At 42.5% G+C, this 576716-nt stretch overlaps 4 protein-coding genes across 7 annotated transcripts; 1 reads left to right on the top strand and 3 right to left on the bottom strand.

Moving 5' to 3' along the window:
* Positions 1-16258: 16258 nt before the first annotated feature.
* Positions 16259-49182, bottom strand: LOC140487259 (uncharacterized). The gene is made up of 5 exons (XM_072586885.1): positions 49057-49182; positions 44256-44440; positions 40186-40737; positions 21200-21391; positions 16259-18193 (listed from the first exon to the last, which is right to left on the bottom strand). The coding sequence occupies exons 2-5, from the start codon at positions 44419-44421 to the stop codon at positions 17640-17642; spliced, it is 1464 nt and encodes a 487-aa protein (XP_072442986.1). The 5' UTR covers positions 44422-44440; positions 49057-49182; the 3' UTR covers positions 16259-17639.
* Positions 49183-168289: 119107 nt separating this feature from the next.
* On the bottom strand, positions 168290-182138 carry LOC140487178 (complement C1q subcomponent subunit A-like). The gene is made up of 3 exons (XM_072586827.1): positions 182028-182138; positions 179346-179510; positions 168290-170211 (listed from the first exon to the last, which is right to left on the bottom strand). Exons 2-3 carry the CDS (start codon positions 179503-179505, stop codon positions 169622-169624), a joined length of 750 nt encoding a protein of 249 aa, XP_072442928.1. The 5' UTR covers positions 179506-179510; positions 182028-182138; the 3' UTR covers positions 168290-169621.
* Positions 182139-216741: 34603 nt separating this feature from the next.
* LOC140487258 (uncharacterized) lies at positions 216742-407047 on the bottom strand. Its single transcript, XM_072586884.1, has 44 exons — positions 406689-407047; positions 398206-398428; positions 375890-375919; positions 374046-374079; positions 373926-373946; positions 347363-347537; positions 347171-347268; positions 333452-333626; positions 333249-333346; positions 315144-315318; positions 314948-315045; positions 314169-314343; positions 313965-314062; positions 308081-308255; positions 307877-307974; positions 302222-302396; positions 302016-302113; positions 290849-291023; positions 290652-290749; positions 289773-289947; positions 289075-289172; positions 288312-288486; positions 288126-288223; positions 281095-281269; positions 277874-277971; positions 274140-274320; positions 272468-272565; positions 267191-267365; positions 266986-267083; positions 265297-265471; positions 265092-265189; positions 260991-261165; positions 260785-260882; positions 257351-257525; positions 257145-257242; positions 251384-251558; positions 251182-251283; positions 241026-241196; positions 232771-232868; positions 231819-231993; positions 225836-225933; positions 220301-220475; positions 220112-220209; positions 216742-217118 (listed from the first exon to the last, which is right to left on the bottom strand). Exons 1-43 carry the CDS (start codon positions 407045-407047, stop codon positions 220119-220121), a joined length of 5853 nt encoding a protein of 1950 aa, XP_072442985.1. The 3' UTR covers positions 216742-217118; positions 220112-220118.
* Positions 407016-518722, top strand: zbtb40 (zinc finger and BTB domain containing 40). 4 transcript variants are annotated; one of them, XM_072586823.1, is made up of 18 exons: positions 407016-407178; positions 410200-410997; positions 416758-416891; positions 419607-419805; positions 428261-428400; positions 430530-430722; positions 438860-438996; positions 442033-442231; positions 443626-443762; positions 448090-448261; positions 461946-462368; positions 464782-464988; positions 467731-467895; positions 472869-473083; positions 491707-491869; positions 493936-494022; positions 497523-497740; positions 514419-518722. In XM_072586823.1, exons 2-18 carry the CDS (start codon positions 410247-410249, stop codon positions 514620-514622), a joined length of 3744 nt encoding a protein of 1247 aa, XP_072442924.1. In that variant the 5' UTR covers positions 407016-407178; positions 410200-410246; the 3' UTR covers positions 514623-518722. The 4 variants fall into 4 exon arrangements, with proteins under 4 accessions (XP_072442924.1, XP_072442923.1, XP_072442926.1 ...); XM_072586822.1 differs by having other exon boundaries at positions 407017-407178; positions 410196-410997; XM_072586825.1 differs by lacking the exon at positions 407016-407178 and adding an exon at positions 407239-407387.
* The last annotated feature ends 57994 nt before the right edge of the window (positions 518723-576716 follow it).

Below are 576716 nucleotides of genomic sequence, written 5' to 3'. Positions count from 1 at the left end.
GAAAGTAATGAAGTCTAAACCAGGGTAATTGGGGATGGACGTGAATTCATGCAGTATGGCAAATAGATTGGTGAATTACAGGTGCAGATTATTTAGTTTCATTTAGAACATTACAGCGCAGGACAGGCCCTTCAGCCCTCTATGTTGCACCAACCTGTGGAACCAATCTAAAGCCCACCTAATTTACACTATTCCACTCTCATCCATATGCCTATCCAATGACCACTTAAATGCCTTAAAGTTGGCAAGTCTACCACTGTTGCAGGCAGAGCGTACCATGCCATTTATACACTCTAAGTAAAGAAACTACTTCTGACATCTGTCCTATACCTATCACCCCTCAATTTAAAGTTATGTCCCCTCATACTAGCCATCACCATCTGAGGAAAAAGGTTCTCACTGTCCACCCTATCTAACCCCCTAATTATCTTATATGTCTCCGTTAAGTCACCTCTCAACCCTCTTCTTTCTAATGTAAACAGCCTCGAGTCCCTCAGCCTTTCCTCATAAGACCTTCCCTCCATACAAGACAACATCCTAGTAAATCTCCTCTGAACCCTTTCCAAAGCTTCCACATTCTTCCTATAATGCGGTGACCAGAACTGTACGCACTACTCAAAGTGCAGCCGCACCAGAGTTTTGTACAGCTGCAGCATGACCTTTGAGCTCCAAAACACAATCCCTCTACCAATAAAAGCTAACACAACATATACCTTCTTAGCAGCTCTATCAATCTGGGTGGCAACTTTCAGGGATTTATGTACATGGAGACATGGATTTCTCTGCTCATCTACACCACCAAGAATCTTACTCTGCATTCCTGTTGTTCTTCCCAAAGTAAATCAGCTGGGCCTCTTGCTAAAACATTTGTATCATCGATAGTCACAGCTGAAGTGCCGGAAGCCTGGAGATTGGTTAATGGGGTGTCACTGTTTAAGAAGGGTGGTAAGGACAAGCCAGGGAACTATAGACCAGTGAGTTTGACGTTGGTGGTAGGCAAGTTGTTGGAGGGAATCCTAAGGGACAAGATGTACATGTACTTGGAAAGGCAAGGACTGATTAGGAATAGTCAACATATCTTTGTGTGTGGGAAATCATGTCTCACAAACTTGATTGAGTTTTTTGAAGAAGTAACAAAGAGGATTGATGAGGGCAGAGCCATAGATGTGATCTATATTCGTTCGACAGGGTTCCCTGTGGGAGACTGGTTAGCAAGGTTAGACCTCACAGAAGAGGTATAGTTAGTAAGTTTGCAGATGACACCAAAATTGGAGGTGTAGTGGACAGCGAAGAAGGTTACCTCAGATTACAATGGGATCTTGATCAGATGGGCCAATGGGCTGAGGAGTGGCAGATGGAGTTTAATTCAGATAAATACAAGGTGTTGCATTTTGGGAAAGTAAATCTTTGCAGAACTTATACACATAATGGTAAGGTCCTAGGAAGTGTTGCTGAACAAAGAGACCTTAGAGTGCAGGTTTATAGCTCCTTGGAGTCATAGGTAGATAGGATAGTGAAGAAGGCATTTGGTATGCTTTCCTTTATTGGTCAGAGTATTGAGTACAGGAGTTGGAAGGTCATGTTGTGGATGTACAGGACATTGGTTAGGCCACTGTTGAAATATTGCATGCAATTCTGGACTCCTTCCTATTGGAAAGATATTGTGAAACTTGAAAGGGTTCAGAAAAGATTTGCAAGGATCTTGCCAGGGTTGGAGGATTTGAGCTACAGGGAGAGGCTGAACAGGCTGGGGCTGTTTTCCCTGGAGTGTCAGAGGCTGAGGGGTAACCTTATAGAGGTCTACAAAATTATGAGGGGCATGGATTGGATAAATAGAGAACATCTTTTTCCTAGGGTAGGGGAGTCCAGAACTAGAGGGCATAGGTCTATGGTGAGAGGGGAAAGAGACCTAAGGGGCAACATTTTTAGCGCAGAGGATGGTACGTGTGTGGAATGAACTGCCAGATGAAGTAGTGGAGGCTAGTACAATTGCAACATTTAAAAGGCATTTGGATGGGCACGTGAATAGGAAGGGTTTGGAGGGATATGAGCCGGGTGCTGGGAGGTGGGACTAGATTGGGTTGGGATATCTGATAGGCATGGACGGGTTGGACCAAAGGGTCTGTTTCCATGCTGTAAATCTCTATGACTCTATGACCTCACACCTTTCCGCATTAAACTCCATTTGCCACCTCTCTGCCCAGCTCAGCGGCTTATCTATGTCACTCTGTAACTTGCAACATCCTTCAGCATTATCCACAACTCCACTGACCTTAGTGTCATCTGTGAATTTACTAACCCATCATTCCAAGCTTTCATCTAGCTCATTTATGAAAATGACAAACAGCAGTGGCCCCAAAACTGATCCTTGTGATACACCACTAGTAACTAAACTCCAGAATGAACATTTCCCATCAACCATCGCCCTCAATCCCATGACTCTGTAGTTTCTACAATAGCCTACCTTGGAGATCCTTGTTAAACACCTTACTGAAATCCATATACAGCACATCAACAGCTTTTCCCTCATCCACTTGTTTGGACACCATCTCAAAAAACTCGATAAGGTTTGTGAGGCACAAAACCATGTTGACTATCCCTAATAAACTTATTCCTCTGTAGATGATTATAAATCTTATCTCTTATAAGCTTTTCCAACACTTTACCTACAACTGAAGTAACACTCACTGGTCTATAATTACCAGAATTGTCTCTACTCCCCTTTTTAAACAAGGAGACAACATTTACTATCCTCCAATCTTCTGACACTATTCTTATAGACAATGATGACATAAAAATCAAAGCCAAAGGTTCTGCAATCTCCTCCTTGGCCTCTCAGAGAATCCTAGGATAAATCCCATCTGGCTCAGGGTACTTATGTACTTTCAAACTTTCCAGAATTGCTAACACCTCTTTGTAAACTTTGATCCCATCTCATCTAGTAGCCTGTATCTGAGTATTCTCCTCGACAAATTGTCGTTTGGAATTGTGATTTGCACTATAATGGAAAGAGCTGAACTAAAGGAAAGCAAGACTGGGTGATTTTTCTTCTGAACACAAGATGACCAGGCAGTGAAGGAAAGGATGGAAAAGGGTGGTGCTAAATGTTAGGAAGACTTTGCAGTGCTTGACAGAGAGGGTGTTCCAGACTGAATCAATTTAGCTCAAGCTAAGGAGCAAAAAGGTGCAATTACATTACTTGGTGTATTCTGGAAGGATGTAGAGGAATAACCAGACAAGAAAATTGTGGAGAAGTACAAGAAAAGCAAATAGTCATAATGGGAACTTCAGTTACCCAGATATAAGATGGGATAGTGATAATGTCAAGGACAGAGAGGGATAAGAATACCCAGAGTGTGCCCAAGAAAACTTTACACAACAATATGTTTAAGGACACACTGCTAGACCAGGTTCTTGCAGTGTGAGGTGGGCCAAATGGATCAAGCAACTGTGGTCTAAGATTTGGGGGGCAGAGAATACTGTATTGGTTACAGAAAAGAACACCAACCCAGAGTAAGTATAATTAACTTCAAGCCAACTTCAATGGGTTAAGAATGGATCTGGAATAAAAGGTTGGCCCTAAAACTGTACCTGAGAAATCAGGTGCCTTTAAACAAGAGGGAGTTCATCCACAGTCACTGTATATTTTATACATATATGAGGTAATGAGTGATGCCACAGAGGGGACTATCAGAATTTTCACTCACTGATGGCAGCAGCTCACCACAAAGGGTTAATTCCATAAATATATAAACAACGAACAGAACAGAAATAGACCACTTGACCCTCGGGCCTGTTCATTCAATAATCACGGCTGATTTGATTTTAACCTCAATTCCACATTTCCACATGCCCTGCTAATCTTTCATCTGCTTGGTCATCAAGAATTTATCAAGCACTGCCTTAAGAATATTTAAAGATTCTGCATCCAGAAGGTAGAAGACTCACAATGCTCTGAGAACCTTTTTTCCTCATCTTTGATTTAATTGAGATGTGGTAAGGTATGCACCACTTTATTTTTAAACTGTGATCCCTATTTCTAGGCTCAATAACAAGAAGTCCCAGGTGAATGTAAGTTAGGTTAACTTTAAGGCTCCAAATATTCAAGTTGCAGAATCCGTCCCAACCTGGACAAAGTCAAAGATGTAAGGCAAATGCCTAACTCCCAGTACAAAGAAGTCCTAGAGATTTGTTTTGGCTTCTTCAATTTCTTGGTCCCATACACCTAAGCTTTCCTGAAAGATATCAGCACTGAGACAGTTCCTACAGAAAGACACATTGTATAAATGGCTGGAGGACTATCAACATATGTTCCAGTTCCTCAATTAAGCATTGTCAGCAGAAATTTTTATCCTGGGTTACTAGGACCCAATGAAGAAGACAATCCTAGAAGTCAATATTTTGCAAAAAGGGCTAATCGCACAAACCGAGAAAGATGGCAACCCAATTGCATTTGGATCCAAAAGCCCACCACAAATGTAATTGGATTATGTCTACATAGAACCTGAAATAGTTACTGTACTATTCAGTATTGCAAGATTCACACACTACCGGATGTTTCAGTTCAGAAAGTAAGTCACTGTAAAACTGATCATAAGCAATTGGAAATGATATGCCACCCAGCACTTATGGATGAAGCATTTACACTGCAACAACAGTACGGCGACATAACTTTGGCATCTGCTACAAACCTGGTGACAAAATGTTCATCACTGATACCCTAAATATGACCAATTGAAAATTCATAAATATGACCAATTGGAAACAGCAAACAATTCACAACCGATGGCACAACAGAAAGTTGTTATTGAAGAGTGGCATGACATAAGAAAGGAGGTGACAGACACTTGTAGATGCTTTCAACCTTATCATGGTGAGGTTGGTATCTTAATGATGTTGTCTTAAAGGAAAATAAGTATTTATTCCCAAGCTTTCAGCCAGGCCATATTGTCATAAATACATCAAGGACATATGAGCATAAAATGGACAAGATGACTGGCACATGATACAGTCTATGGACAAGGATTAAATTAGTGAGGATGTGTAAGGCATACCAGAGCCAGCTTCAGAAACATGTAGAATCTCTACACCCACACAAGATTCAGATAGTCTTTTGGAGCAGAATTTAGATCCTAATCTCATTTCTCCAAATTTCCAACGGTCAGACAGATAAAGAACATTTTAAGTATGTTCATGGCATAGTGAGTGTTCAGACTGTTTATTGGAGCTGAAGGAGTCATTTAAGATAATGGGCTGTAGAGTGTGGGCAGACCTTTCAAGAACATGTGTCAATGGGTCATCAAGAATGTGGCACTTTTATCACATTAGCCCAGCACACTGAGTGAATGCTTAGTACCATTAAATCACTCATCCTGAAAAATAAGACAACAAAACATGATTTTCACAGTGCCTTGTTAAAGCTCAGAGCTACATCTCTGGATACATGGTTACCATCACAAGCAGAGCTACGTTTGGAAGGAAAGTGAGAATGACATTTCCATTCTGTCACCTACCTAAATCCTCTGAGATGCAGCAAACAGTTTATGAGAAACAGGAGGGTAAAGATAGCACACGATAACTATGCACATGTGAAACTCCCTGAGCTAAATGCTCAGAGTCATACACACTGCAATAGGAACATGGTATCCAAAGTGCACTGTGAGTCCCAGTCCTTTGAAATCACAAAACCTAATGGTGCAAGGCTGATAAGAAGAAGCCAGCTTAGGGAAGTGGTAGTTTTGCACAGTGAACATGAAAGAACACATCAAATCACAACTTAATGATAAAACACCAGGGCAACAATCAACACATAGATGACCCATCTACAGATCTAGAAAAACCAAGGGGAAGAATTACACTTCCAGAAACTTACACTATAACTTGGACTAGAAGAATTGTCAAACTGCCAGTAGGATGTATGGACTCTTAGACATTTGTCTTTATAAATTTTATAATCCATATTTATGTGTCACTAACTTTCTGTGTAACTATTATGAGCATTTATGTGTTCCTACTTATAGTGTACAAGTACTATCTTTGGTTAAAATAAAGAATATTGCATTATCACCTTTGCATTGATGTCCATTTAAGAGCTCAGTATGCAACTAACCGATGTACTCAGATGCTAACACATGATCACAAACAATATGCTGTCTGCTCTGTAGCACTTGAGGCATAGGTTGTGTCTGAAGCTTACATCGTATTTTATAAATTAATTTCCCTGTTAGAAAACCTTGAAGAGGTCATCAAGTGAACAAAATCTAAGTACCTCATTTTAGTCACATTTAAATGACCAGAATAGTTTTGCAGCTTTATCTTCCAATAACTGATTAGCTTTGTCAAACATGATTTCCCTTTAATTAAACAATAGTAATTCTGTCCAATAGTATTAGGATATTCTAAACTTTTGGCTACTACATCCTCAACAACGAATTTTAGCATTTTTTTCAATGACTGATGTTAGTTGAATTGGCTTATCATTTCCTACTCTATTTCCCTTTTTTTTGCCTCATAGAACAAAGAACATTGAACAGTACAAGAACAGGCCCTTCAGCCCATGATGTTGTGTTGAACATGACACCAAATTAAACAAATCCTTTCTGGTTGCCCAGGGTCCATTTCACTCCATTCATTGCATATACATGTGTTTATGTAAAAGCCCCTTAGATACTCCTATCATATCTGCCTCCACCACCACCCTGGCAATGCATTCTAAACTCCTACTACTCTCAGTATTAAAAACTTGACCCTCACACCTCCTTTGAATGTTCCCCCTCTCAGTGTAAATGCATGCTCTCTAGTATTAGACATTCCAACTCTGGGAAAAAGATTCTGACGATCAATCCCATCTATCAAGTCTACCCTTAGCCTCCACTGCTTCAGAGAAATCAGCCTGGGTTTTTCTAGCCTGTCCTTATAGCTCACACCCTCTAATCCAGGCATCATCCTGGTAAACCTCTTCTGCACCCTCTCCAAAGTCTTCACATCCTTCCTGTAATGTGGTGACCAGAACTGAACACAATGCTCTGAGTGTGACCGAACAAAAGTCTTATAAAGCTGCAACATGACATCCTGACTCTTGTAATTCCCTGACCATTAATGTCAAGCATGCCATATGCCTTCTTTATCAACCTATGTACTTGCATGGTCACTTTCAGGCGCTATAGATTTGAATCCCAAGATCTCAACATCAACATTGTTCAGAAACCTGTCATTGACTGTACACTTTTGCATAATATTTGATCTCTCAAAGTACAGCATCTTGCACGTACCCAGATTAAAATGCATCTGCCATTTCTCCATCCATATCTGCAACTGATTTATATTCTGCTCTATCATTTGATAGCCTTCTACACTATCCACATCTGCAAACTTATGTCAGAAACTGGGTGGAGGCCAGGGATTGTACCTGGGTCCCTGGTGCTGTGAGGCAGCAGTGCTAACCACTGTGCCACCATGCTGCCCATGTTAGAGTTGGCCAAGGGCAGGCCAGGGAGGACATTTTGAGGTGGAGTTCAGTATGGAGGGTTTCCACATGGGTGAGGGAAATGGGTTGTCAGAATAAAGTGAGGTGTTAGGGAAATGGAGGCTCTGGGAAAATACTGGTACCCAGGTGGGACCACTGAATGCAGTCCCTGGTGTCATTTACTGTTCTCTAGATTTGAAATCCAACTGGAAAATGTCTGTAACAATGTCCAGTAAGGGCAGAGTCAGTGTCAGTTTGATGGGCGAAAGCACATGATCCTCATTTGCTGGATATTATGACATTAGAGGAACAAATACAAGAAGCAGCCATTTACAAAACACAGCTACACTGAATTTACAATCACCTTGCTGTGCAGAGTGAAGGTGGAGTGGGGTCAGGATTTGGAGGTTTTGGTGTTGGACTGGGGTGTACAAAGTTAGAAATCACACAACACCAGCTTATAGTCCAACAAGTTTATTTGGAAGCATTAGCTTTCTGAGCACTGCTCCTTCATCAGGTGGTTGTGGAGTATAGGATCATAAGACACAGAATTTATAGCAAAAGTTTACAGTGTGATGCAACTAAAATTATATATTGAAAAAGACCTGGATTGTTTGTTAAGTCTCTCATCTTTTAGAATGATAATGTTGGTTTCCGTTCTTTCATATGTAAATTCCAGACTTTTTTTAAAATGTTACATTCTCAAGTGAACTTTAATAATAGGTGCCATGCTGGCCCAGATACAGTAATGGGTTGAAGGTGTGAGGTGCCCTGTGTGAGGCTGTCTGTGTCCCAATGGTCAGACTGATTCCATTTCTAAAAAAGGGATTTACAGAATCTTACATGGATTCATGCCGTTTTTGAGCAAAATAAAATGTAATTCTGCAGGTACAAATTCACTCCACAAACATATATGCGCATGTGTGCACATGTGTGTGTGGGCGGTCGGAGGGGGGATGTGAGTGTCTATGGGAGAGTATGTGTCTGTGTGTGAGTGCGAATGTAAAAGGATGTAAGTCTGTGAGAGGGTGCGTGTGTGAGTGTACGTATGAGCATATGAGAGAGAGCTTGCACATGAGAGAGGGTCTGCATGAGTGTGTGTGTGTGTGTTTGTGTGTAGCGGGGTCACCTGTAGTGTGATATGAACCCAAGATCCCAGTTGAGGCCATCCCCATGAGTACCGCACTTGGGTTGGTGACAATTCGCCACGGCACATTCGCCGCCGCCGATTAGCCACTGCCGGTTCACCACCAGCGTTTCTCCACTGGAGTCGTTTGACCTCTGGAGACTATTCGCCACCGGAAAGATATATATGTACTGATTGTTTTCCCTCCTGCCTGTTCTTTCATACTTCTCAGTCCCCTTTATTTATAGAACAACATAGTACATATTGATAAAAAAAGAGGTGAAATAAATATCATTTTATTGGTTTATACATAAAAATGAGTTACAAACACTTGCGGTGGCGAATTGTCCTCAGCGGCCAATGGGCGGTGGCGAAGCGTCCTCGGCGGTGAAAGGGTAGTGGCTAATCGGCAGTGGGAAATCGGCTGCGGCGAATGGTCCCATCCCGACCACACTTGGCTACGAGCCTCTGCTCGGCCACTTTGAATTGTTGCTTGTTCCAAAGTCCGCCTTGGAGGATGGTCACCCGAAGGTCCGAGGTCGAATGTACTGGACCACTGAAATGTTCTCCGACTGGGAGGGAATACTCCTGTCTGTTGATTGTTGTGAGGTCTCCATTCACTGCAGGCAAGGATGCCCTGAAGTTTTTTGGTGGTACATTGGTGAGACTGGGCAGAGGCTATGACAATGGATGAATGGCCATTTCACGTTTTCTTAATTGCCTGCATTAGTTCTTTTCTGCTTTCTTTATATTCCTCATGGGTCCTGTCTGATTTTAGCTTTCTAAACCTTACTTATACTCCTTTTTAGCTTTTGACTAAATTCACAACCACCCTCATTATCCAAGGGTCCCTTACCTTGCCATGGTTGTCCTTCCTCCTTATTGGGATATGTCGGTCCTGAACTCTGATCAGCATGTCTTTAAACAACTCCCACATGTCAAATAAAAACCAAAAGAACTGCAAATGCTGTAAATCAGATACAAAAGTAGAAATTGCTGGAAAGATTCAGTAAATCTGGCAGCATCGGCAGAAAGAAATCAGAGTTAGTGTTTCAGGTCAAGAGAGAACCTTCTGCGGAAGGGTCACTCGACTCAAAACATGAACTCTGATTTCTCTCCACAGATGGTGCCTAACCGGCTGAGCTTTTCCAGGAATTTCCGTTTCTGTCCCACATGTCAAATGTGGACTTGTCCGATAATAGCTCCTCCAAATTAACGCTTCCTAGCTCATGCCTAATACTGAGGTAATTTGCCCTCCCCAAATTCTGCAAGATCCTGACTTCTCCTTATCCATAGCTGTCTTTAAACTTCGGGAATTGCGATCATTGTTTTCAAAATGCTCTCTCACTGAAAGTCAGTCACCCAGCCAGTGTCATTCGCCAAGACAAAGTCCAGTATGGCCCTTCCTCCAGTTGGACTGTGCGCATACTGTTTCAAGAAACCTTCTTGGATGCACTTATCAAATTCAGCCCTGTCTAAGTCTATTGGTGTAGAACATAGGACAGTGCACACAGGAACGGGCCCCTCAGCCCACAATGTTGTGCCGAACCTGATGCCAAATTAAATGAATCGTTTCTGCCTGCCCTTGCTCCATATCCCTCCATTTCATGCATATTCATATGCTTATCTAAAGGTCCCTAAAATGCTCTTATTATATCTGCCTCAACCATCACCATTGTCAGTGTGTTCCAGAGTCCCACCACCTTCTGTGTGAAAAACGTGCCCAAAATATCTCCTTTGAACTTTTCCGCTCTCAACTTAAATGCATACCCCCTAGTATTAGAAATTTCAACTTGAGGAAAAAGATTCTGACTGTCAACCTATCTGATAATTATCTACACTTCTATCAAGTCTCCCCTCAGCTTCCAGCACTTCAGAGAAAACCATCTGAGTTTTTCTAGCCTCACCTTATAGCTCATACCCCCTAAGCCAGGCAGTATCCTCGTAATGGTATGGTGGCTCAGTGGTTAGCACTGCTGCCTCACAGCACCTGGGTCCCAGGTTCGATTCCAGCCTTGGAGTTTGGAGTCTGTGTGGAGTTTGCACATTCTTTCTGTGTCTGCATGGGTTTCTTCCGAGTGCTCTGGTTTCCTCCCAGTCCAAAGATCTGCAGGTTAGGTGAATTGGCCATGCTAAATTGCCCATATTGTGAGGTGCATTAGTCAGAGGGAAATGGATCTGGCTGGGTTACTCTTTGGCGGGGCAGTGTGGTCTGGTTGGGCCGAAGGGCCTGTTTCTACACTGTAGGGAATCTAATCTAACAAACCTCTTCTGCATCCTCTCCAAAGCTTCCACATCCTTCCTGCAATGTGGTGATCAGAATTGAATGCAATACTCTAACTGTGGCCTAATCAAAGCCTTATAAATCTGCAACTTGACATCCTGACTCTTGTACTCACTTTCCCTACCAATAAAAGCTAGTATCCTATATGCCTTCTTTGCCATCTTATCTACTTGCATTGCCACTCTCAGGAAGCTATAGACTTGAATGCCCAGATCCCTCTGCACCTCAGTGTTGTCCAGGGTCCAGCCATTAACTGTGTACTTTCCTTAACATTTGATCTCCCAAACTGCAGCATCTCACATTTACCTGGATTAAATTCCATCTGCCATTTCTCCGCCCATATCGGCAACTGATCTATATCCTTTGACAACCTTCTATTCACAACTTTACCGACCTTTGTATTATCTGCAAAATTATTAATACATCCATCTACATTTTCATCAAAGTCACTTATGTATATCACAAACAGCAGTGGCCTCAGTATGGATCTGTGCAGAACACCACTCGTCACAACTTGCAGCTTGAAAAACACCCTTCCACCATTACCATGTCTTTTATAGGCAGGTTGATTATGAATGCCCTTGAAGTCACAGCGATGTCACCATGGATCCCTTGGCTTCGTAATCTTCTGGATGAACCTACCATAAGGGACCTTGTTGGAGGCCTTATTGAAATCCATGTAAACAATATACGCTGCTCTACCCTCATTGATCTCATTTGTCAACTCCTTTAAAAATTCAATCAAGTTAGTAAGACATGGCCTGACCTGCACAAAGCCATACTGACTACCCCGAATCAGGGTATGCTTATCCAAATGTACATAAATCCGATCCCTTAGAATTGTTTCCAATAGCTTCCCTACCACTGATGTGAGATTCACCAGTCTATAATTCCCTTGATTATCCCCATTTCTCTTCTTGATCAGAGGAACAACACTAGCTCCTCGCCAGTCCTCTGGGACGTTTCCAGTGGCTAATGTAGATACAATGATACCATAAGACCCTGGGGTCTTACCCACCTTAATACTCTTCAAGAGATCCAACACCAGTTCTTTCTTGATCTCAAATGCCTGAGCGTGGCACAGTGGTTAGCACTGCTGCCTCACAGCGCCAGGGACCTGGGTTCAATTCCCACCTCAGGCGACTGACTGTGTGGAGTTTGCACCTTCTCCCCGTGTCTGCGTGGGTTTCCTCCGGGTGCTCCGGTTTCCTCCCACAGTCCAAAGATGTGCAGGTCAGGTGAATTGGCCATGCTAAATTGCCCATAGTGTTAGGTGAAGGGGTAAATGTAGGGGCATGGGTGGGTTGCGCTTCGGCGGGTCGGTGTGGACTTGGGCCGAAGGGCCTGTTTCCACGCTGTAATGTAATGTAATCTAATCTAATCATATTAGAATGCTCCACATAAATCTCACTACCTTCCATATTCTTTTCCTGGATGAATAGTGATGCAACATATTCATTTAGGGTCTCACCCACATCTTCTGTCCCTAAGCACAAGTTCCCTCTTTAATCCTTGAGTGGTCCTAATTTTTCCCTGGTTATCCTTGTGTTTTTAATCTATCTATAGAATGCTATGGAATTCTCTTTATCTCTACTGCCAAAGTAATTTCACAGCCCTTTCTTCTTCTCTTAATTCCCTGCTTGAGTACTTTCCTACTTTCCTTATGTTCCTCACAAACCTGATTTTAGTTTCCTAATCCTTCCATATGCTTCTTTTTTCCTTTCAACTAAATTCATAACCTCTGTCACTACCCAAAAGACTCTTACCTTGCCACCCTTGTCCTTCTTCCTTACTGGAATATGCCTGTCTTGAACTTTCCCTAGCAAGTCTTCAAACAATTCCCAAATGTCAAATGCAGACTTGCCTGATAACAGCTCGTCCCACTGCCTTGTTCCTGTCTAGTAATTATGTAATTTGCCCTCCCTCAATTTATATTCAAAATATTTATTCAAACCCTTTGCCATTTCCTTTTAGATTTAATTTTTTCAACACTCAGTTTAGCTATTCTTTTCTGCGTATTTTATAGAAGCTTTTATTGCCTATTTTGAGTTTTCTTGTTAATTTACACTGATATTCTAATTTCTTACTCTGTATTTTGTCAACCTTTGCTGATATATAAACTTTTCCCAATGTTTTAGCTAACTACTAACGTTTGCAGCATTTTAAGCATTTCACTTCAATTTGGCACCATTGTTAACTTCTTCAGTTAGCCATGGATGGTGCATCATTCCCATACAGTCTTTCTTTTTCAATGAAATATATTTGTTGAGTATAATGATCTCATTTATGCATCTTATTCCTCTTTTCTACTTCTATATCCAGTTGCCCAAGCCCCCTCATTAATTTTAAACCTTTCACTAAAACCTTCGTGAACTTATCTATGAAGCCATAGATCCCTGCCCTGTTGAGATTTGGCCAAGTCTTCTTGAACCAATGCCTCCTGTCCCAGAACTAGTTCCAATATCCAAGGATCTAAAATCCCCAGACCTGTACCTTTCATGAATTCACCCTGTCTTCCGATTTCTCTTCTCAGTAGTACGTGGCACGGAGAGTAATCCAAATGTTGCTCCCTTTCGCATCTTAGTTTTTAGCTTCTTCCTTAGCCCTAAAATGTTATAGGAGCTCAATGATCGACCCCTCTGTGCTGCTTGTACTGATGTATTTCACAGTGTCTTTCTCATTGCCTTCACCTGCAGAACATTCTGCACTCTCTCTGTTAAATGCTTCACTGTATCATATGCCTCACTCTGGCATCAAGGAGACAAGCACAGCAATGGGATTCAGAGATATCCCTGCATGTCTCTCTCTGACAATGCTGTCTCCTACAAAAAGTACATGTGCTGTTTCTTCCTATGCAGATCTGTGAACCACATTTTTGGCATGGCCTGGACTGCATACCCAGTAATCGCCAATGCCAAGTCCCTACTTGAGAGTGGCATACACTCTTAAGACCTTTGTACATACTGCCTCTTCCTACTTTAGATTAGATTAGATTAGATTAGATTAGATTACTTACAGTGTGGAAACAGGCCCTTCGGCCCAACAAGTCCACACCGCCCCGCCGAAGCGTAACCCACCCATACCCCTACCCCTACATCTATATCTACCCCTTACCTAACACTACGGGCAATTTAGCATGGCCAATTCACCTGACCTGCACATCTTTGGACTGTGGGAGGAAACCGGAGCACCCGGAGGAAACCCACGCAGACACGGGGAGAAGGTGCAAACTCCACACAGTCAGTCGCCTGACGCGGGAATTGAACCCGGGTCTCTGGCGCTGTGAGGCAGCAGTGCTAACCACTGTGTCACCGTGCCACCCACTCTTCTACATTTGTACACATCTGCTTCCCAGATCTCTCACTGCCTGTGGGATGAACACATCCTGGATCATATGATTGTGACCTCAACTGCCCCCTCAAGCACAGAAATCCTGGGCTTGAGCTCCAGTAGCTGGAATTACTCAGTACACAATTCTGAAGAAGAATCATGCCAGATGTGAAACATTAACTCTGTTTCTTTCTCCACAGATGCTGTCAGACCTGCAGATTTCTCCTGTGTTTTTGTGTTTGCTTCAGATTTCCATCATCCACAGGATTTTGCTTTCAGTACTTTCTACACTGGTAGTTTGCTGAAAGAAATGTACTGAAGCCCCAGGTTGGTGCTGGAATACCAAGCAAGAAGTTTCAGACATCCTTAGTTTAAAGTAAAAGTTAATAAACATTTTGCTCCCCGTCTTTTAATTTCTGGTTAGCACCTTGATATAGTGAAATCATTGCATCATAAAATCATACAGCATTGAAGAGACCCTTTGGCCATTGAGTCTCACTGAGCCTATAACCTTGAATGTTATCACTTTTCAAAAAGGTTGTAAAGTTTCCCTCCTCAACTACCCTCCCACACAGTCATCTCAGATTCCCATTATACCCTGAGTGAAATGGCCATTCCTCAAATCCACTCTAAACCTCCTGCCCTTCACCTTCAAGTTATGTCCCCTTAATCAACCTGCTCAGAGATGCTATTATGCACCTCTGGAACAGGTGGAACTTGAACCCAGGCTTGCAGGTCGAGGGGTAGGGACACCACCACTGTGTGGACCCAAAAATACGGAATTCTTTACGAATTTGCATGCCGGCACCATGCTAATCTTCATTGTATCATTCCAAATCCCATTCATGCCTCTCATAATCTTATACATTTCTATCAGGTCTCCTTTTAGCCTTCTCTGTTCTAAAGAAAACAACCAGGGCTTATCAAGCCTCTCTTCATAGCTGAAATGCTCCATCCCAGGTCATATCCTGGTGAATGTCCGCAGCAATCACATGCTGTCTATAGTGTGAAGATCAGAACTGCACACAACACTGCAGCTGTGGCCTTACAAAAGTTCTGAACAGCTTCAGCATGATTTCCCTCCACTTATATTCAGCCACTTGACTGATAAAAGCAAGCTTTCTGTCTGCCTTCTTAACTTCACAATTAATCTGCCCTCACGCTTTCTGGCATCTGTGGACAAACAGCCCAAGATCTTTCTGTTCCTCTGAGCATCCTAGTGCTTTGCCATTCATTGAGTACTCCCTTGTCTTGTTCCTTCTTCCAAAATGCATCACCTCATTCTTATCAAGGTTAAATTTCAATTACTTTTCCAACTGATCCAATTACATCTTCCTCTAACACCTTCTTCTTCACTGTCAACCACCTGGCCAAATGTTCCATCATTCACAATTTACTCATTTCCTCTCCCACATTCGCATCAATATTGTTTATACATGTCTTGAACAATAAGGGACCCAGCCCTGATCTCTGTGGTATGCCACTGCATACTAACCTCCAGTGACACCACTCCGTGTCTCTTACCACTGAGCCAGCCAACTTTGAATCCATCTTGCCAGGTTACCCTGAATCCTATGTGATTATACCTTCTTTGACTCCCATGTTAAACTATTAACTTTAATTAATGCCGCTGTCAGCTGTTGTCTCAGACTACTTTTGTTTTGAGGCACCAGTAAAACATTTCCTCCCACTGTTCATAAAACCACCTCTCACAAAATGTCCAAGTTTGATTCTTTATTGAAGTATTTCTCCATAGAACTGAACTCTCTACTACTTACCCAAAATAAAACAGTGTGATAAATTATCATGCTGATATTTTAACTCATTATTGAACACTTACCACTGAGCAAATGAAATGAGGCATGTTGATCTTTGACTCTAGGCATTCCTGGATAACTCACTTATCATTAGCTTATTGTTAGCTTCTCAAGGTTGTGTTCTAAGAACCCAGTTTGTTCCATGTGGAGATGATTCAGCACTTATAGACAGTTCATGACTTAACTTTAATGTGGCATCACTGAAGTGATGGTGTTATCAGGCAATGATGAAGATCTACAACGTAAAACACATTTATTGAATACGTTCTTGAATAAATTGCTTGTGAGTCCAGATACAGTTTTAATGCAGAAAAAGGCCATGATTATTAGCACAGGAAATACAACAATCAACAAGTTACATTTATCTCCTGGCTGTTTCTCATGATATGGGTGGGTTTCCTCCAGGTGCTCCGGTTTCCTCCCACAGTCCAAAGATGTGCAGGTTAGGTGAATTGGCCATGCTAAATTGCCCGTAGTGTTAGGTAAGGGGTAGATGTAGATGTAGGGGTATGGGTGGGTTACGCTTCGGCGGGGCGGTGTGGACTTGTTGGGCCGGAGGGCCTGTTTCCACACTGTAAGTAATCTAATCTAAAGTAATCTAATCTAATATATAGCAGAGTGAGAATCACTATACATAGAGGGATAACTCCCAATTGGGCAGTACCTTTTCAGGCAAGTTTACAGATTTATTGAAGTTGCTGCTGAAGTATGTAAGTCATCATTGGTAAACAAATCTTAAATTTATACATTTTACAAAGTGTACCTTTGCTTCTCTGTTGAATGTCTGAATGGTGCGATGTTTTGTGAATGGTCTGTCAAGGTTAGTATTGAAAGATAGCAGAAACAGTGGGGCTTTTGAGTGTCGAACAAAGAACTTATGAATTAAATATTACTATCTCTCATGAGCTATCAATGTTTTTTATGTGGGACTTAAGTAGCTTCCAGGTAAAATTACCAGATTAAGAACAAGACCAACACAAGGCCATCTCAGTGGGGCCCAGGTCAGGGAGCAGGAAGAGGAGAACAGAGATCCCGTAACATATTACAGGTGAGATTGAAATAGCTGAGGAAAAAAAGAGTAAGATCTGACTGTGCGGCACTGAGTGCATTGTCTAAATCATTGATTTGGTAGTATTCCCTCACTGGGATAGACCCATTACTTTTAGCAATGAAATTAGTTAAATCTCATTGTGGTCAATAATGGATGGAGTCAGCATAAACAACTATGCTGCAACATAACACAGTCTTCCACATTAGAAATTCTACTCATGAGTATAATCATCTAATCTGCCTTTTTGTAATAATACTTTGTACCTGCAATAGTCTGTACCCTTCTAATAAATTTTGACCAAGATGTAACTTGTTTCATAGCTGGTGAGGGATGCAGCTCCTCAATGAGAAAAGGATAAAAGCCTCCTCAACACTGACATCATAACTTGTGGTGAGTACTCAAACAGGGACAGTTCATAAATTGGCAACAGTGAATACGTATCACAACTGTGAGAAGGAAGCTGATATGATTTATCTCAATTTTAATCGGCAAATGTTAGCCACATGATAAAGACAAACTTTTAAAATTTCCAACAGAGCATTCAGCCAAATGTTTTCTAGGAATTCTTAATCTGGAAAGAGAAGAAATCCACTGAAGACACTGTCATGATCTTCTTTCCCCATCATGGCATTGTAATCTGTTGCTTCAAGCCAAACCTCATCATTGACCTGCAAGTGGAGTACAATTCCTCCAGAACTGGCCTGATAGAACTGGCCGTGATTGCAGAAGCCAGCTTTCTTTATTCCATTCATGTTCAAGTTAATGCATAAATTATTATCTGACGTTGCGTAGTACACAAAGTAATAAAAACCGGTTATGTTACAGGTGAACACACCTGTGTCACTGTTATAGTGATTTTGATCATTAGATATGATTTTACTGAATCTGATGTGGGTCTCCCGTGGTGGATATGAGTGTCCCCCTCTCTTTGCAGAAAAGGCAGATTTTAATGTGGTCTTGTGGTCACCTGATCGCCCTTTTTCCCCTTTCTCTCCCACATTGCCTGGATCCCCCCTTTCCCCTGGAGACCCCCTTCGCCCTCTCTTTCCAGTTGGGCCAGTGTCTCCTGTATCGCCTTTCTCGCCATCTCCACCCTGAGAGAGAGCAAAGCCAGGGACACCTGTCAAAAAAGCAGATATTCATTTTGTTAAATATTACATAAAATCATCATGTAACAAACCTTGAAATGTATCTTCGATGTGATGGGCTAGCAGCTAAATCAAAATGGTCCATGCCAGCCAGAATATGCCAATGCCCAGCCTGGATAAATAGGAATAGTGGTAGGCTCCAAAACCACGCATCAAGTCCAAAAAAAAGGGCATTCACAAACCAGATGGGCTTTTCTGACAATCAATGATAATTTGGTGATCAATATCAGTGAGACTAGCTTTTAATTTCAAATTCTGTTAATTGAAATTACAACCCACCAGTTCCTCAGGTGGGATTTGAACCTACAGTGCCAGAAACTAAGTCTGGCCCTATATGAGTGCTGGCCCAATGCCCTTACCACAACCACAGCACCAACTGGTTAATTTGCTCCTTAAATAAATGTTTGTGAACAAACATGCAAAAAAAAAAGCCAATGAGCTGGCAGTTAGAAATCTAGTGAACTCACCAATCCAGAACTATCTCATCTTTCCAAAAGTTAAACTTCCAACAGCCCAGAAAAACTTAATTCTTAATGCAAAAGTCAATGCAACTTGTAGACATTTACAGTTGTATATCCTGGTTTGTGGGTTAGGTAATTATGCAAATGTGGTGGATAATACAAAACTAAATAAATGTTTTAATGTTTGTCTGTACACTTGCTTAAAAGTTATACTTTGAGAAGAAGAATTATCTGATGAGTGTTTAATAATATTTATATTTAGGCGATCTCCACAAGGAATACTGGGATTAGATTGCTGAGGGAACGTGGCGTTCAGACAGTGAGTAAGGAGAGTAGTCACATTCAGCAGAGAACTGTTACAGTCATGAATGAGCTCTTGCATAATGTAAGTAAAGCAAAAGCTGAGGGAACAATATTTCTCAATGTTATTTTCCACCACCATAACCACAGTAAATTCTGTATTGTGAAATAATCTCTGCTCCTGTCCCCACTGAGAATATTTTCTAATTGTGGGAATCTGGACCTGTTTGGCATTTATTTTCCATCGCTGTGAACTGAGTGCCTTGCTTGCTAGTTAAATACAAGTTTGGGACTGGACTCCACTTGTTGGCCAATCCGAGTGATGGTGGCAGATTTCTTCCCTGAGGGAACATTAATGAATTTGTTTGGTAAGCACAGATAACCTGAAAGGCTAATAGCCAGAGCAGGCAGTGCAATCCTGGTAATGTTAGTGGGCTAGGAATGAAGAGGTCTACCTTAATGCTCTGGGACGGTGGGTTCAAAGCCCTCCACAGCAGCTGGGGATTTATATTCAGTTCATTAATAAATCAGTTTCATTCTTAATGATCTGAAAACTGTTCATTGGCCTGAAACCCATCTGCTTACTGATTCTGTTTAGGGAAGGAAACTTGATGTCTTTACCTGGTTGGCTTTCCTACTTACTTTAAACCCATGGTAGAAGTGGTCAACTTATAACTGTCCTCTTAAATGGTTAAGCGAGTCACTCAGTTGTAGATATCTCAAGCCACCAACTGAAGGGCATTAAATACTGTCCTTGCTAATCTTGCAATTTTTAAAAATTCTTCTGGGGTCAGAGCAAGGCAATTTCATTCCATCATCTTGGCGAATACATGGGTGAACATGGGCACACCTCAGTGCACACAAAGGGGGTAGGAAATGATAGTGGGGCTGGGGCTGAGTGAAGGGCTAATATGGAAAACCAATTGGAAAGGCCACACGACAAGCTGAGAAAAATATACACCTGGGCAGTTGTGCTAGCTTATCCCCTTGCTCAATACCACATCGAGGTTGGGCTTGGTTATCTCAGTACACTACCCACAGCTCTCCAGTAACTGGGGAGCAGCATCTTGCTTGGATTTACATCAGGCTTTACTCTGGAATATTACCCAGGCTCTATTTACATTCAGAACATTTAAAAACTTTTAAAGGAAAATCACAATAAATATTTGAAATTGGGAAGCTAATTACCTTGGAGCTAGAGTGTGTTGGAGGGTGGGAGAGTGGTAATAATTTTCGAGCTGTCCTAGGAAAGAGATGCTTTTGATATAATGGGCCAAACAGTCTTGTTCAATACTATAAATCTGAATGGACTACATGGGTGGCATTGGCAATGTCCAGGGTGAAGCCAGCATAGACTCCCTGTATCCTCATGAACTTCCACCTTGAGGTGAAGCCTAGCGCAGACACCCACCCTCGAGAGTATTGAGGTGAAGCCTGCCCTGAGTAGACTGGAGGCTAGAACAGAGTTACCTGCTCAGTCTTCGCTGCTTGAAAGGAGTGTAGATTAGATTAGATTACTTACAGTGTGGAAACAGGCCCTTCGGCCCAACAAGTCCACACCGACCCGCCGAAGCGCAACCCACCCATACCCCTACATTTACCCCTTACCTAACACTATGGGCAATTTAGCATGGCCAATTCACCTGACCTGCACATCTTTGGACTGTGGGAGGAAACCGGAGCACCCGGAGGAAACCCACACAGACACAGGGCGAATGTGCAAACTCCACACAGTCAGTCGCCTGAGACAGGAATTGAACCCAGGTCTCTGGTGCTGTGAGGCAGCAGTGCTAACCACTGTGCCACCGTGCCGCCCACGATGTAATTCTGAACTTTTTATTCCTTTATTTTTCTAATTTATCCCGAGGGTTTTGTACCTCGATACTTTTTGTATCTAAAGTGGCATGAAAGTCTGTAATGCTGGACTTCTCGTTTCCTTTTTTTTCTAATTTATTCTGAAGAATCTGTACCACTGTACCTTTGTACAGTGATCCCCTATGCAGTGACTTTGGAAGCTTTTCACTGTACTTGTGTGAGTAAATGTGACAATAAACCTAATTCTAATTCTAATTTTGCTTCGAATAAGAGCCCATCTCCCTGACTCTATATACGATGGTTAGATGCATCAGTAATTTGCGCTGGAATAACTGATGTAATGTTTTGATCTACAATGTGAACACAACATCAATGTGGTTTATTGTGATTCTGCTGGTTTACCTGGATCTCCTTTTGCTCCTTTTATACCATTTCTGCCATCTTTGCCAGGTATCCCTGGTATTCCATGACAACCGGGTACCCCTGGGATTCCAGAAGTGGATTCGAAGCCTTGAATTAATGAACTCAGCATTGACACCAGGAGCATCAGCGAAATGACAACCATCATGCGCCTGTAAAATGTGAAGCCAGAACCTGGCACACAAAGATGTGGATTTGAATATCACACAATCAAACTGTGCATTTAAGAACACAAAACATTAAGGTAGAATTGCAGTGAAATTCAATTGAAAACAAATCGATTACATTTAAGATAATTAAATCTTTTGTTATCTGTGGTTCTCCAAAAAAGAACAGCAATTTTCAAATAGAACTCTCCATAAATTCTCTGTGTGCTGCCCCATCTTGTGGTTAGTATGTGCCTTTGATGCAGATTTAACTAAAGCCACCTTTAGCCAATGAATCCCAAACTGGGGCGAATGACATTTGTGGCTGATATGTTAAGTAGCCAGGCTTTTGCGCTTGGTAATAAAGGAGTGGATAAGAAATACAGAACACAGATTCCGAGGATAACCAACTAATCTTAAAGCTAGTGTTGGATGGTAGTGCTTTTAAAGAGACTTCCTGCCCGGCAGTCCAACAGCAAGGAAGATTGACAATTTGAAAGACCGACAACTAACTTGCCTGACAGACTGGCAACCTGATAGCCATTTTAATTGACAGACTGATAGTCAATCTGACTGAAAGCCCTGAAGCCTGACAGATGGGTAGACTGAATATTAAAAGCCTAGGAGAAAGTGAGGACTGCAGGTGCTGGAGATCAGAGTCAAAAAGTGTGGTGCTGGAAAAGCACAGCAGATCAGGCCACAGCTGAGAAGCAGGAGAGTTGAAATAAGGACTTATATCCAAAACATCGTCTCTCGTGCTCCTCAGATGCTGCCTGACATGCTGTGCTTTTCCAGTACCACACTTCTTGACACTAGTTAAAAGCCTGACAGCTAGTCTGACAGTCGGCCTGTTGAGTAAGACAGGGAGCAGGACAGCCCAGGAATAGAGATGGAGGAGATGAGATTGTGGTTGGGGTTTGGGGAGGTGATTAGTTCTGTAGTGTGATGTTATGTGATGCAACAGACAGAGAGATGGATTGCGGTCAGTGATGCCATTTTGTGGTTTACTCTGCATATACCAGTCTGAATAATATATCACACAGAGTCAAGTTCTTCTAGAGTCAGATATCTAAAATTTATTTACAACCTAATATATATACAAAATTATGATATCACGGGGACATAGCAATATAGGAACAGGAGTAGACCATTCAGCCCCTCAAGCCTGTTCTCCCATTCAATGAGATCTCAACTGATCCGTGCAATAACACATTTGCATAATAAAAAAATGATCATCTCATATTTAAAATTAACCACCAATCTAAAATCAATGATTGCGTGTGGAAGAGAGTTTCAAGCCACTCACATCCATTCTGTGAATAAATAGAACATACATAGAACATAGAACATTACAGCACAGTATAGGCCCTTTGGCCCTCGATGTTTCGCCGACCTGTCATACCAATCTGAAGCCCATCTAACCTACACTATTCCATGTGTGTCCATATGCTTGTCCAATGACGACTTAAATGCACTTAAAGTTGGCGAATCTACTACCGTTGCAGGCAAAGCATTCTATACCCTTACTACTCTGAGTAAAGAAACTACCTCTGACATCTGTCCTATATCTATCACCCCTCAATTTAAAGTTATGCCGCCTCGTGCTCGCCGTCACCATACTTGGAAAAAGCCTCTCCCTGTCCACCCTATCTAATCCTCTGATTATCTTACATGCCTCTACTGAGTCACCTCTCAACCTTCTTCTCTCCAATGAAAACAATCTTAAGTCCCTCAGCCTTTCCTCTTAAGACCTCCCCTCCATACCAGGCAACATCCTAGGAAACCTCCTCTGCACCCTTTCCAAAGCTTTCACATCCTTCTTATAATGTAGTGACCAGAACTGTACACAATACTCCAAGTGCGGCCGCACCAGAGTTTTGTACAGCTGTAGCATAGCCTCATTGTTCCGGAACTCCATCCCTCTATTAATAAAAGCAATGTTACAGTCTTGGCACAAATATGTAGGAAAGCACTGAATTTCAGAAGCCAAGTGAGAGTGGATGTGATATCAAGATCACATTTGACTGAACGTGGCATCAAGTAAAACTGGAATCAATGGGAATCAGGGCAAAGTTCTCAGCTAGTTGGAAACATACCTAGAACACAGGAAAATGGTTGTGGTTATTGGAGGTCAGTCATCACAGCTCCTGGACATCTCTGCAGGAGTTTCTCAGGATATTGTCCTACCCCCAATCATCTTCAGCTGCTTCATTAAGGACCTTCCCTCTATCGTAAGATCAGAAGTAGGGATGTTCACTGTTATTTGCACAATGTTCAGCACCATTCATGACACCTCAAATATTGAAGCAGTCCATATTCAAATGAACAATATCCAGGCTTAGGCTGACAAGTAGCAAGTAACATTTATCCCCCACAAATAATAGGCAATGACCATTTTCAATAAGAAATTATTCCACCATCTCCCTTTGATGTTCAAAGGGATTACTAATGCGGAATCCTACACTATCAACATCCTGGGGGCTACTACACACCAAAAACAGAACTTGACTTGCCATATAAATAATATTTGTTATTTATTTGTAGATTATTAAAGTTGATACTTTCTTTAAACAACTGAGGTTCTGAGAGAATGTCAAAGAAATGTCAATCCATGGTTCTTTTTGTTTTCTATCTTTTTGCTCTCTAAAATACGAATATGCAGTTATAGTGCAATATAGTTCGATATTATGCTTGTGTTGACGTCTCTGCTCTTTTCTATATTGTATGTTGTGGGCTGTTTAAGAATTATAGGTTTATAGTAGCAGATATCTTCCTGTACATTGAGCTTACACAATAACACTGAACGATGATGTTCCATGGGCTTTTCTTACTTTTGTCACAACTTGGAAAAAAAGTTGGTAGTAAACTTAATTGACATCAGGACATTAGTAAGGCTTTTTTCATATAAAAAAAACTTCTTCAATGTTTTAAAGCATACTGCCCCATGACTTTTGTTGTGGTTTTAACTTTAAAACTCTGAAGAAATCATTTTACATGAAAAGGCATTACTTGCATCTTGATGTTGATCAAGTCTACCATTTTATTTTTTCCAAATTGTAATCCACATTACAGACACCACAGATAGTTGCTTAATGTTTTAGCCAGCTAACTGCAATTTATATACAATACTAACTATACAATATCAGAGACTTACACATATAGTCTGGGTTCGCTGCTTACTGATGTTACTGAAAATGACATACACAATCAACTGTCTATATCGATTCCATTGCACAGAGTAAGAGAGGTGGTACCTTTATGTTAGAATGTCACAAGTTGTGTTGTCATGTTATTGTCTTACACAGACAGTGCTGTCTGGTCTGGAATCTGTGCCAGAACACAGCAGTGAACCATGGAGATTGTGGCCTTCTGAATGAGGTGGTCAGTGGAGAGATCAGCAGGAGTACACATTTGTGTGGAAGCTGGAGAGGTTGGAGTGGAAATTGGAAGAGTGGGGAAAGGTTGCCAGGGCAGGGGGGGTGGGGGGGGGGTGGTGGGTGGGTTATAAAGTTGGGTGAAATGTTTGTTGACAGTTAACAATGAGGAGTACAGTCTGACCATGTATTTACTGTTACATCAAAGCATGGAGTCTGACTGTGTATTGCTGGTTAGCAGTGACAATAGGGTCAGACAATGACAGGAAAAAAAAGGAGTGTAGTAACATGTAGGAGAATGTCTGACTGAGTGCTACTGAATATCAGTGAAAAATATAGTGTAAGCGTTAATAGTTTATACCAAGAAGTACAGTCTGATTATGTATTGACTGTTCTCAATGATGCAATACAGCCTGACCATGTATTCATAGTTATTACTGAGATGCACAATCTGACTGTATAGTGCCATTGTACATCAAGAAATATATCCTGCCAGTATATTCACAGTTTACACCTAGGAAAAAGTCTAAATGTACGCTAATAGTGAACAGTGATTTATATAGACTGTATGCCAACAGTGACTAGGAGAAAGTGAGGACTGCGGATGCTTGAGAGTCAGTGTCAAAAGGTGTGGTGCTGGAAATGTACAGCCTGTCAGGCAACATCTGAGGAGCAGGAGAGTCAACATATTGGGCATAAGTCCTTCATCAGGAATGTGGAGGGGGAATGGAGCTCAGAGATAAATAGGGGGGTGAGAAGGGGCTGGAGGAAAGGCTGGGAAGACAATAGATGGTTGCAGGTGGAAGCAATGTGATAGATTGATGGGGAGGGTGAAGTCGATAGGTGGGATGAATGATGGACAGGTAGGACAGGTCAAGAAGATGGTGCCAAGTTGGAGGGTTGGATCTGGGATGAGGTAAGGGGAGGGGAGATTTGGAAACTAGTGAAATCAGTGTTGATACGTGTGGTTGGAGGGTCCCAAGGCAGAAGATGAGGCGTTCTTCCTCCAGTTGACAGGTGGTTTGAGTTGGCAGTAGACGAGGCCTAGGATTTTCATGGCATTGTGGGAGTGGAAGGGGGAGACAAAGTGGTTGGCCACAGGGTGGTGGGGTTGTTGGGTGCATGTGTCCCAGACATCTTCCCTTAACCGCTCTGTGAGTTGGCATTCTGTCTTCCCGATGTAGAGGAGACCACATCAAGAGCAACAGATGCAATAAATGAGCTGGGTGGATGTGCAAGAAAGTTTCTGTCAGATTTGAAATGATCCTTTAGGGCCTTGGATGGAGGTGAGGTGGAAGGCGAGGACGCAGGCTTTATAGCTCATGTGGTGGCAAGGGAAGGTGCTGAGTATGGAGGGTGGGTTGATGGGGGGCTTGGACCTAATGAGGGAGTCACGGAGGGAATAGTCTCTGCCGACTACAGATAGGGGTTGGGAGGGAAGTATATCTTTGGTGTTAGGGTCTGACTGTAGGTGGCAGAAATGGCAGAGAATAATGTACTGTATCTGGAGTTTCATGGGGTGGAAGGTGAGGACCAGGTGGTTATATCTTTGTTAGGAGTTGGGGGGATGGGATTCGAGGATGGAGGTGCAGGAAGTGGAAAGGATGCAATGATGGGCTTTGTTGATCACATGGGAGAGGAAATTGCAGTCCTTGAAATAGGAGGACATCCTGGAGGGGAATTGCTCCTCCTGGGAATAGATACAGTGGAAATGGAGGAATTGGGAGCAAGGAATCGCATTTTTACAGGGGAGGGTGGTTGGGGGATTGGAAGGAGGTGTAATCAAGGTAGCTGTGGGAGTCGCTGGGTTTGAAATAGATGTCTATGTTGAGTCGGTTACTGGAGATAGAGACGGAGAGGTCCAGGAAGGGGAGAGAGGTATTGGAGATGGTCCATGTGAACTTGAGGTTAAGATGGAATGTGTTGATTAAGTTGATGAACTGTTCAACCCGCTAATGGGGGCACGAGGTGGCGCCAATACAGTCATCAATGTAGCGAAGGAAAAGGTGCTAACAGTTAAGACTAAGGGGTAGAATAAGAACGTGTGTTAACGGTGAGCAACAAGAAACACAATCTGACTATGTGCTGAGAGGTAACAGTGAGGATTTAATTCAGACTGACACTGATTTATTATGACTAAACGCTAGAGGGTGTGAAGTCAAATTCTTTCATCACATGCTATTTTACACTCAACTCTCAGACTGTCTTTGAGCAATATGAGCCTTATCCTAATCTGTGTAAATGCTGCAGTGACGGGCTCCAACAATAAGTTGCTCAGTGATATTAAGAATAAAAGATTGTCATTCCTTTGCTTTGGAAACAGCTCTATGACCATTTTTTTCAGAATATGATCAACTAAAATTATCGCTGGATGTGACAGCTTCAAAGGCTTAACTTTCTAAAGCCTACAATAACAGGTTACTGTCAAATGCTTAAATAGTTATTTCACTTTGTTTCATAAAGTATTATCTCCCTTGGTTGCTCAAATGTTACTTTCATGTTTCATGCTAAACTTACGTGGATGACTAAATTTTGAATTATATAATGGTGAAGGGGTTAAGTTTATTTCAAGTTTTTAGTCATGATACATGATAAACTATTTATCCAATAAACTATGCAATACTTCAACTTTATTCTCCTAAATTTAATATTAAGAAATTAAATTCTTACCTTATTGATATTCAAAACTTTCAAATGAGAACACCCAGATCAGACTTTAACGGAGTCTCAGTGACTTGAGCAATTCTGAATTTTTCTTCGTTAACTTGGAACACTGGGAGGGAGGAAGGGAGGGAAGTGTGATGTAACAGGGCTGCTGTTCATGCCAAGCCCTCTATTTGAACTCCAGCTATGCCAACTTTCAGTTCCCTATTTTATTCACTTTGTTATTGTTGGCCCTAAAGTTATTTTAAAAATGTATATTATTTTATTTCAGCCAAGGAAGAGAAAAACATGCCAAATTCAAGTCCAATCCATTTATTTGGCTGAGCTCATGGTTTCTAACACTGAAACATACGGATGCGAAATGGATTAACTCACAACATACTAAACATCCGAATAATCATAAGACCTTAAAACCATAAGATTTAGGAACAGAATTAGGCTATTCAGCTCAAGACATCTGTACCAACATGCAAACATGGCTGGTATGTTTCTCAACCCCTCATTCTTCTGCTTTCTACCTGTTACCCTTGATCCCTTTATCCTACCTATCTTTGTCTTCAATATACTCAATAATTTGGCCTCCACAGCCTTCTGCAGCAATGAGTTCCACAGATTCACAACCTTCTAGCTGAAGAAATTTCTCCTCATGTCAGTTCAAAAGAATCATCCCTTCACTCTGAGGCAGTTCCCTTGGATCCTAGTCTCTCTCCTACTAGTGGAAACATCTTCTCCACATCTAGTAAATCCAGGTATTTCATTACTCTCTAAGTTTCAATGAAATCTCACCTCATCCTTCTAAAATGCATCAAGTATAGTATCAGAGTCTTTATAACCTTTCCTTGTATGAAAGGCCCTTCATCCTTGGATCATTCTTGTTAACCTCCTCTGAACCCTCTCCAACACCAACACATCTTTCCTTAGATGCAGAGCCCAAAACTGCTCCAAATTCCAAATAATCAGAGCTTTATACAGCCTCAGAAGTACATCCTTGCTCTTATATTCCATGCCCTCTTGAAATGAAAGCGAACATTGCACTTGCTGTCCTAATTGCCTACTGAACTTGAATGTTAACCTTAAGAGAATCCTGAACTCGGACATTGAAGTTCCTTTGTGCTTCAGATTTCTAAGCCTTTCCCTTTTTTAAATAGCCTATGCCTCTATTCTTGCCACCCAAGCCCATAACCTCACACTTTGCCACATATTCCACCTGTCACTTCTTTTCCCACTCTCCTGCTCATTTAAATCCTTCTGCAGCCCCCCTGCTTCCTCACAACTACCTGGCCCTCCACCTATCTTTGTGTCATCTGTAAATTTAACAGCAATGCCCTCAGTTCCGTTGTCCCGATCGTTAATATGCAACATGAATAGATGTTGTTCCAACATAGACCCCTGCAGAACTCTACTACTCACTGGATGCTGCCCTGAGAATAATCCCTTTATCCACATTTTCCTCCTTGTGCCATTACCTTACCCCTAACACCATACTATCCTGTCTTATTTAACAGCCTCCTGTGCTGTACCTTGTCAAAGACCTTCTGGAAATCCAACTAGATCATGTCCATCGGCTCTCCTTTGCTTAGCTTGCTTGTTACCTCCTCAAAGAACTCTAACAGATCTGTCAGGCATGAACTCCTTTCATGAAGCTTTGCTGACTCAACCCTTCTTTACCATGCACTTCTAAATACTCTTACAATCTCATCCTTAATAATGGAACACTGAAATCAGGGTAACTGGTCTATAATTTCCCATCGACTGCTTCAATTCCCTCTTAAACAGGGGGTGACATGAACCATTTTCCAGTCCTCTCGGATCCATTCTGATTCCAATGAATCCTGAAAGGTCATCAGCATTGCCTCTATGATCTCCTCAACTATCTCCTTCAGAACTCTTAGATTCCCTCGTGACTTCTCCTTAGTGATGACTACTTTGGTTACCTCTGCCCTGACTCTCTTGAAGTTCTTGCATGCGATTGGTGTCTTCCACGGTGAAAAACAACACAAAATGCCTATTCAGTTCCTTTGCTACATCTTAGTTCCCCTTTAATACTTTTCCAATCCCATTTTCTAGCAGTCCAATGCCCACTCTTGTCTCTCTCTTATTTTTCATAAATCTGAAAAAAAACTTAGGCACTGTCCTTTTATATTACTTGCTATCTTACAGTCATATTTCATCTTCAACCACTACTTGCTTCTTTTGGTTGTCTTCTGCTAGTTTTTAAAGGCTTCCCAATCCTCTAGCGTTTTATTAATCTCCACCACATTGTATGGGTTTCCTTTTATTTTTATGCTGTCCCTGACTTCCCTTGTCAGTCGAGGTTGCCTCATCCTCCCCTTAGCATGTTTCTTCTTCCTTGGGATGAATTCCTACTGTGCCTCCTGAATTACACTCAGAATCTCCTGCCATTGCTGCTCCATTGTCTTTCCTGGTAAGCTTCCTTTCTTGTCAACTCTGGCCAATTCCTCTCTGATGTCTTTGTAGTTACTTTTACTCAATTGTAATACTATTATTCCAGCTGGTTCCAGCTTCTCCGTCTCAAGCTGCAGATTGAATTCCATTATGTTGTTGTCACTGCCCCCAAAGGGTTCCTTCACTTTAAGTTCCCCAATCAAGTCGGCCTTATTACATATCACCAAATCCAGAATTGCCTGTTCCCTAGTGGGCTCAATCACAAGATGCTCGATAAAAATATTTCATAACCATTCCATAAGTTCCTTTTCTTAGGATCCTCTACCAGGCTGATTTTTCCAGTCCACCTGCATTATTATTATAGTACTGGAGTCCCCCATTATTACTGTAGTATTGGAGTCCCCCATTGTTATTGTAGTACTGAAGTCCCCCATTATTATTGTAGTACTGGAGTCCCCCATTATTATTGTAGTACTGGAGTCCCCCATTATTATTGTAGTACTGAAGTCCCCCATTACTATTGTAGTACTGGAGTCTCCCATTATTATTGTAGTACTGAAGTCCCCCATTATTATTGTAGTACTGGAGTCCCCCATTACTATTGTAGTACTGGAGTCTCCCATTATTATTGTAGTACTGAAGTCCCCCATTACTATTGTAGTACTGGAGTCTCCCATTATTATTGTAGTACTGAAGTCCCCCATTATTATTGTAGTACTGAAGTCCCCCATTATTATTGTTGTACTGCCTTGCTCACATGCTTTCTCTATCAGCTGATTTATTTTCTGTTTCACATCCTGAATACTACTCAGAGGCTTGTACATAACTCCCATCAGGGTTGCTTTTGTTTTGCAGTTCCTCAACTTTACCCACTCAGATCCTAGGCTTTCCAACTCTATATCACTTCTTGCTATCAAGTTAATTTCATTTCTTACTAACAAGTCAACCCCAACCCTCTGCATATCTTCATGTCCTTTTGAAACCCTTGGATATTTGATTCCCTGCCCGAATACCCTTGCAGCCATGTCTCTGTGACACCCAGAATATCATACCCACCAATTCCAATCTGCACTACAAACTCATTTACCTCGTTTCATATATTGTGTGCATTTAAGCACAACACCTGCATTGACTGCCCTCCACTCTCATAGTTGTCCTCTTATCTGCTTTGCCTAAAGTTTGATTCCTGAACCTTTCCTTACTCTCTGTTCTATTGCTTGTCCTGGCAACTTTATTAATCTCTCTTGAGCCTTCCCTTTTAACTAGTTTACGGTTCTTATGAACCCTGTATTAAGTCTTTCCTGATAATCAGCTCATCAAAAGTTATTATAACATTCCTGGGATTTATTGCAGTTGTTCTGAAGAGTTCATGTCCTGCCTCACAATGGCTTTTGAACAGTTTTGCTAATAGTTTGAATTACGTTGATGTAAATGATCCATGAACTTTGTATCCACAGTTGAACAATATCAAAGGAGAATAATAAAAGAAACACAAAAGAAGGAAGACTGTTGTGTTTATCCAGAACTTTTCATCACTACTAACCATCTCAAAGGGATTTACTTTGCATTTTAGTAAAGATCTTTATGCAAGGTGTACTCAATTTTGGAATCCAAGAAATGTACCAAACAATTTGCACAGAACAAACTCCCACAAAAAGCCACGTGACTGACCAGATAATCTGCTTTTTTTGCCATTGATACTGGGACAGATATCAGCCAGATCACTGGGAGAACTTTTCTGATCTTTAAAATAGAACCTTGGTATCTTTAATGTCACCAGGTTAGAAGTGGTGCCTTAGTTAAATGTCTAATCTGAAAGACATCACCTGTGACAGTACACTATTGCCTCAGTATTGTAATGAAAAATGAATCTGATTCTTGTATTCAAACCATAAGGAGACATTTTCCCTCAGACTTGATGTTTTGATGATTGTGCAACTTGTCCATTTCAGTCAGAATTATCCAATTTTGAATCCCACCTCATTGACTTGTGCACTGTTTGACAATGACATGGATTCCAATCCTGACATCATGGCAAGTGACATTCCTGTATTAAGGGCACACTGCACCTTCAGTTATTCTCTTGAAGTAACACTGTCAGTGTAGTCAGTCACCTGTGTGTGTGTAATGAGTAAGCACAGAACCCAGGCTATGTGTGTAAGTCTCTGGTATTCTAGCCATATAAACTCTTTGTGTTGTTAATCAGCTTCAAGTTTTAACAATAACCCAGTCTTTGTGGGATTAGTCATGCAGGCTAGCATATCAAAAATCACAAAGTACTTGTGAATGCAGAAAGTATAATTAGTAAGTTTATAGATGATATAAAAATTGGTGATGTTGCAGATAGCGAGAAAGATGGCCTCAGCTGATAACTTAGGCAGAGCAATGGCAGTTGAAATTTAATCTTGATAAGTGTGAAGTGATACATTCTGTGAGGTCTAATAAGGGAAGGATATACACAATGACTGGTAGATCACTAGGGAATACTGAGGAACAAAAGGACCTTGATGCACAAGACCATAGATCCCTGAAAGTGTCAGCATCTGTAGATAGCGTGATGAAGAAGACATATGGGGTGTGCTTTTATTAGCTAGGGTGTAGAATATAGGAGCAAGTAAGTCTTATTGGAACTTTATTAAACATTGGTTAGGCAGTAGGTGAAATCCTATGTGCAATTTTGGTCACCACACTATTGAAAGGATATGATTGCACTGGAGAGGGTGTAAAGGAGATTCAACAGGATGTTGCCTGGGATGGAACGTCTCAGTTATGAGTAGACACTGGATGGGCTGGGTTTGCTTACCCTGGAACAGAGGAGGCTGAAGGATGATCCAATTGACATATACAAGATTATGAGAGGCATAGACAGAGTAGATTGTGAGAACCTTTTCTTGATGGAAGATATGAAAAATGTGGTGCTGGAGAAACACAGCAAGCCAGGCAGCATCTGAGGAGCAGGAGAATTGCCGTTTCGGGCATAAGCCCTTCTTCAGGAATGAGGCTGGTGTGCCAAGCGGGCTGAGATAAAAGGTAGGGAGGAGGGAATTTGGGGGAGGGGTGCTGGGAATACGATAGGTGGAGGAGGTGAGGGTGATAGGCCGGAGAGGAGGTGGGGGCATAGAGAAGATTGCAGGTCAAGAGGGCGGTGCTGAATTCGGGGGGTTGGGAATGAGATAAGGTGGGGGGGAGGGGAAATGAGGAAGCTGGAGAAATCTACATTCATCCCGTGTAGTTGGAGGGTTCCTAGGCAGAAGATGAGGCGCTCTTCCTCCAGGTGTCGTGTGGCCAGGGTCTGGCGATGGAGGAGGCCAAGGGCCTGTATGTTATTGGTGGAGTGGGAGGGGAGTTAAAGTGTTCAGCCATGGGGTGGTTGGGTTGATTGGTGCGGGTGTCCCAGAGGTATTCCCTGAAATGTTCCGCAAGTAGGCGGCCTATCTCCCCAATGTAGAGGAGACCACATCAGGTGCAGCAGATACAGTAAATGATGTGTGTGGAGGTGCAGGTGAATTTGCAATGGAAATGGAAGGATCCATTGGTGCCTTGGAGGGAGGTGAGGGGGGAGGTGTGGGCGCAAGTTTTGCACTTCTTGCAGTTGCAGGGGAAGGTGCCAGGAGTGGAGGTTGGGTTGGTGGGGGGTGTGGACCTGATGAGGGAGTCATGGAGGGAGTAGTCTCTCTGGAATGCTGATAGGGGTAGGGAGGTGGTGGGGTCTGTTTGGAGGTGGCGGAAATGTCGGAGGATGATGCGATGTATCCAGAGGTTGGTGGGGTGGAAGGTGAGGACCAGTGGGGTTCTGCCCTGGTGGCGATTGGAGGGGCAGGGTTCAAGGGCGGAGGTGCAGGAAGTGGAGGAGATGCGGTGGAGAGTATCGTCGACCACATCGGAGGGGAAATTGCGGTCTTTGAAGAAGGAGGCCATTTGGGTTGTTTGGTAGTGGAATTGGTCCTCCTGGGAGCAGATGCGGCTGAGGCAAAGGAATTGGGAATATGGGATGGCGTTTTTACAGGGGGCAGGGTGGGAGGTAGCTGTGGGAGTTGGTCGGTTTGTAGTAAATGTCTGTGTTGAGTCGATTGCCCGAGATAGAAATGGAGAGGTCTGGGAAGGGGAGGGAGGAGTCTGAGATGGTCCAGGTAAATTTGAGGTCGGGTGGGAGGTGTTAGTAAAGTGGATAAACTGTTCAACCTCCTCGTGGGAGCACGAGGTAGCGCTAATATAATCATCGATGTAGCAGAGGAAAAGGGGGGGGTGGGGGGGTGCCATTGTAGCTGCGGAAGATGGACTGCTCCACATATCCGACTTTCTCCTTCTTGATAGAAGATGTGACTAAAATCAATGGGGTGTAAGTTTAAGGTGAGGAGTAAATGGTTTAGAGGAGATTTGAGTGAAACATTTTTCATCCAGAGGGTAGTAGAAAAGGTGAAATGTGTTGCTGAAAGAGTAGTGGACGGGTATTCTTGCAAAATTTAAGAACAATTTGAATGAGTACTTCAAGTGCCAGGGCATAGTAGACTAAGGACCAAGTGCAGATAAATGAGATTAATATAGTTTGGTGCTTGTTAGTTGACATTAACATGGTGGTCTGAAGGGCCTGTTTCTATGTTGTCTGAATCTATGATATCAAACATGGAATCTGGGCTGATGTTTAATGCAGTGTTTAGAGAATGCCCACTATTGGAAATACTTCCTTTTGATTCAACTATTGACAGCCCATTTGCTGGCTCACATGAGTATTACAGAGCCCATGGACCATTTGAAGAAGAGCTGAGGGGTGTCCTGGGAACATTTATTTCTAAAACACCATCACTGAAATCAATTATCTGCTCATTTTCTCAATCACAACTTACCGCATACAAATTATCTGCTCCCCTTCTGAAATTACAACCCTTTTAAAAGGACTTGATTGGTTCTTATGTGCTTCGGAATACCTTAAAGCTGTGAAAGTTGCAATATAACATATCTTTCTTTCCTTCCCTCAGGTAAAACAAGTGGACCATGTTCATTGGTGTAATGTTCTCAAATTCCGCTCTGAAGTTATAGAAAGTAAAGGCAATGAATGACTATATCTATAAGTGATCTTTGTTGCTGCTGTCACATTAAACAGTTTTGTCATTTATATATTGAATGGAATTTCAGTGCAGTGTGATTCCCATAAAAGTGCAGTCAAATCCCAAGCAATGGCTCAGCATCTCCCTCATTCTTTATTTACATTAAGAGATCTTTGCAGAGGATTGTGTTGCCTTCTCTAATCTGGGATCATGACACATAATGCTACTGAACTCTGTAACATACTGCTCACTACCACTTAATTGAACAGACTTGTCCAACCTTTCCTCACAGAGATACCAGTGACTCATTTCAATTTTACTCTCACTTGTGGGCTGATGACTACATTTCAAACAGATATGGTTTGGTAGAACACTAGACATGAATATCAGAAAAAAAAACAAGTCTAAAACAATAAGTCATAAACTTAAATAAATGACTGTTTAATAAAAGTCACCATTAAATGGTGCCAAGTAGCACAGCTAACTACTAAAAGCTTTTCTGACTTTTTAGACCAAGCCTGATCAGGAGGGAAGTGAGGCCATGGCTTAACTAACATCACCCTTGTGTTCATCTCTGGTGGCACACAGTCTGGGATGGCCTCTCTCCGTCATTCACAAACTCTATCATTCTCCAGCACTCACTTACTCTCATTGACACATTCACTCAATCTCACTCACTGACTCATTCACTTACTAACTCATTCACTCACTCTTCCTTACTCACTCACAGCCTCTCACTCACTTTACACCCTTTCTCACTTATCTGGAGGAGCACCTCCTTGTAGAATCTTCCATTTAGATTTCCTGACTTCAAAAATCTGCAGTCTATTGTGTCAAGCCAATACAAAGAATAAATCTGAAGCAACAAAACTGACAGAGTCATGAGCATCACCTATAGCTTCAGACAAAAACAAAAGGTGTACCGTCTCCAGTTGGTTTGCAAAATCCTCCTCACTAAGCTTTTTGGGCAGTGGAGAAAGGGGGAAGGTGGGGATTGTGCCAAAATTAGGACAGCAACAGCCTGACACAGTCATACTCACAGAGTCTTGCCTCACATATGCCCAAAACATTGATTCTCCTGCTCCTCGGATGCTGCCTGACCTGCTGCGCTTTTCCAGTGCCTCACTTTTCGACTCTGATCTCCAGCATCTGCAGTCCTCACTTTCTCCTACTCACTGTCAATGTCCCAGACATCAGTAAATGCCAATCACATTGCTTTGGGTATAGAGTCACATACAGGTCAGACCAAATTAAGGACATAAAATATAATATTTTATTTTTGTGTGGAAAGATGTTTATCTACTTTCTGAAAAAAAAATTTCAATTTGAAGATTTAATGGAAAGACCTTGTAGCCTGTTGGGATTCCAAATCGGGGTTAGCAAGTGAAAGGTCTGCATAGTGTACATGCTAAAATCAGCATCTAATCAAATTAAAATCTTTGATCATTACAAAGAAAGTTTTCTTGTAAAGGAATATAATCCTGCATCCTTGATCATGATATTCTTCTGATAAAGCTATAGTTTCCTTTCATTAATATTGTACAGTGTAATTTTTTTCAAATTTCGATTTGTATCAAATAGCAATTCTTTATCTCTATATACAGTTTATGAGAGTATTCCAAACTTTTGTAGCTAAAATGGAGGTTTTCCCACTTTTTTTCTGATGAATATTTTCCAGTCTTTCACATTCTCAACACAAAGTATGTTGTCTTCTACAATATTTTAACTGGTTCTATGGCAACAGACTTAATAAAGCTTCCTGCTGTACTCATGTGTTAAATCATAAGTATCTTAAGAGCAAAAGAGAAAGCATATAACATGGTGAAGGGCAATGGGAAGCTAGAGGATTGGGAAGCTTACAAAGACCAACAGAGGCAACAAAAAAGTAAGTAAGGAGGGAGGAGATTAAATTTGAGGCTAAGCTAGTCAGTAATATAAAAAAGAAAGTAAAGACTGAGGATGCTGGAGAGTCAGAGTCAAAAAGTGCTGGAAAAGTACAGCAGGTCAGGCAGCATCTGAGGAGCAGGAAGGTTTTCGTTTCAGGCATCACCCCTTCATCAAGAATGTGGGGAGAGAAGGGGGCTGAGAAATAAGTAGAAGGGTGGGGGTGGGGCTGAGAGGAAAGTAACTGGAAAGGTGATAGGTGGATGCAGGTGGAGTGATTGAGATAGGTCGGTGTGGGGGGTGGAGCAGATAGGTGGGAAGGATATTGGACAGGTAGGACAGGTCGAGTTGGGGGGTTGGATCTGGGATGAAGTGGGGGGAGGGGAGATTTGGAAACTAGTGAATTTGATGCTAATGCTGTATAGTTGAAGGGTCATTAGACAGAAGATCAGGCATTCTTCCTCTGGTTGTTGGGTGGCTTGGACTTGGCGATGGAGGAGGACTGGGTTTGCATGTCCTTGGGAGAGTGAGTGGGGGAGGGGGGTGGGTGTTGAGGTAGTCGGCCTCAGGGCAGTGGGATTGTTTGGTGCGTGTGACCCAGGGATAGTCCCTAAAATGCTCTGTGATATAGAGGAGAGCGAAACAAGAGCAACAGACACAGAAGATGAGATGAGTGGATGTGCAAGAAAATCTCTGCCAGATGCCAAAAGATCCTTCTGGGACCTTGGACAGAGGTGAGGGGGGAGGGGTGGGCACAGGTTTTACACCTCGTGCGGCAGCAAGGGAAGGTGCCAGATGTGGAGGGGATTTGGTTGTGGGCATAGACCTAATGAACGGGTCAAGGTGTAATATAAAGGAAGACTGTAAGAGTTTCTTTAGTCATCCAAAGTCCACTTTTGACAACTGGAAAATGACACTGGACAGATAGTAATGGGGAATGAGGAAATGGCTGAAGAACTGAATAATAACTTCACAGTGGAAGACACAAGTAAAACCCCAAAAATTCAAGACAGTGTAGGGGCAGAGCTGAGTATGGTGACCAACACCAAGGAGAAGGTGCTGGAAAATCTGAATGGCCTGAAGGTGGACAAATCACCTGGAGCAGATGGACTACACCCCAGAGTTCTAAGGGAGATAGCTTAAAAGGTAGTGGAGATGTTAGTGGTGATATTTCAGGAATCATTAGAATCAGGGAGAATCCCAGAGGACTGGAAAATCACTAACATAACACTCTTGTTTTATAAGGGAGTAAGGCAAAAGATGGAAAATTACAGACCGATTAGCCTAACCACGTTTGTGGGTAAGATTCTGGAGTCCATTCTGAAGGATGAGATTTCTGCATACTTAGAAGTATATGGTACAATAGGGCAAAGGCAGCATGGCTTCTTCAAGGGGAGGTCATGCCTGTCAAATCTGCTAGAATTCTCTGTGGAAGTAAAAAGCATGTTAGACCAAGGAGAGCCAATGGATGTTATCTACCTAGACTTCAAAAAGGCTTTTGACAAGGTGCCACACAGGAGGCTACTGAGTAAGATAATGGCCCATAGTGTCCAAGGCAAGGTGCTAGTGTGGGTCAAAACCTGGCTGTCTGGCAGAAAGCAGAGAGTGGGGATAAAAGTATCTTTCTCAGGATGGCAGCCGGTGACAAATGGTGTTCTGCAAGGGTCAGTGTTGGGACCACAAACTTTCACTTTATACATTAACAATCTATATGAAGGAATTGAGGCCATTCTGGCTAATTTTGCAGTTGATACAAAGATTGGTAGAGAGACAGGTTGCAATGAGGAGGCGGGGAGGCTGCAGAAGGTTTGGACAGGTTAGGACCGTGGGCAAAGAAATGGCAGATGGAGTACAACATGGGAAAGATTGAGGTCATACACTTTGGTAGGAAGAATGGAGGCATGAACTATTTTCTGAATAGGGAGAAAATTCAGAAGTCTAAAGTGCAAAAAGACTTGGGAGTTCGCATACAGGATGCTCTCAAGGTAAACCTGCAGTTTGAGTCAGTGGTAAGGAAGGCAAGTGCAATGATGGCATTTATTTTGAGAGGACTTGAATATAAAAGCAAGCTCCACTGTTTCTGGTTTAGAGGACGTGTTTAGAGGACGTTCATGAGAATGGTCCCAGGAATGAAAAGCTTAACCTATTAGGAACATTTGAGGAGTCTTGGTCTATACTCGATGGAGTTGAGAAGGATGAGGGGGGAATCTAATTGAAACATACAGAATACTGAATGGCTTGGACAGAGTAGATGTTGGGAATACGTTTCCATTGTTAGGAGAGACTAGGACCTGAAGGCACAACCTTAGAGTAAAGGGAAGACCTTTTAGAACGGAGATAAGGAGAAACTTCTTCAGCCAGAGAGTGGTGAAGCTATGGAATTCGCTGCCTTGCTGTGGAGGCCAGGTCATTGAGTATATTTAAGACAGAGATAGATAGGTTCTTGAGTATCAAGGGTTATGGGAAGAAAGCGGAAGAATGGGGTTGAGAAACTTATGACTGAATGACGGAGCAGACTGGATGGGCTGAATGACCTAATTTCTACTTCTATGTCTTATGGGTGGGACTTAATGCAATTTTAACATTAATCCTTTCAGAACTATGACTTTATATAATGCTTATCAGCTTAAAAAAATCAAGGTGCTTCTTCAGGTGCTAGTTATTTGGGGCTGTTAACTTTTATAAATTCCCAGTTCCCTCCAGTCGACACGAGCAATGTTTTTATTTAAATTTGTTTTTCATTCTTTACAAACAGAGACTGAATAAAACGATTCACTTTATTTAAGATTTGAAGTTATACATAGAAGCTTTGTTTGCAGAACCAGTTTCAGAGGAGGCTGTCTCAATGCATTTCATAAAGTTAATGCAATGTTAGGTACTAATTATTAAGGAAACAATAGGCATTTACATATTGAAATTGATACATTTTATACTTACAGATGTAAAGGCACATCTATCAATCTTCATACTGTGTCGTCAAAGGCAAATAAAGCACTGCAACTGAGTATGGACAGTATTTAATGACCTGACTAGATGAACATACAGGAAATTCAGACACACAACATTCAGAAAATTCAAAACATGATTTATTGTCCATTTTCTTAAACCATAAGAAATCATAAATGGTCAATCAAGCAGTATTGTTACATTCTCATTAATTGGTGGGGTTTTAAAACAGCTCCATAGGAGATAGCAGATTCTATAAACAGTAAAATATTCAACACAAATTCGCCCTTTGCCAAAGACGCTAGCCTTTCATTTTAAATGGATTAGCATCCACCTTTAAATAAAGCAGAGAGAAATGTGTTAGCTGTATGCTGGTATCATATGGGGTTGTTTCAAAACCTCAGCACTTTAGTACAAATCTTTACAGCCAACCCTAGACAAGACTTTGAGCAAATGCATGATGTTCAGTTGCAAGACTGTGTCATTCCTCTGGTTGAGAATTTAATCTGGAAATATGAGGAATCCATTGAAGACACTGTCAGCTCCATCCATTCCTATAATTGAATTGGATTCAGGTGCTTCAAGATGGACAAAATCATTAGTCTTCAGTTTAAGGACAACTCCCCCAGAACTCACCTGGTACATATTGTACACCTGATCACAGAAACCAACCTGCTTTACCTGATTGAGCATGATGTTAACACAAAGGTTACCCTTGGAAGTTGCATGATAAACAAAATAATACAAGCCTGGTATTTGGCACTTAAATTTTGCAGATCTTGGTAAATAATTGCCTTGTTTGTTGGTTATCAGTTTATCAAACTTTATTGGAAACCTCCTTGGGTTCACCATTGTATTTCTAGCCATGGAGAAAGCTGACTTCAGGGTACTTGTGTGGTCTCCGACATCTCCTCGCTCGCCCTTCTCCCCTCTTGCACCTTTCTCTCCTTTTTCTCCACTTTCACCTTCAGGCCCAACTTTTCCTATTGTGCCCTCCAAGCCTGGTTCACCTTTCTGGCCCTTGGCACCGGCCAGTCCCGCTGCTCCAGGGGGACCTGTTGACAGAATACAATTGGGATTATATTTCAGAATCCCACTTCCATGCATTCGGACAGCTGAATGTCACATTTCTCAAAATTCAGAATAGACAGACAAGCCCCAAGTTGCATTATTTGACCACACATACGAACAAAGAACGCAGAAAATAAAACAGTATAACTCAGGAACAGGCCCTTTGGTCCACCATGTCTGTACCAACCATCATGCTATTCTAACCTAATCCTATCTGTATGAACGTGGCCTGTATTCCTCTATTCCCTGCTTGTTTTTGTGTCTATCTAAATGGTTGTTAAACATTGTTATTGTATCTACTGCTACCATCTCTCCTGACAACATGTTCCAGCTACCTACTACCTTCTGTGTAAAAACTCACCCTGCACATCTGTTTTAAATTTGTCCCCTCTCACCTTAAACCTCAGCCCCCTAGTATTTTTCATTTCCAACCTGGGAAAATGACCCTGTCCATCCATCCCATCCATACCCCTCATAATTTTATATATTTCTATCAGGTCACCCTTGATCAGGCTCCGACACTCAAGCAAAAACATTCCAAGTTTGACCAACTTCCCCTTATAGCTATTTCATTCCAATCCAAGCAACATCCTGGTAAATCCAAAATGAAACAGTGTTCTGATGATTATTTACCTAACTTGAAAACTTAACTCAGCTTTTTCCCACAGTTACTGACGGACGTACTTAGATTTAGATTACTTACAGTGTGGAAACAGGCCCTTCGGCCCAACAAGTCCACACCGACCCACCGAAGCGCAACCCACCCATACCCCTACACCTAACACCACGGGCAATTTAGCATGGCCAATTCACCTGCACATCTTTGGACTGTGGGAGGAAACCGGAGCACCCGGAGGAAACCCACGCAGACACGGGGAGAATGTGCAAACTCCACACAGGCAGTTGCCTGAGGCGGGAATTGAACCCGGGTCTTTGGCGCTGTGAGGCAGCAGTGCTAACCACTGTGCCACCGTGCTGCCCACTTAAAGGGCTTTTGCCCGAAACGTCGATTTTCCTGCTCCTCGGATGCTGTCTGACCTGCTGTGCTTTTCCAGCACCACTCTGATCCAAAAACTTATTGTGTTCTGCTGGCAATTTCTGTTTTTGATCCCGGTAAACCTCTTCTGCACTCTCTCTAAAGCCTCCATATCCTTCCTGTGTTGTGCAACTAGAACAACACAATATTCCAAAGGAGGCCTATCGAGAGTCTTGTACAGCCACAGCATGACTTTGTAACTTTTGAACTCAATGAAAACAGTAAGAACTGGAGATGCTGTAAATCAAAAACAAAAACAGAACTTTCTGGAAAAGCTAAGCGGGTCTGGAGGCATCCGTGAAAAGAAATCAGAGTTAACATTTCAGGTCTCATTCTGAGGAACCAGACCTGAAACATTAACTCTGATTTCGCTTCACAGATGCTGCCAAACCTGCTGAGCTTTTCTAGCAGCTTCAGCTTTTGTACTTAATGCCCTGACCAATGAAGGCAAGCGTGCCTTCTTTATCACATTATCCACTAGTGTCACTACTTTTAGGGCGCTATGGACTTACACCCCTCTGTATATCAATGTTGCCATTTACTATATACATTTATTATGCATTTGGCCTCTAGACTTATCTATGTCTACAACCATCATAAACTTATGGAGTTATGATCACTTTTCCCAAAATACTCTCCCGTTAAAACTTCAATCACCTGCCAAGGCTAATTCTCCAATGTAATACAGACCCTTCCCTAGTTAGACAATGTGCATATTGTTTTAAGAAGCCCCCCTAGATGCACCAAACAAATTCTGCCTGATTCAACTGTCTGCAACTAAGACAATCCCAATCTATACTGGGGGAATTAAAATCACCTCCCACAATAATCCTGTTGTTTTTACGTCATTCTATGATGTTTCTCATACCTGTTCCTCTATCTCCCGCTGGGCAGGCCTATAGTATAATACCATCATAGTGATTGTACCTTTTTCATTCCTAAGTTCAACCCGTATGACATTGCTACATGAGCGCTCCAAGATGTCCTGTCTTAGTACAGATATGACATTCTCCATAACCATTAATACAGCTCCTCCACACCTTTTACACTACTCTCTGCCATACCTGAAACATTTAAACCCTGGAGTCTGTCTTGAACATACAAATTAAGATCAACAGTTGGCCATTCGACTCCTTGAGCCCGCACCAGTAAGATCTTGGCTCAGTATGTTACCTTTGCCTTTCTTTTATTTGATTTGTGTTAGGTTTGGATTCTATGTTTACAAGAATGTACAGAACAACCTCGATTATCTGATCAAGATGGGCAGGGAGGATTTTGTTTAGATAACTGATTGTTCGAATAGCGCATAACATTTTTACAGGACCTTGAGATCTTGTTCAGATAATCTGCAATTCGGATAATTGATGTTCAGATAACCAAGGGTGTTCTGTAATCAGTTCCATGAACAAACAGATGATGAAAAACATGAGTAGCTTGTATTAATTACTTTTCCCTTTCCTTGTCATTTTGGGGTAGTGGGAAGATGAGCAAAGTGTTTGACCAGGGAAAGATTCGATCTGCTACTTTTCCAGCAGGTGTTTAGAAGGAAATCTTGAGAGGAAAAGGCAACAACTTGAGGAATGGGAAATCAATCTTCCATTTTAAAACTTGTAGGGAGATTGATTTGCAGACTGGAAATGTTCTGAATTAAAGTTCTGGATACCAGTTTGGTATTAACTTTTTGCCAGGAGATTATTGTACCTGTGTCATAATGCTTATTTTATCTCTTGTAACATAAGAAACTGGCTGTGTGCTTTTGAAGAATCCAACAGACATTGATTACAGCGAACAATTACAGACAAATATTATCTTTCTCAGGCACATAAATATCTGGCTAATAGAATACAATAGAAGAGTATGTTTTCTGAATAGTGTCATGCTTCAAGTGATTCAACCTAAGATGGAGAATTAGATTATTATAGTCTCAGGTCACATCATGTGATACTGTGATGATATTATGAGGATGTCCCTTAAAGACATTTTGATACACTGAAAATGAAACATAACAAACATGCCCTTTTTCTTCAAAAGCTAAAAATTAATCCCAAGCAGATATATGTAGCAAAGGTAAATGCCCCATAACACTAGCAGACCAAAAACTGTTCTCTCATTAGAAAGAGACAATTGATGGTTTAACTTGAGGGTCATCATACTTCAGGTGAAGGGTGAGGTTGAGAAAATGGTAACCTCAGTGATTTAATCCACAATGTAGGTGTCACTTTGCATTGTAGGCCAGCCATCTAACTAACAGGGCTAGCCACCCTTCAGCAGATCAACAGACATGTATTGTCAATTATCATGATCACTACAAGGATAGGATATCACATTTTATTTGTTCTTAGTTGAGATATGAACTTTAGACAAGCCTCCGAGAGCACTACAGATGTACCCTGCTAAGAAAGGTTTGGTTTGCCAGTGAGGATTTTAACTGGATGAAGTCTGGAAAGTTGAAGCTCTTTGAATTACCTGGATGTCCTTTCCTGCCAGGTGGCCCATCCTTGCCATCTTTGCCAGGTTCCCCAGGCATTCCAGGTTGCCCAGGGGAGCCGTGAATGCCAGAAGATGCCGGACAGGTATCTTGAGCTGATGATGCCACCACCAATAAGAGGAAGACCAATCCCACATGTGCCATGTCAGAGAGCACTGTAAAACTAAGGTGTACATTCATTATGAGAGTACAACATGCCAAACAAAGACTGTGCCACTGATTTATTTTGACCTGCAAATTCCAGTACAAAAATGTATTATTCCAAAGTCTGTGCTAACGTTGAAAAAAACCCAAAGAATTGCACATCCTGGAAGTCTGAACCAAAAGTACACATTCCTGGAAAACCTCAGCAGGTCTGGCAGCATTTGTGGAGAGAAAGCAGTACTAACATTTCAAGTCCAGTGACCCCTCTTCAGAACTGATTGTAGCTAGGAAAAGGTTGATATACATGTTAGTGATGGGGTGGGGGGATGGGTGAGTGTAAATGTTAGGTGGAGATGAAGCCCAGACAGAAAGACTTTTAGTCAAGCAAAGTCAGAAGTCATATGCCACCAGATTGTAGCCCAACCAATTTATTTGTAATCTTAAGTTTTTGGAGCACTGTTTCTTCATCAGGTGAAGTGGAGAGAACTTGACAAAGGAGCAGCGCTCCGAAAGCTTGTAATTTCAAATAAACCTGTTGGACTCTAACTTGGTGTTTTATGACTTCTGACTTTGCACACCTCAGTTCAACATCAGAGCTGAAAATGTGTTGCTGGAAAAGCACAGCAGGTCAGGCAGCATCCAAGGAACAGGAGAATCGACGTTTCGGGCATAAACCCTTCTTCAGGAACGTCTGAAACGTCGATTCTCCTGTTCCTTGGATGCTGCTTGACCTGCTGCGCTTTTCCAGCAACACATTTTCAGCTCTGATCTCCAGCATCTGCAGTCCTCACTTTCTCCTCAGTTCAACATCACCACATTTAGTCAGGCAGATAAAAGAATAGGTAAAAGTTCAGCCTGGGAGAATCAATAGCTAATGCGAACCATTAGTAGCTGACAATGGGTTGGTTGGGGTAGCAGCCCATGTGATGACAAGGCCTTGTGTGTGGGGATTGGATAAAGACATGGGAGAAGGTGCTCAGGTCCTGAAATTATTGAGCTCAATGTTAAGTCCTGAAGGCTGCAAGGTTTCCAAGCAAAACATGAGATGCCGTTCTTTCAGCTTATGCTGAGCTACACTGGAGCACTGCAGCAAGCCTGAAACAGAGATGTTGACTAGGAATACAGTGCTGGGTTAAAGTGGCAGGCAACAGAAAGCTCCAGATCAGGCTTTAGAGGCTTCTGTAATGACTATTCCATTCTTCTAGTTTCTCCATCTCCAGTCGCATCTGTCACTCTGATGCTAGCTTCTACATGTTTGCCTCCAAAATGTTCACCTTCTTCTTCAATCGAGAATTCCTCACCATTGTGGTTGGAAAGAGCCTTCAGTCATGGCTGACCCAACTCCCACACTTTGGCCATCACTCTTTCTCTTTCCTCTGACAACAGCTATAAGGTCTCCCTCCCTGGTTCTCACCTGCCATCCCACCAGCATCCATATGGCGGAGATAGCAGCTAATAATTAGCAAAAATCATTAGCTGCTATTTCCGCCACCTCCAGTGAGATGCCACAATGAGACACATATTTTCCTCACCTCCCTTGTCAGCCTTCCACAGGGACTGTTACCCTGGTCCAATTCTCTTACACTCTCTACATGTCCCCACATTCCTACATCACGTTTCTATGCAATCATGGAAGGTGTAACATCTGCCCATTTCCCTCCTCACTATCCAAGGCCCTACACTAAGCTTCCAGGTAAACTAGTGATTTACCTGCACTTCACTTAATCTAGCCTATTGTATTCACTGCTCAGAATGTCATCTCCTGTACACCAGGGAAACAAAATACGGACTGGTTGATCACTTTGACCTTCTGCCCTGTCTGCAAAAATTGCCCTCAACTTCTTCTTGCTTGCCACTTCAACACATGTGTTCCCTGGCCAATATCTTTGTCATGGAATTGCCACAGCGCTCCAGTGAAGCTCAGCACAAGCTGGAAGAACAACACTTCATTTTCTGTTGGGGATTCTGCAGCCTTCGGGACTCAATATCGAGTTGAACTATTTCAGGACCTGAGTACCTTCTTCCATGTCTTTACCCAACCCTCATACACGAGGCCTTGTCATCACATGGACTGATAACACAAAAAAAAACAATTGTTTTCAACCACTAATCATCCCCATTAGCAGCTATACATTCTCCCACTCTGACCTTTAGCCATTTCGCAGTCTGACCAATTGTTTTTATCTCTCTGTTTGAGCTCCATCTCCACCCATCATTAACTCCTCTCCCATCCCTGCATCCCATTTTCAGCAAACTTGATATCAACCTTTTCCTAGTTACAATCATTCCTGAGGAGCTGAACCTGAAACATTAACTTTGCTTTCTCTCCACAGATGTGGCTAGACCTGCTGAGTTTTTCCAGCAATTTCTTTCTTTCTGTGCTAGAGTATGAGAAAGTGTCACTCAAGGGATTTTAATTTTCAATCTTGGATTCTATTTGAATGGTTAAAATGGTACGTGATAAATCTCAGATGAATGAGATGAATGGACATAAATAGTTGGGACAAAACCATTGCTTTTGAAGTGCAGCCTCTTTGTGAATAAAATGCTCACCAAACTTTTCAGAATATAGAGGAGACCCATGAGCCATTAATGCCTCAGCAATGTCACCAGCATCAGGAGATTTAACTAACCAGATAAAGCAGCTCAGTCCTGAGAATGCACGTGCTCATTCTCAAGCAGTGATGTGATGTTGAACTGACATGCTTTGTTCTGTCTCATCTGGCACTTCTTTGCATTACAAAGGGACACTGCTCAATAATCCTCTTGTTGTAAAGTAGCCATCACCATGAATGTCACAATGCCCAACCTGTGACTGGATTCCAATTTCCTGATACAGGTCACCTCTGACTATGAAAGTGTCAGATTATCTTCCAGTGGCTAGCAGATCCCTTCCTACAGATGGTTGGCTAGATAAGGTTCAAGATGCTGATTTGAACCCTTGACATCTGTGCCCCACAAGAAAACATGAACTATAACTTCAAAGCTCAACTCTCATCCTCTTTTGACCCAGGATCTGGTTCCCGTGGATCTGACCATGATCCAGCTCCTTGAAGGAGTGGCCCAGATCTGGCTCTGGGTTTTGCTGGTGTGATTGTAGTGTGGGATGTTGATACTGCCCCTATCAGGCGTCAGAGTGAAGTTGAACATCTGGCCTTGATTTGACCTGATCTGTGTACTTAAAATGGGCCTGGCTTCCTTACTGGGAATGTCCTTCTAAGCTGCACCGGTTCATGTTGGGAACAGGATTGGATGAGTAAGTGGACAATATAATTTTCATTATTCATTTCCTGCTTAATCATGTAGAGGCCTAAAGATCAGGGCCCAGCATTTCACCAACTGGGGAAACCTATTCTATTATCAGGGAAGGGAAACACAAAACAAAAAGTGAGTCATCTTCAACATGGAATCCACTTTCAACATGAAAGGGACTGAGCAAAATGGCAGTTGATAGTTATATTGCTTTGGAATTTGAATATGAAGTGCCTCCTTCTTCGAGCTCACAGTGTCAGAGAATCCTGTCCGTGCCATTCCAAAAGGCATCCAACACAGACCTACATCCCCATTCTATTCCATACCCGCACATTTACCATGGTTAACCCACCTAACCTGCACATCCCTGGACACTATGCAGCACTTTAGCATGGCCAATCCACCCTAACCTGGATTTGTTTAGACTGTGGAGGAAGTCGGAATACATGGTGGAGACGCACACAGAGGTGAGGAGAATGTGGAAACTCAATGGAGAGAGTCGTCCAAGGCTGAAATCAAGCCTGATCCCTGTTGCTTTGAGGAAGTAATGTCACCCTGGAAGGAAATTGATTGGCAATATCGGCAACACACACCCACCTTTAGTGGAATACACTGGCAAGGCCAAGTCTTTATACACTGTGCTCTGGAAAGTAACCCAGTCCGCAGTGGACATGATCAGAGGTATGCAGACCAGCCTGTTATACAGCTTAATGACCCTGAAGATTGGCTCATTGGCTCAAAATGCCCCTAGGCTTAACAGAGGGGAATTAGGCAGGAATCCAATTCCCAATGAATATTTATTTACCAGTGCAGTCATGTGCAAATATACAGTTACAAATGTGGTCAGGACAAAATTCTGCAGCTTTTCACAGTTAAGCAGCCTTTTTGTTCTGTAAATTACTACTCAGATATGTAAAAAAGAAAATCTTGCTGATTTACCTGAGATCTATTTGGCATTATGCCCTCAAAGCATAATAAAAGTTTGTCCCCTTTCCCAGGAGAAGAACCAAGGGATTTAAATAAAAACATCAATAAAGTGGAGAGACAAGCTGTTTGAAATTATTAGACAATCCTTAATTTGGTATCAGCTACTTTAGTGTCAAGAAATTACAACAAATTTCAAGTTTTTATAAATATTTTATTTAAAGGATTTAAGCTCAAATGTAAAAAAAATCATACTTTCAGAAATAACAATTCTGCCCCCAAATTTATTCAACACTCTCTGTGTACAGAGAAATTCTCTCCTTAAAGAGTTAACCCTGGATTAACAAATGCATTACACAGACCTCGAAACACTCATGAGTATTTCAATTCAGCAGCATTTATAGATACAATTAGATTTATTAAAATATTGAAAAACTGTTTGATTTTGCTAGATCTTACCTTGAATGCGGTCTGAAAGTTTAATGAAGAAATGAAGTTGTGAGAGATATTGCACAATTCTGAAAAAAACACTGAGAGACCAAACAAGAGGGAGGTCCAAGCTGCCTGCATACAGGATTGGAATTGGCAGCTAGCAAAGCGATAAAATCCTTCAGAATAACATCAGTGAGTTCAGTGAAGATCAATCCCAAGTTTCACTTCCCCTTTACAAGAAATTTATTGTGAGTCATGCTCATTTTTGTATTTTGCTGTTGTATTCATTTAATGATTGAAACACATGTGGAATTGGAATTACCTTAAACCTATTCTAAAAATCTGACCAATCAAGTGAATTTTATATGTTCGTGGTGTTTTCAGTTTCTTCCATCCTTTGCTGAAATAGTTCTGTGATTGCCATATACCTTCCTACATCTCTCTCAAGTTAGAAAACTACCTTGGAGATTTGAACAAATAATATTTTTAAAAATTTGATTATATACCGCATTGGGGAACATCACAGCTGTGAAATTCTCACGTTGAAACAGTAAGGTTCAGGCAGTAGCTTTCAAACTCAGAACGGTGTGTGCTGTTAAACGACTTCTCCTTCAAGATTTATTATCCCTACAATGTGGAAGGACACCATTAAGCTTTTTGAGTCTACACTGACCCGCTGAAGGGCGTCCCACCAGGACCCAAACCCTCTACCCTATAACCCTGCATTCCCCGTGGCCAACCCACCTAACCCTGCACATCTTTGGAATGTGGGAAGAAACCAGAGCATCCAGAAGAAACGCACACAGGCACAGGGAGAATGTGCAAACTCCGCACAGAAATCACCATGGCTGGAATCGAACCTGGGTCCCTGGCACTGTGAGACAGCAGTGTTAGCCACCATGCTCTGCTAGTGTATGAGTAAGGTAGCCTTGAGTGGACAAAATGCACCATATACAATTCTTTGAATACATCTACTTTTTGTAAGTGAGAGACATAGTATGTTTCAATGGGTTGTTTCCAGAAGTTTATACAATCAAACCAAAACATTTTGTGAACATTCAGCAGCATTCACATTATTCTAACGTTTACATTAATTTAACAATGAACTTAGTCAAATCCCTTGAAATTTGCTTACATTATTCTAACGTTTACATTAATTTAACAATGAACTTAGTCAAATGCCTGGAAATTTGCTTACCTACTGAAAGTAGTTCACTTTGAAACATAATCACTTTGGTCTTGCAGGACATTTCAGCTCATGAGCAGGATAATGTCTGACATTAGGTACAGTCACACTTAATTCATGTTCTTCATCAAAGATGTTGGAATCAGATTTGATAATTATGAATGGGGTTTTCAATACTTTGCATAATGATAAGTGTCACGTGATGAACTGAGAACTGTACTTAGCAATGATTTTTATTCCTTTCCTGTTGATCGCAATAAACGAGTGTCATATTTCACCAGTACAATACCTTTTGCTAGCTCTAATGACATTCATTTTGCATTTAGTCTGATTCAATCTTCTCGTTTTGATTTCTTTCCCATACATAGTAATCATTAGTTACATGGAGCATTCCAGGAGGATATGTGCACACAGGATATGCATAACTGAGTGTAGCTTTTCCACACTCAAGTGAACAATCACCCTGTAATTGCAAATAAAACATTACAGTTCTTGCTTCCTGACTTTACTGTTAGCTATATTTGTACTTATCACTTTTGTTTGTAAAACTCTTGACTTAAAATAAAGGTAAAACTTTAGCTCTTGGCCAAAGGGTGTGATCTTTCAATGAGTAAACTGCAAGTAGTTTACTGAACTCATCGTTGTTGTCACTTCAGGCACTTCCCTGGTTATTCTAGATCTCCTACACATTTGTAACAGTTTCCACTTTCTGTGGATTAGATGGATTCCTTACAGCTGAGCAGATGATTAAAGAACGAGATTCTGGTTTAATTGGACAAGCAATTTTCTTTCTCCCAAAGTGATTACATTTACCAAGATGTTGTAGTCATATGTATGTTTGTCTCAAGTTCATTTCCAGTGTGACTCTAAGTAAGGATGTCATCGCTGATGTTCAAAGTCTCTTCAAGTCTTTGAAGTCCAAACTGAATCGTAGAGACATAGAGGTCGAGAGCACAGATAAAAAACCCTTTGGCCTATTGAGTCTGTGCCAGTTACTGGTAACTACCTAACTGAGGAGCAACTACTTCATGCAGAGAGTGGTGCATATATGGGATGGGCTGCCAGAGAAAGTTGACACAAGTACAATAGCAACATTTTAAAATCCTTTGGATAGGTACATGGATGGGAAGGGGTTAGAGGCATATGGACCAAATGTGAGCAGTTGGAACTAGTTAAGTGGGCACCCTGGTCAGTATGGATCAGTTTTGGACGAAGAGCCTGTTTCCATGTTGTATGACCCTATGACTCTTAATGCATCTCTTCACCAGTGATCTGTAACTGTAGACACAATGAGGTCTGCAAGTAACTTGCATGGAAAGTTTTCAGTTTGCTAAGACTAGTGAAGTAGTCAGTGTACAATTCAGGAGTGTTATTGCTGTTTGTAGAGACAGTGTATGTGACAACAATGATGTATTGATCTGTTCTCTGTGGAAACTTCGATTTTCCAAATATGACATTTAATTGAGTTTTCATTCAGATGGCCCTGTTTCTATGAAAGTATCTACATCTGAACAGACAATGGTTACTGTCACATATTACTCATTGCTGAGTCGGGAAAAGTATGGGGTGATCCATTTTACATTGATCACTTTCTCTCACCCTTTGGCTGTGGTACTCAGCTGGCAGTATCCTTAAGTGCTACTTGAGTTAGCAGATAGTGAGTGAGAAACACAAGGAAAATGGTTCAGTTTGAAATCATAGAATTCCTACAGTGTAGAAGCAGGTTATTCTGCCCAGTGAGTCCACACTGATCCTCTGAAGAGCATCTCACCCAGACCCACACCCCTACCCTATCCCTGTGACTCTGTATGTACCATTGTCAACTCAACTGGGGTGCACACCCCTGGAAACTATGGGCCAATCCACCTAACCCACACATCTTTGCACTGTGGGGAGAAACCAGAGTACCTGGAGGAAACCCACACAGACACAGGGAGAATGTACAATCTCTATTCAAACAGATGTCCAAGGGTGGAATCAAACCTGGGTCTCTGTCATTGTGAGGCAATCGTGCCACTCTGCTGACTTATGCACTATGCTGCGCTTGCCACAGGCTTTACAATGGTTAAAGTAAGAAGGAGAATATGGAGAATCTATGGGATAGGAAAACAATTGCGAGGAGAAGTTCACACTCTGCTTGTGAGTCTGCTGTTGTTCCTTTGCAAGTGATTTCCTGGCACATGAGTGATGGACAGTGTCACAGCAGATGAACTCAGAGTGTGATGTTACTGTTGGTAGCCTCAAGTCTAAAAGCAATAGTGATCATTTAACAGCCATTTTGACAGATTTCTTTCTTTCTCCAATGTTTATTGTATGTTTGATGAGAAAAATATTCTTTGATTGTTTTGATTTCCCTTTCAACATGCTCTATAATGTTACGTTTGACTGCTAGTTGCCTCAATCACATGCAGTATTGTTCAACTGTCTCATTTGCTGCTTGCTTCACACATCAGAAGTCAATTGTATTGATTCTTGCAATTATCTCATTTTGATTCAGTCATAGCAATGTTTAATTTGTGCAGGTGTCTCAAAGATATGTTTTAATTCTTCAGTTCCCTAATGGAGAAGTAATGCCTTTTGCAAAACTAGCCATTGTGCCTTCAAAACTTGGCAACCACTTTTGTTTATGTTGGAATGTGGATGAAGACTCCAGATATCCATCAAAACATTTGGCATAAACAGTACTATGTTGATCAGCAATAATGCGTGAACAGGGATCATGTTCCCTTCCAAGAAAATGTTTCTTTGTAATGATCCAAGATTTTAATTTTGATTTGATGTTATTTTGGCATGTATATCAAATGGGCCTTTCACTTCATAACCATGAGTTGGAGTGCCTTGTGTCAAAAAACAGGCTAAGGGTCTTCCTTAAATCTTCAAAATGAAATATTTTTTACAGGAAGTAGACAAACATCTTCCACACACAAGCAATGTTTCATGTTTTCATATTGTCTGGTCTGCATGTGATTCCAAACTCATGGTTGACTCTTAACTGCCCTGTGGGCAAATAAGAATAAGAAATGAATGTTGGCCCAGCCAGCGATGCTGACATTTTGTGAATGAATAATAAAAAAGCAGCAGTAATGATTTCAGACATGGAGTCAGCACAATGTCCACAAGAAAGAAATAAGCATATCAACAAGTGACATTTAAAAAAAAAGCCCTTTCAGTCAAAAAGACTCCTAATGAAAGGTTGCAAAAAGGGAAGAAAATCTGCTTTAATTTTCCCTTGATTCAAAATACTGTGCAATAGACCTTACGCAGAGAAAAGTGTTGGTTTCTGTTGGCAGCGCGTGTTTCTCACTGGGCCCAGACCCAGGCCTCAGTGTGTGTTTCTGGCTATTCCCAAGCCCAAGTGTGTGTTCTGGCTGTTTCCAGGCCTGACAGTATGTTTCTGACTGTTTCAAGGCCCCATTGTGTGTTTCTGGCTGCTCCCAAGCCCCAGTGTGTGTTTCTGACTGTTTCCAGGCCCCAGTGTGTGTTTCTGGCTGTTTCCTGCTGTTAGTCTGTATTTCTGGCTGTTTCCAAGTCTTGATGTGTGTTTCTGTTGCTCCCAGGTGCTAGTGTGTGTTTGTGTTGCGCCCAGGCCCCAGTGTGCATTTTGGGCCAGTCCCAGGTCTCAGCATGTGTTTCTGGTTGTTTCCATACCCCAGAGTGTGTTTATGTTGCTCCCAGGCCCCAGTGCATGTTTCTGGTTGCTCCCAGGCTCCAGTGTGTGTTTCTGGCTGTTTCCTGCTGCTGGTGTGTATTTCTGCCTGTTTCCAGGTCTTGATTTTTGTTTCTGGCTGTTTCCTGCTGCTGGTGTGTATTTCTGGATGTTTCCAGCTCTTGGTGTGTGTTTCTGACTGCTCCCAGACCCCAGTATGTGATTCTGGGTAGGCCCAGGCCTCAGTGTGTGTTTCTGTTTGAGAATGTCATTGTGTGTCTTTGGCTTTTCACAGACCCCTGTGTGTATTTCTGGCTGGGACCAGACTGCGGTGTGTGTTTCTGGCAGCACCATTACATTTACCTGATGGCTCTTTGCCAGGCAAATAATTACAAAGGAAATAGCGGAGAGTGGAGCACTAGCTGACAATGGATCATGAATCTGCCTCTAGATTGAGCACTCACATAACCTAAATTGGCTAAATTAACTGAGACACCTGTATAAATTAAATAATAGAAATTAACAATTAGAGAGATGTATAATGGGCATTTGATCTGTCAATATCCATTTTACATGGTTGGCCAAAGTGTAAAATAGATGTTGTGATCACTGTTAATGGCTGAAAATTGATGTTGTGCTGTCCTCTGCATCTACTTCCTTCCCTTTTTGAAGTTATACGCTGAAACCAATAAGAATCAGCTTTTCCAAATGGCTGGACTGCAGTAAAAATGCACACTAATATAAGGTTTTGAGCACCAAGGACAAGTAAATGACAAATCAAGTTTTGGACAGTTAGTTTGAAAGTCTGACCTTGCAATGGGACTGCACTGTGTGTCCTATTCACCAGGATAAGGGCGTCCCATTCAGAATCCTGATGCCAACATGGCATTAGGAGGGTGCAGTGGAAATGGAAGAAGACCTTTGTATTCCATGATTCTTGTAGCACCCTGTAGATGAGCATTTACCTGCTGTTATCATCCGAGTGGGTTATCAGCTGAACAATGCTGAACTTATTAATTTGAATTTGTAATCTTTCATTTTTTAAAGAAATTGAAAGAACAGATTTCAAACCCTCAATTAGTTGTTAAAAAAAACCTCAAGGAGGAGAAAGTGAGGACTGCAGATGCTGGAGATCAGAGTTGAAGAGTGTGGTGCTGGTAAAGCACAGCCGGTCTGGCAGTACTCGAGGAGCAGGAAAGTCAACGTTTCGAGCTTAATCTCTTTATCAGGAAACTTCCAACTGGCTGTGCTTTTCCAGAAACACAGTCTTTGATGACAAAGAAAAGAAACTCAATCTAGCAAAAGCATCTTGTTGGGTAATTAGACCATTGACATGTAGAGGACAATGGATGGAAAACAGAAAATAGGCTTGTAATGAATGGTACAACTAATCATCTATTATAATGAGCATTGCAAAGGATATTCTGTCTCTATATTAGGAGTAGCCAATCTACAGATATTAGCTGATCTATGTACTGTCATTAACAAAGTCAACTGACCCAGTTGACATCTATTCTGGATCAACCTCTCTTGTCTAAAACCATTACCTCTCCTTTTGACATTTGGCATTTGTAGTTTCTACTTTCCCTCACTCTGTAATGTTTTGTAGTCTTCCATTCTGTTCCACTTGCTCCTCCCTACCTTCCTTATGCATATGTTATCTTTTTAAGTATAAAACACATTACTTTTCACTTATCTCTTCAGTTCTGAAGAAGAGTTATATTCGACTCTGCTCCTCTCTCCATAGATGTGGTCAGATCTGCTGAGTTCCTTCAGCACTTTCCATTTTTATTTCATATCTCCAGCATCTGTACTAACTTGCTGTTGTTTCAGGATGAAACAACAGCAAGTTTTCTTCAATCCTGGAAGAATGCAACTTTGCTTAGACAGCGTAGGGATTACATAGGATTAGACAGGTATTGCATAAGATTTTCTTCATTCACTTGTGTGATGTGGACATTGCTGGCTCAGCTAACATTTATTGCCCATTTCTAATGTCTTTGAGAATATGGTGGCAAGCTGCCTTCTTGAACTGCTGCTGTCCATAATGTTGCAGAAACATCTGCAATGGTATTAGGGAGGGAATTCCAGGATTTTGACTCAGTAATACTGAAGGAATAGGAATATATTCCCAAATCAAGATGGTGAGTGGCTTGCAGGGAAACTGCAGGTGGTGTTGTTCCCATGTATCTGCTGACCTTGTTCTTCTCGATGGAAGTGTTTGTGGGTTTGGAAGGTGCTGTCTAAGGAACTTTGGTGAATTTCTGCACTGCATCTTATAGATTGTACACACTGCTGCTACTGAGTGTTGGTGGTGGAGGGAGTGGACTTTTGTGGATGTGGTGCCAGTCAAGAAGGCTGCTTTGTCCTGGATGGTGTCAAGCTTCTTGAGTGTTGTTGGGGCTGCACGCATCCAGGTAAGTGGGGAGTATTGCATCACCCTCCTGACTTGTGTCTTGTAGGTAATGGGCAGGCTTTAGGGATTCCATTGGTTAGTTACTTGCTACAGAATCTAGCCTCTGACTTGCTCTTGTAGCCATTATGTTTATATAGTGAGTCCAGTGAGATTCTGGTCAATGGTTACACCTGGATGTTGATAGTGAGGGATTCAGTGAGGTAATATCATTGAATGAAGAAGCAATGGGTAGACCCTCTCTTCTCAGCTGTTCCCAGACCTTAGTGTGTGTTTCTGGCTAGGTCCAGCCTCGAATTTGTGTTTCTGACTGTACCCAGGCCCCAGTGTGTGTTTCTGGCTGTACCCTGGCCCCAGTATGTGTGTTTCTGGCTGTACCCAGGCACCAATGTGTGTTTCTAGCTGTATCCATACACCAGTGTGTGTTTCTCGCTACTTTCAGGCCCCTGTGTGTGTTTCTGGCAGTACTCAGATCCCAGTGTGTGTTTCTGACTGTACGCAGATCCCAATGTGTGTTTCTGACTGTACCCAGATCTCAGTGTGTGTTTCTGGCTGTACCCAGATCCCAGTGTGTGTTTCTGACTGTACCCAGATCCCAGTGTGTGCTTTTGGCTGCTCCCAGGCCTCAGTGTATGCATTCTCAATGCCTGAGACCTGGTATTTGTGTAGTATGAATGTTACTTATCACTTTTAAACCCAAACCTGGACATTGTCCAGGTCTTGATGCATTTGGACAGAGACTATTTCGGTATTTGATGAGTCACAAATGGTGTTGATCATTGTGCAATCATCAGTGAACATCCCCCACTTATGATCTTACGAAGAAGGAAAGGTGAAGCAGCTGAAGTTGATTGGGTGAAGGATATTACCTTAAAAGACTCCTGTAGAGGTGTCCTGTAGCTGAGATGACTGCTATCAACAAACACAACCACCTTCCCAAGTTGCAGTTAATTTGACAATAAGTTTCAGCAGAACTATATCTCATCAGGAATGAGAATGTTGGAGATGGATCTTCAGTTTTTAAAGAATATAGCTATAGAGTCTAGAAAATGGTTATCTGAGAAGTCATCACTCGCTACCTGGTGATAGCTGACCTATTTAATGTCAAATTAAATGTTTAAAAGTATAAAATAACTTGTCTTACATGATTCTTGATCTTCTGAATTCTGCACAACCCCACATCGAAATTATCAAGAGGTCATACAGTAGTAATATTTTCAGGGGCTCAGATTCCTCTTGAGCAATGTATCAAAGTGCACGCAGAAAACGCACCCTCAGGGGCAGACAGTATAATGGCTGTGATCTTTAATATGTTTTACCTGGTTTTCACACTGGGGTTAGTGTGAACATAAGTAACATCTGTCAATATACATTTCATGATTGTGTGATTTAGGTGACTAACCTCTTATTTTACAAGCGCAAACAATGACATGCCTTATTCCAATAGCATTGGACTCAGATTGTCATAGGATGCAACCTGGGTGAAGAGGAATTTCCTCCCTCTGAGGGCAGTGAAGCTTTAGAAGACTCTACCCCAGAGGACGGTGGAGTATTAATGATTGACTACATTCAAGGCAGAGTTTGATGGATTTCTAGATAATAAAGATATCAAAAGAAATTAGGATAGTGCAGAGAAGTGGCATTGAGTTAAAAGCTTGGTCATGAGCTGGATGAATGACAGGATAGGTTAACGGTTCCAAATGGGTAAAAACAATGACTGCAGATGCTGGAAACCAGATTCTGGATTAGTGGTGCTGGAAGAGCACAGCAGTTCAGGCAGCATCCGAGGAGCAGTAAAATCGACGTTTCGGGCAAAAGCCCTTCATCAGGAATAAAGGCAGAGAGCCTGAAGCGTGGAGAGATAAGCTAGAGGAGGGTGGGGGTGGGAAGAAAGTAGCATATACTCTTGCTCCTATCTCCATTGTTGCTGTTCACCCAATTTTGGAACAGCAACAGGCAATCTCAGTGGCTTTGGTATAGAAGTGAATCTAGATATCTGGAAGTGTATTGGCCAAATGTAAGAGTAGGAGCGTTTTCCCCCAAGGGTTCAGGAGGAAGGCAGAATTCAGACAAGTGGAAGACTTTTACTGAAGCAGAGCTAATGTAGGGAGAGGGCCAAAGGATCTTCCCCAAAGCAGGACTCAACCTGAGAAATCAAATTTTCCCTTAATCTTTAGTTCAGATTGGAAGAAAGATCAATGACACACTCTGAATTTACGATACAAAGCAGTATTTTGATACACTTTCTGTTAACAATCGCATACAACATGATCACTATGTTTCTCCCTCTTACTTCATATACCCAATTCTATGAGGCACCTAATTGATGATGGGCATCCCTATAGATAGCCCCAGGTTTCCATAATCTCATGGTGTTCCCATAATCGCATGGTCTCCGCCTTGGGATCTTCCTATGCACCATCTTCATTCGCATTCCAAAGTACTCCTTTACGTCTGTCTCATGCTGGCTTATCTCTAAGGACAGCTTAAATTCTGTTATTCACTCTATTCTATTTAATCACATGCAGTTACTTCTCTTATATTTCCCACTGTCCTTATTATTTACATAAAAGTACAAAAGACAGTTTGTTTTGACTTACTTGCTATGTTGAAAACTATCCCTATGATTCTGAAGAATCTTTAACTAGAACCTATTGCTTAATATTGCGAGTAATTAATTTCAAGGAAAAACTATTTACAACAAAACAACTGTAATGGTTGTTCTGTAAGCTGTTTAGGGAGGAATTAAGCTATGTCTGTCCCCTGGTGTTCATTCATTTACTGGGGCAATTATTCTTCCGTTAATGAGACTGGGAGTATTTACTTATCTGTTTCAAACACATGCTCTTATCAAAACTGTCTGGGATGGTTATTACTCAAGGCCCACTTTACTGCTTTGGAGTAGCGCTGTTCAAAGGTACTATTGTTTCGCTTAAGGGCTAGGACAGGCTGTCCAGTCTTGTTTGTCATCCACTTTATGTAAGCAAGCAGTTTATCCAGGTTACATCCTCCATAGAAAGTCCTAGTCAGCAGAGATTAATAATTTGGAGACAAAGCTGAGAACAGATATCGTAAATTACAATCCAGATTATTTAACAAGCTTTCAGTGTAACTCTTAATGGTTATCATACTTGTGAGTATTTTGACATAATTCTTCTAATGATTGTACAGTATAATAAACCTTGATTTGACTTGTTCTTTGTTTTGAACATTATTAGGGTGTCATGTCTGACACTTTATCAGCCGTTAACTCCACTAGGCGTGGTCCTGCTTACTTTCAGACACTTCTGAAACCATTCAAAACATTGGTTCCTGCGTGGCAAGCTTTTGGAAAAAGTTCAATGGCAATTTTCAAAAATGAAACTCTGAATAAAACATAAAATAAAACAAAGAACTGTGGATGCTGGAGATGTGAAGCAGAAACAGAAATTGCTGGAGAAAAGAAGAGTCACCAGACTTGAAACATTAATTCTTCTTTCTTCTCAATGATGCCGCCAGACCTGCTGAGTTTCTCCAACAATTTCTGCTTTTTGTTCCAGAATAAAGCATCTCAGTTAACCCTACTAGTTGGCTCTATTGACTTTCCAAAAGAGCATGCTTGTATTAAATAAGGAAGAAATGTATTTGGGTTCACATAGAGATTCCAATTTGATAAATCAGGGAGATTCAAGGGTCAGGTGTACAGACTCTTCTCTCTGAAGATCAAAGATCTATGAAATAGGTTTGTAGCGTGTGTAAACCTTGATCTACCTCTGAGCTCAACTTCACCTCCATGGGAAGGCAGGTGAGAGAAAACCTGAGAGAATTCAGTGTTAATCTGATCCTGAAAATTGTTCTCATTGCAGTGGGATATCAGGAGGAATTCTCAAGACTGATTTTTTAGATTATATTAGATTACTTACAGTGTGGAAACAGGCCCTTCGGCCCAACAAGTCCACACCACCCCACCGAAGCGTAACCCACCCATACCCCTACATCTACATTTACCCCTTACCTAACACTACGGGCAATTTAGCATGGCCAATTCACCTGGCCTGCACATCTTTGGACTGTGGGAGGAAACCGGAGCACCCGGAGGAAACCCACGCAGACACAGGGAGAACGTGCAAACTCCACACAGTCAGTCGCCTGAGGCGGGAATTGAACCCGGGTCTCAGGCGCTGTGAGGCAGCAGTGCTAACCACTGTGCCACCGTGCCGCCCACAAACCCTGGACTTTTGTTTCCTTCACATTTTTTCCCTGTACAATGTTGTTGGCGAGGTGGGAAATAAAGGGGAATCACAATGCTCAAGGCATCCTGATTCTGTATTTCAGGATCGATGGAACAGCTGCTCTTCTCCTGTCAGTTTTTGTACATTTCTGCATTTGGCTGCATTTCACATGATCGAAGTTGATTGCACATTGTTCAATTTAATTTAGACTGAAGTAGGGATCAGGTGGAGAGGGGAGGATGAGGAATTAGCCCAAACAATTGTAAATGTAGTTATGCAGAGAGATGAGTCAGGCTTTTAAAATAAAGTCAAAGAAGATTTGATTTAGAATGAATCGTGTTTTATAAGATGAGAAGTTTTACTCAATATAATGAGATATGAAAAGCATGTCTTTCAAAATATCTTGTGATTGGGAAACAATTTATAGAACAGATTTTCCCTGGAGGGAATGTCACTGTAGGGGTTAAATGTCTGTTACAATAAATTAAACATTATTTTATCTGAGATCATCATGAAGATGTTATTAGAACTGACATTTTGTGGAGAACGGTAGATAGTTGTCTCAATCTTGTTTGAATTTGTGATGAATTAATTCAGATGATGCATTAAATTGTTTGATTGAGAAACAGAACAGAAACAACTGAGAAGGCTAATTGACTATTGTGTGCTTCATCAGTACAAAACTTCATAAATGTGTCATTTTCATTTAAAAAGCTGCCCCTAAAGCACATGAACAATTAAAATCTATAACAACCTGGAGAAATGGGACATTATCTACTACGGGAGGAGAAGCAAAAATACAGGATGGATTCTGGTGTGGTTTGATTGCTGTGGATTATGGCAAGGTGTGTGGAAGAATCAGACAAGAAGTCTGGTGAAGTCCCCCTCAACATCAGAAGCATTTTATTCCTTTTTACTAATATTTTGCCAAGGGTAATATTTCCCACGAGGTAGAGGCATGTTGCCAGTTAAGGACTAGTTATTATTGTTAGTTAAGCACCTTGTTAACAGCCAGACTCACACCAAACAAGCTAGACATTGAGCATTTTCAACAGGAAACCCAAAGCATGCACCTGGTTAATTCAGCTCACTGCTTGTTGCAAAGGACCTCTATGTTACTTAGAACCAAACAACTTTTCAGGGCTTCAATCACATGTACTCACTATTCAGTGACATTGGCATTCAACATATGCCAACCCCTCATGACCAAGATTGAGCCTCTGTTATTCATTGGCAGGGGGCTCGAGAAGTACAAACCTCTATTGCAGGATGCACCAGCAGACAGGTTTAAAAGATTGCTTCAAGGACACTTTGTGCACACAGACAGGGGACCCAGTTCACAAACTGGACCAGGCTGCATCTCATTTTACTTCATGCTTATTCACTTAGAACCTACCTTTATGCTCACAGCATCTATACCTTGCCTTGACAGGTCAGTTGGTGCATTGGTGGTTCTCAATGCTCTTGGTGTTGAAGTATTGATGTGCTCCTTTGTGCAGGCACACAGACAAGCTGATTGTCAGTAGAGTTTGTCTGGACAGGGAGGGGGCATCTTGCTGTATGGCACAACAAGGTGCCAATCTAACAAAAGAGCATGTGCCAACTGCCTGCACATCAAACACTACACATTTGGGTTGACAAATGTTCCGAGCTTTGGAAGTACCAGAGAAGGCAAAAAAGAGAAGATGGTGAATGGGAAAAAGGAGGTGAGGGAAGTCCTGAGTGTTGACAGTGAACAAAGAAATGATTGCTTTCCAATGAGGAGAAAGCGATAAGAGCAAAGTTAACTTGTATGTATATAAATGCATAGAGCATAGTGATTGAAACTGGAGAAATGGAAACAAAAATTGCTCTGGGGGATATGACATATCAGCATTGGCAGAAACATGGCTCAAGCTAAGACATAACATCCCAAATTATAAGGTTTTTAGTAGAAGCAGAATGGGTAAAAGAGGATGAGGTGCAGCAGTCTTGGTCAGGGATAATACCATTGTCCTTGAACAAAATACAGCTCCTGAATTAGAATCCCTTTGGTTGGAGGTGAGATACAAGAAGGCAGCAATGACCTTGTTGAGTATTTATTCTCCACCTCCAAATAGTGGGGAGAAAATAGAAAAGTGTATTTGTCAGCAGATTATGGAAATCTGCAGGATAAGTCAGGTTGTGATAGTCGGTGATCTCAAATACCCCAGGGTAGACTGGGAAGAATGTAGAGTATGGAGAGTGGAAGGGGAGAAATTCCTGCAATGTGTGCAGGAGAACATTCTGGAATAGTACATTTCCAGTAGGAACCAGGGAGGGGCTTGTGCTGAATCTGGTCCTAGGAAATGAGGCAGGCCAAGTGGAGAACGTCAGAGTAGGGGGAGCATTGGGAAATAGTAATCAAAACATAATAAAGTTCAATATAAAGTTGGAAAGGATAAAAATCAGTAAATGATTAAGATCCCAGATAGAAAATGGGCAGATTTTAGCAGTCAAACAGTTGAACTGGAACATGTTGATTGTAAACACATTTTGATAGATAAAACAGTGGCTGAAAAATTGGAGAATTTCAAAAGGAAGATGAATAGGGTGCAATCTAGGTATATAGCCATGTAAAATAAATATGGGCAATCCAAAGCTAGAGTATCCTGTAGGAGATTATTGATGAGAAAATAAGAAAGAAAAAGGAGGTATATGATGCATATCAGAATAACAATAGCATCAGAAATCAGGAAGAATACCAGAAATGCAAAAGAGAGGCTAAGGCTGAAACAAGGAAAGCTAAGAGAAAGTAAGAGGAAACAATGGTAGGTTGTGTTAAAAAAATACAAAATGTTCTTCAGATATATTAATCATAAAAAAATTAGTGAAGGATAGAGTGCCATCCATAAGGAACAAGCAGGTAAAACTGCTCACTGAAGCAAAGGATATGGCAGAGGTACTAAATGAATATTTTGCTTCTGTCTTGACCAAATCAGAAGATGGTGATGATGGCCTGGTTGACAATGTGGGTATTGAGCAACAGAACAGTATAGTGATAGAAAAAAGAAGTCCTACAAAGGTTGGCAGCACTCCAGTTAGACAAGTCGCCAGGCCCAGACGGATGCGTCCTAGATTGTTGAGAGAGTTAATGAAGAAAATTGTGGAGCCAGTGACAAGAAATCTTCCAGGCCTTTCTGGACATAGGAGTAGTCCTGGGAGACCAGAGATTGGAAATGTGACACCATTGTTTAAGAAAGGGACAAAGGATTGTCTGAGAATCTTGTCAGCTTGACATCAGTAGTGGCAAAACTGACAGAGGCCAAAATATGGGATAAGATAAATATAGACTTAGAGAAAAATAAATCAAAGCTAGACAGATTGTATCAAGGACAGATTGTATCTGACAAATTTAATTGAGTCCTTTGACAAGGTGAGACAGACAGTAGATGAGGATTATGCTGTGGATATTATATATTTGGAACTTCAGAATGCATTTGGCATGGTGCTACATGGCTACTTGGCAGTTGGTTCACAAGTTAGAAATTTAGGGATTGATGGATCCTTGCCAGCATGGATTAAAAGTTGGATAAAGGATAGTAAACAAAGAATAGGTTTAGATAGTCATTTCTCAAATGGGAGATGAGTTGAAAGTAGAGTTCCCCAGAGATTGGTGTTGGGACTCTTGGTTTTTCTGATTTATGTTAATGATTTGTAGATGGGTGATGAGGGCAAAATCTCAAAATTTGCAGATGATAGGGAGAATAGTGAATTGTGAGGATGATGCTGAGTGACTTCAGAGGGACATTAGTAAATTGGCCAAATGGGCAGATAGAATTCACTGCAGAGAAATGTGAGGTAGTGCCTTTAGGCAGAAGAAGCATGAAGAGACAATACACACTCAATGGCCCAACCTTAAGGGGAATACAGGATCAGAGGGACCTCAGATTCATAAAACATAGAACAGTACAGCATAGTACAGGCCCTTCAGCCCGCGATGTTGTGCCAACCTTTTATCCTACTCTAAGATCAGACTAACCGACATACCTTGCATTGTACTATCTTCCATGTGCCTGTCCAAGAGTCATTTAAATGTCCCTAGTGTATCTGAGTCCACCACCACTGCTGGCAGTGTATTCCATGCATCCACCACACTCTGTGTAAAGAACCCCTCTCTGACATCTCCTCTAAGCCTTTCTCCAATCACTTAAAATTATGCCTCCTTGTGGTAGACATTTCTGCCCTGGGGAAAAATTGTCTGGCTATCCACTATCTATGTCTCTCATCATCTTGTACAACTATCAAGTCACCTCTCATCCATCTTTGTTCCAATCGGAAAAGCCCTAGCTCCCTGAACTTTCCTTCATAAGACATGTCCTCTAGTCCAGGCAACATCCTAGTAAATCTCTTCTGCACCCTCTCTCAAGCTTCCACATGCTTCCTAGAATGAAGCAACCATAACTGAACACAATATTCCAAACATGGTCAAACTAGGGCTTTATACAGCTTCAACATAACTTTGCAACTCTTAAACTCAATCCCCCTTCAACTTAAAGCCAACATACATCTTCATAACCACCCGATCAACTTAGGTGGCAACTTTGAGGGATCTATAGATGTGGGTCCCAAGATCCCTCTATTCCTCCACACTGCATTAATCCTGCCTTTAACATGTAATCTGCATTCAAATTCAACCTTCCAAAATGAATCAGTTCACACTTTTCCAGGTTGAACTCCAGTTCTGCATTCTGTCAATGTCCCATTGCAAAATAGAAATGCCCTCCACATTATCCATAACTCTACCAACTTTTGAATCATCGACAAACTTACTAACCCACTCTTCCACTTCCTCACCCAAGTTATTTATAAAAAACACAAACAGCAGAGGTTCCAGAACAAATCTCTGTGGAACACCACTGGTCACTGAGCTCCAGGCTGAATCTACTACCACCCTCTGTCTTCTATGGGCCAGTCAATTCTATATTGAAACAGAAATTTCCCTGTACCCCATACCCTTCTTACTTTGTGAATGAGACTACTGTGGTGACCCTTTTCAAATGCCTTACTAAAATTCATATGCACCACATCCACTGCTCTACCTTCATCAATGTGTTTTGTCACATCCTCAAAGAATTCACTAAGGTTTGTGAGGCATGACCTGCCCCTCACAAAGCCATGCTGACTATCACTAATCAAACTATGCTTTTCCAAATAATCATAAATCCTATCTGTCAGAATCCTCTCTAATAATTTGCCCACCACCAACTTAAGACTGACTGGTCTGTAATTCTCAGAGTTATCCCTAATTCCCTTTCATGAACAAGGGAATAATATTTGCCAGCCTCCAATCATCTGGTAGTACTCCAGTGGACAGTGAGGATGCAAAGATCATCGCCAAAGACACATCAATCTCTTCCCTCACTTCCTGTAGCAACCTTGGATATATTCCATCTGGCCTAGTGGACTTATCTATCCTCATGTTTTTTAAAATGTCCAGTACATCCTCCTTCTTTACATTAATCTGTTCAAGAATATCAGCCTGGTTCATACTATCCTCACAAATGCCAAGCTCCCCCTTACTATTCATTAAGGATCTCCCTTACCTCCTCCGACTCCAGACACAAGTTCCCTCCACTATCCCTGATTGGCCTTACCCTCACACTACCCTCACTCTTGTTCCTCACATAAGTGTAGATTGCCCTGGGGTTCTCTTTAATCCTATCCACCAAGGATTTCCCATGCCCCTTCTAGCTCTCCGAAGTCCATTCTTCAGTTCCTTCCTGAATACATTTAACCTTCTAGAGCACTGTCTGATCTTTGCTTCCTCAACCTTAAGTAAGCTTCCTTCTTCCTCGTCACTAGGTGTTCCACATCTCTTGTCATTCCAGCTTCCCTCACCCTACCATCCCTTCTCTACCTCAATGGGGCAAACCTAGTCAACACACACACAGTAAATGCTTCCTAAACAACCTCCACATTTCTGTTGTACACTTCCCTGAGAACATCTGCTCCCAATTTATGCTTCACAGTTCCTGCCTAATAGCATTGTAATTTCCCAGCCCCAATTAAATATTTTCCCATACTGCCTACTCCTATCCCTCTCCATGACTATAGTAAAGGTCAGGGAGTTGTGATCACTATCATTGAAATGCTCTCCCACTGAGAGATCTGACTCCTGATGTGGTTCATTGCCAAGCACCAAATCTATTATGGCCTTCCCTCTAGTTGGCTTATCTACATATTGTGTCAGGAATCCTTCTTGGACACACCTGACAAAATCTGCTTCATCCAAACTAAGGAGATTCCAATTAATGTTGGGGAAGTTGATATCACCCATAACAACAATCATGTTACTTCTACACCTATCCATAATCTGCTTCCCAATCTGCTCCTCTGTATCTCTGTTGTCATTAGGGGATCTATAGAAAATTCTCAGTAAAGTGACTGCTCCTTTCCTGTTTCTGACTTCCACCCATACTGACTCAGTCAACAAACCCTCCTTGACGACCTCCCTTTCTGCAGCTATGATACGATCCCTGATTAGCAATACCACTCCCCTACCTCTTTTAGCCCCCTCCCTATTCCTTTGAAACATCTAAAACTGGAACATCTAACTATCATTCCTGCCCCTGTGATATCCAAGATTCCGAAACGGCCACGACATTCCTGATGAAGGGCTTTTGCCCGAAACATCGATTTTCCTGCTCCTCGGATGCTGCCTGACCTGTTGTGCTTTTCCAGCACCATTCTAATCTGGACAACATTATAGTTCCAAGCACTGATCCATGCTTTGAGTTCATCACCCTTATTCCTGACACTTCTTGTGTTAAAGGAGACACACTTCAACCCATCACATTGACTGCAACTTTGTATATGAACCCCTGAACGTGGTCAGGCAAGTTGAAACAGTTGTTAAGAAGGCTTATTGGATCCTTGGTTTTATAAATAGAAGCATAGGGTATAAAAGCAAGGAAGTGATCCTAGACCTTTATAAATCATTGTTCGGATCACATTTGAGTATTGTGTTCTGCTCTGGGCTCCTTATGTAAAGAAGGATCTTAAATCCCAGGAGAGAGTTCAAAGGTGATTTACCAAAATGAAACCATGAATGAAGGATTTTAGATACAAAGAAAAATTAGAGACATTGGGCTTATTCTTTGAGGAGCAGAGAAGATTCAGAGGTGACCTTATTGAGTTGCTTAAAGTTGTGAACAATTATAACAGGGTAAAGAAGGATATTCAATTTCCACTAGTTAGAATGGCAGTAACTAGCGTTCACAACTTCAATGTTATCAGCTATGCAGCTGGGAATAAGATGAGGAGAAGATTTATTGCGAGAGTCATTAAGATTTGGAAGCACTGCCTGGGGGAGCGGGGGTTACAGATTCGATAAGTGAGGTTAGATCACATGGGACACAGGAACAGCTTGCCAATTGGATACAAAATTTGCTTGATGGTAGGAGACAGAGGGTAGTGATGGAGGGCTTTTGTTTTGGACTGGAGGCTTGTGATCAGCAGTGTTCCATAGGGATCGGGACTGGACCCACTGTTGTTAGTCATTTATATAAACAGTTTGGAGGAGACCATAGGAGGCCTGGTTAGTGAGTTTGCAAATGACAGCTAAATTAGTGGTGTGGTGGACTGTGAATTTATCTTGGAGTACAACAGGACCTTGATCCACTGGAGTGTAATTTAGATAAATGTGAGGTGTTGCATTTTGGTAAGACAAATAAGGGTTCAAGTAGAACATCAGAACATAAGAACTAGGAGCAGGAGTAGGCCATCTGGCCCTTTGACCCCAATCCACCATTCAATAAAATCATGGCTGATATTTTCATGGCTGAAAATGTGTTGCTGGAAAAATGCAGCAGGTCAGGCAGCATTCAAGGAACAGGAGAATCGACGTTTCAGGCATGAGCCCTTCTTCAGGATTCTTGAAGATCTCTAGCATTTGCAGATCTTCACTTTCTCCTGATATTTTCATGGCCTCAGCTCCACTTAGCCACCTTCTCAACATAACCCTGAATTCCTTTACTGTTCAAAAATTATCTATCTTAGCTTTAAAAGCTCTCAACTACTTCACAGGGTCGGGAATTCCACAGATTCACAGCCCTCTAGGTGAAGAGGTTCCTTTTCAATTCAGTCCTAAATCTACTCCCCCTAATTTTAAGGTTATGCCCTATTGTCCTGGTTTCACTTGCCAATGGAAATATCCTTTCTACTTAGGCATACAGTTGCTTGAAGGTTGTGCCAGTGTTAGACAGGATAGTAGAGAAGGCATTTGGCACACTCGCCTCAATTGCTCAAACCATCAAATGTAGGAATTAGGACATCATGTTGTGGTTATACAGGATGTTAGGGAGGCCAATTTTACTATCTGCAGTTCTTGTCGCCCTGCTATAGGAAGGATATTGTTCAATTGTAGAAGGTTCAGAAAAAGTTTCCAAGGATGCTACTGGGACTGGAGTGTTTGAGTTACAAGGAAAGGCTGGATAGGCTGGGACTATTTTCTCTGATGAATTGGAGGTTGAGGGATGACCTTGTAGAGATTTGTAAAATTAGGATAAGGCATAGAAAAACGTCTTTTTCCTAGAGTAGAAGATGTTCAAAACTAGAGGTCTTAATTTTAAGGTGAGAGGAGAAAGATTTAAAAGGGAACCTGAATGGCAACTATTTCATATAGAGGGTGATTCATATATAGAATGAACTGCCAGAGGAAGTAGTAGATGAGGTACAATTACAATATTTAAAATACATTTGGACGGGTTCATGAATAGGAAAGGCTTAGAGGGATATGGGCCAAATGTAAGCACAAGGAAATAGTTGAGTTTAGGAAACCTGCCTGGCATGGATGAATTGGAGTGAAAGGTCTGTTTACATGCTGTTTGGCTATAACGCTCTATGACTATAGGTTTCAAGAGAGACCTGAATACATAGAATAGAATAGAATACCCTTTACTGTCACGTGTACTGAAATACAGAAGTATAGGAGTACAGTGAAAGATTTACAATGTCACCTATCATGACATGATCTGAGGTGCAAAGTACCTTGGTACAGATCTTAGATACAAAATGAGGAATGAAAACGAAAAGAAGTTGCATTACCTTACAGTGATCGATGATATAAGTTAGAAATAAGATAGAGTTAAAAGTATAAGCATTAGACAGATAACCAAATTACAGATAAACATTACATTACACTAGCAGAGCATAGGGACGTCCACTCGTAGGCTGACCAGCCTTGCAAGCCACACCAGACTCCACTCCAACAACTGACCTTGCTCTGCTCTGGCTCTCAGCTCCTCCACACTGCTCCAGGCCTCCCTCCTGCTCCCCTCTGGCTCTCAGCTCCTCCACACTGCTCCAGGCCTCCCTCCTGCTCCCCTCTGGCTCTCAGCTCCTCAATACTGCTCCAGGCCTCCCTCCTGCTCCCCTCTGGCTCTCAGCTCCTCCACACTGCTCCAGGCCTCCCTCCTGCTCCCCTCTGGCTCTCAGCTCCTCCACACTGCTCCAGGCCTCCCTCCTGCTCCCCTCTGGCTCTCAGCTCCTCCACACTGCTCCAGGCCTCCCTCCTGCTCCCCTCTGGCTCTCAGCTCCTCAATACTGCTCCAGGCCTCCCTCCTGCTCCCCTCTGGCTCTCAGCTCCTCCACACTGCTCCAGGCCTCCAACCTGCTCCTCTCTGGCTCTCAACTGCTCAAAGGTAAGTTTTTCTTTAATCAAGAAACAAACACTTAAAAAATTTTAGTAAAGAAAGAGAGAGGAAACTAAGGGAAGAAAAACAGATAGATTACCAAGCCCCAGGCTGAGAACATAAACACTGTTTATAGAGTCATGGAGCCCTACAGCACAGAGACAGACCCTTTGACCCAAACTGGTCCATGCTGACTAAAACTGTCCATCTATGCTAACACCATTTCCCTGCACTGGCCTATATCCTTTTAAACCTTTCTTATCCATGTATTTGCCATGGTAAACACAGAGGAGAAATATTCATTGAGGACCTCACCCATCTCTTGCATTTTGATAAATACATGTCCACTTTGGTCCTTGAGGGTCCATAGTGTCTCTCTCATTATTCTTTTTCCTTTAATATACTTAAAGAACTCCTTTGGATTCACCCTAATCTCAGCCAAGGCTATCTCATGCCCCCTTTTCGTCCTCCTGATTTCCTTCTTCAGTAAATTCCTGGATCCCCTATACACCTCCAGGGATTCCCTTGATCCAAGCTGCCTGTAGCTCAGCCACACCTCCTTTTTTCTGGTCAAAGCCTCAAGATGTCTTATCATCCAGGGTTTCCTATTCCTGCCAACCTTGCCCTGCACCCTCACAGGAACACTTTTACAGGCCTCCTACTTGCTGTAGATCCCTCTGCCTGCAAAAGAAAAACCTAATCCAAGCAACCTCTGCAAGCTCCTGTCTAATTCCATCAAACTTCACCTTGCTCCAGTTTTGAACTTGAACCCGCGGACAAATTTTGTCCTTCTCCATAACTATTTTAAAATTAATAGAACTGGAATCATAGAATCCCTACAGCGTGGAAACAGGCCCTTCAGCCCAACAAGTTTACATCGACCCTTTGAAGACTAGCCTACCCAGACCCATTCCCCTGTATTTATCCCTGACTAATGGACATAACCTACGCATGGGCAATTTAGCATTCCCAATTGACCTAACATGCACATTTTTGGATTGTGGGAGGAAACCGGAGCACCCGGAGGAAACCCACACAGGCACAGGGTAGACACAGACACAAACTCCACACAGACAGTCGCCTGAGGCTGGAATCTAACCGGGGTTCCTGGCGCTGTGAGGCAGCAGTGCTAACCACTGAACAACTGTGTCACCCCATGTACCTGAATCCAGGGTTCACCCTCACTGTCACCTGTCCAAATCCATTTCCCAAAAGTAGGTCGAATTTTGCCCCTTCCAGAGTAGAACCCTCAATACACTGTTTGAGGAAGCTTTCCTAAATGCACTTAACAAATTCCACTCCATCTGAGTCCTTAACACTATGGCAGTCCGAGTCTATGTTAGGAAAATTAAAATGCCCTACAAGTCTCTCCAATCCCCCTGGACTAGCTGGGTAGCTCCTTCAGGAGCCAGTGCAGACACAAAGCAATTAAATGGTGTATTGTAAAATTCTATTTATTCATATACATTGTAATGTTCAAAGTCCTTAGTCCAGTAATTGAAGATGCACTGTAGTCAGAGATACAGTGCTGTAGTCACAGCGACTTCAGTATAGGAGTTGGGACTGTACAGGACATTAGTTCAGCCACTTTTGGAATATTATGTGCAATTCTGGTTTCCCTCCTATCAGAAGGATGTTGTGAAACTTGATACAGTCTTTGAAAAGATTTACAAGGATGTTGCCAGGATTGGAGGTTTTGAGCTTTAGCGAAAGGCTGAATAGGTTGAGGCTGTTTTTCCTGCAACGTCAGAGGCTGAGGGGTGATCTTATAGAATCATGAAGGGCATGAATAGGGTAAATAGACAAGGTCTTATCCCTGGGGTGGGGAGTCCAAAACTAGAGGGCATAGGTTTAGGGTGAGAGGGGCAAGATATTAAAGGAACCTAAGAGACAACCTTTTCACACAGAGGGTGGTATGTGTATGGAATGAGCTGCCAGAGGAAGTGGTGGAGGCTGGTACAATCGCAACATTTAAAAGGCATCTGGGTATAGGAATAGGCAGAATTTGGAGGGATATGGGCCGGATGCTGGCCAGCGGAACTAAACTGGTTTGGGGTATTTGGTTGACATGGACGGGTTGGACCGAAGGTCTGTTTCCGTGCTGTACATCTCTATGACTTATGACCACAGGCAGTCAACTGATTGGAAACTCACTGTGTAGGGATCCATCCACAGTCTGGGGATTGGGCAGTGGCCTGTCCAGTAGGGCCAGTGCCAGTAATCAGGGGAATTGTAGATGGTCAGTCAAGGAGCTGCAAACACAGTGGTCAGGGGTCTGGTCAGTCATAGTCATAGAGATGTACAGCATGGAAACAGACCCTTCGGTCCAACCCGTCCATGCCGTCCAGACATCCCAACCCAATCTAGTCCCACCTGCCAGCACCTGGCCCATATCCAACCAAATCCTTCCTATTCATATACCCATCCAAATGCCTCTTAAATGTTGCAATTGTACCTGCCTCCACCACATCCTCTGGCAGCTCATTCCAGACACATACCACCCTCTGTGTGAAAAAACTTGCCTCTTAGGTCTCTTTTATATCTTTCCCCTCTCACCCTAAACCTATGCCCTCTAGTTCTGGACTCCCCCATCCCAGGGAAAAGACTTTGCCTATTTATCATATCCATGCCCCTCATAATTTTGTAAACCTCTATAAGGTCACCCGTCAGCCTCTGACGCTCCAGGGAAAACAGCCCCAGCCTGTTCAGCCTCTCCCTGTACCTCAGATCCTCCAACCCTGGCAACATCCTTGGAAATCTTTTCTGAACCCTTTCAAGTTTCACAACAGCTTTCTGATAGGAGGGAGAACAGAATTGCACGCAATATTCCAACAGTGGCCTAACCAATGTCCTGTACAGCCGCAACATGACCTCCCAACTCCTATACTCAATAATCTGACCAATAAAGGAAAGCATACCAAACGCCTTCTTTACTTTCATATCCAGTCATGTCCAGGGGCTGATTGTTCAAGTCAGTCAAACGTTTAGGGTTTGACTGACTTGTCCTGTGAAATATACAAAATATCTGTCCTTTGAAATCGTACATTATCATTAATTAAGGCCCTCTTTCGAAGGCCAAAATAGCATGAGGGAACCAAGGCTGGGGAGGGGGAAAACAAGCCTTTGTAGAAGTGGAAACAATTATGGTGATGGCAGGAAGTATATGGAACAACATCAAGAAGCATGTTAGTCTGTGGGATGGGTGTAGGGGTGGTTTGATGATGACCGCAACTATGGCTTCCACAAGGGGAGCGTAGAGGAGCAGGGTGGCAGCATTAAAGGTATAATGTTGGGGTTCAGAGAGCAGGGTGGACAGTTGGAGGACAAGTTCAATGTGGTGGGCCTCCACATGGGGTGATGGATGGAAATGGGCAGTCAGGGTAGAGCGAGATAATAGGAAATGGATGCTGTGCCCAGGTGGGACCTGTGAGCTGCAGTCCCTGCTGTCACGTGCTGTTCTGTAGATGCGAAATACAACTGGAAAATATCTGGAACAATGTCCAGGATGGGCGAAGTCAGGGTCAGTTTGATGGGTGAACGCACAGAGTCCCCATTTGCTAAACATTACGATATTGAAGGGACAAATACATGAAGCAGCCATTTGCAAAGCCCAGTTACATTGAATTTACAATCATGTCATTATCCATTTGCTATGCAGAGTTAAGATCAGATAAAGGTCAGATATTGGTGAAATGTGATGTGCATCATGCCATTGGTGCTTGCAAATTGAATCTGGGCATCTCAATAATTACTGGCATCAACAGCAATGACTTAAAAATGGACAAATACTGGCTAAAGATGAACTATTGATCTTGTACTTTCCAAGGAAACTATTGGAGACACACACCATTGCCTTATCATCTGTCATGGATGTGTAATGATGATCTGTACTGAATGCAATGAGACAGTTAACTGTGACAATTGCTAGTGTGGGGCCTGAGGGCTGTAGGGTCGGGAAGCCATCTCTTCTGGTGGCTATGAAGATTACTGTGACTCTGAACTCCTACGTCAGTGGTTGAGTTTACCATGAACAATTCCCCTTCTCAATTTCTCCCCTCACCTGAGGCATGGTGACTGTCAGGCTAAACCATCACCAGTTGTCTCTCACTATTGAAAAAGTAGCATGTAATCTGGTTGTACTATGGCCCATTTTTTTTTCGATTAGATTCGATTCCCTACAGTGTGGAAACAGGCCCTTTGGCCCAACAGGTCCATACCAACCCTGCAAACAGTAACCCACCCAGACCCATTTCCCTCTGACTAATGCAAATAACACCAAGGGCAATTTAACATGGCTAATTCACCTGATTTGCATATCTTTGGACTGTAAAGGAAACCCACACAGACATGGTGAGAATGTGCAAACTCCACACAGACAGTCACCTGAGGCTGGAATCAAACCCGGGTCCCTAGTGCTGTGACGCAACAGTGCTAATCACTGAGCCACCGTGCTGCAATTTATGTAGATTAAAATCATTTATCAATGTTGCCATAACTTTGTCGCAACTCCCACTATTTCTTTAAATATACCTAATCTCAAAATGTGGATACTGCTAAAAGATTAGGGCAGCATTGTGGTTCAGTGGTTAACACAGCTGCCTCACACCAGAGACCTGGGTTTGATTCCTGCCTCAGGAGGAGGTATATGTCTGTGTGTGTGGAGTTTGCACATTCTCCCCGGGTCTGCATGGGTTTCCTCAGGATGCTCCAGTTTCCTTCCGCAGTCCAAAGATGTGCAAGTTAGGTGGATTGGCCATGCTTAATTGCCCTGTAGTGTGCATGGAAGGTGGGTTAGCTGTGGTAATGTGAGGTTTCAGGTATGGGACTGGGTCTGGGTGGCATTCTCTTTGGAGGATTGGTGTAGACTCGATAGGCTGAACAGATTGCACTGTAAGGATTCCATGAAATACACTGCTCATTAGATCTATACCCTGCCACATATGACTCTTTATGTTTATTATTTCTTGTCTAACCAAAACTGAACCTAAAGTCTGATTTTGGAATTAAGATAATCTCTCACTTTTGTATAAGTGTCATATTTAACTAATAGTTATCTCACACCCTTTCCTAGCTACCTCCCCTTCTGAAATATCATGTAGCCTTGAACCTTAGTGACCTTGTAGACAGGTCTGCGTGACATGGTGAATGTGAAAAGAATGTAGTCTCTTGTGGGAAAATGCAGAACTAAGAGTCAAAATAATTGGTGATACAAAGAAGAGACTTTATGCAGGATAATCTTTTATCACCAAAACTGGAGAGTCTTTGAAACTCTTTCCCTCAAAAGCCAGCAGGAGAATATCTGATGGTTTGAATAGTTTTAAGGCAGGAAGAGAGAGTCTCTTAGTAAGCAAGGGGATGAAAAGTTATTGGGGTTACGTGGGAATGTGGTGTAATCAGATCAGCCAAGATCTTATTGAATGATGGAGCAGGCTTGAGGGGCTGAGTACCCTACTCTTGTTCCCAATTTGTATCTCTTTATTGAAATAGAAAAAAGGAGTATTCCAATTGGGGTATTGGAAAGCAATGTGCAATCATATTAGATTCTGTTTGTTACTGACAATGGATATATCAGAAGAGAAAATATCCACCAACTTATTGATACCACATCTAAGCTATTGAGTTTTACTGAGATACCTCACATTATTCATCCAAGTGTATAAACGAGTCATGCTGTGTGACACTACCAGTGTACTAATTTGAATAGATTCCTATAGTGTGGTGACCAGAACTACACACAATACTCCAAAGGTGACTAAACACAACTTTTGTACAGCTGCAAAATAACTTGCCAACTTCATACTCAATACCCTGACCAATTAAGTCAAACATGCCACATACCTTCTTTACCACCTTATCCACTTTGTGCTGCCACTTTCAGGGAGCTATGGAGTTGCATCCCAAGGTCCCTCTGTATATCAATACTCCTAAGGGGTAGCACCATTACCTGTATACCTTCATCTTGCATTTGACCTCTCAAAATGCATCACCTCACACTTGTCCAGATTAAACTCCATCTGCCATTTTCTCCACCCAACGTTTCAGTCAAGTTGCCTCTTATTCTTCTAAACTCCGGCAGACACAAGCCTAACCTGGCTAAAGCATCCTCATAAGGTAACTTGCCCACTTGAGGTATTAGTGTCGTAACCTTCTCTGAACTGAGTCCAATGTATTTCCATTCTTCCTTAAATAACGTAATCAACACTGCATAATACACCAGCTGTATTCTCACAAATGTCATGTATAACTGAAGTTTAAACTCCTTATTTTTGTATTCAATTTCCTTCACTGTATTAGCTTTATTCATTTATTTGTGAGATGTCTTCATAAGGACCAACAGCTGAAACCTATCATATGGTTTTACAGTAAAGTATGTTAATAAATTATTTGGAATTATATTGGAATACTGGAGGCTACAGGAAGGACACATGCTACAAGGCTAGACACTAACAACAGTTCATTCACTTTAACTGAGCTGTAAGTTAATAGAGGAAACAGAAAAGCTGATCTGGATAGAATCTGGAGAGCCTTTTGTAATTCCCAAATGATCTTGCATCATTATGTAAAGATAGGAATTGGAAATAAAAGGACAAAAACTAGTAGATATTAGCAGGATTGACTAAATACTTTGCCATCGAGATTATAAAGAGATTTTTAAAAGTGGCATATGAGGTGAAAAATGAAAAAAACCCTCAGAATTTGGGACTGACATCTGAAAGTGATTCATCTACAGTGAGGAGAAAGATTCAATATTTCTCAAGCCAGTGTTGGAAGCTGAGAGAGTCTGGGAGAAAAGCGAAGGTAGTGTTCAAGAAAGTCACTGTGAGAGTGCAGGGGAAGGCCCTTCAAACACATAGATAAGATTTTAACTGAGTTTTGCTGTAGTGGCAGGAGTCTTGAATGATCAAAGTTTTACAACAGGATGAAATTTCTTAAAAGACAAAATTAGACAGCTCTGGCATAATGACTGAATGGACATGTACAGTGAGATTCTGTGATTTAACCAATTTTGATTAGATTACCTTCAATGTGGAAACAGACCCTTCTGTCCAACAAGTCCACACCGACCCTCCGACGAGCAACACATCTCCCTACACCCAATACTACAGGAAATTTAGTATAGCCAATTCACCTAACCTGCACATTTTTGGACTGTGGGAGGAAACCGGAGCACCCAGAGGAAACCCACGCAGACGTGGGGAGAATGTGCAAACTCCACACAGGTGGGAATTGAACCCAGGTCTCTGGCACTGTGAGGCAGCAGTGCTAACCACTGTGCCACCATGCCGCCCTAAATGAAGATGCTGAAGACAAAGTTGGAATAAATTAAGTGACAAATGAACTATTAGAAACAGATATGAAATATGTCAAGGGAGGAGATGTACTTCATGCTGGTTGAGGAGGAACCCAGCTCAGCATTGAACAGAACTCTAAGCTTGATTCACACTGAAACCACAACCAAGGAATGGAGTGAAGTCAATTTGATCTTCCCAGGTAACTCCAGAAAGTTACAGATCACCAGGAAACACTGGCTGCAGTTGTGCAGTATCATAAAATCATAGAATTACAGTATCATACAGGGTAGAAGAGGCCCTTTGGTCCATCAAGTCTGGACTGCCAAAGCTACATAACCTATACGCCTTCCTCTTGCCTTTGACCTTCCAAAATGCATCATCTTGCACTTGTCCAGATTAAACTTCATCTGCCATTTCTCCACCCAATGTTTCAATTAAGTTGCCTCTTATTCTTCTAAACTCCAGCAGACACAAGCCTAATCTGGCTAATGCCTCCTCGTAAGGTAAGTTGCCCACTTGAGGTATTCGTGTCGTAACCTCCTCTGAACTGATTCCAATGCATTTCCATTCTTCATTAAATAGTATAATCAACACTTCACAATACACCAGCTGTAATCTCACACAGTAGTCCCACTTTCCAGCATGAGGCCTTAAACCTTGAATGTTATGACACTCAAGAACTTTTTAAAGATTGTGAGATTACCCACCTCAACTACCTTCCCAGTGCTCACCAAATCCCCACCTATCTGCTGGGTGAAAGGAAGGTTTCCTCAAGCCCGCTAAACCTCCTGCCTTTCACTTTAATATTGTGCCTCTTTCTTATTGAAAGTTTGACTAAGAGGAACTGCTGCTTTCTATTCACCCTGTCCATGTCCCTCGTACATACTCCTCTGTCATATCCTCGTCCACCTTCTCTGCTCCAAAGAAAACAACATGAACTTATCCAATCTCTCTTCATATCTAAAGAACTCCAACCCAGGCAATAACCTAGTGAATTTCCCCTGCACCTCCTGCTCTTCTAATCTATGCCTAAACTGGTAAAGGCAATGTTCCAAATGTCTTCTTATCACCCTAGTAATCTGCCCTGCTACCTTCTATACCAATTTTCTACGGTCCTGGAAATAATGCCTGACCAAATGTAGTTGTACCTGTTGCTATCATACAACCTCCTTGTTATCTAAAAAAAAGGGTGTCTCTTCTCTAGATACTTTGTGGCAATGTTCATTATTCTCTAGATATGCCCAAGCCAAAGCATAGACAAAGGTGGCAGCAAACTTCTTCAAGCAACACTTATTACCAATTCATGTTCAGGGATTTGTGGACAAGCACCCAAGATCCCTCTGAGCTTCCAAATGTCCTATCATCCATTGAGTACTCCATTGTCTTGTTCCTTCTCTCAAAGTGGATCACTTTACACTTATCAGTTTCAAACTCCATCTGCCACTGACCAATTTCCTTTATCCTTCTGTACCCGAAAACCTTCCTCTTTACTGTCAACCAGTGTTATCTGTAAACTTACTTATCATTACCCCCTCAATTCACGACAACATCATTTCTGAATATTGTAAACAATAAGAGACCCAGCACTGATCTCAGTGGCACGCCACTGGACACAGGGCTCAAATCATACAAACAGCATTCTACCACCACCCTCTGTCTCCTGTCACATAGTCAATTTTGAATCCAAGTTTCCAACTTACTCTGGATCCCATGTGCTTTTACCTTCTTTATAGCTTTCCATGTGAGACGTTGTCAAAAGCTTTGCTGGAATCCACCTAATCTACATCAATTGTGCTACGCTTATCCACACACTTGGTTGAAAAGCTCAACCAGATTTATTCGGTAAGATTGCGTCTGAGTAAGCCATACTGACTATCTCTGATCAAACTGATCTCTCTAAATGAAGGTTAATTCTCTCTTTCAGAATTTTCTTCAATAGTTTCCCTGCCAATGATGTGAGATTCACTAGTGTGCAGATCCCCAGTTATCTTTACTACCCTTCCAGAAAGTGGAACATTAGCTGTTCTTCAGTCCTGATACATCCGCATGGTCAGAGAGGAATTAAAACGTTCTGTGGTGGCCCTGTGATTTCTTCCCTAGACTCTCACAGCAGCCTGGGATGCAACTTATCTGGATCAAGAGATTTGCCCACTTTTGAATCTGCCAAAACTTCCAATACTTCTTCACTCCAATGTCAATCTGCCCCAGAACCTCACAATCCAACTTCCTGAATTCTGCACTAACATCCTCCTTTTCCCAAGCAAAGAAGATTGTGAAGTATTCATGTAAGACTCTATCAATGTCCTCTGACTCCATGCAAAGAGAGGATTTGAAGTTGACTTCTGCAGTTTCCGTTTCAAGGTGAAGTTTGCAGATGAGAAAGAATAAAACAAGAACAAATCGTGGGAACAGTGCTCAATTGAAAAGTGTGATTCTAGAAAAGCACAGCAGGTCAGGCAGCATCCAAGGAGCACGAGATTTGATGTTTTGGACATATGTCCTTCATCAGGAATGTTCAAAATGTCAATTCTCCTGCTCCTTGGATGCTGCCCGACCTGCTGTGCTTTTCCAGTGCCACACTTTTCAACTCTGATCTTCAGCATCTGCAGTCCTCACTTTCTCCTAGTGCCCTGTCAGACAATTCTCTGAGACATCTACACTTCCAATTCTGGCATTTTAGACATTCATGTTTTGCTATGATTTGAGGTCACGACTTCAGCAGCTCAGGCCCCAGGCATTCTTTCCTTAAACTTCTGTGTAGCTTTCTGCTCATCTTAAACTTATCTCATTGATCAAGCTTTTGGCTGACAATCCAAATAGTATTTACATAGAGGACCACTCCTGGTACTTTGTAGTATATGACATCACTACCAGAACATGAAACTAGGTAAGAATTGCTTGAAGTAGTTTGTTGCTGAAAAATGTGTTGCTGGAAAAGCGCAGCAGGTCAGGGCTTCTTCAGGGCTTATGCCTGAAACGTTGGTTCTCCTGCTCCTTGGATGCTGCCTGACCTGCTGCGCTTTTCCAGCAACACATTTTCAGCTCTGATCTCCAGCATTTGCAGTCCTCACTTTCTCCTAGTTGAAGTAGTTTGTTGCCACCAAACCTCCGTTGTCTTTGCTTCATCTTGGGCATATTTAATGAATGATGCTGGAGGAGAGATTACGTTAAAGAATCTAGAGAAGAGGCACCCTTTTTTAGATAATAAGAAGGCTGCGTAGTAGTAACAAGTACCACTAAATTTGATTTGATTTGATTTGGTTTATTGCTGTCAAGTCTACCAAAGTACAGTGAAAAATGTTGTCTTACATACAGTGTGAGGAGAAAGTGAGGACTGTAGATGCTGGAGATTAGAGTCAAAAAGTGTGGTGCAGGTCAGGCAGCATCTGAGGAGCAGGAGAGTCAACGTTTCGATCATAAGTCCTTCATCAGGAATGGGGGGGGCTTGCTGAAAGATAAATGGGATGGAGTGGAGCTGGGGAAAGGTTGTTGGGAAGGTGATAGGGAGATGGAGTTGGGGGGGGGGTGGTTGATGGTGATAGGTTGGAGCGGATAAGTGGAAAGGAAGCTGAACAGGTAGGATAGCTCAAGAGGGCAGTGCTGAGTTAGAGGGTTGAATCTAGAATAAGGTAGGAGGAAGGGAGATTTGGAAACTAGTGAAATTGACATTGATTCCATGTGGTTGGAGGGTCCGAAGGCGGAAGATGAGGTGTCCTTCCTCAATTCATCAGGTGACTAGGAGTTAGTCGTGGAGGAGGCCAAGAACTTGCATGTCCTTGGCGGAATGTGAGCGGGCATTGAAGTGATCGGCCATAGGGTGGTGGGGTTGTTTAGTGTGTGTGTCCTAAAGACGTTCTCTGAAACATCCCGCAAGCATCCCTGTCTCCCCAGTGTCGAGGAGACCACATCGAGAGCAATGGACACAGTAGATGAGATGTTTGGAGGTGAGGAAAATCCCTGCCAGATGTGGAAGGATCCTTTCCGGCCTTGAATGGAGGTGAGGGGGGAGGGGTGTGTACAGATTTTATGCTTCTAGCGGTGGTTAGGGAAGGTGCTGGGAATGGATGGTGGGTTGGTGGGGGCTGTGGACCTAACGAGAGTGTCATGGAGGTCTCTGCGGAGTGCTGAAAGGGTTGGGGGGGAATATATCTCTGGTGGTGGAGTTTGACTGTAGGTGGTGAAAATGGTGGAGGATAATGCATTGTAAGTAGAAATGGCAGAGGATGATCCAGCCCCCCAACCTATGGTTACCTCCAATTGCAACAAGGATAGAACCCTCCAAGTCCTTACCTTCCACCCCACCAACCTCTGGATACAACACATCAACATTCACCATTTCTGCCCCATATAGTCAGATCCCATCACCAGAGTTATATTTCCGTCCCCATCCCTTTCAACATTCCACAGAGACCATTCCCTCTGTGAGTCTCTTATTAGGTTCATGCCCTCCCAACAACCCACCCTCTAATCCTGGCATCTTCCCTTGACACCACAAGAGATGTAAAACATGTGCCCATACCTCCCTCCTCACCTCCATCCAAGGTCCCAAAGGATCCTTCAACATCTGGCAGAGATTTTCTTGCACCTCTAAACACCTCATCTACTGTGTCCATTGCTCTTGATGTGGTTTCCTCTATATTGGGGAGACAGGATGGCAGCTTGTGGAATGTTTCAGAGAACATCTCTAGGACACATACACTAAACAACCCCACTGACCTGTGGCTGACTGCTTCAAACTTCCATCTCACCTCACCGAGAATATGCAAGTCCTGGGCCTCCTCGACCGCTAAATCCTAGCCAACTGACGACTGGAGGAAGAGTGCTTCATCTTTCACCTTGGGACCCTCTAACCATGTGGGATCAATGTCAATTCCACCAGTTTCCTCATCTCCCTTCCCACACCTTATCCCAGATCCAACCCTCCAACTCAGCCCTCTTGAACTATCCTACCTGTCCATTGTCCTTCCCACCTATCCACTCCACCCTCCACTCCGACCTATCTTTCATCCATCAATTGCATTCCTAGCTACCTTCCACCCTGCTCCACCCATTCCCATTTATGTTTCAACCCTTTCCTCCCCTCTGCCACACCCCCCAGCCCCACCCACCCACCATCACACATTCCTGATGAAGGGCTTATGCTCAAATCATCGACTCACCTTCTCCTCAGATGCTGCCTGACCGGCTGTGCTTTTCCAGTGCTATAACTTTTGACTCTGTATTATTTAGTGCATCAGGGGAACAGAATGACACTGAGAAGGTGCAGAGAGAGATCAACATTAGATTTGGTCTGGCATAATTAGTAGGACCTGAGGGAGTTGGTATAGACACAAGCACTCCCTCTGAAAGCGAGAGTAGAACCCATTGTCTCCACTTACATCCCTATGTGTGAAATCAGTAGAATGGGTGGAGCCAATGTAACTAACTCCTTCAGAGAGATTGCCTTATGCAACACCTCCCTCCAAGCTTTTCTGCCCATAGCTACCCCATTATATAATCAGTTATATAACTATATTTCATTTATCACTACACTATCTCCCCAACCAAGCCACTGATTTCATAAAGGACCAATTCACCTGGACCGTCTCAGACACCTCCCTCCCCTTCCTAGACCTCTCCATTTCTATCTCAGGCGACCGAATCAACACGGACGTTTACTATAAACCGACCAACTCCCACAGCTACATAGACTACACCTCCTCCCACCCTGCCCCCTGTATAAATGCCATCCCATATTCCCAATTCCTTCGTCTCCACTGCATCTGCTCCCAGGAGGACCAGTTCCAATACTAAACAACCCAGGTGGCCTCCTTCTTCATCGATCCCAATTTCACCCCAGATGTAGTTGACGATGCTCTCCACCGCATCTCCTCCACTTCCCGCTCCTCCGCCCTTGAGCCCCGCCCCTCCAATCACCACCAGGACAGAACCCCACTCGTCCTCACCTACCACCCCACCAACCTCCATATACATCGTATTATCCTTCGTCATTTCTGCCACCTCCAAACGGACCCCACCACCAGGGATATATTTCCCTCCCCTCCCCTATCAGCATTCCAAAAAGACCACTCCCTCCGTGACTCCCTTGTCAGGTCCTTACCCCCCACCAACCCAACCTCCACTCCCGGCACCTTCCCCTGCAACCGCAAGAAATGCAAAACTTGCGCCCACACCTCCCCCCTTACTTCCCTCCAAGGCCCCAAGGGATCCTTCCATATCCGTCACAAATTCACCTGCACCTCCACACACATCATTTACAGCATCTGCTGCACCCGAAGTGGCCTCCTCTATATTGGGGAGACAGGCTGTCTACTTGTGGAACATTTCAGAGAACACCTCTGGGACACCCGGACCAACCAACCCAACCACCCCGTGGCTCAACACTTCAACTCCCCTCCCACTCCACCAAGGACATGCAGGTCCTTGGACTCCTCCATCACCAGACCATAACAACACGATGGCTGGAGGAAGAGCGCCTCATCTTCTGCCTAGGAACCCTCCATCCGCAAGGGATAAACTCAGATTTCTCCAGTTTCCTCATTTCCCCTCCCCCCACCTTGTCTCAGTCCCAACCCTCGAACTCAGCACCACCTTCCTAAATTGTAATTTTCTTCCTGACCTCTCCGCCCCCACCCCCACTCCAGCCTATCACCCTCACCTTATCACCCTCACCTTAACCTCCTTCCACCTATCACATTTCCAACACCCCTCCACCAAGTCCCTCCTCCCTACTTTTTATCTTAGCCTGCTGGACACACTTTCCTCATTCCTGAAGAAGGGCCCATGCCCGAACGTCGATTCTCCTGCTCCTTGGATGCTGCCTGACCTGCTGCGCTTTTCCAGCAACACATCTTCAGCGTTGATTTCATAAATGCAGGCGCTTTGAATGTTTCACGCATTTGATTTGATTTGATTTATTCTTACCTCACACCAAGATACAGAAACAAGTATAGTTTTGCATACTATCCACACAAATCATACCTTATGTAAGTATATTAGTGTAATAGAACAGAATGCAGAATATAGTGTTGCACCTACAGAGAATATGCAGAGAAAGATCAATTCTGATATAATGCAATGTTGTTCATAAGTCTGATAACAGCAGGGAAGAAGCTGTTCTTGAATCTGTTGGTACGTTTTGCATCTTCTGCCCAATGGAAGAGGGTGGGAAAGAGTATAATCAGGGTGGGAGGGGTCTTTGATTATGTTGGCTGCTTTCCCGAGGCAGCAGGAAGTATGGACGGAGTTAATGGATGGAAGCCTGGATTTTGTGATGGAATGGGCCGTGTTCACAATTCACTGTAACGTTTTGCAGTCTCGGGCAGACCAGTTGCCATACCAAGCTGTGCTGCATCTGATTGGATGCCTTCTATGGTGCATCTCTAAAATTGGCAAATGTCATTGGGGAGATGCCAAATTTCCTTAGCCATCTTTGAAATAGAAATATTTACTCCAAAGAAGCTCTCAACCATCTCCACCTCAGCACCATTGATGTAGACAGGGCGTGTCTGAAGACAATGATCAGCTCCTTCACTTTGCTGACATTGAGGGAGAGAGTTTTAGTTTTACACCGTACCACTATGATGATTATCTTGCTTGTATACTCTGTCTCGTCCTTGTTTGAGATCTGACTCACTACTGTGGTGTCATGAGGAACTTTTGTAAATGGAGTTAGAGCTGAATTTTAGCCACAGTCATGAGTTTACAAGAAATATAGTAAGGAGCTAAATACACAGCCTTGTAGTACACAAGTGTTAAGGATTATCATAATCTTTCTCAGAACTCACTATTTTCTGATTTGGAAGATTATTGTCTCTTTCTTGAGGATTGTTAACTTTGATTCTGATCTGTGGATCATTTCCTTGCTGGAAAATCTTTTATTTCCCAGATATCCTTCATAAAGGATGTCATTCTTTGCAGAAAACGTAGTTAGTCCCTTACCTTAAATGAAGGACTCTTAATTATCGGAATTTACTTTCTGAACAACAGTTACTCTGTTGAAAGAAGCACTTGCGTAAGTGATTCCTAGGCTCCTTGCTGACATACTTGTATCATCGATAGCCATGGGTGAGGTGTTGGAAGACTAGAGGTTAGCTGACATGTAACCATTGTTTAAGAAAGGTGGTAAGGAAAAGCTAGGAACTGTAGACCGGTGAGCCTGATTTCAGTAATGGGCAAGTTGTTGGAGGGGATTTTGAGGGATAGGATTTACATAAATTTGGAAAGGCAAGGACTGATTAGCATTAGTCAACACGGTTTTATGCATGGGCTTCGGAAATTGTATCTCACTACTTGATTGAGTTTTTGAAGAAGTGACAAAGAGTATTGATTAAAGCAGGGTGGTGGATGTTGTCTATATTGTCTTCAGTAAGTTCTGCATACTTGACTCATAAACAAGGATAGATGATATGGTGTACAGGAGAATTAGCCATTTGGATATAAGATTGGCTTGAAGGTAGGAGACAGAGGGTGCTGGTGGAGAATTGCATTTTGGACTGGGACCAGCAGCGTGCCACAAGGATCAGTGCTGGGTCCATTGATTATTGCCATTTATGTAAATGATTTGTATGTGAATATAGGAGGAATGGTTAGTAAGTTTGCTAATGACACCAAAATTGGTGATGTAGTGGACAGCAAAGACGGTTACTCAGAGTACAATGGGAGCTTGATCAGATAGATTGATGGACAGAGGAGTGGCAGATGGAGTTTAATTTCAATAAATGTGAGATGCTACATTTTGGTAAGGCAAATCAGGGCAGGACTTACACACTTAATGGTAAGGTCCTGAGGAATATTTCCAAACAAAGAGTCCTTGGCCTGGAGATTCATGGTTCCTTGAAAGTGGAGTCTCAGGTAGACAGAATAGTGAAGAAGGTATTTCGTACTCTAGCCTTTCTTGGTCAGTGCATTGAGTATAGGAGTTGGGAGGTCATGTTGTGGTTATACAGGAGAATGGTTAGGCTACTTTTAGAATACTGTGCTCAATTCTGATCTTCTTGCTACAAGAAAGATCTTGTGATACTTGAAAGGGTTCAGAAAAGATTTACAAGAACATTGCCAGGATTGGAGTGTTTGAACTAAAGGAAGAGGCTAGGAATGTTTTCCATGGAACATTGGTGGCTGAGGGGTGACCTTATAGAAGTTTATAAAATCATCAATTGGGTGAACAATCAAGACCTTCTTCCAAGGTAGCGGAGTGTAAAACTAGAAGGCATAGGTTTAAGGTGAGGGGGGAAAGATTTAAAAGGGACCTAAGGGGTAACTTTTTCACACAGAGGATGATGCTTGTATGAAATGAATGACCAGAGTAAGTGGTGGAGGCTGGTACAATTACAACATTTAAAGGCATCTGGATGGGTATACAAATAGGGAGGGTTTAAAGGGATATGGGCCACGTGCCGGCAAATGGGATGCGTTTAATTTAGGATATCTGGTTGGCATGGGCAAGTCACACTGAAGGGTCTATTTCTATGCTGTGCATCTTTATGACTCTATGACTATGTGACTCTCTGACTTCCTTCCTTAGTTTCTGAATCAGGCTATCACTTTCTAATTGGGTTCCATGATGATTCAGGGAAACGCCATGAAGTCATTTACTGGTCAACAATACTTCATTTTTGGACCAGTGTTTGGACAGCTTTTTAACCAGTTATTGATCCCCTCCAACCTTTTTGTTCAACTTGAGGTCAAAACATGTGTACAGGTTCAAAAGTAAAATTGGTCAATTGCAAACAGCATTCATGTTTTCAACGTGTTTCTATGTGTTGTAGTGTAATGTGTAGCATTCCTCTGCTTCTGACTATTATTCCAATTATGTTGTGTTCTTTCATCTCTATTGGCTGTAATTTATATTTCTTCAAAATGGAAACTGGTTTGTAGGACAGTAACACTCATTCACATTTGGAGATAGTGAGGACTGCAGATGCTGGAAAGTCAGAGTTGATGAAATATGAAGCTGGAAAAAAAGAATAGCAAGTCTGAACAGCATCAGAGGAGCAGGACAATCAATGTTTCAGGTAGGACCCTTCATCTGGACTGAAATGTCAACTCTCCTGTTCCTCTGATGCTGCTTGACCTGCTGTGCTTTTTCCCGTCCCACACGCTTTCAAACTCATTTGTATGTCAAGCACTAAATGAACAGGATGTCCATTTATGTGGACAAATTCGATGTCTTCTGCTTCATCTAGATGTCTCAAGTATTCTCTCCAATAGAGGCAGATTGTCAAATGTAGGCATCTGTCCTAATAGGAGGGTGTGTTCTACTCTATAGACTCTTTTAGGTATGTGATTATCAATTCAATTGATTTTCTGAAGCTGTGTCTTACTTCTATACTTTGGCTGGAAATGACCTAGAGTTTTACAAATAATGCATTCCTTTGTGACAGTTTCAGATTGTGCCTGTGAGATCTTGTTTTACAATCTGTGATTTGGCTTTTTCTCTGCATTGGCTTGTTACATGACTCTTTACAGAACTTGTATCTTATAAACTGAATAGAATCTGATGTCTTCATGAGGTAGTGTTGATCTCTTTTCAGGAGTTTCTGCAGCACTTTCTGCTTTCTGCTTTTAGCACAATGTGAGTGGCTTTCTTCAAAATTAACTTTTCTTCAGACTGTAAGAAATCTGACGAGATGTCATCAAGAATCACAACAGTAATTTTGGCTCTATGATTCTGATTTATTCAGTTATCATTGATCTATAACAACAAGATGAAATCTATCTTTAGATTCTCTTGAAAGCTGAATGTGTTTATTGAATTTTACTAAGTCAAGCATTGTACTTATTCTTAAGTTGAACTAATTATCATAAGCTTTCTGAATGTCCTCAAAAGTTTCCTTGCTGTTTTGACAGTTAGACTATGTACAATTGGGCCCATTGAATATATTAGTGTATTCAATTAGCCAGCTTCAATCTTCATGGAATCATAGAGTCAAAGAGTTATACAACATGGAAACAAATTCTCCAGTCCAACTAATCCATGCTGACCAGATATCCTAAACTGATCTAGTCCCATTTTCCAGCAGTTGGCCCATATCCCGTCCTATTCATGTATCCACCCAGATGCCTTTTAAATGATGTAATTTTACCTGCTGCAAGGTACAATTTATATTTTCCTGCCTTTCAGTGTATAAAAACTGTATACTTTGGTCTACACAATTTTATTTCATGTGTATCTGCACTTGGTCCATAGCCTATGATGCCCAGACATTTTAAGTGTTCATCCTGATGTTTTTTAAATGTTGTGAGAGTTCCTGTTTCCACCACTCTATCAATCAGCATGTTTCACATTTCTACCACCCTCTCAGTGAAAACAAATGTTTGTCATTTCCCCTGTAAATCATTTAGTCCTGATCATAAACCTGTGCTCTCTGACCTTAGACACGTCTGCTATGGGGAAAAGATTCTTGCCATCTAGTATATCTGTCAGATTCTCCCCTCATGTTCCAGGGAAAGCAAATTCAGTCCATCAAGTCTCTCTTCATAACATCCACATCCAAATCATTTATGTATGTAACAAACTGCAAAGGTCACAGCACTGTCCTCTGTGGATACCACTGGTCACAGGCTTCCAATCATAAAAACCAACATTCAACTTACAAGCCAATTTTGGATCTAGTTTTCCAACTTGCTGTGGTTCCCACAGGCTCTTATCTTTCCATGTAGAACCTTGTCAAAAACCTTACTGAAGTCCATGTATACCATATAAACTGCACTACCCTCATCAATATAGTTAATCACCTTTCAACAAAACACAATTAAATCAGTCACACAGGATCTCCCTTCAACAAAGTTATGCTGACTATCCTGATCAATCCCTGCCTTTCCAAGTGTTGATTAATATTCTTCTGTTAGACTTTTTTCAGTATGGTTCTTTAAATTTGCTATTTGCAGCTTAAATAAATTCTGATGCCATGCCAACTCTGTAGCCTCTGTCTTAATTTGACTTTCTAACCCTTTAATTGTTTCTTTAAGCTGCATCTTGTGGACCATAGTGTTGGTGGTGGTGATGTTCATTGCAAGAGGTAAGAAGTCCCTCTTACACTCCCTTGTCTTCCTTTTTTGGTCTTCACATAATTTTTAATAAAGATATTCCCTTAGGTACCCCTGACTTTACCTCTCGGAGCCTTCAGTCGCTTCTTGAAGAGTATCTTTCACTAAGGCCTGTGACCTTTCTACAAGTAGCTGATTTTTCCTCATTTTCTTAGCCCACAATCCTGCCCCAATACTTCTTACCATCTTCTGAATGGAAACCTCTCACACATACTATTCTGTGGCTACAAAATTTACTTGTGAAGCTCCAAGGGTACAGTTGAAAGTACAAGAGAAACCAGACACAGATGACTATTTCAACCCAACTATGAACAAAGATATCCCTCGAGAACTGCCTGTGGATGTTGTTGAACCTGAATTTGAAGATCATCTCCACAGTAATCTCATTTTTTTTAGTCGTAGCTGAGCAGAGCAGATTCAGCAAGCGATGCCAGATGATATCCAGCTGCAACAGCTCAAGAACATTGTTATCTAGAGTCCTGACAAATCCCTCAACAAATGAGTTCTTTGCAGTCATTCTGGGATGACATATGACTCCCTAGGAATGTAATTTTCAATGGTAAACAAGTGGCTATTCCACAAGCTCTATATTAAGATATGTTTGATCATAATAAATAGGTTCTGTTGGCACTGAGAAAAACCAACAGACAGACATATGATTCAATCTATTGATTGGGCATTAAGAAGGACATTGATCAATTGTTCGAGTCATATCATACATACCAATTCTTTGAAGGCCAACAATTGACAGAAACTGATTTTCCATAAAAATTCCTTCTGTGCTGTGCTGCAAAATACAGCTAGTATTTTCTATGTCCAAGGATATGACCACATGTTGGAGACTGACCATTTCATAAGATTTCTTTTTATGCGACAAATAAGGTATCTTGATTGCAACAGTTTGAGACTCATTAATCACCATATTCAGTAAATTTAGTGTTCCTCAACAAAGTGTGCCTGATGAAAGTCCACAGTACAGTGGTGTACCCTCACGCAGTAAATAAGGTAGTAGGTACATAACTTGCTTTCTTCTCTATATTCAATCTGATGATATTGCAGAAAGTTCGAGTAGTGAAGTCCACAATCAGTAAATACAAAGCTAACTATCAAGCATTTCAAATAGCTATGTTAAGTCTATGAGCTACTCATCTGAGCAATAGTTTACCCTCACTTGCAGGTCTCAAGTTTAGATCCTCACAGTTACCCCCTCAACCACAATTACCACCTAACTCCTTGTACACTATACATTATTGATAACAGGGCAGAAAATGTACAAGAGCATGATCATTGAGCATGTAAACATTTATCCCAATTTGAACCAGGTTAAAGCCTCAGAGTTAGACATTTTCAGATTAGTTCATGGCTTTGTAGATTAAAAACATTGTGTACAGCCCAGGTCATACAATATTGTTGTAGATGACAATCAAATCTTATGCTGAAACTGATGACTCATAAAGTCATACATGATCAATCATCAGTTTCTGTAGTGTAATGATTCTGATGCTGAAACTAACAGACCTAACAGTAACTGGACATCCATAATTCATCATACACATTTATCCAGAATGACAGACTTTGCAGAGCTATGTATTGATAATTGTAGAAAGACTAGATGCAGTTAAATTACACTTGCCACACTGTTATCTTAATGATAATGTCAAATACATAATGCACACATCTTTGGGTGCAGAGCTCAAAAGAACAGGCTCTAAGAAAAAACCCAGAATAGAAGCTTTGATCAAAGAGATGTGAAAGGATACATGTGCACAGAAAATCAAACACTGTTCTATCGAAGGAATATTTGGCAGAAAGTCAAAAACAAACCATAGAACGAATGATGAATAAGAAACCTTCTCTCATTCCTCTAAAATTTACCATTCTGAAGTAGAAAACATCAGCTATCCAACTACTGATGGCATCACAGCTATTGGATCTGACTTTGTTTTATACTCTTTGGTTCACAATAAACTCAAGCAAAAGGCCCCAAAGGTACAACAAAAACACCATTTTGTCTTTTGTGTAATGGCTTTATTCTTGTTATCTGTAATTTACTGTTGATTACTTTATTTTTCTATCCCTAAAGGACCTTCTGTAATAACTTGTAGTAAAGTAACCTTTGATATGTTTAAACACAGGTTTGGTTGATGGTCTACTTTGACTTAATTCATTACAAATTAAAAATTAAGCTTCACAATTGTTCCACAGTTCACTCACGATGTTGTGAACACAAGCTGGTTTTCTTGATAATTAGACCTGTGGATCTTGGGCCTTTTTAATAGAAGCCTGGAGTAGAAAACTTACAGGAAACATACAGTGATCGCCCTCATATACTTGTTGAATCTTATCTGGAGTGTTATATTCAATTAAAGGCGCCACCCATTAGGAAATGTATGAACGTGTTAGAGAAGGAAAAGAGAAGATTCATGAGATTGAGGGTGGGTGAAATAAGTGGATATGGTGACAGCTGGGTATGGTAGAAGCTGAGTGCTGTATAAGCTAATGGTTCTGAAAGTGTTAATGCTGAAGTTACATTAAGTTCTACCCATTCTAACACATAGTCTGTGGGTGGAGAAGAAGTAGTCTAGCATGATTCCTGGTGGGTACAGGCATGTCTTCTCATGGTTCCTGATAGTCATGGTAACAAATGCCTAACTAGTCAATGTAATTTGTACGTATTACATACTGCCTTTTTCAGAGAGCTCTGTGGAACAAAACAATGACCTCATTAGGAGTTCAAACTTCCTGGACAATTGCCATGGAGTTACTGCACCAGGATTTCCACAGAATTTTGATGTACATCTTGCATCATACACGTGGTCTTCGACAAACTGGAGACTGGAAGATTTGGTTCAGTGTCTGAAGCGATATAGTATGTAGGGTGGCAGTAGCTAAATTTCTCTTCCAGAGAGTTGACACAGACACACTTAGTTGAGTGGCCTCCTTCTGTACTGATCTCTCTATGATTTGTTCTATTATTTGAAAGTGCTGCCGAGTTATCTAACTAATGAGATCTGGGGCAGTTCAGCCATAGCGGTGAGCTGGATTGGCTACCTTTCAGTGTTTGAAGCTGCTGACTGTGATAGAGACGGTGAAATCATTGCATTGCTTTATGTTCTACAGATTGAGTTATTATTGAGGCAAAATGTTTTTCCTTCTCCTTTAGACAATTCATGCAATATTTTGGCCAGCTCTCATTTAGTCTATAATTTGTACAAGTGAAAACACTGAAGTCTGAGTTAGATCATATTGTACCTGCAATGATTAACTTAATTGACCAATTACTTGACCATGCAGAAAGTCTTTCAGTCCTTTTACCATGGGCTGAACAATATAAGCTGGCTTCAAACTGAGCCCAACCTTCTGCCAAAAAACATTTTGTTCAGTCAAAGCTAATTGGGTGTAACCTGCTGTGACTCAATTGTCCTCAAACTCCTCTCAAAGTGGTAAGTGTGGGAAACTAAATAGTTGATATTTGACAGTGAAATGCAAGAGATTCTCATGAAAAATGACAAGCTAATAAATAAAACTGATTCCATTGATGGCATTAAACAACAACAGATTGAAAACTGTTGACTTGTCACTAAATTACTTCTAATTCCTTGCTCCAAAAGAGACATGCTGTCAAAGGTTTTCATTTTGCACCCATCAGGACAGATGCAAGAATACCACATTTCAGAGGGAGCAACAATGCATGCTGCATGAAAGGAGGTGTTAAGTGGTTGCCTGGTTATCTCTGATTGGTCAAGACCTTACCATGGAACCTGCACCAATAACTAACATCCTCAAAAATCTTTTGTTTAATTCACAAGTGGTCAAAAACCTGGACATGTTCTTTTTTCTTGAAGAGGACAAATTTCTATATGTGAATAAGTAAAGTTTCTAGCAAATACAAAAAACACATTGGAAGCCTGACTGATTATAATCATTTGGCAATTAGAATAATCTTTAACGTAGTCAGGATAGTTCAGCAAATACTGTCCTTTCACAGAATATTACATGGACAAGCAACTTAATTTGTGAACATAATTCTTTGGACCACACTAAAATAATTCCAAACTTATGATCCATCTATCAGAGACCCATGCGTGCATTGTTGAACATACTATAGCCAAATCTGACCTGAACTGATAACTTATGAACAAAAGTGTCTCATAAATGAATAATCTAAAACCAACAGGATGATTAATGAGGAGACCCATTAGACAGAGACTCACATTCTAATATTCTGTGGGAATACTTGAAATAAATTTCAAACCATTTTGTCAAGGTGGAAAGGAGACACTGAAGGGAGGAGAGAAATTCAAGGAGAGGGAAAGGGGTTTTGGATTCATTGGGATACATAGAGTGAGAGGACAACTCAGCAGATGAGCCATGGATTGCCAGCTGCTAAAGATAAGTTGGTGTTGTGTGAGATGGTCTTCAAACCACAAGTAACCACCACTGTCACTCCTTATGCCACACGGGAACTGCAGGCTTACTTGAAGCAAATGGGACAGCTGTGATCACAGACGATGTATACCATATTGCGATAACAACAATTTATGCAGTGCCTTTGGCATAATAAAGCATTCCATGGCACTTACAATGACCATGATTACGATCACAGAAAACCATGGTTTTGTTGCCCCTGCTGTGCACTAACTGTTAATCAGATTGAAATAAGTTTATTCACATGCTGCTACTAATATTGTGAGACATCAATGCTGACCCAGTTCCCTTGGGAACAAGAAGCATTAAAAACATTAATCACTGGGCAAAGTGAGACATGTCCATTGCTGCAAATGAGGATGTGCCAGAATTTGTAGGGAAATTGAAGGGTGATTAAGAAATGGCTTTAAACTTGCATAACCAAAACTAGTCACTCTGTTCTTAAAAATCAAATAAATTCAGAGCTGATTCTAAAACAAGGTAAAAACAATGACTGCAGATGCTGGAAACCAGATTCTGGATTAGAGTGGTGCTGTAAAAGCACAACAGTTCAGACAACATCCAAGGAGCAGGAAAATCAACGTTTCGGGCAAAAGCCCTTCACCAGGAACCAACCATGTGACACCAATCTCACACAATCAAGGACTACCATACTTCAAGAGAATGGGGAATGGATGCCATATATCTCTGCTCCTGCAGTAATATCAAATTTGATCTCCCCTTGTTTGAAGGAAAAGCTTCAACTGGTTTTAATAAAAAATAGACAGTGTTGGAGAAACAGCAGGTGTGCCAGCATGTGCAGAGAGACAAACTCAGTTGTAAAGAAGGGCTATATTAGACTCAAAACATTAATTTTCAGTTTGCAGATACTGCCAACCTGCTGAGTTTCTCCAGCACTTCTTGTTTTAATTTCGGATGTCTAGCATCCACAGTACATTGTTTTTATTTAACTAGTGTTACTCTTTGGGAAATGAGATTGTGTGGAGATGGAGTTGCTGTAGTACTCTCCAGATTATCCTTGCCCAACCTAGCAGTTTGGGGCAATCTGCTTGGGTGTTAAATTGGATTAAGAGATAGATAAACACAGGACATTTGGCCCAAATAGCTCAAGCTAGCTTTTATGCACCATTCAAGCCTCCTCCCACCTTTTCTCACCTAAATGCATTATCATAATTCTTTTTACCTTCACGTTATCGGCTTATGTAGGTTCCCAGTAAACACATACACATTGTTCCCTTCTTGTGGTGGTTCCATATTTGTAGCATACTTTTGTGTGAAAATATTTCTTCTGAATTCCAAAATGGATTTCTTTGTGACTTGGGTTCCTTCCTATCAAGAGGAAATATTCTCTGTATCTGCTCCATCAAATTCTTTCAGAATTTTAAAGGACTCTATTTGGCCACCCATCAACATGCCTTTCTCAAGAGAGGATGCCTAGTCTGTCTGTTCTCTCATGCTGTGTAAGCTTATACATTTCTGGTTTCATACTCATATGTCATCTCTGCATTTTTTCAGTGCCTCTATGAATTTTATCATATGGTGATCAGAACTGCATGCAGTATGTTAAGTGTGGTTTTTAATTTCATAGGAAATATCAGTTTGGCCCTCGATCCTGCTCTGTTATTTAACAAGATCAATGGATGATTTGATTGAGGCCTTTGCTCCATTTTCCTGCTTGCCCAACCATAATTTTCAACTCAGTGTCAGCCTAAAATCTTCCTCAAATATTTTCAATGACCCTCCATTGTTTTCTGAGGTACAGATTTTCAAAAAATATCTTTTGAGAGAAGAAATCAGATACAATTTTACCATATCTTCCCTATTCCTCAATTTTATATCTCGAAATTTAAAGCCTATTGCCTGTGTTATAGCCTTGCTAATCAATGGCACAAAATTTAGTCAATGGTTATTTTAGACTCTGAGATCCCTTTGTCCCTCTTCCACATCTAATGTCTCACCGTCCAAGTCATGTGACTTCCCTTTTTCTTCTCACCAAAATGTGCAACTTCATATTTATCTGGGTTGAATTGTTTCGGTCAATTTATTGGTCTCTGCAAGAGCAGTAATATCTGTAGTGATTGTAATGAGGTCAGCCAGGTGGAGCTCATAGATTATGAGTTCCCTGACTGGGGTTGTTAATCTGGTCCAATCAGGGAGACCTGGCTGACAGGTAAGAAAAGGAGTGCCAGACATCCTGTTCACTCTGCGAGCTGGTCTAGGGGATCTGGATCAGTGTCAAGGATTCTTCACGTGTAACTAATGGGTGGCTTGGTGAAGGGATACTGTCCCCTGTAGAGTTATTTCAATGTCCCCCTGTAGTTTGTCATGGGTCTCGTTTGAATTTTGACATCGGCTGCACATTTAGAAACTGAGGTTTTGTTCCACAGTTCACATGATTAATGTGAATTTTAAACAGCAGTGGCTGCGGCGCTGATCCTTGTGGAGCACTGCTTTCTATCTTCAACCATTCACAGTAATCCTCGTTACTCCCACTCTGCTTTCTATCTTTAATTTAATTAATAATCCATTCAGTTCCTTGTCTTCTGCCTCCATATTCTATGAATGTATTCACTAGTTTGATCTGCCCCATTTAACCAAAGACCTTTTGAAAATCTCAATAAATTACATTTACTGCATATATTACCACATTAAGAAGATTGGTCAAGCAAACTTTCCCTTTTGAAATCCATGCTGACTATTCATTGTTATAGTTCTCACTTGTCGATATTTTTTCTCTATTTTAATGTTCTATTCTGTCATGATAGACATTTCATTATTTTTTGCATTATCAATGTTAAGCTCACTGATCTATCATTTACTAGACATGTTCCGGCTCTCATCTTTTACGTAACAATCACATTCACTGTCCAGAGTCATAGAAATCTACAGTGCAGAAAAAGGCCCTTCAGCCCATCACATTTGTACTAGTCAAAAGCAACCACCTAACTATTCTAATTCCATTTTTTAGCAGTTGACTCATAGCTTTGTCTGCCTTTGCACCACAAGTGCAGTTGCAATTCAGTAATGCCTCTCCTCCTTTGATTCATTTAAAAGAAATAGATAAAATTATCCTGGCCAGATGTTCCATCCTCTTTATGTTTGTAATATACAAGTGGAAAAAGTGGATGGAATATGTTTGAATTTCTAGAAGGTATTTGATAAAATACTACAATTTAGGCAACTTAATGAGACAAGAGCCCCATGAGATTGAGAGTAATATATCAGCAATTGTTTGGTTAACTAATAGGAGAGTGAAAACTGGGATAAGGATGGTAATTTCAGGATGGCAACTTGTAATTAGTGGAGTGCCACAGGGATCAGTGCTGGGGCCATAACTATTCACTGTATAAATTAATGACAATGTTATGGAAACTGAATTTACTGTAGCCAAATTTGCAGAAGACATAAAAATAAGTGAGAAGGCAAGTGGTGATGATGAAACAAAGAGTCTTCAGGGGATACCGAGAAGTTAAGTGAATGGGCAAAAAACTTGGTAAGTGGAATATAATGTGCGAAAATATAAGGTTACACAGTTTGGCAGGAAGAAAAGAAGATCTGTATATTATTTAAATGAGAAAAGATTGAAGAGAGCTGTAAAACAAATGGATTTAGGGTTCCTTGTTAAAGAATCACAAAAAGCTAGCATCCAAGATCATTGGAAATACAGGACACAAATGGAATGTTGGCCTTTATTTCATAAAGAAATGGAGTGTAATCATAGGAGATATTGTTAAACCATACAAGGCACTAATCAACCACACCTAGAATACTGTGAACAGCTTTGGGCCCCTTATCTAAGGAAAGATATATAGGTATTGAGGATAATCCAGAGAAAGTTTGCTCAGGTGATCTCAGGTTTGGAAAGACTGTCTTATGAAGAAAGGTTGAGTAGATTGGGCTTGTACTGATTGGAGTTTAGAAGAATGAAATGAGACAATATCAAAACATCTATGATCCTGAGTGAGCTCGATAGGCTAGGTACAACAGGTTATTTCTCCCTGTTGGACAGTCTAGGACCAGAAGACACAACTTCAAAATAAGCAGTCACACATTTCAAACAGAGATGAGGAAGAATTTCTTCTCTCAGACGGTAGTGAATCTGTGGAATGTTTCTTTTACCAAAGAGGGCTGTTGAGATTTGGTTCATTTATATACACACACATAAATATATATTCATCAATAGGGGATTAAAGGGTTATGAAGAAGTAGTGGAAAATAGAATTAAGGATAAGGCTTTTAATAAAGCTAAGGCTTACAATTGCATGTGCCTCTTGCTTGATGTGGGAGCTCAGGGACGTGGTTGGCATTCCTGACTCTTACACTTGTAAGAAGTGTGTCCAGCTGCAGCTCTTGTTTGACCGCATGACAGCTCTGGACCTGCGGATGGACTCACTGTGGAGCATCCGCGATGCTGAGAGGGTCGTGGATAGCACATTTAGTGAACTGGTCACACCGCAGGTTAGAATTGCTGAGGGAGACAGTGAATGGGTGACTAAAAGACAGAAAAAGAGGAGGAAGGCAGTACAGATGTCCCCTGCAGTCATCTCCCTCCAAGACAGGTATACCGTTGAGGGAGATGGCTCACTAGGAGAGGGCCAAGATTATAGCACCGTGGTGGGCACTGCTGTTCGGAAGGGTAGGAAAAAGACTCATAGGACCACAGATGAGGAGCTGGAAGATTGGAGGTTGGCAAACGTGGTGCCACTGTTTAAGAAGGGTGGTAAGGACAAGCCAGTGAACTATAGTAGAGTAAGCCTGACCTCGGTTGTGGGCAGGTTGTTGGAGGGAATCCTGAGGGACAGGATGTACATGTATTTGGAAAGGCAAGGACTGATTCAGGATAGTCAACATGGCTTTGTGCGTGGGAAATCATGTCTTACAAACTTGATTGAGTTTTTTGAAGAAGTAACAAAGAAGATTGATGAGGGCAGAGCAGTAGATGTAATCTATATGGACTTCAATAAGGCGTTCGACAAGGTTCCCCATGGGAGACTGATTAGCAAGGTTAGATCTCATGGAATACAGGGAGAACTAGCTGTTTGGATACAGGTAGAAGACAGAGGGTGGTGGTGGAGGGTTGTTTTTCAGACTGGAGGCCTGTGACCAGTGGAGCCCCACAAGGATTGGTGCTGGACCCTCTACTTTTTGTCACTTACATAAATGATTTGGATGCAAGCATAAGAGGACAGGTTGGACCAAAGGGTCTGTTTCCATGCTGTACATCTCTATGACTCTACGACCATAGTCATAAGGGATTCTATTGTAAGGGGAGTAGATATGTGGTTCTGTGGCCGAAAATGGGACTCCCAGATGGTATGTTGTCTCCCAGGTGCTGGGGTCAGGGATGTCACCGATTGGCTACAGAGCATTCTGAAAGGGGAGGGTGAACAGCTTGGTGCATATAGGTACCAACGATATAAGTAAAAAAGATGAGGTCCTGTAAGCAGAATTCAGGGAACGAGGAGGGAAGTTAAAAAGGAGAACGCGTAGAAATGAAAGAATAGGCAGGATGAACACGTGGCTTGAAGGATGGTGTAGGACGGAGGGGTTCAGTTCTGGGGAAGGTTGGACTATTACAAATTGGACAGTCAACACTTGAACCAGACTGGAACTAATGTCCTTGGGGGAGTTTTTGATACTACTGTTGGGGAGGTTTTAAACTAATGTGCCAGGGGACTGGGAACCAGAAAAGAAAACAAGTAGGCAGTGAGGTGGAAACTGGAGAATCATGAAGTTAGAATTAATAAGGGGAAAAGTAGGCAGAGAGCAGATGAACGCAAAAGAACTGGCGGCCTGAAGTACATACACTTTAATGCATGGAGTATAGTGGGTAAGGCAGATGAACTTAGGGCTTGGATTGGTGCCTGGAAGTATGATGTTATTGCAATCACAGAGATTTGGTTGAAGGAAGGGCATGATGATTGGCAACTAAATGTTCCAGGATATAGATGCTTCAGACAGGACAGGGAGGGAAGTAAAAGGGGGGCGGGGGTGGAGTTGCATTGCCGGTCACGGCTGTGCTAAAGGAGGACACTATGGAGGTCTTGGGTAGTGAGGCATTATGGGTGGAGTTGAGAAATAAGAAGGGTGCAGTTACATTGTTGGGGCTGTATTACAGGCCTCACAACAGTGAGCATGAAGTAGAAGAACAAATAGGTAACCAGATTATGGAAAGATATAGAGGCAACAGGGTGGTGGTGATGGGAGATTTTAATTTTCCTAACTTTGACTGGGATACACTTTGTGTCAGAGGTCTGGATGGGGCAGAATTTGTAAGAAGCGTCCAGGAGAGTTTTCTAGAGCAGTATGTCAATAGTCAGACGAGGGAAGGGGCCATATTGGACCTGGTACTGGGGAACGAGCCAGGACAGGTGGTAGAAGTTGTGGTGGGGGATTTCTTTGGGAACAGTGACCACAATTCTGTAAGTTTTAGAATACTCGTAGATAAAGATGAGAGTGGTCCTAAGGGAAGAGTACTAAACTGGACCAAGGCCAATTATATCAAAATTAGGCAGGAGCTGGGAAATGCGGATTGGACGCAGTTGCTTGAAGGCACATTTAATATGTGAGAGGCTTTCAAATATAGGTTAAAGACAGTGCAGGACAGGCATGTCCTGTTGAAGGCAATGGATAGGAAAGGCAAGGTTCGTGAACTGTGGATGACAGGAGAAATCGTACGACTAGCCAAGTGGAAAAGGGAAGCATACATAAGGTCTAGGCAGCTAAGATCAGAACGGGCCCTGAGGGATATCAAGAGAGTAGGACAAGTCTTAAACGAGGAATCAAGCAGGCTAAAAGGGGTCATGAAATAGCTTTAGCGAGCACAATTAGGGAGAATCCCAAAGCCTTTTATTCTTATAGAAGAAGCAAGCGAGTAACTAGAGAAGGGATTGGTCCACTAAAGGATAAGGAAGGAACCTGAGAAAATGGGTGAGATTCTGAATGATTAATTTGCATCAGTGTTTACTGAGGAGAAGGACATGATGAATGTTGAGATTAGAGATAGAAGGTTGATTAGTCTGGGTCAGTTTGGCATAAGTAGGGAAGATGTGTTGGGTAGGCTAGAGATTATTAAGGTGGACAAATCCCCAGTACTGGATGGGATTTATCCCCAGTTGCTGAGGGAGGCGAGAGAGGAATTAGCTGGGTCCCTGACAGATATCTTTGTGGCATCCTTAAATACAGGTGAGGTGCCGGAGGACTGGAGAGTTGCTCGTGTTGCCCCCCTGTGCAAGAAGGGTAGTAGGGACATTCTGGGTAGAGACATTTCGGTAACCAGTGAGCCTGAAGTCAGTGGTGGGAAAGTTGCTGGAGAAGGCACTGAGGGATAAAATCTATTTTTATTTTGAAAAGAATGGACTTATCAGTGATAGGCAACATGGTTTTGTGCAGGGGAGATTGTGCCTTACCAACTTAATAGAGTTCTTTGAGCAAGTGACCAAGTTGATCGATGAAGGAAGGGCTGAAGATATCATATACGTGGACTTCAGTAAGGCATTTGATAAGGTTCCCCATGGTAGATTAATAGAGAAAGTGAAGTCACGTGGTGTTCTAGCTAGGTGGATAAAGAACTGGTTGAGCAACAGGAGACAGAGAGTAGTAGTTGAAAGGAGTTTCTTGAAATGGAGAAAGGTGATCTGGGGCCACTGTTGTTTGTGATATATATAAATAATCTGGAAGAGGGCACTGTTGGTATGATCAGCAAATTTGCAGATGACATGAAGATCGATGGAATAGCAGAAAGCACAGAGGACTGTCAAAGAATACAGGAGAATATAGATAGACTGGAGAGTTGGGCAGAGAAGTGGCAGGTGGAGTTCTATCCAGGAAAATGTGAGGTGATGCATTTTGGGAAGTCTAATTCTAGAGTGAATTATACTGTAAACGGAAGAGCCTCGGGAAAAGTTGATAAGAGGAGAGATCTGGGAACTCAGGTACATTGTACCCTGAAGGTTGCTGCACAGGTGGATAGAGTGATCAAGAAGGCATATGGTAGGCTTGCCTTCGTTGGACAGGGTATTGATTATAAGAGCTGGCAGGACATGTAAAAATTATACATTGGTTCAGCCACATTTGGAATACTGTGTATAGTTCTGGTCACCACATTATCAAAAGGATGTGGGCGCTTTGGAGAGGTGCAGAGAAGGTATACGAGTATGTTGCCTGGTATAGAAGGTGCTATGAAGAGAGGTTGAGTAGGTTAAGATTGTTTTCATTAGAAGAAAGGAGATTTCGGGGGGGACCTGATTGAGGTCTATAAAATCATGACAGGTATAGATAGGGTAAACAGAGATAAGCTTTTTTCCAGAGTGAAGGATTTAATAATGAGAGGTCATGCTTTCAAGGTGAGAGGTGAAAGTTTAAGGGGAAAGTACTTTACACAGAGGGTGGTAGGTGGCTGGAACGCGTTGCCAGCAGAGGTAGTAGAGGCAAGCATGGTAGATTCATTTAAGGTGCGTCTGGACAGATGCATGAGTAGATGGGCAACAGAGGGATATAGATGCTTAGGAATTGGGTGACAGGTTTAGACAGTAGATTTGGATTGGCTCAGGCTTGGAGGGCTGAAGGGCCTGTTCCTGGGAGGAAAATTTTCTTTGTTCTTTGATTATCAAATTGGCCGTGATCTCATTGAATGTTGAAGGAGACTTAATAGAGTGAATGGTCTATTTTTTCTCCAATGTCTAATGGCCTTTTTAGATTAGATTCCCTACAGTGTGGAAACAGGCCCTTCGGCCCAAAGAGTCCACACCAACCCTGCGAAGAGTAACCCACCCAGACCTATTTCCTTCTGACTAGTGCACCGAACACTATGGGCAATTTAGCATGGCCAATTTACCTGACCTGCACATCTTTATCCATATGGATTCTACTTTTGTCTTTATGATAGTGGAAAGCTGCTTAACCCAGTTGGTTGAAAACAATGATTTGCAATGCAAAATAATGCCAACAGGACGGGTTCAATTCCCACACCAGCTGAGGTTACATAACATTTCAACCTCTCCCTTGTCTGAAGTATGGTGAGAGCAGCCTATGGTCTTGTAGGGTTTTAACAACTTTTCCTTTAGCTGAATAAGGGTAGTTACTCCATCTCTCTTTCATAATGAGCTCTTATACTTCTAATAGAAATTCCAAAAACACTTATCAGACCCTGCTGATCAAGACACTAGTTCTAACTCATTACCCAATCAACTGTCTGTGCCACTGAAACTAGCAAGAAACTTTATTTACTTCTAAGAGTGATAGAAACTGCAAGTTGAATTCAACTTAAATGCCATATACAATGCTCAGTTGGATTTTAGAAACAGAACCAGCAATGAAATCCTTTCACTCTCTAGATACACTGAGTATAATCAGTATTCTGTGCAGCAGCATTCTATCAAGCCTTATATTGAGCTATAAGATCAGCAATTGTAGTAAACTGAACAAATTAGTCATGCAGCAGATACAAAATGCTTATTGTCAGATTGAGAGAGCTCAAGCCAGCTGATGATGAGGATAAATAACCTGTTGGAGGGCGTTACCAGTAAAATGGACAAGGGTGAATCAGTAGAGGCTGTGTAACTGGACTTTCAAAAGGCTTTTGACAAGGATCTACACAAGAACTTAGGAAGAAAAATTAAAGCTCATGGTATTGAAGGTATTGACATGGATAGAGAACTGGTTAGCAGACAGGAAGCAGAGAGTTGGAATAAATGGGTCCGTTTCAGAGTAGTGATGCCATAGGGTTCAGTGTTAGGACCCCAGCTCTTCACAAGATACATCAAAGATTTGGACAAAGGAATTGAATGCAATAACTTCAAATTTTCAGATGGCACTGAGCTGGGTGGCAGTGTATGCTGTGTGGAGGATGCTGAGAGGCTGCAGGGTGACGTGGACAGTCTGATTGAGTGGGCGAATACTTGGCAAATGCAATATAATGTGGATGAATGTGAGGTTGTCCACTTTGGTGGCAAAAACAGTAAGGCAGCTTATTATGTGAATGGTGGCAGTTTAGGAAGAGGTGAAGCAAAACAAGATTTGGGTGTCATGGCAGAACAGTCACTGAAGGCTGGCATGCAGGTGCAGCAGGCAGTGAGGAAAACTAATGGCATGCTGATCTTCATAGCAATTTAAGTATTGGAATAAGGATGTCTTGTTGCAGTTGTACAGGGTCTTGGTGAGACCACGTCTTGAATATTTTGTATAGTTTTGGTCTCCTAATCTGAGGAAGGACATTCTTGTTATTGAGGGAGTTCAGTGAAGGTTCACCAGACTGATTCCCAGGATGGCAGCACTGACATATGAGGAAAGACAGGATTGACTGGGCTGAAACTCACTGGAATTTAGAAGAATGAGGGGGGATCTCACAGCAACACATAAAATCCTGTTGGGACTGGACAGGCTAGATGCAAGAAGAATATTCCTGATGTTGAGGAAGTCCTGAACTAAGGGTCACAGTCGAGGAATAATGGGCAAGCCATTTAGGACTGAGATGAAGAAAAATTCCTTCACTCGGAGAGTTGAGAACCTGTGGAATTGTCTCCCACAGAAAGCTGTTGCGGCCAGTTCATTAGATATATTCAAGAGGGAGCTGGATATGGGATTAGATTCCCTACAGTATGGAAACAGGCCCTTCGGCCCAACAAGTCCACACCAACCTCCAAAGAGTAACCCATCCAGACCTATTCCTCTATCCTATGTTTACCCTTGACTAATCCATCTAACACTATGGGCAATTTAGCACTGTCAATTCACCTGACCAGCACATCTTTGGATTGTGGGAGGAAACTGGAGCACCCGGAGGAAACCCACGCAGACACAGGGAGAATATGCAAACTCCACATAGACAATCACTCAAGGCGGGAGTTGCGCCCTGATCACTGGTGCTGTGAGGCAGTAGTGCTAATCACTGAGGGGGGTGCCACCCATATGGCCCTTGCGGCTAAATGGACCCCAAAATATGAAGAGAAAGCAGAAATGGGATACTCAAATTGCATGATCAGCCACTTTCAATGTTTCTATGGCAATGCAAGAAAGATGACACTTGCATACCTTTGGGGCCATTTTGACTTTCTCAAATACAAATGATATATATAGCAGCTACTCTATTTTGGAATGTTTGGATGCTTATTCTATTAGAATGGATAACCTGCCACTGGCTGCCTTCCAGTCAGCACATCACAGATAGCTGGCTGCTAAAACCTGGCTGCTCGTGATGTTTAGCGAAGGGGAAGAGATCAAGGCAGTAAATTACTAACTTTCCTTCTGAAAGCTGGAGGAACAGGAGTCTCTGTGAGCCCTCTAAAGGGGACACTACACCTGACAATGTGCCTGTAGCCGACTTCATCCTGGCGAAAACCTGCCAATGCATCCACACTTAAAATTGGTGTGAAGAAGAATCATATTACACTTGAAAAAGCCTGGATTTTCTCTTGTTTTGCCAATATTATGTGAGGTTGATCACCCTCATCAACAAGATGCAGTCCATCTCCATTAGTGAGAAAGGAATGCCAATCAAGTGCTGATGGGAACTTCGGAACAGAGGTAGGATCACCAGCCAACTACTCCTTCAAATGTACAGCAATGGGACAGAAAATCTATCAATCTCTACTTGAAGCATGCTCAAACACTGAGCTTCTTCAGCGCTCAATGATAGATAATTCCAAAGGTCACAAATATCTGCATAAAAATTTCTGCTCAACTCAGACCTCAGTGCTACTCCCCTTACTTTGGAATTGTGCCCTGATTCTAGATCTCCCAACTGGGGGTTTAACTTGGAAGAAAGTGAGGACTGCAGATGCTGGAGCTCAGAGCTGAAGAATGTGTGCTGGAAAGGCACAGCAGGTCAGGCAACATCTGTGGAGCAGGAGAATCGACATTTTGGGCATAAGCCCTTCCTCGGGAATGACGGGATGGCCCAAGGGGACTGAGAGATAAATGGGACGAGGGTGGGACTGGGGTAAGGTAGTTGAGGATGCAATGGGTAGACGAAGTTGGGGGTGAAGCCGAAAGTTCAAAGAGGAGGTGGTTCAGATAGGTGGGAAGGAAGATAGACAGGGAGGGCCGTTTAGGAGGTTGGTGCCGAGTTGGAAGGTTGGATCTGGAATAGGGTGAGGGGACGGGATTTGAGGAAACTGGTGAAATCCACATTGATCCCGTGTGGTTGGAGCATCCCAAGGCAAATGATGAGACGTTCTTCCTCCAAGCGGTAAGAGTTTGGCAGTGGATGAGGCCCAGGACCGGCATATCCTTGGCAGAGTGAGAGGGGGAGTTAAAGTGATTGGCCACAGGGCAGTGGAGTTGTTTCATGCGTATGTTTCTGGAGGTGTTCTCTGAAGTATTTCGTATGGTGGCTCAGCGGTTAGCACTGCTGCCTCACAGCGCCAGGGACCAGAGCTCGATTCCAACTTTGGGTGACTCTGTATGGTGCTTGCACATTCTCCCCGTGTCTCCGTGAGTTTCCTCCGGGTACTCCAGTTTCCTCCCACGATTCAAAGATGCACAGGTTAGGTAAATTGGCTGTGCTAAATTGCTCATAGTGTTGAAGGATGTGTAGGTTAGGCGCATTAGTCAGGGGTAAATATAGGATAATAGGGTAGAGGAATGGGCCTGGTGGGTTACTCTTTGGAGGGTCAGTGTGGACTTGTTGGGCCAAAGGGCCAGAGTCCATGCTGTAGGGGTTTTAAATTCTAATTCTAAGCAAGTAGACATCCTCTCTCCCCAATGTAGAGGAGACCACATTGGGAGCAATGGATACAGTAGATGGTGTGTGTGTGGAGGTGCAGGTAAATCTCTGATGGATGTGCAAGGCTCCTTTGGGGTCTTGGATGGAGGTGAGGGGGGAGGTGCGAGTCCAAGTTTTGCAATTCTTGTGATGGCAAGAGAAGGTGCCAGGAGAGAAAGGTGAGTTGTAGGTGGGCATGGACCTTACAAGGGAGTCGCGGAGGGAATGATCTTTACAGAAAGCAGATAGGGGTTGGGAGGGAGATATATCCCTGGTGGTGGGGTCTGTTTGTACATGGCAGAAATGGCGGAGGAGATTGTGATGTATCCGGAGGTTGGTGGGGTGGAAGGTGAGGACAGGTGGGGAGGGGCGTTCTGTCCTTGTTGCAGTTAGAGGGGTGTTCAATGTCACAATATGTGTTGAATTCATTGATCCAAGAGCTTGGGAGGATGAAGGTGAGGCCTAATTTTGATGTAATATCTTACCTCCAAACACCCTGTCTATATTTTAAGTATCTTGTAGGTTTCAGGCTCTTGAAGTGGTCATCCAACAAGCTAATTGATCACTCACTTCCTGAGGCAGCAGTGCCCACTGTATTTGAACCTGCCAGCCAATCAAAGCAGCAATACTGTTTTGGTTCTAGTGCCATAGAAGCGCAGGAGGCCAGGAGCTGCACAATGAGAAGTGACGGCTTAGAGGAGGGGTTATGGGAGGGGGCTCATGGGAAAACTTGTGGCATGGAGGTGTTGAATACAAGAGCAGGTTAGTAGCTTTTAAAGGCTGCTAATTACTCATACACTGAGGTAAATCAACAATCTCAACAACCGGCCTTATTGTCATAGTCTGGAGCATTGCCAGTTTTCTCAGCTGTCTGAAATACAGATAATCAGGTGGAATTAGCCTATTGAGTGGTTGGTAACTGATCTCTTAAGCATTTTAATTTGCAGTGGGTCTCCCCTGGGCTTTCTTACCCAGACTTCATTTCCTGAAATGGCGGGAATGAGCAAAGCATGTCCTGGCACTAACTCGCCCAGTTAGAACATAGAACATAGAACATAGAAGAATACAGCGCAGTACAGGCCCTTTGGCCCTCGATGTTGCGCCGATCCAAGCCCACCTAACCTACACTAGCCCACTATCCTCCATATGCCTATCCAATGCCCGCTTAAATGCCCATAAAGAGGGAGAGTCCACCACTGCTACTGGCAGGGCATTCCATGAATTATTTGAAAGAAGAGATGATACTGGAGAAACTCATCAGGTTTGGCAGCATCTATGGAGAGTGAAACAGAATTAACATTTTGAGTCTGATATGACTCTTCTTCAGAATTAAAGGAGATGGAAAATGGTGTTTTATGCTATTGACATGGGGCGGTGGAGGTATGAGTGGAATAGATGTTGACAGTGTCCAGAGCGAAAGACAAAAGGGTTACTACTGGTGGTACATACAAGATAGAGGTATAAAATAGGTGCAAATGTTAGGTGTGAAAAGTAGCAAAGGAGTTCACTCTGCAGATCCAAAGTTCCACAAAAAACAGTCGGGAGGATCAGGGGGTTTAATCAAGTTGGAGGGCAGAGGTCATTGTTAAACTCAGCATTGAGTCCTAGAGGCTGTAAAATGCCTCACAAAAGATAAACATTACACAACTCTAGTTTATAGTTCAACAAGTTTATTTGGAAGTGCTAGCTTTTGGAACGCCTTTCCTTCTGCTGTTATTCCTACCGAATGAAGGAGTGGCGCTCCAAAAGCCAGTACTTCCAAATAAACCTGTTGGGCTTTAACCTAGTGTTGTGTGATTTTTAACTTTATCCACCCTAATCCAACATCGGCACCTCCATATCATAAGTAAATGTTGAGGTGTCCCTCCAGCTTGGAGGAAGCTGTGGGGAAAATTGATGCACAGAGAGATCTGTGTGTTCAGGTCCATTGTTCCCTGAAGGTGATAATGCAGATCGATAGAGTGGTCAAGAAGGCATATGGCATGCTTTTCTTCATTGTGTACAAGGGCTGGCAGGTCATGTTACTGTTGTATAAGACTTTGGTTCGGCCACATTTGGAATACTGCATACAGTTCTGGTTGCCACATTACTAAGAGGATGTGGATGTTTTAGAAAGGGTGCAGAGAAGGTTCACTAGGATATCGCCTGGTATGGAGGGCACTAGTTATGAGGAGAGGTTGAGTAGATTGGGATTATTTTCATTAGAAAGATGAAGGTTGAGGGCGGAACTGATTGAAGTCGACAAAATCAAGAGTGGTGTAGGGTGGATAGCAAGGTAAAAACAATGACAGCAGATGCTGGAAACCAGAGTTTAGATTAGAGTGGTGCTGGAAGAGCACAGTAGTTCAGGCAGCATCCGAGGAGCAGTAATATCGACATTTCAGGCAAAAGCCCTTCATCAGGAATACAAACAGAGTGCCTGAAGGGTGGAGAGATAAATGGGAGGAGAGTGGGGGTGAGGAGAAAGTAGCATAGAGTACAATAGGTGATTGGGGGAGGGGATGAAGGTCAGGAGGGAAGGTGGAGTGGATAGGTGGAAAGGAGGATAGGCAGGTAAGACAAGTCATGAGGACAGTGCTGAGCTGGAAGTTTGGAGCTGGGGTGAGGTTGGGGAAAGGGAAATGAGGAAACTGTTGAAGTCTACATTGATGCCATGGGGTTGAAGTGTTCCAAGGCAGGAGATGAGGCGTTCTTCCTCTATGAATCTGGTAGTGAGGGAGCGGCGGTGAAGGAGGCCCAGGACCTCCATGTCCTCGGCAGAGTGGGAGAGGGAGTTGAAATGCTGGGCCACAAGGCGGTGTGGTTGATTGGTGCGGGTGTCCTGGAGATGTTCCCTAAAGCGCTCTGCTAGGAGGCATCCAGTCTCCCCAATGTAGAGGAGACCGCATCGGGAGCAACGGATACAATAAATGATATTGGTGGATGTGTAGGTAAAACTTTGATGGATGTGGAAGGCTCCTTTAGGGCCTTGGAAGGAGGTGAGGGAGGAGGTGTGGGCACAGGTTTTGCAGTTCCTGCGATGGCAGGGGAAGGTGCCAGGATGGGAGGGTGGGTTGTAGGGGGGCGTGGACCTGACCAGGTAGTCACAGAGGGAACGGTCTTTGCAGAAGGCGGAAAGGGGTGGGGAGGGAAATATATCCCTGGTGGTGGGGTCTGTTTGGAGGTGGCAGAAATGCCAGCGGATGATTTGGTTTATGCGAAGGTTGGTAGGGTGGAAGGTGAGCACCAGGGGCATTCTGTCCTTGTTATGGTTGGAGGGGTGGGGTCTGAGGGCAGAGGTGCGGGATGTGGATGAGATTCTTTGGAGGGCATCTTTAACCACTTGGGAAGGGAAATTGCGGTCTCTAAAGAAGGAGGCCATCTGGTGTGTTCTGTGGTGGAACTGGTTCTCCTGGGAGCAGATACGGCGGAGGCAGAGGAATTGGGAATATGGGGTGGCATTTTTCCAGGAGGTAGGGTGGGAAGAGGCATAATCCAGGTACCTGTGGGAGTCGGTGGGTTTGTAAAAAATGTTGGTGTCAAGTTGGTCATCATTAATGGAGATGGAGAGGTCCAGGAAGGGGAGGGAGGTGCCAGAGATGGTCCAGGTAAATTTAAGGTCAGGATGGAATGTATTGATGAAGTTGATGAATTGCTCGACCTCCTCGTGGGAGCACGAGGTGGCGCCAATGCAGTCATCAATGTAGCAGAGGAAGAGGTGGGGAGTGGCGCTGGTGTAATTACGGAAGATCAACTGTTCTACATAGCCAACAAAGAGACAGGCATAGCTGGGGACAATACAGGTGCCCATGGCCACCCCTTTGTTCTGGAGGAAGTGGGAGGATTCGAAGGAGAAATTGTTAAGGGTGAGGACCAGTTTGGCCAAACGAATGAGAGTGTTGGTGGAGTGTCGGTGGAAGGGTACTGTTGGGGATGCCGGGAGAGGAAGAAATGGAGGGCTTGGAGGCCCTGGTCATGGCGGATGGAGGTGTAGAGGGATTGGATATCCATGGTGAAGATGAGGCGTTGGGGGCCGGGGAAACGGAAGTCTTGGAGGAGGTGGAGGGTGTGGGTGATGTCTCGAACATATGTGGGGAATCCTGGACTAGGGGGGATAGGACAGTGTCAAGGTAGGTAGAAATGAGTTCAGTGGGGCAGGAGCATGCTGAGACAATGGGTTGACCAGGGTGGTCAGGCTTGTGAATCTTGGGAAGGGGGTAGAACCAGGCAGTGCGGGGCTCCTGGACTATGATTTTGGAAGTTGTGAGTGGGAGATCTCCTGAGGTGATGAGGTTCTGTATGGTCTGGGAAATGATGGTTTGGTGATGGGGGGGGGGGGTGGGGGGTGGGGGGGGGGGTGGGGTCATGGTCGAGGGGGCGGTAGGAAGAGGTGTCCTCGAGTTGGTGTCAGGCTTCAGCGGTGTAGAGGTCAGTGCGCCAGACCACCACTGCGCCCCCTTTATCTGCTGACTTGATGGTGAGGTTGGGATTGGAGCAGAGGGATTGGAGGGCTGCACGTTGTGAGGGTGAGAGGTTGGAGTGGGGGAGGAGGGTAGACAGTTTGAGGTGGTTAATGTCCCGGCGGCAGTTGGAAACGAAGAGGTTGAGGGCGGTTAATGGGCCAGCACAGGGTGTCCAGGTGGATGGAGTATGTTGGAGGTGGGCGAAGGGGTCCTCGGAAAGTGGGCAGGAGTCCTGATTGTAAATGTAATCTTGGAGGCGGAGGCGGTGGAAGAAGTGTTCGGCATCACGGCGTGTATTAAATTCATTGATGCGTGGGTGGGGGGGATGAAGGTGAGTCCTTTGCTGAGGACTGATCGTCCTCAGTGAGGGGGAGGCCTGGAGGGATGGTGAAAACTCGGCAGGGCTTAGAGCTGGGATCTGGTGTGGGTGTGGACTTGGGAGTGGGGGTGGAGCCTGTAACTGGAGTGGGTGTGGTGGTGGGGGGAATGGGGTGGAGTCATGAGCAGGGGTGGTGTTTCCCTCACGGTTCGCGGGGGGGTGCGGGGATGGTGACAGTGGGATCTGTGGGGGGCGTGTCAGCAGAATGCAGGTGAGTGGCATTGATGGAAGCAGAGGTGGTGTCAAACGTGGCAGTAGGTGGGGCGGAAGTCACTGAGCGTGTGACATCAGTGATGATCTGAGGGGCGGAAGTGATGTCGCGTGTGGTGCATGAGGAATTGTGAGGGGTGGAAGTGGCTGTGGAGGTGGCCATGTTGGGGGCGGAAGTGATGTCATCAATCAGCGTGGGGATGGTGGCTGCATGGCTAATGGCGTCTGAGCAGTTCCAGAGGCTGGGGCAATCTACTGTTTGAGGAGCGCTGGTTATGGAGGTGGGTAGATAAAAGATAGGATGGAGAGCAAGAAGCTCTTTCCCAAAGTGAGGACTCGATTACGAGGGGTCACGTGTTCAAGATGAGAGGGGAAAAGTTTAAGGGAGATATTCGTGGAAAGTTCTTTATGCAGAAAGTGATGGGTGCCTGGGACACATTGCCAGTGGAGGTGGTAGAGACCGGCATGAGAGCATCATTTAAGATGTACCTAGACAAATACATGAATGGACAGGGAGCAGAGGGATATAGATCCTTAGAAAATAGGTGACAGGTTTAGATAGAGGATCTGGACCAGTGCAGTCTTAGAGGGCTGAAGGGCCTGTTCCTGTGCTGCGATGTTCTTTGTTCTTTGTGTTGAGCTTCATTGGAACACTGTTCATTGAGGTGTAGGTATAAATGCCACTCTGAATTCTTCTATCCCAACCCTTTCCCACCAACTCCATCTTTTTTTCAAATCTCAATTCTTGCCACGCGTTCACTATACCTTCTGAGCATCTCCTCTCTTTTGCTGAATGATCTGTACTCATCAAAGGATTTGGTTTCATCCGTTGTCTCTTGTTTTTTCAGATTTCCAGCATCTGCAGTGTTTTGCTTTTATTTGAGTGTCCAATTGCTGTCACTTCCTCTGCCACCTACGGGCAGGGAAATTCTCAGCCATTAACTCTGTTACATCCTCCATGGATGCTGCCAGACTAGCTGAGTTTCTCCAACAATTTTGAAATATTAACTTTGAGTCAGTGTTCAATTTAAATCCACAATTGAGAGGATTTGGGTGGAGATTGGATGTAAAGTTTCCTACTTCCCAATTTTCTCAGACAGTTAAAATCCCCTTTCCTTTCTGAAAGTCTTGGAAGTAAAATTCTAAGGTCTCTTCTGCAGCATAATTAAAGTTATTCTTTCCCCACTGGCGATCACACCATCTGTTTCACTGTTGTGGAATTCTGATGAAGACTAAATAGAACATTTGGCCAATTCTAGAGTCACTAGGCTGTGTAAAAGATAAGTTATTATGCTTGGCAAATTTGATTTTTGATTTCCATAGTTGCTCAACTTTTAGTTAAGTAACAGAAAACAGGGTCAAGCTGTTTGTCACGCAAGTATTCATTGTTGGACAAGTTCAAACTGAGAGTTAAATAGAAAATGATCTACTAATACCCAAATAAACATGTTTTTGAGATTTGAGAGTTGAGGCGCAGCCAAAAACATCCTTTAAGACGTTTCAGGATACCGCCCAGACAATAGCAACTGAATGTTAATTCTTCTGCTCCTTGATGCTCTACCATTATTTTAACACTTTTTTATCGTTATTTTGTTAATCCTGGGAAAATAAATTTGTGATCGACTGGTCATTCAGAAGGTCAAGCTTCATCTGTGCTTCGCTACCTGAGGCAGATCAAGGATTATGTATTTTGTTGATCATTAAAATCACCATTTGTTACCTACATAGGAATGTAGGAATTAGCAGTAGGAGCAAACAATTCAGCCCGCGCCCCCATTTATCATGATTATGGCTAAGCTTATCCTGAACTCAACTCCAACTTTCCTGCCTGCTTCCCATAGCCCTTTATCCAAATTTTCATCAGAAATGCAATATTTATTTATAGAGTCACATCACAGAGTCAATCAACACAGAAATAGACCCTTCAGTCCAACCAGTCCATGCTGAATGTAATCCCAAACTTAACTAGTCCCACCTGCCTGCTCCTGGCCCATATCCCTCCACGCCATATGCTTATTGTATTAGTCATGTACCTATCCAAATATCTTTTAAATGTTGTAATTGTACCCACACCCACCACTTCCTAAGGAAGTTCATTTCGCATGCGAACTACCCTCAGTGTAAAAAATGCCTCTCATATGTTTATAAAATCTCTCTCCTTTCACGTTAAAAACATGCTCCCTCCTAGGAAAATCCCCTATTCAAGGGAAAAGACAACTACCATTAACTCTACCTATACCCCTCATTATTTTATAAATTAGGGGGTTAGATAGGGTTGACAGTGAGAACCTTTTTCCGCGTATGGAGTCAGCTATTACAAGGGGGCATAGCTTTAAATTAAGGGGGGGTAGATATAGGACTGATGTTAGGGGTAGGTTCTTCACTCAGCGAGTCGTAAGATCATGGAATGCCCTGCCAGTAGCAGTAGTGGACTCTCCCTCTTTATGGGTATTTAAGTGGGCATTGGATAGGTATATGGAGGATAGTGGGTTAGTGTAGGTTAGGTGGGCTTTGATCGGCGCAACATCGAGGGCCGAAGGGCCTGTACTGCGCTGTATTGTTCTATGTTCTATGTTCTAAATACTTATAAGGTCACCTCTCAACCTCCTATGCTCCAGTGGAAAAGGTCCCAGCCAATCTTGCCTTCCTTTACAACTTAAACCTTCCATACCCAGCACATCCTGGTAAATCTCTTCTGAACTCTCTCCAGTTAATGATATCCTTCCTATAACTGAGTGACCAGAACTGGACACAGAACCCCAGAAGAGGCCTCACCATTGTCAAGTACAACCTCAACATGAGTTTTCAATCGATTCTGCCTCCACTGGCACACTTTGAATCTTTTTCCCATTTAAGTAATAATTTGCCCTTTTATTTTTCTGGCCAAGATGGATAAGCTCACATTTATCCACATTAATCTTTATCTGCCACATTCTGGCCCATTCTCTGAGCCTATCAATACCCATCTGTAACCTGTTTGTCTCCTCATCACAGCCTGCATCCTACCTATTCTAGCATCATCTGCAAATTTTTGCTGCGTTACACCCTGACCTGCTGGCAGATCATTTATATAGATTGTAAATAGCTGTGATCTGAGAACTGCAGCCTTTGGCAACCCATTAATTTCAGTTATTTATCCCAACCTTTTGTTTTGTATCGGTTAACCACGCCTCTATCAAAGCCAATAACCTACCCTTAACCCCTTGGAATGTCTCCTCCTGGATCAGTCTTTTATACAATACCTTGTCAAATGCCTTCTGGAGTTTAGATATATCACATCTACCAGATCCCCATTACTTACTTTGCTGGTTACATCATAAAATAACTCCAGAAAATTTGTCAAGCACAATTTTCCCTTCATGAGACTGTGCTGAAACTGATGAATTGAGCTTTGTTTTTCCAAGTGTTAATTATCTCCTCCTTTATGATGGACTCCAGCAACTCCCTCTCTACAGAGGTCAAACCAGCTGATCTGTAATTTCCCATGTTCTCCTATCTCCTTTTTTTGAATAAGAGTATCATATTAGCATGTTTCCAATCCACAGGGACCTTTTCAGAATCCAGGAAAATTTGTAGCATTATGTCCAATACATTCACGATCTCTGCTGCCACCTACTTTAATGCCATTAGGTCCCAGGGATTTACTTGCCTTTAATCTCATCAGTTTTCCAAATACCTTCCCCTAATTTCCTGTGTAGTAACTGCAATTTTTGGAAATAAATTATCATTTTCACTGTGAACATATGACTTACCAACTTGTATACTCAATACCCTGACTTATGAATGTACGCATATTCTATGCCACCTTATCCACTTGTGTTACCTCTTTCAGAGTGCTATGGGCTTGCATGCATGAACCCTCTGTACGTCAATGCTCCTAAGGGTTCTGTTGTTACTGTTTTGTGGTGCATGATTTCACATTTAGAATCATAGAAGCCCTACAGTGTGGAGTCGGGCCATTTGGCAATCCAATCCACACTGACCCTCCAAAGGGCATTTCCCCCAGACCTACACCCTACCCTATTCTTGTAACTCTGTATTTACCATGGCTAATCTACCTAGGCTGCATATCCCTGGACACCACGGGCAATTTTGCATGGCCAATCCACCTAACCTGTACATCTTTGGATTGTGGGAGGAAACCGGTGCACCTGGAGGAAACCCACATAAACATAGGGAGAATGTACAAATTCTACGCAGATAGTTGCCCGAGGATGAAATCGAACCCAGCTCCTTGGTGCTGTGGGGCAGCAGTGCTAACCACTGAGCCACTGTGCTTCCCGAATTTGTCTGGATTAAATTCCATCTGCCATTTTTCCACCCAACTTTTCAATTGATCTATAATGTACTGTATCTTTAGAGAACCTTCCTCACTCTCCATAACTCTAACAACTTAACTTACTAATTAGACCACCTATGTTTTCATCCAAATCATTTATGTATTATTACAAACTACAAATGACCCAGCACTGACCTTTGTGGAACACCACTGGTCATAGGGCTGCAGTGACAAAAACCTTCTGACTTTTATGACCAAACCAATTTTTTATCCAAGTGGTGAACGTACCATGGATGTCATGTGACTCAATCTTCTGGACCAGGCTACCATGAGAGCCTTTGTCAAATGCTTTCATAAGTCAATCATCTTTATTACTTCCTGAGAAAAAACTCAAGCAAGTTTATGAAACAGGCCTTTCCCTGCATAAAGGTGTGCTGACTGTCCTTAATAAGCCCATTCTTCTCCAAATGCAAGTGAATGCTGTCCTTATGAATCTTCTTCAATAATTTCCATACCCCACTGATGAAAGACTCACCTGCCTATAATTTCCTGGATTATCCCTGTTGCCGTTGTTAAACAGAAGAATAACGTTGGCTATTCTCTTGTCTTCTTGACCATGGCTGAAGTGTACACAAAGGTTTCTGGCAAAGGTTCCTAGCAGTCTCCTCCCTCATATCCAATCTGGAGACTTATCTACCTTCATGTTTTTCAAGACACCTAATACATCCTCTTTCTTAATGTTGACATGCATGAGACTATCAACATTTTCCTCCCTTATCGTGCTATCATCCATGCCCCTCTTCCAATGCAAAATATTCATTCAGTACCTCGCCCACGTCTTCTGGTTCCATGTATAAATTTCCTCCTTCACCCCCCATTTTTAAATGATGGCAGGTGCGTTACCCACATAGGCTACTCTTGATCAATGACAATTTACCCCTCTTTTGAAGGGCAAGAAACCCACATTAGAAGGGTGCAACATGGAACCAACGGGTGACATGATGCCTACATCTCCCAAGCCCTACATGTGTTGGTTGCCAGCACCACGGAGAGAGCCTATGGCATCCCAATGATTAGAAATATTGAATATGTTCCAGTTAAATGTCCCTTCTCAAATCCTAGCTGCCCTCCTCATTCTGCAACGGGCAAGATGAGTAAGGTCCAGGTGCCCTTGTAGCTTGCCCTGTTGGCAGCGCCTGCTTCATCTCAGTCATGTTGCAGTCCCAGAGATAGTAATATTTCTGTTCCCATGTTTGAGTGAACAACTCACCGATTCCTCTGTTCTCACAGTGAGGATACAACAGCTCTTACTGTCAAATCCAGGATGTCATGAATATACACTCCACCGTGCTTCAGACACTGCGCAAAAGTAAAAGACCTTCAAGATTAGTTTAGCTTCAATTTGGGTGCATTGCCCCTTGAACACTGTCACTTGCTCCTCCAATCTGTTCAGAAATGTTATATTTTTGGGACTTGAACCCAGGCCATCTGGCCCAGATGAAGGGACACTACCATTGTGCCACAAGAGTCTAGCCGAATGTAGAAATCTTACAGATAACTTTAATCAATCTGTTCAGACACACTACGACACACATCCAGGACTGACGGCACTTGAACTTTGGTCTTTGGGCCCAGAGGTAAGGACACTATCACTACAGCTTCAGCTGAATGTTTGAACTTTACTAGGTGATTTACTTATACATTATATGGACCAGTATCTGGTCCTCAAATTTGGAAAATGTTGGGACTGTGTAACAGTGAAGACAGGAGCAATTCAATTTCCTTTGATGCTTGTAAGGGCCACTCTAGGTGGTGACCCTTTCAAGTGGCAGACTGCGTGGACCATTGTGTACCCTCTTGAAGGCGATCAGCATTTGTGGCAACATCTATTTGTTTGCTATTTCTTGAATTAGATAAGAAAGTCAAAATGCTAATTGATGTTGATTTTAGTTGATTTTAGGTTGATTTTAGTATCCAGGATCAATCAGATGTCTCTGAGGTCATTGCATAATGTGCGTTTAATTCAATTATTTTAGGGGCCCAGTACTCCAATGACCAGATAGTAATTGGAACAGCAGACTGGAGCTCCCTGTCCATGTGGGAGCATATGGAAATCCTGATGCAGCTGAATCTGAGGGACTTATTTGGGAAGTTGAATTTTACAGTCTGCGGTTCCCCTGCATTTGGAATCCTCCAGAAAAGTGCTTCAAAGTCAGAGAATTCTGAGGCTTCTGACTCACTTAAATTTAACAATCAGCCAGGAAAGATTAGAGGAATAAACGACAGCTCTCACTCTGGCTAACTAGTAAACTAAACCAATGGCAACCCTTACCTGCAACCATCTCCTGGAATTGACTCAACAGTCCTCCCTCTTCCTCAACCTGACTCCACTCTACCCTACCTTCCAATCTACTTCAGCTACTCCTCCAATTATGGTGCACCCTACCCTCTTCAACCACCTGACAAACCCCACTCACCATCACCGCTACCCACAACACTCCTCCACCCCACTTGACTCACCAGGCACCATACTCCCTCACCCACTCGGGAACCCTACCTCCTTCATCCACGAGACAACCACATCCCTCTCACCCATGTGGCACCCTATCTCCTCTCCCACTTGCCACCTTTCACACTAGTTGATCTATTTCTGCATGCAATGGAATATAGGGCTCGTCAACTCTTTCTGCTTTTCTTCTCATTTATTTTCTTTTCTTTTTCTCTTCTCTTTTTTTTTCTATTCTATTTTATTGTACTTACCTCTTGATAAAGACTTGGTCGTGGCAATGGCATCAGCCGCAGTGAGTTTGGCCTGGTAGCACGGAAGGCAGAAGTGGGTACTGCAGTTGCTGGAGATCGGAATCAAGATAGAGTGGTGCTGGAAAAGCACAGCAGGTCAGGCAGCATCTGAGGCGCAGGAGAATTGATGTTTTGGGCAAAAGCCCTTCATCAGGAAGTTAGCATGGACTCGAGTCAATGGTCAAAGGTGAGTTTGAATTCTTGGCAGCTTCTGCATAGCTGAGGCAGTCCTAGTGTTGACTGACTCATCGCTGCATCTACAGAGGCGAGTTTGGGTTCCTGGGCAGCCTCTACATTCAGCACAGATTCAGAGTGTGGTGGCAGAAGTGAGTTTGGGTCCAGTATGAGAGCCAGCAACATCATTAGTGGCTGTATCAGTGATTCATGGTGGCTGCCGAGTTGAGGTTGGGCCGACAGCATCAGTGGCATCTGCATTGGCGAGGTCCAGTGAAACTCAAAGTGGCACTGGTGTTGGTGACGACGAAATGGCTCCAAAGCGTGGTACTGTAGCGAAGAGGACACATGCCTGGCCACCAGGTCCAGAACCCATGATGGAGGTTTAATAAGAAGCCTCGTAAAGTTGGACAATTATTTTATTTCTTCAAATATTCTATGTTTTGGTTTATTTTGCTGAATTTTAAGATGGCACTGGAGAGTGGCAAAACTGTACAACACTTTTCCCTGTATTTTGTAACAAGATACACATGACAATAAATCAAATCAAATCAAATCGCCCACCCAGCATGCGACTCTTCACCCAGCTCATACCTTCCCACCTCATCTACCTTACTTACATACCCATTCACAATAACTTTCTAAGTATCTGGCAGAGACTTAAATCTTCAGAATAGGATACTCAGTGTCGTAAAAGAGAGTATGGTTTTGATGATGGTTTTGGAAGTGTTTCAACTGCAGCCCACAACTAGGTATCTCCAATGCAGAAGTTGTCTAAAGGTCAATGAATACATTTTAATCTGATAAGGGTTTGAAATAAGGTTTGTGATGCTGAGTGAGATTTCTGTTTTATAAAGAAGATTCTTCAGTTCAGAGTGGAGCTCTGACAAAGTGCCTATTCCTCCCGATCTGATCTTTATTACAGTGTTGGAACTTAGATGATTATGAGGTGAAAAAGTTGTGTTGGAGCTGAGTGGCGGATGGAGAGAATAAATTCTGAACCATTTGTGGGGGTTCTATCATCAAGAGATATGAATTGTCTGAACTTACCCCTGTCAGCTGAGGATGGTGATCTGTTCTCAGTGAATTTGCTGTCTTGTAGGGAAGCCAAGCCAGTGTTCTGCTATGTTTGTCACAGGTGAATTATAAACAAAATTGACAAACTGCAAGTCATTTGTTAGCCTCATACTCATAGTCTGCACTTTCCACATTGTCAATGAATGAGTTGGCATACTCTTTTTTTCTGTTTATTTATCTGGTATGATGGACTCCATCTTATTGTTAAGTAGATTTTGAAAAAGCTGGACAGTAATAGTCATGGACTGCCAAACTGAGTTGGGTGGTAGCTGACGAATTGTTTAATCTTTTAGTTTGTTCATGGGATGTGGACATAACGGGCTGATCCAGCATTTATTGCTCAACACTAAATGTCTTTGATGAGATAGTGGTGAGTTGACTCCTTGAACCACTGCAGATTTTGGGCTGGAAGGACAGATATCATGCTATTAAGGAGGGACTTCCAGGATTTTGACCTAGTGATAGTGAAAAATGTTGATATATTTCCAAGTCAGGCGACTCTTCACCCGCTCACACCTTACTACCTCATCTACCTTACTTAGAAGGGAACTTGCAGATGGCAATATCTCTGTGCAACTGCTGCCCTTGTCCTTCTCAAATCATACAGTTATGGAGCCACACAGCAAAGAAGAGGCTCATCAGTCCACTAAGTCATCACTGACCTTTGGACATTTATCCCACTTTCTGGCTCTAGGCCCATAGTCTTGAATTTTATGACACTTCAAGTGTTCATCCAAGTACTTTTTAAAGATTATGTGGTTTCCCTGCCTCAACTGTCCTCCCAGACCTCCACAAAACAAATGGGCTGTTTTGACCTGAATAGTTTCAAGCTTCTTGAGTGTGGTTGGAGCTGTACTCATCCAAGCAAGTGGGGAGTTTTTCATCACATGTCTGACTTGTGCCTTATAGATGTTGGACAGGCTTTGGCAAGTCAGGAGGTGAGTCACTCACAGCAAGATTCCTAATCTCTGACCAGCTTCTGGAGCCAGAGTATTTATGGGGCTAGGAGAAAGTGAGGACTGCAGATGCTAGAGATCAGAGCTGAAAATGTGTTGCTGGAAAAGCACAGCATCCAAGGAGCAGGAGAATTGACGTTTCGGGCATAAGCCCTTCTTCAGGAATGAGGAAAGTGTGTCCAGCAGGCTAAGATAAAAGGTAGGGAGGAGGGACTTGGGGGAGGGGCGTTGGGAATGCGATAGGTGGAGAGAGGTCAAGGTGAGGGTGATAGGCCGGAGTGGGGTGGGGTGGCTAGTCTAGATCAGTTTCTGGTCAATACTAACCTCTAGAATGTTGACACTGGAGTATTCATTGATGATAATTTCACTGAATGTCAAGAGATGATGGTTAGATTGACTTTTATTGGAGATTGTCATTGCCTAGCATTTGTGTGGCATAGCTGTTATTTGCCAGTTGTCAGCCTAATCCTGAATATTGTTCAGGCCTTGCTGCATATGGACATTGACCTCCCGGAGTCGTGAATGGTGCTGAACATTGTGTAATCATCAGCAAACATTACTAGTTCTGACCTTATGAAGCAGTTGGAGATGGTTGGACCAAAGACCATACGCTGAGGATACCTGTGGAGTTATCTGACCTCCTACAACACATCTATTTTCTTTTGTGCAAGGTATAACTAACATGTGGAGAGTTATTTTCCCGATTCCCATTGACCTTTGTGACCTTGATATGAAGGGCAGTTTGTCTCACCTTACCTCTGGAATTCAGCTGTTTTGTGCATGTTTGAACCAAGATTGTAAAGAAATCAAGAGCCCCATCAGAACTCAAACTAAGTATCAGTGAGCAGGTTATTTCTTTGCAAGCACTGCTTGATACCTTTGCTGACAACCTCATCCATCACTTTATTTATGATCAAGAGAAGATTGATAGGGCAGTAATTGTCATTTTTTAACACACAGGACATAAAAGGGCAATTTTCCACATTGTTGGGTGTTGTAACTGTACTGGAACAGCTTGGCTAAGGGTGCGGCTAGTTCTGGAGCACAGGTCTTCAGTATTATTGCCAAATTTTTGTCAAGGCCCATAGCCTTTGCAGTATCCAGTGCCTCCAACCATTGGTTGATATCACATCAAATGAATCAAATTGGCTGAAGTCTGGCATTGTGATGCTGCAGTACCTCGGGAGGCATTTGAAATGGATTATAAACCCAACTATTCTGGCTGATATTTGTTGCAAATGCTCCAGCCTTGCCTTTTGCACTAATATGTTGATCTTTCCCCATTACTGAGGACAGGGATATTTATGGACCCTCCTCCACTACTTTGTGATTTAATTGTCCAGCACAATTCATGACTAGATGTGGCAGGATTGCAGAGCTTGGATCTCAGCCATTGGTAGTGGAATCACCTAATATTTACTGCATGTTGCTTCTACTATTTTACAAAAGTGTAGGTTTTTTTTATAGCTTTACCAGATTGATATCTGATGTTTAGGTATGCCTGGTACTGTTCCTGACATGCCCTCCTGCAGTCTCCATTTAACATGATATATGATGGATCCCTCCCTTTGTCGGAGTCAGCCCATAGCAATTACACTCTAGGTCAATCAAATCGGGTTTATCACTCATAGTTGCTGCCTCCCATGTTAATGCACTGCTGTGAAGCTGAAATATCCTCTCCAGGGTGTAAGCCTGGATAAAAGTTAAGCACAAAACTGTCAGTTGTGCACTCTCAACCTATCCAGTTATGTGTAAAGAAATGCAAAGCACTGTGTTTGACACCAGCTTAGTTGCAAGAGCTGTCAGAAACTGATATATTTCGACATCAGCCTGTCTTTGAGCTGCACTCGAGGTTGTTTTTTGTCAGCGTACACTCTCTTAGCCTTCAACTCCCCCGAAATATTCACTAAGCACTGAAATAACTTGCCCACAGCTGGGTGCTTGATTCACATTTTTACACGGCTGGGACCTACACACTACAGGTCAGAGCTCAAACTTCCTACACTGAAATGTACCTCTTGGGGGGAAGCATGAGGGTCCCCACTTTCCTGTGTCACCAGTAGGAGGCACAACTAAGCTCTTGTTAATGGAGGGATTGTGTACAGCCAGTGAGAGTATTACACACTTGGTTCTCTTCCTCACATTGTTACTATTGGTGGTTTGAGCTGAAAATGAGCAAACAGGGACATAAAAGAGGAAAGCACACTAACTCTCTTCACCTGGATTCAACCATTGACCTGGTGGACACATCTTATGAATATTTATTCACCATAATCTCTTTCTCTTTCCCATTATTTATGAAGGTTAGAAATCACATTTGCCTTATTTATCAATGTCTTAACCTTTATGAAATTTTGCCCTCCTTGTTCTTCCAATTGAATGAATCACTTCGTACTTCTTTGGCATTGGAAAGGGTGAAACAAAGGTTTACCAAGATGTTCCTGGATTGGAGTGTCATAGCTGTAAGGAGAGGTTGGTCCATTTTGGATCGTTTTCATGAGAGTATTGAAGGCTGAGGGACAACCTGATAAAAGTATATAAAATTCTGAGAGTCAGAATTAGAGTGGATAGTCAGAATCTTTCTCCCAAGATGGAAATGTCAAAAATGTGGAGGCATAGGTTTATGAGATGAAATAAGTTTAAAGGAGATGGGTATGATAAATTTTGTACATGAAAAGTGGTAGGTTCCTGGACTGTGCTGTCATGGAAGGTGGTAGATATGATAACAATAGTTAAGAGGTGTTTAAGCAGACACAGGAACAGGCAAGGAATAGAGCGATACAGACCATGTGCAGGCAGATGGGATTAGTTTCTATAATGTGTTGTTCAATGATCTATATTCTATGTTCTCTGTGTGAAATTTCAACTGCTATGTGTTCACCCATTCCACCAGCCTGACTGCATACTCTTGAAGTCTTTCACAATCTTCCACACTGTTCACAATGTTTCCAAGGTTTGTGTCATTTGTGAGTTTGGAAGTTGCTCACTTTACTCCTAAGTATTAGTCATTAATATAAATCAAGGAAAGTATTGATCCTAACACTGACCTTCTGTGGTACCCCACTCTAATCTTCCTCCAGCCTGAAAACAGCCTTTCACCATTCTGTCATCTTTTTGTCACTCAGTCAACTTCATATCCATGCTGCTACCATCCCTCTTATTCCACAGGATTTAGCTTTGTTTGAACAGTCTCTTATAAGGTACTAGATCAGATGGATTCCATCTGGAAGTCTACATACAGAACATCACCAGATTACCCACATTAACCCTCCTAATCACTTCATCAAAAAAAATTCAGTCATGGACTCAGTGGGCCAAGTGGCTAAAACTATGGCAATGTTGGTTGACATAATTTGTCTTTAACAAACCCACACCAATTTTCCTTAATTTATCCAAAGCGATTTTAAGTTTTGTCCTAGGTTATCAATTATATACTCTTCACCAATGAGGTTAAACTGACTGACCTTTCTGATGACTAATTTATTACAAATTTCCTTTTGCTGTTTGTGTGCTGACAGAGGACTTTTGGATTTCAAATTTGAAGGTTTCCTATAAATTCAAGGTCTCTTGTTCTGCTAGATGGAAGCCACGCCCAGGGTAATGTGACCCGTGAGCCTGTGTGATTGGTGAAAATTCAGAACTACATCTCTCTGGCTTAAGCACAAAGAAGATGTTGCAATGCTCATTGTGAATTGAGTATAATTAAGGATTATGTGAAAGAATAGGTACTTTTTAAAATGATAACAGGAAGAGACTTCCCTGAGACTTTTCCAGATGAGACTTGATTTTCTTTGTGGTTTATTTGCCCAAGGCACCTGATGAAACAATTGGTTGGAACAGGCTGCTGTTCCTGTCCACTCAAGCAAATTGTATTAAGTAAATCTATCAACATAAACCACTCCTGAACTGAAATGTCAATGACTTTTCAACAATCCAGGATCAGAGGAATATTATTACAGACACATATTCAGGAAGAAAATATATTTATTTCGACTAACCCGATGTAAATCCCGAGGAAATGAATCTACAGTATCTCTGTCAAATTTACATGCTTGTGTGGTTACAAAACATCATTAACTTCAATGAAGTCTGCCTCGTGCTTTGAGACACAATGAGTGTTTTAATATCCTTCCACATGGCCAGGAGTTTTAGAATGCTAAATGATCTCTACAATTTTGGAATGCTGTATAATCTCCTACAGCATTTGACATGGGAATAAACTTGAAACTATTTAACAGAATATTTTTTTAAAATTGATGATCTCAACATACATTTAATCCTTTATTTTCCAAGCTTTCAAAGCTTTCTTTTCTCATATTTAGCAACACTCATTTTACATACAATGCTCAAGGTAATAATTCTCTTCTTTGAGAATATTTCTGCTTCATTTCAAAATTACATTATTCTTCAAATTGAGCTTTCAACTAAATTAATCAGTCTGCCCAGTCTATTCATCACCATTATATTGTCACAATAAAATATGTATTATTGATTCCATCATCCAATACTATTATAAACAAGAGGTTGAAGAATGCACTATCTCTCTCTCCAGCCCATCTCTCCACCAGTCATAACATAAGTTTAAACATTTTACCCAGTTACTGATAAAGCTAATCATATAGTCTATCTATATTAGTTTAAAAAACAGGTTATTTTATAAACAACTAAATAATTGATTCATTGTGAAAACAAGACTTATTTGTCAATGATGTAAGGATAATGAATAGTTTGAAATAGGAAACTATGAATATTTATTCTACTAAATAACCCTTGCATATATGTACTAATATAATAATTTAAAAATTTAAAAAACTTTCCCTCCAAAGATTAATTTTGGAAATAAACACTTTGATCAATATTGTTAGCTCTTTAAAGAAAACAATGGATTCCAGATGACTTTTAGTCAGTGCCCTAATGCACTCAAGTAAGTGTCACTGTAGACATACTGGTGGTTAGAGTCATACCTGACACCTAGGAAGATGATAGGTTGTTGGAAGTGAGTCATCTCAGCTCTAGGACATCTCTGCAGGAGTTCCTCTGGGTAGTGTCCTATGCCCAACCATCTTCAGCTGCTTCATCAATGACCTTCCTTCCATCAGAAGGTCAGATTTGGGGATGTTTGCCAGTGGTTGCACAGTATTCAGCAATGTTCTTGACTCTCCAGCTATGAGGTGTCCTTAATCCTGACATCAGTCTTTAAGTCTGACACTCTCAGCCACAGAGAATAGTATCTATCCCTCTAATTAAACTATCTTCTATCATTACCATGTTCCTAATTCCTGCACCCACCTGAATGGCTCCCTGTGCCATGGTGCTTGATCAGTTCGCTGACCCACCCTGCAGTTCCCATGCTCATCCACACAGTTTGCAAGCATCTCATAACTGGTCAACAATTGCAAACTCCATGTGCCATTCAATGTCATGACCATTGCTGAATCCCCTAACATCATCCAAGTGTCACAATGCTCAGAAGCTAATTGAATCAGCAGCAGGAGGTCGTGGAAAGGGAAGTCTGTGGTGATTAACTCATCTTCCAGCATCCATAAGGCACAAGCTAGGCATGTGCTGGAATATTCTCCATTGTAATGGATGCATTCAACTCCAACAACATTCAAGAAACCCAAAACCACTAGGACTAAGTTGAACATTCATGAAAACCACATAACTTTGGATGTTGGAAATCAGAAACAAAAACAGAAATTGCTGGTAAAGCTCAGCAGGTCTGGCAGCATCTGTGGAGAGAAATCAGAGTTAATGTTTTGGTCCAGTACCCCATCTTCAGATAATCTATGTCATTCCTCACTGGTGTAGTCAGTGGCAAAAATGGGTTTCATGAAAGATGCAACTATCCAGATTCCCTTGACAGCAATTTCCAAGCCTGTGACAGCTAGAAGAACCACAACAGCAGATTCATGGCAGCACCCCATCACCTATAAGCACCTATAAAATCATAACAGACTTGGAATTATATCACTGATCCAATCTGTTGCTGGGTCAAGCTTCTGGAATAACCTCCCTAACAGCATTGTGAGTGCACGTACACCAAATTGTTTGTAGATGTTCAAGAAGTCAGTTCACCACCACTTCCTTGAGGGCATTTAAGTGTGAACAATAATGCATGGCCTTGACTGAATGAACAGCACAACATTGAGGGCTGAAGGGCCTATACGGTGCTGTACTGTTCTATGTTTTATGTGCTATCTTTATATTTGAAATGATTCTTGAAATGTGGATGCCAATAAATGCTCTCCATGTACAGAGATCATAGAATGTAGAACATAGAACATATATCTTAATCTAAAATCAACCTAACCTACACATCCCTCAATTTACTGTCATCCATGTGCTTACCCAGTAGTCGCTTAAATGTCCCTAATGTCTCTGTTTCTACTACCACTGCTGGCAGTGAATTCCACACATCCACCTCTCTCTGCGTAAACAACCTATCTCTGACATCTCCCCAAACCTTCCTCCAATCACCCTAAAATTATGACCCCTTGCGACAGATATTTCTGCCCCGGGGAAAAGTCTTTGGCTCTCTACACTATCTCTGTCTCTCATTATGTTGTATACCTCTATCAAGTCACTTCCCTTCCTTCTTCTCTCCAGAGTGAAAAACCCTAGATCACTCAACCTCTCTTCATAAGACAAACCCTCCAATCCAGGCAGCATCCTGGTAAATATCCTCTCCACTCTGTCTAAAACATCTACATCCTTCCTATAACGAGGCGACCAGAACTGGACACAATATTCCAAGTGTGGTCTAACCAGAGTCATATAGAACTGCAGCAAAACCTCATGGCTCTTAAACTCAATCCCCCATTAATGAAAGCCAAAATACCATATGCTTTCTTAACAACCCTGTCAATTTGGGTGACAACTTTGAAGATCTATATACATGAACCCCAAGATCCTGCTGTTCCTTCACTCTGCCAAGAATCCTGTCTTTAACACAGTATTCAGCAATCAAATTCAACCTTCCAAAATTAATTGCTTCACATTTATCCAGGTTGAACTCCATCTGCCACTTCTTAGCCCAGTTCTGCATCCTGTCAATGTCTTGTTGTAGCCTGCAACAGCCCTCGACACTGTCTACAACACAACCGACCTTTATGACATCGGCAAACTTACTAACCTACCCTTCCACTTCTTCATCCAAATCATTTATAAAACCTACAAAGAACAGAAGGCCAAGAACAGATCCCTGCAGGTTACCACTGGTCCCTAACCTTCAGGTGGAATACTTTCCATCCAATACCACTTGCTTTCTTCTTTCAGCCAGCCTATTCTGTATCCAGACAGCTAAATTTCCCTGTATCCCAGACTTCCTAACTTTCTGAATGAGTCTACCATGGGGAAACCTAACAAATGCCTTACTGAAATCCATATACACCACATCCACTGCTCAACCTTCATCAACTTGTCTCGTTACATCCTCAAAGAACTCAATAAAGCTTGTGAGGCATTACCTGCCCCTCACAAAGCCATGCTGGCTATCTTTAATCAAATCATGTTTTTCCAAATGGTCATAAGTCCTATCTCTCAGAATCCTTTCCAGTACCTTGTTTACCACAGATGTAAGACTGACTGGCTTGTAATTCCCAGGGATTTCCCTATACCCTTGCTTGAACAGAGGAACAACATTCACCTCCCTCCGATTAAAATTATTTTATTTTATGCAACACAGGTTATCCTCAGTATTATTTGCAAATTTATCTTATTGCTACAACAGATGCTCTTTCAAGTCAACAAAGAAGAACAAAGAAAATTTACAGCCTAGGAACAGGCCCTTCAGCCCTCCAAGCCTGAGCCGATCCAAATCTACAGTCTAAACCTGCCGGTCAATTCCTAAGCATCTGTATCCCTCTACTCCCCATCTACTCATGTATTTATCCAGATGCATCTTAAATGAATCTACCGTGCCTGCCTCTACCACCTCTGCTGGCAATGCGTTCCAGATCCCACCACCCTCTGTGTGAAGTACTTGCCACGTGTATCCCCCTTAAACTTTCCACCCCTCACCTTGAAAAGTCATAGAGTCATAAAGCTGTACAGCATGGAAACAGACCCTTCAGTCCAACCTTTCCATGCCAGCCAGATATCCCAACTCAATCTAGTCCCACCTACCAGCACTCGGCCCATATCCCTCCAAACCCTACCTATTCATATCCCCATCCAAATACTTCTTATATGTTGCAATTGTACCAGCCTCCACCACTTCCTCTGGCTGCTCATTCCATATGCGTACCACCCTCTGTGTGAAAAAGTTGCCCCGTAGGTCCCTTTTATATCTTTCCCCCCTCACCCTAAACCTATGCCCTCTAGTTCTGGACTCCCCGACCCCCAGGGAAAAGATTTTGTCTATTTATCCTATCCATGCCCCTCATGATTTTATAAACCTCTATAGGGTCACCCCTCAGCCTCCGACATTCCAGGGAAAACAGCCCCAGCCTGTTCAGCCTCTCAAGTCCTCCAACCCCATCAACATCCTTGTAAATCTTTCAAGTTTCACAACATCTTTCCAATAGGAAGGAGACCAGAATTGCACGCAATATTCCAACCAATGGCCTAACCAATGTCTTGTACAGCCACAACATGACCTCCCAACAATGACTCAGTGTTCTGGATTTTGGAACAATCACAGATCCAGTTTGTGATAAAAAAACATCACCTTGGACTGGCTCGAATGCTCTGTACTCACTTTACCTCGTATGCTGAATGCCCTAAGAGGTTAAATCCATTCATAGGTTTGAAGACCCACTGGAACACACATTAAGGCAATTGATGAGACAGACTATATATGCCAGTATCCTACACTTTTGATCAGATTTTGGAAGAACACGGAGTACCTTCATGCTCCTTATGTTGATATATCGAGTTGACTGATCTTTCTATTTAGAATCTGGGGTGTAGGCTGGTAACAAATATGGAGGGAGTGGTTCACGCTCTGAAATTGTTAAACTCAGTAAAGAGTCCTGAGGGCTGTCAGGTGACTTGGTGGAAGATGAGGTGTTGTTCATCCAATTGCATTGAGATTTTGATGGAGCCATTTTCCAGTCACAACATGCCTCTGCCATTGGTCCTCCAGATAGCAGGCAAGACTTCTGTCACAAACATTACATTCTATCCTCCAACCTGTCATGTTTGGGCTCCTGTACTAGAGAGGATTATGTGTGAGCCATGTGTTCATGTGTTCTGTCAATGAGTCACCTCCTTTGAGAAGTCTTTATCCTCCATGTCCCACACCACGTCCTGGGGCATGCTTGACTGATCTGTAGGAGATGAAAAGCATGAGTTAGAGCTGACAAAGTGTAAGTGATCTGGATCACCCACGTACCTATTATCATCTTTCATGATCTCCTGAAAGCAGGTTGCCATGAGCAGAGTGTTGTATGCCATACAGTATATGGTATCAAACTCTGTCACCAGCTTTCTGGGGCTCCCTATCACTCACCACCAATAATTATAAACATTGAGACTGAATTTACCTCTGGCACTTCTTCCTTTGCAGCCCTGGAGGTGGTGGGAGAAAATGAGGACTGCAGATGCTGGAGCTCAGAGTCAAAAGGTGTGGCACTGCGAAAGCACATCAGGTCAGATAGAATCTGAGGAGCAGGAGAATCAACGTTTAGTCATAAGCTTCTCGGCTGATGAAGGACTTGTGTCCGGAATGTCAATTTACCTGCTCCCTGGATGTTCCCTGACCTACTGTGCTTTTCCAGTGCTGCATATTTTGAGCTGTGGAGCTGGTGATGACTGCGCAGTCCACTCTGATTACCTGCCTTTCACTGATATTCAGTGCTCTCTTCTCCTGCCATGTGAAATAAAAAGTAATCAGACCTGAGGGTGCTAGAAATGGAATTGGAGAGAAAATCTGTCTGGAGGGTGATAGTGTGGGGTGACTGTGAGATTGCTCTAAGCTGGAGGGGGGAGTGACAGTGTCAGATGGGGAGGTGAGGAGATACCTTAGCAGACAGGAACTGTTGTAACTGTAAGTTCTGTTGGTGTTAAGCATGATACAGAGAACAATTTGGAGTGAGAGGTGTTGTACTTGAATACAACATTTGTGCCTGGGTCCTGCACCAAGTACTAGCAAATGATTAGATTCCCTACAGTATGGAAAAAGGCCCTTCGGCTCAACAAGCCCACATTGGTCTGAAGAGTAACCCACCCAGACCCATTCCCCTACCCGACATTTACCCCTGACTAATGCGTCTAACACTTTGGGCAATTTAGCATGGCCAATTCACCTGACCTGCATATCTTTGGATTGTGGGAGGAAACCAGAGCACCCAGAGGAAACCTGCACAGACACAGAGGGAATGTGCAAACTCCACACAGACAGTTGCCCAAGGTGGGAATCAAACGTGGGTCCCTGGGCCTGTGAGGCAGCAGTGCTAACCACTGAGCCACTGTGCCACCCAAATGAGACTAGATTAAGTTAGGATACCTGGTCGGTATGGATGGGTTGGACCGAAGGGTCTATTTCTGGGCTGCGCATCTCTATGACTCTCTGACTGTAATGACATAACATCATAGTCACACGACACTCCTGCTGCTGATTTCTTTGACAACTTCCAACCATGTGTTCATCTATCCCATCAAAGCGACTTCCCTTCCTGTACATGCGGGTACAGCAACCTATGTCATCGCTCCCCCCAGCCTGGTAAACCCTTACAGTTTACAACAAGTCCCAAGATGTGTCAATGAATCTCGTGCTGGTTTGCAATCTTATGTCTCCATTACTGTGGTTTCTGACTCAATCTGAACTCTTCTAACACAGATCCTGACATCTGCTCTCAAAAAACTTTATCTTGAATAGACAGTGACAGGCTGTCCCTGTGAGAGCTCACTCCACTTGGTTGCAAAACCTGGGAGTCAGATGCAAACACAGCAAATGGATTAAAGAGCCACTGACAATTGCACTGCCCAAATTTCGAAGCAATACATAAGGTCCCCACAGTGTCAATGGCTCAGAGAGGTGAAATCTAGCCCCTGAATTTTCAGGATTTATGTATTCCAATATCCAAGGATTATTTTTCATTCTTTACCACACTCTCAACAACTGCACTCAATACAAAGAGTTATATGTGACACTTGCACAGAGAAGTCAAAATAACCACAAGTTCCAATGTTTGGATGTAATATCTCTGAAATTGTGGAACAATGTAAGATGTTATAAAACTAGGGAAATGTCAGTTGTGAATGATTTATAATATTCCCAGACACCCAATATGCATAAGAATTACCTTAAAGTATAAAGCAATGAACAGGAGAGTATTCTGATGCCATGACAGCTTAAAGTGGTTGCTGATGAAATGCCTTGGGAGCTAACTGAACAAAATGAGAGAAGACAGACATTAGCAAGGCATGAAGATGGGGTCATTCAGGCTCCATTCCTTAAATCTGAAACTTCTCATGGAGAGACATTCATATTGCTTCCTTAATAAAAAGTGAAAACCCCACACTCAGACACAAATCGAAGCAGAATGCTCTAGAAATAGCCATTTAGTTTTGCAGTGCCATTGAGTTGACTGTTCTCGCCTGACTGCCTGATAGATTGGAAAAATTGGAATTATCTCATATTTTCACCAGAATTTTGAAACATTAAATATAAGTAATTTGGGAATATTGAAAAGTACAGCCAAAGAAGTGTTATTTTTTCGCAGAATTCTTAAAAGCAATTACTATCAGGGGACTGCTGATTTTTTAAAAAATTGTTGTTGGGAACATAGTCACATTAGCAGTTAACACCTGCCCTTATCTGCCCTCAGGAAGAATGAATACAACATGGAACATAGCACGGTGGCACAGTGGTTAGCACTGCAGCCTCACAGCGCCAGAGACCCGGGTTCAATTCCCGCCTCAGGCGACTGACTGTGTGGAGTTTGCACATTCTCCCCGTGTCTGCGTGGGTTTCCTCCGGGTGCTCCGGTTTCCTCCCATACTCCAAAGATGTGCAGGTCAGGTGAATTGGCCATGCTAAATTGCCCGTAGTGTTAGGTAAGGGGTAGATGTAGGGGTATGGGTGGGTTGCGCTTCGGCGGGGCGGTGTGGACTTGTTGGGCAGAAGGGCCTGTTTCCACACTGTACGTGATCTAATCTAATCTAATCTAAACATTATAGTGCAGGATAGGCCCTTCAGCCCTTGATGTTGCACCGACCTGTGAAATCAATCTGAAGTCCATCTAACCTACACTATTCCAATCTTGTCCACATGCCTATCCAATGACCATTTAAATGCCCTTAAGGTTGGCAAGTCTACTACTGTTACAGACAGTGCGTTCCATACCCCTACTACTCTGAGGAAAGAAACTACCTCAATTTAAATCTATGCTCCCTCATGCTAGGAAAGCCATCTGAGAAAATGCCACTGTCCAACCTATCTAAACCTCTGATTATCTTATATGTCTCAATTAAGTCTCCTCTCAACCTTCTTCTCTCTAACTAAAACAGCATCAAGTCCCTCAGCCTTTCCTCACAAGAACGTCCTTCCATATAAGACAATATCTTAGCAAAACTCCCCTGAACCCTTTACAAAGTTTCCACATCCTTCCTATAATGCAGTGACCAGAACTGTATGCAATACACTAAGTGCGGCTGCACCAGAGTTTTGTACAGATGCAGCATGATCTCATGGTTCCAAAACTCAATCCCTCTATCAATAAAAGCTAACGCACCATATGCCTTCTTAACAACCCTATCTACCTGGGTGGCAACTTTCAAGGATCAAGTACCTGGACACTGAGACCTCTCTGCTCATCCACACTGCCAAGAGTCTTACCATTAGCCCAATATTCTGTATTCCTGTTACTCCTTCCAAAAGTGTGAATCACCTCACACGTTTCCACATTAAACTCCATTTGCCACCTCTCAGCCCAGCTCTGCAGCTTATCTATGTCTCTCTGTAACCTACAACATTCTTCGTCACTATCCACAACTCGAGCGACCTTAGTGTCATCTGCAAATTTACTAATCCATCCTTCTTAAGCCCTCATCCAGGTAATTTATAAAAATGACAAATAGCAGTGAACCCAACATAGATCATTGCGGTATTCCACTAGTAACTGAACTCCAGAATGAACTTTTCTCATCAACCACCACCCTCTGTCTTCTTTCAGCGAGCCAATTTCTAATCCAAACTGCTAAATCACCCTCAATCCCATGTCTCCTGTATTTTCTGCCTACCATGGGGAACCTTATCAAACATCTTACTGAAATCCATATACACCATATCAAACACTTTTCCCTCATTCATGTTTGGTCACCTTCTCAAAGAATAAAAATGTGTTGTTGGAAAAGCACAGCAGGTCAGGCAGCATCAAAGGAGAAGGAGAATCAGCGTTTTGGGCATAAGCCCTTCTTCAGGAATGCCATTCCTGAAGAAGGGTTTATGCCCGAAACATCAATTCTCCTTCTCCTTTGATGCTGTCTGACCTGCTGCGCTTTTCCAGCAACACATTTTTAAGCTCTGATCCCCAGCATCTGTAGTCCTCACTTTCACCTTCTCAAAGAACTCAACATGGTTTTGTGAGACATGACTTACCCTTAACAAAATTGTGTTGACTATCCCTAATCAAATTGTTTATCTCTAGATGATTATAAATTCTATCTCTTATAACATTTTTCAACACTTCACCAACAACCGAATTAAGGCTCACATGTCTATAATTTCCAAGATTATCTCTACTCACCTTCTTGAACAAAGGAACAATATTTGCTATCCTCCAGGCTTCTGGCACTATTCCTGTAGACAATGATGACATAAAGATCAAAGCCAAAGGCTCAGCAATCTCCTCTCTGGCTTCCCAGAGAATCCTAAAATAAATCCCATCCAGCCCAGGGGACTTACCTGTTTTTACATTTTCCAAAATTGCGAACACTTCTTCCTTATGCGTCTCAGTCTAGTAACCTGTATCTCAGTATTCTCTTCAAACACATTGTCTTATTCTAGTGTGAATATTGATGAAAAGTATTCATTTAGTGCTACCCCTATCTCCTCTGACTCTACACACAAATTCCCACTACTATGTTTGATTGGCCCTAATCTTACTCTAGTTATTCTTTTATTCCTGATATAGCTAGAGAAAGCCTTAGGGTTTCTTTAATCCTATCCACCAATGACTTCTCGTGTCCCCTCCTCACTCATCTTAGCTCTGTCTTTAGGTCTTTCCTGGCTAACTTGTAACTCTCAAGCACCCTAACTAAGCCATCACATCTCATCCTAACATCAGCCTTCTTCTTTCTCTTGACAAGAAATTCAACTTCTTTAGTAAACCATGCTTCCTCGCTCAACCAGTTCCACCCTGCCTGACCAGTACCTACTCATCAAGGACCCGTAGTAGCTGTTCCTTCAATAAGCTCCACATTTCTCATATGCCCATCCCCTACAGTTTCCTTCCTCATCCTATGCATCCTAAATCTTGTCTAATGAGATCATAATTGCCTTGCCGCCAGCTATAACTCTTGCCCTGCATTTTACACTTATCTCTTTCCATCACTAAAGTAAACATAACCAAATTGTGGTCACTATCACCAAAGTGCTCACCTACCTCCAAATCTAACCAGGTTCATTCCCCAGTACCAAATCTAATGTGGCCTTGCCCCTTGTTAGCCTGTCTACATACTGTGTCAGGAAACCCTCCTGCACACACTGGACAAAAACTGACCCATCTAAATTACTTGAACTATAGCATTCCCAGTCAACATTTGGAAAGTTAAAGCCCCCATAACAACTACTTTGTCACTTTCACTCCTATCTAGAATCATCTTTGCTATCCTATCCTGTATATCTCTGGAGCTATTTGGAGGTCTATAGAAAACTCCCAACAGGGTGACTTCTCCTTTCCTGTTTCTAACCTCAGCCCATACTACCTCAGGAGACAAGTCCTCAAATGTCCATTCAGCAACTGTAATACTGTCCTTGACTAACAGTACCACACCACCCCCTCTTTTACCATTTTCTCTGTTCTTACTGAAACATCTACAACCATTCCTGTCCCTGCTTTACCCATGTCTCTGAAATGGCCACAGCATCGAAATCCCAGGTACCAGCCCATGCTGCAAGTTCACCTACCTTATTCCGGATGCTCCTGGTGTTGAAGTAGACACACTTCAAACCAACATCTTGCATGCCGGTGCCTTTTTGCAATCTTGAAATCTTAGTTATCACTTCACAACTCTTATCCTCCCATATACTTGAATTTCGGTTCCCATCCCCCTGCTGAATTAGTTTAAAGCCACCTGAAGAGCATTAGCAAATTTCCTCCCCTAGGATATTGGTATCCCTCTGGTTCTGGTGAAGACTATTCTGTTTGTAGAAGTCCCACCTACCCTGCAAAGAACCCCAATTATCTGGGAATCCAAAGCCTTCCTTCATGCACCATCCCTGTAGTGACGTGTTCAACTCCCCTCTCTCCCTACTCCTTGCTTCATTGGCACGTGGCACAGGAAACAAACCAGAGATAACAACGCTGTTTCTTCTCACTCTAAACTTCCATCCTAGATCCCTGAATTTCTGCTTTAAATCCCCATCTCTCTTCCTACCTATGTTATTGGTGCCTATGTGAACCATGACTTGGGGCTGCTCCCCTTCCCTTACGAGGATCGCGAAAACACTATCAGAGACATCACGAACCCTCATACCGGGGAATCAACACACCAAACATGAGTCTCTCTGATAACAATCTTTAATAAGAAAGTGACAAGGGCTCTAGAGCACATGAGTTGATTAGGGACTACATAAGACCCTAACACTCATAAACAGTGCAATGCAAGACCAACCTTCACCAAGTTCATTAATGCTAACTACACAGCCTGGTCATATTTAACAGCATGGGTAACTCCTGGTCATCCTCTGGAAGCCAGTCGTCATTTAGAAAGGAATTTCAATAAAGACTTAATGTCGTGATTGGTAGCATAATTAATGTAAGAATCAAGAGTTCTATCGCTAAAGAGCAGGGTTTTAGATAACATTTGGCCATAGGCCCCCTTTTCTGTCTTTAGTGCATTTTGTGAATAAAATTCTGTTGAATTGCAAGTCAACTCTGACCTTTTTGTTATCTCACAAGTACAGTGCCTGAGTAAAATGATGTGGAGATGCCGGTGTTGGACTGGGGTGGACAAAATTAAAAATCACACAACACCAGGTTACAATCCAACATGTTTATTTGGAATTCTGGATTAGTGGGGCTGGAAGAGCACAGCAGTTCAGGCAGCATCCAAGTAGCTTCGAAATCGACATTTCAGGCAAAAGCCCTTCATCAGGAAGGGCTTTCCTGATGAAGGGCTTTTGCCCGAAACGTCAATTTCGAAGCTACTTGGATGCTGCCTGAACTACTGTGCTCTTCCAGCCCCACTAATCCAGAATCTGGTTTCCAGCATCTGCAGTCATTGTTTTTACCAGGTTTATTTGGAAGTACAAGCTTTCAGAGCATTGCTCCTTCATCAGATAGCTAATGGGACAGGATGATAGGACACAGAATTTAAAACAAAAGATCACAGTGTCATACAATTGATGTGAGATATTGAACAAACCTAGATCGCTAATAAGTCTTTCATCTTTTAAATTGGATTGCAGGTTTTGATTCATTTATAAGTAAATCCCAGAACTTCTTTCAAGTCACATTCCTGTGATAACTTAAGATTTTATATTAAAAAAATGACATCTCAGCTCAGGCAATGCATTAAGGGTGTGAGGTTAGAGGCTATCTGTATCCCAGTCTTGAGTCAGACTGGTTCTATTTCCAAAGTAGGAATTTATAAAGTGTCACATGGATTGACTGTCTACAGATTGTGTGCTTTTTGAACAACATAAAATATAACTGCAACTACAATTCTGCAAATGCAAATTCACCCCATTGACTTATATGTTTGTGTACACGCATGTGAGGGAGAGAGATTGAGAGAGAGAGAGAGATTTTGAGTATGTGTGTGTGCGTTTGTGAGACTTAACAGCAACCTGCGTTTGTTCAATATCTCACATAAGTTGTATGACTCTTTGATCTTTTACTATAAATTCTGTGTCCTATGATCCTGCCCTACTAGTTACATGATGAAAGAGCAGCATTTCGAAAGCTTATACTTCCAAATAAACCTGTTGGACTGTTTGATTTTTAACTGAGTAACATGAGTTTACATAGAAACTGTGGAAGTCTCTGAAGCACGGACCAGAAGCTGGAGTCCTTGTCCTCCACCTAAGAATGTAGGTGGAGCCTAATGCCCTCTCAAACGCTAACTCTTTCAGAACAATTATCTCTTACAATACTGATGACAAGTTTCTGGGGCAAGATTCATCAAACATTCTGTTGCAGTTGATTTTCTATAATATGCAAAATAGTCTTGTTCTAATGATGTCTGTGGGAGGTTCTGTCTCCAGGAATTCAATGGCATGTAAAGCCATTCTATCACAAATGGCTGTGTGAGTGATCAAGTGAGTGAATGAATAATGAGTAATGAGTCAGTTAGTGAGTGGACTGGTGACTGAGTGAATGGGTGAAAGAATGAGTGGACATGTGGGTTGGTGAGTGAGTGGGTGAATGAGTGGTTGAGTGACTGAGTCACTGACTGAATGGATCAGTGCTTCAATGGGTTAGTGGGAAAGTGGATATTTAAATGGTCAAGTGAGTGGGTTAGTAAGTGAATGGGTGAGTGAGTGAGCAAATGGCTGGGTTAGTGAGGGAGTGAGGAAACGAATGAGTAGGGGAGTAAGTGAGTCAGTTAGTGAATGGGTGAGTTGCTAGATTGGACAGTGAGTTAGTAGATGAGAAGGCAGGTGTGAATATCCAGGGCAATTGTACCTTTGGATGTTCCAGGACTTTCAGTGGTTCTTAAAGTGCAACAGACATGAGCATCTCAGAAGATCCAACCTGATATTTTCAGGCACAGTACCATGTTCCACAGTGGATGTTTCACCAGAGCCTGGCATAGCTGCAATAATATTCATGAACTTGATAGTCATGCTGTCTGTGCATCTTTATTTGTATATCAACTGAGTTATACATTTTAACAGCAGCTTTCAGCATAAATATCACTGGTTAAAACCTTGAGGTTCTGTGCTACAAACATGAGACAAGCTTCATTTAAAATTTAAAAACATCTAGTTTTGACTTATGATAATAATAGCAACAGCAGTAGGAACCAGTCTTACCCAGATTTATGTTCCAGAAAAGTGATCTAGTTATAACCATTTCTGTACAAGTGCAGGCAAACGTTCATCCAGGGAGCTGTTATAAATGAAACAAATCTTCCTGAGAACTGAGGGAGAACAACTGTCAAGTGAATTAAAGGACAGCGTCTCTCCTCAACTTGTCAGTGTAAGGATTTGTTCGTTCTCTCAGTGAAATAGCAGAAGTAGTAGAGACTGAAATAACATGGCTTGGAGACTGATGCAAGAAGGCCAATTCATTTTGCAAACAGAATGAACATGTTATGTCACTTTCAAATAAAAACAAGATTGTGGGATAGCCAGTTCCTGAGGCATTCTCAAATGCCAACATTGCTACCCTCTTCACATACAGTATAAATTATTATTTCCTTTGGTACTCTTGCAATTCTTTCTGAAGTGCACAGGACAAAAAGATTCACATCTTCATTCCATGAGAGCCTAAGCCCATTTGAACAGGTTTAGAGAGACGTGGACCAAATGCAGAAAAATGAGGCTATAGTTTTGGAAACCTGATTAGCATGGATGAGTTGGGCCAAAGGTCCTATTTCCATGCTATATGACTCTATGGTGCTATGACATCATCGGCTTGGGTGGGGTTTACTGCAGGCTCTAAAAACATCCTATTCAGAACCTAAAGAACTACAACCATAAACAAAAATAGCAGAAAAACAAGGGAAAATGTAAGCAGGGTACATCTACAGCGCCATTACATTTTGTTTAAAACTAGTCACTTACCATATACAGCCAACTGTTTCTCAATATAATCTACCACACATACCTGTACAAATACAGAATCTGTCTCCTTGCCCTACACAGTTCAATGAATTCCACATGTCATTGCACTGAAAGCTCAAGAAAAATCATGTTTAAATGTTCTTATATTTCCTCTGTTTGAGAGATTTGTATCATACTCCAGGTGTAAAAGAGTTTTGGAGCTCTCCAGTGCAGCCTTGGCCTGACGTTTTTAATATAAAGAGCAGCTAGATTAATCAAAATGTAATTAAAACACCAAACACTTTTTTTCTACTCAACTTTTTTCTACTCAAATAAAGTTCTCTGGATACAGCCTTTATGAACTATCCCGTCCTTTTAAATCTTTAGAACAAAGAATATAGAACAGTACAGCACAGTACAGGACATTTGGCCCTTAATATTGTGCCAACCTTCTAACCTACTCTAAGTTCAGACTAACCTACATGCCCTTCATTATACTAACTTCCATGTGACTATCCGAGAATCACTTAAATGTCGCTAATGTATCCAACTCTACTATCACAGCTGGCAGTGCATTCCATGCACCCACCACTCTCTGTGTAAAGAACCTATCTCTGATATCTCCCTTAAACCTTCCTCCAATGCCCTTAAAATTATGCCTCCTCATGATAGACATTTCTGCCATGGGAAAAAGTCTCTGGCTATCCACTCTATCCATGCCTCTCAACATCTTGTACACCTCCTTCAAGCCACCTCTCATCCTTCTTCATTCCAATGAGAAAAGCCCTCAACCTTTCTTCATAAGACTTGCCCTCCAGGCCAGTCGCCACTCCTCAGGTATTTATCTGGAGTCTCCCAAGCCGAGCACATTCTATCCAGACTCCACCCCTGAGGTGTTTAATTAAAGCTCCTGCTCCAGGTTTGCTCAATCATTGCATGGACATATGGACAAGAATGGAATAGTGTAGGTTAGATGTGCTTCAGATGGTTTCACAGGTCAGCGCAATAGCGAGGGCCAAAGAGCCTGCACCATGCTGTAATGTTCTATGTTCTAATCCAGGCCCCCTGCAACAAGAACATTTTGATGGAAATTTATTTTATATTAAAACATAATTGCACATCTATTATTTATTGTATGAAACCCAACTCCATAGTGGGCAGTTCTTTTCTTTGTCTTTGCTTCTTCTGCAAGAGTCCTTCACTGAATTTCTTTCTTTTTCAGCTCCAGTCCCAATTTATTTTCACTCATAGCTGCATCGTATTTCCGGTCTTTGCACTATTTTTTGCATAACTTTCTTTTAGGAATTTCTTGGAGCCTTCAGTTGCCTCTTAATAGAGCCGCCATACAAAAGCTTATGTTTTTTTTAAATGTGTGGCTGGTTTTCTCTCTTTTTCAGCCCACACTCTCACCTCAGCAGTTCTTACCAGCTTCTGAATGAAGTTTTGCTTTTGGAGAGCTGAGTGTGGCCTTTCTGTTGTCTCTGACCATCAGCAATCACACTTTAGATGCTGACTGTTTGTGTCTTCCCAATGCGGAAATAAAGTGATCTTAAAGGTGTAAACCTATTTTGTCTGTTTCTCTTTCCTTTCTTCTGGATTGTTTGGATTTCTTTTCCTTGTGTGGGGTTGGATCTGACTGCTATGGCCATGTGATATTTTCCCAGCTAACCACTCCGCGCGCCTTGTGGTATTTGCCACACTGTACTCCATTGAATCTTGGTCCCACATTAACTTATGTTTGTTTGCTTATAAATTTTGCAATTTAATGGAAGATTCAATCTCAAAATATAATTTTCATGCTAATTGCAGATTTCTTTGTGTCCTTATTGGAACTGCATCAAATTGTTACTGATGGGAATTCTAACAAGGTTAGAAAAAGATTTCTGTCACTTACATTCCAGGTGAGTATAATTATTTTACAAGTCCCCCAGCAGTTGAGGAACACTTTCACCTCAACACTTGCACAAAAACTAATCCTTTTATTCAACAGGACAACAAACTGATAATGTAAAATGCATGTTTCATTAATGGGCTGGATTTTTTCCCTGATTTGATGTGCTACTATTCCCAAAAAGGACAAAATTTCAGTTTAAACCAGCACAGAACTCATTAGAAACAGAAAGGAAATTTGGATAAGAAAAGAATTTGGACATTTTCCGCACAAATAAGCCAAATGGCTTAGACATTCATTATAATTGGGAAATATAGATGAAGGGCCAAAGATTTACGGTTAAGAAAGCTCCCCTGTGTTTATGGTTTATGGTTTCAAACTTTGTTTCTGGCATCCCAACGTCCTCATGGGGTGGAAAAAGACACCAAGCAAGAAAAAACATTGCTTCATTGACCTGAAGAGCTACTCTGAGCTGGTTAGTGACACTGGCCAGAAATAAACAGCAAACATCTGCTCCCACATCAATGATGGAACCTTCCTCAATAGAGTGAAATGACTCAACAGAGGCCAGTATCCCTATGGAGAAGACTCTGCTGCAGCTGTCCCTGTTGTTTCATGAGGGTGAGCTGATAATCACACAGAAACCAGGACAGTTTAGTATTGAGTGAAGCCATAGCCTGTTTCTTTAAGCCTGCATTTAAATGTTTGGTCCGCTCTTTCCATCAGACTATTGGACAATGGATGTTCTTATATGCTGAATGCCATTCGACTTTAGGACATACACAAATGCCCTGCTGACAAATTATGGCCCATTGTCTGTGACCAACACTTCTGGGAGCCTGTGTATTGCAAAAGATGCTTTTCAATTGTTGTTGCCATGTTTGACGAATGAACTCTATGCACATCTGATCACATCCGATTACTTTGAGTGGGCATTCCACAATGATGATGAATGTTGAGCCCATGTGTAACCAAGTCCAGGGTTTACCTGGCCATTCCCATGAGCATGGGGGAGCTGAAGGCGGTAATGTTTTGTTCTTGCTGGGCACTGCTCCACCAATGTGGCTTATGTTTGCATCCTGGACACAGGCATAATTTCTCATCAATATCTTCATTTTGAACACATCTGGATGACCCTGGTGGAGTTCAGCTAGTATCTGTCAGTGACAATCACTCTTATTCCCTATAATAAAATCTTCTACAGTGATCTGGTCTCACCAGATCCAGAAAGGTTTCAGTTCTGGTTGTGATGGCCCCTTTGTTTCCCTCATCAGCACTAGCTGTTATAGTTTTGCCAGGAAAGGTTCGTTTTGCGTCCACTGTCTGATATTGTCAGTCGTGATTGGAAGGTTGGCCAGAAAGTTTAAAACCTGAATGGATTCTTCCAGTGTCAGCACCACTGGTGGTTGGTCTACAGGAGGAGGCAGCCCAAGGCATCTGCATTTGTTACTTGGCCTTCTGGACAGTGTTCCAACTTGTAATTATATGCACTGAATGAGAGACTATCACTGAATTTGACCTGAAACAATGGGTGGCACAGGCTTGTCAACTTTGAAAGCCCTAGCAGGGGTGCGTTTGTCTGTTACTGTTACAGACCATGTCCATAACGGTATTGGTGGAACTTTCTCACACCAAAGATAACCTCCAAACTTCCCTCTGTATTTGGACATATTTGCACTCTGATCAGCCAAAATCCATGAAGCATACACTATTGGGTATTCCCCTCCATTGGGCCATCTGTGACCCAACACTACACCAAAACCATATGAGGAGACATCTCATATCAGCACCAGACCTCACTTGGGATCATGGTGTACCAACACCTCTTCATTTCCCTGAAGACTATGTCTTAGCTACGGGACCATTTCCAAGGCTGACCCTGTTTCAATAGCAGATGGAGACCAGGTTATATATAAACTTTCCTTAATAATTCACCAACCCAAGCTCTGGTACAGACTTGGGAGCCAGGGCACCTTTGATTGTCCTCACATTTTCTTCCAATGGGTGTGACCTGATCTTGTCACATCTGGAGCCAAATAGGTCACTTGGGGTGCCTGGAGTACACAATTTTCCCTTACAAGGAGTATGCCTACCTTGAGGAAACATCTAAGGACTATGTCTAAGTACTGTCAGTGCTCTTTATTGGCATTCTCTGTTATTAGCACATCATTTAGATAAATGGCGACCCTGTAAAATGGCACAGGCTGATGATAGCCCAAATGACAGTCTCATCTATTCATACAAAACCTCATGGTTACTGATTGTAACAAACTTCTGGGAATCCTCATCTACTATTGATGATAACTTCCATCATTATTCTGATGACTGACAATAATCATTACTGGGTACATGCCATTATTGTAACTGTACTAGAATTGCTTGATTGAATACACACTAAGTTCTGAAACACAAGTTTTCAGTACTATTGTTGGAATATTGTCAGAGCTCACAGCATTTCCAGTATCCAGTGCCTCCAATTGCTGCCTGATATCACATTGAGTGAAACAAATTGGCTGAAGGCTGACATCTATGATAATGGGGGCAACTCGAGGTGGATGAGATAGATCCACTTGGCACTTCTTGCTGTGAATGCTTCAGGTTTATCTTTTGCACGGATATGCTGGGCTCTACCCTCATTCAGGATAGGGATACTTGTGAAGCCTTATCCTCTGATGGGTTGTTTAACTGCCCACCACCATTCATGAATGGATGTAATAGGACTGCTGAGCTAGGATCTGATCCATTTGCTGTGGGATTGTTTAGCTCTGTTTATCATTTGCTATTGATACATTTGGAATGCAAGTAGTCTTGCTTGGTAGCTTCATCAGATTGACACCTCTCTTCTAGGTTTTCCTTGTTTCTGCTTCTGCATGCTCTCCTGCACTCTCCAAAGATAGATCTCCTGGCTTGATGGTAGTGCAGGGGGCGGGATATGCTGGGCCAGGAGGGTGCAGAATGTGCTGAAGCATAGTTCTGCTGCTGTTGATTGCCCACAGTGCCTCATGGATGCCCAGTGTTGAGTTGCTACATCTGTTTGAAGTCTGTTCCATTTTGTGCAAAGACAGTGCCACACAACTTGATGGAGGGTATACTCAGTGTGAAGATGAGATGTAAGGACTGTGCAGTGGTCACTCTTATGAATGAATTTTTATGGTGTCTGTAGCCAGCAGATTGATAAGAATGATGTCAAGTATGTCTCCCTCTTTTTGGTTCCCTCATCACCTGCCACAGACCCATTTAGCAGCAATGACCTTTAGGACCCAACCAAATTGATCAGTAGTGCTGTTGCCAAGCCACTCTTGGCAGTGGACATTGAAGTGTCCCACCCAGAGTACATTTTGCCACCTTTAGTGCTTTCTTCAAATATTGTTCAACATGGAGAAGTGCTGATTCAACAATCGAGGAAGGAGATGGTAATCAGTAGGATGTTTCTTTTTGATCCGATGAGTGAAGCTTCATGGGGTCGAGAGTTCATGTTGAGGACACCCATGACAAGTGACCACTTCTGCTTGGTCGGACCTGACACTGGGACATGATGTATATCTGGGATATTTTCTGTCAGGTATGATTCCATAAATATGACTATGTCAGTTCATTGCTTGATTTGTCTGTGAGACAGATCTCTTAATTTTGGCACTAACCCCAGAGATTAGTAAGAAGGACTTTGCAGAGTCGACAAGACTATATCTGCCATTGTTATTTCTGTAGAGTGGATTGATGCCAAGTATTCCACCCAATTTCATTATTTCTTTGAGACTTTGCAGTGATGAATGCAACTGAATAGCTTGTTCTCCCATTTCAGTGGGCAGTTAAGAGTCAATTGCATTGCTGAGCATCTAGAGTCACATTCAAACCAGATCAGGTAAGGATGGCAAATTTCCTTCCCTGAAGCATAGTAGTGAACCTCTCAGGTTTCTAACATCAATAACGTTTTCATGGTCACTTTAATCCAGTTTGCATTTTCAGAATGTTTCTATTGAATTTAGATTTCACCAACTGCCATGGTGGGGTAATAAGTTACATCCCCAAAACATTAACCCAGGTACTTGGTTTTCGATCCTAGTCACATTGTCACTACACTACATACCCTACCCCACTCCAAGGCTTAAACTATTAGTTCATTGAATCACTTGAAAGAATTAATTTTTAACGTATTATATTTCTCACTGTCTTGCATGCTTCATGTGCAGAAGGAAGTTTAAGGTATAGGAACCCCAGGGAGCAGTGATCATAATATGATAGAATACAACCTGCAGTTTGAGTAGGGGAAGCTGGAGTCAAATGGAACAGTATTACAATTGAAAGAAGTTACTAGAAAGACATGAGAGAGGAAGCTAGCCAAAATTGATTGGAAGGGGAGCCTAAGGAAGACGGTGGAGCAGTAATGGCAGGAATTTCTAGGAGTAATTTGGGAGGTAGAGCAGGAATTCATCCCAAGGAAGGAAAATCAGAAAAAGGGAGGACAAGGCCACCATGGCTGACAAAGGAAGTCAACGAGATCAGAAAAGCAAAGGAAGAAGCAAACAATGTGTTAAAGATTAGTTAAAAGCTAGAGGACTAGAAAACCTTTAAAGAACAGCAGCGGCTAATTTAAAAAAAATATAAGCAGGGACACGATGAAATACGAGGGTAGGCTAGGTATTACTATTGAATAGGATTGAAAAAATGTTTTGTTAGATATATAAAAGTTTAGAGTGAACAAGACTGGACATCGGCTCACTGGAAAAGTAGTAATGGGGAATAAAGAAATGGCAGAGGAACTGAATAGGTACTTTGTTTCGGTTTTCACAGTGAAAGACAGAAGGAGTATACCAGACCTTCTAGAGAATCAGGGGGCAGAGGACAGAGTAGTGGCTGTCACTAAGGAAGCTGGGGAAGCTGAGAGGTCTGAGGTGGCTAAATCACCCAGACTAGATGGACTACACCCCAGAGTTCTGAAGGAGTTTGTTGAGAAGATTCCAGAGGCATTGATGGTGAACTTTCAGGAATCACTGGTGTCAGATACGTCCCAGAGGACTTGCAAATGTGCTAATTAAATATGTCTGTTAAAGAAGAGAGGGAGACAAAAGACAGAAAACTATATGCTGGTTAATGTGTACTTAGCAATTGGCAAGATCTTAGAGTCTGTTATCAAGAGTCAGATCATGTAGTATTCAGAAGTGCGTGGTAAAAGCTTGGTAAAAGGCTCTGCACAGATTCATCAAGGGGAGGTCATGTCTGACAAATCTGTTAGAATTCTTTGAGGAGGTAATGAGCGAGTTGAACAAAGGAGAGCCAATGGACACGACCTGTTTGGATTTCCTGAAGGCCTTTGACAAGGTGCTGCAGAAGAAGCTGCTAAAAAGATTGATTGACTGGCAGAAGGCGGAGAGTGGAATTAGAGGGGTCTTTTTCAGGATGGCAGCTGGTGTCAAATGGAATTCCGTAGGGGTCAGTGGGACCACAACTATTCACATTATACATTAACGATCTTGATGAAGGAACTGAGGTCACTGTTGCTAAGTTTGCAGATGGCACAAATGTAGGAGGGACAGATGGTGTTGAGGAAGAAAGTAGGCTGCTGAAGGAATTGGACAGGCTAGGAGAGTAGGCAAAGAATTGGCAGATAGAATATCAGGTGGGAAATTGTGTGGTTATGCACTTTCTTAGGAGACTAAAAGTGTAGACTATTTTCTAAACGGGGAAAGGTTTCAGAAATCTCAAGCACAAAGGGAATTGGGAGTCCTAGTTCAGGATTCTCTTAAGGTTAACATGAAGTTTCAGTTGACAGTTAGAAGGGAAAATGTAATGTTAGCATTCATTTTCTTACTAAGTGGAGGTTGATCCCACCTCTGAGAAATAAAACCAAATCACTCAAAGGGGAGCGCCACATCGTATCATCTGTTAAAAGGAGTGTGAAAAGGAGTGTAATCGGTTTCTTCAGCAACTTCTAGTGGTTAAGTAAAAGAAATCCCTGACCCTCACTTTACAATTCACACGTAACAATTTATTTACCTAACACTAACAGTGAACAAATTAACTAAACTATTAGCAGACCCAAACAATTCCCCTCGAACTACTAACTGTTCCTGAATAACGTAAGATTCTACTGTTATTTAGTTCCAATAAATAAAAGTCTCACTTATATCCGAAAATAATAGAATTTAATCTTCAAAATTATAGCCAGATTCTGTGTCTTCTGAAACTTTCTGTCATTTCTCCACTGATCTTTCTGTCAGGCACGCTTTGTCTGTAGATTCTTCTGTCAGGAATTTAGATGGTTAGCTGTGGTACCATTGTAAATAGATGGTGCTTTTTCTAAGAGTTGAGAGCTGTTATCTCTTAGCAGATGGCAGTTAGCTCTGCCTACATTTAACACCTTGATGATCTATCGATATGTTTGCAATAGGTTGTCAAAACCATCAGACTTTAATAGGTTTTTGATAGCTGAGAGCCTGATGCAAAGTGATTGGCTGCATTTTTAAAAAAATGCTGGTTGGTCTTTTGCTTCAGTTCAGATGCTCTCTGTGCACCTGTAAACTCCCATGCTGCGCACAGACATCCCTTTATAAGTCTCAGAAAACAAACAAACACAATTGTTTAAAGATACCACATAAAGCTTTCCCTATTTTACATCTTTACAAACACCAACTTTATAACACCTCCCTCTTAAGAAAACAAAAGAACCATCATTATTAAAAATGACTTCTCCTCTTTCTCTAAAACCTTAACTGCATTACATTATTAGATCCATAACTCATTAACTTACACTTACACATTTTATACAAATTCTATTTATAATAACATTGAACACTACCATTTCTATCTTATTGAAACATTTTTTCTTTTAAGCCCGTGATAAAGCATCCACGATTATATTTTCATAACCTTCAATATACAATCTGTAAATTAAATGCACGTAACATGAGGCTGAACAAAATAATCTGTTGTTCTTGTCCTTAAATCTTTCCAGAACAGTCAAGGATTGTAATTGGTATACACAATCATCTCATACACGATTTGAAAAGTAAACGTTAAAATGTTGTAAGGCCAGTACCAAACTCAATAACGCTTTTTCAATGGTAGAATATTCAGTTCTGTGGATATTGACTTATTTTGAAAAAACAACCAATTGGCCTTTCAATTCTACAATCATCTTCTTGTAATAGCACAGATCCGACAATGACATGGCTCACCACTCTATCCCAACCTTGAGGACTTCCTCATTAATCAATTTATTCTGAGGCACATCAAAATGCAAATCTTCTGGATTTGATTCCTCACTCTGAGTGGCAGTAACTAATACCTGTTTCTCCAGTTCCCTTTCCTTGTCATAATACTATTTCACATGTTCACATGACATATCTGATAATATTTTTTCCCATGTGGTATTTTTACCAGATAATTCACCTGATTGAGCTTCTTCTCAATCTGATAGGGACCATTAAACTTTGATTTGAAGGGATCTCCTATCATTGATAACAGCGCCAATACTTTATCCCCATGGGCAAACATACAAATTTTAGATTTCTTATCTGCCTCTTGCTTAATTAGGTGCTGTGCCACCTTCCAATGCTGTCTAGCTAATTCACCTGCTATGCTTAATCTCTCTCTCTCACCTAAAATACGTAGTCCAACAGTGAGATCTCTGACTTCACACCAATCAACTTTTCCTTAATTAATTTTAAAGACCCTCTTACTTTGTGTCCAAATATGAATTCAAATGGCATACACTGGGTCAATTCAGATGGAGCATCTCTAATAGTAAATAATATAAATGGGATACCTTTATCCCAATCATTTGGGTAATCCTGGCAATAAGCCATCAACATGATGCCATGTTCCCAATGTTCCCTGGGATTCAAGGTGGTATGCACTTGATGCAAAGTGTTTGATGCTTAAACTATCCATGACCTCTTTAAACAATTTAGCAGTAAAATTGGACTCTTGGTTTGACTGAATCTCCCTGGGTAACCCATAATGGGTAATGAAAGCAAGGAATTCCTTCACCACCTTTTCTGCCTTGACATTCCATACTGAAATTTCCTCTGGAAACCTCATAAACACATCCATTGCAAGTAGTAAATACAGATTCCCACTTTTGAATTTAGGGAGGGGACCTGAGGAATCAATCATCCCCATGTGAATGGTTCTTCCCAGGCAAAAATTGGTATCAAAGGCATGGGTTTTGTCAATGCTTATGGCTTTCCTACCATTTGACACATATGACAGGTACGGTAAAATTCAACCACACCTTCATGTAGTCCCGACCAATAAAAATGCTTCTGTATCTTAACTTGAGTCTTCCTCACTTCTAGATGACCTCCTACAGGTAATTTGCTACCCACAATACTTCTGGCAACTACTACTGGCAACACATCTGGTAAACTTCTGCCCATTTCTCATCTGCACTAATCTACCAAGGCCTCCATTTCCACTTTAAGATTTCATCTTTAAAAAGCACTCGGATTCCTTTTCCAAATGGGCTTTGTGATAGAAATCCTTTATTGTCTCATCTTATTGTAAATCCATTCATCTTTCAGCACGAAACACCTCTGCCTGATCTTCAACTTGCTTAGGTTTTTTCTTTACCATTTCATCAAACAGAGGTCAGCTAACTGGATGTAAACTTCTTCATCTTTCTCATTGGTTTTTCCTTCTTGGTTTAACTTATGGCTGTGGGAGCTGGTCACCACGCAGTTTGGGAAGATTTCAGGGCATTCTTCTTTTAACATTTCAGTTTCCTGGTTTTCTTTTGGTGTTTCCACTACAACAGGCATCACTCTCACCTGTGATCCCATTAAATAATTTCCAAGAATAAACTCTACTTCTGGAATAGCCCATTTTTCCGTCACTCCTCCAATCACTTTTCGAATCTTGACTGGATTTTCTAGCTTTATCTTACATAGGGGAACACCACTCCTCTCTCCATTTACTCCACGGATTACAACTCTCAGACAATATTTCAGAAAGAATGAAATCTTTTCACCTTTTATTATTAGAGACTGACTAGTTAAGACCATAAGACCATAAGACATAGGTGTGGAAGTAAGGCCATTCAGCCCATCGAGTCCACAGCCAATCCTCAATCCATCCCAGTAGCTCACCTCGAACACCATGGGCCCTCACCTTGTTCAGCAGCCTCCCATGTGGTACCTTATCAAAGGCCTTCTGGAAGTCTAGATAGACCATATCCACTGGGTTTCCCTGGTCTAACCTACTTGTCACCTCTTCAAAGAATACCAAAGGTTTGTCAGGCATGACCTCCCCTTACTAAATCCATGTTGACTTGTTCTAATCAGACTCTGCTCTTCTAAGAATTTAGAAACCTCATCCTTAATGATGGATTCTAGAATTTTACCAACAACCGAGGTTAGGCTAATTGGCCTATAATTTTCCATCTTTTGTCTTGATCCTTTTTTGAACAATGGGGTTACAACCGCGATCTTCCAATCATCCAGGACTTTCCGTGACTCCAGTGACTCTTGAAAGATCTCAACCAATGCCTCCGCTATTTCCTCAGCCACCTCTCTCAGAACTCTAGGATGTATCCCATCAGGGCCAGGAGATTTATCAATTTTAAGACTTTTTAGCTTTTTTAGCACTCTCTCTTTTGAAATTGCAACCATACTCAACTCAGCCCCCTGATTCCCTTTAATTGTTGGGATATTACTCCTGTCTTCCACTGTGAAAACTGACGCAAAGTACTTGTTAAGTTCTCCTGCTATTTCCTTATCTCCCATCACTAGGCTTCCAGTGTCAGTTTGAAGTGGCCCAACGTCTACTTTTGCCTGTTGTTTGTTTCTTATGTATTGAAAGAAACTTTTACTATCGTTTCTAATATTACTGGCTAGCCTACCTTCATATTTGATCCTCTCCTTCCTTATTACTCTCTTTGTTATCCTCTGTTATCCTCTGTTTGTTTTTGTAGTTCCTAATAATCTCTCAATATTTTAACTGCTTTACCTACTCCCTCTGCCCCACCTGAGTAAATCTTCCCGACACAGGTGAAGTCTTTGAAAAGATCGGTCGCTAACTTGCTATCCAGCCCCTGATGAGGCCTGCAGCTCCTTACCGTCTCTTGGGATGTCCTTCACTACCTTAATCAATCCCATTGGTTTAGATATATTTAAGACATCCTTTTTCCCAGTGCCTTTCTTAAACCACCAGCACTGTAACTTTGCGTGTCTCACTTGATTGCAGTAAAAACATCTGAGGTCTTTCATCTCTTTTCCACCCTAATGGGTTTCTTTTTCTACTTGTGGTAAACTGTTTCCAGTGTGATCTACTTTTTTGGATTGCACTAACGGATCTTCCCCTTTCTCAATTTCTATTCCCCATGGAATGAAATTGCTGTTGGAAGCTCGATTTTGATTTCTGCACCAATGTGTGTGCATCCGTCATCTCTGCAGCTGTTTTTGCTGTTTTAACTTTCTGCCCCTCAACGTGTGTTCTTATCACTTCTGGAGGTGAGTTCTTAAACTCCTCCAGAAGAATATTATCTCTAAGAGGCTCATATAGAGTCATAGAGTCATAGAGATGTACAGGATGGAAACAGACCCTTCGGTCCAATCCAACCATGCCGACCAGATCTCCCAACTCAATCTAGTCCCACCTGCCAGCACCTGGCCCATATCCCTCCAAACCCTTCCTATTCATATACCCATCCAAATGCCTCTTAAATGTTGCAATTGCACCACTTCCTCTAGCAGCTCATTCCATACACGTACCACTCTCTGCATGAAAAAGTTGCTCCTTAGATCTCTTTTATATCTTTCCACTCTCACCCTAAACCTCTGCCCTCTTGTTCTGGACTCCCCAACCCCAGGGAAAAGACTTTGTATATTTATCCTATCCATGCCCCTCATAATTTCGTAAACCTCAGCCTCCAACACTCCAGAGAAAATAGCCCCAGCCTGTTCAGCCTCTCCCTGCAGCTCAGATCCTCCAACCCTGGCAACATCATTGTAAATATTTTCTGAACCCTTTCAAGTTTCACAATATCTTTCCAATAGGAAGACCGGAATTGCACACAATATTCCAACAGTGGCCTAACCAATGTCCTGTACAGCCGCAACATGACCTTACAACTCCTGTATTCAATACTCTGACCAATAAAGGAAAGCATACCAAACGCCACCTTCACTATCCTATCTACCTGCGACTCCACTTTCACTGACCTATGAACCTGCACTCCAAGGTCTCTTTGTTCAGCAACACTCCCTAGGACCTTACCATTAAGTGTATAAGTCCTGCTAAGATTTACTTTCCCAAAATGCAGTACCTCGCATTTATCTGAATTAAATTCCATCTGCCACTTCTCAGCCCATTGGCCAATCTGGTCCAGATCCTGTTGTAATCTGAAGTAACCCTCTTCTCTATCCACTACACCTCCAACTATGGTGTCATCTGCTAACTTACTAACTATACCTCTTATGCTCGCATGCAAATCATTTATGTAAATGACAAAAAGTAGAGGACCCAGCACCGATCCTTGAGGCACTCCACAAGGCCTCCAGTCTGAAAAACAACCCTCCACCACCACCCTCTGTCTTCTACCTTTGAGTCAGTTCTGTATCCAAATGGCTAGTTCTCCCTGTATTCCATGAGATCTAACCTTGCTTATCAGTCTCCCATGGGGAACCTTGTCGAACGCTTTACTGAAGTCCATATAGATCATATTTACTACTCTGCCCTCATCAATCTTCTTTGTTACTTCTTCAAAAAACTCAATCAAGTTTGTGAGACATGATTTCCCACGCATAAAGCCATGTTGACTATCCCGAATCAGTCCTTGGCTTTCCAAATACATGTACATCCTGTCCCTCAGGATTCCCTCCAACAACTTGCCCACCACCGAGGTCAGGCTCACCGGTCTATAGTTCCCTGGCTTGTCTTTACCGCCCTTCTTAAACAGTGGCACCATGTTTGCCAACCTCCAGTCTTCCGACACCTCACCTGTGACTATTGATGATACAAATATCTCAGCAAGAGACCCAGCAATCACTTCTCTAGCTTCCTACAGAGTTCTCGGGTACACCTGATCAGGTCCTGGGGATTTATCCACCTTTAGCTGTTTCAAGACATCCAACACTTCCTCCTCTGTAATCTGGACATTTTGCAAGATATCACCATGTATTTCCTTACAGTCTATATCTTCCATATCCTTTTCCATAGTAAATACTGATGCAAAATATTCATTTACTATCTCCCCCATTTTCTGTGGCTCCACACAAAGGCCGCCTTGCTGATCTTTGAGGGGCCCTATTCTCTCCCTAGTTACCCTTTTGTCCTTAATATATTTGTAAAAACCCTTTGAATTCTCCTTAATTCTATTTGCCAAAGCTATCTCATGTCCCCATTTTGCCCTCCTGATTTCCCTCTTAAGTATAATCCTACTTCCTTTATACTCTTCTAAGGATTCACTTGATCTATCCTGTCTATACCTGACATACGCTTCCTTCTTTTTCTTAACCGAACCTTCAATTTGTTTCGTCATCCAGCATTCCCTATACCTACCAGCCTTCCCTTTCATCCTGACAGGAATATATTTTCTCTGGATTCTTGTTATCTCATTTCTGAAGGCTTCCCATTTTCCAGCTGTCCCTTTACCTGCGAACATCTGCCTCCAATCATTTTTTGAAAGTTCTTGCCTAATACCGTCAAAATTGGCCTTTCTCCAATTTAGAACTTCAACTTTTAGATCTGGTCTCTGCTTTTCCATCACTATTTTAAAATGAATAGAATTATTGTCACTGGCTCCAAAGTGCTCCCCCACTGACACATCAGTCACCTGCCCTGCCTTATTTCCCAAGAGTAGGTCAAGTTTTGCACCTTCTCTAATAGGTACATCCACATCCATATGTCTTTCTATCTTTAATGCTCTCAGCTACCTATTGAAGTTATTCTGTTTAATTCTTCCAAATTCGAGATAAATCTGACCTGGTTCCTTCCTTGCAGTTTTGAATCGCTGTCTACATACTTTTGGTCCAAAATCGTAGGCACTCAAATTAAACTTTTTTCTTCTCCATATTCTCCTGGCACCTCCTCTCATAGCACTGTAAACACCTCAGTAGCCCTGCCTACCAACTTAGTCTGAATTAACATTACCCACACAGTCTCTGGTCAGTTCATGTAGTTAGCCAATTTCTCAAGGGAAATGAAAAAGGCATCTTCATCTTTTTCATTGAACTTTGGTTAAGTTTTGGCATATGTTTATATATTCCGACCGGGTCTTTGGCTACAATGAGTTTGCTCATCATAAGGGTGTCACGGTGGCTCAGTGGTTAGCACTGCTGCCTCACAGCGCCAGGGTCCCAGGTTCGATTCCAGCCTCAGACAACAGTCTGTGTGGAGTTTGCACATTCTCCCCGTGTCTGCATGGGTTTCCTCCCACAGTCCAAAGATGTGCAGGTGAGGTGGATTGGCCATGCTAAATTGTCCATTGTGTTAAGTGAGTCAGTCAGAGGGAAATGGGTCTGGGTGGGTTACACTTCGGAGGGTTGGTGTGGACTTGATAGGCCAAAGGGCCTGTTTCCACATCTAATATAAGACCATAAGTCAGAGGAGCAGAAATTAGGCCATTCACCCCATCAAGTCTGCTCTGCCATTCAATCACGGCTGATAAGTTTCTCAACACCATTCTTCCACTTTCTCCCCATAACCCTTGATCTCCTTGACATTCAAATCCTAGCTAATACCTGGCCTGCACAGCCTTCTCCTCACTAAGCCTACCTTCTACCTTCCCCTCCATCCTGTTACATCAACTTTCCTGTTTAATTGCCAATTTCTGAAGTTCAAGCTCTTTGTCTTTCCCTTTTTCTCTGCTTGGAATCTTCTTTCCCTTTATTTTTCTGTTTATTGCAACTCCCACCTCTGAAGTTCATTTTCTAACTCCAAATGTCTTGTTTGCTGATTTTTAAACAATTTCAATATTTTTGTAATAGGATTGATTTTAGGTTGTCAAAACCATCAGATTTAAGTTGAATAGGTTGTTAGTTGCTCAGAGCCTGATTCAAATTTATTGGCTAAATTAAAAAAAATCCTGCTGGACTTTTTGATACAAATGTTTCAGTTTGGTTCCTCTGTGCACTTGTAAATCCCCAAGCTGCTCACAGACATCCCTTTTTAAATCTCTAAGCACAGAAACAAAACACCATTTTTTAAAGGCACCATGCAATGGTTTCCTCATTTATAATTTTATAATTTTACAAACACTAATTTCACAACAATTTCAAGAGGGCTAGAATGTAAGAATATGAATGTACTGTTGAGGCTGTATTAGGCACTAATCAGGCCACATTTAGAATATTATAAGCAGTTTTAGATTCCATATTGAAAGAAAAATGTTCTGCCATTGAAGGGGGTCAAGAGGTGGTTTACAGAATAAATCATGGATGAAGGGCTTGTCATATGAGGAGCAGTTGCAGACTCTGGGACTGTATTCAATGGAGTTGGGAAGAATGGGGGATGGGGGAATCTCATTGAAACTTAGAGAACAGTGAGAGGCCTGGATAGAGTCCACAGGGAGAGGATGTTTCTGCCAGTAGGCAGCCTCAGAAAGAAGACATAACATTTTAGAACTGAGATAAGGAGGAATTTCTTCAGCAAGAGGGTGGTCAATCCCTGGAACTAATTACTGCAGAAGGCTCTGGAGGCTAATTCATTGAATGTCTCTAAGACAGGGATAGGTAGGTTCTTGACTGGTAGGTGGATCAAGAGTTATAGGGAGAAGGCAACAGAATGGGATTGAGAAACTTATCAGCCAAGATCGAACGGCAGAGCAGACTCGATGGGCCAAATGGCCTCATTCTGCTCCTATATCTTATGGTCTTATGTGCCATATCTGTTTCTGTAATAAAACTCACTTTGTGAAGATATGTTGACAGTAATATAACCCAACCAATGCCACTACCTCAATGTGATTTCATATTTGTTTTTCTAAGGAAGGTGTTTTGAACTTGGTTCAACCTGAACTTAAGTTCTGTACACCATACTGTAAGAAGGATGTGATGGATTTAGAGAGAGGGTAGCAAAGATGGACTATAATGGTTGAGGAATTTCAGAAACATGGTTAGATTGGGGAAACTAAATTGGAGAAAGAGGAGGGAAATCTTACTACAAATGTACAGGGTCCTAGTCTGACCACATTTGCAGTCCTGTGAGCAATTTTCATCCCCTTATTAAAGGAAAGATTTCATATCATTGGAGGAAATTCACAGAATGTTCACAAGGATGAATCTATGTATGGAGGGATTATCTTATGAGCAGAGGATAAAAGGATGGGACTATAGAGATTAAAGTTTAGAAGAATGAGAGGTGAGCTAATTGAAACATGTAGGATTCTTAAAGGCCTTGACATTGTAAATCCCAAAATTTCCTCTTATGGAAGTGTCTAGGACCAGAGGTCAGAGTCTCAGAATTAAAGGGTGCCAATTTAAGGCTAAGTTGAGGAAGAATTTCTTCTCTCGGAGGGTTGTGGGGCCCAAGTCGTTTTGTAGGGATAGATTCTTGATCAGTAGGGGATTCAAATGTTACAGGGAAAAGGCAGGGAAACGGATGTAAGGAATGTTAGGTCAGCCAATATTTTATTGACTGGCAGAGCAGACTATAGAGGCCAAATGGCCAACTCTGTTTCCATTTCTAGTGGTCTTATAGAAAGAGAATGTTATTGTTAGTGAGAGATGGAGATGGAGAACCAGACTTCGGATTTAAGGTGATTAGCAAAAGAAATGCTGCTTGGGAGTGAAATGGAGGTGCATTTAATTGAGGATACCAGTAGGAATGAGGTATGTATTATGATTGAAGCAGATTGGAGTATATAACTGTGTATGCTAATCTGGCTTGTATACATAAACCTTTGACATTTATTTGTCTCCCAGCTACAATGGCGAAACTCAGTGAGCCTGTCTTTGTGGAACTAGCTGAACCATAAAGACTCTGACAGTAAAAGCCCTAAAGCAGCACACAGTGAGCTCACAGACTGCTCATCTCTCTCAAGCTTACTGAACTATCAACCTAGAATGTAAGAAACAGCCGAACTTCAGTTTCACTCAACATCTTCTGGGCATCAGAATTTCATTTGATACTCTTTTCTTTTGGGTTTCAGCAACTGCTAAATATATGGTTGATTCAGAATCTTGTGGTAGCCATGGAATGAGCGCTCATTACGTGGTTAAACAGTTGATAAGCTTTTCAACCACTCCGGGGGGTAAAAATGTGGAGATATTCATGGTTGGTAATCCTCGATGTGTGTTGCTCTTCCAATCGATAACCACTTATTTGTCTTGAACAAGGAGGAATACCTATAGTTCTTCATAGTATGTGGCTAATTATAAATGGACTAATTGTTCATGAATCAGTGAAGGAGGGAGTCAGTACTCTCATTAACCTATTCATTGATGATCAGTTTGGGTTTTGTCGAAACAACTCCATTCCTGGCCTCAATGCAGACTTGTTCAAAATGGTCAAGAGGGGTAAGGTGAGAGTGACTGCTCTTGACATTCAGGCATCATTTGACTGAAAGTGGCATGCTTTCCATCTTACTTCAGGTTTCCATCTTACTTCAGTATCTTGGTTGGTTCTGGAGTTACTGTGAAGCAGTTCTGAATACCACATCTTAAAACAGGTAGATTGACATTTGATGAAACATAGCATTGATTTACCAGAATGGCACTGATCTATAGTAGGAGAAAGTGAGGACTGCAAATGCTGGAGATCAGAGTCGAGTCGAGTCTGGTGCTGGAAAAGCACAGCAGGTCAGGCAGCATCTGAGGAACAGTAGAATCAATTCCTGATGAAGGGCTTATGCCCGAAACATCAACTCTCCTCCTCTCCTGACCTGCTGTGCTTTTCCAGCAACACACTGATCTTCAGTAATTCTGTAGATGAGGTGATCAAGTGGATTCTAGCAAATCTTGTGACAAAATGAAGTAGAAAATCAAATTTGAAGATGACACAAAGAGTAATTTGATTGGATTACCTGAGTGGGCCAAAATATAAGAAAGCATGGCCTTGTCCACACTAGTCCCAAAAATAAAAAACAAATATTGTTGAAATGGAGAGAAACTGCAGATTGTTGTGGTACAGAGGGATCGAAGTGCCCTTGTGTGTGGATGACAAAGTATCAGCTGTAGCTGCAGCAACTGATGAGAGATGCAAGTAGAATACTAACTTTTATTGCATGTGGGTTGGAGGATATAACTGGGAAGTTTGAACAAACTTATACAAGGTATTGGTGACACTGTGTGGTCCACCTTTAAGAGTTGTAGTTAAGGTTCTAACATAGTGCAGTGTAAGGGTTGTGATGTAACATACCATTTGATTCCTGTACTTTACAGTCTGAACAAAGTACCTGTCTGAGCATTCACAACCGTCCTCGTGGAAAGGATCATTTTATATGTGACTCTCAATGTTTTCACGCAGGTTATGAAAACACAGCAGAGATCTTTCATGGGGTGTGGATCTGATTGGTTCCTGAAGAAGGGCTCATGCCTGAAATGTCGATTCTCCTGCTCCTTGGATGCTGCCTGACCTACTGCGCTTTTCCAACAACACATTTTCAGCTCTGATTGGTTATACCATTTACTTCCAATCCCTAACTGCCCTTAAACTGAATGGTTTACTCATCCATTTCAGAATGTAGTTATTACTCACTACATTGCTGTGGGCATGAAGACTAGCCTGTTTCAGAATTTCAAGAATGTCAGTGAGGCTAAGAGGCCAAGAACAGTGGGTAGATTGGCTGTCTCACAATGCCAAGGATCAGGGTTCAATTCCTGCCTTGGGTGACATCTTTGTGGATTTTACACGTTCTCCTCATGTCTATGTGGATTTCCATTGGGTACTCTGGTCTCCTCCCACAGTCAAAAGATGTGCAATTTAGGTGGATTTGTAATGTTCAGTTGTCCCATTGTGTGCAGGCTTGGTGGATTAGCGATGGTAAGTGCAGGGTTACAGGGGTAGGGTGACTCTTGGTGGGATGCTCTTTAGGTGGTCAGTGCAGACTGGATAGGCAAAATAGCCTCTTTTTGTACTGAAGGCATTCTATGATTCTATATCAGACATGATCTTAGTGAATGCAAAACTAAGTTCTAGGGGCTGAATAGCCTATTGTGACTCATATTTCTTGCAATCCTATGACCTGAGCTCAAAGAATTAAATCAGTTGTACGGATTATTGAAACTGGGATTGCATTGCTGAAATTTGGATATTTAAGAGTGATTTGGTTTTTCTGAGGCATTAAGAGGAACAGATGAGGTAGACAGAGAGAAATTATTTGCAGTAGGCAGAGAGCCTAGGACAAAGGGACAGAGAGTCAAAATCCAAGCCATGTCACTCAATGGTCAATTGTTAATCATTCATTCATGCAATATGGATGAATCCCCAACCTCTAACCTGTTCTTGTAAATCACAGAATTTAAATAGGGTCCAGATCAGTTTCTTGTCAGTATTAACCTCCAGCGTGCTGATAGTGGGGATCCAGCAATGGCAGTGCCACAGAAACGAAGGTTGTTGAGGAAGGTGGAAGTTAGGAACAGCAAGGGAACAGCCACTGCATTGGAGTTTTCTACAGACCACCTAATAGCAGTAGAGAGATTGAAGATCTCATAGCAGGCAGATTCTGGAAAAATGCAGAAGTAGCAGGATTGTTGTTGTGGGTGAATTCAACTTTCCCAATATCGATTGGAATTTCCCAAGGGCAGATGGTTTGGATGGAGCCGTTTTTGTCAGGTGTGTTCAGGAGGGTTTACTTACTCAGTATGTAGTCAGACCGATGAGAGGAGAGGCCATTTTGCATTTGGTGCTCGGCAACGAGCCAGGACTGGTGTCAGATCTTGCAGTGGTGTTCTTGCAGAACACTTTGGTGACAGTGATCACAACTGCCTCACATTTACCATAGCCCTGGAGTGGGAAAGGAGCAGTTACCAAGAGAAGATATTTAATTGGGGAAAAGCAAATTATGACTATCAGACAGGAGTTGGGAAGTATAGCCTGGGAGCAATTGTTCCACAGAAAGGGTACAGCAGACATGTGGAGACTATTTAAGGATAGGTTGTTGCGAGTGATGCCCAAATTTGTTCCTCTGAGACAGGTAAGAAGGGGTAAGATTAAGAAACCTTGGATGACGAGAACAGAGGAACTTCTCGTCAAAAGGAAGAAGGCAGATTATGTAAGTGGAGGAAGCAAGGATCTAGCACAGCTTTAGAGGATTACAGGCTTGCTAGAAAGGAGCTCAGAAATGGACTGAGGAGAGCCAGGAGGGTGCACGAAAAAGGCTTGGCAAGAAGGATTAGGGAGAATCCAAAGGCATTTTCCTCATACGTGAGGAATAAGAGAATGATCAGGGAGAAGGTAGGGCCGATCAGGGATAGCGGAGGGAACTTGTGCGTGGAGTCTGAGCAGATAGGGGAAGCTCTAAATGAGTTTTTTGCTTTGGTTTTCACCAAGGAAGGGGAACTTGTTGTAAATGAAAACTTAGAGGAGCTGGGATACAGTCTTGACCAGATCAAGATTGATGAAGTTGATGTGCTGGAAATTTTGTAAAACATTAAGATTGATAAGTCCCCAGGGTCAGACCAGATTTATCCGAGGCTGCTCCGGGAAGTGAGACAGGAGGTTGCTAAGCCACTGGCGAGAATATTTGCCTCCTCACTCTCCACAGGAGTCATACTGGAGAATGGGAAGGAGGTGAATGTTGTTCCTCTTTTCAAGAAGGGTAATAGGGAAATCCCTGACAATTACAGACCAGTCAGTCTTATGTCTGTGTCAGCAATGTTTTGGAAAGATTTCTGAGGGATAGGATTTATGACTATTTGGCAAAGCATAGTGTGATTAAAAGCAGCCAGCATGGCTTTGTGAGGGGCAGGCTATGCCTCACAAATCTTATTGAGTTCTTTGAGGAGGGGTCAAGACAGGTTGACAAAGATCAAGCAGTGGATGTGATGTAAATGGACTTCAGCAATGCATTTGATAAGGTTCCCCATGGTAGGCTCATTCATAAAGTCAGGAAGTATGGGATACAGGGAGATTTGGCTATCTGGATTCAGAATTGGCTGGCTGACAGAAGGCAGAGAGTGATTGTAGATGGAAAGTATTCTGCCTGGAGGACAGTGTTGAGTGGGGTCCCTCAGGGCTCTGTTCTTGGGCCTCTGCTCTTTGTAGTTTTTATAAATGACTTGGATGAGGAGGTTAAGGGGTGGGTTAGTAAATTTGCAGATGACACAAAGGTTGGAGGTGTCATTGATAGCATAGAGGGATACTGCAGGCTGCAGCATGACACAGACAGGATACAGAGCTGGGCTGAGAAATGGCAAATGGAGTTCAACCTGGATAAATGCAAAGTGATGCATTTTGGAAGGTTGAACTCAAATGCTGAATGTAGGATTAAAGACAGGATTCTTGGAAGTGTGGAAGAACAGAGGGATCTGGGTGTGCAAGTGCATAGATCCCTCAAAGTTGCCACCCAAGTGGATAGGGTTGTAAAGAAAGCAAATGGTGTTTTGGCTTTCATTAACATGGGGATTGAGTTTAAGAGCGGTGAGGTTTTGCTGCAGCTCTACAAGTCCCTGGTGAGACCACACTTGGACCAGTTCTGGTCGCCTGACTATAGGAAAGATAAAGAAGCTTTGGAGAGGGTACAAAGAAGGTTTACCAGGATGCTGGCTGGACTGGAGGGCTTGCTTTATGAAGAAAGGTTGAATAAGCTCGGACTTTTCTCTCTGGAGAGAAGGAGGAAGAGAGGAGACCTGACCGAGGTGTACAAAATAATGAGTAGAATAGATAGTGTCAATAGCAGAGACTTTTCCCCAGGGCAGGACTGACTGGTACGAGAAGTCATAGTTTAAAGATACTAGGAGGAAGGTATAAAGGAAACATCAGAAGTAGGTTCTTTACACAGAGAGTTGTGAATGCGTGGAATGCGTTGCCAGCTGTAGTGGTCGACTGCTGGACATGCACCTGGATAGCAGTGAGTTGAGGGATGTGTAGATTAAGTTATTTAATATTGAGTACAGGAGTTGGGAGGTCATGTTGTGGCTGTACAGGAGATTGGTTAGGCCACTGTTGGAATATTGTGTGCAATTCTGGTCTCCTTCCTATCAGAAAGATGTTGTGAAACTTGAAAGGGTTCAGAAAGGATTTACAAGGATGTTGCCAGGGTTGAAGGATTTGAGGTATAGGGAGAGGCTGAACAGGCTAGGGCTGTTTTCCCTGGAGCGTTGGAGGCTGAGGGTGACCTTATAGAGGTTTACAAAATTATGAGGAGCATGGATAGGGTAAATAGACAAAGTCTTTTCCGTGGGGTCGCGGAGTCCAGAACTAGAGGGCATAGGTTTAGGTGAGAGGGGAAAGATAGAAAAGAGACCTAAGGGGCAACATTTTCACACAGAGGGTGATACGTGTATGGAATGAGTTGCCAGAGGAAGTGGTCGAGGCTGGTACAATTGCAACATTTAAGAGGCATTTGGATGGGTATATGAATAGGAAGGGTTTGGAGGGATATGGGCCAGGTGCTGGCAGGTGGGACTAGATTGGGTTGGGATATCTGGTCGGCATGGTTGGATTGAAGGATCTAATTCCATGCTGTACGTCTCTATGACTGCTTGACTCTATGAACCTTGGCACAACATCGTGGGCCAAAGGGCCTGTTCTGTGCTGTACTTTTTTATGTTCTATGTTCTAAATTTCAAGGAGCAATGGCCAGATTCTCACTTGCTGGAGGTTGCTTTTGACTGGCATTTGTTTGACATGAATTTTATTTGGCCATTGACTGTCTTTGGACATGGACTGCTTCGATGTCTGAGGAGTCATGAATTGATGGTCAACGCTGTGTAGTTGTCTGGGGACATCACCAGTTCTGAACTTACGGTGGAGCGAAGGTCATTGATGAAGCAGCTGAAGATGGTTGGGCCTGGTATACTGCCCTATGGACCTCTGCAACAATATTCTTGAGCTGAAATGAGTGACCTCCAACAACCACAACAATCTACCTAAGTGTCACGTGGGGAGTTTTGACTCCAGTTTAGCAGGGGCTTTTTGATACCATACTCCATCAAATGCAGCCTTGATGTCAAGGGCTGTCACTCCCACCTCACCTCTAGAATTTAGTTTATTGTGTCCATGTTCAAATCAAGGCTGTAAGGCGGTCAGGCCTTGGCAGATCCCAAACTCACATCACTGAGCAATTTGTTGCTAAGCAACTGCTGCTTGATAACACTATTAATCACACCTTCTCTCACTTTACTGAGGGTCGCAAGTAATTGGTCAGCTTGGATTTGTCCTGCTATTTGTGTACAGGCTTACCTGGGCAATTTTCCACATTGTTGGGTAGATGCCGATGTAACTGTATGAGAACTGCTTGACTAGGGAAGCAGAAGGTTCTGGAGCACTGGTTTTCAGCATTATTTCTGGAATATTGTCAGAGACCATAGCCTTTACACTAACTAGTACTTCCAACTGTTTGCTGGTATCATGAGGAGTAAATTGAAGTGGCTGAAAATTGATATTTGTGATGCTGGGGACCATTGGAGGAGGCTAAGATGGGTCATCCACTTCTGGCAGAAAGATTGCAATGAATGCTTCAGCCTCATGTTTGCAAATATTTGCTGGGCTTCTCCAATGAGTTATCCACCACCATTCATAACTGGCAGTGGCAGAACTGTGGAACTTAAATCTAATCCATTTATTGAGGGATCACTCAGTTCTGTTTATTGCTTACTGCTTATGCTGCTTGAATCCAAGTAGTCTGAGGATCAGTTGGAGCGACAGTTAGAGGCAATGAGGAATTTACAAGAGCAAGGGGATGTGATGGATTATAGGAAGGGAGAAAAGTTGCAGATACAGTCACATAGATGGGTTAACTCCAGGAAAGGTAAGAGATCTCCATTTCTAAGAAGTATCCTGTTTTGAAAAATGTAGGAGGTGATGGATTCTCAGGGGAATATAGCATGAACAGCCACGTTTCTGGTATTGAGACTGGCTGTAATGCAATGAGGGGGAATGTTGGGTTCCAAGAGATCGATTGTGTTAGGGGCCGCTCTCGTACAAGGCACTGACAAATGTTTCTGTGGCCAGCAGCGAAAAATCAGGATGGTGTGTTGCCTCCCAGCAATCACTCCCTAGCTTCCCACAGAGTTCTAGGGTACACCTGATCATGTGTTTCAAGACATCCAGCACTTCCTCCTCTACAATATAGACATTGTTCAATTATTGGCAATCATTCCCACTTCTGAACTTATGACAGAGGGAAAGTGATTGATGAAGCATTTGAAGATGGTTGGGCCTGGGACACTACCCTGAGGAACTTCTGCAGAGCTGTCCCTGAGCTGAGATGACTGATGTTCAACAACCACAACCATCTTCCTTTGTGTTAGGTATGACTCTAACCACCAGAGAATTTGCCCCCTGATAGACTTTGATTTCAATTTTGCAAGGCCATTCAGTTGGATGTGGCCATGATGTCAAGGACTGTCATTCTCACCTCACCTCAAATTCAGTTGCTTTGTCCATGTTTGAACCAAGGCTATCATGAGGTCAGGAGCTGAGTGGCCCTGGCAGAACCCAAACTAGGTGTCACTGAGCAGGTTATTGCTGAGCAGGTGCTGCTTGATATCACTGTTTGTGATACCTTCCATCACCTTACTGATGTTGAAGAGTAGAACAATGAAACAGTAATTGGCTGAGTTGAATTTGTTCTACTTTTAATGGACACAACATACCTGGGCAATTTTCTACAGTGTCAGGTAGATGCCAATATTGTAATTGTACTGGAACAGCTTTGCTCGTGGACTGGCAAGTTCTGGAGCACAAGTCTTCCATCCTATTGCTGGAATATTGTCAGGGCCCATAGGCTTTGCAGTGTCTCCAACTTTTTCTTGATGTCACGTGGAATGAATCGAATTGGCTGAAGACTGGTATCTGTGATGCTGGGGACCACTGGAAGTGGCTGAGATGGATCATCCACTTGGCACCTCGGGCTGAAGATCACTGTGAAAGTTTCAGCCTTATCTTTTGCACTAGTGTGCTGGGCTCTTCCAGCACTGGGGGTGAAGACATGAGAGAAGTCTCTTCCTCCAGTCCGTTGTTTAATTGTCCACCACCAAACATGATTGGATATGGCAGGTCTGCAGAGCTTAGATCTGATCCTTTGGTTGTAGGATCTCCTAACTCTGCTATCAGCTGCTGCTTCTGCTGTTTCGCATGCAATCCTGTTTTGTGGCTTCACCAGGTTGACACCTCATCTTCAGATATGCTTGGAGTTACCAAAATGGGCATTTCAAAGCTTCTACTGTAAAAAGCAATTTACAGTAACAATTTAAAGCAACAACTTTTGAAAATCTGGCTTTACAGGAGGAGAGTTCATATTCTTTATCTCTAATGTGTTACTGTTGCAGATTCTGAATATGAGCATACAGTGCACAGCGGCATGGTGGCTCAGTGTGGGGGGTGTGCGGCACAGTGGCTTAGTGTCGGGTACAGTGGCTCAGTGGGGGTGGGGGACACAGTGGCTCAGTGGGGAACAGCACAGTGCCAGCATTGGGGTGGGTGGCACAGTGGCTCAGTGGGGAAGCATGGTGTCTCAGGTGGGGGGGGGTTGTCCAGTGTAGGTTAAGTACATTAGTCAGGGGTTAATGTCGAGCTTTAGGGGAATGGGTCTGGGTGGGCTACTCTTTGGAAGCTCGGAGTGGACTAGTTGGGCCAAATGGCCAGTTTCCACACTCTAGGGATTCTATGATTCTTCTATGGTAGTGTCCCCGATCTTATGATTGGAAAATACCTGCTGCAGCACAGTGCCCTGCAAGATGTGTAACTGGCTGTAAAGTTATTGGGGAAAATGTAAACTTCAAATGAGCATCCAGAATCCTCTGAAAAAGTCCCCCATTGCGAGTCAGAATCAGAAAATTTGACGGATTAAAATTTAGTTAACCTGGTAGCCCACCAGGGAAAAAAAATAGATTAATCAAAACAAGTTTCACCTATAAAACTGACCCCTTTGACTTATTACCCACCCCTAATTACTTGGCCGACACAATCACCACCACTACAAACCCCAAAATGAATCCTTCCTCACCCTTCCCGCCTATCATCTACAACTTCCTCTTCACTTAACTGACAACCTATTCCCTTATACGCCTTGCCAGGGAGACAGGGTTTATAAACATTTTAGGGCTTAACGGAGGACAACTCTTCTGTCCTCGTGCCCTCACCCACTTGCCTGTCATCATACCCCTACCAACTACCCAAAAATCTCACCCAACTACCAACTTAGCCACTCATCCATTTATTTGCCTACATACCACCTCTCACCCACTTAATTTATTCACTTATTTTCTTGCCTTGACCTTTAGGACCCTCAAACATTTGAATACTGCAGTTTCTGCTATAAAAACGGAACATGACCTGACCTCTAGGAATGTTTCTGTTTTGTAGTGGGAGGTTTCCAGTTTGGTATGTGTCACATTTCTCAAGTTAGAAGTCTAAATCAGAAACATAAAACTCAAAGGCAGGGTATAATTTATGAAACAGATGGACACTTGCACAGCATTGACACTTTTTGGAGTACTCAACCCAATATATTTCACAGCCTGTAAACTGTTATCCTATTGAAGTACTTTGTTTAATAGAATAAATTGCAAAGAATTCCATAACTGAAATACTAGCTTTAATGTTTACTTTAAAAATTGGAATATATATTGATGCTGCAATCAATAAGTATTAGCAAAAATTGCTCACCCACATTGCTACTTTCAGAGCAATTCACCATCCATTTTACTACATCAACATTCAATCTGTTTTACACTACACACTGTGTCCTGTAATGTGAGCCGGCAATAGTCTCTGGTGTGGAGTAAAACCCTCTTTACACCAACTCCAAATAACCCATCCAGAAGTTTCCAATATTGCTTCCATCATCGAGACGCAAGGCCCTTCATTATTTAACAGAAGTGACAGTTCCCCTTTGCATTTGCATTTCTGTATAATCCTGAGATCTGTGAAGACATATATCGCTTATCTTCTTGTTTTTGTATACATCAGGAGCTGTGAAATCCAAGGTTGTGTGATGATGGGGCTGTGTAACCCTGTGCCTGTGTACCTTGGATCTATATAGAATCATGGAATCCTTACATTCAGCCCAACAAGTCCACACCGACCCTCCAAGGAGTAACCCACCCAGACCCATTCTCCAACCCTATTACTTTACATTTACACCTGACTAATGCACTTAACCTATGCATCCCTGAACACTATGGGGAACTTAGCTTCGTCAATTCACCTGACCTGTACATCTTTGGACTGTGAGAGGAAACCGGAACACCCGGAGGAAACCCACACAGGCACAGGGAGAATGTGCAAACACCATACAGACAGTTGCCCAAGGCTGGAATTGAACATGGGTCCCTGGTGTTGTGAGGCAGCAGTGCTAACCACTGAGCCCATAAGATAATACTTGCTACTTATTGGACAGGGAACCAAGTCTGACCTAACTGATTCTAGCAAATGTATAATCCTAATTGCCTATAACCAAAATATATTTTGCACTGTTTAAATCAAAGATACAAAAATAGGATTTCTGTTATTCTTTTAGATGCATAAAAAGTTTCTGTATCTGCAATTTATTGGGAAATTCTCATTTATTTTATTATTAAAGGAATGAATAAACACATGTTATACAAATACAGAAAAGCATTTATTCCCAATGTAACCAACAAAAATTTCTGAGAGCAGATTTCAGGAATTAGTTCCAATACAAAGTGTTAGTCTAACTTTTCAGCATATTGGAGCGTGAATTGCAGAATGACCTGGAAATGTTAGCTAATGGTTATATAAATTATAGTAGCTGTTTTACAGGAAGTATCATTAACACAGATTGCTCGTGGCAAGTACAAATATACAATTTGTGATCCTTACTAATAAATTCCATAAAATATTGACATGGGAATTTATAACTAGAGAACTGATGTAAAATCAAAATTATTTCTCACATTGTGTGTCCTATTATCTGCAACATTTTCATGAATGTTTGGATTGTACATAAGCAGTCGTGATGTCCCAGTAACAGAGTCTGCCAGCATTGTCTGTCTTATACAGTATATCTGTATGCAGCCTTGGAAGGAACAGAAACAGTACCCATGTTGTGAATTGCAAAGTGGCTCTTAAAGTGCATAAGAAGTAAAGAAGGAGACAAAGATTGGTGACTTGAACTACAATTCCAACTGGAAATGAAATGGAGGGTGTCTGTCAGAGCAATGGATCACTGTCTCCGTGTGGACAATGGGGCAGACAATGGTATATCTGTGAATGGGGATAGAGGGGAACAGTGTCTCTGTGAAGGGGGAGAGGGGAATGGTGTCTCTGTGAAGGGGGAAGAGGGGAATGATGTCTCTGTGAAGGGGAGAGGAGAACGATGTCTCTGTGAAGGAGGAGAGGGGAACGGTGTCTTCGTGAAGATGGAGAGGGGAACAATGTCTCTGTGAAGGGGGAGATGGGAGTGGTGTCTCTGTGAAGGGGGAGAGGGGAATGGTGTCTCTGTGAATGGGGAGAGGGGAACAATGTCTCTGTGAATGGTGAGAGGGGAATGGTGTCTCTGTTTTGGGGGAGAGGGGACAGTGTCTCCAGCATTCATAGTAGTTTGCTTCAATTTTAACTGGTAGATTCATGTTGCTCCAATGATTAGATGTCACTTGTGGACATAATAGTTTATAATGAACATAGAATTGGCAGTTAGATAATGGAAGCTGAAAATGTTTGACAAGTGTGGATATTTAAGAGAGGGAATGATTGATGTTAAGCCCATTTTTTGGACAATTCTAATGGCTTTTCGAATGTAATCTTATGTTTTCTCCATTTTTATGGGTATTGATATAATGGATCCCAGCAGTGAGCAAGGGTTACAGGACAAAGTGAGTAATTAAGGTGAGCAGACATATTAATGTAGTTTTAAACATTAATTCTCTGGAAAGAGAAGGAACCCAGAAAAGACACTGTTGACTTCATCTGAGCCAAAAACATTATTGTAACCTGGTGTGGTTTGAAGCCAAACCTCATCTCCCTTTCTCAGCTTCAGTACTGTCCCACCTGAATTCATTTGATTCTGTTGCCAGTTATTTTTGCTTCCATGAGTGTCGCAGATTCCAACTGTCTTTCTGCTGTTTTTCATGATGTTAACACAAAGTTTTCCTTCAGAGACCATATTGTAGGTGAAGAAATACCAGCCACCTTTACAACAGTGAAACTTTCCCAGATCAACACGGAAACATTCTCCCTCATTGGTGATAACCTTGTCAAACATGATTGGCCTTTCAGGAAAAGGGTCATTGGTTGTGTTTTTGATGACAGAGAAGGCAGGTCTTTCTGTCCCCTGTAGACCACCCCCTTGCCCCGATTCTCCCTTCTGTCCTTTGAGACCAGGAGTGCCTGGTGAACCTCTGGGCCCTGCTGGACCTACATATCCTTTGGGGCCATTTTTTCCTGGGTGCCCTGGATTCCCCCGTTGCCCCTTGACTCCTGGCTCACCACGAATGCCAGTGTATATGCCTACAGAGAAGAAGAAGACATGAGGAAGAACGACATAGAAATCCTTCTCTACATTCTATTCCCCAACTGTTCAAAGGATCCATTAAAATTTAGACAATTTCAATATGATTCTCACTAGCTAACTGTGGTCATCTACATCTCTTTCTGCTGACAAGTATGGATTGATTTCTAGCCTGAATGGAAAGAAAGAAGGCAGGTGAGAGTTGCAATCTCAGTTGATGCATCTACAGTCAATATAGAAACTAATGAGGACAGAAGATCTTGGTGTTGTTGGAGGTCAGTCATCTTAGCTCCAGGACATCTCTGCAAGTGTTCCTCACTGTAGGTCAAAGGCCCAACACTCTTCAGCTGCTTCATCAATGACCTTCTCTCCATCATAAGGTCAGAAGTGAAGATATTCACCAATGATTGCACCATGTTCAGCACCATTTGTGTCTCCTCAGATACTGAAATCACCCATGTCCAAATGCAACAAGACCTGGACAATATTCCGGCTTAGGCTGACAAGTGGCAAATAATATTTATGTCACACACATAATATTTATGGCAGACAATTACCATCTCCAAAAAGTGACAATATAACTTCTGTCCTTTTCTATTACTATCACTGGATCTTCCTGTATTAATATCTTAATGGTTACCATTGACCAGTAACTGAACTGGATGTGCCACATAAATGCAGTGACTACAAGAAGCTCTGTGCGTTTCTCATGAAGAGTTTTGTGAAAGATATTGTGAAATGTTTGTGCTAGTGGACTTGGAAAAGCATCACAAAAATGTTGGTACAGCCTGAGGACAAGAAGTTGGGAGTAATCTGTTAATTTAAAAACGTAAGGAGTTGAGGTAAGAGTGAAATTTCACTGGAATTGACTAACAGTAAAAACACAGTGTTGAGGAGCAGATTGAAACTTGTCTGTGTTGTTTGCATTAACAGCTTTTTTCTCTCTCTTTTTGTTTAAAAAATATGTTTAGATGTTAAATAATATGTGCAGACTCTGTGATCTGTGACTAATCACTATGGGAACCAACTGCAAAACAAAATTCCAGTAGGTGGGCTGGGACATGGTCAGAGTCAGGGTGGTCAGAGTCAGGAAACTGCACACAGTGGGTGAGGGAGAGCAAGGTGGGCAGCACACTGTTAGTTTTGGTGCATGTGTGGAGATGTCCTAAGAGGGTGAGTAGGCCATGCAGAAGAGATTCAGAGTTAGTCAGGATCAGATGTTAGCGAGGATGAGATTGAGTAGGGAAGATGTTGCAGGAAATGGTGGGTACAGTAGCAGAGGAAGAGTGAGTGTGAGGTATCATTGAGAAAATGGTGGCATGTTCATTGACAGAGTGGAGAAGATCATTGATCTTCTTCCTACATCCTGTACATTCCTTCAGATGGTTGAGACTGTACTGACCAACCTGGTCCAGGTTGGCGTGGTTCGAGTAGAATGGCATCCTCTGTTGGCCTGATAGAAAAGGAGATCATACCGTTGTATCACCCCATCCCCATGAGCAGCAACGCCATGTCCCTGCCCACAAAGAGAGGCACCAGTTTTTCATTGTCTGCCACATTCATGATCAATATCAGGAACTGTGCAGGGCAGCTCTAAACTGACAGCTCTTGTGTGGGTGCACATTGTCTTTCTAAACATGTGGCTGCACCACAGATGTTGGTCAATTCTGGGATATCCAGGAAGTAGTAAGTTGTTTTGGAAATGGCACATGGTATGATGGTGCTAGAATATGTGAGAGGGGCACCAAATGGTGGGGTAGGTAATTAATCAGGCAGGCTTTGTAAAATAAGGTGATAGATGTCCCCAAGCACCATGATATGAAACCCTCCAAAAACGTTGACAAAACTGACACTTAAAGAAAAAACTTAAGATTCGGCCCTTGATCTATCAAGACAGGTTTCATTCTGGGATCTGACTTGTGAAGTGTTACCATTGGATGGGATCAGAAGATTGGTTGGAATGTAGTGCAGCCAGTGGATATAGATTCAAAAATTGTGGCTCAGGAAAAGCACAGCAAGTCAGGCAGTATCCGGGGAGCAGGAGAGTCAACGTTTCAGACGTGAGCCCTTCATCAGGAGTGTGGCGGGAGAGGGGGCGGTTAGAGAGTGGGGGTGGGGTTGGGGGGGGGGTGCAAAGGTAGCTGGGAATGCAATAGTTGATGTCGGTGGGGTGGGGGAGTGGGTAATTATAATAGGTTGTTGCATTAGTTGAAGATTATGATAAATTGAACTACACGGTACCATGGAACAGGTCAGTTACAACAGGTCAAAATTTACTTTGAACTACTATTTTTGTTTCGATGTTTACTGGTATTTTTGGTGGTTTGCCACAACCCTGTTTTTCTCATAGGCCCCATTATTTCTATTGCGTGAATATCTATGACACAGTGTTGCATGGGATGCAACTACAGTATTATAGGAGAACTACCTGTATAAGAGTAAGGATGCTTTGCTACAATTATACAGTGCCTTGATGAGGCCACACCTTGAGTAATATATGCAGTTTTGATCTCCTAGTCTGAGGAAACAGACTCTTGTACTGAGGGAGTCCAGCGAATGTTCATCAGCTGACTCCTGGGATGGCAGCACTGACAAATGAAGAAAGACTGGATCAACTGGGCTTGTACTCACTGGAATGTAGAAGAATAATGGGGATGGATTCTCATAGAACATACAGAATCTGCATACTGCAGAAAGAATGTTCCTGGTGTGGGGAGGTCTAGAACTAGGGGTCACAGTCTAAGAATAAGGGGTAAGCCATTTAGGATTGAGATGAAGAAGACTTTCTTCACTCAGAGAGTTGGGAACTTGTGGAAGTCTCTATCACAGAATGCTTTTGGGGCCAGTTCATTAAGTATATTCAAGGGGGAACTGGACATAGCTCCTGCAGCTAAAGGGATCAAGGGGTACAGAGAGAAAGCAGCAGTGGGATATTGAAATAGCTTGATCAGCCATGATCATTTTGAATAATGTGCCTGAATGGTCTACTCCTGCACCTATTTTCTATGTTTTTTATGTTTCCAACTTGACATAGAAAATACCATAAATGTTCACATTCCACAAATAAGTTTTAAAAACCCTCCCAACTCACCGTCAGACTAATGCCCACTACATCATTTTATTCACCATTGAAACCACCTTCAAAAGTGCCTTGAACATCAGTTTTAGCACCTTGAGATTCTCTAACATTGATAATAATCTTTGAGGACACTCCTTTGTAGTCACCTCAGCAGAGCAGGATCAGGGTCACTGTGCTCGGGTTGAACTGTGCCCAGAGCAATTTCCAGAAGCAGGATCCCAACTCTTTCATTTTGGCTCCTCAGAGTGAAGTGTAAAATTATATCTTTTGTTAGGGAAAAAAAACAAAGAGACAACATAAAATGAAGGGCACTGTTCTAATGAGGTTCAGGAGTAAAAGGACCTTAGTTCTGAAAAGCTATTTTGTATTTAACATTGCTTAGAGGACTTCAATTCTAAGCATTGTTAAAAAATGATTTAGTTCAAGTTTTGTGAACATATCCAGAGTGACTTTGTTAAAACAAGTGAAAGTTTGCTTTGGACAATGGAGATTTTATTCGAACTAGCTTTCTTGTAAGGTCACGTTATCCGTAATAACCACTTGTTTTGTGGTGAAACACTGCTGCAGCTGTTTTGAACAGTGACTGGCTTGGAGAGATGTTTGTTTTTTTCCTGTACAGTTGAAGGAAAGCTTGCTAAGAATAAGCTGCCCAGCTGATCTCTTGTACTTCTTGAAAACAATCTCTTCTTGGGTTCAAAGCGCAACCTTTCTGTTCTTTTGAGAGAGTGATACAAAGAACATCTCAGTGCTGTATTTACTGTACAAACTGGATTTGCAAGACATGTGTGATTAGTGACATGTGCCAGGATGTCACAGGAACAAATTCTAAAATATTCAATGCTTTATCCTCTTGCCTTCAGTAATAAACCATTGCCCAAAGTGTTTTATTTAGAAAGAAAATCTCCGCAAAGAAGTATTTTTCTTTTCTCTCACTAAAGTTGTATGTGCCATCTGGTGTCTTTTCAGGGTAAACATTGATACTTCTATATCACTGACCCAGACAGTTGTGAATTTATGGAATTCCTTGCTATTTCAGTGAACATTTTAAAGCTAAGATAGATTTTGTTTTGAACAAGGAAGGAATGAATGGTTACGGTGAGAGGGAGGGTAAGTGGAGCTAAGGCCGCAAAAAGATCAGCCATGGTCTTATTAAATGGCGGAGCAGGTTCGAAGGGCCAGATGGCTTACTCCTGCTCCTGGTTCTTATGTCCTTATGGTAAAAGGCGGAAGGTGCAAACACCCAAATTGCACTGCCAAAGGAGCTGGATACAATAGTGACAGTTAAAAGGCAACTTGTCAGATATATGAATAGGTAGGAAATAGAGGGATATGGAGCACATAGCAGCAAAGGTTTGTTAACACTGTCTTGGTGGACTGAAAGGCCTGTGCCATGTTGTACTGTTGTTTGTCCTCATTCTGAACACCAGGTATTGGAAAGGATGTGAAATTTTCACAAATGACACAGAAAATAATTATGAGAATAGTTCTGGGAATGAGATTATATAGATAGCTTGGAGAAACGGTGGCTGTTCTGCATAGGGAGAGGATGGCCAAGAGAAGATTTGATGGGTGTGTTCAGAATCAGGAGGGTCTAGGCAGAGCATTTGGGGGAAACTGTTCCCATTGGAGTTTGCAATTTTTCCCCATGTCTGCATGGGTTCCTTTCAGGTGCTCCAGTTTCCTCCCACAGCCTAAGGATGTGCAGGTTAGGTGGATTAACCATGGGAAATGCAGAATTACAGGGGAAATTAGTGAGACTGGTCTGGGTGGGACGCTCTTTGGAGGATTGGTGAGGACTGATGGGCCGAATGGCCTGCTTCCACACTATACGGATGCTATGATTCTATAATAGAAGGAATGTTTAAGGACCAGAGGACAGCGATTGGTGTTGATTGTAAAACAATTTGAGGAAAAACATTCCAACACAAATGAATGGTTGGAATTGCAGAATACACTGCCTGAAAGTGAGCATTAATCAGGGAACCTACAACTGGGAATTAGATAATCACCAGAAAAGAAGCAAAATGCTGGTTATGTGGTTAACAATGAGGGAATGAGAGTAGCTGAGTTCCTTATTAATATTATTAAATTATTTTATGATTCTCTAGCAGTCTTTCCCTGAGTGCACAGGAGTCTTTCCCTGAGTACACTGAGCAACAAAGCTCTCACATTGACCCAGAGTCAACATGAGCATTGCTTTGATCGCCTCATATACCCAATTGACATGTATCCCACACTGGAGGGACAGCTACCATATAGCTGTAACATGTCCATAGTTTTGGAACACGGCATAAAGGAATGGCTCTATGGAAATTATGGCAAATCACAGCTGCTGATCCATGGAAAACCATTGTCCATGAGAGGAGGGCTGAAAATTATTATTATTATTAAGTTATTTTGTTCTACATCCACAGCTGTAGATCCAACAGAGGAATGTGTGCCATTTGATGGCAGTATCAAATACTTGAAATCACATCTCACCCAGGGATGGCAGTTACACTGCTTAAAGAAATGCATTCCAAAGTTAGAATTTCAATGACTTTTATGCTCTTGATATAAAACAAACATTTTCAGGCACATGCAAGGTACTCATTGACATGGTGGATTGATCGTTTCAGATGGTTTTTGGGGTATGAGTTCTCTTGAAATGAGTTTGGACACTTCTGTGATGCTTCTCTCACATGAGGCTCATCATGACCTTCAGGGAGCTCAGTTATGGCAAGCTGCTGCTGTGGAGATATTGGAAACAAATAACCTGTACCAACTGGCACCAACTGTACCTTCTCTGGAGAGCTACAATCCCTTCATGAACCAGGGACTTGCAGAATTAAGTTCTCGTTAGACAAATGTATACCTGGAGCTTGTTCAGGACTGGGACATAGATTTTCGATTGACAAGGAAGTGAAGAGTGATGGAGCCAGACTGGGGAAGTGGGATCCTCAACAGCAAGGAGGCAAGTGCAGGCCAAAAGGAGATACAGTAATCAGAAAGAGTTAAATGAAGAGACAGATCAGGCTGGAATGTGACAGAGAGCAAGGAATGCCTGTTGAATTAAATTGCATCTATTTCAATGCAAAAGGTTTACCAGGTAAGGCCGATGAACTCAGGGTATGGATAGGTACGTGGGATTGGGATATTATAGTCTTGACAGATACATGGCTAAGGGAGGGACAGGACTGGCAGCTTAATGTGCCAGGGTACAGGTGCTTTAGGTGGGACAGAGGAGGTGGAAAGAGGGGAGAGGAAGTTACATTTTTGATTAAGGGGAGTTTCACAGCAGCAATCAGAGATGAAAAAAACTGAGGGATCATCCAGTGAGACGTTGTGGATAGAACTAAGAAATAAGAAGGGGATGGTGACATTATTGGGGTTGTACTAAAGGCCCACAAGTAGTCAACAGGAATTAGAGGAACAAATATGCAGGCAGACTGGGGAGACTTGCAGGAGCAATAGGCTTGACATAATAAGGGATTTTAATCTTCCGAATGTAGACTGGGACTGCCATAGTGTTAAGGGCTTAAATGGGGAGGAATTGTTAAGTGCGTTCAGGAAAGTTTTCTCAAGCAGTATATAGAGGGTCCTACTCAGGAAGGAGCAAAACTTTGACCTACCTCTGGGAAATAGGGCAGGACAGGTGATGGAGGAGCACTTTGGGACCAGTGCCCATAGTTCCATTAATTTTAGAATAGTTATGGAGAGGGAAAAAACTGGTCCATAGGTTCAAGATCTAAATTGGGCAAGGTGAATTTTGATGGAATTAGACAGGAGCTTTTAGGGATTGACTGGAGAAGTTTGTTTACAGGTAACGGACCTTCAGCAAGTGGGAGGCCTTTGAAAGTGAGATAGCTCGAGTTAAAGATCTATATGTTCTGGTGAGGGTGAAGGGCAACATTGGCAAGAAGAGGGAACACTGGATGAGAAGAGATAGTGAGGCTTTGATCAGAAAAAAAGATAGAGGCAGCTGGGATTAAGGGAATCCCCGGAGTTATATAGGGGACACAAGAGCTTACTGAAGGTGGGAAAAAAGGGGGCATGAGATAGCCTTGGCTAAGAAGATTAGGGTGAACCCAAAGGGCTTCTTTAAGTATATTAAACGAAAAAAAAATAGATAGAGAGAGAATAGGACCCCTCGAATACCAAAAGTGGACATGTATCTGTAGAACTACAGGAGATGGACGAGGTCCTCAATGCATATTTCTCCACTGTGTTTACCGTGAAGAAAGATATGAAGACTAGGGAACTTGGGGAAGTTAGTGGTGATATCTTAGGGATAGTCTATATCACAGTAGAAGAAGTGTTGGATGTATTATAACGTGTGAAGGTGGATAAATCTCCTGGTCCTGACTAGATATATCCAAGAACACTGCAAGAGACTAGAGAAGAAAGTGCAGTGGCCCTGGCTGATATTTTTGCACCATTGTTTGCCATGGGTGAGGTTCTAGAAGACTGGAGGGTAGTGAATGTTGTGCCCTTACTCAAGAAGGGCTGCAAAGAAAAATCTGGAAACTGTAGACCAGTAAACCTAACATCTGTGGTAGGTAAATTACTTGGGAAGATTCTGAGAGATAAGGTATACATGCATTTGGAAAGACAGGGCTTGATTAGGAATCGTCAGCATGGCTTTGTGCATGGGAGATCATGCCTCATAAATTTGTTAGACTTCTTTGATTAAGCGACCAGGAAGGTTGACAAAGGCAGGGCGGTAGACGTAGTCAATATGGATTTCAGGAAGGCCTTTGATAAGGTTCCACTTGGTAGGCTGCTCTGGAAGGTTAAATCGCATGGAATCCAGGGGGAGTTGGCAAATTGGAAAACCAATTGGCTTGTTGGTAGGAAGCAGAGGGTAATAGTGGAAGGATACTTGTCAGACTGGAGGTCTATGACTAGTGGAGTGCCTCAGGGGTCGGTGTGGGGCCCATTACTGTTTGTTATTTATATCAATGAGTTGGATGAGAATGTACAAGGTACGATTAGTAAACTTGCTGATGACACTTAAATAGGCGGTATCATGGACAGTAAAGAAGATGATCAGAAATTGCAGCAGGACCTTGATCAGCTGGGAAAGTGGGCCGAAAAATAGCATAGACTTTAAATAGATAAGTGTGAGGTCTTGCATTTTGGTGAATAGTAGGCCTTAAGGAGTGTAGTAGAACAGATGGACCTTGGAGTTCAGGTGCACGAAAGTGGAGTCACAGAGAGACAGGGCAGTGAAAGAAGGCTTTTGGCACACTGGTTTTTATCAGTTAGGGCTTTGAGTATAGAAGTTGGGAAGCTATATTGCAGTTGTACAGGACGTTGGTGAGGCCACACTTGGAATATTATATACAGGTTTGGTCACCTTGGAAGGATGTTATTAAACTGGAAAGAGTGCAGAAGAAATTTACAAGGATGTTGCCAGGACTCAACTGTCTGAGTTATATAGAGAGATTGGACAAACTGGACATTTTTCTTTAGAGCATAGGAGACTGAGAAGGGAACTTATAGAAGTGTTTAAGATCATGAGAGGCATGGACAGGGTGAATGCACTCTTGTTCCCAGGGTTGCTGAATCGAGCATTAGAGAGCTTCAGTTTAAAGTTAGAGGAGAAAGAATAAAAGGGAACCTGAAGGGCAATTTTTTTACACAGAGGGTGGTACGCATATGGAATGAGCTGCCAGCGGAAGTGGTTGAGGCGGGTACACAATATTTAAAAAGCATTTGGACAAACACATGGATAGGAAAGGATTAGAAAGATATGGGCCAAGTGCAGGGAAATGGACACTGTGGTCAGCATGGACCAGTTTGGGCCAAAAGGCTTGTCTCTGTGCTGTAGGACTCTCTGACTCGATATTCCTTTATTTATATTAATAGTCCTATTTATATGGTTCAAATCCAGTGGTGGAGCCAGCCCGAGAGGTCAAATGGTCAACTAGTGGTCTTATTCAATTTGTTTGCTCTGTTTATGGACATGGATTCACAATTTTCCTTAGTCTCGACCCAGTTATTAATTTATTTGTTAATTTACCAAAACAATGCACTTTTCAGCCAGTGGTAACTCAATCTGTCATGTGTTACCTGGTTCCCCTGTGTCACCATCTTGTCCAGGTCTTCCATTTCTTCCTGGTTGTCCTGGTGCACCTGGCAACCCATTCTTGCCATCGGGTGCCCGACATCCTCCTGTACCTGCAGCAGCCCGTGTTATCAGAACAAACAGCAGCAGCCCCTCACGTATCATTGCGTCTGCACAGAACAAGCAAGCGCTGATAGTTACATGGCTCCGCACTCTACTGGAGTTCATTATTCTCCACTGCACTATAGATTATTGGTGCACACATATTGACTGGCTCACATGTGGGTAACAGCAGAAGATGCCTTTTAAAAGAAACCAATAAGTTACACACAATAGCCTGAATATTCCCACATTCCTATTCTGAAGTGTTGGAAATCTGACAGAACCACAGTAGCGATGGTGTAATAGAGGCTCAGAATTCCCTGGAATTTACGAGATCAGTGCATCTTCATTCTTTCATAGGATGTGGGTATTACTGGCTGGGTCAACATATATCCCTGTGCCATTTCAGAGGGCAGTTCAGAGTTAACTACATTAACTAGGAATCTGGAGTCACATATCGATCAGACTAGGTAACAATGCCCTTTCTTTAGGAGATGGATGGTGGTGAGGTCAGTGACTGCTGTTGGATCTGCACCCATCCAAGTAAATGAGGAGTTTTCCATCATTTGGGGTGGCACAGTGGCTCAGTGGTCAGCACTGCTACCTCACAGCGCCAGGGACCTAGGTTCAATTCCAGCCTCGGGTGACTTTCTGTGTGGAGTTTGCACCATCTCCCTGTGTCTGCGTGGATTTCCTCTGGGCGCTCCGGTTTCCCCCCACAATCCAAAGATGTGCAGGTTAGGCGAATTGGCCATGCTAAATTACCTATAGTGTTCAGAGATGAATAGGTTAAGGGTAAATGTAGGGGAATGGGTCTGGGTGAGTTACTCTTCTGAGGGTTGGTGTGGACTTGTTGGGACGAAGGGCCTGTTACAATACTGTAGGGATTCTATGATTCTGTGTGTGCCTTGTAGGTGTTGAACAAGCTCTGGGCTATCAGGAAGCAAGTAATTCACAAACTTCCCAATGTCCAGACACCACAGCATTTAAGGAGTTGTTTGAGTTTCTGATCACTGGTAATCTTTGTGGAGGATTGAGCAATGGTATGTCAAGGGATGATGGTTCAATTCTCTCTTACTGGATATGGCACTTGTATGATGTGAATGTAATTGCCACTTACCAAACACAAGCCTGGACATTGCTGCGAATGGTTACAGACTGCTTTTTTGATCTTCCAACGTGGGACTTGAACATTTTCACTTCATCATGCGGTAGAGATTTACATTTACAGGTTTATTGTTTGTCCTGGGCAGTCATGGGAGATGAATGATTATGCTCAAAATTCCTCTCCACTGAATATAACTTTGGTCACATAACAGGCCCCTAATTCATTTGACTGTTTTTTTTATCTGCTGCTACCAAAGGTAAAGTTAACTCACAAAGATTGCTTTGTAAATTTTTAATAACTTTCATTAATGGTTTTAAAATGTATATTTCAAATGAAATCCATTCATTCCTGATATTAATACAGAAGCTGATCATCGTTCATTCTTTCTGCATTTGCCCTGGTCCTAACTATGAGTATAAGCTATGTCATAATGGAAAATTATGTAAAATAATGACAGGCACAGATAGGTTGACCAGAAGAAACATTTTGTTTGATGCAGAGATCAATGACCAGGGGACATAGATTTAACGTAAGGGGGAGAAGGATGTGATGTGAGGAAAAACAGCTCACCCAGAGGGTGGTGAGAATCTGGAATGCATGGTCTTTAAGAGCGGGAGAAGCAGAAACCCTCTTAACATTTAAAAAGTATTTGCATGTGTGATGCTAAGACATACAGGAAGGCTATGGCCCAAATGCTTGCAAATGGGATTGGAATAGTTAGGTGGTTGTTTTTGATCAGCACTGACATGATGGGCCAAAGGGCCTTTCTCTGTGCTGTAGATCTTGATGACTCCATACCTCTAATAGTTTAAAGCAGGAACCATTACAATGAGACATGATTTGGAGATGCCGGTGTTGGACTGGGGTGTATAAAGATAAAAATTACACAACACCAGGTTATAGTCCAACAGGTTTAATTGGAAGAACTAGCTTTCGGAGCACTGCTCAACCACCTGATGAAGGAGCAGCACTCGGAAAGCTAGTGCTTCCAATTAAACCTGTTGGACTATAACCTGGTATTGCATTACAATTAGGATAGCGAGAATAAGGGGTTAACTCACACAAAGATTGACTCGCTCACTGGCTGGTTCCAGATCTTAAGTTGTTTTGAAGCATTCACTAAAATAACTTTGTAAATTTTTAATAACTTTCATTAATGGTTTTAAAATGTATATTTCAAATGAAATCCATTCATTCCTGATAGTAAATCTTTGCTCCAAATGAATATAATTTTAGTCAGAGAAAGCCTGAGAGGATTAGAAAGCTGGATTACTCGGAGCAGAGTGAGGTGGAGCGAAATCCACTGAAACATTTGCTCTGTTAATGTAACGAAACAACCCGGCTGAGATTAAACTCATTTCAAATGCAGCCAAAAAGTCTGAGTGTGGAGAGATACGAGGAAGAACATTGCCATTCACAGCTTGCACTTTCCAAACAAACTCAAGTTAACGGATAACTTGCTGAAACTATAACTTACCTTAAAAAGTGCTCGTAAGACAGTCTGTGCATGTACTCACAACAAGCTGTTCACTTCTGGGAATGACATTTGTAAAAAAAGAGAGGAGGGACTTTACAGATCTGTTGTGCAAACTTTATCCAGATTGCCAAATCAGTGTGAAGCTACGGCTGCTGAGCCAAGATTGAATGGTTCTCTGAGGGAGACACGCTGCCAAATCTGCCTCCAGCATATTCCTGAATTACAGAAGTTTTAAACCTTTCCAGTTGGAATTATTTGTTGGAATAAACTTTTTTTTTCTTGTAATTAAAGGAAAATCCTATTTGTGTTAATGTATATACATATCAAGTCTATATTATTTAACATAATTCACAAACTGAAGCAGGGTCTCTTAGGAAAAGAGTATTCTAATTTTGTTATCGTGATCTTGCTTTCAGCATGAATGCCTTCACTGCCTGAAATGGTTCTTTCACACTGACCCATGATGATTGTGAACTGATGTCAAAATGTCAGCAGAATTTCTGAATTCAAATCCTGTCTCAGTCTCTCTGCAGCTGCTAAGTTTGATTTCCCTCATCGTTTTCACTCACACTCCAAGAAAAGGCTAATAAAAGGGGTCAGAAGGGAAAGATATAAAAGAGACCTAAGGGGCAACTTTTTCACGCAGAGGGTGGTACAGGTATGGAATGAGCTGCCAGAGGAAGTGGTGCAGGCTGGTACAGTTGCAACATTTAAAAGGCATTTGGATGGGTATATGAATAGGAATGGGTTAGAGGGATATGGGCCGGCTGCTGGCTGGTGGGACTAGATTGGGTTGGGATATCTGGTCGGCATGGACTAGTTGAACCAAAGGGTCTGTTTCCATGTTGTACATCTCTATGACTCTATGACTCTAAAAGTGAAGTATTGTGAATGCTAGAAATCTGAAACACACATAGAGAATGCTGGAGAAACTTCATAGTTCTGTCTGCATTTATGGAAGAGAAACAGAGTTAATATATCAAGTTCAGAATGAACCTTCTTCAGGATAGATGATAAACTGGCTCAGATCACATCCTCTCTTTATTAATGGAAGCACCGAGTTTAAGAGTGGGGAGGTTATGCTGGTACTGTATGAAATGTTGATTAGGCCACAGCTCGGGTATTATGGTCTGTCCTGGAATCCATATAATAGGAGAGATGTGATAGCACTGGACAGAGTGCAGAGGAGGTTTACCAAGACGTTGCCGAGCTATGAGTTGGATGAGAACATAGAAGGCATGGTTAGTTTGCAGATGACACCAAAATTAATGGCATAGTAGACAGTGAAGAAGATTTTCTAAGATTACAAAGGGACCTTGATCAAATGGGTCAATGACAGATGCAATTCAATCTGGATAAATGTGAGGTATTGCATTTTGGCACAGCAAACAAAGGTAGTGTTTTAGAATGGAGGGACCTAGAGGTACAGGTACATTTTTCTTTAAAGTTTGCATCACATATAGACATAATGATTAAAAAAGCATTTGGTATGCTTGCCTTTATTGCTCAGTCCTTTGAGTATTGGAGTTGGGACATTATGTTGAGGTTGTACAGGACATTGGTGAGGCCTCTTCTGGAATACTGTGTCCAGTTCTGGCCACCTTGTTATAGGAAGGATATTATCAAGCTGGAGATGGTTCAGAAGAGATTCACCAGGGTGTTGTTGGGAATGGAAGGTTTGAGTTATAAAGAAAGGCTGGATAGGCTGAGACTTCTTTCACTGGAGTGTAGATGGTTGAGGGGTGACTTAATAGAAGTTTATAAAATAATGAGAGGTATAGATAGAATTCATGATAGTTGTCTCTTCCCTAAGATGGGGAATTTCAAGACTAAGGGGCACATTTTTTAAGGTGAGAAGAGAGATTTTAAAGAGAAGTAAGAGGCAAATATTTTAGATAGAGGGTGGTTCGAGTTTGGAATGAACTTCCTGAGGAAGTGGTGGATGTGGGTACAATCACAACATTTAAAAGATACTTGGATGGATACATGCACAGGAAATGTTTGGAGGGATATGGTGAGGCTAGTTTAGTTTGGGATTATGGTTGGCATGGACTGGTTGGACTGAAGGGTCTCTTTCCATGCCCTATGACTCTATGGAGAGATTCAGTTATGAAGAGAGATCAGACAGACTGAGTTTGTTTACCTTAGAGCAGAGGAGATTGCAAGGGAACATAATTGAGATGTATAAAATTATGAATGGCATAGACAGGGTAACCAGTCCAACTGAACAAAATGGTCTGAAAGTTACTCCCTTTGAATCCCCACTTCAACTCTAACTCCTCCTGTAGTAGTGAATACAAGCTGATGTAAAGCCTACGTACCCTTCACAGACAAAGCAAATTCAAAGAGGGAATATCAGCAGGAGATTTGACAGCCAGAGCACCAGAGTCCAAATCATATAATCACAGAGTCATGGAGTCATTACACAGCAGTAAGACGCTATTCAGCCCATCAAACCAATTCTAGTTCTCTTTTCAGAAATCCAGTCAGCCCAACTCCCACCATTGTTAATGTTGTGTTCTTGAACCTTAAAATGTCATTTGACAAATTGATACACCATCACTTTGATGTAAAATTGGCTTTAAGAGACAAGGGCAAAATGGATTCAAAATTATCCAGGAGGTGGATATCAATGTGTAAGAGTGAATAATTGTTTCTCAGGGAATCACTGTTCTGCAGGAGTAGATGTTATAGAACATAGAACATAGAACATAGAACAATACAGCACAGAACAGGCCCTTCGGCCCACGATGTTGTGCTGAACTTCTAACCTAGATTAAGCACCCATCCATGTACCTATCCAAATGCCGCTTAAAGGTCGCCAATGATTCTGACTCTACCACTCCCACGGGCAGCGCATTCCATGCCCCCACCACTCTCTGGGTAAAGAACCCACCCCTGACATCTCCCCTATACCTTCCACCCTTCACCTTAAATTTATGTCCCCTTGTAACACTCTGTTGTACCTGGGGAAAAAGTTTCTGACTGTCTACTCTATCTATTCCTCTGATCATCTTATAAACCTCTATCAAGTCACCCCTCATCCTTCGCCGTTCCAACGAGAAAAGGCCGAGAACTCTCAGCCTATCCTCGTACGACCTACTCTCCATTCCAGGCAACATCCTGGTAAATCTTCTCTGCACCCTCTCCAAAGCTTCCACATCTTTCCTAAAGTGAGGCAACCAGAACTGCACACAGTACTCCAACTGTGGCCTAACCAAAGTCCTGTACAGCTGCAACATCACTTCACGACTCTTGAATTCAATCCCTCTGCTAATGAACGATAATACTCCATAGGCCTTCTTACAAACTCTATCCACCTGAGTGGCAACCTTCAAAGATCTATGTACATAGACCCCAAGATCCCTCTGTTCCTCCACCTGACTAAGAACCCTACCATTAACCCTGTATTCCGCATTCTTATTTGTTCTTCCAAAATGTTAGTACCAGATGTATTTGAATATGCAATAATGACATGCTTTTGGGTATACAGGACATCATTTTAAAGTTTGACAATGAGCCAAAACTTAGGAATGTTTGAAACTGTGAGATGGACAGTAAGAGATTTCAGGAGGTGCTGGACTGGTGATATTGATAGAAGAAGCCAGGTTACGTTGAAGAAATCATTATTCAAGAAGAACATTAGGAATAAACTGGGAAACTACAGTTCAGTGAATCTATCATCAGTAACAGGGAAAAGCAATCGTAGCAAAATTAGTTCTAAATAGGAAGGCGAGAGCACAGCAGGAAGCAAGGGAAGTCTGGGTTAAACTGCATTTATTTCAATGCAAGAGAGCTGACAAGTCAGGCAAATGAACTCAGGGCATGAATAGGTATATGGGACTGGAATATTATAACTATTACAGAAGCATGGTTGAGGGAGGGACAGGACAGGCAGCTCAATGTTTTGGGGTACAGTTACTACAGGAAGGATAGAAGGGGAGGAAAGAGAGGAGGCGGAGTTGTGTTTTTGATTAGGGAGAACATCACTGCAGTACCGCCACAGGACATTCTTGGGGGTTTATCCACGGATTCCATATGAGTAGAACTGAGAAATAAAAAGGGTAAGATCATTTTGGTAGCATTGTACTATAGGCCCACCCCAATAGTAAGCGGGCAGGACATTGAGGAGCAAAAATGTAAGGACATCACAGAGAGCTGAAAGAATAAAAGAGTTGCAATAATAGAGGATTTTAACTTTCCTCACATCGACTGGGTCTGCCATAGTGTAAAGGGCTTAGATGGAAATACATTTGTTGAATGTATTCAGGAAGAATTTCTCACGCAGTAGATTTCTCTAGATGGTCCTACTAGACAAGTGGCAAACCTTGACCTACTCTTGGGAAATAAGGCAGGGCAGGTGACGGAGGTATAAGTGGGGTAGAACTTTGAGACCAGTGACCACAATTCCATTGGTTTTAAAATAGCTATGGAAAAGGATAAGTCTGATCTCTAAGTTAAAGTTCTAACTTGGGTCAAGCCCAATTGTGATGGTCTGAGGTGGAAACCTTCTAAAGTTGACTGGGGGAAGCTGTTTGCAGGTAAAGGCACATCAGGCTTTCAAAAGTGAGTTAATGAGGTTTCAGGGCCAGCATGTTCCTATTCAAGGGAAGGGGAAGACTGGCAGGAGTAGGGAACCCTGGGTGACTAGAGTTATTGAGGCCCTGGTCGAGGAAAAGAGGTCATATGACATGTACAGGTAGCTGGGATTGAATTAATTCCTTGAGGGGTTTAGAGGGTGTCAGAGTACACACTGTAGCAAAACCACAAGGGTCCAAAGGGGATACAAGATGTCTTTGGCAGATAAGGTAAAGGAGGATCCAAAGATATTCTATAAGTACACAAAAAGTACTTAGGGAAAGAATAGGGCCTCTTATAGATTAACAAAGTCATGTGGAGCCACAAGAGATGAATATTTCTCACCAGTATTTACCATTGAGAAAAGTTTGGTTGCTAGGAACTTGGGAAAGTAAATTGTGATGTCTTGAAGACAGTCCACATTTCAGAAGTGGAGGTGCTGGAGTTCTTAAAATGCATTAAGGTAGATAACTTCCTGAGAGCTGATGAAGTGTATCCCAAAACTTTGTGGAAGGCTAGAGGGGAAATTGCAGGGCCCCTAGTGGATATGTTTGTATCATTGGCAGCCATGGGTGAAGTACCCAAAGACAGGAGGGTGGCTAATGTTGTGCCATTATTTAAAAAATGCTGCAGGGAAATGTCTCGAAACTACAGACCAATGATCTTGACATCTATGATGGGTTGGTTGCCAGAGGGGCAGGGTCTAAAGGCATTTGGAGAGGAAAGGACACATTAGGGAAATTCGGCATGGAGTTGTGCATGGGAAATCATGTCTCATGAATTTGATAGGGCTTTTTGAAAGGGTGATCAAGAAACTGGATAAGGACAATGCCAACATGGACTTTAGCAAGACTTCTGACAAGCTACTGTATTGTCAAGCATTGAGTAAAATTAAATCTCATGGGTTCCAGGAAGAGCTAGCCAACTGGAAACAAAATTAGCTTATTGGTAGAAGACATGGGGCGGTGGTAGAGGGTTGTTTTTCAAACTGGAGGCTTGTGACTCAGCGATGTGACAGAGGGATTGGTTCTGGGTCCACTGTTATTCATCATTTACATAAATGATTTGGATGATAATTTAGGAGCTGTGTGTAGTAGATTTGTGGATGATGCCAAGATTGGTGGTATAGTGGACAGTGAAGAAGGTTACCTGGGAATACAGTGAGATCCTAATCAACAGGGCCAGTGGGCAGAGGAATGGCAGATTGAGTTTCATTTAGATAAATGTGATGAGTTGCCTTTTGGTAGGTCAAACCAGGGCAGAATTTATACAGTCAATGGTAGGACCCTGGGGAGTGTTACCAGAACAAAAAGTGGTACAGGTTCCAAGTACCTTGGAAATGGAGTAAAAAGTAGACAGAGTAGTGATGAAGTCCTTGACATGCTTGCTTTTATCAGTCAGAGTAGTGAGTATAGGAATTAGGATGTCTTGTTATTGCTGTACAAGACATTGGTGAGGCCATATTTGGAGTATTGCGTGCAATACTAGAGAGTGCAGAAAAGACTTACTGGGATGCTACTTGGACTGGAAGGTGCGAGTTTTAAGGAGAGGCTGAGAATCTTTTCCCTGGAGCATAGGAGACTGTGGGGTGACCTTATAAAATGATGAGGGACATAGATATGATAGATAGCCAAGAATTTTTCCCAATAGTAGGGAATTAGAGGACAAAGATTTAAGGTGAGAGGAATACAAAAGGTGCAGGGGGTAATTTGTTCACACAGAGGGTGGTGTGTGTGTGGAATGGGCTGCCAGAGGCAATAGTGGAGGCAAGTACAATTTTATCATTTAAAAAACATTTGGGCAGATACACAGAAGGAATAGGTTATGGAGGGATATAGATCAAACGCAGGCAAATGGGACTTACTTAATTATGAAAACTGGGTGGCATGGACAAGTTGGCCTGATGAGCCTGTCTCCATTCTGTAAACCTCCTGCATTGTCCTAGATGGTATTAAACATCTTCAGTGTTGTTAGACTTGCACCCATTCAAACAAGTGGGGAATATTCGATCATACTCCTGACTTGTGCCTTGGAGATGGTAGACAGGTTTTGGGGAGTCAGGAGATGAGTTACTCACTGCAGTATTCCTAGCCTCTGACATTCTCTTGTAGCCACTGTGGTGAGGGATTCAGTGATGGCAACACCAAAAAATGTTAAGGGATTGTGGTTAGATTGTCTCTTATTTGTTGTGGTCATAGCCTGACATTGTGTCGTGCAAATGTTATTTGCTACTTTCACCCCAAGCCTGGATATTGTCCAGACCTTGTTGGATTTGAACATGAACATCAGTATCTGAGAAGTCGTTAATGGTGTTGAATATTGTGCAATCATTAGTGAGCATACCCACTTCTGACTTTATGGTGGAGGGAAGGTCATTGCTGAAACAGTTGAAGGAGGTTGGACTGAGGACACGAGCCGGAGGAACTCCTGTAGAGACATCCTGAAACTGAGATGACTGATCGTCAACAACCATGACCATTTTCCTTTGTGTCAGGTATGACTCCAACCACCAGAGAGTTCGCCCCATTATTCCCACTGATTCCAGTTTGCTAGGGGTCCTTAATGCCACACTCAGTCGAATGTAGTCATGATGTCAAGGGCTGTCACTCTCACTGCAATAAATACCTGGAGTTAAGACCCAAATAATGACCATGAAACTATTGTTGATTATCAGGGAAATCTCATCTGGTTCATCAGTGTCCTTGAGGGATGGAAACTGCCATCCTTACCTCGTCTGATCTACATGTGACTCCAGAATCACAGAAATGTGGTTGACACTTAACTGCCCTCTGGGCTGTAAGGGGTAGCAATAAATGCTGGCCTGTTAAGTGATGTCATTAGGGTCCTACCATTGACTGTGTGAGTCCTGCCCTGGTTTGACCCATCAACATGCAACACCTTACATTTATCTAAATTAAACTCCATCTGCCATACCCCGGCTCACTGGCCCACTGAATCAGGATCTCACTGTAGTAGGATGGCTGAATAGTTAGTACTGCTGCTTCACAGTACCAGGACCCTAGTTTGATTCTAGCATCAGGTGACTGTGTGGGGTTTGCATATTCTCCCTGTGTTTGCATGAGTTTCCTTTGGGTGTTCCAGTTTCCTCCCACAGATGTGCAGGTTAGTTTTTTTTTTGGCCATGCTAAATAGCCCATAGTGTCCAGGGATGTGCAGGCTGGGTGAATTAGCCATGGGAGTTGCAGGGTTACAGGGGGGTGGGGGTGGGGGTGGGTCAGGGTGGGATGCTCTTCAGACGGTTGGCGTAAACTCGATGGGCCAAATAATCTGCTTCCATAGTGTAGGGATTCTATGATTCTAACACTGGAGCATAGGAACAGAATGCCCTTTATCACTCTGTCTCCAGCTATCAATCTCTACCTTAAACATACTCAAAGACAAATTTTCCGAAGTCTTCTATGATTGACAATTCAAAGTTTCACAACCCTCTCAGGAAACAAAAACACCCTTATCTCAGATCCATTAGCGCTCCCCTTATTTTTAAATTACAGCCAGTTTCTAGACTCCCCAGCTGGGGGAAACATGTTAGTTGAATCGACTGTGCCTAGCTATTTTAAGTATTTTGTAAGTTTCAATGAGATCACTTCTCATTCTTCAAAACTTTATCGAATACAGGCCGAGTTTGCCCAATTTCTCTTCATAGGACAGTCCTTCCATCCCGGGAATAAGTCTGGTGAATGTTTGTTACACTCCCTCCATGGTAATAATATCTTTCCTGAGAGCACACAGTACTCCAGGACCAGTCTCTCGAAGCAAGACTTCTGCATTACTCAAATCCTCTTGCGGTGAAGACTAACATTCCATACCTAACATCTTGCTACACTACCAGCAGTGATTTATTGACAAGGACACCTAGGTTCCTTTGTACATTCATACTTTCCAACCTCTTCTCATTTAAAATTAACCTTTCAATATATTCTATATATAAGTTTATCCTACCAAAGTGGATGGCCTCACATTTTTCCACATTTCATTACATCTGTTTTATTCTTGTCCAATCATTAAGTCTGTTCAAATCTCCTGAAGCTGCTTTACATCTTCCTCACAACATGCATTCTAACAAACATTGTCTTGGTATCCTCGACAAATTTGTAAATATTACATTTGGTCCAAATCATTGTTATACATTAATAGCTGGAACCCAAGTTCTGTTCAGTACTGGTACCCTACTAATCACAGTCTGCCAATATGAGAATGATCTACTTATTCCTTCCCTCTGTGTTCGTTAATTACTAATCCATGTCTTTACATGGATATGTGGTTTTATCTTCCTACACACTCTCCTGTGGGGGTCTTTATCAAAGGCCTTCTGAAAATATCAGTATACAATGCTAATTGGCTCTCCTCTGTCAAATTTGTTCATAACATCTTCAACAAACAGCAATACTTGTGCATCCACACACTATAATGTGCTATAGTATGTTCAGGCTCCATGTTTTTAGAATCATACTTGAGGCATTTGCCATGATTATGGCCTTAATGAACCTTAACAATCAACCTTGATCAGTTTCTGTGCAACAAGACATGATGTCACCTCATGACCTACACTTGAATCCCTAATTGACACTGGCAGACTGAAAGCAGCAGTGTCACGGCTCAATCAGCAGGAGAGCGAGTTTTTTTTAAAAACCCTTTGCTCAGACACATCTTGTTGAGTGAGAAAATCTTTATCTGAGCTCCCTGTGCCACCCTGTGGTTGACTGAAGGTAGTGCAATGAATGCATTTTGTTTCACTGGTTATATCCAGATTCAGCACTGTGTGATTTACTGGCAAATTCTGCAACATTTTAGCCAAAATGAGGTGAATCTGTTACACCTTCCATGCTCCACCATATGATGCATGGTGCTGGACAGTTAAAGTTAAACATTAAGGCAGTCAGTTAGTCCTGGAGCCAATCATGGTGTCTGCTCAAACCACTGATCTGTTATGTTGCCTGCTGACAGCCACTATAAGATAAGCAGAAATCTCCTGTAGTTAAATATTATGAATGCAAAGCCATTGTCCTTTGTCCCCCTTTACAACCCCAATTCATTATTCACTCGCCCAGATAGAAGTCAGTGGTTAACTAGATCATTCACAGCCCGATTTAATTCTGTGCTGAGCTTCCGATAGTCTAATGTCTTTACTACTTGGACAACCTCAACTCCATCTCTATTACATCGCCCAATTACTCTCTTACCTCAGCACATTCGCTGCCAGAGGCTTCATGGAAGACTTCACCACCACCAGGCTCAACAGTGAAGAAGGGTCATTATCTCGGCAATTTTCCCACAGAAGCTGCCAGATCAGCTGAGTTTCTCCAGCAATCGGTTTGTTTCAGATTTTCAGCACCTGCAATTCTTTGCTTTATTCAATTATCGTAATGCTTTCCTGTATGGATGCATAGATGATTCAAAGTTAGGAGCAGAATAGGCCATTTGGCTCCTGGAGCCTGTTCTGTCATTCAATATGATCTTGGCTGAGCTCAATACCCAAATTCTACCATTTCCCCCCATAAGCCTTGATCCATCTACCACAAAAGCATCTGCATCCTTCTTGAAATGACTTGGCCTCAGCCATTCTCTACGGCAGTGAATTCCACAGGCTCACCACTCACTTGATGAAGCGATTTCTCCTCATCTCACCCCTAACCTAAAAGGTTTATCCCTTATGCTTAAATTATGACCTCTGATCTGGACTTCCCCACCATCAGGAACATCCTTCCTGCAATCAACCTGTCTAGTCCTGTTAGAATTTTATAAGCATTCATTTAGATCCCCCTTCATTCACCTAACCTCCAGTGAATACAATGCTAACTGCCTCAATGCCTTCTCATACATCAGTCCTGCCATCCCAGGTAAACCTTCACTGCACTCCCTCTATAACAAAAGCCATCCTTCCTCAGATAAACTGCACTCAATATTCCAGTGGTTTCACCAATGTCTTGTTTAATTGCATTTTTATTCCTCTGCTCAATGATCAAATCTGTCCCCAGTTCCCTTGAAAGCTGCTGCAGTTTATCTCTAAATACATTTCTGTTCGAATGCAAAGATCATACCAGTTGATTGACACAATCATCTTCCCTCCTCCTTGTTTTCATGATTCTCATTTAATCACTGCCCCATCCTGGGTCAGTGAATAGTCTGTTCTCACAAAAGGAAATGTCGTCATGTGAACATAATATTCTCACTCCAAGCTATTCTGATAAGACAAAGTCCCATGCTCCTCAGTGTTTGGAAAGGAACATGAATGAGTTTGATTCCAGCAACAGTCATCATGTTGGAATTTCCAAAAGATGAAGGAACTTGAGGAGAGTGGAACAATGGTCATGACCTCTCATGTGGATCTGATAGTCTTGTTGTCAGCTTAATTACAATGTGCAGTGAATGAAACTGTTTTATTTAATTTCAAAAATATACTTTATTCATAAAATATGTTGATGATCTGTACAATTGGTCAAGTCATACATCTATAAACATTCCATTTCTTGGACAGAGACAGAGTAATCATTCATATATACAGGTCTGTACGATTACATATTTAGCTGAGGCATCAGCAGAGCCCAAGTGACTGCGTGGGCCCCCTGTTCTTCTTTAGGCAGGCAGATGTTACACAGTGGTATTTCCCCACCGCGCCTTGGTGGCAGCTGCCCCAAGCTTCAGCACGTCCCTCAACACGTAGTCCTGGACCTTGGAATGTGCCAGTCTGCAACACTCAGTCGGGGTCAACTCCTTCTGCTGAAAGATCAACAGGTTTCGGACCACCCAAAGAGCGTCTTTCACCAAGTTGATGATCCTCCAGGCACAGTTGATGTTTGTCTCGGTGTGCGTCCCAGGGAACAGACCATAGAGGACGGAGTCCCACGTCACGGCGCTGCTCGGGACGAACCTCGACAAACACCACTGCATTCCTGGATTAGTGATTAGATTACTTACAGATTAGATTACTTACAGTGTGGAAGCAGGCCCTTCGGCCCAACAAGTCCACACCGCCCCGCCGAAGCGCAACCCACCCATTCCCCTACATTTACCCCTTACCTAACACTACGGCAATTTAGCATGGCGAATTCACCTGACCTGCACATCTTTGGACTGTGGGAGGAAACCAGAGCACCCAGAGGAAACCCACACAGACACAGGGCGAACATGAGGTGGGAATTGAACCCAGGTCTCTGGCGCTGTGAGGCAGCAGTGCTAACCACTGTGCCACCGTGCCGCCTTAGGAGCCATCCAAGGAGCTTTGAGCTGCCTGAATTGTTGTGCTCTTCCAGCACCACTAATCCAGAATCTGGTTTCCAGCATCTGCAGTCATTGTTTTTACACCACTGCATTCCTCTCCAGACTTCTTCTGCATAGGAACATTCCAGAAGGAGGTGTGTGACAGTCTCGTTCCCCCCCCCAGCCGCTTCGAGGGCTGCGTGCGATGCGGCTGAGAGTCCGGGTGTGCATAAAGGATCTCACAGGCAGAGCCCTTCTCACCACCAGCCAAGCCCTGTCTTGGTGCTTGTTGGAAAGTTCTGGCGATGAGGCATTCTGCCAAATGACTTTGACAGTCTGCTCAGGGAACCGCTCGACAGGATCCGCCCTCTCCTTTCCCCGAAGGGTCTCAAGGACACTACGTGCTGACCACTTCCTGATGGACTTGTGGTCAAAGGTGTTTTTCCTCATATATTTCTCCACGAAGGACAGGTGATACAGAACAGTCCAACTATTCGGAGCATTCCGCGGCAGCGAAGCCAGGCCCATCCTTCACAACACTGGGGACAGGTAGAACCTCAGTACGTCGTGACACTTGGTGTTTGCGTACCGGGGATCCACGCACAGCCTGATGCAGCCACACACAAAGGTGGCCATCAGGGTGAGGGTAGCATTGGGTGTATTTTTTCCTCTGTTGCCCAGATCTTTATACATCGAGTCCCTTCGGACCCGGTCCATCTTTGACCTCCATATAAATTGGAAGATGGCCTGGGTGACTGCAGCGGCACAGGTTCTGGGAATAGGCCAGACCTGTGCCACGTATAACCGCAATGATGGTGCCTCACACCTGATGACCAGGTTTTTTTCCTGCGATGGAGAGCGACCGTAGCTTCCATCTGCCCAGTTTCTGCCTCACTTTGCTGATACGCTCCTCCCAAGACTTGGCGCACGCCCCATCCCCCCATGAACCAAATACCCAGCACCTTCAGGTGGTTGGTCCTGACGGTGAAGGGGATTGAGGATTGGTCTGCCCAGCTCCCGAAGAGCATGGCTTCGCTCTTGCCTTGGTTTACCTTGGCCCCCAAGGCCTGTTCGAACTGGTCACAGATGCACATGAGTCTGAGCACGGACAGCGGATCCGAGCAGAAAACGGCGACGTCATCATTGTACAGGAAGGCCTTAACCTGCAGGCTCCCACTGCCAGGAATAGTCACCCCTCTCAGGCTCGCATCCTTCCTGATGGACTCGGCAAATGGCTCTATGCAGCACACAAACAAGGCAGGAGAGAGAGGGCAGCCCTGCCTGACTCCAGATCTGACTGGGAAGCTATCTGATTCCCACCCATTGATGGAGACTGCACTGACAATTTTGGTGTAGAGCAGTCTGATCCAATTGCAGATTCCCTCCCCAAAGCCCATTTTGGAGAGAACATCTCTCATATACCTGTGTGATATTCTGTCAAAGGCTTTCTCCTGGTCCAGGCTGATCAGGCAGGTGTCCAACCCTCTGTCCTGCACGTAGGTGATTGTATCCCTGAGGAGTGCGAGACTCTCAGAGATCTTCCTGCCTGGCACAGCACAGGTTTGGTCCGGGTGGATCACCAACCCCAGAGCAGACCTGAGCCGGTTGGCGATTACCTTTGACAAAATTTTGTAATCCGCATTCAACAGTGAGATTGGTCTCCAGTTTCTGAGTTCCTCCCTCTCTCCCTTCCACTTATAGATGAGGGTGATGATGTCTTTCCTCATGGATTCACTCATGGTACCTGCCCGAAGCATATTGACATACACCTCCAGCAGGTCCTGGCCAATCAAGTCCCACAGAGCAAAATAGAGCTCGACCGGTAAGCCGTCATTTCCGGGAGTTTTATTCTTTTTGAAGGACTCGAGGGCCTTGGTCAGTTCATCCAGAGATAGTGGCTGGTCCAGTCTCTTGCGTGTTCTGTCATCTAAGACCTCCGTGATAGAGGACAGGAACGACTGGGAGGCCGCGCTGTCAGTCAGCTTCGCGTCATACAGACTGGCGTAGAAGGATTTACTGATCCTCATGACGTCAACCTGAGATGTCGTTACCGAGCCATCTTCTTCCTTCAGGCTGCTGAGCTCTTTGTGCACCTTCTGGAAGAAGAAACATGAGCACGTCTCGTCCTGCTCCACCGAGCGGACCCTGGACCAGAAGATTATCTTGGAGGCCTCCGAGGCAAAGAGCGAGGCTTGCTGGCCCTTCACCTCCTTGAGGTCCTCCGTGACATCGACCCTCATCGTCTGCAGCAGGAGCAGGTTCTGCATACTTTCCTGGAGTTGGGACAGTTTTCCCCGCCTCTCCCTCGCCTCCTGAACACCTTTGAGGATGAATAACCTCTTGATGTTCCCTTTTACCGTTTCCCACCAGTCCGCTGGAGACTCAAAGAGGGGCTTCACGGTTCTCCAACCTGTGTAGTCCCTCTTGAGCTCCTCAATGTTTCCCGGGGTCAACAGCTTTGTGTTCAGTTTCCACGTTCCCTTGCCCGCCCGCTGCTCATCCTGTAGGTGACAGTCTGCCAGCAGGAGGCAGTGGTCAGAGAAGAACACCGGCTTGACGTCGGTGGATCTGACTGAGAGTGTTCGGGACACAAACAGGTAATCTATCCTTGAGTGGATAGACCCGTCTGCCCGTGACCAGGTGTATCTACGCTGCGCTCCATCTGCAGGGGTGCTGAAGACGTTGTGCAGCTTGGCATCTTTTACCGTATCCATCAGGGCTCTGGACGTGGCATCCAGTTTACTGACCCCCCTGCTGGATCATCCATCTGCATCAATGATACAGTTGAAGTCTCTGGCCAGAATGACCAGCCTGGACGTAGCCAGCAACAGTGGAAGCTGCTGCAGGACGGCCAACCATTCACTCTTACCCACTGGGGCGTACACATTAATCAGTCTCAGGGGACCATTCCTGTACATGACGTCGGCGATGAGGAGGTGCCCGCCCACCACCTCCTTAACCTCGGAGATGGTGAAGTTGCCTCCTCGCAACAGGATACCAAGGCTGGAGGCGCGGCCATCATTGCCCCCCGATCAAACTGACGGCCCATGGGCCCATAAGCTCGACCATCTCCTGTAGCTGCTGAGGTACGGTATCCCACACTCCTGCAGAAACAGGACGTCGGCTTTAACGTTGGCCAGGAAGGCCATCATAGAAACACATCACGGAGCCGATTTGATGCTACGCACATTGACGCTGGCAATTTTTAACCCCATTTTAACAGTTTACAAGGTTATCAGTGTCCATTTGTTGCTGGTCTTGCCCCTCTGGGGTAGCTGTGTGTATCCCCGTGGTGATGGCAAACTGCTGGACCCTCCCAGGTCTGAGGTAGCTGTCCGGATCCATGCTGGGGCCATTTCCCCGCTCTGGTGTCTTCGGGTCGGGCCCAGGGTCCACATAGTCCAGTTCTCCATCTGACAGCGAGGCTGCCACATGACCGCTGCTCCCAGTAACCTGGAGCTGTGGGCTGGTGGGTACCTCTTGGTTCTCACCGGGTGGGGGGAGGCCTTTACCCATCCCCTCAGAGGGATCGTCTTTACCTGCTAGGGTGGTGCTGCCCTCCTTTTTCCCCACGGCGCTCTGTCTCTTCCTCTGATGATGACCCTCCTTGTACCCGTCCTCACCGTCAGAAGAGCTGCCTGTATCCTCGTCGTGTAGGTGTCGCTTCCCCCTTCGCTTGGTGGCTTTGGGGACCTTTGGGTGGCTTTGAGAGGTTTCCTCTTCCTGCTTTTGACAGTAATCCAATCCTCTGCCTCCTTTGATCCCTCCTCTTCCATTTCCTCCGTCTGTCTTGAAGGAGCTTGGATCGGCTGCTGCATCTCCCCGCTGTCTGCCGTCTGCTCCGCTACAGCCTGCCCTTCCTTCTGGGTGCCTCCAGACACCGTTCCCATGCTGTTGTGTTTCCCTTGCTGGTCTTAGGCGGTCCACGGCTTGTGTTGCCACCTCCGGCCATCTGTGCGTAGGTGACAGCCCCTCGTCTTGGGCAGGCCTTGTACATGTGGCCCACCTCTCCGCACAGATTACAGTTCTTGGCCTCCTTACGTTCCTTGGTCGGGTGGCCTTCCTGCTTGTAGTTTCGGCAGACTGTCACCTTACAATGCGCCGCCATGTGGCCTGACCTCCCGCAGGTTCGGCACACTTTTGGCTGCCCTGCGTATGTCAGGTAACCTCTGCTTCCTCCGATGGCAAATCTGGAGGGTGGGTGGAGGATGTTCCCACTGGCATCGACCCTCAGGGTTACCCTGACCTGTCGTTTGCTGGTCCAGATCCCGAAAGGATCGACCACATCGTAACTCTCTCCCTCAAAGGACATCTGCTGCTGGGACGTGAGGGTTGTACGACTCCTCTGCGCAGGAAGCACACACAATGGGACTGCCAACAAGATGGAGAACAGAGGTTCCCCTTCCTTCCCCTTGAAGACCTTCAGGAGCTGCTCACAATTCTTCACACTCCTGAAGGTCACGTCAAAATAGCCTGCTGCAGGAAAATCCTGCAGGCAGTACACATCCGCTTTTTTTTTTTAATTTCAAAAATATACTTTATTCATAAATGATTTGATGGTCTGTACATTGGATCATGCCATACATATGTCCATATTTACAAACACAGATTCGACTTTATTCTTGTCCTTTACAATCCTGTGCATTTTTTCAATCTTGTATATATACATATATTTGGCTGAGGCATCAGCAGAGCCCAAAAAAACGTCTGTATGGGCCCCCTGTTCTTCTTTCGGCAGGCCGATCTTACACGGTGGTCTTTCCCCACCGCGCCTTGGCGGCAGCTGCCCCAAGCTTCAGCGCGTCCCTCAACACGTAGTCTTGGACCTTGGAATGTGCCAGTCTGCAACACTCGGTCGGGGTCAACTCCTTCAGCTGGAAGATCAACAGGTTTCGGACCGCCCAGAGAGCGTCCTTCACCGAGTTGATGATCCTCCAGGCGCAGTTAATGTTCGTCTCGGTGTGAGTCCCGGGGAACAGGCCGTAGAGCACGGAGTCCCGCGTCACGGCGCTGCTCGGGACGAACCTCGACAAGCACCACTGCATTCCTCTCCAGACTTCCTCTGCATAGGCACATTCCAGAAGGAGGTGTGTGACAGTCTCGTCCCCCCCACAGCCACTTCGAGGGCAGCGTGCGGTGCGGCAGAGAGTCCGGGCGTGCATAAAGGATCTCACAGGCAGAGCCCTTCTCACCACCAGCCAAGCCACGTCTTGGTGCTTGTTGGAAAGTTCTGGCGATGAGGCATTCTGCCAAATGGCTTTGACAGTCTGCTCAGGGAACCGCTCGACAGGATCCGCCCTCTCCTTTTCCCGAAGGGTCTCCGCTGCTTTGAACCCACAGCACTCCAGCAAAACATTCTTCACCAACACCCTCCGATCGACTGGTGTGTGCTCCTCCACCTTCTTCACAGTCACCCTGACTGTGTTGCAAATGCCCTGGGCCAGGGCTGCGAGCGGCTGCTGAGGTCACAGCTCTGAGGTTGGCTGGTACCTAAATTGGCGTTAGGCCGAAGCCAGCGTAAAGATCCACCAAGAGCAGGTCAGCACAACCAAACGATCCTCCAAAGTCCAATCACGATCCAGCGATGGTCTCCAGCAGCTCCGACGACTCGCAACACGATCCCTGTGGTTCCTCCCCCGCCAGCACATGTCTGCTGCGTTGAACCTGCAGCACTCGAGCAGAATCTCTTCCTCTGGTCCTCAGGAACTACACATATTCTGAGCCAAAAGGCCTTTGGAACAAACACATGCTATTGTTCAACTTCCTTCTTTGTCAACATGTTCACAAAGTCAACCCATTCTGTTTCTGTATTCTATTCAGTTTGTTTAAAAGTTCAAGATTCTTTTGGTTCCTTGAGGCATTTTTGGATACAAAGCTTGGTCAATTACTGATGATTGGTCACTTTATAAATCTGACTTTCTACTTAAAGTCTTTTATGTCAGTTTCCTTGAAGATAATGAGTTGATGCTACAGCCCTTGCTAAAGGAATGTACCCCCTGAGGCTGATGTATTGACACCAGGAGAGTTTTAGGAGCACAGAGGTAGGCTGGTGAGTTGGACAGTCAGATATCAGTTTAATAGGAGTGTCCAATTCAAGAAAAGATCTGTTCATAAAAGGGAAGCAGGAATGAAAAGACCTGAAGTTGTTCATAAGCAAATCATTAAAAAGCCAGAACAAATTCAAAAGTCTGATCCTAATCATACAACAGGATTTGGGAAATCTGGGTTCATAAATAGAGGCACTGAATACAAAATTATTATGTCAAACCTTTGCAAGTTATTGGTCCAGCCTCAGCCGGTGTATTGAGTTTAATTCTTGGCACTTTAGGAATGATGACAAGCCCTTTCATCCTTCACCTTCCTCAACAATCTTGCTAGAATCTATTCAAAATGCAGGTTCCAAGCTGCCTGAGGAAGATGCAAACTCTTAGCAGGAAATTTAATTTCGATAAATGTAAGGTGTTTGGTGGGTCAAACCAGTCCACTGGTCACACAGTCAATGTAGGACCCTAAGGAACAAAGAACATAGAATAAAGACATCTAGGGGTATAGGTTCATAGATACTTGAAAGTGGAGTCACAGGTAGACAGAGTTGTCTAGAAGACATTCAGCATGCTTGCTTTTAATGGTCAGAACACTGACTAGAGGAATTGGGATATCTTGTTGCAGCTGTACATGATATTGGTAAATCCACATTTTGGTGTAAGTCATTCCACAAAACCACTCCGTTATATGTGAATTTTTTTTATATCTTGCCTACTAATCTCAGCCATATCTTCAAATCTAGAGGATCTTGCACCACATATTCACTTCTGGTTCACGGACCATGATCTCCTATAGACACTGACTGGCATCTTGAGTTACAGCATTAGTTAAAGCTTTAACCTTTTATTCTTAAGATTTGAAATGGTACAAAATGATAATCTTTAATGCAATAGCATGAAACAGACTGATATGCTAGGAGGAGGATGTTAGGAACAGGATGTGCTGAAAATTTTGAAAAACAGCAACATAGATTAATCCCCTGGACCAGATGGGATATACCCAAGGTTACTACAGGAAGTGAGGAAAGAGATTGCTGAGCCTTTGGTGATGATCTTTGCATCCTCACTGTCCGCTGGAGTAGAGCCAGATGATTGGAAAGTGGCAAATGTTATTCCCTTGTTCAAGAAAGGGAATAGAGATAACCTTGGGAATTACAGAGAAGTCAGTCTTACGTCAGTAGTGAGCAAAGTATTAGAGAGGATTCTGAGAGACAGGATTTATGATTATTTGGAAAACCATAGTTTGATTAGAGATAGTAAGCATGGCTTTGTGAGGGGTATGCCATGCCTCACAAACCTTATTTAATTCTTTGAGGATGTGACAAAACACATTGATGAAGGTAGAACAGTGGATTCCATATATTTGGATTTTAGCAAGGCATTTGATAAGGTTCCCCAGGGTAGGCTCATTCAGAAAGTAAGTAGGCAAGGAATACAGGGAAACCTTTCCGTCTGGATATAGAATTGATTGGCCCATAGGAGACAGAGGGTGGTATTCAGCCTGGAGCGTGGTAACCAGTGGTATCCCACAGGGATCTGCTCTGGGACCTGTGCTGTTTGTGATTTTTATCAATGATTTGGATGAGGGAAGTGGAAGGGTGTGTTAGTAAGTTTGTGGATGACACAAAGGTTGGTGGAGTTGTGAATAGTGTGCTGGATTGTTGTAAGTTGCAATAGGACATTGACAGGATGCTGAGCTGGGCTGATAAGTGGCAGATGGAGTTCAACCCAGAAAAGTGTTAAGCTGTTCATTTGGAAGGTTGAATTTGAATGCAGAATACAGGGTTAAAGGTAGGATTCTTGGCAGTGTGGAGGAACAAAAGGATCTTGGGGTCCATGTCCATTGATCCCTCAAAGTTGCCACCCAGGTTGATAGGGTTGTTAAGAAGGCGTGTGGTGTGTTGGCTTTCATTAGCAGGGGGACTGAAGTTAAGAGCCATGAAGTTATGCTGCAGCTCTATAGAGCCTTGGTTAGACCACACTTGGAATATTGTGTTCAGTTCAGGTCACCTCATTATAGGAAAGATGTGGAAGCTTTAGAGACGATGCAGAGGAGATTTACCAGGATGCTGTCTGGACTGGAGGGCATGCCTTATGAAGAAAGGTTGAGGAAATGTAAATATATGGCTTAGTGCGAGGCATTAAAGAAGCCTTTAATGATATATTCGTTTCGCGCGCAAGAAGAGGTCACGTGGAGACTGTTTCGTGGGCAGAAGGAGATCACATGGGGTCAGACATCCGGGAACGCGAGAAGGCGAAGAATGTAGTCAGATCAACAGCCAATCAGAAGACAATCCCACCTCAGTGATTGCATGATGTTCTGTACTGTATAAAAGACTGGGTCAGGGACAGGAATTGGTCGGACTTCGTGAACTGACATATTTTGCTGTTTGTCAGGGACAGGAAGACCTAGACCCAGAGCTCTGTATACTTTATCCACTCACTGCTCAAATAAACTAAGAGTTTGAGACCGAATATCTTCTCCTATTGCTTCATTGAAAGAACACGCAGGACTCAGTGGAAAGTAAGCTGGTAGATTGAGCCAAAGTCCAACAATTTGGTGACCCCGACGTGATGAAGACGGAGAAGTGATGGAAAAGAGAGAAAAATAGAAACAACGGACAACTGACGTCTGATGACAACAACAAGCGGCGCCGCATAAAAAGGTAAGCAGACACCTGTTTATATCGAAGTTCTGCAATTGGAGATACCAAATTGATTGTTGTCATTATACTGCAAGTGTCCTAGTAATAGTAAGTGGATGAAGTATTGATATAATACGTACGGGTTTAAAGTCCCCATAAAAGCAACAAGGTACGTAAGTGTGAGGAGGTTTAAAGTCCATTGAGTAGGATCTCATAAAAGCAATGCTTACAAATTTTGGTCTATGACTGATGTGTTGTAAGTTTTAAAATTATATTTGAGAACGTGTGGAGGGTAGCACAAAAGCCAGTAGTGTTTCGAAGACAAAGACGGTGGTGTCTCAGCGAGAGAGAGTCGGCAGTGGAAACCTAACGGTGACAACGAAACTGCTGATGATTCTCGCTGAAAGGGTCAGTTGCTCAGGTGTACTCCATACAAACTGACTGGCCACCGGATTTGTCTCTGATTGGGTTGGTTGCTCGGTTATATTACATCCAAACCAACTGACTACTGGACGGGAGGATTAAAAAAAAACACATAAAATGGAAGGGGAATTCGATAAAGAGTGTGAAGAATACGGAGGATGTTCTTCCAACTTAATGTTGCTCGTAAAACATCAGTGGGGTAAAGCCAGAAGTCAGTTAGTCAGTGGGCTCGCAAAGAACAAATGGTGGAGAAATATGACAAGGTTTGGGAAAAAAATTACAAAAACAGGGCAAAGTCCCTAAAGATGAGGAAAGGAAGAAATTGTCGCCATACTTAGGAAAAGCAGAAGAGCAAGCTAAACTAGAAGTAGAAGAGCACATGAAGGGAAAGAAAGGGTCAATATTGCTTAGAAGAAAGTGGTCGAAAGAAGGCGAGGAGAAAGAAGAGAGGACGATTCATCTGCACAACATGACGTTGGCCTGTGTATCGGTAGAGATATCTCAAAAGAAAGTAGATGGTCCCTCTAAAACAGAACAGGCAAAAGAGACAGAAAAACCAAAAGCATCCACACCATTATATCCTAAACTGCCTGGGGTACAAGTACCGCCCCCATATCCTGTAGCACAAATGCCAATCATGTATGTTCAGGATGGGGTGCTAGATGTGCGAGAAGTAGGAACAAGAGAGTACGAAGCAGCAACAGAGAGAAGCTGAACAGAGAGTTAAGGAAGCGGAGGAAGCAAGCAGGGTGATGATGATGCACACCAGAAACAAAGAACAGCCAAAACAGGGGAGACATTCATTAGTGGAAGAGCCAGATGCTCACTCGACACTGTATAGTATTGAGAGTGAAAGGAGGGGAAGATTACATAGATCAGGTCAGTTACTAGATGACGGGTTCTCAGACAGAAGAAGGAGAGATTTGAGGGAAGAAAGAGACAGAGAGAAATTGGATGAGGAGGCGTCTCAAAATAGTACGGAAATTGAGGACGAAGAATCCCTGACTGATGATGACCCACACACCTACCCCGTCACTTTGACAGGCTCACTCACAATGCATACGGAACACGGCCCTCCACTAAAGCCCCTACCTGAAACAAGATATAACCTGTGTCAAAGAGACACATTACGACAACCCACAAAGTATCAGCACCACCAAATGCCATTAATTTACAGAGGCTCCTATATGGGGGATGTTTATCAGCCCTTCACATTTACTGACATAATTGCATCCTGGATAAGATGCCCCCAACCACTGAGGGAGGTGGGCCCTGGATGACTAAATTTTGCCAATTCACACTAGGCCACAAGTTAGCTATGGGTGACTGGAGAGCATTATTGGGCAAACAATTGAGTATGTGGGAAATACAGCAGATTGAAGCTTCTGCGGGGACCACCTCTCTACCTGATTCAGACCCGTTCACGCCGCACGCCAAAAGTGTGGAAAGGGCAATGAGGGATAGATTTCCGATTCCACCGGGAGCGATGCACTCACTTACCTTCGCAATGAAGGAGGGTGAGGATATGCCTGTCTTTTTGGCCAGATGTAAGGGCACGTGGACAGATACTGCGGGGAGCCATCCAGGGTCGGGTCAGCTACAGACCATGTTATTTAGAAATGCCGTTAAGGCAGGGATGCCTAAGGAAGTAAAAGAGGCAATGGAGAATAATCCCGACATCCCAGGTTGTTCTACAGAACAGTGGGAAAAACACTTGATGCACCACATGAAGCGTTACAGGACAAAACAGGATGAAGATAAACAGAGCAACAAGTCAGCTCAAGTGCAGTTGCTGAAGTTACAGCTCGATGAGGCTAGAAGGAAGGCTAATGGTACAAAGAAGGCCTCCCAAAAGATGACTAATCAGATGGTTCAGCGACCGTCGCCACAAAACAACCTCCCGAGTCTAGACCCAACACCTGATTGGATGCCACACCACACCCACCATGGGGGCAGGCCTATAGGCGTAGCAGGCAGAATGCGTGGTGGCGGAAAGGGCCTTGGAGGACTCAGAGGTCAGCCACCCAACACCTGTTTTGAATGTGGCCAACCCGGGCATTGGAGAAGAAATTGTCCCATGCTGTGGGGACCCCAGGGAGGCCAGGGATCGATCTGAGGACAGTATGTCCACTCAAGTCAGCCTCCTTCTCAATAGGCTGTCCAGCCTTACCAAGCCCCAAATACAGCTGCAGCCCCGGTGCAAGGTCAGTACCCCCAAACCATGCCGGAAGGGCAGGGGTACGAATATTGACGGGGCCCGAGGACTCAGGGACATGCGAGGTTGGCAGACCCCTACAAGCAAATGAGGGTAATGGACAAGAATCTGTCTTTTTTGGTTGACACGGGTGCAAGATTTTCTACCATCACTTGTGACATACCTTGGTCAAACATGTCATCCTCCAGCGTCCAGTTAGTAGGGTTCTCGGGTAAACCAGAAAATCTGCCTTTGACATCGCCACTGATCACATCAGTGGTTGGACAGACCTTTCGTCACCGGTATATTTCATCACCTCCATGTCCTGTCAATCTGATGGGCCGCGACTTGCTGGTGAGATGTGGGGTCTCGGTTCTGTGCGGACCAGACGGACTGGTAGTGACCTTTCCGAATTGCTACTCGTTCAACTGTTCCACGGCAATGATTCACTCTGGATCCCAAATGATGCAATCAGCGGACACATCACCAACGGCAGAAGGGCAGATATATACTGCGGACTCCTAGAACCCGAAAGCAGGCAGAACAACGGCATACAGTCCTTATACAACCAATGGCGACCCTGGGTTCAGATGCTGCATCCTTAGGCTCCTCCTGCACATCCCCTCCATGTTACCCTATATTGTGATAGAGATAATAATGAAATCTATCAGCATGCATTCTATCAGCACCTCGAAGGGACTCAATGGGATATTTCCTCCAGTTGCATTCTGCTAGGGAAAGAAGGTGTGGCAGGTGTTGTTGAACTAACTGTAGAACAGTTGGAATGGTATGAGATGTCTGAAGAAGCTACCTCATGTCACATTGGCCGTGCATGCTAAACATCAGGCCAAGGATCTGGGATCTATGTCCAAACGTTTGATTGGATTTGGACTCAGCTACCCGGTTTACAATATTCACCATCAGAGGAAGCCTACAGAATTATGTACAGGATAACTGGCAAGGTACTGCTGGAATATAGGCAGATTGAAAGGTTTCACGACAGGGAAAAAACAGACCATCCACAGGCTGCAGCGATGCTTGACACTCTACCAGATACTTTGTGGTCAGCAGGTCCAACGGACGTTGGTCACTGCAAACACGTTACACCAATCACATTCGATTTAATAGACCACACTCCGATTTGGCAGAGACAATACTCACATAAACCAGAGGCTGAAGCTGGCATTGCCGACACAATTGAAGGATTGTTAGCAGCAGGGGTGCTCGAACCCTCCCGGTCACCCTGGAACAGCCCTATCTTACCTGTAGAGAAGCAGAATACAGGTAAATATAGGATGGCGCATGATCTTAGACGGATCAATAGTGTTGTCTCCACTCCAACAGTTCCAGTTCCAAACTCCTACACTGCAATGTCTGTGCTGACCCCTGACCATAAGTGGTTCTCGTGCATTGACCTGGCCAACGCGTTCTTCTGTTTACCCCTAGCTGATCATTTGAGGGATATTTTCTCATTCACCTACAAAGGCCAATAACTACGTTACACAAGAATCCCTCAAGGGTTCATTTTGTCGCCGGGGGTGTTTAATCAGGTACTGAAACAGCAGCTGAAGGACCTGACGCTCCCAAAGCAGGTGGTATTGATTCAGTATGTGGATGACATTCTTCTGGCGGCACCCGACCATGTTTCTTGTCTGGCAGCCACAAAGTCGTTGTTGGTTCAACTGTGTAACATTGGTTTCACAGGCTAAATTGCAATGCTGCAGACAAACGGTGTCTTTTCTGGGTAGAGTTATTTCCGCTAAAGGAACAGGTGTGTCTCCGTCCCATAGATCCTCCATTCTGCATCATACCAAACCAGTCACTGCAAAAGACATGCTCTCATTTCTTGGGTTGGCAGGATACAGCAGGCAATTCGTTGCATCATATGGGGAGCTCACTTTCCCTCTCAGGGCCATGGTAAATGAGCAAGGCATGAGAAATTTGTCGGCCCATTTTCCATGGACCACGGAGGCAGATGAAAGTTTCATATCTCTCAAACAGGCCCTAATGCGGGCTGCTGATTTAGTGGTCCTGGATTACAAATATCCTCAATATTTCTGAACAATCACACACAATTAATGGTGTTCTTTTTCAGAAAAAAGCGGGAGGCAGGCAGGTGCTGATGTATGTCAGTGTTACCCTTGACCCAGTAGAGGACAGACATCCGCCATGTACAAGACATGCAGCAGGGGTAGCAAAAATTCTCCAAAAGGTAGCACATATAGTCATGGGCCATTCACTAACAGTACTGACGACACACAGTATAGTGGCCTATGGGAACTCAACAGCCTTTACAATGACGTCACTGCAGCAAACCAGGTTAGAGAAAATCCTGAATGCACCACATAGAACTTTCACACATGAAGGAATCAACATGGCTGACAACATGGGAGAAGGAGAGCCACACATGTGTGAGGAAAGGGTACAGAGAGACGTCAAAGTCAGGGCAGACTTACAGGCAAAACCACTAGTAGACCCAGAAGAAGTGCTATTCACAGACGGTTGCTGTTACAGACATCCAACTGAGGAACTAAAAGCAGCCTATGCAGTGGTGGGACAGACAAGTGAGGGATTTGAGGAAGTGTTGATAGGAAAAGTGACAGGCAAAGAATCAGCCCGGTTGGCTGAATTACAGGCAATAATAGCTGCGTTAGAATGGTCAGAGAGAAAAAGAGTGAACATCTACACCGACTCTGCATATGTGACAGGGGCTATACAGGTAGAACTCAGTCAGTGGATCAGAGCAGGATTCTTAACAGCAGCGAAAATCCCAATTAAACATGAGATATGAAAAGATTAGCGGTGGCCCTAATGAAACCTGCAGAAGTGGCGGTGGTCAAGTGCAGAGGACATGACAAAGCAGATACAGTAGTACTGAAGGGTAATCAGGAAGCAGACTCAGCAGCAAAGAAAGCAGCAGGGTATACAGCACAGTATATAATGATGCAAACAGAGAGAACAGTGTACGACCTGCTGCCTGCCTGTGAGGCGAACGTGTTAATAAAAGAGCAGCAGAAAGTCTCTCCTCATGAACTGACAGTATGGAGAGAGAGAGGGGCCACAGAGTCAGAAGGGATTTGGAGGTCACCGGACGGTAGACCAGTGTTACCCCCAGGTTTAATGGCTTTCATGTTCCAGGAAGCTCATGGGTTGACACATTGTGGAAAAACACAGATGCAGAGGTATCTGACACATTGGTGGCATCCGTTCTTGCCGGCAATGATTGAAAATTACATCAGAAAATGTAGAACGTGTATAGAATACAATGTGAGAGCAACAGTGAAACCACACGAGGGAAAATTCCTTCTCCCAAGAATGCCAGGTCAGGAAATAGTGATCCACTACACTGACATGATAGAGAGAGTAAACGGATACCGGTACCTGTTGGTAGCAGTGGATGCATACACTGGTTGGCCAGAAGCGATACTGGTGAAAAAGGAAGACGCAAAAACAGTGATCAAATTCTTGATAAACCAATACATTCCAATGCATGGGTTTCCAAAGAGAGTCAGGTCAGATAATGGCACACATTTTAAGAACAAAGACCTGCAAGAAGTTGAAGCAGCTTTAGGACTGAAACATGTGTTTGGAACAGTGTACCATCCTCAGTCACAGGGAAAAGTGGAAAGAATGAATCAGTCCATAAAAGGAAAAATAGGAAAAGTGTGTGCATAAAGTTAAGTTGGGTGGATGCCCTACCTTTAGCTTTAATGTCCATTAGAAGCTCAGTAAACTCTATCACAGGGTTCACCCCGTACGAGCTAACAACAGGGCAGCAGTTCCCGGGACCGGGAGTGGGAATACAGATGTTAGAGGAAGGAGGAGCCTCTCTCAGGTACAAACCTTACTATGACCAACTAACAGCTTTGGTGTCAGCTTTCTCCAAACAGGTTGGATCGGCAAAGGGGGACCTACAGAGCCAGGCGCCATCTACCACAGACTGGGTCCTGCTGAAGGTGATCAAACGGAAGTGATCGGAGCCAAGTTGGACAGGACCTTATAAGGTGGTGGAGAGGACATCTCATGCGGTCAGACTAGAAAGGAAACTGGTACCATTGGAGCCAGTGTGCAGCCACGGAACCGCCAACGAGAACTCTAGAACAAATAAGAACAGAAAAAGAGTAGAAGGGTCTTAAACTTTTAACTTTTGCAGGAAGAGGGTTCTGGAAAAAGGGGGAGAGGTTCTAAAGATCTCCAGGGAAAGGTTTTTCTGGAGAGCATAAGTGAGGACAGGACCGGAACACAAGAAGATTTTGTTTAAAACATATAGGAAAGTTGTGTAAAGGACATAATGTTCATCTCTGTAAGGAGCCCACTCTGTAAGGAGCCCTAGGCTGTTGTGGTTGGGAGTTTTTGCTATTATTTCATGTATAAGTGTTATGCCGATGTTAATAGGGATATCAACCACGAGGGACAAACACACAGGCGAGGGAGAAAGTCCCAGGAACAAAAGATCAACAGGACAAGAGGCGGACAAATGCTTACGGGAGGTGGGGAGCCGGGTACACATCAGACATGATAAAAAGTGTGGCACAACATACCAGTTTGACTTACGCAAAGTAATTGACTGTGGCCAAGATACAGGGAGCTGGAGGGGGTATGATGTATATCTTTGAATCTACGCCATTTACTATGACCCATGCCCCTCGTGGGATCATGTATTAACATGGGGTATAATGGACACCCAAGAAATCGTCACCCTCGGATAATAGATGGAAAGTTCGAGACCATGTGAGCCTGACTAAGGGGCAACTCGATCATTCTTCAGAGCTAAAAAATCCACTCTTGTTAACCCTGACAAGATTCGACATTAACCCTGGTCCCAAAGAGGTACAGATTTACTGTGGGATTGATGACAGAAGCTTTTATTATGTAATAGGTGTAGATCAATCAGGAGTGGATACCATGGGACTAGTGAAGGGAACCTTAGTGGACCCTCCTATGAAGCAGCCACAAACTGAAAACACAACAAGCATGGTGGTAGAACCAAGTTCAGGAGTTGTGGTAATAGACTACAACAACCTCACGAGAAGGGACGTTATTAAATTAGCCACTGGGTATGGGAATAAGAACCTATGGCTGGACTGGATGACAGCGACCGCAACCTCAATGAATATGAGTAATTGCGTCGCATGTTCCTCGGCCAGGCCAACCTTATTTACTACCCCAGCCCCATTGTTCCCTAATATAGAACCAGCAGGATTTCACTGCATGATGGCACTCACCATGCAGGCGGACCCTCCGAATTGTACCACCTTAAGTGCTATTTTCCCACCTGTAAAGAATTCCACATACCTCCAGTGTTTACCCCAAGGGCCAACAATTACACTTGTTTCGCTCGAAGTTCTAATACAATCTTGGGAGACATGCCCGCTGACTGGTGTCAGGACACGATTGATGTAACTGGCTGGCAGAATGCTAGCACAATGGTTTGGGCCAGAGCTGATCTTTTTTGGTATTGTGGAGATAGAACACTGTATGTTAGTCTACCTCCAGATTGGTCTGGAACTTGTGCAATGGTCAGGCTAGGGTTACCTTTATTCCTCTTAGGAGAATGACAACAGGGAATAAATCTGCATGCACGAAAACGCAGGGATTTGTTTGATGTCACTTCTGGCTCAACCAATTACATAGATGCAATAGGTGTTCCCCGCGGTGTACCTGATGAATATAAATTGGCAGACCAGGTAGCAGTAGGATTTGAGAATCTCCCAATTATCGGTGTTCTACTCCCAGTCACGCTGAATAAAAACGTTGACCAAATTAAATATGTACATTACAATGTACTCAGGCTAGCCAATAGAACTAGAAACACGATGGCGGGACTCTCTGAACAACTGTCAGCGACCTCATTGATGACAGCACAAAATAGAATGACCTTAGATATGTTGTTAGCAGAAAAGGGGGGAGTGTGCTCTATGTTCGGAGATCAATGTTGTACGTTCATCCCCAACAATACAGCACCTGATGGCTCGGTAACCAGAGCCCTGGAAGGACTAAGAATCTTGTCTGATGAAATGCATGAACATTCAGGTATTGACAACCCTCTAGGAGGCATTTTCGACTTATGGTTTGGGAAATGGAAAGGATTGATTGTGTCTGTGTTTATGTCCCTCATTGGTATGATGACTGTGTTAGTGTTGTGTGGATGTTGTTGTATCCCCTGTATTAGATCTCTGTTGAACAGGGTAATCATCACAGCAATTGAAGGGAAGGCTCCCCCGCCCTACCAGATGTCACAGATGGAGACCGAAACCATGGCTCTAGCAGGAAGGGAAGACTATGCATCGGAGAGCGAATGTGATGTATAAAACTGGTTCGTTGGTCTCATTTTCATGAGACCAAAATGGGGACTTGTAAATATATGGCTTACTGTGAGGCATTAAAGAAGCCTTTAATGATATATTTGTTTCGCGCGCAAGAGGAGGTCACGTGGAGACTGTTTCGCGGGCAGGAGGTCACATAGGGTCAGACATCCGGGAACGCGAGAAGGCAGAGAATGGAGTCAGATCAACAGCCAATCAGAAGACAATCCCACCTCAGTGATTGCATGACGTTCTGTACTGTATAAAAGATTGGGTCAGGGACAGGAATAGGTCGGACTTCGTGAACTGACACACTTTGCTGTTTGTCAGGGAGGAGAAGACCTAGACCCAGAGCTCTGTATACTTTATCCACTCACTGCTAAAATGAACTAAGAGTTTGAGACCGAATATCTTCTTCTCTTGCTTCATTGAAAGAGCACGAAGTACTCGGCTCACACATAGAGCTGGTAGATTGAGCCCAAGTCCAACAGGAGCTAGGGCTTTTCTCATTGGAGTGAAGAAGGATGAGAGGTTACTTGTTAGAGGTGAACAAGATGATGAGAGATATAGATAGAGTGAATAGCCAGAGACTGTTTCCCATGGCAGAAATGTCTATCATGAGGGGGTATAATTTCAAGGTAATTGGGGGGAGGTTTAGGGGAGATGTCAGAGATAGGTTCATTACTCAGAGAGTGATGGATATGTGGAATGCACTGCCAGTGGCGGTAGTCAGATACATCATGGATATTTAAACAACTCTTGGATCGGCACATGGAAGATAGTACAGTGAAAGGTAATAAGGTTAAGTCTGATCATAGAGTAGGTTAAAGACTGGCACAACATTGAGGGCCGAAGGGCCTGTACTATTCTATGTTTTGTGTAATGTCAGCTGGCCTGGCCTCAGTTCTGCAGAATTGTGTGTGTGCATTGCCCTTCAGCCCTTCCTTCCAACTCATTCTTAGGATGATTCAAAATCTTCTCCACTTAACAAAATCTATGAAGATTCAACAGTACCTCACAAAGTAATCAGCTCACCAACTGTGAATGGCTGAATTACAAAATATGTCTTTTGACTACTAGGCTGGCTATGACAGGTCCAGTTCCCCATACATCTGTGACTTCCAATATTTAGACTCTGAGCAGCTCAGAAACATTTCAACACTGAGCTTGATTAACACAAGAATATAATAATTGCCTTAATACCCAGCTGTTTTGTCTTGGTTCCCCCAAAAAACTGAGCTTTGAGATTCTGCAAAGATGTTTATTTCTTCGTTGCCTCACAGGAAACTGAGTTTTCACATCTGACTAGATTCATGCTGAAGTGTATCTTTGACCACTTAGTTCTTTTTTTTAAACAACTTTTGAGCTAATAAAACATTTTGACAAAAAAGTTACAGTTTCTCATCACTGTATTTACAAAGAGTATATCACAAGATTTAAAAATATCATGCAGTAGAAACATCATTACGGTGTAACTAAGGATATCTTTATAAGCCTCTTGTAGAACTTTAATTAGTTTCGTTAATTGGTAAGAAGACCTGATGTAGGGCTTTCCCAAAATTCTCAGACAAAGTCAAGATAACCTCCTGCTCTTACAGATTCAGGACTCCTTCATATGCTCAGCACCAGTGAAGAAGTATAAGAGAAAAACATCAAGCAGTTCAGTATTATTGCCATTCACCAAGGCTCTTCTCACCAATATTCATATTGGCTCTGTCAAAAACATTACTTTGAGACCTTCATCAGGTTTATCTAAAGACAGGTGTAAATGCTGAATAAATTCACTAATTGATTGAGATGGAGTCATGAATCTCTGACAAAACTATTATCAATGGAAGTCAAAGGGACAGAACCATTCATGAGGATCAGGAAGATGACTGTTGTTATGAGAGGCTTAGAGTTCAGAACACAGATTTACAACACATTGTGTAATTCCTAAGTGTATACTCCTTTGTTTCAATTCTGCAAGACTGAAGTCTTTCATTTCCTACCTTATCAAGCAAATGTTTGAAATACTTCTGTTTGAGAAAGGTGCTACTCTCCTTGTACTCCATGGAATACAAAGAACAATAAGATGGGGTGACAGAATTATGGACAAAATGAATATACAATGGTACAGGCATTCCCTAGGTTATGAACAGGCTCTGTTCTTGAGAACTCGCATGTTGTAGCACAATTATGGGTGGCACGGTGGTTCGCACTGCTGCCTCAGCGCCAGAGACCTGGGTTCAATTCCCGCCTCAGGCAACTGTGTGTGTGGAGCTTGCACATTCTCCCTGTGTCTGCGTGGGTTTCCTCCAGGTGCTCTGGTTTCCTCCCACAGTCCAAAAATGTTCAGGTTAGGTGAACTTGCCATGCTAAACTGCCTGTAGTTATAGGTGAAGGAGCAAATGTAGGGGAATGGGTCTGGGTAGGTTGCTCTTTGGAGGGTCAGTGTGGACTTGTTGGGCTGAAGGGCCTGTTTCCACATTGTAAGTAATCTTAAAAAAAGGACAAAACACAATAGCTGTTTGTATGAACAAGAGTCCATAAATTAAATGTTTGTATAAGGATGACCAGCTATATTGATATGTAACAATAGAAGTTGCAAGGTAGAGACTGTCATGTTATCAAATTGCTGAAAGTATAATATAAATGATATATGGATGAAACAAACTCTGTTAATGACATGAGGCTCTTGAGTTATAAAAATGTGTTTATTTCAAAGCGTTTTGTCAAGAGTGCAGTTTTGCTGGGGTGTCTATGGTATTTATAACATATCTTGTTAACTCTGGAATGTGGCGATGCTGTCATTTTAAAAAGGTTACTTTCTCCTGGGTTTTTTTGAAGAGACATTGTAAAGGTACAGGTGCTGAAGTGGCTAGGGGCCAGCCTGAATTAGATTTTTTTTTAAAACAGTTTAACAATGGAAGGGTCAGTTCTCCCAGGTCAGGTTCTCCTTTTTTTGTAGCAGTCACAAGATTTGAGTATCAGAGGGTTTGCAAGCTTCAGTAAATGATTCCTAACTGACTTTCTCTGAAATCACTCCTGGATTAGAATCCTGTCTAAAGGATCTGTGATTAAATTTACTTTTTTGCCAAGGGGTGCGTTTCTGGGATGTTAGTATATTGAAACAGGTAGTTAGTTAAGTTACTGTATCAAGGATTCTGTTAAGTTTTCCAACAGTTACATTAGTCTAAATTCTGCTTGCTTTTGTTCATGTTTTAACAGTAGTATTTAAATAAATTGTTTTACTTAAAGCTGAGTTGTTTGACCAGTTGCATCACAGGTCAGGGAGCATCCGAGGAGCAGGAGAATCGACGTTTTAGGCAGAAGCCATTCATCAGGAATGAGGCTTGTGGGCCGGGGCTGAGAGATAAATGGGAGGGGTGTGGGGTTTGGGGGTGGATGAAGGTGAGGGAGAAGGTGATAGGTCAGAGGAGGGAGTGATGGACAGGTCTGGAGAGTGGTGCTGTATTGGACTGTTGGGACTGGGATAACGCGAGGGGAGGGGAAATGAGGAATCTGTTGAAATCCACATTTATCCCATTTGGTTGCAGGGTCCCAAGACGAAATATGAGGCGTTCCTCCTCCAGGTGTTGGGTCGTAACGGTTTGGTAGTGGAGGAGGCTCAGGACCTGTATGCCCTTGATGGAGCAGGAGGGGGAGTTGAAGTGTTCAGCCATGGGGCATGGGGTTGGTGGGTATGGTGTCCCAGAGATGTTCTCTGAAATTATCTGGAAGAAGGCGTCCTGCCTCCTGATGTAGAGGAGATCATACCGGGTGCAACGGCTGCAGTAGATGACATTGGTAGAAGTACAGGTAAATTTCTAATGGATATGGAAGGATCGCTTGGGGCCTTAGACAGAGGTGAGGGAAGTGATTTAGGTGCAGGTTTCGCACTTCTGTGATGGCAGGGAAAGGTTCCAGGAGTGGGGTGTGGCCTGGTGGAGGGGTGTGGACCTGACGAGGGAGTCACAGAGAGAATGGCCTTTTCGGAATGCTGATAAGCGTGGGGAGGGAACTATGTCTCTGGTGGTGGGGTCTGTTTGGAGTTGGCAGAAGTGGCGGAGGATGATGCGTTGCATGCGAAGATTTGTGGGGTGGAAGGGGAGGACCGGGGGATTCAGTCCTTGTTGTATTGGGTGTGGTGTGATTCAAGGGCGGTGGTATGTGAAATGGAGGAGATGTGCTGGAGGGCATCGTCAACTACGTGGGAAGGAAGTTGCGATTGTGGAAGGAGGCGGCCAACTGGGACTTTCTGAGATGGAATTGGTCATCCTGGGAACAGATGCAGTCCAACCCTCCACTCCAACCCCAACCTCACCATCAAACCTGCAGCATCTCCCGCATTAACATCCCCACTGCCCCATAGCCAAACACTTCAACTCCCCCTCCCACTCTGGTAAGGACACGTAGGTCCTAGGCCTGCTCCATCGCCACTCCCTAACCACCCGACGCCTGACGGAAGAACGCCTCATCGTCTGCCTCAGGACCCTCCAACCCCTTGGCAACAATGTGGATTTTACCAGTTTCCTCAGTTCCCCTCCCCCTACCTTATCCCAGACTCAACCTTCCAACTCAGCACCACCCTCATGACCTGTCCACCTTCCTTCCCACTTATCTGCTCCACCCTCCTCTCCGACCTATCACCATTACTCCCATCTCCATCTACCTATCACACTTTCAGCTACCTTCTCCCCAGCCCCACTCCCCTCCCACTTATCTCACCACCCCCTCAGCTCAAAGCCTGACGGGCTTTTGCCTGAAACATTGTCTGCTCCTCAGATGCTGCCTGACCTGCTGTGCTTTTCTAGCACCACACTCTCAACTCTAATCTCCAGCACCTCACTTTTGCATCTTTGTAAAATGCCCTACTCCCTTTATAGAACCTTCCAAACCTTATAATCTCTACCACCAGGAGAACAAGCGCACCACAGACCTGCAAGTTCTCCTCCAAGTCACCCACCATCCTGTCTCAAAAGCATGTTCCTTCAGTATTGCTGGGTCAAAATTTTGGAAATGCATCCTTAACAGCATTGTGGGTGTCCCTACACCCCAGAGACTACAGCAATTCATGAAGCTAACTTCACCACCATCTCAGGGTGAAAGGCATGGATAATACCTTTTGGCTTTGCTGATAGTATGCATATCTCCTGAATTGGTTTAAACAGGTGACACTGTTACTCCACGTTAGGAATGAGACATGTCCTGTTCCATTTTGGGAATGTAGACTTTTTTGATCGTAAGTTATCCCTTGATTTAATTACTGAATACTGTATTTGCAAAGATTAAATGTGTGGAATATTCTAAGAATTACACTAATAATAATTAGATAACAAATTTTATTCATATTATTGAGTTTCCCACTTTTCCCTCACATGCAACCTATTTGTTAATTATTATAACTAAATGCATACAGCTCCAAGAGTTCTGCTCCCGAATAATTACCAATTTCCAACATTTCTCAAAATGATATATAAATTCAATTTCTATACAGTTATGCAGGTAGTATAGTTCAATGTGATTAGTCAGTAACTCCAAGTCTATATGATGTGACTTTCTTTCCGTAACTGCTTTTTATTTGTCCCCAAATCCATCAGACTAATGTTTATGTACAGCATCTCCATCAAATATTGAGCCTGAAAGCAGGCCTGGCTGGCTCCAGAGGCAGGTCCTGTGACTGCTTTCCTGCTCACTTGTCCCTAGAAAAAAATGACATGCGATTAGGAACTTCCCATGTTTTTAGAATCAACTTAGACCTATGGACAGAAGACAGTGGTTACACTGTCTTGTTGGGTTTATACTGGTAGCTAGGAGATAGTGAGGACTGCTGATGCTCGAGAGTCAGAGTGTGGCGCTGGAAAAGGCACAAGGCAGGTAGCATCTGAGGAGCAAGAGAAGAGATGTTTTGGTTCTGATGAAGGGTTATGCCCAAAACTTTAACTCTGGTCAGACACCTGCTGTGCCCTTTCTGGTGCCACACTTTATCAACGTATATTGGTAGCTGAAAATTGAGAAGCAAAAGTGATGACTGTGACTCGTGGAAATCTGCCCACTAGCAAGAGCTGCACAGATTAGGTTTCAAAACATTTAATATTTAAACATTTTTATGAATATCTGCTCTCTCAAAACACATTACAAAAATAAAGTTGAGTTCAGAATGTACCAAGAATTCACTTTTAAAAGCAACTCCGTTTCACAAAAGCATTGCTGCTAAATCGAAGGGGAATGTCTTTATTCCCTGGATTAAGCAGAGGCTTTTTTTAATGGAATGGAGCTTGAGGATGATATTCTTTGTGTTCAATCCATCAGGCTCAATGGTTCTTTTGTAGTGAATTATCATGCAATGCTTAAAAATGTATTTCTTCAAAGATTAATGTATTTAAAGAAGTGCAACTCAATGAAAATTTACACAGAAACTCTTATGAATCCTTTTGGGACAGATCTTCTGCTGTCAGCACTGACTGAACCATATCGAGGCCCACAGTTGAGGTGTGCATGGCCACAATCTTATACTATTATGACTTTTGTGGAAGTCATTATATGTATGAGCGTGAGAGCCAGGGCCAGAAACATGGTAGATTGCAACATGATTCTGATGGAATATTATATCTGGGTTTCCATTTAAAAGCCTCTCCAAATGTAATTTCACCTGACAGTGATATGATCCTTGAGGCAGGTATGGTTCCTGAACGCTGAGGGGACCTTGCCAGGTAAGTTGGCTCATGAATCTTGGGGAAAGCCTGTTGTGGATTGTGAAACCTTTCAAAAGGTATATTTAAACAGTTTTACTAACTTCATATGTCATTGCCTAATAGTGTACGATAATTTAAATATGATTTTAAAGCAGTAATTCAGTATAAGAGTCTGTCCTTAAAAGGTAAATGACCATTAAATTGTGCATGTATTCCCATGTATGAGAGTACTTTAACTAATGGATACAGTGCCTATCTGCTTCAACTATATAGAAATCTGATTTAAGGCAGGTTACTATGCTTTGAATTTAGCATTGATAATAAATTTAAAAATCAGATAACACTTTGAGAAAAGGACTCCTTTGACTTGAACAGCATTGGGCTTTTTAAATAAAGGAACAGGCAACTGATCAAGCAACTTTAATGATGTCTTTATATTGAGCTCTGTAAGGTTTATTTAGCTGTGAAATATCATGCCATTTCAACTGCAGTGTTGCTTTCCAAGCAACATTAATGGATTTAGCTCAGTGGAATTTGGATATACTTTGTGGGGAGGACTGTACCTTGTTTTGCCTTAGTTTTATGATCAGTTAAAATAATTAGATGTTTAGAAGAGGGTTACGAATATTAGTTTATTTATTTTGACAGAATAATCATCACTTGACGGGAAAGGACTTATTTTGTGAAAAAGTTTTTTGTTCCCAGTGATTTCATTTAGCTCCTAAATTCTGTAGATTCTGGTTGAAAGGGTATAGAGAATGCATGGGGGCATGGGGAATGAATGGGCAACATTGTGAGGGCATGGAAGATACTCAGATTACATGAAAGGGGCATGGGAGTATGGAAGCGAATAGGGGACATGGAGAATTTTGGGTGGATGAGGGGTATGAGGATAAGGGGGCCTAAGAACCATGTAGAGGAATGGGTCAATGACCCCATGGAGGTAGGCCTTTTACATTGCTGGCTTCACCTGCCTCCATGCCTCCACCTCTGATCTGCTTTTGGAGGTGGCTGCCTTGTCTTCAGCCCGCTTGGAAGACTGCAATTCCATGTGAATGGAAGACCTTCAGAACTTGGGAATGCAACATTGAGCAATGGTCTCACCACACTTCCTGACTTAAAGTAGGAAGTTTTCTTGGTATCAAATACAATTCACATGTAACTTATAATTCATTTGACAATTAACAGTAGAAATGACACAAATATGGAACTGAAAAACCAGAAAGGTGAGAGACTCCCAGACTCAATCTTTCATTGTTGTGTTGTTTCTTCTTACTAACTGAGAACAGCAGACCTTTTGAGGTGATCCTTCATTTTCCATTTTAATCTTTTCTTAAAAAGTGTTGAAAATAGTACAAAAGCCGATGCTACTGTTTAGCAAGGCTAGGATCAACCTTTGTATATACAGCTGCTTGGCACAATTTATCAGAAATATTGTGGATGATGTAGATCCATGTTTGTCTAATATTTGAGCATGCTCATCCATATTTTATGGCAAACAGACTCCATTTTTGCTGGAGTTTGGGTTTTATTGCACAGTGTGAGCACTGAAGTTTGAGAGATATAATTATTCATAAACAGCAGGGAATATCTGTAGAACAGTCAAGCTATCAATCTATTTAAATAGACTACCTTTTAAAAATTGAAAAACAGCTTACATATATCTGTGAGCTGAAAAAAACTGCACTTTCAGTTCTAATAATCGTGTATTGATACAATCTTAAATGCTATATTGTAGTATTTCTGTAGCTTAACTGTTTTATTTAATCTGTACTTAACCTCAATATGGATCCTGATATTTTCCTAAGGTATGTGAGGTGGCATATGGTTGTAATGGCAAAGAATGAAGGGACAAGACAATGTGAATGTTTTGGCTTGAGCTGACACAGTAGGTAAAGGAGGCCATAGGCTCCACCTTGCCACATCAACCCACAATACCTCCTCAGTCAATACAATCAAGGTAGTCAACAAATCACTGTTTCCAAATGTCCATTACTCACAAAAAGATTAAGGGCAGGTAAATCGTATTTTGTAATCTTCACAGAGCTTAAACTTTTGTTCTTTATTCACACAAGTAAACCCAGTCAATGTGCTGCACCTATTGAGGCAAAACCAAAGAGGATGTTGATGTAATTGGTAAAACATAAAATTGTAGTATGAAAATACTGTAGTACGAATAGTTTAATTACTCAGGAATAACATCCCCAGTGCTTGAGGCTGACTGGTTTGACACTGTCTGTACTTCACAGGCAATTGGGCTATCGCAGATCTGACCAGGATATTCCTTCCGAAGGTTCTCCAGATCCTCAAAATCACCATTTCCTACTGGGTCATCACGATCAAACCATTGAGTTTTCTTACTGCCTGGTTAAAGGAACAAATCAAATGGAAATTGTTAGCAACATGCCGAAAGATGGAAGCAGTGTTTTTATTTTTACTAGGTGCAGGGAATCTTCCTGGGAGACATCTAACTGCACAAAATCAATACACTGTCATTTACCAATGGCCAGAAACAGAACTGAATGCACAGATAAATACCATGGCTGCAACAGCAGAATGAGGCTTGGAATTCTGAAGCAAGTAATTTACTTCCTAACTCCCCAAAGCCTGCCCACCATAAGATACAAGTGAGAAGTTTGATAAGTCCCATTTGACTGGATGAATATAGTTCCAACAATGATCAAGAAACTTGATATTATCCAGGACAAAGCAGCACCATATCCACCAACCTCAGTAATTCACTTCCTTCACCTGATGCACAGGATCATGGAGTCAGATCTACAGCACAGGATAAGGCTTTTCATCTTATTGTGATGAGGCTGGTCAGAAACAACCACCAAATTATTCTAATCCCATTTTTTCAGATTTATCAAGTAGACTACACCAAAAACATTGCACCCATCTACACACCTGGTCACTTCAAATAATTCAATCAAGTTGCTCATGAATTTCACTTAATAAAACCATGCCGGCTATCCTTAATTAATCCACGCCTCTCCAAATGCAAGTTAATCCTGTCCCTCAGAATTGCACACAATAGATTAGCACAACCAAGATTGAATTGAATGGCCTGTAGTTTGTTGGTTTATCACTTGCTCCCTTCTGGAATAATGGTACCACATTGGCTGTTCTCCAGGCTTCTGGCACCTCTCCTGTGGCTAGAGAGGAATTGAACAAGTGCCTCTGCTATTTCCTCCTTTGTCTCACTCAACAACCTGCTTTACATTTCACTTGGCTCCTGATATCTATCCACTTTTAAGCATGTCAGGTCACTTGGAACCTCCTCTCAGTATGTGCTAATTTCTTTAATTGTATCATAGGTCTTTCTCCTGATTTCTACATCCATATTGTCTCTCTCACTTGTGCACACTTTCACAATGTATTCATTTAAAACCCTCCCTAAAATCTCTGGCTCAATGCACAAATAGGTTCGGCTCTCCCATTATCCTTAACATAACTGCAAAACAATTTCGGATTTTCTTTTATTTTAGCTGCTAGTACCCTTTCATGTTCCCTTTCAGCTCTCCTAATCTCCCTTTAAGTTTGCTGTTGCATTTGATACTCCATTAAGTCTTTTGATGTTTTGAGCTCTTGGTACTTGTCATAAGCCTCCCCTTTTCTCGGAATATAATGCTGTATATCCCTTGGTATCCTGGGTTCACAGAATTTATTTCTTTATTAGACCATGTTGGCCGGAAACTCTGCATATTTTCTCTTGAATGCATTCCACTATTCTGAGAAAGATTTATCTGAAAGTACTTACGCCCAGTTCACTTTGGCCAAATCATTTCTGATCTTATTAAAATCAGCCTTCTTCCAATTGATAACTTTGATATCAGGCCCATCCTTGTCCATATAATCCCCAGTGTGGAAACAGGCCTTTCAGCCCAACAACTCCACACCAACCCTCTGTAGAGTATCCAACCCAGACCCATCCCCCTAACCTATCCTTATAACCCTGCATTCTCTATGGCTAATGTACCTGATCTACACATCCCTGAACACTATGGGCAATTTAGCATGGCCAACCCATCTAACCTGCACATCTTTGGACTGTGGTAGGAAACTGGAGCACCCAGAGGAAACCCACACAGACATGGGGAGAACATGCAAACTCCACACACACAATTGCCCGAGGCTGGAATCAAACATAGGTCCCTGGCACTGTGAGGCAGCAGTGCTAACCACTGAGCCACTGTGCCACCCATAACAATCTTGAATCTAACAGAGTTATGATCACTGTCTGCAAGATGTTCCCTCACTAATAGTTCAACAACTTGCCCAACTTCTGTTCTTGTTTCAATTTTCCCATAACAGTCACACTCAGTTTGAAAGTCTCAGTGCGTACCTACCAAAGTTAATTATCTTCCTGATGAACATCTAAACAGGTTCATAAAATAATTCTATACGCATTTTATGATGATCTAATATGCTTCCTTTTTAAGGGCTCCACATGTGCGTTACCTTGAATCTGTACAACATTTTCAAACTGTTATGAATACTAATGAGACCAGATTTATGTCGTGGACTGATTAATGACCAGTAATGTTATTGTTTAAAGTGGACAACATTTGCAATCCTAGCTACTTGATAAGAGAAGAAAACAACAAGATACCATAGTTTTGTACAAACAGCAATAAGATATAACGTTAGAACTGTAAAATAATCTACAACATAGATATAATTTATACTCCAACATCTCGAATTAACATGAGGAATACATAGGTAATAGACAAACAGTAGTCAAATAGCGAATAGATAGATCCAATGGGTTCCTCAGCAATTCCAGATATGGTGATACTGCGGATCATAAACTCTCAAAACATCAGCTTCGTAACAAAAGGTTTCCATTCTTCACTTTACAAGATTTAACTTCAGAACATCCTCAGAAACTGCACCATTACAGTGAACGATTCCTTGAATCCCAAGAATTTGATTTCTTTTCCTGGATTCCCGAGATTGCACTCCAGCTCCTACTATCAGCTCCATTCCAGCTCTTTCGGAGACAGATAGTTTCACTAGGCTGACACTATCCCAGTGCTTTTTTGAGATTCAGTTGCACCAAGCAAATAAAAGGAGAGTAGGGACAAAATCAATTGACTAATAGGAAACTGAGAGTTATGGTCAATGGATACATTTTCATGCTGGAGGAAAGTTATCCAATATCCAGTACTAGGACTCTTGCTTCTTCTGATGTTTATTAATGATCTTGATTTTGCAAACTTGGAACCACTGTGAAGAAGACAATGTAGAACTTCAAAAGTATACTGATAGGTTAGTGGAGAGGGTGGATATGTGGCATTCAATGTAGAAAACAGAATTTGGTAGGAAAGATATGGATAGACAAGTAAAAGATAGGGGTTACAAGTCTAAAGGAGTGTACGAGCAGAGGAATCTGGGTGTATACATGCACGGATCATTGAAGGTGGCAGACCAAATGAGGAGAACATATTAATATCCTGGATGAATATATTTCTTTTCAAGTCTTATCTTAGCCTCTACCTTTTAAAACTTATGTAAATCTATGCCCCCTGGCTATTGGTCACCCTTACAAACTGAAAAAGTATCTTCCTATTTATGCTTCTCAATCTTACACACCTCTGTCAGGTTTCCTCTTAATCTTCACTTCTCCAAGAAAATCCCCATCTCTTTAATCTTTCCTGATAGCTTACACCTTCCAGCCCAGGCAACATCCTGGTAAATCTCCTCCACATCCTCTCATGTGCAATGCCATCAGCATAACCTGTTTACTTTTGTATTCTATGCTTTGGCTAATAAAGGCAAGTATCCCACATACTTTCTTAACTACCTTATCAACCTTCAGAGATCCATGAATATGTACACTAAGGTCCCTCTGATCTTCAATTTTATGGCCTGTTGCTTCTGTTTGAACCTGATTCGGGCCACAATAATCTGTTTCTCAAACACATGAAATGAGCACACCATGTGATCTCCTGACAGACTGAAAACTAAAGCCACGTAACAGCTGCTAGGGTTAAGGCTCCCAGGGAATCAGCATAATGAAGATCAGTTTTTAAGTCCCAAAGGCACATAATTGGCAATTGTACTCAAAGTTGATCTCACTGGACCACAGTACAACACCTCATAGTCTCCAGTGAAGAAATTACTAGCACCAGTAAAGAAATAAAACTGCGCAGTTCTCCGATTTTACTTATTCTTTCATGGGTCAGAGGCGTCACTGGCAAGGCCAACATTTGTTGACCATCCATCCAATCCCTTACTTCCAATTCCTCTGCCTCTGCCGCATCTGCTCCCAGGAGGAGCAATTCCACTCCAGAACATCCCAGATGGCCTCCTACTTCAACGACTGCAATTTCCCCTCCCATGTGGTTGATGATGCCCTCCAGCACATCGGCTCCCCTTCCTGCACCTCCTCCCTTGAACCCCACCCTCCAACTGCAACAAGGGTAGAACCACTTTCCTCACCTTCCATCCCACCAATCAGGTCCAAACATTGCATCACCCAGTGCCATTTCCGCCACCTACAGTCAGACCCCACCACATTGATAATATTTCCCACCCACCCCTATCAGCATTCCGCAGAGACCATTACGTCCGCGACTCCCTCATTAGGTCCCACCCCGGCACCTTTCCTTGACAGCGCAAGAGGTATAAAACCTGTACCCAAGCTCCCCCCTCACCTCCATCCAAGGCCCCGAAGGATCCTTCCATATCTGGCAGAGATTTTACTGCACATCAAAACACCTCATCTACTGTGTCCGTTGCTCTCGATGTGGTCTCCTCTACATCGGGGAGGCAGGCATGCCAACTTGTGGAATCTTTCAGAGAACATCTCCGGGACACATGCACTAAACAACCCCATCGCCCTGTGGCTGATCATTTCAAGTGCCCTCCCACTCTGCCAAGGACATGCAAGTCCTGGGTCTCCTCCATCACCAAATCCTCGCCATCTGACGACTGGAGGAAGAACACCCCATCTTCTGTTTTGGGACCCTCCAACCACATGGGATCCATGTTGATTACAAGTTTCCGCAACTCTCCTCCCCCACCTTAACCCAGATCCAACCCTCCAGCTCGGTAGCATCCTCTTGAACTGTCCTTCCTGTCCATCTTCCTTTCCACCTATCCACACCATCCTCTGCTCCAATGAATCAGAATCACCCCCCACCTTCATCTAACTATCACATTCCCAGCTACCTTCCCCCAGCCCCACCCTATCCCTTCCATTTATCTTTCAGCCCCTTGGCACGCGCCCCCCTTCCCCCCACATTCCTGATGATGAGTTTATGCTTGATACATTAACTCTCCTGATCCTCAGATGCTACCTGACCAGCTGTGCTTTTCCAGTACACACTTTTGACTCTGATCTCCAGCATCTGCAGTCCTCACTTTCTCCTCCCCCTTGAATTTAATAGCTTGCTTATCCATTCCAGCGGACAATTAAGACTCAACCACATTATCTTGATTCTGAAATCATTATTGGCCAGCCTGGGCAAGAATGGCAGGTTTCTTCTCCTCAAGGACACTAGTTTTTACGTGGCTACCTTGTTCAGTACAATTTTCACAATGTGAGAACAAGGGCATTGAGGCTAGTTTTCTATAGCTGCCACATACTTGCTTCTTCAAACAGAGGGAAAGAATTTCAGCCCTTTAATTTTCAGATACATAGACAACATTCAACACTGCATCATGATTAGCAAAGTGAAAGGGTAAATTCCACAAATGAAATGTTCAAAACTTACAAAAAGAGCGAGGACAGGTAAATCGTATTCTGTAATCTTGACAGCTCTGGTCTTTTTGCTCAGCATTTACACAGGCAAACCCAGTTGAAAGGCTGCACCTGTTTATCGCAGAATAGAAGCATGTGTTAATCTAATAATTAAAACAATTCACACTCTTTGAAACAATCCCAATTTCCTAGGAACAGGAGTAGGTCACTCAGCCAGTTCCGCATTTACTTAGAATTCAAAGTTTGTGAGAAGATTTGTGGCTCGAGTGCTCGTTGTTGTGGTTCTGTTCGCCGAGCTGGGAATTTGTGTTGCAGACGTTTCGTCCCCTGTCTGGGTGACATCCTCAGTGCTTGGGAGCCTCCTGTGAAGCGCTTCTGTGATCTTTCCTCCGGCATTTATAGTGATTTGTATCTGCCGCTTCCGGTTGTCAGTTCCAGCTGTCTGCTGCAGTGGCCGGTATATTGGGTCCAGGTCGATGTGCTTATTGATTGAATCTGTGGATGAGTGCCATGCCTCTAGGAATTCCCTGGCTGTTCTCTGTTTGGCTTCTCCTATAATAGTCATGTTGTCACAGAGAACAGCCAGGGAATTCCTAGAGGCATGGCACTCATCCACAGATTCAATCAATAAGCACATCGACCTGGACCCAATATACCAGCCACTGCAGCAGACAGCTGGAACTGACAACCGGAAGCGGCAGATACAAACCACTATAAATGCCAGAGGAAAGATCACAGAAGCGCTTCACAGGAGGCTCCCAAGCACTGAGGATGTCACCTAGACAGGGGACGAAACGTCTGCAACACAAATTCCCAGCTCAGCGAACAGAACCACATTTACTTAGAATATTGCTGATTTGTATCTAACTATATTTCCTGCCTTAGTTTCACAATCGGTAATATCCTTCCCCAAAAGGAATTCATCAATCTTATGTCTGAAATATTTAATTGATCTATCCTCACCAGCTTTTCAGGAAGTGAGAACTCCAGATTTATGCAACACTTTGCTCTGAAGAGGTGCTTCCTAACATTACCCCCTGAACTGCCTAGCTCTGATTTTAATTTTCAGTTGAACCCTCCAATGCAGAACGAGGCCATTCGGCCCATCAATTTCGCACCAACACTCTGAAGAGCCTCTCACCCAGAACCAAACCCCCACCCCATCCCTAACGCCCCACCCCCACCCCCCGCTAATTAACCATGGCTAATACACCTAACCTGAACATCTTTGGATGTGGGAAGATACCAGAGTACCTGGAGGAAACCCATGCAGAGACGGGGAGAATGTGCAAACTCTACACAGACCGTCAACAAGGGTGGAATTGAATCCAGATCCATGGTGCTGTGAGGCAGCAGAGCTAATCACTGAGCCACCATGCTACCCAAATTTTATACCCTCCATTCTGGACTCCAGAAGAAACAGTTTCAACTGAGCCACCTAAATATACCTCTTAGTCCTCTTACCCTGTTAAATCACTCTTAAATCCTTGTGTTGTTTTCTGCATACACGCTTACTCATTGAGTATACAACATGGAAACAGACCCTTCGGTCCTACCAGTTCATGCTAACCAAAATCCCGAACTAAACAAGTCCCACCTGCCTGCACTTAGACCATATCCCTCCAAGCATTTAGACCATAAGACACAGGAGGAGAGATTACTCTGTCATTCATTCATGGCTGCTAGGTTTTTCAAACCTCATTTTCCCACTTTTTGCCCATAACTTTGATTCCCTTTGCAATCAAGAACCTATCTCAGTTTTAAGTACACTCAGTGACCTGGCTTCCACAGCCTTCTGTGGTAATGAATTACACAAATTCTCTATTCTGGCTAAAGACGTTAATCCTTATCTCCATTCTAAACAGTCTTCCCTTTACTCTAAGGCTGTGCCCCTGTGTCCTTGTCTCTCTTACCAATGGAAACATCTTCCCAATGTCCAGGTTGTTCAGTATTCTATAACTTTCAATCAGACCCCCCCCCCCCCCCCATCGTTCTAAACTCCATTATGTATTGGTACAAAGTCCTCGAATGTTCCTCATATGCTAAGCCTTTCATTCCTGGGATTATCCTTGTGAACCTCCTCTGGACGCACTCCAGGAAAGATGTAATGGCCCTGAGGTATGGGGCCCAAAATTGCTCACAATACTCTAACTATGGTCTTACTAGAGCCTTATAAAACCTTAGAAGTACATCCCAGTTTTTATATTCTAGTCCTCTCTAGATGAATGACAACATTGTATTTGCCTTCCTAACTATCAACACAACCTCACATTTTCTCACCTTGTATTTCATCTGCCAATTCTTCACCCTCCCTCCTCAATACTACCTGCCCCTTTACCTATTTTTGTATTATCTGAAATCTTAGCCAGAATGCCCTCAGTTCCTTCAGATCCTTAATGTTTAAAGTGAGAAGTTGTGGTCCTAACACTGACCCCTGTGGAACACTGCTAGTCACCATCCATCCCTTTATCCCCACTCTCCGCTTTCTGCCAAACAGCCAATCTTCTATTCATGCTCGTACCTTGCCTCTAATACCATGGGCCCTTATCTTACTCAGCTGTCTCCTGCATGGTACCTTATCAAATGCCTTCTGGAGGTCCAGACAGAAAACATCCACTGGCTCGCCTTGGTCTAAGCTGTTTGTTACCTCCTCAAAGAATTCTAACAGACTTGTCAGGCATGACCTCCCCTTGATGAAACCATGCTGATTTTACCCTCTTTTACCATTGGTTTCCTAGTCTTCATAAATCTCATCTTTTACAATGGACTCCAAAATCTTATCAGCAACTAAGTTCAGGCTAATCAGCCTATAATTTCCCACCTTTTGCTTTGCTCCCTTCATAAACAGAGGGGCTACATTAGTGATTTGCCAGTACTCTGGGAGACTCCAGTGATACCTGAAAGGTCACTAGTAAAGCCTCTACAATCGCTTCAGTATCTCCTTCAGAACTCTAGGATGCAGCCCATCTGGTCCAGGTGATTTATCCACTTTCAGACCTTTCAGTTTTTCTAGCACCTTCTCCTTGGTAATGGCAACTGTATTCATCTCGGATTCCCCCAACTCTCTTGAATGTTTGGGATATTACTAGTGCCTTCCACTATGAAGACTAATGCAAAGTACTTATTCAGTTCCTCAGCCATTTCTTTGTTCCCCATTACTATTTCTCCAGCATCATTTTCCAGTGGTCCAGTGTCCACTTTTGCTCTTTATATACCTAAAGAAACTCTCGTAATCTTTCCTAATATTACTGGCTAGCTTACCCTCATATTTAATCTTCTCCCTCCTTATTTCTTTATTGTCCTCTGTTGGTCTTTGCAGGCTTCTCAATCCTCTGGTTTCCTCCTGCCCTTTGCCACATTGAGCACTTTCTCTTTTGCTTGTAGGCTGTCCCTGCCTTCCCTGGTCAGCCATGGTTGCCGGGTCAGCCATGGTTGCCTCATCCTCCCTTCAATATGCTTCTTTATTCTTGGATGATTTTTTGATGCGTCTCTCGAATTACTCCCAGAAACTCCTGCTATTGCTGTTCCACTGTTTTTTTCTGCTAGGCTCCTCTCCCATTCAATTCTGGTCTGCTCATCCCTCTGCAGCTGCCTTTATTCAACTTTAATACCATTACATCTGAATCCACCTTCTCCCTCTCAAATTACAGAGTAAATTCTGTCATATTATGATCACTGCCTCCTAGGGTTCCTTCACCTTGAGTGTCCTTATCAAGTCTGCCTCATTGCATAACACTACATCCAAAATTGCCTGTTCCCTAGTGGGCTCCACCACAAACTGCCCCAAACAGGCATCTCGTAGACACTCCACAATTTCTTTTACTTGCAATCAACTACCAACCTGGATTTTCCAGTCCATTTTTTTTACTAACAAGGCAACCCTACCTCCTCTGCCCACCTGCCTGTCTTTTCGATAGGATACATATCCTTGGATATTTAGCTTCTAGTCCTGATCCCTTTGCAGCCACATCTCCATCATGCATACCACGTCACAATTGCCAATTTCGAGCTGTGCCAGAAGCTCATTTACCTTATTTCGTGTACTGCACGCATTCAGATTCAACATCTTCAGTCCTGTATTGACCGTTCCTCTTCTCATTGTTATTCATTCATCCAGTGTTTTTAAAGTTAGATTCCTAACCCTTTCCAAACACCCTGTCATATTTTGTATGCTAGAGACTTTAATAATCTCTTTTGAGTTCTCCTTTCTTTTTATTTTTTTCATTTCTCAATGCAGTTGAATCCCCCCAACAGATGTTAACCTGCAGCTTTGCCTCTGATTGGTCATTATAATTATTCATGTACTTATCTAAATGTCTTTTAAACATTCTAACTGCACCACATCCAACACATCCTCTGGTAGTTCATTCCTCACATGAACCATTCTTAAAAAGAAACTGGTCCTCATTTCTTTTTTAAATCTTTCTCCTCTCACCTTAAAAATATGCCCCCTAGTCTTGAAATCCCCCATCCGAGGGAAAAGACACTGGCCATTCATCTTATCTATGGCCCACATTATTTTATAAATCTCTACAAGGTTATCCCTCAACTTCCTACACTACAGTGAAAAAAGTCCTAGCCTATTCAGCCTCTCCTGATAACTCAAGCCCTCCATTCTTGGCAATATCCTGGTAACTCTCTTCTGAACATTCTCCAGCCTAATAATATCCTTCCCATAATCGAGCGACCAGAACTGGTTCCAGTGCTTGAGGAAGACTTCATCAATGTCCAGTACAATCTCAAAATGATGTCCCAATTCCTATATTCATAGATCTGAGCAATGAAGCAAAATATACTCCTTGTAACATATATACATAAGCAATCCTCTAGATCAGTGATTCTCAACCTTTTTTATGGCCACGGCCCCCCTATGAGCGCTTCTCAGGTTCCATTGTCCACCCCCCCCACCTTTCAAACATGGAGTAGATAGACAGAAAATCATTCCAGTTTTCAGTATATAGCCCCCTTCAAATGTGCCAGGGCCCCTAAGGGGGCCATATATCTCCATTGAGAATGACTGCTTTAAATCATCAGTACCATTCTAGTGATTGTGAACCTGTGGTTCTTCCACAGATAGATAACATATCCTTACTGAGTTATGAGGCTCAGAACTGAATGCAATAGTGCAGCCTCGCCAGGGCTATATGGATTTAAAGTATACTTCCTCCCCTTTTACTTTAGTCCCTTCAAAATTATGTTAAGAATTTTTGAAGTCATTTGTGCAACTAGAATTTAATATTGTCTATACATGGACATGAAAACCTTTCTGTTTCTGTCTTCTTCTCATGACTTAAAATATATTGTGATCAACCATTTCTGTTAATGCCCAAAGTGAGGTCACTGTTTAAAAATAACATGTTGCTATTTAAGATAGAGATGAGGAGGAATTGTTTCTCACAGAGGGTTGAGCTCTTTGGAACTTTCTTTCTCAAAAGGTATTGGAAGCATTGTCTTTGAAAATTCTTACTGTAAAATTAAATAGATTCTTGATAAGAAAGGAGGTGGAATATGAAGTAATCAGATCAATCATGATCTTCTTGACTGGTGGAGCAGGTTCGAGGGGTCAAGTGGCCTACTCCTCCTAATTTGAATGTTTGTACAAGCTCACGTATTCCACTTTGAAGTTCAGCTACCATAACCTTTCCACTAGTTTAGCATGTTGTGTCGTTTTGCAAGTTTCTGCCCTTACCTACACTTTGTATTGTGCCTGCTAACCTGGTGTTGAACAAAATGCTTTCTATTGCTTTAAATAAGTCACTGATAAATAAATTGAAATACTAAGTCCCAGTGTGGGACACCAGTAGTCATATCGTAACAACTGGAATATATATCCATTACCTCTACTGACTGTCTAATACCTTCTAACCAATTCCCTACTAGCGTAAAAAGGTTGCCTCCAACCTCATGTATTTTTATTTTTGCTAACAGTCGATTGCATGGAACCTGATCAAATGTCTTCCGGTTGTCCATATAAGATGGCAGGTATCATTATTTACTCAGAAACAATGTCTCCAGTACGTGAGGCAGGAACACCTTCTGTTGTCTCTACTTCGCAGGCAGTCGGATTACTGCAGATTTTACCAGCATTTTCTTTTCGAAGATTCACAAGATCTTCATAATCCCCATTTCCGGAAGGGTCATCTCGATCAAACCACTGGGTTTTGCAGCTGCCTGGTTTAAAGGAAGACAAAGACTGTGCTGTCAGCAACACTTCAACACTTTCAGTTTTAGGATAGAAACTCAAAAACGGTAAAACCTGACTGTTTAAAAAACGTTAAATAAAATAGTAATAAATTTCGACAAGAAAGCAATCCAGTATTTTTTCACTTCCTCCTTCAAAGAGATCACAAATTGAGAATTCCACAGGAAAACAAGGTGCTGTCTTTTCAAATTTATTTCAGCAAAATATTGCAGATGCTAGAAATCTGAAACAAGTACAGAGGATGCTGGAGAAACTTAGCAGGTGGGGCAACATCTGTGGAGAAAGAAACACAGTTAATGAGTCTAGTTCTGAAGAAGTCAGTTTTGAAGATGAATCATACCACAGATTTTCTCTCCACAGATATTGCCAGGCCTGCCGAGTTTCTCCAGCATTCTTGGTATTTGGCTCGAGAAAGAATGCTGCGTTCAGCAAAAATAACACAGCAAGGGATATTGCTATAAACAAGAATTCCAATTTGATCAGCAGTTCTTAATAGGCAACCATGCTCACTTAATAGAGGCAAGGATTAGATTGAGAGCTACTGAGATTGAAGAAAAAGGGCTATGGACACAAGGCTTTGTACAGTCAGTAGTGGGTTTTTGGTTGTACAGTCATGGGGGTTGACAATGCTTCTTAGGGTTGTTAACATTTGTAGGAGCAATACAGTTGCAACATTGCATCTAGAAATACTACTAATGAATTGGAATATAGAACACAAAATACCATTTAAAATGTTAATTACTTACAAAAGGATTCAGGACAGATAAATCGTACTCTGTAATCTTCACAGCTGCCATTTCTTTGCTCTGCGTTGATACAGGTAAATCCAGTTGAAATGCTACACCTGTTGAATGTAAATGGAATGATTGGTTAGTGCAGTTCACAAAACTATTCGTATTTGAGAAATAGGCCTGAGTGTTCCAGGTCCCCAAAACTAGAACAGAATTGGAGGGAAGATCCAAAAATGGTGCAGGCACTCATATTCCAGGTAATTACAGACCAGTGAGCCTGACGTCAGTGGTGGGAAAGTTGCTCGAGAAGGTACCAAGGGATAAGATCTATTTATATTTAGAAAAGAATGGGCTTATCAGTGATAGACAACATGGTTATTTGTGGGGCAGATCGTGCCTTACCATTTAATAGAGTTATTTGAAGAAGTGACCAAGTTGATAGATGAAGGAAGGGCTGTTAATGTCCTATACATGGACTTTAGTAAAGTGTTTGATAAGGTTTCCTATGATAAACTAACGGAGAAAGTGAAGTCACATGGTGTGCAGGGTGTTCTAGCTAGGTGGATAAAGAACTGGTTGAGTAACAGGAGACAGAGAGTAGTAGTTAAAGGGAGTTTCTTGAAATGGAGGAAGGTGACCAATGGTGTTCCACAGGGGTCAGTGCTGGGGCCACTGTTGTTTGTGATATACGTAAATGACCTGGAAGAGGGCACTATCGGTACGATCAGCAAGTTTGTTGATGACAAAAAGATTGGTGGATAGCAGAAAGCACAAGGGACTGTCAAAGAATACAGGAGAATATAGATAGACTGGTGAGTTGAGCGGAGAAGTGGCAGATGGCGTTCATTCCAGGCAAATGTGAGGTGATGAATTTTGGGAATTCTAATTCTAGACCGAATTATACAGTAAACAGAAGAGCCTTGGGAAAAGTTGATGAGCAGAGAGATCTGGGAGTTCAGGTTTATTGTACCATGAAGGTTGTTGCACAAGTGGATAGAGTGGTCAAGAAGGCATATGGCATGCTTACCTTCATCGGATGGGCTATTGAGTATAAGACCTGGCAGGTCATGTTAAAATTGTCCATGACAATGGTTTGGCCGCACTTAGAATACGGTGTACAGTTCTGGTCACCACATTGCCAAAAGGATGTGGACGCTTTGGAGAGGGTGCAGAAAAGGTTTACAAGGATGTTGCCTGGTATGAAAGGTGCTAGGTATGAAGAAAGGTTGAATAGGTTAGGTTTGTTTTCATTAGGAAAAAGGAGATTGAGGGGGACCTAATTGAGGTTTATAAAATCATGAAGGGTATAGACAGGGTAGATAGAGATAAGGTTTTTCCCAGGGTGAAGGATTCAATAACAAGAGGTCACACTTTCGAGGTGAGAGGTAAAAAGTTTAAAGGGGATACATGCGGCAAGTACTTTACACAGAGGGTGGTGGGTATCTGGAATGTGTTGCCAGCAGAGATGGTAGAGGCAGGCACGGTAGATTCATTTAAGATGCGTCTGGACGGATGCATGAATTGGTGGGGAGCAGAGGGATACTGATGCTTAGGAAGTGGGCGACAGATTTAGACAGTAGACTTGGATCGGCTCGGGTTTGGAGGGCCGAAGGGCCTGTTCCTAGGCTGTAAATTTTCTATGCTCTTTGTATCAATTTCAAGATGCCATTCCTGTCACTGGCTGCTGTTAAGAATGAGATGGAGAAAAATTGGGGTATGGAATTCTCTCTCTACCAAACTGAGGCTATTTAAAAACTCATTAGCAACTTGTTATTTTTTACTGCTCACATTTGTTTTAAGGCAGGGCACACCAGTTCCTGGCAAAAAGATCATCTGAAGGCAGAAGGACCACACAAGGTTGGATAGTACAACCATGTAAGAGGGTCAGTTAGTCAGAAGGAAACTTAGCATTTGATAAGGTGTGCTATGACACCGCTTAGGCACAGGATAATTGGGTTATCAGTGCCTGGACATTGATTGGAACGATTAAAATCTTAACATCACTGATTACAAGAGAAGTAATTCATGTGTCGCTGGACATCGGAGTGCATCTGGGAAAATTAACAAACAGTAAATTTCACAACTAATCTTGGAGGAACTGGTTTGGACGAGGTTCACAACACAGAATCAGATAAGTTAATTGTTGTTTTAAGTATGTCCAAGAGAAAGGCTGTATTAGTGAGTACAGTGGGTTCTTTCTTGATTATATGTTTTTGGAGATAAGTCTCTTAATTAAACTTAAAATATAAGCCACAGCTATTAATTTAACCTGGTGCGGTATTTTACAGAGGAATAAGACGGTGTTCTTTTCTGGTTCTGTAGATTGTGAAGGAGCAAAAATGGTCTTTGCAGTGATATGTACTTCTTGTCAGATGTGGGAGTTTAAAGAGAGTTTAAGGGTTACTGTGGATTATACTTGCCATAAATGCTGTTGGATGCGAATCTTATCAGATCGAGTGAATCGGTTGGAGAGACAGATAGAAGCGATGAGGAATTTGTAACAGCAACAGTATGTGATGTATGGCAGTTATAGGAAGGGGGGAAAAGTCTCAGATACAGTCACATAGATGGGTTAACTCCAGGAAGGGTTAACTCCTTGGGCAGGAGTCTTTTGTGGATATATCCATTTCAAATAGGTATGGTGTTTTGGAAAATGTAGGGGGTGATGGATTCTCAGGGGAACGTAGCACGAACAGCCAAGTTTCTGGTACTGAGACTGGCTCTAATGCAATGAGGGGTACGTCGGTTTCCAAGAGATCAATTGTGTTAGGGGATTCTGGAATCCGAGGTATAGACAGACGTTTCTGTGTGTTGTTTGCCTGGTGCCAGGATCAAGGATGTCTCAGAGAGGGTGCAGAATGTTCTCATGGGGGAGAGGGGCCAGCAGGAGGTTATTGTCCACATTGGAACCAACAATATAGGATGGGAAAAGGTTGAGATTCTGAAGGGAGATTACAGAGAGTTGGACAAAAATTTAAACAGGAGGTCCTCAAGGGTAGTAATATCTGGATTACTCCCAGTGCTACGAACTAGTGAGGGCAGGAATAGGAGGATAGAGCAGACAAATGCATGGCTGAGGAGCTGGTGTTTGGGAGAAGGATTCACATTTTTGGATCATTGGAATCTCTTTTGGGGTAGAGGTGACCTGTACAAGAAGGACGGATCGCACCTAAATTGGAAGGGGACTAATATACTGGCAGGGAGATTTGCTAGAGCTGCTCGGGAGGATTTAAACTAGTAAGTTGGGGGGGAGGGGGGACCCAGTGAGATAGTGAGGAAAGAGATCAATCTGAGACTGGTACAGTTGAGAACAGAAGTGAGTCAAACAGTCAGGGCAGGCAGGGACAAGGTAGGACTAATAAATTAAACTGCATTTATTTCAATGCAAGGGGCCTAACAGGGAAGGCAGATGAACTCAGGGCATGGTTAGGAACATTGGAGTGGGATATCATAGCAATTACAGAAACATGGCTCAGGGATGGGCAGGAATGGCAGCGTAATGTTCCAGGATACAAATCTACAGGAAGGATAGAAAGGGAGGCAAGAGAGGAAGGGGAGTGGCATTTTTGATAAGGGATAGCATTACAGCTGTACTGAGGGAGGATATTCCCAGAAATACATCCAGGGAAGTTATTTGGGTGGAACTGAGAAATAAGAAAGGGATGATCACCTTATTGGTATTGTATTATAGACCCCCTAATAGTCAGAGGGAAATTGAGAAACAAACTTGTAAGGAGGTCTCAGTTATCTGTAAGAATAATAGAGTAGTTATGACAGGGGATTTTAACTTTCCAAACATCGATTGGGACTGCCATAGTGTTAAAGGTTCAGATGGAGAGGAATTTCTATAAGTGTATACAAGAAAAGTTTCTGATTCTGTATGTGGATGTACCTAATAGAGAAGGTGCAAAGTTTGAACCACTCTTGGGAAATAAGGCAGGGCAGGTGACTGAGGTGTCAGTGGGGAAGCACTGTGGGGCCAGCGACCATAATTCTATTCATTTTAAAAACAGTGATGGAAAAGGATAGACCAGATCTAAAAGTTGAAGTTCTAAATTGGAGAAAGGCCAATTTTGACGGTATTAGGCAAGAACTTTCGAAAGCTGATTGGAGGCAGATATTCGCAGGAAAAGGAACAGATGGCAAATGGGAAGCCTTCAGAAATGAGATAATAAGAATCCAGAGAAAGTATATTCCTGTCAGGGTGAAAGGAAAGGCTGGTAGGTATAGGGAATGCTGGATGACTAAAGAAATTGAGGGTTTGGTAAAGAAAAAGAAGGAAGCATATGTCAGGTATAGACAGGATCGATCAGGTGAATCCTTAGAAGAGTATAAAGAAAGTAGGAGTATACTTAAGAGGGAAATCAGGAGGGCAAAACGGGGACATGAGATAGCTTTGGCAAATAGAATTAAGGAGAATCCAAAGGGTTTTTACAAATATATTAAGTACAAAAGGATAACTAGGGAGAGAATAGGGCCTCTCAAAGATCAGCAAGGCGGCCTTTGTGTGGAGCCACAGAAAATGGGGGAGATACTAAATGAATATTTTGCATCATTATTTATTGTGGAAAAGGATATGGAGGATATAGACTGTAGGGAAATAGATGGTGACATCTTGCAAAATGTCCAGATTACAGAGGAGGAAGTGCTGGATGTCTTGAAATGATTAAAGGTGGATAAATCCCCAGGACCTGATCAGGTGTACCCGAGAACTCTGTGGGAAGCTAGAGAAGTGATTGCTGGGTCTCTTGCTGAGATATTTGCATCATCAATAGTCACAGGTGAGGTGTTGGAAAACTGGAGGTTGGCTAACGTGGTGCCACTGTTTAAGAAGGGCGGTAAAGACGGAACTATAGGCCGGTGAGCCTGACCTCAGTGGTGGGCAAGTTGTTGGAGGGAATCCTGAGGGACAGGATGTACATGTATTTGGAAAGCCAAGGACTGATTAGGGATAGTCAACATGGCTTTGTGCGTGGGAAATCATGTCTCACAAACTTGATTGAGTTTTTTGAAGAAGTAACAAAGATGATTGATGAGGGCAGAGCAGTAGATGTAATCTATATGGACTTGAGTAAGGTGTTCAACAAGGCTCCCCATGGGAGACTGATTAACAAGGTTAGAGCTCATGGAATACAGGGAGAACTAGTCAATTGGATACAGAACTGGCTCAAAGGTAGAAGACAGAGGGTGGTGGTGGAGGGTTGTTTTTCAGACTGGAAGCCTGTGACCAGGGGAGTGCCACAAGAATCGGTGCTGGGCCCTCTACTTTTTGTCATTTACATAAATGATTTGGAGGAGAACATAAAAGATATAGTTAGTAAGTTTGCAGATGACACCAAAATTGGAGGTGTAGTGGACAGCGAAGAGGGTTACCTCAGATTACAACAGGATCTGGACCAGATGGGCCAATGGGCTGAGAAGTGGCAGATGGAGTTTAATTCAGATAAGTGCAAGGTGCTGCGTTTTGGGAAAGCAAATCTTAGCAGGACTTATACACATAATGGTAAGGTCCTAGGGAGTGTTTCTGAACAAAGAGACCTTGGAGTGCAGGTTCATAGCTCTTTGAAAGTGGAGTCGCAGGTAGATAGGATAGTGAAGATGGTGTTTGATATGCTTTTCTTTATTGGTCAGAGTATTGAGTCTAGGAGTTGGGAGTTCATGTTACGGCTGTACAGGACACTGTTGGAATATTGCATGCAATTCTGGTCTCCTTCCTATCGGAAAGATGTTGTGAAACTTGAAAGGGTTCAGAAAAGACTTACAAGGATGTTGCCAGGGTTGGAGGATTTGTGCTATAGCGAGAAGCTGAACAGGCTGGGGCTGTTTTCCCTGGAGTTTCGGAGGCTGAGGGGTGACCTTATAGAGGTTTACAAAATTATGAGGGACATGGATAGGATAAATAGACAAAGTCTTTTCCCTGGGGTCGGGGAGTCCAGAACTAGAGGGCATAGGTTTTGGGTGAGAGGGGAAAGATATAAAAGAGACCTATGGGGCAACTTTTTCACGCAGAGAGTGGTACGTGTATGGAATGAGCTGCCAGAGGATGTGGTAGAGGCTGGTACAATTGCAATATTTAAGAGGCATTTGGATGGGTATATGAATAGGAAGGGTTTGGAGGGATATGGGCCGGGTGCTGGCAGGTGGGACTAGATTGGGGTTGGGATATCTGGTCGGCATGGCGAGTTTGGACTGAAGGGTCTGTTTCCATGCTGTACATCTCTATGACTCTAAGTGGGTAAGGTTGCCAAAGACCAGCTCAGAAGGAAGACTCGAGTCTACATTGGGCTCAGAATATCAGAATATGCACCCAGAAGCAATGATGGGAAACACCTTTTGCAGGAAAAGTAGAACTTCAGGAATTAGGCAGGCAGAAGGAAAAAGGCACAGGAACTTAAGAGCAACTACTGCTGAAGACAGAATTACCTGGATGTAGTGGAGTGTGAACAAAAACTGTGACTCTCCAAGCAGATAGTCACAGAGGTTGTTGCTCTCATCACTAAAGGTCTCGCTGTCACCCTGCCAGTGAGCTGAACTTCTTTGTTTGTGAAGCCTTATTTGAATCAGCTCAGAGGCAGCACATCAATATATGTCATGGACCACGGATACCAGAGAGGATATCACTAAGGGAAACGGCTGCACAGCTAATTAATGACTGGCACGGCCTTGGAGGGAGAAAGTGCATTGAGTTTTCCCTAATCACTATATTGCCCCAGATGCATGACATCATCCACAGCACCCATGTGTCCCTTAAATGACCCAGTGACCAACCCATGAGATCTAACAACAGGGGGTTCTTTTGCTCCATTCAATGTGTCTGTAACCATGAGTTTCTTCCATGTGTGCACTCACTTCCCAGGCAGCTCTCTCAGCTCCTTCATCTTCCAACAATCCAAGTTAACTCAGATTCTCACAGAGGAGGACAGTCTTTGGAATGGTCTGTCTCAAGAGACATGGAAGCATAATCTTTGAATAATTTGAGAAAGTGAATATGTTATTGTTAAACAATGGAGTTATTGGCGTAGGAAGGAACATAGAATTGATGGACTGGGTGGTCTGTTCCTAATTTGAATGTTCATATATTTAACACTAACTGTGTGTGTAGATGGATCCTAGTGCACAAGGGATATACCTTGAAGAGGTGGCGACTATCTGCTCTATCGTGGCACTAAACAGAGCCGCAGAGGCGTTTCAGATTTGCCCGTACTGAGGAATGGAGTTCTGAAAGGACGGAGGTAGAAACCTGGAAAATATAGGCCAGTCAGCCTAACATCTATCATAGGTAAGGTCCTAGAACCTATTATTAAGGATGTTATGGCAGTATACCTAGAAAATCACAATTTGTTCATAGTGCCAACATGGCTTTCTGAAAACAAAATCATGTTTAATGAACTTATTTGAATGCCTTAACAGTGTACATTCAAGATCATTTAGAGAGTGGGCAACAAATGCCAGCTCACAAAATCAAGAAAAATCAATCAAATCTCTGAACACGAGAACACTCACTTCTTTTGAATAGGTGTGTCCTACCGCAGCACTCCCAACTTTCCAAGACTTTGAAGCCTACCTTCCTGTACCATGACTCAAGCCTTGCACTGACCCTCCCTGTTTTCCTCTTTCTACATTTAGAACATAGAACATAGAATGTTACAGCATAGTACAGGTCCCTCGGCCCTCAATATTGCGCCGAACTGTGAATTTAATCTGATGCCGATCGAACCTGCACCGTTCCATCATTATCCATATGTACGTCCAATGCCCATTTAAATGCCCTTAGCATTGGCGCATCTACTACTGTTGCAGGCAGACCATTCCACGCCTCTACTACTCTCTGAGTAAAGAAACTAGTCCTGATATCTGTCCTAAATCTATCACCCCCAATTTAACACCCTTGTGTTAGCCTTCACCATCCAAGGAATAAGCCTCTCACTGTCCACCCTATCTAACCCTCTGATTATCTTATACTTCTTAATTAAGTCACCTCTTAACCTTCTTCTCTTCAACAAAACCAGCCTTGGTTCCCTCAGCCTTTCCTTGTAAGACCTTCCTTCTATACCAGGCAATAGCCTAGCAAATCTCCTCTGAACCCTTTCCAAAGCTTCCACATCCTTCCTATAATGCCGTGACCAGAACTGTGCGACATTGGTGAGACATGTCACCAAGGATAATCCAGAAATGCTACTTTTCAGATCCTAATTTTTAAACTTCTTCCTTTATTCCAGAAAATAGAATCATCTGTTGTTAGTTTGAAACACTACAGTGGGAATAGTTACTGTTGAATGTTGTCTTCAGAGTTTGATGCTGGGATTCCTGATATTGTCTCCACTTCACAGGCTGTTGGTGTACTGCAGATCTGATCAGGATATTCTTTCTGGAGATTCTGCAGAACTTCAAAATCTCCTCTCCCTGATGGATCATCATGATCAAACCACTGGGTCACACAACTGCCTGATTAAAAGGAACACACAAAAAAAATCATACTGTGTAAAACAATTTTACGTTTTAGAATCAAAATCACGGCTCAGTAATTCAATAGAAAACGTACAGAATTTGTTTCAATTTATGACCGGTTGAGATTAATTATTTAATTAATCAGCACAAGAAACCTTCTGTCCCATTATTTGCATGCCAGCTTTATAAATGAGCTTTCTAATTTTATTCCACTCTCCAGATCTATCCTCATAGCCCTACGAAACTTTCCATCTCAATTGCAAAACCAAAACTTCTTCCATCACCCTGCATTTACAGATCATATCTCAAGCTTTGTGGAAATTCATCTGCAGCCTGCCCTAAATCCAAATTTTTTTACTAGCTTCCTTTTCCCTGTCTGCTTTCTCAAGACCCCTTAATATTGACTTAGTTTATTAAAATTCGCTGTTTTAAAATTTGCTATATAAATTTACATTGCCGTATTTGACAAATGCAAAGGTTTCTGTCCCAGCTATTGGTAATTTGAGATTTCTCGCAAGTCTACAGGTAAAACTGACCTCCCCCTTCACTTAGAGCATAGGTTACAAAACAGTGCTGCACAGTACAAGTCCTTTAGCCCTCGATGTTGTGCTGATCTCTTATCCTACTCTAAGATCAGACTAATCGACCATGCCCTTCATTGTAACATCATCTATGTGCCTCTCCACGAGTCGCTTAAATGTCCCCAATAAATCTGAGTCCACTACCGCCGCTGGCATTGTATTCCACTCATCCATCATACTCTGTGTAAAGAACCTACCTCTGACATCTCCCTGAAAACCTCCTCCAATCACCTTAAAATTATACTCCCACAAGATCGCCATTTCCACCCTGGGAAAAAGTCTCTGGCTATTCATTCAAGCTAAGCTCCTCATCATCTTGTACAACTCTATCAGGTCAACTCTCATCCTTCTTCACTCCAGTGAGAAAAGACCTAACTCCCTCAACGTTTCTTTATAAAACAAGCCCTCCGGTCCAGACATCATCCTGGTATATCACCTCTGCACCCTCTCTAAAGCTTCCACATCCTTCCTAGAATAAGGCGACCAGAACTGAACAGAATATTCCAAGTGTGGTCTAACTCAGGCTCTACAGAGCTGCAGCATAACCTTGCAACTTTTAAACTCAATCCCCCTGATAATGAAAGGCAACACACCATATACTTTCTTGACAACCCGATCAACTTGGGTGGCAACTTTGAGGGATCTATGGTCATGGACCCCAAGATCCCTCTGTTCCACCACACTACCAAGAATCCTGTTTAACCCACTACTCTGCATTCAAATTCAACCTTCCAAAGCGAATAACCTCACACTAGTCCATGTTGAACTCCATCTGCCACTTACCTGTGCAGCTCTGCATCCTGTCAATTAGGAGAAAGTGAAAACTGCAGATGCTGAAGATCAGAGCTTAAAAATGTGTTGCTGGAAAAGCGCAGCAGGTCAGGCAGCATGAAAGGAGCAGGAGAATTGACGTTTCGGGCATGAAGACGGTGCTGAGAAGGACTGAAGAAGGGCTCATGCCCGAAACGTCGATTCTCCTGCTCCTTGGATGCTGCCTGGCCTGCTGCACTTTTCCAGCAACACATTCTCAGCTCAGGTCAAAGGTAGGGAGGAGGGACTTGGGGGAGGGGCGTTGGGAATGCGATGGAGAAACCGACTGACTCCCACAGCTACCTAGATTACACCTCCTCCCACCCTGCCCCCTGTAAAAACGCCATCCCATATTCCCAATTCTTTCACTTCTGCCACATCTGCTCCCAGGAGGACCAATTCCAATACCGAACAACCCAGATGGCCTCCTTCTTCAAAGACCGTAATTTCCCCTCAGATGTGGTTGACGATGCTTTCCACCGCATCTCCTCCACTTCCCGCTCCTCCGCCCTTGAGCCCCGCCCCTCCAATTGCTACCAGGACAGAACCCCACTGGTCCTCACCTGCCACGCCACCAACCTCCAGATACATCGTATCATCCTTCGTCATTTCCGCAACCTCCAAACAGACCCCACTACCAAGGATATATTTCCCTCCCCTCCCCTATCAGCGTTCTGGAAAGGCCACTCCCTCCGCGACTCCCTCGTCAGGTGCACACCCCCCACCAACCCAACCTCCACTCCCTGCACCTTCCCCTGCAACCGCAAGAAATGCAAAACTTGCGCCCACACCTTCTCCCTCACTTCCCTCCAAGGCCCCAAGGGATCCTTCCCTATCCATCACAAATTCACCTGCACCTCCACACACATCATTTACTGCATCCGCTGCACCCGATTGTGGCCTCCTATACATTGGGGAGACAGGCCACCTACTTGCAGAACGTTTCAGAGAACACCTCTGGGACACCCGGACCAAGCAACCAAACCCCCCCGTGGCTGAACACTTTCACTCCCCCTCCCACTCTGCCAAGGACATGCAAGTTCTTGGCCTCCTCCATCACCAGACCATGGCAACACGACGCCTAGAGGAAGAGCGCCTCATCTTCCGCCTCGGAACCCTCCAACCACAAGGGATGAATGCAGATTTCTCCAGCTTCTTCATTTCCCCTCCCCCCACCTTTCCTCAGTCCCAACCCTTGGACTCAGCACCGCCTTCTTGATCTGCAATCTTCTTCCCGACCTCTTCGCCCCTACCCCCTCTCCAGCCTATCACCCTCACCTTAACCTCCTTCCACCTATCGCATTCCCAATGCCCCTCCCCCCTATCTTTTATCTTTGCCTGCTTGGCACAGCCTCTTTATTCCTGAAGAAGGGCTTATGCCTGAAACGTCGATTCTCCTGCTGCTTTGATGCTGCCTGACCTGCTGCACTTTTCCAGCAACACATTTTTAAGCTCTGCATCCTGTCAATGTCCTATTGCAACCTCCAACAGCCCTCCACACTATCCACAACTCCACCAACGTTCGTGTCATTGGCAAATTTACTAACCCATTCTTCCACTTGTTCATCCAAGTCATTTATAAAAATTATGAAGAGCTGAGGTCCCAGAACCGATTCCTGTGGAACACTACTGGTCACGGATCTCCAGGCTGAATACTTTCCATTTACCACCACGGTCTGTCTTCTATGGGCCAGGCAATTCTGTATCCAGACAGCCAGACTTCCCTGTATCCCATACTTACTTACTTTCTGAATGAGCTTATTGTGGGGAATCTTATCAAATGCCTTACCACATCCACTGCACTACATTCATCAATGTATTTTGTCATGTCCTGAAAGAATTCAATAAGGTTTGTGAGGCATGACCTGTCCCTCACAAAGCCATACTAATTAACTGTAATCAAACTATGGTTTTCTGCATAATTTTTAGCACATCCTTCTCCTTATCATCAACCTGTCCAAGCAGGTTGAAGCAAGCTTAATGACAATTCATAGAAACATAGGACCAAAAGTAGGCTATTCGGCCTTCTGTGCCTGCTCTGCCATTCATTCTGATCATGGCTGATCATTCCAACTCAGTACTGTGTTCCCACTTTCTCCCTATACTCTTTGAGCCTTTAGCCCTACGAACTATATTTAACCCCTTCTTGAAAATATTCAATGTTTTAGCCTCAACTGCTTTCTATGGCAAAGGATTCCACAGGTTCATCACTCTTCGAGTGAAGAAATTTCTCATCTAATCTTAGTCTGAAATTGAGGTAAAAACAATGACTGCAGATGCTGGAAACCAGATTCTGGATTAGTGGCGCTGGAAGAGCACAGCAGTTCAGGCAGCATCCAAGGAGTTTCGAAATTGACGTTTCAGGCAAAAGCCCTTCATCAGGAATAAAGGCAGTGAGCCTGAAGCATGGAGAGATAAGCTAGAGGAGGGTAGGGGTGGGGAGAAAGTAGCATAGAGTATAATGGGTGAGTGGGGGAAGGGATGAAGGTGATAGGTCAGGGAGGAGAGGATGGGGTGGATAGGTGGAAAAGGAGATAGGCAGGTAGGACAAGTCCGGACAAGTCATGGGGACAGTGCTGAGCTGGAAGTTTAGAACTAGGGTGAGGTGGGGGAAAGGGGAAATGAGGAAACTGTTGAAGTCCACATTGATGCCCTGGGGTTGAAGTGTTCTCTATAGCCAGAATATCCTTCCTCAGATAATGAGACTAAAACTGCACACAATACCCCAGATGTGGTCTCACTAATTTCAGCAAGACATCCCTGCTCCTCTGGAATCCTCTCACTGTTTAGGCATACAATATATCTTCTTCATCATCTGCTGCACCTATATGCTGACTTTTAGTGACACCCAGGCCTCATTTCACTTCGCCATTTCCAGATCTATTGCCGTTCAGATCACCATTTAAAACATTCTATTGAAGCGTTCAGGAATCTCAATGGGAGTTTCCCATCTCTGTTTTCATCTTTACAAAGATTCTGTATACAGTCCAAGCAGTTTTAATACCTTTCTGTAGCAGAGCTTCCAGATTCGTACACAGTATTTAAAAAAATGGCCTAACCAAAGTACTGTATAAATTCTCTATTACTTCTTACACCTTGTACTGTATTCACAAATTTTAAAATAGTGTCTTTTCCCAACACATGGTACCATTGAAAAGACCATCAGCAGAGGATAATGCTGTATAAAATCAAGCTGAGATTTTAAGTTAATGTTCAGAAACAGGAAATCTGGAAGACTGAATGCCAAAATATTCAGCCAATGAACTCAGGGCAATCACCCAGTTATTAATCTCAATGCAAAGCTACTTGCACAACATTCTACAGAAGACAGTTATCATTTTTAAAATTTAACAAAGACTCGACTTTTACTTGCTGCTGGGACTAGATATGAATGTGGTTGAGTGAAGATGGTATTGTTGCCCAGCGTGCTGGTTTGATGTGCCTATTCTATCTTTGAGAGGAGGCAGGATGAGGATATCAGGACTACTTGACCGCAGGCAATGGGGGTCACTGAAAGAACAAAGAACAACGCAGCACAGGAAGAGGCCCTTCAGCCCTCTAAGCCAGCGCCAATATATTTTGCCCTTCCACACTAAAACTTTCTTTACTTCCAGGATCCATATCCCTCTAACCCTTTCCTATTCATGTATTTGTGCAGGTGCTTCATGAATACAGCTATTGTGTCTACTTCTACCATCTCCTCTGGCTGTACATTCCAGGCACTCACCACCTTTTGTGGGGAAAACTTGCCTCGCACATTTCTTTTAAAACATGCCCCCCACTGCACCTTGAACCTATGTCCCCTATAATTGACCCTTCCACCCAGGGAAAAGCCACATGCTTTCCACTCTATCCATGCCATTCACAATCTTACAACCCTCTAGCAGGTCATCCCTTAACCTCCTGCATTCCAGTGAAAACAGACCCAGTCTATCCAACCTTTCTTCATAGCTAAAATCCCCCACACCGACATCCTGTAAACTTTTTCTGTACCCTCTCCAAAGCATCCACATTCTTCTTGTAGTGTGGCGACCAGAACTGTACTCAATATTCCAACTAAAGTTCTATAAAGTTGCAGCATAACTTGCCAATCCTTATACTCAATGCCTCTTCTAATGAAAGCAAAAATGTGTAAGCCTTTTTTATTACCTTATCTGCCTGCGCTTCGGTAATCTGTGGATCTGCACATCCAGTTTCCTCTGCATATTAACACTGCTCAAGGTTCTGCCATTCACTGTATAATTTCAACTTACACTTGACCTTCCAAAGTGCATCACTTCACATTTGTCCGGATTAAACTCCGTCTGCCATTTTTCTGTTTGTGCTTCCAACTGATCTATATCCTGCTGTATTCTGACAATCCTCCTCACTATCTGCAACTCCACCAATCTTTGCATCATCTACAAACTTATTAATTAGATCAGCCACATTTTGCTCCAAATCATTTATGTAGTTAGCTGCATGGAGGAAGACTGCCTGCCAGAGAGAGACAGTGGGCCAGCAGAACTCCAGGTGGGTTAGAGGCCCTTGCTGTCCTCTACAAATGAAAGAAAGAACCTGGTATGTCCTGGGGTCAGGAGGATGGTGACCGGGGATGGGAAGGTGAGTTGATTGTGCTTCTTTCTGAAGAAAATTACACTGGCGAGAGAAAGGAAAATCTGGGAACTGTAGATCAGTAATCTGTGGTTACTTGAGAAGATTGTGAGGGATAAAATATGCATTCATTTACAAAGGCAGAGTTTGATTAGGAACAGTCAGCATAGCTTTGTGCATGGGAGATCATGCCTCACAAATTTGTTAGGGTTTTTTGATGAAGTGACCAGGAAGGTTGATGAGGGCAGGGCGGTAGACGCAGTCTATATGGATTTCAGTAAGGCCTTTGATAAGGTTCCACATGGTAGGGTGCTCTGGAAGGTTAGATCGTGTGGAATGCATGGGAGCTGGCAAATTGGATACACAATTAACTTGATGGTAGGAATCAGAGGGTAATAATGGAAAGATGCTTGTCAGACTGGAGGGCTAAGACTAGTGGAGTCCCTCAGGGGTCGGTGCTGGGCCCATTACTGTTTGTTATCTATATCAATGACTTGGATGAGAATGTACAAATTAGTAAATTTGCAGATGACACTAAATTAAGTGGTATTGTGGACAGTGAGTAAGGATGTTATTAAACTAGAAAGAGTGCATAAGAAATTTACAAGGATGTTGTCAGGACTCAACTGTCTGAGTTATAGGGAGAGGTTGGACAAGCTAGAACATTTTTTCTTTCGCGCATAGGAGACGGAGGGGGAATCTTGTACAAGTGTATAAGGTCATGTGAGGCATGGATACGGTGAATGCATTCAGTCGTTTTCCCAGGGTTGGGGAATCGAGGACTAGAGGGGAAAATATAAAAGGGAATTTGAGGGGCAAGTTTTTATCCAGAGGGTGGCACGCATATGGAATGAGCTGAGTCGAGAGTGTAGTGCTAGAAAAGCACACCCGGTCAGACAGCATTGGAGAATCAGGAGAATCGATACTTCGGGCATAAGCCCTTCATTGAGAACTTGGGCTTATGCCCGAAATGTCAATTTTCCTGCTGCTCGGATGCTGCCTGACCTGCTGTGCTTTTCCAGCACCACACTCTCGACTCTGATCTCCAGCATCTGCAGTCCTCACTTTCTCCAAACGAAATGAGCTGCCAGTAGAATTGGTTAAGGCAGTACATTAACAATATTTAAGAGGCATTTGGATAAATGCATGGATAGGAGAAGTTTAGATTAGATTACTTACAGTGTGGAAATAGGCCCTTCAGCCCAACAAGTCCACACCGAAGAGCAACGCACCCAGAACCATTCCCCTACATTTACCCCTTCACCTAACTCTACGGGCAATATAGCATGGTCAACTCACCTAACCTGCACATTTTTGGACTGTGGGAGGAAACCAGAGCACCCGGAGTAAACCCACGCAGACACGGGGAGAATGTGCAAACTCCACACACAGACAGTTGGCCGAGGTGGAAATTGAATCCAGGTCTCTGGTGCTGTGAGGCAGCAGTGCTACCCACTGTGCCACCGTGCTGCCCATAAGGATATTTAGAAGGATATGGGCCAAGTAGAGGGAAATGGGGTTAGCGTGGATGGACGTTTTGGTCAGCATGGAACAGTTTGGGCCAAAAGCCTGTCTTCATGTTGTAGGACTCTCTGAGTCTATGACTCTATGACTGCTCACCACAAAGTGTGGTTGTTTGACCCATGTTTCAATCTGGAGGAAATGCCTATTGGAAAATTTCTGACTCTGATACACATCTGTCCATTTTTGTTTCTGCTTAAATACATCAATGAACACTTGACCAGAATGGTCCAGAAAGTTGCAGAGTTTCTGCTAGTGTAGATCTTTTGTGACAGGTCAAGAAAATAGATTGAGCCCCAGTTATGTCTGCTGGCCTGAACAATCCTCCACATAAAAAGGACTGAATGGAATAGGGATCTGTAGACTGAGAAGTTTCTTGTCCTCACCTGGAAAATGCTATGGCAACTGGAGAAAAGAGCCTAAGAAGGGATGTGTCTACTTTGGCATCTCAATCTGGATGACAGGCATATTGAACAGTAAAAGTTCACATTATCCCTTTTGCATTGACTGCAATAGGCAGATGACCTTCGGTGCAGCACTCCCCCCCCCCCTCCCCACCGATGAGGACTACCACCTTCTGAGTCCACTGGCCTCTTGTTTCATTTGTCCTTACTGATTTTTCATCAGTCCTCATGGGTTAGGCTGCCATCAGGTTTGGGACTCAGATGTTATGCTGTGCTCCCTTTGACTATACTGTCTTCATTCTGAGGATGCTGTACCTTGGCCTCTGCTTTATCTGACACTTGGCTGTCCAAACAAACTCTTTTATTTATACACACTGTATATTACACCTCTCTAGTTCAGGTTATTCCACCTTCTTTTCAAAGTCATAATTGGTTTTTGCCTGAAACATCGATTCACCTGCTCCTCGGATGCTGCCTGACTTGCTGTGCTTTTCCAGCAGCACACTCTCGACTCTGATCTCCAGCATCTGCACTCCTCACTTCTGCCTGTATAACTGCTTATGCTCTTCTATCATCTCTACATAGCAGGTCATATGCTATTATATGATGGCCTCTGATGGCACTCAATGATGTCAGTCTGTTGGAGCAAGTTCTATAGCAGACCTGATTTTCTTTTAATTTCGGGGGGGGGGGGGGTGTATAAAATTAAAACAATCAGAAGCTGCTATTTGTCCTGCGTATACCAAACTCAGCTAGAGACAAAAAAATTCTGCTGGAATCCAAGGGAGGAGGCTGGAAGAACACAGCAAGCCAGGCAGCATCAGGAGGTGGAGAAGTCAATGCTTTGGTTGAATCCTGAAGAAGGGTTGTACTCAAAACACTAACTTCTCTACCTCCTAATGCTGCCTGGCTTGCTGTGTTCTTCCAGCCTCCTGCTTGTCTGCTTGCACCAAAGCCTGTCTTCAAAGCACAGGGGATACAAATACAGTGAAGCTAGAGGCCTGGTACCCATGAGGGAGCAGGGGGAGCCCCTCCTCCTGCAGGAGAGGAACTCCTGGAGAGAAGGCACCTCTCTACTTACCCTCAGCTCCCATTCCTCCTCTTCCCACACTTTCCCCAGCCCCAAATCATTATAGTTTACCCCTTTCTGAAAGGCAGACTACCATATCGATTTACAAAGTATTACAGGTCTGCACTGGAGTCGTCACTGGACCCAATGACCTTGAACATGTGATCTGCTGACATTTGTGAATCAGGTGTGTTGTCCAGGAGGAGGTATTTGACATTTTGGCATTGCAAGGATAGCTCCCTGTGATCTCGCACAAATGTCCACATTGTGCAGCCCATAGTTGTTTCTACAGAGTACAGTCTCCTGCAGCGTTGATTCTCAGTCATGTTCAGAAATTTTGCCTGTGTATAGATTCTGTGCCCCAAGATGTTCTCTCCTTCTCCTCAGTACAGCCTGCCCCTCACTGCTGGCCTCCTGATACTCAATGCACTATTTTATTTTCACAAGCCGCTGCTTCTCTTCTCCAATGACCTTGACTTCTGAGGCCTCAACCTTCAGCTGGTTTTCTGGTGCACAGGTAGAGTCTAAGCAGATGTGCCACCCTCACTTTGATGTCCATGTGATGTCAGGGAGGGGTGATGATCTCCTGAACTGGAAGAGTTCTGCTGCAATGTTAACTTCAAAAGAGGTCTGGGATGACTGACCCCAGAAACAGAGCTAGAAATTGACAGACCAAAAGGAGAAATCAGTAAAACTGATACTTGATATAGTCTAGATTGACTTGAGTTGTATATTTCAAAAAGGAGCTACAGTATGAGCAGCACATTCATTTCTTGTTACTTTTTAAAAACTCTTTTCACCTTCTGGCTCTTCTAACTCTCCTGTTCCATTCCCTCTCCCACGTAACTGGCTCCATTTCCAGTCTGAGCTGAGCGGCAAAAATCTAGTCTTAAATTTGTCCTAGCTTTCCAAGTTGAAGGTAGCAATTTTGACAAATGCTCAACACATGCAATCAAATTACAACACTAAATATAGTTCTATTATTTCCAAAATGGGATACTTGCAAAAAATCTCAGGGCAATTAAAACGTATTCTGTAATCTTCACAGCTCCCATCATCCTGGTCTTCGTTCACACAAGTAAATCCAGATTCAATGCTGCATCTGTTTAACACAGAATAGTAGGGCATGAGTTTGTAATGCAATTTGTATCCTCTGAAATAAACTGAAAGGACAAAACTAATATGTCAGGGATTGCTTTTACAGGGGGATATTGTCTCCAGTGCTAGAAGCTGGGATTCCTGATGTTGTCTCCACTTCACAGGCAGTCGGAACACTGCAGATTTGCTCAGGATATTCTTTCTTGAGATTTGCAAGGTCTTCAAAATCACCTTTTCCTGAAGGGTCATCACGGTCAAACCACTGAGTTTTGCAACTACCTAGTGAAAGGACCAAATAAAATTTACATTGTTACCGAGAGCTGTCAAGATGGAAATGAAATATGCAGCTTAAGAGAATGCAGCACAGAAACAGCATTGCAGAATGTCCTGGTTGAAGCAAAAGTAAGTTGAATAGTACTTGGTTTGACAGGAAAGTTGTTGATAGACTAATTAAAGTGGAAAAAAAAATTGAAGCTTCAAGAGATTTCTGAAAGAAGCCTACACCAATGCTAGTTGCAAATAGAAGCACAATGAAACATCTTCCATTCTAACTAGCATTGGTGTAGGTGTTACACTTAGTACGAACTTTTGTTACACAATCATTTGCATTTTCCACTCAACTTAAAGTTTGAGAACTATTTGCAGCCGAGTTGGAATGATGCTAAAACCACTGACATATATGTTAAAAGCAACACTGAAAGACTAAAACTGTGATAAGGCTTAGTATAAACGTGCTAACACAAATCAATCAAAGGTACTATGTTGATAAATGTTTGACAATTATTATGTCATTCACATCACCATATATTATTAAAAAATGGTTAGGCCTTCCTGTTTAGATTTCACCTTCAGTGAGGAAAGCCTGAGGGATTTGAGGCTGTTTTCATTACAGAGAAGAAGGTTGAGAGGTAACTTACTAAAGACACACAAGATGGTCAGAGGATTAGATAGGGTGGAAGTGAGAGCATTTTTCCTCGGCTAGCACGAGGGGACATAGCTTTAAATTGAGGGGTGATAGACGTAGGACAGGTGTCAGAGATAGGTTCCTTACAGGTGTCAGAGATAGGTTAGCAGCAGAGCTAACCACTGTGCCACCGTGCCACTGTATGACTCAATGCTTCTTTGATTCAATGGATTCTAGGCATAGTTGTAAGGATGTGGCGTTGTAGACTCGCCAACTTTTAAGGACATTGAAGTGATCATTGGGTAAACATATGAATGAAAACGGAATAGTGTAGGTTAGAAGGGCTTCAGATTGGCCTCATGGGTGGATATAGCATCGAGGGCCATAGGGCCTGTCCTGAGTTGTAATGTTTTATGTTCTAGTGAGGCCTCTTCTGGTGTACTGTGTGAAGTTCTGTTTGCCCTGTGATAAGAAGGATATTATTAAATTGCTGAGGGTTCAGAAGAGGTGTACCAGGATGTTGCCAGGAACAGATGGTTTGAGTTTTGAAAATAGGCTGGGACCTTTTTCACTGGAGTGTAGGTAGAGGTTTATAAAATCATGAGGGACACAGATAAGGTGAATAAGCAAAGGTAATTTCCCTAGGGTGGGGGAGTTCAAAACTAGTGGGCATATTTTTAAGGTGAGAGGAGCAAGTTTTAAAGTGGACATGAAGGGCAAGTTTTTTGTACAGTGTGTGGTTTGTGTTTGGAATAGACTGCCATAGAAATTGGTGGATGCAGGTACAGTCACACCATTCAAAAGGCATTTGGACAAGTACACGAATAGGGAAGGTTTGGAGAGATATGGGCTAAGCACAGGCAAATGGGACTAGTTTAGTTTGAGAACATGATCAGTGTGGAGTAGCTGTATTCATTAGATTAGATTACTTACAGCGTGGAAACAAGCCCTTCGGCCCAACAAGTCCACACTGACCTGCCAAAGCGCACCCACCCACACCCATTCCCCTACATTTATCCTGCACCTAACACTACGGGCAATTTAGCATAGCCAATTCACCTAACCTGCACATTTTTGGACTGTGGTAGGAAACCGGAGCACCCGGAAGAAAACCACGCAGACACGGGGAGGATGTGCAAACTCCACACAGTCAGTCGCCTGAGTCGGGAATTGAACCTGGGTCTCTGGTGCTGTGAGGCAGCAGTGCTAACCACTGTGCCACCGTGCCACTGTATGACTCAATGCTTCTTTGATTCAATGGATTCTAGGCATAGTCTAAAGATGGGATATGGCTTTTGTACCATTTTGGGAAACTTCACTGACTGTCTCCTGGCAAGGCCCCCACCCCACTCCACCAATGAGAGTGTATTCAGGTCACGTCAGCAAGATATAATTTGTTCATGTCCCAATATACAATATTGGTACTCAGTGTCGACTGCAAGTACAAGTGGAATTGTAATTCTGGAGTTGCAATCCTTATGTTTTAACTGGCATTGTGAGTCAGTGTCATTGTCTTGCTCTTTCCTGTTTCCCATGTGTCCAATGGAATGAACTGCCTGGAAATGTGACAGAGGCGGGTTCAGTTGAGGCATTCAAGGGGGCATTGGTTGGGATATAGTGTGCAGGGAAATGGGGAAAAAGTCCCATGGTATTATAGAATAGAATACCTACAGCGTGCAAACAGATTATTTGGTCCAACAAGTCCACACTAACTCTCCCAACCAGACTCACCCACCTCATGCTCTATCCCTGTAACCCTGCATTCCCATGGCTAATCCACCCTGACCTACACATCCTCGGACACTATAAGCAATTTAGCATGGTTAATCCACTGAACTTGCACATCTTTGGACTGTGGGAGGAAGCTATGCGCACAAAGGGAGAATGTGTGACAAAATTGTCACGAATGACAATGACGAAATTGGTATATCAGCAATCTGGCTGATTATTCCAGATACAACATGGATGTCAAGTTGCAAAGTACCAATGGAGTTAAAGAGTCAAAGAGACTGTGTACCTCTCCTCAGCAGAGGTTCATTTTTGGACAACTTTAGCTTTGGAGATATTGATCCATATTTTCACAGAACCAATTTGAAAATGAAAGGTGGAAACTGGCTTCTGGATTCCCACTCATTCCCAATGTCATCAATATTCACTGACACAGGATAAATGTGTAGCTATCGAACCCACAACTTGCTCACCCAACCTGTCCAGCTCCATTTTAGGGTGGGCATCTCCTACCCCAATCTATCCAACTTCTGTAAACAACAAGAAACCAAAGAATTGTGGATGCTGGAAATCAGAAACAAAAACAGAAATTAATGGAAAAACTCCACAGGTCTGGCAGCATCTGTGAAGAGAAAGCAGAGTTAACATTTCGGGTCCGGTGACCCTTCTTTAGAACTCTCCAAATTTTGTAACATCAGGCCAACTTCTGAATTCTGGTCTATGACCTCACAGGAGAATCATGAATCTTTGACTGGATTCAGGGATATTTGAAAAGGTAAGTTCAAAAGGCATTACCCAGGCCCTTTCCATGTCTCGGAATATAAAAACTCTTTCTGGGGAACTGGATATCCTAATTACATCTACACTTTTCTTTTTTTCATTGTTACGATTTGTTTAATTGATTCCATTTATAAATTCACATGGACAAGCATAAAGTTATAAGAAGGGTATGGAAAGCCAGTGGATGGGAGCATGGGGAGCATGAGTTGACATAGGAAGCACGCAAGTAGCATGAAAAATGAATGGACATGAAGGAGTTTGGAAGGATATTGGCCAAATGCAGAAAAGTGGAAGTAGTTTAGATTGGGATTATAGTCGGCATGGACTGGTTGGATCATAGGGTCTGTTGCATGTTGTATGACTCCGAGTGCAACGAAGGAGGGCTAGAGGGCCTAACAGCTTTTAACTGTTGTAAATGGAACAAAGTCGCAAAAATAAACCAAAGCTGACCTTCCAACCATGTCAACCAATGGCATTCTAACCAGTTTTGTGCCCCTTCTACTCTCATGAAAACCACAACCCCAACTCATCTCTGTGCCCTTTATACCTCCTAAGACAACTTAGTACCAGACTCTCTTCAGCGCACCGTCCTTTGCCCTTAAACCTTCTGTGCCCACCCATCCAATATCTGTCATGGGACAGATTAGAGCCATACAAGAATAAATAAAATAATTTGTATCTATTACTGACTTTATTATGTGAAAAGGTTGATAAAAGCACATTGAATGCATTTAAATCCTTCTAACTACTTAAAATTTAATTAAAACAAAAATAGTATTCTCAGCCACACATCAAAGGCAACTGGAACTGCAAGCTGGCAATAAAACAGTGAACTTGTAAATCTTCCACTGTGATGCCAACAGAGTGTGTCAATAGTTAAACAACAATAATACTTCTACTAACAGTCAGGAATATACCAACAAACATCAATTAAAATTACAAGCACTAACATCTTTTCCAATTCCAGACTGTTTTTGTTTAAAATTTAAAGAGCAGAGAATTTAAATGCCTTAAATGGCTTAATAGTTCCACAAACATCATTAATTTTTACATACATTAGTGCACTCTTACAGTTCCAAAACAGTAATTGTTGTCTCCAAAAGGAGACATCCCCAATCTCTCCAAAAAAGGTTTAAATCTCATCCTCAAATTCATATACCCCATGAGGTGCGATTTCGAACCTTCAAATACAATTTTTTTTTCTCTGTTATGTAATAAGAATGCATGTTTATTGGATGCAGTGGATTCATATGGGTAGAAAATTGATTAAATCACAGGAAGCAGTGACTGTGAATAAAGGGATTCTTTTTCAGCTTGGTGACCTGTGACTAGAGAGAGTCAACAGGGATCAGTGCTAAGACTACAACTGTTCACAATATATTTTAATGACTTTGAGGAAGGAAGTTAATGACTGTCATCATATTTGCAGACAACACAAAAATAGGTGGAAAGATAGGTTGTGAGAGGAACACTGGCTCCAGGAAGCTATTAATAAGTTAGCTAAGTGGGTAAAAAGATAGATTCTTGAACAATAGGGGAATCAAGGGTTAAGGGAAAAGGGCAGGGAAGTGAAGATGAGGAATGTCAGATCAGCCATGATCCTATTGATCAGTAGAGCAGAGTGGAGGGGCCAAATGACTCTGTCCCTATTTCTTATATTTGTATGATTGCAATCATAGAAATCAGTGTTTCGATCATCTAAGTTTTTCTGGCTCACCAACTCCTCACTTCCATTAAAATTAATTGATGCTGCCGAACCTCAAGTACCGAAATCTAACATCCTTGGAAAGAATTAGAATTAGAAATTAGAAATGAAAATGCAAATCCATATATGCTTACAGTATCAAAGGAGGCCATTTGGCCCATCCTGTCTGTACCTGTTCCAGAAAGAGCTATCCAGATTGTCCCATTCTTGAGCCCTCTAAATTCAATACTTTCAAATATATATCCAGCTCTCTTTTGAAGCCTCCTATGGAATCCACTTCCACCACTCTCTCAGCCAGCACCTTCTCCTTAGAGATGGCCACTACATTCACCTCTGCTCTCAACTCTCTTGAAGTTCTGGCACACCAATGGTGTTTTCCACTGTGAAGACACATGCAAAGTACCCATTCAGTTCCCTCGCCATTACCAAATTCTAAATTTGGTAAATGTCTAGCTAATGTTCCAAAGGCCTTCTGACTGAAATGCAAATGAGGTCAGTGGGTGTTGGTTGACATGATAAGGTGCAAGAAAGTGTTTGGTACCATTAGGATTCCCTTATTTGTGGCTGGAATTCCATTAGAAAAGTGCTATGCCATGCAAATGATCTTCAACCCTGAAAAATGCATGCAGGAACAATCTGCAAAGCAGAACTTTGATTTGTCAAAATGAATTTAGATGCTAAATTCCAAACGAATCTAGATGCCAAATTCCAAACGGGGGTTTTAAGTTTTACAAAGTCTAGTACTTACAAAATGATTCACGACAGGTAAATCGTATCTTGTAATCTTCACAGCTCCCATCTTCTTGTTCTTGATTTACACAAACAAAGCCATCAGATACGCTGCACCTGATAATACAGAATTGGAGGATGTTTCAGTGTAAAGGGTCAAACAATTTCCGCTCTTTGAGATAACGTCGCAATCTCAGAATACAATGAGAGAAATAATTATTTTACTCAGGGATATTTTCTCCAGTGCTTGAAGCTGGAACTCCTGATGTTGTTTCCACCTCACAGGCAATCGGATTTCTGCAGATCTGACCAGGAAATTGTTTTCGGAGATTCACCAGATTTTCATAATCACCTTTGCCCAGTGGGTCATCTCTATTAAACCAGCGGGTTTTGCAGTTGCCTAGTTGAACATAAACAAATTGTATTCTTCAAACTCAATGCTTCAGGCACAGAACTGAAGCTTTGATCTTAATAAGCACATGAAGGAATAATTGAAAGTGTTAGGTACATTCTGAAAGTGGTCACATTGTAGAGAAAATAAGTTAAGTAAGGAATTTCAACATTTTTGGGACAGCTTAATTGGAAAGAAAGAAATGAATCATTTATCAACAGAATTCATTGCTTATATCTGTGTCTGAATGTTTTGTGCTATCAGTGTGTCCAGGATAATCGTAGAATCCTTACAAGTGTGGAAAGAGGCCATGCAGCCCATCGAGTCTATTCTGACTCTCAGAAGATCTTCCATTTACCATGGCCAATCCATCTAACCTACATATCTCTCGACTGTGGGAGGAAACTGAAGCAACTGGTGAAAACCCATGCAGACATAGGGAGAACATGCAAACACCACTCAGACAGTCACCCAAGGCTGGAATTGAACCTGGATTCGTAACACTGCGAAGCAGCAGTGCTAACCACTGAGCCATTGTGCTGATTGTCAAAGGTTACATGCCACTAATTTGAATTATTCCCCAGTTTCAGAATGAAAACTCATTCCAGCCTTTGTCACATACTTTGTCCATGAAACTGCTCATGGGATTACATTGCAGACTTGATTGAGTTTGAGATACAATATCCCCCTTGCATAAAAATGATTAAGGAGGTTAAGGCAGTGAATGCTGTCTATATGGACTTTACTAAAGCATTTGACAAGGTTCCTCATGGTAGATTGGCAAAAAGGATAAGTCACAGTCCACCCATGGTGAGTTGGCAAGTTGTGGCCTGGTGGCCTGGTTGTAGAGGCAGAGGGTATTGCAGATGGGTGTTTTTTTCACTGGAGGCCTGTGACCAGTGGTGTTACATCAGGATCAGTCTTAGGACCTCTGTTGTTTTAAAATATATATTATTTGGATGAAATGTAGGTGGTCTGAGATTTGTAGATAACACTAAAATGGTGGAGTTGCCAATAGTGAAGAAGGTATTCAAAGGATACAGCAGGATATAGACCAGTTGGAAAGTTGGGCAGACAAATAGCAGAGTTTAATCTAGACAAGTGTGAGGTGATGCATTCTGGAAGGTCAAATGCAAGAGGCAAGTACGCTGTAAATGGCAGGATCCTGAAAAACATTGATAAACAGAGGGATCTTGTGGTGCAATTCCATAGCTCCCTACGTGGCAATACAAGTGGATCAGGTAGTAAAGTAAGCATATGGCATGCTCGTCTTCACTGGTTGGGGAATTGAGTAAAAACGTTGGCAAATCATGTTCAGCAATATAAAGCTTTGGTTAGGCCACACTTGGAGTATTGGGTGCAATTCTGATTGCCACAGTATAGGAAGGATGTGGAGGCTTTGGAGAGGGTGCAAAAGAGGTTTATCAGGATTTTGCCTGGTTTGGAGAGTAGTACCTATAAACAAAGGTTGGACAAACTTGGACTATTCTTCCTGGAGCATCAGAGGCTGAGGGGCAATCTGATAGAAGTATATAAAATTATGACAGGCATGAATATGATGGATAGTCACAGTCATTTTTCCAGGATGGAAATGTCAATTACTTGGGAGCATAGGTTTAAGGTGAAGGGGGGAAAGTTTAAAGGAGATGTGTGAGCAAGTTTATTTACACAGGGGCTGGTAGGTGTCTGGAACACACTGCCGGGGGTGTAGTAGAAGCAGATGTGACAACAATGGTTAACAGTCACTTCAACAGACACACGAACAGGCAGGGAATCGAGGGATACGGACCATCTGCCGGCAGATAAGATTGATCTGAGTCGTGTTATGGTCGGCACGGACATGGTGGGCCGAAGGCGCTGTTCCTGTACTGCCTGCGCTCTTAAAACCTTTCATCCAAAGGGTGGTGGGAATCTGGAGCTCACTGCCTGTAAGGGTGGTCGAAGCAAAAACCCTGATAACATTTAAGAAATATTTTGATGTGTACTTGTGATACCAAGGCTGTGGGCCAAGTGCTGTAAAATGGGGTTAGGTTATGACCAGCATGGATACAATGGGCTGGAGGGCCTTTTTCCAAGTTGCAGATCTCTATGACTCTATAACTTGATTGGATGAGAGATGAAACAGAGCTAACTGTTCAGGTTCATGACATCTTAGCAGCTTTGGCCAACATTCCTACTTCTGATAAAATAACGTCAACCTAATACATCAATTCTTTTTCTCTCCACATACGTTGTCTGACCTGTTGAGTTTGTCAACATTTGCCATTTTTATTAAACTGTCCAACTTTGTCAGAAGTAAAAAAATCTCACAACACCAGGTTATAGTCCAACAGGTTTATTCAAAAGTGCAAGCTTTCAGAGCGCTGCTCCTTTGTCAGGTAGCTAATGGGGCAGGATCATAGGAATAGAATTTATAGTAAAAGATCAAAGTGTCATATAACTGATGTGATGTACTGAACAAACTTAGATCGCTGATAACTATTCAATCACTTCGAATGGGGGGTGCAGGTTTTGATTGAATAATATGTAAATCTCAGAATTTCTTTCAAGTCACATCACCGAGATAATGTAAGGTTTTACCAGTATAAGAAAAAGGTGACATCTCAGTTCAGACAATGCATTAAAGGTGTGAGGTTAGAGTCAGTCTTTATCCCAACCTTGAGTCAGACTGGTTCTATTTCCAAAGTAAGAGTTTATAAAATGTCTCGTGGACTGACTGCCTACAGATTGTGTGACTGCAGAATGTATCTGCAAATCTGGAAGGTCAGTATGGACTTGTTGGGCCAAATGGCCTGTTTCCACACTTTAGGGGTTCTATTCTATTCTATTCGATTCGATTCTAATACATCACCTCAATTGTATAACACTTTGATCTTTTACTATAAATTCTGTGTCCTATGATCCTGCCCCATTAGCTACCTGATGAAGGAGCAAAGCTCCAAAAGCTTATAGTTCCAAATAAACCTGTTGGACTATAACCTGGTGTTGTGTAATTTAATGTTGTCAACCCCGGTCCAACACCAGCACCTCAAACTCATCAACTTTGTCAGTATTTTGTTATGTAAAAATTGCACAAATCAATGGCATGACTGAAGATTAAATACTGGGCTTGATATTCATAAATTTTCATTCATTTTTACATGTTTCCAAAGATCTTGACTATATATTCAAATGAGTCTCTTTTAGTCCCTTGCTTTGTGCCTCTTGCAGTAGCAACTGAATTACAACACTGAATATAGAGCAACTGTTAGCAAAGTGGGATACTTACAAAAAGATTCAGGGCAGGTAAACCGTATTCTGTAATCTTCACAGCTCCCATCCGCCTGGTCCTTGTTCAGACAAACAAATCCAGTAGAAATGCTGCAGCTGTTTAATACAGAATGATGCAAAAAGATACCATTATAGTTGCTTAAACAATTTATACTCTTTGCGAATGATGTGAAATAGTGTGAAATTATCAAAATAAGTTTTTACGGGGCAATGTTGTCTCCACTGCTTGATGCTGGAAGTCCTGATGCTGTCTCCACTTCACAGGCAACTGGATTATTGCAGATCTGCTCAGGATATTCTTTCCGGAGACTTGCAAAATCTTCATAATCCCCATTGCCTGATGGGTTATCACGATTAAGCCATTCTGTTTTGCAACTACCTAGTTAAAGGAAGGAAACAAAAGGTAAATAGCACATTTCAAGACAGAACCTAAGCCTGAGGTATACTAGTTTGAAAGTAGAAACTGAAGGTAACAACTGAACTCCCAGTGCTGACATGGCTGAAAATTAATTACTGAGAATTAATAATAATTAGATTAATCAATGATTTTAGAGATTAATAATATTCATTAATGTTTTACCAGATTTGAAAGTACCAGGAACAATTCCTAGAGTAATCTGTACTCTACATTACAGAATACAATTATGTTTTATGGGATCAAACCATTCAGATGATATCTAAACATGAAGCAAACTTGCAGCATTTTATTTAACACTATTGCTCATGTGAAAGGTAACAACAATTAACTGCTGGAAGTATCCAACAATATTCGCCCTTCAGAGGAGGTGACAGCCTAATAGTATTATCACTGGTGTATTAATCCAGAGAACCAGTGTAACTGTCATGGGGACCTAGGTTCAAATCCCACCACAGCAAATAGTGACATTTGAATTACAAGTCTGGGATTAAGAGTCTAATGGTAACCATGAATCCATTGTCAATCATTGGAAAAACCATCTGGTTCCCTTATGTCCTTTAGGGAGGGAAACTACCATCCTTAGTTGATCTGGCCTGTGATTCCAGACCCACAGTTATGTGGTTGAAAGTAGAAACTGAAGGTAACAACTGGACTCCCAGTGCTGACCTGGCTGAAAATTAATTCCTGAGAATTAATAATAATTAGATTAATCAATGATTTTAGAGATTAATAATATTCATTAATGCTTTACCAGATTTGAAAGTACCAGGAACAATTCCTAGAATAAACTGCTGGGCAATTAGGAATGGGCAATAAATGCTGGCCACAGAGAGAAACCAAGTGCCCCAGGCTGTTCTGCCTGTTTCTGTAGCACCATAAGGAATACCAGTTGGCCATTCAGCCCCTCAAGTCTGCTCCATCAATCAACAGGATCATGGCTGATCCAATATTCCTTAAGACCACTTTCCGGTCTTTTCCTCTTAACGCTTGCTATATCTCAGTCTTAAATATACACAAGGACTCTGTGCCCACAGCTCTCTATGGCAAGAATTCCAAAGGCTCCAAACCATTGAGAAAAGAAATTCCTCCTTATCTCATTCATAAAGTGACATCCATTAATTCTGAGACTGTGACTTCTGGTTCTAAACTCTCCCGTGACAGGAAACATTGTCTCAGTATTTACTCTGTCAAGCCCCTAAAGAAGTATATATATGATTCAATTAGATCACCACTCATTCTTCTAAACTCCAGAAGGTAGAGTCCCAAGCTGTTTATCCTTTGCTCATAAGGTAATCCCTCCATACTGGTGATCTTCCCACTGAACTTTCTCTGAACTCGACTGAAATAATATCAGCTCTTAAATAAGGACACCAAAACTGCTCACAGCACTGCAGATGTGGTCTCACCAGCACCTTGTACAGTTGGAGTAAAACTTCCCTAGTTTTAAACTCCAACCCCTTGAAAAAGGGCCAACAGTCGATTAGCCTCCCTGATTACCTGCTGCACCTGCGTGCTATGTTCCTATATTGTGTACTCAAATATTGCCAAGCCCCTTTGTGTTGCTTTCTGCAGCTTTTCAACATTTAAATAATATTCTGTTCTGCTCTTCTTTCCAAACCTTTCTGGTATTATACTGCATTTACCAACTTTTTGCCCATTTACTTAACCTATTGATGTCTCTCCTGCAGCCCCTTCACAACTTGCTTTGCATCTATTTTTGTGTCATCTACAAATTTGGCTACGATACATTTGCTTTCTTCCTTCAAGTCATTAAGATACATTGTGAATAATTGCAGTCCCAGCACTGATCCCTAGGGAAGCCATTGGTTATAGGTAGCCAACCTGAAAAAGAACCCTTATCCCAGCTTGCTGTTTCATGCACATTGGCCAAATCCTTATCCATGCCAATATAAAACCTTCAACACCATAGACCTTGATCTTATGAAATAAACTTTTTGTGAGGTATCTTGTCGAATGCCTTCTGGAAGTGCTTCTACTATCCACTCTGGTTCAGACTGATTTCCCTTTAATGAAGCCATGCTGACTCTGCTTGATTAGATTATGATTTTCCATGTGTTCTGCTATTACTTCTTGAGTAATTGATTCCAATACTTTCCTAACAAAAGATGTTAGGCTAATTGGCCTACAGTTATCCACTTTTTGCTTTCTTCCATTCTTGAATAGGGTTGTCACATTAGCATTTTTCCAATCCTTTAGTACTTCTCCAGAATCCAACGATTTTTGGAAAATTACAACCAATGCATTCATTACCTCTGTTACTGCCTCTTTTAGGATCCTAGGATGCAAGCCATCAGTGTTAAGGGATTTATCTACCTTTAGACTCAGATTCGTTTCTCTAATTCTACTTCTTTAATGATGATGATGGTACTTAATTGCGCTCCTGCACTGTTTAGTATTAATGGGATATTCAACGCACCTTCCACAATAAAGACTGATATAAAAATAACTTTAACTCCTCTGCCATTTCCTTGTTCCCTATTACCATCTCCCCAGCCTCTTTTTCTAAGGGGCCTACGTTCACTTTGACCTCTTTCTTCCTTTTTTACATATTTAAAGAAGCTCCTATTGTCCGTTTTTATATTCCTTGCTAGCTTGCCTTAATATATACTCTGTACATTTGAGTTGACATGAAGATATTTGGACTTGCACAGAAGCAGAATGATAAGAGTTTATCAGTATCCCCAATTATCAATGCCCCATTGTGACTAAAGCCTCAATGCACAGGGAAAGCATTCATTTCTTAGGCACCACAGTACTTGAATTTATACAAGACTCATACAAGATTTACATAAGGTAGAGTCAATAACCAAATTTTCTTTTCAAAATTACTGATAGATACAGCGACACAAAGAAGATATCATCTGAACACATCTCCTGAAGACCAGTGACATTACAGCTAATGTTTCCATTACATATACCCAAAGCTGGAAAATTTAACTCGGTGCAGTCACAACCCTTATTGATACATCTCAGATATCAATTTCACATTTAAACTTAACAATTGACAATGTTGATCACAATAGCATCCACTACAATTCTGCCTAATAGTAGACACTGACCTTATTTAGCCATAAACTAGAGATTCCACATTCCTTGAAAATGAGTTAACTTCATGATTTCACATTTTCCTGGCTCCCAGGTGGTTCTATATTCTCTCACTGACAGGATTAAAAGTGTTGTCTTTCCTTTGCAGCCTCCTTCTCTGCTCTCTTTTTCAGCTTCCCCCTTACCCCCTCTGAAACCTGTTCTTTCTCTCGCTCTTCCCCCTCCTCCCACAAGAACACCCCTTGCAGCCTCCTCCATTCTTGTCTTTGGAGGATGAGATCTTCATAAATTACCTCTTTCACACAGAAAGACAATATTGCTCTAATTGACACCTTAAAGGGACTTTGTTTTCTAAGTCTGGTACACCGTGATTAGCATCTTGAGCACCCTTCTCTCCTTCTCCTGCAAGGAATAAGTGATAAAGGCAATGGAATAGTTGTTTTTGCAGAATTCAAAAGGCACATCTACATTATTTAACAGATCTTGTGGAACTTAAAATCTGAGGTTTAGAATGCTCTCAGTGAAATTATTCATAAGTATCTTAATAGAAGACTGTGCTAAGTCAGCTGTTATCCCTGAATGTAAGTGGCTGGCTAATATTCTATACCGTTTGTAATGACAGGATAATGGTCATATTGGTCCTTTGAATGTTGGCGTCTTATTGCATTGTAGGTCTTTTATGCGTTACTCTGTTATAACCTTCAGTAATGGAGTACCATCAGTTTCTAATTTAAAAACTTAGCAAAGCAGCATTACAGAATTTGCAGAAACGTAGTCAGGAAATATCAATAACTTAACTTTTACAGGTGGTCAGTACTTACAAAAAGACTCAGGGCAGGTGAATCGTATTCTGTAATCTTCACAGCTTCTATTATCCTGCTCTGCATTCACACAGGCAAATCCACTAGAAACACTACATCTGTTTAATGTGAAAACAGACAATGTGACAAAGTAATTTTCAAAACAGTTTATGCTATTTGAAATAAAGTGACAACATCAACATCGGTGACAGGAATTGCTATTTACTCAGGGATATTGTCTCCAGTTTCGGAGGCTGGAACTCCTGATGTCGTCTCCACTTCACAGGCAGTCGGCTTACTGCAGATTTGAGCGGGATATTCTTTTTGCAGATTCACAAGATCTTCATAATCACCATTTCCTGATGGATTATCACGATCAAACCACTCAGTTTTGCAGCTGCCTAATTAATGCAACAAACAAAATGCACCCTCTGAGCAATAGTTTTAAAAATATGATTGAAGGATCTTGTCTCATGAGTGCAGAACTGAAGCATTAACATTGGGTCCTGCTGATTACCTGTCCACAAATTGCACAGAATAATTGATTTTAACTAATGTGGCCAATGAAAATTCAGAGTATATAATACCCACAAAGATCCACCTTAATTGTCCCCTTCCAGCCTTTCTCAGCTCCTTTTTAAGGTCTATTGTTAATAAACAGCCAACATGAATCAAAATAAGATCTATTTATCAATGGGCAGGTGGTAATTGCTGGAATCCAACTGAAAGTGGTCACAATGAGTTATGTAGTCGTGACTGTACCCTCAACTACCCAACTACATAGCTCATCTATATAGGCCAGCACGGTTCCAGATGGCTACTTCAAAACCATTAATGGTCAACTTGCTGTGAATGCATTTGGGGAAGAACTTCTGGCCCTCAGTAGGAAGTCCTGCCTAAGATAGCTGATTGACAATTGGCTTGGCTCTCCATTATCAGCGGCATCACGGGAAGGGCTATCTACTAGTAGTTCTGCAGCGGGGATGTAAGTAGCTGTTCTGCACTGCAGTAGGACTGGGCTTAGATCACGGATTTTGCCAGGGCCAGAATGATAATATTCTTGAAGCGGCTGACTGTCCAGATTAGAAAGTCTCAATGAGGATGGAATCTCGCAGGTGTTATAGTTTGGGGACACTTTTATTATGTAATAACTGAAAAGTAGGACCTTGAGTGTAGCAATCTCTGGGTTATTATCAGGTCCACATGCTAGTGAGGCAAGGAGTAGAAAGATGAGACAGATGAATGCATGCCTAACAGCTGGCACAGGGGTGGGAGAGTTTCAGCTCTTGGATCATTAGGACATTTTCTGGGGCAGAGGTGATCTATACAAGAGGGATGGGTTGCACCTAAACTTGAGGGGAACCGATATCCTCGCAGGGAGGCTTGCTTGTACTATTCAGGATGGTTTAAAGTACAGTGGCAGGGGACAGGAACCAAAGTGGCAGGTCAGCAAGTGGAGGGATTGGGGGGGGGGGGAGGGGGGGCGGTGGAGATGGATGTTAGGAACAGTAAATGAGAAAAGTAGGGCAGGCAGAGATAGGTAAATGAATGTGAAGGTACTAATGGGCTTAAGTATGTTTATTTCAATGCAAAGAGTATTATAGGTCGGGCAGATGATCTTAGAGCCTGGATCATGGATATATGACATTGTGGCAATTGCAGAAACTTGGTTGAAAGGGGGACAGGACTGGCTGCTCAAGGCTCCAGGGTTTCATTGTTTTATATGAGATAGAGAGGAACAGAAAAGAGGTGGAGGAGTTGCATTACTAATCAGAGAGAATGTCACATCTGCACTCAGAGATGACATACTCAGGAGGACATAATTTAAAAACTTATCAAAGCAGCATTACAGAATTTACAGAAAAGTAGTCAGGAAATATCAATAACTTAACTTTTACAGGTGGTCAGTACTTACAAAAAGATTCAGGGCAGGTGAATCGTATTTTATAATCCTCACAGCTCCTATTATCCTGCTCTGCATTCACACAGGCAAATCCAGTAGAAACACTGCACCTATTTAATGTGGAAAGAGACAACGTGACAAAGTAATTTTCAAAACAGTTTATGCTATTTGAAATAAAGTGACAACATCAAAATCTGTGACAGAAATTGATATTTACTCAGGGATATTGTCTCCAGTTTCGGAGGCTGGAACTCCTGACGTCGTCTCCACTTCACAGGCAGTCGGCTTACTGCAGATTTGAGCGGGATATTCTTTTTGCAGATTCACAAGATCTTCATAATCACCATTTCCTGATGGATTATCACGATCAAACCACTCAGTTTTGCAGCTGCCTAATTAATGCAACAAACAAAATTCTGAGCAATAGTTTTAAAAATGTGATGAAAGGATCTTGTCCAATGAGGACAGAACAGAAACAGTAACATTGCATCCTGCTGATTATCTGCTAACAAGTTGTACAGAATAATAATTGGTTTTAACTAATGAGGCCAAAGAAAATTCAGAGTATTAAATATCCATTATTTTTCACTCTGTCAACCCTGGATAATACTTCAATTTACCCCTTCCAGCCTTCCTCAGCAACTTTTTAAGGTCTATTGCTAATACAAAACCAACATGAATCAAAATAAGATCCATTTATCAATGGGCAGGTGGTAGTTGCTGGAATCTAACTGAAAGTGGTCACAATGAGTTATGTAGTCGCGACTGTACCCTCAACCATCCAACTACATAGCTCATCCATATAGGCCAACACTGCTCCAGATGGCTACTTCACAACCATTAATGATCAACTTGCTGTGAATGCACTTGAGAAAGAATCTCTGGCCTTCAGTAAGAGGTCCTGCCGAAGACAGCTGATGGATAATTGGCTTAGCTCTCCATTATCAGCGGTATCACAGCAAGGGTTGTCTACCAGCAGTACTGCAGTGGGGATGTAGGACGCTGTTCTGCACTGCAGTAGGACTGGGTGTAGATCATGGATTTCGCCATGGCCAATATTCTAATATTTGGTGAAATGGCTGACTGTCCAGAGTAGAAAGTCTCGATAAGGATGGAATCCTGGAGGGGGTTATAGTTTGGGGACACTTTTATTATGTAATAACTGAAAACAGGACCTCGAGTGTAGCAATCTCTGGGTTACTATCAGGTCTATGTGCTAGTGAAACAAGGAATAGAAAGATGGGACAGATGAATGCATGGCTAAAGAGCTGGCACGGGGTGGCAGAGTTTCAGGTTCTTGAATCATTGGGACTTCTTCTGGGTCAGAGGTGAACTCTACAAGAGGGCCAGGTTGCACCTAAACCTGAGGGGAACAAATATCCTCACAGGAAAACTTGCTAGTGCTATTCAGGAGTGTTTAAGCTAGAGTGACAGGGGGCAGGAACCAGAGTAGCAGGTCAGCAAGGGATTGAGGAGAAGATGGATGTCAGAAACAGTAAGATAGATACAGAGGGCAGGCAGAGATAAGTAAATGAACATGATGGTACTAATGGACTGAAGTATGTTAATTTCAATGCAAGGGGTATTAAATATAGGGCAGATGAGCTTACAACTTGGATCATGGGAATATGATATTGTGGCAATTACAGAAACTTGGTTGGGAGAGGAACAGGACTGGCTCAAGGTTCGAGGGTTTCATTGTTTTAGATGAGACAGAGAGGAATACAAAAGAGGTGGAGGAGTTGCTTTACTAATCCGGAGAATGTCATATCTGCACTCAGAGAGGACATACTGAAGGTCTCATCCATTAAGACATTATGGGTAGAGTTAAAAAGTATGATGGGTGCAAGCACTCTGATAGGATTATATTATAGGCCCCCTAACAGCCACCAAGGAAGAAATATGTGGGCAGATTATGGAAAGTTGCAATAAAAACAGGGTTGTCATAGTGGGTGACTTTAATTTCCCAAATGTTGACTGAGCCTCCCTTACAGGTGGAGTTTGAAACAGGTCAGAATTTGTTAAGTGCATCCAAGTGGTTTTCTTGAAACTGTAGGTGGATTGATCAACTACAGGAAAGGGTCATACCGGATCTTATATGGCTAACAGCTTCTTGCCGGCTGTTATTAGACTGCTGAATTGATCTCTCTAACTTGAAATGATGTTAATCTTGCTAATATTGATCTTGCTTTGTCCACCTCCTGTGCAGCCATAAGCTTGTAAGCCTCATCTTGTCTAAGCACCCCATGATTTGTATGCCCTTGCTTGCTATGATCTGCATATACTGCTTGCAAAACAAAATATTTCTCTGTACTTAGGTACATGTGATGGCAATAAATCAAATCAATTAAGTCAAATCAAATGTGCCTGCCCAGCTGACTGACCTTTCAGTGAGAGAGCATTTTGGAAACAGTGATCACAACTCCTTAGGTTTTATGATTGCTACAAGGAAGGATAAGTCAGGACCTTCAGGAAGGTACTAAACTGGGAAGGGTAAATTACATCAGTATTTGGCAGGGGCTAGGGAGCGTTAATTGGGAGGAGCTGTTATTGGGGAAGTCTACATTTGACACATGGGATTAATTTTAAGACCTGCTGATCAGAGTTCAGGACTGGCATAGAACAAAGACAAGGAAAATTACAACATAGGGAGAGGCCCTTCGGCTCTCCAATCCTGCGCCAATCCAGATCCTCTATTTAACCCTGTCGCCTATTTTCTGAGGATTTGTGATCCTTTACTCCCTGCCCATTCATGTATCTATCTAGATACATATTAAATGATGCCATCATACGTGCTACCTCCGCTGGCAACCCGTTCAAAGCACTCACCACCCTCTGCGTTAAGAACTTTCCACGCATATCTCCCTTAAACTTTTCCCTTCTCACCTTGAACTCATGACCCCCAGTAATTGAGTCCCTCACTCTGGGGGAAAAAAGCTTCTTGCTATCCACCCTGTGTATACCTCTCATGATTTTGTAGACCTTAATAAGGTCTCCCCTCAACCTTTGTTGGGACCTCTGTTGTTTGTGATATATACAAATGACTTCAATGAAAATGTAGATGGGTGGATTAACAAATTTGCAGATGATACAAAGAATGGTGAAGTTGTGTAAAGTGTCGAAGGTTGTCAAAGAATACAGCAGGATATAGATCAGTTCCAGATATGATCAGAAAAATGGCATTTAATCTGGGTAAATGTGAGGTGCTGTACTTTGAGGGAGGAAATGCTAAAGAAACTATACAGTTAATGGCAGGGCCTTGAACAGCACTCGTATACAGAAAGATCTTGGGTTCAACTTCATAGCTTCATGAAAGTAGCCATGCAAGTAGATAAGGTGATAAAGAAGGCATATGGCATGCTTGTCTATTTTGTTCGGGGAGTTGAGTACAAGATGTCGTATTGCACCTTTGTATGATTTTGGTTAGGCCACACTTAGATTATTGAGTTCAGGTCATTACATTCAGGAAGGATGTGGACGCTTTGGATTTATTTGATTTGATTTATTGTAGTCATGTGTATCGAAGTACTGTGAAAATCTTCATTTCCTGGCAGTACAGGCAGATCATTACATGTAAGGACATAGAGATCACAGGGTGCTTCGACATAGTGAGGCATACAGGCTACACTGCACAGGAGATGCATGAAGCAAGATCCACATTGACAAAAACAACATTACTTAATGTTAGAGAGTCCATTCATCAGTCTAATAATGGCAGGGAAGAAGCTGTTCTTGAACATGTTGGTGCATGCGTTCAAGCTTCTGCAACTTCTGCCTGACAGAAGAGATTGCATTACCAGCGTGGGAGGGGTCTTTGATGATGTTGGCAGCCTTTCCACACCAGCAAGAAGCCATGGATGGAAGGGCGGCTTCTGTGTTGGTCTGGGTTGAGCATACAATCTTCTGTTGAGCATACAAACATCCTACAGTCCTGAGCAGAGCAGTCGCTGTACCAGGCCATAATGCATCTGGATGGTATGCTTTCACAGTGCATCTGTCAAAATTGGTGAGGGTGCAGAAGAGGTTTACCAGGTGTTACCTGGATTAAAGGGTATAGGCTATAAAGGAGAAGCTTAAAAAACTCAGGTTGGTTTGGCAAAATTGAGAGGAGACTTGATAGAAGGCTATAAAATTATGAGATGCATAGATAGCGGTGATGGTCAGAATAATTGTCCCAGCGTTGAAATATCTAACGGGACATTCATTTAAGAGGAGAGGGGGAAAGTTCAAAGGAGATGTGAGGGACAAGTTTTATTTACATACAGAGTGGTGGAGTCTGAAGCATGCTGCAAGAGGTGGTGGTGGAGGCAGATATTTTAGGGCTAGGTAAGAGACCTTTAGACCCTTGCATATGAATGGGCCAAGGGCAGGCAGATGGGATTAGTTTAGTTTGGCATCATGTTCCGCATAACATTGTAGGCTGGAGGGCACATTCCTGTGCTGTACAGTTCTCCGTTCTCTGTAATGGAATAGAAGGTAAATCTTATTTCATGGAAAATGGCATTATTCGTCATGAAACCACTCTCACTGGCTAGACCAGCAGTTATTTCCTATCTCTAATTGTCAGGACAGCAGTTAAGAGTCAACATCATTGTTGTGGGTCAGGAGTCACATGTCAGACAGACCAAGTAAGGATGGCAGATTTCCTTTCCTGAAAATTATTAGTGAACCAGATAGGTTTTTATGGGAAACAACAGTTACTACATATCTTTATTCCAGATTTTTATTCAATGCAAATGTTACTGTCTGCATTTGAAGTCATGCTCTTGAACAATGGTCTAAGGTTCTGGATTGCTAATCCAGTGACATTACCATTATGCCACTGCCTCCCCTCATCAATATTAATCATTGGGCAGGAATTTCACTAAGCATAATTCAGAATTTTCACAAGTTCCTTGCATATGTCCTACTAAATGACTGATTCATCTGTTATTGTCTTATTCAGGTTAAGTGGGGGGAATTGATCAATTGTGTGCCTTGAACACATATAAAGACTGGCTTTGTTTATTGTTTTCAAAAAGATGTATAAAGAGATTTAAATGTTGATCAGAGAGGAGACAGGCATTTGCAGTGTTACATTCCATAATTAACTCTAGTATAGAGTGAAAGATTGGCTCTAGTCTCCTACTTCACCATTTGGTTTCAGAATGAATTAACTCACTGCCTGGAACTTCATCACAATACCCATTTCATAACACCTTGGGTCTCACCTTCTCAGCTACAGAGAGGAACTGGTTCTGTTACATAACATGCCACGAGGCATTTTCTCTGGGTACACAATCATGTTCAAGAATTAAACCATCCAATTGTTGTAAAAATACAAAATGAATTCACAGGCATTAATTTATGTATCATTATTTCAAAGTATACAGTAACAATTAGTAAACCAGTTATTATAAACAGCGAATTGTGCTTGACCTTTTGATAAAGTGGATGTTTCCCAAATGGGAGGTAATAATCCAACAATTAGTCTTTACCAACATTTAGTACTTACAAAAAGATTCAGGACAAAAAAATCGTATCTTGTAATCCTCACATGTCCCATCATCTTGTTCTTTATTCACACAAACAAAGCCAGAAGAAATATTGCATCTGTTTGTGACAGAATGGGAGGATGGTACATTATTTTCTATTAAAGCAATTTGCATCGTTTAAAATACAGGGCTGACATGCAATTTTTAAAAAATTGGTTGGTTAGAAGTAGGATCAGGAGGGAGATTGATTAATAACAGTGAAATTGGTCTCAACCTGATTCCAACCCATCACCTTCCCCATATTTAACTGCGGTGTTTTAGGCTCCATGTGAGCAACCCCAAAAGGGAAGATGCATTGTCAATTTTTAAAAAATGTTCACAGGATGCAGTTGTCACTGGCTGGGTCATCACTTATTATCCATTCCTGATTGCCCTTGGTAGTGGCGAGCCAACTTTTTGAATCACTTGCAGTCCTTGGCTTTAAGTTGGACTGAAGCGTCTGCTTCTGTGCTGTACAACTCTAAGACTAGACATACGGATAGGATGGGTATTTCTGCATGGTAACTGCTCAAGCAAAATGGATTTTGCAACTTGTGTTTAAAAAACAAAGTGAGAAAACAGTACTAATTAACAGCCATTTTAAAATTTGTTTACGGGATTTGGGTTTTGCTAAGTATGTCAGCATTTTCTCTCATTCCTAAGTCCCCTGGAATTGCTGCTATTGTTGCATGTAGGGCTACCCACAATATTGTTAGGGAGGGAATTCCAGAACGTTGACTATGCAACAATGAAGGAACAGTGTTACAGGATAACGTATGGCTTGATGGGGAGGCTTGAAAATGGTGGTGGCAGCCTGTATGTGCTGCTATCGTCCTTCTCAGAGTAGAAGTCACACATTTGGAAGATATTGTTGAAGAAACTTTAGTGAATTGTTGCAATGCATCTTATTGATGATGAACATTGCTGCTATTGTGCACTGGTGGTGGACAGTGTGAATTGTGAAGGTGGCGAATGAGCAGGCATTCAGGTTTGTATTCTGAACTTGAATCCCATCTGTTTGAACTATCATTGGTTGCATGCTTGCGGCAGATACTGTACCCTCAGATCACCCAGGAACATTCACTGAACTGCAAGAGGTCTCCTTTCTATCAACGGTTTGCAAAAACAGAATAATATCTCCCTGGAGCATCCTTACAGGTACCATAGTCACACTAAGAAAGTGCTCCAGCCAGCATTGCTGTCTACTGCTGCTCCCTGTACCTGTTCTGCTGCTCACCTTATGGGCATGCCTTCCTTATTTCACTGATGGCCTTCTCACTCTTATGAATATGGAAGAGCATCGCCCTGGAGTGCCCTTTTAGGCCTCAGAGTCACAGCCAAGAATCATCATACCCTTTGACCATCTGCACCACTTCTACCAGTTCTTTCTGTTGTGAATGTTCAGTAAAAATGAAACATTCAGCAAACTGCATACTGGGAACATTCCTATTAATGCCAGAAATGAAAATGACTATTACAGACCTCACTATCCCTCCTCATGAGGAACCCAGAAATGATGTGGTGATGCATAGCCGATCTTATTCCCAAGATTCCCCATTGCATTACTGTAGCTCCTGCACCCAGCACTCTGAGAACATATGGGCCAGACCATAGACACAATCGCAAAGTACAAGGAAAGGAATCACTACTTACTCAGGGATGTTATCTCCAGTGCTTGAGGCTGGAACACCTGAAGTTGTCTCCACTTCACATGAAATTGGGTTAGTGCAGATTTTACCAGGTTGTTCTTTTCGGAGATTTACTAGATCTTCGTAATCCCCATTGCCTGATGGATTATCCCGATCAAACCACTGGGTCTTGCAGTTGTTGTTGCCTGATAAATACAACAAAAAGAAAACGGTCATAATACTTTAAAAGATGCTAATGACAGTTTATTTATAAAGTGCAGAATTAACTGTGAATAAGTTTTATATTTGGACTCTGCTTTACAATCAAGTTGATAAATAATTTGGCAGAATAATATTTGGTTTTAACCTCCGACCACAAAGTGTTTAAAATAACAAGCCCTTGAAGCCAAGTGTTAGTTTGCTTTCCTCCTTCCCCTAAGGAGGAGGGAGGTCCTTCTTAGCGTTATATTCCCAGCACTCTGTGTTACATAAGAAACACTGCATCAAGAATTGGCTAATTAGCCCCATGAGTGTGTTCCACCATTTAATGAGATCACGGCTGATTAGTGGCCTAACTCCATATACCTGCCTCTGGCCCATATGCCTTATTACATTTTCCGAGCAAAAAACTATCTATCCGAGATTTGAAACTAACAAGTTAAACATTCCGTTCTTACGACAAACCAAAATAATTATTTGATTTGAACTTCACAGGAACACCATTGCACTATCCATAGAACAATGAGCCTAAGTATTAACCTCACTGCAACAGACAGGTGTCCGATGGGGAAATTCAGATCTGAACTTCATGCATATGTTGACTGTCTTCCTATTGCAATATCCAAGCATCCAATTGCAGAGTTGAAGCAATTTACCACTCTGGAAGCCTGATTCAATCAGGTGCCACATTTGTAATTCATTCCTAATTAATTGGATCATGCACACCTTTCTCAAGAGGAAGAAAACTCTGCTGTAAAAGGGAGTGGTAGATTTCTTCTCTACAGTAGAAGTGTATCTGTCAGCACAAAATGTGGATAGGAAGAGCAGAAAACTCCTGTCACCTTTCAAAGAGGTTTCTGGTATCACCTTTCCTGACTACATCTCATCCCTGTTAGGATCATGAACAAGATGACATCTTCCTGATTTCCAATTCCACCCCCGCCCCTCCTTTCACAACCTGTAAAGTTACTTTTTCTGGCCACGGGTTCAGCCTGTCTATTTTGGACAGCATGAAGCATCAGCAGAATGTACTTTATGATTCACTCACAGGATGTGGGTGTCACTGCTTGGACCAAAATTTATTGCCCATCTCTAACTGCCTCCAGAGAAGTTGGTGGTGAGTTGTCTTCTTGAACTACTGCAATTTATGTCATGAAGGGAAACCCACGGTGTTGCTAGGGAGTTCCAGGTTTTTGACCCAACAACATTGAAAGATCGTCAATATATTTCTCTCCTGAGTTGGGAGGGAGGCAGCAGACACAAAACTACAGGCTGGTTAGCCTGACCTCAGTAGGTAGTAAAATGTTAAAATCCAGTATAAAGGATGAGATTACGGAGTGATTGGAAATACATGGTAAAATATGGCTGATACAGCACAGCTTTAGCAAGGGGAGGTCTTGACAAATCTGTTAGAATTCTTTGAGAAAGTAGTGAGCAAGTTAGATAAAGGAGAGCCAGTGGATGTGATCTATTTGGATTTCCAGAAGACCGTTGACAAGGTGTAACACTGGAGGCTGCTAAATAAGAATCCATGGTGTTAATGAGCAAGATACTGGCATGAATAGAGGATTAACTGACTGGCAGAAGGCAGAGTGTGGGGATAAAGGAGTCTTTTTCAAGTGGCATTCTACATGTTAGGATTGGAAGCACGATTATAAATGTTATACATTAATGATCTCAAAAAAGGAACTGACGCCACTGTTGAGAAGTTTGTAGATGATGCACAGACTGGTAGAGGTACAGGCAATTTTGAAAATGTGAGGAGGCTGCAGAAGAACTCAAACAGACTAAGAGAGTAGACAAAGAATTGGCAGATGGAATACAATATGGAAAACTGCAAGGTAAAGAGAATAGAGGTGTAGGCTGTTTTTTAAATGGGGAAAGGCTTTGGAATTATGAAGCTGAAAGGGATTCTGATTTCAAGATTCTCTTAAAGGGTAACACCTAGGTTCGGTTGGCAGTTAGGAAGACAATGCAACATTAGCATTCCTTTTGAAAAGGCTAGAATACAAGAGCAGAAATGTCCTTCTAAAGCTCTGGTCAGACCACATTTGGAATATTGTGAGCAGTTTTGGGTCCCGTATCTAAGGAAGAATGTGCTGGCATTGGAAGGTGTCCACAGGAGTTTTACATGAATGATGCTGAGAATGAAGGACTTGTAATATGAGAGTGGTTGAGGACTCTCGTTCTGTACTCCAGGGACACAACTAATGAATGGTAGGACTCTGCGGACTGTTGGCCAACAGAGATCTGGGGTAGAACTACATAGTTCCTTGAAAGTGGCGTCACAGGTCGACAAGGTGGTGAATAAGGCATTTGGTACGTTTGCCTTTATTGGTCACAGCATTGAGTTGGGAGTCATAGGAAAGGTTTAGAAGGATATGGGCCAATTTCAGGGAAAGGAGATTGGTGTGAAGGAACATTCACATAGGAGTTGGGACGTCATGTTGTGGCTGTACAAGATATTGGTGAAGCCACTTTTGGAGTACTCTGTGCAATTCTGGTTGCCTTGCTAGAGGACTGATGCTATTAAACTGGAAAGGGTATGGAGTGGATTTATAAAGATGTTGCCAGGACTGATGGATTTGAGTTATAGAGAGAGGCTTGATAGGCTGGGACATTTTGCCCTCAAGTGCAGGAGGCTGAGGGGTGACTTTATAGAGATTTGTAAAATCATGAGGATCATAGATAAGGTGACTAGCCAAGGTCTTTTCCCGCGGGTAGGGGTGTCCAAAACTAGTGGGCATAACTTTAAGATTAGGAGGGAACGGTTTAAAAGGACCTGAGGGGCAACTTCTTCATAAAGAGGGTGGCGTATATATGGAACGAACTGCCAGAGGAAGTGTTAGAGGCGAGTACAATTACAACATTTCAAAAACATTTGGACAGATACACGAATAGGAAACGTTTAGAGAGTTATGAGTCAAATGCAGGAAAATGGGACTAGTTAGTTTAGGAAACCTGGTTGGCATGGATGAATTGGACCGAGGGGTTTATTTCCATACTGTATGACTGATTCTGTGAAGGGGGATCTGATTCAATCTTAGAGAATACTGAGAGGCCTGTATAGAGTGGAGTTGGAGAAGAAGTTTCCACTCATATGAAAGACAAGACTCAGAGTAAGGGATGACTTTTTAGAATTAAGATGAGGAGGAATTTCTTTAGCCAGAGGGTGGTGAATTTGTGGAACTCATTACCACAGAAGGATTGGGAGGCCAAGTCATTGAGTATATTTAAGACAGAGGTAGATAGGTTTTTAATAAGTAAGGGGCTTATGGGTTATAGAGAGACGGTAGGAGAATGAGGTTGAGAAACATGTCAGCTATGATCGAATGGTGAAGCAGACTCAATAGACTAAAGGTATAATTCTTGTGAAATCTAAATTAAAAATAATGAGCTTGCTCCATTGACTTCAATTTGATACCCCACATCTTTGGACTCACCAGGAATCTTTCAGTCATTTTCTGCTTCCCCCTTCAATCATGGCTATTTGTAAACTAAACGTATGCCACTTTGGAAATAATAATGCCCACTACTCACAAAATGCTTCAGGGCAGACAAATCTTATCCTGTAATTTTCACAGCTGCCATCTTCTTGCTCTGCATTCACACAAGCAAATCCAGAAGAAATGCTGCACCTGTTTAAGATAGAACAAGATGATGTGATAATGTAGTTAGCAAAATCATTCTTCTGTTTTTCCAAGTAAATACATAGTATAACAACAACACCATCAACAATTTGCAATCATAATGTTCTTGTAATGTAGTGATAAGAGTCCAATATGCTTCCTAGGCACTTTACTAAACCAGTTTTGATACTTAACCAAATAAGGTGTTATTAGGGCAGGTAGTAAAAAAAGTAGGTTTACCAGTATCTCAAAGTGAAAACTGTACAGAAAGAGAGGTTCAGAATAGACTTAGGCAACTGAAGGCAAACCACTTGATGGAGGCAGGCAATCAGGGGATATGCAGGTGACCAGAGTTAGAAGAAAGCAGAATTTGGGATTAACTAATGATCTCAAATGTGGGAATTTCAAATTCAGTTGGAGCATGAGAAACTGGAGTCCTACGTAATACGTACAAGGCCCAAAAGTAGGGCAGCAGCAGCTGTTTAAGGAAATAGTCAATTCCTCTCAACTAAAATATATTCTATAAAGTCACAGAGTCCTACATAGAATCCTGTGCCAACCGCCTAAGCGCTACATACGAATAACTCCAGTTCCTGCATGAATGCCGAAAGAATTGAACACGACAAATGCCGGAGGAAACCTCACAGAAGCGCTTCACAGGAGGCTCCCAAGCACTGAGGATGTCACCTAGACAGGGGACGAAACGTCTGCAATACAAATTCCCAGCTTGGCGAACAGAACCACAACAGTTCTACATCATGGAGGCAGGCCCATCGGTTCAAACTAGACCATACTGACCAAAATATCCATTCACACCAATCTCATTTCCCTGAAATTAGCCCATATCCTTCTAAACCTTTCCTATCCATGCATTTGTCCAAATGCCTTTTAAGTGTTGTTAATGTACCCGCCTCAACCACTTCCACTGGCAACTCATTCCATATGCGTACCACCCTCTCTATAAAATGTTGCCCCTCAGGTACTCTTTTATTTTTTCACTTCTTACGTTTGAACTGATGTCCTCTAGTCCTCAACTGCCCAACCCTGGGGAAAAGACTGAGTTGCATTCACCCTGTCCTTGCCTGTCATGATCTTATGTACTTCTATAAGAACCCCTCTCAGTCTCCTATGCTCTTAAGAAAAAAGTTCTAGCCTGTCTAGCCTCTCCCTATAACTCAGTCCATTAAGTCCTGGCAACATCCTTGTAAATTTCTTCTGCACTCTTTCCAGTTTAATGACACCCTTCCTACAGCAAGGTGACCAAAACTGAGAGGAAGAAAGATTGTAAGGGGGTGTTGCAGAGGAGGTGGGGAAAGATATCCATGGTTAAGTAACGACGTTAAAAATAGCATAAAGCCAAAAATTTAAGGTACACCATCTCGCAAAGGCCAGTGGCAGGCTGGAAGATTGGGAAACTTTTGAAGAGTTAGTAAATAAAAAATAATAAAAACACTAAACGTAAATTAAGAAAGAGAATTAGAGCAAAATATAAAAATGGATAGCAAAAGCTTCTCTAAATGTATAATTAATAGAAAGCAGAGAGTCAGGATAAGTAGGTCTTTTTTGGGTTGTCAAGATGTAATTAGTGGGGTGCCACAATTTATATTAATGACTTAAATCCAGGGATAGCAGGTACTATTGCTAGATTTGCAGATGACATTAAAATAGGTGCATTATTAAGATGCAATGAAGAAATAATACATTTATAATGGAACATGGGTAGGTCAGGTGAATGGACCTAATTTGGCAGGTGAATAAGTGTCAGGTTATCCTTTTCATTTAGAATAAAGGCAACTTAATAAGTAAATGGTAAAAAACTTCAGAGTGTTTTGGTTCAGAGGTATCTGTGTGTCCTCGTACATCAATCATAAAAAATGCATATACAGGTACAGCGGGTAAAAGGGGAGTCAAATGGAATTCTGGAATCTATTGCTAAAGGAGAAGAGTATAAAGTTACAGAAGTGTTGGTGCAACTGTGCGAGACAACAGTGAGACGACACCACAAGTACTGCATACAGTCTTGGTCCCCTTTCTTGAAAAGGGATGCAGTTGCTTTGGAGGCAGTTCAGAGGACATCACTTACTTGATTCCAGAGGTGAGGGATTTGTCTACGAAGACAGATAGAGTAATTTAGGCAGATTTTCTCCAGAGGTTAAAAGAATAAGAGGAAATCTAATTAAGGTATATAAGATGATAAAGGCAACTGATAAAGCTGGCATAAAGAGGATGCTCTTATGAGGCAGTATAGAATAAGAGGTTGTAGCTTTAGGATAATGGGTAGCAGATTTTTTTAAAAAATGAGAAATTACTTCTCTCATGAAATCTATGAAATTGACCACACCCAAGTGAGCTGGATGCAGTAGGAATGGAGTAAATTTAAGAAGGAGATAAACAGATTTTGAATTACTAACTTGTTGAAAGGTTATGGGGAGTTGGTAGGAAAATATCGATGTGATCAACTGTGATCATACTGAATGGCAGAGCAAGCTTGAGGGGCTGAATTGTCTCCTCCTGCTCCTGGTTCTTATGTCTCAGGTCTGTCATGGATGCAGACATAAAGGGAAAACCACTGAAGAAATTAAAAACAGAGATAGGAATTTAAAATTTGAAGCATTTTCAGGACAGGTGCCAAACAACTTCATTTTACAGAGGGTAGACGGTTGGAACGTGCCCAGGAGAGCACAGAAAGTCAAATCGGAGGGGGGACAGAAGCACAGTCAAGGGTTTCACCAACGGATGAATTAAATGGAAATAGACAGTCTTACTGAATGAGAGGATTTGAAGTTTGAAATATATCTTATGATCAAGTAGAACTCCATAAGACTGTAAGATACAAAAACAGACTTAGGCCATTTGGCCCATGGAGTCTACTCTGCTATTCAATCATGCCTGACACTTTTCTCAATACTTTTCTCACCTAGCAAGAGACTATTTCAGTTTTATCCTGAGTGGCTCAGGAATGTAATTTGTGATTAGCTCTGAAGCCATTGGGTTCATACTTTACAAAATTGATCGGAGAATATTTCTGATCCACAAATGTTGGGCATTGGTCTACTTGTGTGACTATCAGAGGCAGGGAAATGGTTCAGAGGGGTAGTGTGGAGGAATAAGATGGTAACAATCAATATTTACTCAGGGATGTTGTCTCTGGTTTCAGAGGCTGGAACTCCTGATACCGTCTCCACTTCACATGCAAATGGGTTGCTGCAGATCTGATCAGGATTCTCTTTTCGCAGATTCACAAGATCTTCATAGTCTCCATTTCCTGACGGATTATCACGATCAAACCACTGGGTTTTGCAGTTGCCTGATTTGTGCAACAAATAAAAAGATACTGTGAGCAATACTTTTAATGACAGAATTGAAGTTCCATCGATGCAAAACAAAAATTGCTTGCAATACTAAAAATTTATTTGTTTTAATTTTTATCAGGAGGCAGGCAGACTTTAGAAAAAGAGATCAATAGGAATACCAAAACATTTAAGATGGGAGAGGACTGAATTGATAAGCAAGTCATCCAACATGCATGCTCAGTCTGATTCTAAAGGGGTAGTCAGTGCTGGGTGTGTATGTGCATTAATCAATGAAGGAGATAGGATAGGTTGAGACAGCAATTAATGAAGTGTATACTATCCTAGGTTTTATTAATACGGACATGGATTACAAGAGTAAGCAAAGAAGTGTCATATTGGAGTCAAAATGTTAACTTGATTTCTCTCTCCATAGATGCTGCCTAACCTGTTGCATGTCTCCAGAGTTTTCCACTTTTATTTCAGTTTTCTAACATCTCCAAGAGGAGAAAGTGAGGACTGCAGATGCTGGAGATCAGAGCTGAAAATGTGTTGCTGGAAAGGCGCAGCAGGTCAGGCAACATCCAAGGAGCAGGAGAATCAATGTTTCGGGCATGAGCTCTTCTTTAGGAATGAGCAAAGTGTGCCAAGCAGGCTAAGATAAAAGGAAGGGAGGAGGGGCTTGGGGGAGAGGCGTTGGAAATGAGATAGGTGGAAGGAGGTTAAGGGGAGGGTGATAAGGTGAGGGTGATAGGCCGGAGAGGTCAGGAAGAAGATTGTGGGTTAGGAAGGTGGTGCTGAGTTCGAGGGTTGGGACTGAGACAAGGTGGGGGGAGGGGAAATGAGTAAGCTGGAGAAATCTGAGTTCATCCCATGTGCTCCCATGAGGAGATTGAACAGTTCATCCACTTTACTAACACCTTCCACCCCAACCTCAAATTTACCTGGACCGTCTCAGACTCCTCTCTCCCCTTCCTAGACCTCTCCATTTCTATCTCGGACGACCGACTCAACAAGGACATTTACTATAAACCGACCGACTCCCACAGCTACCTAGGTTACACCTCCTCCCACCCTGCCCCTGTAAAAACGCCATCCCATATTCCCAATTCCTTCACCTTCGCCGCATCTGCTCCCAGGAGGACCAATTCCAATACCGAACAACCCAGATGGCCTCCTTCTTCAAAGACCGCAATTTCCCCTCAGATGTCGTTGACGATGCTCTCCACCGCACCTCCTCCACTTCCCGCTCCTCCGCCTTTGAACCCCGCCCCTCCAATCGCCACCAGGATAGAACCCCACTGGTCCTCGCCTACCACCCCACCAACCTCCAGATACATCGTATCATCCTTAGTCATTTCTGCCACCTCCAAACAGACCCCACCACCAGGGATATATTTCCCTCCCCTCCCCTATCAGCGTTCCGGAAAGACCACTCCCTCCACGACTCCCTCGTTAGATCCACACCCCCCACCAACCCAACCTCCACTCCCGTCACCTTCCCCTGCAACCGCAAGAAATGCGAAACTTGCGCCCACACCTCCCCACTCACTTTCCTCCAAGGCCCCAAGGGATCCTTCCATATCCGTCAGAAATTCACCTGCACCTCCATGCACACCATTTACTGCATCTGCTGCACCCGATGTGGCCTCCTATACATTGGGGAGACAGGCCGCCTACTTGCGGAATGTTTCAGAGAACACCTCTGGGACACCCGCACCAACCAACCCAACCGCCCCGTGGCTGAACACTTTAACTCCCCCTCCCACTCCGCCAAGGACATGCAGGTCCTTGGCCTCCTCCATCGCCAGACCATGACAACACGACGCCTGGAGAAAGAGTGACTCATCTTCCATCTAGGAACCCTCCAACCACAAGGGATGAATGTAGATTTCTCCAGCTTTCTCATTTCCCCTCCCTCCACCTTTTCTCAGTCCCAACCCTCAAACTCAGCACCGCCTTCTTGACCTGCAATCTTCTTCCCGACCACTCCGCCCCCACCCCCTCTCCGGCCTATCACCCTCAGCATAACCTCCTTCCACCTATCACATTCCCAATGCCCCTCCCCCAAGTCCCTCCTCCCTACCTTTTATCTTAGCCTGCTTGGCACACCCTCCTCATTCCTGAAGAAGGGCTTATGCCCGAAACGTTGATTCTCCTGCTCCTTTGATGCTGCCTGACCTGTTGCGCTTTTCAAGCAATACATTTTTTAAGCTCTGATCTCCAGCATCTGCTTGCTTGACGCAAATTTGTTATATATTTGCTATTCCATCTTATTTCAACTTTTTAAGGCTCTGTTGTACATCAGAAATACTGAGCTGTTATTCAATCTCTTCATAAAGCCATGTTGCTGTAATAGTTGTAACATCTATTATAGGCGGCACAGTGGCACAGTTGTTAGCACGGCTGCCTCACAGCGCCAGAGACCCGGGTTCAATTCCCGCCTCAAGCAACTCTCTGTGTGGAGTTTGTACATTCTCCCCATGACTGCGTGGGTTTCCTCTGGGTACTCCGTTTTCCTCCCACAATCCAAAAATGTGCAGGTTAGGTGAATTGGCCATGCTAAATTGCCCATAGCTTTAGGTGAAGGGGTAAATGTAGGGGAATGGGCCTGGGTGGGTTGCGCTTTGGCGGGTCGGTGTGGACTTGTTGGGCCGAAGGGCCTGTTTCCACACTAAGTAATCTAATCTCTTCTAAGTGTCTACCCTTAGCTCATCAGTCTAGTTCACCAGACCTCTTGTGCTGACGTTCATTCCAGAAGTTACGAAAAAACTCCGTTTTCTATTCTTAGCCTTTGTTTTCTTTGCCTCCCATATTTATTTATTTATTCCCTCCAATCTATTTTTCTCTCAGATTCCTAAACTTTGCCCCTTACCCCCAGTTCCCAAGCCAGTTTAAACCCTGCAGGACCACTCCTCTGAATGCTTCCCACCATGATACTGTAATGATGAGAACTGCCCAGCTTTTACAGGTGACATTTCTCCCAGAAATTACTGCAATGCCCAGGAATTTTAAGCCCTCTTTCCTGCAACATTTCTCCAGCTAAGTTAGCAGCAATGATTCCGTAACAAAAACAAAAATTGCTGGGGAAACTCAGCAGATCTGGCAACATCCAAGGAGAGGAAACAGAGTCAATGTCTTTCATCCAGTGACCTTTCATCCATACTAATTCTGTACTCAGTAGTATTCTATAGGATCTACAACAATCCATCTCATGGAACTGCAGCTGATTGCACCTTCTGAATTTTGAATTTAACTGTGTCAGCACAGTCACAGTATAAGAGGAATGAAGTAGTGGAGAAGGAGACACTCAGCACATTGTCTGCACTGGCTCTCCAAATCGGTATTATTAGTCACTATCTTTCCTTCTTGATATTTTTGCACATTGTTTCTATCTAAATAACCTTCTAATGCCCTCTTGAATGCCTCAAATAAACATGCTTCCACCAGACAGTGCACTTCAGACCTGTTTTTTGTGTGAAAAGATTCTTTCTGATACTGCATTTGCAAATCACCTTGAATCCGTGACCTCTTGTTCTTGATCTTTTATGAGCTGGAACAGTTTCTTTCCATCTAAAAACTCAACACTTTGAAAACGTCTATCTGATCTCCTCTCAGCCTTATTCTCTGCAAGGGGAATAGTCCTACCCTCACCATTCTATCCTCATAACTGAAATTCCTCATCCCTGGAACGATTGTGTCAACCTATTCTGCACTTTCCCCATTGTGTTCACTAACTGCCGATAATGTAGTGCCAGAAATGCAAACAATACTGCAAACAAACCTTAACAAGCTTAGCACCACCTCTTGCTCTGTGCCCCTCTTAATAAAGCACAACATATTGTATGCTTTATTAGCTGTTCTCTGAACCTTCAATGATCAATGCAAATATGTACCCAGGTTCCTCTGTCCCCAGTCCCTAAAGAATTGACCTCAATGTTTATATTATCTGTCCATGTTCTTCCAACCAAAATGAAACATGTCACATTTCTCATTGAACTTTATCTTCCGCCTATCTGATGACTTTACTTTAGTCTTGGATTTCTACACAGTTCTCCTTTCAATATTTCCAAGTTTTGTATCTTCCACAAACTTTGAAATCATCCCCGGACACCAAAACCTAGATCATAAATACACATCAGGATAAGCAAGGGTCCCAAGACTAGTCCCAAGGGAACTCCACAACAAGCCTGCAAGATATCTGCTGATCCAGGAGTTTATGCCAGTTTTGGAACAGGAATAACATTGTATGCTACCCAGACATCTGCTTGTAATTGAAACTGCATTTAAATGGAATCAATTCTAAATGCTCACAAGGCTAACATTGGTTAATGATAACTTTGGCAGCAAGTCAGCTGTCATCATTGAATAAAAATGTTTGTCCTGTGTTCTCTACTATTTACAATGACATTACCTTGTGTTGCATTCCTATTACTGGGTGATAGTCAGCAAGTATTCAATAACACTTTATACCTTGTAGATTTTCAATATGCAACAGTTCAATAGCACTGTTTTGTTCTAACTTGTACTGACATTCATCTTCTTAAACACACAAAACTATAGCACTGGCTGTACAGTAGTTGTACAGTAGAACAGACGCGGTAGAACGAGCCATAAACACCAAACAACAAATACAGATAAAGAAAAATCGGGACCTGAAGAAAAAACTTGACAAACTCAAAAAAAAAAGACAAAACCGATAACACAGGGGCACGGATAAAGAACTTATCAGACCGGACCCTATCAGATACAGAAAAAGGTACTAGTAAAAGGATTACATTTCAATGACCGAGATGCTGACAAGAAGGATTTCCTAGTGGCATTAGAAACTACATTGAAGGACAACAAACTTACAGAAGAAACACAGCAAACGATCAGACAGACAGTTGTACCTACTCTGAGCCGAAAGAGGGAAGGAAACAAACTGAACACACCAAGAAAAGAAAGCCCTAGAAAACCTCAAAAAAGACAAAAACATCGTTATATTACCTGTAGACAAAGGTCAGCTCACAGTCATCCTGAACAGAAGGGACTACATAGAGAAAGCCAATACACTACTCACAGACACCAACACTTACCAACAGGTGGCGCTAGACCAGACCCCACAACTAAGAAACAAAATTACATATCTCCGAAGAAAATTACACAATTCCGGACAAGTAAACAATACAGAATTCCAGAAAATGAAACCCGACGGGACCAACACCCCACGATTCTACAGACTACCAAAAATCTATAAACCAGGAGCCCCCCTCAGACCTATAGTCTCACTACCCGGAACACCAACTGACAGACTGGCCAAAGAACTACAAGCAAGACTGAAGTACCTAGTAGAAGAATCACAGCACTCCATTCACTCCACCCAGGAATTCCTTAAAAATCATCAAAGACACCAAAATAGAGGAAGATGAAGTAATGATCTCATTCAGTGTAACAGCACTGTTCACCTCCATCAACATCGACCTGGCAAAGGAAACATTTACCACACTTTTAGAAGAGACCATCACACACACACCAACCACCAATCACATTACCAACGAAAACATCATGAAGCTAGTGGAAACATTATGAAGCCTCACCACCCACTTCACTTTCAACAACATGGTCTACAAACAAACCAACGGCACACCCATGGGATCTCCGCTATCAGGATTCATAGCAGAAGCAGTAGTGCAAAGACTAGAACAAACAGCCCTACCAACCATCAAACCAAAAATCTGGGTCCGCTACATAGATGACATCTTTGTCATCAAAAAAAGAAACAAGATAGAAGAGACATTTAACATCATCAACAACACCCTCACAGGCATAAAGTTCACCAAGGAGGAAGAAACCAAAAACAAGCTCGCATTCCTGGACGTCACAGTCAAAAGAAAGGACAACGGAGAACTACAAACCTGCGTATACAGAAAACCGACAAACACTGACCAAATACTTAACTACACCAGCAACCATCCCAACACACACAAACAAAGCTGTATCAGAACACTATTCCAACGAGCCACCACACACTGCAGCACAGACGAACTTTGGAAAACAGAGAACCACCTATACAACGTATTCAAGAAGAACGGATACTCAAAATACAGTCCACAGATTCCTCAGGAACAAACCACGACAAGCAGACCAAACACTGCCAGAAACCCTAACCACCTTACCATACATCAAAGAAGTTTCAGAAATGACAGCCAGACTACTAAGACCCCTCGGAATCCTAGTAGCACACAAACCCACCAACACTCTCAAACAAAAACTAACAAACTTAAAAGACCCAGTACAACCCATGGACAAAACCAACGTCGTCTACAAAATTCCATGCAAGGACTGCCACAAACACTACGTAGGACAAACAGGAAGAAAGTTAGCCACCAGGAAACACGAACACCAGCTAGCCACAAAAAGACACCACCTTCTCTCCCTCGTAGCCCTACACATGGATGAAAAAAAACCCCACCATTTTGACTTGGACAACACATCTATCCTGGGACAGGTTAAGCAAAGACATGCCAGAGAATTCCTAGAGGCCTGGCACTCCAACCACAATGCCATAAACAAACACATAGATCTAGATGCCATTTATCAACTCCTCAGAAAACGAACAGGAAATGACATCACCACAAACCCCAGGAACCCCATCCAGGAGAAAGATATAAATAGAAAGCAGGAGACAACAGCTTTGCTTCACTTGGAGGTCACCACTGATGATGTTACCTAGCCAGGTAATGAAACGTCTGGATATCAAACCTACAGCTCAGCGAGCAAACCTACACCCTAAACCTCAACCTGAGCTACAAATCTTCACAAACCTTGTAGTTGTTTTCAAAGTGCAAATTAACTACCCTTAAGGTATAATTTACAATGATGAATACTTACAATAAGATTCAGGACAGATAAATCGGACTTTGTAATCTTCACAGCTCCCATCTTTTTGGTCTTCATTTACACAGGTAAATCCAGTAAAAATACTGCACCTGTAAATGAGATGGTGTAATGATGTGTTTGCCAGAACAACTGTTAGTCTTTAAAATTGAAACAGAGATGAGAGGAATCACTATTTACTCAGGGATGTTGTCTCCAGTTTCTGAGGCTGGAACGCCTGATACTGTCTCTACTTCACAGGCACTTGGATTACTGCATATCTGGTCAGAATGTTGCTTTCGGAGGTTCACAAGATCTTCATAATCGCCTTTGCCTGATGGGTTATCACGGTCAAACCACGGGGTTTTGCAGTTGCCTGATTAGTGCAAGAAACAAAAAACACAATGAGCAATATTTTTAAAAGTGGCACTAAAGGGTTTGGTTCAATGGGTGCAGAAGAGAAACAGAATAAAGTTAACAATATTTTGCTTTTATATTTTAATGGCATAATCCTGATTAACCCTCTGAATGTTGGCTTCTATCGCTGGATGATGCTGTCCCAAATACACAGTGCTCTACCCTTGTAGAAGATGCTTGCTGTGCAACTCTGCTACATCCCTCCACATACCATCCTGACTTGGAAAGATATTGCTACCACTTCAGTGTTGCTATGTCAAAATCCTGGAACTTCGTTCCTAACACCACACAATGGTTTGGTTTCCATATACCACACAGACTGCAATTCCAGAAGGCACCTCGCCATCAACAGTAACTAGGGATAAGCAATAAATGCTGGTACAGCCAGCAAAGCGAACATTCCACAGAATTAAAAAAAGCAGTCCAAACAACAGTGAAAACATATCCTACTTAATATGGAGCTAAGCTGCAGCACTACATGCGAACTGATTATTTCCAAAGCGGAAAGTCACAATAAATCAACACTTATAAGTGGTCAAACACTTACAGAAAGATTGAGCACAGGTAAACCGTATTCTGTAATCTTCACAGCTGCCATCAGGTTGATCTTTATTCACACAAGTGAATCCAGCTGTAATGCTACATCTATTTAATACAAAATATGGAGGCGATAATAATGTTGTTGACCAAGACTGCAGTAAGGTCAAGAGATGAATAATGAACATAAACCAAGTGTCTTCAACACAAATCTTCAATACTATTGTCAGGCTGTTGTCAGAACCCACAGTGTCTGGAGCATCTCAACCATTTTGTGATATTATGACATAAATCAAAGTGGTTAATGAACTGCAACGGTGGTACTGGGGTCTTAGGGGAAGGCCAAGATGTGTCACATGTTTGACACTTGTAGCTGAAAATTGTTGCAAATGCTTCATCCTCGTTCTTTGTATTGATGTTTTGGGCCCACCTTCATTGAGAACGGGATTTTTGTGAAGCTTCCTCCTGTTTGCTAAATTGTCCTCTATTATCAATTACCTATGACTGGATGTGACAGGACTGAAATGCTTGATTCTGATGGTTGCTATATCAATTAGCGATTGTGGGCAGTGAAGTTGCTGTAGAAAAGATAGACGAGATAGATGGTTAAGGTGGAGTATTGGGCCCACTACTTCATGAAAAACTCCATCCGTTCACTTTGAAACACTGACCCAGTGCCAAATAAAAGTAAAAGGATGCATTACTTACTCAGGAATAATGTCTCCAGTGCTTGACGCTGGGGCCCCTGATATTGTCTCCACTTCACAAGCAATTGGGTTACTGCAGATCTGATCAGAATATTCTTTCCGCAGATTCACAAGATTTTCATAGTCCCCATTTCCAGATGGGTTATCGCGATCAAACCACTCAGTTTTGCAGTTGCCTAATTTATGGGGAAAAATGAATGTATGATTTAAAGATGGATTGAGAGGTTTAATTTAATTAAACAAATAAAGTGTAGGCTAAATCTAGTAAGGTTAATTTTCATTGCCCATCCCTATTTGTCCTTGAGAAGGTTTCTGTGGTAAAGACATCTCCACCGAGGTAGGAAATAGCAGGAAAACAAAGTGTGAGGTTTTATGTGTTGATTTTTTTAAGTCTCCAATTTTAGTTCTGTTAAGTCTAGTCCATTGCCCAAATAAATAAAGACAAGGCTGAGTAAATGCGAATCCTTCCTACAATGGAACTGCATAAAGTTCTCAAGTCCTGGAGGACTATACATGCAGGGAGACAGCTGAAGTAGCTTAAGTGCTGGATTTCAAACCATTAACCAATAATACAATGGGGAAAATGTCTTTTCATTTCTGAAAGGCAATATTCAGCCTTGGCTCACTGTGTCCTGCCTTACCACAACTCTGACTGTTGGATTACAATATTTGGCAAAGCTTTGTGAATTTGTTTTGTATTGTAGTTTATTCCCAGAAATTCCTCGATGTGTCATCATGCATGGTTCAAAGCCAAAAGGTAAAAGCCAACATTTTCTTAGTTAAACAAACAACAAAATGATAATATTAAAATTGGAGGCACTCCTTCCAAAGTGACCAACTAAAGCACCAAAAGTCAACACTGAAAATATCCAGTACTTACAAAAAGCTTCAGGGCAGGTAAATCGAATTTTGTAATCTTCACAGCTCCCATCTTCTTGCTCTTTATTGACACAAGAAAACCCATTGGAAATGCTGCAACTAATTAAGGCAGAACAGGAGTTTGTGGAAAAGCAGTTACTAAAATTAGTCACATTCTCAGCAATGAAGATCAAAAGGAGAGAGAAATTTATTAATTACTCAGCAATGTTGTCTCCAGTGCTCGTGATTAAAATTCCTGATGTTGTCTCCACCTCACAGGCAGTTGGCTTACTGCAGATCTGATCAGGATATTCTTTTTGTAGAGTCACAAAATCTTCAAAATCACCATTGCCTGATGGATCATCACGATCAAACCACTGGGTTTTGCAGTTGCCTGGTTGAAGGTAAAAAACAAGGTGCCAACAACACCATTAAGATTAGATTTGAAGGACTTGACATGGCTAAAGCAGAGTAGTGAAAATGTGAAATCATTACTTCCATTCTGAAGGAGATCAAGCCATAGAGAAATTCACTAAACCAGAATCAATTGCAATTTAGCAGTTGTAAAGGGAACCGAATGAAGAGCAAAAAGGGAAGGTCCAGTGATAGAAATTACTTGTGCATACACATGTTTGTTAGTTGTCAAGCACCTGGTTTTCAGTTGGATCAAAGGCTCAAATGCTAAGTATCCTTGGGTGGGTTACTTTCTGTTTCTCACATTTTTCGGGAGAGGCAAGAGAAAGAGAGAGAGAGAGAGAGAAGGGCGGCACGGTGGCACAGTGGTTAGCACTGCTGCCTCACAGCGCCAGAGACCCAGGTTCAATTCCCGCCTCAGGCGACTGACTGTGTGGAGTTTGCACGTTCTCCCCGTGTCTGCGTGGGTTTCCTCCGGGTGCTCCGGTTTCCTCCCACACTCCAAAAATGTGCAGGTCAGGTGAATTGGCCATGCTAAATTGCCCGTAGTGTTAGGTAAGGGGTAGATGTAGATGTAGATGTAGGGGTATGGGTTGGTTACGCTTCGGCGGGGCGGGGTGGACTTGTTGGGCCGAAGGGCCTGTTTCCACACTGTAAAGTAATCTTAAAAAAAACCAAGGGGGTTATTGGAAAAGTAAATTTCCCACTTAAAAGAGAATTACCTCAAGTGTCAGGCCTCCATTTATCGGAAGAAGCAGGGGAGAGAGAGAGAGAGAGAGAAAGAGAGAGAGAGAGAGAGGATCAGAGGGCTGTCAGGAAGGGAAGTTTCCCATTTAAAAGGGACTTCCCTCGAGCGACAGGCCTCCATTTGCAACAGTGGTGAGAGCGAGGAGCTGAGTGGGAGCGGTCGAATTGCGTGCTGGGAAGGTGAGTGAATTGATATATTTTGACAGTTATCCCGTTTTAGTTAACCAGGGGAAGGCAGCCCTAGCCAAGTTCATGGCACTGTGGCTGGCTCTGCTGTTCAGAAGAGGGGGAAAAATATGGAAGAGGTATAGTCATAGGGGATTCAATTGAAAGAAGAGTAGATAGGCAGTTCTGTGTATGAAAACGAGACTCCCGAATGGTATGCTGCCTCCCAGGTGCATGGGTCAGGGATGTCTCAGGTCAACTGTTGAACATTCTAAAGGGGAAAGTAAACAGCCAGTTGTTGTGGTTCATATTGGCACCAAAGATATAGGTTAAAAAAAAGGGATGAAGTCCTAAACGCAGAATTTAGGGAATTATGAGCCAAGTTAAAAAGTAGGACCTCAGAGGTAGTAATCTCAGGATTGCTACCAGTACCACGCAGGAGTCAGAGTAGAAATGAAGGAGTAGGCAGGACGAATGCATGGCTTGAGAGATGGTTAAGGATGGGGGGGTTCCGACTTTTGGGACATTGGGACCAGTTCTGGGGGAGGTAGGACTATTACAAATTGGACAGCCTACACCTGGGCTGGACTGGAACCAATTCACTTGTGGGTGCTTTTGCTAAAGAGGTTTAGGAGGGTTAAACTAAAGTGGGAGGGAGATGGGAACCAAGTAAGGAGGTTAGTCAACAATAGGGATGTTGTAACCATAGCCTATAATGAACTAGATAATGAAGTCAGCGTGATGAAGGGGAATAGTAGGCAGGGAGCAGATGGTGAACACAAAGGGACTGATGGTCTGAGATGCATTTGTTTTAATGTCAGAAGTGTAGAAGGTAAGGCAGATGGACTTAGGGCTTGGATTAGTACCTGGGAGTACAATGTTATTGCTATTACTGAGACTTGGTTGAGGGAAGTGCATGATTGGCAACTAAATATCCCAGGATACCAATGCTTCAGGCAGGATAGAGAGGGAGGTAAAAGGGGTGGAGAAGTTGCATTACTGTTCAAAGAGGCTATCACAGCTGGGCTGAAGGAGGGCACTATGGAAGACTCAAGCAGTGAGGTAATATAGACAGTGGTCAGAAATAGGAAGGATGCGGTAACAATATTGGGGTTGTATGACAGGCCTCCCAACAGTGAATGTGAGGTGGAGGTACAAATATGTGATCAGCTTATGGAAAGATGTAGGAGCAACAGAGTGGTGGTGATAGCGGATTTTAAATTTCCCAACATTGATTGGGATTCACTAAGTGTTAGAGGTCTTGATGGAGCAGAATTTGTAAAGGAGCATCCAGGAGGGTTTTCTCGAGCAGTCTATAAATAGTCCAATTCAGGAAGGGGTCATACTGGACCTGGTGTTGGGGAATGAGTCTGACCATGTGGTTGAAGTTTCAGTAGGGGATTACTTTGGGAATAGTGGTCACAATTCCGTTAAGTTGAGAATACTCATGGACAAAGGTGAGAGTGGTCCTAAAGGAAGAGTGCTAAATTAAGGGAAGCGGGCTCATGCCCGAAACGTCGATTCTCCTGCTCCTTGGATGCTGCCTGACCTGCTGTGCTTTTCCAGCAACACATTTTCAGCTCTGATCTCCAGCATCTGCAGTCCTCACTTTCTCCTAAATTAACGGAAGGCCAACTATATCAAAATTCTACAGGAGCTGGGGAATGTAGATTGGGAGCAGGTATCTAAAGGTAAATCCACATTTAATATGTGGGAGGCTTTTAAAGAAAAGCTGGTTAGAGTGCAGGCCAGACATGCTCCTGTGAAAATGAGGGATAGCAATGGCAAGATAAGGGAACCATAGATGACAGGTGAAATTGTGAGACTAGCTAAGAGAAAAAAGGAAGTCTAGAGTTGGAAAAATATCGTGTTGGAAAAGTACAGCAGGCCAGGCAGCATCTGAGGAGCAGGAAAATCGAAGTCTATAAAGTCTAGGCTACTGAAGACAGACAAAGCTTTGGAATAATATTGGGAATGTAGGACCAATTTGAAACGAGGAATTAAGAGGGCTAAAAGGGGTCATGAGATATCTTTAGTAAACAGGGTTAAGGAAAATCCCAAAGGAGCAAGAGGGTAACTACAGAAAGGGTTGGCTCACTCAAGGACAAAGGAGGAAAATTATATATGGAGTCAGAGAAAATGGGTAAGATCTTTAATAAATCTTTGCATTGGTATTCACCGAGGAGAGAGGTATTACGTATGTTGAGGTTAGGGATAGACGTTTGATTACTCTAGGTGGGACCAGTATTGTTTGTGATGTACATAAATGATTTGGTGCAAAGTATAGGTGGTCTGATGAGCAAGTTTGCAGATGACATTAAAATTGGTGGAGTAGTAGAAACAAAACGGGACTGTCAGAGAATACAGCAAATTATCAATAGATTGGAGCGTTGGGCAGAGAAGTTGCAGATGGAGTTCAATCGGGCAAATGTGAGGTGATGCATTTTGGAAGATTCAAGAGCGAAGATTCAACAGTAAATGGAAAAATCCTGGTGAAAATTGATATACAGAGAGATCTGGGTGTTCAGGTCCATTGTTATATGAAGGTGGCAACACAGGTCAATAGAGTGGTCAAGAAGGCATATGGCACGCTTTCCTTCATCGGACAGGGTTTTGAGTACCAGAGTTGGCAGGACATGTCACAGTTGTATAGGATTTTGGTTCGGCCACATTTGGAATACTGCATACAGTTCTGGTCACCACATTAAGAAAAGAATGTGAATACTTTGGAGACAGTGCAGACGAGGTTCACTAGAAGGTTGCCTGGTTTGGACGGTGCTATCTAGGAAGAGAGATTGAGTAGATTAGGATTATTTTCATTAGAAAGACGGAGGTTGAGGGGGGACTTGATTGAAGTCCACAAAATCATGAGGGGTGTAGACAAGGTGGATAGCAAGAAGCTTTTTCCCCCAGACCGGACATCTCAATTACTAGGGGTCACGAGTTCAAAGTGAGAGGTGAAAAGTTTAGGGGAGATATGCTTGGAAAGTTCTTTACAGACAGCGTGGTGGGCACCTGCAACATGTTACCAGGAGAGGTGGTAGAGGTGGGCACAATAGCTTCATTTAAGATGTATCTAGACAGACACATGAATAGGCAGGGAGCAAAGGGATAGAGACCCTTAGAAAACAGGTGACAGGTTTAGGTAGAGGATCTGGATCGGCACAGGGTAGGAGAACCGAAGGGCCTGTTCCTGTGCTGTAATTTTCTTTGTTCACTCCAATTTTCCTTTAAGACTCAGGATGGAGATAAACATCTCAAGGGACTATATAAAGAAAAACAGGTAGTTATCCTGGTGTTTGAACCAAGACCGGTTCCTCATCCAATATCTTGTTATACCATTTTGACAGCTCCACTTCCTACATTGGAGTAACGTCACATTGCACATTAAAGCAGCAAATGCTGGAGAAATTCACAAGATCCAGCACCTTCCGTTCCAAAGAAGAGTCATTGGACTTCAAATATTAACTCTATTTCTCTTTCCACAGATGCTGACAGACTTGTTGAGTTTCACCAGTATTTAAATTTATCTTTGACCTCCAGCACCTGTACTTTGCTTTCACGAGTTTCACATTTCACAAGCATCTCATGGACGGGAATGAGAGGACATAAGACAAGAAATAAGAAGGTGGGTGAATTCTTTTTATTGTTGGTCAGGTTAGAGAGCTAAATCAAGAGTGGGGAAGTAACAGTAACAGTGGGTGGCACGGTGGCACAGTGGTTAGCACTGCTGCCTCACAGCGCCAGAGATCCGGGTTCAATTCCCGCCTCAGGTGACTAACTGTGTGGAGTTTGCACATTCTCAAAGTGTCTGCGTGGGTTTCCTCCGGGTGCTCCGGTTTCCTATCACAGTCCAAAGATGTGCAGGTCAGGTGAATTGGCCATGTTAAATTGCCCGTAGTGTTAGGTAAGGGGTAAATGTAGGGGTATGGGTGGGTTGCGCTTCGGCGGGGCGGTGTGGACTTGTTGGGCCGAAGGGCCTGTTTCCACACTGTAAATAATCTAATCTAATCTAATCTAATCTAGAAGTGATTGATAGAGTGTCTGTTCCAGGAACACAGTTCATTCTTGGGAAGGATTTAGCAGGATCCAAGTTGGGAGTGACACCCTTTGTTGTGGAGAAGCCAAAGGAAGACCAGGGAACTGAGGAGTTAAAAGAAAAATACCCTGGAAGCTTTCTACACTGTGTAGTAACAAGATCCCACTGTACTAAGTCACAGCAAGAAACAAAAACTAAAGAGAAAGACGAAGGAGTTGAGGTTCAGTTAGCTGATAGCCTGTTCGATGCAACGGTGCAGGAAAAACCTGAACAGGCAGAGGGTCAGGCAGAAGTGTTTAGTTCTGAAAGGGCTTACAACAGAAAGACGAGACAATTAAAGTATATATTGACGTATACTCAGAAAAGGAATTAGAATAGGACGGCACGGTGGCACAGTGGTTAGCACTGCTGCCTCACAGTGCCTGAGTCCTGGGTTCAATTCCCACTTCAGGCGACTGACTGTGTGGAGTTTGCACATTCTCCCCGTGTCTGCGTGGGTTTCCTCCGGATGCTCCGGTTTCCTCCCACGGTCCAAAAATGTGCAGGTTAGGTGAATTGGCCATGCTAAATTGCCCATGGTGTTAGGTGAAGGGGTAAATGTAGGGGAATAGGTCTGGGTGGGTTGCGCTTTGGAGGGTCGGTGTGGACTTGTTGGGCCGAAGGGCCTGTTTCCACACTGTAAGTAATCTAATCTATTCCTGACGGTTATTATCTTCAAGAGACAAAAATGGAGACCGTGACAGATTAGTTCAGAGGAGAAATGATTGGAAAAAACAGATTGTTTTGCCAATAGCATACAGACAGGAAGTGTTGCAGGGAGCACATGAATTACCAGTAGGTGTCATCCAGGTGTGAAGAAGACTCAGGCTAAGGTACAAAAGGACTTCTATTGGCCTGGACTGCACAAGGATTTGGCTAAATGTTGCCATACATGTAGATAAGCCAGCACCTTTGTAACCAAATCCCACATTCAAAGAACTTTTCATGCTGGTTATGATTGACTGTGTAGGACCTCTCCCTAAAACTAAAAATGGGAACCAGTACTTCCTAACCATAATGGATGTGTCATCCAGATTTCTGGAGGTAATTCCATTCCAGAGTATTAAGGCAAAAAGGGTGGTGAAAGTGTTGGTAGCTTTCTTTACCTGGTATGGGCTACCCAGGGAGATTCAGTCAGATCAAGGGTCTAATTTTACTGCTAGGCTGTTTAAGAAAGTCATTGATGGCTTAGGCAAACAGCACTTTAAATCAAGTGCATACCATCCTTAATCCCAGGGAGCTTTGGAAAGGTGCATCAGATCCTGAAGACCATGTTAACAGCATACTGTCAGGATTACCCGAATGGTTGGGATAAAGGAATCCCATTCGTATTGTTTGCCATTAGAGATGCCCCAGATTAATCTACTCAGTTTTCTCACTTTGAGTTAATATTCAGACATGAATTAAGAGGACCTTTGAAATTAATTAAAGAAAAATTGATAAGACCAAAGTCAGTAATTTCATACTTGGATTATGTATCTGAGGTGAAGGAGAGATTAAATCAGGGAGGTGAGTTAACTAAACAGCACCTGAAGAAGGTACAGCATAGAATGAAGTAGGTGGCAGATTAAAAAGTATAAAATTTGGATAATTTCCCTTGGGGATGACTTTTTAGTATTGTTACTAAGGTTTAGTGGTCGCCATCAAATTGAGAAAAAGTTGAGTCAGCTAAACTATTTGGTAAAGATGTTGGATAGAAAAAAACTGTCTCGGATATGTCATGTGAATATGTTGAAACCTTACTATGGTAGATAGGGAACTGGAGAAACAGGTGTTAGTTATTGCCCCGCAGAGTGAGAAATCAAATCCAGATGTATGGATTTTGATGTGCCTCAAAATATGTTTAATAATGAGGAAGTCCTTGAGGAGTGGGATAGAATAGTGAGCTATCTGTCTGAGGAGCAAACAACCAAGTTGAAAGGTTTGTTGCAGTAATATGAGGACATATGCAGGAATAGAATGGGGAGGACTAATACTATTGTGCATGAGGTGGAAGGAGGCAATGCTGTTCTGATAAAACAACACCCCTACAGACTTAATCCTCTCAGCGCCCACTGGTCCAGAAGGAAGTGAATGCAATGCTCAATGAAGATATCATCAAACCAAGTCAGAGTAAGTGGAGTTTGCCAATTGTGTTGGTTTTCAAACCTGACAGGACTCAACAATGTTGTGTGGGCTATCGGAAAGTCAATGCCATAACAAAATCGGTCTCAATCCAATACAAAGATTGGAGGACCGTATAAAGAAATTTGAACAAGGTACTTACATCGTGAAGCTGGACTTACTGTACGGCTATCGACAGGGACCTTTATCAGAGAAAACGAAAGAAGTATCTGTGCTTGTAACCCCAAATGGACTATATTAATTCAAAATGATGCCCTTTTGGAATGAAGAATGCATCAGCCACATTTCAAAGACTCATGAACAAAGTTGCGGCTGGATTAACAAATTGTGCAGTTTATCTGGATGATATAGTGATCTTTTGTGAGTCATGGATAGATCACATGGCATAGTTGGCAGCAAATCTGGTAACACACTTAAAGAAAACAGAATTTGCAAAGGCAGAGGTGACATTCTTGGGACATAACATTGGTTATGGAAGGTTGACCCCAAGGAATGTGACGATGAAGGCCAGCGAGGAATTACCATGGCCATTCATGAAGAAAGAATTGCTTCGTTTTTTTGGGACTAAGTGGATTCTACTGGATGTGGATTTACTAAAGAAGAATGAAAAATTTCAGTGGACAGAACAATACCAGGAGGCTTTTGAGAATTTAAAAGTAGTATTAATCACAGCACTAGTTTTTGAAAGCCTTCAACATCGTAATCGATGCTAGTGATAATGAAGTTGTATTGAATCAGATTGTAATTAGCAGTGATCTGTGAATGCAAAAGATATCAACAACACTTGAAAAAATCAGTTTGAACTGGCAATAATCAGCTTTTATTGATAATACTGCAGCAGTTTTGGTTAAAACTTGAGAGAGGGAGAGATACAAGTTGTCCTCAATTTCTCTTCCAAGTTTTGCACCTTTACAAAGAAAAGGATATTACTTATATACTTTGAAATATGCTGAGAAGTGACAGATTATGATGAAAGGTTTACCATCCATAACACTGAACTTTGCTTTATTGGTTTTTCAAAAAAAAATCAGTCAATCACGTCATTCCATAACATTGTTTCTGTGTACACTCGTTTTATTTAGGCTAAAATCTGCAGTTCAAAATATACAAGGAGCCGTTAAGGAGATTACTGAAGTTTTACCAAGGTTGCAGCCTGTCATGAATGCGGTTTCTGACCTTTTGCCACAGTCCTTTCTAACTTACTAATCTATGATTTCAGAGTTGGCCAATTTTTCCCATTATGCAATGTTACATGTTCGCCACAGTACCACACTTGAAGCTGTAATGCTACAGGAAGATGCTGATGGAATTCAACGGCCAATTGGCTACTTTTCAAAGAAACTCAACACTGGCCTTACAACATTTAATGTTTATGTGACGAACAATACGTCAGAGACGGTTGTGTACACTGACCACAATCCTCTTATGTTCTTGGAAAGATTTAAAAATGAAAATATGAGACTATTTTGTTGGAGTATTATGTTACAGACTTTTAATTTCCAAATTACAAATTTACAAATTATTCATAAAAAATGTGATAGCAGATACATTATTGTGGATTTAAAAGAAAAATTTAGATAAGATTTGACTGATTCCAATGTTACATATGTGTGTGCAGAAACTAATATGTAAAGTACAACTTAATGACCTATGTATTTCATTGTACATAGAACATAAAAAAATACAGCGCAGTACAGGCCCTTCGGCCCTCGATGTTGCGCCGACCGAAGCCTACCTAACCTACACTAGCCCAATAACCTCCATATGCTTATCCAATGCCCGCTTGAATGAGCATAAAGAGGGAGAGTCCACCACTGATACTGGCAGGGCATTCCATGAACTCACAACCTACTGAGTAAAGAATCTACCCCTAACATCTGTCCTATACCAACCTCCCCTTAATTTAAAGCTGTGTCCCCTAGTAACAGGGGATAAGAATTAGAAATAAGAATTGGGAATAAGAATTAGAAAACAACATGAAGCCATCTTTTCATTATGATGGTTCATGTTTTTCTTAAGGGGGAGGTGTTATAAAGTTGAAGGTGTGTACTGTATCTTTAAGAGAGAGTGAATGCTGCTCTGCACTGAGAGTTTACAAGCACCTGTGTATATGAGTGAACCGGAAGTGTACCGAAAAATTGAAATTATGTAACATTTGGCTGTGAAATTGATACCTGAGTTTTGGTTGCTGTTTTGACAACAATTCAAATTCAACCAGTTTAATTTATGAGAAAGTGAAGACTGCAAATGCTCTAAATCAGAGTCAAAAGGTGTGGTGTCAGAAAAGCACAGCTGGTCAGGCAGCATCCAAGGAACAGGAGATTCGACATTTCAGGCATAAGCACTTCATCAGGAATGAAGGAGTGGCCAAGGGGCTGAGAGATAAATGCAACAGCGGTGTGGCTAGGGAGAAGGTAGCTGGGAATGCAACGGTAGATGGAGCTGGGGGGTTGATGATGATAGGTCGGAAAGGAGGGTGAAGCGGATAGGTGGGAAGGAAGATAGACAGTTAGGACAATTTAAGAGGGTAGTGCTGAGTTGGAAGGTAGGCTGTGGGATAAGGTGGGGGAGGAGAAATGAAAATAAAACTGGTGAAATCTACATTGGTCCCATGTTTAAATTATGCCCCAGAATACTAAAACCCAATCAAGTTAGAATTTATGGTTTTTGCCAACATTGAACAAATAAGGTAGTCCAACGTTAGGGGGGGTATAAAATGTGGGCATTTTGAAAATTGGTCATTGAGCAACTGCCATCAAGACAGGAATGCATGGAGAGCCAACATCTTGCTCTCTAACAAATTAGGAAACACTCTAAATCAAAGGTACCCTTTCATATGAAACATACTTGCAGCAAAAAGAAAGAAAATGACCCAGGAAGAAGAAAGACACAGAAGACAACAGTGGCTATGTGGTTTTGAAATTAAGTTGATGTAATTTTAAGAAGTGTCTTATTGGAGCAGCATATTATTATAGTGATGGAGGCAGATAATAAACAGTTAAGCTTTGAGACAGCAATAGCACCCATTGAACTTTGACCAAGTTCTCAGACCAGTCTTGCTGTACCAGACTCCTGCCCTCACAGCCCACCATATCCCAACCCATTTTCAGTTCGGAGGGGTCATGACAATTTTCAATCCTTAGAATGGGGTCACAGTGGTAAAGTTTAGGAACACAGATAGAAGGGTCACCCAGGAACCATCTAGTGGTGGAGTACATGCTAAGTGGCTTCTACTAGCCAATGTTTTGCCCTTGGTATTATAAAAGTAGAAAGAAGTAATGAGGATCATTTGGTAGGAATATTTAGTCAGGGACATTGCCACCAGAACTTGAGAGTTCCCAAGAGTGGGTCATTTGCATTTTGTGCTTCTGCTGAGTTATGAAAATTAGGAAATAAAATCCTGCTGCTGAAGATGACTGTGATCCAGGTAAGTTTTCACCAGTTCGGCAAAAACTTATCTGATCGTGCTCATTACCAGTAGCAGGATTTTATTCCCTAATTTGTTGAAAACTTATTTTTGGAAAATGATTTCAACATAATTTTTGTGTGTTAAAGATCCAATAACCCTTTCTGATCCATAGATTTCATTTGTGAAGTGAAAAATTCAGCCTGAACATGATAACACCTGCAGTATCACAACTGTGACTGGGAACTGTAGGTGTTAGACTCTCATGTCTAGTCATCCTGTGGGCCAACATCCCAGTGATTTTCATTTCAGAGGTCCTCAACCTGTATTCAGTATTGCACTAAGAGGGCCTGATATCATCCCATTTAAGCAAGCCTTCAGCATTAAATATGTAGCCACAATGTGAGAGCAGACACTCAATAAACCAACTTGCACAAATGTCTAATACTCACAAAAAGACTCCGAGCAAATAAATCGTATTCTGTAATCCTCACAGGTCCCATCTTCTTGATCTGCATTTACACAACGGAAGCCAGTAGAAATGCTGCATCTGTTTAATACAGAATGACAGTGTGTAATAATTTAATGTTTAAACAAACTCATGGCTTTTAAAATGAAGTAATATTATCAAAATTGAATGGGAAGAATAATTGTTTACTCAGGGATATTGTCTCCAGAGCCAGAGACAGGAACTCCTGCTGTTGTCTCCACTTCGCAGGCAATCAGGTTACTGCAGATCTGATTAGGAAATTCTTTTCGTAGACTCACAAGATCTTCAGCGTCGCCTGTGCCCGAAGGGTCATCCCGATCAAACCATTGGGTTTTGCAGCTGCCTGAATCATGTAATGAACTTAAAGTTAACTGTGAGGAACATTGTTGAAGATGAAGTTAGAGGTTTGTATTTAATGCAAGACAAAGAGAAAAAAATATTGACAATTATTCTCTCCATGCTTGATTTAATTGAAATGCAGCTACATGGAACAATTGCTGGTTTTTGAAAAAGCCTAATGAAAAGGGATGAAACTGAAGATCTCATGTCAGAAATTCTTCCAGATTCTTGTGAGAGAAATTTTTTTGGTTTTATGTGGAAACGCAACAAGTTTAAAAAGTTAGTCTTAATGCCTCGTGTGGGGCATTTGTCATAAAGTAGATGAATTAGTCATGTAAATAGTTTTAAACAGGAATTATTGGATTATGGAGCCCTGGCTGCAGGGTGACCTGGGATAGAAACTGAACATTCAGGATTATTCAGTTTTTTGGAAGGACAGACAAAAAGGAAAAGTAGGTGAGAAAGCATTGCCAGTTAAAGACTAAACTAACAGTAGAGAGGAATGATATTAACTCGAGAGCTCAGAAACACTAAGGGGCAGAAAACAATAAGAGGGCGTTCGTATACAGACCCCAAGCTATAGTGGTTACATTAACCAAGATATAAATAGGAAATTATAATCACAAGCAGGAAGGGTAGACCTGTAATTATAACACCATAAGAAATAGGAACAGGAGTAGACTGTTCGGGCCCTCAAGCCTTCTCCTCCATTCAATAGTGTCATGCCCAGTCCAACATTCCTCATATTCACTTTCCTGTATTTTTCCCGTAACCCTTAATTCTTCAACTGAGCAAGTATCTATCTCAGCTTTAAATGTATACAAGTACCCTGACCCAGAGCTCTCTGTGGTAAGGAGTTCCAAAGACTCTCATCCCTCAGAAAAAAATGCTTTCTTAACTCTTAATTCTGAGACGGTGCTTTCTGGTCCTAGACTCTCCCATGAGGGGGGAACGTCTTTTCAGCACTTAACTCTTTAAAGAATCCTGTATGCTTCAACAAGATCCCATTCTTCTAAACTCCAAACAGAGCAGAATTCTAATCTGTTTAGGCCTTGTTCATAAGTATATCCCTCCATACCAGGGATCACCCAAGTGAACCTTCTATGACCTGCACTCAATGGAATGATATCTTTCTTTAAATAAGGGGATTGCAATAATTGCTCATTCCTGTCTGGCACAAAAATGAAATGGGAAAGATGGGCCAACAATGAAAAACAAAGGAAATTATAGTAGTAGATCCAAGGAAGGGCAGTCAAATTGGCCAAAAAAAAAGCAGGCATGAGAATTGGGAGTACTTTAGAGTTCAATAAAGGAGGACAAAGGAATTGATTAAGACAGAGAAAATTGAGTATAAGAGTAAATCTGTCAGGAAAGTACAATATGATAACTTTTATAGGTATGTGAAGAAAAAAGGATTAGTGAAAATAAATGTAGGATCCTTACAGTAACAAATGGGGGAAGTTATAATGGGTCCAAAGTTGACAGATCAATTCCATAAATGTTTTATTTCTACTGGAGAACATTGGGTTTAGTGAGGTGTAGGAACTGAACACAATCAGTATGAGTAGGAAATAATGTTGGAGAAATTGATGGGAGTAAAGGCCAATAAATCTCCAGGGCTGATTGTCTACATCCCAGAGTACTGAAGGAAGTGGCCCAAGACATAGTGGTTGCATTACTGATCATCTTTCAAGATTCTATCGACTCTGGAACAGTTCCTACACATTGGAAAGTAGCTCATGTAACTCTATTATTTATACAAAGGAGGTAGTGAGAAAACAAGGAACTGTAGTCTTGACATTCATAATAGGGAAGACGCTAGACTCTGGAAGAAAAAGTTAACAGCGCAGCACTTCAAAGCCAGTGATGGTACCAGACAGAGTCAGGATAGATTTATGAAAGGGAAATCATGCTTGACAAATCTACTGGAATGTTTTGGGAATGTGACAAGTAGAGTCAATAAGAGGTATGTGGTTAACATGGACTTTCAAAAGGGTTTCAGTAAGATCCCATATAAAAGACCAACATAGAATTATAGAATTCTTGCAGTGTAGCTGTTTGGCTCAACTGGTCTAACTGACCCTCTGAACAGCATCTCACCCAGACCCAACCCTCTACTCTATTCCTGTAACTCCACACTTCCCATGGCTAATCCACCTAACCTACACGTCCCCGGACACTATGGACAATCTACCTACCCTAAAAAATCTGTGGGAGGAATCTGTAGCATCCAGAAGAAACCCACAAAAACATGGGGAGAAGGTGCAAACTCCATACAGATAGTTGGCTGAGGGTGGAATCGAATCTGGGTTCCTGTGAGGCAGCAGTGCTAAGCACTCGGCCACCATGCCACCCATGTAAAACTAAAACACATGGGATTGAGACCGTGTACTGACATGGATAGAGAATTGGTTGGCAGTGGGATATCGCAGGGTGACAATACTCATGAATGATTTAGATGAGGGAGTTAAATATAATATCTCAAAATTTGCAGATGTGATAGAACTAGCTGGAAGGGTGAGAAGGATGTACCTTCAATGTGATTTGAACATGTTGAGTGAATGGGCAAATGTATGATAGATGAGTATAATGTGAGGTTATCTACTTTGGTAACAAAACAGGAAGGCAGATTATTATCTGAATAGCAGTAAATTGTTAAAGGGGAATAACACTTGGTGTCCTTGTACATCAGTTGCTGAAATGAAGGATGCAGGTACAGCACTTGTCCCATATCATTACATGTTATGATATTTAAAGCGCTCATCCAAATTTTTTTTTTAAAAGGTTGCTAGGTTTCCGGCTTTCACTATCTTCCCAGGAGGTGCATTCCAGATTCACAACCCTTGCTGAGTGAAAAAGTGTTTTTTTCCAAGTCTCCTCTGAATCTCCTAAAACTATGCTCTCTCGTGATTGACCCCTCAACCAAGGGAATCAAGATTTCACTCTGTCCATACCTCTCTCAATCTTACACATTTTAATCATGTCCTCCCTTAGCCTTCTTTGCTCTAAAGAAAACAATCAAAGCCTACCTAGTCTTTCCTTATAGTCCAACTTCTCCATCCCTGGCAACATCCTGGTAAACCTCCTCTAGAAGCCCCTTCAGTAGTCAGGTGAACAGAACTGCACACAGTACTTCAGCTGTGGCATAACCAACACTCTATACAACTCCAACATTACCACCTTGCTCTTATACTTTATACCACAACTGTTGAAAACAAGTGTCCCATATGCTTTCTTAACTATCCTATTCACATGTTCTGCTGACTTCAGGAATCCATGAATATTTACCTGAAGGTCCCTCTGTCCCTTTAAGGTACTCCGTATTCCACCATTCATAAAATACTCCCTCAACTTGTTGTTTCTCCCCAAGTGCAAGTTTCAAGGTTAAATATTACCTGCAACTGGTCTGAGATGGTAGAACTGACCTGTGAAGAGAGACTGATAGGACATTATTCACTAAAAGAATGAGGAAGTATCTTGAAGAAATTTTTAAAATTCTAACAGGACTAGATAGGATATTCACCATGTGCAGAGAATCCTTAACCAGGGGTCAGTCTAAGGTTACAGGGTAGGCCATTTGGGACGGGGGCAGGGTGGACACTGTCTAATCAGCCTGGACCAGGAGAAGATCTTAGACTGGATATAGCCCACCCACATAAGGGGTGAGCACTGAGCCTTTTGACAAGTCCATCAGGAAGAATGCGAGGCTGAGAGGGGTTAATATTCCAGGCAGTGCAAGTCCGCAGGTCAAAGCTTGCCCTCATGAATGACTTTGCCATTTCTTTGCTCAGATTTACCATGAATGCGCAGACTCATGAGCATCTGTGACCAGTTCAGACTAGCCTTGGGGGACAAGGTACACTGAGGCAAGTGCAAGTCCTTGTTCTTTGGGAACTGCATAGACTGATCCTTTATCCCCTTAGTTTCATGCTTGGTAGGGCAACTGCTCTGCCCAGGACCACAGAAAGTACAGAAAGTTGTGAACACAGCCCACAGTCCAAATCATCATGCAAGCCAACCTTCTGTCTATTGACTCCATCTATACTTCTTGCTGCCACAGAAAGGCAGCCAATATCATTAAAGATCCCTCCCACCTCGGCTATTAGCTCTCTCATCCTCTTCCATCAGGCAGAAGAGACAAAACCTTAAACACATATGTCAACAGATTCAAGAACAGCTTCATCCCTGCTGTTCAGACTTCTGAATAGACCTTTCAAGTTTCAAATCTATTGTTGATCTTGCTTTTTGTGCACCTTCTTTGCAAACGTGACTTGTATTCCTCACTTTGTTCAATCACCCTATGATCTTTGTACATTATAATCATGCAAAACAGAGCTTGTCACTGGAATTAGTTAATGTGACAATAATAAATCAAATCAAAATCAAAATGTGGGGGCCAGATTACCTGAAACTGCTGGGTTTTTGGTTTGGAGGCCAAGGGGTGTGAGCTCAAACTTGGGAGAAGTGTATTGCCAGGTGAGGCAGAAACTGGGCAAATGGGAAAAACTCTGGTTAAAAAATGAGGTTACTTGTGGTGTCTTAGCATGTGGTGCAGGTCTGGCCTATTCCCTGAGCCTGTGCCACAACAGTTACCTGAGCCATCTTCTATTTTACCTGGAGATTAAAGATGGACTGTGCCTGCATGGATACCATGTATAAAACTCTAGATAAGGGAGGAAGGATATAATCCATCCTCATCCTGATACCCACCTTTGTGCATGGCTGCATCAAGATGCACACAGACTCGCAATATACAAACACTAAGGTTCTACCCATCCCCAGTATTTGGAATGATGGGTCTGCCTGCAGAACACTCTAAATAGTTGGACTGTTTCCTATCACCTGTATCTCATGGAACCATATGCAAAGAACACCTTTGACCACAAGTCCAGTGGTCTGGCAGTGATCAACACATAATGCCCTCATGACCATGTGGGAGAAGGATGTCAATGTCAGTGATTCCCTGTGCCATTTGGCCCTTTTGATTCTGCTCCACCATTTAATGAGAACACAGCTGATTTAATAATCCTTCACTTCATCTTCCTGCCTTATTCTTATAATCCTTTCAGGAAAACACTATTCAGATCACAATAACTGGGTGTGAGAGAAAGAGATTCTCTTTGTCTCACCACAGATTATTTTTGCCAATTACCTTCAATATTTATTCCCTCCAGCAGCTTGAAATCATTTTCCCTTATAACTATCAAAATGCTTTCTGATTTTGAAGATCCAATAAATCTTGACTAATCAGTGTTCTGAGTGCATGTACCACTTTTAGTATTTTACTCATCCTGGGTACCTTTTGCTCAATTTCTGTCACTTTCAAAGCATTGATATCCTTTCCAAAGTGGGTTCCAAAGGCTAAACATTTGTTTATATACCTTTCAGTGTACACCAAAAATGGAATAGTGAACTTGTAAGTAGTCTTTCAAAAATGGATATTAGTGTAAACCAATCCTTCAAAATAAAAATTCCAACACTTACAAAAAGATGGTGGGCAGGTAAATTGTATTCTATAATCTTCACAGCTTCCATCATTTTGTTCAGCATTCACACAGATAAAGCCTGTAGATGTGCTGCATCTGTTTAGTGCAGAGTGGGGGGGAAAATAATCATGCAATTTAAAAAAAACTATTCATACTTTTTGAGAGAAAATAACAGATTACAATGATACGGATCAGTGTTTACTGAGGGATGTTGTCTCCAGTGCTTGAGGCTAGAATTCCTGATGTTGTCTCCACTGTACAGGCTATTGGATTTCTGCAGATCTGCCCAGGATATAGTTTTCGGAGATTCACAAGATCTTCATAATCACCATTTCCTGATGGGTTATCGTAGTCAAACCAACGGGTTTTGCAGTTGCCTGATTAAACGAATAAACAAAATCGACACTGAAAATGTTCTGAAGATAAATCTTATAGAATTACAGAAACATCCAGTGCTGGAAAATGTCACTTAGCCTGTAGTGCTTGTACTGGTTCTTTCAAAGAGGTTGTCATTCTCAGTCCCACATCTGACCATCTTACGTAAAATCATGTACTATCATGATATTACATTGTATTATTAAATTAAATTGGAGCGGGCTCAGTAAAGATTTACTGGGATATTGCCAGGAATTGAAGGTTTGATGTATAAAACTAGGCTGGATGGGCTGAGATTGTTTTCCACCGGAACATAGGAGGTTAAGGGATGAGCTTATAGGCTTATCATAGAATCCCTCTGTGTGAAAACAGGCCTTTCGGCCCATCATGTCCACACCGATGCCCAGATGAGCATTCCATCTAGACCTAACCCTATAACCCTGCATTTTCCATGACGAAACCATTGTCTACGCAGTTGGACACTATAGGCAATTTAGCCGGGCCAATCTACCCCACCTGCACACCTTTGGAGCGGGGGAGCACCTGGAGGAATCCCATTCAGACAACAGAAGAATGTGCAAACTTTACACACACAGTTGCCCAAGGCTGAAATTAAACCTGGGTTCCTTGCACTGTGAGGCAGCAGTGCTAACTGATGAGCTATCGTGTCACCCTTATAAATTCCTGAGGGGCATAGGTAAGGTGATGAACAAAGGTCTTTTCCCTAAGATGGGGGAGTTCAAAACTATGGGACATATTCTGAAGGTGAGAGGAGAAAGATTTAAAAAGGACGAGGGCCAACATTTTTATACAGAAAGTATTTAGTATATGGAATGAACTGCCAGAGGAAGTGACAGATGCAGGTACAGTTACAACATTTAAAAGTTATTTGGATGAGTTCAACAATGACCTCAGTGGTGGGAAAATAATCATGCAATAATCATGACCTCAGTGAGGGACAGGATGTACATGTATTTGAAAAGGGAAGGACTGATTAGGGATAGTCAACATGGCTTTGTGCGCGGGAAATCATGTCTCACAAACTTGATTGAGTTTTTTGAAGAAGTAACAAAGATGATTGATAAGGGCAGAGCAGTAGATATGATCTATATGGATTTCAGTAAGGTGTTCGACAAGGTTCCCCATGGGAGACTGACTAGCAAGGTTAGATCTCATGGAATACAGGGAGAACTAGCCATTTGGATACCGAAATGGCTCAAAGGTAGAAGACAGAGGGTGGTGGTGGAGGGTTGTTTTTCAGACTAGAGGCCTGGGACCAGTGGAGTGCCACAAGGATCGGTGCTGGGTCCTCCACTTTTTGTCATTTACATAAATGATTTGGATGCGAACATAAAAAGGTTTGCAGATGACACCAAAATTGGAGGTGTAGTGGACAGTGAAGAGGGTGACCTCAGATTACAACAGGATTGGGACCAAATGGGCCAATGGGCTGAGAAGTGGCAGATGGAGTTTAATTCAGATAAATGCGAGGTGTTGCATTTTGGGAAAGCAAATCTCAGCAGGACTTATACACTTCATGATAAGGTCCTAGGAAATGGTGCTGAACAAAGAGACCTTGGAGTGCAGGTTCATAGCTCCTTGAAAGTGGAGTCGCAGGTAGATAGGATAGTGAAGGAGGTGTTTGGTATGCTTTCCATTATTGGTCAGAGTTTTGAGTACAGGGGTTGGGAGGTCATGTTGCGGCTATACAGGACATTGGTTAGGCCACTGTTGGAATATTGCGTGCAATTCTGGTCTCCTTCCTATTGGGAAGATGTTATGAAAATTGGAAGGGTTCAGAAAAGATTTACAAGGAAGCTACCAGGGTTGGAGGATTTGAGCTATAGGGAGAGGCTGAACAGGCTGGGGCTGTTTTCCCTGGAATGTCGGAGGCTGAGGGTGACCTTATACAGGTTTACAAAATTATGAGGGGCATGGATAGGATAAATAGACGACGTCTTTTCACTGGGGTCGGGAAGTCCAGAACTAGAGGGCATAAATGTAGGGTGAGAGGGGAAAGATATAAAAGAGACCTAAGGGGCAACTTTTTCACGCAGAGAGTGGTACATTTATGGAATGAGCTGCCATAGGAAGTGGTGGAGGCAGGTACAATTGCAACATTTAAAAGGCATCTGGATAGGTACATGAATAGGAAGGGTTTGGAAGGATATGGGCCGGGTGCTGGCAGGTGGGACTAGATTAGGTTGGGATATCTGGTCGACATGGACAGGTTGGATCGAAGGGTCTGTTTCCATGCTGTACATCTCTATGACTCTAATCAAAAAGGTTTGGGAGGAAAATAGGCCTAATGCAAGTAGAGAGACCAGTTTAGTTTGGGAACATGGTCAGTGTGGACTAGTAGGGCTGAAAGATCTATTTCCACGCTATATGACACTATGACTCTGTGTAAGTTCTCAACCTCAATCAAGGACCTGCTGAAGTCACTTATAAAAACACTTTTTTTCCAGACAACATTCATGTGAGGTATTCACAAGGGTATCAACATCCTGTATGCCCTTGCCACACGCTTTGCTGAGCTGAATTCTTAATTAGTTGGTCACCACATGACGATGTATGACCAGTCATTCCTGCCACTGAGTGCAAGTGCTGTAGACCTTCTGTTTCACCACAGGCAACCAGAGACTACCATCCAAGTGTATAGAAATGACAAAGTCAGGGATGATATGCAGGGCAAATGGGAAACTTGAATGGAACCAGAAACACAAAGATGTGTGTCCAGAGAAATTGTAAATGCCAAAACTGAATAACTACCAATATTCAAAAGTAAATGCTCAAAAAGCATTGTTCACAGGGGTTGGAATTGGAAATGGTTGAACTCACTCTGAAGACCAGGAAATGGCTGTTATTCTTCAAGCAATTGTTGAGCTTCACTGAATCAGTGAAGGCAAAGATCAGAGGGGTCAAACTGAGATGGAAAATTAAAATGACAGGTCAGTCACCATCCTTACTTGAAACTATACAGCCATTCCTTTGCTGTTGCTGGTTCAAATCTGGGAACTCATTCCCTAATTGTGCTGTGGACGTCCCTGCACTCCAAGCTCTGCAGCAGTTCCAGAAGGCAGCTAACAACCACTTTTTCAAGACAACGAGAGATGGGAAATAAATGTTGGCTCAGCCAGCAAAACCCACATTCCTAAAATGGAAGCTGCAATGCAATTTCCTAATCTAAATTAAAAATAAAATGCATGGTGGAAATCCGATATATAAAAAAAGAAAATGCTGGAGAAACACAGCCTGTCTAGCAGCATATCTGAAGAGAATGTAGTCCATACATTTTGTGTACTAATGTAAAGGAGTCATCACATTAAGGAGTCGATGAAACTGAAATATGCACAGCAAATCATCAATATCCCCTCTCCAGTAATTGAGCAAAACTCCCCATTGACGAAGAAGGAACTTTTATTCACTCAAATTTCACCAGGAAGACAATCTCACTTGCTGCACATAACCTTCAACCAGTCATGAATCTGAAGTCACGTATTTCGCTTTTGCTGCCTGCTTAAATTTAAACAGTACTCTTCATTTTGGTAAGGTTGCCCTCAAATCAGCATAGATGATGTGCAAATATATTAAATGGTGCTTCCCAACTCTTGCCATCTGCGCCAATTCAATTTCAACCATTGTGCCACATAATTGATAGACTGGCCCACCTTATTGCCTGCTCTTGAGAGTTGCACAAAATTCTATACAATATTTCACTTTATCCTCCTTTAATCTCCCTATACAGAGCTTGCCTTTGCTTCTTCCAGCTTCGAGTTTAAGAGCCGCGAGTTTTTCTACAGCTCTACAAGTCCCTGGTGAGACCACACTTGGAATATTGTGTTCAGTTCTGGTTGCCCTACTATAGGAAAGACGGAGAGGGTGTAAAGAAGGTTTTCCAGGATGCTGCCTGGACTGGGGGACTTGCCTTATGAAGAAAAGTTGAATAAACTCGGACTTTTTTCTCTGGAGAGAAGGAGGAAGAGAGGATACCTGATCGAAGTATACAAGATAATGAGTTAAAAATCACACAACACCATGTTATAGTCTAACAGGTTTAATTGGAAGTACACTAGCTTTCGAAGCGACGCTCCTTCATCAGGTGATAGTGGAGGGCTCGATCATAACACAGAATTTATAGCAAAAATTTTAACTTTGTACACCCCAGTCCAACACCGGCATCTCCAAATCAAGATAATGAGCGGAATAGATAGAGTCAATAGCCAGAGACTTTTCCCCAGGGCAGGACTGACTGGTACGAGGAGTCATAGTTTGAAGATATTAGGAGGAAGGTATAAAGGAGACGTCAGAGGTAGGTTCTTTACGAAGAGAGTTGTGAATGCATGGCATGCGTTGCCAGCGGTGGTGGTGGAAGCAGAGTCATTGGGGACATTTAAGCGACGCTGGACATGCATATGGATAGCAGTGAATTGAGGGTGCATAGTTTAAGTTATTATGTTTTACATTAGGATTAAACCTCGGCACAACATCGTGGGCCAAAGGGCCTGTTCTGTGCAGTACCTTTCTATGTTCTATGTACTCAGCCAGCTCAAGGATTGCAATGGTTCAAGTCAGAAGTCACATGACACCGGGTGCATTTCCCTTCACCTCATCTGACGAAGGAGCAGTGCTCCAAAAGCTTGTGATTTCAAATAAACTTGGTGTCACATAACTTCTGACTTAGTCCACTCCGGTCCAATACTGGCATCTCCACATCATGGTTTAAGATGACAGCGCACCACTACTTTCTCCAGGGTTATTACGGTTGGACAATAAATGCTGGCCCAGCTCATGGCACCCACATATTCTTGAATGAATAATAAAAGAAAAATGTCTGATCCCAGTAAATGACAATGTTCAGAGTCATGTTGCAATCCATTTTTCCTAGTGGAACATTTTGTATTGACACAAATAAAAGTTTTGACAGTAATATAACCAAAGAAAAGGTGTTTTCTGGTATAGTACGTGCTGAGAAAAGAAGAGATATTTTGTTAAAGCTTTTTGTCTTGTGCTTATCAATATCAATTTAAATGAAAAAAGATATTTACATTCAATGCAATGGCCTCTGGTTGGCAGATATTTTTGTCAAGGTGAATACAGATAAATAATATGAAGTGTGGCAGCTTGTTTGCAGATAAGTATGAGAGAATACATATTCATAGCATTGATCAGATTAAGGCATGGGGCCAGTGGATTTACATCAATATTTCTAATGTACTCAAGGGTTCCAAAGACCTGGAAATAGTGACATCCACACCTTTATTACTTCAAAAGAAATAACTCCTGTTTGGACAGCTTGTCTTTTGAAAGTTCATCAGATACTGGTGAGTGTCATTTCATTCCCAAAGGATGATACTTTCTTTGAACCCAATGCCTCTTGTAATACGATAAAGAATTGTGATTAGAAACTCTGAACACGGAGTCCTTTCTGTTCTCTCATTAGATGTTCATGAATTTTGCAGACTGCTGACAAGACCAGTTTTTGCAGCATCTTCAATTGCCCTTGCAAGTGATGTTTGCTAACGTAGATGCTCAAAGTTGCTGAGCACTTTTACTAACAAGGTTCTCAATACTGAATATTTCAACAATTTACCAAGGGCCTGAAATCATCTTCATTTTTAAAAGAAAAACATCAGTGAATGTGCAACTATTGTTACAAATTAGAATCTAACAGTCAATAAATCAACTTCTGACAATTCTTCACCACTTACAAAAAGACTCAGGGCAGGTAAATCTTATTCTGTAATCTTCACAGCTCCCATCATTCTGCTCTGCATTCACACAGGCAAATCCTGTTGAAACATTGCACCTGTTCAATATAGAATAGCAGGATGTGATAATATAATCTCCAAAACAATTCATGCTATCTGAAATGGTGACAACACCAAAATAGGATAACAGCAATTAATATTTACTCAGGAATGTTGTCTCCAGTGCTCGAGGCTGGAACCCTTGATACTGTCTCCACTTCGCAGGTTATTGGGTTACTGCAGATTTGCTTGGGAAATTCTTTTAGCAGATTGGCAAGATCTTCAGAATCACCACTGCCTGATGGATTATCACGGTCAAACCACTGGGTCTTGCACTTGCCTGATTCATGCAACAAACAAACAAACAAACAAACAATGGAATGTTTTAAAGACATGTTTAATTTAATAGACAACACATAGAAAAAGTACCAACAATTTGTCCTTTCTCTGCTGAAGACCAAGTTAAAATGAAAGTATTTTGTTATTGATTTCAACCTTTGGTTGCTCAGAGAGTCTAGTTTAAATGGGTAAAATTGTAGTATCAGAAATCTTTCCTGACTCCTGTTAAAGAGTTTTGTGTCCTTCCTTGACTGGAGGTTAATGCTGTTTTGGGCACTGAATGATTCCTTTTAGGTTTCACATCCAGGATTAGCATCAGCAACGCTAAAGACATTAGCAGATTATATTGGATAAGAATTGACACCCTATTTGTTCCCACCCAAAATGTGACATTTGCATCTTCAAAGTTAATCCTCCTGCAGTGGTTCAATATATCAGTACACTGTAACATGAAAGTCCTTGTACAATATTATACAAGCTGGTTCAATTCTGATCAGACACTGAAATTAAACGATTTCAAAATACAGTTTTGATTGTTCAAATCTATTCCAAATTGGAAGCTAAGAATGAATAAAATCAACTTCTTACAAATGTCCAAAACTTACAGAAAGGCACGGGGCAGGTAAATCGTACCCTGTAATCTTCACAGCTCCCATCCTCTTGCTCTGCATTCACACAGGCAAATCCAGTTGAAGTGCTGCACCTGTTTAATACAGAATAGGGGCATGTGTTAATATAATGTTTAAATCAATCAAAATGAACTAATGGTATCAAAATACGATGAGAGGGATCATTATTTACTCAGGGATGTTATCGCCGGTGTTTGAAGCTGGAATTCCTGTTGTTGTCTCCACTTCACAGGCAGTCGGGTTACTGCAAATCTGATTGGGATATTCTTTTCGCAGATTCTCAAGATCTTCATAGTCACCAGTTACCGACGGGTTATCACGATCAAACCACTGGGTTTTGCAGTTGCCTAAATCATGCAAACTATATGTTATTTACGCGAGTTCTAAACATGCATATAAAAGATATGACACGCTAAATGCAGCAAAATAACTTTAACATTTGCCTACTGAAGATCACCCAGCAGAACAAACTTACACAGAATTCAAGAAGTGAGAGAATCTAATAGAGGAGCAAACCGTGCAACAAGGATCGGTGCTGGGTACACTGCTTTTTGTCATTTATATAAACGATTTGAACATAGGAGGTATAGTTAGTACGTTTACAGATGACACCAAAATTGTGGTGGACAGCAAAGAAGAGGACCTGAAAGTACAACGGAATCTTGATCAGATGGGCCAATGGATTGAGAAGTGGGTAGATAGAGTTTAGATAAATGTCAGGCGCTGCATTTTAGAAAGGCAAATAAGGGCAGGACTTATACACTTAATGGTAAGGTCCTGGGGAATGTTGCTGAACAAAGAGACCTTGGAGTGCAGGTTCATATTTCCTTGAAAGTAGAATCTCAGGTAGGTAGGATAGTGAAGGCAGCGTTTGCAATGCTTTCCTTTCTTGGTCAGAGCATTGAGTAGAGAAGTTGAACGGTCATGTTATGCTGTACGGGATATTAGTTAGGGCACTTTTGGAATATTGCGTGCAATTCTGGTTTCCTTCCTATCAGAAGGATGTTGTGAAACTTGAAAGGGTTCAGAAAGGATTTACAAGGATGTTACCAGGGTTGGAGGGTTTGAACTACAGGGGGAGGTTGAATAGGCTGGGACTGCTTTCCTGGAGTGTAGGAGGCTGAGGGGTGACCTTATAGAGGTTTATAAAATCATGAACAGCATGGATAGGGTAAATAAACAAGGTGTTTTCCCTAAGGTAGGGGAGTTCAGAACTAGAGGGCATAGGTTTAAGGTGAGAGAGGAAAGATTCAAAAGGGACCTGAGGGGCAACTTATTCATGCAGAGGGTGGTGTGTGTATGGAATGAGCTGCCAGAGGAAGTGATGGAGGCTGGCACAATTACAACATTTAAAAGGCATCTGGATGAGTATATGAATAGGAAGGGTTGAGAGGGAAATGGGCCAGGTGCTGGCAAATGGGACTATATTAATTTAGGATGTCTGGTCAGCATGGACAAGTTGGACCAAAGGGCCTGTTTCCGTGCTGTATATCTCTATGACTCTAAGACTCTAAGAATGATAGGAATCATTTCTAATTTCTGTATACAATCCTTGGGAGACAAATTCAAGCATTTTTCACATTCACTTGTTTTTCTCAGGTCTGATGTATTCAGGGATCAAAGGCACACCATATTATATGTTCATTTGGCAGATATCATTACTGAAACAGGAGGGGATCCTGTGCTGCATTAGTAACATTCTTATCTTGAGTTGAGGAGACCCATGTTAAAGTCTCATCTACTCTAGAGATTTATAATAGGAGAAAAGGAATTTGTGGAATGTCTATGAGATGGTTACTTTGAGCAATTTGTGCTAGACCCTGTTAGGGAGCAGGCAATTCTGGGTTTGGTAATGTGTATTGAGGCAGACTTGCTTAGGGAGGTAAAGGAACACCTAAGGGCAGTAATCATAATGTGACAGAATTCACATTGCATTTGGGAGAGAAAAGTTGAAATCAGATGTGACAGTATTACGTTCCAGTAAAGATAACTACAAAGATATGAGGGAGCAGCTGGCCAGAGTTGACTGGAGGGGAACCTAGTCGGGAAAATGTTGTAGCAGCAAAGACAGGAGTTTCTGGGGGTAATTTGGAAGGCATAGCATAAATTCATTCCAAGGAAGAAGAAACATACTAAGGGGGATAAGGCAAACATTGCTGACAAGCGAAATCAGAGACAGCAAAAAAAGCAAAAGAATGTGGTGAAGATTAGTGACAAGTCTTTAAAAGGCAGCAAAGGGTAACTAAAAAAAGCATTGGGTTGGTGGGGGTGGGGCAAGATGAAATTTGAGGGTAAATGAGCTAGTAATATAACAGGATTTCAAGAGTCTTTTTTAAACATCTGAAGATAACAGAGAGGCATTGAATCACTGAAAAATAAGGCTGGAGAAGCAGTAATGGGAACAATGGCAGAGGAACAGAATAGGCATTTTGCACCAGTTTTTACATGGGTAGACACCAGCAACGTACAAGAACTTCAAGAGAGTCAGGAGGCAGAAGTCAGCATTGTATTCATCACTAAGAAGGTGGTGCTGGAGAAGCTGAAAAGTCTGAAGATGGATAAATCACAGGACTAGATGGACTATACCCCAGACATCTGAAAGAGACAGCTGAGGAGATCGTAAAAACACTGATAGCGATCTTTCAGGAATCACTGGAGTTGGGGCGGGATGTGGAGGACTGGAAAATGGCTAATCTAACACACCATTTTAAGAAGTGAGGGAAGCAGAAGACAGGAAACTATAGGCCAGTTATCCTGACATTGGTTGTTGGTAAGATTTTAGGGGCCAATATTAAGCACAAGATTACGGAGTATTTGGAAGGACATAGTTAAAAAAAAAAGGCCGAGTCAGCATATCTCATCAAGGAAAGGTCATGCCTGACAAATCTGTTAGAGCTTTTTGAGGAGGTAACGAGCAAGTTAGACAAAGGAAAGCCAGTACACATGATCGACTTGGATTTCCAGAAGGCCTTTGGTAAGTTCAAAGGAGGCTGCTAAATAAGAGAAAAGCCCATGGGTGTTAGGGGCAAGGTACTTGCATTGACAGAGGATTGCCTGACTGTCAGAAGGCAGAGAGTAGGGACGAAGGGGTATTTTTCAGGATGGAGGTTGGTGACCATTGGAATTCCACTGGGTCCATGTTGGGACCACAGCTATTCATGTTATACATTAACAATCTGAAAGAAGGAACTGAGGGCATTGTCACTAAATTTCCAGATGACACAAAAGATGGGTGGAGGGACAGGCAAAGGAGACATTGACAAAGCAAGGAGACTGCATAAGCACCTAGACAGGCAGGAGGCGAAGGTATGGCTGATGGGATACAATGTGGAAAAGTGTGAGGTTATACACTTTGTTAGGGAAGAATAGAAACACAAGACTATTTTCTAAAGCAGGAAAGGCTTAATAAATCTGAAGCACAAAGTGACTTGGGAGTGCTAGTTCAGGATTTTCTTAAGGTTAAATGCAGGTTCAGGTAGCAGTTAAGGCGGCAAATGAAATGTTAGCATTCATTTCAAAAGTGCTAGAATATAAGAGCATAAATATACTGCTGAGGCTATAAAAGGTTTTGGTCAGTCTGTATTTGGAATATTATGAACTGTTTTTGGCACTGTATCTAATGAAGGTAGTGTTGGCATTGGAGGGAATCCAGAGGAGGTTTACAAAAATGATATGGAGATAAAGGGCTTGTTAAGAAACAGTTGAGACTCTGGGTCTGTACTCCAAGGAGTATAAAGGTCGGTGGGGGGCGCAATCTCATTGAAACATACAGTATATTGAGAGGCCAGGGTAGAGTGCAAAGAGAACGATCTTTCCACTTGTCAGCGAGACTAGGTCCTGAGGGAATAGCCTCAGAGTGAAGAGACAACACTTTATAGCTGAGATGAGGAGGAATTTCTTCAGCCAAAAAGTAATTATTCAGTGGAACTCACTGCCACACAAGGCTGTGGAGGCCATGTCATTGAGTGTATTTAAGACAGCAACAGGTAGGTTCTTGATTGGTAAAGGGACCAAGGATTACATGGGGAAGGCAGGAGAAATCAGTCATGTTTGAAGGGCAAAACATCCAATGGGCTGAATGGCCTAAAAAATTACTTCTGTCTCTTATGGTCTTCTAACATCACTGAACAGATTGATTGGAAAGTAAGTATCTGTTCTGAACCATGCAGGTGAAGCGGTTCTCTGATTTGAGTTTTATTGTTGAACTACAGTTCACTACAAGTCTTTATTTCTTTCCTTTCCCTCACAGTCCTCTCCCAATCCAAAAGTACAACCGTCTTTTGGGGAAAAAATCTTTACTCTCCAGGACAAGCATCAGAAATCAAATGACACCAGATTATACTGACAGGTTTATTTGAAATCACAAGCGTTCAAAGTATAGCTCCCTTTTGTCATGTGAAGTGGAAGAGAAGCACACAGAATTTATAGGCAAAGAGATCAGCAGATTATAGAAATAGTGCCTGTGGATGTCAAATAATAAAACTGCAGGTGTCAAAGAGTGTTAGACTGGGTGGGTTAAGTATCAACAGCTGATTAACAAGTGAAGGGATGACCTATAATCCTATGAAATGAAGTCAAGAGATAATTACAAAAATTAAAAATAAGGAGATGCTTCATAATTGGAATGAAAGAGGAAAAACAGAAGCTGCTGGAAGAGCTCAGCAGGTCTGGCAGCATCTGTGAAGAAAAACCAGAAGAAGGGCCACTGGACCCAAAATGTTATCTCTGATTTTTCTCCACAGATGCCACCAGACCTGCTGAGCAACCCCTGCCCCTGATTTACAGTAAGCACAGTTCTTTCAGTTTTTGAGTGAAATAACATGATAAGTATAAGAGTCACGTGCTAAGAGTCTACTCAAAGTCATAGGTAATCCAAAACTATACAAACGAATTAAGGTGGAGAGATCATAACAATTTATCACAAGTATCTGCCATGTGCGTGTGGACGGTCTTCTGGCATGTGATGGTAGTATCCATGTCGATGATCTGACATGTCTTGCAGAGGTAGATGCTGAGGAATTCATCAACCGAATGAGGCGCTGGGAATGCTTCCACAAACCCCAAGGGGTCAGCAGCAAGCCCACTGAGACAACCAATGAACTGGAACAGTTGACAGAGAGATCCATGGTGGTGACTGAAGAAGGAAAAGTCAAATTGGACCTCTCCAGAAGATTGCTGCCCTATGCTTGACATGTACGTTCAAGCCATCAGGAGATGCACTTACACCACATTTATCAGCCATGCTCACAAGATAGCGCAGAACGTGACCTAAGCACAATGCTCTCAACACCAATCGCAACATTGTCATCAAACTAGCAGGTAAGAGAATAGCCATTGTCATACAGAATAGAATGGACTACTGCAACGAAGCATACCGACAACTGAACAACAAGGAACAATCCGATCAAAGAACACACCTGTCAACTGAACAGACTAATCAAGACCTTTGATCTCGACCTTCAGAGTATTCTATGCACTCTCATCCGTGCACTTCTCGTATGGAAGACTTCTACTGCCTTCCGAAGATACACAAAACCAACACTCCTGGACATCCCAATGTATCCCATTTGTGGGCGGCACGGTGGTTAGCACTGCTGCCTCACAGCGCCAGAGACCCGGGTTCAATTCCCGCCTCAGGCGACTGACTGTGTGGAGTTTGCACGTTCTCCCAGTGTCTGCGTGGGTTTCCTCCGGGTGCTCCGGTTTCCTCCCACAGTCCAAAGATGTGCAGGTCAGGTGAATTGGCCATGCTAAATTGCCCGTAGTGTTAGGTAAGGGGTAGATGTAGGGGTATGGGTGGGTTGCGCTTTGGCGGGGCGTTGTGGACTTGTTGGGCCGAAGGGCCTGTTTCCACACTGTAAGTAATCTAATCTAAAGTAATCTAATCTAAAGTATCAGTCAATAGGACTCTGTGTGAGAATTTCGCTGGCAAGTTTGAGGGCATAGAGTCATAGAGATATACAGCACAGAAACACACCCTTCAGTCCAACTCGTCCAGGTCAACTAGATATCCTAACCTGATCCCATTTGCCAGCACTGGGCCCACATCCCTCTAAACCCTTCCTATTCATATACCCAAGGAACCTCCAGCTTCTGCTGCAACCCTACAGATTTCTTACAGAAACTCAGCACCCACCACCAGTCGAACTAAGAACATTCCTCATCACAATGGATACATCAGCACTCTACAACAGCATCCCTCATGATGATGACATCAGTGCAACATCATCAGTACTCAATACCAACAACTGCCAAATTTCAGACGCCATCCTACAACTCATCCGCTTCATCCTTGACTGTAATGTCTTCATCTTCGGCAAACAGTTCTTATCCAGACATACGGAACAACTATGTGGAACAAATTTGCACTCCAATATGCCAACATTTTCATGCATACATTTGAGCAGGACTTTTTCACTGTGCAGGACCTTTGACCAACTCTATATATCAGATATATCAACCTATTCTTCCTTTGGACTCTTGGCGAGGAATTACTGAAATGACTACATAGCGATATCAACAAGTTTCATCTGACTGACCATGGACTACTCTTCAGAATCAGTCTCATTCTTCAACATATGCATCGTGATCAAAAACGGACACCTCAGTACCTCATTCTACTGCAAGCCCACAGATAACCTCACGATGTTGCACTTCTCTAACTTCCACCCTAAAACACACTAAAGAAGTCATCCCCTAGGGGCAAGCCCTAGAATTTGCTCCGATGAAGAGGAATGTGATGGACACCATCCACCATATACACAGCATATGATTCGGCCAATGTTGTCTATCTCAGACGCTGCAGGCAAGGATGCCCTGAGTCATGGTACATTGACAAGACCATACAGATGATATGACAACAGATGACTGGACACCATACAACAACTGCTAGACAGGATTGCTCTCGCCCAATCAGGGAACACTTCTGTGGTCAAGGACATTCAGCTTCTGATCTTTGGGTAAACATCCTCCAAAGTGGCCTTTGAGATACACAATAACACAATCACTGAGCAGAAACTGATAGCCAAGTTCCATATCCATGAACATAGCTTCAATCGTGATCTTGGGTTCATGTCATGCTTCAAGTGACCCCACTACACTGTTCTGTATCTGTATAATCTTCCTTACTGTTCTGTTTTGATACCATCACCTTGACAAATTGTTATGATTTCCCATCTTAATTAAGTTTGTACACCTTTGAATTACATATTATTTTGGTTAGAGCCTTGACATTCGACTCTTATACCTATCATGTTATTCCAGTCAAATAGAACTGATTGTCCAGTTAGACTTTTAGACTCCAGTCTAAAAGAACTGCTGATGCTGTAAATCAGGAGCAGGGTCAAGGGTTGCTGGGGGAGCTCAGTGTATCATCCTTCACTTGTTATTCAGCTATTAACTCTTTACTCACACTGTCTAATACACTTGGTTACCTGCAGGACTTATTATTCAACAATTCACTCACACCATTTGCATGATCATTTGCTCTCTTGAGCTCTGTGTCCATAAATTCTGTGTTGTGCGTGCTTCTTTCTTATTTCACTTGATCAAGATGCTATGCTCCAAAAGCTTGTCATTTCAATTCCACCTGATGTCATTTGATTTCTGACTTTGTCCACCCTAGTCCAACACTGGCATTCCCACATCAGTACAAGCATGATAGTTCTCCAGACATCTGACTCAGTGTTTATCCTCAAACAACACTCAAAACAGACTACTTAGCCATTTCTTTCATAGCTGTGGAATGTCGTGTGTAATTTTAAAGAATTCCCGCAGTGCAGAAAGAAGCTATTCAGCCCATCAAAACTGCACCATTCTTTCAATCAGCATCCCAACCCCCAACCCGAACTCATATCTCCCACATTTCCCATGGCTAATCCACCTAACCTGCACATCTTTGGACTGTGGGAGGAATCTAGAGCACCCGATGGAAACCCATGCAGACAAGGGGATACATAACTCAGTCACTTCTAGTATCACTCATTGTAAATATTCTCTACATTCTCCCTCTACACAGACTTTACAATATAACAACTAGAACTTCAGCTTTAGCCAGGAGCAGCAAGTGGAAGATCCATTTCAGCCTGTTCTTGAAGTCCCCAGCATTCAGCCAATTCAATTCAATTTGTGGAGGACAGATCAAAATTATAAACCTTCATCAGTGGAAGGACAGGGAGAGGGACAGGTACATGTCCCTGTGACCCCAGTCGTGGAGATGGACAGTCCTAACTCTCTGTACCTCAGCTTCTGGACCTAGGTGTGCACGTGATAGCATCAAGCCTCTGATGTGGGTGTGTCACTCCAAGTGGGAGGGCTTCCGGTGGAAGGTGAGGAAAGAGGCTAATCCACAGAATATTTATGGTATATTGCAAGTTCCCACACCATGTTTAACACATTCCCTTAGAATTCGGATTGGGATGTTTAATTTGTTTCCATTCACCTATATTAGTAAAGTTATATTGAGAAGCAGAACACATTATTGGCTATAACATGATGAGAAAGTGCAATCTGCCATTTAGTCTAGTAGATTGCTATATTTGACAAATGGGAGAAGTAAAGGAGACAGCAGTGGAAGTTGCAGCCAGGTCATACACCAGAAAAATCTGCAGCATTGGGGAATTTTGGGTTAAACCCACAGACATAGGAGAAAGTCAGGACTGCAAATGCTGGAGATCAGTGTCGAAAGCTGTAGCACTGGAAAAGCACAGCAGGTTAGGCAGCATCTGAGGAGCAGCAGAATCAATATTTCAGACATAACCCCTTTATCAGGAATATGGAGGTATGGGGGGGTGCTGAGAGATAAATAGGAGTGTGGGGGTGGGAGTGAAGAGAAGGTAGCTGGGAAGGAAATAGGTGGATGCAGATAAGGGTGACAATGATAGGTCAGATGGGAGGGTAGAGCGGATAAGTGGGAAGGAGGATGGACAGGTAGGACAGTTCAAGGGGGTGGTGTTGAGTTGGAGGGTTGACATGCTTGATGATCCAGGGGCATGAGAAGCTACTGACCAGCATATCTGTATTCCCACATGAAGACGACTGTGGCTGCATGGTGCATGAAGTGGCCATTGATGGCCCGGATCCAAAGCCACAAAACCAATATAGGATTTCCAAATAAACAGGAAGTGAAATTGAGAAAGTAATATTAAGTCTGTTACAACAGGTCATGTTGCGCTCAGTGGCGTCAACAAATAACTTAACAATCTGGCCAATTAGGAAGCCAGATGGTTCCTGGCCACTGATAAATCAACTACCAGTAGTTAAATAAGACCAAATAAAACTGAGAAAACTGCGGATGCTGTAAATCAGAAACAAACACAGAAATTGCTGGAAAGATTGACTGTTCTTGAGAACAGTTCTGAGGAAGGGTCGCTCGACCCAAAATGTTAACTCTGATTTCTGTCCACATGTTGACAGAACTGCTAAGCTTTTCCAGCAATTTCTGTTTTTGTTGCTCTTAAATAAAACCATTAATTAACCAAGCTGATGGCAGCAAGTAGTCCCAAGACTAAGAAGCAGCAAGGTCCAAAGTTCTAGTATTTTACCACCTTAGATATTAGTAACAGATTTTAGGAGTGTCATTAGAGATTTGATTTTACATTTCAAGACCAAGAATATACCTATTTACTTCAAAGATTTTAGTACTCTCCTTCGATTTTCTATCAGAGAGTAATGCAGAGGTTTGATTTTTTTTTCCACAGCCTTAGGGTCTGATTCAATATATTGACTTTTATTCCCTGGAAACAAACGCTGGGGGAGATCATCTCTAGCTCCTCAGTGAGTTGTTAGCCCTCCTCATGTCTTTTTGAGTCCTAAAGTTAACTCTAAGACAGCCCCCCAGTTGTGAAACCCAAGTTTGGTATTAAAGAACTGCAGTAAGTAAGAACTTGAGAAAATAAAGTATTGAAAAAAAATGACTTCTCCCCATGATGTAAAATGCCTCCAATCCATTTTTGAATTAGTGGGATATTGCCAGAATCAATTTGATAATTTCACTGCCAAAGCATTCCCACTGCCAGATCTGCTGGTAAAAAAATGCCTATTTGGCTACTATTTTGAAACTAAAACAAGCAGTGGCCAAGGCTCCAGCCTTTTGCTCTGGAGTTTGTTGGAAAAAAACTTGACCATCTTGGCAGTCCTCTTGCAGGAGACTTTGAATCACCTGTGCTCCTCTTAAAACACATCTTCTAAAGGCAGAATTATGGTATAATTAAAGTAAAAACACACCATAAATCTTCCCCTGCTGGAATTTATGAACAGATGAAGTGGCAAAGTTAGTTGCCCGAGAAGGAGAACCATGGCAACCTTCAAGAGGTGAGCAAGTACACACAGGCACTGTTAATCATTCTGAGGTTAAGGACCTTTACAAGGTCAAATGTCTTATGGTCTTACTATAGATGATGACTTAGAACAAATCTGAGATGGAGAGTCTAATGCAACAAATAGAAAGCTAAGATATAAATTGAGGATGCTTGGTACATGGGACCCATACAAGATCTCAATCAGATAAAAAACCAATACCATATCAGTGGCACCAAGGAATTGAATCAACCACTGAGCAAATTTAAAGTTGTGTTGGTAGTCCAATATAGATACGGAGATTAAACATTATGTAAATAATTGTTTGGTACATGCATAAAATAACCTAGATCATTATGCAAAGGAGTGTGTTTAGGACCTTTGACAAATTTATAAATAAATTATCAAAGTCACGTGCCACATGCAGAGGGGGATATAGATGCGACAAAACCAGAGGTTGCTGGAAAAGCTCAGCAGGTCTATCGGGATGTGTGAAAAGAAATCAGAGTTAACGCTTTGCATTGGGTGACTCTTCATCAGAACTGATGGGAGCTAGGAACATATCTGTTTATATGCAGACGTTAGGATGCAGGGAGGGGGTAAGGAGTAAACAATAGTTGGGGATGGAGCCGGGGGGGGGGGGGGGGGGGGGGGAAAGAGGGAGAGGGAGAGGGAGAGGGAGAGGGAGAGGGAGAGGGCAGTTGGTTTGAGAGACAAAGGCATGGATAACAATCTGGTGAGGAGGGTGAGTCGCTGTTAATAGCGACTGTTAGTGGCTAACAATAGGTAGCCAGTGTTGACTGGGATGGACAAAGTCAGAAGTTGCACAACACCAGGTTATAGTTGAAATCGTAAATGTTTGGAGCATAGCCACTTCCTCAGATGAAGTGAGAGAGAAGCACACAGACACAGAATTTATGGGCAGAGATCAAAAGATCATACAAGTGGTGTGAGTAGTGTCGAGCAATAAGTCTTTGCAAGTGATCAAAAGTGTTGGATAGTGTGAGTAATGTGTCAACAGCTGAATAATAAGAGAAGGTATGACCTATAATCCAATAAAATGAGGCAGAGAGATAATTACAAAAACATTAAAAATAAAGTGGTGCTGGAGGCAAACCAAATAACTGAAAGAACATGATAGGTATAAGAGTCACATGCTGATGGTCTAACCATAGTCCTAAGGAATCCAAAGCTGTAAAGATGAATTAAGGTAGAGATATCATAATAATTTATCAAGGTGATATGTCAAAACAGAGACAGTAAGGATGACTTTATAGATACATAAGTGTGGTGGGGGTCACATGGAGCGCGAAATGAACCCAAAGTCACAGTTGAGGCTGTCTTCATCAGTATGGAACTTGGCTATCGGTTTCTGCTTGGCAATTCTGTGTGGTTGTGTATCATGAAGGCAACTTTAGAGGATGCTCACCCGAAGACTGGAGGCTTATGAAGAGAGGTTGAGTCAGTTAGGTTTATTTTCATTAGAAAAAAGGAGATTGAGGGGGGACCTGGTTGAGGTTTACAAAATCATGAAGGGTATAGACAGGGTGGATAGAGACAAGCTTTTTCCCAGGATGAAGGATTCAATATCGAGAGGTCACGCTTTCAAGGTGAGAGGTGGAAAGTTTAAGGGGGATACACGTGGGAAGTACTTCACACAAAGGGTGGTGGGTGCCTGGAATGCGCTGCCAGCAGAGGTGGTAAAGACAGGCACAGTAGATTAATTTAAGATGTATCTGGACAGATACAAGAGTAGGTGGGGAGCAGAGTGTTACAGATGCTTAGTAATTGAGCGACGGGTTTAGACAGTACATTTGGATCGGCTCAGACTTGGAGGGCTGAAGGGCCTGTTCCTGGGCTGTAAATTTTGTTTGTTCTTTGTTCTTTTAATATGCTTATCCTCTAAAGTGTTCCCCAACTGGGATGGAACATTCCCGTCTAGTGATTGTTGCTTGGTGCCCATTCTTCCGTTATAACATCTGCATTGTTGCGTCAATAGACCATGCCTTGGCACATCTTTGCCTGCAGCGTATGAGATGGACAACATTGATTGAGTCACACGAGTATCTGTGTGGTCAAAAGTGTGGTGCTGGAAAAGCACAGCAGGCCAGGCAGCATCCGAGGAGCAGGAGAGTCAATGTTTTGGACAAAAGCGCTTCACGTGAGTATCTGTCATGTATGTATTGGGTGTGGCGGGGCGGGGATGTTCACACATGTGATGGGAGTATTCATGTCGACGTTTTGCAGAGGTTGCCATGGCAGGATTGTGTGGTGTTGCGGTCGGTGCTGAAGGCTGGATTGTTTGCAACAAACTATAGTTTGTTTCAGTTATGGCAGTTGTTTGAAAGTAAGAAGTGGAAGTGTAGAGATGATCTTGGTGAGATATTTGTCATTGATAACAAGTTGAAGGCTGGGAAAGACATAGCGTAGTCTCTCACTCCGGGGAAGTACTGGATGACGAAGGGTACTCTATCAGTTCTACCTTGTGTCTGTCTTCTGTGGAGGTTTTTCACTGTAGCATGATGGAACTGGCAATTAATGAGTGGAGTATCGTATCCTGTTCTTATGAAAGCAGCCTTCAAAACCTTTAGGTGTCCATTGCATCCCTCTTCATCCAAGCAGATACTGTTAATGTGCAGGGTTTGAATGTAGGGAATCGATTCTCTAAGATGTTTAGAGTAGAAGCTCGAGAAGTGCAGCATCATGAGGTTATTCGTGTGCTTGTGGTAGAGTGAGGTACTGAGGTGTCTGTCCTTGATGGAGATGCATGTGTCCAAGAATGAGACTAATTTTGAACAGTAGCCCACGGTAAGTCTGATGGTGGGATGAAACTTGTCGAAATCACTTGTAGACATTTCAGTGATTCCTTACCATGAGACCAAAGGAAGAAATTGTCATCAATGCATTTGGTGTATAGCATTGGTCAGATATCCTGCACAGTGAAGAAGTCTTGCTCGAACTTGTGCATGAAAATATTGAAATTCAAACCTGGACTTATTATTTGACAGACCACTCACACCATTTGTATGATCTTTTGAGCTCTCTGTCCTTCCTCTCTCTGCCTATAAATTCTGTGTCTGTGTGCTTGTCTCTCATTTCATGTGACAAAAGGGCCAAACTCTGATTTCAAATAAATCTGTTGGACTTAACCTGGTATCATGTGACTTCTGATTTTGTCCACCCAATGCAAATCCGGCACCTCCACGTCATGGTTACCTATTGTTAGCCGCTAACAGTCTCCTTTAATAATTAGTTACTCTCCTAGCCAGATCTTTATCCACTCCTTTATCTGTCCAACTGCTCTTAGACAATAAAATCATAAGACCACTCAGCCCATCAAGTCTGCTCCACCATTCAATCATGGCTGATAAGTTTCTCAATCTCATTCTCCTGCTTTCACTTTGTAACGCTTGATCCCCTTGATGCTTTTGACACTCAAGATCTCTGTCTTAAATGTACTCAATGATCTGGCCTCCATAAGCTTCTGTGGCAATGAATTCCTTAGATTTACCATTTTCTATCCGAAGAAGTTTCTCCTTAACTCCATTCTAAAAGCTCTTTCCTTTAAAGTTGTGTCCCCAAGTATTCAGCAATCTCATCCTTCATAATAGGATCTTACCCACGACCGAGGTTAGCCTAACTGGTCTGTAATTTCTGTCTTTTGCTTTACTCCCTTTTTAAACAGGGGTGGCACATCAACAATTTTCCAGTCCTCTGGGATGCTCCCAAATTCTAGTATTTCCTGAAAGATCATCACTAACTATCCTATTTTGTCCATCTATTTTGAACAACATGCTTTTCCACCTGACTTCAAGACAGCCCTCCACTGCACCTCCACTATTCCCTCCTCCACTGCTCTAAATCCAATATAGGGCTCACCTTCTCCCCTACCTATTACCCCAGCAGCCTCTACGTCCAATGCATCGTCCTTAAACACTTCCACCAACTTCAATTAAATCCCACCACCAAGAACATCTTTCTTTCCCCACCCGGCTCTGCCTTCCGCAAAGACTGGCCTTTATTCAGTTGAAATACCGTTATTTCTGATTCTATCTTCTCCTTCTCAAATTGCAGAGTAAATTCAATTATATTATGATCACTGCCTCCTAAGGGTTCCTTCACTTAAGCTTCCTTATCAAGGGAGATGGAGTGTTGTTTCTCCAGTTTGTCACTGATCAGCTGGGGCAATGGAGGAAGCCAAGGATGGTCATGTCAGAAAAGGACTGGGAAAGGGAATTAAAATGGACGGTGACCCACTGTTATGCTTCTGATTCTATCTTCTCCTTCTCAAATTGCAGAGTAAATTCAATTATATTATAATCCCTGCCTCCTAAGGGTCCCTTCCTTCACCTTAAACTTCCTGATCAATTCTGCCTCATTACACATCATTAAATCCAGTATTGCCTGTTCTCTAATGGGCTCCACAACAAGCTGCTCCAAAAGGCCATCTTGTAGACAACCCACAAATTCCTTCTCTTGCAATCCATGAGCAACCTGATTTTCCCAGTCCACCTGCATATTGAAATCCCCCATCATCATTGTAGCTTTGCCTTTTCTACACATCTTTTCTATCTCCTGGTGTATATTGTACCTCAGCTCCTGACTACTGTTTGGAGGCCAGTATATAACTCCAACTATGTTTTTTTTAAACCGTTGCAGCTTCTCAATTCTATCCACACAGAATCTACATCATCTGACCCTACTTCATTTCTTACTATTGACTTAATTTCATTTCTTACCAATAAGGCAATCCCACACCCTCTGTCCACTAGTCTATCTTTTTGATAGGATGTATATTCTTGAATATTCAGCTCCCCTTGCAGCCATGTCTCTGAGATGCCCACCACGTCATACTTGCCTGTTTCAATCCAAGCCACAAGCTCATTTACCTTACTTATGGATTTATTGAGACATACAGCACAGAAATAATCTGTGCTGTATATCTCGATCCAACTCGTCTGTGCCAACCAGATATTCTCAAATTAATCTAAGTCCATACCCAGCACTTGGCCAATATTCCACTCAACCATTTCGATTCATATACCCATCCAGATGTCTTTTAAATGCTGTAATTGTACCAGCCTCCACCACTGGCTCTGGCAGCTCATTCCATACACACATGAAATGGTTGCCCTTTAGATCCCTTTCAAATTTTTCCCCCTAGTTCTGGACTCCCCTACCCCAGGGAAAAAACCTTGTCTATTTACCCTATCCATGCCCCTCATGATTTCATAAACTTCAATAAGGTCACCCTCAGCCTCCAACGCTCCAAGGAAAATAGCCCCAGCCTATTCAGCCTCTCCCTACAGCTCAAACTCTCCACCCCTGGCAACATCATTTGAAATTTTTTCTGAATCCTTTCAAGTTTCACAACATCCTGCCCATAGGAGAGAGAGCAGAATTGCACACAATATTCCAAAACTGGCCTAACCAATGTCCTGTATAGCCACAATATGACTTCCCAACTCCTATACTCAATGCTCTCACCAAAAAAGGAAAGCATATCAAACTTCTTCACTACCCTATCTACCTGCGACTCTACTTTCAAGGAGCTATAAACCTGTACACCAAGGTATTTTTTTCAGCAATATCCCCCAGGACCTTACCATTCAGTGTATAGTTCCTGCTCTGATTTGGCTTTCCAAAATGCAACAACTCACATTTATCTAAATTAACCGCTATCTGCCAGTCCTCGGCCTATTTGCTCATCTGATCAAGATCCCATTGTACTCTGAGGTAATTTTCTTCGCTGTCATCTGCAAATGTACCAACTATACCTCCTATGTTCACAGCCAAATCTTGTATATAAATAATGAAAAGCAGTGGACCCAGCACCAATCCTTGTGGCATGCCACTGGTCACAGGCCTCCAGTCTGAAACATAGCCCTCCACCACCACCCTCTGTTTCTAGCTTCGAGCCAGTTCTATAACTAAATGGCTAGTTCTCCCTGTATTTCGCGAGATCTAACCTTGCTCACCAGTCTTCCATGAGGAACCTTGTCAAATGCCTTACTGAAATCCATACAGATCACATCCACCACTTTGCTCTCAAAAATCATCCTCGTTACTTCTTCAAAAAAACTTAATCAAGTTCATGAAACATGATTTCCCACACACAAAGCCATGTTGACTATTCTTAATCAGTCTTTGCCTCTGCAAATACACGCAAATCCTGTCCTTTTGGATTCCCTCCAACAACTTGCCCACCACCGATGTCAGGCTCACTGGTCCATAGTTTCCTGGCTTTTCCTTACCACCTTTCTTAAATAGTAGCACCACTTTAGCCAACCTCCAGTCCTCCGGCACTTCACCTGTGATTATCGATGATACAAATATCTCAGCAAGGAGCCCAGCAATCACTTCCATAGCTTCCCACAGAGTTCGAGGGTACGCCGAATCTGGTCCTGGGGATTTATCCATTTTTATGCATTTTAAGATATTCAGCATTTCCTCCTCTGAAATGCGGTCATTTTTCAGGACATCACATTCTATTTCCCCACATTCTATTTCTTCGATACCCTTCTCCACAGGAAACACTAATGCAACATATTCCTTTTGTATTTCTCCCAATCTCCTGTGGTTTCACCCTTAGGCTGTTTTGCTGATTTTTGAGGCCCTATTATCTCTCTAGTTACCCTTTAATCTTGAATGTATTTATAAATCCCTTTGAATTCTCCTTAACCCTATTTACCAAAGCTATTTCGTGTCCCCTTTTTGCCCTCCTGTCTTCCCTCTTAAGTATACTTCTACTGCCTTTATACTCTTCTAAAGATTCACTCGATCTCTGCTGTCTATACCTGACATATGCTTCCTTCTTTTTCTTAACCAAAACCTCAATTTCTCTAGTCATCCAGCATTCTGTACACCTACCCGCCTTTTCTTTCACCCTAATAAGCTGTTAGTCTCGAGATTCAGTGCAATGAATGGCAAGCTAGAATAGTGAGTTAAATGTGACGTTAGTAAGAACTAATTGAATGCCTGCATTCAGTATTTTGAGTGATGTGTGTATTAAGACTAAGTTGGACTGTACTTTAGTTAGTGCATTTCTTTATCTGACATATCAGTTGACAATCTTTCAAGGCAAGAGGACAATAGAAACATCAGATTTGATTGTGCTATCAAGTGACTTTATTCAATAATTCAATTACTGCTCAAATTGCATTATTATAGGACCGTTTAGTTACAGACCTTATTACAACCTTGGACCAAGCATGGGTGAAAAAGCTGAATTCAAGAGATGAGGTGCGAATGGCTACCCTTTACATCAGGCAATTCAAGAAAGGAGCTCACCACTATCTCCTCCAGAGCATTTAGGAATGTGAGATCCATTTTAGCTGGACACTGATACTCACATCTCATTAGCACATACAAAATATAGTTTTGTAAACTATATTTGGTGTTCCTGAATTGAAAAGGAACAATAAGCAAATTAAAATTAAAAATATCTGACAAGGCTTTGACCATTTGAAGGCAGAGCTTACTCATGGAAATTAGGGTCCCATGTACCAAAGAATAGAGAATAATATTATAGAACTGAAATCTCTGCCATTGACAAAAGTCATAAGTTAGTTATTTAAACAGAGACCTGGCTGAAAATTGCATTGCAAATGTATTTTCAGAGGATTATTTACTGAAATTCACTCAGGTCCTTTTGATCAGCCCTGTGTTTCTGAAGGGAAATCTGCCACTTACTTTCAGTGTCTTCTTCAGTAACACACCACTGGCTTAGAGATCCAAATGCCTGGTGATACAATTGTCAAAAAGTACATCTCCAGTATCTGCAGTCCTCACTTTCTCCTGGTGATACAATAGGTCAGTGTACTTTGTCTACTGCTGCACAAAGACCATTTAGTTCTACCCAGAGAGTGAGCACACATTTTACTGACTTAAGACAAATTGCAGAAAACAGCACTGAATGTAGAGGCACAAAGTAAAAGTAATAGTCAATTAATCAACTCCTTACAAATGCCCAAACACTTACAAAAAGATTCAGGGCAGATAAATCGAATTTTGTAATCTTTACAGTTGCCATCTTCTTGGTTTGCATTCACACAAGTAAAGCCATTCAATATGCTGCACCTGTGTAACACAAACACATGAGCATGTTAATGCAACTGTTAAAACAGCCATTTTTATGAAACAAAATGAGAATGTCAAAGTCAAAAGGACAAAATCATTATTTACTCGGGGATATTGTCTCCAGTGCTTCCAGGTGAATCTCCTGCTGTAGTCTCCACTTCGCAGGTGATGGGGTTACTGCAGATCTGCTCAGGATAGTCTTTACGAAGACTCACAAGGTCCTCAGAATCACCTTTGCCTGATGGGTCATCGCGATCAAACCACTGAGTTTTGCAGCTGCCTAATTTAAGATATAAAAACCAGTGACTTTATTTGTAATACTTTGAAAGGCACATGAAAATTATGTTTAAATGAAATGTAAATAATATGATAAGATGTTGGGTGGAAAATAGAAAAGGAAAACGTTTAGTTATTGAACAGAGAAATTCAATTGAATCATAATTGGTTCAAACATTATTGATGAGAGAACCTGATGCTCTGACTTCATTCCGGAGTCAGGCATGGCCCAGTCCTGTGCAATATTCATGGAACAGTTTTTAAAGGAATAGTGGATCATGGAACCTCTGAGGCAAGCTAAGTTTAGGAAGTTAAGTTCAAGATAACCTTTATGCCATCTATGGGAAACCAGAAGACCATAAGATATCAAAGCAGAATTAGGTCACTCAGCCTATCGAAGCTGGTCTGCCATTTAATTATGGCTAATATGCTTCTCAACTTCATTCCTGTGCCTTCTCCTCATAACTTTTGATCTCCTTTCTAATCAATCTAATTTTTTCTCTGTCTTAAATACACTCAATGTCTTGGCCACAGCCCTCTGCAACAATGAGTTCCATACATTCACCACCCTCTGGCTGAAGAAATGACCCATTCACTTCCCATGGCCTATTATTCCCTGAATGCCAGTCTATATCCTTCCATGCCCTTTAAATAGGCTCACAGAGTCAGAGTTATAAAGCGCAGAAATAAAGCTTTCAGTCCAACTCATTCATGCTGACCAGATATCCGAAGTTAACCTAGTGCCATTTGCCACCATTTGGCCTATGTCCTGCCTTTTAAATTTTGTAATTATACCAGTCTCCCCTACTTCCTCTGGCAGCTCATTCCATACTCACACCATTCTCTGAGTGAAAAAGTTGCCCCTTAGGTCCCATTTATATTTTTCCCTTCTCACCTCACCTTTTGCCATCTAGTTTTGGACTCCCCTATTTGGGAAAACGACAGAACAGTATAGTACAGGAACAGGGCCTTTGGCCGAACATGACGCTAAAATAAACTAATCCATTCTGCCTACCCTTAGTCCATATCCCTCTATTCTTTGCATATTTATGTGCTTATTTAAAAGCCCCTTAAACACCTATTCTATCTGCCTCTACCATAATCCCTGGCATTGCATTCCAGATAACTACCACTCTGTGTAAAGGATTTGCTCCTCACATCTCCTTTGAACTTTCCTCCTCTCACCAGCATTGAATGCAATATTCTAAGGGTATTCTAACCAAAATTAGATGAGATTACTTAGTGTCGAAACAGGCCCTTCGGCCCAACAAGTCCACACCGACCTGCCGAAGCACAACCCACCCAGACCCATTCCCCTACATTTACCTCTTCACCTCACACTACGGGCAATTTAGCATGGCCAATTCACCTAACCTGCAAATTTTTGGATTGTGGGAGGAAACCGGAGCACCCGGAGGAAACCCACGCAGACACGGGGAGAATGTTGAAACTCCACACACAAAGTCGCCAGAGGCGGGAATTGAACCCGGGTCTCTGGTGCTGTGAGGCAGTAGGGCTAACCACTGTGCCACTGTGACTGTGCCACCGTGCCACCCACATACTTACAAAGTTGCAAAATCTTACAAAGTTGCAAATTGACATCCTGAATTTTATACTCAACATCTCAACCAATAAAGACAAGCATGCCATATGCCTTCTTTACTACTGTATCTACTTACATGGTCACTTTAGGGAGCTAGGGACTTGAACCCCAAGGTTCCTCAGTTCATCAATGTTGTTCAGGGTCCTACCATTAACTGTACACTTTTCCTCCACATTTGATCTCTTAATTGATGGGTGTGCATGTCACAATTAAAGTCCATCTGCCATTTCTCTGCCCATATCTGCAACTGATCTGTGAGGGATCTTGTTGGGAGCCTTCCTTAAATCCATGTAGACAACACCCATTTGCTCTACCCTCATCGATCACCTTGCCACTTCCTCAAAAAATTCAGTCATGTTAGTAATATATAATCTGCTCCGTACAGAACCATGCTAACTGTCCCTAATTAGGCCATGCTTTTCTAAATGCACGTAAATCCTATCCCTAAAAATCATGTTGAATAGCTTCTTAACCACTGATGTGAGATTTATCGGTCTATAGTTTCCTGGATTATCCCTATGTCCCTTCTTGACCACAGAAACAACATTAGTTACTCGCCGGTCCTCCAGGACCTCTCTGGTGAGTCGTCTCCTCTCTTGCCTCTCTCAATAACCTGGGGTAGATACTATTGGACCCTGGGGACTTACCTACCTTAATGCTCTTCAAGAGACCCAACACTACTTTTTCTTGGTCTCGAAATGTCCTAGCATATTAGCATGTCCCACATTAATCTCATTATTCTCTATATCTTTCTCCTGGGTGAATACTGACACAAAGTAGTCATTTAGGATCTCACCCGCATCCTCTTTCTCCAAGCACAAGTTACTTCATTTATCCTTGAGTGGTCCTACCTTCTCCCTAATTATCCTCTTGTTTTTTAAATGTACGTATAGAATGTCTTTGGATTCTCTTTAACCCTACTTACCAAGATCATTTCATGACCCCTCTGCCCCCTTTTAATTTCCTGCTTGAGTACTTTCCTGCTTTGTTTATATTCCTCATGGCCCTGATCGATATTAGCTTCCTAAACCTTACGTAAGCTTTCTCCCTTTTAATTAAATTCACAACCTCCCTGGGCATCCAAGGGTCCTTACCTTGCCATCCTAGTCCTTCTTTCTTATTGGAACATGCCAGTCCTGAACTCTGATCAGTAGGTCTTTAAACAATTCCAATATGTCAAATGTGGACTCACCCAACAACAGCTGCTCCCAATTTACTCTCCCTAGCTCCTGCCTACTACTGACATAACTTGTCCTCCCCCAATTCAGTACCTTCCCGCAAGATTCTGACTTATCCTTATTCATTGCTTTCTTAAAACCTATATGATTAAATTAGATTAGATTCCCTACATGGAATCAGGACCTACGGTCCAACAAGTCCCAACTCTCCAACGAGAATCCACTCAGACCCATTGCCCTAACCTCTATTTACCCCGAACAAATTAGGTGCAATTTAGCATGGCCAATTCACCTGACCTGCACATCTTTGAATTGTGGGAGGAAACCGGAACACCCAGAGGAAACCCACACAGACACGGGGAGAATATCAAACTCCACACAGACAGTCGCCCAAAGCGGAAATTGAACCCTTGTCCCTGGCGCTGTAAGGCAGCAGTACCACCGTGCCACCCTGGCTATTCACGCTATCTGTGCCCCTCATGATTTTATAAATCTCGATACAGTCACCCCTCAGCCACTGACACTCCAGGGAAAATAGCCCCAGTCTATTCAGCCTCTCCAACCCTGGTAACATCCTTGTAAATCTTTTCTGCACCCTTTCCAGTTTAACACCAACAGCGTCCTACAGCAGGGAGACCAGAATTGAATGCAATATTCCAAAAATTACCTAATCAATGTCCTGCCCAGCCAGAACATGACATCCCAACTGCTATACTCAATGACCTAAGTCAAGTGTACCAAACATCTTCTTGACTCTATCTACCTGCGATTCCACCTTCAAGGAAGTATGAACGTGCATCTTATGTCATAACATCTCTGATCAGGTTGATTAGAATTTTGTTTCAAAAGTGTGGTGCACTCAAGAAAGAGTGAGGATAGGAAGAGAAAAAGAAAAGATATCAGGAGATGGGCTGAATGGCCTTCTTCTGCATCTACATCTTCTGGCAGAAGATTTGAACAAAAACCTCAAGGCACTGCAATTACACCAAAGGGAAGTTGTTGTATTATTTATTTGTGGGAAGTCAGGAAAATTAATTTGGTTGCCAACAGTACTTCAAAAATGGAAAATATGAAGAAAATACATAGTCTTTTAGAACATAGAACAATACAGCGCAGAACAGGCCCTCGATGTTGCACCGACCTGTGAACTATTCTCAGCTCGTCCACCTACACTACCCCAAAATCATCCACGTGCTTATCTAAGGATTGTTTAAATCTCCCTAATGTGGCTGAGTTGACTACATTAACAGTTAGGGCATTCCACGCCCTTACCACTCTCTGCGTAAAAAACCTGCCTCTGACATCTGTCTTAAATCTATCACCCTCAATTTGTAGTTATGCCCCCTCTTACATGCTGACATCATCATCCGAGGAAAAAGACTTTCACGGTCTACCCTATCTAATCCTCTGATCATCTTGTATGTCTCTATCCAATCCCCTCTTAGCTTTCTTCTTTCCAATGAGAACAGACCCAAGTCTCTCAGCCTTTCCTCATAAAACCTTCCTACCAAACCAGGCAACATCCTGGTAAATCTCCTCTGCACCTTTTCCAATGCTTCCACATCCTTCCCGAAACATGGGGACCAGAACCGAACACAATATTCCAAGTGTGGCCGCACCAGCGTTTTGTAGAGTTGCAGCATAATATTGTGGCTCTGGAACTCGACCAATGAAACCAAACACATGGTATGCCTTCTTAACAGCACTATCCACCTGGGTGACAACTTTCAGTGATCTATGTACATGGACTCCAAAATCCCTCTGCACATCCACACTACCAAGAATCTTACCATCAACCCAATGCTCTGCCTTCCTGTTATTCTTCCCAAAGTGCATCACCTCACATTTAGCTGCATTGAACTTCTTTGCCACCTCTCAGCCCAATTCTGCAGTTTATCCAAGTCCCCCTGCAACTGCAACATTCTTCCACACTGTCCACTACTCCACCGACTTTAGTGTCATCTGCAAATTTACTAATCCACCACCTATGCCTATGTCTAAGTCATTTATAAAAATGACAAACAGCAGTGGTCCCAAAACAGACCCTTGTGGCACACCACTAGTAACTGGACTCCAGGCTGATTATGTTCCATCAACCACCACTCGCTGCCTTCTTTCAGAAAGCCAGTTTCTAATCCAAACTGCTAAATCACTTTCAATTCCATGCCTCTGCATTTTCTCCAACAGGTAAAAACAATGACTGCAGATGCTGGAAACCAGATTCTGGATTAGTGGTGCTGGAAGAGCACAGCAGTTCAGGCAGCATCCAAGGAGCTTCGGGCAAAAGTCCTTCATCAGGAAAAAGACCATAAGATAAAGGCAGTGAGCCTGAAGAGTGGAGAGATAAGCGAGAGGAGAGTGAGGGTGGGGAGAAAGTAGCATAGAGTACAATGGGTGAGTGGGGGAGGAGATGAAGGTGATAGGTCAGGGAGGAGAGGGTGGAGTGGATAGGTGGAAAAGGAGATAGGCAGGTAGGACAAGTCCGGACATGTCATGGGGACAGTGCTGAGCTGGAAGTTTAGAACTAGGGTGAGGTGGGGGAAGGGGAAATGAGGAAACTGTTGAAGTCCACACTGATGCCCTGGGGTTGAAGTGTTTCGAGGCGGAAGATGAGGCGTTCTTCCTCCAGGCGTCTGGTGGTGAGGGAGCAGCGGTGAAGGAGGCCCAGGACCTCCATGTCCTCGGCAGAGTGGGAGGGGAAGTTGAAATGTTGGGCCATGGGGCGGTGTGGTTACTTGGTGCGGGTGTCCCGGAGATGTTCCCTAAAGCGCTCTGCTAGGAGGCGCCCAGTCTCCCCAATGTAGAGGAGACCACATCGGGAGCAAAGGATACAATAAATGATATTAGTGGATGTGCAAGTAAAACTTTGATGGATGTGGAAAGCTCCTTTAGGGCCTTGGATAGAGGTGAGGGAGGAGGTGTGGGCGCAGGTTTTACAGTTCCTGCGGTGGCAGGGGAAGGTGTCAGGATGGGAGGGTGGGTTGTAGTGGGGCGTGGACCTGACCAGGTAGTCACGGAGGGAATGCTCTTTGCGGAAGGCGGAAAGAGGTGGGGAGGGAAATATATCCCTGGTGGTGGGGTCTGTTTGGAGGTGGCGGAAATGTTGGCGGATGATTTGGTTTATGCGAAGGTTGGTAGGGTGGAAGGTGAGCACCAGGGGCGTTCTGTCCTTGTTACGGTTGGAGGGGTGGGGTCTGAGGGCGGAAGTGCGGGATGTAGACGAGATGTGTTGGAGGGTATCTTTAACCATGTGGAAAGGGAAATTGCGGTCTCTAAAGAAGGAGGCCATCTGGTGTGTTCTGTGGTGGAACTGGTCCTCCTGAGAGCAGATCCGGCGGAGGTGGAGGAATTGGGAATACGGGATGGCATTTTTGCAAGAGGTAGAGTGGGAAGAGGTGTAATCCAGGTAGCTGTGGGAGTCGGTGGGTTTGTAAAAAATGTCAGTGTCAAGTCGGTCGTCATTAATGGAGATAGAGGGGTCCAGGAAGGGGAGGGAGGTGTCAGAGATGGTCAGGGTTTGTCAGCAGAATACAGGCGTGTGGCGCTGGTGGGGGCAGAAGTGGTGGTGACCACAGCAGTAGTAGTGGCGGAAGTCACACTCTCTCAGAATTGCAAAGGACCCACTCTGTACTACATCCTCAGGAGAATTCATACTCTCAACAAACAGTATTTCAATTCCATCTCAAACATCAAAAACTGTAAGGACAACAAACTTTTACCTACCCACCTCTGTAACCAGCGCTCCTCAAACATTCCAGAAGATTCCCCTGCCCTCGGAATCTATTCTGCCATTAGCCATGCGCCTGATGCAGCTGCCACCCCCACGCTGATTGATGACGCCACTTCCGCCCCCATCATGGCCGCTCCCACAACCACTTCCACCCCTCACAATTCCTCATGCATCATACGTGACATCACTTCCGCCCTTCACATCATCGCTGATGCCACATGCTCAGTCACTTCCGCCACCCCTACTGCCGTGGTCACCACCACTTCCGCCCCCACCAGCGCCACTCACCTGCATTCTGCTGACATGCCCCCGACAGACCCCACTGTCACTATCCCCATCTCCCAGAACCCCAAAGGGAACACTATCCCTGCTCATGACTCCACCCCCATTCCCCCCACCATCACACCCACTCCAGTTACAGGTTCCGCCCCCACTCCCAGCTCTACACCTACACCAGATCCCAGCTCCCAGCCCTGCCGAGTTTTTCACCATTCCCCCAGACCTCCCCCTCACTGAGGACGAACGATCAGTCCTCAGCAAAGGACTCATCTTCATCCCCCTCCGTCCACGCATCAATGAATTTAATACACGCCGTGACGTCAAATAATTCTTCCATCGCCTCTGCCTTCGAGCTTACTTTCACAATCAGGACTCCCGCCCACCTTCCGAGGACCCCTTCGCCCAACTCCAACACACTGATTCCACCTGGACACCCCGCGCTGGCCTATTACCTGCCCTCGACCTCTTCATTTCCAATTGCCGCCAGGACATTAACCGCCTCAACCTGTCTACCTCCCTCCCAACTCCAACATCTCACCCTCACAACATGCAGCCCTCCAATCCCTCTGCTCCAATCCCAACCTCACCATCAAGCCAGCAGATAAAGGGGGCGCAGTAGTAGTCTGGCGCACTGACCTCTACACCACTGAAGCCAAACGTCAACTCGAGGACACCGCTTCCTACTGCCCCCTCGACCATGACCCCACCCCCCCATCACCAAACCATCATCTCCCAGACCATACAGAACCTCATCACCTCAGGAGATCTCCCACCCACAGCTTCCAACCTCAGTCCGGGACCCCCGCACTGCCCGGTTCTCTCTCGTTCCCAAGATCCACAAGCCTGACCACCCTGGCTGACCCATTGTCTCAGCATGCTCCTGCCCCACTGAACTCATTTGTACCTACCACGACACTGTCCTATCCCCCCTAGTCTAGGAACTCCCCACATACGTTCAAGACACCACCCACGCCTTCCACCTCCTCCAAGACTTCTGTTTCCCCGGCCCCCAACGCCTCATCTTCACCATGGATATCCAATCCCTCTACACCTCCATCCGCCATGACCAGGGCCTCCAAGCCCTCCGATGTTTCCTCTCCAGACGTCCCCAACAGTACCCTTCCACCGACACTCTCATTCGTTTGGCCGAAATGGTCCTCACCCTTAACAATTTCTCCTTTGAATCCTCCCACTTCCTCCAGACCAAAGGGGTAGCCATGGTCTCTTTGTTGGCTTCGTAGTTGACCTTCCGTAATTACACCGGCACCACTCCCCACCTCTTCCTCCGCTACATTGATGACTGCATTGGCGCCACCTCGTGCTCCCGCGAGGAGGTTGAACAATTCATCAACTTCACCAACACATTCCACCCGGACCTGAGATTTACCTGGACCATCTCTGACACCTCCCTCCCCTTCCTGGACCTCTCCATCTCCATTAATGACGACCAACTTGACACTGACATTTTTTACAAACCCTCTGACTCCCACAGCTACCTGGATTACACCTCTTCCCACCCTACCTCTTGCAAAAATGCCATCCTGTATTCCCAATTCCTCCGCCTCCGCCTGATCTGCTCCCAGGAGGACCAGTTCCACCACAGAACACACCAGATGGCCTCCTTCTTTAGAGACCGCAATTTCCCTTCCTACGTGGTTAAAGATGCCCTCCAACGCATTTCGTCTACATCCCGCACTTCCGCCCTCAGACCCCACCCCTCCAACCGTAACAAGGACACCTCCGTCCTCAGATCCCACCCTACCAACCTTCGCATCAACCAAATCATCCGCCGACATTTCCGCCACCTCCAAACAGACCCCACCACCAGGGATATATTTCCCTCCCCACCCCTTTCCGCCTTCTGAAAAGACTGTTCCCTCAGTGACTACCTGGTCAGGTCCACACCCCCGTACAACCCACCCTCCCATCCTGGCACTTTCCCCTGCCACCGCAGGAACTGTAAAACCTGCGCCCACACCTCCTCCCTCACCTCTATCCAAGGCCCTAAAGGAGCTTTCCACATCCATCAAAGTTTTACCTGCACATCCACTAATATCATTTATTGTATCTGTTGCTCCCGATGCGGTCTCCTCTACATTGGGAAGACTGGGCGCCTCCTAGCAGAGTGCTTTAGGGAACATCTCTGGGACATCCGCACCAATCAACCACACCGCCCCGCGGCCCAACATTTCAACTCCCCCTCCCACTCTGCCGAGGACATGGAGGTCCTGGGCCTCCTTCACCGCTGCTCCCTCACCACCAGACGCCTGGAGGAAGAACGCCTCATCTTCCGCCTTGGAACACTTCAACCCCAGGGCATCAATGTGGACTTCAACTGTTTCCTCATTTCCCCTTCACCCACCTCACCCTAGTTCTAAATTTCCAGCTCAGCACTGTCCCCATGACTTGTCCAGACTTGTCCTACCTGCCTATCTCCTTTTTCACCTATCCACTCCACCCTCTCCTCCCTGACCTATCACCTTCATCCCCTCCCCCACTGTACTCTAAGCTACTTTCTCCCCACCCCCACCCTCCTCTAGCTTATCTCTCCATGCTTCAGGCTCACTGCCTTTATTCCTGATGAAGGACTTTTGCCCGAAACGTTGCTTTCGAAGCTTTTTGGATGCTGCCTGAACTGCTGTGCTCTTCCAGCACCACTAATCCAGAATTTTCTCCAACAGCCTACCATGTGGAACCTTATCAAAGGCTTTACTGAAGCCCATGTATACCACGTCAACTGTCCTCCCTCATCTACAGGCTTGGTCACCTTCTCAAAAAACACTTTTTTTCTTGACTTGTGAATGTATCCATTGAAGAGATGTGGCTTCATGCTGTATAGTACTTACATTTAGTACATTCTTTGCTGCTTCTGCTTCAGCTCTGCTATCAAATGTAACACAGCCAAATGGCTGTTCTGTGGTTACCAAATTATGCACTGTACAGAGCAAGAATAGGATGAACAAGAAATTTGAAAGAGCCAGTCGTTCATCCATCAGTATTGACCTACTACAAGTCAGTACAAGTATCAATCACCCTATCCTTTTAAGGTAGCAGAATCAATAAAGATTTAATAATCTTCTGTTAGTAGACCATGTGCAATTGACAGAAAAGATCCTGGGGCTCAGATACAAAGAATCACTGAATTCAGACAAAAATGCATACATTCCTGAGTATAATGTGTGAATGAACATAGAAAAGACTGGCATGAGGGCCCATTAAGGTAGGGTATAGTTTGGAATCTGGGCATGAGAAGCCATTGAGATGATATGTCAGGATGGAGAATGATGAATGTCTGGGTGTGAGCAGTGAGGGTTAGAGAAGGCCTTTTATCATTGCTGTGGGACTTTGACCCAGTTGTACTGAATTAAACCTTTTAAACAGCTTACTTACTACCCACAGCATCTGGTGGCTGTGACAGAACTTTTTCCCAGGTTGGCTGGCCCAAATGCAAGCCATGCTCTAGCAGTGTAGATCATTCCTCCACACCCACTTTCTGCTGCAGTGGGTGTGCGAAGCTCAGGGGTTTTCCCAAATTTGTGTTACCTGCCTCAAGGATGAAAATCCAGGCAATGTTTCATTGGCAAACTGCCAGCAATATCTACCAAGGCACATCGATGGTGACAAATGTTTTGACAAAAAAAAATGTCGTTAGTGATACACTCAATGGAATGACTGTTAGACATGGTTAAAACCTAGGAACTAAATGGTGAGATTAGAAAGCAAAATTGGATATGTCAAGTCATTTGCTGGGTTTAAATACCACCAAAATAAATGTTTTACCTATGCCATGCAGCCTTATTAGTGCCAGTTGCACAGGAAATGAGCATCACATGACTCTTTGATACCAGTCTCAGCGTACTGAACATCTCAAGGTCCTGAATGTACAGTATCTCACCACTGCAAGCACAGTATTATCTCAGTGATTGAAGCCATCCAGATACTGTTTAACAACCAACTGAACACTACTAATTTTAGACATTGCTGCACTCAGACAGCTGGATGGTTAGTTTGCAATGCAGAGTGATGCAAATAGCATGGGTTCAACTTTTGTACAGGCTGAGATTACCATTCTCAACCTCTCCCCTTGTCTGAGGTATGATGACCCCCAAGTTAAACCACCATCAGTCTCTGCAATGTGACAACAACCCAATAATCCTCTGGGACAGTGGCGACTTTACTTTCTCATTTTATAAGCATTCAAGGTTGTGAAACCTATCCTCATCAATGGCATGCAAAAGGCAGGTAATAAATTTGAATCTGACATTTCACTTCTCCATTTTATATTACTCAAACTCAGGAACAGGAGCAGGCTATTCAGCCCTTCGAACCTGCTTCACCAATTTAGATCATGGCTGATCATCTCCTCAAAGCCATTTCCCAAACTGTCTCCATATCTCGCATGTCATTAGTTGCTACAAACCTTCGGATTTCTGTCCAGAATCTGCTCAATAATTGAACTTCCATAATCAACTGAAGCACAGCAAATACAGGCTTTGAAATTATTGCCAATTTTAAAAAAATCTTTAATCCAAGTAAAAATGTCAGTGAGGCTAGGAAATAAATATCTAAGAAAGAGTTTGAACTTTTGCCAGTGAGTTTCGAAGGAAGGAAGATTTAACATAGAACATAGAACAGTACAGTACAGAACAGGCCCTTCAGCCCTTGATGTTGTGCTAAACTTTTATCCTATTGAAAAGGTCAAACTAACTTACATACCCTACATTTTACTAATCAAGAGTCACTTAAGTGTCCCTAATGTTTCTGACTCTACTACCACTGCTGGCAGTGCATTCCATGCAATCTCAATGTTCTGTGTAAAGAACCTACCTCTGACATCTCCCTTAAACCTTCCTCCAAACACCTTAAAATTATGCCCTCTCGTGACAGACACTTCTGCTCTGCGAAAAAGTCTCCTCTCAACTCTGATCTCCAACATCTGCTGTCCTCACTTTCTCCAATGAGAAAACCCCTAGTTCCCTCAACCTTTCTTCATAAGACATGCCCTCCAGTCCAGGCAACATCCTGGTAAATCTCCTCTGCACCCTTTAAAGTTCACACATACTTCTGATAATGAGGCGACCAGAACTGAACACAATATTCCAAGTGTGGTCTAACCAGGACTTTATGGAGCTGCAGCATGACGTCGTGGCTCTTAAACTCAATCTCCCTGCTAATGAAAGTCAATACACCATACAGCTTCTTAATAACTTTATCAACTTGGGTGGCAACTTTTGAGGGATCTATCGATGTGGACACTAAGATCCCTCTATCCCTCCATGCTGCCTTTAATCCTGTAATGTGTATTCAAATTTGATCTTCCAAAATGAATCACTTCACACAATTCCAAGTTGAACCCTATCTGCCACTTCTCAGCCCAGCTCTGCATTCTGTCAATGTCTCGTTGCAACCTACAACAGCCTCCCAAACTATCCACAACACCACCAACCTTCATCTCATTTGCAAATGTACTAACCCACCCTTCCATGTTCTCATCCAAGTCATTTATAAAAATCACCAAGAGCAGAGGTCCCAGAGATCCTTGTGGAACACCACTGGTCACCAAGATCCAAGCTGAATGCTTTCCATCAACTACCACCCTCTTCTCTATTCTGATTGTAGACTACGGTTCTGTCATCTCTTCTGTGTCTGTCCTGCTGGTGGGGCAGGACATATCCAGGGAAAAAGAAAGTGAGGGATGGTGACTGTGGTGGCTGAGATATTGTCTGTCAGATATGATTCCGTGAGTATGATTATGTCAGACTATTAAAATAACAATAGATAAAAGCAAATTACTGTGGATGCTGTTAAAGAGAAAATGCTGGAAAATCTCAGCAAGTCTGGCAGCATCTGTAAGGACAGAAAATAGCTGACATTTCGAGTCTAACTGACCCCTTGTCAAACTCCTTACGGATGTTGCTAGACTTGCTGAGATTTTCCAGCATTTTCCCTTTTTTGCTATGTCAGACTATTGGCTAGTCTGAGGCAGTTCTCCCAGTTTTGGCACGAGCTGCACATGTTACTCAGGAGGATTTTGCAGGGTCACCAGGGCTGTTTTTGCTGTTGTCTACTCTGGTGTCCAGGTTGAGGCCAGGTTTTCATCTGGTTTTGTTTCTTTGTTGAGACTTTGTGACAATTAATACAACTGAGTGGCTTGCTTGGCCACTTCAGAGGACAGTTAAGAGTGGTTTGGAGTCACATATCTGTCACGTACCAGATAAGGATGGCAGATTTCCTTCCCTGAAGGACATGAATGAACCAGATGGGTTTTTCCAAAATTGAAGACATGGTATTAATTCCAAATTTTATTTATTGAATTCAAATTCCACCACCTGCCATGGTGGGATTTGTCCCTAGAATATTAGCTGAGTATCTGGATTAACAGTCTAGCAATAATGTTAGCTGATTGAATGGAGACCTAGTTGAAAATTAAAGCACTTGTCTATTGAATATTTCATTTGTTGACGCTCTCTTGAGCCCTGATGGATCCTTATCTTTGGAGGGAAATGTTCTATCTGCAGTTGAAGCCTCGAGTCGTGTAGTCAACAGTTAAAATAAACTGTGAGCACTCGGTCCTAGTGCCTGTCAATGATGTGACTTAGTGCAAGTTATTTCCAAAAATAAACCAACACAGGTCAATTCCACACTGATTGAATCCAAATTTATCTTAAATATCCTGCAAAATCATAACATTAAATTATAACATTTGTTACAAAGTGGAAAGCAGCATAAAGCATCTTTGATAAATGTCCAGTACTTACAAAAAGATTCAGGGCAGGTAAATCGTATTTTGTAATCTTCACATTTGCCATCCTGTTGGTCCTTATTTGTGCAAATAAATCCAGAAGAAACACTGCACCTTTAGTGTAGGAAAGGAATAACGTAACTGCTAAAATAATTCATTCATTTTAAAATAAAATCAGTTTCAAATTCAGATGGGAGAAATCATTTACTCAGTGATGTTGTCCCCGGAGCTTGACTCTAAAATTCCTGATGTCGTCTCCACTTCACAAGTAGTCGGGTTACTGCAGATTTGATTAGGATACGCTTTTCTTAGATTTACAAGATCTTCATAATCACCATTACCTGATGGGTCATCACGGTCAAACCACTGAGTTTTGCAGTTGCCTGGTTTAAGGAGTAAAAGAAATTCTGTATTGTTAGCAATAATTTTAAAGATGGATTTGAAGTCTATGACCGCGTGTTTGCAGCGTAGAAAGTGGAATGTTTAGTAAGTGGGCTCCATCCAGATGTTATCCTGGCTTTACAGAAATTAAATGGAAGCAGAATTAGTTTCAGCAAGTACTATTTGAGAGAACATATCAAATGAGAAAAATGACAAGATACTAGCTGTAGAAGAATACTATTTATTTTTTACATATCATCATTATAAGAGGGATACAACAGGCCGATGAGGGGAGAGGCCATTCTGGACTTAGTGCTCGGAAACAAGCCGGGGCAGGTATCAGATCTTGTGGTGGGAGAGCATTTTGGTGATAGTGACCACAACTGCCTCACATTCTACATATCTATGGAGAAGGAGAGGATTAGGCAAAATGGGAGGATATTTAATTAGGGAAGAAGAAACTATGATGCGATTAGATATGAGTTAGGAAGCATGGATTGGGAGCAATTGTTCCATGGTAAAGGCACTATAGACGTGTGGAGACTATTTAAGGAACAGTTGTTGCAAGTGATGAATAAATATGTCCCTCTGAGACAGGCAAGTGGTAAGATAAAGGAACCTTGGATGAAGAGAGCGGTGGAGCTTCTCGTCAAAAGGTAAAAGGTAGCTTACGTAAGGTGGAGGAAGCAAGGGTCAAGCTCAGCTCTACAGGATTACAGGCAGGCAAGGAAGGAGCTCAAAAATGGTCTGAGGAGAGCCAGGAGGGAGCACGAGAAAGGCTTGGATTAGGGAGAACACAAAGGCATTTTACACTTATGTGAGGAATAAGAGAATGGTCAAAGAAAGAGCAGGGCCGATCAGGGATAGCATAGGGAATTAGTGTGTGGAGTCTGGGGAGGTAGGGGAAGCCCTAAATGAGTTTTTTGCTTCTGTCTTTACGAAAGAAACAAACTTTGTAGTGAATGAAACCTTTGAAGAGCAGGTGTGCATGCTGAAATAGATAGAGATAGAGGAAGATGATGTGCTGAAAGTTTTGTCACACATTAAGATTGACAAGTTGCCAGGCCCGGACCAGATTTGTCCTCGGCTGCTTTGGGAAACGAGAAATGCAATTGCTTCGCCACTTGCGAAGATCTTTTCATCCTCGCTCCCACTGGAGTCGTACCCGAGGACTGGAGAGAGGAAAATGTAATTCCTCTCTTCAAGAAAGGAAATAGGGAAATCCCCGGCAATTACAGATCAGTAAGTATCACGTCTGTCGTCTGCAAGGTGTTTGAAAGGATTCTGAAGGATAGGATTATGACTATCTGGAAGAGCATGGCTTGATTAAATGCAGTCAACACGGCTTTGTGAGGGGCAGGTCATATCTCACAAAACTTATCAAGTTCTTTGAGGATGTGACTAGAAAAGTTGATGAGGGCCGAGCTGTGGATGTGGTGTATATGGACTTTACCAAGGCATTTGATAAGGTTCCCCATGGTAGGCTCATTCAGAAGGTCAGGAGGAATGGGATTCAGGGGAATGTAGCTGTCTGGATACAGAATTGGCTGGCCAACAGAAGACAGTGAGTGGTAGTAGAAGGAAAATATTCTGCCTGGAAGTCTGTAGTGAGTGGTGTTCCACAGGGCTCTGTCCTTGGGCCTCTATTGTTTGTAATTTTTATTAATGACAAGAATGAGGGGAATGAAGGATGGGTCAGCAAGTTTGCAGATGACACAAAGGTTGGAGGTGTCGTTGACAGTATAGAGGGCTGTTGTCGGCTGCAGCAGGACATTGACAGGATGCAGAGATGGGCTGAGAGATGGCAGATGGAGTTCAACCTGGATAAATGCGAGGTGATGCATTTTGGAAGGTCGAATTTGAAAGTTGAGTACAGGATTAAGGATAGGATTCTTGGTAGTGTGGAGGAACAGAGGGATCTTGGGGTGCAGGTACATAGATCCCTTAAAATGACCACCCAAGTGGACAGGGTTGTTAAGAAAGCATATGGTGTTTTGGCTTTCATTAACAGGGGTATTGAGTTTAAGAGTCGTGAGATCTTGTTGCAGCTCTATAAAACTTTGGTTAGACCGCACTTGGAATACTGCTTCCAGTTCTGGTCGCTCTATTATAAGAAAGATGTGGATGGTTTGGAGCGGGTTCAGAGGAGGTTTACCAGGACTGGAGGGCTTATCTTATAAGGAGAGGTTGACTGAGCTCGGACTTTTTTCATTGGAGAAAAGGAGGAGAAGAGGGGACCTAATTGTGGTATACAAGATAATGAGAGGCATAGATAGAGTTGATAGCCAGAGACTATTTCCCAGGGCAGAAAGGACTAACATGAGGGGTCATAGTTTTAAGCTGGTTGGAGGAAAGTATAGAGGGGATGTCAGAGGCGGGTTCTTTACATAGAGGAGAATTGAGAGAGCATAGAATGCATTGCCAGCAGTAGTTGTGGAAGTAGGGTCATTGGGGACATTTAAGAGACTCCTCGACATACACATGGTCACAGAAATTTGAGGGTGCATACATGAGGATCAGTGATCGGCACAACATCATGGGCTGAAGGGCCTGTTCTGTGCTGTACTGTTCTATGTTCTATGTTCTACTTGCAGGAAAAATTAAAACACAGGTCATTTTACAATTCCTTGATTGGCTTTTCTTTAAAGCGTTCAAGTGGGCATAAAAATTCTGTCACTATTTTACACAAATGAGTGAATTTCTTCTCATGTCCAGGCTAATCCCACCTTTACCTCTATAACCACACCTGTAATGATTGGAACCAGGTTGACCTCATCGACTGCAAGGTCATTGATTGGGGTTGTTAACCTGGGCTCATCAGGAAAGCCCTGGCATTGCCCCTAAAGAGAAGGGCACTACTTGGCACTAGCCACTCGGGTGTTTCTTTTCTTGCTGGTGGCAGAAAATCAATAAAGTTTTCTGCCCATGTTGTTCTTCAATCTGTCCTATACTTACACTCACATGACATGGGTGCTGGGCAGGGGTTTACTCAAAAGAGACAAAAAGGAAAGAAAATATAAAAATACAACCAGGAGATTAGATCTCTTCAGTTCAAGAAAAAAACAAGAGATGAGACTGTTCAGGTGACTGACTCCAAGCTGGCCATTCACAGTCAGTGTTCCTGTTGTTTTTAACTGATTCCTAAACTGGCTGATCTACACTACCAGTTTGCTACTGTTTTTTCCTTTTTGAGGACTGATTTCTGAGGTGGCTGACCACATTGTCAGTGTGTTACTGTTGTAGTTCAGTTCTCACCAGGGAACTGTTGTCTCACTGGCTGGTCAAAGTCTGTGTGTTACTCATTTTTGTTTTCTTTTGAGAAAGGACTACGGTGATTTTGTTGCAAGGCATAGCCCTTGCACTCTGGCTTTTAGTGTCTGTACTTCCTTTTTTGGCACATGCCTACACTTGTGGTGTTTAGACTATGTTCCTGTGAATCAACTGCACCATTCCAAATGAACTCTGGCTCTGTGATTGGGCCTGAACCTCTGTGGATGGACCAAGCCCCTGTGGAAATTGAACACGTGTGTGTGTGTGTGTGCGTGTGCGTGTGCGTGTACGCGTGCTGTGAGGTGAACATTTGCTGTATACTGGAGTGGACTCTGCCTTTGGAAGTGGACTGAGCCCCGAGGAGTCAAATGCACCATGACAATGAATTGCATCTCTGAGTGAGCCTGGTCCTTTGTGGATGGACCAGGCCTCCTCTGTGGAGGCCAAACACCTGTGTGTGTACTGTGGGGTATATATTTGCAGCCTTCGAGAGTGGACTCTGCCTTTGGGTCTGGACTTTGTTTCTAGTAATGGACTCAACTTTTGCTTTGATGATCAGTTTTATCATCTGCACTGTGTCTTGTATGTTCCTGTGCCTGGCAGGCCTTACTTGAGCCAGAAGGTTCACAGAACATTCTGAAAGCCATCAGTCAGAGAGCAGGTGGGTGGGTAGGCCGTCCCATGAATCAGAAAATGATTAGGCCGTCCTAAGAGACTGAAGGTGGGTAGGCCATCCCAATGCCACTCGCCCTGAAAGCCAAAAGGTGAGCAGGCCATCTTGAGCACCGTCATTCCAAGGAAGGAGCGAGACAGGCTGTCCGAGAGGTTGCCGAAAGGTGCATTACAGTGGACCAAGAGCAGGAAGGTCCACTTCCTGGGACAGGCAGAGGGCTGGAAGAGGTATAAGCCATCCTGAGCGCTGTTGTTCCAGGGAGGTATAGGGATGGGTTGTCCTAGGTGTGTCAGGGCTGTCCACAGGTGGGATGGTGCATTGAGGTGGGTGAGAGATGGATGGTGATAAGGGGCCTAATGAGAAACGGAAGGCAGGTAGGCTCTTCTCAGCATTGTCGTCCTAAGAAGGTACTGGGATGGACTGTCCCAGAGGTGGCTGGAAGGTGTGTCAGGGCAGACCGAAAACCAGAAGGGGCGTCGAGGCAGGCCACTTTGTGGCTGGAAAGGTGGGAGGGGCGGTTCATTTGCTGGTTTGCCAGGAATGTCTGAGTTTTATGCACTGTTTTATTGTTTGATTGATCAGACTGTTTTGTATGTGTTCCCTTTTGGTAAGATGAGGTGGGATTTGAGGTTCGTCCGCATCTCACTGCAAAGTGGTTGACAGTGGTGTTTGTGGTTTGGCCTGGCTGTCCCTTTCCCCTGTAAATGCTGTTCCTTGTAAACTGCTGTTTATTGTTCATTGTTGACTGTTTGTTTGTAGTTTGTACCATTTTATAAAATGAAAAAATATACATGTAACTAGGAGATTAAATCCCCTTAGTTCAAGAAAAAAAACAGGAAATGAGACTGTTCAGGTGACTGACTCTGAGCTGGCTGGCCACACAGCCAATGTGCTTCAGTGAGGAGAAATCATTTCTGTGCTGGTTGCGCTGTGGCCAGTGTGTACTGTTGTTTGTTCATTTGAACTGGTCCCTGAAATGACTGGTGAAATGGAGAGTGATGTTATTGGAGACACCTAGGAGTTCCAGGATGACTTGAAAACGTGATCTGGCCTTGTTGGTTTGTGGGTTATGCCCTGTCCAATCTCCTGTGTGTGGACCATGCTTCCGCAGGTGGAGTCTGCTCTCGTAAGTGAACTTTGCTTCTGTGCATGAATTTGGTTGTGCGTGTGGACTTCCTTTTGCATAAGAAACCTTCTCTTGGATGTGGACTCTGCCTTCAAGCATGGATTCTGCCTGGGTGTTGGGAATTTCTATCTTGAGGATTTTGTAAACTCTGTTTACTGTATGCGGGCGTTGTAATTGATTGTGTTTGGAGTTTTGTGTACGTAGTTGGGTAGTCAGTGGTTAGAAGTTGGCTGGGGCCCGTGAGGTACTGGTGACTCGATGGCCCTTAGCCAGCTCATGCGATCGAAGTTAGTGTAGCTGACAAGTGACCTGGAGAAATGCCAGCGGGAATGGACTACTCTGTCCGTGAGATGGCCGAGAGCTGGAGGATTGATGACCGGCCTGGGGGGGAAGTACCGTGAGGAGGCATCTGCTAGTACATGGGGTTGACCGGGTGTCAAGCAGCTGTCAGCATGCTCATAGGAAATCTGGCTAAGGGAGGGTCAGCCAGTACTTGAGCTGGCTGGGGGCTGGAGGATCGATGACGAACCTGGGAGGAAAGCAGGCTGGGAGGGGCCTGTCTATACGCAGGATGGGTGGGCCCAGACAATTGATAGCATGCTCGCAGGAAAGTCGGTATAGCAGGCCAATCAGTATGTGGGGAGGTTGAGACAGGCAGCCAACAGCGGCCCATAGGCAGAGCAACCGGGGAAGACCAGTCACTATACGGAGAGGGGGGGGGGAAGAGAGATGGTCAGCCAATGGCCATTTGGTAGGAAAGCCGACCAGGTGAAAGGGTCAGTCAGTACAAGGGGCAGCCAGATGCTGGAAGGCCGATGGCCTGCCTGCAGGAAAGCAGATTGGAGGTAGTTTTGTTAGTATGCCATTTGACTGGAAGCCAGGGGGCCAATTACTGGCCTGGAAAGGGCCGGGCAGTATGTGGGACGACTGGAGACCGGAAGGCTGACAACTGGTTCGTAGGAAAGCGGGCGAGGGGTTGTCCAGTCAGTACGAGGGGCAGCTAGTTGGCCAACAAACACCCCAGTGGATAGCAGGTCTGCAGAGGGTCAGTCAGTACGCAGGACAGCTGAAAACTGGAAGGTCGATGGCTGTCACACAGGAAAGCTAGCCAAGGATAGTCTGATCAGTATGTGGTATGGACCGGTGTCAGGAGATGTGTAGCCTACCTGGGATGTTGGAGGAGTTCAGTTATGTAGTCAGTGTTTTTCATTGTTGAATGCTGTTTTTGGCTATGTTGTCTTTTGCAGACTGCTTTCTTTAGTACGAAGTATAGGCGATGTGTAAAGTGTTTGTAATAATTGTATACTGTGGGCTTCTGCCTGTTGCAAACTTTGCTCTTGGCTAAATTGGACTCTTTTTATGGACTTTGGTCATTGTGGTATCTTTTAAAAGGACAGTGACCTGCGTAAAAACTCTTTTATATACCATTGTTTGTTCTGTGAGATTTAGGATGCCTTATAGTTGCTTCCCTAATTCTCTTGTGTATTGTAACTGTTGTATTGTATTTTGCATAACTTTGAATTTAAAAAATAATAACCAGGAAATTAGATCTCCTCAGTTTAAGAAAAAAAAATAGGAGATGATACTGTTCAGACAATTGTCTCACAGCTGGCCACATATAAAGGGTCACATAGCAATAGCACAGAACAAAGAACATTACAGCACAGGAACAGGCCCTTTGGCCCTCCAAGCCTGCGCCAATCCAGATCCTCTATCTAAACCTGCTGCTATTTTCTAAGCATCTGTACCCTTTGCTCCTTGCCCATTCATGTATCTGTCTAGATACATCTTAAATGATGCTATTGTTCCCGCCCCTACCACCTTCGCTGGCAATGCATCCAGGCACCCACTATCTCTGTGTGAAGAACTTTACATGTATATTTCCCTTAAACTTTTCCCCTCTCACACTAAACTCATGACCACAAGTAATTGAGTCCTCTACTCAGGGAAAAAGTTTCCTGCTATCCACACCCCTCATGATTTTGTAGGCCTCAATCAGGTTCCCCCTCAACCTCCTTCTTTCCAATGAAATTAGTCCTAATTTACTCAACCTCTCCTCATAGCTAACACCCTCCATACCAAGCATCATCCTGGTGAACTTCCTCTGCACCCTCTCCAAAACATCCACATCCTTCTGGTAATGTGGTGACAAGAACTGTATGCAGTATGCCAAATGTAGCCAAACCAAAGTCTTACACAGTTGTGACATGACCTGCCAACTGTTGTACTCGTCTGATGAAGGAAAGCATGCTGTATGCCTTCTTGACCACTCAACTGGCCTGCGTTGCCACCTTCAGGGAACAATGGACCTGAATACCCAGATCTCTCTGTACATCAATTTTCCCCATGACTTTTCCATTTACTGTATAGTTCGCTCTGGAATTGCATCTCCCAAAATGCATCACCTCGCATTTGTCTGGATTGAATTTCATCTGCTATTTCTCTGCCCAACTCTCCAATCTATCTATATTCTGCTGTATTCTCTGACAGTCCCCTTCACTATCTGCTCCTCCACCAATCTTAGTGTCATCTGCAAACTTGCTAATGAGGCAACCTACACCTTCCTCAAAATCACTTATGTATATCACAAACAACAATGGTCCCAGCACAGATCCTTGTGGGACACCACTGGTCACAGGTCTCCATTTTGAGAAGCTCCCTTTCACTACTACTCTCGGTTCCTGTTGCCCAACCGGTTCTCTGTCCTTCTAGCTAGAACACCCTGGACCCCATGCAACTTTACCTGCTTCATCAGCCTACCATGGGGAACCTTATCAAATACCTAACTAAAGTCCATGTATATGACATGTACATCCCTTCCATCATCAATCAACTTTGTCACCTCTTCAAAGAATTCTATTAGGTTTGGTAAGACATGACTTTCTCTGCACAAAAACATGCTGCCTATCACTGATAAGCCCATTTTCTTTCAAATGGGTATATATCCAATCCCTAGTAACTTCTCCAGTAGCTTCCCTACCACTGACATCAGGGTCACCGATCCATAATTACCTGGAGTATCCCTGCTACCCTTCTTAAACAAGGGGACAACATTAGCAATTCTCCAGTCCTTCAGGACCTCCCTCATGTTCAAAGATGCTGCGAAGATATCTGTTAAAGCCACAGCTATTTCCTCTCTCACTTCCCTCAGTAACTGGGATGGATCCCAACCGGACCTGGGGACTTGTTCACCTTAATGCCATTTAGAATACACAACATTTCCTCCCTCCTTATGCCGACTTGACCTAGAGTAATCAAATATCTATTCCTAACCTCAATACCTGCCATTTCCCTCTCCTTGGTGAATACCGATGCAAAGTACTCATTAAGAATCTCATCCATTTTCTCTGACTCCACACATACCTTTCCTACTTTGTCCTTGAGGGGACCAATCCTTCCCTGGTTACCCTCTTGCTTCTTATATATAAATAAAAGGCTTTGGGATTTTCCTTAACCCTGTTTGCTAAGGGTGTCTCATGACCCCCTTTAGCCCCCTTAATTCCTCATTTCACATTGGCCCTACATTCCTGATATTCTTCCAAAGCTTTGTCTGTCTCTGCACAGTTATTTCACACCAAAAATAGATCAGCTGATTGCAGCTTGTGGAACCTTGCTGTGTCCTAGGTGACCATCACATTTCTGACATCAGAACACATACTGCACTTTGCAAAGCATTAAAATAAAACAAAGCACTATGGTCACTGGCTTTTGTTTGCAAAGCATTAATTGGTTGTAAAGCAATTTGTGAAATGCACTTTTTCATGCAAAGTTATTCTTTCCTTCAAATTCATACCTTCAGAAAACCGAAGTAAGTGCACTTATGCTATTGGTCAAACAAATGAGACCGATTAAATCGCTTTCAGATGGATTCAAACAGCAACCATGGGAAACGATGATCATTCCATTCAATTTTTGAGATGAAAACCTCAATACACTTGAATGATAACATTCAAAATCCAGCTGTCAGACAGCTGAAACAGAAATATTGAATAATACAGTGGAAATACATTGCTTTTTCATTAACATAGGCCTAGTTTAAATTTGGGGCCCGAGCTTTAACTTTCCAAAGAATATTTTTGAATGGGCTTATGGGGTCTACTGATTCTAAATGGTCCAAGTTTATCTTCCTGCAATTTTCCTGCTGACAGTGCAGTTCTGGTGATACCAGCAGCCTGGCTTAACAAAAAGTGTCACTGGAAGTTAAATCTTTCGGGATGAAAGATATTCCGTAAAACTAGAGAAGGAAAGAGGAATGGGTGAGATAATTAAGTAAAATATCATAGTACTGAAATGAGAGCATGTCCTGAAGGAGTGAAGGACAGATTCTAATGTTAGGAAGCAGCATTACACCTCAGGTTCAATTCTATAGGTCACCAACATACACAGAAGAATAATTGCAGGGAAATTACAGAAAGATGCAAAAACAATAGTGTATTGATCACACAGGCATTTAAAACATTTATACACTGGGAAAGTGATTGTGTAAAACATTAAGAGTTTTAGAGAAAACCTTCAAGACCATCAATAATATCCTTGCTGGCACTAAATTCATTAACGAGGAGGAAGACAATAAACAACTATTCCTAGACATTGTAGTAGAGCAAACAGCCAATGTGGAACTTCAAACCAGTGCCTACAGGAACACAACACATATAGACCAAATATTGAGCAACAGATGCAATCATCCCAACACCCACAAATGGAGCTGCATTAGAACATTATTCCAACAAGCCATCACATGCTGCATCAGAAAGGAACTACGAAGAGGAAAATCACTTATACAGTGTATTAAAAAAGAATGGGTACCTAATGAACACAGTTCGCTGATTTCTCAGCAACAAACCCAAACAAACAGACAAAATAAGTCCAGAAATACTCGTCACTCACCCCTACATCAAAGACATCTCGGAAATGACTGCCAGACTACTCAGATCCCTTGCATCATGGTAGCCCACAAACCCACCAACACTCTAATACAGCAGCTAATGAACTTGAACGACCCCATACAGACAACAAGCAAAACTAATGTCATTTACAAAATACTGTGCAAGAACTGTAACAAACATTACATTGAACAAACAGGCAGGAAACTAGCCACCAGGATACATGAACATCAACCAGCCACAAAAAGATGTGATCCACTCTCACTAGTATCTTTACACACAAATGAGGAAGGACACCACTTCGACTGGGTGTCCCACATCCATCCTAGGACAAGCCAAACTGAGACACACGCGAGAATTCCAAGAAGCATGACACTCCAACCAGAACGCTATCAGCAAACACAATGACTTGGATTCCATTTGTCACCCTCTGAGGAAAAGAACTGGAAATGACACCACCAAATGACATCACCAACCCAACAAAACCTAAACACATAACTAAAAAGCAGACCATACTACCAGTGCTTCAGCGGGGGCTCACTGATGATGTTACCTAGTATGGTAATGAAAGATCTGAAAACAAACCTTCCAGCTCAGCGAGCAAACTTACATCCAGAACCTCAACCTGAGCTGCAAATCTTCTCAAAACTTGCTAACATCAAGCGTGTCTGAAGTATGTTCAGGAAAATTTTCTAGAACATAATATTTCCAGCCCAAAGAAAGTAGAGAAGCAGAGAATATTGAATTTTAAATAAAAACAGAAAATACTGGAAAAATTCACTGAATGTGCTCCTAAGGATTGAGGTCAATGAAGTAGATGAAGTGTCAGTTGAAAATTTCTTAAGATTGTAATATCAGAAAATTTGGTGAGCCATGAAAAAGGATATGAAGTAATTGGATGTAACAGTACAAGACTGAAGGCAGGCCAAATGTTTTTGCTGATTCTGATCCTTGATGACAACTGAAATTGTTAGCAACTTGTAATTCCACAACCAACCGTCAGGTTAATTGCTTTTCGGCTCAAATGCAAAAATGCTTTTCTTTAACTGTCCAATTTCCTTCTCACCTGCAGTTCATAAGCTAATATTCACAAAGAACATTCAACGATGCTTCAAACAAAGCTTAAGTGTCACCAGACGAGTCATCTTTTAACTGGCTGCTTCACTTGGCCAAGTATGACTGGTGGACTGTTACACGACCCACTTTATGCAGTCACCTAGTTTAACTGATATAGATCCATCCCACAGAGAAAGATGATCCCATTCTGACTGAGTTAATTTGTTAGTGTCCCTTTTATGATCAAACATATCAGGAAAAGAACTATGCTGAATAGCAGTAATTTTTACTCAGGGTTCAACTTATTTTAAGGAATAAATCCTGATCAAACTCTCAAACGTTCAACTGAAATCTGAAGCAAAAACAGAAAGTGCTTGAAATACTCAGTTTCTGGCAGAACCTGTCGAGAGAGAAGCAATGAGATTGAGAGTTTTCTTGTTACTGTACTGGTGAAAGAAAAGACAGTGTACGATGGAAAGTAGATTCAACAATGGTTTATTGGTGCCAATAAAGGAAGACTTTCAGTCATCATCACAATGCGTGATGAAATTTCTCAGATGTGAAACTGTGGACTTTGAAAATGTTACATCTGTATTTATATGAAATATGTTAGGATTGAGGTTAAAGTTGAGAGTAGAACTTTTTAATGGAATGTGGGCATTGCTGATGGGCATAAAATTTGCTGCCCATCTCTAATTGTCATTTAAGAGGCCAGTTAAAAGTCAACCACATTGCTATGGATCTAGAGTCACATGTAGGTCAGAACAGGATAAGGATGGTGATTTTCTTTCCTAAAAGACATTGTGAATCAGACAGATTGCATGGAAAATTATGGAAAAAGATAAAGGGTGTGGAGGGTTGTGCAAAGTTCATCAAAGTTTTGAAAACAAGTCATAGGACAGACAGCATGAAAGGGTTCAGGAATCTAACTTCAAGCAGAGCAGATAAGGGGACAATTACGAGAAAGGGGAAGTCAGTGCAGAACTGAGGGTGTTGTACGTAAATGAACACAGAAACTGAAACAAGACAAATGAGCTTGTAGGGCAGATTGAATTTGGCAGTTTGATATTTGGGTAACATTGAGGCATAGCTGCATGGGGATTAGGGCTGGAAACTAAATATCAAACTATACTTGCTTTATGAAAAAGATTTACAAGGATGTTGCCAGGGTTGGAGGATTTGAGCAATAGGGAGAGGCTGAACAGGCTGAGGCTGTTTTCCCTGGAGCGTCAGAGGCTAAGAGGTGACCTTATAAAGGTTTACAAAATCATGACGGGCATGGATAGGGTTAATACACAAGGTTTTTTCCCTGGGGTGGGGGCGTCCAGAACAAGAGGGTGAGACGGGAAAGATTTCAAAGGGACCTCACACAGAAGGTGGTGCATGTATGGAATGAGCTGCCAGAGGAAGTGATGGAGGCTAGTACAATTAGAACATTTAAAAGACATCTGGATGGGTAATTAAATAAGAAAGGTTTAGACGGATATGGGCCAAGTGCTGGCAAACATGACTAGATTAATTTAGGATATCTGGTTGGCATGGAGGAGTTGGACCAAAAGGTGAACTGTACATCTCTATAACTCTGACTCTGTGACAGGCAGATGGACATAAGGGGATGGACTGCCTTATTGATAACATATTAAATTAAATCAATGGCAAGATGTGACAGAGAGTTGGAAGGCGCTAAGGATCAAAAAGTACTACCCTGATGGGTGCTATATGCAGGTCTCCAAGTAGTAGTCAGGGTGTGGGATAGAAACAGATCAGGAGATAGAAAAGGCATGTAAGAAGGCACTATTGCAATGATCATGGGGAATTTCAATACGCAGGCGGACTGGGAAAATCAAGTTGGTAGCAGATCCCAAGAAAAGGAATTCATAGAATGTCTATAAAATGTTTTCTTGGAGCAACTTGTAGTGGATTCTATTAGGGAACAGGCAATTTTAGATTTAGTGATGAATAATGAAGCAGACTTGATTAGGAAGCACAAGGTGAAGGAGCCCATAGCAGCAATAATCATAATATGATTGAATTCACACTGCAGTTTGAGACAAAAGCTGGATTCAGCTGTAATGGCGTTATAATTGAATAAAGGTAACTACAAAGACATGAGGGAGGAGCTGATTAGAGTTGATTAAAAGGGGAGCCTAGCAGAGAAGACAGTGGAGCAGAAATGACAGGAGTTATCGGAGCATAATTTGGGAGGTGCAGCAGATGTTGTTCCAGGGAAGAAGAAACGTACTAAAGGGAGGATAGGAAACCAGAGCTGACAAGGGAAGTGAGGGACAGCATAAAAACAAAAGAATACGTATACAATGTAGTGAAGATTAGTGGGAAGCCTGCAGATTGAGAAGTCTTTATAAATCAGGAGAGGATAGTTAATAAAGCAATAGGATAGGAGAAGATGAAATACAATGATATACCAGCTGGCAATATAAAAGAAGATTGCAAGAGTTTTTTGGATATCCAGAAGGTAAGAGAGAGGTAAGAGTGCACATTGGACTCCTGGAAAATGAGACTGAAGAAAGTAGTAATGGGGAAAAAGAAATGGGAGAGGAACTTAACAAGTACTTTGCATCAATTTTCACAGTGGAAAACATCAGTTGATACAGGAAATTCAAGAGAGTTGGGTGCAGGGGTGACTGTAGTGATCATCACTAAGGAGGTGCTGTGGAAGCTGCAAGGCGTGAAGGTGGACTATACCCCAACGCCTGAAAGATATAACAGCGCAGATTGTGGAGGCATTGGTGATGATCTTTCATGAATGACTAGAGCCAGGGATGGTTCCAAGGATTGGCAAATGGCTAATGTAACATCTCTGTTTAGAACATAGAACAATTTCTGCTGTGCCTCCTGAATTATTCTTAGATAACTCCTGTCATTGCTGCTCCACCATCTTCTCTGCTAGGCCCACGTCCAATCAATTCTGGTCAGCTTCTCTCTCATGTTTTTGTAGCTACCTTGATTGAATTGTAACATCTCTTCAATCACCTTAAAATTATGACCCCTCATGACAGACCTTCCTGCCCTGGGGAAAGTCTCTATCTACGCTTCTCATTACCTTGTATACCTCAACCAAGTCACTTCTCTTCCTTCTTCTCTCCATTGTAAAAAACCTGAGCTCACTCAACCTCACTTCATAAGACAAGCCCTCCAATCTAGGCAGCATCCTGGTAAATCTCCTCTGCACCCTCTCTAAAGCATCCACATCCTTCTATAATGAGATGACCAGAACTGGACACAATATTCCAAGTGTGGTCAAACCAGGGTTCTATAGAGCTGCAGCAAAACCTCGCGACTCTGAAACACAATCCCCCTGTTAATGAAAGCCAAAACACCATATACCTTCTTTCCAACTCTATCAACTTGAAAGTCAACTTTGAGGGATCTATGTACATGGATCCCAAGATCCCTCTGTTCCTCCAGACTACCAAGAATCCTGCCTTTAACCCTGTATTCAACATTCAAATTCTACCTTCCAAAATAAATAACTTCACATTTATCCAGGTTGAACTCCATCTGCCACTTCTCAGTCCAGCTCTGCATCCTGTCAATGTCATGTTGTAGCCTGCAACAACCCTCAATGCTATCTACAACACCAGTGACTGCATGCAAATTGCCAACTTTCCCTGTATCCCATACCTCCTAACTTACTGAATGAGCCTACCGTGGGGAACCTTATCAAATGCCTTACTGAAATTCATATAGGCCACATCCACTGGACGACCTTCATCTGTCTTATCACATCCTCAAAGAACTCAATGCGGCTTGTGAGGCATGAACCTGCCCCTTACCGGCAGATTATCTTTAACCAAACTATGTTTTTTCAAATAGTCATAAATCCTATCTCTCCAAATCCTTTTCAGTACTTTGCTTCCAACAGACGTAAGACTGACTGGCCTGTAATTTCCAGGGATTTCCCTATTCCCTTTCTTGAACAGAGGAAGAACATTCACCTCCCTCCAATCATCCAGTATTACTCCAGTGGAGACTGAGAATGCAAAGATCATCGCATGCAAAGGCACAGCAATCTCATTCCTCACTTCCCATAGTAACCTTGGATAGATCTGGTCCGGGGACTTACCTACCTTGATGTTTCCCAGAATTTCCAGTTAAAAAAATCACCCAACGTCAGGTTATAGTCCAACAGGTTTATGTGGAAGCATTAGCTTTCAAGGCACTGCCTCTTCATCAGGTGGATGAGTTATCACCATCCAACATTGGCACCTCCAAATCAGTATTTCCAGCATATCCACTTCCTTAATATCAATCTGTTCAAGCTTATTAACCTGGTCCACAGTGTGATCACTATCAACAAGCTCCCTCTCTCCAGTGAATGCTGAAGCAAAAAACTCAAGTAAGACCTCCCCTACCTCTTCAGACTCCAGGCACAAGTTCCCTCCACTATCCCTGACTAGTCCTATCCTCTCTCTGATCATTATCTTATTACTCACAAGTGTAGAACACCTTTGGGTTTTCCTAAACCTTCCAGCCAAGGTTTTCTCATGCCCCCTCCTAGCTGTCAGTCCATTTTGAGTTCTTTCCTAGCTACCCTGTAATCCCCTAAAGCTGTGCCTTATTTCCTCAGCATTAAGTAAGCTTCCTTCTTCCTTTTGATGGGAAGCTCCTCTGCTCTTGTCATCCAAGGCTCCTTCACCTTACCATTTCTTGCCTGTCTCAGTGGGACAAGGTTATCCTACACTCACAGCAAGTGCTCCTTAAACAGCCTCCACATTTCTGTTGTGCATTTCCCATAGAACAATTGTTCCCAATTTATACTCCACAGCTCCTATCTAACAGCAGTATAATTTCCCCTCCCCCAGTTAAGTACCTTCCCATACTGTATGCTCCTATCCCTCTCCATAGCTATGGTAAAGGTGAAGCAGTTGTGGTCACTGTCACTGAAATGCTCTCCCAAGAGATCTGACACCTGGCCTGGCTCGTTACCTAACACCAAATCCAATAGGAGGTAAAAACAATGACTGCAGATGCTGGAAACCAGATTCTGGATTAGTGGTGCTGGAAGAGCACAGCAGTTCAGGCAGCATTCAAGTAGGGCTTTTGCCCGAAACGTCGATTTCGAAGCTACTTGGATGCTGCCTGAACTGCTGTGCTCTTCCAGCACCACTAATCCAGAACCAAATCCAATATGGCTTGCCCCCCCCCAGTCGGCCTATCTATATTTTGAGTGAGGAATCCTTCCTAGATGCACCTGACAAAATCGGCTCCATCCAGACCATCTGCACTAAGGAGGTCCCAGTCAATATTGGAGAAGTTGAAGTCACCCGTAACAACAACTCTGTTACATCTGCACCTTTCCAAGATCTGCTGTTCAATCTGTTCTTCCATCTCTCTGCTGCTATTGGGGGGTCCATAGAAAATACCCAATAAAGTGACTGCTCCTTTCCTGTTACTGACTTCTATCCGTACTGACTCAGTGGACAAACCCTCCTCAACACTTCCTTTTCTGCAACTGCGATTTAGTGTCTAATTAACAATGCTACTACCCATCCTCTCTCCCCCCTCCCCACCCCCCCACCTGTTCTTTTTAAAAGATCTAAACCCGAGAACATTCAGCAACCATTCCTGCCCCTGTGAAATCCATATCTCCATTATGGCCACAACATCATAATTCCAAGTACTGATCCATGCTCTAAGTTCATCACTCTTATTCCTGACACTCCTTGCACTAAAACAGACACTTTAACCCGTCCCTTTGCCCTATCAACTATGTATCCTTTCTGACAGATTCTCTGCATTCTTTTTCTGCCTGTTCAACAACTAGCCTCTCCTCTCATCTGCAGCTCTGGTTCCCATTGCCCTGCCACACTAGTTTGAACCCTCCAAAAGTGCTCTAGCAAATCTCCTACCCAGGACATTAGTGCCCCTTCAGTTTAATGCAAACCATCCATCATGTACAGGTCCCACTTTCCCCAGAAAATATCCCTATGATCTACGTATCTGAAGCCCCTCTCTCCTGCACCAGCCCTGTAGCCATGTGTTAGCTATACTCGCTCCCTGTTCCTCGCCTCACTAGCACGTGGTACTAGTATTAATCCAGAGATTACTACTCTGCTCATCCTGCTTTTTAGCTTCCAACTTAACTCCCTGAAATCACTTTTTAGATCCTCATCCCTCTTCCTGGCTATGTCATTGGTGCCAATGAGCATCACGGCTTTGGGCTGTTCACCAGAGGTGAGAGTGGAAGGCAGAAAATGGGAATCTTTGGTTTACTAGCCTGGTCTCAATTACTGAAAAGAGCTGATAATTCATTATTAAGGATGAGATTACAGAGTACTTGGATGAAGTTGGGCTAAGTCAATATGAATTTCTCAAGGAAAGATCATACCTGACAAATCCGTGAGAAGTGTTTGAGGAGGTAACAAGCAAATTAGATAAAGGAGAACCAGTGGTCATGATCTTATTGGATTTCTAGAAGACAGGGTGCTGCACAGCAGGATGCTAAATAAAATAAGAGCCCATGATGCCAGGGGCAAGGTACAGGCAAGGATAGAGGATTGGCTGACTGGCAGAATGCAGAGAGTGGGGAAAAAGGGAGGGTAACAGTCCGGGACTGGTGGTGTTCCACGGATACCCGTATTGGGACCACAACGATTCACATTATCCATTTCCAATCTGGCTGAAGGAACTGAGGGCATTGATGTTAAGTTTACAGATGACATAAAGACAGGCAGAGGGGAAGGGTAGTACTGAAGAAACAGGGAGGCTCCAGAAAGACTTAGGCAGGCTTGAAGAGTGCCAGACGCCATACAATGTGGGAAAGTGTGTGGTTATGCAGTTTGGTTTGAAGAATACGGGCATAGACGGTTTTTTCAATGGGTAAAGACTTGGGCATTCCGAAGTACAAAGGGACCTGCGAGTCCTAGTTCCAGATTCTGTTAATATTAACATGCATGTTCAGATTGCATTTGGAATATTGTGAGCAGTTTTGGGCCCTATCGATGATAGGGTTTGATGGCGTTGGAGAGGGCCCAGAGGAGGTTTATAAGAATGATCTGGGATGAAGAGCTTGTCATATGTCAATCAGTTAAGGACTCTGGGACTATACTTGATGGATGAAGGGGGATTTCATTGAAACTTAGAGAACACAGAGGTTTGAATACAATGGGCATGGATAAGATGTTTTAATTGGTAGGAGATATGAGGACCGAAGGCACAGCTTTAGAGTGAAGGGATAATCCTTTAGAACTGAGATGAGGAGGAATTTCTTCAGCCAGAGAGTGGTGAATCTGTGGAACTCATTGCCACAAAAGGCCATGTTGGCCAAACCATTGAGTGTTTTTACATTCTTGACAAGCAAGGGATGAAAGGCGACGTAGAGAAGGCAGGAGAATAGAATTGAGAAATATATCAATCACCATCAGACAGTCGAGCCGACTCAATGGCCAAATTCTGCTCCTATATGTAATGGTAATAAATCCCACAGTCCTGACAGTGTATATTCCTGGATACAATAGGTTGTTGACTTTTGAGAGGGCAGATGGATTAGTTGACATCCTTTAACACTAAACAGATTTTGGAAAAGTTCTGGCAGATTGGATAGTAGCAAATATAACTCCACTGTTTACAAAATCAGGGAGGCAGAAGACAGGGAGTTCCAGACTGTTTAGCCTTACATCATTTAATGGGAAAATGCTGGAGACGATCGTAAAGAATATGTTAAGAGAACACAGAACATAACAATTGGATTACAAAAATTCTACATGAATTTATGAAAAGGAAATCACATTTGACAAATCTACTGGAGTTCTTTGAAGATGGAATTTGTAGAATAGATGAAGTAAAACCAGTGGATCCAATGAATTTGGATTTTTAGAAAAAACTTTTGATAAATTCCCATGTAAATGGCTAGTGTACAAAATCAAAGCACATGGGATTGGGTGCATTATACTGGCAAAGACCAAAAATTGGTAACAAGAAGGAAACAGAGTGGGAGTAACAAAGTGTTACTTTTCAGAATGGAAGTAGGGTACCACAGTGCTTGGGCCTCAGCTATTCATAAAATGTATCAATGATTTTCAATAGATCACATTTATATTCATATATTTGCAGGGAGGGTATCTCATCAAAATACTTAAACTCTGATAGGGCTGGACAAACAGAATGCAGAAATGATAGGTCTGCTGGCTGAAGGGTCCAGAATAAGGCATCATGGTGTCAGGATACGCAGACTATTTCAGACTGAGATAAGAATAATTATGGTGAAGCTGTTGAATTCTTTACCACCAAGAGCTGAGATGGCCAAATCATTAAATATTTTTCACAAAGAAATCGATTGATTGTTTTAAAGACTGAAGATACAAAAACAGGGCAGAACATGGGTATTGTTATGAAGGTGTAGGTGCATACTGGTACATTTAAGAGAGAGACAGGAAGCTGGCAAGGACTGACTGAAAGCACAGAGTATGCTGAGCAATTTAAAAATGTAACATTTGGCTGAAACAATAGCTGGAATTGTGTTGCCATGGAACAAAACAAATTCACATTTGGCCAATCAGTTTAAATTATGCCCCTGATACCAAAATCCAATTGCAGTTCCATTTTACTGTTTGAGATGACATCAAACCAATGAAATGATCCAATGTTTTGCGGTGTAAAACATGTTGAACAGTTAGGGGAAGAATTGCAAAGAGCACCAGCAAGTACAGACTGCTAGCTGAATAGCTCTCTGAAAGAAAAGTCCATAAGAAAAGTTGTGCAGCAGAAGACCGAAGAAAAGGCGACCCAGGAAAATACAGAGGAAAATCTACAAAGGAGAATTGACAAGCTGGCTGGTTTTGAAGCATGACTTTTTTTTTGTAAATCTTAATTGGGCCAATATTGTAGAGTGGGAGGTAAAAGATAGGTTTAAGGAAATAAGTTGTAAATGGTTGTGTTTAATGTTCTCTATTGGACTTAAAGAATAAAATTGTTACTCTTTACTTTAAATAGTGACATCTGGGATAGTTCTTTTCCTCTTAGGTTTACGCGACAAGGTGAGTCAGATTTAAATTAGCAGAAGGGTTTACCCTGCGTTGTAACAGTTTGGGGGCTCGTCTGGGATTTGAACAGATTTAGATTATGAAAAAAGTCCAGTAGATTTAGCACTTGCCAATTGGTGTCCTAGATCTTTAAATAAAATGTAGGTGAGACAATTTGTTTAATTTCGATTACTTGTGGTTGGTTAAATTAAAAGTGAGAGAAATGGCTCTTAAGATTGCTAAAGAAGTACTGGGGTTTGAAGATGACTCCTAAATTTGCCAAGAAAGTTTAGAAAGAAAATACCATACTCTTAGAATTAGCAAAGAGGTTAGAATTGGGTTTAACCAATGACAAAAATAAAGCTGAAATTATAAGGGAATTACTCAAACACTTGGAAACAGACAAGTGCAGTAGAGTTAAAAAATTGAAATTACAATTAAGGAAAATGGAGTTAAAAGATAAATAAAGGGAGAGGGAGAGAGAAATAGAAAGAGAAACAGAGAGAAAAGAAAGGGAGAGAGAAACAGAGAAAGGGGGCAAAATAAAGAGAGAAGTTCTTAGCTGAGCAAAGAGACAGGACTTGAACTTGAGAAGTTGTGATTTAGTCAGCAAAGTCAAGTTAACAGGATGGAGATTAAAACAGAAAGTAGTGATATATAATATATATAAATATGTCAAAACGCTACCACATTTTGATGAGAAATATGTTGAAGCCTTCTCTATTTCATTTGAAAAATTGGCTAGGCTAATGGGGTGGTCCAAGAGTTTATGGGTAATGTTAGATCAGAATAAACTAGTAGGCAGAGCTAGTGAGATGAGGGGTCAAGAGACTATGAAGAGGTCAAACAGGCTATTTTAAGTGCTTATGAATTGGTACCAGGAGTGTATTGACAGTGGTTCAAAAACAAAGGAGGAACCAGGTCAGACTTATGTTGAGTTCAAAATAATTAAACATAATCATTTTGATAGACAGATTTGGTCAATAAAGATAGATGAGACCTATAAGGCTTTAAGGGAGATTATTCTGCTGGAGGTGTTTAAAAACTCATTTCCAGAGATGGTAAGAATTCACTTGGATGTACAGAAAGTTCAGGAAGTGAGAAGGGCAGCAGAATTAACGGATGAATACATGTTGGTGCATAATACAAGCTTTCAGCCAGAACTTTGTCCTGTGAGGGATAGAAGTTAAGGGAAGGGGAGATCCTACACTACCAAAGAGTAGAGAACACTGTTAAGTGTCTACCACTGGTTAAAGAAGAAGCCCAAGAGGGTGGAAAGGAGATTAAAGGCCTCAGGTGTTTTCACTGTAATGGAGTGGGACACAGAAAATTACAGTGCTGTTGGTTCATGAGAGGGCATTGGGAAAAGGTGTTTTCACTGCCAGAAAGTGGGACATGTAAAGTCAGACTGATGGTTATTACAGAAAGGCAGTGTGGGAAAAGATGTGGTAAAAGAAGCTAAGCCAATGGCATTAGTGAAAATAGTAAAGGAAGCTGAGGAGCTGCAAGAGAGTGCACAGCCGAGGCAAGGGCTTGGTATGGAGTTACTGCCTGATCTCGACAAAGAATTCACCTCTGTAGGTAAAGCTTACTCAGAAAGAATAGGAGGAGAAGAACAAGAAGTTATCATTTTGAGAGATACAAGATCTAACAAGTCTCTAATAGTAAGAGATGAGCGAATTTGACTCTTTCTGATCGGTTACCCGAGAGTGTGGTAATTTGTGGGATAGATGGACAGAAATTTAGTGTTCCCCTACGTAAGATCAGGTTGGAGTGACAACTCAAGATTGGGGAGGTAACAGTGGGAGTGATTGACAGAGTGTCTGTTTCAGGAATCCAGTTTGTTCTTGGGAATGATTTGGCAGGATCCAAAATGGGAGTGACACCCCTTGTTATGGAAAAGCCCAAGGGAGATCAAGAAACAGAGGGGCTAAAAGAAAAATATCCTGGTATTTTCCCAGCCTGTGTAGTAACAAGATCCCACTATCATAAGTCACAGCATGAAGCAAAAACTAAAAAGGAAGCTGAGGGAGGTGAGGTTCAATTGGCGGACACCCTGTTTGACATAATGAACAGGCAGGGGGTCAGACAGAAGTGATCAATCCTGAAAGGCTAGGGATTTGCAACTGAAAGACAAGACAATAGAAGAAATATATGTGGATGCGTACACAAAAAAGGAAGCAGAGAATACTCCTGTGGGTTATTATCAGAAAGCTAGCTTCCTCAGACGAAAATGGAGACCATGGCAGGTTAGTGCAGAGGAGAAACGGGCTGAAATACATGAGATTCCATTGTCGTTGGCCTACAGACAGGAAGTCTATGGATACCACATGAACTATCTGTAAGGAGGTCACCCAGGTGTATAAAAGACTCAGGTTAAGATACAAGAACATATTTATTGACTTGGAATGCATAAGCATGTGGTTAACTTATGCCATACATGTTATACATGTCAAATAGTAGGTAAGCCATAGGCGGTAATAAAACCAGCACTTTTGTTGCCAATTCCTGCATTTGAAGAACCTTTCACCAGGGTTATAATTGATTGTATAGGTCCCCTCCCAAGAACCACAAATGGGGACCAGTATTTGTTAACCATGATGGATGTGTCTACCAGATTGTCACAGGCAATTCATTACGGAGTATTAAGGCAAAAAGGGTGGTGGAGGAGTTAATAGCTTTCTTCACACGGTGTGGGCTACCCAGAGAAATTCAGTCGGGTCATGGATCTAATTTTACTGCTGGCTGTTTGAGGTGGTCATGGATAGCTTAGATATACAGCAATTCACATCAAGTGCATTTTATCCTGAATCCCAGGGAGCTTTAGAAAGGTGGCATCAGACTCTGAAGACCATGTTGAGAGTATCCTGTCAGGATTACCCAAATGATTGGGATAAAGGTATCCCATTCATATTGTCTGCCATTAGAGATGCCCCAATCAAATCTACTTTGGGACTGCACAGTGGCTCAATGGTTAGCACTGCTGCCTCACAGCACCAGGGACCCGGGTTCAACTCCAGCCTCGGGCAATTGCCTGTGTGAAGTTTGCACATTCTCCCTGTTTTTGTATGGGTTTCCTCTGGGTGCTCTGGTTTCCTCCCACAATTCAAAGATACGCTGGTGAGGTGAATTGGCCATGCTAAATTGCCCATAGTGTGCAGAAATGTGCATTAGTCAGGGGTAAATGTTGGATAAAAGAAGGGGAATGGATATGGTTGGGTTATCTTTTGGAGAGGTCAGTGTGGACTTGTTGGGCCGAAGGCCTGTTTTCACACAGTAGGGATTCTATAATGCAGTTTACTCCCTTTGAGTTAATATTCAGGCATGAGATGTCCTTTGAAATGAATTAAAGAGAAATTGATAAGACCAAAGTTGGAGATCTCACACTTAGATTATGTATCGGATGTGATGGAGAGATTAAATCGAGTAGGTGAATTAGCTAAACAGCACCTGAAAAGGGCATAGCATCGAATAAAGCAGGTGGCAAATAACAACTCTGAGACTCAGATGTTTTCTCAAGGGGATGATGTGTTAGTACTGTTACCAGTGATAGGCAATCCCTTCAAAGCCAGGTTTAGTGGTCCCTTTCAAACTGAAAAAAAGTTGAGTCAGGTAAAGATGCCAGGTATTAAAAAAAAATGTATTGGGAATGTCATGTCAAAACCGTATTATACAAGAGAGAAAGAACTGGAGAAACAGGTGTTCTTTACCGCCCCGCAGAGTGAGGAATCAAATCCAGATGTTGTGGATTTTGATGTGCTTCGAAATATGCTAAAAAAAATGAAGAAGCCCTTGAGGAAAGAGATAGTTAATAGCCTATCTCTCAGGAGCATAGATCACAGTTGAAAGGCTACTGCAGTATAAGGACATATGTAGAAATCAGATGGGGGAGGACTGATGCCATTTTATATGAAGTAGGCGTAGGGAAAGCTGCTCCGATAAAACAATACCCCTATCAGCTTAATCCTTTCAAAGCCAGGCAGGACCAAAAGGAGATGGATGCCATGCTCGATAAGGACATCATCAAACCAAGCCAGAGCAAGTGGAGTTCGCCGAGGGTGAACACAGAGGGTGGTACATGTATGGAATGAGAAGCCAGAGGAAGTGGAGGAGGCTGGTACAATTGCAACATTTAAGAGGCATTTGGACAGGTATAGGAATAGGAAAGATTTGGAGGGATATAGGCTGTGTGCTCGCAGGTGGGACTAGATTGAGTTGGGATATCTGGTCGGCATGGACAGGTTGGACCGAAGGGTCTGTTTCCATGCTGTACAGCTCTATGACTCTATGGCTACGAAAAGCAAAACTGGCAATAAACCTAAACAAAACTAAATTTGTGAAAATTTGGGATATAATATCGGTCGTGGAAGCTTGACCCCACACAATACAAAAGACGAAGGCCATCAAGGAACTTCCATAACCAGCCTCAAAAAAAAGAGTAGTTTTGATTTTTGGGACTAAGCGGATTCTATCAGAAGTTTGTTCCAAACTTCAGCAGTGTAGTGGCACCATTAACCAATTTGCTGAAGAAGAACACCAAGTTTTGGTGGACAGAGCAACGCCGGAGGCATTTGACCATTTAAAAATAATATTAACCACTGCACCATTTTTAGCTACACCCAACTTTTCAAAACCCTTCAAAGTTGCCATTTATGTTAGTGACATACGAGTTGGAGCTGTACTACTACAGGAAGATGATGATGGGATTGAACTGCCAGTTGGTTCCTTTTTGAAAAACTCAATGTCCATCAGAAGAAATACTCCCCGATCCAAAAAGAACTATTGAGTTTGGTATTGGCCTGAGTTGGTTGTGTACACGGATCAGAATCCTCTTACATTCTTAGAATGCTTTAAAGACAAGAATGGGAGACTATTTCATTGGAGTCTTATGTTATAGACTTTTAATTTACAAATTGTACATGTTGCGGGTCGTAAGAATGCAATCACAGATGCGTTATTGCAGATTCAACTGATCAAGTATAGATGAGGTTGGTATCTATTCAATGTTATATATATGTGGGAAGAAGTTAATATGAACTTTGACGAAAGGTATCTGTATGTCATGATAACGTGGTTAAGGAATAGAGGAAAAAAATGAAGTCATCTTTTCATTATGATGTTTCGTTTTTATCTTAAAGGTGGGAGGTGTTATGAAGGTGGAGGTGTGTACTGTACCTTGAAGAGACAGAGGTAGCTGGCAAGGACTGACTGAACGCACAGAGTGTGCTGAACAATTTAAACATGTAACATTTAGCTGAAACGAATAGCTGAAGTTGCATTGCACACAACAAAAACAAATTTGAATTTGTCCAATCAATTTAAATTTTGCCCCGATACCAAAATCTAACCAAATTTGCATTTTACTGTTTGAGATGACATCAAACTAATGAAATGATGCAATGTTTTGGGGTATAAAACCGGACATGTTGAACAGTTAGGGGAGAACTGCAAAGAGCGCCACAAGCATAGACTGCTAGCCGAATAGTTCTCTGAAAGGTACCTGTCTATAAGAAAAGTTGTGCAGCAGAAAACTGAAGAAAAGATGTCTCAGGAAAATACAGAGGAAAATCTACAAAGGAGAATCGACAAAGCTGGATGGTTTTGAAACATAATTATTTTTTGTAAATCTTCGTCAGTTTTTTTAATTGGATCAGTATTGTAGAGTTGGAGGCAAAAGATAGGTTTAAGAGAAAGGAGTTGTAAATAGTTGTTTTAAAGTTCTCTATTGAACTTAAAGAATAAAACTGTCAATTTTCACTTTAAATGGTGACGTCTGAGACAGTTTTCTGTGTGCGACTGTGGTTTGATCCACAACCTCAGAAGTAAAACTCTTACCATGCAAAGTATCATTGTTGTTTTCCACTTGCATCCCTTTATCAAGGGCCAAAGAATGGATTTTTGTTTGGATCGCTCAGGGAGGTGGAGTAGGTCACCCTGAAGCGCCAGCACATTCCATATTTCCACTCTTGACCTGACCCAATTCAAAATCATGCAGACCAGGTTATCTGATAGTGAGGGCTGGGCATCAAGGCCAGTAATGGCGCAAGTAATACAGCTGCTCTTTGGACTGAGTGAAATTGTGGAATGCCATCTTGCTGCTCTGTCATAGGGGACACATGCATATCTGGCCCAGAGGTCAATACTGGAAAATAGGCTTCACTGCTGCCAGGTCACTGATGAATATGTTAACAAATACATTCACTTACAACTGCCCTGCACATCATATTGTGACCTGAGCCATCTGCACGGAAACCAACAAGTAAATTATTCTGCAGTATTGTATATCTTAAAATTAATTATACTAGATAAGGTTTTTAAAATTCCATCATGGATATACAGTCACATTTTATATAAACGAGAATTGATCCAAAAAAACAATTACTTGGGAATGGTATAGCTACCTTGACGTTCAAAAGCATAACCTGAAATCAGAAACAAATAGTCCAGTTAAGTGCCATTTGAAAATTATTCAAAATGATTAAGAATATTGTAAAAATCAGAATATAAATGGTAATACTTACTATTGGTGCAAAGTATGGAAGTAATTATGAATAGCTGGAATTAGATATTAAGATTTGGTAAAAGAACATTTCAGTACATCTGATTAATTAATGAACACTACAAACAAGTGATTGTTGAACGAACTAGGTTCACAATTTGCAATGATAAATTATGATTTATTAATTAAATTTATGACTTATGGTATCTTACAGATTATTTGCATGAATAATATTTTAGAAGCCTGCGAGAAAAAGGTCTGCAAGGGAACTCCATACACAAATAATTATCATTCACAACTTGCTTAAACCATGTGTTCTGTATTCACCAAATTTACCTGTACCCTTCACTTACCCTGTAGGCCAACTGAAGTGTGAATTAATTCATTGTTTAAAAGGTCTGTCATGAACATGTTAATAATTGGAACACTAGTAGAATACTCAACAGTTTGCTTTTATATAGTACTTAAAATGTAGAAAATATGTAAGATTTGCATGAAATGTCCATATGAGGCCTCAAGCATATGAGTGAAGAGCAGATGTGCTTTCAATGTGTTAGCTTCCTTCTCCTTTTCAGTTCACACTGTTGGGAACTGCAATGCAAAGATCATTACCAACTATGTAAGTCTCTCCCTGTTAGTACATAGCCTCACAGGGAAGTCTTCACCAAATCGATAGGAGTGGAGAACAGGTACAGGCTGATTCGAGTAGTGGAACACCATCATATGTCACTGGTCAGTCACTGTCCACCTCAAACTGGGCAACTCTGACTAACTGGTGCTGACCTGCCACTTTCCCCATTTGCTTTAATGGAACTCTGGAGCTCAGCAAGTAGATGGAATTCATTGCTCTAGTTAAGCAAACAAACAAAAACAAAAATAAAGAAGTTACCATCTCCCCAGTCGGCAATTTGGAATGTCAGGGCTTTCAGTATGGGACTAGCAGCTGCCTTAAGAGAAAGTTAGAAATATACACAAGTTATAACCACCATGGGCTTATTAGCCTGAACATTGACACAGTTTTCATACCAGAGAGTAGATTCATTGGGAATAGATCACTTAAAGAAAAGCATCACACCCTCACCTTGCAGGGTCAGTAGTAGTTGTCTTCTCATTGAAACCATAGACCGCCACATTTACCATGGATAGCCTACACTATACAGGGCAATTCTTAGCATAGCTAACCTGCACATCTTCCGGCTGTGGGAGGAAACCGGAGCAAACCTGCATAGACACAGGGAGAAGGCACAAACTCGACACTTAGGATTGGAAATGAACCCAGGTCCCTGGTATTGTGAGGCAGCAGTGCTAAACACTGCTATAGTTTAGAGAAGGTTTAATACCTATAACGAGCGGATTGTCTTATGTGGAAAGACTAGACAGGCTAGTCCTGTATCCTTAGGAATTCAGAAGAGTAAGAGGCGACAGATCCTTAGGGGTCCTGACTGAGTGGGTGTCAAAAGAACATGGGAGAATCTAAAAAAGGAATTATCCATTTAAGGCAGAAATGAGGAAACATTTCTTCTCTCAGATGGTTGAGTGTCTTTGGAATTTCATTTCTCAAAAGGCACTTAATTCAGAATTTTAAAATATTTTTAAGACAGTTAAACTCTTGATTACAAAAGGGATGAACATAAGCAGGAATCTGGAGGTGATGTTAAAATCAGATCAGCCATGATCTTATTAAATGGCAGAGCAGGCCCAAAGGGCCTAGTGCCCTAATTCTGTTCCTTGTTTGTGTGTTTGTATACAACTTTTAGACTCAATCAGCTATAACATTCACACCTTAAAAGGGATTCAGGCAGCAAACTCTCCCAATACAACATTTAAGTGAGTAACAATTTATCTCTAGAATATTGATGAACTTACCAAAATCATTTTGCCAAATTTCTTCCAGTTCTAGAAAACAAAACTCATGAATGCAATCTGTTAAAGTAAAAGCAGGCCTGAAATAGCACAAGACAACAGATCCATATTAGTGAAGTGTGTAAATATTCAACAGCACAAAATGAAATTGCAGTGGCAATAAACAATATATATCATTCTACCTAGTCTCTTCCCTTCATTATTTTAAATATTCCAAGTAAATCTCCCTGAACAAATTAGTCAGCTCTAGCTCTTCTTCACAATGAAGACATTTAAACTTTTTAGTTTCTCTCCTTTGGACCTTTCCCTGGGCCAACATGTCTCACTATAAGCGGTCAAATGGGTTGTTATTTTGGACAATGCTGCAAAGACCCAGGCCATGCTAGGTTGTTGAGTTCTTTGTTCTCACTACATGTTTTTTGACATTAACCAATACAGCTTACTCAGACATTCTGTTGCTAAACCATTGATTCATAGAACGTTTGGAGGTGCAGTCCAAAGGGGTCAGGAATACTGCTTCTGTCAGCACATTGAAGCCATAGACCACTGTTTGGCCCACCGTCAAATACTTCCTCCTCTTCCCAAACCTGCCTGTGTATCTTTTGTGCCTTGCAAGGGGTCTCTGGGGGCCTGGTCACCTTAACAGTTACACTTGCATACTGCCTTGTTTTGCATCCTAAAATCTGGACTCAAGTTACCATTCATCATTCTGCTATTAAATCAAAATCTGATTGTAGGTCTTATAATTCTGAGTCATCAGTCACAATGCTGACATGACCAGCAATACTTTTACCTGGAAAGTTTATGCATGATAGTAAAGATTAACAATTCAAACATAGAAAGGACCCTGTGCAATTCTACCATCCACCAATCTCCATTGCAGGAACAAACAATAATTATTGATAATCCTCTGATTATGAAAGTGCAAATTAATTTCCTCACCCCAAACTGCTCCTTTAACCAATAAAATGGTTGAGTGCACAGTACCATGTCACAGATTTTGATTTTTGCAAATCTAATCTTTTTTTTAAGCAGGACTATTGCATCCACCTGCCTGTTAACCTTCACGGCAAATTTAACCTAATTTCTGGACATAAGAAACTGAAAACCATACTAGAATCCCTACAGTGTGGAAACAGGCCCTTCGGCCCAACAAGTCCACACTGACCTTCCGAAGAGTAACCCATCCAGACCCGTTCCCACTACATTTACCCCTGATAAATGTACCTATCATACAAATCCTGGAACACTATGGGCAATTTAGCATAGCCAATTCACCTAACCTGCACATATTTGGACTCTGGGGGGAAACCAGAGCACCTGGAGGAAACCCACGCAGACACGGGAAGAATGTGAAAACTTCATACAGACAGTCACCCAAGACTGGAATCAAAACCAGGTCTCTAGCGCTGTGAGGCAGGAGTGCTAACCACTAAGCACCTGCATCACCCCAGTAGGACTTTCTGTTTATTCATTTCTTGCCCAGGGCTTTCTAATTCTGTTCTTGGAAAAATGCAGCCTGCGACTGTTTTACCTATTTAAGGGTACATTGAACTTTTTGTATAAACTCATTAGCATAAGACTAAAACTAAAATCGTTTATCAAATGCATGTTCACAATATCAATTTGTAATGGGAATCAGGCATTCTCAGAAATCACAGAGAACAATGCGATCATTATCATTAAATGAGCCATTTCTTTAATTGACTGACTTAATTCTTGTGGTCTTACTGTTCAAGTGGCTTAAGCTAACTGACCATGGCAGCATAGCAGAACACACCTCCATGGCTACCAATTACCATATATACTTGCGTATAGGTCCAATTTTGAAGACTTTTTTTTAAGATTTAAATTGGGGGTTGATTTATACACGAGGTATTGTTTTCAAGGTGCTGAAATTCATGCTATAGTATGAAATGCCGTGTTAGCAGAAGTCGATTTGATTGCACAACTAATCCAGAGTAAAGAAGAATCCTAAATAGTTACTGAATCCTAATCTTCTACTGTCCACCTTCCTGCCGGGCCTGAGTCAGGAACACAAACTTTCTTCAATTTGCTACATACATACAATACAAGGAGTTTCAAACTCTCTGTGACGGTAAGGTGGGCGGGGTTCCTTGCCAACAGGTCGCAGCTCTGCTTGGCTTGTGGCTTGCCCATGAAGCAGGCAAGCGTTCTGATTGGCAGGCAGTGATGTCATCGGAGACAGGTGACCGGCACTGCCTCCCTGTCGTGCACCTAGGAGGCACTGGAGGTTCGTAGTCTAGCGCCAAATGGGAAGGGGGGCCCACAGGGGGAGTGGGGGAAGGCCCTGTCACACAGCAGCTCACTTAACAAACAGTGCTCGAATTAAAGAAATGAAACTTAAACTGTACACCCACACTATTATTCGAAAGAGTGCAGTAATTGTGAATTAACTTAGTATTGGTGTAACCATTCTGATTAATACAAAACTGAACTCTAAAAGAGGAACAATGTATCCCGTAAAATCCCTCTATATGAGTGAATTTAGTGTTATTTCTCATATCGTTTTGGAACTTAACAAAGCAGTATAATGAAATGTCAAAGAATTAAAGAAAAACCAGTATGTAGCTAATATAGCTGAAAATACGTTGCTGGAAAAGTGCAGCAGGTCAGGCAGCATCCAAGGAGCAGGAGAATCGATGTTTCGGGCATGAGCCCTTCTTCAAGAAGGGCTATGTAGCTAATATACCTCACTTTCATTCAGAGATAATGGCACAATTAAAATTATTAACTTTTTAATGATATTAACTTTTGGATGTATAGCGAATAAAGTGCAATAGGTACTGATAGATTTAGTGCCGGTCTGAATGAATGAATGAATGAATTAATTAAAACATGCTGTAGTAAACCAAATGCGGTAGAGATAGGAATGAATGAATAGAGATGCGATTCAGTGAACAAAGAGCGATGAGTAGAGTTACCGGTCCGACTGAAAGAATGAATGAAAATGTGCTGTAGTAAACCAAGTGCGGTAAGTAGAGTTATGAATGAATGAATAAATAGAGATGTGATATACTGGCAGTAAACAAAGAGCGATGAGTAGAGTTACCGGTATGAATGAATGAACGCCATTTTGTTTAAGAGGGTTAATGGGAATATTGACTTATTTTCTTCATTAAGCAAATATTTTCTGAAAAATCTATGAAATTTCAGCAAAAATAAGTTAATGGGGAAATGCAGTTTTCTTTGTAAGAGATTTATAATGCGATATAATAGGGTCGATTTGCACATGAGATATGTGGAAAATTCAAGATTTATTTTGGCCAAAACTCAGGGCTTGACTTATACATGATTATTTACAGAACTTTTTTGTTGTATGTCTTCTTTACCAAGGACAGTTCAAATGGCTGAATTTAAACAGTGATAATTTAAAATTAATTTAAACCATTCTTCCACAGGAAAGAGAAACAGATCTGGTTCAGGCTGATCAACTGTATTGTTAAACAAAGTGACCTAGTGGTGCAGGACATAGTTCCTTGAAAGTGGAGTTGCTGGTAGACATGGTGAATAGGAAGGCTTTTGCCATGCTTGCCTTCATTGGTCGTAACATTGAGTATTGGAGTTGGGATGTCATGTTGCATCAGCACAGGACACTGTGAGGCCACTTTTGGAATACTGTATGTAATTTTGGTCATAGTCTGCACTAAAGGTCTTGATCTATGATCTTTGTTTTTCAATTAAAATGAATGGAAAAGAGAAATCAAATCAATTAAAGACATCACTTGGGGACAGCCAGCTATGAAGAAGATGTCAGAGAATGCCACGGTTGTTATGATTTTAGTTTACTGCTTTTATATACAGTCACAAGAGACCAATAGTGAAAGATAATGGACAGAACAGGTAACATTGGGCGGCACGGTGGCACAGTGGTTAGCACTGCTGCCTCACAGCGCCAGAGACCTGGGTTCAATTCCCGCCTCAGGCGACTGACTGTGTGGAGTTTGCACATTCTCCCAGTGTCTGCGTGGGTTTCCTCCGGGTGCTCCGGTTTCCTCCCACAGTCCAAAGATGTGCAGGTCAGGTGGATTGGCCATGCTAAATTGCCCGTAGTGTTAGGTAAGGGGTAGATGTAGGGGTATGGGTGGGTTGCGCGTTGGTGTGGACTTGTTGGGCCAAAGGGCCTGTTTCCACACTAAGTAATCTAAAAATCTAATATGTTGCCTAAAGGGTAATCACCAGGAAAATGGAACAGATTAATGCTGCAATCCAAAATGTGTTGTCCTGGTTATTATGCTCAGGAAATTACGTTAAAGATATAACATACAAACATTTATATAATTGTTATTTAACTTTACAAAAGTGTGGATATGCATATCTTTGGTTACTAAATAGTCACATTTAGTGTTTAAAGCACAGCATTGTGCACACCGTGAGCATACGTGCACAGTCACAGCTCCTTGAAATCTCCAGGGTGTTCAAAATGCTTATTATTAAGATTTTGGTTTGTAAATTATGATCCTAGTACCTCCTCTAGTGAAACGACTGGCCAGTGAAAATACTTCTGTAAATATCAAGTTGATTCTTAATTTCACCAGGATAAATCAGACAAATTGATTGAGGAATTTTGTTATGAGGAAAGGAGACCACATTCGAAATGTTAACATTGATCTCATTTCATAGATGCTGCCAGATCTGCTGAGCTTGGACAGCAGCCTCTGTTTGTTTCTGGTTGAGAAATTTGCGGGGGGGTGGGGTGGGCTGCTGTTTGCAAGTTGATTAAATGTGTTTGCAACTCAGATGACAATAAACAAACAGTCAGCAGTACTTTCCTATTAAGTCCAGAAATGGGAAAGATTAAAAGGAGGCATTAAAGTATCCTGTCAAAGTGGGAAAACCCAGTAGCTGTTCCAAGCAGTTCATCGGCTGCTAGTGAGCAACCACACAGTAGCACTGCTGCCTCACAGCACCAGAGACCCGCCTCAGGCGACTGACTGTGTGGAGTTTGCACGTTCTCCCCGTGTCTGCGTGGGTTTCCTCCGGGTGCTCTGGTTTCCTCCCACAGTCCAAAGATGTGCAGGTCAGGTGAATTGGCCATGCTAAATTGCCTGTAGCATTAGATAAGGGGTGAATGTAGGGGTATGGATGGGTTACGCTTCGGCGTGTCGGTGTGGACTTGTTGGGCTGAAGGGCCTGTTTCCACACTGTAATGTAATGTAATGTAATGTAATCTAATCACACAGGGTCAATGTGGATTTCAGCAGTTTCCTAATTTCCTCTCCCCCCCACTTTATTCCAGTCCCAAACCTCCAACTTGGCATCGCCCTCCTGACCTTTCCATCACCTTTCCCATCTATCTGCTCCACCCTCCTCTCTGACCTAAACCTTCTCCTTCACCTTCATCCACCGCATTCTCAGCTACTTTCCCCCAAGCCCAACACCCCCTCTCCCATTTATCTCTCAGCACCCCCCGGCCCAGGAGGAGGAGGAGATTATGGGGATTAGAAGCAAGAGCAGTGTGGTGACTCAGATGTTACCCCTGCCCTATGCCCAGTCCTTCAATCATGCATAATTACTGCAGATTGATGGCCCTCCCACCACCTCTTCCAAACTGCAAATTCCTGCTACATGGAAGTGAAATAGTTGCATAAGTGGCCATTCCATCAGCCCACCTCACTGAGATCACTTTTCACCTCCAGGCCTGGAAGATTCTGGCCTCGAAAAACACACATTGAAAAGGCATTACAATCTGAACATTGGCAAGAAATTACTAATTGGTGGAAGCTTACCAGGGCCTAAACAATTTGGGCTATGTTGAGGTTTTTGGCAGAATCAGATGAAAGTCTGCTGACGGCCATCTCGATATTGTGAGCAACACCCTGTATCTCTAATGCACCTGCCTATGGCAACAGGACCATCCTCAGTTTGAACTTTCAAGTTTTGGATGAGGTAGGCAGGGAGGAAGTGCAGGGCCTAGTCACGTCTGGAGTGTTTGCAAAGAGGGGACTATAAGTGATTCCCTTTCAGCTGGGTGTCTTCTGGCACTGTCATGTCTCTTTATGAAGAAAAGGCACTAGGTACGTGCCAGATTCCCCATCACCCTGTTGCCATGACTTCAGTCTTGAGAACAGTGGCAGGGGCAATGAAATGCATGTGTGTGCAGCTCTCCAGCAGACCCTGACGTTACAGCACCACATGGCTCTCAATGGCAGTCGTTAACCTTTCCATGGAAGCAACCATATAATTGCATGCTCGAGGTCGCCAGGTCCTCAAAGTGTAGCTGCATTCCACTTACCTATCTGCTGTTCTTGTTCCTCACAGTCCATGTGCATAAGGTCACTGATTGCCAACATCAAACTGGAGCTGAGCAGGTTTTTGATCTATGGCAATCCTGAGTACCAGCAGCCTGGGCATTTGTTTTCCCTTGGCCAGTTGCAGAGCTGTCACTTCAGATGCTCAATAGATTATGTTCGCAAACATTTTCAGACTAACCTTCCCACTGGTGTGTCAGTATCTGAGGTACTGGGGGGATGCAGAAGATAACCTTGCCAGTGTTTCCTCTGAGTCGATAAATGTAGCACTGGAAAAGCACAGCATGTCAGGCAGCATCTAAGGAGCAGAAGAGTCGAAGTTTTGGGCATAAGTCCTTCATCAGGCACGTGGATGGAGAAGGGGGCTAAGAGATAAGAGGAGTGGGAGTGGGGCTGGTGGGGGGGGGGGGGGGGGGGAGGTAGCTGGGAGGGTAAGAGGTAGATGCAGGTGGTGGGTAATTGTGATAGGTTGGTGGGGAGGATGGATTGGATAGATAGGAAGGAAGATGGACAGTAGGACAGGTCAAGAGGGTAGTGCTGAGTTGGAGGGTTGGATCTGGGATGAGGTGGGGGAAGAGGAAATTTGGAAACTAGTGAAGTCAAATTCAATGTCATGTGGTTGAAGAAACCCAAGATGGACAATGAGGTGTTCTTCCTCCAGTTCTCGGGTGGCTTTGATTTGGCAGTGGAGGCGGCCCAGGACTTTCATGTCCTTGGAGGAGTTGAAGTAGTCAGCCACAGAGCAGTGGGGCAGTTTGGTGTATACTTCCCACCCTCTCCCCTCCCAGCCCCACCTCACCCCTCTACTTATCTCTCAGCCCCCTTACCCTGCCACATTCCTGACGGAGGACTCATGCCTGAAACATCGACTCTCCCACTCCTTGATGCTGCCTGGCCTGCTGTGATTTTCCAGCACCACACTTTTCGACTCTGGCTTTCCAGCATCAGCAGTCCTCACATTCTCCCAATGCAACGAATGACACTGACAGTTACAGTACAATTAAGACTGATACTTAGTTGGTGGGGCTTGGATGTCTCAGCATCTCTAGTCAGGAACAATTCTAGTCATCTTTTACAAGAAATACCATTCTGTTCTCTTTGGGGTTTGGAGGCTGATGCTGGACACCGCTCCACTCTATTGAGTTCTTTCTGCCCTTTAGTGGGCTATCTTCACTTGAAATGAGGGGAAGGGTAGGATAGAATGAGGTAAAAGTTGAGTGCACAACTGTTAGTGTTGGTACAGGTTGGTATAAGTTGACAAGGAGTCCTGTGTGAGGGAATCATCAATACAGAGGCTTTGCAGAGCTAGTGGTATGGGAAAGAGAGGGGGCGCGGTAAGAAAACGAGGAAAGCAAGTTGTCAATTTTTGCAATTGTGCAAAACAGCAATAGTAAGTGTGGCAGACTGTGACTCTTGGTGGGAGGTACCAAAGAGAAGGTTATGGCACTTAACTGAGAGTAGTGGAAAAGGTCACTGACCGTCTTGCAACTCTGCTGATCAGTCCTCCAGATCATGAAAACCATACTTGCCAGGATGATGACCTTGGACCAGGCTGCTAGAGTTCTGTGCTGTAGTGTCCTCTGCTGGTCCTGCAGCAAGAGGAATCCTTGTCTGCACTACCTCCTCACATGGGTCCCTCCAAGTCCCTGTTGGAGAATCATGGTGCTGTATCCTCCTTCTTTGACATTTTCAGACTATCAAGCAAGGCAGCTTCAGAATGCCAGTGCTTCTGGGTGCAGAGCTGCCTGTTAGGTATGGCACAGGGACCAGGTTTATCAGCAGATATCCGCTGTGTGGAGAATTGTTCTGGGAACAGCAGGTGCTAGAATGGGGATGGAATGAGAGGGATGCCGTAGAGATGGGTGAGGTAGTTGTTAGGTGAGTTTAGTAAGAACTGATGAAGCCTGGTACAATTACAGCATTTAAAAGGCATCTTGTTGGATACATGAATAGGAAGGGCTTAGAGGGATATGAGCCAATTGCTGGCAAAAGGGACTAGATTAGGCTAGGATATCTGGTCAACATGGACAAGGTGGACTGAAGGGTCGGTTTGTGTTCTACATCTCTATGACTCCATGATTCTATATGCGGTGAGAAATCCCACGAGGCCTCAGGACAAACAAATGCTTCAAAAGCTTTAACTAACACACACACACACACACACACACACACACACACACACACACACACACACAGACAGAGTGGTTAGCACTGCTGACTCACAGCACCAGAGACCCGGGTTCAATTCCCGCCTCAGGCAACTCTCTGTGTGTAGTTTGCACATTCTCCCTGTGTCTGCGTGGGTTTCCTCCGGTTTCCTCCCACAGTCCAAAAATGTGTAGGTTAGGCGAATTGGCCATGCTAAATTGCCCGTAGTGTTAGTAGAAGAGGTAAATGTAGGGGAATGGGTATGGCTTTTCGGAGGGTCAGTGTGGACTTGTTGGGCCGAAGAGCCTGTTTCCACACTGAAAGTAACCTAATCTAATAACTAAGATTCAGCCCAGTCTTGCAACATGAAATACAGGGCCATTTAGATACAAAATTGGCTCAAAAGTAGGAGACAGATGGCGGTTGCTTTTCCGGACTGAAGGCCTGTGGCCAGCAGTATGCCACAAGAATCCATTAGGTGGATCCACACATTTTGTCATTAATATAAATGATTTAGATGTGAATATAGGAAGCATGTTACCTCAGAGTAACAAAGGGACCTTGATCAGATGGGCCAATGGGCCAAGAAGTCACAGATGGAGCTTAACAGAGATAAATTTGAGATACTTCATTTTGGTAAGCCAGGGCTTGTATAGTTAATGGTAAGGTCCTGGGGACTGTTGTGAATAAAGAGACCTTAGTGGGCAACTTCATCGTTCCTTGGAAGTGGAGTCGCAAGGTAGACAGGGTAGTGAAGAAGGTGGTTAGTATACTTGCCGTTATTGGTCAGTGCATTGAGTACAGGAGTTGGGAGGTCATGTTGCAAGACATTGGTTAGGCTACTTTTGGAATACGGTGTTCAATTCTGATCTCCCTGCTATAGGAAACATGTTGAGAAACCTGAAAGGGTTCAGAAAAGATTTACAAAGATGTTGTTGGGGTTGGAGGGTTTGGCTGAATATGCTGCTAAGGGGCGACCTTATAAAATCATGAGGCATGGATAGGGTGAATAGTCAAAGTTTTTTTCCCAGGTTAGAGGATTCCAAAACTAGAGGTTTAAGGTGCATGGGGAAAGATTTAAAAGGGACCCAAGGGATAACTTTTTCACATAGAGGGTGGCGCATGTATGCAATGAGTGGAGGCTGGTACAATTACAACATTTTTAAGAGGAATCTGGATGGGTATATGAATAGAGGGATATGGTTCAAATGCTGACAACTGGGACTAGATTTATTAAGGATATGAAAGGTGTGTTTTCATGCTGTGCATCTCTAGGACTCATACCACTTGTTGGCAGGGCACAGAGCAGCACTGTCACATTTGGTTCAGAAAGTGGTAGCTTCAAATTTCATTTCATTGAATTCAACATGTCAGTGCAGTGTTAAGGGAGTGCTGCAAAATCAGAGGTACTGTCAATGAAATAAAACATTAAACTGAAACGGAAACGCGGGGCAGAATTTAATGCCTTGTCCAAAGATCAGGATGGAGCTGGATGAATCAATTTCTTGGGTGGGAAGTCAGGGAAGGGGTGGAAAACTTGTACCCTTCCAGTCTCCCTCCAATTAGTTGTCTATTTCAATTAGACAAGTGTCCCTACTCACTGAAAAGGCCAATTCTATGCAGTACCTTGTCTACCCCATTGGATGATCCTACATGCCCTCTAAACCAATCCCTCTAACTCCCTGCCACCCATTTGCTGGATGCTGCCTGATGAGGCCATCTCACTCATCTCTATCCTGACCCTGTCATGGCTGCTCTTTGCTTCTGATCTCCTACAGTACCATTGATGACCATTGTTCATACCCAACAGTGCCACCGAGCAGTTGCTGCCTTTGGCTAGTTGCCAACTTGTGGAAGCAGGATCTTTATCTGGAAGGCCCTGGGAATGCTGGTAGAAGCTAAGATAGGGCTGGTAAGGGCCTCATTAGGATTAAGTCCTAACAAAACTCCTGGATGTGGCTGTGGTGGATCTCCATTTGGTGACCACTGCAGTAGTCATTAAATACCTTCGCCTGGGTGGACATAAAAGCTCACGTGGAAGTCCTTCCTACTGTCGTGACCAATATGTATCCCTCAAAACACACCAAAAACAAAATTAACTAGAATAGATTTTCTGCTCACTTATTGCAATGCTGTTTCTGGGGGTTTGCTGTGCTCAGTCTGGCTACTAATATTTTACATTACATTTGTAATAAGCAAGCACTTCACTGGCTGTTGAGGGCTTTAGAATATCCTGATGCTGCCAAAAGCATTATATAAATTCTTATTGCTATAATTAAAAATAATGAATAAAGAAAAATATTCCAGGAACATCAATCATAAATTTAGTTGCAGAACTCAACATGTCTGATGAACCTTTTCAGGGTGATGTTACTATGTTAAGGTTACCCTAAACTTAACATAGCTCTAGGTTAGCTCAGTCTTGACATGAAAGCAAATGATTTTCGTGCTTGTTTTCTTAATTGGTACCTCTGACATAATATCAGTTTGGTCATTTGTACCAGATGTCCTAACACCAACTGATGATTATACCTGTCAGAGTTGTATCCTTAAAGATGGAAAGACTGTTCCAAAACCTTACTTTGGTTTTCAGATTCCTTGGTTTACATTTTGCATGTTGCCTCACTTCCTACTATTATCTAGCCTTCCTGCATTGCCACCTGCAGGGAAAGCCCACCAGATTAAGTACTTCGCAAGTGAAGGAGCCTTCCACAGCTCCATGTACAGAGATCTCTCCCCACCCCACCAGGAGCTGTTGGCTTGTTAGAGGCTGACAGAGAGGCACTGTTCAATGGTTCCACTGGGAAAACAGTGATATCGGCTGGTAACACACACAGAGATCTAAGATTGCTGAAGCATCCACGCCACCACAGTATTACTGCTGATTGTGGCACTTGATTCACAGGGATGGGGTAGCAGGGCAAGAGAAGAAGATATCAAGGACATGGGGGTGGTGTGGCTCCCAGCAACCAGCCCCTGTTGCTGATGCTGGGTCCCCTAAGACTCTAAAAATATCCAAATTCCAACATGGGCAGATGAGGCTTTAAAAAGCTGATGCTCATGATGAAAGTTGCTGCCACCATCCTCTTTAATTTTAAGAAACTATAGGACCTGCCTACTCCAGTGTGTTAGAGGAAAACCACTCATTTACAACAAGGCCTTTAAGTGGTCAACAATTGGCAGCAGGGCAAAAAGGATATCCAAACGCCTTCCCACCCTGGATTTCCTCAGAGCAGGGCAGGAAGGCATTGATGTCCAATACTGCCATGCTCCTACCTGATGAAATGCTCCTTGTCATCAAACTCACCTCTAAAGAGGAGATTCAATTCCACCAAATAAAATAAATGCTTTCCTTTGAAGGTGCAGCTTCAAACTTCCTCCTCTATAAAGTGCTAGAGTCCACTTTTGAAACAGATCTGCTGTAACAAAATCCAAACTGCTGGTCCTCTAAACAGTGCAATTATTGGGTCATATCATAGCTCTTCAATGAAAATACCATGTGACTTTCCCTTTAGGGAAGGTGAAAGTAGGCAGTATGACTGAGTGCTGGAAAAGCACAGCAGGTCAGGCAGCATCCGAGGAACAGAAGAGTGGATGTTTCAGGCATAAGCTCTTTTATCAGGAATGACTAATGCCCGAAACGTCAACTCTCCTGCTCCTCAGATACTATCTGACCTGCTGTGCTTTTCCAGCACCACGCCTTTCAACTCTAATCTTCAACATCTGCAGTCCTCACTTTCTCCCAATATGACTGAATGGACAAAGCGTTGTCACTGGATATGAACATCAGCAACATTATTCTGCACTCACCTATTTGGTGCTAAGATCTCACTCTCAATTCTTTTGAATAATATTAAATCTTTTACAGGCCTTCAGAACTGCCATAACCTACCATGCTATGCTTGGGGAGCATAGTATTTCCTTGAGCCTATTGCTAGGTAATGTAAACCTCCTCAACAGGCTGTGCAGTTGCATTAGAGGTTCTGAAAGCCAAATTGTCAGCCTGCACAGCTTTGTGTTAAACCTGGGCTTGTGGTGTTTGCCCAAATGACCCCTGTTGGCATTTTGTAATATTTGCTTTACCAGGCTTAGACAATGGATAAGGGTCGCTTAAGGCAGTTCACAGCCATTTATCTTTCTTTACCTGCAGCTTGTCTTGGGCCTATTCAATGTTTAGTTATAGAAGGCATATAATATCAATATCTTTTAAAAATGCACTGTTCTTAGATAACAAGATTTATGGCAAAATACCCTTAAATACATTTGCCCGGCATAATTACCAGAACTTTCGGGAGTTCACCCGACGAAGGAGAGCAGCACTTCGAAAGCTTGTGATTTCAAATGAACCTGTTGGATTATATGGACTAAATGAACCTAGTGTTGTGACTTCTGACTTTGTTCACCTCAGTCCAACACCAGCACCTCCACAAAATGACAAAGTGTGACATAATCTACTTTGGAGTGAGAAAGCAAAATTGGAACATTTCTTAGTGGTGAGAGATCTGGGAATTGTGGAGCAGCAAAGAAACTAGAGGGTCAAGATATGCAAAGGGAGAAAGACATTAGTGCATAGGGCAAAACATAATCAAAAGGCTAATGGAAAGTTGACCTTCATTTCAAGGTGTTTGGAATATTGTGATGTGTGTGGGAAGAACAGTATGCTTCAGTTGTAAAGTATCTTAATCAGATATTCCATATGGCACATTGTGCTCAGTTTTCAGCAAGGAATGTAAGGAATGATGTACTGTCTTTGGAGCAGGTAATCTGCAAATTGCGCAGAATGATTACAGACCTAAAGAGGCAAACTCTGAGAATAGGTTGCATACATTTCTCTCATATTCCTTTGAGTGTACAAAGTTGAGAGGGTGTTCTAGTCTACAGTAAACAATAACAAAAGGATGAAAAAGGATGTATACTGATAAATTATTTCCTTTAGTAGAAAAGCGAGAATAGGCAACATAATCTTGAATAAACAAAAAACTAAAATTGCTGGAAAAGCTCAGCATTTTTAGAGAGAAATCAGAGTTAACATTTCAGGTTGAATTACCCTTCTTCAGAACTTCCGGTTTTTATTTCTGATTTCTAGCATCTGCACTACTTTTGATAATTTTGAATAAGACTATGTAAGAGTGAAATCAGAAAGCACATTTTCACCTAAAATGTGGTATCAATCTCAAATTCTTTTCCCTACTAGACTGCGCTTGTTGGACAAGTGTAGTAATATCCTCAATCCAACCATCTTCAGCTTTCTCATCAATGACATTCCCTCCAACATTCAGTCAGATGTGATGGTTGCTCAGATCTATTCATAACTCCTCAGATACTGAAGCAGCCCGAACCTTCAGGCAACACGACTTGATTTCAATCCCAGAACATGGTGACATCAGCCATGGTTATGGATTCTAGCCGTGTCTAGGGATTTTGATTTTTATGTACAGGTATCCCCCACTTTCCAAAAGTAGAATGTTCCTTTGAAACCTTTCGGAAGCCAGAATTGTGTCAAGCAGTTAAGCATTATTAGATTAGCTAACTCTGCAGGGGCATGGGAACCCAGACTGTAGCTTTAGGGTGCAGGACCTGGAGTGTAGGGAGGTTAGGAATATGGCATCAATCTTAAAGGAGGGTGCCTGTAAACAGAAGAGTGGCTTGAAGTGTGTATACTTTAATGCCAGAAGTATACGAAATAAGGTAGGTGAACTCGCAGCGTGGGTTGGTACCTGGGACTTCGATGTTGTGGCTATTACGGAGACGTGGCTAGATCAGGGACAGGATTGGCTGTTGCAGTTCCAGGGTTTAAATGTTTTAGTAGGGTCAGAGGTGGGGGTAAAAGAGGGGGGGGGTGTGGCTTTGCTTGTCAAAGATAGTATTACAGCGGTGGAAAGGAAGATGGACGAAGATTTGCCATCTGAGGTAGTTTGGGTTGAGGTTAGGAATAGGAGAGGTGAGGTCACCCTGTTAGGAGTCTTTTACAGGCCTCCTAATAGTCCTAGAATCGTTGAAGAAAGGATTGCGAAGATGATTCAGGAGAAGAGTGACAGTAATAGGGTGATTGTTATGGGAGACTTTAACTTTCCTGATATTGATTGGGAAAGCTATAGCTCAAGTTCGTTAGATGGGTCAGTGTTTGTGCAATGTGTGCAGGAGAGTTTCCTGACACAATATGTAGATAAGCCAACAAGAGGTGAGGCCATACTGGATTTGGTTCTGGGTAACGAACCAGGCCAGGTATTAGAACTAGAGGTAGGTGAGCACTTTGGGGACAGTGACCACAATTCGGTGATTTTTACTCTAGTGATGGAGAGGGATAAGTGTGTACTACAGGGCAAGAGTTAAAGCTGGGGGCAGGGAAATTATGATGCGTTGAGGCATGACTTAGGATGTGTGGATTGGAAACGTAGATTCCAAGGCAAGAGCGTAATTGATATGTGGAACTTGTTCAAGGAGCAACTATTGAGTGTCCTTGATAAGTACGTACCTATCAGGCAGGGAGGAACGGGTCATGTGAGGGAGCCGTGGTTTAATAAGGAGTTGGAATCCCTTGTTAAATGGAAGAGGGCGGCCTTTGTAAAGATGAGGCGTGAAGGTTCAATAGGGGCGATTGAGAGTTATAAGGTAGCCCGGAAGGACCTGAAGAGAGAGCTAAGAGCAGCAAGGAGGGGACATGAGAGGTCCTTAGTTGGTAGGATTAGGGAAAACCCTAAGGCTTTCTATAAGTATGTTAGGAATAAAAGAATGACTAGGGAAGGAATAGGTCCAATCAAGGATAGTAATGGGAAGTTGCGTGTGGAGGCTGAAGAGATTGGGGAGGCGCTGAATGAATACTTTTCGTCAGTATTCACTCAGGAACAGGACATTGTTGTCGATATGAATACTGAGGTACGAATAAGTAGAATGGATGGCTTTGAGATATGTAGAGAAGAGGTGTTGGAAATTCTGGCAAGGGTGAAAATAGATAAGTCCCCTGGGCCTGATGGCATTTATCCTAGGATTCTCTGGGAAGCAAGGGAGGAGATTGCAGAGCCATTGGCCTTGATTTTTGTGTCCTCTTTGTCGACAGGAGTAGTGCCAGAGGACTGGAGGCTAGCAAACGTGGTTCCCTTGTTCAAGAAGGGGAGTAGGGATAATCCTAGTAACTATAGGCCAGTGAGTCTCACTTCTGTTGTGGGCAAAGTCTTAGAGAGAATTGTAAGGGATAGGATTTATGCACATCTGGATAAGAATGATGTGATCAAGGATAGTCAGCATGGTTTTGTGAAGGGCAGGTCGTGCCTCACAAACCTTATTGAATTCTTTGAGAAGGTGACTAAGGAGGTAGATGAGGGGAAAGCGGTAGATGTGGTATATATGGATTTTAGTAAGGCGTTTGATAAGGTCCCCCATGGTAGGCTACTGCAGAAAATACAGAGATATGGCATTGAGGGTGAGTTGGAGGTTTGGATTAGGAATTGGCTCTCTGGAAGAAGACAGAGGGTAGTAGTTGATGGCAAAGGTTCATCTTGGAGTGCCGTCACTAGCGGTGTTCCGCAAGGATCTGTTTTGGGACCATTGCTGTTCGTCATTTTTATAAATGACCTGGAGGAAGGGTTAGAAGGTTGGGTGAGCAAGTTTGCGGATGATACGAAAGTCGGAGGAGTTGTAGACAGTGAGGAAGGATATGGCAGGTTACAGCGGGATATAGAGAAGCTGCAGAGCTGGGCCGAAAGGTGGCAAATGGAGTTCAATGTAGCTAAGTGTGAAGTGATTCACTTTGGTAAGAGTAACAAAAAGATGGATTACTGGGCTAATGGTCGGATACTTGGTAGTGTGGAAGAGCAGAGGGATCTTGGTGTCCATGTACACAGATCTCTGAAAGTTGCCACCCAGGTAAATAGTGCAGTGAAGAAGGCATATGGCGTACTGGCTTTTATTGGTAGAGGAATTGAGTTCCGGAGTCCTGATGCCATGCTTCAGTTGTATAAGACTCTGGTGCGGCCGCATCTGGAATATTGTGTGCAGTTTTGGTCGCCATACTATAGGAAGGATGTGGAGGCACTGGAACGGGTGCAGAGGAAGTTTACCAGGATGTTGCCTGGTATGGTAGGAAGATCCTATGAGGAAAGGCTGAGGCACTTGGGGTTGTTTTCATTGGAGAAAAGAAGGTTTAGGGGTGATTTGATAGAGGTGTACAAGATGATTAGGGGGTTAGATAGGGTTGACAGTGAGAACCTTTTTCCACGTATGGAGTCAGCTATTACAAGGGGGCATAGCTTTAAATTAAGGGGGGGTAGATATAGGACTGATGTTAGGGGTAGGTTCTTCACTCAGCGAGTCGTAAGCTCATGGAATGCCCTGCCAGTAGCAGTAGTGGACTCTCCCTCTTTATGGGTATTTAAGCGGGCATTGGATAGGTATATGGAGGATAGTGGGTTAGTGTAGGTTAGGTGGGCTTTGATCGGCGCAACATCGAGGGCCGAAGGGCCTGTACTGCGCTGTATTCTTCTATGTTCTATGTTCTAATGTGCAAACTCCACATAGCCAGTCGCCTGAGGCTGGAATTGAACCCAGGTCTCTGGTGCTGTGTGTCAGCAGTGCTAACCACTGTGCCACCGTGCCGCCCATTATGTTATATGGGAAAAAGTTTGCTGCTTTTCATAAAAGCGAAAATGTTCTTCAGATTCGTGAAAACAGGTAGTAATGGAGGTCTTCCATTAAGGTAGAGTGGCGTAAAGCCAATGTTCAAAAAGTGGGGGAAACCTGTGTATGGAAATTCATTCCCACTTAGATGTACTTGTTGCCTGTAACTGACACACTTCTGTCTCTAGACCAGATGAACTTCAGAAATTCAAGAAGACAGTTCACCATTACATCTCAAGGATAATTAGAAATAGGTTCTAAATGCTTGCCCAACCAGAAATACCAACATCCAGTGAGTGAATAAAGTACAAAAGTTTGCAATTTCATCAATGATCAAATCAGGTTAAGGAATGAATGAACCTAAACATTAGAGCCCAAGGTTTAGAAGAATGTTAAGATTCATAAGGAGGAGGTATTAGATGTTTTAGCAGAAACAAAGGAGCAGAAGGACAATCTGAATGCAGTGTACAAAATGATGGGCAGCATACATAGGATAAATCTTGGACACATCTGTCATGGGAAAAAGGTTCTCAAGGTTTACAGCGAGGAATAAGTGATTTAGAGGCGGGTAGAGATTTGCAATACACTGGTTAGAGGGTGGTAGAGACAGGTACACTCATAACATTTAAGAAACGTTTAGATGAGCCAGACCTCAGCAGGTAAATAGCATTAGTGTAGTTTGGTATTCGTTGGTCAGCATAGGCATTAGATTTATACTTCATTTTTAAGTCTCCTCTCTTCATTCCATAACTTTTGTTACGCTCACCTGACAAAAAAAATCTGTCCGTCTCAAACTTGAAAGTTCTAATTGATCCTTGGACAGTACAGAATTCCAGATTACCTTTACCTTTTGAGGGATAAAAGTACATTCTGATTTTACTCTTGAATGACTAATTCTAATTCTTCCACCAGAGAGCATATTTTGTGCATGCGTAGGTTGTCAAATAATTTCCATATTTTAAAGTACCTCAATCAGAATTAATCTCCCTCAATATTGAGTGATTAGGTGAGGGTTGATATGATTTGGAGTTTGGCAACACTCACGACAGGCCAAGCATACGAAATGCTGAATTAAAGAGATCTAGAATTGCTTGCAAATCTCTTGTAGAGTGGGCAGTGACATCGCATTATTCACAAAATCTTAGATTGTCTATGTCTATGGTGTCCAGATTAGATTTGGAACAGTCGAGGCAAAACACAAATGTTGACATGAAAAGCCTCTGCAAGGTTAAAGTCTTAGTATACAGAACAGCTTTTGTCATCATACCTTTGCTCCAGTGAGACCAGGATTGTGTACTTATGACCAGCACTAACAAAATTTCAACAGCATTGCCTTTACTGCACCCTTTGGATGCAAAGTGAGGATTGCCAAACAAATATTTGTGACTTTTCTGAGGCCACCAACACAAACATATAGGCAAAATTCCTGGAAAATCAACTGTGGTGGACTGGACACTGTCTGAATGTTTGAATATAACCTCTCCCACTTGGTGCTGTTTCCACAATTCTGAAATGGCCAGCCTTCCAGAGAAATACAAATAAAATTTAATAAAGACATTCTGAAGTGTGGAAGCACTGTCATTAATAACTGTGAGGAGCTTCCTACCAGTTGTTAAAAATGGAGACAGTTTATTCATCAAGCATCATCACGCTTTGAGTCACAACATCTTGATAATGGAGGCAGAGCAGTGACGAAAGGAAAGGAACTAAATCCTGCTTTCTGAATTTGACACACTAAGGGACTTCCAGCATCATGTGCCCAAAGCTCCAAGTTGAGACCAGGCCTATTCACTCACATGAAAACCGATGCCAAAAACCTGTCACTCTACAAAGAAGTCATTCTTGACTCAAGGGGCAGACAATGATTGTTCTAATGAATATTCACTGCATTCATTCACCATTTGATTCTTCCAAAGGCACAGTACCTCTACCAGAATGGGATCTGACGAAAGGTTATGCATAACTGCAAAGTACCATCCTTTCTATTCTCATCTGAGACCTCTTGAGATTTAAAAAACTGACAACCTTCTGTGCCTGTGCATTTAAATGGATTTTCCTGACTGCAGGAATGAATCTGTTTCATTATGCTCTTTCTGATGCCTTCACTTGAGGAACATCAAGTATGAATGTAATATCTTTTGCTACTGTATGTGCCCAGTGATCAGGTGCCAGCTCCTCTAGTAGCATCTCGGGAGCAAGAGAGTCGATGTTTCGGGAATAACCCTTCTGCAGGAATCCCTGAATAAGGATTATTCCTAAAATGTTAACTCTCTTGGTCCTCAGATGCTGCCTGATCTGCTGCGCCACACTTTATCGACTCTGATCTTCAGTCCTCTCTATCTCCTAAGCAGTTCCTCTCAGGCAGCAGCCAATCTAAAACAAGAGTTATAGCAGATCTTTGAGGCTATAGTGTACCATTCCAGCCTCTTGCTGATCTATCATCTGCCACGTTGCAGAAAGAATACCTTAGGAAATATGTTCCCTCTTCCAGTTAATTCAGAACAGTCTCTGAACTGCTAAACTGGCTTTGTCAGGATCATTCACAATCTATTGCAATTTGGCAAATGATCAACCAGCCTCAACACTGTTAGGGTGTAGGTTTGCTCACGGAGCTGTAGGTTTGATATCCAGGTGTTTCATTACCTGGCTAGGTAACATCATCAGTGGTGACCTCCAAGTGAAGCGAAGCTGTTGTCTCCTGCTTTCTATTTATATCTTTCTCCTGGATGGGGTTCCTGGGGTTTGTGGTGATATCATTTCCTGTTCATTTTCTGAGGGGTTGATAGATGGCATCTAGATCTATGTGTTTGTTTATGGCGTTGTGGTTGGAGTGCCAGGCCTCTAGGAATTCTCTGGCATGTTTTTGCTTAGCCTGTCCCAGGATAGATGCGTTGTCCCAGTCGTAATGGTGATTTTTTTCATCCGTGTGTAGGGCTACGAGGGAGAGAGGGTAGTGTCATTTAGCCCTATACACGGATGAAAAAAACCCACCATTTCGACTGGGACAACACATCTATCCTGGGACAGGCTAAGCAAAGACATGCCAGAGAATTCCTAGAGGCCTGGCATTCCAACCACAATGCCATAAACAAACACATAGATCTAGATGCCATCTATCAACCCCTCAGAAAATGAACAGGAAATGACATCACCACAAACCCCAGGAACCCCATCCAGGAGAAAGATACAAATAGAAAGCAGGAGACAACAGCTTCGCTTCACTTGGAGGTAACCACTGATGATGTTACCTCGCCAGGTAATGAAACACCTGGATATCAAACCTACAGCTCAGTGAGCAAACCTACACCCTAAACCTCAAGTTGAGCTACAAACCTTCACAAACCTTGCAATCAACACTGTTACAATACCTTAGGGTAATTTAAATTGTTGAGGTATCCCTTTGTTGCTATCAGTGGCAAAATCCAGCAACAACCCAGATGGCGACCACTCCACTCTCCATCCACACTTTAAAAAGTCAGATCACAATACTGTGTTCCTCTGCCCAACTTACAAGCAGAAGTTGAAACATGAGTACCCAGTACAGAAAGTAGTGCAGTGCTGATCTACAGTGGAAGAGCTTCTGCAGAACTGCATGGAATCAGTGAACTGGTCTATATTCAAGAATTCAGCGGCCAACCTAGACTAATGTACCACCACTGTCATGGACTTCATTAGCAAGTGAGTAGAGGGATACATAACAAAGAACACAATTTGGAAGTCCCCAATCAGAAACCATGGATGCACCAGGAATTTATTGCTTACTGAAGACCAGGCATGCGGTAAAAGTTCAAGGTAGATGAACAGAACCTTTATAGGAAGTCCATTTATGTCCTTCCTAAGGCCAGTGGAGATGCCAAGAGGCTAAGTTAGAGTCCCAACCTGACCACAGGAAGACCCATTGACTGAGGCAAGATCTACGCACACAATGGGCTAATCTTTGTGATTTTTATAAATAACTTAGATGAGGAAGTGGAAGGGTGGGTTAGTAAGTTTGCCAATGACACGAAGGTTGGTGGAATTGTGAATAGTGTGGAGTGCTGTTGCAGGTTGCAACGGGATATTGACAGAATGCAGATAAGTGGCAGGTGGAGTTCAACCTGGAAAGTGTGAAGTCATTCACTTTGGAAGGCTGAATTTAAGTGCAGAATACAGGGTCCTTGTCAGTGTGGAGGAACAGATGGATCTTGGGGATCATGTCAATAGATCCCTCAAAGTTGCCAACCAAGTTGACAGGGTTGTTAAGAAGGCATATGGTGTGTTGGCTTTCATGAGCAGGGGGATTGAGTTTAAGAGCCTCGAGATTATGGTGCAGCTCTATAGAGCCCTGGTTAGACCACACTTGGAATATTGTGTTCAGTTCTGGTCGTCTCATTATAGGAAAGATGTGTAAGCTTCAGAGAGGGTGCAGAGGAGATTTACCAGGATGCTGCATGGACTGGAGGGCATGTCTGATTAAGAAAGGTCGAGAAAACTAGGGCTTTTCTCATTGGAGAGAAGAAGGATGCGAGGTGACTTCATAGAGGTGTACAAAATGATGGGAGGCATAGACAGAGTGGATAGCCAGAGACTTCTTCCCATGGTGGAAATGTCTATCATGAGGGGGTATAATTTTAAGGTAATTGGAAGAAGATTTAAAGGAGATTAGATTAGATTCCCTACAGTGTGGAACAGGCCCTACAGCCCAACAAGTCCACAACGACCCTCTGAAGAGTAACCCACCCAGACCCAGTCGCATATATTTACCCCTGACTAAGACACCTAACACTATGAGCAATTTAGCATGGCCAATTCACCTGACCGCACATTTTTGGATTGTGGGAGGAAACCAGAGTACCTGGAGGAAACCCACGCAGACACAGGGAGAATGTGCAAACTCCATGCAGACAGTTGCCTGAGGTGGGAATTGAATCCGGGTCCCTGGCGCTGAGGCAGCAGTGCTAATCACTGAGCCACCGTGCCAGAGATGTCGGAGGTAGGTTCTTTACAGAGTGTAGTGGGTGTGTGGAATGTACTGCCAACAGAGGCAGTAGAGTCAGATACATTAGGGACACTTAAGCGACTCTTGAATAGGTACATGGAAGGTAGTACAATGAAGGGTATGTAGGTTAGTCTAATCTTAGAATAGGATAAAAGGTCAGCACAACATCGAGTGCTGAAGGGCCTGTACCGTGCTGCACTAAGTTCTAAAATGAAGCAGAACAAAATAGCAGACAAAAATATATTCCTCCCTGATGCACTCAAGGCTATTTACATTTAGTTCGAGCAGAAGGTCAGTGAAAGAGTCACCTGCCTCAATGGCCCAGACACACCTGCTCCCTCAATCGTCACAGCAGGAATCAGATGGGTCTTCTTGAGCATAAACCCATGGAAAGCGACTGGCCGAAATGGAGTCCTTAACCATGCACTCAGATCCTGTGTACACCAGCTGGCAGGACTATTTGCTGACATCTTTAACCTCTCTTGGCTGCAATCTGAAATCCCCACCAAAATGAAGAAGACCACCATCATCCTGGTACCAAAGAAAATACATGCAATGTGCCTCAATGACAACAGCCCGATGACTTTGACCTCCATAATTATGAAATGCTGCAGGAGGTTATTCATGGCTCATATCAACTCCAGCTTTCCAGGCTGCTTCAATCCCTTGCAATTTGCCTACCAGTGCAACAGATTCACAGGAGATGCCATTTTCCATCCCCATACTCATCCCTGTAACATATGGATAATAAGGACACCCATGTCAGGCTTCTACTTGTTAACTACAATTCTGCCTTCAACACTGTAATCTTTGACTTCCTGACCCACAGACTGCAATCAGTGGAGGTAAACAATAGCACCTCCTTCATGATAATCCTCAACACTTGTCCCCCACAAGGATGCATACTTGCACCCCCCCTACTGTACTCCGAACTCATGACTGGTTAGCAAGGTTAGATCTCAGAATACAGGGAGAACTAGCCATCTGGATACAGAATTGGCTCGAAGGTAGAAGACAGAGGGTGGTGGTGCAGAGTTGCTTTTCAGATTGGAGGCAGGTGTCCAGTGGTGTCCGACAAGGTTCGGTGCTGGGTCCACTACTTTTCGTCATTTATACAAATGATTTTGGATGTAAGCAGAAGAGGTATAGTCAATACATTTGCAGATGACACCAAAATTGGAGGTGCAGTGGACAGTGAAGAAGGTTACAACAGGATCTTGATCAAATGGGCCTATGGGCTGAGCAGTGGCAGATGGACTTTAATTTAGATAAGTGCAAGGTGCTGCATTTTGGAAAAGCAAATCTGAGCAGGACTTGTACACTTTAATGCTGAAAAACGTGTTGCTGGAAAAGCGCAGCAGGTCAGGCAGCATCCAAGGAGCAGGAGAATCGACATTTCAGGCATAAGCCCTTCTTCAGGAATGAGGAGGGTGTGCCAAGCAGGCTAAGATAAAAGGTAGGGAGGAGGGACTTGGGGCAGGGGTGTTGGGAATGCGATAGGTGGAAGGAGGTTAAGGTGAGGGTGATAGGCCGGAGAGGGGGTGAGGGCGGAGAGGTCGGGAAGAAGATTGCAGGTCAAGAAGGCTGTGTTGAGTCAGAGGGTTGGGACTGAGATAAGGTGAGGGGAGGGGAAATGAGGAAGCTGGAGAAATCTACATTCATCCCTTGCGGTTGGAGGGTTCCTAGGCGGAAGGCTCTTCCTCCAAGCATCGTGTTGCCATGGTCTGGCGATGGAGGAGGCCAAGGACCTGCATGTCCTTGGTGGAGTGGGAGGGGGAGTTGAAGTGTTTAGCCACAGGGCGGTTGGGTTGGTTGGTGCAGGTGTCCCAGAGGTGTTCTCTGAAACGTTCCATAAGTAGGCGGCCTGTCTCCCCAATGTAGAGGAGGCCACAATCGGGTTCAGCGGATGCAGTAAATGATGTGTGTGGAGGTGCAGGTGAATTTGTGACGGATATGGAAGGATCCCTTGGGGCCTTGAAGGGAAGTGAGGGGGGAGGTGTGGGTGCAAGTTTTGCATTTCTTGCGGTTGCAGGTGAAGGTGCCGGGAGTGGAGGTTGGGTTGGTGGGGGGTGTGGACCTGACGAGGGAGTCGCAGAAGGAGTGGTCTTTCCGGAACGCATATAGGGGATGGGAGGGAAATATATCCTTGGTGGTGGGGTCTGTTTGGAGGTGGCGGAAATGATGAAGGATGATATGATGTATCTGGAGGTTGGTGGGGTGGTAGGTGAGGACCAGTGGGGTCCTGTCCTGGTGGCGATTGGAGGGGCGGGGTTCAAGGGCGGAGGAGCGGGGAGTGGAGGAGATGCAGTGGAGAGCATCGTCAATCACGTCTGGGGGGAAATTACGGTCTTTGAGGGAGGAGGCCATCTGGGTTGTTCGGTATTGGAATTGGTCCTCCTGGGAGCAGATGAGGCGGAGGCAAAGGAATTTGGAATATGGGATGGCATTTTTACAGGGGGCAGGGTGGGAGGAGGTGTAATCTAGGTAGCTGTGGGAATCGGTCGGTTTATAGTAAACGTCCGTGTTGAGTCGGTTGTCCGAGATAGAAATGGAGGGGTCTAGGAAATGGAGGGAGGAGTCTGAAACGGTCCAGGTAAATTTGAGGTCGGGGTGGAAGGTGTTAGTAAAGTGGATGAACTGTTCAACCTCCTCGTGGGAGCACGTGGTAGCACCGATACAGTCATTGATGTAGCGGAGAAAAGGTGCACCTACATTGGCACCATGGGCCGAGTACTGGCAGGTGGGACTAGATTGAGTTGGAACATCTGGTCAGCATGAACGGGTTGGAACGAAGGGTCTGTTTTCATGCTGTACATCTCTATGACTCTATGAAACCTCTGTGACAGCTGGAGTACACTGTAGTTCTGATCATAGCATTATACTAATGATACAGTACACTCATTCATTCCTTCAGACCCTCATTTGCTCATTCACTTTGCACACTTCTTTACCCCAATGTGATCAGCATACCTTTCTCTTTTGCTATCAGGTCATTGGACTCAAAACATTAACACCCTTTTCTCTCCTCAGTTACTGCTGAGTTTCTCCGGCAGTTGTGTTTTTGTTTGTCACAGCCTATCTACTCTGTTTTCATAGCAGAAACACTCCAACTGCATCCTCTCTCATGCAATCACATCCATCGCATTATATGGAAAGAGCGCCCACAGAGAGAGAAAAATAAAGGTGGTCAGACAAAGGGAATGTTGATCGTAAGCTAGAGAAGAAGTTAGATCAATGAAAATGAGGGCTGCAAGATAGTGAAACTGGGTTGGCTGTACTGAAAGCAATTTATGTCATGACAGGACCTAGGGTTGAGTAGTAGATATGGAAGGATATGGTCCATGCTCTCAAATTGTTAAACTTGATTTTTGAGGCCTGGAGGCTGTAAGGCCACCAAGTGGGAGATGAGGTTTTGTTCTTCCAGCCTGCTCAACATTCATTGCTTCTCGTATCTGAGGAGGTGCAAATGGTGAGTGCTGTACAGTCCTCAGTGAATATCCTAGACACTACTCTGAGGAACTCCCACAGTGATATCCTGAAACTAAGATGACTTACCTCTAACAACCACAATCATCTTCCCTTATCTCAGGTATAACTCCAATCAGTTGAGTTTGCCCCGATTCTTATTGACTCCAGTTTTGCTTGGAATTCTTGATATCACATCTGATCAAATGTGGCTGTGAAGTTACTCTCACCTCACACTGGGAATCCAGTTATTTTGGCAGGCATGGGTTATGAATGGATTCTATTCTTGGGTACATTTGTAAGTTGATTTGCACACAAGCAGACCACAATAAAATATGGAACAATATACAAATTATCATTTTGATATACAAGCACAAATTTATATGGATCTTTAAAATTAAGAAATAAAAAAATTACTGAAGTACTACAGGATCTCATTTGAATATACAAGCATTTCTAAGTTGATGTTTGCAAATTGGAGACTACCTGTAATGATACTGCAGGATCAAAATAAGCCTGGTAAAATTATTTCCATCAAGGGTAGAGAAATAAACTGACTGCTCCAACTACCTTATTGTTCACAATTAGTGTGGGTTTTGAGTAAGGTAGATGTATGTTTTGAAGCACCTTTCTTGTGTGACCAGCTTTAAATTCTAGCAGTAGACTCTTCATGGGTTTAACAATTCAGAATATTATTTATTCACTCACCTACCAAAATCTCTAATGACACATCATTCACACACTACAAACTAAAGAAAGGTGCGATTAAAGATGTCAAAAAAATGTTTACCAACTGAATAATTAACAGTTCCCGTATTTAGCTCCTGACAGGAGATCAGTCAGTGTGGGTCCAGTAAGCAGAAGTCCTTTTCACTTTTGAATTGTGTTTCTGATGGATTCAAAAGTCAGATCTCTTGATGGAGGTAATTTCGCAAAGACACAAACTTTTAGTGGGTCACAAAGTTGGCATTGACGCCATTTGTGTCAGGAGGTTAAATTGATTTATAGATTGACTATGAGCTTTGGAATCAGGTGGGAGGCTTTTTAAAGACCTTTACAGTCTCTTGACACTGTCGTTTTCTGTTGAAGCTGCAGTTTGTTTCCAGTCTCTTTTATTGCTAGCTGCCCAGAATCTTCAGATCAAAACTAATTATCCCAAGCTAGTTTAAGTTTTCATCTGTATAAGGCCAGCTGTGAGGCACTATTTTTGCAAAGTTCCCAGCAAGGACTCAGACAAACACACTCAGAGGAAGAGGGTTCTTATCAAAAGAGAGGACATTGAAAAAGACTTTCAGAAATCAATTGTCACCACAGAACTAAAGAAGAACAAAAAACATTTCCCTTACCCTCCCTCCATTCCAAAGCCTGTTCTATCTGCACAGTAAGAGTATGTGTCGTGGTATTTTACTGGACTGGGAATCCAGAGATTCAAGACATGTTCTGGGGGCCCAAATTTAAATCTCATCATAAGAACATAAGAACACAAGAACCAAGAGCAGCAGTAAGCCATCTGACACTTCAAGCCCATTCAGCCATTCAGTAAGATCATGCCTGATCATTTTGTGGACTCAAAACCACATAACCACCTTCTCACCACAACCCTTCACTCCTTTACTGATCCAAAAGTTATCAATCGTAGCTTTAAAAACATCCAATGAGGAAGCCTCAACTACCTCATTGGACAGGGAGTTCCATAGATTTACAACCCCCTGGGTGAAGAAGTTCCTTCTCAATTCAGTCCTAAATCTGCTCCCCCTAATTTTAAGACTATGCACTCTTGTACTAGTTTCATCTGCCAGTGGAAACACCCTCTTTACTTCTATCTGATCTGTTGCCTTCATAATTTTATTGTTTCTATAAGATCCCCCTCATTCTTCTAAATTCCAATGAATATAATCATAGTCTACTCAGTCTCTCCCCATAACCCAACCCTCTCAATTCTGGAATCAACCTAGTGAACCTCTTCTGCACCCTTTCTGGTGATAGTACATCATTTCTCAAAGAAAGAGACCAAAACAACCAGTACTTCAGGTGTGGCCTCACCAGCACCTGAAACAGCTGCAACAAAACCTCCCTGCTTTTAAATTCAATCCCTGAAGCAATGAAGGGCAAAATTCCATTTGCCTTCCGAATTACCTGCTGCACATATAAACTAACCTTCTGTGATTCACGCGCAAGGACACCCAGATCCCATTGCACAGCAGCATGCTGTAATTTTATCATCATTGAGGTAATAGTCCTTTTTACTGTCAATCCTAAGAAAATCATTTACTTCACATTTATTAACAATGTTCTCCATCTGCCAGATCTTTGCCCACTCACTTAAATTATCTATGTTCCTCTGTAAACTTTCAAGTCCCATGCCACTCATCTTAGTGTCATCCCCAACCTTTGACACAATACACATGGTGCCCAACTCCAAATCACCTATGTAAATTGTGAATAAGTGCAGTCCCAACAGTGATCCCTGAGGCACACTGATCGCCAGCCAGAAAAGCACTAATTTATCCCCACTCTTGGCTTTGTATTAGTTAACAAGTATTCTATACTTGCTTATATATTGCCCTGCATCTTAATCTTATGCAGCAGCCTTTTGTGCAGCACCTTGTCCAAATCCAGCTACACATCTACTAGGTTCCCATTGTTCATGATGCTCATAATGTCTTCACAGAATTCCAGCAAATTAGTTAAGGACGACCTGCCTTTCATGAACTTTCTGTCCAATGGGACAATTTCTGTCTTGGCCTTGCTACTTCTTCCTTCATAATATATTCAAGCATTTCCCCACTACAGAAGTTAATGTAACTGACCTATAATTCCCCATCTTTTGTCTACCTCTCTTTTTTATTAACAACAGTAGTGTCACATTTATTTTTTTCTAATCTGCTGGAACTGCCCAGGAAAATTACCACAAGTGCTTCTGTTGTTTCTCACTCTACTTCTTCTTGGACCCTGGGATGCATTCCTCCAGGGCCAGGAGACTTGGCTACCTTGAGCGCCATTAATTTGCCCAACACTGTTAGGGAACGTTTCCTCAAGCAGTAAATTTTTTTTAGATTCCCAACAGTGGGAACAAGCCATTTGGCCCAACAAGTCCATAGCGACCCTCCAAAGAGTATTCCACACAGACCCATTCCTCTACAGGATAACAAGGGGCATTTAGTTATGGGATATGATGAAATGGCTGAGGCATTGAGCAAGTATTTTTCTCTCTCTGCCACAGAGTAGAGTATTTGGACGTAGGCTTCACCCCAAACATTTCATTCTGTGTAGTCATGAGCTGAACTTCGACACCCATGTCCTTCCAGCAGCCAGTGTACCTCCTTGCACATAGGGCTAGTCGCTTCTTATCCTTCCATGGTTTACCAGCCACTGCAACCCTCAACCTCTCATTCACCTTCACAGGTATTTGATTAAGTGGAGAACACTAACAACATGCCAGTAATCGACAAAGAGACGAAGGTAGGTGAGGACCCAGAAACAATCATTGTTATGCAAGAGGTAGTATTAGGCATGCTTATGGAGCTAAGGACAGTTAAGTCTCCTAGCCCTGATGGAATGCATCCCAGGGTACTAAAAGAGATGGCAGGAGAAATAGCAAGTGCACTGGCAGTAATTTTCCAAAATTCACTAGACTCTGGGGCAGTCCTAGTAGATTAGAAAACAGCAAATGTGATGCCTCTGTTTAAAAAGGGAGTTAGACAAAAGATGAGGAACTATAGACTGGATAGCCTAACCTCTGTAGTTTGGAAGAAATAGCAAGGCATCACGATAGAAATTGTTCTTTTGGGCAGACGCAGCATGGGTTCATGAAGGGCAGGTCATGCTTAACAAATCTTTTGGAATTCTCTGAAGACATTATGAGTAAGGTGGACAATGGGGACCCGGTGAATGTGGCTTACCTAGATTTCCACAAGGTATTTGACAAGGTGATGCACAAGAGGCTGCTGCATATAATGAATGCTATTCTGACTGACAATCAGCGACTAGCAGTGTGCCTTAGGCAACGGTGTTGGGACCGCAATTATTCACAATTTATATAGATGATTTGGAGGTAGGGAGCTTGTGTAGTGTGTCAATGTTTGCAGATGACACTAAGGTGAGTGACAGAACAAAGTGTGCAGAGGACTGTGAAACTTTGCAGATGAACGTAGATACTTTGAGTGAGCAAGCTAAGGTCTGGCAGATGGAATACAATGTTTTTAAATGTGAAGTTATCCATTTTTGATAGGAGCAACAGTAAAAAAGATTATTACTTGAATGGTAAAAAATTGCAGCAAGGACCTGGGTGTCCTTGAGCATGAATCACAAAAGATTGGTTTGAAGGTACAACAAGTAATTAGGAAGACCCTACAGAGCCAAACCCCAGTTGTAACATTGATTTCTGCGACAGTAGAAGGTAAGTTCAAGAACATAATGGTAACGTCACTGGACTAGTAATGCATAGGTTCCAGTGTTAAAGTTAGCACTTGGCAGAGGCAGAATTAAAATTCAGTTAAGAAACTCATCAACATTTAACTTAAAACCATCTTTGCACTTAATGTCCTTTATGGGAATAAAATCTGCCATCTTTATTCTGTCTGCCTTCAATGTTAAAAATCACACATCACCAAGTTGTAGTCCAACAGGTTTATTTGGAAGTACTAGCTTTCGGAGCACTGTTCCTTCATTAGGTAGCTGTGGAGCAGGATCATAAGACTGAATTTATAGCAAAAGATAAGTTTCATGCAACTGAAGTCTAATCACTTGTTATAAATTCTGTATCTTATGATCCTGCTCCACATCTATCTGATGTCAGAGCAGCGCTCCAAAAGCTAGTGCTTCCAAATAAACCTGTTGGACTGTAACCTGGTGCTGTGTTATTTTTAATTTTGTCCACCCCAGTCCAACACCAGCTCCTCCACATCGTGCCTTCCGTGTGACTCCAGATCCACAGCAATGGGGTTGACTCTTAACTATCTTCTGAAATGGCCCAAGAGAGTTACTCAACTCAAGGGACAATTAGGGATGGTCAATAAATATTGACACTCCTGAGGAAGGGTCACTCTGACTTCTCTCGAAACATTCCGCAAGACCTTCTTAGCTTTCCAGCAATTTCTATTTTGTTTCAATAAATATTGACCCAACCAGCGATTCCAACATCCCATGAAAGAATGAACCTAATAAAAGTTGACGTTTCACTTGAAATTGCGATTTTCAGCAACACCCTGTAGTTTAATTTGAGCTATTATAAATTAAAAGCAGATTGACAAACTAACCTTCCAGGCAGACTGTGTGGTGCCTACCAACGACTGAGTAAACAGCTGGAAATGGGCATGCGCATTACCGCCAAACGGTGTGGAGTACTATCGCCGAGTGGCCTGGATGCGGCCGGCACTGAGCCTGCGCTCTGTAGGCCAAGGGGACGGGATTAGGCATGCGTATTATGGCCGAGCGGCCCGGAAGTGGCCGGCACTGAGCCTGCGCTCTGCTGGCCAAGGGGACAGGACTGGGCATGCGTGTTGTGGCCGGCACAGCCTGAGTCCTGTGGTCAAGAGGCAGCGACTGGGCATGCGTACTATGGTCGAGTGGCCTGGAAGCGACCGGGACTGAACCAACATACTGCGCTGAAGTTGCCGCACTGAGTCTGCGCAGTGTCTTGGCTGTGGGTGACAGCGGTTGTTGTTCCGGTTGAGAGGTGTGCATGGCCGGAAGTGCTGTGTGTGTGTGTGTGTGTGTGTGTGTGAGTGAGACTGTCACCCAGCTGCTCAGTCAGCGATGTCCGTGTTTGGGGAGCTGAAAGAAGTGGCAACAGGACAGCGAGTTGTCTGGGGCAGGTCAGTGTGGGTGACAGGGCCGGAGTCATTCGGCTGTTTCGAGCCAGGCTTCATCCAAAATATTTCATTCTGTGTAGCCATGAGCTGAGCTTCAACACCCATGTCCTTCCAACAGCCAGTCTACCTCCTTGCACATAGGGCTAGTCGCTTCTTACCCTTCCATGGTTTACCAGCCACTGCAACCCTCAACCTCTCATTCACCTTCACAGGTATTTGATTTAACTCACTGTCTCTCTGCCACATTCTGTTTACTTTAGCTTCCTGAAGAACGGTCCTGCCCGAAACGTCTACTACCTTGCACCTCGGATGCTGCCTGACCTGCTGTCCGTTTTCCAGCACCCCACTTTATCAACTCTTACTTCAGCTCATCCTATTCACTTACATTGCCCTTTTTCTGATCAAGTCACCAAAATTAAAAAAAGTTAACTCTACTTTCTTCCTACAGATACTGCCAGACACGTTGACTTTTACCAGCAGTGTCTGATTTTGTTTCAGATCTCCAGCATCCACAGTTTTTTTGTTTTATTTATCTTATACTCCTCCACCCCATTCTATATCTTGTATGCATTCTCTCCCTCACCCCCTCAAGACCTTGCTTCTTATTTGAGGTGTTTAGTGTCAAATGGATGAGAAAAATTCTATCCAGTCTAAATCACAACGTGGTACAGTTCAAATTTATTCTGGACAAGGAAAAAAAGATGGTATACAAAAGATAACTTTGGAGTGCGGAAAGACATATTTTCTTAAAATAAAGCAGGCTCTGGCTACAGTTGACTGGGAACTGTTCCTTGTGGGTAAATCTACAGTGGAGCAATGAGATGGGGAGAGTCATTCAAAAATGACCTAGGGAGAGCACAGGTCCAACATATTTAGAGGGAAATATAGGAACAATACATTCAGAGAATCTTGAATGTCTAGGACAATTCAGACTGGATGATGAAGAGGAGAAATGCATTTAGCAAGTTCAAAGGGAGCAATTCAGCTGTCGTCCTAGAGAACTACAGGAGGGGTCTTAAAAAAAAAAGTAGAAGTGTAAAAAGAGCGCTTGGAAAAATGACTAGTTAACAGGATTGTGGAGAATCTTAAGATATTTTATAAATATATTAAAGAGAAGAAGTTAGAGTAGGACCTATTAGGGACCAAGAGACATGTGTGTGAATCTGCAGGATATTGGAAAAGTGTTAAATGAATGCTTCTCTTCAGTCTTCATTCTGGAAAAGGTGATTGTAGGTACAGAATTCAGGAAAAAGGACTGAGGACTTTGCACAGTTTGACAGAGGAAATGGTGTGTATTAGAGGCTCTATCTGGCTCTGCAATAGGCAGATCCCTTTGCCTGATTAGTTGCATCCCAGTCTGCTGTGGGAGATAAGGCAGGAAATTGCAGGGCCTCTGACACAAATTTTAAACCCACTCTGGCCAACAGGGTAGTGCCAGAGAACTGGAGGACAGGTAATGTGGTTTCACTTTCAAGAAGAATAGAGATGAACTAGGAAATTACAAACCAGTGAGTTTCACTTTAGTGGTAAGAAAACTATTCAAGAATATTTTGAAGGTGCATATTTATACCCACTTAGAAAAGCATAGGTTAATTAGGGATAGTCAGCATGGCTTTGTCAGAGGAAGAGCATGCCTAACAAATTTGTTAGAAGTTTTGAAAATGTGATCAAGTGTATGGATGAGGGAAGTTCAGTTGATGTAGTTTATATGGATCTTAGCAAAGCTTTTGACAAGGTCCCACATGAGAAACTGATTGAGAAGGTTAGCACATGTAGAATTGAGACAAACTTAGTAAGGTATATCCAAAACAAGATTCAAAGGGTAGTGGTCAAAGGCTGTTTGAGTGACTGGGGGTAGGTGTTCGGTACTGTACCACAAGGACCAGTACTGGAACTCTTATTATTTGTTTTATACATAAATGATAGAGATGAAAATGTGGGGTGAATAAAGCAAATTTGCAGACAGCATTAAGATTGACAGCATGGTAAATAATGAAGATGATGCTTGTAGGTTCCAGGACAGTATACATGAGTTGGTCAGATGGTGATGCACTTTTAAGTAGAAAGAAGATGAGGGAGTATTTAATGAATGGCAGGACAGCGGGTAGCTTAGAGGAACAGATGGACCTTGGGGTAATTATTCACAAATTCCTGAAGTCGGCAGAGCATGTGAATAAGATAGTTAAGGCGGCAAACAGGGCACATGATTTCATCAGTTGTGGCATAGAGTATAAGAGCAAGGTGATAATGTTGGAATTGTATGTAGTGTTGATAAGGCCACAACTGGAGTAGTGTGTGCAGTTCAGGCCACTACAACTGGAAGGATGTGATAGCACTAGAGGGGTTACAGAGGAGGTTCTTCAGGGTGATGGAGAAATTGAGCTATAAGGAGAGACTAGATAGGCTTGGATTGTTTTCCTTAGAGCCAAGAGGCCTGAGTGGGGGCATGATTGAGGGGATAGGATAATGACGGGTATGGACAGGGTAAATAGAGAGCAACTGTTCCCCTTCGTCAAGGGGTGAATTACGAGAGGGCATAGTAAGGTACAGGAGATTTAGAGGGGATTTGGGAAAAAAACTTTTGCACTCAGCAGGTGATAGGAATATGGAATGCACTACCTGGGATGGTAGTGGAGGCTGAAAACCTTACAACCTTTAAATATTTGTAAGAGTACTTCAAATATTATAACATTCAAGGATATGGGAGAAATGCAGGAAATTGGAATAAGCGTACCTTTAGTGGTAGTTATGTCAGTGTAGACTTGATGGACTGAACTCCTCTCCAGTTCTGTGTGAATCTATGAACAGTCTGCACCTAAATACTATGATGATTAAAATATCTAAATTAGCTGGCTGTTATCCCACAGGTGCAGGGCAACTTCACAAAATATAAAGCATTTTGCAAACCAAGACCCATATTGATTTATAATTATTGTATTATGTGGTCAACTAATCTGTTTTGTAACAATTATGCTGATTTGTTAAAGGACTACTCCCTAATTTTTCTTTACTGTTTAAAGGTAGCATCTGGAAGAACAATCCTGAGGCACAGTTTGAGATAGCCTGACACTATGGAGCTGCCAAACTATAGTAGGCAGCTCATGCAGCAGCTGTACACCCTAAGGAAAGAAGATCAGTTTTGCGACTGCACGTTACTCATTGGCAACACTCCATTCAGAGCGCACAAAGTTGTGCTGGCTGCCTCCAGTTTGCTCTTCAAATCTCTACTGGACAACACAGATACAATCTCCATTGACCAAACTGTTGTCAGCCCAGAGGAGTTTGCTGTTCTTCTGGAGATGGTCTATGCGGGGAAAGTTCCACCAGGGAAGCACAACTTTACAAAAGTGGTTTCTGTTGCTGACAATTTACAAATGTTTGATATTGCTGTCAGTTGCAAAAACATTGTGGCAAACTTAATGAAGCACACTGGGGGAAATGAAATGAGGGCTTCGAGCCCTGCTATTGGCGAAGATGCACTAAGTCCGGCCATCAGGCGTCAGTGTTGTGTATCTCAAGAAATGGACAATAATATGCCTGCTTCTAATAATACTGAAGTAACTGGACCAGCAAAGCAAAACCCCTCTCTGGAAGAATTAAACTGCACTGATGTTGAAGGCTTTGAAAGCACCAATGTTGCACTGTCTGCTGAGGAGACTATTCTGCTTGCTGATGATTCAAAACAAGATGTTGAGGAGCAAGAAAGTTCAGCAGAAAGTCATGTGGCTGACATCCAGAGTGCTAGTTATTCTTCAGGTTGTACTGAGGGTGAAGGAATTCTCAATGAGCCCCCCAGCAAGAAAGGGAAGTTTTCAATAACAGGTATAACACAGTACTGTAACATTTTGGTGTGAATTTATCTCTGAAACCCAACAGATGATTATCAGTGATGTGTCAGTTTGAGAGTTTCAGTCAATTAAACAGCAGGGGTGATGGGAATTATCTCAACCTCTCCCAATGATATGGTCCTGAGCTGGCAATTAGTTAGTGATATGGTGATAGTGTTGCTGAACTCGTGATCAAAAGGCCCAGTCGAATGCTGTAGAGGCAGGAGTTCAAATCTGTTGGTGCCGTTGTCACCACGCCAGCCTGCCTTTTCAAACAGCTGGTGAAACTTAAATTCCGCGAACTTAAAAGAAAAATTTGGAATTGAAAGCTAATTTAATGGAATTATCATCGAATCCTACCTTGCTCATTAATGTTCTCAGGGAAAGGAAATTTGGAATCCTACTCAGACTGATAGCATTGAGTTTGATTCTTACCTGCCCTAAGAAATGGCCCAGGTTCAAGGTCAGTTAGGGATTGCCAGCAATGTCCACATTCCATTAACTAATTTTAAATATGAAAAGCACGTGTGGCAGATTTCTGGTTCTGGTTGAATATTTCAGATTATATTAATATGCCCTTATCATTTATTAGATTAGATTCCCTACAGTGTGGAAACAGGCCCTTCGGCCCAACCAGTCTGCACCGACTCTCCGAAGAGTAAGCTACCCAGACCCATTTCCCTCTGACTAATGAATAAAACACTACGGGAAATTTAGTATGGCCAATTCACCTGACCTGCACATCTTTGTGACTGTGGGAGGAAACCGGAGCACCCGGAGGAAACCCACGCAGACACAAGGAGAATGTGCAAACTCCACACAGACAGTCACCTGAGGATGGAATCGAACCTGGGACCCTGGTTCTGTGAGGCATCAGTGCTAACCACTGAGCCATTGTGCTGCCCCAGTATGGTTTTACTGTTGGTTGATTAATTAATCTGGCCACACTAACTGCTAGTATATAGATTTTGGGCACTGGGCGGCAATGTTTAGAGGTTAGGAGAAAGTGAAGACTGCAGAGATCAGAATCAGGAATGTGGTGCTTGAGGAGCACAGCCGGTTAGGCAGCATCCAAGGAGCAGGGGAATCAACACTTCAGGTATAAGCTTTTCATCAGGAATATTTAGAGGTTAGTCAAGATGAGTAAATCCCTTTTGAAGTAATTCCCCAACTAAATAGAATTTAAGCGTTTAAATGTACGCACCGCCTATTTTCTTCAGTAAAGGCTTGTTTTCAGAACAAAATTTGAATTTGCATCCTGCCTTTAATATAGAAAATGTCCCTAGTCACTTCAGTCTTGTGTAAGCAAATAAAGAGGACATTTGAGCCCCAGAAGGGATCATCAGAAGATTGATTGGTTTTCTGAAAGATTTTGAAGCGGAGGGGTTGGTGAGGCAGAGGGTCTTTCAGGCAAATACATGAACCTGGATTGAGGCAGGTAATGACATAGTCAACAATGATAGGAAAGTGTGGGAGTGGAATGAAGAGTTTGGAGGATGTTACAGAGATTAAAGAGAACTGCGGTCAAGAGATAAAGGGAATGTCAAATCTCAGATATTTTGGGGATGAGGGGGGGGTGCTGTGTGTGTGTGGTTTATATTCAGTGTCATAGGCAAAAGGAAAGGGAAGCAGCAACAGAGGCAACTAAATCTCTTCTCTTCACACAATGCCAACTAAGTCTCTGATCACCTTGCACATGTTGGTGAGGTTGGAAAGCTGGATGTATTGGACAAATTGATTATGAATATAAGTAGCTGGGGATAATACAGTCAAAGAGACAAAGAGTCATACAGCACGGAAGCAGACCCTTCTGTTCAACTTGTCCACGCAGACAGAGTTTCTCAAACTAAACTTGTCCCACATGCCTGCATTTGTCCCATATCACTCTAAATCTTTCCGATTCATATACCTATCCAAATCTTCTCCAAACTTTCAGCAACTTACCAGGAAGAATTTTCATGGTGACAAAGACAGTATTTCATCTAGCAAAATTTGAGACTTCAAATTACTTTTTGTTCACATTAGCATAACAGTTGACCTTAGTAACCTGAGGCATATGCTCACCTCAGCTTGGTGCTTCACTAAGAGAAAATCTGTGCTTCCACATAGAACCAATCAACACACTAGCTAAAACTTGTAAACGATTAGCTTACTTGTTTACCAAACTGAGAGATGATGTGTGACAAAAGATAAAGAAACCAGACAAATGAAAGAAAAATTGCAAGTTCTCTCACAGGAAGCAAACTGCACTTCAGACTGCCTGTACAGTTGAACTACTGAGTACTTATTAAATTTTACTCTTTTGACACCACTGTGATTGAATCTCATAAACTGAATGCTGCCCTGAGTTTTGGAATACAATTCATACAATATGTGAATTGAACCATTCTTTCTTTAAACTTTGAATAAATGTAATTGATGAATCATTTAATGCATTATAACTTTGATTCCTTACAAGATGCGGTTGGAATCTTCACTTACACTGTAATTCTTTGGAGTAACATCTCATTCAACTGATGTTCCTGAAACTACATTGAAGTAAATAAGAACAAAACAAAACTGTGGATGCTGCAAATCTGAAACAAAAACTTAAATTGCTAGAGAAGCTCAGCAGGTCTGGCAACATGTGTGGAGAGAAAGCAGATTTAACATTTCAAATCCAGAACAGAAAAAGGATGATTGGACTTGAAATGATAATTCTGGTTTCTTTCTCCAGATGCTGCCAGATCTGTTGATAATCTTTAAAGTGTTGGTCTTTAGGTGTTTTGGCAAACAGGTTTTGGCGTCTGCTCCAGAAAGAACATCAGTTGTACTCTTCACCACTAATACTGAAGATACATGTTAAGCAGTACAAGCTGTGTTGCAATCTATTTTGGTGAGACGTGCTTCAAGCATTTGATGATGTTTTACTATGAGATGTTAACCGAGGCCTTGTCCACCTCTCAAGTGATTTGAAAACACCCCAAGGCAGTATTTGAAAGAGAACAAGACAGGTTTAGTACCCTGATCGATATTGTTGAATGGCCCACTGATCCTTTTGCTGTCGAATGACTCTGTGTGCAATTTGACTACCATATCAGTCTGCTTTCCAACAGTGATTCCGAATTTAAAAATGCTTAATTGATTTTGAAGGTCCCTTGGCATGTCCTGGATTTGGGATAGTTTTGTCAGAAATGCTTTCTCCATCCTTTTGAATTCAAATGGGAGAAAGGGACTTAGAGGTTGGCGCAGTGCGTTTTTCTGATGCCCTACTTTTCTGTGGAATGTTTAATACTAAAGTGTCGTTTAGGGGTTTAGTCTAATACCTTGTTGCAGGTGCTGCAGTGTAACTGTGGGGTGAAATGACTGCTAAATCATACATTGGAGAGTCATGTTCAATTGTCGCCATGCTAGGGCCTCACGCAGGGTCAGGAACAACTGCAGCAAGTGCAAAATAAACTTGAAATGTTCTCATCTGGAACATTTTCATGTGTTTAGAAAATCACTGTTAGATTTTCTTTAACATGGGAGAAAGTAGCCAGTTTTTGGAAGCTACAGCGCTAAGCAGCAGTTTCATGATTGAAAGTGACTGTGAAATCAGTAGTGTGACTTGGTGACCATTTCTGTTTCTGACATTCTGTGTCAGCAACACAATTCCTTACATGAATTATGTTCTGTACTGGGAGATACTTCTCAAGAGCTTGACTAGTTTGTACTTGTGCATTGTGTTTTCTGCAAGTTAATGAGTTCTACCTCACTTGAAATCTGAGCTGAAGGGTCTTCATTGGAAGAGAAAGATCTGGCTTTCTAATATTGCTGAAAATAATTCTGAGCAAAATAACTTCTCTTCGTCTTCTGTGAGCACTTAGATTTGCAGAAATGAGCCACTGAAATTTCCGTGTTTCAGTATTCTTATTCCTCCATGGCAGATGGTGAAATCTGAATTCAATTTTGAAAAACCTGGGAATAAAAACCAGTCTAATGTAGCCATTGTTGGTTAATGTAAATATCCATCTGGTTTACTTGTATCCTTTTAACAAAAGAAATCTGCTGTCCTTGCTTGGTCTGTGACTCCAGACCAACAGCAATGTCATTAACTCTTAACTGCCATCTGGGCAATCAGGAATAGACAATAAATGCTGGCCAGACGAATGCAATCATTAGCGATAAGAAGTTCATGGTTTTTCCTGAGTCTTTGTGTGAATTGGAAGATGCCTGAGGTTGATAAAAGCTCTCTCATTCTGGAAGTGTATGTAAGCTCCCCTCGTGGTCTTCCATTGCCGACTGCATTATCATGCTGGCGAAGGTGGTGAATTCAATTGGGCCCAGTGCACATCTGCCTTATGCTATTGGAGATATGAAAGGTATTTGAGAGGTCACTGTGTGCCTGCCATGTCCATATTCATTTTCATGAAACTACTTCACTAAAGCTGTAAATCTGCGTGGGCATCCCTTTCGAGGATCTTTCAAGTCTATTCACAGTAGTGAATGCCTTGGTGAGATGTTCGAAAATGTTGTGCAAACTTTTGCTTTGCTCATAACGTGTTTTCTGTAATATTCTGAGTACGTGTACCATACCTGTGCTGCTTCTGTGCTGATATTGCTATGGTCATCTGGGAAGTTTTCTTCTGCAGCAATAACAAGGTGGTTCAGAAGTATGCTAGCCAGGATTCTCTGAAATAGAAAAAATGTGATACCACAGTAGTTGGAGCTGTCTAAATTTTCTCCTTTGTTTCTTAAACACGATGATATTGGCATCACAAACATTCCGTGGAAATCTGCCCTGTTCCCAGCAGGTCATGAACAGCTCACAGTATGTTGAACAGAGCTGCCATGCTTCAAGTCTTTGGAGGGGGGATTTCCATCACCTAAGCCATCATTGCTTTACATCCGATTGATAGCTGTCACAGTTTTCTCCAAAGCTGGGCTCTTATCAAGTTCTTCTTTGATAGGCTATTGTTTCTGTGGTTAATGACAGTATCGCTTGTACTGCACATAATCACGTCTTTGTGTAGTGTCTTGCCATTAGTGCTTCTCAGGATTTTGGATTTGATATGCTGTTCCAGATTTTGGTGAATTGCAACAGCTTCTTATGTTACCACCATCTAAGTACAGTTGAATTTTTTACTGAAAATGTGATCCTTGAGACATTTTGGAAATTTCTCAATTAATGTTGAAGGGTGCTGCATGCTTCATTTGGCTGATTTTCTCTTGGCTGGCCAGCTGAGCGAGATAAACCTTCGAAGCAAACCTGCTGTCCAGATGTGTATTTCCTTGTAATTTTCAACAAACCTTGATGCTGGTCTGATGACCTCATTATCCATTACTATAGCTTTGTGTTCCCAGTGTCTTGGAGTGGAACTAGCAGTGAGGTCATACTGTTCCAGTTTGGCATTTTAGGTTGCTCGGTATTTATCTCTGTGAGATGGTGTTTGCAGGTTGATGGTGCAAATATCTATCTTGGGTTGTCCCCAGGTCTGACTTTGAGTGAGTGACCCACTGGTCTGTATGACAATCCGTACTGTGCGTGATTTAGATTACTTCCTCTAAACTTACCAGGTGCCACTATTTGGAGGATAATGATGTTGCAATTTGCAATTTAATGGTTTCCAATCACTCCATGCCAGGCCACCATAGTGTTGGGTGATCATGTTTTTGAGCTGTATATGTTTGAGAGAATGTGTTAAATTAATTAGTTTTATCAAACCTGTTTCTGAATTTCCACAGTAATATGGTTTCTGCAAACTTTCAGTATTATTTTTGTATCTTTGAGCAGAAGAGCCCAGAAATCTCTCAGAACAAGATTTCCTCTTGCAGCATAAACAGGATCTTGCACAGGCTGTCCAGGACTTGCACGCTTTAGTGGATTCTGTGGTTAAATGTGATGACATCCCAATGGAAGAGAAAAAGGTTTTGATTTATGTTTGATATCTATATTTTGAATCATTGTCTCGTAGAACCATAGTGTTTTGCAGCATTGAAAGAGTCCCATTGGTCCCTCATGTCCATGCCAGTCATTGAGCACCTAGCTACTCCACTATGCCATTCTACTCTACGTAGCCATGCTATGGCACTTTGTGTTTATCTAAATACTTAGAATCATGGATTCATACAGTGCGGAAACAGACCCTCGGTCCAACTTGTCCATGCTGACCAAGTTGCACAAACTATTCCCATTTGCCTGTATTTAGCTCCTATTCCCTCTAAACCTTTCCTATTTATGTACCTGGAGAAAGTGAGGACTGCAGATGCTGGAGACCAGAGTTGAAAAATGTGATGCTAGAAAAACACAGCAGGCCAGGCAGCATCCGAGGAGCAGGAGAATCATGTACCTGTCCAAATGTCTTTTAAATATTCTAACTGTACCAGCATCTACCACTTCCTCTGGCAGTTCATTCCACATACAAACCACCCTCTGGGAAAAGTTGACCTTCAGGTCCCTTTTAAATCTTTCTCGTCCCATCTTTAAATTATGCTCTCTAGTTTTGAATTCCCCTATTGACTATTCGTCTTATCTAAGCCCCTCCATGAATTTTTAAAACACGATGAAGTCACCCCTCAACTTCCCATGGTTTCATGAAAAAAGTCCCGGCCCCTCTATATAACTCAAACCCTCCACTTCTTGAATGCTGTGATGGTCCTTGCTTCTACCAGGCAGTGAGTTACCCCTCCTCCAATCACTACCATCTGGGTGCAAACATTCTTCCTCAAATGCCATTTAAACCTCCTGGCCTTTATCTTAAAGTTGTTGATCCCTCTAATCGGGAAATGTTTCTTCTTATCTACCCAATCAGTGCCCAGCATAATCTTGTACATCTCAATCAGGTCACCGTCAGCCTTCACGGCTCAAAGGAAAATAATGCCAGCCTATCTAGTGAATCTCCTTTGCAACTTCTCTGACAGTCTCATCCCTTCTATAGTGTGATGACTAGTACTACACACTACTTCAGCCATGTCCTTTCTCATATCTTGTACAGCTCCATTATGATCTTCCCTGATCTCGTATTCAGTGCCTCAACTAGTGAAAGCAATTCTCCCATAATCTGTATAAACCACCATATGCACCTGTCCTGAGGCAGACCCACCAGAACTTAAACATTATCTCTGATTTCTCTTCAGGTGTTATCAGACCTACTGAGCTTTTCTAGCAACTTCTGTTTTTGTTTCTGATGTACATCATCCACAGTTCTTTCTTTCAATTTTTATATGCACCTGTCCTGTTGCTTTCTGGGATCTGTGGGCAGGCACATCTGGTCCCTCTGATCCTCTGTACTTTCTAGGGTCCTACTGTTCAATATATACTCCCTTACCTCCTTGGACCTCAGAAAATAAAACACATCACACTCCGAAATTAAATTTCATTTGTTATCATTATGCCCATCTGACCAGTCGATCCCTAATTTCTTAGTGTGTAATGCCTCCCTTCTTGCTATTCAACACATCACCAATTTCCATAGTATCTGCAAACTTAGTGATCATATCTTTATATTCATATCTAGGTCAATAATGTAGCAAGGAACCCAGCACCGAACTCTGAGGCATGCCACTGGACACAGGCTGACCGTTAGAAATACAACCTTTGGCCGTCGTCTCTGCCTGCTGTCACTCAGGCAATTTTGAATCCAATTTGTTAAATTGCCATGAATTTCCTGGAATTTTAGCATCTTGACCAATTTTCCATGTCAGACCTTGTCAAAAACGTTACTGAAATCCATGTACGCTACATTTGCTGCAGTACTCTCATCTACACCTTCTCGAAAATCTCAATCGAACCTGTCAAACAATATCTCTCCCCTGACTATTCATGATTTATTTTGAACTTTCCAAGTTCTGTCTTTTGGAATTTTTCCAATAGTTTCTCCACCACTAATGGCCTACAATGTATTGCTTCCATCCATTTTGAATAATATTGCCACATTAACTACAGGTCATTCTGCTATAATGTGCATTTTGTTAACACAACTTCACTATAACATGATTGACGAATTGGCAACACTGTTTCTAAGTTGTGAAGTTTTAAAGCGTGTATTGGTTATAATGCAATTCCAGCTTCATTAGTTTAAACGGTGATGCTATTGCATGAATTTCCTATGACACGGGATTGCATGAGAACAGAACTACTGCATTGTAGCAGAACTGACTGTATCCGCAGTCCTTTCTGTTCTGCCCCCATAGAGGATCTTTAACGAATGTCAGAGGCCTCTGCAATCTCCTCCCTTACCTCCCCCAGCAGCCTTGGATACGTTTCATCTGAGCCTTGAAACTTACCTGTTTTTCAGACCACTGACACCTCTAATACCTGCCCCCTCTTAAATGTCTCCTGCCCTGCCATTTTTCCTCACTATGACCCCCCTCATCCCTCAATAGTGATACTTTTTTTTAACCTTTGTCTTAGCCTTGGTTGCTGTTTCCTGATGAAATGTGCTTCTTCCACTGAGTGTATATTATGAAGTAAATATTTCTATCATTAGAGGTGTGCCACTCGGTCTCCAGATGCATGCTACATCTGTGCAAATGTAGACTACTTTACCTGTATATAAATTTACAACAGTATAAATAGTGAGTGAGATAAGTCATGTTATGGACTAAGTGTAACTTGTGTCGAACTTCCATGTTCTGCCTCAGGTATTCCTCGACTGCTGTAAAGAAGCAGAAAGCAGTGAAGTTTTCTGCAGATTATTGGATAAAGTCATAGAAGAAAAGACTTTGCAACTGGATACCCTGTTGTTTGTGCTTGAGCGGAGCAAAGAAGCTTACCCCAGGCTACAAACTGTACTTCAGAATTTAAACCGAAACCTGCCCATAGAACGTTTAATAGAAACTGGTGAGTGCTTAAGTGAGCAATGTTCAGTCGGCATAATGGTTCTGCACTAGCCAGTAGATTAGCATGTTACTTTGGAGCTGTTGCATTACTCAACTTTTGTTTTGAGTGTAACTCATGTAAGGTTTATTCCAAAGACACAATAGTCCACAAAGTCTGATTAGAGCTGGAAACCCTATTTCTGACCCAGGTAGACAAAAAAATATTTGTACATTTGGATGAATTCTGTTCTGGAAATTCCTGGTTAGGGGCCTTCTGTTTTACAGGGGAAACATTTCCGGAAGCATGGTTTTTCAGCCAGCCAGCATGGTTGAGGATTATCATCAAAAGCAGAACTGAACACAATACTCCAAATGTGGTCTGACCAGTGCTTTGTAGAGGTGTAGCATCACTTTTTACTTTTATACTCTATGCCTCTATTTATGAACCCAAGGGGTTATAAACCTTAATAATAGTTTCAGCTTGCCTGGCACCTTCAAAGAATTATGCACTTGAATTGTGAGGTCTCTCTGTGAATCACATTAGTAGGGCGGTGTATAGGACTTGAAACTAAATGGGGGTTTGGGGGGGTTCAGTTAGAGGGGAAAGTAGAAAACCTGAATTAAAGGAGGTAAGAGTGCAGAACTTGGGAGAGGTTATTAAAATCTCCAGCACAAACACAAAGAGGAAGTGGTGGAGGCCAGTACAATTGTGACATTTAAGAGGCATTTGGATGGGTATATGAATAGGAAGGGATTTGGAGGGATATCGGCCGGGTGCTGGCAGGTGGGACTAGATTGGGTTGGGACATTTGGTCAGCATGGACGGATTGGACCGAAGGGTCTGTTTCCATGCTGAACATCTCTATGACTCTATTACTCTATCAAACTTCAAGCACATTGGACAAAGGAATGACTATGAGAAGAGGGATCGTTAATATGGGACTGAAGGAGTTATGCCTGAATGCACGCAGCGTAAGGAATAAGATAAATGAGCTTATGCACAGATCGAAACTGGCAGGTATGACCTGGTGGGCATCACAGAGACATGGCTGCAAGGGGATCAGGATTGAGAGCTGAATATTCAAGGATATACATCCTATCAAACATTATGCAAGTGGGCAGAGGGGTGGGGTTGCCTTATTAGTAAGAAATGAAATTAAATCAATAGTAAGAAATGCAGTAGGGTTAGATGGTGTAGAATCTGTGTGGGCAGAATTGAGGAACCTCAAAGGTTTAAAAAAAAATCATAGTTTGAGTTATGTACTGGCATCCAAACAGTAGTCAGGAGCTGGATACACCAGAAGATAGAAAAAACGTGTTAGAAAGGCAAAGTTACAGTGATCATGGGGGATTTCAATATGCAGGTGGACTGGGAAAATCAGGTTGGTAATAGTTTACAAGAGAAGGTATTTGTGGAATATCTACGAGATGGCTTTTTAGAGTAGCTTGTGGTGGAGCTCACGAGAGAGCAGGCAATTAATATTGTGCAATGAGGCATACTTGATAATGGTTTCTGCATTTTATGTTCTCTTAGGAGGCAGTGATTATAATATGATTGTCTTTCCTTTGAAATTTGAGAAGGAGAAGATACGATTATTTATGATTCTATTACAGCTGAATAAAGGCTAGTACAGAGGCATGAGAAAGGAACTGGGTAGAATTGACTGGGAGAGGAGCCTAGCAGGAAAGACTGTGGAACAGCAATGGCTGGAGTTTCTGGAAATAATTCAGGAGAGACAGCAGAGATTCTTCCTGAGGCAAAAGAAGCATGGTACAAGGAGGATGAAACAACCATGCTGACTAGGGAAGGCAGGGATAGCATAAAAACAAAAGAGAAAGCACATGGCGAAGGGCAGTGGGAAACCAGAGGACTGGGAAGCTTACAAAGACCAGAGAGCAACAAATGAAGAAATAAGGAGGGAGAAGATTAAATATGAGGGTCAGCTAACCAGTAATATAAAGGAAGACTGTCAGAGTTTCTTTCGATTATATAAAGAGCAAAAAAGAGGCATAAGTGGACTTTGGGCCGTTGGAAAATGAAGTCTCAGTGTTGGGACCACAACTTTTCACTTTATACATTAATGACCTCGATGAAGGAAGTTTACAGGTGATACAATGATAGATAGAGGGAAACATAGCATTGAAGAGGCAGGGAGTCTGCAGAAGGATTTGGGCAGGTTAGGAGAGTGGACAAAGAAGTGGCAGGTGGAGTACAACTTGGGAAAGTGTGAGGTCATGTGCTTTGGTAGGAAGAACAGAGGGATGATCTATTTTCTAAATGGGGAGAAAATTCAGAAGTCTGAAGTGCAAAGAGACTTGGGAGTTCTTGTCTAGGATTCTCTCAGGAAAACATGGTGATGAGTCAGTAGTTAGGAAGGCATAGACAATGATGGCATTTATTTTGAGAGGACTTGAATGTAAAAGCAGGATGTACTTCTGAGGCTCAATAAGGTTCTGGTCAGACCACATTTGGAGTGTTGTGAGCAACTTTAGGCCACATATCTCAGGAAGGATGTACTGGCCTTGGAGTGTGTTCAAAGGAGATTCACAAGTATTGTCCCAAGAGTGAAAAGCTTAATATATTTTAGATAGCAAAAGATGCCTATGAGTATATATCTTTTTATGATACTGTGTTTGAGCAGTTGTAAAATATGTATTGTGACCTGCCAAGATTAAAAGTTCATATTCACCAAATGTTTCTGAATCGGAACAGGGTGGACAAAATATAAATGCTGTTTGATAAGGGTTCCTCTGGGGGAGAGCAAGCACCCCAAAGTCAAGTTTATACATATTAGAAAGAGTGCTATGACTTTGACAGTTCTCTCCACAAATGCATTTTGCTGCAGATTTCCATAGTTGTCAGTGTGTGGATGTTGCCGGAAGGAAATAGAGCCATCAATGCTACTGTCAGCCCATTGTACCTGGGCAGGCTCTTAGAGCTATTGAATTAGTATTAAAACCCTGTACTTTCTTCACGGCTGTGTGAATTTTTCTCTTTTAAGTATGTATCTTTGAAGTATAATTTCCAGTCAATCTGCTTCCAAAGATTTCAAAACTTGCATTTTTAAAAAATCCTCTTTTTTTTTAAGCTAATTATCTGAAATCTGTCTTGCCTGGTCAGTTACCCTCCATTCACTCAAAAAAAAAGAATTTTCTCCTGTCTACTCTATCAAAATTCCTTATTTTGAAGCTGACAGATTTGTAAGACATTTATGTTAAATTATAATTATAAGTGCCATAATCTCTCCATTTTCCTCTTCCATCCCCATTCCAAATCACACGATCTTCCCAAGCACCCCTCCAGATCTAAAACCTCATTCAATCCCCATACAATGCCACATCCTACACCCTCATCCTAAAATTCCATTTTGTCCCGATGCACCATTCCGTCTACAAGCAGCAATTCCTTGACTGATATCTGGACAATTATCTATCCATTGCACCTAAAAAGACTCTTGTCAGAGCTGACTCTCCGAGGGAAGCAAGAATTCCTGCTTCATTCAATATGGGCACCTTCCTAGGTCAGTCTAGTGCAACTGCTGACTATACCCAATGTGGAGCAGCTGTTTGAGCTGGCTATCACTGTTGAGGTGATTGAAGGATTTGCTTGCCACATCGTAACTGTCCAGCTATTATACATTAATATCACCAGGGGCCTTGCCATGAAGTTGCCAAGAAAGGTGGCTTGTTTTATCTGAACTCTCACTTTAGCCCAAATCCTACTTTGCAGGCATATTTCCTGTGATTGTTTCCATTTATATAGACCCAGTATAAAATCACCTAATCATGTCACTGAAGAGATTGTGTGAAAATAATTGGGTTTTTTTCTTCCAGTACCACCCAGCATTGCCTGTTTTTGAGCTACTTTAGTTTTGTTTTGTTTTTGCTTACTTGATGACATGGTTATGGTATTGAAGTTTTAACAACATTGCTCAACACTGCTTAACACCAAAGAGTCAATCATTCAAGTCTATTTTTCATCTGATCATTATGCTTAAAAAAAAGACAGTAGCCTTTTGAAAAGAAAAAGGCATCCTCTTAGGAATTTTAACATTTTCTCAAGATCAACATCAAGCTTGTCTGTGCAATCAACTTTTCACAGGAACCCATTTGTAAAGAGGAGCTCGTATTCTGTAGTTACAGGTTGCTGTCAATAAGTGGTACTGTTGTTCTGTATTTCATTTATATTCTCTACTGCATCAAGAGCACTTCTCTGGGCAATGTACTAATTATTATTTGAAAACTGCTTTATTCTATCAATTACAATTAATATTATCGAATAAAATTAGCAAAGCTAAATTATCATAAATTTGCTATTCTACAGTTTTCATTTTTGTAGCCAGAATTTGTCTGACTATAGTGCAATTTTGAGACTTTTTGTTTAGTTATTTCAGATAAGTGAAATTATTGCACATCTTTTCTTTTGTTTCAATTAGTACTGAAGCAATAAAATCTCGATTGTCAACTGGAAGTAGTGCAGACTATACAAACAGATATTGGGTGGTATTTCAAATGTTTAAACCCTCTTAGCAGATCCTGCACAGAGTGGATTAGCAGATAAATATGTAAATGATGGTTTCTTTCTATTTGAAATGAGCATATATTTGATGATTAAAGTCTTTTGGGAAGATTTCTATACCCTGCCCACCTCTCTTTTCTTCTGTCATGTATTGGGAGACATCTGCAGAGCAGTATTATCACTAGACCTCCAGAGACTCCAGTGATGATCCAGGAATCTAGTTCTGAATCTGGCCATGACAGATGGTGGAATTTGGATCCAATTAAAAATCTGGAATTAAGAACTTCACAATGACCATAAAACTGATGGATTGTAAGAATAACCCATCTGATTCATTCATATCTTTTAGGGAAAGAAAGTATTATTCTTACCTAGTCTGTAGTACATGTGATTCCAGGCCAACAGCAATATAGTTGACTCTAAACTGTCCTTTTGGGCAGTTAGAGATGGGCAATAATGCAGCAATGCCCACGACCCATGAATGAATTTTTAAAAATGCTATAATTGGGAACATAGTTCTTATACTGTATAATATACAAAATATATAAAAATATTTTTGAACAGGTGAAGAAGATACTCAGTGTATACTTTCACTTTGTGGTAACAGTATTACAGTAACACACATCTTCCTTGAGGCTTTTCCCTGCCTTGATGCTTTGTAACTTCTCAAAAGAAAATCGCTCAGTGCAGATGTTGCTGACTCCACCAACATTTTTGCTCACCCCTAATTGCTCTTGAGAAAGTGAACAAAATAATATTTTTAATTCCATGGATGGCTTCAGGCAAATCATTTCAACACCTGTTTACTTACTTAATGACTATTTACTTAGTGTGGAAACAGGCCCTTCAGCCCAACAAGTCCACACCGACCCTCCGAAGAGCAACCCATCCAGACCCATTCCCCTACATTTACCCCTTCACCTATCAACACGGGCAATTTAGCATGGCCAATTCACCTAACCTGCACATCTTTGGACTGTGGGAGGAAACCGGAGCACCTGAAGGAAACCGACACGGGGAGAATGTGCAAACTTCACACAGACAGTTGCCCGAGGCTGGAATTGAACCTGGGTCCCTGGTGCTGTGAGGCAGCAGTGCTAACCACGGTGCCAGTGCCACCCGAAAGCTCTGCTCATATTTTGGTAACTCTTTGGTAACTTCTTTGGTATCCCACATTGAGACAGTCTATAACATTCTTTCTTTAAAAAAAAACCTTCAGGATTTGGATCTATATCTTTGCATATGGTCTCCCTTGGTCCTGTGTACCAAGTTTTATTAAAATTAGTTTTTGGGATGTATTACTTGCAGACAAACAGGCAGCAGCAAAGATGACCTGTAATAAAAGGTAAAGGACTATATATTGTTTATCTATTAGAAAATTATAAGTATGAATAGTCATTGCATTTTTAATTTTCCTGTATAACTTAAAAATTATTAAATTTCAAAATCCACTTTATTTTCTCTGCCACTAGCAGTGGCTATTGTAAAGTTGTTGCCCTTCTTTGCCAGTCTCTGTCTATATATCACAAAAACTAATGGACACATTTCAACAAAGCCTGATACACAGACAGGGTGAGGCCCAAAGAAGAACAGTAGATTTTGACAAAAATGTGAATCCAGCTCCTGGAATTCTTTTAAAACGATCTATTAAAATTGGGAGGTAAGGCAAATTGACTTGTATTAAAGAATGTTGAAGGTGTTTCATTTAGAAAGTTGATTTAATTTGAATTTTACAGTTTGTTTCACCTGCTGGGTGCATTTATCAAAATGCAAGTGGAATTTTCAGAGCAGTTTTTAGATATGGATTGTCCTGAAGAGAGATTGTCCAAGTGAGATAGGAACCTGTAACAAAAAGGTTTATTTTTCAGCTTTTTAGTTGCAGATAATCAACCAGAAAGGGAAAAACTTTGAGGAAGAACTTTATGACTGTAATAATATTGAGGCACTGCTGTGTGAGAATTCACTCCAACTCTTAATTTGTCAAATTATATATCTTATTACAGAGAACATTATAGCGCAGTATAGGCCCTTCAGCCATCAATGTTGCACCTACCTGTAGAAGCATTCTGAAGCATATCTATCCTACATTATTCCATTTTCATCCGTATGTTTATCCAATGACCATTTAAACGCCTTTAAAGTTGTGCAGGCAATGCATTTCATGCCCCTACTACTCTGATTAAAGAAACTACCTCTGACATGTGTCCTATATCTATCACCCCTCAATTTAAAGCTATCTTACCCTATCTTACCCTCTGATTATCTTATGTCTCAATTAAGTCACCTCTCAATCTCCTCGCTTACAAAAACAGCCTCAACTCCCTTGGCCTTTCCTCATAAGACCTTCCCTCCATACCAGTCAATAGCCTAGTAAATCTCCTCTGCAACCTTTCCAAAATTTCCACATTCTTCCTATAATCCAGTGATCAGAACTATATACAATACTCCAAATGTAGCCGCACCAAAGTTTTGTACAGCTGCAGTATGACCTTATGGCTCTGAAACTCAATACCAGTAAAAGCTAACACACCATATGCCTCCTTAACAACCCTATCAACCTTTCAGGGATCTATGTACATGGACACTGAGATCTCTCTGCTCATCGACATTACCGAGAATCTTACCATTAGCCCAGTACTCTCTATTCCTGTTGGTCCTTCCAAAGTGAATCACCTCACACTTTTCCACATTAAACTCCATTTGCCACCTCTCAGCCCAGTTCTGCAGCTTATCTATATCCGTCTGTAACCTGCAACATCCTTCGTCACTATCCACAACTCCACCGACCTTACTTGCAAATTTACTAACCCATCCTTCTACGCCCTCTGGTCTGTTAATAGTCATGCTCTTCAAATGAACAACAACTTAAATTTATATCGGACTTCTTATAATATTGACAAGTCCCAGGTCCTCCTCAGGATAGTTATTTGCATAATTTGAAATTGAACTCCACAAGATGTCAGGGAGGTGACTAATGCTTGCTTGAGAACGTTGTTTATCGGGAGAATTTTAAGGGCAAAGAGAATAGGGAGGCAGAGAGATTTAAGATGGGAATTCCAGAGCTTTGCATCTTTATAGTTAAAGATATTGCACAATTGATTAGCTTGAGCAATGTGCTGAAGGCCAGAATTGGAGCAGGGCAGAAATCTCTGAGGGGTGTCGAGTTAGCAGTAGGAATGGGTAAGAAAACAGGAATATTTGAAAGAAAGGGTGAGAATTTTAAAATTGATCAAGCTTTCAATTTGCAGGTATAACTATATATTTTTTTTGCTCTATCTGCTTGAAGATAGATTGTTTATGCAAAAACTGAAGGGAAAAATACTGAAATTTTCATACTGTCTTTCAGAACTTCAGTTTGGTCCAAAGTGCTTTAAAGTTTATTAAGAATTTTTAAAGTACATTCATTACTGCAGTGTAGGATCTGCATCAACGAATTTTGTGCATGGTTTAGTTCACAAAACAGCAATATGATAATGACCAGATAAACTGTTGGAGATATAGGGTGAATGCACTCAGTCTTTTTCCCAGAGTTGGGAAAAAGAAAATGTAGGTTTTACTTGCTCTGTGCTATACAGTGATATAGTGTAAGCTGGATAGCTAAAAAGTAGGCAAAATTTCAAATAATTTGTTATTCTTAGGCCATATCTAACAAATGTCAATGGTTTAGCGAATCAGTTTGAAGTCTTTTGAGGTAGAGGGAAGAAGAAGAAAGCCAGTTATTGTGGATGATGAAAATCTGAAATAAGAAAATGCTGGAAGTACTGTTTAGATTTGTCAGTATCTGAGAGAGAAAAGCAAGAGTTAATGTTTCAGCTAGAGACTTTTTCATAAATAATATTGTCTTCAATTTAGTGTGAAGGACTGATTTCATCTTTTACTTGAGCCTTGTTTATTCAGAGGTTGGTTTCTGTATATTATTTTGTTTGGAGCTGATGGATTGGTTGTTTCTAATATTTAGGTCGTATTGATAGTGAAGATTTTTTGCTCAACCTTTACTTACACAAAGAGGAGGTTCTGCAATGTGTGACGGATTTGAGCCCTTTATTGGACTGCCTGGCGTCTGCTGAAGAAATGGTTTTCAGCGAGCAGGAGAAAAAGGTCATTTTTCAGTTTTAAAATGTTTATTTTCACGATTGAAAAATAAAGGCAACCTAGTTCTACATCATTGGCAATCTGGGAAGAGATCAAAGTGATGTTCTTGTCTCTTTCGAGATACAGAAATCTACATTACCACAGCAATCTAAAGCATATCTCACTGGTCCACAATCTCCCCTTTTCTCCACCATTGAATCATTCAAAGATCAATTTATGTCTGTTCATGCATTTTCTCCTGCAAAGTTTTTCTCCTAATCTCTCATTTCACTCTTTTATCCATGTTCATTCATGACTTTGTTGCAATTCAACAATTAGATAAGATGATCTTTTCCATGCATGCAATCAAAATCTATCAGATGTAAAAACTTATGGCTGTGGTAATTTTTCCCTGCATTAAAGAGAGTGGTCCAGCATTTCAAGCCTCTCTTTATTACGACAGTGTTGTATCATCCTAGTGAATCAATGGTCTTAAGATACCAAAAGCTGCAGGTTATGTTTTCACTCTGGCCTGAATGTTGCTTTGCATAAATTTAACATTTCCCTTTCACGTGGCTTCAGTATTGTTCAAAACAAAAAAGTATCATTGCTGAGTACATTTAAATCTATTTGACCTCACTCACTGTTTTTGTGGTATCCGTCAGCGTGTCTTTTTCTAAAATTTCTGAAGCCTTCAAAATGACAGTCAGAAGCCAGTTGGCTGACAAAGATTTAGCTCCTCGTAAATAGACCTGAGAATAAACTCAAATCTTAGTCCAGTAGTACACACTGTAGAACAAATATACCATCAGCTGAGTTTGCATTTGCTTAACATTTTCTTGCAGGTGTTATTGAAATGATGTTGTGCATGTGTGAGCTTTTCTTGTAACTTGTTAATGTATTTGATGGGTTTCAGTTCATGATGTTGTTCTGAGTTATTAAATTACTAATGTATTAAAAATGGAATATTACCAAGGTCGTTTTGCCCATTTTGCTCAGTGGTCACACTCAGTAGCAGACAACATTTTTCAAGAAATCAGCACGTTTGTGAGTTTGATGTAAAATAAACACAAAACCTCGAAATCACCAGTTGCAGGAACAATATAAAATGGCAATAGGATCACAAAGTCAGAATCGTCGAATCCCTACATTGTGGAAAGAAGCCATTCAGCTCAGGGTCTGCACTGACTCTCTGAAGCGCATCTACCCAGGCCCAGCCTTCCACCCTAGCCCCATGTACCATAGCTAACCCACTTAGACTGCGCATACCTAGACATTATTGGTCAATTTACCATGGCTAATCCACCTAACCTGCACATCTTTGGACTGTGGAAGGAAACTGGAGCACCTGGAGGTAATCCATGCATACAGAGGGAGAACGTGTAAACTTGACACAGACAGTTGCCAGTGTCTAGAATTGAACCTGAGACCCTGGTGCTATGAGGCAGCAGTGCTAACTACTGAGCCCCCACCATGCCCCCCTCCCCCGATAATTCTGCTATTAAATAATTGTAAACAAGCATTTTAAACAAATGTTGCAAATAAAAACCTGAATTCATAGCTTTTATTTACAACACAAACACACCTTTTGACTATTTGATCTCTGCTGGTGGTGTATGTCACACAATTCTTCTCTCACTCTACATCATCTCACTGTCAACACGCCCTCCTATTCCCTGCTTCCTCATATGCTTCACTGTAAGGCATCCAGATACTTCCCATCCTCCAGTCATGTAGTAATGAATTCCACATTCCAAGCAATCTCTGCGTAAGGAAGTTTCTTCTGTACATTTTATTTGATAGTTTAAAAAATAACTACTTATATTTACAGCTCTTAGGTTCAGACTTTAAGTATGTGGAAACATCTTCCTGACTTCTACCCTATCATCCCTTCTAAGAGACTGCCCCACAGCCACCTCTTCTAGATCGAGGAGCCAAAGCCTGTTCATTCTTTTTCCACTTGGGCTATCATTATTGACCAATGCATCTCCATATCCTTTGCATTCAAAATATGACCAAACAGTTAGTGCTTCCACCTAAATAAACATGATTTGGGGTATGTTAGAGTAGGAGTATAGTGTTCAGACCTTGTGCTATTTTAATATTTTCTCATTACTACCAAAAAATTTTGTCACTGTTAATATGTTGATATTTAGGTAATTGTGGAGTGTTGTCAGGGCGAGACTGCAAGAGGCGCTATGGCTAAATTGTTGAGCAAAGTCATCGAAGAGCGACTGCTCAGCACTGAGACTGCATTAAATCTTCTTCGAACACTGAAAGAGGCTTATCCAGTGCTGCAGTCCTTACTGAACACCCTCTCAGCAGAACCAGAGACAGCTGCAAAGTCAGGTCAGTTACATGAGCATCTCAAGAGAACAATGGTAACTCTGAATTCTGAGTGTAAAATATTGTAGTGAAATAGTGTGTTACCAAAATGCACTGGACCAATTTAAAATAATCTGATTGAAATGTACAAAATTCTTAGCATCAGTCTCATCAAGTGTTCTAAGAGGCTGTTTTCCCCTGGCTGTAGAACCTGGATCAGGAGGTTTTAAGCTCAGTAAAAGGGGTCTGTCTTACTTCACTCAGAGATTTGTATATCTTGAATTCTCCACACAGAGGACTATGGTACTCGGACTGTGATTGAGACATTTTTGTACCCTAAATGTTGATAGAGTAAACTAAGACCTATGACTTTAGCTCCATTGCATATATAATGCAGATTATTCTGATTAAATAGATAAAAGGGAAGCTAGAAGATAAAAGAGGCTACTTAGATTAGTTTGATTTTTATGGTCAAATAAAAGATGCATGTAAGGATCAAATACATGATTAAGGGATATTTCAATTTATCAGAGATGATATTGGGATGCTTAGAGCCTAAAAGGAAAGTAAACATTTTACTGGATATAGTGTGAGAATTGTGCATAATTCTTCTGGTACTTAAAGACCGACAGAGCCTAACATTGGTCAGGAACCTCAGTGTTCTCTGATAATTAAATAGTAGACTATAGCTTTGAAAACCACATGCATCACAGTGTCCTTGAGCTTAAAATTAGACTTATTCAAGAACAGACCCCTGCGACTTTAGAGAGATAAAAGTGCGAATAAACTCAAAAAGATTAAGGAATTGTAATCTAAAATAGAAATCCGCAATAGTTTTGCAATATTTTGTAGAATGTGAGCATTGTTGGTAAGGCAAGATTTTATTACCCATCCCTAATTACCCTGAAAAGGTGGTGATGAGCTTCCTTTTGAACAGGTACTGTCTACCTAGAACAGGTATAACCTCCATGATATTAGGAAGAGAGTTCCAGGATTTTGACCCAGCAAAAGTGAAGATGTAGTACCAAGTTAGGTGGGATTTGAACCTTAGCTTCCTGGTGCAGAGATAAGGAAACAAAGCAATGAAGGGTAATAAAATTAATATCTGAGCTACAAAACAGGATTCTGAAACAGAACATATTGTACCAGTGAAAGAATTTAAGGAGCAGTTGTAAGATAACCATGATGATAAAATAATATTGGTTACAGCATATACGGAGGTGCCATTTGGTCCATTACATTCATGACTGTTCTCTGAAGTAGCATTTAAACTAGACCAACCCGCTGACCCTTCCCCGGTCATCCTCCAAATCTTTCCTTCTTGTCCTGATCTAATTCACTTTGTGAAGCCACAATTTAATCTGCCTCTTTCAAACAGTACCTTTCCGAACCAATCCACTCATTGCAATCAAAAAGACTGTCATTATTTCTGGATCTTTTGATATTGGAGTAGGGTGGATGCTGTTGGCAATCTGCGGGAGACTCCTTTGATATTTGATATTTCGGCATGAGTGACACAGCGTTTAATCTTTTTTGAAACCTTGGGACCAGTTCATGAACCTCACTGGTTTACTGTGGCCCTGTACATTGATTATTTTCAGCCTCCACCAGTTAGAGCAATTTCTGTCTGTTCTCTCTGTAATCTTGTGATTTTTGGTAATCCACAAAATCACCTCTCAGTCCTCCCTTGTTTAAGGAGAAGCAGTCCCAACGTTTTAATCTCTCCATATAACTGAAGTTCCTCACCCCTGGTAACCATCCTCATTGCACTCTGTCTAAAGCCTAGACATCTATATTAAAATGTGATGCTCACAATTGGACACACAACTCCAGTTGTGGCCAAAACTAATATTTTATAAAGGTTTTTCATAAGATTCTTGCCCTTATGTATTCATTTACCTTTTTAGACACTTTCTTAATCGAGGTAGTGAAATATAAATCTAGGGATTTGAGGCACGGTTTATTTGATAAAGCAGCAGAAGTACACATAGAAGCACAATTTACAAAGCAACGAAGTTGTTTAATTGAGGATGTGGAATGTAAGTAATGGAGGATTTGCAGAGACAGTGGAGTGGGTGCTACAGTAAACAAAAGAAGCTGCTTTGATATTTATTATTTGAGAATGACTGACAAAGTAGTGATGTACAATAGTTCTGCATGTTTGATTCCTGTCTCGCCCATTGTTCTCAAAGCTTTTGACTTTTAAAATATTTGCTGCTTTAAAAAAATTGACATTCAATTTCAGTAGATTATGTTAGATCTCCAGTATAATGTAAAAGTTGCCTCTAGCCATGGCTGCAAAGACTAGGAAATTTCTTGCTGTATGTTGCACTTTAGTGAAGGATGTAAATTAATGCAGAAAATTACATTTTTGAGGAACAAAGAACAAAGAAAATTTACAGCCCAGGAACAGGCCCTTCAGCCTTCCAAGCCTGAGCCGATCCAAATGTACTGTCTAAACCTATCGGTCAATTCCTAAGCATTTGTATCCCTTTTCTCCCCACCTACTCGTGCATCTGTCCAGGCGCATCTTAAATGAATCTACCGTGCCTGCCTCTACCACGTCTGCTGGCAACGTGTACCAAACGCCCACCACCCTCTGTGTGAAGTACTTGCTGCGTGTATCCTCCTTAAACTTTCCACCTCTCACCTCGAAAGTATGACCTCTCGTTACTGATACTTATTTGCCGACATTGTGACTCCTTTTCACAATCTTACTAACAGCTTAATTGACTTTTGGCCAAATCAGCAGTTTTCAGTGCGTGGACGCGAGACGAGCCACAGCAAAAGATTGGTGATAGATGTGTGTAGGCATCCTTGTAGCTTCTGGATTTTTACCCAATGCCTGAAAATTGAACACACTTCCTTGTGTTTAAATTCCAATATATCCTCACTTCTGTGTTGCAGTGTCTTTTTCCAGTTGGGCAATCATCTGAACACTTCCTCTGATTCCTACTTCTGAAACTCCCACTTTTCTCCACAATTCTTGCCAACGTGGAAGATGTTCTTTCATTCACCTGATCTCCATCATCTGAAGATACTTCCTCTGAAAACCTACTTGGCTGAGGCTGAAGCAAACCCTTTACAACCATAGTGTTCAATTTGATCCAGAGCTAAATTTCCAATTCCATATCCTCTTGATTACCTACACTGCCTTTACATATCACTCATCCTCTCTTGTCTCAACCCATGCACCGCTGAAGGGACCGTCATCTCTCTTACTTTTGCCTCCAGACTTGACGCATCCAATGTTATTCTAGCTGGCCTTCCAACCTCTGCAAACCACAACACATGCAAGATTTAGAATGCGTCCTTACTTGCAAAAGACCAAGCTCACCAATCTGACTTTTGCTTACAGACCAACATTAGCTCCAGGTTAAGCAGCATTTTGAATTTAAGATTCAATTAAATTTAAAATTCTCAGTTTAAATGATCCATACGTCACTTTCCAACCATGCAATCTCTGCTACCAAGAGAGACAAGGGCAGCAGATGCATGGGAACACCTCCACAAACTAGATGGCCTTCAGGACACTCACCATCCTGACTTGGAAATATTCACTGTCACCAGGTCAAAATCCTAGAACTCCTTCAATAACAGCATTGTGTATGTACATCCCTGCACATCATGGACTGCAGCATATGTAGATAGGCTGACTAAAGGGGAGGCCATATTGGATTTGGTGCTTGGCAATGATCCAGGTCCAGTGTCAGATCTCTTGGTGGGAGAGCATTTCAATTATAGTGATCACAGCTCCCTGACCCTTAGTATAGTTGTGGAGATGGATAGGAGCACATCTTATGGGTGGAGGGAGAATTAGAATGCTATTAGGCAGGAACTGGGGTGCCTAAATTGAGAACAGATGTCTCAGGAAAATGCACAACAGAAATGTGGAGGTTGTTTAGGGAGCATTTGCTGATAGTGCTGGACAGGTTTGTCCCATTGAGTCAAGGAAGGGATGATAGGGTGAAGGAATCTTGGGTAACAAGGGATGTAGAAGATCTAGTCAAGAGGAAGAAAGTTGAGGAGGAAAGAATCAGACCGGGCTCTCGAGGGTTACAACGTTACCAGGAAGGAACTGAAGAATGGACTTAGAGCAGCTAGAAGGGGGCATGAAAAAGCTTTAGTGGGTAGCACTAAGGAAAACCCTAAGGCATTCTACACTTAGATGAGGAACAAGAGGATGGCCAGAATGAGGGTCGGGCTGATCAGGAATAGTGGATGGAACTTGCACCTGGAATCGGAGGAGGTCGGGAGGTCCTTAGTGAATACTTTGTTTCAGTATTCACTGTTGAGAGGGACCTTGTCATTTGTGTGGACAGCGTGAAATAGGCTGATATGTTCGAACACGTTGATGTTAAGAAGGAGGATGCGCTAAAAGTTTTGAAAAAAGTAAGGAAAACATTAGCCTCCTGGATCAGATGAGATATACCCAAGGTTACTACAGGAATTGAGGGAAGAGACTCCTACACTTTTGGCGATGATCTTTGCGTCCTCACTGTCCACAGAGGTAGTGTCAGATGATTGGAGGATGGCAAATGTTATTTCCCTTGTCAAGAAAAGGATTACGACAGCCCTGGGGATTACAGACCAGTCAGTTTTACATCTGTGGTGGGCAAATTATTGGAGAGAATTTTGAGACACAAGATTTATGATTATTTAGAAAACCATAGTTTCATTAGAGACAGTCAGTATGGCTTTGTTGGCAAGTGATGCCTCACATGCTTTGTTGAATACTTTGAGGATGTGACAAAACACATTGATGAAGGCAGAGCAATGGAGGTGGTGTTCATGGATTTTAGCAAGGTGTTTGATAAGATTCCCCATGGTAGGCTCATTCAGAAAGTAAGGAAGCATGGGATGCCAGGAAATTTGGCTGTCTGGATACAGAATTGGCTGGCCCATAGAAAACAGAGGGTGGGAGTAGATGGAAAGCATTCAGCCTAGTGCTCAGTGACCCGTGGTGTTCTACAGGGATCTGTTCTGGAACCTCTACTGTTTTATGATTTTTATAAATGACTTGAATGAGGAAGTGGAAGGGTGGGTAAATACATTTGCCAATGACAAAGGTTGGTGGAGTGCTGGATCGAGTGGAGGGCTGTTGCAGGTTGCAACAGGACATTTACAGGATACAGAGCTGGGCTGATACGTGGCAGATGGAGTTCAACCTGGAAAAGTGTGAAGTGATTCACTTTGGAAGGTTGAATTTGAATGGAGATTACCGGGTTAAAGGCAGGATTCTTGCCAGTATGGAGGAACAGAGGAATCTTGGGGCCCATGTCCATAGATCCCTCTCAGTTGCCACCCAAGTTGATAGGGTTGTTAAGAAGGCATATGGTATGTTGGCTTTCATTAGCAGGGTGGGATTGAATTTAATAGCCTCGAGATTATGCTGCAATTCTATAGACTTCTGGTTAGATCATACTTGAACTATTCTGTTCAGTTCTAGTTGCCTCATTATAGGAAAAATGTGGAAGTTTTAGAGTGGGTGCAGAGGGGATTTACCAGAATGATGCTTGTGGACTGGAGGGCATGTGTTCTGAAGAAAGGTTGTGGGAGTGAAGGCTTTTCTCATTGCAATGAAGAAGGGTGAGAGGGACTTGATAGGGGTGTACAAGATGATGAGAGGCGTAGATAATGTGAATAGTCTGAGACTTTTTTCCCAGGGTGGAAATGGTTATCATGAGGGGGCATAATTTTCCGGTGATTGGAGGAAGGTTTAGGGGGGGAGATGTCAGAGGTAGGTTCTTTCCGCAGAGAGTGTTGGGTGTATGGAATGCACTGCCAGCGGTAGTAAAAGAGTCAGATATGTTAGGGATAATTAAACGGCTTTTGGATAGGCACATGGATAATAGTAAAATGAAGGATATATAGGTTAGTTTGATCTTAGGAGGATAAAAGGTTGGCACAACATTAACAGCTGAATGGCGTGTACTATGCTCTATTGTTCTGTTCTAACTCAACACTGTCTTCTCCATGGCAGTTAGGATGGCTAATACATGATGGCCTAGTCAGCAACATCCACATTATGTAAATGAATAATTTTTATCCTTGTATCCAAATGTACCCGTGGCTCATCACTTCTTATCTCTGAGCCTCTGTCGTTGTGTCCATTTTGCCAATTCTGTCTTCTTGCACGTCCCTAATTTTCAAGGTTTCATTATTAGTGGTCAATATGAGATTCTTTTCCTAAACATCTCTGATTCTTTTGCTGTTACTCCCTAAATTGGACTTGCACCTCTGGCAATCTGACCTTCTGTTTCCTCATGTTGATTGATGTCTTTTCATAGAATCCTTAAGTGTGGAAGGCCACTCGGCCCATCAAGTGTGCACCACCCCTCCAAAGAGCATCCCATCCAGACCCATCGCTGACCCTATTCCCATAACCTTACATTTCTCATGGCTAATCTACCTAACTACACATCTCTGGACACTAAGGGCAATTTAGCATGGCCAATTTACCTAATCTGCACATAGAGTCATAGAGATACACAGCACGAAAACGGACCCTTAAATCCAACTCTTCCAAACTGATCAGGTATCCTACATAAATCTAGTCCCACTTGATTCAGATGCCTTTTAAATGTTATAATTGTACTAGGCTGTAGCACTTCTGCTCATTCCATGCACACAGCACCCTCTGCATGAAAATGTTGCCCCTTAGGTCCCTTTTCAATCTTTCCCCTTTTACCTTAAACCTATGCCATCTAGTTTTAGACTCCCCCATTGCAGGGAAAAGACCTTGTCTATTTGCCCTATGATTTGATAAACCTCTATAAGGTCAACCCTCAGCCTCTGATGCTCCAGGGAAAATAGCCTCTCCCTATAGCTCAACCCCTCCAACCCTGGCAACATCATTGTAAGTTTTTTCTAAACCCTTTCAAGTTTCACAACGTCTTTCCTCTAGCAGGGAGACCAGAATTGACACAGTATTCCAAAAATGTCCTGTACAGCTGCAGCATGACTCCTATTCTCAATGCACTGACGAATAAAGGCAAGCATACTAAATGCCACTTTCACTATCGTATTGTATCGATCTGTGACTCCACTTTCAATGAAGTATGAACCTGCACTCAAAAGTCTGTTTATTCAGCCACACTCCTTAGGACCTTACCAAAACGTGTATAAGTTCTACCATGATTTGCCTATCCAAAATTCAGCATTTCACATTTATCTAAAGAAAACCCCATCTGCCACATCTTGGCCCATTGGCCCATCTGATCAAGATCCCATTATACTCTGAGGTAACCTCCTTTACTGTCCACTACACCCTCAGTTTTGGTGCTATCTGCAAACTTACTCACCATACCTACTTTGTTCTTATGACTGGGAGAAACCGGAACACACGGAGGAAACTCATGCAGACACAGGAACAATGTGCAACTCCACACAGGCGGTCACCCACGGCAGGAATTGAATCTGGGTCCCTTTCACTGTGAAGCAGCAGTGCTAACCACTTAGCCACCATACCGCCCTTTGAGCCACTGTGCCACCCTCAAGTCAAGTTTTGATTGTGACTACCTTGTAACACACTTCTAATTAAGTTAAAAGTGCTGTATAAGTGCAAGCTATTTTAGTTTCACTCTATCCTTTTTCTCCCTTAGAATCTTCCCTTACATCCAGTCAAAAAAAAACTTTTCTCTGCCTGCAGACCTATCCTTTTGCGGTCCATAAAGTTAGTTCTTCCTTGGTGCACAGCTGGTGTTATCGTAGATTGTGCCCTGTCTTATGGAGAGGGATTCTCTCTCAGACTAACTGTAGATATAGACTGAACCATTTTTACTTATCTACGGCTCTTTAATTACATGGTAATAGCTCTTGAATATATAGCTCTGTAAAGCTCATTTTAAATTTTGTTTTCTAAGCTGTAAAAAGGCCAACTTTCTGGACTTTACTCATCCCCAGTTTTTACTGTTATCATTTTGTGGTCCTCTTTCCTTGCTCCTTTATAAAACAGCTTCAAAGGTGCTATGTAAATGCGAGGTGTTATTACATAATGAGACAGTAGGAAGCAGGATGTAATAATGAGTCAAATCGAAAAATGTTTCCTATCTTTGAAAGTTGGCTCTCGCCATAACATTGGAAATGAGTATTTGTTGGCAGAAATGAAGAGTAGAGAGGGAAGTTTTGGGCTGGTAAAAATATTTAAATTTCTCCACAGAAGCGAAGACCCCAGAAGATTATGGGTTGGACTTGCTGAGGCAACATCAAGATAACATTGTTGATGCAGTAACTGATCTTCAGCCTCTGCGTAACATCCTGTCTGTTGCCGAGGATATATCTGATGGCGAAAAAGAGGTAAGAAATAAATTTATTTTTGTACGGTCAGGTAGGATGTGGTCTGCGTCAGCATTTCCAACCAGCTATTGTGTACATGGCCACGCAGCAGTCCAGAACTTGCTATGCTGTAGCGAACAGATTGTTTAAGAAGTGGCCCCTTTAATGGATGCAGATTTTCACCATTTGACAATTATAAAGCAACCGTAAAATACAACCAACCAGGCAGCATGCAGCATCGAAAAATTAGGCAATGTTATTGTGGGTTGTTTTTTTTTGAGATACCAGCTAATATGGTTTTTCTTTGGATACAGTGCTATCTGGATTGATGAGATGGACACTCTTTTGTTTCACTCTTTAAATTCATTTGTCAAATTACTTGATTTGTGCGTTAACAACAGGTGCATACAATGAAACTAAGGAGCAGGACCTCTGTATGAGTCAAACTGAAAAATGTTTCATATCTTCAAAAGCTATTACCTTCTAGTCAAGCAGCAGCAAAAAGTCTGTGTTCAGAGAATATCCCTGGTTATTTTGAGAGGGAATCCTCTCCCTAGTATTGAGCATGGAGTTTGTGAATCAAGAAACATTTCTGAAAACATACATAATCTGAAGTTCCACTGGTCTCAGCTTTGTATATCTAATTTACTGTATTGGTGTCTCTATAAAGTGCCATCTTTCCTTCCTATCTCAGAAACCCACTATTATAACATTGGATGTCAATGTTAAGAAGGATAAAGGAATTTAGTGGCTGTATTACCACACTTGCAATTCAAAACTTGGCTCAAATCCCATCATACTCCATAACTATGAATGCCAATGTATGTATGAAGTATCATTAACCATTTTCTTTGAAATGCATTGTGTGTAGGTTCTTTGCAATGTGTTTCCAATTATTTGTGTTCCCTTAAAGTATCAACTGTTTTGTTGCCTTGGGACTGGTAGAGTTTTCGTAGAAACTGTGCACCTATCTTTAAAAGAGATAGCAATCGATTCACAGTCTGTTGTTGAATGCAAATCTGTTTCAAAAGTATCACTGTATTATAACTAATGTATTGTTCCTCTGCTGTATTTAAAGTGAAAGTGTACTGTTTTAATCAGTATCTATGACTTGTCTTTAAAGCTATTAGAGAAATTAATAATTTTAGAATAATTTCTGCATCAAATTAATTCAGCCCTATGGGTTGCAAATGTGATTGGATTCTGAATATAGCATTTAATTTCTGGTAAAAACTGCAGCAGTTGATGTTTGTCAATGGAAATTAATTTTAATTGTTCAGTTTAAAGCGTGTGTTGTTCTACACTTATGGAACAGGTTGGTTAATTAGATCGTTAAAGCATCTTCGTGATATTCAGTGACGAGTAGTTCATTTTTGTGATCCATCTCATCCAGGCAACTGGATTGAGCTGTAAGATCATCTGCTTGCAACCACATTTAGCTCCTCCTAATTTCTGTATTGCTAATAACTTCAGGGAGATAGTTGCTAACTGCTCATTTTAAAATTCCTCACTGAAGACTGGAATTTCACTGAGTAGAGTGATTGTTACTTGTGTTTGGAGGTGATGGAGTTTGTTGCATGTATGGCACACAAATCTGGAGAATATGATAGACTTGCAGTTGCCAGTGGTTGCTGCTATCCTCGTGCAAAGATGGAGTCTGTCTGTGTGCATCAGAAAAGATTTGTGCAGATTTTCCTGACAGCTGTGAAGTAGTTATCCTGGTTTGAAAGTTGATGTAAATCAGAGAGAAGCACCAGGATTCATACTTTACGCAAATGATGTTAGCATATAGTAATTGGTCAACAAGCTTGTGCAAATGTTATCTACAATCCTCTCGGCAATGACTATCTGCTCAGCGAGCAGTTCCATCCTGGCATAGGTCAGCAAACAGGATAGTGTGGAAGTTGAGAAAGTGCTCTTGCCCTCTTCACTGCTGTAACTTGGGTCACTCCTTCCATCCATTTGGTTGAGAAATAACTGATCCTGCTGGACTTTAATTTGATTTTCCAAAATGTAACTGAGAAATGCTGCTGGAAAGAGTGTGGAAGCGAGATCAGTGTTAGAATGGAAGTGGGACAAGGGTGGCTTTGGACTGATGGGGATTGTGTGGTGTGGTGAGGGAAGGTGTAGAAATGGGTACAAATGTGAAGGATAGCTTGGGGAGGGTTGGATGAGATGATGAATTTAGTTAAGTATACAGTTTTGACTTTAGGTCTCTGCTTATTGAAAATGCTTCTTCAATTTCAATTTTTTTGGATCATCCATAGTTGCTGTCTGTTCTATGTTCTGTTGCACAATGAACTGGAGCTCACAATACTGTGAAGATGGGTAATTCGCTTCATGACAGCTGTAGCTTGTTTTATCTGACAAATTAATGCATTTTCTCTTTGTTTTTGTATATGTCAAGTTTGATCTGCTAAGCGTATGTATTTATCTTGTTAATATTACAGTTTAATCATTCTGTATTTAATATATGTGGCTGTGGTCAGATGATCTTGTACAGCAATATTCCACACTCCATTTAATTCTTCAAGGCATTCTCAAAGTTGGAACTGACAAAGTGTTCCTTACTATAATGGCTGATCAGAATTTCATCTACTCTATCTTTTAACCCATTGCACCACCTCCCCCTTCTCAGTGGAAATTTAAAAAAGGTTTAAATTTTTAAAAATTAACAAAGGTGGAACCTGTAATGTATGTACAGCTTTTAATTCAACTTCAGTGCAGTTTCAGTTGCCTTGTTAATGGATTCATTTTTGGAGTTCTGTTGAATATCAACAATGGATTCTGTGAGCGAAGTACAGCTGGCAAGTTGGAGTAGTAAATTGCCATTGTTCTTTTTCTAATCTTCATTAAATGCTAGGCACAGTAACTCTGGCAGTGCAGTGCCAGCCAGTTTTGTTGCTGTAGTTGCTATGGTACGACAATCAGCAGCCAGTGAAAATGCACCACACACTTACTTGTGAGTACTGCAACTCCGCTTTTGTGTCGAGGTGTTGCAAAGGTGCCACGTGTGATTTGAAGTGATTTAATATTTAACATTTTTGTTGCTGACAGAGTATTGAAGATCTTATTAAAGAGAAAGATGTGGTTGCCTGTGTCAGCAATTTGATGGAAGGAGTACTAGAGAAGCAAACATTGGCAGCTCTCACAGTCTGGAAACTGCTCATCCGAATGAAAGAAGGCATGCCAAAGCTGCGTGCCCTGCTAGATAAGCTGCAAAGAGAATCGGAAAGTCTCCGACTCATTTTATCTGGTGAGACTAGAAAAAGATTGTCAGTTAATGAAATAACCCACCTGATGAAAGGGGAAAAGGTGACTGTTGAGAGCTACTATGTTTGAAAAAGTACTTATATTTGATAATAATGAAATACATTGTAATTACCAATTATTGGCTGAATTTGTATAAATATTGTGATTATGTATTTTATTGAGAGTATGTTTCTATTGTTCATGGTATTCCCTGCAATCCTGCTTGAAAAATCTTTCATGTAAGATGGCTTATTTCATGCTATGGCTTATTTACCAGATGAATCTGCTTTTGAGTTCTTGGATTAAATGGGCAGGAAAAATAGACCAGAGATTTATATGTTACCCTTTTTGAGAAAGGGTTTAAAGATGCAAATCTGCCTCTGTAATTTCTAATGTGGTGCAACAACATTGTACTGCCTGCCAAAGATCTCTGCAGATTCTGAAATTTGGAGCTGAAAGAATACTCCATAAACCATTGGCCAATGCTGATGCTTGTATCCAAAAGAGAAAATGCTGGAAAATCTCAGCAGGTCTGGCAGCATCTGTAAGGAGAGAAAAGAGCTGATGTTTCGAGTCTAACTGACCCTTTATCAAAGTTTGTATCAATTGAAAAATATGTTGCTGGAAAAGCCCAGCAGGTCAGGCAGCCTGAAGAAGGGCTTATGCCCGAAACATCGATTCTCCTGCTTCTTGGATGCTGCCTGACCTGCTGTGCTTTTCCAGCAACACATTTTTCAGCTCTGATCTCCAGCATCTGCAGTCATCACTTTCTCCTTGTATCAATTGACACAAGATAACAAAACTAAGCCAAGAAAATTACCAGCTGTGATAGCAGGTGAATGCAGCTGTTTTTTGATATAGCCTGTGTTGGTCAGGCAAAAGTAATTTAAGCACACAGTTCTGTACCATAAAAGTGATTTCACGGAAAGTTAAGAATCCTACTGTGTATGACCATTAACGATGAAAATATGTTGATTAAAATTGTTTTCAAATTCACACACGTCTGAAACAATACATGCTCCAATGAAAGCTTGCCCAATGGTGTTCATAAGCATTGAGATTTTAGATATGCAGGTGATCCTGGTATTGACTGCAACATTTAAATTTCTGATTTAAATCTTACCTTAGTGAATGTTCATCAGCTTCTGTGTTAGGTTTACGGAACAATTTGTATGAGAAGTAATTATCATTGGCTCCACACTGATCTCAGTTATTCAGTGTGCTCAATTCAGCAACAGCAGTGGAATCACAGATGTGAAAAATTGGTTGATGTAAAGTTTCTCATGAATGTGGTTTTAAACATTTGTGTGTTTCAATCTTATACACAGTGTATTTACTTCAAAATGAGACTTCTTGGCTGAAGGTATAGACTGACTTTTATTTCCTGATCTTTTCCAGTGAGTGACGAGGAAAGTAAAGCTGTGGACATTTTGAAAAGGCATAGACAGTTGATCACTGATGGAATTGACGATATCAGTCCACTTCTGGATTGTTTGATGCCTGGTGTAGAGAATCTTCCAGCTGAAACAATAGAGGTGTATTTCATTTACATGTTCAATGCCTTAACACAAATCTATGTTATTTCTTTCAAGAATGTGTCATTGAACAAACTTAAGAATAAGTTCATGTTTGTCAATCTTCTGTGAACTGTCTCATAGAAGTTAAGAGTATTTGTAGCCCTCTGGTGAAATGGGCTTAAGGAGTATGAAATACTTTGGCTCTGATCAGATTCGTAGCTATTTAAAGTTTAATGTTAGAAGTAGAGTTGGTTGGAGCAGATTCAGGTTCTGGGATATCCAAAGCTGAAGTGTGGCTATACAAGCACTGATGAGAAAGTATCATTGCAATGTAAAAAGATAATATAAGCTACTTATTGTAAATGTGAGCAGGAGTTTGGGACAGAGTAGTTGATACACTTTTGGGGCGGCACGATGGCTCAGTGGTTAGCACCGCTGCCTCTCAATGCCAGGGACCCAGGTTTCCTCCAGGTGCTCTGGTTTCCTCCCACTCCAAAGATGTGAAGGTTGGGTGAATTGTCAATGCTAAATTGCCTATAGTGTTCAGGGACGTGTAGGTTAGATGCATTTATCAGAGGTAAATATAAAGTAGGGGAATGAGTCTGGGTGGGTTACTCTTCGGAGGGAGAGTGTGGACTTGTCAGGCCAAAGGGTCTGTTTCCACACTGTAGAGATTCTAATTCTTATGTGCCAAGAAGGAGCAGCATGGCTTATGGGTATTATCATGAGACTATTAATTGAGAAACTCAGCTAATGTTCTGGGGGCTCATGTTCGAAAAGGTAACGAGAATTAAGAATTTACTGATGACAAAGAAACCATTGTTGATTGTCAGAAAAACCCTTCTGGCTCACTAATGCCCATTAGGGAAGGAAATCTGTCATCTTTAGCTGGTCTGGCCAATAGGTGACTGACAGCAATGTGATTGACTCTCAACTGCCCTCTGAAATGGCTTTGCAAGCCACTCAATTGTATCAATTACAATGAAGTCTCCCCAAAGAAATGAAAACTGACAGACCACCTGGCACCAACTTAGGCACTGAAAAAGACAAATGCAGAAATAGTCCTGTGAACCCTGCAAAGTCCTCCAGTTGGGGGATAGTCCATATTTGAGAGAGCTCATTGACTAATCAAGCAATAGCCTGACATTGTCACACTCACAGAATCAAACCTTACAGACTATGTTCAAGACATCATCTCATCATTCATGTATATGTCTTGTCCCATAGCTCCTTGAAACTTTGCCACACATGTTGCTAGGGCAGTAAGAAATGTGTATGGCATGCTTACCTTTGTTGGTTGGGCGTTGAGTACAAGAATCAGAATGTCGTATTGCAGCTTTGTGAAAATTTGTTTAGGCCACACTTAGACGATTGCATTCAATTCTGGTCGCCCCATTGCAGAAAGGATGTGGATGCATTGAAATTGATGCAAAAGAGGTTTACCAGGATGCTGAGTTGAGAGTGTGGTGCTGGAAAAGCACAGCAAGTCAGGCAGTGTCCGAGAAGGAGGAAAATCAACATTTCGGGATTCCTGATGAAGAGCTTATGCCCGACACGTCGATTCTCCTACTCCTCTGATCCTGCCTGACCTGCTGTGCTTTTCCAGCACCACACTCTTGACTCTGACCTCTAGCATCTGAGGTCCTCACTTTCTCCTCCTTTACCAGGATGCTGCCTGGATTAGAGGGTATGAGTTATAAGGAGAGGCCAAAAAATCTAGAGTTTTCTCTGGAATGGCGATGGCTGAGGGAAAGGTCTTTCTATCCTCATGAGCCACATGAGAGGGCCTACAGGACTGGTGAGTAGCTAATGTTCATGTCGAAGTGTAGTACTGGAAAAGTATAGCAGGTCAGGCAGCATCCGAGGAGCAGGAACATCGACGTTTCGGGCAAAAGCCCTTCATCAGGAATGTTGTTCCTCTGTTCAAAAAGGGAAATAAGGAAAACACAGGAAACTACAGACCGGTGAGTCTCTCTGTGGAAGCTATTGGAAAGAATTCTTAGAGATAAGATTTACACTCATTTGAAAAAACATGGCCTAATTAGGGAGTCAGCATGCTTTGTGCAATGCATAGATAGGATTGACAGTCAATCTTTTTTCCCAGAGTTGATATGAGGGGCATGCATTTAAGGTGAGGGGGGAAAGTTCAAAGGAGATCTGAGGGGTAAATTTTTTTCAGAGAGTCATGATGTAGAGGAGCCAATGATGGACTGGGGTATACAAAGTTAAATATCAAGCAATGGCAGGTTATAGTCCCAACAGGTTTATTTGGAAGCACTATCTTTCAGAGCGCTCCGAAAGCTAGAGCTTACAAACAAGTCTGTTGGACTATAACCAGGTCTTGGGTGATTTTTAACTTTTTACAGTGTTGGGAGTCTGGAACATGTTGCCGGGTTGTGGAGGAGGCATATTCAAGAGCGGCATTTAAAGGGCTTTTGGATAAGCACATGGATATACAAAGAATGGAGGCATATGGACTGAGGACAGACAGAAGAGATTAGTTTAATTTGGCATCCTGTTTGGCACAACATCGTGAGCTGAAGGTTCTGTTCCTGTGTTGTACTGTTCTATGTTCTATCAGAGTTGGGGTTTAGTCATGACACTCTTATTCCCACGCAAGCACAGGCTTTTCTGAAAGAGGCAGTCCAGATGGTGGATTGGAGGGTTTCCAACCCAAAAGGCTGTGACTTTGAGGGAGGTGGCGAGTGCAGGTAGGGAGAGAAGCTGTGTAGTTGGGAATCTTCCCAACTCTGCACCACCCTCCTGGTCTTTTTCTAGTCCTCTCCTCTGCCTAACCCGCTCCTTTTTTTCCAGACCGTCCCCCACTTCTCTCTATCCCTTCAAAGGTTTTATTGCTACTTTGCTAACCTTTAAATTCTGTTCCAGTGTAGTATTATAAAAAGGAAAGTTAGTATCCTGGCCATGTCAAACAACTGTTAGATTGAGAATTCAAAACTTGGCTCACCTGGTGTCTTCGGCCAAAGACCACGAGAAACTAGTTGGATGCCAAAGCAGATTGGAATGCCAAACCAAGAGTTAAATGCCTATGATCACCAATGACAGCATTTTCTGGTCAAGTTTTGGGCAAGCAGCTCTGTTTCATTGAAGTGAAATTACATTTCCACCTTCGACAAGAGCTTGGGATCATCCTGCATGTCCACTTTGTAGCTGACTTAATAGTGTTGTTTTAATAATCCAACCTGTCAAGTGAAAATCAGAACCTAATAACTACATTTTTGGATGCAAAAGTTTACGTTTGTGGGTGCTCCTCAATTTAAGAAGGAACAAACAAGTCAAAATCAATTTTAAGTTTGAAAAAGGCAGTGGTAAAGAGTTAACTAGAATCAAGTATTCACTGACTATGTGTAATGTTTTCCCACATCATCTGAAAATATCTCTGGAGAATTCAAAATGTGAACCGAAAGTGAATCTTTCTTCAGTGACATTGACACATTTGTGTGGTACCACCATTCAGTATGATTTCACCTCAAATATACTTTGTTGATAAAATTCTGAATATTCGAAATATTTAGTATGGATTACTGAATAAAAAAGCTGAAATAACCATGGATGCTGGAAATCAGAAATAATGACATAAATTACTGGAAAAACTCAGCAGGTCTGGCAGCATCTGTGGAGAAAAATCAAGAGTTAACATTTTGGATCCAGTGACCCTTCAGAACAGATGTGTTATTGATGGATTACTGTTGTTAGATGAAAGACTCTAGAGTGTCGTAAGGAGTGTCTGTACCAAAGCTTAAGTGGAGGAGCTTCTCTCCTTGTATGATCAACATTGGAAACTGGGTTCAGATGTGCTTCAGTGAGCAGCAAATTGATTTCTCTGCACGGAGGTGATATTGGAGACTCTGCAGTTTGTTCACGACATGACGAAGAAATAGGACAGTAAAGAAAAAGAGAAGAAAAACGATATTTTCTCAATTCAGAAAATCACTTTGTGTAACTGTTTGTAATATGTTGACACAGGCAGGGATTATCAATGGTCATTACATTCAGTTGAAGTGATGCCATGTAACAAGTAGCTGTTCGTCCATGCAGTCAAAACTTGAGAGAATTAACAGGACAGTGCTATATTTATAATCTTGCTGACTAGATGCAACATTCCTAAATCTTGTTGCAAAGGGGTATCTGGAGTTCCTGTTTAGGGAGCTCCTGGTAGTAGTTCCACGGAAAATTATTCACCTGATCCTTTTTTTTATAAAGATTTTGACTAATTCAATCATAGAGTGTGATTATTTCTAATATCTAAAATTTGAAGTTGATGTGAAGGAACTCATTTTATAAATATTGTGTAATTTGGATGTTTTATATTTCTTCTTCCTATCAGATATTGAAGAGCTGCTGTTACAGGGAGACTGCTAGGCAGTCATTAGAAATCATTCTGGGTAAAGTTCTAGAAGAGAAACTTATTCCTGCATTGACGTTCTGTAGACTCTTGCATATGATCAGTGAGTCTCATCCATCCCTTGAATCAGTAACAAAGGCAATGGAACATGCAGGTAATTTGTTCAAAAGATGTTTCAGATTTCTCGCATCCACAGTGTTTTGATTTTGATTTTATTAATCAATGAAGTGATGACTTCATGAGCATTAGTGCAAGTAAAGATGTTGTGAAACTTGAAAGGGTTCAGAAAAGATTTACAAGGATGTTGCCAGTGTTGGAGGATTTGAGCTACAGCGAGACGCTGAACAAGCTGGGGCTATTTTCCCTGGAGTGTCAGAGGCTGAAGGGTGACCTTATAGAGGTTTACAAAAGTATGAGGGGCATGGATAGGATAAAGAGACAGGTCTTTTCCCTGGGGTGAGGGAGTCCAGAACTAGAGGGCATCAGTTTAGGGTGAGAGGGGAAAGATACAAAAGAGACCTTTTCACACAGAGGGTGGTGTGTGTACGGAATGACCTGCCAGAGAAAGTGATAGAAGATGGTACAATTACAACATTTAAAAGGCATCTGGATGGGTATATGAATAGGAAAGGTTTAGAGGGATATGGGCCAGGTGCTGGTGGTGGGACTAGATTATGATATCTTGTTGGCATAGACGAGTTGGACTGACAAGTCTGTTTCTCTGCTGTACATCTCTGACTCTAAGTAACATCTTAAAAGTTTTGACCCCTGGTGTTAGAACCCAAAGAGAGCACTTGGCCCACAACCTTGAATGTTATGACACGCCCAAGTGCTTATCTAGGGTACTTTTTAAGGATGAGGTAATTCTGTCTGTCACCTTCCCAGGCAGTTCCTTCCAAATTGTTGCCTCCTGCTGGGTAAAAAAAGGTTTTCCTCACATCTTCCCTCAACCTCCTGACCCTCACCTTGAACCTGTGTCTCCTCGTGATTGACCCTTCAACTAAAGGGCACAGCTGCTCATTATCCATTCAGTTCATGCCATTCTTAATTGTATATACCTCAATCAGATCATTACTCACTCTTCTCTGCTCCAAAGAAAGCAGCCCAAGGCTATCCAACCTTTCCTTAAATTTAAATTTTCCATCCCATACAGCATCCTGGTGAATCTTCTCTGCACCTCCTCCAGTGCAATCACATCCTTTCTGTAATATGACAACCACTGTACTCTAGCTGTGGTCTCACCAAAGTTCTGTACAACTCCAACATGACTTCCCTGCTTTTGTAATCTACATCTCGCTTGATAAAGGCAAATGTCCCATACGCCTTGTTCAGGATCAGATCGAGTGGATCGGTTGGAGAGACAGATAGAAGTGATGAGGAATTTGCAACAGTATGTCATGAATGGTAGTTATAGAAAGGGGGGAAAGTCTCAGATACAGTCACAGAGATGGGTTAACTCCAAGAAAGGGAAGAGAGGTAGGCAGCTAATGCAGAAGTCTTTTGTGGATATACCCATTTCAAACAGGTATGCTGTTTTGGAAAATGTAGAGGGTGATAGATTCTCAGGGAGATGTAGCATGAACAGCCAAGTTTCTGGTACTGAGACTGGCTCTAATGCAATGAGGGGTACGTCGTCTTCCAAGAGATCAATTGCGTTAGGGGATTCTGTAGTCCAAGGTACAGACAGACGTTTCTGTGGCCAGCAGAGAAAAAGCAGAATGGTGTGTTGTTTCCCTGGTGCCAGGATCAAGGATGTCTCAGAGAGGGTGCAGAATGTTCTCATGGGGGAGAGGGGCCAGCAGGAGGTTATTGTCCACATTGGTGCCAACGACATAGGAAGGGAAAAGGTTGAGATTCTGAAGGGAGATTACAGAGAGTTAGGCAGAAATTTAAAAAGGAGGTCCTGAAGGGTAGTAATATCTGGATTACTCCCAGTGCTACGAGTTAGTGAAGGTAGGATTAGGTGGATAGAGCAGATGAATGCATGGCTGAGGAGCTGGTGTATGGGAGAAGGATTCACATTTTTGGATCATTGGAATCTCTTTTGGGGTAGAAGTGACCTGTACAAGAAGGACGGATTGCACCTAAATTGGAAGGGGACTAATATACTGACAGGGAAATTTGCTCAAACTGCTTGGGAGGATTTAAACTAGTAAGGTGGTGGAGGGGGGGGGCAGTGGGACCCAGGGAGATCGTGAGGAAAGAGATCGATCTGAGACAGGTACAGCTGAGAACAGAAGTGAGTCAAACGGTCAGGGCAGGCAGGGACAAGGTAGGACTAATAAATTAAACTGCATTTATTTCAATGCAAGGGGCCTAACAGGGAAGGCAGATGAACTCAGGGCATGGTTAGGAACATGGGACTGGGATATCGTAGCAATTACAGAAACATGGCTTAGGGATGGGCAGGACTGGCAGCTTAGGAAGGATAGAAAGGGAGGCAAGAGAGGAGGGGGAGTGGCATTTTTGATAAGGGATAGCATTACAGCTGTTCTGAGGGAGGATATTCCTGGAAATACATCCAGGGAAGTTATTTGGGTGGAACTGAGAAATAAGAAAGGGATGATCACCTTATTGGGATTGTAGTATAGACCCCCCAATAGTCAGAGGGAAATTGAGAAACAAACTTGTAAGGAGATCTCAGCTATCTGTAAGAATAATAGAGTAGATTAGATTAGATTAGATTAGATTAGATTACTTACAGTGTGGAAACAGGCCCTTCGGCCCAACAAGTCCACACCGCCCCGCCGAAGCATAACCCACCCATACCCCTACCCCTACATCGACATCTACCCCTTACCTAACACTACGGACAATTTAGCATGGCCAATTCACCTGACCTGCACATCTTTGGACTGTGGGAGGAAACCGGAGCACCCGGAGGAAACCCACGCAGGCACGGGGAGAACGTGTAAACTCCACACAGTCAGTCGCCTGAGGCGGGAATTGAACCCGGATCTCTGGCGCTGTGAGGCAGCAGTGCTAACCACTGTGCCACCGTGCCGCCCACTGTAGTTCTGACAGGGGATTTTAACTTTCCAAACATCGACTGGGGCTGCCATAGTGTTAAAGATTTAGATGGAGAGGAATTTCTTAAGTGTGTACAAGACAATTTTCTGATTCAGTATGTGGATGTATCTACTAGAGATGGTGCAAAACTTGATCTACTCTTGGGAAATAAGGCGGGGCAGGTGACTGAGGTCAGTGGGGAAGCACTTTGTGGCCAGCGACCATAATTCTATTTGTTTTAAAATAGTGATGGAAAAGGATAGACCAGATCTAAAAGTTGAAGATCTAAATTAGAGAAAGGCCAATTTTGACGGTATTAGACAAGAACTTTCGAAAGCTGATTGGAGGCAGATGTTCGCAGGAAAAGGGACAGCTGGCAAATGGGTAGCCTTCAGAAATGAGATAACAAGAATCCAGAGAAAGTATATTCCTGTCAGGGTGAAAGGAAAGGCTGGCAGGTATAGGGAATGCTGGATGACTAAAGAAATTGAGGGTTTAGTTAAGAAAAAGAAGGAAGCGTATGTCAGGTATATACAGGATAGATCGAGTGAATCCTTAGAAGGGTATAAAGGAAGTAGGAGTATACTTAAGAGGGAAATCAGGAGGGCAAAACGGAGACATGAGATAGCTTTGGCAAATAGAATTAAGGAGAATCCAAAAGGTTTTTACAAATCTATTAAGGACAAAAGGGTAACTAGGGAGAGAATATGGCCCCTCAAAGATCAGCAAGGTGGCCTTTGTGTGGAGCCACAGAAAATGGGGAAGATACTAAATTAATATTTTGCATCAGTATTTACTGTGGAAAAGGATATGGAAGATATAGACTGTAGGGAAATAGATGGTGACATCTTGCAAAATGCCCAGATTACAGAGGAGGAAGTGCTGGATGTCTTGAAACGGTTAAAGGTGGATAAATCCCCAGGACCTGATCAGGTGTACCCGAGAACTCTGTGGGAAGCTGGAGAAGTGATTGCTGGGCCTCTTGCTGAGATATTTGTATCATCGATAGTCACAGGTGAGGTGCCGGAAGACTAGAGGTTGGCAAACATGGTGCGCCTGACCTCAGGGGTGGGCAAGTTGTTGGAGGGAATCCTGAGGGACAGGATGTACATGTATTTGGAAAGACAGGGACTGATTAGGGATAGTCAACATGGCTTTGTGCGTGGGAAATCATGTCTCACAAACTTGATTGAGTTCTTTGAAGAAGTAAAAAATATGATTGATGAGGGCAGAGCAGTAGATGTGATCTAAATGGACTTCAGTAAGGTGTTCGACAAGGTTCCCCATGGGAGACTGACTAGCAAGGTTAGATCTCATGGAATACAAGGAGAATTAGCCATTTGGATAAAGAACTGGCTCAAAGGTAGAAGACAGAGGGTGGTGGTGGAGGGTTGTTTTTCAAACTGGAGGCCTGTGACCAGTGGAGTGCCACTACTTTTTGTGGGTCCTCTACTTTTTGTCATTTACATAAATGATTTGGATGCGAGCATAAGAGGTACAGTTACCAAGTTTGCAGATGACAGCAAAATTGGAGGTGTAGTGGACAATGAAGAGGGTTACCTTAGATTACAACAGGATCTGGACCAGATGGGCCAATGGGATGAGGAGTGGCAGATGGAGTTTATTTCAGATAAATGCGAGGTGCTGCATTTTGGGAAAGTAAATCTTAGCAGGACTTATACACTTAATGGTACGGTCCTAGGGAGTGTTTCTGAACAAAGAGACCTTGGAGTGCAGGTTCATAGCTCCTTGAAAGTGGAGTTGCAGGTAGATAGGATAGTGAAAAAGGCATTTGGTATGCTTTCTTGTATTGGTCAGAGTACTGAGTACAGGAGTTGGGAGGTCATGTTGCGGCTGTACAGGACATTGGTTAGGCCACTGTTGTAATATTACCTGCAATTCTGGTCTCCTTCCTATCGGAAAGATGTTGTGAAACTCGAAAGGTTTCACAAAAGATTTACAAGGATGTTGCCAGGGTTGGAGGATCTGAGCTACAGGGAGAGGCTGAACAGGCTGGGGCTGTTTTCCGTGGAGTGTCGGAGGCTGAGTTGTGACCTTCTAAAGGTTTACAAAATTGTCAGGGGCATGGATAGGATAAATAGACAAAGTCTTTTCTCTGGGGTCAGGGAGTCCAGAACTAGAGGACATAGGTTTAGGGTGAGAGGGGAAAGCTATAAAAGAAACCTAAGGGGCAACTTTTTCACGCTGAGGGTGGTACATGTATGTAATGAGCTGCCAGAGCATGTGGTGGAGGCAGGTACAATTGCAACATTTAAGAGGCATTTGGATGGGTCTATGAGTAGGAAGGGTTGGAGAGATGTGGGCTGGGTGCTGGCAGGTGGGACTAGGTTGGGTTGGGATATCTGGTCGGCATGGATGGGTTGGACCCAAGGGTCTGTTTCCATGCTGTACATCTCTATGACTCTCTAACTCTATGACCACCATACTAAATACCCTCCACCTTCATAGATTGTGGGCGGCACGGTGGCACAGTGGTTAGCACTGCTGCCTCACAGCGCCTGAGACCCGGGTTCAATTCCCGCTTCAGGCGACTGACTGTGTGGAGTTTGCATGTTCTCCCCGTGTCTGCGTGGGTTTCCTCCGGGTGCTCCGGTTTCCTCCCACAGTCCAAAGATGTGCAGGCCAGGTGAATTGGCCATGCTAAATTGCCCATAGTGTTAGGTAAGGGGTAAATGTAAATGTAGATGTAGGGGTATGGGTGGGTTACGCTTCGGCGGGGCGGTGTGGACTTGTTGGGCCGAAGGGCCTGTTTCCACACTGTAATTAATCTAATCTAATCTAATCTAATCCATGGACAAATACTCCAACCTTCCTTTGCTCCACAGAACTTCCTGGTGGCATGCTGTTCATTAAATACTTCCGTGTCAAATTACTCAGGGTTAAATTCCATCTATCATTTATTTGTCCATTTGACCATCCTGTTTTTAGATTCTTGTAGCCTAAGACACTCAACCTCACTATTAATCACCTGACATGACTTGCTAGCCCTACCCTCCACATGGCTGTCTATGTCATTTATATAAATGACAAATAATAGGGGATCTAGCACACATCCCTGTGGTGTACTATTGGGCAATGGCTTCCAGTCACTACATCAGCTTTCTGTCATCATCCTCTATCTCCCACAACCGAGCCAATTTTGAAACCACTGTATCAAGTTACCCTATATCCCATCTCCATTTGTCTACTTGATAAGTTGTCTATGTGGGACCTAGTCAAACAACATCAACTGCACGACCCACATCTACATAATTAGCTCAAAAGAATTCAATCAGATTTGTTAGGCGTGACCTCCCTGTGCCAAAGCCGTACTGATGATTCCTAATGAAGCCTTGCCTCTCCAAGTAGGGATAGATGCTCTTGTGCAGACTTTTCTCCAATAGTTTCCTGACCACTGACGTGAGACTCACCAGTATGTAGTTCTCTGGCTTATCTCTACAACCCTCTTAAATATCGGAACCATGTTAACTGTTCTCCAGTCTCCTGGCACCTCCCCCATGACCAGAGAGGAACTAAAAACTTGGGTTAGTGCCTCTGCAGTTTCCTCCCTTGCCTTTCACAGAAGCCTGGGACAGAATTCATCCAGACCTGGAGATTTATCCACTTTTAAACATCCCAACACCTCCAATAACTTGTCCTTCCCTATTTTTAATTTGCTCAAGCACTTCGCAGTCTCTCCTCCAGGGTTCATACCCTCATCCTCATTCTCTTGGGTGAAGACAGGTGTGAAGTATTAGTTCAAGATTCGACCATTGGCCTCCACCCACAGATTGGTCCCTTCATCCCTAATGACCCCTAATCTTTCCCAAGCTGTATAGGATATCCTGGTAGTTTCCCTATTTTTAACCAGCAAGAGGTTTCTCCGATCCCTAGTTGCTTTCATAATTGCTTTCTTAAGCTCCACCCTGCACTTCCTGTATTCCACAAGTTTGTTCATCTTGCACCTGCTAAAAGCCTGTCTTTTCCTTCTGATCGTATCTCTGGTCATCAGAAGCACTGGGGTTCTGTGAGGTTGTTGCTCCTTCCTATCCCCCTGGAGAGAACATGTTGGACTTGTACTCTCCCCATTTCCGTTTTGAACACACCTCTACTACACTTCGGTCAATTTCTTCAATGGTAGCTGTTCTGAGTCTACTTTTGCCAGATCCTGTCTGTTTTGACTAAGATTTACTTTCCTCCAATTCAAAACTTTTGTTTTTGCAACTTTTTCATTGCCCTTTTTTCACTGTTTCTTTCATTGTCCATACTAAGCTTCAATGTACCATGTTGTGGTCGCTATCACTAAAATACTTAATCACCTGTCCAGCTTCCCTTCCCAGAATTAGGTCTCGAACAGCTCTGACCCTTGTTGGACCCTCTACATATTAGCCCAAAAGATTCTCCTGTACTGGCTTCAAGAAATTCACTCCATATGCACTACTTCTATCCCAGTTTAGATTAGATTCCCTACAGTGTGGAAACAGGCCATTTGACTCAACAACTGCATACTGACCCTCCAAAAAGTAAACCACCCCCCAGACCCATTTCATTCTTATTAGTGCACCTAACACTGTGGGCAATTTAGCATAGCCAATTCACCTGACCTGCATATCTTCAGATTGTGGGAGGAAACCCGTGCAGATACGGGGAGAATGTGCAAGGTTGGAATCGAACCTGGGTCCCTGGTGCTGTGAGGCTGCGGTGCTAACCACTGAGCCACTGTGCCACCGTTAATGTTGGGAAAGTTGAAATCACCTACTATAATGACCCTTTTGTTGTTATTTTTACATATCTCTGCAAATTATGCACACGTTTTTCAATTTCCTGCCAACTCTCTTCGGTTCTATAATATACACCAAGAAATGTGGCTGCCCCATTTTTATTCCTAAGCTCTACCTACAAAGCTTGATTCAATGCCCTTTCCAAGGTATCATCTCTCCTTAGTGCAGTAACTGACCCCTTGACTAATATTGCATTGCAGCCTCCTCTTTTACTCCCACCTCTGTCTTGCCGACAAATTCTAAATCCCTGAATGTTGTGTTGCCAATCCTGCTCCTCCCTCAACTATGTCTCTCTGGTGGCTACTATATCACCCTTCCACAGGTCAGTCATTGCCCTTAAACTCATTCAATCTGCCTGTGATGATTCTGGCATGAAAGACTATCCAGCTTTGCCTTATCCCTAGAAAAATAATAAAGCTGCAGTACTCCTACCTTGATTGTTCTACCATGCCCTTATTCTGCTGACAGTCTATGTCCCCTCCCATTGCCAAATTAGTTTAAACTTCTTTCAACAGCACTAGCAAGCTGTCTCACAAAAATGTTAGTCCTATCCTGATTCAGATGTGGACTATCCTGCTTGTACTGAAATGGTCCCAATGATCCAAGAATGTAAGATCCTTCCTCATGCACCAACTGTTCAGTTATGCATTTATCTGCGTTAGTCTCCTATTTCTTCAGGTCTGTTAATCTGCGGTATGAGCACCTCTCTATGTGCTATCCCACCATGCTGTCAGACTCTCATGCTACACAGTGGCCTCAGTCTGCTGTTACAGATCTGAAACCCAAGCTTCCGTAGCTATGGCTAAGCACGCTTCATGTACACACATGCTGCACTGGGTGTTGGAAATGTGCCCAGCCTTCTACATGGAATAAGAGGAGCAAGCTTATATTGATTAACCATTGAAAATTCAAATCATTTAAAAGGCTTTTAAAAAAAACAAATAAAACCCACCAGCACCTAATCGCCAATCAGCTGATCCCCTTGACCCCATGTCACTTTCTGAACTGTAACATACTGTGTACTCCTGCCCACATTGAACCCACAGGTTCCTTTTACTGTGCTCCTGCTGCTGCCACTCTCAGTTTGCTCAGTCCAATCTTGCTGCCTAAGGTTTTATTTCGAAGTTCCCACAGCTCCTTACCCCCAGGTTGGCTTTGCTCTGCTCCTGCTGCTGCTTTTATTGGCACTCCGAATGTGCTAATGTTTAGTTTTTTTGAAAGTCTGTCGATTTGCTTTATACTAACATATAGCCATAGAGGTGTACAGCACAGAAACAGACCCTTCGGTCCAACTTGTCCATGCCATCCAAATATCTCAACCTAATCTAGTCCCACTTGTCAGCACCCGGCTATATCCCTCCAAACCTTTCCTATTCATATACCCATCCGGATGTCTTTTAAATGTTGCAATTGTACCAGCCTCCTCCACATCCTCTGGCAGCTTATTCCATACACGTACCATCTTCTGTGTGAAAAAGTTGCCCCTTAGGTCTCTTTTATATCTTTCCCCTCTCACCCTAAATCCCCTCTCACCCTCTAGTTCTGGACTCCCCGACCCCAGGGAAAAGACTTTGTCTATTTATCCTATCCATGCCCCTCATAATTTTGTAAACCTTCATAAGGTCACCCCTCAGCCTCCGATGCTCCAGGGAAAACAGCCCCAGCCTGTTCAGCCTCTCCATGTAGCTCAGATCTTCCAACCCTGGCAACATCCTTGTAAATCTTTTCTGAACCCTTTCAAGTTTCACAACATCTTTCCGATAGGGAGGAGACCAGAATTGCACGCAATATTCCAACAGTGGCCTAACCAATGTTCTATACAGCCGCAACATGACCTCCCAACTCCTGTACTCAATACTCTGACCAATAAAGGAAAGCATACCAAACACCGCCTTCACTATCCTATCTCCCTTCAACTCCACTTTCAAGGAGCTATGAATCTACACTCCAAGGTCTCTTTGTTCAGCAACACTCCCTAGGACCTTACCATTAAGTGTATAAGTCCTGCTAGGATTTGCTTTCCCAAAACGCAGCACCTCGCATTTATCTGAATTAAACTCCATCTGCCACTTCTCAGCCCATTGGCCCATCTGGTCCAGATCCTGTTGTAATCTGAGGCAACCCTCTTCGCTGTCCACTACACCTCCAATTTTGCTGTCACCTGCAAACTTAGTAACTATGCCTCTTATGCTCAAATCATTTATGTAAATGACAAAAAGTAGAAGGCCCAGCACCGATCCTTGTGGCACTCCACTGGTCACAGCCCTCCCGCCTGAAAAACAACCCTCCACCACCACTCCCTGTCTTCTACCTTTGAGCCAGTTCTGTATCCAAATGACTAGTTCTCCCTGCATTCCATGAGATCTAACCTTGCTAATCAGTCTCCCATGGGGAACCTTGTCGAACGCCTTACTGAAGTCCATATAGATCACATCTACTGCTCTGCCCTCATCAATCATCTTTTTTACTTCTTCAAAAAACTCAATCAAGTTTGTGAGACATGATTTCCCACACACAAAGCCATGTTGACTATCCCGAATCAGTCCTTGCCTTTCCAAATACGTGTACATCCTGTCCCTCAGGATTCCCTCTAACAACTTGCCCACTACCGAGGTCAGGCTCACCGGTCTATAGCTCCCTGGCTTGTCTTTACCGCCCTTCTTAAACAGTGGCACCACGTTTGCCGACCTCCAGTCTTCTGGCACCTCACCTGTGACTATCGATGATACAAATATCTATGAACCCGTAGAGTCATATGAAAGAATTTAAGTTTTGTGTTAATTCTGACACAAGACAGTTTTAGGTGATCCCCACTATTTGTGGCAGTTAGTTGGCCCTTTTCAAAGTTCAAGATGATTTTCAGGGAGCTGCCCAGATTTTCTGTGTTATGTGGTTTGGTTACACAATGGTGAGCACATCATTGCCAGGGACTCAGGTTCGGTTCAAGCCTTGAGCTATGTGGAGTCTATGTGGAGTTTGTAAGTTTTCCCCATGTCTGCATGGGTTTCCTCTGAGTGCTCCAGTTTCTGCCCACAACCGAAAGATATGTAGGTTAGCAGCCTTGGCCATGCTAAATTGCCCTATATTATTCAGGGATATACAGGCTAGGTGCAACTTTGGTAAATGTGGGGTTACAGAGATAGGATGGGATGCTTAGGAGGGTCAGTGTCGACATGATGGCCCAATTGTCCCCCCTCTGCACTGTAGGGATTCTGTTCTTTGATTCCATGTTCTATTTGAGTGCTTCTTGATGAAAGAGTTGGACTGCTTCCTTACTGTTCCTAAAACCCTCTGCAATTCCAAACAGACACCACCTCTAACTGCATTGGAACAGGATGTTGATGAAACTGATGTCATTGAGTGCACATGCACCACACTGGAACAGGATATCGGTGGTATTGTCGTGTGCCCGTGTTGCTTGGTGTTCACTACCCTCACCACTTTACTTGCTGCCCCCTTTACAGTCCCACTGCTGCTGCGCTGACCCTATGCTTGGGTAACAGGGCATTAAGTGAGGTGCTGGGTGAATCAGATTTGGACTGGAGCAATGAGTGTAATGGCAAATGAAGTGACAAATGGGGTAGCGCCTGATCAGCATCTAAAAAAGGTCATGATCTCAAGTTGAAGAAAGGAAAAGCTTTTCATTTGTCACAAAAAGTGTGTTGGAGATATTCAGATCTGGCAGCATTTTTTGGAGAGAGATGCTTGCAGACCTGAATATTTCTCCAATTTTTTGGTTTGGTTCCACATTTCCAGTATCTGAAATATTGTTCTTTTGTATTGAAGCTTTTCATTTCATTAAATTGGCTCAAGCATAATCCCAGAAGTGAAAAGACTTTGATCTGTTAAACTCTGATTTCTAGTCCCTTAACTTGCTACATTCTTTTACTGAAACTAAACATTTAACAAAGCTGTAATAAATCTAATAAGCGTGAGGCTTTCCAAAGTGTGATAATGAGACTTCGGGGTCATTGTGTTCCTGTTCGAGTGAAAGGTCTCAGGGACTCTGATTCAAATGCCGTCAAGGCAGATGGAGGAATTTGAATTCAATAAAAAATATCTGAAAATAAGAGTCCAATGATGACTATGAATCCAGTGTCGATTATCAAAAAAAACCCATCTGGTTCACTAAGTCCTTTAGAGAAGGAACCTGCCATCCTGATATGGACTAAATGTGACTCCAGACCCACAGCAATGTGGTTAACTCTTAACCACCTTCTGGGATGGGCAATAAATGGTAGCCGAGCAAGCAACACTCTTATCCCATGAACGAGTATAAGGTAAGGTTGATAGGATTAGAGAACAATTGATGAATAAAGTTATTGAGGTTCGAGTCAAGAATAAAAAATGAATCACGTATTAGATATAAACAACTGAGTTCAAATGAATCTTTTGAACAGTTTAAAGTGTAAGAGGGAAATGTGGAAGGCAAGAGGAAGGATATGAGTGTGTCTTGGCAAATATGATTAAGGATAATCCAAAAAGATTCTACAAGTACATTAAGAGCCAGAGAGCAGCTGGAGAGAGAGTAAGGCCCCTTAAAGATTAGGGACGTCATCTTTGTGTTGAACGTCAGGAAATGGGAGAGATACTAAATGAATATTTTACATCAGCTTTAACTGTGGAGAAAGACATAGAGGCTAGAGAACTCGGAAATAAAAATTGATGCTTTGAAAACAGTTCACTTGACAAAAGAGAAAGTGTTTGGAGGTCTTAGAAAATATAAAGATGAATACATCTCTGAGATCTGATTCAGTGTATCCCAGGACTTTGGGAAGTTAGGAAGGAAATTGTGGGGCCCCTTTGAGTCATGTATAAATGCCGAATGACTGGAGAGTGGCTAATGTTGTGCCTTTGGTTTAAGAAAGCATGTAAGGAGAAGCCTGGGAAGGATAGGCCTGTGAGTCTGACTTCAGTGGGTAAGTTATTCGATGTGTTTCTGAAACAAAGGACTTATATGCATTTGGAGAGGCAAGGAATGATCAGAGATAGCATGGTTTTGTGCGAGGGCAATCATGTCTCTCAAACTTGATCTTGATCAGTTGGCTGAAGGGAGCAGATGGAGTTAATTTAGATAAATGCAAAGTATTGCATGTTGGTAAAACAAACAAAGGCAAGACTTGTACAATTAACGACTTGGGCAATGTTGTAGAGCAGAGAAATTTAGGAATTCAGGTACATAATTATTTGAAGTCTGCATTACATATAGACAGGGTGGTTAAGAAGGTGTTTAGCATGTTTGCCTTCATTGCTCAGAGTATATTTGAGTATAAAAGTTTGGACATTATATTGAGGTTGTACAAGATGCTAGTGAGGCTTCCTCTGGAGTTCTGCATCTAGTTCTGGTGTCCCTGGTATTGAAGGAATATTATTAAGCTGAAGAGGGTTCAGAAGAGATTTACCAGGATCTTGCCAGGAATGGGAGGTTGGAGTTATAAGGGTAGACGACATGGGCTGGGACTTTTTTCACTGGAGGGTAGGAGATTGAGAGGTGACCTAAAAGAGGTTTATAAAATAATGAAGGATATAGATAAGGTGAATGGCAGGTGTCTTTTTCCTAGGGTAGGTGATTTCAAGGCTAAGGGGCATATTTTTAAGGTGAGAGCAGAAAGATTTAAAAAAAGACATGAGGGTATTTTTTTAAAAACACGATATGGTTTGTGTGTGGAATGAACTTCCAGAGGAAGTGATGGATGTGGGTACCGTTACAATGTTTAAAAGACATTTTAGTAAGAAATGCTTGGAGGGATATGGTGCAAGTGCAGACAGGTGGAACTAGTTTATTTCGGATTATGGTCAACATGGATTGGTTGGACATAAGGGCCTGTTTCCCTGCTCTATGACTCTGTACATGGAAGTAATCTAGTAATCACTAATGCTTAGCTATTGCCTTTATAGAATTACAAGCAGTAATCTAATGTAACGGTTTTCTCGAATTGTGAAAATATATTTTATTAATCTTTTCAATGCTCATGTTTAACAATTTATTGGATTTTTATTACAAATATAACCTCTGGAGCCGATAAATGCAATTTTCAAAATTTCCAGGACTAATGATAGAAACAGGGAGTGACGTGGATGAGGATCAAAAGGAACACCTGCAAAATGAGGAAGAGACACATGAAGATGATGCAGAGCACCTAGAGGTTCTTGGCCATGACAGAGATAGTGGCAGCGAACTGCTTTCAGATCAGAAGAAAGTGAAACCCAAATCAGGAACTAAGCAAATCTTTACCTGCAGTGCATGTGGCAAGTCTTTTACATTTAAATGTCGCCTTGAGTTGCATCTCACCCGCTGTCGCAGTATCAGTCACCTTAAAGGCACTAACTGTGAGGAAGGTAACAAGACCCAGATTGCCCAGAAGGATCTAGAAAAGAACAGAGTCGAAATGAGCAGTGCACCAAAGGGAAAGAAGAGGCGATTTCCTGTGACTTGTGACATCTGTGGGAAATCCTTTGCTCACCAATCAGGTTAGAAAGAGTTATTTTGTGTATTTGTTTGAGTCAGTAGTTACAAGCCAGTTGGAGAAAATGCTCCAACTCCTAAAATAAAAGTTTAATAGTGTAATAGAAGAAAAATCAACCAAAATATTGAATGCATATTTTCCAGACATATTAACTGTTGAGGATCCTAATAGTTAATATCTATTAAATTTTGAGAGGGCTTAATGGTCTGTGTGAAAGCAGGGAATAAGGGAATTAGTTTATGTCCCAGGCTGGACACAGAGACTTGGGGGTGGAGTATGCGAAGGACTAGCTGTTATCTTGTAGGAACCTTTCTGACAGTTGCAGAGATTATGCAGAGCTAAGAAAATGTACCAAGGGGGCATAGCTTTAAATTAAGGGGGGGTAGATATAGGACTGATGTTAGGGGTAGGTTCTTCACTCAGCGAGTCGTAAGATCATGGAATGCCCTGCCAGTAGCAGTAGTGGACTCTCCCTCTTTATGGGTATTTAAGCGGGCATTGGATAGGTATATGGAGGATAGTGGGTTAGTGTAGGTTAGGTGGGCTTTGATCGGCGCAACATCGAGGGCCGAAGGGCCTGTACTGCGCTGTATTGTTCTATGTTCTATGTTCTATGTTCTATGATGTTGTAAAACTGACCTGTCAACCGCAAACCTAATATCTCAAAGTTCAACAGCTTGTGCACAACTGGGCTCAAAATGCATGGGGGTAGAGGGTAAAGGAGCCCCTATAATCCCCAAATCCTGGATAATTCACTGAAGAGGAAAGGGCTAGAAATGAGAACTGGGCAGGGCAGCAACCTCTTGAGCAAGGTCAGGGAAGGAAACCTGGGAGGAAGGTTGCTGGCTGAGAGGGAAGTGAGGCTGCAAGGTTGAGAGAAATAATCTGCAGGAGTGAAGGGAGGTGAAGTTGTAAAGAGCAAATGAGGGTTGCTACAAAGAGTAGAAACTAGTTTTAGACTTTTCAACAAAGGAATATTCACCTAACTGGGAATTGGAAAACTGAGTTAATGAATTCCTTGCAACTTCACCTGGAGTTTTTTAGGTTAAACCTGCAACAGTTCAGGACCTACGTATTGCACGTGGCCGGGTGGGGAAAGAGAACTGTTGTGAATGGGATTGAAATAAACACCTTGATGACATAATATTGAACAGTTCTAGTTTAGAAAGATTTGTATTTTTGTGTTATCACATCTTAAGTGTTTACATATTATGAGCTACTTGAGATGCAGTGGCTACTTTGAAGACCAATATGCAATGGTTTCACCATGACCCCACCAGTCCATGAAATGTGTTTTTACAATGATGCCATCTTGTATCTGGAAGTGTGTCAGTTGTGTGTTGAAGCACTTCTGCTAACTTATGCCTTTTATCTTGCACCAGTTTCAAAACTGTGGTGTCTAGGAAATTAATGCTTTCCTTGTGAGTTGTCGTGTTAAGTTGAAAGGAGCAAAGATTATTATTGGGGATTCTGCTGAATTATTCTGCTTCAGTGTGAATCAAAATCTCCAGAGATCAGCACAATGCTGAAATTATTGTTGCTAAATTACTCTGTCAATTAATGAAATCCTTTGGTGAGATTGAAAGGAGTCCCTGAAAACCTCAAAGTAGCCTTCAAGAAAGTGATATGTTTAACCCTGGTGCACGACCAAGACTTCCAATGGCTAAGTAAACTCCAAAACCCTGTCCAGTATTGGTAAGCATGTCTGTGATGCAATTCGAAGAAGGGCGGGAGACTTTGAAACCTGCTTCATCATTATAATTTTATAATCAATCTACTCCTGGGCAGTTCAGACCATGAATTATTATTCACTTACATCCCACATCGGTCCTTCCATACTATACTTTGCACGTGTTCCCATCCTATACATTACCCCGTTGCTGTCCCTCATCCTTCTTCGCTTACGTTCCATGACTCTCCCCTCCAAACCACACCTTGAGATTCAGGTAACACCAGCAGATCCTACTTATTGCCTGTCCCTTTGTGCCCAAAGAATATTAAAAAACAATCACATAGTAAAACTGGAGTTGCAGACCAGTCAGACCAGGAGGGCCACAGGCTGATCAGTTAGCAGGTGCCAATGAATGATCACCAACTTCCACAGCTGTTCATTGGTAAAAACAATGACTGCAGATGCTGGAAACCAGATTCTGGATTAGTGGTGCTGGAAGAGCACAGCAGTTCAGGCAGCATCCAAGTATCTTCAAAATTGACGTTTCGGGCAAAAGCCTTCATTGGTGTCAGCCCATAAATTGCCCTGTTTTGAAAATTCAATTTCAAAGTTTGCTATGGTAGAGTTTTAACTCATGATCTCTTGAATGATTGTAGCATGATTGTAGCATAAGCCATCATACCCTTTGAAAAACTGGCAGCTAAGAGTTCTGTTCTGTTATATTTCTTCCAATATCTCTCTGCAGGAATGCAGTATCATAAACGTTCTGATCACTTCGATGAGAAGCCTTTCTCTTGTAGTGAGTGTGGAGCAAAGTTCGCAGCAAATTCTACTCTAAAGAATCACATGAGGCTGCACACTGGAGAGAAGCCATTCTTCTGCAAACAATGTGATATGACTTTTATGCAGGCTGCTGCATTGGCCTATCACATGAAGAAAAAGCACTCTGAAGGTCTGAATTGTGGTATTACTTCACTAAAGTTTTTTTTTCCTTGATATTTATTTGCTGAATTTTAATGGTGTCAAAGTGCATTTGATAGTTCTGTCTGTGTTTTCTCATTTGGAATCAATTGTATTAACATAAAAACTGACTGCAAAAGTTTCTATAGATATGTGAAGAAAAAATACTGGTGAAGACAAATGTCGCTCCCTTGCAGTTAAAATCAGGTGGATTTATAATGGGCAACAAAGATGGCAGACCAGCTGAGCAAATACCTTGAATCTGTCACTAAGGAGAAGATGAATAATCTTCAGGAAATGCTTGGGAACAGAGGGTCAAGCATGAAGGAGGAACTGAAGGGAATCTTTATTAGTCAGGAAATGGTATTGGGGAAATTGGGATTAAAACCCACTAAGTCCCCAGGGCCTGATGCTTTGCATCCCAGAGTACTTGAGGAAGTGGCTGTAGAAATAGTGGAGGCATTGGTGATCATTTTCCAGCATTTTGTAGTCTCTGGAAGAGTTCCAATGAACTGGAGGGTAGCTAACGTAGCACCACTTTGTCGTAAAGGAGGAAAGAGAGAAAATGTGGAATTATAAGCTTGTTAGCCTGACATTGGTGGTGGAGAAAATGCTGGAGTCAATCATGAAGGATGTGATAACTGAGCATTTGGAAAGCAGTGACAGAATCAGTCCTAGTCGGCATGGATTTACTAAAGGGAAATCATACTTGACAAAACTTCTGGAAATGTTTTGAGGATATGACCATTAGAGAAGACAATGGTGAATCAGTAGATGTTGTGTATCTGGACTTTTAGCAAGTTTTTGACAAGGTTCCACAAGAGATTAGTGAAGAAAATCAAAGGTACGGTATCGGAGATAGTGTATTGACATGGATAGAGAACTGGTTGGCAGGAAGCAAAGAGTTGGAATGAACAAGTCCTTCCCAGAATGGCAGGCAGTGATGAGTAGGGTACTGTAAGGTTCAGTGCTGGGACCTCAGCTGTTCACAATATACGTTAACAATTTGGACAAAGGATTTGAATGCAATATCTCCAAATTTGCACAGGACACTGAGCTGAGTGGTAGTGTGTGCTGTGTGGAGGCTGCTAAGAGGCTGCAAGGTGACTTGAACAGACTGGCTGAGTGGGCAAATACTTGGCAAATGCAATATAATGTAGATAAATGCAAGATTATCCAGTTTGGACACAAAAACAGGAAGGCAAGCTTATTATCTGAATGGTGGCAGTTCAGGAAAAGGTGAGGTACAAGAAAACCTTGGAGTTGTGGTGGAACAGTCGCTGAAGGATCGCATGCAGGTGAGGAAAGCTAACAGCATACTATCCTTCATAGCAAAAGAATTTGAGTATTAAATTAAAGGTGTCTTGCTGCAGTTAAACAGGGCTTGGTGAGGCCACACCTTGAATGTTATGTGTAGTTTTGGTCTCCTCGTTGTGGAAGGACGTCCTTGCTGTTGAGAGAGTCCAGCAAAGGTTTACCAGACTGATTCCTGGGATTTGCTTGTTAATTGGCCTTGTTAAGGCACTGATGGAAGGCGTTTAACTTCTAGTTTTGGAAGTCAATGCAGTGCACAGACCTTGCAAAAAAAAGAGGGTGTGTTGTACCAGACATCGGTAGAAATGAGGTGTCACCCTGGTGAATTTACAAAACAGAACTCTTTGCATGTCAAACTGCAAATGTACCATGTCATCGATGGAGTTTATCAATCCTAGAATCAATGGATCAAATCAAAGCTCGTCAGTTCTTCCGTACTGTGCTGTAAAGGGGAGGGAACGTTAACAGCTAATTGAAGGAGGAGGGGCTCCACAAGTATCCTCATTCTTAATGATGGGGAAACCAGCACATCAGTGTAAAAGAGGTATTTGTACAATCTTCAGCCTGAACTGTAATTGTATATCTATCTTGACTTCCATTTAAGATCCTGAAAATATAGATATTAGTACAAAGATCGGTCAATGGAGTTAAGATTCAGAAGAGCCATGATCTAATGAAGTGGCAGAATGAGGATGAAGGACTGAATGGCTTACACCTTTTCTGACGCCAGCATTGATCAGATTAGATATAGAACCTTTATAAAGATACACACAGACGCACACGCATTTAAAATCTTTGTGAAGGGACTTAAGCCAGGATTCAAGACCCATCTGCTATGTGAATCTTCAGAAAATAAGCAACCGTTCATCCCTTCAGATTTTCTATCCTGGGCTGACAGGGATGGGTTTTGTCACTCTTTTGTAGGACATTGCAAGTGGAAGTTTTGCAGAAAAGCACCTCATCTCCCTCATCTGAGATGTGTTATAACATGTCTGAACAAGTTGGTTTAAAAGTATCTATTTTTTAAAAATTCTAAGAAATATAACATCCTTGTTTCTATGTGACACAATTTTGGTTGATGCTGCAATTTTTTACGTTTAAGCTGAATTTCCATAAATGATTCTGACCTCTTATATTCAGTATCTTTTCTCCGACCTCAGTATAAGGGCTGTTGTGGTGTAATGGTAGTGTCCTTACCTCTGACCCAGAAGGCCTGGGTTCAAGTCCCATCTGCTTCAACAGTATTCATTACCTATCTGAACAGGTTAATTAAAAATGTTTTTAAAAATTCAAAAAATATAATAATCTTGGTTCTGATGTGTTTTTCTTTGTTTTTAGGACAGTTTTGCAATCTGCTAGGAATAGTGTTCTGGAGTCTGTCATGGCCCTTTTAATCTCTGAACCTTTTACCATTCTGTAGGGAAAATGTACGGATGTCAGTACTGTGATGCAGTGTTTGCCCAGTCGATCGAGTTAACGCGCCATGTGCGTACTCATACTGGGGACAAGCCGTATGTCTGCCGAGAGTGTGGCAAAGGATTCAGCCAGGCTAATGGCCTCTCCATGCATCTCCGATCTTTTCACAGTGAGTATCAATGAGGTACTCTGCATTAGCATTATGTTTGAAAGTTGCTATCCTTGCCTCACTGCTGTGCTTTTCATAAAATACGTTAAGGAATGACATAATAAACTAGAGGACCCTGTGTGCCTTTCACATGTGGAATCAGTCAAGGTAGCAAAATTGATTGATACTCTCAATTTGAAGATATGTAATCAAATTGATAACTTATAAAGATACAAATGCAATGGTGTAAAGCTTGTGATGTTGAACTTTGTCCACAGATAAATTCAGGGCGCTCTGTTTATTCTGACCTTCACTGCTTTCATAAAATTCATGGCCATTGTCACTTTTTGCTCATTTGTAGCTGTCATTTGTTTGGTGATTTCTGCTGGTATCACTTTTCCAAACTCTTTCTTGCTACAGTCGCCTCAGTGGACTCAGCCAGGTTATTGACAACATTCTTGTCCCCTGAGAGATAATGTCTGTTCCACTGCTGTGTGAGCGTTTGGTTAAGTAAATGTTTTGCTGACAGGCATGGTAAAGTAGGGTTGAATCAGCACAGCTTTGTCAAGGGAGATAATATCTGATAAATCTATTAGAGTTCTTTGAGGAGGCAATGCGCAAGTTAGACAAAGGTGAGCAAGTGGATGTGATCTATTTGGATCTCTGGAATGCCTTTGACAAGGTGCCATTCAGGATGCTGCTAAATAAAGGCATGAATAGAAGACTGGCAGAAGGCAGAAGGTGGGAATAAAGGAGTCATTTTCAGGATGGTAGCTGGTGACTAAGAAGCACTGCACAGGTCTGTGTTGGGACCACAACTATTCACTTTAATAATCTGGACGAAGGAAACATTGCTGAATTTGCAGATGACACAAAGGTAGGTGGAGGGCAGGTCATGTTGAAGTGGGGAGGCTGCAGAAGACTTGGACAGGCTAAGGGAGTTAGCAAATAAGCAGCAGTTGGAATACAATTTGGAAAAATTTGTGGCTATGCACTATGATAGGAAGAATAGAGGCATAAACTATTTTCTAAATGTGGAAAGGTTTTGAAAATCTGAAGCGCAGAAGGGACTTGGGAGTTCTACTTCAGCATTCTCTTAAAGTTAACATCAGTTCATTTGACAGTTAGGAAGGCAAATGCAATGCATTCATTTCAAGAAGGTTAGAATACAAGAGCAGAGATGTACTGCTAAGGTTGTTAAATGCTTTGGTCAGAATAAATTTGGAATATTGTGAACAGTTTTGGACCTCTCATCGAAGGAAGGATGTGCTGGAGTTGGACGAGGTCCAGAGGAATGTTAGAAAAATGATCCCGAGAATGAAGGACTTACCACATGAGTGTTTGAGGGCTCTGGGTCGTTTAGAAGAATGAGGTGGGGAATCTGATTGAAGTTTACAGAATACTGAGAGGCCTGGATAGAGTGGCCATGGAAAAGATGTTTCCATTTGTAGGAGATATGAGACCCTGAGATCACAGCTGCACAGTGAAGGGGCAACGTTTTAGAGCTGAGATGAGGTGGGATTTTTTTCACCCAGAAGGTAGTGAATCTGTGGAAGTCATTGAGTGTACTTAAGACAGAGGTAGCAGGTTTCTAGATTGGTAAGGGAATCAAAGGTTACAGGAAGAAAGGATAATGGGGTTGAGAAATATATTAGCCATGATTGAGTCTGCTGTGCCATTCCATGTGCCAAATGGCCTAATTCTGCTCCTGTATCTTACCATGTTATGGATAGGATAATACCTTGCATTTATGTAGCACCTTGAGAGGGAGATTGTAGTGCAATGGTAACACCACTGGGCTAGTATTCTAATGGCCTAGGCTAATAATCTGCGGATATAGCTTCCAATCTCACCACCACAGCTTGTGAATTTAAATTTAAATGATTTGTGTATTTGGAATGTAAAGTTTGTCTCTCTAAAAGTGATCATGACATTATCAATAGTCCTTAAGGGTTTCTGATGTTCTTGCTCATTTCCAAATCCACAGCACTGTGGTTCACTCTTAACTACCCTCTGAAATGGCCCAACAAGGAACTCGGTTCAAGGGTAATTTTGGGACTGGTAATAAATGCTGGTCTTGCCAAAATAACTAAAATAAAGGAAATCCCACAAACTGTCTCTCAAGGGGATTTCCAGGGGTATTAAATTTGACACCCCACCATAAAACTCTGTAAAACTCTGTTTGAAGGAGCATCTATAAAGGGCCGAGAGGTGAAGAGATTGAGAGCAAGTACCAGGACTTAGGACCTCAGCACCTGAAGGTGTGACCCCCTATAGTGGAGTGGTAAAAATTGGGTGTGCGCAAGAAACTGGAATTTGAAGATTATTGAAACCTCAAGAGTAGCAGGGCTAGATGAGAATTCGGGAGATGGGAGGAGCGAGGCCATTGAAAGACCTGAAAACAAAAATGATTTTAAACTTGTGCTGTTGCTCGATCGAAGTTGCTAAGTCAGTGACCATATGGACACTAGGTGAACTCCTGCGCTGTGAGTTGGGATGCTGATTTAGTTCTCAAAATGGAAAGCTAGGGTAGCAAGAATCCTGTTGAAACGAGCAGGATCCCACTGAATGGGCTGGAGAGCATTGGAACAGATGGGCTGAAGCGGGAGTGGTGATTGGTAATGATTTGGAGTTATAAGTAGGCAATTGTGATGGGAAGGATATGAGATTGAAAGCTCAGTTCATGTCAAAAAGTTGGGGAGAGTCTGGTTCAGCCTTCCTTGCATCTTATTAGAGGAAATCTGTTCATTCAATACTGAACATTGAACAGACAGCATGATGAATCTGAGTAAGTGGAGATCAAGAGGGATGAATTGAAGAGAATGAGATGTCAGCATACATGTGGAATCTGGCCTTGTCCCTGGATTGTCACTGAGCAGAGTATGGAGAAAGCGAGGACTGCAGATGCTGGAGACCAGAGCTTAAAAATGTGTTGCTGGAAAAGCGCAGCAGGTCAGGCAGCATCAAAGGAACAGCAGAATCAACGTTTCGGGCATAAGCCCTTCTTCAGGAATTCTGAAGAATTACGCCCGAAACGTCGATTCTCCTGTTCCTTTGATGCTACCTGACCTGCTGCGCTTTTCCAGCAACACATTTTTAAGCACTGAGCAGAGTATACCCATTTTAAAGATGTACAATTTGGTCAGATGTTTTCTGGTTTCAAATTCTGTACTCATTAAGGATGCTAAAGATGGTTTAGGAACAGTCACGGATATCTGAGACAGCTGCAGCAAGGTCTAAAAAGTTTTAAAAGGTTTAGAGCATTGCTTCAACAGGAGATCTGTGATGAGGCTTCAGTAAATCTGCTAAAATTAACCAGAAAAGAAATTCATTATCGAAAGTGAACTCTTCATACTCAGAAGAAAAACTTGCGTTTGTCTGAGTAGTTTACCCATCTAAGTATTGTAATTATATTCTGAAAGTGAAGCTATTTAAAGTATTTTGACCACACATTTAACAATGAAGCCAAAAATAAGAAATATTTTATAATTACTTTTATGCAGAGAATTCTTTTAGATTTTAGAAGGTCCAGTTTTTTTACATAACCTGGGGGAGGAGGCTTCAGAAACATAAAACCTGAGAACTCCTACTTGAAATATGAATGTTGATGCTCCACAACTGTTTAATCTGAGAAGTCTCATGTAAATTCCTGACCATATCAGACCATCCAGTCTTGTTTTTGTTTCAAGTGCGCTCCAACAGTGTTGACCCAAAGGGAGTGTCAAAGTTGACAATGAACATCCTGTCACAAATGCAAAAATTCTTGTTCCAGTTGTTGTTTTTTTTTTCTAAACTAAAAAGCTTTTACCAACTATTTAAATTTCTTTTCCTTAGTTAACAGCAGTGGCGTAGAGGCCTTCAAGCTATAAGAAAACAGGAAGACTATTTTATTGTGTTTATTTAATAACTGATAAAGTTTGACTCCCCCAACATGATATGGATTGAGCTTGAATGGAATATTAAAATTATGAAACAGGAGTCTCCAATCCTATTCTAATGTAGCCACCTCTGGGTTTAACAGAGGCAGACTGAGTTCTGTTAACAATTTAAAAACATCAGTGAGACTGAAAAACCTGGTAGCTCAGGAAGGCACAGTGAATGTTTCCAGCCCTGTTTGCGTGTCAAGTGAGGCTTCAACGTGCACTTAGGGTAGAGTGAAGGGAAAAGCAACCTAACTCTATGGCAGATCTGTCCTCACCTCACTGCACTTGCAGTTGTTGCCTGCCTATCTGGGGTGTGGCAGCGATCTACCTGCCTGACTGAAATGCATGCCTAACAGTCTGACTGACTTCCAGGCAGAGAAAAGGGGAGACTCCAATATCCTTAACCTGGTCCTATACAGCCTTTCCCTCCGCCTCCCGCCTTCAAAGGGAGCGTCCAAGACTTCAAAATTAAAAGCTTTGGCTCTATGGTTAGCTCAGTATGCATCAAAACATATTTTCTCACTTTCATCAGATTCTTGAGATTCCAACTAAAAGCTTCTTCACTTAGCCTTCACAGATATAAATTGTGATGGTCACCTGAGCAACTGGCTTGTTGTCCTAATGTGCTGCTATTGTTGATGCAGATGTATTTTAGAGTTAGAAATTAACTATTTAAGATTAAGAGGTTTTTGATCTTCATGAAACCAGTTATGCAAATGAAGGCCCATTATTTATTAGCAAAAATGAGTGTGCTGTATAAAGTAACAATATTTTAATGTGATTCATAATAAATACTTCATCACTTAAGGTGGATGGGGTAATCATTTTGGAGCCCCTTGATCATTCCAAAACTGATCAATTGTTCAACAGGACCTCTTGCAAGTTGAGCAAACTTTCCTAAATTGGGACCATCTATTTTGGTTCCAGATTAATAGTGATGGCAGAAATAGTTAATATAAATGAGATGTTTTCTAAACCAAGCAAAATGGGGACAAATTCAGGTCTGGCAGTATCTGTAGAGAGAATGCAGAGTTAATATTTTGAGTCCAGTGACCCTTCTAATCTGTGCAGATGTTGAAGACCCATATGATTGTCAGAAATGCCGGATGAGTTTTCCAACCCTAGAGGAGCATAAGAAGCATATCCAGGACGTGCATCCACCTGAGTACAATCCCTGTGACGTTTGTGGCAAGAATTTCAGTGCTCCATCACTTCTTGAAAGGCATATGGTCACACATATTGGTGGAAAGCCATATAACTGTGACATTTGTGACAAGGCCTATCAGGTGAGCAGTTTGGACACAGATTCTGAAAATCAAGTATTAGACTATGCTGTAACATTTTGAGATTGTGTGTGTTTTGATCATTTGACAGCAACAGTATTTGGAAACGCACTGTAATACCTCAGATATATCAATATCACATTATGTTGACCAATAAAGTGTCCTTGTCCTTAGAAACCCTCCTGGAAAAATTACATTAATTTAACTATCTTTCAGTTCAGATGGCTTACAGTGTGAAACAGGCCCTTCAGCCCAACAAGTCCGCACCGACCCTCCGCAGAGTAACCCACCCAGACCCATTTCCCTCTGACGAACACACCTAACACTATGGGCAGTTTAGCATGTGGCCAATTCACCTGACCTGCACATCTTTCGACTTTTAGTTTTCGCAGTAAAATTGTTGCTTATGCATAGATCCAAAATGGGAGAACTGAACTGACCTGTCAATCCCATAAAAGTGGTGTTTCAAAGAAGTACACTGTATAAAAAGACTTTTGATGTTTTTGTGGATAATGTATTTACCCAACAGTGTAGTATTGAGGCTCCGTAAGCCACAGCAGTGTCAGGTGTGATTCCTCAACTGTGTTATGGTGGCTTTTAGACATGGTTGAAGTTCGAGTCCTTGAGCTAGGGAAGGTAAGTATTGACCAGTTATAAGTTATATATAGTCAATACAACTATTACATTTCAGTTTTGTAGGATTGTTAAGACAATCGAAAGACTTGTGTTTTATAATTTTGTCCCGATTTTTCAGGTCAGTAATTCACTCTAAAGTACAACTTCATAATGAGCAGGAGCCCTATGCTATCTTAGCCAGGTGGCTTGTCTATTTGCTTGTGTGTGTTTGTTTAAGCATATGACCGAGCAATAGAGGTAATCCTTCAACCCCTCAAATCTGTTTCACCTTCAGTAAAATCATAGCTGATCTATTTATGTTTTAAATTCCATATTACCATCTACCCCCAATAATTATTGATTCTGTTTCCTAGCAAAAATCCATATACCTCTCCTTTAAAAATTATGCAATGACACTTTGGGGCAGCACAGTGGCTCAGTGGTTAGCACTGCAGCCTCACAGCACCAGGATCCCAGGTTCGATTCCAGCCTCGGCTGACTGTGGAGTTTGCACATTGTCCCCGTGGGTTTCCTCCGGGTACTCCGGTTTCCTCTCAAGGTTCAAAGATGAGCCCGTCAGGTGAATTGGCCATGCTAAATTGTCCATAGTGTTAGGTGCATTAGTCAGAGGGAAATGGGACTGGGTGGGTTACTCTTCGGAGGGTCGGTGTGGACTGGTTGGGTCGCAGGGCCTGTTTCCACACTGTAGGGAACCTAATCTAATGCCATTGCTACCTTGTGAAGCAGAATGTTTCAAAGTCACAAAGACAACCCCCTGAGAGTTGAAAAAGAGATTCCTCTTCATCTCTATCTTAAAATAGTGACCTCTCATGTTTAAACAGTGACCCCAGTTCTGAGTCATTCACGAAACAAAACATCTTTTCCACAAACATCTTGTTAAGCCGGTCTTAACTTCAATCCAGTTGCCCCTTCTCCTTTTAAACTCCAGTGAAGCAAGTACAGTCTGTATATCCTTGCCTCAAAAGACAACCTGCTCATTCCAGGTATCAATCTATTAAACCTGTGAGCTACATTCAATGCTTTTCCTTCCTTCTTTAAATAAGACCACTAAAACGTTATTTGAAATGCCCTCACTGATGCCTTTTATAACTGAAGTGTAGCATCCTCGCTTTGATGTTCCTTTCATGATAAAAGATGGCATTCCATTGACCTCCTTAACTAGCATTTTATGATTCGTGCAATAGAACATTTAGATCCCTCTACACCTCAAAATTTTGAATTTGTTCTCAGTTTAAGTAATGCTCTGCTTTTATTCTTCATGCCAAAGTGAATAAGTTCACATTTTATAACATTACACTACCAGATTTTTTTTACCTATTCTCTCAACGAGTATGTATCTTTGTGCAATTTCCTTACGTCGTATTCACAACATACTTTTGTATTTTAGTGTCATCTGAAAATTTTGCTACCATGTCTTCACTCTGCTCCCACAAGACATTGGTATAAATTGTACAAGGCTGAGGCTGTCTTCCTCTGGGACTCCATGCATCACATCCTATAAACCAAACTCCAGGCTCCCTTTTATCCACAGTGCATGTTATTTCTTCAAAGAATTTGCACCATACAAATCCCAACAGTAGACAATCTAACCATCACCCTTGACATTGAATAGTGTTATCATCACTGAACCCCCACAATTAATGTCCTCGGGCTTACAATTGACCATACACTCAACTGGACTTACCACATAAACGCAGTGGCTATAAGAGCAGGTCAGAGGCTATGAATACTGCAGTGAATAATTCACTTCCTGACTCACCAAGTCCTGTCCACAAGGCACAAGGTACACGCTTTTAACTTCGTAACACCTACCCCCTAAGATAAAATGAACCATCATAATAAAACTATAGCTTCATTTTTTTCTAAATGTTAAAGCCATTATTAAAAACATATGACATTAATCTAAATTATACCTCTCATGTTAATTCTGCACACCAATATAACTTTGGAATTGGTATATTCCAATCTTGTCTACACCTTTCCTTTGAAATCCACAATAACACATCTGCAATAACATTTTTATGACCTGCAACATGTACAATTTGTGAAGTAAAAGTATGTGACGTAACACTCCAATTAAATAGTCTCGTACTTTTGTCTTTAAATCTTTCCAAAAATGTGAGGGGGTTGTAGTCTGTGTGCATAACTGTCTCTGAAACAATGTTCGCCACATAAACCTTTAAATGTTGTAAGGCCAGTACCAAACTCAATAACTCTCTTTCAATGGTGGAGTATTTTCTCTGGTGGATATTGCGTTTCTTTGAAAAGTAGCCAATTGGCTGTTCAATAGATGCTGTATTGATCTACCTGCATCAATACAGCTCCAACTCCTAGAGTACTAGTACCGATTGCAATGTTAAAGAATTTCAAAAGATTTGGTGTAGCTAAAACTGGTGTCGAGACTGTTAAATTCTCAAATGCCTCCTGGCATTGTTCTGTTCCCCAAAATTTTGTGTTCTTCTTTAGTAAATCAGTCAACGGTGCTACCACGCTACTGACGTTTGGTACAAACTTCCAATACAATCAACTCAGTCGCAAAAATTGAAGTACCTCTTTCTTCGAGGATGGTCATGGAAATTCTTCAATGGTCTTCATCTTCATGTTCCTTGAAGTCATCCTCCCATGTTTGTTATGTCCCAGGAACGTCACCTCTGCCTTCGTGAATTCTGTTTTCTTTAAGTTTATTACCAGTTTTGCTTGTCATAATCGTTCAAAGAACCCTGCCAGTTGTACCATGTTATCTCTCCATGAATAGCTAAAGATCATTGCATCATCAAGATAAATGGCACACTTACTTAATCCGGCCACAACCTGGTTCATGAGTCTTTGAAATGTGGCTGGTGTGTTCTTCATTCCAAAGGGCATCACTTTGAATTGATATAGCCCATTTGAGTTATATCAAACGCAAACAAACGCAAAAACCTATTTTGCTTTCTCTGATGAAGGTACCTGCCAATAACCACACAGTAAGTCCAACTTCATTTTGTAAGTGATTTGTCCAACTTTCTCTGTACAGTCCTCCAACCTTGGTATCACGTAGGAGTCTGATTTAGTTACAGTGTTGACTTCTGATAGACCACACAAAATTGTTGAGCCCAATCAGGTTTGGGAACTGGAATGATCGGCAAACTCCACTCACACCGACTCTGTTTGATGAGGTCTCTATTGAGCATCCCAATCAGTTCCTTCCAGACCCGTGTGGCTTTGAGAGGATTAAGCCTGTAGGGGTGTTAAGAACAAAGAACGTTACAGCGCAGGAACAGGCGCTTCGGCCCTCCAAGCCTGCGTCAATCCATATCCTCCATCTAAATCTGCCGTCTATTTTCTAAGCATCTGTGTCCCTTTGCTCCCTGCCCATTCATGTCTCTGTCTAGATACATCTTAAATTACGCTATCATTCCTACCCCTACCACCTCAGCTGGCAACACATTCCAGGCACCCACCACCCTCTGTGTAAAGAACTTCCCACGTATATCACCCCTAAACTTTTCCACTCTCACTTTGAACTCATGACCCCTAGTAATTGAGTCTTCCACTCTGGGAAAAAGTTTCCTGCTAATCACCCTGTCTACACCCTTCGTGATTTTGTAGGCCTCAATCAGGTCCCCCCGCCACCACCTTCTTTCCAGTGAAAATAATCCTAATCTACTCAACCTCTCCTCATAGCTAGCATCCTCCACAACAGGCAACATCGCGATAAACCTCCTCTGCACCCCCTCCAAAGCATCCACATCCTTTTGGTAATGTGGCGACTAGAACTGTACTCAATATTTCAGATGTATCCAAACCAAAGTCTTGTACAGTTGTTTCATGACCTACCAACCCATCTGATGAAGGAAGGCATGCTGTATGGCTTGACCATTCTATCAACCTGCATTGCCACCTTCAGGGAACAGTGGACCTGAACACCCAGATCTCTCTGTACATCAATTTTCCCCAGGACTTTTCCATTTACTATATAGTTTTTGTTTTGTTTTATTGGAACTTCATTCGCTACTTCCACCTCATGTATTTAGCCCTCCCCATCCTAGTCCTGCATCAGTCCTCATACTGCTGCAACAAACCTTTCAACTCTGTTCTTTGCCCTTGAGACACAGAGCTCACTCTCCTATCCTAGGCTTCAAGGACTTCCTCATTATTTAACTTATTTTGAGGCACATCAAAATCCACACTCTTGGATTTGATTTCTCACTGTGCAGGGCAGTACAGAACACCTGTTTCTCCAGTTCCCTGTCTCCGTTCTAGTAAGGTTTCAACATATTCATGTGACATACCCAATACAGTTTTTTTTCTATCGAGCCTCTTTACCAGATAGTTTACATGACTCATTTTTTTCTCAATTTGATAGTGACCACTAAACCCGGCTTTGAAGGAACCTCCAACCACTGGTAACAATTCTAATATGTCATCCCCACAAGAAAACGTCTGAGTTTGAGTTTTTAATCTGCCTCCTGCTTCATTCTATCCTGTGCCTTCCAAGTGCTGTTTAGCTAATTCTCCAGGTTTAATCTCTCCATCACTTCCTACATAATCGAAGTGTGAGATCTCTGACTTCGGTCCTATCAATTTTTCCTTAATTAGTTTCACGGGCTCTCTCACTTTCATGTCTGATTATGAATTCAAAGGGAGCAAACTGAGTAGGTTTGTTTGGGGCATCTCTAATGGCAAACAATATAAATGGAATACCTTTATCCCAATCATTCAGGTAATCCTGATGGTAAGCTCTTAACATGGTCTTCAGAGTCTGATGCCACCTTTTCAAGACTCTCTGGGATTCGGGATGGTATCTTGATTGAAGTGCTGTTGCCTAAGCTATCCATGATTTCCTGAAGTAGTTTAGCAGTAAAATTAGACCCTTTGTCTGACTGAATCTCCCTGAGTAGCCCATACCAGGTAAAAAAAGCTACCAGCTCCTCTTCCACCCTTCTTGCCTCACACTCCATTATGGAATTACCTCCGGAAATGTGCTAGACATATCCAGTATGGTGAGCAAATACTGGTTCCCACTTCTAGTTTTAGGGAGGGGACCTACACAATCAATCTTAACCCACGCGAAAGTTTCTTCAAATGCGAATTAGCAACAAAGGTGCTGGTTTTATCACTGACTGTGCCTTACCTACTATTTGGCATATACGGCAAAATTGAACCATGTCCTTGTGCAGTCCAGGCCAATAGAAGTGCATTTGTACCTTAGCCGGAGTCTTCCTTACACTAGGTAGCCTCATACTGGTAATTCATGTGCTACCCACAACACTTCAGTCTGTAGACTACCGGCAACACAAGCTGGTGCATGTCCGCCCATTTCTCATCTGCACTGACCTGCCATGGTCTTCGTTTTCACCTTAGGATTCTACCTTTAAGTTAATAACCCTTGTGAATTTTTTTTTATCCAAGTATGCATCATCATAAAGTTTTTTTTTATTATCTCATCTTTTTATTGTGTAAGTCCATTAGCCTTTCAGGAATACACACCTCTACCTGACCCCCCACCTGTTCAGGTGTTTCCTATACTATTACATCAAACAGGGTGTCCGCTAACTGAACCTCAACTCCTTCATCTTTCTCTTTAGCTTTTCCTTCTTGCTATAATTTATGACAGTGGGATGCTGTTACTACACAGTCTGGAAAAATTCAAGTGTATTTTTCTTTCAACTCCTCAGTTCCCTGGTTTTCCTTTGGCTTTTTCACGACAAGGGGCATTACTCCCACCTTGGATCCTGCTATGTCGTTCCCAAGAACAAACTCTATTCCTGGAATAGACACTCTGTCAATCACTCTCACTGTTACTCCCCCAACTTTGATTTGGCTCTGCAACCTGATCTTACACAAGGCAACACTAAATTTCTGTACATCTACTTCAGAGATTATCACCCTCTCAGGTAACATGTCAGAAAGAGTGCAAATGCTCTCCTCTCTTACTATTAGAGACTGACCAGCTCCTAGACCTCATAAAATTGTGACTTCTTTCCCTTTTCCCCTTGTTCTTCCTGAGTAAACTTTACCCACAGAGGTGAAGTCTTTATAGAGATTGGGCACTAACTCAGTACCCAGCCCCTGCTGAGGCTGTGCAGCACTTCAACTTTTCTTGGAGTTTCCTTATACTACTTCCACTAATGCCACAGGCTTAGCCTATTTTATCACATCTTCTTCCCCCCCAATGCTCTTCTCAATAACCGAGTTTTGAGAAGATGTGATATTTTTCACAGGAAATGAACTCACCACAGGAAAGGACATGACCAACCCAAAGACACCCAAACATGTAAATAGAAAGAAGGAATTATAGTGCTTTGCCAGGAGGCCCACTGAAGATGTTACCTAGTAGGGTGACGAAATGTCTGGAAATGAACCTTCCAGCTCAGCGAGCAAACCTACACCCAGATTCTCAACAACTAGCAGTGGTACTTTACGGGTCCCACCTTACCACAGTGAAAACAACCTGAGGCTTTTCACCCTCTTGGGCTTCATTTTTCACTTGTGATAAGCTGTTTCCAGTGTGATCTCTACTTTATAGTAAAGTATCTCCCAATTTCAATTCCTCATGGAATGAAACTTCTATCTTATACACCAAGGCATATTCATCTGCTATCTCTGCAGCATTTCTCACTACTTGAACTTTCTGTTTATCCACCTGAATTCTTATCACCCCTGGAAGTGAGTTTTTAAACTCCTCCAGCAGAATAAATCTGTCAGAGCCTCATACGTCTTGTCTGTTTTTAAGGCCTGCACACATCCATCAAAATTGCTGTTTAATTCTTTCAAACTCAACATAAGTCTGACCTGGTTCCTCCTCGATGTTTCTGAACTGCTGTCTATCTGCTTCAGGTACCAGTTCATAGAAACTCAAAATGGCCTCTTTGACATCTAGATAATCCCTTGACCCCTCATCTGACAGCGTTGCAAATATTTCACTTGCCCTGCCTACCAGCTAAGTCTGAGCTAGCATTATCCACAAGGCCACTCAATCTGCCTAGCTAATTTTTCAAATGAAATAAAAAATACTTGGACATCTTTCTCGTCGAAATGCGGCAATGTTTTAACATATTTGTATACATCCCTACCTTCTCCCCTCAACTCCATCGTGTTAACTTCACTTCCCTGACTAATTTGCAACATGTGAAGCTCTTCCCGCTCTTTTTTTCTCTTCCTTCCTCTCTCTCTCTCTCTGTCCCCCGTCTCCCCCTCTGTCCCCCATCTCTCCTTCTGTCCCCGTCTTCCCCCCGCTCTCTTCCCCCCCCCCCGCTCTCTTCCCCCCCCCTCGCTCTCTTCACCCCCCTCGCTCTCTTCACCCCCCTCGCTCTCTTCACCCCCCTCGCTCTCTTCACCCCCCTCGCTCTCTTCACCCCCCTCGCTCTCTTCCCCCCCCCCGCTCTCTTTCCCCCGCCGCTCTCTTTCCCCCCCCTCGCTCTCTCCCCCCCTCGCTCTCCCCCCCCCTCCACCCCTCCCTTTCCCCCTTCCCCACTCTCCCCCTCCCCACTGTCCCCCCTCTCCCCCTCCCCTCCCTCCCCCCCCTCTCCCCAGTCCCCTCCCTCTCTTCCCCCCCTTCCCCAGTCCCCTCCCTCTCTCCCCAGTCCCCTCTCCCTAATCCCCTCCCTCTCTCCCCAGTCCCCTCCCCAGTCCCCTCCCTCCCCCCCTCTCTCTCCCCAGTGCCTTCACAACACGCAGCCCTCCAATCCTTCTGCTCCAATCCCAACCTCACCATCAAGTCAGCGGATAAAGGGGGCGCAGTGGTAGTCTACACTGCTGAAGCCAAACGTCCACTCGAGGACACCTGCCCCCTTGACCATGACCCCACCCCCCATCACCAAACCATCATCTCCCAGACCATACAGAACCTCATCGCCTCAGGAGATCTCCCACCCACAGTTTCCAACCTCATAGTCCGGGAACCCCGCACTGCCCGGTTCTACCTCCTTCCCACGATCCACAAGCCTGACCACCCTGGCCGACCCATTGTCTCAGCATGCTCCTGCCCCACTGAACTCATCTCTACCTAACTCGACACTGTCCTATCCCCCCTAGTCCAGGAACTCCCCACATACGTTTGAAACACCACCCATGCCCTCCACCTCCTCCAAGACTTCCGTTGCCCCGGCCCCCAATGCCTCATCTTCACCATGGATATCCAATCCCTCTACACCTCCATCCGCCATGACCAGGGCCTCCAAGCCCTCCGTTTTTTCCTCTCCAGACGTCCCCAATAGTACCCTTCCACTGACACTCTCATTCTTTTGGCCAAACTGGTCCTCACCCGTTACAATTTCTCCTTTGAATCCTCCCACTTGCTCCACACCAAAGGGGTAGCCATGGGCACACGTATGGGCCCCAGCTATGCCTGTCTCTTTGTTGGCTACGTAGAGCAGTTGATCTTCCGTAATTACACCGGCACCACTCCCCACCTCTTCCTCCGCTACATTGATGACTGCATTGGCGCCACCTCGTGCTCCCGCGAGGAGGTTGAGCAATTCATCAACTTCACCAACACATTCCACCCTGACCTTAGATTTACCTGGACCATCTCTGACAACTCCCTTCCCTTCCTGGACCTCTCCATCTCCATTAATGATGACCGATTTGACACCGATATTTTTTACAAACCCACCAACTCCCACAGCGACCTGGATTACACCTCTTCCCACCCTACCTCTTGCAAAAATGCCATCCCGTATTCCCAATTCCTCCGCCTCTGCCGGATCTGCTCCCAGGAAGACCAGTTCCACCATAGGACACACCGGATGGTCTCCTTCTTTAGAGACCGCAATTTCCCTTCCCACGTGGTGAAAGATGCCCTCCAACGCATCTCATCTACATCCCGCACCTCCGCCCTCAGACCCCACCCCTCCAACCGTAATAAGGACAACGCCCCTGGTGCTCACCTTCCACCCTACCAACCTTCGCATCAACCAAATCATCCGCCGACATTTCTGCCACCTCCAAACAGACCCCACCACTAGGGATATATTTCCCTCCCCACCCCTTTCCGCTTTCTGCAAAGACCGTTCCCTCCCTGACTACCTGGTCAGGTCCACACCCCCCTACAACCCACCCTCCCATCCTGGCACTTTCCCCTGCCACCCCAGAAATTGTAAAACCTGCGCCCACACCTCCTCCCTCACCTCTATCCAAGGCCCTAAAGGAGCCTTCCACATCCATCAAAGTTTTACTTGCACATCCACTAATATCATTTATTGTATTCGTTGCTCCCGATGTGGTCTCCTCTACATTGGGGAGACTGGGCGCCTCCTAGCAGAGCGCTTTAGGGAACATCTCCGGGACACCCACACCAATCAACCACACCGCACCGTGGCCCAACATTTCAACTCCCCCTCCCACTCTGCCGAGGACATGGAGGTCCTGGGCCTCCTTCACCACCGCTCCCTCACCACCAGACGCCTAGAGGAAGAACGCCTCATCTTACGCCCGGAACACTTCAACCCCAGGGCATCAGTGTGGACTTCAACAGTTTCTTAATTTCCCCTTCCCCCACCTCACCCTAGTTCTAAACTTCCAGCTCAGCGCTGTCCCCATGACTTGCCCGGCCTTGTCCTACCTGCCTATCTCCTTTTCCACCTGTCCACTCCACCCTCTCCTCCTTGACCTATCACCTTCATCCCCATCCCCACTCACCCATTGTACTCTATGCTACTCTCTCCCCACCACCACCCTCCTCTAGCTTATCTCTCCATGCTTCAGGCTCACTACCTTTATTCCTGATGAAGGGCTTTTGCCCGAAACGTTGATTTCGAAGCTACTTGGATGCTGCCTGAACTGCTGTGCTCTTCCAGCACTAATCCAGAATAAGAACCTTCTCTCCCTTTCTTTATCTTCTAACTCCTGCTACTTCATCTTCAATTGAATTTCCGCCATTTCCAAAGATTCAAATGGCCTTTCAAGCACAATGCAATGTTCAGCTATTTCGGTAATAACCTCATCTTTTCTTCAGTGACATGTACAATTCCAGCTACAACTTGTCTGTCATTTGTAGCAGCTTTTCCTTGCTCACCTTTCGTACAACTCCAAAAGTCACTTCTTCGACCCTCAGAAAACATTGAATAACTGAAAGTGCCATTTCTCTCACTTTATTCTATCCAACTACAAGTAGCCAAAATTAAACAGACTTTTCTCATCTAAGTTTTATTTAAAGATTGTGGACACTAATTGCCAAGTGTGTTCAAATCTGCTGAGACCGTTCGTTACCCAAATCTGCCCAAATCCGTTGAGGTCCTGGGCTTGATCCATCCAGATCCTTCTAAACTTGTCCATACAGTGGCTCAGTGGTTAGCACTGCTGCGTCACAGCACCAGGGTCCCGGATTCGATTCCAGCCTCGGGCGACTGTCTGTGTGAAGTTTGCACATTCTCCCCGTGTGTGCGTGGGTTTCCTCTGGGTGCTCCGGTTTCCTCCCACAATCCAGAGATGTGCAGGTCAGGTAAATTGTCCATAGGTGCATTAGTCAGGGGTAAATTTAGGGGAATAGGTCTGGGTGGGTTACTCTTCAGAGGGTTAGTGTGGACTTGTTGGGCTGAATGGTCTGTTTCCACCCTTTAGGGAATCAAATAGAGACCTGTCCAAATCCATCCAAATTCTAGATGACGAGCCCCCAAACTGTTATGATGCAGAAGTCGATTCCCTCTGCTACTTAAACTAAAACACTGCCTCCACTATCAATGCTCTGTAGCAAGTGTATTGTCTTCAGAATGCACTGCAGAAATTCATACAGAATCCTTAGACAGCACCTACCTAACCCACAGTTGATTCCATCTAGAAGGGCAAGGGCAGCAGATACATGGGACCATCACCACCTGCATGTTGCCCTCCAAACCACTTACCATCCTGACTTGGAAACACATTGCCGTTCCTTCAGTGTCACTGTGTCAAATTGCTGGAATTCCTTCCCTAAGGGCATTATGGGTCATGTGGACTGCAGCGGTTTAAGAAAGCATCTCACCACCACCACCACCTCAAAGTCAACTAGGGTGCTGCTGAGCTGGTGATTTCCATGTCTCACCCAATTGAATAAAAAAGTAAATTGGTTAGACGTGATTTCCTTTTCACAAAACCACACTAATTCTTCCCAATTACCTAGGGTTTTTTTCTGGTCAGCGTAATCACCTCAATGATTGATTTCCCCATGACAAATATCAAGCTAACTTGGTTTGTTTGTTTGCCTGCTTCACTTATTTTTCTACTGTGGAGTTTTGGAGATGAGACAGTCTTATCCTGCTGATACATAGAATTTTCAGCGGTGATTATTGAGCAGTGACCAGGAGTGCTCCCTTCTCAAATGTGCTTAAACCCCCTTGAGCCTCAGAGGTCTGAGGGCTGTTACTGAGCACAGGCTGACTCAGATATAGATATTGAGCATTTGTCCCTCTGATCTTGCTGAGTGCTGACTATTATGGCAACTGATTACAATTATGGACTGAATCTTTGAACACCATTACTATTTAAGTTGCATAAATTATTTGTGTTTCGCAGTCAATGTTTTATGTTGTTGGTCTAATTTGGTTAAATGTGGCAGAAGAGGGAAAGGAATAGTCTGTTTTTTTTTAGTGGCATTCATTTGTGATTAAGAATGTTTGCTGAACCAGTGAGAATTTCCATGTTTGTTAGGAAGTGTAGCAGATGTTCTTGGTCCATTTGAAGAGTGCTGCTCTTTAATTGAGAAACTGGGAGCTGTAGCCTGATGCTGCAGATTATTACAGTGTATTTCCATAGTCTGGGTAATTTACTGTGCTTAAGAATGCACTCATCACTGGATAAAACCACAGAATGTAGAAGGACAATATGCAGGGCCCAAGAGAGATCTCATGGATTAAATGCCAAAGCCTCACTATGTTGAAATCTCAGCCGACTGAAATATATTGAGAAAGGTGGGGATGTTTGCTGATGTTTGTATAATGTTCATCGCTGTTCCCAATCCTAAAATACCGAAGCAGTCTGTGTGCAGCTGGACCTGGATGATGTTCAAGCTTGGACTAATCAGTGCAAAATAACATTTGTGACCCACAAATGCTCGGTAGTGATTAACTCAGAATAGAATCTAACCATTATTTGTTGACATTCAGTGTCATTACCATCACTGAATCACCCAATGTCAATATCCTGAGAACTCCCAATGATCAGAAACTGAACTGGATCACTCATTTGCATATTGCAACTTGCAAGTGCAGGTTAGAGTTTAAAAGTTCTGTACCATGCAATTGGTACAGAATTACCTCTCCAAGCTCTTCAGTGCCTCTTGAGCATCTCATGAGGAAGAGGATATGTACAGCCTTTTTTTGTTAATTTCTGGAATGTGGCCGTTGCTAGCTGGCCAGCATTTATTACAGTGACAGAAAGGGCTTGTCTACTGAGGTAGTGTAGGCTGAAGTTAGAAACAGGAAAGGAGAGGTCACCATGTTGGGAGTTTTCAGAGGTTCAAAGGTTCCAGAGATGTAGAGGAAAGGATAGCAAAGATAATTCTGGATAGGAGTAAGAGTAACAGGATAGTTGTTATCGGGGGTCTTTAACTTTCCAAATATTGATTGGAAATACGATAGTTCAAATACTTTAGATGGGTCAGTTTTTTGTCCAGTGTGTGCAAGAGGGTTTCCTGATACAGTATGTAGACAGGCCAAAAAGGGGGGAGGTCACATTGGATTTGGTACTGGGGAATGAACCCAGCCAGGTGTTAGATTTGGAAGCAGGTAAGCACTTTGGTGATAGTGACCACAATTCAGTTATATTTACTTTTGGGATGGACGGCGATAGATATATACCGCAGGGCAAGAGTTATTGCTGGGGGAAAGGCAATTATGATGCGATTAAGCAAGATTTAGGATGCATGGGATGGGAGAGAAACTGCAGGGGATGAGCACAATTGAAATGTGGGGCTTATTCAAGGAACAGTTACTACGTGTCCTTGATAACTATGCACCTGTCAGATGGGGAGGTAGTGGTCGAGTGAGGGTTTACTAAAGAAGTTGAATCTCTTGCCAGAAGGAAGAAAAAGACTTACATTAGGATGAGATGTGAAGGCTCACTTAGGATGCTTGAGAGTTATAGGTTATCCAGGAAGGACTTAAAGAGAGAGCTAAGAAGAGCCAGGAAGGGGACATGAGAAGTTGTTGGCAGATAGGATCAAGGAAAACCCTAAAGCTTTCTGTAGGTATATCAGGAATAAAAGAATGGCCCTAATCTTTCTTGAGCCAATCAAGGATAGTAGTGGGAAGTTGTGCATGGAGTCCAAGGAGATAGGGGAAGCGCTAAATGAATATTTTGCATCATTATTCGCGCTAGAAAAAGATAATGTTGTTGAGGAGAATACTGAAATACAGGCTACTAGACTAGACGGGATAGAGGTTCACAAGAAGGAGGTGTTAGCAATTCTGGAAAGTGTGAAAATAGACAAGTCTCCTGGGCTGGTTGGGATTTATCCTAGGATTCTCTGGGAAACCAGGGAGGAGATTGCAGAGCCTTTGGCTTTGATCTTTGTCATTGATTACAAGAATAGTGTCAGAAGACTAGAGGATAGCAAATGTCCTCTTGTTCAAGGAGAGTAGAGACAATCCTGGCAATTATAGGCCAGTGAGCCTTACTTCAGTTCTGGGTAAAGTGTTGGAAAAGGTTATAAGAAATAGGATTTATAATCATCGAGAGAGGAATAAGTTGACTAGAGATAGTCAACACGGTTTTGTGAAGGGTAGGTTGTTCCTCACAAATCTTTATTGAGTTCTTTTGAGAAGGTGACAAAACTGGTGGCTGAGGGTAAAGTGGTTGATGTGATGCATACGGATTTCATTAAGGCGTTGATCAGCTTCCCCACAGTTGGCTATTGCACAAAATACAGAGGCATGAGATTGAGGGTGATTTAGCGGTTTGGATCAGAAATTGGTGAGCTGAACGAAGACAGTGTGGTGATTGATGGGAAATGTTCATCCTGGAGTTCGGTTACTAGTGGTGTACCACAAAGATTTGCTTTGGGGCCACTGCTATTTGTCATTTTATAAATGACCTAGGTGAGGGCATAGAAGGATGAGTTAGTAAACTTGCAGATGACACTAAGGTCAGTGGCATTATGGATAGTACTGAAGGATATTGCAGTTTGCAGAGGTACATAAGCTGCAGAGCTGTGCTGAGAGGTGGCAAATGGAGTTTAACGCGGAAAAGTGTAAAGTGATTTACTTTGGAAGGAATAACAGGAATGCAGAATACTGGGCTAATGGTAAAATTCTTTCTAGCATAGATGAGCAGAGAGACCTGTGTCCATGCACATAGATCCCTGAAAGTTGCTGCCCAGATTGATAGGGTTGTTAAGAAGGCATTTGGTGTGTTAGCTCTTATTGGCAGAGGGCTTGAGTTTCAGAGCCACAAGGTCATGCTGCAGCTGCAGAAGACTCTGGTGCAGTCACATTTGGCATATTTGCATACAATTCTGGTCACCGCATTATAGGAACAATGTGGAAACTTTGGAGAGGGTTCAGAGGAGATTTACTAGGATGTTGCCTGGAATGGAGGGAAGGTAAAAACAAGGACTGCAGATGTTGGAAGCCAGAGTCTAGATTAGTGTGGTGCTGGAAAAGCACAGCAGGTCAGACAGCATCCGAGGAGCAGGAAAATCGACGTTTCAGGCAAAAACCCTTCTTCATGAATAGAGTCAGGCTGCCTGCAAAGTGGAGAGATAAATGAGAGGGGGCTGGTGGTGGGGAGAAAGTAGCAAGGTATGGAGGGAAAGTCTTATGAGCAAAGGCTGAGGGACTTGAAGCTGTTTTCACTAGAGAGAAGAAAGTTGAGAGGCGACTTAATTGAGACATATAAGATAATCGGAGGGTTCGATAGGGTGAACAGTGAGAGCCTTTTTTCCTTGGATGGTGATGGCTCTCAGGAGGGGACATTGCTTTAAACTGAGGGGTGATAGATATAGGATGATGTCCGGGGTAGTTTCTTTACTCAGAGTGGTAGGGGTGTGGAATGCATTGCCTGCAACAGTCGTAGACTCGGCAAAAGTGAGGACTGCAGATGCTGGAAAACAGAGTTTGGATCACAGTGGTGCTGGAAAAGCACAGTAGGTCAGGCAGCATCCGAGGAGCAGTAAAATCGACGTTCGGGCAAAAGCCCTTTATCAGGGATAGAGGCAGGAAGGTGGAGAGATAAATGGGGGTGGGGGAGGAGGTGGGGCTGGGGAGAAGGTTACAAAGAGTACAATAGGTGAATGGGGGTAGGTATGGAGCTAATAGGTCAGAGACGAGGGTGGAGCAGATAGGTGGGAAGGGAGATTGGCAGGTAGGACAGGTCATGAGGACAGCGCTAAGCTGGAAGATTGGAACTGGGGTAAGGGAGGGGAAATGAGGAAACTGGTGAAATCCACATTGATGCCCTGGGGTTGAAGTGTTCCAAGGCGGAAGATGAGGCGTTCTTCCTCCAGGCGTCGGGTGGTGAGGGATCGGCGGTGGAGGAGGCCCAGGACCTATCTTCGGCAGAGTGGAAGGGGGAGTTGAAATGTTGGACCCACGGGGTGGTGGGGTTGATTGATGTGGGTGTCCCAGAGATGTTCCTTGAAGCGCTCTGCGAGGAGGCGTCCAGTCTTCCCAATGTAGAGGAGACCACATCAGGAGCAACGGATACAATAAATGATATTGGTGGATGTGTAGGTGTAACTTTGGTGGATGTGGAAGGCTCCTTTGGGGCCTTGGATGGAGGTGAGGGAGGAGGTGTGGGTGCAGGTTTTGCGATTCTTGCAGTGACAGGGGAAGGTGCCAGGGTGGGAGGGTGGGTTGTAGGGGGGGCGTGGACCTGACCAGGTAATCACGGAGGGAACGGTCTTTGCGGAAAGCGGAAAGGGATGGGGAGGGAAATAGATCTCTGGCAGTGGGGTCCATTTGGAGGTGGTGGAAATGTCGGTGGATGATGTGGTTAAAGCGAAGGTTGGTAGGGTGGAAGGTGAGCACCAGGGTGGGGTTCTGTCCTTGTTACTGCTGGAGGGGTGGGGTTTGAGAACAGAGATGCGGGATGTGGCTGAGATGTATTGGAGGGCATCTTCAACCATGTGAGAAGGGAAATTACGATCTCTAAAGAAGGAGGCCATCTGGTGTGTTCTGTGGTGGAGCTGGTCCTCCTGGGAGCAGATACGGTGGAGATGGAGAAATTGGGAATACGGGATGGCATTTTTGCAGGAGGTAGGGTGGGGAGACATGTAATCCAGGTAGCTGTGGGTACCGGTGGGGTTTGTAAAAAATGTCAGTGTCCAGTCGGTCGTCATTAATGGAGATGGAGAGGTCCAGGAAGGGGAGGGAGGTGTCAGATGGTCCTCTGACACTCTCATTCGTTTGGCTGAACTGGTCCTCACCCTTAACAATTTCTCCTTCGAATCCTCCCACTTCCTCCAGACCAAAGGGGTAGCCATGGGCACCTGTGTGGTCCCCAGCTATGCCTGTCTTCTGCGAGGAAGTTGAGCAGTTCATCAACTTCACCAACAGATTCCACCCCGACCTTAAATTCACTTGGGACCATCTCTGACACCTCCCTCCCCTTCCTGGACCCCTCCATCTCCATTAATGATGACTGACTGACTTGACTTGACACTGACATTTTTTACAAACCCACTGATACCCACAGCTACCCATCCCACCCCATTCACCTATTGTACTCTATGCAGCCTTCTCCCCAGCCCCACCCCCATTTATCTCTCCTGCCTGTATTCCTGATGAAGGGCTTTTGCCCGAAACGTTGATTTTCCTGCTCATTGGATGCTGCCTGACCTGCTGTACTTTTCCAGCACCACTCTGATCGAAACAGTAGTAGACTCGCCAACCTTAAGGGTCTTTAAATAGTCACTGGGTAATTGAAAATGGAATAATGATTGGGGAGTTTTGATAGAGATATTCAAGGTCATGTGTGTTTTTGAGTAAATAAGGAGAAAATGTTTCTGATTGCAGAGGGCCCACAATTAAGGTGATCAGGCAAAAGAAATATCGGTGACTGACAAAAAAATTGTCTTTGTACAAACTCTGAACTACTTATTGCATTCGATAACATCATTCCTACTCTGTTCGTGTTTTGAAGTTCACATTTCTTGACTCCCTTGCCTAAGAAGAAACTCTCAATCTCTGCCTTCAGTGATTCCATGACCCCACTTGCACCACTTTCAGAAAGAGTTTTCCAAAGTTTCTCAATACTCAAAACCATTTCTCCTCATTTGTCATAGTAGTGCAGCTCCTCATTTTTAAACCATACCCTTATATTCTGTTATGACCCATAAGAGGGAAGACCCTTTCCATTGCCACCCGATCAATACTATTCGTGATCTTATGCACTTTAATTATGACAGCCCTCATTGTTACAAATTCCAGCAGAAACAGGCCTCGCATGTACAACCTATCCTCAGAAACCAGCAATAGAGTTATTATGATTTGGTATGCATTGACTAAAAAGATGGTCAAAACAAATGCAATATTAACACAAAAGGGAATTTGAAAATATGTGAAGGACAAAGGAATAGGACCAATTATGTAGCTCAACTAACAAAACTCATTGGCAATACAACTACCATTTGTGCTAAATGATCCTATGTTTATTATTATAGAACAGTGAATTAGTGTTATCTTAATGTAGGGTCAGAACATTGGTGTTACATGATTCATTCTTTCGATTTTAATTAAATTTATTTGCAAACAGGATAAGTTTTTGAATTGAAAACACAAATTTTTGGAAAAATTCAGCAGGTGTAGCAGCATCTGTGGAGAGAAAGCAGTGTTTTGGGTCCAGTAACCCTTCAGAACTGAAGTCAAAACATTAACTCTGCTTTCTCTCCATAGACGCTGCCAGACCTGAGTTTTCCAGCAATATATGTTTTTGTTTCTAATTTCCAGCATTCTTTTTAATCTAAGTTTTAGAATAACTAACCAGGTAAGTTTAAATGAAAGACAGGTTTGAAGAGAGGTTAAGTGAGCTGGAGTCTCAGGTCCCTGCCCTCAGCCTTGCTTAATGTGCACCTTTTCTGCTACCTTTTGCAGCAACTTTCTGGGTTGTGGTATCATAATCGTACCCACCACCCTGACATTTTTGCAGCACAGAATCACCGCTCTCCAAAGTTTGCCACTATGATGTGCTCAGCATGTGAAAAGTCCTTTGGAAGCACAGCATCTCTGAATAAACATATGAGATCTGACCATTCAGGTAATATGTTTTTCACAAAATGATTTCTCATTTGATTGCAGTAGTGTTAGACTTCACAGAACATGAAAGCCTGACTTCATATGTGTAAAATCTGACAGTTCGAAAGAATGTACTGAGACATGAAGGTGCGTGTGCACAGATCTTGGAAGGTAACAAGACATATACACTTTATTGAACATTCTCTCGATGTAATCCTGGACTTCATAAATAGAAGCATTGTGTACAAAAGCAGGAACACTGTGCTGAACCTTTTATTAAGCTCTGGTTAGGCTTCAACTAACATTTTACAATCTGGTTGTCACTTTACAAAAGGTATGAATGTTCTTAAGAGAATGCTGAAAACCTTTAATAAGATAGTTGCAGAGGTGGGAGATTTTAGTCGCAAGGTTAAGTTGGAAAGGCTGTGAATGTTCTCCTTTGAGCAAAGTGGACTAAAAGAAGATTAGTGGGCGGCACGGTGGCACAGTGGTTAGCACTGCTGTCTCACAGCGCCAGAGACCCGGGTTCATTTCCCGCCTCAGGCGACTGACTGTGTGGAGTTTGCACGTTCTCCCCGGGTCTGCGTGGGTTTCCTCCGGGTGCTCCGGTTTCCTCCTACAGTCCAAAGATGTGCAGGCCAGGTGAATTGGTCATGCTAAATTGCCTGTAGTGTTAGGTAAGGGGTAAATGTAGGGGAATGGGTGGGTTGCGCTTCGGCGGGGCGGTGTGGACTTGTTTCCACACTGTAAGTAATCTAATCTAATCTAATTTAATAGAGGCGTGCATGATTATGTCAGGCTTAGATAAGCTAATGTGAGAGTCTCCATCAAAATTATAGATTCATCCTCCCTCCTTTACAGGTCATGAACTGGAACTCATTGCCCATGTGTGTAATGGAAGGAGAAGTGAAGAGTAAATTAGTTGTATTGGCACTGATAGAAATAAATTTGCAAGGCCATGGGGACTGAGCAGGGATTGCTTTGCAGGAAGTGATCATGAACTCAAGCTGAATGGCCTCCTGTGTTGTAAATATTTCTATGATTCTATGTTCACTTAAGGCAATGGAGGGTGTGATGATGATGAGTTAAAAAACAAGTTGGATACATCTGGTTAAGTTGCTTCAAAATACTTTGTGCTTCTGGCCAAAGTTGAATCACAAATATCAAGCTGCAGCCACAGTATCTCCCTAGTTGACTAACACATAATCATTCTGTCAATCAGACTTACAAATGAACAGTGCCCCTTGGAATAAGAAGTGAAGGTTAACTTAGAGGTGGAGCAACATCCTTTCTATTTGTTTCCTTTGGCTTTAGTATCAAATCCAAGTAAAACTGTCGTTTGAAGCTGCATTTTTTACCCAGAAGTAGATTTTAAAATAATTCTGGCAAAAGTGGTATTCTCTCAACTGTAATATACACTATATTAAACTTCTTAACGAATTTAGACTGCTTCCCGCTCTTTCAGGTTTAGCTATTTTAATCCTGTTTCTGGGTCCCTCTCATTATGAAAGGAGTGTAGTTATCTCTTCCAAGGCAAGAATTGTCAGTTTGTAAACAGTCTAATGTTTTCAATTAATTCCTGGGATGTTGCTGTCACTGGCTAGGCCCAGCATTAATTGCCCATCCCAAATTGTCCTGGTGATGGTGACGGTGAGCTGCTAATGAGGGGCATGTTGTGAGAGTTGAAATATAAATTTTCTTCGTTTTGATTAATGGACCTGTGCTTGCTGTGTAAATTGTACAGTTGTTCAGAATATTAAATGCTAGTTTCAGAATGCCATCAAGATGAATCTTGAACCAATTGTGGTCCTGCATTAAATGTATCTCACTCTAACTTATTCAACATTTTCTGACCAATATGTTGGAAAACAGTGTAGAGTCAGTCCAGGTCAATTATTATATTTGTGTATAATTTTCTTGTTTAAAATGTGGTACATTTTTCATTGTGGTTTCCACGAATGCACTAATCAATCTATGGCTTTCCTATCATTAATGTATATAGCAGCTCACAGACTGTTGTGACTGACATTTAATTCAAGCACCATTACCTTTCTCTGTTAATGAATTATTACACCTTTATTCTCTCAGATATCAAGATGCTGGAGTGTGAGAACTGTAAAGACACCTTTGCCACCCAAGCCTTGTTGCACATACACACGAAGTCCAAACATTCAGGTATTTAGTGGGTACCTGGGTATCATCAACTTGTTTAAATTCCAAATGCTCCTTGATTATGGATTTTCAGATGTTTGAGTGAATGTTCTGTCTTTCAAGCTGTTCGATATTTTTGCTCTTTACCATCTTGCCACAAGAGGGCCCCTCCTCCCCCCCCCCCCCAATGTCCCTATCCCTGGACCGACTGGGGTAGTAGGCACATGGAATGAGCTGCCAGTAGAAGTGGTTGAGGCAGGTACATTAACAACATTTAAAAGGCATTTGGACAATACATGGATAGGAAACGATATGGCAGAAGTGGGTACTGCAGATGCTGGAGATCAGAGTCAAGATTAGAGTGGTGCCGGAAAAGCACAGCAAGTCAGGCAGCATCCGAGGAGCAGGAAAATCGACATTTCAGGTAAAAGCCCTTCATCAGTTTGTTTGTTACAGTCCTTGCAGCGTATTTTGTAAATAACGTTTGTTTTGCTGGTTATTGGTATAGGGTCCTTTAGGTTCATCAGTAGCTGTTTCCGTGTGTTAGTAGATTTGTGGGTGCAAACCGGTCGGTGTAGTCTGGTAGTCATCACCGATATGTCTTTGTATGGCTCGGTATTTTGGGCGTGTTGTGTCTACTTGTTTGGGTTTGCTGCTTAAGAATCAGCAGACTGTGTTTTACCAAGTACCTGTTGTTCTTGAATACGCCATGGAAGTATTTTACTTCTGCCACTCGTAGTTCCTTGGAGCGGCTGGGTGTTGTGGCCCGTTTAAATAATGACCTGATGCAGTTCTATTTGTGGATATTGAGATAATTGCTTCTGCAGTTAAGTGGCTGGTCTGTGTGTGTTGCTTTCCTGTTGACGCTGGTCTGCATTTCTCCATTAACTGTTCGTTCCACTGTGACATCTCTGAAGGGGTGTCTGTTGTTGTTCTCCTCTTATGTGAAATTTATGCTAGTAAGAGTGATGTCATGAGGTTTCCTCTAATTTGTTCCGTTTTGTGATGACAAAGATGTCATCATATATCAAAGACAGCTTGGAGATGACTACCAGATTACTCTGACTGCTTGGCATCGCAGTGTTAAACGTCTGAAAACAATCATTCCAATTCAGCGAACAAACTTACAACCTGAACCTCATTCTGAGCTACAAATCTTCTCAAAAATCGCAACCTTAAACGTATAATTGAAACAAATAGCATGTCAAATTAGAATAAGTTACGTGGTTAAAGAGAAAGAGCAAATACTGATAAGATGACAGCAGGTAAATAAGATTAGTGTTCTGCTTGTGTGAAAGACCAATGCAAATACCAACAAGCTGGGGACCAAGTGGCTTTACTTCATGTACAACCACAAATTAGGAGTAAGAGTGGATGTGTCTAGTGCTTGTCAGTCACCCTGCACTCTGAGTTTCTGACATTGTGAAGTCAAAGATCAAGGTGGGAGCTGTGCCTGAAGTGATACGCTTGAAGCTTGGCTGATAGCTGTGGATCTGAAAATCTCGACTGAGATTCGCTGTTCTTACAGAAAACTGTTGAAATTCCACAATTCCTGAATTGACATTTGAAGTATTCCAAAAAGTTGGCTGTGGTAGATTTTTACCATGTGATAGCTCCACCTTCAGCTTCATTTGATTTACTTTTCAGACTTGTTCAGTTGCTGTGCAACAATTATGAGGTTTCCGGTATATCATGAAAAGTCTCGGGAGTCAGTGCAGATCCTGTCAGTCAGTGTAAACTTGCAGGAATGTTTATAATAATTGCAATTGCATGTTCAATGAGTGAGGAGTAATACTAGATGTCTCTGGCAGTCAATTTACACATACAGAATTTACATTCTGCAGACACCCAATTCCCACTCCCAGTGCTATTTTTGGTCCACTGCTACTTGGTGTTACTTAAAAATGGAAAACATGTTGTGACATGTTAGTCTTTTTTTTCCCTGTTACAAAATCATAGAATCCCTACAGTGCAGAAACAGGCAATTCGGCCTATCAAGTCTACACCAAGCATCCGAGGAGCATCCCATACACCTATCCTATCCATGCAACTCTTTAATTCCCATTGCTAATCCACCTAACCTGCATATACCTAGACACTGTGGGCAATTCACCTAACCTGCCCAACTTTTGATTGTGAGAGGAAACCAAAGCACCCAGAGGAAAACCATGCAGGCATGGGGCAAATGTGCAGACTCCATGCAGTCAGTCACCTGAGGCTGGTATCAAACCCAGACTCCTAGAGCTGTGAGGCAGCAATGCTAACTGCTGAGCCACATGTTGGACTGTTTGTTTTCCATTAGATGTTGAATTATGGTTATGTTTCTGAAAGATCTTCATTATGAGCTCATTCAGAGCAAAACCAAATTCCCGTTTAGGGCGTAATTCAAATATGATAAATGGGCATTTCAAACATTAAGGGGTAGCCAGGCCTGCAGTGGGTGATTGAACGTTTCTCATAATTGGCAATTTTTTCCATGGTTGCCTTCAAGTCAAGAATGTTTGACTCCAAAATTGTTATTCGATATGAGTTTAACATTAAAATTAACTCTAAACAATGTATGAAGCCTAATTCCCACTAATCAATGCAGTGTGTGTTCTTTGATAAAAAAATGTTTGAATATTGTACAATTCTTAACTAGGTGAGTGTGCTTGTTAGAGCCTTCATTCACAGAAAATAAACATTTTAAAAAAAACATAACAAAATTTCTGGAAATATTTAGGTCAGACAGCAGAGCCAATGAAAGCAGAGCTGATAGATTGGTGGTGAAGAAGGCACGAAGGGGTCTCCTTTTATTAGCTGAGGCAGAGAGACAGCGATAATGCTAAAACTGTTTGAAACATTATTACCTCAGCTAGAGTATTCCGAAAGGCTGTGATCCCTGAATTACAGGAAGGGTCTGATTATAGCAAAGAGCATTCAGTGAAGATTTACGAAGATTTTACCAACCTGAAGATTTCAGCTATGAGTGAAGCTAGATTGGAGTTCTTTCCTTTGAAGACTGAGGAAAGATTTAATTGAAGTGAATAAAGTAATGAGTTGACACATTCTCAGAAGGACCTATTACCCTGGGCAGAGAAATCAATAGCTCGGGGCAGCACATTTAAAAGAAATTCCTGGATATGCATTTTGAAGTAAGCTAACTAACAGGGCTGCAGACTATGCGCTGGAAAATGGATTAGGCTGGAAAGCTCTTTGCCAGCTGACAGAGACACGATGGGACCAAAAGTGACTTTTCTAACACCCACATTATATTAATTTTGTATAAGCAAGGCTGTTTGGAGAATGTAACTTTGAACAAAGTGTATACTTTGTCAATAGTATAACTCGTACAGTTAAACTCATTAGATCATGAGTTTACTAATTTTGTTTTGCAGTGGATTGTTATGTTTCACCCTTCAGTCATGTTTCTTTTCAAAGAAGTTTTTAACAAATAGGATTTAATTTCCTAAATATCTTTTCATACTGAGTTATGAACCACATTGCATCAGATTTGCAGAATGTCTGGATTTTTTTTTCATTAGGAATCCATCCATTTAAATGTTCGTACTGCTCATCGACATTCAGATTCCCTGGAGCATTGCATCATCATTTGAGCACAGAACACCTAACGCAGCAAACCAGCACATTTGTGTGTGGGGATTGTGCCCAACTGTTCAACACTCAACAGGACTTAGAAGAACATCAGAGGAGCAAGCATGCTGGAATCCTGTTTACTCATGTGCAGGAAGCAGCTGAAATGGTAAATATTCAGTAAGTCATTGGGACTGACAAAATACTAATGGACATTGAAGTATTAAATCTATGCACCTCCTAACTGGTTGCTGTCCTGTGTTCTTTTTATGTGATCTACTATCTTCCTTCCCAGTGCTTTAGCAGATGTTTGTTTCAGCTACTTTCTCCTTCTCTGGAGTATGGTTATGTCCTAATGAAATTGGTGATTATGTGAAGATGATGGCCTTGTGGTATTATCACTGGATTGTTAATCTGGAGACCGAGTTAATGTTCTGGGGGGGCTTGGGTTTAAGACCATAAGACATAGGAGTGGAAGTAAGGCCATTCGGCCCATCGAGTCCACTCCGCCATTCAATCATGGCTGATGCGCATTTCAGCTCCACTTGCCAGCATTCTCCCCGTAGCCCTTAATTCCTCTAGACAACAAGAACCTATCAATCTCGGCCTTGAAGACATTTAGCGTCCCAGCTTCCACTGCACTCCGTGGCAATGAATTCCACAGGCCCACCACTCTCTGGCTGAAGAAATGTCTCCGCATTTCTGTTCTGAAATGACCCCCTCTAATTCTAAGGCTGTGTCCATGGGTCCTAGTCTCCTCGCCTAACAGAAACAATTTTCTAGCATCCACCTTTTCAAAGCCATGTATTATTTTGTACGTCTCTATTAGATCTCCCCTTAATCTTCTAAACTCCAACGAATACAATCCCAGTATCCTCAGCCGTTCCTCATATGCTAGACCTGTCATTCCAGGGATCATCCGTGTGAATCTCCGCTGGACACGTTCCAGTGCCAGTATGTCCTTCCTGAGGTGTGGGGACCAAAACTGGACACAGTACTCCAAATGGGGCCTAACCAGAGCTTTATAAAGTCTTAGTAGTACATCTCTGCTTTTATATTCCAACCCTCTTGAGATAAGAGACAACATTGCATTCGCTTTCTTAATCACAGACTCAACCTGCATGTTTACCTTTAGAGAATCCTCGACTAGCACTCCCAGATCCCTTTGTGCTTTCGCTTTATTAATTTTCTCACCATTTAGAAAGTAGTCCATGCTTTTATTCTTTTTGCCAAAGTGCAAGACCTCACACTTGCTCACGTTAAATTCCATCAGCCATTTCCTGGACCACTCTCCCAACCTGTCTAGATCCTTCTGTAGCCTCCCCACTTCCTCAGTACTACCTGCCTGTCCACCTAACTTCGTATCATCGGCAAAAAGCCCACCATGGCACATAGTGGAATTCAAATTAAGTGAAAAATCCAAAGAGTCCAATGATGACCATGAAACTGTTGTCAGTTGTCATAAAAATCCTATCTGGTTCATTAATGTCCATCAGGGAATGAAATTGCATCTTTACCACATGTGGGCAATTAGACAAAGGCAGTAAATGCTGGCCTAGCTGGTGATGCCCTCATCCTGTGAAAAAATAATTTTAAAAAAGTTCTCAGAAATCAGTTTTGTTAAAGTCTATTACATTACCTCAATGCCCATCTCCCAGTATTAGTGTGGCTGGACCAGAGTAATCCAGAGTCCCAGGCTAATGTTCTGGGAATCTTTGAATCCCACCAAGGCAGATGGTGAAATTTGAATTCAACAAACAAACAACAACTGGAATCAAAAGCTAGCCAATTTGTGATCATGTAACTATCATTGATTATTATAAAAATTATTCTGATTCACTAATGTCTGCCATTCTTACCTTGAGGTGAATCTAATAAATGTTTTGAGTAAAAGATAATTGAGAAAATAGTGACGGTAGCTTGGCAGAATTTAGCATCCAGTTGGTGTTGGAGAAACCAACGTCAGAAACAGCTGTGCTAGATGTAAATAAGTGGATCTTATAAGGAATATAGCAGCAAAGAATGGGAGGCAACCATATTGAAACATACAAGAGTATTTGGAAACTTGCCGGGAATAGTTGGAAAAAGGTTGTTTCCTTTTGTGGGATAGTCTAAGACTAGAGAACATAACCTGAGTAAGCAATCATCCAACAAAGATAGAGATAAGAGGAATTTCTTCTTGCAGAGGGTAGTGAATCTATTGAATTCTTTAGCGCAGAGAGCTGTTGAGGCTGGATTGTTAAGTATATTCAAGGTTGGGATAGATTTTTAATCAGGGAATCAACATTATGGAGAAAAGGTAGAAGACTGGAGTTGAGGATTATCAGATCCGTCTAACCTTTGAATAGTGGAGCAGGCTCAATGACCTGAATAGTCCAGAACATAGAGCAGTATAGGCCCTTCAGTCCTTGATGTTGCATCGATGTGTGGGACCAATCCGAACCATATCTATCCTACACTCTTCTATTTTCATCCATATGTTTATCCAATGACCATTTAAATGCCCTTAATGTTGGCAAGTCTACTATTGTACCAGGCAGTACGTTCCACGTCCCTAATATTCTCTGAGTAAAGAATCTGCCTCTGACATCTGTCCTATATCTATCACCCCTCAATTTAAAGCTAGGTCCCCTCATACTAGTCATCTCCATTCGAGGAAAACATCTCTCACTATCCACCCTATCTAACCCTCTGATTATTTGATATGTCTCAATTAAGTCACCTCTCAACCTTCTTCTCTCTAACGAAAACAGCTTCAAGTCCCTCAGCCTTTTATACAGTCATAGAGATGTACAGCATGGAAACAGACCCTTCGGTCCATGCCGACCAGATACCCAACCCAATCTAGTCCCACCTGCCAGCACCCGGCCCATATCCCTCCAAACCCTTCCTATTCATATACCCTTCCAAATGCCTCTTAAATGTTGCAATTGTACCAGCCTCCACCACTTCCTCCTGTAGCTCATTCCATACACATACCACCCTCTGCGTGGAAAAAGTTGCCCCTTAGGTCTCTTTTATATCTTTCCCCTCTCACCCTAAACCTATGTCCTCTAGTTCTGGACTCTCAGACCCCAGAGAAAAGACTTTGCCTATTTGCCCTATCCATGCCCCTCATAATTTTGTAAACCTCTATAAGGTCACCCCTCAGCCTACGACGCTCCAGGGAAAACAGCCCTAGCCTGTTCAGTCTCTCCCTATAGCTCAAATCTTCCAACCCTGGCAACATCTTTGTAAATCTTTTCTGAACCGTTTCAAGTTTCACAACATCTTTCCGATAGGAAGGAGACCAGAATCGCATACAATATTCCAACAGTGGCCTAACCAATGTCCTGTACAGCTCCAGCATAACGTCCCAACTCCTGTACTCAATACTCTGACCAATAAAGGAAAGCATACCAAACGCCGCCTTCACTATCCTATATCCCTTCAACTCCACTTTCAAGGGGCTATGAACCTGCACTCCAAGGTCTCTTTGTTCAGCAACACTCCCTAGGACCTTACCATGAAGTGTATAAGTCCTGCAAAGATTTGCTTTCCCACAATGCAGCACCTCCCACTTATCTGAATTAAACTCCATCTGCCACTTCTCGGCCCATTGGCCCATCTGGTCAAGATCTTGTTGTAATCTGAGGTAACCCTCTTCGCTGTCCACTACACCTCCAATTTTGGTGTCATCTGCAAACTTACTAACTGTACCTGTTATGTTCACATCCAAATCATTTATGTTAATTTCAAAACGTAGAGGGCCCAGCACCTATCCTTGTGGCACTCCACTGGTCACAGGCCTCCAGTCTGAAAAACAACCCTCCACCACCACCCTCTGTCTTCTACCTTTGAGCAAGTTCTATATCCAAATGGCTAGTTCTCCCTATATTCCGTGAGATCTAACCTTGCTAATCAGTCACCCATGGGGAACCTTGTCGAATGCCTAACTGAAATCGATATAGATCACATATACTGCTCTGTCCTCATCAATCTTCTTTGTTACTTCCTCACAAAACTCAATCAAGTTTGAGAATCATTATTTCCCATGCACAAAGCCGTGTTGACTATCCCGAATCAGTCCTTGCCTTTCCAAATGCATGTGCATCCTGTCCCTCAGGATTCCCTCCAACAACTTATCTCAACCTTTTCCCTTCCTATGTCTTTGGTTCCAATGTGGACATAGACCTATTTCTGCACCCTCTCTGAGACATTCTTGATCCTCGCACCAGGGAAGCAACACACCATTCTGATTTTTCTCTGCTGGCCACAGAAATGTCTGTCTGTACCTCAAACTAGAGAATCCCCTAACACAATTGATCTCTTGGAACCCAACGTACCCCTCATTGCATTAGAGCCAGTATCAACACCAGAAACTTGGCTGTTCATGCTACGTTCCCCTGAGAATCCATCACCCCCTACATTTTCCAAAACTGGATACCTATTAGAAATGGGTATATCCATAAAAGACTCCTGCACTAGCTGCCTACCTCTCTTACCTTTCCTGGAGTTAACCCATCTATTTGACTGTATCTGAGACTTCCCCCCCCCCCCCCCCAATTCCTACAACTGCCATCCATCACATACTGTTGCTGTTGCAGTTGCAAATTCCTCATTGCTTCTAACTGTCTCCAACCATCCATTTGATCTAATAAGATTTGCAGCCAACAGCATTTATGGCAGGTATAATCCGCAGTAGCCCTTAAACTCTCTTTAAATTCCCACATCTGACAAGAAGTACTTACCTGTTAAAGGCCATTTTTGCTCCTTCACAATCTACAGACCCAGAAATTAACACTATCTTATTCCTCTACAAACACTGCCCCAGGTTAAATTAATAGTTAGGGCTTATATTTTAAGTTTAATCAAGAGATATATCTCCAAAAAACACATAATCAAGAAAGAACCCACTCACTACTGCAGATTCTCTGATGCCACACTTAAAACAACAATTAACTTATCTGATTCAGTGCTGTGAACTTCGCCCATCAGTTCCTCCAAGATCAGTTGTGAATTTCACTGTTTGTTAATTTTCCCAGATGCACTCCGATGTCCAGCGATACATGAATTCAAACAGCAAAAGACCTTCCCTCCATACCAGGCAACATCCTAGTGAATCTCCTCTGACCCCATTCCACAGCTTCCACAGTCGTCTTAAAATGCGGTGACCAGAATTGTATGCAATACTCCAAATGTGACCGTACCAGAGTTTTGTACAGCTGAAGCGTGACCACGTTGCTCCAAAACTCAAGCCCTCTACCAATAAAAGCTAACACGCCGTATGTCTCCTTAACAACCAAATCAACCTGGGTGCTGGCTTTCAGGGATCTATGTACATGGATACTGAATCTCTCTGCTCATCTACATTATCAAGAATCTTACCATTAGTCGAGTACTGTATATTCCTGTTGCTCCTTCCAAAGTGAATCATCTCACACTTTTCTGCATTAAACTCCATTTGCCACCTCTCAACCCAGCTCTGCAGCTTATCTAAATATCTCTGCAACCTGCAACATCCTTGAGCACTATCCACAACTCCACCAGCCTTAGTGTCATCTGCAAATTTACTAACCCATCCTTCTACGCCCACATCTAGGTCATTTATAAAAATGACAAACAGCAGTGGTCCCAAAACAGATCCTTGCGCTACACCACTAGTAACTGAAATTCAGGATGAACATCTCCCATCAACCACTACCTTCTTTCAGCTGGTCAATTTCTCATCCAAACCGCTAAATTACCCTCAATCCCATGCTTCCGTATTTTGTGCAATAGCCTACCATGGCTAACCTTATCAAATGCCTTACTGAAGTCCATATACATCACACTAACCACTTTACCCTCATCCACCTGTTTGGTCCTCATCTCAAAGAGCGCAATAAAGCTTGTGAGCCGTGACCTAGTGTTCACAAAATCGTGTTGACTATCCCAAATCAACTTACTCCACTCTAAATGATTATAAATCCTATCCCTTATAACTTTTCCCATCAATTTGCCCACAAGAAGTAAGGCTCACTGGTCTATAATCACCAGTGTTGTCTCTATTCCCTTCTTGACCCAGGATTGATTCCAACCTGGGGCGACTGTCTGTTGGAGCTTCCACATTCTCCCCATGTCCGCGTGGGTTTCCTCTGGGTGCCCCAGTTTCCTCCCATAATCCAAAGATGTGCAGCTTAGTTGAATTGGCCATAGTAAATTGCTCAGTGTTCAGGGGTATGTAGGTTAGGTGCAATAATAAGGGGAAATGTAGACTAATAGGGTAGGGGAATGGGTCTGGGTGGGTTACTCTTCGGAGGGTCGTTGTGGTCTTGTTGGGCTGAAGGGCCTGTTTCCACACTGTAGGGATTCTATGATTCTGGAAGAGTCAGCATGAAATAGAGGAGCAAATACATGAGGAACATGAGGATAATAATTGGGTAATTATACTAGGAGATTTTAACTTTCCAAACATAAATTGGGATAGTCATAGCTTGATGGCTTTAAAGAGGGTGGATTTCTTGAAACATATCCCAAGGAGTTTTTTGTACCAATACGTAAAAGGCCCAACAAAGGACAGCACAGTGCTGGATCTGGTTCTTGGGAAAGAAGCGGATGTGGCAGTGGGGGAACATCTCAGCAATAATAGCCACAATATAGTATGGTTCAAAATTGTTCTGGACAAGGATAAAAATGGCCTGCAAAAGACAGCTGTGGAATGGGGAATACAGATTTTATTAAAATAAAGCAGGATCTGGCCACAAAAGACTGGGAACAGCTCCTTGTGGTAGGTCTACAGAGGAGCAATAGGCACATTCATAAAGGAACAGGGTATGACATGTATCCTTGGTGGGAAGTGTCGAAGCAATAAGTTCAAAGATGCCCAGGACAGTTCAGTACTGAATAAAGAAGAGTCAGGTTTTTAGTAAATCCAAAGGGGGCAAGTCAGTTGCGCCCCTCAAGGATCACAAAAAGTGCAGGAGAGAACTTAAGAAAGCAATTAGGAGAGCAAAAGGCAGCATGACAGAGGACTTGCAGACAACATTAGGAAGAATCCTAAGGTATTTTATAAATACATGAAATGGAAGAGGTTAACTTCCCTTGAAATTTAAATGTGGAGCTTATTCAAGGAACAGCTACTGCAGATCCTTAATAAGTATGTACCTGTAAAGCAGGAAGGAAGTTGAAGAATGTGGGAGCTGTTGTCTATTAAGGAAGTTAAATCTCTTGTTAAGAGGAAGAAGAAGGCTTATGTTAGAATGAGATGTAAAGGCTCAGTTAGGCACTTGAGAGTTACAAGTTAGTCAGGAGAGAGCTAAGAGGAGCAAGGAGGGGACATGAGAAGTTGTTGGCAGATAGGATCAAGGAAAACTCAAAAGCCTTCTATAGGTACATCAGGAATAAAAGAATGACTATAGTAGGATTAGGGCTCATCAAGGACAGTAATGGGAAGTTGTGTGTGGAGTCTGAGGAGATGGGGAAGCGCTGAATGAATATTTTTTTTGTCAGTATTCACACTAGAAAAAAACAATGTTGTCGAGGAGAATACTGAAGAATAGGCGACTAGACTAGATGGGATTGAGATTCACAAGGAGCAGGTGTTAACAATTCTGGGAAGTGTGAAAATACAGAAGTCCCTTGAACCAGATGGGATTTATCCTAGGATTCTCTGGGAAGCCAGGGAAGAGATTGCCAAGCCTTTGGTTTTGATCTATATGTTGTCATTGTCTACAGGAAGACGACTGGAGGATAGCAAATGTTGTTCCCTTATTCAAGAAGGGGAACAGAGACAACCCTGGTAATTATAGATCAGTGAGCCTTACTTCAATTATGGGTAAAGTGTTGGAAAAGGTTATAAAAGATAGATAGGATTTATAGGCTATTGTACAAAATACGGAGGCATGAGATTAAAGGTGATTTAGCAGTTTGGATCAGAAATTGGCTAGCTGAAAGAAGACAGAGGGTGGTGGTTGATGAGAGATAGAACATAGGGCCTGCTCTGCGCCTGTTCTTCGGTCATCGATGTTGCGCCGACTTGTGAACTATTCTCAGCTCGTCCCCCTACAGTATCCCATTGTCATTCATGTGCTTATCTAAGGATTGTTTAAATCTCCCTAATGTGGCTGAGTTGACTACATTGGCAGGTAGGGCATTCCATGCCCTTACCACTCTAAGTAAAGAACCTGCCTCATTGACATCTATTTTAAAACTATCACCCCTCAATTTGTAGTTATGCCCCTCGTACAAGCTAACATCATCATCCTAGGAAAAAGACTTTCACTGTCTACCCTATCTAATCCTCTGCTCATCTTGTGTGTCTCCTCCCTTAGTAAATCCCACCTTCTTCTTTCCAATGAGAACAGACCCAAGTCACTCAGCCTTTCCTCATAAGATCTTCCCTCTAGACCAGGCAACCTCCTGGTAAATCTCCTCTGCACCTTTTCCAATGCTTCCATATTCTTTCTGAAATATGGGGACCAGAACTGTACACAATATTCCAAGTGTGGCCGCAGCAGCATTTTGTATAGTTTCAGCATGATATTGCGGCTCCAGAACTCAATCCCTCTACCAATGAAACCTAACACACCATACACCTTCTTAACAGCACTATCAACCTGGGTGGCAACTTTCAGGGATCTATGTACATGGACTCCAAGATCCCTCTGCACATCCACACTACCAAGAATCTTTCCATTGACCCAGTACTCTGCCTTCCTATTATTCTTCCCAAAATGCATCACCTCCCATTTAGCTGCATTGAACACCATTGCCACCTCTCAGCCCAATTCTGCAGTTTATCCAAGTCTCCCTGCAACCTGCAACATTCTTCCAAACTGTCCACTATTCCATCGACTTTAGTGTCATCTGCAAATTTACTAATCCACCCACCTATGCCTGCGTCTAAGTCATTTATAAAAATGACAAACAGCAGTGGTCCCAAAACGGATCCTTGTGGCACACCACTAGTAACCGAACTCCAGGCTGAATATTTTCCATCAACCACCACTTGCTGCCTTCTTTCAGAAAGCCAGTTTCTAATCCAAACTGCTAAATCATCCTCAATCCCATGCCTCTGCATTTTCTCCAATGGCCTACCATGTGGAACCTTATCAAAGGCTTTACTCAAGTCCATGTATACCCCATCAACTGCCCTACCCTCATCGACATGCTTGGTCACCTTCTCAAAAAACTCAATGAGGTTTGTGAGACATGACCTGCCCTTGACAAAACCATGTTGACTATCTGAAATGAAATTGCTGCTTGCCAGATGATTATAAATCCTCTCTCTTATAATCCTTTCCAAAACCTTTCCTACAACAGAAGTAAGGCTGGTCTATAATTACCTGGGTCATCTCTACTGTCCTTCTTGAACAAGGGCACAACATTTGCAATCCTCCAGTCCTCTGGTACTATATCTGTAGACAATGACAACTCAAATATCAAAGCCATAGGCTCTGCTATCTCCTCCCTAGTTTCCCAGAGAATCCTCAGATAAATCCCATCCAGCCCAGGGGACTTGCCTACTTTCACCCCTTCTAGAATTGATTACATCTGTTTATAACTAACCTCGATCCTTTCTAGTCTAATATCTCGTACCTCAGTCTTCTCTACAATATTCTCCTTTTCCTGAGTGAAAACACATGAGAAATGTTTGTTTAGCACCTCTCCGATCTCCACAGGGTCCACACTCAACTTCCCACTTCTGTCTTTGACTGGCCTTATTCCTACCCTTGTCATCCTTTTATTCCTTATATACCTATAAAAAGCTTTAGGGTTCTCCTTTATTCTATTTGCTAAAGACTGCTCGTGTTCTCTCTTTGCTCTTCTTAACTCTCTGTTTAGATCCTTCCTAGCTGATCTGTAACTCTCCATCGCCTCATCTGAACCATCTCAACACATAAGCCTCCTCCTTCTGCTTAACAAGAGATGCAATTTCTGTAGTAAACCATGGTTCCCTTACCTTATCACTTCCTCCCTGCCTGCCTACCAAAGACACGCAATATCTGTTCCATCCTGGATTTCAGTTACTAATGGTGTACCACAAGGATCTGTTTTGGGACCACTGATGTTTGTCATTTTTATAAATGACCTGGATGAGGACATAGAAGGATGGGCTCATAAATTTGCAGATGCAATTGAGATCAGTAGAGTTGTGAATAGTGACGAAAAATGTTATAAGTTACAGAAGGACGTAGATAAGGTGCAGAGCTGGGTTGAGAAGTGGTAAATGGAGTTTAATGAGGAATAGTGTGAAGTGATGCACTTTGGAAGGAGTAACAGGAATGCAGAGTACTGGGCTAATGGTAAGATACTTGGTCGTGTAGATGAACAGAGATATCACTGTGTCTATGCACATAGATTCATGAAAGTTGCCACCCAGGTTGATAGGGTTGCTAAGAAGGTATATGGTGTGTTAGTTTTTATTGGTAGAGGGATTGAGTTTTAGAACCAAGAGGTCATACTGCAACTGTACAAAATTCTGGTGTATTGCATATAGTTCTGGTCAGCGCATTATAGGAAGGATGTAGAAGCTTTGGAAAGGGTACGGAGGAGATTTACTAGGATGTTACCTGGTATGGAGGGAAAGTCTTACAAGGAAAGGCTGAGGGATTTGAGGTTGTTTTCATTAGAGAGAAGAAGGTTGAGAAGTGACTTAATTAAGACATATAAGATAATCAGAGGGTTAGATAGGGTGGACAGTGAGAGCCTTTTTCCTCAGATGGCAATGGCTAGCACAAGGGGATGTAGCTTTAAATTGAGGGCTGATAGATATAGGACAGATGTCAGAAGTAGTTAGTTAATCAGAGTAGTAGGGACGTGGAACACACTGCCTGGAACAATAGTAGACTCACCAACTCTTAAAGGGTCACTGGATAGGCATATGGAAGAGAATGGAATAGTGTTGGTTACATAGGCTTCACATTAGCTTCACAGGTCGGTGCAACATTGAGGGCCGAAGGGCCTGTGCTACGCTGTTATGTTCTATATTGTAATTGGGGGAAAAAAGTCAGGACCAAGGGAGGCAACCTTTGTGTGAAGCCGCAAGATATTGGCAAGATGTTTAACGAATGTTTCTCTTCGACCTTCACTTTGGAAAAGGAGAATGTAGGTATGGAATTCAGGAAAAGGGTCTGTGAGGAACTTGCAGTTTGACATAGGAAATAGGGAGGTATGGGAGGCAGTGTTAGGCTTAAAACAAACAAATCCCCTGGCCGAGATGAATTGTATCACAGGCTGCTGTGGGAGGTGAGGCAGAAAATTGTAAGGGCTGCCCCACAAATATTTAATCCTTCTGTGGCCACATGGAAAATGCCAGAGGACTGGAGGGCAGCTAATATAGTTCTCCTTTTTGAGTTGTGGTAGAGATGAACCAGGAAATTACAGACCGATGTGTCTCACATCAGTGTTGAGAAACTTGGAGAAAATTCTGAAGGAACAGATTAATACCCACTTGGAAAAGTATGGGTTAATTAGGGACCATCAGCATGGCTTTGTCAGAGGGAGGTCATGCCGAATAAATTTGTTAAATTTTGAAAAATTGATCAAGTATATGGATGTGGGAAGTTTGGTCGATATAGTCTATTTGGATTTTAGCAAAGCTTTTGACAAGTTCCCACATGGGAAACTGATTGAGAAGGTTATAGCACATGGAATTGATGGAAGCTTGGCGAGATGGATCAGAAACTGGCCTAGTAACAGGACCCAGAGGTAGAAAGCTGTTTGAGTAACCGGGAGCGGGTGTCCAGCAATGTACCACAAGGATCAGTACTGGGGCCTTTATTCTTTGTTAAATACATAAATGATATAAATGAAAATGTGGGCTGAATGTAAAGCAAATTTGCAAACAACAGCAATATTGGCAAAGTGGTAATAGCTAAGAAAATGCTTGTAGATTACAGGAAGATATAGATTGGGTTGGTCAGATGGACTGTATTTAACCCTGATAAGTGTGAGGCGATGCACTTTGGAAGAAGAAACAAGATGAGGGAGTATTTAATAAATAGCATAGAGGAACAGAGATTAGAACTTCGAATCCCTACAGTGTGTAAACAGGCCCTTCAGCCTGTAAGAGTAAACCACCCAGACCCATTCTCCTATTCTATTATCCTATATTTACCCCTGACTAATGCAACTAACCTACACATCCCTGAACACTATGGGCAATTTAGCATGGCCAATTCACCTAACCTACACATCTTTGGATTGTGGGAGGAAACCGGAGCACCCAGAGGAAACCCACACAGATACTGGGAGAACGTGTAAACTCCACACAGACAGTCGTCAGAGGTTGGGTCCCTGGCACTGTGAGGCAGCAGTGCTAACCACTGCGCTACTGTGCAGCCAATCTTGGGGTACAAAGTTTGGGAGAAGATTTGTAGCTCGGGTGCTCGTTGTTGTGGTTCTGTTCACTGAGCTGGGAATTTGTGTTGCAGACATTTCGTCCCCTGTCTAGGTGACATCCTCAGTGCTTGGGAGCCTCCTGTGAAGCGCTTCTGTGATCTTTCCTCCGGCATTTGTAGTGGTTTGTATCTGCCGCTTCCGTTTGTCAGTTCTAGCCGTCCGCTGCAGTGGTTGGTATATTGGATCCAGGTCGATGTGCTTATTGATTGAATCTGTGGATGCGTGCCATGCGTCTAGGAATTCCCTGGCTGTTCTCTGTTTGGCTTGTCCTATAATAGTAGCGTTGTCCCAGTCGAACTCATGTTGCTTGTCATCTGAGTGTGTGGCTACTAAGGATAGCTGGTCATGTCGTTTCGTGGCTAGTTGGTGTTCATGGATGCAGATCGTTAGCTGTCTTCCTGTTTGTCCAACGTATTGTTTTGTGCAGTCCTTGCATGAAGATGAGGATGTCACCTAGACAGGGGATGAAACGTCTGCAACACAAATTCCCAGCTCGGCAAACAGAACCACAACAATCTTGGGGTAATTATACACAGATCCCTGAAGTCAGCACATCATGTGAATGGGTAGTTAAGAAGGCATATGGGAATGCTTTCACCAGTTTTGGCATAGAGAATAAGAGCAAGGAGATAATGATGACAGAGCATTGGTCAGGTCACAACTGGAGTATTGTGGCAGTTCTAGTTGCCTCATTACTGGAAGGATGTGAAAGCACTAGAGCGGTTACAGAGGAGGTTCATCAAGATGTTACCTGGGGTGGAGAAATTGACGTAAGCAGAAACTTGGTAGGCATAGATTGTACTTTTTAGAACTAAGAAGACTGAGGGGGTATATGATTGAGCTTTATAAGATTACAGAGAGATATGGACAGGGTGAATAGAAAGCAGCTGTTCCCATTGGTCAAGGCTGAATCAGGATATGGCTAGTTTTACAGGAGTGGGCAGAAGATTCAGAGGGGATTTGGAAAAAGACTTATTCAGCAGGTGCTGTGAATCCGGAATGCACAGGAAAGATAGTGGAGACTGATAACCTTACAACCTTTTTAAAAACATTTTTGAGAGTACTTCAAATATCATAACATTTAGGCATATAGGACAAGTGCAAGAAATTAGGTTTAGTACATTTCTAGTGGTAGTTATGTCAGTGCAGACTCGATGAGCTGAAGGCCTTTTCTACGTTTGATGAATCTACTGTTTCCCTACACTCGTGTCACTTGTACGTTTTTTGCTTAATGTATCTATTTGTCTTCTGAAAGTTACTGTTGAATCTGCTTCCATCAATGAAGTGCATTCCAGGTCAGAACTGCTCTCATCCAGAAAAAAATGAACTCTTCACGTTCCCCTTGGATTTTTTTAAACCTGCATATTGTGATCACTGTCCTGCAGTCAAAAAAGTTTGCCTGTTTTATTCATAAATACTAATAATTTTTAATAGTTCCATTACAGTTTTCCCAAGTTTCGCTTCTCTGAGGAAGACAAATTCAACTTCTCTGCTCTAGCCACATAGGCCCATGTGATTGAGTAGAATGGAAGGTCATTCAGCCTGATGATTTTATAATCATTTGTTGAATGTGTTCCATTTATTTCCTTGCCCTGCTCTTTCTATTTAATCCCTGTGATAGTTTTACTCCCTCAAATATTTAACAGCTTCCTTTTTCAGAAGTTATTATTGAATCTGTATCCCCATCAGGCAATGCGTCTAAATCCTTCAAAATGAAGTTACGTGACAAGTAATATTTTCTGTCTCCCAATGGTGAACGGCCTTTTTCCACACAAACTTTTTCTGTGATATCATTTCCTGTCATTTCTCTTCATCTACTCTGAAATGCTATAGTGGCACATCCTCTCCTGTAACATCAGTTCACTGAACCCCACTACTACAATCAAGCACTGTTATCATTTAATTGAATGTGACGCCTCTTATTTGTGTTACCTTTGCAAAAACATCCTTGCTGACCTGTCATTTCTGTGAGTCAATAACTCAGCTGTCTGCTATATTAACCAGACATTTGACCATTTAAATTACTTTGTGGTTTTCCTCCAACATATTCCCAATTCTGCAGAGTTGTTTTATATATTCCTCATAGTCAGCTGGCATCCTGCTGGGCAGAAGTTCTGCTCGACAGCGTACGGTTGTGTTTAAAGCTGGGTAGTTTTAAAGTCAGCCACTGCTGTTACCACCAAAAGAAAGCTGCACAATAGGGAACACCCTTGTGTCGAGGGGAGCATCCAACTGAAGTCAGCTAATCCACCACACCTTGTATTAAATATGGTGTGCTCAACATTTCAGTCTTTCTTTCATCAAACAAGCAACTTGCATTGCCCTTCTTTTCAATAACATCACCCAACTAGGCTCCAAAGATTTTGGCGACATTTTATTTATTTTCCCTCATTCTTTAGCACACAGGCTTTCTCAGTGGTAAGTATCTTGGATCAGTGGCACTGAGCCAAAACTCCCATTGTGTACGCTGCTCAGTGTACTGCAAATCAGACTAACAAGGAAGCAACATTCAGAGTAATTGAAGGAACCTATTTTCCTTAATTACCAAAAGATTTTATGTGATACTTTATATTCAAAGGAGCAGTTATCATTTAGAAAGTTAAATGATCTACAGTGCCATTCTGTTATTGGTATTTAATGAAAGTGCTATTACACCAATTATTCAAAGCAAATTTCATTGGAATCCTGCAGCACATTGAGCTATAACATTATACTTGCCATAATTCTGGTTTTATTTCAAACTTTGAATGTGATTTATTATAGTAAAAGATAAAATGCTAATACACAATGCAGGACAGGACTGATACACCTTCATGGGCTTGGATTCTTATTAAATGATCAATTTTCCTCTTATTGATTTTAACTAAGGTAGCATAAACAATTTCCATTGGATTTATAATTTTTTTTTCGTCAGGTGTTAAAAGGTTGAGTGAGAGGGAGAACTGGGTGATAACGTGCTGATTTTTGACTTGTGGAGCCAAAGGTAATTCTCAAACCTGTTGCCTGCAAGCTTGCAGTGTAACATGGCACCAATTGCAACCTGATTTCCAAACAGCAGAATGAGGAATTGACATGCTGGCTCTTGGACAAAACAGTCATGTTTAGCCCTGCTTTTAATTGTAACCTTGTAATTGTATACCCTCGAGGACTTGGCTAACAATTTAAAAATTATTTTAAAATAGAAACAGCTTCTAACAACTTTTAAACTTGTGTTCCCAAATTATTCTGAACATTTGAAATTATTCTATATATCTTTCTTCTGGATATTTTGCTAATGTTCTTTAATCTGTGATCACAAGTTATTAATTCACTCAGTGTTTCAGCTGAGCCTGACTCAGTGATGTATGAAGTTCTAACGTAACTTTCTTTGCTTTCATGTTCTATTCCTCTGATTATAAACCCAGGGTGCTTATTTTAACCCATTTATCATTTGCCCTGCTACCTTTAAAGATTTGTTTATAAGGTTTCTACTCATCAAAACATTTAAAAGTGGTTTCATTTATGGGAAGACAGTATCATATATTAGTTCTCCCAAAAAGCATCACCTCATACTTTTCCAGATGAGTTGATATTTCTGTTTAACCATCGTACCATCCCAAAGCCTTGAATTATCCTCATCATTGTTATTGTATTAAGTTTGGTTTCTGCAAACTTTGACGCTGCTCCCTACATCCAAGTTCAGGCAGTTTGTAAATTTGGCAGTAGCTGGTTGACAAAAGAACAGCACCATCTTAGCATCTTGCATTTTATATGTGTTTTTTAAAGTGTTGAAATAAAATGCAGATCATTCTGCTATAACATGACAGTTGTATTCCTCTGCAACTTTGCACTATAGAAAACCGCTATTTAAAAAGCCCGCTGTAGAAGATTGCTAATAGAAAATCGCTAAACCCATTCAGTAGAACGTTTGCATTATCCAAACAATGTCCACAGTTCACCAATCATGTTATAGCCAATTCGCACTGACACAATGCGTGTTGGAGCAGAACATACTTCACTGGCTTCTTAGAACAGGCAGCATCTGTGGAAAGGGAAAGAAAAGAGTAATGTTTCAGGTCTAAAGGTAAAATCACTATCGTCTTGCCAGACCATTAGAAAGAATGGTGATAGTTTAACCTGGGGTCACCATACCTCAGGCAAGGGGAATGGTTGAGAAGGTGAGTCCTTCATGGTAACCTCAGCTGGTGTGAGAATTGAACCCATGCTGTTGACATCATTTACTTCAAAAACTGGCTATCCAGCTAACTGAGGTTTATAACCTTCAGGATCAGATGATGTTACGGGTGGATGGCTCAATTTTTCTCCTTATGCACTCTGCACCCGTAAGGTGATGGAAGTCTGAAGGAGGATCATGGATCTGAAGCATTAACCCTTCCCTCTTCACACTACAAATTCTGTCTGAAGCACTGAGCATTTCCAATCCTGAGTCTTGTAATTTATTATTCTGTTTGTCATGCTGCTTGCTTTGTTTTTTTTCAATATAGGTTATCCAAGCATCAGAACAAATGCCTGCCACTGAACAGGTTGTATCCCTCGAGGAAACGCATCTCAGCAATGTTGGATCGCAGGTGTTTGTGGCTTTGCCCAATTCCCAAGATTGTTCCTCAGGGCCTCATGAAATTGTGGCGTTGAATGTGAATGATTTACTTGATGGGTCTGTGACACTCATCTGTGGGGAGACGCCATGAAAAATAGCAAGTTTAAAAATAGGCAATCTCAACACAATCCCATGACGATCAGTGATATGAAGAAAAACCTTTGCTTCACAATCTAGTTTATGATCACAGATCACACCAACTTCAGAACTTCTTTGAGTGCTTTATTTCAGCAGCGATTTTACATATGTTTAGGAATGTAATCAGTACAAATATCTGGTAATTCTGCAATACCTGACATGACATAGTATCATATTTAAAATGAAGTTGTTAAGCTGGAGCTGCAGTGAGTCGAGCAGTAACAACAATAGATGATCCTTTTTAATCCATTGATTGTTCCTTTATTCCTTTCATAGGATCACAGTTCCTTAATGCTATAGAACAGGATTGTTCCAAGTTTGATCAGTGATTCATGATATGAGGTAGTGCAGCACATTGGAAAAAGAGGTGTAATGGAGCCACAGAATTGGGTTTGGCATTCCCTTAGTTAAAGGATGAATAATAAGCTCAGTGTCTTGGGAAAGGTGTGTTGACTTACCCAACCAACACTATAGCCCCTGTTAACACAGCCATAAAATGTATTTTAGTTTGTGCCTGCCTCCACCAGCAGAACAAAAAAAGGTTGAAGGATATAGATAATAATTTCAATTGGCAAGGTGGAATTCGATAGTGCACAATGGTGACTGAGATTGATCGGGATTGTTATATTGCTGCTAACAACCAGTTTATAGAAATGGTTCTAAATAGAGACCCTATTACAGTTATGGATGCTGAAATGTGTAGCAAAGTTGGTTCAAAAGTATTAGAGATTGCAAGATGATATTTATGATAAATCCACTCTAGATAAGCAAAAGGGCAAATCCCTATCAATCACTTACTGTCAAATTACCCATCAAAGTTCATCAAAATTAGTTCTTCAAAAGCTTCTAATATACTAGTCCTGTGTTTGTAAAATAGCCAACCTAATCTCATTATTTTGCACCTGTATAAAATAAAGAGGAATCCATGCTGTTTGTATGAATGAAAAAGACTACCAGTATTTCTTTGATTTGGATCAATGTTGAACTGCCATTGTCTTTGCTGACTTGTTCATTGACTGTACATTAACACATGTATCTAATTACTTTGCAAAAGAAAAGGTTTTTTTTTTATAGAATGTAATTTCTGTTCCATGTTAGTTATGTTAGTGGGCGGCACGGTGGCACAGTGGTTAGCACTGCTGCCTCACAGCGCCAGAGACCTGCGTTCAATTCCCGTCTCAGGCGACTGACTGTGTGGAGTTTGCACGTTCTCCCCGTGTCTGCGTGGGTTTCCTCCGGGTGCTCCGGTTTCCTCCCACAGTCCAAAGATGTGCAGGTCAGGTGAATTGGCCATGCTAAATTGCCTGTAGTGTTAGGTAAGGGGTCGATCTAGATGTAGATGTAGGGGTATGGGTGGGTACGCTTCGGCGGGGCGGTGTGGACTTGTTGGGCCGAAGGGCCTGTTTCCACACTGTAAGTAATCTACTCTAATCTAGAAACACCATCTCACCAGGTAGAATCCACTTCAAATTTATCTATTATAGAACATCAGTTTAGATTCTTAATCTGTCAGCCAATCTGGTTTTTTTCAATAACAAAAACAGAAGTTCTGGAAAAGCTCAGCAGGTCTGGCAGCATTTGTGGAGAGAAAACAGAGTGAATCTTTCGCGTTCAGTGACCCTTCCTCAGAACTTTAGTTTTTTTTCAATATCCTGTCAATTTATTAACAAAATGTTGCTGTTCTAAAAATATTTTAAATTTTTTGACTTAAAGCTATCTAAATGTGTGGCAAGTAGTGATAAAACGTTACTTTCCTGTTGGATGCCCAGGTCAGATTTAAATATTTCAGACTAGTTTTAGTTTTAAGTACAAGATTGTGTGAGGTGAAATACAGCCTAGTGGTGAAATGAAGTAGCTGTCTATCAGTTCATTGTATCCCATTTGTGGCCGAAGCAATAAGAACCATCTGCTTTTGAAAGTAACAATGAGTCGAACCAGTTAAGCTGGTTTAATTATGAACTGTTCCTAAAGGTTATAAGAAAGTTCAAGGATAAAGCGAGATAATGCAGTCCATCTCTCTCTCTCTCTCTGCCCATCTCCACATCCCAATCTCCTCAGTCATATTGTAAACAGAGTACTTCATACACTTCTTAATTTGAGTAAAGAACATCTTAAAAATAGTTTTTTTTAAACTGAATTCACATTCTCTGCCATAGCATTTCTGGTTTGCTTTTTATTTTGTCTCTACTACATATACCTTCTCCTTCTTTTATCTATGTGTAAAATCTGAGCTGCTCTGATCTCCCATCATGCTGAATTTTCCCAATGTCTGTATTTTTAGAGTGGTCTACCCAAGAGTACTGCCATGTCAGCAGGTTTAATCTGCCAAGGCTATTGTCGAGAGCAGTGGCAGAACTTCCAAATTGTACATACTCAGTGTACTTCACTGATAAGGGAGAGAGAGGGGATGAATTAATCATGCTGGACAGATTGTCAAAACATATCTCATGAGAAAAGGAAAAGTGTGGTAAATGACTGCAAATTTGAATACTGTAGGCTACTGGAAATGCCCCAACTTAGAATATTGAATGATAGCTGAGAAGCAATATGCAAAAAGACTAATCATGGGAAATAGCAAAAACAATTCAGGATAGACTGGGGCCCAATTCCAATGTTGCTGTGTTATCAGGAAGAGAGAAAGTAAAACCAAACCAGATCAGGTGGACCGATGTAACTAGACAAGGGAACAGTGTCTCAAGCCTACAAAAGGCAGAGTAGGATGGCTGAACACTTGTTTGATGAACTAGGCATTGTCATGAACTGCAAACACTAAATTGGTAAGTACCTTCACCCTCAGTCTGTGAAAACCTATCTTCTTTCTGAAAGATTAGTCTGTAAAGGGCTTGAGCGTAGACATTTTTACCCAGTTCTCAGCAGACACTCTCCTTAATCTTCCTTGTTTGAACGGTCTTTTTCACAGAGGCAGCAAAGCTAGTGTGTTGAAGATGAAAGTGCATCTCTGTAGAATGCTGATGTGACACTTCAATTGAGAAAGTTTGATATAACAGTAGAATGATGCTGAGCTATTGATATTACTTGCTGACCAGCTGACAGCTTCTCTTTAACAACTTTTTCAAAGCAGATTTTACTAACTAAACCATCCTCCGTACTGCCCTTTATCCCTTTTTTGAATAGATTTATATTAAACATTATCAAACAATTTGAAAGTGAGGTACCTGATCCAGTACACAAATGGTTAAAGTAAACTGAGATAGAAATTGGGACATGTCTTCTCCAATCAATTTAGCATCTTAAATAATAAACTTAATGGGGTCAACTGAATTTACAAGGCATGAAATGGAAGCTATTGGATGCAATCCTGGATCGCTAATCGAAAGGACAGGCCTATAATGATGTCACGGAATAATATTTAATTGTGACAGGCAATTATAATACGAGTTGTAAGTTTATGCAACCTTGCAACTTTCTGAACCACGAATGTTATCATTGGATAAAGTAATGCAATTCTGTCTGCTTCCTCAATTAACCTTGTCAAACTTGCAAATATTAATATAATATAAAGGAAGAGATAGCTGTTTATAGCCTGAACTATTAAAATACCTTTGCATCCTTATTCTCCTTCCCCACTGAGAATTGTTTTTTCTTGTCATAAAAGACAGAAATGGTGATTTCTGCATTGGAGCAAAACTAACAAATCCAAAAGTCTATTGCTAAGGCATGCAACCAATAGACTGGATGTGAGAGAACTTGTTTACATTATAACCTGAAAAAATATTCTCACTATAACTTTCAACTAAGTTAAGGCATGCAGGTTTGTTTTTTGCAAAAGATGGAGATTAATGTCCTTCATAATGAAGGGGACTGAGGACAAGGAATCACAAGGTGATGTTTGCTGGATTAAATTAAATGCTCATTGCAAACAATGGCTATTGTGTTAACATGTCTGGTTATTGCCATTAAATGATCTAAATTGCAGTCTTTTTTGAATATTTTGCTGCATCAAAGGGAAAGAAGTCAAGAGTCAAACAGTACAATGAGCTGTACGTTTTGGATGATGTTGCACGTGGAGAACTGACTGCTTTGGAAATCTGGTCTGAGTACTTCTAAAATGTAATATTTGAATAAAAATATTGATTTTACATGTAATGCAACCTAAGATTTATTAAGCCTTCCTATAAAACTAAATACATTTTTATCATTCATTTATCTTCCCATTCAGTCTGAACAACCCACGCCCCCAAAGGGTTTTAAATTAAAACAGCAGACAACCCTCAATATCTCTCTCTCTTCTGAAACACTGCCCCCCCCCCACCCCCGCCACCATCATGTCTTGTTGGCAAAGACCCATTTTGTTCTTTTCATGTGATATCATTTGCACTTATTTTCTATCTCTACCCTCACCACGAGCACTTCCTGCTGTGTGTACCCTCAACATCTGTTCCTCACAATTATCCTCTTCCACCTATTAATTAAAGTATGCAAAATATTTTCTACCAACTCAGTTCTGCAGACATCATGTGGGACTTGAAGTAGTGACTCTTTGCACAGATGCTGGCAGACTTGCTGACTTTCTCCATTTTCTGTTTTCATGCCTTTGTATTATGGCTGTTTGCCAGCAATTGCTTGTGAAGTCACTGTAGAGCTGCCATTTTTCACAAATTATCAGTTTCAAATGTATTTCTTTCAGTAGTGTTCATTGTCTAGTTTAAGAATATATTTTCATGCTGTTCTGCTAGGACTTACCAATCTTAACTTTCAGTTGAATTGCCTTTTGAGGACAGAGTCCAGAAAAGAAAAGGACTGTAAATCTTCTGACTTTATCCACCGCAATCCAACACTAGCACCTTCACATCAAAGTGAAGTAGCTCAGGCATTCAGACTCCAAAAGCTGACTGATGGTTAGTTACTGTTAAAATGCATGTACATTTTCATAGTCTTGTGTTGTCCAATCATTGGCCATGCACCCTTGACCTAAACTAGTGGAGCTTTCTGTAAATACGTAAAGGGTAGAAAGATATTACGAATATCTTAAATGAATTGCTGTACTGCCATTGGACCATACAGTTGAGTCAGAACAGAATCAAGGCTAGGAATCCAAGATCATTTGGAAGAAATTAGAAAAACCATATTACTGACTTGACATTATTCACCCTTTTCTTTGAAGCTGAGGAAGGCAAAAGATTATTCCGTTGTTTATCAAAAACTTTAGTTCAAGTAATCCAACACTAGGGTACAAGTCACTACAATAAAAGAGACTTTTTGTCACTTCAGTTTATTTACTCACTTTGCTGTGCTTGACCCTTTCTATTGTGCAAGCTTTAACGAACAGTGACCACTGAACACTAGGTTCATCAACACTTCCTTCCAAGCCTTGATCGCAACCATGTTAAGGACGAGGGCAGTGGATTCATGGGACTGCCACACTGTTCCTGCCCAAGCTATACATCATCCTGATTTGGAAATGTATTGTTGTTCTTTCACTGGGTCAAATCCCAGAACTCCTTTCTTTAAAACAGCATTATGAGTGGACCTACGCTTAAAGGACTATAGCAATTAGAGAAGGTATATCTCTATCACCTAAAGGGTGTTTAGGGATAGACAGGCAAACAACACGTGGACCAAATATTGAACTACAGAAGTAATCCTCCTAACATCCACAAACAAAGCTGCATTAGAACAAGAATTCAACAAGCTTCCACACATTGCAAAACAGAGGAACTACGCAGAGCAAAGTAAAATCATCTACACCATGTATTCAAAAAGAATGGGTACCCAATGAACACAGTCCGCTGATTTCTCAGCAGCAAACCCAAACAAGCAGACAAAGCACATCCAGAAACCCTAGCCACTCTCCCCTACATCAAAGACATTTCAGAAATGACTGTCAGACTACTCAGACCCCTTGGCATCATGGTAGCCCACAAACCCACCAACACACGAAAACAGCAGCTAATGAACTTGGAAGTCCCAACAAGCAAAACTAATGTCATTTACAAAATAACTTGCAAGAACTGTAACTAACACTGCATTGGGCAAACAGGCAGAAAACTAGCCACCAGGATACATGAACATCAACTAGCCACAAAAAGACATGACCCACTCTCACTAGTATCCTACATACAGATGAGGAAAGGACACAGTTCGAATGGAACAACACATCCATCCTAGGACAGGCCAAACAGAAAGACGAATGAGAATTCCAAGAAGCATGGCATTCCAACACACACACTGACTTGGATCCCATTTACCACCCCCTGAGAAAAAGAACCGGAAATGACATCACCAATTTAAGGAATTCCACACATATAAATAGAAATCGGGCTACGCCACCAGTGCTTCATCCGGAGGCTCACTGAAGAAGTTACCTATTATGGTGATGAACCTTCCAGCTCAGTGAGCAAACCTACAGCTAGAACCTCAACCTGAGCTACAAATCTTTTCAAAACTCACTAACTACCACTATCTTGATGTTAGAAATTAAGCATCAACCATTTTACTATCATAGAATCCCTCCTGTGTGGAAACAGGCCATTTGATCCAACAAGTCCACAACAACCCTCCGAAGGATAACCTACCCAGACCAATTCCCCTATCCTATTACTCTACACTTCCTTCTCTGGTATGTTGAGAGTTGAGAGTATGGTGTTGGAAAAGCACAGCAGGTCAGGCAGCATCCGAGGAGCATGCAAATTGACATTTCGGGCATAAGCCTGATAAGCAACACATTATCAGTTTTACTAACCTCTCAGTTTTTATATATTAAGACCTATAAAATAATGATACAACAGTCACACAGCAAAGTACAAATAAAAAAGCAGTGATGACAACAGTGACATGAAAGGCTAAGCTTTACAGATATGTATCATTGGGTTCCACCAAAGTGCATAGCATTGAGACAAGTTAGCTTTGATCATGCAATGGCTAGGTCAACTGTTCTTCCATGTATTGAAATGAATGGGGATGGGAGGTGAGGGGTAGGAGAAATAAGTAGAAAACTTATTTTGCAGTGTCCCCCAACTTCAGTGGTCCATGACCTTCAGCCTCGGACCTTCGGGTGACCATCCTCCAAGGTGGACTTCGGGACAGGCAGCAGAGAAAAGTGGCCGAGCAGAGACTGATAGCTAAGTTCGGTACCCATAGGGAGGGTCTCAACTGGGACCTAGGGTTCATATCACATTACAGGTGATCACCATTACACTACACACACACACACACAGATATTCCTACACACACACACACTCTCACATACACACGGACACGAGTACACACAGACACCCACATACACCCTTATAGACACACACACACACTCTCACATGCACCCCCTCACAGACTGAAGACACTCTGCACTCACTACACACACACACTTTCTCACACTCACAACCCCCACCCCAGACAGACAAAGACCCACATGTACACATATATTTTGTGGGGTGAATTTGTACTTGCAGAGTTACATTGTATTTTGCTCAAAAATTGCATGCATTCATGTAGAACTCTGAGCTCAAAAACTGCATGAATTTATGTAGAAGTCTGTTATCTCACTTTTTACATTAGAATCAATCTAAACATCATGGCATAGACAGGGAACACAGGGGGCCAACACCTTCAACATATTGTCTAGCTATCACCATTGTTAACAGCTAACCTGAGAATGCAACTTTTAAAAAAAGGTTTTGTGATTTACACATGAAAGAAGTGAAACTATCACTGTATTCTAACAGATGAAAGGCTTAACAGACAATCAATTTTTTCAATGTATAATTTCAGTTACATCACACTGTAAATTTTTGCTATAAATTCTGTGTTACGATCAAGCCCTCCACTATCACCTGATGAAGGAGTGTCGCTCTGAAAGCTAGTATGCTTCCAATTAAACCTGTTGGACTATAACCTGGTGTTGTGTGATTTTAACAATATTTTTACAATCTGATTGGTCTTATGTTATCAAAACCATCAGATTTAAATTTAATAGGTTATTGCTAGCTAAGTGCCTGGATTAAATTGATTCGCTAAATTTAAAAAAAGTCTCATGTCTTGATAAAAACTGCTGCTTGGCATTTTAATACAAAATATTTCAAGTTGTGCTCTCTTTGTTCCTGCAAACTTTAAAGTAGCTCACAGACATCCATTTTAGCTCTAAGCACTGAAAAAACACCATCTTTTAAAGGGATCATGCAATACCTGACCTATTTTTACAATTTTACACACAACAACTTTGCAATATGTGTCTACTCCTCCTCTACTCGTAACAGCTCCCCAGTCCCTCCTGGCATCTTCCCATGCAGTTACAGAAGGTGTAACACCAAGTCATTCACTTCCTTCCTTCTCACTATCCAAGGATCCAGATGAAGCATCATTTTACCTGCACTTTACTGTATTCAATGCTCAGAGAGTGGTCTTCTCTACGTTAGGGAGATGAAATGCAAACTGGGTGACTGCTTTGCAGAGCACATTTTCAGATGGCATGGTGGCTCAGTGGATAGCACTGCTGCCTCACAGCACCAAGGACCTGGGTTCAATTCCACCATCGGGTGTCTGTTAGTGTGAAGTTTGCACATTCTCCCTGTGTCTGTGTGTGTTTCCTCTGGGTGCTTTTGTTTCCTGCCACAGTCCAAAAATGTGCAGGTTAGGTAAATTGACCATAGTAAATGCAGGGTTACAGGGATGAGGGGGCATGATGTGGAGTTGATGGGCCGAATGACCTGTTTCCACACTGCAGGGATTCTGTCATCTGTGAACACCTACATTCTGTCTATAAAAATGGCCCTGAGCTTCCAGTTGTCTGCCACTTCAACACACCATCATGTTTGCACACCAACATTGCTGTTATAGGTCTACTACTTTGAGGTAGCAGTGCTAACCACTGAGCCACCATTCAGATCTGTTTATATTGCAGTTTAGATATCATGTTGTTCTTTCCTATTTTTCATGGAAGGAGAGTTATGTCTATCTTCTGTATGTACATTTTTTCACCTATTCATTACAGAAATTAAAACAAATTTGCATTTATATTGTGCCAACACATCCTCTAAATCACAAAGTATGCTTGAAGGGCAAACACTTGAATATAGGGCAAACACACTGCAACTAATCTGCGGTAAGACTTCACAACCAAGAAGAGAATGACCAGATAATCTGATGTTACTGTAATTGATTGAGGATCGGTGGTCATTGTAACTGCAGATAAAGCCTTAGGAATCCCTTACATCTGCTTTTATCATTTTATCCAATGACAGCACATCCAACAATGACATATGCTGTCAACACTGCACTGAAAATCTGCCTGGCTACTATGCTGAATTCTGGTTGTTATTGAATGAAAGACCTCTTGACACAGAGTTCAGAAGGACATCAACTGCGTCAAACTGACACACCTCCTTTCAAGTAATTTTGTTTCTTTAAAGTTCATGTCATTGTCAAATGAGTTGCCTTTGGATGTCGATAAAAGCAGATGTAAGGGATCCCGCTTTATCTGTGGTTACATTAGGCACCGACCCTCAATCAATAAGACTAACAACAGATAATCTGGTCATTCTCTTCTTGGTTGTGAAATCTTGTGATACACAGATTGGTTGTTGTGTATTTGCCCTATATTCAAGTGTTTGCAAAGCGTTTGCCTCATATTCAAGTATGGGACACAACAGTACAGCATGTGACACTATGCATAGACTCTTGGTAATTTTGCTGCACATTTTTACCTAGATCTGTGCTCCCCAAACCTTTCCCCACTGTAATCCCAACTCAAAGCTTGAAATGTTTGATGTCTCTGTTACAGCTGTTCAAACTCACTCAGAGCTCCACATTGGCCGTTGCTGTTATCCAGCTCGCAGCCCCAAATTTCATCTCATGATCCCATGTGGGGTCCGACCTCCACTTTGGGAAGCTTTGATCAATAAATTGAGTGGATGCAGACACACTAATGTCATAGGGAGTGACATTACTAACGTTAAAGGCACAACTTGATTAGAAGCCTTTTTTTGCAAAGTGGATTGTGTCAGTTTTGTTTCAGAAACAAATCAGGCCTGAGAATTCAGTTGAATTGTTCGTAATAGTGTTACTGCCTTATTGAATTCTTTGAGGATGTGACAAAACACATTGATGCAGGTAGGGTGGAGCTGTGGATGTGGTGTAAATGGATTTTAGCAAAGCACTTGAGAAGATTCCCATGGTAGACTCATTCAGAAAGTAAGGAGGCATGGGATGCAGGGAAATCTGGCCATCTGGGTACAAAATTGGCTGACCCATAGAAGACAGAGAGTGGTAGTAGATGGAAAGTATTCAGTCTGGAGCTCAGTGACCAGTGGTGTTCTGCATTGGTATCTTCTGGAACCTCTGTTCTTTGAGATTTTTATAAATGACATGGATGAGGAAGTGGAAGGATGGGTTAGTAAGTTTGCCAATAACACGAAGGTTGATGGAGTTGTGGATAGTGTGGAGGGCTGTTGCAGGTTGCAACAGGACATTGACAGGATGTGATAGGATTGGGATAGGACTTGTGAGTATCTGGAAAGACACTGCTTGATTAGGGACAGCCAGCGCGGATTTGTGAGGGGTAGGTCTTGCCTTACAAGTCTTATTGAATTGAGGTGACCAAGCATGTGGATGAGGGTAGAGCAGTGGATGTGGTGTACATGGATTTTAGTAAGGCATTTGATAAGGTTCCTCATGGTAGGCTTATGCAGAAAGTCAGGAGGCATGGGATAGCGGGAAGTTTGGCCAGTTGGATAGAGAACTGGCTAACTGGTCAAAGTCAGAGAGTGGTGGTAGATGGTAAATATTCAGCCTGGAGCCCAGTTACAAGTGGAGTTCCGCAGGGATCAATTCTGGGTCCTCTGCTGTTTGTAATTTTTATTCATGACTTGGAAGAGGGAGTCGAAGGGTGGGTCAGTAAATTTGCAGATGATATGAAGATTGGTGGAGTTGTGGATAGTGAGGAGGGCTGTTGGCTGCAAAGGAACTTAGATATGATGCAGAGCTGGGCTGAGGAGTGGCAGATGGAGTTCACCCTGTCAAGTTTGAGGTTGTCCATTTTGGAAGGACAAATAAGAATGCGGAATACAGGGTTAATGGTAGGGTTCTTAGTAAGGCGGAGGAACAGAGGGATCTTGGGGTCTATGTTCATAGATCTTTGAAAGTTGCCACTCAGGTGAATAGAGCTTGTAAGAAGGCCTATGGTGTATTAGTATTCATTAGCAGAGGGATTGAATTCAAGAGTCGTGAGGTGATGTTGCAGCTGTACAGGACCTTGGTAAGGCTACATTTGGAGTCCTGTGTGCAGTTCTGGTCGCCTCATTTTAGGAAAGATGTGGAAGCTTTGGAGAGGGTGCACAGGAGATTTACCAGGATGTTGCCTGGAATGGAGAATAGGTCGTACGAGGATAGGTTGAGAGTGCTATGCCTTTTCTCATTGGAACGGCGAAGGATGAGGGGTGACTTGATAGAGGTTTATAAGATGATCAGGGGAATAGATAGAGTAGACAGTCAGAGACTTTTTCCCCGGGTACAACAGAGTGTTACAAGGGGACATAAATTTAAGGTGAAGGGTGGAAGGTATAGGGGGAATGTTAGGGGTAGGTTCTTTACCCAGAGAGTGGTGGGGGCATGGAATGCGCTGCCTGTGGGAGTGGCAGAGTCAGAATCATTGGTGACCTTTAAGCGGCAATTGGATAGGTACAGTGTGGAGGAACAAAGGGATCTTGGGTCCCACATCCATAGATCCCTCAAAGTTGCCATCCAAATTGATAGTGCGGTTAAGAAGGCTTAGAGCATAGAACATACAACATAGACAAAGAACATTACAGAACAGTGCAGGCCCTTTAGCCCTCGATGTTGTGCCGACCTGTGGAATGAATCTGAAGTCCATCTAACCTACACTATTCCATTCTCATCCATATGCCTATCCAATGACCAATTAAATGTCCCTAAGGTTGGTGAGTCTACTCCTATTTCAGGCAGTGCATTCCATGCCCCTATTATTCTCTGAGTAAAGAAACTACCTCTCTATAAAGGTGCTGCATCTCTATAAAGCCCTGGCTTAGATCACTTGGAATATTGTGTTTCATTCTGATCACCTCAATATCGGAAGGATGTGGAAGCATTGGAAAGAGTGCAGTGGAGATTTACCAGGATGCTGCCTGGTCAGGAGGGCATGTCTTATGAAGAAAGGTTAAGGAAGCTATGGCTTTTCACATTGGAGCAAAGAAGGATGAGAGGTAGCTTGATAGAAGTTAGCCAGGGATCTCTTCCAAGAGCGGAAATGGCTGTCATGAGGGGGGATAATTTTCAGGTGATTGGATGAAGGTTTAGGGGAGATGTTAAAGATAGGTTCTTTACACAGAGTGGTGGGTGCATGGAATGCACTGCCAGCAGTGGTGGTAGAGTCAAGTACATTAGGGACATTTAAGTAACTCTTCAATAGGCACATGGAAGGCAGTAAAATGTAGGATATGTAGGTTAGTTTGATCTTAGAGTAGGATATAAGGTCAGCACATCAAGGGGAAGGACTTGTACTATACTGGGCTGTGCTGTTCTATGTTCTATTTTCTATGTACTGGAATGGCAAGTGTGTGACATTACACTTGAAGTTAAAACCATTCCCTAATGATTGTCATTGCACCCACATGATAACTACTTCTTCCTCAGAAAGCATTGAGAGTGTCCATATATCTCCTTCAGCAACTCAATATTTCCTTTATGTGAAATGACTCGAAGAATTATTGTCATTGAATGACTTATAACCCAATAATACTGCACAACAGTCATTAAGCATTAAGATGTCCTTCTTTTACTAGTGTGACACATGTCACCATTTTGCAACAGTTAATCATGTTAATGCTGTAATGTTATAATTTGTGTTTGTTGCCAGCCCTGATGAATTACCATTATGCCATTGCTGCCTCTGCTGGGAAGTTGCTGCTCTAAATGGAACAACCAAGCACATGTAATACAAGAAGGGAATAATTGTTCTCTGAAATATTACAGCTTTGATGAATTTATTCTGTGAGAGACAATTGTATTATTTTAGCAAAGTATGCAGTTTTGTTTTTAATAAATGTAGACTTTCCCATCAAACTGACAGATATAATTGCAAATGTGTATGCATAGGAACTAAAAATTCAACTCTATGCTTGGAAAAGTAGTTTTATAGATTAGAACTAGCCACCTAAAGTCTAGATTATTTTATGGCCTCTCAAGAAATGGTCTCTTTACTCGTGGATCTGCTACTTAATTATGTTTTATTGCTGATTTGTAACAGATTGTTACAATGCTATTTCCCACAACAAGAAAACATTTCTGTGCCCTTCTGTCATGAGAAAGATTGACCTTCTTGTCTCCCAGGCCCAGACTTAGGCTGATGAATTGCAAATTAAATTAATGCCACATTAAGTCAGGCAATGGCAACTCCAATAAGAGAGAAATCTACCATCTCCCCTTGATGTTCAATGGCATTACAATCACTGAATTCCCCCATTATCAACTTCCTGAGGTTTACCATTAACCAGAAACTGAACTGGACCAACCATAAAAGTACTGTGGTTAACAGAGCAAGTCAGAGACTCAGAATACTGCAGTGAGTGACTCATCTCCTGACTTCCCCTAGAGACTGTCCACCATCTACAAGGCAGAAGTCAAGAGTGTGATGGGATACTCCCCACTTGCCTGAATGGATGCAACCCCAGCAACACCCAAGAAGTCTGACACAATCCAGGACAAAGCAGCACACTTGATTCGCACCCCATTCACCAATGATGCACAATGGTAGCTGTGTGTTTACTATCTACATGGTGCACTGCAGGATCTCACCAAGTCTCCTTCAATAGAACCTGCCAAATCCATAACCCCTGGAAGGCCAAGGGGAGCAGTTGGGAACACCACCACTTGGTGGTTCCCCTCCAATCCACTAACCATCGTGATTTGGAAATATATTGTTGTTCCTCTGTGTCATTGAGTCACAGTCATACAGCACCGAAACAGACTGTTAAATCTAACCCGTCCATGCCAACCAGGTTTCCTAAATTGAGCTAGTCCCATTTGCCTGTAATGGCCCACACCTTTCTTAAACTTTCTTATCTATGTATCTGTCCGAATGTCTTTCAGATATTGTAATTGTACCCATTTCTACCACTTCCTGTGGCAGCTCATTCCATATATACACCATCCTCTGTGTGAAAAAGGTGCCTCTCCCTTTTAAATTTTTCCCCTCTCACCTCAAACCAATGCCCTATAATTTTGGATTCTCCTACACTGGGGAAACGACCTTGGCCCTCATGGTTGTATAAACCTCAATAAGGTCACCCTTAAGCCTCCTAGGCTCCAGTGAAAAAAGGTCCGAGTTTACCCAGTTTCTCCTTTTAACCAAAATCCTCCTGTCTTAGTAACATCATTGTAAATGTTTTTTGCACCCGTTCCAGTTTAATAACATCCTTCCGATAGAACAGCAACCAGAATTTTATACAGGATTCCAAATACGGCCATACCAATGTCTTCTTCATGACATTTAACTACTGAATGAAAGTAAGCGTGCCAAATGCCTTCATCACCCTGTCACTGGGTCAAAATCCTGGAACTGTCTTCCTAACAGTGCTACAGTTGTATCTAAGCTCCTAAGACTGTTACGTTGTGAAAGACAGCTCGTCATCATCTTCTCTAGGGCACTAGGGACAGTAATAAACACTGACCCAACTAGGGATGTCCACATCCCATGAACAAATAAAATCAAATCCTCACATCATCACTCAACAGCCACTGCACATTAACCTGCCCCTACCTTTGGGACAGATATTTAAGACAGCACCTTCATAGCAGACTCTATAGGGGAGTAAGCAACAAAGTTGTGCAAAGTAAACAATGAGACTGCAGCAGAATCCAAGGATTTGAAAAGACACTCATAAATCACCTGCACTTTCCTGGCTGCGTTTTGGGACCATTTAAGTTCCTTTGTTTTATTTGGACTTTGTAACTTGCCCTCAGCAGCTGTGGATATTTGTGTTAAAGACAGTCTTTCTTCCCTGTCTGAGAGACTTTGAATTGAAGTAGTTGGATTCTCCAGATATGTCAGTGTACATTTTCGTTTATTGGTCTTTTTGGAGCTGGTGTAATATTTTCTCTTCTTTTTTCAATTGACAAAGTACCTTTGAGATAAAGAAAGAAAATCTTGCACTTATCAGAATGTCCCAAAGTACTTACCAGCCAATGAAGTGGGTTTGAAGTTTAATCAATATTGTCATGTCAGACACACTGGGAAATCCTCATCCCCACTCTACCCATTTCAGCTGAATATAGAATTCAGAAAATTTTCATTCCTTTAAAATTGGAGTAAATCTCTTTTTGAATAAACTCAATATTCTCACTCCTTTGAACTGCTAGCCCTTCAGTGGTGTTAGGGAGGGAGTTCCAGGATTTTGATCCAGTGACAATGAAGGAACAACCAATCACAGGTCAGGACTTATGATGATGGTGATTCTAATGTATCTGCTGTCCTTGATATTTTGATTGGTAGAGGTTGTGGGATTAGAATTTGCTGCCAGTCGAGTCTTGGTGAGTTGCTGCAGTGCAGTGCAATGTGTAGATTGTACTCACTGTTTGACTTATTAGAAGCTTGTCTTTTCTGTTAAAAATTATTGAAAGTGCATTGTGTGACCAAGACATCACTGTGCATTCAATGTAAAAGTATAACTTTGCAGCTTTTCAGAAGAGATTACCAGAATCTATTGATAATTTTGTTGCCAGATTACACCCTTCCCTGTGTGTTATCACAGACCATCAATTCTACTGTTCCAGTAAGCAGAACAATTCATTTGAATGATCCTCTTGTTATCACTGATCTAAACATGTAGCGAAAAAAACACTTGCTCTAATATAGTGACTTTTACATCCACATTATCACAATGTTTTCATACTTAATGGATTGCTTTTTCCAAGATGTAGACACACTTGCAGTATTGGGAAATGCATAAACAATTTGTCCCAAAAGCATCAGGTTCAGATAGTCTGGTTTGGAGATATCGATCAGGATATGCAAAGAATTCCCCTTACCTTCTTTGAATTGTGCATCCATGTGTAATGTAGGCGGAATGAGTTTAATCTGTTCCTAGCAACACTGACAGTGCAGCTCTCCCTCAGTGCTGCACTGGATTAAACACTTAAATCTTGAAGCAAACCCTGAATCTATTACATTTATGATTTAGAACAGACAGAGAAATCCCTGAACCAAACTGTAATGATAACCCAATCTGCCTGTGGGAGATTGATCTCTGTAGACCTTCGTATTTATCTAATCCTGCACCTCCTCAGGCCTCAGTATTATCTACTTTCCCTATACTAAAATAATAGGGCTTGGGAAATCTTATAAAGATTACAATTGATTTACTATTATTCTGAAAGTAATTTGTTAAGTTTTTAAACATGTATTAAAAAGGTAATACAGATTTACTTGTGTTATTTGTCCTTAAATACAGGAGATTATTTGGTATTCAAGACAAGATTCAAATATCCAAGTCTGCTCTTGTTACTGAGATGTTCCCAGTGTTAGAACAGTTCACTGGACCTGAAAAACTTTGTAAAATCCTGAAATCGTGAAAGGTGCTATATAAATGCAAGTCTTTCTTTCTTCAAAATAATCGTGCAGAGCTATAGGTTCTTTCAAGTCAACAAGACCCTATAATATAATTAAAATAATTTGCAGCTGTTTCTTTATAAAGTTGACCTTACGTCCCAAGAGGGTATTTTCTTCTTGAAATTCTGATGAATCTTTCACATCAAGTCAATCACAGAAAAAAAATGTTCAAATGTTTGCATTATAAATGACAATATCACACCCTGAAATTCTAAACTGGAGTCACCAGTTTAAACATTACCATCTCATTTAATAAATATTATCCAAGTACATCTTCTCATCAGGGAGAACAAAGGCAGACATGAGCAAAGTTTTGCTGAACATCCCCCCCTCATTCATTTCACAAGTGATCCTGAGTTTCCGATTATTTCAATTGTCCATCTTACTTCCAGTCTGATAACTACCCTTAGTTGACTATACTGTTTCAATAAAGCTCAACACAAGCTCCAGGCTAGTATCTCACCTGCTGCCTGGTTACTCCACAGGCTTCTGCACTCAATATTTAATTCAACAAGTTCAAATTGTAACGATTGTCCCCTTTTTTCTTTTCCGCTGGTTTTGTTTTTTTTTCTCTCTTGTTTGTTTCCTTTGCAGTTAGATGGCTGTTGACTGCCCTTCACTGCTCATCCAGAAACACCTTTTGTTTTTTAATGTCATCAATAATCACTCACCATTACGTATAATTATCCAGCCAGGAAATTCTGTATTACTGGCCATGGCTCTGTGGGTCCTTGTGTGGCTAATGAACCTGATCCTAGAGTGGGCGGCACGGTGGCACAGTGGTTAGCACTGCTGCCTCACAGCGCCTGAGACCCGGGTTCAATTCCCGCCTCAGGCGACTGACTGTGTGGAGTTTGTACGTTCTCCCCGTGTCTGCGTGGGTTTCCTCCGGGTGCTCCGGTTTCCTCCCACACTCCAAAGATGTGCAGGCCAGGTGAATTGGCCATGCTAAATTGCCCATAGTGTTAGGTAAGGGGTAAATGTAGATGTAGGGGTATGGGTGGGTTACGCTTCGGCGGGGCGGTGTGGACTTGTTGGGCTGAAGGGCCTGTTTCCACACTGTAAGTAATCTAATCTCCAAACATACATTTCACAGGGTTTCCAGTTGGTGGATTTGGTCCTTGGCTTAAATTGTTGGCATTCATTTCTCCGGTTCCTTTCCTGTCCTTCCTCTTGCTGATGGGAGTTCTGAAAGAATTGTATCCCTTTACACAGGAGCTTCCTCCAAGTCAGTTCCGTCTCAAGGAGGGTGTCTCATGTGCTGACATCGAAGTTGCATTTCTCAAGGGAAGCCTTCCGGGATTATCTGAAATACTTCCTTTGTCCTCCTCTCATTCAAGTACCTTCCTTAAGCTGGGGGAAGATGACTTGCTGTGGTAGTCAGAACTCAGGCATCATCGAACATAGAACATAGAATATTACAGCACAGTACAGTACAGTATAGGCCCCCGATGTTGCACCAACCTGTGAAACCAATTTGAAGCCCTCTTACCTACACTATTCCATTATCATCTATATCTTTATCCAAGCGTCCTAAGCATTTGGCTGGCCCAGCGAAAGTGGTTTTTGATGGTCTTGGCTTCGATGCTGGTGCAATTGGCTACTTCAAGGATATTGATGTTAGTACATCTGTCCTCACAGCTGATGCGGAGAATCCATCTCAAACAGCGTTGACAGTATTCCCCAAGGGTTCTGGGGTGGTGTCTATACATAGCCCATGTTTTGGAGGCATATAGAAGAGTCAGAAAGATGACTGCCTTATACACAAGGATCTCACTATCAGCACAGATGCCACGGTTGTCCAAGACTCGCATCCTTAAGCATCCACAGATGGCTCTCACAGATTGGATTTGATGATGAATCTCTACAAGGATGACAGCCTCAGATGAGAGGTAGTTTCCCAGGTTAGGGAAAAGTTACACACTTGGGAAGATTTTTCCACTCTCCACATTAAAAACAGCATATTTCCTTCTTTGAAGGACGTTAAAATGATTAGTATTCTTCATTTTATTTCCTGTAGATTCGTTTTGTGAAGGAAATAGAAATGTTACACTGAAATGTGACTGCAATGCAGCAGTTTGGGATATAATATCAAATTTTACCATCAGATGGCAGTATCACGTCACCAATTGATTTTCAAATGCTGCTGAACTTGAACTAAAAGCCAATATCCAGGAGCTTGTAAAATGTGATCAGTTTTACAATGTCCCAAACTCAGGACTTAAATGATTAAAATAATCATGAAGTAAATGTGATTTAAAAATATTTTTCATGCTAGCTTTGAATGAAATGCACTAGAAGTAACATCGAAAGTGAAATGCAAATTTTACACTGTTTGTTGCCACAGCTCAGGTGAATATGATGTACAGATTTGAAGAGATCCACCAGCTGGGACTGACTGAGTGGATTTTTTTCTTTAGTAATTGTTCCAGGCATTCTAGTATTATCATTAAACCATTAATTCAGAGACCCGAGTAATGTTCTGATGACGAAACAGAAATTGCTGGAAAAACTCCGCAGGTTTGGCAACATCTGTGGAGCGAGAAACAGAGTTAACGCTTCTCGTTCTGATGCCCAGCATATGCAGTTCTTTAAATTTTCTGGGGACGTGGGTTTGAATCCCACTGTGGCAGATGGTGGGATTTCAACTCAATAAAAATCAGGAATTGAAAGTCTGATGATGACTATGAAATAGTTATTGATTGTTGGAAAATGGCTCTCTAATGTCCTTCAGGGAAGGAAACCATCCTTATCCGGTCTGACCGACAGGTGACTCCAGACCTACAGCAGCATAGTTGACTCTTTACTATCCTCTCGGCAATATATTCTCACCTAGCCAGCTTCACCCACATCCTGTGAAAGAAAAGAAGCATGTATGGGGCTGCAGGTTACCACCGCCACTGTACCTGCAACTGATTGTGCTGTCGCTTCATAACTGGACAAGATTATAACTCACACCTCAGGGATTGTTTCTATTAGCGAGCTGTGCGAAGCACATGAAAAAAAGTGTTGGGCCAGGGCTCATTCGCTCTGCTGCTTTTAGAGTCATAGAGATGTACAGGATGGAAACAGACCCTTCGGTCCAACCCGTCCATGCCGACCAGATAGCCCAACCCAATCTAGTCCCACCTGCCGGCACCCGGCCCATACCCCTCTAAACCCTTCCTATTCATATACCCATCCAAAGGCCTTTTAAATGTTGCAATTGTACCAGCCTCCACCACATCCTCTGGCAGCTCATTCCATACACGTACCACCCTCTGTGTGAAAAAGTTGCCCCTTAGGTCTCTTTTATATCTTTCTTCTCTCACCTTAAACCTATGCCCTCAAGTTCTGGACTCCACAAACCCAAGGAAAAGACTTCGCCTATTTATCCTATCCATGCCCCTCATAATTTTGTAAACCTCTATAAGGTCACCCCTCAGCCTCCGACGCCCCAGGGAAAACAGCCCCAGCCTGTTCAGCCTCTCCCTGTAGCTCAGATCCTCCAACCCTGGCAATATCCTTGCAAATCTTTTCTGAACCCCTTCAAGTTTCACAACATCTTTCCGATAGGGAGGAGACCAGAATTGCACGCAATATTCCAACAGTGGCCTAACCAATGTCCTGTACAGCCGTAACATGACCTCCCAACTCCTGTACTCAATACACTGACCAACAAAGGAAAGCATACCAAACACCTTCTTCACTATCCTATCTACCTGCGACTCCACTTTCAAGGAGCTATGAACCTGCACTATAAGGTCTTTTTGTTCAGCAACACTCCCTAGGACCTTATCATTAAGTGTATAAGTCCTGCTAAGATTTGCTTTCCCAAAATGCAGCACCTCCCATTTATCTGAATTAAACTCCATCTGCCACTTCTCAGCCTATTAGCCCATCTGGTCCAGATCCTGTTGTAATCTGAGATAACCCTCTTCGCTCTCCACTACACCTCCAATTTTGGTGTCATCTGCAAACTTACTAACTGTACCTCTTATTTTCGCATCCAAATCATTTGTGTAAATGACAAAAAGTAGAGGACCCAGCACCGATCCTTGTGTCACTCCACTGGTCACAGGCCTCCAGTCTGAAAAACAACCCTCCACCACCACCCTCTGTCTTCTACCTTTGAGCCAGTTCTGTATCCAAATGGCTAGTTCTCTCTGTATTCCATGAGATCTAACCTTGCTAATCAGTCTCCCATGGGGAACCTTGTCGAACGCCTTACTGAAATCCATATAGATCACATCTACTGGTCTGCCCTCATCAATCATCTTTGTTACTTCATCAAATAACTCATTCAAGTTTGTGAGACATGATTTCCCACGCACAAAGCCATGTTGACTATTCCTAATCAGTCCTTGCCTTTCCAAATACATGTACATCCTGTCCCTCAGGATTCCATCCAACAACTTGCCCACCACCGAGGTCAGGCTCACTGGTCTATAGTTCCCTGACTTGTCTTTACCGCCCTTCTTAAACAGTGGCACCACGTTTGCCAACCTCCAGTCTTCCGGCACCTCACCTGTGACTATCGATGATGCAAATATCTCAGCAAGAGGCCCAGCAATCACTTCTCTAGCTTCCCACAGAGTTCTCCGGTACACCTGATCAGGTCCTGGGGATTTATCCATCTTTAACCATTTTAAGACATCCAGCACTTCCTCCTTTGTAATCTGGACATTTTGCAAGATGTCACCATCTATTTCCCTACAGTCAATATCATCCATATCCTTTTCCACAGTAAATACTGATGCAAAATATTCATTTAGTATCTCCCCCATTTTCTGTGGCTCCACACAAAGGCTGCCTTGCTGATCTTTGAGGGGTCCTATTCTCTCCCTAGTTGCCCTTTTGTCTTTAATATATTTGTTAAATCCGTTTGGATTCTCCTTAATTCTATTTGCCAAAGCTAGCTCATGTCCCCGTTTTGCCCTCCTGATTTCCCTCTTCAGTACACTCCTACTTTCTTTATACTCTTCCAAGGATTCACTCGATCTATCCTGTCTATACTTGACATATGCTTCCTTCTTTTTCTTAACCAAACTCTCAATTTCTTTAGTCATCCAGCATTCCCCATACCTATCAGCCTTCCCTTTCATCCTGACAGGAATATATTTTCTCTGGATTCTTATTATCTTATTTCTGAAGGCTTCCCATTTTCTAGTCGTCCCTTTACCTGCGAACATCTGCCTCCAATCAGCTTTTGAAAGTTCTTGCCTAATACCGTCAAAATTGGCCTTTCTCCAATTTAGATCTTCAACTTTTAGATCTGGTCTATCCTTTTCCATCACTATTTTAAAACGAATAGAATTATGGTCGCTGGCCCCAAAGTGCTTCCCCACTGACACCTCAGTCACCTTCTTCTTCCTTTATTTTTCTTTGAATGTTTGCTTCTACTTACCTTCTGGGGAATAACTGGTGAAGAGCATTATCCGGAAGGAGACTATTGGCATTGGGGGCAGCTTCAGAGGCAGATTTAGTGACATCACCTTTGTAGGCCCAAGGTCTGGCACTGGCGGCAAATCGGTGGCTTCAGAGTTGGCCGGATGGCAGTGAGGGTATTTCGGGAGGCTGCTACAGAGTCAGCCGGATGGTGGTGGGAGGGTATTTCGGGAGGCTGCTATAGTGACGACTGCAGTGTGGTCCATTCCTCGTTGCCATTGCAATTACATCCTGGTGGGTCCAGCAAAGTGGTGGTCTGTTTCAGAGGTTTCATCAGCGTGATGATCAGGCCTCAAATTCCAATGACTCTTGATGTCAGCTCGATGGAGAATGTGAGCCCTGTATTTTCCTCAAAGATGGATTTTGTCTTAATGTTTAATTTTTTTAATGTCTAATCTCTGTCATTAATGAAGGCGTCAGCATATAATAACTTAAACACTTTTCACTGTAGGTTTTGTAAAAGTACCAGTGACAATACATCACTATTCTCTTCCTGTTTTCTATTCCATTCTAAAAGCCACCAACACCGAGTCAAAGCAAGAGAAGCCCAGATGGGCAGCTATCCACCTGGCTGGTGTAACATCTACAGCACACTCACTCCTGGCTCAGGGATACATTCCAATCAGCTTAGCACACATAGCATTGTTCAGATTCACAACAACCTAGCGGCTACATTGAGGATACAAGGTTTAACTATGTCAAATTGTGTCGGATTAAATCCAATACAGTACATGAAGATGCGGCCCATTGCTTATCCAACTAAGATTGCAAGGATACATGAAGCTGAGCTGGAAATTTTCCATCAAAGTCTTTTTCTCCTAGTGAATATGGAATGTACTGCCTGGAAATGGTGTAGAGGCAGGTTCAACTGGGCATTCCAGAGGGTATTGGATGGTTATTTGTATGGTAATGGTGTGCAGGATGTGGGGAAAAGTTAGGACTAGGTAATAGAAATAGGTACTGTTAAATATTCCTTATAATTAATAAGATGGTGATGGAGTGGGATTCTTCAGGCAGAGCTCATCTGCTCTGTCCATTCCTTTTCTTCTTATCCTTTTTTCATTTATTTTCTATTATTTCTTATTTTCTTTTGTCTCTCTATCTACTTCCATTGCCTGGATAGGCTCAATAGAGTTTCCTGAAGAAGGGCTCATGCCCGAAACGTCGATTCTCCTGCTCCTTGGATGTTGCCTGACCTGCTGCGCCTTTCCAGCAACACGTTCTCAGCTCTAGGCTCGATAGACCCAACCTTAAGGAATCCCAGCATGGACTTCCATCCATGAGGGAGCCCAGTGTGGCCAGCTCCTCGAGGATGCCCAGCACAAACACCTAGCCTTGAGGAAGCCCAGCACGGACCCACAGACCCCTAGCCTTGAGGAAGCCCAGCACGGACCCACAGACCCCTAGCCTTGAGGAAGCCCAGCACGGACCCACAGACACCTAGCCTTGAGGAAGCCCAGCACGGACCCACAGACCCCTAGCCTTGAGGAAGCCCAGCACGGACTCACAGACCCCTAGCCTTGAGGAAGCCCAGCACGGACTCACAGACCCCTAGCCGTGAGGAAGCCCAGCACGGACCCACAGACCCCTAGCCTTAAGGAAGCCCAACACGGACCCGCAGACCCCAAGCCTTAAGGAAGCCCAGCACTGACCCACAGACCCCTAGACTTAAGGAAGCCCAGCACTGAACCACAGACCCCTAGCCTTAAGGAAGCCCAGCACGGACCCACAGATCCCTAACCTTGAGGAAGCCCAGCACAGACCCGCAGACTCCTGGTCTTGAGGAAGCCCAGCACGGACCTGCAGACCCCAGCCTTGAGGAAGCCCAACACGAACCCGCGGACTCCTAGCCTTGAGGAAACGCAGCACTGAACCACGAACCCCTGGCCTTGAGGAAGCCCAGCACTGACCCGCAGACCCCTTTTCTTGAGAAAGTCTAGCACATACCCGGAGACCCTTATTTTTGAGGAAGCCCAGCTGTTGAGGTAAAGCTCTGAGCAGTCCCCCGCCCTCTATGTGAAGCCTAGTGTGAATACCCTGCTTTACAACTTTAGGACTGCAATGATGAACTTTTAATTTTATTTATTAAGTTTTCTCATTTATACCTAAAATTGTGTACCTAGGTACCTTTGTAAGGAGTGTAATGCTGATTTTCTTTTACTTTCTTTCCTCATTTTTAAAATTTATCAAAGATTTTATGTTTTTGTATCTTTGTGCCTAAGATGGTGCCTGAAATTGTGACTTTGTACACTTTTTGCTGTCCTCATATATCTCTGTACTTCAGTATATGTGACAATAAAATTAATTCTAAACCTAATTCTAGATGAGCTGCATGGCACTGTAACACTTCTGTGATTTTGTGATTCTGCTGTAGGGTGTTCTTGTAATGGAGTGACCACTACTGACACCAGATTGCATGAGTGAGCAGAACATGGTTACCATATTGTGTTCCGTTCTAGTCGCCTCATTATAGGAAGGATGTGGAAGCTCTACAGAGGGTACAGATGAGATTTACCAGGAGGACATGTCTTATGAAGAAAGGTTGAGGGAGCGAGAGCTTTTCTCATTGTAGTGAAGAAGGATGAGAGGTGACCTGATAAAGGTGTACAAGATGATGTGAGACATAGATAGAGTGGGTAGCCAGAGACTTTCTCCCATGGTGGAAATGGCTATCACAAGGGGCATAATTTTAAGGTGATTAGAGGAAGGTTTAGGGCAGATGTCAGAGGTAGATTATTTACACAGAGAGTGGTGGGTGTGTGGAATGCACTGCCAGCAGTGGGAGTAGAGTCAGAGGCATTAGGGATATTTAAGCGACTCTTGGATAAGCACATGGAAGATAGTACAATGAAGGGTATGTAGGTTAGTCTGATCTTAGAGTAGGATAAAAGGTCGGCACAACATCGAGGGCCAAAGGGCCTGTACTGCTCTATGTTCTATATTTTATGTTCTATAAGACAGATTTACGACCACTACCTTCAAAGTTGGGATCTACAAGATTTGGACTTCTATGGTAGAGGAGAAACACTGGTCATCTGAACAAGAAGAGACTCTTGACTCCAACAGGATGAAGTTTATAGCAACATTGTAACTAGGTGTAAGTTACTTTGGTGTGAGAGACATTGTCATTGACGCTATGAAGGGACATTGGTTTTGGTCTATCCTGAGATTCAGAACTTTTCTGCATTTCACTAGCCTTATGCCATAATTAGATGGGGTGGAGCTTAATGCAGTCTTCATTTTTAACCCTTTCAGAATCATTCCCTTTTACAGCAGCCTTCATTCTAATATTTCATCACTAGCAGTCTTCCTGGAAGTTAAAAGTCACACAACACCAGGTTATAGTCCAACAGGTTTAATTAGACGCACTAGCTTTCGGAGCACCGCTCCTTCATCAGGTGATTAAGGAGTACATGATTGTAAGACACAATTTATAGCAAAAGTTTACAGATTACAGTATACTTTTGCTATAAATTCTGTGTCTTACAATCGTGTACTCCACAACCACCTGATGAAGGAGCATCGCTCTGAAAGCTAGTGCTTCCAATTAAACCTGTTGGACTATAACCTGGTGTTGTGTGACTTTTGACTTTGTACACCCCAGTCTAACATCAGCATCTCCAAATCAAGTCTTCCTGGAGTCAACTTAATCCTGAGAAGATCCCCTCAATCTTTCTTTCCCAAGGTAGAGAGAAGGTGATTACTTGATCTTTAAGCAACCCTAATTGGTTTGGCTGTATTCCACTGATAGCTCAGACAATTAATAACCGCTTTTCCACATCTACAACTACTTTCCAAATGCGAATAAGGTCAGGGTTCAGTAGGATAGGAGCATTGCTCTTTCCAATGTTTAACCAGCAGAGTAATCAACACAATGTCTGGGTTTGAAGATAAAGCAGTGAAGGTAAAAACTCCAAAGCTTTGTTATGTCCAGTCTTTTAGAATCTGCAGATTCTGATTGCCTTTTTCCTCTGGACTGAAAGAGTAAACAATATCCCACTCCAGTACAATATGAGTGAGAAAACCACCATGACTGTTCGTGACATGTTTTGTAATAATCAGAAAAGGAACATCTTGAAAGACAAAAGGTAGAGTCCCCATCTCTGAGTCAGGATCTTTGGGTTCAAGTCCCATTCCAGGATCAGTCCCATTCCATAACATGGTCAAGTAGGTTGGCTGTCACCCTGCAAGTCCTACCAGCTCACATCAAAGTCGGGAGTTAGGAGAATGAGAAATTCCTGGTCAGCCTTGTGATGAACCCTCGACCTATCTATAACACTGGACTGTAACGTGCATATAAATGTGTATGATGCCACAGCAACACAGATTCCTTCTGTGTCTGATTAGCTGGAGGGCCAGTGTGATCAGATTGGTGCCAACAGCATGGGCTTCGTCCCCTGCTCCTGCTAGGGTGGGGCTTGGACCTAGCACCTGCCTCCATATTTGGTGGAGATTGTGACATCTGTGGACTGGACCTGTCTTTGAGCAGAGAACTGAAGAAGTTGTAAAAGATGCCAAACTCGTGGGAAGCTCAACACTATCCAAGACAAAGGTAGTGACATGGATTGACACTTAATTGGCAACTTATCTACCACCTTGAACATTCACTGCCGCTATCACTATTTCACAGTAATACCAATGTGCAGCAAGATACAGTATAAGACGCACTGTAGCAACTCACCGAGTCAGCTTAGACAGCACCTTCCAAATGTGCAAGCTCTATCATCTAAAAAGACAGCAACAGCAGAGACATAGGATCATCACCACCTGCAAGTTCCCTTTCAAGTTATGGACTGTTTTTTCACAGTTGATGGATCAAAATTCTGGAACTCTCTCCCTGATGTCCACAGTCAAACTACTGTGGTTCAAGTATTGGCTCCTCATAACCTTCTCAAGGGTATAGCTTCCAGCAATGCTTTTCACTTAATGCAGCAATGTCAGTGTTGCCTTCCATAACATAAGAAACTCGACATTGTGATACTGACAAATCCAACATTTATTACAACTGGTTATTCTATATTTAATCACTTTCCTCAGGCATATAAGTGTTTGGGCTAATAGTAAGCTATTAGTTTACAAGGGGATAGAATGTTTCCAAAAGAGTGCCATGTTTCAAGTGACCTGAGGTAAGATGTAGCATGAGATAGAACATAGAACAAAGAAAAGTACAGCACAGAACAGGCCCTTAGGCCCACGATGTTGTGCCAAGGTTTAATCCGAATGTAAAATATAATAACCTAACCAACGCACCCCTCAACTCACTGCTATCCATGTTCAGGATCAGCAGGCGCTTAAATGTCCCTAATGACTTTGCTTCCACCACCACAGCTGGCAACGCTTTTCATGCATTCACAACTCTTTGCATAAAGAAGCTACCTCTGATGTCTCCTTTATCCCTTCCTCCTAATATCTTCAAACTATGATTCCTCGTACCAGTTGATCCTGCCCTGGGGAAAGGTCTCTGGCTATTGACTCTATCTATTCCTCTCACTATTTTGTACACCTCTATCAGGTCTCCTCTCTTCCTCCTTCTCTCCAGAGAGAAAGGTCCGAGCCTATTCAACCTTTCTTCATAAGACAAGCCCTTCAGTCCAGGCAGCATCCTGGTAAACTTTCTTTGCACCCTCTCCAAAGCCTCTGTATCTTTCCTATAGTAGTGCGACCAGAACTGGACACAGTATTCCAAGTGTGGTCTCACCACAGACTTGTAGAGCTATAGCAAAACCTCGCCACTCTTAAACTCGAGCCCCTGTTAATGAAAGCCAAAACACCATTTGCTTTCTTAACAACACTATCCACTTGGGTGGCAACTTTGAGGGATCTATGTACTTGCACACCCAGATCCCTCTGTTCCTCCACACTGCCAAGAATCCTGTCTTTAATCCTATATTCGGCATTCGTGTTCGACCTTCCAAAAAGGATCACTTTGCATTTATCCAGGTTGAACTCCACCTGCCATTTCTCAGCCCAGCTCTGTATCCTGTCTATGTCACGCTGCAGTTTGTAGTAGCTCTCTGTACTATTGATGACACCTCCAACCTTTGTGTCATCTGCAAATTTACTAACCCCCTCCTCAACCTTCTCATTGAAGTCATTTATAAAAACTACAAACAGCAGAGGCCCAAGAACAGGTGGCATGGTGGCACAGTGGTTAGCACTACTGCCTCACAGCACCAGGGTCCCAGGTTCAATTCCAGCCTCTGGCAACTGTCTGTGTGAAGTCTGCACATTCTCCCCGTGTCTGCATGAGTTTCCTCCAGGTGCTTCGGTTTCTTCCCACAATCCAAAGGTGTGCAGGTCAGGTGAATTGGCCATGCTAAATTTCCCGTAGTGTTAGGTGCATTAGTCAGAGGGAAAATGTGTCTGGGCGGGTTAGTCTTCGGAGGGTTGGTATGGACTGGTTGGGCCGAAGGGCCTGTTTCCACGCTGTAAGGAATCTAATCTAATCTAAACAGAGCCCTGTGGGACCAGACTCAACACTGACCTCCAGGCAGAATACTTTCCATCTACAACCACTCTCTGCCTTCTGTCAGTCAGCCAATTCTGAATCCAGATTGCCAAATCTCCCTGTATCCCATACTTCCTGACTTTATAAGTGAGCCTACCGTGGGGAACCTTATCAAATGCCTTGCTGAAGTCCATATACACCACATCCAATACTTGACCTTCATCGACACCTCCTCAAAGAACTCAATAAGACTTGTGGGCATGACCTGCCCCTCACAAAGCCATGCTGACTACCTTTGATCACACTATGCTTTGCCAAATAATCATAAATCCTATTCCTTAGAATTCTTTCCAAAACTTTGCTGACCACAGACATAAGACTGACTGGTCTGTAATTGCCAGGGATTTCCCTATTGCCCTTCTTGAAAAGAGGAACAACATTCACCTCCTTCCCATTCTCCAGTACGACTCCCGTGGAGGGTGAGGAGACAAATATCCTTGCCAGCGGCTTCGCAACATCCTTTCTTGCTTCCCGGAGTAGTCTAGGATAAATCTGGTCTGGCCCTAGGGACTTATCAATCTTAATGTTTTCCAAAATTTCCAGCACATCAACTTCATAAAGATCTTTATATCCTCAGCCTCCATGATATGACAGAGCAATGATATCGGGAGCTTGTCTCCTACAAGCTGACTATAAAACAGCACGTGAACAATAACTTGTTAGCCTTTTCATTAGAACTCCATTTAGTGCCGCTCAGAGTCTTACACAATTCCAAATTTCAAATAAAGCTCTGTTTTGAAATTTACTAATATATTTAAAGTAAACTGAAATGTAAAACAACATAATCAGCACTTTTTTTGTATTTCTATTCATTCTTATTGTTCTGTTGAACCTCTGTGCTGAACAAAGACTCTGTCTGGAGAGTTGCTGTAAGAATTAGTGAGCTCAACGTGGTGAAAGGGTAAATTACCTAATACAGTTAAAAGTCACATAATCTCAAAGCACAGTGATTATGTAAAGCTTTTTCAGTTACATTAAAATAATTTTCTCAAACTATCAAATAATAATTGCTCTGTATCACTCTACTGGAAATGTTTGTGGATATCTTAGTTTTCAGATAAATAGGAATACAGCATAAACAAAGGTTTTCTGATATTCATTATGTCTGATCTATGTTTCCTGTAAACAAAACAAATATTACTCTCAATCTAATTTATTTGTTGGTATATCTATCTGTTTTCTAGCCATCCATCTGCCCATACTTTGATCTTGGTGAAGAGTAGAAAGGAGAGAAAGGAGCCATTTTAATAAGTTTACCATTCAACTTTATTGACTTTATCTCTGACTTCAATGCCATAATTCTATCAAAACTCATCTCCAAACTATGTGCCCCTCTTTGCATCTGGATCCTCAATTTCCTGACCCAGACTGCAATCAATAAGGATAGGCCATAATAACTCTTCCACGATAATCCACAATACCAGGGCCCCACAAAGCTGCATACTCAGCCTTTTACTATACTCCTAACACACTCTCAACTATGTGGGCAAATTTAGCTCTAACTTTATTTACAAATTTGCTGATGATGTCACCACAGTGGGTCAGATTTCAAATAATGATGAGACAATGCAAGAAGTAGATAAACAGCTCAGTAGCATGGTGAAAAGACAGCAATCTTTCTCATTATCAACAAAACAAAAGAGCTGGTACTTGACTTCAGGAAGTGGAATGGAGGACCCACTCCTGTGTGTATCAATGGTGCTGAGGTGTAGGTGGTTGACAGCTTCAAGTTTCTAGGAGTAAATATCGCCAACAATCAACCCTGGTCCATCCACATCAACATGACAGTCAAGAAGGCACATTAACACCTCTACTTCCTCAGAAGGCTGAGGAAATTTGGCATCTCCACAATGATTCTTGCCAAGTTTTATTGCTGCACCATGGAAAGCCTCCTAGCTCTGTGCATCACAGTTTGGTACGGCAACTGCTCTGCTCCAGACAACAGGAAATTACCGGAAATGTGAACACAGCCCAATCCACCAGGAAAACCAGCCTTCCTTCCATTGCCTTTGTCTATGCTTCCTGCTGCCTTTCGAAAGCAGCCAACATGATCAAAGACCTCTCCCAGCTGTATTATGCTCTCTTCCATGAGGCAGAAGGTACAAAGGTTTGTACCAATAGATTTAAGAACAGTCTTCTCCCCATCGTTATTATGTTTATGAATGGACCGCTCATAGCTTAAAGTTGAACTTTCTCTGCATCTTCTGTGGAGCTGTAACTCTATGCACTGCACTCTGGTCCATTACCCTGATGTACTTATGTAAGGTATGATTTGTCTGATTAGCATGCAACACAATACTTTTCACTGTATCTTGGCACATGTGACAATAATAAACCAAATAAAATCAAATCTTTCTTTTCTTTCTCTGGAAACAATCGGCATACAGTACAGCAATCAGAGGGAATGTGGTGAATTCTTGACAAAATGATTAAAACTAGGAGACCGACTCAACATGGACATCTACTTCAAGCTCACCGACTCCCACAGCTACCTGGACTACCCCTCCTCCCACTCTCCCTTCTGTAAAAATGCATCCCTTATTCCCAATTCCTCCCCTCCGCTGCATCTGTTCCCAGGAGGAGCAACTCCACTCCAGAACATCCTATTTCAAAGACTGCAATTTCCCCTCCCGCTTGGTCAACAATGCCCTCCAGTGCATCTCCTCCACCTCCTGCACCTCCACCGTTGAACCCCATCCCTCCAACTGCAGCAAGGACAGAACCCCCACCCCCAACCCCGGTCCTCAGCTTCCACCTCACCAACCTCCGCATACATCATATCATCCTCTGCCAATTCTGCCACCTACAGTCAGAACCCCACCAAAGATATATTTCCCGCCCCACCCCTTTCAGCACTTTGCAGAGACCATTCCCTCTGTGAGTCCCTCATTAGGTTCACGCCCTCCCACCAACCCACCCTCCAACCCCAGCACCTTCCCTTGACACCACAAGAGGTGTAAAGCCTGCATGCACACCTCCCCCCCCCACCTCACCTCCACATCCAGCAGGGATTTTCCTCACCTCCAAACACCTCACCTACTGTGTCCATTGTTCTTGATGTGGTCTCCTGTACATTGGGGAGACATGACGCCAACTTACAGAATGTTTCAGAGAACATCTCTGAGACACATGCACTAAGCAACCCCACCGCCCTGTGGCCGATCAACTCTGCCCCCCACTCTGCCAAGGGCATGCAAATCCTGGGCCTCCTCCACCACCAAATCCTAGCCACCCGACGCCTAGAGAAAGAATGCTTTATCTTCCGCCTTGGGCCCCTCCACCCACATGGAGCCAATGTCGATTTAACCAGTTTCCTCATTCTTCTCCCCCACCAACCTTATCCCAGATCCAACCCTCCAATTCGGCACAGCCCTCTTAAATAGTCCTACCTGTCCATCTTCCTTCCCACCTATCTGTTCCACCCTCCCGATCAACCTATCACTCTCAGCCCCACCTTCATCTACCCAGCATTCCCAGCTACCTTCCCCCCCAGCCCCACTTCTCCCATTTATCTCTTAGCCCCCTTTTGATCCCTCCACCCCCATATTCCTGATGAAGCATTTATACTCAAAACAGTCCTGCTTCATGGATTTTACCTGACCAGCTGTGCTTTTCCAGCGCCACACTTTTTGACTGAATATAATTAAAAACTGTTCAACATAGATTTAGTTCAATGGGTCAGCCTGTCTTTCTGTGTTTTGCCAGTGTCCAAAAATGTGAGCAGTCCCCAAATGTCAACCTATTTTGTTGCCTAAAGTACCATGTCTGGAAACTCCACTGGTTCTTTAGCCACAGCCAAATCTTGCCTCTCCAAGAAGCCATGGTTCAGCTCACATGATGAATAGTGTCAACCATTTATTTTGACCAGATATAGGACCATTTTATAATAGGTAATCAATAATTCTGGGATATTCCCAGGATCATTCCCTTATCTGAGTTGTCTCTCTGGAAATTCCAAGTGAACCTCTTCAGGATGGTGCCCTGAGCTCAATCTTCAGAACATCCTGTGGAGTGGTTTTTAGAACTTCTCTTTGGGATTAGTCTCTGCAATTTATCTTTGAGATCTCTGGCACTGAGTGCCAATCCAGACCTGCCACCCATTGCTGTTACTCCAGGTGACTCTTTCTGTACTCTGTTTTCTCTTGTTGTTCAGAGTTTGCCTCAGATTTACTTCCTGACAGCTGCTAAACTGTGTCAGCAAAAGCAATGCCTGTACCTTCCCTCCCTTTTTCTTTTCCTCAGGCCTTCACTAACTGACCAGTAATAGATTTTCCACATATTTTGTGTGTTCCTGTCTGGAATTACACAAATCACATAATGGTAGAGGATAAATTGCAGACTTTCTGTTGGTAGCTGTATTTTATATGATTTTGATCAGGGGGTAGCCACTACTATAAAACTGATTGTAAAACCTTCTCTCTCCATTGCATCTTCCTAGTATTCTCTCACTGTCAGAGTGCAGTTTATCTCTACCTCAATGAAATGGGGCTGTTTAGAATAAAATAGAAGTGATCACTAGCTTAAAAAGTCCTGAAGAGAAACACCAGATGATCACAGAATAGTTTGATGCTTCAGCAAAGACTGTGCACTGGACCTATAGTATAGCTTCTTAACCAAATCTCATTATCTTGTCAATTCACTGAGCATACTTGTTGTTCAGTCAATAGGCAGTGGGTCCAAGTTTCACACCAGAGACAAGAGCAGATATCCAGGGTGACATGTTCAGTGCAGTATGGAAGGAGGGCTGCCCTTTCAGTGGTGTTTTGCTTTGGACAAGATGTTAAACTGAGGTTGTTTAAGTAGACTCAACTTTAGAGGAGACTAAAAGGTCAGCAGCACAGGTTAGAGAAGAATCCAAAAATCCTGGGGATTTTTCTCCTGGTTGAGCTAGCAAATATTTATTCCTCAACCATTGAACCAGATTATTCTAGTTAGCTGGAAGCTTGCTGTGCACAAAATAGCTGCCATTTCTAAAATTATATCTATTACAGACTGATAAGGTGGTGGCATAACTAGTCCATCTCTCACCTCTCAGTTGACTGCATCAACATGGATTTTTGAGAAAAGTGTTTTAATCCTTTTAAGTCATATTAAAAGTGTCAAAGAACAAGGTTTTTTTTAGAAGTTCAAATCAAAATAATGGATGAATGTTACAGGGTCCATATATCCACAGAATCGTTTTCTGCGGTTTCAGTTACCCGCGGCTGGAACATATTAGCCCTGTACAGGGAATTTTCTGGAACCAGGGACCAGGAGGCTGCCAGGAAGTTATGATTCCCATTGAAATGAATGGGTTCGCTCTCACCGCGATTTTGGGCTTCCATGGTAGGTCTCAGAACTTTTCCCCAATGGGAGGTGGGGGGGGGGGGGGGGGGGGTGTGGGGAGGGCGGGGGAGCTACTGATTTTTATAATCCTGAGATGTAACAAATATCCACTCCCTAAACATGTTGGCACAGCGCACACACACACACATATAGACATACACACCCGCACAGGCACACACACACACAGAGCCACTCTTCACACAGACACAGACAACACGTGCACATGCAGACTCTCATACACAAATGCATATAGAATCACTCTGTCTCTCACCTACACACAGTCCTACGCACACCTGCATACACGCACATACATGCACATACACACACACACACATATATAAGAAAAAAGATAGTTTCTCGAAAGGTAACATGAACTTGGATTGCACAGTAACAAAAAATAAAGTCACTTGTTAACCAATCGTAAAAGTAAGGATTATAAACATTTATCAGACATGAAGGATTCCTTTTTGGTTCCTGCAATGAAAATGATGGTTGGACGCTTCTGACTTTTGTAGATGAAGTTTGGCCACTATTCTGTAATGATGCAGTATGATCTTGCTGGTAGAATGAGTTTGCCCCTTTGTGCTGCCTGGGGATGACTTGCCTTTCAAGGCATGGTTCTTCTGGTTTACTGCATGATGTTTCCTTGTCCTCATCTCAGATTGCCTTACTGGCTGACTTGGGGATTAATGTGGTATTGACTCACATCCCCAGCAAGTTTTTGTCATGTGACAGCAGTATTGCTGTTTCCCATTGACCACACAATGAATGGGAGCCGATGGAATTCAGACGTGATGAAATGATTAATGATATGCCATAAACATTCCAGTTTTTCCTTTATTCATTTGGAGAGTGTGGCCATTGCTGTTTAGGGCAGCATTTATCCTCCGTCCATACTTGTGCTTTCGATGGTGGTGGTGAAGTGTCTTCTTGAACTGCTGTAGTCCATGTGTTGGCAAATCGACAATTCCATGAGGATGGAAATTCCAGGATTTTGATCCAGTGACACTGAGAAATGCAGATACACTTCTAGGTCAAGATGGCCAGTGATTTGGAGAGGAACAAATAAAAACCAAAAGATCTATTGATGCTGTAAATCAGAAACTAAAACCGAAATTGCTGGAAAAGCCCAGAAGGTCTGGAGCATCTATGAAGAGAAATCAGCGTTAACTGTTCAGGGCTGCTTCTGAGGAGGAGTCACCAGACCCGAAACCCTAACACTGATTTCGCTTCACAGAATTTGCCATGCTTGCTCAGCTTTTCCAGCAATTTCTGTTTTTGATTTGGAGAGGAACTTGTGAACATGAGTACTTCCCAAGTATCTGCTGCCCTTGTCCTTCTAAATATTAGTGATTGGGAGTTTGGAAGGTTTTATCAAAGGAATCTTGGTAAACGTCTGCAGTGCATCTTGTAAATGGTACACACTGCTGCTACAAAGTACTGGTGGTGCAGTGAGTGAATATTTGTGGATGTAGTGCCAATCTAGTGGGTTGCTTCATCCTGGATGGTGTCAAGCTCCTTGGGACATTGGTTAGGCCATTATTGGAATACTGCATCCAGTTCTGGTCTCCCTGCTAGAGGAAAGATATTGTGAAACTTGATAAGGTTCATCAAAGATTTACAAGCATGTTGCCAGGGTTGGAAGGTTTCAGCTGTAAGGAAAGGCTGAATAGACTGGGGCTATTTTCCCTGGAGCCTTGGGGGCTGAAAGGTGACCTTATCGAGGTTTATAAAATCATGAAGGGCACGGGTAGGGTAATAGACAAGGTCTTTTCCCTGGAGTGGTGATGTCCAATACTCAGGGGCATAGGTTTAAGGTGAGAGGAGAAAAATTAAAAAGGGACCTAAGGGGCAACTTTTTCATGCAGAGGGTGGTGTGTGTATGGAATAAACTGCCAGAAGAAGTGGTGGAGGCTGGTACAATACAACACTTAAAAGGCATCTGGATGGGTATATAAATAAAAAGTGTTTAGAGGGATGTGTGGCAAATGCTGGCAAATGAGACTAGATTAATTTAGGGCATCTGGTTGACATGGACAAGTTGGACCAAAGAGTGTGTTTTCCTGCTGTATACAGAGGAACCTTGATTATCCGAAGGACACAAGTGGGGAATATTTCGTTCGGTTAATTGAATTCCGGACAATCGAATACTGGATAACATAGTTTAGCCAAGTATCGGGACCTTGTGCCTTACCGGATAATCTGATATTCGGAAAATCGAATGCCAGATAATTGAGGTTCCTCTATATCTCTCTGACTCTATGAGTGGTTTTGGAGCTGTACTCATCCAGGCAAGCGGGGAGTATTCCATACACTTGTGACTTGTGCCTTGTAGATGGTGAACAGGATCGGCACGGTGGCACAGTGGTTAGCACTGCTGCCTCGCAGCGCTGGAGATCCGGGTTCAATTCCCACCTCAGGCGACTGACTGTGTGGAGTTTGCACGTTCTCCCCGTGTCTGCGTGGGTTTCCTCCGGGTGCTCCGGTTTCCTCCCACAGTCCAAAGATGTGCAGGTCAGGTGAATTGGCCATGCTAAATTGCCCGTAGTGTTAGGTAAGGGGTAGATGTAGATGTAGGGGTATGGGTGGGTTACGCTTCGGCGGGGCGGTGTGGACTTGTTGGGCCGGAGGGCCTGTTTCCACACTGTAAGTAATCTAATCTATAATCAATTGGATTATTAAATTTGAACAGGATTTGGAGGGTCAGGAGATGAGTTACTCGCTGCAGGCTTCCTAGACTCTGACCTGCCTTGTACTCACTCCATTTATAGTTACGTTTCTGGTAAATTCCGTATGTTGATAATGGAGGATTCAGTGATTGCCATTGAATGGTAGGGGGCAGTGGTTACTCCTGATGAAGGAGCAGCGTTCCCAAAGCTTGTGCTTCCAATTGAACCTGCTGGACTCGAACTTGGTGTTGTGTGATTCTTGACTGAGGAACCCCTGCAGAGATGTCCTGGAGTTGAGGTGATGACTGATCTCCAACAACCATCACCAAGTTGCTATGTGCCTGGTATAACTCCAACTTGCAAATAGTTTTCGAATTCCTATTGATTACAGTAGTATTAGGACTCCTTAATGCCACACTTGGTTGAATGTAGCCTTGATGTCAATGGCAGTCACTCTCTCCTCACTTCTGGAATTCAGCTTATTTTCCCATTGCTTGAATCAAGGTGGCAATGACATCAGGAGCTGAGTGGTCCTGGCGGAGCCCAGACTCGGCATCACTTTATTGATGGTTAAGAGGAGACTGATGGGGTGGGAATTGGTTGAATTGGATTTGTCCTGCTTGTTTATCTACAGGATATGTTTGGACAATTGTCTACATTAATAAAAAAATTAAATAACTGTGAAAGCTGAAAATCAGAAACATAAACAAAAATTGCTGGAGCAATCCAACATATCTGGCAGCATCTGTGGAGGGAAAGCAGAGTTTTAGGTCCTGTAACAATTCTTCAGAACTGATCGTAGCTAGGAAAAGATTGGTGTATATGCTAAAGATTGGTTGAGAAGAGGGGCAGGAATAAATGATAGGGAGAGATGGAGCCCAGAGAGAGAGAGAAACAGTTGGGCAGACAAGGTAATGGATGTAGGTCAGCCTGCAAGGATGAATAGTGGCTATTGGGGATGATTAATGGATGATTAATGGTTGGTTCTGGTAGCAGCCCCATTTGGTCTCCTCTGCATTGAGGAAACAAAGTGCAGACTGAGTGATCACTTTGCAGAACACCAACATTCTGTCGATAGGAATGTCCCAGAGCGTCTGGCTGTCTGCTGACCCAAAACACCAGCAAGTTCCCACAAACAAATCAGTGTCGTTTTCTCTCTCTCTCTGCACTCCATTTCCACCTCTTATTTACTCCTAACCCTCCCAAGCCCCCACCATACCTCATCTTTAGCAGGTACACCAACCTTTTCCAAAGTACAGACAGTGCTGAAGAAGGGTTACTAGGCCCAAGCTATTAACTCTGCTTTCTCTTTATGAACGTTGCAAGACCTGCTGAGCTTTTCTAGCAATTTCACATTGTTCAGTAGATGCCAGTATTGCAACCGCACGGAACAGCTTGGTGATGGATGTGGCATGCTCTGGGGCACACACCTTGAGAACTATTGCCAGAATGTTGTTGGGACCCACAGCCTTTGCAGTATCCAAGGCCTCCAACCATTTCTTAATATCATGTGGAGTGAATCGAATTGGGTGAGGACTTGTATCTGTAAGGCTGGGGACCAGTGGAGGAGGTCGAGATGGATCATCCACTCAGCACTTCTGGCTGAAATTTGTTGCAAATGCTTCAGCCTTGTCTTTTGATTTAATGTGATGAACTCCCCCATTTGTATTTGGTAGATATTTGTAGAGGTTCCTCCTTCAGTGAGTTGTTCAATTGACAATCACCATTCACGACTGGGTGTGGTAAAACTTCAGAGCTTGGAGCTGTCTTTTGCATGTGGAATCATTTGTCTCTTTCTATCGCTTGTGGCTTATATAATTTGTCATGCAAGTAGTCCTAGGAGAAAGTGAGGACTACCGATGCTGGAGATCAGAGTCAAAAGTGTTGTGCTGGAAAAGCACAACTGGTCGGGCAGCATCTGAGGAGCAGGAGAATCGACGTTTCAGGCAAGAGCCCTTCAGTAGGAATGAAGCTTGTGAGCCAAAGGGGTGGAGAGAGAAATGGGAGGGGTTGGGCTGGGGGAAGGTAGCTGAGAGTGCAGTAGGTAGATGGAGGTGGGGATGAAGGTGATAGGTCGGGGTCTAGGGTAGAGCAGATAGGTGGGAAGGAAGATGGACAGGTAGGACAGGTCATGAGAGCAGTGCAGAGTTGAAAGGTTGGAAATGGGATAAGGTGGGGGGAGGGGAATTGAGGAAACTGGTGAAATCTACATTCATGCCGTGGGGTTGGAGGGTCCTGAGGCGGAAGATAAAGCGTTTTTCCTCCAGGCATCGGGTGGTTAGGGAGTGACGATGGAGGAGGCCCTTGGTCCTTGGTGGATTGGGAGGGGGAGTTGAAGTGTTCAGCCAAGGGGCAGTGGGGTGGTTGGTGCGGGTGTCCTGGAGATATTCTCTGACACGCTCTGCAAGTAGTGTCCAGTCTCCCCAATGTAGAGGAGACCGCATTGGGAGCAACGGATACAGTAAATGATGTGTGGAAGTGCAGGATGTGGGAGACTCCTTTGGGGACTTGGATGGAGGTGTGGGGGTTGGGGGGGGATGATGGGTAGAATGTGGGCGCAGATTTTGCAATTTGTTTGCTGGCTGGGGAAGGTGTCGGGAGGAGAGGGTGGGTTGTTAGGGGGCGTGGACCTGATGAGGGAGTCGCGGAGGGAACAGTCCTTATAGGAAGCCGATATGGGTGGAGAGGGAAATATATCTCTGGTGGTGGGGTCCGTTTGTAGGTGGTGGAAATGGCGGAGGATGATGTGATGTATATGGAGATTGGTGGAGTGGAAAGTGAGGACCTGGGTTTCTGTCCTTGTTGCGGTTGGAGGGGTGGGAATTGAAGGTGGAGGTGTGGCAAGTGGATAAGGTGCGCTGGAGAATATCATCAGCCACGTGTGAGGGGAAATTGTGGTCATCTTGTATGTTCGTGGTGGAATTGGTCCTCCTGGGAGCAGATGTGGCAGAGGTAGAGTTGGAGGAATTGGGAATAAGGGATAGCATTTTTGTAGGAGGCAGGGTGGGAGGAGGTGTAGCCCAGGTAGCTGTGGGAGTCAATGAGTTTGTAGAAGAGGCCCATGTTGAGTTGGTCACCATTGATGGAGATGGAGAGGTCCAGGAAGGGGAGGGAGGTGTCTGAGATAGTTCAAGTGAACTTGAGGTCAGGGTAGAACGTGTTTGTGAAGTTAATGAACTGTACAACTTCCTCGTGTGAGCACAAGGTGGCGCTGGCTGATACAGTCATCAATGTAGCGGAAGAAAAGTTAGAAAATGGTGCTGGTGTCGCTGTGGAAGATAGACTTTTCCACGTAACCGACAAAGAGACAGGCATAGTTGGGGCCGATGTGGGTGCCCATTCAGCCTTTCACCTGGAGGAAGTGGGAAGATTCAAAGGAGAAATTATTGAGCGTGAGGATCAGTTCAGCCAAACAAATGAGAGTGTCTGTGGAGGGGGACTAGTGGGGACATCAGGACGTGAAGAAACAGAGGGCTTAGAGGCCCTGGCCATGGTGGATAGAGATTGTCCATGGTGAAGATGAGGCATTGGGGGCCAGGAACATGAAAATCTTGGAGGAGGTGGAGCCCGTGACTGATGTCCCAAATGCATGTAGGGAGATCCAGGAACAGGGGGAATAGGAAAGTATCAAGTTATGTGGCGATGACTTTGGTGGGGCAGGAGCAGGCTGAGACGATGGGTCGGCCAGGCTAGTCAGGCTAGTGAATCTTGGGTAGGAGGTAGAATGGGCGGTGCAGGGTTCACGGACTATAAGGTTGGAAGCTGTGGGTGAGAGATCCCCTGAACTGATGAGTTGTGTACGGTCTGGGAGATGATGGTTGGTTGATGAGGAGGGTGAGATTATGGTCAAGGGGGCAGTAGGATGAAGTGTCTTCGAGTTGGCACCTGGCTTTGGCGGTGTAGAGGTCAGTGCACCCCCACCGTCCAATGGTTTGATGGTGAGATTGGGGTTGGAGTGGAGGGAGTGGAAGGCTGCACATTGTGAGGGTGAGAGGTTGGAGTGTGTGAGGGGTTTGGAGAGGTTGAGGCAGTCAATATCCCGGCAGCAGTTGGAGATGGAGATGAAGAGATCGAGGGTGGGTAACAGACCAGCACGGGGTGTCCAGGTGGATGGGATGTGTTGGAGGCATGAGAAGGGGTCCTCAGAAGGTGGGCAGGACTCTCGGTGGAAGTAGTCCAGTTTGGTAACTTCACCAGGTTTACACCTCAATTTTCGGTATGCCTGCTACTGCACCTGGCAGACCTTATTGCACGCTGTATTGGACCAGAGATGATTCCTGGCTTTGATGGTAATGGTTGAGTAAGGGCTTGAATTTCTGAAATGGGCATCTTCAGATCAGCAGAATGTGCAGTTCATTTAGTCTACCAGCACACTGCAGGATTGAAGCTAGAAGTCTTTTTATAGCAGTAACTGCAGTATTAGAACAAAGAACAAAGAAAATTTACAGCCCAGGAACCGGCCTTCGGCCCTCCAAGCCAGTGCCGATCCAAATCCACTGTCTAAACCTCTCGCCCAATTCCTAAGCATCTGTATCCCTCTGCTCCCCACCTACTCGTGCATCTGTCCAGACACAGCTTAACTGAATCTACTGTGCCTGCCTCTACCACATTTGCTGGCAACACACTCCAGGCACCTACCACTCTCTGTGGAAAGTACTTTCTGCGTATATCCCCTTTAAACTTTTCACCTCTCATTGTGAATGCATGTCCTCTCGTTATTGAATGCCTCACCCTGGGAAAAAGCTTATCACTATCCACCCTGTCTATACCCTTCATGATTTTGTAGACCTCAGTTAGGTCTCCTCTCAATCTCCTTTTTTCCAATGAAATCAATCCTAACCTATTCAACCTCTCTTCATAGCTAGCACCTTTCATACCAGGAAACATCCTCGTAAACCTTCTCTGCACCCTCTCTAAAGAGTCCACATCCTTTTGGTAGTGTGGCAAACAGAACTGTACACAGTATTCTAAACGCGGCTGAACCAAACTCTTGTACAATTCCAACATGACCTGCCAGCTCTTATACTCAGTACCCTGTCTGATGATGGCAAGCATACCATATGTTTTCTTGACCACTCTAACCACCTGTGCAGCAACCTTCAGGATATAAAGGACCTGCACTCCCAGATCTCTCTGCTCATCAACTTTTCCCGTTCATTGTATAATTCGCTCTAGAATTAGACCTTCCAAAATGCATCAGCTCACATTTGCCTGGATTGAACTCCATCTGCCACTTCTCCATCCAACTTTCCAGTCTATCTATATTCTCCTGTATTCTTTGACAGTCCCCTATGTTTTCTGCTACTCCATCAATATTCGTGTCATCTGCAAATGTACTGATCAGACCACCAATGCCCTCTTCCAGATCATTTATGTATATCACAAACAACAGCGGTACCAGCACTGATCCCTGTGGAACACCACTGGTCACCTTCCTCCATTTCAAGAAACTCCCTTCAACTACTACTCTTTGTCTCCTGTTGCTCAACCAGTTCTTTATCCACCTAGCTAGAACACCCTGCACACCATGTGACTTCACTTTCTCCATTAGTTTACCAGGGGTATCGTATCCAATGCTTTACTAAAGTCCATGTATATGACATCTACAGCCCTTCCTTCTGTAGTTTAAAGTCCAAAGTCTCTTTGGGAAACTACAGAGAAAAATTAGCTATGGTTGTTAAAAGTGAATTAGATGTCAGATGAGGTGGGTGAGGGGTGAGGGTGGCTTGGAGGGCAGTTGGCTGGGTGTCAGTTTGGGAGATAATTGTTTGAAATTATCGCATTGAAAATTCTTTGGAATTATCACATTGCAAATTGTCTTGATTTCTCAGATCTTGTGTGTAGGAGCTGGGATGTTATGTTGAGGCTGTTGGTGAGGCCACAGTAATGTTACTGTGTCCAGTTCTGGTCTCCCTGTATAGGAAGGATATTATTAAGTTGGAGAGAGTTCAGAAGAGATTTACCAGGATTTTGCTGAGAATGGAGAGTTTGAGTTATAGGGAGCGGTTGGGTAGGCTGGGATGCTTTCCATTAGAGCATAGGAAGTTGAGTGGTAACCTTACAGAGGTCTATAAAATCATGTGGGTATCAACAAGATGAATGGCAGGTGCCTTTTCCCTAGGGTGGCGAATTTCAAGACTACGGGACACATTTTTAAAGTGAGAGAAGAAAGATTTTAAAAAGAGATGAGTGTCAATTTCTTATGCAAAAAGTGGTTGGTGTGTGGATTGAGTTTCTATAGGAAGTGGTGAATGCAGCTACAATTACAACATTTAAAAGACACTTAGATGAATAAGAAATGTTTGGAAGGATAAGAGCCAGTGCAGGCAGGTGGGGTAGTTAGCTTGGGATTATGGTTGGTGTGGACTGGTTGGACGGAAAGGTCTGTTTCCATGCTGTATGACTCTAAGATGGTAGGGTCAGGGTAGCTGTGGGTGGTAATATGTGAGTTCAGAGAGTTGTCTGGATGGGAGAGTGTCAGGGCAGATGGGGTGTTGGTTTGACTGTGTGCTGAGTGGTCAGGTTGTGCAGAGAGTCAGGGGTTATTGGTCAGATATGGCATCTATCAGGTCAGTGGGTGAAGCTTATGTCAGTGGGATTTGTAGGTGTGGCAAAGGGTGCTGGTAATTGGGTTGGATTAGCTGGTTGTTGGTGGTGTCAGTAGTTCACTGGAAGAGGAGGAGGGTCAATTTTACAATTACCCAGAAGTTAGAGCAGTTTTCTCTCCTTTGAACATTTCTTGGAAATCTGTTCAAACTATTGCTCTATTGGGGGCATTTTTATAAGGTTCCTGACAGGCATCTTCCAACCTCTGTTCAGTCTCTGACTATCTGGTGACGAGACAATCCAGACTAAATGGACAAAATTGCATTAGCATCTGAGTGATGTGGGCTACAGTAGGATTTGAGACAGAATTGGGCAAGAAGTCCAGCAAGGCCCATGTCAACATCTCGCTCCACCTTTTACATTTTCTACAAGCAGCAAGGCCATTCCGACTCGGCAGCAATGAGTTGCCAATTAATGGGGGTTGCTTGTCAAGTGTCCAACTCACCTCATTAATACTCAGCTTCCTACCTCATTGAATGTGGCAAACAAGCTCGACATTGAGGAAACTCAACATAGAAACCAGAACAAGGACCTGGCTGTTTCAGCTCATCACTTTCTCTGGATGGCCCCAGTATTGGACACTGCACATCAACATCTCAATGCACATCTATAAGCACCAGCCACACACATCCTTCACCCCTAGATGTTGGCATTTAATATGTGTTGGCATAGGTAAACCTGCATGGCATATCTCCAACCCACTGACAGGGCATTTCGATATTTCAATGCTACACCTTGGGCTGCCCCAGAAACTCTCATTGTAATGCTGCAGCAAGGATACTGCGTGCTTAGGGACACACATTCAGCTCAGACTTGACAAGGCTGCATCTCTTGCTCATTATCATAGTGCTGACTCACTCTGAGCCTATCAGGATGCCTTTGTTCACCTTGTCCCTCAGCCAAAGATGTCAGGCTCACACTATTGCTGTCTTATCATGTTGGTTGGTACTAAAACAGAGCCAGAAAGCTTGTGCTTCTTTCCTGCAGGCCTCAGTGCAGTAAAGAAGGTGGCCTTTGCTCAGGGGGTCCTAGCACATTGAGACAGGGGCAGCCTCTGATACCAGTCCAGGCCGTGCTTGGAGCTGTCAGAGCCTGGATATTTCCCCCATTAGGAGAGAGGAGCTAAATGTCAGGTAGCATGTCATCGGTCCTGACTCTTCCTGTCCTTCTGTGAGCTGCTTTCCTCCTAGAATGAGCAAGAGGTAGGAATTGGGAGATAATAGTGACTGGTACAGCTCTTACTTTCCATCTAGGTGGTGAGTTTCCCAAATGACTCAGTCGACCATGCAGAGGCCATGCAGGGTTAGTTGTATTGGGGGTTGGGGTGAGTGAGAATGAGTAAGGGAAGATGTTGTGGGTAATAGTGAGAGTGATAGAGCATGATCCTTGGTGGGAGGTGAGCACATTAGCTGAGATAGAGTGAATGAGGTCTTGGAGAGACAATGATGACACCCATATTGGCAGAGTGGAGGAAGTCATTGACCTTCTCCTTATGGTGCTGAACATTCCTGTAGACAGCTAAGACTGCACTGACCTGGGTCGCGACCTTTGGACCAGGCTGGTCATGGTCTGGTATTCTTGGCTTTGCTGCTGGTTTTGCGGAGGAGGAAGTAAGTCCCACATCTGCACCACTCCATCCAACAGGAGTTTCAGGTTCCTGCCCACAGATTGGGCACTGATTTCCCTTCTCTGCCACATGTGGGGCAAATGTCAGGAATCATTCAGGCCAGCTCTGGATTGAAAATACCAGCCTGGGTGTACAATTGGATTTTAAAGATGATTCAGATTCAAGGGATGCTGGTGAATTCCAGGATATCTGCTGAGTGGCAAGTTGTTCCAGGAACAGTACCTCTGCATGGCCTACTCGGTCATTTGGGAAACTCACCACCTAGATGGGAGGTAAGAGCTGTGCCAGTCACTGTTATCTCCCAAATTCCTGCCTCTCACTCAGGAAAGCAGCTCACAGAAGGGCAGGAAGAGTCAGGACGGGTGATATGCCTGACTCTCCTAATGTGGGAAGTATCTCGGCTCTGACAGCTCTAAGCAGGGCCTGGACTGTGCAGAAGACAGATCCAGAATCACACATGAGGGATGCAATAGGGGCAGAGTAGGTCATTACTGTGACAAGTTTGGTAAGATGCAGCGAGAAAATCCATGAGGGCTCCTGGTGATAAAAACCTCCAAAAAACATGACGCAACTCTGCCTTAGTCAAATAAAGTACAATTCAGCCTCTGTCTCAGATAATCTCTGTCTATCCAGAAATCAAAACACAGGCACCTGACTTTCCAGAATTCATTATTTTTAAAAGTTCTTATGAACTTAAGTTTCTATATAATATAATATAAACTTTCTAATTAAATTTACAAGCGTGACATGACAGCTACACAGTGTGACTACATTTCAAATGGTACATCGCGTTTTGTGAAACAATCCTGAAATTGTGAAACTAAAGAATTCATTTTCTGTGAGACCTAATTTCTGATGATTAAGACTGTTCTCCTTGGAGAGAAGGTGGCTGACAGGAGACTTAATGGAAGTTTTCAAAACCATGAATAGTCTAGAAAGAGTACATAGGGAGAAGCTGTTCCCACTTGTAAAAGGAACAAGAGCGATAGGGCATGGATTTAAAGTGATGTACAGATGATCAAAGGTGATGTGAGAAAACTTTTTCCCTCAGCGAGTAGTTAGGGTACGGACTGCACTGCCTGGAAATGTGGTGGAGGCAGGTTCCATTGAGGCATTCAGTAGACCATTGGATGATTATTTGGGTAGAAATAATGTGCAAATGTATGAGCAGGATCTTGGCACGAGGTAATGATGCTAATTTAACGAGCTGGTTTAGCTTTGATAGGTTGAGGAGTCTTCTTCTTTGTTGTGGTAGAAGTGGGTTCTGCAGATGCTGGAGATGAAAGTCAAGATTAGTGTGGTGCTGGAAAAGCACAGCAGGTCAGGCAGCATCTGAGGAGCAGGAAAATTGATGTTTCGGGCAAATGCCCTTCATCTTCTTTGCTGTAACGCCTCTGTGATTCTGTGATTTTAGCAGGTTGGAATATCAGATTCAATATCAGGAACCGGAATCCTCACTGATTTAATAACTTTGTTAAGTTATTGAGATGAATTGAAGAGGTTCTCTCATTTGTTAGCCCCATTCAGCATACATGAGGAACTAGACTCAGATTATAGTTGTCGTGAATATCTTCATTTTTGGTTATTAAATTTCTGAGCTTTAAAAACTACTCCATCATATTGCCCACATTTACCTCAGCCCAACCCTACGTTTGAAAACCTGTTTGGCTGTTGTTAAATTCAAAAAAAGCTACTCCAACACAACTTGCTGAAATATGAAATAAAGACAGAAAGTTCTGGAAAGACTCAGCAGGTTTTGCAGTGTCGGAGCTCTGAAGAATAGTCACGTACCTGAAAGTCTGGGTTTTGTTTTGCCCAGTGAGGATTTGTTTTTGGCATAAAACCCAGCTGCTGGGGAAGGAGATAAGGTTCAGATTTTCACATGGATATTATGGAGATGGGTGAGGTCTCAATCCCATGCCTAGCATCTTCAGGAAACCTCTCAGTTACAGGACAAGATACATAACTGGAAGGGGTCTTCAATAACTTTTTAACAACTTTAATTAAATACACCAACAAAGCCAGGCTACCCCTTTGTGGATTGGAGGTTGGAAGGAGGAGAGTCATTTAGGTGAGATGGGTAATGGAACACTTCTTGGTGGCTTTAATCTTTGGACTTGCTAGGGGTCAACACCATAATCTGCTGCAGGGCTGTCACCTCTTGGAGGTGAATCTTTTCCCCATTGTAGAGGGAGACTTAAAGCCAAAAATCCCAATTCTGCCTCCTTCATCCCTCATTTACACCTCTTCATGAACCTAATGATTGTCCATCTGATGGACAGCATCTCCCAAGAGACCATGCTTTCCGAAGAAACCAGTTCTGAAAATGGTAGACCACAATGGACATACTAACCAGTGTGTTATTTTCCGGCCTTGCCCCTCTCCCCAACATCTCTGACATTGGACTGAACTAGATGTAAACCCATTAACTCAATTTCTCGTTGGATTAATACTGTGATATCTGATGAGTACTTCCATCATTTTATGTAATATTACAACGACTGCAACCTTGCCCTGTCTCACTCAAGTTCCATAGGCAAAGCGCATCCAAAACACTGCTGCCTGTATTATACTGGCCCATTGACTGATTGTCCTTGCTCTTGATTACTTGCACAGTCTCCAGATTCAACAATACATCAGAACTTAAATTCTCTTCATGTCTGATTCCTCTATGGTTTCATTTCTTTCTCCCTTTCTCTGCAGTCTCCTCTAGCCTTATGGCTGTGGAAGGTATTTGCGTTCTTCCGAATCTTCCTCTTGCTCATGTTATCAATCATCTCATCACTCCCTTAGGGCCTAAGCATGGGAACTTCTTCCCATCACTTCTCTCACTCTTTTTGGAAATATTTTGACAAATTACTCCTTTAACCTACAATCTTGGCTTCCTGAATTGACTTTGAGTGAAATAAAGCAACTCTTTTTAGTCCTGTGAAGTGGCTTCTGACTGGCGGAGGCCCAAATTCCTGCTGTTTCCATGGCAATTTTCACTTCCAGAAATAAGTAAGAGTTAGCTCCTTGATCTGCCTCAGTTAAATTCATTCAGGTTATTGATTGGTGTTGAATATTTAATCAAAAAGCAAATGGGATGCTCCAATTGTTTGCTAACTCATTCACTCAACATGACAAACTTCATTGTCAAAAACCGTCAGCAGTCACTGGACAATCAATAATAAATTCTAATCCTTTAAATAAAATATAATCCCTCTTAGTGCTCCCAGGACTGCCATTTTAAAACAGAATCTCACAGCAGGGGTGTCCCAGTCTGCGCACAGCACTGTTTTATTGCAATCTTCATTGTGCAATTGCTTGGAGTCGTAATTTAGAGGTAACTGGTGTTGCTGGTATGCCAAATATGATTTTAAAAATTTGATTTAAGATTTATTGACACATGTACTTAAGTACAGAAGTACAGGAGTACAGTCAAAAGTGTATAATGTTACGATAGATTAACATCTTAAGTACAAAGGTACCTACATACAAAGTAGTATAAGTAGTGTAAGTAATAATATAGAGAAACAAAGTTAAAGGTAAAACATTATTGTTGTTCTTATTTAAACTGGAAAGTTACCTTCACTGTCCTTCCTAGTATTAAGTGGAAAAATAAAGTAATAAAGGTAGAAGTTCAACAATCTTTCTTCCTGCAAGGGCTCAGTCTCCTCTGCTTTGGTCTGCTGTCTGGGAAGCCTGTTGGGGCTTCCTGCTCCCGATGCTACAGATGCCAATTTGACCTTGATCCAAAGTTTTCAGCTGCCTGAAGATCAGCAAACCTTCCTCATCAGCCACTTGCAATTGTGCTCCAGAGAGTTTGAGTTATAAGAAGAAGCTGGATAGGCTGGTACTGTTTTCCCTGCAGCACAGGAGGTTTATAAAATCATGAGAGGTATAGATAAGGTGAATAGCAATAGACTTTTCCCTAGGGTGGGGGAGTTCAAAACTAGAGGGCATAATTTTAAGGTGAGAGGAGATCTGAGGGTCAAAGAGTGTGGTGCTGAAAAAACGCAGCTGGTCAGGCAGCATCCAAGGAGCAGGAGAATCGACGTTTTGGGCAAAAGCCCTTCATCAGGAACGAAGGAATCTGAGGCACATCGAGGGTAATTTTTCACACAGAGGGTAGTTCATACATAGAATGAATTGTCAGATGAAATGATCGATGCAGGTACAGTCACAACATTTAAAAGGCATTTGGACAAGTACATGGATAGGAAAGATTTAAAGGGACATGGTCCAAACACAGTAAATGGGGCTAGTTTAGTTTGGGTACCCTTATACACATGGACGAGTTGGACTGAAGAATCTGTATCTATGCTGTATGACTCTATGACTTTAACAGGATTAAGCAACTGAACAGCAGAATACAACATTTTGTATCACAGCATCTTTCCCTTATAATTAGTGAATAATAAGCAGTAACTTATTGAATCAGATCATCCTGGCAAAGGCCACACAGTTCTGAAGGACAGTCATACCAAACATGAAAGTTTAACTCTCTTTCCCTCCCCACAGAAGTTACCAGACCTGTTGAGTTTTTCCAGCATTCTCTGTGTTTGTTCAGATTTCCAGCATCTAGTATTTTGCCATTGTCCTTTCTATACCAATCTGCCATACCCTTCCAAAACTCAAGTCCATAAAAGTGGTAATGAAAAGCTGGGGTCAGTGTTGGATAAGGTTTTGGAGGGGATTCTGAGGGACAGGAATTACACACATTTGGAAAAGGCAAGGACCGATCAGGGATAGTCAGCATGGCCTTGTGTATGGGAAATCATGTCTCACCAACTTGATTGAGATTTTTGAAGAGGTGACAAAGAAAACTGATGAAGGCAGAGCAGTAGATGATGCCGAATGAACTTCAGGAAAATGTTTAACAAGGTTCTGCATGGTAGACTGGTTAGTAAGGTTAGATCATGTGGGATCCTGTGGAGCTAGCCAGTTGCACACAGAGCTGACATGAAGGTGGTGGTGGAAGGATGTTTTTCAGACTGGAGGCCTATGACCAGCAGTGTGCCACAAGGATCACTGCCTGGTCCTCTGCTTTTCACAATGTATAAATGATCTGGATGTGAATATAGGAGATAGGGTTAGTAAGTTTGCAGATGACACCAAAATAGCTGGTGTAGTGGATGGTGAGGAAGGTTATCTCAGAGTACAACCTTGATCTGATAGGCCAGTGGGCCAAGGAGTGACAGATGGAGTTTAATTTAGATAATTGTGAAGTGTTGTCTTTTGGTAAGGCAAACCAGGGCAGAACTTAGATGGTAAATGGTAAGGCCTTAGGGAATGTTGGCAAACAAAGAGACCTGGGGTGCAGGTGCATACTTCCTTTAAAGTGGAGTCACAGGTAGACAGGGATGAGGAAAGCATTTGGCACACTAGCCTTCATAATATAGAATATGGGAGTTGGAATGGCATGTTGCAGCTGTACAGTATGTTGGTGAAGACACTTTTGAAATACTGCATTTTGTTCTGATCGCCTTTCTATAAGAAGGATGTTGTTAAATTTGAGAAGATACAGAGAAGATTTACAAAGATGTCGCTGAAACTGCAGGGTTTGAGCTATAGTGAGAGGCTGAATAGGCTGGAGCTTTTTTCCCTGGACCATTGGAGATTAAGGGGTGACCTTACAAAGGGTTATAAAATCATGAGATGCATGGATAAGGTGAATAGTCCAGGTCTTTTTCTAAGGTGGGGGAGTCTAAAACTAGAGGGCATAGTTTTAAAGTTAGAGGGGAAAGGTATAAAAAGGACTTGAAGGATAACTTTTTCATGCACATGATGTCCATGTCTGGAACAAGTCGCTAGAGGAAGTGGTGGAGGCTAGTACAATTACAAATTTCAATTGTATATGAATAGAAAGGATTTAGAGGGATATGTGTCAAATGCTGGCAAATGGGACCAAATCAGTTTGCAATGTCTGGTTGGTGCAGACAAGTTGGAGTTGTAGTTATAGGGAAATGTTGGCCAAGATAGGACTTTATTCCTTGGAATGTAGGAGAATGAGTGGTGAACTTATTGAGGTGTATAAAATCATGAGGGGTGGAGATAAAATGAATGCATATAGTCTTTTTCCCAGGGATGGGGATTTGAAAATGAGAGGGCATAGATTTAAGGTGCGAGGAGAAGGATTTAAGAAGGACCTGAGGGGCAACTTCATCATGCAGTGAGTCATGCTGCTAGAGAAAGTGGTCCAGGCAGGTATAATAGCAACATTTAAAAAAACATTTGGATAAGCACACGGATGGGAAGAATTTAGAGTGGGCACCATGGTCAGCATGGACCAGTTTGGGCTGAAAGGCCTGTTTCCATGCTGTATTACTCTATGACTCTATGATTCTATGAGGTACTTAGTGGAATTTAAAAATGCAACCATTTGCTCTGAATGCTATTTCAAAGATTTATATTAGGTTTTAGATATTTTGAACCTCTTGCTTACTTCCAGAAAGGCTTTTCCTTCAATTTTCTCTAAATGTCCCACATTTGTAGACTCTCCATTTAGTCCAAGCGTTTCGAGCATCTTAATAATTAATGACCCTATGTAATAATTATCCTGATTTCAAAGTTATTTATGTTCTTTAAGTGTAGACTTGAATATAATCGCTCTCTCTTCCTTCTCAGCTTGGTTATCTTAGAAGTTCAACTCACTGTTAGTAGAGTCCAACAGTTATCAAGAGTTATCAGGAGTTTTAAATCCTTTTAGCCAGTCCATAGCCTATCAATTTAATCCTGTTTCTAAACAGATCATACTCACAATCTTCTTCCATTATAATCAAGTTCTTTTTGCTACCTTTACCATTATATATATTCAAGGCAACATGGTCACATGATCAGTTTCTGGAAGCATATTGTTTTTTCAAATAATTGTCTTTCAAAGAAACTTATTTTTTAGAGGGAACATCAATCTAACATTAAATATAGATTGAACCCAAAATGTGCATGAGCATAACACATTGTTTAAGAACATGTGGAGCATGAAGTAATGGAGGTCTAAAGAGACTTGGAGGTCTATGTCCACGCATCATTAAAATGCCATGACCAGGAAATGAAAATAATCAAACAGGCTAATGGACTGCCGATCTTTATGTCCAGAGGTCAAGAGGTAACTCCACAAAGTTTCTGGTTAGACCACACCAAAACTAGTCTGTGCATTTCTTCCTAGTACACATTATGATGGATTCATTCACCTCCAAGGGAGTGCAGTGTAAGTTTATCAAAATAATACTGGGACTCCAAGTATAAAGTTAGAAAGATCAATTCGTGCAGGCTAGAATGTAAAAGATTGGTAGTGGTTTGAATCAATTTTTCACGATATTAAGAGGCTGGTAGAGACAGATAAGGAGAAACTGCCTCCACACTGGACAGTCCAGAACATGAGGGGAACATATTTAAAAACCGAAGCCAAACATTTGAGGAGAAAATTGAGAAAACACAACAGCATTGAAAACCATTGCAAAAATTGGAACTCTCTTCTGCTATTATCACTATTTGTTAATTTTAAATTTGAGATTGATGGAATTTTGTTAAGCATAGGTGTTGCAGTTTACAGGGCAAAAGTTGGTTCATGGAGCTGAATCACATTCAGTAAATGATGTAACTGAGTGATAGAAAGATCTCAAACTGCCACCTGTTCTTATGCAATATTATAGCTAGTTCACTGCCAAAGCTGCTTCCATCACACTTTCGCAGAATGCATTCCACATCATCATAATCCTTTATAAAATAAAGAAGATCCTCACGTCTTCTCTAGTTCATTTATCAATGACATTCAAAGATAATTAAAAAAGCCCCCCAAAAAATTGTGGATGTTGAAAATCAGAAACAAGAAAACAGAAATTGCTGGAAAAGTTCAGCAAGTCTGAAGCATCTACGGAGAGGAAGAAATTGTTCAAATTAAGGACAAGCTCAGCCGGGGGAAGAGGTTGATGGTCAATGAAGCCAGTTCAGGCTTTTTTTTAAGGAAGATGTGGAGAGCCCTGAGACCATCCAGAAGGGGGAAAGGACGTGTAAAAGGATCGCAGGTCCATGGTAAAGAGGAGGCATCTGAAGCTTGCGAACTGGAAATTCGAAAACTGACGTAAAGCATCAGAACAATCCCAGATGTAGTGGGAAGGGACTGGGCAAGGGCAGAAAAAGTGTTGAGGTGACTCGAACATCGTCTCCTCTGTCTCCTATCAGATCCAAGATACCTGCATTGGCCCCATTTATGCCTGTCTCTTTGTGGGGTATGTGGGACATTCCTTTTTCCAGTCCTACTCTGGCCCTCAACCACAACTCTTCCTCTGGGACATCGATGACATCATCAGTGCTTGCTTCCCTCCCTCTTCTGGAAGTGGAAAAATTTATCAATTTTGCTTCCAATTTCCATGTCCCTCTCTTATTCATGCCATCCATCTTTGACTTCTCCCTTCCCTTCCTCGACATCTGTTTCTATTTCTGGGATTAGACTGGCCATCAATATCGACTGCAAACCCATTAACTCCCACAATCCTCGACTATGCATCTTCACATCTAGCTTCCTGTAAAGACGCTATTCCAATCTCTCAGTTTCTCCATCTTCGTCGCATCTGTTCCAATGATGTCAACTTCAACTAGGGGGCCTTCAAAATGTCCACCTTCTTCCTCAACTGAAGATTCTCCTCCACCGTGGTTGACAAGGATCTCAACTAAGTCTGACCCATTTCCCACATTTCAGCTTTCCTTCTCTCCGACAACAGCAATGGGGTTCCCCCTCATTCTCACCAGCCACCCCACCAGCATCCACATCCAAAGGATCATTAGCTGCTACTTCCATCACTTTCAGCAGGATGCCAGCACCAGACACATATTTCTGCATTGTCATCCTTCCTCAGGGACTGTTCCCTTTCGGACACCTTGGTCCCAACACCTCCCCATACCCCCACAACAGTTTCCCATGCAACTGCAGAAGGTATAACACCTGCCCATTTACCTCCTCCCTCCTCTCTATCCAGGGCAACAGACACACCTTCCAGTTGAAGCAGTAATTTACTTACATTTCACAAATGCATCTACTGTATTCGCAGCTCACAATGTGGTCTCCAGTACATTGGGGAGACAAAGCGCACACCATTTTGCAGAATACTTATGTTCTGTCCATAAACCCGGACATAAGCCTCAGGCGACTGACTGTGTGGAGTTTGCACATTCTCCCCGTGTCTGCGTGGGTTTCCTCCAGGTGCTCTGGTTTCCTCCCACAGTCCAAAGATGTGCAGGTGAATTGGCCATGCTAAATTGCCCCTAGTGTTAGGTAAGGGGTAAATGTAGGGGTATGGGTGGGTTGCGCTTCGGCGGGTCAGTGTGAACTTTGTTGGGCCGAAGGGCCTGTTTCCATAATGTAATCTAATCTAAAAAAATGACCCTGAGCTTCTGGTTCTCTGCTATTTCAATACACCACTGTGATCCCTGATCACCATCTGTGCTGCAGGCTTGCTGCAGTGCTCCAGTACAGCTCAGTGCAAGCTGGAAGAACAACACCTCATTTTCTGCTTGGGAACCCTGCAACCTTCTGCATTCAATATCGAGTTCAATAATTTTAGGGTCTGAGCACCTTCTCCTTTGTCCTTAATCCAATACCCACACCAGGCATCACATGCGCTGCTACCATAAACAATTCATTCTCAGCCACTAGTGGTCTCAATTTGCAGCTATTCATTCTCCCAGACTGACCTTTACCCATTCTTTTGTCTGTCCACCTTTTTTCTCTCTCTCTGGACTCTATCTCCATGTTTTGTTTGCTTTTTCCCTCAGTCCCCACTCCTTCTCCAGCATAATTATTACATTGGCAGAAAGGGCTTTTGAGGACTCGTTAAATGAGGTAGTATAGGCTGAGGTTAGAAACAGAAAAGGAGAGGTCACCCTGTTGGGAGTACTCTATAAATCTCTGAGTAATTCCAGAGATGTAGAGAAAAGGATAGCAAAGATAATACACGATGGTGTGAGTATAACAGGATAGTTGTCATGGGGGCCTTTAACTTTCCAAATATTGACTGGAAATAAAATAGTTTGAATATTTTAGATGGCTCAGTTTTTGTCCAATGTGTGTAGGATAGTTTCCTGACACAGTATGCAGACAGGCCAATAAGGGGTGGGGCCACATTGGATTTGGTACTGGGTAAAGAAACTGGCAGGGTGTTGGATTTGGAGGTAGATGAACACTTTGGCGATAGTGACCACAATTCAGTTATGTTTACTTTAGCGATAGAAAGGGATAGGTATATACCGCAGGGCAAGAGTTATTGCTGGGGGAAAGGCAATTATGATGCAATTAGTTAAGATTCAGGTTACATAAGGATGGGGAAGGAAACTGCAGAGGATGGGCACAATTGAAATGTGGAGCTTATTCAAGGAATAGCTATTGCATGTTCCTGATAAGTATGTACATGTCAGGCAGGGAGGAAACAGTCAAGCAAGGCAACCATGGTTTACTAAAGACATTGAATCTCTTGTCAAGAGGAAGAAGAAGGCTTATGTTAGGATGAGACATGAAGGCTCAGTTAGGGCATTTGAGAGTTGCAAATTAGCCAGGAAAGACCTAAAGAGAGAGCTAAGAAGAGCCAGGAGGGTACATGAGAAGCCATTGGCAGATAGAATCAAGGAAAACCCTAAAACTTTCAATAGATATGTCAGGAATAAAAGAATGACTAGAGCAAGATTAGTGCCAATCAAGGAGATTAATGGTAAGCTGTGCATGGAGTCTGAGGAGATAGGGAAAGCACTGATGATTTTGTCAGTATTCACTTTGGAAGAAGACAATGTTGTTGAGGGGAATACTGAGATGCAACCTACTAGACTAGATAGGATTGAGGTTCATAAGGAGGAGGTATTAGCAATTGTGGAAAATGTGAAAATAGATAAGGCTCCTGGGCCAAATGGGATTTATCCTAGGATTCTCTGTGAAACCAGGGAGGAGATTGCAGAGCCTTTGGCTTTGATCTTTATGTTGTCATTGTCTGAAGGAATAGTGCCAGAAGACTGGAGGATAGCAAATGTTGTTCCCTTGGTCAAGAAGGGAATAGAGACAATGCTGGTGATTATAGACCAGTGAGCCTTACTTCAGTTGTGGGTAAAGTGTTGGAAAAGGATTTATAATCATCTAGAGAGGAATAAGTTAATTAGGGATAATCAACACCATTTTTGCGAAGGGTATGTCATGCCTCACAAACCTTATTGAGTTCTTTGAGATGGTGACCAAACAAGTGGATGAGGGTAAAGTGGTTGATGTGGTGTATATGGATTTCAGTAAGGTGTTTGATAAGGTGCCCAACATTAGGCTATTGCACAAAATATGGAAGCATGGGATTGAGGGCGATTTAGGGGTTTGGATCAGAAATTGGCAAGCTGAAAGAAAACAGAGGGTGGTGGTTAATGGGAAATGTTCATCCTGGAGTTCAGTTACGAGTGGTGTACCGTAAGGATCTGTTTTGGGGCCACTGCTGTTTGTCATTTTTATAAATAACCTAGATGAGGGAAGGATGGGTCAGTAAATTTGTGGATGACACTAAGGCCGGTGGAGTTGTGGATAGTGTTGAAGAATGTTGCAGATTACAGAGGGACATAGATAAGCTTCAGAGCTGGGCTGAGAGATGGCATATGGAGTTTAATGCAGAAAAGTGTGAGGTGATTCACTTTGGGAGGAGTGCACAGTAGTGGGCTAATGTTAAGTTTATGATATTGTAGATAAGCATAGAGATCTCAGTGTCCAGGTACATAGATTCCTGAAAATTGCCACCCAGGTTGATAGGATTATGAAGAAGGCTTATGGTGTGTTAGTTTTTATTGGTAGAGGGATTGAGTTTCGGAGCCACGAGGTCATGCTGCAGCTGTACAAAACTCTGGTGCAGCTGCATTGGAGAATTGTGTACTGTTCTGGTCACAGCATTATAGGAAGGATGTGGAAGCTTTGGAAAGGGTTCAGAGGAGATTCACTAGGATGTGGCCTGGTATGGAGGCAAGATCTTATAAGGAAAGGCTGAGGGACTTGAGGATGTTTTCATTAGAGAGAAGGTTAAGAGGTGACTTACATGAGACATAAAAGATAATCAGAGGGTTAGATAGGGTGGACATTTTTCTTTGAATGGTGAAGGCTAGAATGAGGGGACATAGCTTTAAATTGCGGGGTGATAGATATAGGACAGATGTCAGAGGTAGTTTCTTTACTCAGAGAGTAGTAGGGGTGTGGAATGCACTGCCTGCAACAGTAGTAGACTCGCCAACTTTAAGGGCATTTAAATGGTCATTGGATAAACATATGGATGAAAATGGAATATTGTAGGTTAGATAGGCTTTAGATTGGTTCCACAGGCTAGCGCAACATCAAGGGCCGATGGGCCCATTCTGCACTATAATGTTCTATGTTCTATGTTCTATACTTCCCAAATTTTTCCAAGCTGTAAGCAGTTATAAATAAGAGTTACTGGACTCAAAATTTTAACTCTACATTCTCTTCGGGAAGCCACCAGATGTGCTGAGATTTCCAAGCAATTTCTATTTTAAACTATAGCCTTTGGTTACCTACCTTCTGCTGGTGGAACAGTTTTGCCTGATTAATTCCAGTAAGTCTCCACATAATATTGAACATTTCCATTCAAACCATTTCCTCATCTCTGCCTAAGGGGAACTATCACAATTTCTCTAACCCCTCCACAAAACTGAACTTTGTCATCCATTCATGTTACTGAAATTACAACGATAAGTGTTTCAGTTTTAGGCATTGATTTAAAGGGCCTTTATGGTATGCTGCAGAGAACTGTCACCTCAGTAGCATGTGATCCAATCGTAAAAGCCCTCTATGTTAAAGAATTCCACAGATTCACTACCTTTGAAAAGAATAAATGCTTCCTCATCTCTGTCTTCAATATGTGATGCCTTATTCTGAGATTATGTCCTCTGCTCCTTGACTCTCTCTTTCTCAGTAGGAAACTGCCTCTCACTCGACCCTGTCAAGTCCACTAAGAATCTTGTATGTTTTAATAATGTCTCCTTTCATTCTTCTCAACTCCAATGAGTACAGGCTGAATCTATAACCTTCAACATTTATTTGGATGACCACTTCAAATATCATAACATTCAAAGATATGGGACAAGAGGAAATTGGGATTAGCTCATGTTTGGTGATAGTTATGTTGATGCAGACTCAAGGTGTTGAAGGGCCTTTTCTGCCCTAAATGAATCTATGAATGTATGAACCTACGCAAACTCTCCTCATAAGAAAATCCAGATTATCCAAATGAACATTCTCTGGAGTGCCTCCAGTGACAGTTTATATCTCCTTAGATAATGAGATCAAAACCGTTCACAGTATTCTAGGAGTGGTCTAGCTAGTGTCTTGGATAGTTTTAGCAAGACTTCCTTATTTTTACTTTAAAATAGGCTACAATTGGAATAGCTGTAGGTAGAGGTGCCTGCGTGCCATGTCATCGTATATATCTTGTTAATAAAAATTGTGTAAAGAAACCTCAAGGTGTAGCCTCTACACATTTGAAAAACAAAAGAATCCAAACTAAAACACTACTGCTATCTTTTAGCTTTGATGGGCTGAGTTCAACTTAAATCTTCAATCAAACGTGCAATGCCCATTTTTGCAATTGATTCACAAATGTATACATTGATGTAAAACCCAGGACTGCGAAATTTGAAAATAATGTACTCATTTAAAATCCTTGTTTCTTCTGTCTTTCAAAAGGAACTTAATCAAACATGTGTATGAAGGTACTGCTTCCAAAATCTTGTTTAAGAGTTACAATGAAAGTTAAAAAAATGCAGGCCTTAAAAATTCCTGCACTGTGAACACTAGCAATGAGTGAATTGGCAGTTATTAATGTATCCTTTTTTAAATCAATCACACATAGGCAGGATGCAATGAATTATCTTTTTGTGTGGAGGCTTTAATGATTTTATAAAGAATGGCAGTTCAAAAATACCAAAACATTAATGATACTCTGCAACAAGTAGGTCAAGTTTAGAGGGAAGGTGATGAGGAGAATACGATTAGCAAGGAGAGAATAGATCTCAATGTAAAAAGGAAACCAAAATCTTTTACCGTCACAAGTAATAAGCAGATGGTAAGAGGCAGACTGGGCCCAAGTCGGGATGAAAAGATTGATAGAGACACAGCACAAGGCAAGTACTTCTTGAGTATTTCATATTATGTTTACCAAGAAAGGGGCTACTGAAAAAATATCAATAGAAGTGGGGATTGTAGAAGTCATGGAAGGAGTGAAACGTAACAACCAGAATGTTCTGGAAAGATTGACTATGCTTCAAATCCATAAGTCACCTGGTCCAGATGGTTTTCATCCTTGGTTGTGAAAGGGATTAGGGGTAGAGATAATTTAAAAGTGGGACCATGGTGCTTTATAGATCTCTGGTTAGGGCTGAATTAAATCATCGCATTCAGTTTGGTTTTTATGTTTTAGAATAGATGGGAGATTCATTGACCGAGTGCAGAGGTGATTTAAAAGAATGGTTCCAGGAATGGGGGTTAAGTTGGATCGTCTGACATTGTTCTCCTTTGAACAAAAAAGATTGAGGAGAGATTTGATAGAGGTATAGAAGATTATGACAGGTTTAGATAATGTTGACAATGAAAGGCTGTTCTATTGGGTTATGGTACAAGGACCAGGGGAATTGGATTTAAGATTTAGGCAGCAATGTGGTGAATGCAGGAATAGTTTTACACAGTAAGTATGATGATCTGGAACTCTCTGTCAGTGATGGCGATGGAAGCTGAAATGATGAACAATTTCAAAATAGATTGGGATATGAACGTGAAGGAAATAAACTTCAGGGTCACAGGAATAGAGCTGGAGTATTGGGCTGTCTGAATTACTCCATAGAGAGATAGCCCATGGGCTGAATGGGTTGAATGGCCTCCTAGTGTGTTGTGATTATTCTATTGATGGTATCTATTGGAGGTAACAGTGCCAGGTTCCTTGATCCATGAACTTTGATCCAGAGACTCATATCCCACTCCATCTACCCCCACCCCCACCCCCACCACAAACCCACAATCTGCTTCAATAGGGTTTTGCTTTTCAGGCTCCCTCCCCACGCCAGGTGAATATCAGTAAATGAGGGTGAAGCGTTAATTGCGCACTTCAGGACCTTAATTGATGACAGAACATGGAGGCCAAGCATGGGTCAGGTTTAGAGTTAGATTAATAGTTCGGGGTAACATAACACCATGAATGTAATCAGGGTAGAATGGAGAGTGGATCTGTATTCACTACCCACCCACCTGATTGAATGTCCCCTTCCATCACCAAACCCATTACAGGGAAGGGCATCAAATTCTATCCTTAGCTTCTCTAGCAATTCAGTCTTCCATGGTACACCATTTCAATGTTGTGTGAGGTAATTAGGTAATTTGGAAACTCCCTTCAATCTTTTACAATTAAATCGCAGCTCCCAGTGGGAGCATTAATACGCAAAGTTGCACTGCGAAATGTCAGGGGGCTTAAGTGAGGAAATGATTTGCTTATTTTCTTTTAAAGCTCTAATAAAATAAAGCTTCAAACTATCAATTTATAAAACAAATTAGTTGAGTCACAAGAGACATGAACTCCTTTATGTTAAGAGAATTGAATTTCTGTTGAACAAAGAAGCAATGCAATTGTCAATAGGAATTGCAAGCAATGGGAATTGTTGCCTCATCTCCTTAATCTTATTCCATTAGTAAATAGACTTATTAGGAAAAGTCAAAGTAATAACTGATACCTCATCAGTGAGAGTTATGCAAAGAGAATTTTTGTTTTTTTTGCTTTGTGAACTGATTTGAATATTCTTCAAATGTCTAATTTCATTACAGGCAGGATTGGTTCTCCTGCAATATTGGTGGAACTGAACATGATTAATGTGACAGGTATGATCCTGCCATCCCACTTTCTACATTTTAAGGACTTGACTCCTGCAAGAGGCAGCTGTATATTATTATGATGCAGTAGCATCTGTTTCATTCCAGGTGTGCAGCGCACCGATACAACACTACCAGTTAATGAAGTATCTGATCTAGACCAGTAAAGGTAGACTATCTCAGCAATTGGGGATTTCCAAACTTGATCAAAACTATATTATTCACTTTCCTTTATTTTAGTTTTCTTTCTTTAAATTATGTTTCAGTTAATTTGTCTTATCCATTTCTCTTTAATCTGGGCAGAAACTCCAGTCACAAATCTTACTGACAAAATTAATAGTTGCAGGATGTGCAAAATTAATAGTTGCACAACTTATCAACACATCAGTGGTGCAGAATTTTGACTGTGATGTTTAACAATGTCTGATCTTCTGCAAATGTGGGTGGAAAGATGTTTGACTCTAATAGGTAACATTTAGAACAGAAAGCTGCCTTCTCTCCAGGGTGTCAAGGTGACCATAGCTGGATATCTCAATGTATTGTATTCACAACACCCTGGTTATTGCAGTACATGGAGAAATGAAGAAAAGAGAGAGAAGCAATGACATCATGTTAATTTAACTGGACTAGTAATCCAGAAACTCAGGTAACAGTGAAGGTTTAAATCCCACCATAGCAGAGGGTGGAATTTGAATCCAGTCAGTAAAAGTCTAGAATTAAAACTCTAATAATGAACACAAACTATGGATGATTTTTCTTCCTTTGAGAAGGAAAACTGCTATGCTTACCTTGTTTGGCGTACTTGAGACTCTAGACTCTTAACTGACCTGTGAAAGGGCCTGGAGAGGCACACAGTTGACAAAGTGTCAAAGTAGGAGTTAAAGCTGATGAACCATCAGGCATTGGCTAAGGCACCGAAACAATAACATCTGAGGGCTTGTGCCAATATTGGGAGAGCTGACTCACCAACGAGTCAAGCAACAGCTTGGCATAATCGTATGCATGGAGTCATGCCTTCATAAGTCACCAGTGTGTGGGAATACACCTCATTTGCTTGGATGAGTGCAGCTCCAACAACATTGTAAAAGGTTGACACCATCCAGGACAAAACAATTAACTTCATTGGCAGCATATTCAATCCCTCTACTATTGACACTTAGCAAAGCAAAGCTGCATGACTGAAATTCACCAAGGCTGCTTAGACAGCACCTTCCAAACCTAGGACCATTAGATTTTAGAAGAACAAGGGCAGTAGACGCATTGGAACACCACCACCTGCAAGTTCCCCTTCAAGCCACTCACCATCCTGATTTGGAAATATATCGCAATTCCTTCACTGTGTCAAAATCCTGGAATTCATTCTCTAAGGGCATTGCGGGTCTACCCACAGTACATAGACTGCAGTGGTTCAAGAAGGCAGCTCTTCAACAACTTCCCAAGGGCAACTATG

The sequence above is a fragment of the Chiloscyllium punctatum genome, chromosome 16, assembly GCF_047496795.1.
Source record: "Chiloscyllium punctatum isolate Juve2018m chromosome 16, sChiPun1.3, whole genome shotgun sequence".
NCBI classification, from domain to species: Eukaryota; Metazoa; Chordata; class Chondrichthyes; order Orectolobiformes; family Hemiscylliidae; genus Chiloscyllium; species Chiloscyllium punctatum.
The sequence above is the reverse complement of the archived record's forward strand: the minus strand, read 5'-3'. Positions and strand labels throughout refer to the sequence as shown.

Excerpts from the sequence above, each read along its gene's own strand:
- LOC140487258 (XM_072586884.1), bottom strand. The coding sequence starts at position 407,047 with ATGCACACCTCTCAACCGGAACAACAACCGCTGTCACCCACAGCCAAG. Across the intron at positions 288,224-288,311 it reads ACTGGAGACAACATCCCTGA|GTGCAGTATTTTTACTGGAT; the intron begins GTAAATAGTGAT and ends TCTCATTTACAG. Across the intron at positions 277,972-281,094 it reads ACCAGAGACAACATCCCTGA|GTGCAGCATTTCTTCTGGAT; the intron begins GTAAATATTGAT and ends TATCTTAAACAG.
- LOC140487178 (XM_072586827.1), bottom strand. The coding sequence starts at position 179,505 with ATGATACGTGAGGGGCTGCTGCTGTTTGTTCTGATAACACGGGCTGCT. Across the intron at positions 170,212-179,345 it reads TGGTGACACAGGGGAACCAG|GCATATACACTGGCATTCGT; the intron begins GTAACACATGAC and ends TCTTCTCTGTAG.
- zbtb40 (XM_072586823.1), top strand. The coding sequence starts at position 410,247 with ATGGAGCTGCCAAACTATAGTAGGCAGCTCATGCAGCAGCTGTACACC. Across the intron at positions 410,998-416,757 it reads AGGGAAGTTTTCAATAACAG|AAGAGCCCAGAAATCTCTCA; the intron begins GTATAACACAGT and ends ATCTTTGAGCAG. Across the intron at positions 430,723-438,859 it reads AGAGACAGCTGCAAAGTCAG|AAGCGAAGACCCCAGAAGAT; the intron begins GTCAGTTACATG and ends ATTTCTCCACAG.
- LOC140487259 (XM_072586885.1), bottom strand. The coding sequence starts at position 44,421 with ATGGCACATGTGGGATTGGTCTTCCTCTTATTGGTGGTGGCATCATCA. Across the intron at positions 40,738-44,255 it reads TGGCAGGAAAGGACATCCAG|GTCCCCCTGGAGCAGCGGGA; the intron begins GTAATTCAAAGA and ends TTCTGTCAACAG. Across the intron at positions 21,392-40,185 it reads ATTCCTCATATTTCCAGATT|GTTCTGGCTTCACATTTTAC; the intron begins AAATTCTCAACC and ends TTTGTGTGCCAG.